Source organism: Eubalaena glacialis, chromosome X (genome assembly GCF_028564815.1).
Source record: "Eubalaena glacialis isolate mEubGla1 chromosome X, mEubGla1.1.hap2.+ XY, whole genome shotgun sequence".
Lineage (NCBI taxonomy): Eukaryota > Metazoa > Chordata > Mammalia > Artiodactyla > Balaenidae > Eubalaena > Eubalaena glacialis.
Genome location: NC_083736.1, coordinates 48,100,063 through 48,661,421, shown reverse-complemented (window position 1 = coordinate 48,661,421; position 561,359 = coordinate 48,100,063). Strand labels below are relative to the sequence as shown.

Here is a 561,359-nt window from a genome sequence, read left to right as displayed (position 1 = left end):
TGAAAAATAACTATATTTTCCAAAACAAAATATAATGAGAAGAGTGGCATTGTTTTACATTTTTGCAAATCTCTTTACTGTATGGCTTAATAGAAGACAGCTGGATTCTCATATCTGCTTCTGCATTCAATCTGTTGTGATATTACATGTCATGTAGCCTCTGGAAAACTCCACTCTACGTACTTGAGAGAATGAGAGTAAAAGAAGCAAATAACATCTTTCTAGTATTATGGTTTTGGCTCCCCCAACCCCCATCCCTGCCCTCAGGATCCCCAGACCACATTGTGGGAACTACCGCTTTGGGATAGACACCTAAAATTGCTGGACCTAGAGTATGTGCATAGTTCAGCTTTACTAGACAATGGCCAACATTTTCTAGAGTGGTTGTATCAGTTTACACTCCTACCAATGGTGTATCCATTCACTCTTCATCCATTCTGGTTTTCACCCCACCACTCCTCCAAAACTACTTATATCAAGGTCACTACCAACACCCGTATTGCCGTATCCAATGGACCCTTTTCAATCCTCATTTTAGTTGACTTCTCAGCACTCTTAAAACATCCCTGACACATTGCTAGTTATGTCCCTATCTCTTTACCTCTTTTCAGTCTCTTTGCCACCTCCTACTCCTTCATCCAACCTCTAAACTTGAAATTTCTCAGAGCTCAGTCATGGATCCTCTTCCTTTCTCTTTCTTCTGTCTCAGACTGACTTCTTCTCTCGTGGTTTTTTAATGCTATTTCTATACTGCCAACTCTCATTTATATCTGAAACCAGACCTCTCTGAGATGTACAATATATACCACTATCTGCTTGACTTCTTCATTTGGCTATTTCAAGGGCATGTAAAACTGAACTCTTGATCTTCCCCTGAAAACCTGTTCCTCTTTTCTGTCTTCCTCATCTCGATGAATGACCTGGCCTCACATCACCAGGTCCCTGGGAGGTATCCTTGATTCCTCCCTCTCCCACCCGCAAGCCACCACACCAAGCCCTTTCAATTCTAAATATCTTTCAAATCCACCTCTCTTCATCTCCACCTCTGCCACCTTAGTCCACTCACCGTCATCTCTGATTGCAGCAGACTCCTAATCTTGTCCACCTCCAATCCAATCCACAACAGCCAAAGTAATCTCTTTAAACATTAACTATACCATGTCAATTCCAAGCTTAAAACCTTTCAATGTAGTGTATTTCAGCATTTGGGGGATAGGAAGTATCTACAAAAGAGATACTATTTCATCATGATCATATATGATGCAAACTGAGACATGCTTACCCTTCCTACATAATCCTATGATACGTTCTGATATTTTCTATTCTTTTCTCAAATTGATTTCAGTACCTTCTGCAGTTTGACCCACATTTAAAAGCACTGCTTCAGGGCTTCCCTGGTGGCGCAGTGGTTGGGAATCTGCCTGCCAGTGCAGGGGACACGGGTTCGAGCCCTGGTCCGGGAGGATCCCACATGCCACGGAGCGGCTGGGCCTGCATGCCACAACTACTGAGCCTGTGTGCCATAACTGCTGGGGCTCGCACGCCTGGAGCCCGTGCTCCTCAACAAGAGAAGCCACTGCAATGAGGAGCCTGTGCTCCTCAACGGGAGAAGCCACTGCAATGAGAGGCCCGTGCACCGCGGTGGAGGGTGGCCCCCGCTCGCCGCAACTACAGAGGGGCCACGCGCAGCAGGGGGGACCCAACGCAGCCAAAAATAAATAAATAAATAATTTTTTAAAAAAAAACACTGCTTCAGTACCTTTTTATTGCTCATAGAATAAGATCTATTCTCCTTACCATGGCCTATAAAGCCCAACATAAGCTGGCTTCTGCCTGCCTACCTCCTCAACCTCACATCCCATACCTCTTGCCCTCAGCTCACTGTGCTCCAGCCACACTGGCCTTCCTGCTGTTCCTAAGTATACCCTTTCCCTTTCTTCCCAGGGCCTTCTCACTTGCCATGGCCTCTGCCTGGGACACTTTTGCCTCTACTCTTCATCGGCTAACTCCCATTCCTTTACTCACCTTAAATATCGGCCTTGCCTGAATCTCAGGCTAAATTGCCCCCACCTGTTATTCTCTTTCCTATCACCCTGTTCCAACTCTTTATAGCCTTATCACAATTTGTAATTTTGTGTGTTTATATGTTGTAATTATGTATTTGTTTACCTCAAGTCCTCTCCAGCACCAGACTGAAATTCTGAGGGCCGAGTTTGTTTTCCATGATCTTGTTCATGTCTGTCTTATTCACCACTGCATAAGTAGTGCCTCATATGGTGCCTGGCCCAAAGTGTGTGCTCAAAAGGCATTCATCAAATGAGCAGAGATCTGAAGAACAAATGAAACGGAACTGGGGAGATGTGGACAGAATTTCTTGCAGATGCAACAGCATATGCAAAGACTCCAAAGCTAGACAGACTAAGGAACAGTCTAATAATTTCAGCTTTGACTCAAGCATGGAGTCTGGAAAGGCTGGTGGTGGTCAAATCATGAAGAGCCCAGCTTAACTTTGCCTGTTAAGGAAGATAGTTTTCCTTTTGAGCAAGTGGGGGACTCATTGAAGGGTTCTAAACGTGAGAGTGATATGATTTTGGTTTACCTTTTCAAAAGATCATACTGCCTACAGTGAAGAGACTAGATTCCAGGGAATAAGACTGAAACAGGGAGGTTGTGACAGTATTCAGGTTAGAAATGGTGCTGGCCTAGATTAGGGTAGTAGCAGCAGAAATAAAAGAGACTACGTAAATAAATTTGGGAGATATTCAGGAGATAAAAGATGACAGGACTTGGTGATTGCATGGGAGTGGAGGAGAAAGAAGAGGGGTATAGCTCAGGTTTCTGCCTTGACTGGGGTCATTCGCTAAGGTAAGGCACGAAGAAGGACAAAAAGGCTGGGAGGAGGATACCTTGAGCTGGAGAGAAGCTGAGGCTTTAGGTGTCTCCAGGGTATTCAGGCAGAGCTATCTGTCTATTAACCCATTGAACACATAGGTCAGGAGAAGTACCTGGACTTGTATCAATTTAGGAGTCATCAGCAAAGAAATGATAGTTGAAACCATGAGAATGAATGTAATAATCATAGGAAAGAGCAGAGAGAGAGAAGAGAGCTCAGGCCAAAACCTAAAGAGCACCAGCATTTAAGAGTTGGACAAGGAGTCTGGAAAGTAAAAAGGAGTCACCAAGGAAGCAGGAGAAAACTGAGAGTGTGGTGTCATGGAAGTGGTTTAAGGAGGAGGGAGTGGTCACTAGTGCCAAATGCTACCAAGAAGTCAGGTAAGATAACCTCTGAATAGATTCTATTGGATTTAGTGACATGGGCCATGGCAGACCTTGATAAGAGAGCAGTATCAGGCAAATAGTAGAGGCAGATTGGAGTGGGTTGAAAGATAAGTGGGAAGTGGGAAAATTAAGACAGTTAAGTGTAGGCGACTCTTGAGACGTTTATAGAGGGAAGAGAGGGAGGTGGTTGGAGAGGGAGATTTTTTGGTAATTTTTAGATGGAAGAGACCTGAGTATGTTTAAATGCTGTTGGGAAGGAACAAGGGACAGATTCTGTAGGTTTGGTGGCAAGAAGGAAAGAACTTCCTTTTTGGTGACTTCTGTTTACTCTGTGAAGTAGGAGGTGGGGTCATCTGCTGAGGGTCAGGGGACAGATGGAGAAGTTGGGGGTTTGAGGATAAGGGAGGTTAGAAATGGCTGTTGCAGAGCATGAGAGAGAAGGCTGCCCGGGAACACATAGTAGGGTTGTGGGTCAGCACCAAGGGCCTGGTAGAAGCTGGGGACCATGAGTTTATAGTGGCACAAATCTGTGAGGTTGAATAGTTTTCTCCAGCAGTGTTTAGCTGCCTGGGCACAGGCATGGAAAAGGCGGACAGTTGGACTGATTCAAGGTTGGAATGTTGCCAGGCAGATGCGACAATCCTGGGAACTGAGGCTATTGGCCAAAGAGTGGCGAAGTAAAGAACCATGAGGTCTGGTCTGAGCTGCGTGAAGAGTATCAAAGGCAAGTCCCCTATGAGCCAAGCTCTAGGGAAACTTTGGAACATGTGGAAAGGTTGCTGGAAAAGAGATTGAACGATGAGCAGAGGGAGGCAGAACTGAGATGGGACAGAAAGGCAGATTTGGGGGTTTGAGCCCGTAGACTTAACTGGGCGGGACCAGGGGGAGATGGGGAGGACAGGCTGAGGGGGAATTTTTAAGAAGAAGGAGGGCCTCGAAGGCGGTCGCAGCGAGAATTGAGGCCGGCCGAAGTGAGGAGGCGTGGCCAGGCGCAAATCCCTGGCGAGGGGGCGGGGCCCGGGCAACTGGGTCCCAGCGCCGCTGTGGCTGCGGCTGCTTCAGCGACTGCTCCCGCCTCCCCACCCCCCTTCCCCGGGCTCCTTCCCGCCCGCCGCCGCGGAGACCCAGGCCGAGGCTGGGGAGGACGGCGGAACCGGGCCCAGGCTGTTCCCCTGCCCCCGCCGCTGGAGCATCGTCAGGAGGCATTGGCTGAGGGGGAAACCCCCAGCCCGAGCGCGCGGCGTACGCGCGCGCCCCCCGCCACCGCCATCCTCTCCTCCTTCCCTCCCTCCCCTTCCCTCTCCTCTCCTCCCCTCCGCCCCCTAGCCTCCGCTGCGGCGGGAGGAAGAACCTTTTCCGACCAGCCCGGAGAGCCCAGATCGATTCCCATCTGGGGAGAAAGAAGAGAACACGCACTCGGAACAGACCGGCCGCTCGCCCCGGGGCCACGGAAGTGGTTCGCCGCTCACGAGAGAGCCCGCGCCGAGCGCTACCCCCCGACCCTCACCCAGCCGCTGCCGCATAGACAGCGCTCCCCAGCGGGCCCCCGGCCCCGCCGAGCCCACTCCCCGCGCGGGGCCCGGGCCGGCGATGCCTGGCACCGCAGCGGCGGTGGCCGCGGCTGCTGCTGGTACTGCCACCGCTGCCACGGCTGCTGGCCCGGGCCCGGGCCGGGGGCTCGAGTCTCCGCAGTGGGGCTGAGCCCGCAGCCCCGCCCCCCGAGCCTGAGGCCGCTGCTCCGCCGGGCGCCGGGCCTCCTCCGCCCGCGCCTACGCCCCAGGAGCTGGAGCCAAGCGGGGAGCCTGGGCCCCGCGCCCAGGCCCGGACCATGCACGGCCACCGAGCCCCGGGGGGCGCCGGGCCTTCCGAGCCCGAACACCCAACCGCGAACTCCCCCAGCGCCGCGCCACCGGCCTATGCCGACTCGGACCCTGGAGCCTCGGAGCCTGGACTGCCGGTGCCCAGGGGATCAGGCTCGGCTCTCGGAAGCCTCTTGGATCCCCAGTTTGCCGGACCCTCGGACGCCAGTCTGGGCGTCGCTCCAGGCCCCCGGGTCTTGCCCTGCGGCCCCAGTCCACAGCACCACCGGGCCCTGCGCTTCTCCTACCACCTGGAGGGCTCGCAACCCCGGCCTGGTGAGTGATCGAGAAAGCATGGGAGCCCGAGCCATGGGCCTGGGAGCGGGTTCTTGTTCTCGGGCCCTTTAAGCCCCACCTCTGGGCCGGCCCGCTCACCCCAGCCCTTCGTCTCTTCTCAACCCGCAACCCCTTCCCTCGTTCCTCGGCCTTCGTCTAATTCTTTCAACCCCTGTCCCCCCTCCTCCCGCCTCCTCTCTGTCCCCTGTGCCCCCTCAACCCTTCCGACCCTCTTCTCTTCTATCTGCTGAGGCTAATGGGAGAGGGAGCACTCTAAGAAAAAGGGGCTGGATTGCAAGGCAGTAAGGGGGGTTTGTTTGGGGGAATGGGAGAAAAGAAGGAGTCTCCCATTTGCCAAGCGCCTATATTGTGCCAGGCACTGGGTGCTTTACATGGGTTTTCATTTCATCTTCAGGAGCCTCCTGTGAAGTAAGTATCATTAGCCCCATTTTGTAGGGGAGGAAACTGAGGCTCAAAGAAATTAAGTAACTTGCCCAAGGTCACACAGCTAGTATAGAGACAGGATTCCAAACCAGATCTATTTGAGTCCAAAGTCTATGGTCTTTCTGCTTCCCAAACTGAGGCTGGAGACCATGAAAGTAAAGCCAAGCCTTCTGCTTATGTGATTTTCTCCTGTACTGTTCAGCAGCTCTGCAGTATGAGTGGAAAAAAAAAAGAGGGATGGTGGATTGATCCAAGGTTGGGGTTTTGCCAGGTGTATGTGGCAGGAGGACAAGGGAAGGAGGGAGTAGAAGGTGCTGATGAGAGAGAAAGGTGGAAGAGGTGGGCCTTGGGGGTCAAGTTGGAGGGAAGGGCTGGAGGGGCTGGTAGGTAGGGAGACAGCAGAAAGGTGGTGATGGGGGGAGGCAGAAGCCAGTTGTAGCAGAGCTGCAGAGGTGCAGGGCTATAAGGTTGTTTGTGAGGCAAAGTCAGGATGCTTGAACTTGGATTTGCAGAGGTGGAGCAGCTCTAGGTCAGGCTGGGGCCACAGACCACTGCCTGGAGAGACCTTTGCACTGCACAGAACTGAGTGTCTGAGGAGTCCAGCAGGGCCTCCCCCGTCTGGGGACATCCCATGTGGACCTGAGCCCAGGAGCCATGGAGGAAGAGCAGTATCTTCCACTGGGCAACACTTGAAGTAGCTGTTGAGCCTCTGGGACCTCCCAGGGTCCACATCCCAGGCTTCTCAGGTTTGGGGGGACTGTGGCCCAGCACCAGGTAGCATTAGTAAAGCATAAAAGTATGGGCAACATGTGCCCCTTGCTGCTCTTGTGACCTTGGGCTAGTTGTGGAACCTCTGGGAGTTCTCAGGGGCTCCCTCGGTGTGGGCTGGAGATAACCAGCTGACAACAGGCCTTTAACGCCCTGCCCTGCATGTTGCTCCTGCTGACTTTCCAAACTCCCCTTGACAGACACTGTGTGGAGCAGGTTACTCACCCACTTTACTGCAGCACCTTCTTTCAGATCCCAAAACATGCCACAAGCACTCCCACCTCAGGGCTTTTGCATCTGCTTTTTCCTCTGCCTGGCAGCTCTTCCCCCTGCTCTCTACCTGGCTTGTTTCTTATCTTTCAGGTCTCAGCTCAGATGTCACCTCCTCTGAGAGACCTTCCCTGATCACTTTAGGTAGGGACCCTTGTGGGTCTCCATCGAAATTGCCACTGCACTTCCATCTTTGCACTTAGTACATATGCAGTTATCTTATTCTATGTGTCTACTTATTTATTGCCTGTCTTCCTCAACTAGAATGTGAGCTCCTTGAGGGCAAGGGGATTATATCTGTTTTGTTCACCGTTGTATCCCCAGCAACTAGCATAGTGCCTAGCACACAGTAGGTGCTCAATAAATCCTTGAACAAATGCCTGAACAGATACGAAGGGACCACATAGTAGGCCCTCAGTAACCATTGTCTAAGAGAAGGACAACTGAGCTCCTGCCCTCCAGATACTCTTGGAATGGGAGTCAGTAGCTGGGCAGCATCTAGGCTTCTGGTCTCTGGCCTCTGATCAATACACAGCAGTGATTCTTCCCACTCCATCTGTCCTTCCAAATTACAATCAAAATACCCATCCTGAACCACTCCCCTCCTCCCCCCAAAAAGCAGCACAAAGTTCCTACGATCCTTTTTCCCAATGAAGTCCCTGCCTCTCTAATTGATGGGTGTCTTTTTCTTTCTTTCACTTCAAGTTGAGGAGTGGGAATAAGAAGGGTGTCAGGGAAGGACCTGGCCTCCCATCCAACCATTCTTAACTGACTCACTGTGGAACCCCGGGTGAGTGACTTCCCTTCTCTGAGCCTCAATTTCCTCATCTAGAGAATGCCATGAGAAGTCTATGAGATACTGGTTGCAAAGCCTGCAGAATGAAATAAAATTTAAAAAAAAAATAAGAGAAAAACCTTCTGAAGAAGAGGCGGAGGAATTACTCAGGCCCTGGCAAGACAAGCGCTGGGCCATGTGATTCACAGCAGCATGGGGCGTGAGAGCCCGCCTCCCCCACTGCCCTTCCAGCCCAGGGGTAGGCACAAGTGACTTGCTTCTCTCTCCACAGGACTTGCCTATAATTGGCCCAAAGAGGGCAGGGTTGGTAGTTGTAGGGTGTGTGTGTGTGTGTGTGTGTGTGTGTGTGTGTGTGTGTGTGAGTGAGAGAGAGAGAGAGAGAGAGAGCGTCAATTAAAGGGTTGAAACATTTTCGTCCACATGTTAAGATTTCCGTGTGCCTCCCCGCTTCCTCCCTCAGACTGCTGAGGCCTTTATAGAATCACCATCCTTAGGGGCAGTGGCCCATCCTGGTGGGGGGGATGGTTTTTAAAATAATATATCTTATCCATGTGAAAGCTTTGAATTGCTTCAAAGTGCTTTCTCTTTTAGTTACCCTGATTCCTAGTGGGGGGTTGGTTGATTGTTTTTATGCCCATTTCCCAGTTTGATAAAACCTAAGGCCTTATTGGGTTACTGAGATAACTAAACTTCTCTGAGATACCAGAGAGGGCTTTGAGAGAGTCAGAAAGGAGTTCCCAGGTGTAGGTTTGCTCATAGAGATTTGGGGGGAGCCCTGCCCTCTTCCTCAGCTTTGGGAATATCTTTCCAGATGCTGATTGGGGGATAGCTTGGGACTTGACCCTAGCTCAGTCAAAGGAGTTGCATCTGGTGTTAAAGCCTTTTCGTGGGTAGTGGAAGGACTCAGCCTGTTGAGGGGGGCAGCATGAGGGGCTGGCTCCTGATTTGGAGCCTGGGCCATCATCTGACACTCTAAGAGTAAGAATTGAAGCTGGAAAGGCCCCTAGTCACCGTCTGGTCCTGGGTTTCCTAAACTGGATGAACATCAGAATCCCCCTTGTTGACTTTGAAAAAATAAATGTGATTCCCAGACTCTACCTCAAAGCTCCAGGATCTTAGGGTTGCAACCCGGGAATCTATTTTGAAAGCTCCTCAGGTGATTCTGATGTATAGCCTAGAGTGGGAACCATCCTTGAGCTGGGGCAGTGGAGACTCTGAGAGGGAGTTTAGCTGTGGTCCTACAGTGAGTCAGCATCATTAGGATACCACATCAGCCTCCACTCTGAGGCCCTCTCCCCAGGGCCTTGTGTGGGCCTCCCACCATAACTCCCAACCCTGAAGGGAGGCATGGGATCTAAGCTAAAGGGAGTGAGTCAACCTCTCACCCACATACGCACAAACACTGGCAGCCTCAGTTTACCCTTTATGCCTAGCTCTTATGTATGGCTGCCATTTGGCAATTTAAGCTGGAAGGCAGTTACAGTTTTGGGACTCTAGGCAGAGGAAACGCTGGCATCAGCAGCACCCAGCACAGGGCCTGGCCCAAAGGAAGGGCTCTAGAGGGGTGCCAGCAAGGTTTGCAGAGCTAGGAGGAACATAGAGAGCAGTTCAGGTAGGAAGTTCAGTGGGAGCAAAGGCACTGAGACATGAGGCATCCTCGGACAGGGGCTGGTATTGGGAGAAGTAGAGAGATAAGGCTGGCGAAGGGACTTTATCCTGAGGGCAAAGGGGAACCTTTGAAGGGGAATGATGTGCTCAGATGTGGGTGTTTGAGAAATCCCCATGGCTGTATGTGGAGAGTGGATGGTAGGGGCACAAGAGTGTGGTCAGAGACCGGCAGGTAGGGGTCGCAGTCATCCCAGCAAGAGGTGATAGTAGCTTGGGTTAGAGTGATGGCAGGTGAGGAAGGTAAGATCTGAGAGATATTTTGGTGCTAACATGGACAGATCTTGGTGGTGGCTTGGACGTAGAGGCCGAGGAAGAAGGAAAAGTCCAGGATGAGTCTGGGTTGTTTTCTGAAACCAACTACGGTGACCTGGTGGATGCTGGTGGGGCCACCTACTTGCAAGAGAAGGAGCAGGTTCGGGGGGAGATACTGATGTACGTTTGAAACCTGTTGCATTTGAGAGGCCTGGGGGGACATCCGGGTGACAAGCGGGGGCTACTCTTCGTTGTGGTGCGCGGGCTTCTCGTTGCTCTGGCTTCTCTTGTTGCAGAGCATGGGCTCTAGGGTGCATGGGCTTCAGTAGTTGTGGCTCGCCGGCTCAGTAGTTGTGGCTCGCAGGCTCTAGAGCGCAGGCTCAGTAGTTGTGGCTCACAGGCTCAGTTGCTCTGCGGCATGTGGGATCTTCCTGGACCAGGGCTCGAACCCGTGTCCCCTGCATTGGCAGGTGGATTCTTAACCACTGCACCACCAGGGAAGCCCCAGTCCCATCCTTGAAGACATAGATAGTGAGGTCAGCAGAGTCACCCAAACTTTGCCTTAGAAATGTCATTTGGGGGTGGGGTGGGGGGAGGAGCAGTTTTTAAAGTATATTTGCATAAAGCTGAGACCCATTTCACATATACCCAGGGTAGTGGCTGCTGCAAAGAACGGAGGGAGTACTCCTGAAAAGCAAATCAAACATTGGTGAAGTAAATTCCTGTGGCTCCCTCCGTGTTCTCCCTGTTGAGAGCATCCTGAGAGGCCATAGAGGGAGGTCTCCTTTCCATGGAAAGGAGAAGAGGGGACTCATGACAGGAGAGGGTGGTGGGCTCTGCTGGTGATTTTTGGAGAGCAGCAGTTTGAGATTCCAGGGGAGTGTCTGGGAAAAGACCCAGATTTGGTTTCTAGTCAGCTGGGGCCTCCCAAACAAACACAACAAAGTGTAAAGACTGGGTAGCTGCAAAAAGGACTTCTCCAGACAGGACTAAAAGAATTGAAGTTTCCAGTTGCAGATGGTTGGCACCCCCATTCCTCGGCCCTTTCACGTGCCTCTGCCCCTAGGGGACAGCCTGGCTGGGGCTACTTGCTCCTTCAAGGGTGAGCGGCAGCTACCAGTGCCCCAGACAGATGCCAACCATGGCATTCTGGGGACCAGTTAGCTAAATGCCTTAGGCAGATGTGGAGCTGGCCAGACGCTGGCTGGGTGGGGCTAGGACCTGTCTGGAATGAGGACAGGAAGTGCACTCTGCCATTGCCCAGCCCGGAAGTGTTAAGTGCCCTCATCTGGAGAAAGCAGACATCCTTGGAGCAGTGAGTCCAGCCTCTCCAGGCTCCAGTACCCAGTTCCTTGGACCTGGAAGGCATCACACCTCCAAAAGGTACCTCAAAACACAGAGGGCTGGAGACAAGGATGAGGGCAATAGCAGAAGGCGCCTCTGCACTCCTGACTCTGCCCTTGGTTCACTGTGCCCTCAGGCTTCCCTTCCCACCTCAAGGCCTTCGTTTCCCCATGTGTAACATCAAGGACCTGTTCATCGCATTTGTCTGGCGTATAGTAGGGCATCCATAAGTACTTGGTGAGCAGATAAGGGAGAGTGAAAGAGGGGAGGAAGGAGGACATTTCTTCATTTAACAAATGTTTATTGAGTACCTACTTTGTGCTTGGCCCTGTGTGAATTGCTGGGTGGGCAACAAAAGGCAGGCTCAGTCCCTGTCCTCGTGGAGCTCCTTTCTAGCAGGGAAGACATACATGACAGGTAATTCCAAGCACAGATGCTGAAGGAACAGATGAGGAGGGGGCAGGCAGGGAAAAGAGGACACTTGAGCTGAGATCTGAAGGATAAATAGTCCAGAGGTAAGGAGAAGCAGAAAAGCTGTTCAGGCCCACGAGAATGACATGTGCCAAAGCCCCAGGCAGAGGAGAGCACTTTCGAGGAACAGACAAGAGGCCTTTGTGGCTGCAGGGTGGGGGTGGGGGTGGGGGTGGGGAAGTGTTTTCAAGCTGGGCCTTACTTGTCCCTGTGCTCAGGAGTTTGGAGTTCACCCCGGAGGCAGGGGGAGCCCTTCACCGGGCTACAGAAATTGAAGGGGATTGTGTTTTCATAACCTGGTTGTGGTATGGAGAATACCTTGTAGAGGGCCCTGAGGATGGGAGGGAAACCAGTTAGGAGGCTGGAGTGGGAAAAATAGTCTATGGATTCCTGCCCTCCTAAGAAGTTGAGTCTGTAGGACTTGGGGTCTGGCTGGACATGTGAGTTAAGGGAGCAGGGGGAGTCGTGGAGAAAGCCCAGCCTCTGGCTTAGGGAACTGGGTGGCTGGAGGTGCCATTCCTGGGGTGGGGAAACAGGAGGAAGAGCCACTAGGGGCTGGGATAGAGCTGGGTTTTAAGATGCACTGAGTCTGAGGAGCCTAAAAAGGGGGCAGTGCCCAGTAGGCATCAATTGTGTCCATCTGGGCCCCAGACTAAGGACAGGAGGGTGAGGGGCACAGGTGTGTGGCTGAGGCCCAGAGAGGGAACTGAAGGCTCTTCCCGTTGCTGGAGGCTTTCAGCCCTCTGCAGCACCTCCCCGTGGCCCATGCAGAGAAGGGGTTAAGTCAGGGAGGGAAGGCGCCTGTAGAAAGCGGGAAAGGCAGGACTGGCAGCGCTGGCCCCAAGGAGCTGAAGCTGGCATAGAAGCCCTTCTGCCTGGGCCTGCTAGGCCCTTGCCGCCGCCCACGCCGCTGCCTTCAACTTCACCTTCACCTTCTCTGCCCCCCCCTCCAGCTTCTTCCCTGCTCCCCAGGCGGGGCCTCCCAGCCTAATGCGTTCCAGGTGTAGCTGCGGCCCCCTCCCCCACACGGGGCAGAGGGGAGGGGGCAGGGAAGGTGCTGGGCTCTTTCACTCTGCATCTCTTAGGGGCTCCAAGTCTCCAGATCTCCCCGACAGCTTCTGTCTCTGGAGAATTCCTTCAGGGATCTCAGTTTGGGCCCCATGGCCCTGTCAGGGGCAGGCAGTGGTGAGAGCCCCCCAGACCCAGCTCTGCCACTTTCTAGTTTCATGTGATCCTGAGCGAATCACCTCACCCCTCTGAGCCTCGGTTTTCTCATCTACAAAATGGGGTTAGCATCCCCACCTCCTAGGGTTGTTAGGATTAAATACCACAGGTAGAGCAGAGCACTCGGCGTGGCACATTGTAGCCATGTTCAACAAGTGGCCCTGGTCTGCTCTTTTTGTCCCCTTTGCCTCTTTGGGCCTGCATCCCTCACTGTCTCTGTCTCCCTTCTGACTCGTCCCCGCCCATTTTTTCCTGTCTCCTTCTCTAGCTGTCCGATTTTCTGGGTCTCTGTAGTTTCCCTGTCTTCTTCCTCCTTGTTTTTGTCCCAGTCTCTCTGGGTCCTTTTCCGTCATGATCTTTCTGTGTTGCCAACTCTCAGTTTTGACCAGGCCTCGGTGGGGGTGGGGGAGGAGTGGGGAGGGGGGATGGGTGGCTGTTGGGGGCTCTGGGGTCACACACAGCAGGGGTCAGAGGGTCCATCCCCTAGCGGCTTTGTCCTCAAGGGGAGGGAAATCACAGCCAGCGTGGCAGCCCCAGCACTGGGTAATTACTGCCCCCAGTGCTCCCAGCTGCAGCTCCACTCCCTTCCCTTCCTGTCCTCTGAAGTCCCCAGCCCCTCCCTGGGGGTGGAGCTACCACCCCCAGCCGTCTCTGGCCTCAGGTCCAGAGATGCTGGGAGGAGGTGGCCAGGCCCTCACAGCAATCAAGCAACTGGAAGAGAGATGGGCTGTCTGTGCTCCCATGTGGCTGTGGTGTGTGTGTGTGTGTGTGTGTGTGTGTGTGTGTGTGTGTGTGGACGTGCGCATGCGTGCACATGTGCCTGGCTGCCTAGCTGTCTTTGTCCCCATGGGTCTGTTTTGTGTATATCTTAATGTTCTTGTTTCTGTATATCCATGTGTATGTTTGAGTGCGTGTCATTATATATCCATGTGTGTCTATGTGTGTCTTTGGGTCTGTATATGTTATGTGTTCCTGTGTTATGACACCTTGGCTCTGTCTAAGCCCCTGGGGCATTTCCAGATGTTTCTGCATGTGGGTCTCTGTATGTAGACTCTGTGTGTGTGTGTGTTTCTGTGCCAGTGCCTGCCTCTGCATGGCCCCTATGGGTCTGTATCTTGGTGGTAGTGGTTGGTGGAGAAGGAGGGTGCCTGCCTGTCTTTTGGCTTTTTCTGCCCCTTCCTCCTGTTCTTACAAACCCAAGACTCTGGTCACTGTGCCCTTCAAACACACTCTTCACCTCCCCACCCCTAGTATCCACACCTTTGCTCACTTTTCTTCCCTTGCCTGCAGGACTGTGCCCAGTCTATCTACACCTGAAAAAACACAACCTGGATGGGCGAACTCAAAAACCATTTCCTTTAGAAAGTTCTCTGACCTCCCCCCCGACCGCCCCCAATGTGATTTCTTTCGCAATTCAGCAAACATTGACCGAGGATGTGCTCTGTGACTCTGGACACAGACACACTTGGGATCCAGTCTCAGTTCAACCACTTCTAGCTGTGTATCCTCAGGCAAGTTATTTTGTTTCTCTGTGCCTCAGTTTCCTCATCTGTAAAATGGAGCTAATAACATACAGGGTTGTTAGGAGGATGCCCTACAGGAAAGCATCAACAAAATGCCTCGTGCAGAGTAGGAGCTCAACAAACAGTTGAATCCTCATACCTTATATCCTCCACAAAAAACTGAACACCTTGAGTTCCAGAGAGTTCTAAAAGTTCTTGCAGTCTCCTGCTTTTTTCACCAGGCATCCTGCACAAGGCAGAAGACCAGACAGAACGAAAGGCAGATTCCAGTTCAGGGAACTGCTGACAAGTATTGCATGAGCCAGCTCCCTGAGGGTGCTCAGGCCCAGAAGAGACTGGGCCCTTCCAGGGGGTAGAGGAGGGACTCCAAAGCTGCTGCCCTAGGGCCAGAGCACATCAGATAGAGCAGGAGGTAAATGGCAGAGGTGGAAGGGACCTTAAGGACCATCTAACTCAGATATTGCAAACTGGTGGCCCACAAGTTTAATTTGACTCACAAGTTTCATTTGGCCTACTCACTGTTTTTAAAATTAGGGGATTTCACATAAAAGCCTGGATTTCTGATTCTCTTGAAATATTGGAAGACCTGAAAATGCAGGGCCCCCATTACTGCAAGGTGACAATTAGATAGAGGGGAGAAGCTGCCATCCCTACTTTAAGTGAGGCATGTGCTCTCCAGTTTACCCCCGTCTTCACCATCCCCTATTGCATTATATTGTCCCATTTTACAAAAAGGTCCTCACTTTACAAAAGGGTCCACACTTCACACAAGGGTCCACACTTCACAAAAACGTTCTTCACTTTACAGAGGAGCCTCACTTTACAAAAGAGTTCCTCCGTTTTACAGAACAGTCTTGTATTTTGTCAAAGAGTCCTTCATTTACAGACATCATCCATTTTACAAAAGGGTCTTTATAGAACTCTCCTCACTTTACAGAATGTCCCTCCACTTTGAAGAAAGCGCCTCCATATTGCAGAAACTTCTTCCCTTTGCAGAAGGAGCCTTCTTTTTAACAAAAAGACCTTCATTTTACAGAAAGTTTCTCCAGTTTTCAAGAGGGAACACTCTAGGAAGCTCCTTACTTGCCAGAATGGCTCCCACTTTCCAAAAATGCCTTCACTCTGCAAAAGGTGCCTCCATTTTTCTGCAGAGTCCTTATGTTCACAAGACCAGTCCACTTCAAGGAAGGGATCTTCGGGCTAGCCACAGGGTTCCTATAGACAGCTCCCCCTGCACTTCTCATACTTGACAAAGTTTTGTGTTTAAATTTTCAGAAAGAACATCTGCCAGGCCAAGCAAGTTTGGCTGCAAAGGTGGAGCAGGGCAGCTGGGCTGGACCTCACATTCAAGGGGCAGGTGGGAAGAGGTGGGGCAGCTACTCCACCTTTATCCTCTGCTTTTTTCTCAAGCTAAGGGACTCCCCTTCCCCCCCCCGCCCCCCCCACAGAGCTGACTGCCCAAAGGACACTTTCTTATTTGCTGTTCTTTCTTCTCCACTCCCTCTGCTCCCTTTCCCCACCCCACCCCACCCCCAGGAATTCAACTGTCCCAGGGGCCTACCTCTCAGCCTGGAGGCTGAGGGCTGCTGGGAGAACCATGCACTGGGGGTCAGCAGGCCTGAGTGCTAGGGCTGGCTTCTGCCCACAATAGCATCTCACCAGTTCCTCACAATGAGAAGCACACACATATTCTCCCCATTTTGCAGATGGGGAAATCGGGGTCCAGAGTTGTGAAGCGATTCCCCACGTCACCAGGGAGTTAATGGCTGAGGTCCAGTCTGGGGTCCTATTAGCTGTCTTGAGATTAAGCCAAGGCTAAAGCTGGGAGAAGGGAGAGGGGGTGCTGCTGGCCAGGGAGGGGGAGAGCTGGGAGCTGAAATTCTTGGAAAGAGGTAAGGGTCCAGTTCCAGTGGTAAAGTCATTGTCCTCAAACTCAGCTAGACAGTAGACCTACTCTGCCAGTAAGCCCAGAAGCACATGCTCAGGGCACCTACCAAGCAGGGGCATGAAGCTACCAGAAACAATTTTTGGAATGAGTTTGCTATTTCACTAACAGTAAGTTGTCATGGGAAAATTCCAAACTCTGTTATAATTCTTGACACTTATTTTATGGTTTTGTTTGCTTTCTATATTTGAACTGAATTTGAATGGGGGATGGGGTACCATTGTCTTTTCTCTGCCATTCCGCCTCTAGTCGGAATCCCGCCCTGATCTGAGAAGCTGCCAAGGAGAGTGGGGCTGGATTCTGTGTCCATCTCTGGCTGGGTTTGCACACGTTTCTCAGTGTGTTGATAGCTTTGTGTTGCGTTGCAGCCTGTGGCCTGTGGGTTTATGTATCTGTGTGCGTAGTTTTGTGTCTTTGTGGATGTGCGGTTCTGTTGGCTTTCAAGTTCAAGCCACATTGCTCTGCGGGTGGGGGAGCACTATGCTCTTTCCCTTCTTTGTGTCATGGACTCCTCAAAACCAGGGAGCTGTGATTATTATCCTATTTTCCACACAAGGAAACTGAGGCTCAGATAGATGGAGAGGCTTGCCCAGGGCCACACAGCTAGTAAGTGAGGGTGTTGGGATTTAACTGAGGTCTGTGTTACTCCTGAGCCAGATGTTCCTAGTGAAGGCTTCACAACACCTTAACCCATGCAGTCTGGTCATCGAGTGTGATCATGCCACCCTTCTTTGGAATGGTCAAGTACCACAGGTTTTTAATTATTGACTTTGTTTTTTTAATAAATAAGACCAGATTCAAGGTGATCCCTGAGATAATGTCACTGTCATAGGCATTCAGGTGCCCATTGCAGGGAAATTGGGTAGAGCCCACAGCTTGCCTGGTGCCACCTCGGAGGCCTGGCTCCACCTCATTCACTAGAATCCCTTCTTGACTAGGGCTTCTGGAGTTCACCCCCAAAAAAGTACAGTTAGATTTGAATTTCAGATGTACAACAAAAAAATTTTAGTATAGCATAATACATTTTTAGTATGCATGAGGCATGCTTATACTAAGAAATTATTCATTGCTTATCTGAAAGTCAAACATAACTGAGCATCCTGTATTTTATCTGGCCATCCTGTCCCTGGCCTCTCCCTCCCCTGAGCTTCCCCAGTCCCGACAGGCTGACCCCCTTGCACTTCCTGAGCCGCACTTAGCTTTTCCTGAATGAGAGTTTCTTGTCTTTGAGATTGGGAGCTCCCTCAGGGTCAGGATCAAGATTGCCCTTCGGCCTACTGAGGGGCCTGTCGGAGGGCGCACCCCACACCCACAGCAGAGCCAGGGCCACACCCAGGCATCCTGGGGTGCCCAGGGCGTGTTTCCCATCAGTGACAAGAGACGCCTGAGTATGGCTGTGTGTGCACACCCTGTGCCAAGCGTGTTGCATGTGGACGTGTGAGCAGCTTTGTGGTTCTCACCAGGTCTTTGCGGTTTTCTCCCCCCCCCCCCACCAGACCAGGGATCGAACCCGTGCCCCCTGCATTGGAAGCATTTGGTGGTGTGACTTTCGTGGCGGGGGAGGGGGATGCCCTTTGTGGCCTCTGTTCTAATGCCAGTGGTCAAGGGGGCAGTGCTGGTGGAAGACCTTGTCAGGTGTGTGGGTGTGAGTGTGGATGTGCGTGCATGTGTAAGAGAGAATGTTGTGGATTATCAACCCTAAAAAAATGGGCTGGAGGACTTCCCTGGTGGTCCAGTGGTTAAGACTCCACACTTCCAGTGCCGGGGGTGCAGGTTCCATCCCTGGTCGGGGAACTAAGATCCCACATGCGGAGCAGCTTGCCCAAAAAAATTAAATTAAATGTAAAAAAAATGGACTGGAGAAAATCAATGCAGGACTTAAGGGGGGGTGGGGATGGAATGGGGAAGTGGGAAGGGCTGTGATATCTAGGGGAGGGGCAGGACCTCCCTTCGGAGCTCCCTGAGGGCAGAGATAGGATTTTCAACTCCCCCAGCACAGAATCTACCAGGCTCAGAGCAGAGCTCAGAAGTATTGGGGCGACTAAACTAAGCTGAGGGAAGCCAGGGAGTTCAGCAGGGTCTTGAGGGGCCATAGAGAACTAGCTGGGAAGCTTGTGTTTTCCCGATGGGCAATGGGGAGTCATGGAACGTTCTTGCGCAGATAAGTGGCATGACCTGAGCTGGAGGTCCATCTAGCCACCCGAAGGGAGCAAGACCTGGGGCCAAGGGGAAACGTAGGAGGAAACAGGGAAATGTAGGCAGAGGGACAGGGAGGGGGAGCACTGCAATAGGAGAGAGGTGGATCTTGAATCTTCTTCCCTCAGTGGAGCCCTGCCTGGTTCTTGGCCAGGCCTAGGCTCCTGAACTGAAGCCCTGTTGTCATAATCTGTGGGCAGGCTTGGGGGTGTTGCTCTTACTAGCCGCACTAGCTCATGACTTTCGGAAGCACTGACACGCACCTCTGCCCCTCTAGATTCCCCTCTTTCCGAGCTTCCTCTTGGAGAGCAGGGTTAAGAAGTCCAGTCTCAGATCAGTCTGCTACAAGTCTGTCACTGACTTGCTGTGTGACCTCGGGCAAGTCACTGCCCCTCTCGCTGCCTTCATCTCTTCATTAGAAACTGGGCTGACAGTCCCTGCCCCTCTCAACTGGGGATCCAGGGTGTCCCCGAATATTTGAATCCCGTTCTGCATGGCTGCCTGCAAGGAGGCAGAGAGAAAGGAGGGGCAGGCCCATCTGTGCGCTCCCAGGTGAGGTGGGTGAGGAGGGAGCAGAGAGTGGGCCAGAGCAAGGCCACAGAGGGTGGCATGGTCACCCTATCCCTGGGACAAGCAGTGGAGAGAGGGAGAGGCCCCAACTAGGGGCCCCACTGCCCTGTACCGACTGGGTGGGAGGGCTTGCCCAGGGAGGCCTGCCTGCTTTGAGGTGTGGAGACAGGGCCAGGTGGGCGCCTCCAGGCCCAAGGAGGCAGACAAGGGGCACCTGGGACCCTGGCACCTATGTGTGTAACCCTGAGAGGGGTCTCTGCATGGTGGGGTGCCTGGCTTTGCTCTCTGGATCTCTGGTCCTTTCAGCTGCTCTCTGTGTCTCTCACTTTCTCTAGCCATATTGTCTCTTGAACTATGTCTCTGCATGTGCCGCCCTCCAGGTGATTCATCCCCCTCAACCCCACACCCAGGGGGAGGGCAGGGCAGGACCAGGCCAGGATGTGCTGAGCAGGGCAGGGTAAGCAGCCCAGCTGAGCTGAGAGGAGCACCTTCTCCCTCCCAGCCAGGGCCCTGCCTGCTCAGGTGGGAAAGGAAGTAAGGAAACTGCACCCAAAGCCAGGTACAGAGTGGGGGTGGGGGCCTCAGCCTGTGGCCTGGGGCACCTTGTTCCTTCAGGGCTGGGAGGGGACCATGGCCTGAGGCCCCTGGGGCCTTTGCGACTGGATTGTGGCCTGGATGGAGTCAGAGACCCTGGGAAGCTGCTGGAACCGTGTGGGTTGGGCTGCTCCCTTCCCTCCTGGACTGGGAGAGCTAGAATTCCCTGCTGCTCTTTCTGCCTGTGACCCGGTAGGGTATCTTTGTGTTGTAGCTGTATGTTTTTGCAACAGAGGCCGCATGTGAAACCATGACTATTTAGACCAGGAGGCAAGTGTCATGTGGGTGTGTATACCTGAGCCCCTAAGACCCAGGGACTCCATGGACATGTTTGTTTCATGAGTATGACATAGTAAATTATGCCATGTGTCTGTGATTGTGTGTCTGTGTTTCTGGGTACATGGTGGCATGTGACTTTGTGCTGCTTTGCCACTGTGCAAGGTTGTGTCTGACATGGTATAATGACCCTGTGTGGCTATAGTCTTGTCACTGTGTGAACCGTTCGCAGGTGTGTGAACCTGCAACACCATATCCTGGTGTGTATGACACCCTGTGGCCCTGCAGTTGTGAGGTACAGCATAAATGGCACTGTATATCTTTGTGACTCAGTGGAACCATATTTGAAGAGTATATAAGTGGGTATATGATGGTAAGTGGTTGGGTGATTGTTGTATGAGGCTGTGTGTGAAATTGTATATTTGCCACCGTGTGACTTGCATCTTTGTGACTGTGCATGGCCACGTTTGCCGGTGCATGTGATACCGTGAGGCTGTGTGATAACATGTGAAGTTGTGACTGTGGGTCTTTGTGACTATGTGTGACCAGGCTTTCAGAAGCGTGGTGGCATGTGATTGGATGTTTGAATTTGTGCAGCCCCAAAGTTAAGTGAAACAGTGTAAATAACCCCATGTGTCTCTGTGACTGAGTGGGCCCACTTGTGACTGGTCATGTATGAGACTGTGTGACACAGATTAACAGACTCTCTGTGGCTGTGAGAGGCCACGTGAGAGTCTGTGGCACAGCAAAACTGGCACCATATGTGGGTGGGAGCTCTGGGGGCTCTTGGCTGCCACTCACCCTCTCGTCCTCACACCTGTTTGCCTGCATCCGTCCCTACAACAGCTTTTCATGGCTCCCTTCTGCCCACAGGATGGTCACCCAGCTCCTCAGACTGCCATCCAGGGCTTGCCCTCTCTACTCTACTCTTCCCCCTCCCCTTCTTCTCTATCATCTGAGACCCACCACAGCTCCCTGCCCATCCAGGCCACACTCCTTCCCTTAGGACATGTCATCCCTTGGTGGGGGGGGGTGTCCCTCACACCTCCCAGACTGAATCTTCTCTCCCCAGTGTGACCATCATCTCCCCCAGGCCCAAAGACAAAGGTAGGTAGGGAGCCCACAGTGAAAGAAGGACAGTGCAAAAAGGCCTCCCTTTTCTGAATTTTTTTGCCTGTTTAAAGCTGTTCCTGTGACCTGAACTCTGGCTGCTGGCTGTGTGTTTGTGTGTGTAGGTGTGGAAATAGAGGATAGTACAGATTAGTGAGAAGCTGGCATTTTAAGAAGCAAAACTTTTGTTCATGAAATATAATTTCATCATTTTCAGCTATATAGAACCGTAGAAAAGGAAGTCCAGATATCCTCAGGACCTTAAGAAAAAAGGTGAAGAATGGTTTAGGCTCAGCATCTCACTGTGGCTAAATAAACAAGAGTGCAAGCATGTACACAAACCATAGGCTGCTCGTGCTCACCCCCAGCCTGGTTAAACTCCCTAATAATAATGCCTGCTGACATACAAGAAATCAATGTACTAATCACAAAGAACTCTTGTCTGTTACTGAAAACAGCCAGCCACAACCCTGGGCCTGGCTCCCCGTCTGACGGCTGGGGTGAAGGCTTCCCAGAAAGGCAGTGTGGCCAGGAAAGGGGCTCAGGAAAACCCGATACCACAGGTACCTGCTAAGACATACAACTTCCCAGTCTCCTTTGGGGTAATCAGTTGCTTCACATCCAGTTTCTCCCTTTCTGCAGGGCTGCACCAGGGAAACCGTATCCTGGTTAAAAGTTTGTCCCTTGACCCTGGCCAGAGCCTTGAGCCTCATCCAGAAGGTCCCCAGCGACTTCGCTCAGACCCAGGTCCCCCCACTGAAACCCCCAGCCAGCGTCCTTCACCACTGAAGCGGGCACCGGGCCCAAAGCCACAGGGTAAGTGGGTCCAGAGAAGGGCAGAGGAATGGCCCATGAGAGGGGACAGAGGAGGGGAAAGGTTGGCCAGTGGGAGAGGAGAGAGCTTGTTAGAAGGACAGGAAACACTGTGGTCTAGGGGCAAAGGGCTGTGACCTGGGGCTAACATGTGCATACTGGCATCTCACCTCAGGCCTGCTCTGTGCCTGCCTCAGGCAAAGGTACAGAATGGGGGTTTGTGGAGGGGCCTGTGGTCTGGCTATGACAGCCAACTCCAAACTCAGCCCATTGGGATCTCCCCTCTTTTTCCCATCCATCTCTCTAGTCCCCCCAAAGCCCAGCTACCTGCAGATGCCCCGGATGCCCCCACCACCTGAGCCCATCCCACCCCCGCCATCACGCCCACTGCCTGCAGACCCCCGAGTAGCCAAGGGCCTGGCTTCCAGGGCAGAGGCCAGCCTCAGTTCTGCAGCAGTATCCTCACTGATTGAGAAATTTGAAAGGTGAGTCTGGTCCCCGGGGGACCCTGTGGGGGTAGGGTGGGCCTGGGATAGAAAGGACAGTTGTAAGACAGGCCTCTCAGTCAAGCTCATACCCTGCCTTCATGTGTGTCCACCACCCACCTCAGAGAGCCTGTGATTGTCGCCTCGGATAGGCCAGCCCCTGGCCCCAGCCCAGGTCCCGCAGAGCCAGCCATGTTGCCACAGCCACCCCTGCAGCCACCAGTGCCCCAGCTCCCCGAGGGCGAGGCCTCCCGCTGCCTGTTCCTGCTGGCTCCCGGGCCCCGGGACGGCGAGAAGGTGCCCAATCGGGACAGCGGTATTGACAGCATCAGCTCACCATCCAACAGCGAGGAGACCTGCTTCATCAGTGATGATGGGCCCCCCAGCCACAGCCTCTGCCCCGGGCTCCCTGCTCTGGCCAGTGTCCCTGTTGCTTTGGCCGACCCCCACCGACCCAGCTCCCAGGAGGTTGATAGTGACCTGGAGGAGGAGGATGACGAGGAGGAGGATGAGAAGGACAGAGAAATCCCAGTGCCCCCGATGGAGAGACAAGAGTCTGTGGAGGTACTGACCCACGTTCACCGAGAGGCAGGACTGTGTGGAGAAATCAGGAGCCTGGCTTTTACACTTGATTCTTCCCCCAGCTCAGTATTTCTTGAAACAGGGCATTGTTTCCACTTGGAATGTTTGGCTTCCCTGGTCTCCTGGTACTAAATATCAGTAGCAGACCTGTACGCTGTCCCCCCATCACTGTAAATACAAAAATGACCATGCACAATTCCAAATGCCCACTAGGAAAATTGTTCTACCCTCATCCAAGAACCACTAGCTGGACCTCAGTTTTTCCATCTTGAAGATGGGCATCATGGTTCGGGATCTTTAAAGTCCTGTTCCAACTGGAATCCCCAGATTCAGTAGCTATGTGACATTGGGCAAGTCTCTGCTGCCCCACCACAGCCTCAGTTTCCTTGTTTGTAAAATGGAAAGTCTCACATCCAGAGAGACTTCCAGACAGCTGGCCTCCGGAGGGCCACAAGAGCTTAGAGCCCCCTAGGAACCTGAGGCTGTGGGACAAAGGCTCTCGGCAGCAGGAATCCCTTTCTGTGCCCCAGCAGCCTAACACTGCTTCCAAAGGCATCCTTGCACTTAATTAGGTCGCAGCCAGAATACCTGCTCCGCCAGAACCCGGCTCAAACGTGGGGGCCGAGGTCTGGGACTCAGCAAATATGTGTCCAGTGAACAGGCAAGTGGGCCAACAGGCAATGAGTTTTATACATTTTTATACTTTTGGGTTTTCCTCACACCCCAGGTACTCAGTAAGCCTTTGCTGACAGTGAACTGAGTGGGTGAATAAATAACATTTATAGTCTACTTAATCCGTAGTCTAATATGTCTTATATATATTAAATCATTTTGTTGTCTCAATTACAAATGGACTTAGGTCCTATTATTATCTGTATATGTAGATGAAGAGACTTAAATACAGAGCATTTATACAACTTACGCAGGCTAGTAAATGTCAGAGCTAGGATTTGAACCCAGGAAGTCTGACTTTCCAGCCCACACCTTAACCACTACACTATGCTGAGTGAATAGAGGGAGCAGATGGCTGGGTGAATGAGTGACCGAATGAGAAGTGCACGGCATCAGAATTGAGGGGTGACCTTTACGAAACACGGGGGAGTTAGGGGTGAAGCTGTGGGGCTTATGGGTTCAGGGATGGGAGGTAGGGTTATCTCGGGGTGGCATTAGGCTTAGAGTAGCATTTGCACTATCTGAGAATTCTGGGGGTTTGGTGAAGATTAGGGTACAGGATGATGGACAAGCAGTTGCCTCTTCTCTCTCCAGTTGACTGTGCAGCAGAAGGTGTTCCACATTGCCAATGAGCTCCTACAAACCGAGAAAGCCTATGTTTCCAGGCTCCACCTCCTGGATCAGGTGAATGGTCCCTCAGGGTTGCCGGGGCACCAGGACCTGGTAGGTGGGTGCCAAGGAGGAAGTGATAGGACCTGAGCCCAACCCTACCATTGGGGCCAGAATCTAGAGTTTGGTAAGGCTCCCCTCTGACCTTGACCCCCATCCTATCCCTGAAGCCAACTCTGATTCATGACCCCAAGCTTGATCTTTGTATCAACCCTCATTCCTAAACCTGGGTAGGTATACCAGCCCTGACTGCAACTCTGACCCAGATCCTGAATTAACCCCTGGCTGTGAACCACACTCTGAACCTCATTCTATCCCTGGACCTATTCCTGACCCCCAAACCCACTAGAATCCCTAAGAGTAGGAATTCTTGTCTGCTTTGTTCACTGCCTGGCACACAGTAGACACTCAAAAATATTTGTTAAATGAATGGATCTAATTCCAAACTTCTCTCTGACCCTGACCCTGATCCTGAGTTCTCATTGTTCCAATGCCTACCTTCAGATCCTAACCTTGACAACCTGAAATCCAACCCCACATTATAAGCCTAATTCCATTCCTTCACTCCTCAGTCTCAAGATCAGTGCTGATCCCAAAACTCAACAGAGCTGCCCACAAACACTGCCCTCACCTGCCAGTTGCCCCTTCCCCAGCCAAGCCCCAGGCCCCACTGGGCTGATCTCTCCTGCCCTGCCCCATAGGTGTTCTGCGCCCGGCTGCTGGAAGAAGCTCGGAACCGCAGTTCCTTCCCGGCTGACGTCGTCCATGGCATCTTCTCTAACATCTGCTCCATCTATTGCTTCCACCAGCAGTTCCTGCTGCCTGAGCTAGAGAAGCGCATGGAGGAATGGTGAGGGGCCCCAGACCTAGGCTGCCCGCCTTCCTGTCCACTTGCCTGCCGAGCCCAGGCCAGATGTGTGCACGAGAGTTCGTTCCTGCCTGCCCTCTCCCCTCACCACCTTTCACAGAAAGAATCAGGCCTAAGCTCTGCTTTCTAGGCCCTCCCAATCTATAATGAAAGACAGATCAGGACTCAGAAAATTACAACAGAATTATAGCAAAGCTCTAAAGAGTATGAGGTTAAGAGCCAAATTGGCTGGGGTCAAATTCCAGTTCTGCCTCTTGCTAGCTTTATGATGTTAAGCGAGTTTCTTAAATTACTCTGCTTCAGTTTCCTCAGCTGTGAAATGAGGGTAATAGTAATAGCCTACCTTGTAGGGTTATTTTAAGGATTAAATGAGTTGATACATGTAGAGAGCTTAAAACAGTACCTGGTATGTAATAAGTGCTAAATGAATGTGAGCTATTGTTTTTTTTGTTGTTTTGTTTGTTTGTTTTTGTTTGTTTTTATCAATGCTATGATAGAGCTGAGAATGGGAGGCTGTGGGAATCCAGATAAAGGGACCAAAACTAGCCTGGGGGTTAAAGAAGGATTCAGGGAGGAGGTGAGATCTGAGCTGAGTCCTGAGGTAGAAGGGCAAGGTTCATAGGCAGTCTCCTGGTTTCCAAGCTCTCCTCTTCCAATTCATCCTTTAGCGTCTATACCACCTGCCATAATGGTCTTTCTGAACAATAGTCAGACCATGTCACTTCCTGATTAAATCATCTCCATGCTCCCCACACCCACAGGATAAAGCGTGTCTGTGTGACCACAGACGGCTGGCATGAAGTCACTTCCTACATCTCCCCAACTACTATGACCCCTGAGGGCTGAACCAGGGCTGGTTCTTGTGTCTCCCCCAGCAGACTGTGACCAATGAAGGCTGGGACCAGGTTTGGTCCTCTGTGTCCTCCAGTAGACTGTGACTCCTGAGGAGTGCAACCAGGCCTGGTTACTTTGCCCTCCCCTACCTGACAGTGACCCTCTCAGGGCTCAGCTAAGTGTGACTCATTTGTGTCCCCAGAATCACCCAGCACAAGGCTGGGCACAGAATCAAAAAGCAGTGTATGAAGTGGCCCTTGCAGTAAGGTCAGAGCGGGTATTCCAGGATGTGTCATCCCTTGTGCTCAAGGCAGGGCAGAGTTGGGGTGGGTGGCAGCCCAGGCCGTGGTCTCAGGTCAAACTGAGCCTTTTGGCCTACTTTGTGTATAGTATAAGCAGCATTTCCAAAGGAGCAGACTGGCTGAGAGGTAGATTTCCAGGACTGAGATAAGACCGGCCTACAGGGTGGGGGCATTGTGGGGGACAAGGATCAGCAGGACCACATCAGCCCCTGTTTCCCCCTAGGGACCGCTACCCACGCATTGGAGACATCCTGCAGAAGCTGGCACCCTTCCTCAAGATGTACGGCGAGTATGTGAAGAACTTTGACCGGGCCGTGGAGCTGGTCAACACCTGGACAGAGCGCTCTACCCAGTTTAAAGTGATCATCCATGAGGTGCAGGTAAGCAGTGAAGCTGGATGGGGCCGACTGGGGTGGACAGGTCTGCAGGGACCCAGTCAGGGGTCTTTGGCCAGACCTGAACCCTCCTGCTTCTGCCTGTCACAGAAGGAGGAAGCCTGTGGCAACCTGACCTTGCAGCACCACATGCTGGAGCCCGTGCAGCGCATCCCCCGTTATGAGCTGCTTCTCAAGGACTATCTGTTAAAGCTGCCCCATGGCTCCCCGGACAGCAAGGATGCCCAAAGTGAGTGCACACAACCGGACCCTGCCCCCCCACCCCAAGACTTAACTCACAGGGTCAGCCTTCCATTGCCACGTAATTGAGATCTCAGAATAGGACCTCCAAACTGAAAGGCCCACCTTGAGGGTCTTGAATGAGACCCCAGGATGAACCTCCAGGTTGAGATCTCTACCTGAGCACCCAGACAGAACATTCAGGAGTCCCCCCAGTCTGAAGTTTCCAACTGGAACTCCAGAGTTTGAGGGGCATACCCAGAAAGATCCCCTAAAGGGAGCCATTTGTTTCCTAGGTTGAGACCCCAAGGCTGACCCCTTGACTTGTCCTCAAACGAAGTTGTCCCAAGTCCAAAATGAAACTGAGTCTAAACCCCCAGGGACTGAGCCACCAGGCTAAGAGCCCAGACTGACCCTCTCAGGCCAAGTCCTCTTTACTGAATCTCCACAGCTGAGCTCCCCAGAAAGAGGCTTGTCTCATCAAGCCCCTGACTTTCCATCCTCCACATTAGAGCTTCACTCCGTATCCACCAGCCACTACCCAGAATGACCCTCCGAAAAGAACCCCCATGTCTGATCAGAACCCCACAGAATCACCTCTCCAGAACTGAGCACCTCAGACTGGACTCCATATTTTCTGCCTCCCAGATTTGGATCTCTAGGCTGAGATACCACCTCCTTAGACAAGTACTCACACATTGAACCACTAGAAAAGTGTTTCATTCTGATTCCTTCAGTATGAGACCCACTCCTCAGGGTCACACCCCAAAGAGTGCTGCGCAGAGTCTCCCCAACTTTCTCTCCCCAGACTGTTACTTCCATTCATTCCTTCATTAATATAACAGCTATTTACTGTGCACCTTGGTGTTCTGTGCATTGTCCTAGGCACAGGGGACATGGAGGTGAACAAGACAGACAAGGTCCTTGATCTCAGGGAGTGTGTATTCTACTCGGGGAGATAGACAGTAGACAAAAGTCATAAATACACTGGAGAACATTAGATAGGTGCTATGTGTGATTCAGAGAATAAGAGGGCAATGTGACAGTGACTGGGGGGTCAACTTTAGATTGGGTGGCCTCTCAGAATAGAGGATATTTGAGTCAAATCTGAATAAGAAGAAGGGAGCCACGTGCTGAGTAGGGAGGAGCACGTTCCAGGCAGAGGCAACAGCAGGTGCAGAGTTCCTAAGGGGGGGGGGGAGGGGGTGGCAGCTTGCATATCTCTGGACCAACAAGAGGACCAGTGTGACCTGAGCATGACCAGTGAAGGTAGAATGGTGGAAGAAACAGGGCTGGAGACAGGAGCAAGACTTTGAAGGCCAAGATGAGGAGATGGATTTTATTCTGAGTGCAGTGGGTAGCCATGGCAAGGTTTTGATTAGGATCACTTGAAGAGCTAGAAAGGGAGCCGAGAGACCAGTTAGAAGCCTTTTGCAATAGTCTAAGTGGGAAAGATTGGCTTGATGAGAATGGTAGCAGTGGAAGTAGTGAGAAATGGTTGGATTCAGAATATATTATATTTGAAAGTAGCACTGAAAGAACTAGGGTGAATGGGTGTGGGGCTTGGGAGAAAGAGTCAAGAATGACTTGCATGCATATTTTTGGCTGGTGGTGATGGTTCCTGAGATGAGTTTAGGACTTTGATTTGGAGTTAGATGAGCCTGGAATCCCAGGGAGAGAGATTTGGATGTCACTAGCACAGGGATAGTATGCAAAGCCATGAGGCTGGCCATAGTCACCAAGGGACTGAGTGTAAATGGAGAAGAAAAGGGGGCCAAGGACAAAGCTGAGGGAGGTGGAATCAGCAAAGGAGACTTAGAAGGAATAGCCCTAAAAGTAGGAGGAAAACCAAGAAAATGTGGGGTCCTGGAAGCCACAAGTGTCGGGAGCAGACAGTTGTGTCCACTGCTGTGTCCACTTCCTAAACTGAGCCCCTTCCACCCCACCAGATGGGGCACTTTGCTACCAAGCCTGGACTTCTAGAAAGAGCTAGAACACTAGAAAATTTGATAGCTGAACTCTACAAACAGACCCCTGCAGACTAAGTGCCTTAGTCCTTTCCCCGAATGAGAATCCCCACTGAGGTATCAGGATGAACTATAAAACCTAAACCTCTAGAAAAAGCCTTCCAGACTGACTACCTGGGATGAGCCCCATAGACTGACATCTCCAACCTGAGCCCTCAGGCTGAACCCAGTTTGAGGTCCCAGTTATAGATCCCCCACACTGGTTTTCCCAAACTAACATTCCCAGACTGAGTTTCCAAAATGCTCTCCCCACCCGGGGCGCTGAGAGTGGGTTCCCAGTCACAGCCCTTGGCCTGAGGTCCCAGAGGGAGATTCCCCCAAAGGAGCTTCCCAGTCTCATCTCCTTAGCCACCATTTTATAGACAGGTATTGCCAAACTGAGCACCCTAGATTACCCCCCCATTTACTGTCGCTCAGACTGAGACTTCTAGCTTGACCCCAAAAGAATGACTCTCCAGATGATGATGATACCTACCTCATAGAATTGTTTTGAGGATAAATGAGATGATCCAGGTGAAGCTATTAGCACAGTACCTGGCACATGGTAAAGACTCAATAAATGTTAGTTGTTTTTATTACTGAATACCCTGACTGATGCCCTCCATACTGAATGCCCCTAAAATCAGCCCCCAGATTGAGTTCACCTAACTTAGGTTCCTGTTTTATACCAATCTCAGCCCTATCTGAGTCCCTAGAATGAACTTCAGAGCTTGAGCTTGGCCAGCTGAGCTCCCCACACTGAGCCCAAAGCTGAACCCCCCAGAAAGAACCTCCCAGTCCAGTTTTCTGAGCTGCTCAGAATGAAAATCTCTGAATGAGAGCCAGCCTGAGATGTGCTCACTAAGCTCCCCAGCCCAAGATCTTAAGCTGACCTCCCTATTTTTTTTTACCCCTCAAGACTAAAATCCCCAGGTAGAGCCCCAGAAAGTACCTCCAGGTCTGAGCCCCCACTGAATCCTGGTTCCCTAGACTGACTCCCCCACTTTCTACTTCCCAGACTGAACTCTGGAGCCTGGACCCTAGACTCCCCAAACCAGGCCAGCTGGAACTCCTGGCCTGAGCAGCCTACCCTGAGCCCAAGACTGAACTCAAACCAAGATCCCAGACTGCCAAGCCCAGACCAGGCCCACCAGAGCTTCCAGACCAAGCTCCTACACAAAGCTCCCCAAAGCGCACTCCCTAGCCTGAACCCCCAAATGAAATCCTGGACTGAAATCCCCACACTGAATCCCCAGACAGAGCCTACACACACTGGACCCCTGGAAATGCCAGTCTGTACCTCACACAATACACTTTGATAGCAAAGCGGTCTGAGCCCAGCAGCCTCCACAGGCCTGAACTTATATGCCCACAGCTTGCCAGAGTCTTCTTCCTGTCCCCTTCCCTGGGCACTGCCTACCTCCATGACCCAGCATGCCCCTTGCCCTGGGGTGGGGGAGATGCAGAATGTGTGGGAGAAAGGGCAGCTCTGATGTCAGCTCTGCTGCCTCCCAGGCAGATAGCCTAGGGCCGGCACCTCTTCTCTCTGAGTCTCAATTTCCTCATTGGACAAACAGGGCACATAGGGTTGTTGTGACAATTGAATGATGGCATGCAAAGCATCTGTTCAGGAGCCCAGGAGAGGATGGTGGGACCTTGGCCCCATCCTAGGGAGCTCCTAGTCTGCTGAGGGATGCAGATATATAAATACACAATGAATACGTAGTGTGACTGGTGGGACAGAGGGGAGCAAAGGGGAAGGTGGAAACCCAGACAGTATCCTAATCCAGCCTGGGAACTCAGGGCAGGCTTACTGGAGGAAGTGAGCTGAATTCAGAAGACTGAGTTGGCCAGGTGAAGGAAGACAGGACATGTTTAGAGAGGTACAAGTGGAGAAAGCTGGAGAGGTCAACAGAAGCCAGATCACCAAGGGCCTTGAATGCCAGGCTAAAGGACTGGGTCTTTACCCTGCAGGCAGAGGGAAACCACTGACAGATTTGAACAGAGGAGTGACAGCAAGCTGTGTGTGAGAACGCTCCCTCTGGCAGCTAGGATGGAAAAGGGCTGGGAGCTTGGAGACTGGCACCTGAAAGGCCTGAACTGGGTTAGGGGCCACAGATCTTGAGCACCAAGACTTGGTCATGGAGGTCATTTTCCATGGTCATTTTCCTTGGTCATTTTCCCCTAGGAAAATAACACTTGGTTTGCCAACCATGTGGACCCTCTTCAGAAGCACCTGTGCTCCTCCATTACAGGCATATTTTCTGAGTGGGAAAATACAGCACCGTGCAGACAAGAGAGGGGTGCAGTGCAGCTGGGCCTCAAGCATGGGCAAGATTTGTTAGTGTGTGGAGATGCATAGGGACTTATTTCGTTTTTTTTCTGATACCTGGTCACAATAGGAAATATGGAAATACAGGAAAGCTGAAAGAGGCAGGGAAGAAAATCACCTATGATACGAGACTCCAGAGAATAAGCGTGAGGAACATTTTGACATATTTTCTTCCTGGTGTTTTTTATACACGTATATTTGTGAAATTGAGATCATTCGGTATATACAAGTTTGTATCCTTTCCTTTTCTTAAAATATCCTGAGCATTTCACAGATTATGAAAAACCCTACAAAAGCATCATTTGCAAAGGTTGTTTAGTATTGCATTATATGAATGCACATTTATTTAACTGGGTTGTTTCTGGTTTGACACTGTTGTAAACACCACTGCAATGAAAGTGTATTTGTACATAAAACGTGTATTTTCTTAGTATAGATTCCTATAATCAGAATTATTGAGACAAAGAATAGGATCATCTCTTTGCTTCTTTATCTGACTTTTTTCTGATTATAAAAGTAATACGTGTTCTCTGTCAAAAATATGGAAAAAGAAGACAATAAAAATCACCCATAGTCCCATCATCCAGAGACAACTTGTTAAACATGGGTATATTTCCTTCCAGTTACATGTGTAACTATTATTGTTGTTTTTTAAATGGTAATAATAATCTTAAGCTTGCGTTTTATTGGCTGCCAGCTATTTCATGTCCTATGATTCTGCTATTGTGGCATTAATTGAGTCAGTTTCTGATTTTAAGTGATGTTGCTATGGACATCTTTGAGGCTGGCACTTTCTGGAATGGGAAGGGTGTGGTCAGGCCAGGAGGAGGTATTCAGGGAGCAGAGAAGCTCCCAAGAGCCTTTTCTCTGCTAGTCCCCCCATCTGACCTCCCACTCTGCCCGCAGAGTCTCTGGAGCTGATAGCCACAGCAGCAGAGCACTCTAATGCTGCCATCCGCAAAATGGTGAGTGGTCCTTCTAACCCCTGCCCTTCCTTGGCCAAGCCACCTATCTCGATCTCCGTTCTGGGGTGGGGGGCTTGCGACTTGTGGACATATGAGGGGAGGCCAGCACCCCAACCCTGCCTTTTATTCACTGTCTCCTGCCAGGAGCGAATGCACAAGCTGCTGAAGGTATATGAGCTGCTAGGGGGTGAGGAAGACATTGTCAGCCCCACTAAAGAGCTCATAAAAGAAGGCCACATCCTTAAGCTGTCAGCAAAGAACGGGACCACTCAAGACCGATACCTCATACTAGTAAGTGCCACGGGTAGGGGTGCATGCCCCCCACCCCCGCCCGCCACATTGACCTGGTACCCACTCAAGGCTATACTTCCTGCTCTCCATTCTTTCCTCTACTAACTCATTGTATTTTCACTACCTTTACTGGGAATTTTTTTCTCTCTACTTTACAGATAATGTAACTAAGACTTAGAGAGAAGTGACTTGCCCAAGGCCTCCCAACTAGGAAGGGACTCCCATGCCTAGGCTCTTTCCTTGCAACCTTTGTGCCCAGTCCAGACTGTGTTTTCTCCACCTCAAGGACTCCACCTTGAGTCCCTAGCAGTAAAGCTTCGGGAGTAATAACGGAAGGGAGCTGGGCCACACCCCTTGTGAGTCCTCCACACATACATCTGAAACCTTTTCCTTCCTAGTTCAACGACCGCCTCCTTTACTGTGTGCCCAGGCTGCGGCTCCTTGGCCAGAAGTTTAGCGTGCGGGCACGCATCGATGTAGATGGCATGGAGGTGAGCACCAGGAGGTGGGAAATGGGGACCTGGAGTGGGGCCTTGGTGCTGGGAGGAACAAAGACGTTCTGACTTTGACCCCAAGTGTGTGCATATGTGCAGAGGGCGAGGGCCCTGTAGAGCTCAGTAGGCCTCACCAAGCCTCTTTCTCTCTCCATTCAGCTAAAGGAAAGCTCCAACCTCAATCTGCCTCGGACCTTCCTGGTGTCAGGAAAGCAGCGCTCCCTGGAGCTCCAGGCCAGGTACTTGCCCTTGCCTGTATCTTCCCTCCAGCCCCCTCTTCCCTTCAGATATGCTGAGGCATTCTAGGCCTAGTGCCAGGGCAGAGGCTACCTCCCTAGAGGAGAGATTGTTCCAGAGAAAGGGTGGGTACCTTTCCCCAAAGATGCTTGCTCTTCTGATGGGTTTTGTTAGAGGAGAGGGAAGAATGAGATAGTAAACCAAACATAAATAACAACAGCACAAATAGTTTATTGTAGATTCAGAGATTTAAGAGAAATAACAACCAAATGCAATGCTTGGTCCATGATAGGAGTCTGGTTTGAGAAAAACAGCCCTAAAAGACATTTGCAAGACAATAGGGAAAATCCTAACTGTGAACTGGGCATCAGCTATCAGGGCATTATTGCTAACTTTCTCAGGTGTGATAATGGTATAGGAGGATATAGGAGAATGGCCTTGTTTTTTGGTGATGCATGCTGATGATTTAGTATCATGATACCTGTAACTTATTTTTAAATGATTTATCAACCAAAAAATATATACATATACACACATATTATATCTACATATATAAATATATATTAATATATACATATATGAAATAAATATAGCAAAATATTTTTAAAATTTGTATCTGTATAGTGGGTATATATTTAATGTACTTGTGTTATCCTATCTACTTTTCTGTATGCTTGAAACTTTTCATAATAAAAAAATTTTACATAACAAATTTTAAAATAATGCCTAGCTATTTAACAAAGGGGCCTTCATATCCATTCTCTACTTGAATGATTATAATAATAGTTCACATTTAATGAAGACTTGCTCTTATGCCAGGCACAGATTTGTTTTGTTTTAATTTTTATTTATTTATTTATTTATGTCTGTGTTGGGTCTTCGTTGCAGTGCACGGGCTTCTCATTGCTGTGGCTTCTCTTGTTGCAGAGCACGGGCCCTAGGTGCACGGGCTTCAGTAGTTGTGGCACACGGGCTCAGTAGTTGTGGCTCACAGGCTCTAGAGAGCAGGCTCAGTAGTTGTGGTGCACAGGCTTAGTTGCTCCGCGGCATATGGGATCTTCCCGGACCAGGGCTCGAACCCGTGTCCTCTGCATTGGCTGGCAGATTCTTAACCACTGCGCCACCAGGGAAGTCCCTGCCAGGCACAGTTTTAAGTTAATTTTAACTTAAACAATTTAAGTTTAAATTGACTAGTCAAATTCTTAAAACAACCCTTGAAGTAGCCACTGTTACCATCAACCTCACTTTACAGATGAGGAAACTGAGGCACAGAAGAGTTACACACCTTGCCCAAGATCCCACAGCTAAAAAGCAGCAGAGCGGGAATTGGAGCTCATGCTGCCTTCTGAGGGCCCAGGTGATAGGGTATCAAGGCCATGGTTAGGGCCAGTGAGTGGATGCACATGGGTAGATGATCTGCTTCTGACAGGCTGCAAGGAATTAAGAAATGAGAGTCAGAACCCTCATTGCTGGAACTGTGTGGAGGCAGGAGAGAGAGATGAATGTGGGCTAGAGGGTGTCCTCCTGGAAGATGAGAGAAGGGAGTTAGGTTTGATGCTCTGAGAGACTGAGAGAGCATCTCAGAGGCCTGTGGCCAGGAAAGTGAGAACAAAGGCGACAACAGGCACTTCCAGGGGAGGGCAGGTGTGGGGCCCAGTCAGGCCTCAGCAGAGCCTAAGTGATAAGCCACGTGACTGGGATGAGTCGTCTGCTGGAAGGCTGGGAAGGAGGGGGCTGCAGAGGGATGCTGGGCCCAGAAGGGTGCACCGAACCGTGTAGGGTTTCCTCCTAGTGGAGGAGGGAAGGCATGGAGCATTTGCTTTGCAGTTGCTTTTACTGCCCTTTAAAAAGTTGTTTTTAATGAAAAATTTCAAATATCCAGAAAAGTAGAAATACAACAAATACCCATATGCCCACCATTTAGACAACTGATTCTCAACTTTGGTGACATAGGAATCAGCTGAGGAGCCTTTAAGAAATACTGATGTCTGGGACCCACCCCTGGAGACTTTGGTTTAATTTGTCTGGGGTATAGCCTGAACATGGGGAGTTTTAAAAGCTCCCCAGATGATTTTAATGTGTGCACCAAGGTTTAGAACCACTGACTTAGGAATCAGTATATATTTTTGCCTTCCGTCCCCAACTCTCTGGTCTGCCCTGCAGTCTCCAAGGCCTCCACCCTGGTGCAGGCCCATCAACTGCTCACTAGGAGTAGGACCAGCTTCTTGGCTGACTCCTGCCTGGCCTCTTCTAATTTTTAGTTGCTCCGTGGCATGTGGGAGCCTGCCTTCTTTTTTTAAATCCAAACAAATTTAATAAGTACCATATCTAATGACTTTACCAAGATCACCAGATATATGGTTGATATAAAAATTAATTGTATTTCTACATACTAGGACCAATTAGAAAATAAAATTAGAAAAATAATGTTCTTTACAATCATATCAAAAGTATCAAATACCTAGAAACAAATTTAATGAAATAGTTTCAAGACCTCTACCCTGAAAGCCATAAAATTTTGCTGAGAGATATTTAAGAGGACCTAAATAAATGAGAGATTTATCATTTCATGTACTGAAATATTCAATATTGCTAGGACTACGATGATCTCAAATTGATCTACAGATTCAGTTCCAATCAAAATCTCAGTAGATTTTTTTGTGTGTAAAAGTTGACATACTGATTCTAAATATATATGGAAATGCAACGAACCTAGCACAGCCGGACCAATCTTGATGACAAAGTCTGAAGATTTACATTACCAGATTTCAAGACTTAGCAAAAAACTACTAAAAAGTGTTTTATGGCAGAAGGATATAAACTAGACGGACTGAACAGAATAGAGTCCAAAAATAGATGCATACATATATGGACACTTTAAGACAAAAGCAGTAAATACAGTTCATGAGGGAAATTATGTAGAGAAATTAGATATCTCTATGGAACAATATGAAGCAGCCATATAAACTTTGATGGATAATAACATACTATTTAAAGCTTAAACAAAAAGCAACTCACACTGATGATTGAGCACCTAGTGTATCATCAAGGATTGTGCTGGGCACTTTACAGATCACCTCAGTTACTGCCTAGAACAACCCAGACTGATAATTATCATATCCATTTTACAGGTGAAGAAAAATAAACTGCCCTCCTTTCTCAAACTTGACATTCCAGCAAAAATAGGGAACTATTTATGGTTTCCCGTATGTTCCATACTCTCACTCACACACTTCACTCTTACCCCTGTACTTGAGGGCTAGCACCTCTTTGAGGAAACCTTCTTTAGCAGCCCCCACCCAAACTCTAGGATGGGACAGGTCTCCTGGGCTCCTCAGCCCCATTTTCCTTCTGTCACAGCACTGATCCCCCTGTATTGTCCCTGTCTCCCCCTCTAGACCGTGAGCTCCTTCCTTGATGGTAGGGTCCTCTCTGAGGCCCAAGTTCCTAGCACAGGGTCTGGAGAGTATTAATAACTGTTGAATAAATAAACTCAGATAGGTTATATGACTTGCCTAAGGTCACATAAGTGGTAAGTGAAGGAGCAGAGGGTCAAACTCAGGTCTTTCCAACTCCAAAACACCTGCTCTTTACCACTACAATTGCTTTTGGTTGGCCTGCCTAACCCAACATCTTTCTTTCCCCCTTCCCCCACCACCTTCCCTACCCAAGGACTGAGGAGGAGAAGAAAGACTGGGTCCAGGTAACATCCAAGAAGGCTTTGTGGTAGGGGGCTGGAAGAGTATTAACAGGTCTTCAAGGGGGTGGTGGGCTCTCCCCTAAAATTCACATCTGACCAGAATGGGCCTGGACACCTGCCTTCCAATAAACTTTACCATCCCCATTTTACAGATAAGCAAACTGAGGTCCAGAGGTTAAGCAGAAACTAACCAATTCTTCCTTTAGAAAGCTGGCTCCTCTGAGGGTGTAACCCCAGTGAGTTAAGCCCTGTAAAACCTTAATCCCATATAGTAATAGCCAGGAAGGCCTTCTGTGGTTTTTCAGCCCCTGATCCCCCTCCCCCACTTCACAAATATAAGAACTGAGACCTGGATTTGGGAAGGGACTTGCCCAAGGTCATACACCTAGCAAGGGGTAGAGCTGGGCCTAGAACCCAACTTTTCTGACTCGAAGCTAGGTTATAGGAAGGTGAGGTAAGGGTGGAAATGGGTGGGTTTTGAGGTGTTGTGACCTCTTATTTCTTACACCTCCTCCCAGGCCATCAACTCTACCCTCCTGAAGCATGAACAGACGCTGGAGACCTTCAAACTGTTGAACTCCACAAACAGGGAAGATGAAGACACACCCCCCAACTCTCCGGTAAGAGTCCCCACCCCCTCCTCCTGCACCGGGACCCCCTCCGGGCCTCCAGGTGCCCACCTTACCTTGTGATGCTCCTCTCCCCTTCCCAGAGGGTAAAGACCAGAGAGGCAGTGCATGACCTCAGAAGCACAGTCTTCTTTTGGTAGGGCCACAGAGAAATCATTGGGCAAACAATGCTCAGAAAGTAGACGTGACTGGTCGCCAGTCGCACAGTGAGGTAGAGCAGAGCCAGGACTCAAAGGCAGGTCTTCTGAATGTATCTGCTGCCTCCCAGTGATGATCCAAGCCTTGGGGCAGGGGCAGGGGCAAGGGCAAGGGCTGGATGGACTGGACTGGGGAGTAGCTGTCTCTGACCTGAGACCTGGCCCTCTCTCCAGAATGTGGATCTTGGGAAGCGGGCACCTACGCCCATCCGGGAAAAGGAAGTCACCATGTGCATGCGCTGCCAGGAGCCCTTCAATTCCATCACCAAACGCAGGCACCACTGCAAGGCCTGCGGGCATGTGAGTGTTGGGAGGCAGGGGCAGAGCTAGGGAGGGGACAGGCTGGCAGCCCAAAGGCCCACTTCTAAATGGGCACTCTCTAAGTGGGGGGAGGCTGTGAGTCTGCTGTGGGAGTTGGTACACTGAAGGGGAAGGCCCGCTGGAATCAGGCTGTTCTTACCCACTTGCCACCCAGGTGGTTTGTGGGAAGTGCTCCGAGTTCCGGGCCCGCCTTGTCTATGACAACAACCGCTCCAACCGTGTGTGCACTGACTGCTACGTGGCCTTGCATGGGGTGCCCGGGAGCAGCCCAGCCTGCAGCCAGCATACACCCCAGCGCCGGAGGTCCATCCTGGAGGTAAGAGCCAAGCCCCCCAACTAACCCACCCACACTGACCACATGGGCCCCATCCACCCATGCAGTGGTGGCTGAGGCCTGGGCACCTCTGAAATCGTAGTACCGTGTGTATCCACTGAACAAGTGACCCAGGCTTGGAGTGAGTAAAATGAGTATGAGTGAATGAAAGAGTAATTTTTATTTAAGTGCTTTATTCTTCACAGTAACTTACCTATCAATGCTATTCCTATTCCTGTTTTACAAATGAGGAAACTGAGGCCCTGGGAGGTCATTTGCCCATGTTACACAGTGAGTGACAGCTTTCTTATTACAAAGTAGGATATATGCACTGAAGAAAGTTAGACAATATAAACAAGAACAAAAACAACGTATTCCTTTGACCCAGAGATTACCACCATTAACGCTTATGCTTCCTATCTTTCTAGATGCGTGCACATACACACACTTTTGCTTTTGTTTTTTAAATTGAGGTATTTATTTTATTTAACGCTTAAAGAAAGCTAACTCTGTGCCAGGCACTCTTCTAAGCGCTTTGCATGTATTAATTCATTTAATCCTTACAACAGCCCTATATGCTCTCCTTCCAAGTCAATATATTTCCATCTAGGGCTGGGATTCTGGGACTGACTGCCTTACCCACCCACCCAACCCCTTAACCACAACGCTAGGTTGCTTCTCGCTGAGTGTAGGGAATGCACGTGATGAAAGATGAAAAAAAAGATGAAGTGTAAATGCATAAATGACTTGAGGAATAAATGGACTGATGGAAGAATGCCTGACTGGCATTTAGGTGCTCCCACTGAGAGCTACACACCCCTCCCACCAACTCTTAGAGGCAGCAGCCATGGCCCAAATCCGGCAGACAAGCCTGGCTTTGAATCTCGACTCTGACTCACTGAGTGACAACGGGCAAATCACTCCCGCCACCTGAGCTTCAGCATCCTCCTCTGAGACATGGAAATAGCAATCCCTATACTGAGGGGGTGTTGAAGCCAAGAGGAGCCAGGCTAGGCCTCCTATCAACATTGATGCCCCCCATGTCTCTGGCCACAGAAACAGGCCTCAGTGGCTGCGGAGAACAGCGTCATCTGCAGCTTCCTGCACTACATGGAGAAGGGCGGGAAAGGCTGGCACAAGGCATGGTTTGTGGTCCCTGAGAACGAACCCTTGGTGCTGTACATCTACGGAGCCCCTCAGGTGTGCATCCTACTCCTTTGGGTCCTTTCAGCCACCTGGCAAAACCAGGCTGCCCTCCTTTCACCTGAGTCCTTCACCTCTCCTTGACCTTGGAGGATAGGGTGAACCTAAGGAGAAATCAGAAGCCCCCACCCTTGTGAGACAAAGACTGGCTAGAGACAAGGAGTGACTGTGGGTCAACTTATGTAGAGAAAAGTCGGTGACTTGTGGGGGGGCTAGCTTCTTGGAGGAAGCTGTAGTGGAGACAAGGCACTGCTTAATCCAATTTGGAGTGGGGAAGATGCAGATGGGGGGCAACAGCCCAAAGGCCGGAAAACATTATATGCTAAAGAGACTAGCCCACCTGGTTTGGGGTGTGAAAGGAAAGAGGTATTTGAACCAGCGTGCACTCTAGCCCCAGTTCAGACATTTTCCTGTTGCTCAGTGAAGTCACGTAAGGTTCTTGAGCAGGGGAAGAAAAAGACGGGTTTAGCAGATACAAAACCAGTGAGAAGCCCAACCCCTAGGTGACCCCTGGCTTTGTCCCTGTTCCCCAGGATGTGAAAGCCCAGCGCAGCCTGCCCCTCATTGGCTTTGAGGTGGGGCCTCCTGAGGCTGGGGAACGGCCTGACAGACGGCATGTCTTCAAGATCACCCAGAGCCACCTGAGCTGGTACTTCAGCCCTGAGACAGAGGAGCTGCAGCGGCGCTGGATGGCTGTGCTCGGCCGGGCAGGCCGTGGGGACACGTTCTGCCCAGGGCCCACACTGTCTGAGGACAGAGAGATGGAGGAGGCACCAGTGGCAGCTTCAGGAGCCACGGCGGAACCCTCCGAAGCCCCCCAGACCCGAGACAAGACCTAGAGGGTTTGTGGGTAACTGGGGCCCCCTACCCCACACTCTAGCTGCCCATGTCCAATTGAGGGCCCCAGCCCGCTCTCTCCCAGCTCAGTCAATACTTGAACTCCCATCATGGGCACTTTCAATCCTGAATGCTGGGTCTTGGGTTTTTTAATTCATCTTTTCACAAAACCTGGGCTTTTAAAAAAAAATATTCCTACAGTGATGTTAATTTTTTTTAAACCCTGTCCTCCAGGGAGGGTGGGAGCTGTTGCTAGACCTGCCTGAATTAGGCCATTTCCCCCCAACCCCTCAATACCCTACAGATCCTGCCTCCACCCAATTCCCCACAAAGCACCAGAGGCAGGAGATCTGGATTCAAGTGCCAGCTCTGCCACTGACCCCATGGTCCTGGCCCACCCCTGCCCCCTCAACCAGTGTCTTCACATGTATGATGCTACATGGGGTGGTGACCTCCTGCCTCTCCCACGGCTTACAGCTTCTACCTGGCCCCAGGCTACCCAGTATTTTATCGTCCAGACCCATGGCAGGGCCACCGGGCAGGACAGGGGAACAGGGGGGGAGGACAATGAATACTCTTTGTTTTGTTTTTTAAAGAAAAATACAGTTTATTTCAGGCTTACGGAAACATTCAGAGCGCTGCTGTGCTCCATTCGTCCATCTGTTTGTTTGTCCAAAGTACCAGGCTGCTGGGGTGGGCCCAGAAACTGCTCCCTTGCTGAGCTCTGAAGCTCAGCTCCCAGAAGGCTGATTCCAAGACTACTCACAGGTCAAGCCACAAATTAAACAATAAGGTATTATTTATTGAGGTCTTAAGCCTCATCCCTGGACTTCAATGGGATGAGGAGTTTGAAAAGAGGTTGAAGGAGACAGAAAACAAAGCCCAGGTCCCCCGAGCTCACTGCCTAGACAAGGTCTTAGACATCCTGAAGGAACCCAGGGCTGGAAACTGGGCTGCAGGAAGGAAGCGTTCCTGGGAGGTTCCAATTTCTGGGCAGGGGCATAGAGCTGCTCTGTGTGGGGGCGGGGGGAAGCGAGGGAGAGGTACCACAGCTACTTCTGTTCACATCATCAACTAACCTCTCTTCCATGAGCAAGCTCATCTCAACATTCCTTACCCAGCGGGAATACTGGTTCTCCTGTTGGTCCTCTCCCTTCACACGTCCACCTGCCTACTACCAGCCAGCGTTTAGCTTTTCCTCTAGTCACTCCCATACCCACTCATCCCTCCCTCTTCACACTGACTGCACCCAAGTGGCACTTTGCTGGGAAACCAGGCCTCATCACTCAGACCACCCCAAGACCAAAGACCCTTGGGCTCTTCTTCCCCTGGAAGGAGCTGGACAGGGGAATGGGAGAGGGTGGAGATGGGGTAACCAGTCCAGAGGTCCATGACCCTCCAAAAAACCCCTACAAACAAGCCCCAAACAACTAGCAAACAAGGACCCAGACTATTTCCAGCCCCACTCATTTCTTTCTCCGGACAATGGTCCAGCCATCCTCCACTATATCCTCTTCCTTAATAGTCTGGGAGTCTGGACCAGGCTGGGGGCAGACCCCATCTGTAGCTGCCCCATCATTCGTAGCTGCGACCTGGAGGAGAAATACAAGAGAGAGCTAAATACAACACCCCCCAACTGTGGCCAATGGAAACCCAGGCTCTCCCAGCTTTGCCAGGACTGGCTGTGTGACCTTAGGAAAGTTTCCTGCCCTCTCTGGATAATACAACCACCACCACCATCACCACCACCCCCATCACTTCCCTGTGAAACTAGGTGATCTTCCAGAAGATTGAAAATATCTGCATCTCCACACCCAAGAGGCACCCCCTTCACCTCCATCTCCTCCACGCTGTTTGCATCATCATCCTCATCAGTCTCTCTGGCTGTCGTCAGTGCGGTGGCTCTGACCTTGCACTTTCTTTGGGTGATGAGAGAGGCCATCTCCTTCAGAGCAGCCCTATCACCCCTCTCGAAGTGGTGGAACATGGTCTGTAGCTGCTGGCTCACCTACCAAGAAAACATTCAACCAGCTTGGATTTTCTAGAGAACCTACAATACAACCAGCCCGTGTTTGCAGCAAGAGTGGGGAGGGGTCTGGAATTTTCCAGAAGAGAATGGGGCTCTTTCCTCCCCAAGGAGTTCACTAATGAAGCAATCACATATGAAGGGCTCAGTAAGGGTCTGAAGCATTGAAGGAGGGCCTCCTAGCAGGGAAGGCACTAGAACTGGGTTTGAAAGATGGAAGATGTAAAACGGGAAGGCAATCCCAGCGGGGGCAGTAATGTTAACCGAGCAGGGGTGGAAATGTACCTGGCCTGATGTGCCCTTGAGATGGGGGTGATGAACAGACCTAGCTGAGAATGACGTATAGAGAGAAATAAAAGAGGCAAGATTTGAAAAGCCTGGGAAGACTAGACTCAGGCAATAGGGAGTCATAGAAAGTTCTTGCACAGGACTCAAGAAAAGAATGGTTACAGCCAAAAGTATTGGTCTAAAACAGACAGCTAGGGAGAAGAAAGGCTGCAGGCAGGGAGACAGCAGTTGTATCCACGATATGCTCACCTGGGGCAGACTCCCATCCTCCACAACCGTATCAAACTCGTTTGTCATTAGCTCCCCGAGGAAGTCCTCCACCTCGTCTAGCTCCAAGTCAGCTGAGTAGGAAAGGATAGGGTCCTCTGATCAAAGACCAGCCAACTTCATCACCCCTGCCCACTACTCTTCAATACCTACTTAGTGGATCCACATCTGGTTGGTGGGTAAAGGTTCAGTGAGCCTTTTATTTGCTAAAGTGCTCTACTTTCCAGGTTTTAACATGATTTTTAAAAAGAAAAAAACCAAACACTAAATAAAATACCTAATTTCCAATCTCCTGCATTCTACTAAGCCCTCTATTCCTGCAGCATTCCATCCACAGTCGCCCTCTTTCATCTGGCCTATTTTAACTGGCCTCCTCTCTGTGTGACCTTGAGCATGTGACTTACTCATCTCCAAGCCTCAGTTTTCTCATCTGCAAAGTGATGTTAATAGTAACCTCCTTGAAGGTCTGTTATGAGAAGTCACCCAAACAATGCCTAGCATAGGCGAGACCCATAATCCATGTTCACTTCCATCACTCAAGGGCTGAAGTTTTTGAAATGTAGACTCTTTCCAACTGTGGTTCCACTGACACAGGAGGCCACAGACCAATGGCATAGGTAAGAAGAAATGGATATAAGTACTTGCCACGATGAAATCATCACAGCCTTGACCTAACATCCTATTGTGTTACTTTGGCTAAGACTCTTGGCTTCACTTACCTTATAGGCCCATGCTCTACTTTTTCTGAATTAGAGAATAACTCAAGAAAGTCTTCCACAAAGCTCCTTGCTCTCTTCCCTCTGGAAGAGCTCATTCACCCCCTTGGCTTTCCCTAACACTCTAATATCCCCCAAATCTGTCTCCAACCCAGACTACTCTCCACCTGTTTCACAGGTGCCTCAGACCCTCCATATCCAAAGCCAGATTCATCACCTTACCCTGCAAACCTACTTCTCATTCCCCAGCGTTCTTCTATTCCATGAAAGGCACCTAAGCCACCCAGCGACTCAAACCTGAAACCTGTCTCCCTTCCCCTCCCCCTCTACAGCCAAACAATTTCCTTAGGGCCACCCCTTCTTTTCCATGACTATTGCCACTGCCCTAGTTCAGGCCTCATCATTTTCTAGACAGAAACAGCTTTCTCATCAGTCTTTCCCTCTCCAGTCCATGCTCCACACTGACTACTTTCTAGCCAGAAAACCCCATCGTTTTAGATCCTGCTCATGAATTTTTAATCACCTACTGCAGTGTTTCATGTTCTGCTTCTGAGAAATAACTGTCCTGCTGGGTTTTAAGGGAAGCTATTCACAGAAAACTAATGGGAACCAAAGGTAAACAGGTTTCTTTTTGGTGATTAACCTTATCCAAGCCTTTAATATGTTAATGATTACTGTGACTCTTAAGTAAGAACTGAAAAAAAGAGCTTTTCTTATATAATTTGACTGGAGCAGCAGCTTCTTCGCTGAACATCTAACAGAACTAGTCTTCCAAAGCATGCATTTTGGCAAACACTAGCTTAAAGGACAAAAATCAAAGGCCTTCCATGTCTCACCCCTTTCCAGGGTCCCCTCCAACCCCCATTCTCCACCACTCCTCCCTTCCACACACCCACAAGCACACACACACCGTTACTCTAACACTGAGGTCCCCGCCACTTTCCAAATATAACGCATAATCTCCTCATACCACAGGACTTATTTTTGAGTGCTGCTCTCTCCGCCTCCCCCAGCTAGTTAACTCCTTCTCATCCCTTAAGATTCAGCCCAATCACCACCACCCCCTAACGATCTCCAAAAGACGCCTCCTTCCCAGTCTCACATTACCCAAGCACCGAGCTCCTCTTTATTAGAACACCTATCACCCTATGTGTAAACGCCTATTTACTTATCTGGATCCCTCACTAGATGGTAAACTTCCTTGAGAGAAAGGACACTGCCTAATGTCATCTCCAAGACTAAAAAACTATATGAAAAATTTTGTAAAAATCATACTTCGCAAAAGACTCCCTGCAGGGCCCCTTATTCTTATACGACCCTCAAGACACACCAAAGATGTAGATCTCTGCTGTCCAAATAGTCAAATGTGGTTACTGAGCACTTAAAGTGTGGCTAGGCCAAAAAATGAGATGTGCTAAAACTGAAAAATACCCACCAGATTTTGAAAACGTAATGCTAAAAAAAAATGTAAAACATCTCATTAATAGTGTTTTATACTAACTACATGTTGAAGTATTTTGGATATGTTGAGTTGAATAATATTAATTTCATCTGCTTTTTACTTTATTAAAGTGGCTGCTGAAAAATTTTAAATTACGTGATGCGACTAGCATTGTATTTCTACTGGACTGCGCTGGTGGATACTTTTATATCCATTTTACAAATTATGAAACTGAGTCTCAGGGGAGTAAACTGACTTGTCCAGCCTGATATCCTGAGTCAATGGCACGGCCCATAAGGCATTCGAACTCAGGATTCTGACTCCAAAGCCTGCATTCATTCCACCTCGCCCTCAGGTACCAACCGACAATTGCGCAAGAGGAAGTGCGGACTCACTAGGATCGGCCTCCTCCTTCCCCTGCCCCCACAGAGACACGTCCTAGCGCCTCACATTCACTCACCATTGCGGAAGAAGTACTCCTCCACTGCACCCCCCAGCCACTCAGCCTTCTCCTGGCTGTGCACACCCCCGAAGCCGTTCTCCACAGCGATCTGCGAACACAGGCCCAAGCCCACCACGTCAGCCCGGGAACCGGCCTACGGGGGCGCAGGAGGCCGCTGCTTACACCGCCCAACCAAGCCTCGGGCGGCTCGCCGGGCCAACTCCTGTTCTGCCCCGGTCTTTAACCTTTGTCCCTGCCGCGGCCCCGCTCACCTGCAAGGCGGGCCAGGCCTCCAGCGCCGCGCGGACAGCAACCCCGAAGAGCGCTCGCGAATCTTCAGCAGCGCCCGCCATCATCCGGCCGCGGAGCACGTGACATCCAAGCGGACCAATACCTGCGCAGCACTGCCCAGGCAGAAGGAGTCGGAAGCCGAGCCTGAGAACGCAGATTCGCCTTTCCGCAGACCTGGCAGCAAGACTAGAGCAATAGAAAAGTCTGTCGAGCAATCGATGACACCACCGCAGTCACTCACATGTAATAATTAAATCTAAGGAAGCCAGGAGGGGAGCGCGGCTGAGGCCATGAGTTCCGGACCCATGGGTACTGCGTGGAAAAGATGTGGGGAACTTATTAAAGATGCACATTTCAGGCCCTAGGACAGAAGAAGCAACCTCACGTAGCATTGCCTAAAAATCTGCATTTAATAATGCATCCTAACATCTATAGAACACTTCACCCAATAACAGCAGAATACACATTTTTCTGAAGTGCACGTGGAGCGTTTTCCAGGACAGACCATATGTTAAGTCTAAAGCAGGCCTCAATAGATTTAAAAGGATTGAAATCATACAAAGTACATTCTCTGACCACAATGGAATGAAATTAGAAGTCAATAACGGAAAGACATTTGTGAAATTCACAAATATGTGGATATTAACACACTTCTAAATAACAAATGGGTCAAAGAAAAAAATCTCAAGAGAAATAAGACATCTTGAAATGATTTGAAAGCTAAAGCACAGCACACCAAAATTTATGAGTTGCAGCCAAAGCAATGCTTAAATGGAATTTTATAGCTGTAAACGTCCCTATTAAAAAAGAAGAAAGATCTCAAATGAATAACCTGACCTTCCACCTTAGGAAACTAGAAAAAGAAGAACAGAGTAATCCCAAAGCAAGCAGAAGGAAGGAAATAATAAAAATTGGAGAGGAAATAAATGTAACAGAAAATAGAAAAACAACAGAGAAAATCAGTAAAACCAAAAATCAGTCTTTTTAAGAAAGATCAACAAAATTGACAAACTTTTTGCTAGATTAACTAAGTAAAAAATAGAGAAGATTCAAATTACTGAAATCAGGAATGAAAGAGGTGACATCACTACCAACTAGTCAAAAAAGCCCATATATTGCATGGTATCATTTATATGAAATGTACAGAACAAGTAAATCTATGGAGACAGAAAATAGGTTAATGGTTGCCTAAGGATAGAGGAAGGGGGAAAATGTGGCCTGACTCCTAATGAGTATAGGGTTTCTTTTAGGGGCAATGAAAATGTTCTAAAATTAGATGTGGTGACATCTGCTGTTAGGGCCTGAGTTGTGTCCTGCCCCCAACCCCCATTCATACGTTGAAACCCTAACCCCCAGAATGTGGTTGTATTTGGAGGCAGAGCCTTTAAAGAGGTAATTAAGGTAAAATGAGGCCATGTGGGTGCACCCTAGTCCAATATGATTGGTGTCGCTATAAGAAGAGGAGATTACGGCCCAGTGGTTAGGACTCCGTGCTTCCACTGCAGAGGACACAGGGGGTTCAATCCCTGGTCAGGGAACTAAGATCCCACAAGACGCATGGCGTGGCCAAAAAAAAAGAGCAGAGTAGGACAGGGAAACCAGACGCATCCACAGAGAGATGACCATGTGAACACACATCTGCAAGACGAGGAAAAAGGCCACAGAAGAAACCAAACCTGCCAACACCTTGATCTCAAACTTCTAGCTTCTAGAGCTTTGAGAAAATAAAGTTCTGTTGTTAAAGCCACCAGTCTGTAGTATTTTGTTATGACAGCCCTAGCAAACTAATATAGTTGCACAACTCTGAAAATATACTAAAAACCATTTAATTGTACATTTTAAATGGGTGAAGTTTATGGTATATAAATAATATCTCAATAAAGCTGTTTTTAGAAAAGTATTATAGGTGATTCACTCTCACAGCAAAGGTTGCAAACTTTGGACAAGTCCATGTTAACAAACAGTACTGATACTTCTGTGTCTGGCCCTGTGCTTAGTGCTGCTGGGTCATGGGGTTTGGTCAGATGCTCAAGGAGCTTACAGTCTGGCATGCAAGATTTTCCAAGGACCATAGAATATGATCAGTGCTCAGGGTGAATGCAGATTTTTGAAAGCCCTGAGGCAGATAGAATTTTGCAAGCTGTTTTTAAGAAAAACAGTACAAATTTAGGAATGAAAGTGAGTATTGCTTTAGATTTATAAAAGAAATTTTAAAATTTACAAATTCCAATTTAAAAAAAACTGACAAATGCCACAAACATCCTCAAAACTAGAGAAATAAAATATTTTTATTAATTGCCTGACGAATCTCTCTACTAATTTTTCCTTTTTTTTTTTTTTGGCTGCAAACACTTTGATGTCCTCCTGTAAGTAAATGACAATTATTTTATAATAACATTTTCAAGAGAGAATAAAAAGAATTCAATTGAATTCAATTCCATTCGGTTGATCAAAATATTTTGTTATTGGTAGTTTAGAAAAATTTCAACTTCACAGCTTGTTATTAGTAACACAAAATTTAAGACTGTTGTTAAATTTGGGAAAACTTCTATTTAGTTTCTTTTACATGTGAGCTGTAAAATTTCATGATATTTTGACTGTTCTTGTGCAGTGACAAATCTTAAGTACTTCTCAAATTGACGGTGCTCAACAACCAGGGACTTGGAAATGGTCTGTGTAAGTGTGAGGTGCGGAGACTTAAACTTTATTAGTTCTATGATAAATCCATCTCTGTGCAATGCTAGAGGAAAAAGGACCACAGGAGCCCATGGGAGTCCAGCATAGGGTGTTCCTGATCCAGCCTTGGGGATTATGGCAAGCCTCTGAGAGATAATGCCTCAGACTTAAAGTTTGAGAGGAATTTTGCCAGGTGATGGGGAGTTTGTGTAGATGAGGGTGAGGGTGTGTTTCTAAAGAAAGAAAGAGCGTTTCACGCTGAGGAAACAATCTATACAAAGAAACAGAAGCAGGGAACAACATGGTGTGTGATGATAATCATGAGCATTCCCAGACTGATAATCTCAGGAGGCATAAACTCCTACTCTAGAGACTAGAGTAGGGGCTCTAGAGACTCATTCCTGCAGACTCAGCAATTTAAATTGAGTTCAAAGAAGCCCAGACGAAGAAACTGAGATTAAGCATTTGCACGTGAGTTCCCAGGGCCTCAAAGTTACGTACGTGGAGAGAGTAGGTAAGATTCCGGTTACCAGTTGCAGTGTGTGTGTCTTGAGTTTTCCCACACCACCAAGCGATTCTTCAATATCAGCTGGGTGTCCTACAATTCAACTCAGTTCTGATACTATCTACCTGGAGATAGTGTCAGATTCCACAGGTTAAGGGCTCAGTCACACAAGACTGCCCCCACCACAGACGCCAATCACCAAGTCCAGGTTGTCACCTGTGCTTCTGACCCACAGGCCCACTGGTCAGAGTTCCAACGCCCCCCATCTCACTAGAGTGGCTCACAGAGCTCAAAGAAACATTTTACTTACTAGATTATCAGTTTATTATAAAAAGATATAACTCAGGAACAGCCAGATGGAAGAGATTCATAGGACAAGCTATGTGGGAAGGGTCAAGGAGCTTCCAAGCTCTCTGAGCATGCCACTCTCCTGGCATCTCTGTGTGTTCATCAACTCTGAAGCTCTCAGAGCCTGTTCTTTTGGGGTTTTATGGAGGCTTCGGTACAGAGGCACGATTGATTAGATTATTGGTCATTGGTGATTGAACTCAAACTCCAGCACCTCTCCCCTCCTAGAGGTGGAGGGGAGGGACTGAAAGTGCCAACCCTCTAATCCTGTGGTTGGTGCCACAGACAACCAGCCCCCATCCTTAGTTACCTAGGGGCTTTCCAAACGTCTCTTCATTAATGTAACAAAAGACACTTTTTATCACTCTCAGAGGAAATTCCAAAGGTTGTAGGAGCTCTGTGTCAGGAATGGGTTGAAGACCCAATTTGTATTTCTTATTATAAATCACAATATCACAGTAGACCTGCTGGAAATTCCCACACAGGGAGCCCAATTCTGGGCTCCAACAAACCAAGGCCGCTGAATGAACCCTGAGATTTCATCTTGAGACTGAAGTGCAAAGCTGAGTGTACTAAGATTTCACCTTTTCTGTGCCTTGAACCCATCTAGCAGTCTGGTGAAGACAATATACTTCTTGCCAGAATAATGTTTTTAAGTGCATAAACTAAAATATAGAATTACAAAGGAAACCAATTATATTAAAATAGCAAAATAATATAAAAATTAATTGTAATATACATTTTTTTTTTTTGGCCATGCCGTGCATCTTGTGGGATCCTAGTTCCCCAACTAAGGATCAAACCCAGGACCTGGCATTGAAAGCACTGAGTCCTAACCACTGGACTGCCAGGGAATTCCCAGTATACATATTTCTTTATTAATGCATTAAATACCATGATCTACTAATGAAACAGGAGAGAAGAGAGAAGGGCACAACCTCTAAAAGAATGACAGCAGTTGAGGACATAACATAAACTGGTTAGAACCAATTAGGTCCAAGATGGCAGAATATTCGACTTCCAGTAGACCTTGAGCCTCATTATACACTCATTGTAATACAGTGCCATGACAGTTCTGAGGCCAACCATAAAAAGCCAAAAAGTGGGCGGTGGCCCAATTCCTGGAAATCTGTGCCCCCTTCCCCCCAAAATAGTTAGAATAATCCTCCTGCTCATTAGCCTATGAAATTACCCAGCCCATAAGAACTAACCACGCGGGGGACTTCCCTGGTGGTCCAGTGGGTAGGATTCTGTGCTCCCAGTGCAGGGGGCCTGGGTTTGATCCCTGGTCAGGGAACTAGATCCCGCACGCATGCTGCATCTAAGAGCCCGCATTCTGCAGCGAAGATCCCACATGCCGCAACTAAGACCTGGGGCAGCCAAAATAAAATAAATAAATAAATAGATAAATATTAAAAAAAAAACAAAACTAACCACTCCATATTTCAGGGCCTCTTGCCTTCTGAGATGGCCTACACTCTGTCTGTGGAGTGTGTTTCTCCCAAGGCCATTCCCCCTTTTGAGACAGACTGCATTCTGTCTATGGAATGTGTACCTCTCTAAATAAATCTACTTTTTACCTATCACTTTGTCTCTCACTGAATTCTTTCTGCGATGAGACATAAAGAACCTGAGCTTCAATAAGTCCTGAGACCAGGTGTGTGATCTCAATTAAAAAACTGTAGGTTTTGTCTGGGTTCGAGTCCTGGCACGAGGGTTCAAGTCCCAACCTGAGTTGCACAGTTTCACTAACAGGTTAAATGACTACTGTGATTTCAAATTAATGATGAATGTAAACAATACTTTAAGAGATCTGCTATGAGAAATATCTGTGTATTGGTGACAAAGTCATATGTACTGCTAATACTACTGTGGTTGGTTGCCTACTTTCATTATTGAAAGAAATGTCAAGTTTCAGTGGAGGTTGGTGAAAATAAGATGTATTTTTCTAGCATCCAAATACACAGACACTCCAAATTCTATGCATGACACTTAATAAATCCATGAATCCCAGGTTAAATACTCCTAGACCCTACTCTAGAGGGAACATTTCAGGCTAGCTTAGGCCTTCAGATGAAGATGATCAGATTGATGTGTCAAAGACTGAACTCCCAAAACCTAAACCAAAATTCAATCCCCAGCATGAGACCTCAGGCAGAGCTCCAAGATTGAAATGCAGGTTGAACTGCCAAACTGAACTGCTAGGGTGTAAATGCAGAGGGTGCTTCCAGATGAAACTTTTCAGACTAGGACCCCTCTTAGGATTCCAAGACAGAGCCCACCAGACAGAAATCCCCATGTAAGGTCATCACATTGAGATACCCTAGGCATGACTCCTCGGGCTAAAATACCCCAGACTGAGCCCCCAGTATCTGAGCCTCCCAAAGTTGGCCAGACCCGCCACCCAGACGGAGCCTTGAGCCTAGCACTCACTTGGTGAGAGACTCAGTCATATCTTAGACCAAAAATCAGGCTACCATATTGAATTCTCAGATGTCTCAAGAATGAACTGTCAACATTTAAACCCTCAAAGTCAGGTTCCCCATAATGAACCTCTAGGCAGAGCCACAGGACTAAGACCTCAAGCTTAACTCCTTGAAGGAGAATGGGGGTGGTATCTTGGAAGTGAGACCAAACTGAGTTCCCAGAAGGACCCCTCACACACTGAGGCCACAGATATGCCCCCACTGAAAATACAGACTGAGCCCACATTCTGAAACAGATTCCCTCAGACTGAAAACCTAATGTCTGAGGTCCCAAATAACACGCCCAGAATGAGCCCTAGAGGGAATCCCCAGAGGGAACAACCAGTATGCATCCCATGGTAGCCATGAGAATGCATCTCATAGACTTTAAACTTCAGGATGCATAATTGATCAAGAGCCCCAGCTGCTGTGTTCTGAATTCCCCTCATTTGTGCAGAGACCATACTTCCCACGAGCTACTCCCAGCCAATGACTGAGTGTGGCAGGGATACTTGGGTGACTTTGGTTCAAAGAATCCCACACAGTCTTGCCAAACCTCCCTTGCACTGCACAGCAGTCTAGGACACTTTCACTCAACCTTCCCTCTTTCTCTCCTTAGTCTGGGTCAGACTGCATTATGTTCCAATGGCTCTCCCAGCCTTGCATGGTACCCACCCCATTTTCTCTCATTGGCATTTCCCCTGATAAAATTGTTGCTCACTTTTGTGACACTAATCCCATCTTAGTGTCTGCTTCTCAGAACTAACACAAGCTCCCAGGCATGAGACTGTGAGGTTAATTGCTCCAGACTGAGCTGCCAATGTCTGAGACCCACAACTCCCATTTTCAGAATAAGTCTACAGATTGAGATCAGAAGCCAGCATGCTCCCAGATGAGCTTCCAAGGTCTCAGCCTCAAACTAATAACCCAGTCTGAGTCCTCAGGTTTGTGTGGAAGAGGGAGCAACCCAGGTGGACCCCAAAGGCTGCCAGATGGAACTCCCACTCTGAAAACTTTAGGCTTATGTTCACAGAATTAGCTGCCAAGACTGAGCGCCCAGTCTAAGTGCCCCAGAATGAGCTCCTCTTAACTGACCCCCCGAGAAAGCTCCCACACAGCCCCCAGACTGAGCTACCAATGTCTGAGCTTTCAAGACATATGCCAAAAAATGAATCCTCAGACAAGTGTCCAGAGAGGGGGTCCTAACAATCCAGATTGAGGAGCCTACCCTGAATCTGAAAAGTGATGACTGAAGGCTAATCCCCAAAACTGAGCTGGTTTCCTTAGATTGAACCTCCAACCTCTGGGCCCACAAAACAAACCCAAAGCCCAGAATGAAGCATCAGACTGGTGATACAGAAGCTCAGACAGACCCTGGACTGAGTCCCCAGGTAGACCCCCAAGAATCAGACTCCTAGACTGAACTCTTTTTTTTTCTTTTTTTTTTTTTTTTTGTCCGCACAGCGCGGCATGCAAGATCTTAGTTCCCCAACCAGGGATCAAACCCGCGCCCACTGCAGTGGAAGTATGGAATCTTAACCACTGGACCACCAGGGAAGACCCTGAACTCTCATATTGAAATACTAGAATGATCCCCAGTCTGAGCAGCCCCAGACTAAGCCCCTTATAAAATGAAAACCAAGAATGGGATTCTATAGACTGAATCTACCATATTGTCTACAGACTCAGAAATTGAACTGAAGCCTTTAGAGTAAGTTTCTAGACTAAGGTCCCCCAACTGTGATCATGAAACTGATTCCCCAGAATGAACTTCCAATCTCTTAGACTCTAAATTCATACCCCCAGAATTAGTACCCAAAACTGTATCCACAGAACCAGGGGCTCAGACTGAGAAACCCAGGTTGAGACACCTGTGTAGCAAGACTGCTAGCTTAACACTCCAATTTACATTCTCCCTTTCCTCCTTTGGAACAGAATCCATGTTTTTAGCTGAGGGGGCAAAAGTCCAGCTAAAAGACTACATTTCCTAGTCTTCCTTGCAACTGGGTACAGCCATGTGATACAAGCTTTGGCCAATGAGATTTAAATGGAATAGAGGGGCAGTTCCTTGGGACTGTTTTTACCTGAGAGAAATAAAGGCTTTTGTTTTGTTCAAGCCATCCTTATATGGTGGTTTTCTGTTGCTTGCAATCACATCTTTGATGAGATGCTGAGCCCTCCCGGGCGGGGGTGGGAGGGTGATGTCTGAGCCACAGTGAGTCAGCACTCTAAACCCAAATCCTCATGCTGAGCACCCAACAGTGAATGATCCAGATAGAGCTCCTGAGTGACCAGTACCGTGAGACTGATCCCTGATACTAAGTTAGCAGTGCCTGAGCCCCTCGACATTAACCATAAGGTAGGTGACCAAACAGTTTCTAGGTCAAACCCCCAAAATGATGTCCCCAGAACAAATACCTTGCCTGAGTTCCCTGAAGAAGTTCCCCAGGTTATGTACAAGAGATTTAGTTTGCAGAATGAAGTTTCAGATCCCCATACTGAGGCCACACTGAGCCCCCCACCAAAATGAATCTCAGAGTACATCAGAGTAACAGAATAAACTGCTAGATGGAGCACCAGTCTCTCACATCCAGAGTGAGCCCCATGACTGTGCCTGGTAGCCAGAGTACCCCAGTTGATGCGTCCAAATTGAGTTCTCCAGAGTATAATTCCCAGATAGAGCTCCCCGAAACTGATCTGCCAAACTGAGGTCCCAACTTTGAGTCCCTCTGGCTAAGACTCTAGATTGACTTATATGCAATGATAGCCCTAGGTGGTCCACTCGGGTTGTTCAGATTGAACCCAAATATAGGTGTGCAGAGTGACTGCCTAGACTAGACCCCTGAACTGATTTTTTCAGATTGAAATCTTCAGACTAAACCCCTATACTGAAACTGAGATAACCAGTGACAATATTGAAACTTATCTGAGCCCTATGTTCCTGGAAAGCAGCATGGTCCAAAAATTCTCCCTCTCTTTTGTGCTCTGAGAAAGGGCAAAGGACTTCCCTGCTCCCGTGTAGTCCAAGATAAGGCTCACCTCCACCTTTCTTCAGTGACTCAGATAAGACCTGTCTCTCTCATTCCTCATCACTCCATAAGGCTCCCAGACCATCTACCTTTGTCTACTTGCCTCCATAGAATCCCAGTCTCCCTTCATATTCTTTGAGACATTTCTCCATAGTGTACAGTTTCTCTATTGTACTATCCTGAATAAAATCATCTCCTTCATTATCCAGTGCATTTTGTCCTTCACACCAATCTCAGTCCCCACATTGAGGTACTCAGATCCTCAGAGAAACTGCCTCACTCATTCATTCATTCATTAACCAAATATTGATTGAGTGCTGAATGTGTGCCAGGCACTGCACTAAGCACTGGGGAGCTAACATGACAGACAAAGGTTCTGCTTTCACAGGGCTTACAATGTGAATGAGGATAACAGGGGAGGGAGGAAGAGTTTTTAATAGGATGGTCATGGAAAGCACCTCTGTGGATATAACATTTAAGCTGTGCTCTTTTTTTTTTAAAACATGTTTTTTGTTTTTTTTAATTTTATTTATTCATTTTATTTTATGGCTGTGTTGGGTCTTCATTTCTGTGCGAGGGCTTTCCCTAGTTGCGGCAAGTGGGGGCCACTCTTCATCGCGGTGCGCGGGCTTCTCAGTATCGCGGCCTCTCTTGTTGCGGAGCACAGGCTCCAGACGCGCAGGCTCAGTAATTGTGGCTCACGGGCGTAGTCGCTCCGCGGCATGTGGGATCCTCCCAGACCAGGGCTCAAACCCGTGTCCCCCGCATCGGCAGGCAGATTCCCAACCACTGTGCCACCAGGGAAGCCCCTTAAGCTGTGCTCTTAAGGAGGAGATGGAGGACAAGGAAAATGGTTCCAAGAAAAGGAACAACAGGCATAAAGGCCAGGGAAACAGAACTTAGTATGAGATGGAAAGAGCTACAGGAGATGAGGTGGGTGACACCGGCAAGGGCCTTGTTAGTCATGGCAAGAAGTTTGAATTTTATTTGAAATGCAGTGGAAAATGTTCTATGCAGGGTGATAAAATGATGTGATTTACTTTTTTTGAAAGACGACTCTACCTACTTGTGTGGAGAAGGAATTATAAAGGGACAAAAGTGGAAGCAGAGAGACGATTGGGAAACTATTATAATAATTCAGACAAGACACAGTGGTGGTTTGGCGTAGGTTAGTGATAGTGGAGACAGAGAGATGCGGACAAATTCAAGATAAATTTTAGAGATAAAACCAATAGTACTCCATAATAAGTACTATTGAGTGTGGAGGAGGTGAGGGAAAGGGATGATTCTCAGCTTTTTTTTTTTGGCCGCGCCCTGCAGCTTGCAGGATTTTGAACCCACGCACTCAGCAGTGAAAGCACGAGTCCTAACCCACTGGACCACCAGGGAATTCCTGATTCTCGGCTTTCTGAGTAGCTGGTTATTGTGTTGTAGGGAAAATGGGGCACAAGAGGACGGTCATGTCCCAGGTCTCTGGTGAGTCCCTGGGACGGGCTGCCAAGTGAGGGTCCTTGGCTTCGTGTAGGAAAGAATACAAGAGCAAGCCATAGCAAAGTGAAAGCAAGTTTATTTAGAGAGATGCACACTCTACAGACAGAGTGTGGGCCATCTCAGAAGACAAGAGTGACCTGAAGTGTGGGGGGTGGTTAGTTTTTATGGGCTGGGTAATTTCATAGGCTAACAAGTGGGAGGAATATTCTATCTTGGAGAAGGGGTGGGGATTTCCAGGAGTTAGGGTACCACCCACTTTTTGGCCTTTTATGGTTGGCCTCATAACTGTCGTGGCACCAGTGGGTGTGTCATTTAACATATGCTGATGTATTACAATGAGAATACAGTGAGGCTCAAGGTCCACTGGAAGTCAAATCTTCCACCATCTTGAGCCTAGTTAGTTCTAACCAGTTTATATCATATCCTCAATGGCTATGTCATTCCTTTAAAAGTTGTGTTCTGCCCCCCTTCTCTCCTGTCTCAGTTGTACTGAGATAGGGAAAGGAAGCAGGAAGAACAGACTTGGGGGAAATATCAAGATTTCTGTTTTAGACACAGTCAATTTGAGCTGCCTGTGAGATATTCAAGTGCAGATGATAAGGGGGCAATTGGGTCTACAAGCTCGGAGAATGTCAACATTTAGAAGTCAGCAAAGGAGAATGAGAAGAAATAGACATGTTTCAAGAAGGAGGAATTGGTTGACAGTGTCAGATGCCACTGGGAGACAAGTAATATGAGAAAAGGAAAGTATCTGTCGGATTTGACAACACAAAGTCTTTCATGACTTTGACAAGAGCAGGTTTCACGGAGCGGTACAAAACTAGACTGGAGTTGGTTGAAGAGTGAAAGGGAGGTGAAGTGGAGAAATCAGTGTGTAATGCATGTCTTGGGAAGTTTTGCTGTGAAAGAAACAGAGAACTATGCATAGCAGGAAGAGCTTGTGGAATTCAAGGGGGACTCTTAAAATGGTAGATGATAGAGCACGTGCATGCACTGATGGGAATAGCCCAAAAGAGGAGAAACTGGTGATGCAAGAGAGATGGGAGTGACTGAAAGAGTGAAGTCCTTGAGTGGGTGGGAGGAGTCTAAAGCAGAGGTAGAGGGACTGGTCTTTGACTTGAGGAGGGACAGTTTCTCCATGTGACAAGACAGAAGAGGAAGTTGTGTATCCAGAGGATTGTAGATCTGGTGGTGAGATAAGGAAATTCCCATTTGAATACATCTATCTTCTTAATGAAGGGTGATGTGAGGCCATCAGCTAAAGGTGAGGACAGAGGCTGGGATGTGGGAGGTTTGGGAGGAGAGGATAAAGTATGAAATAGTTCTGAGAGTGGGGAAGTGAGCAGAGCAGGATTGCTATGCTATTAATGCCCATTTGAGGTCCACAACCAATAATTTAGGACTTCCCTGTGGGCACAGTTGTTAAGAATCCGCCTGCTAATGCAGGGGACATGGGTTCGAGCCCTGGTCTGGGAAGATCCCACTTGCCGCAGAAGATCCCACATGCCATGGAGCAACTAAGCCCGTGCACCACAACTACTGAGCCTGTGCTCTAGAGTCCGTGAGCCACAACTACTGAGCCCATGCACCACAACTACTGAAGCCCGCGTGCCTAGAGCCTGTGCTCTGCAACAAGAGAAGCCACTGCAATGAGAAGCCCATGCACAGAAAACGAAGAGTAGCCCCCGCTCTCCGCAACTAAGAAAGCCCGCGCACAGCAAGGAAGACCCAACACAGCCAAAAATAAATAAATTAAAATAAATAAATTTTTAAAAACCACAATAATTTAGAGTGAAATCAATTGACTTGTTGTGTGGTTTTTGGTTTTCTCTAATAACATTCAGCTGCTCTGATACAGATGCAGAGTAGGTGGGGCATTGTGACTAACCTGGGTTATGTTTGGCCAAGTCAGTATAAAGATGGGATAGGGGAGCTGTATTAGTTTTCTTCACTGCATAACAAATTACCACAAACTTAGAGGCTTAAAACAACATGCATTTATCATCTCACAGTTTCTATGTGTCAGGAGTCTGGGAACAAATTAGCTGGGTCTTCTCCTTCAGGGTCTCATTAGGCTCCAGTACAGATGTCAACTGGAGCTGCAGTCCCATCAGAGGCTTGACTAGGTAAAATATCCACTTCCATGCTCCCTCAGGTTGTTGGAGGAATTCATCTCCTTGAAGCTCTAGGACTGAAGTCTTCATTTTCTTTTCCTTTTTTTTTTCCTCTTTTTTTTTTTTTTGGTTTTTTTGTTGTTGTTCTTTTTTTATTTCTTTTTAATTTTTTTCTATTTTTTTCTGTTTTTAATTTCTCTTTTCCTTTTTTTGTTTTTTGTTTGTTTTATTTTTATTATTTTTTGTTTGTTTTTTGGCTTTTGAGGTCCTCATTTTCTTGCTAGCTTTCAGGCAGGGATGGCTCTCTCAGCTGCTAGAAGCCAACTTCCTCACCATTTGGTCCTTTCCATTGGCCCTCTCACAACATGACAGCTTACTCCTGCAAAGCTAGCAAGAGAGAGTCTCTCTAACTCCAGTTTGATAAGATGGAGTCTTAGGGGAGTGACATCCTATCACTTTTGTCATACTCTATTGGCTAGAAGCAAGTCACAGGTTCTGTTCAACTCACAGGTTCTGCTCAAAGGGAAGGAATTGCACACGGCATGAACACCAGGTGGTGGGGATTACTAGGAGTCACTTTAGGGTCTGTCAGCCACAAGGGCTAGAATAGTAAGGATGTTTGCAAGGGAGTGATTATAATGATGGATAATGAAACCTAAGCTGGGTGTATTAGTTTTCTATTGCTACAGAACATATTGCCACAAACTTAGCAACTTAAAACAACACATGTTTATTATCTCACAGTTTCCATGTGTTAGAAGTCCAGACACAGCCTATCGGGATTCTTTGTTCAGGGTCTCACAAGTTGCACTCAAGATATTGGCCAAGGCCATGGTCTCATATGAGGCCACATATTATTTCATATTCTCTTCCAAGCTCACATGGTTGTTGTTAGAATTTAGTTTTTTTGTGGTTGTAAAACCGAGGACCTCAGATCCTCGGGTCTGCCTGAAATTACCTGCCATGCAGCCCTCTCGACAGGAAGTTCACAGCCTAGCAACTTATCTCTTCAAGGCCAGCAGCTGAGTTCCTTGCATGGTAACAAGATGGAGCCATAATATACATATAGATAGATAGATAGATAGATAGATAGATAGATAGATAGATAGATAGATATTCTCCCATCACATTTGCCATACTCTATTGGTTAGAAGCAAATCACAAGTCCTGCTCATACTTTAGGGAGGGGATTATATAGGGCAAAATACCAGGGGGTAGAGATCATGGGGGTCATCTCAAAATTCTGTCTATCACACTAGTTAAGGAAGTAAGCAAGGACATGAGAAGAGTGAGGGGCAGTGAAAAGGTGATGGAGTGAAAGAATCAGAGGTTGAGTTGAGATTGAAGAATTCTTATGCAGGGCAGGTACGAGAGTAAATCAGCTAGAGGACCAGGAAATGATGATTAGAGTGGTATGTTTGAAAATGAGATTTGGGGAGGAGTTTCCTTTTTTACTGAGGACAAGGGCTAGGCTGTGACCATGGAAGTATGAGGCTGAGGTGGCTGAAGGACAAGGTTAGAAATGAGGAGGTCAGAACACTGAGAGGCCAGGATGGTGGATGGGTCATCTACATCTAAGACCTAGCCTGCCATAAGAGCCTTATAAACTGAGCCCTGCCCCACAAATGGAGCCCTCAAACTGAGATCCTAGAGTCCCACAGATTCCATGCCCCTCAGTTAAAGCCCCCAGATTATACTGAGAAGCTCACATAGGCCTGAGTAAATTCCCAGGGAGAGGCAATGCCCTTTGTTTGTCCTTTTCCCTACATAAAAGCTCCTGCCCTGAGTACCCGCCTAGGTTTCACGCAATGTTTTATCTGTTTCCCTCCACCTCTGTCAAGCTAACAGCCTCTCATCCTATGCTGTCTCATCCTTATCCAGCCACCCCTACTCACCCCCTCTGCACACCTGCTCCAGGGAGATGCAGCAGATAAGGCTGCTACTAGCCCATACAGTGCTGCTCTCTGAATAGAGTGAAAAAGACACTCCCCTGGGTGGACAAATTAGAAACATGAGCCCCTTCTTCCAGATAGGCACAGGTTTACAAAGGGGCAGTAGGCTTGTTGAGTGGATCACAGGCTAGATTTCAGCTCAGCCCCAATCCTCTGGACTGGGCACCTTTGTACAATGCATAAAATGCACAACAATATACAGCAGCCAAGGCAGCATGTGTAGGGGAAATGACCAGTGTAAGGTCAACCTCAGCTCTGCCACCTCCTAGCTAGGCAACCTAGGGCCAGCCACCTCCATTGTCTGAGCATGTTTCCTTGTTGGACAAATGGGACACAATCATACCTATTTTACAGGGTTGTTGTGAGGATTAAAGGAGCTAATTTATGCAAAGCATCTGATGAGGAGTCCTGGAGAGGGCTGTGGGACCTGGGCCCTGCCCTAGGGAGCACTCAGTTTAATAGTGTATATGACCCCTTGTGGGCAGGGGCCACCTCTGTTCATATAGTCTAACACTCATTCCTCCACTGTACTTCCTTTTCTGCAAATGGTCTGTTCATATCCCTTGCTTATTCTTCTACTGGAATGTCAGGGTTTTGTACCCAGTGATGCAAAGATAGAAGAAATGATTGGTGCTTATTCATTCACTCTAGGAATGGTATCTGGGGGAAACTGTTAATAATTTTTTTGCTATTATCAGGTTCCCTTGGTAGCTGAATGGCTTCTATCTAGCCTTCCTTTCAATCCAGTGAGTTCTCCCCCAGCCTTGAAATAATTCCCTTTTTGCTTAAGGTAGCCAGGGCCACTTTCTGTTACTTGCAAGCAAAGACTTCTGATCAAAACTCACAGTTATAAGAGAGGAGATGAGGTTGGGCTGGACTTCTGCCAACCTTACAAGAATGATTTTGAGAGGAAACCCTTACATATATCATTCTGAATACTAATGAATGAAGTCTTACAGATTCAAGTTTTGCTCACTATGAGTGAACTCTAATAAATTACTATGTGATATGGGATAATAAGCCTGTTATAAACAAAAGTTCAAGTGGATGTAATACCTCATATTATTTGCTCTCAGAAAATTTCTGGAGCCTTGGAAACAGAGTCATTTGGGCAAAATGTTGGGCAGGCAGGAACCACTGATTGTGAAAACAGCGTGGAGAAGCAAAACTCATCCGTTTTTTTGCTTCATCCACTATGGAATCTGCTCCATTCCAAATATGGCCCTAGATGGAAATCCCATAAGAGTGTTCCATTACTTGCCTGGGAGAAACTAGAGCTGAACAGTTCCTGGAATTCCCAGCTGCTGGGCCTCATCCACAATAATGCTTATGTCCTCAGACATTCATTCCATCTCTGGGAACCAGGGCTTTCATATGAGGGCTTTACTCAAAGATTAACCCTCACAGAGATGTTAAGTCTGGTTTTATTTTTATTTTTAAGGAGGAACTTTCTGAATTGTTCTTATTAGCTGGTAACAATCTCTTAGGTACACACTGAGAAACATATTTTGTCTTGCAGCTTTGTACCTGAGTTGTGAGAACAGTGAGTTTGGGATATCAAGCTCAGATCACCCCTTAACCATGTCTCCTTCCCACCACATAGCCTTCAATAAGCTATAGCATTTGTAATGCCAATTCCTTCAAACATGGCCTTCCAGCAACTTGATGAACCAGAACAATTATTAATGGAGATTTTGACGTCGATGCAAAGAATCACAGCGATGTGCAGACCTTTTTTCTTTATCAAAGCAGGAAAACTAGATGAACAGTCAAGCATCTCTGCACATAGTTCCCCAAAGTTTTCCTCCAGTTGTTACTGGACAAAGAAATTTTCTACTACTTTGAAGATGCCCAAGAGCCTTAATAGTCTCCCAAAGGGGTTCACAAAATAGAATGTCTTTGATGACATCAGCAGCACATAAAGGCTGAAAACTAGGTGCTGGCTGTACAGAGAGACAATGGTACTTTGACCCATTTACATGCTGGAGGGAAATTGCTCTCTCTCTCCCTCCCTTCCTCGCTCTCCTCTTTCCTTCCTCTGGCTGCAAATATCAGAAATAAATTCTGTCACCTTGAATATGAAATATAATTTACTGTAAGGATATAGGGAGCTTGTAGAAATGGAAGGAAAGGCTGAAGATTCAGGTCAGAGGGGACAGGATCTGGATCCAGTCTAGCAACTCTAGTCTGATGATCTTTCAAGGTTGCTCCATCTGGATGAAGCTATTCCACCCAGTTCTGGATGAAAGTACTGTTTGCTCACTCCACTCCCTTTCTACTCAAAAGGTGGTCTGTGGGCCAACAGCACTGGCATCATCTGGGAGTTTTTTAGAAATTCAGGATTTCAGGCCCCACTGACTCAGAATCTGCATTGTAACAAGGCTCTCAGGTGACTCATATGCACGCTAGAGTTCAGAGAAGCGCTGACCTCTTCAAGATCCAGCTGGTCTGGTTCGGGTCCCGTGCCACTCCCTTGACTAGAGGAAAGCATGATACTGTGGTTGACAGTCCTGCCAGATTATATCCAATAGAAGAGTAATCATTCAAATCTCCCAAATCAGGGTGCTGTTACCAAAGGAGTGGGGAATGAATGCTGCGTGGCTAAGAACCAATTAAATATCCATTTCACCCTTGTTCTTTGGGAGGGTGAGGTTTGGAAGGTGTTTTCTCCTAGGAAGGGTTAACAAAACTTTGTGTATTCATTAGATCTGGGCCCTCCTTGGAGGCAATGAAGTTATTTTGCCCAAGAAAGGGAATTTCAGGGGCTTAAAAAAGAAAGCCTCTCAGCTCCATGGATTAATCCCTAGAGAATGGAAAGTAGGAGGGTCTGTGATGGGAAGTCCCGCGGCAGCTCCAGCAGGAGGTAAGCGCCCGGAGGGGCGGGGGCAAAGTTGCCGCGAGTGCGGGGCGGCTGGGGGTCCTGCCTGACCCAGAAGACTCGCTCCACATCTGCCGGGATGCGGAGCGGGGGCGGCTGCCCAAATTCGGGACTAGGAACCGCGTCCCCTTGGCCCGGGCTGATGGAAGTATGGAGGCGGGGATGTGTCTGAAGGACTCGGGCGCTTTCCTGTCTCGGCTGCGGGCTCCCTTTCTGCCTTCCCGGCTGTGGGGCTGACTCCCCTGTGCAGCCCCAGAGAATCTCCTTGGAGTGGGGTCGCCTCCAAACCCCAGATTGCCGGAGCTCTCTGCAACCGCACCCGGGGCTGGGTGCCAGATAATTCTCACCCTTTCGGGGAGAGGACGAGAAGGGGGACAGCTGACCCGCCATGCAACTGAGGACTAGATTCAAACTGTGCGTCTGGGGGTCGTTACAGTGCCGCGCTCTCTCACTCTAGGACCCTTTGCTTCCTTTTGGTTCAGGCTGCCCCGAGGGACCGGGTCCCTGGACCGATCCCAACCAAGTGTCTGGAAGCCGAACTTGCGTGTGGCTTTCGCCTGGAGGCCGGTGGAGGGGGCTCCGGGGTCTCAGAACTTAGCGGGGGAGGGAGAGGACATCTTAGGTCACAGGCGGGAACCTGAGCGAACTCCCCCCTTTTTTCTTAGTTCCCTGACCAGGGATCGAACTCCTGCCGCCTGCAGTGGAAGCGCAGACTCCTAACCACTGGACTGACAGGAAATTCCCCCAGAGATGGAGAGTCTTGAGTGATTATTTGCCCGATGAAACAAAATGAAATAGAGAGCATCTCTTAGTGATTAGTATATTCCTGTCTCTGACCCTCCCTGCATCTCCGTTAAGGTTGTTGGTTGTGAACAACAGAAATCAACTCTGTGCTTGTAGAATCCATACATGACTGGAGGACCAGGTTGAGAACAGGGCAGGAAGTAAGAGAGCTGTAGGAGGGCTCTGGGGAGTGAACAACTTCATCCTCTTCCCTCCATCCTTGTATTCTTTGCTCATAATTCAAAAAGAGCATGTAGCTGACTAAGCTTAGGTTATAGGCCCACTTCCCTCAACACACTAGGGAGCGAAGAGGTAATATATAGCCTATTCAGGTTTTCACAGTGGGTTTTACCATCCCACCAAGATTACATACAATGGGTATATCAATTAATTAATTAAGATGCAAGTAACTTCAAACCCTACTTGACTGGGTTAAAAAACAAAAAAGTGTATTATTTCACAAAAAAGGAAGTCCTCAGGTAGGGAGGCTTCTGGGTTGGTTGCTTCAGTACCTCTAGCACCCAGTCCTTCCTACCTTGCCATTCTGTGAAACTCAGTTCATTGACTTTGTTTTTTTGTTTTGTTTTGTTTTTTATGCTTTCTTTAAAAATTGGGGTACAGCTGTTTTACAATGTTGTGTTAGTTTCTACTGTACAGTGAAGTGAATCAGCCATATGTATACATATATCCCCTCTTTTTTGGATTTCTTTCAGTGCATTGACTTTGTTCTTAGGCAACCTTGCCTTGCTGGCTGCTGAGTCTCAGCATCACTTCCAGACAGCACAATATCAAAAGACAAGCCAAGGAATGGTTGCTTCTTTGTGCGTTTCCTTTTCAGGTCAAGAAAACCTTTTTCACAGTTCTACCCCACAGCGGACCTCCTTTTCTGTTTCATGAGTCAGGACAGTGACACATTCTCCTTCTTTAACCAATTGCTGGAAAAAGGAATGGGACCCCTTATGATTGACTTCAGCCAATAGTTCTCAAACTTCTTGGCCTCAGGACATCTTTATACTCTTAAAAATTATTGAGGATCTCAAAGAGCTTTGGTTTATATGAGTGATAGCTGCCAGTTTATATAATATTAGAAATTAAGACTGAGAAATTTTAAAAACATGATTGTAAGACAGAACAACAAAATATACTAACTTCTTGTGTGTTTCCATGTAGATGCAAGGAAAACTTCGTGATTTAAAAGTAATGATATATTGAAATGATAATATGGTTACAGAGATTATAGCAGGTACCACCGAAGATAGTTAATAACAGCACATTGAGATTAAACTAAGTTAATCTGTAAAAACACATATATTTATATGCTAAACCTTAGAAAATGCTAAAAAATACAAGAATACACAAACACATTCTGTTAACTGTCAGGGTGATGACATCATGATGTCATGTAATCTCTGGAAAACTCCATCGTATACCTGTGAAATAATGAGGGTGAAAAAGGAAAATAACATCACAAAAAGAGTTTTGATCTTGTAGTCTGAAGGGGTCTTGGGGATCCCCTGATAATCTTAGACCACACTTTGAGAACCACTGGCTCAAATCAATCAGGACTTTAGTCCTGGATCATATAGGAGAAGAGTGGGCCCTGGAACCAAGGCAGGGCCTTAAAGCCTGGAAGAAGGGGGCAACTGACAGGTCCTGTTACAATGGGTCAGAGAGAATTCTTCACAGACAACAAAGGAAGGGGGAGAAGTGGGTCTGGGCAACCATAAATCAACAAGCAATATCCCCAAATCTCTCTCCCCTGGACAGGACTAGCCACGCTCTTCCAATTCTGCATCTCTCCTTTTTAAGGCTGGGCACACTTGTTTGTGGAACCATTCTTTCTTCAGATGTGGTCATAGCCCTGATTAATATGTGTAGGCATTTGGCCGCCTCCCATTATATATTGATTTCATTAGATCATTGTTTCCTAAACAGCAGCCACTGGAGAACCACCTCAGAAAGTTTGCCAAGACCAAGTACCATCTTGTCTATTATTTACTTAATCTTCATCTTTAAATCAACTCAATTTATCTCAAAAAGAACATTTTATTCACTATCCACTCCATTGATTGAAAGGCTCTTTAAGCTTCTCCAAGGAGTCGCAGGAAAAATGATCCACCAGACTATTGATCCTTCGTTAGAGTTACATTTGTGTGTGGATTAAATTGGTTTTAAAAGCCTTTTCTGTTTTCATTGTCTTATCAGGTGCTGTGGTCCAGGCAAACCTAGTGTTTAAACAGTGTGGTTTCTTAGAGGAGTTTTCTTTCCTAGAAAGTCAAACCTAGCTCTTAGGGCATCACTGATTGCATCTGGAGCAAGACAAAAGAGGAAGTTTTAAATTCCTCATTTGTTTCATTTTTCCCCTCCAAAATGAATGGCAAAAAAAGGAGACTACAAGTGTAACAACACCCCTTTTTTCCTGCTACCCTTTCCCCTCTGCCCCTCCTGAGGGTCAGCCTTATTCAGGTCTGGGAGGTGAGAGGCCCCAGTGGCTCAGAACAGCTGCAGTAGCTCCAGACTCTCAGACATTACTCATCCTTAAACCTGGGAGGAGGGAGGAAGGGTAGAGTGGGAGTCGGGCAGACACAAGAGACAGAGAGAGCTGGGGTAAGTGGTGAAGGGGGCGTGGAGACCATTGAAGGGAAGGAGAAGAGTGAGACAGAAAAACAGAAAAGCAGAATTTGAATCACAGAAAAGAGAAAGGGGCAACACAGAGGGAGGCCAGGAAGCAGAAAATTTCTCAGAAAGACAAAGGGAAAGAAAGACAGAAATACAGGAAGACCAGAAAGCATAAAGAAAAGTGGTGGACCAGCTCCTCTAAGCCCCTCTGGGGGAATTATCACCATTTTCTGGGTACCATTCCACTAAGCTTTCTTAGGGCAATCTCATTTCTGTCATGTTCACATTCAGGGTTTCAGTCTATCTGCTCCATCAACTTTTTCTTTGCAGGGAATATCATATCCATTGTAAAAATGAAGAAGCTAAGCCTCAGAAAGGAAAAGCGACTTGTCTAAGATCCCTCAGTGAGTCTGTGGAGGAACCAGGACTAGGGCCAAGGTCTTCTGAATGCCTACTAAGTGCCAGGCCCAGTCTAGTTGCTTAGAACATATATTTGATCCTCACAACTACCTTGTAACATTAAATAGGGATTAATATCCTTATTTCTCACAATTTGCATAGATGCACAACTGCTCCTGGACTCCCTTGGGAGGGCAGCCTATTGGCTGTCATCCTTCGTGGGAGGCCAAAGCTTCCTGGGGACTATGGATTCTCTCCATGGGGAGAGAAACCTCCCCCCCGCCACTGCTTCCACCTCCCTTGTAACCACCCCCCACTTCTCCCTTGAGGGAATTGTTCAGGGCTGGAATGAGTCTGAGCCGACAGGTTTGGTGGACATTAGAGCTGCTCTTAGAGAAGCAATAAGAGTCCATTCTTCTCAGCGCTAGGGCTGGACCCAGGACAAAGGACTTCCTCGGCATATGCCTTGTGCATTTTCCTCCCTCCACCCTGTTGCCACCTAGATCCAAGCCATCATCATCTCTCTTCTGGATTATTGCAACAGCCTCCACCAGTCTCTTTGATCAGGGCTATAGACAGTTGTGTGGTTTGTGCACTGCACAAGGATATCTGGCTAGGGGCCCAGTAGGGGCTGAAGTCCAGTTTGTATTCTGGTGCTAAGTCTTGCACCTGGGTGTGGGGCTGCATCTGCAGGAAGAGGCATCTTTCTCTTTAGATAAAGGCCCTTTTCTCCAAGCCAAGTGCCATGGGGCTATGTCCACCTGGATGAGGCACTTTTTTTGAAGTCACACAATGATAGGCAAATAGCACCTAAACAGCAACCTTGTTCTTGCTTCCATCCTTGCCTCCATCTCCATATCCTCGCAGCAGCCAAAAGGGTCCTGTGAAAACCTAAGTCAATGACATCCCTCCTCTGTTCAAAATCCTCCTATGGCTCTCACTTCACTCAGAGTGAAAACCAAAGTCCTTGTAGTAGCCTACAAGGCCCTGCATGATCTGGCTTCCCAATACCCCTATGATCTTAACTCTTACCTCTCTCCCCATCAACCACTCTATCCTAGCCACACTAGATGTCTTTCTGTTTCTTAAACATACCAAACCCATCTCATCTCAGGGTCTTTGTACTTGCTTTTCCCTCTGCCTGGAATTCTTTTCGTCCAGCTATCCATATCGTTGACTTCCCATCCTTCAGGTTTCAGTTCAAATGTCATATCCTTAAAGAGGCTTTCCCTGACGAGCTTATCTGACAAAGACCTCTCCACTCCAACCCCAGGTCCCACTTGATTACATTTTCCTGTTTTATTTTCTTTATATAACTTTTACTATCTGAACTTACCTTGTTTATTTATGATTTGCTTATGAGAGCCAAGCCCATGTCTGCCTTGTACTTCATTGTATCGCCAGCATTTAGAGCAGTGCTGGACCAAAGCAGATGCTGAAGAAATTTTTGTTGCATGAATTAATTTATGACTTTTCTCTGATAACCAGAAGTACAGCCTTAGGTAGAGGGTCTTGTATAATATACTCACCCTCACGGGGGAACAAAACTGATATCTAGGGAACCCTCAGTTCTATAAGTCCCACATTAGTATGCAGAGCACAAGTTTCTTTGATTATTGATCCTGAGGAGTAGGAAGAAAAAAAGATTTGTGACATCATTGGAATTGCAGCTAACACTCTCATTTCCTAAGTTTCCTCCATCATTGCATCATTCACTCAGGATTCAAAGTCCTAAAAGAGAGCCAAATTTGGGTCAAATGCCCACACAGCGTCTATAACAGAGGGGAGGTAAAAAAAAGGATCTGGTCCCATTGGCTTTTGTAATAGGAGCCAGCAGTGGGAAGCAGGTGTTGGGAATTCCCCTCCTGCCTAGACTACACACAGTGGAAAGTATGAAACTGGATAGCCCAAAAAACAACAACTGTCAGGTTTTTAGGCAATGAAGTAGGAGCCTCAGTCTGAAACAATCTCTTAACAATTGCCAGGAAGAAGTGGAACGGAGGTCATGAAGTCCTTAAAGGACTACCTGGTATGGTCATCTTGGGAGGAAATGCAAAGCCAAAGCCAGAGCAAGTGTCAAAACTGGTTAAGGAAGCAAGAGGCCTACAGAGTCCTCCAGCCACCAAGTTGAAGATGGATCTCTTCTGGGGAATTTTTCTTTTCTTTAAAAATTTTCAATCTTTAAAATCCTTTAAAATTGTTTTAAATTCTGGCTCTCTGGGTCCCAGAGTTGGATTGATTTGCTCAATCATTGTGGCAGATAAGACCCTAGGATGACCCCCAAAGAATCCCACTTCCTGATGTCCGTGCATGCGTGCAGACAGAACTTGTATCTTGCTTCTAACCAATAGGACATGGCAAAGGGGATGGGTTGTCACTCTTGTGTTGACATTACGTTATACATGACCCCATCTTAGAAGACTGGAATCAGAGAGACTGCCCTTGCTGGGTCTGAAGAAGCCAGCACCTGTAGTGCAGACTGGCGAGACTCTGAAGCACAGAACCCAGCTTATCTGTGCCAAGACTCTCGATACACAGCAATTGGGAGATAATAAATGTGTGTGTTGTTTTAAGCTACTAAATTTGTGGTAGTTTGTTACACAGCAATAGAAAAGTAATGCAATCATACTCCTTAGTGGTATCATCAATCCAAACATGGTACCACATAGAGTTAATAATAGCACCTTCCTCATAAAGTTGTTATAAGGATACCATGAGTTTAATATTGTAAAGGGCTTAGAACAGTTCCTGGCACATATATGAGTGCTTTTAGTTATTTTTTTAAGGGGGAGTGGTCTCATCTTCATCTCAATAACTTCCACATTTACACTATTGAGATTTGTTTATGCTGGTAATTTTACCATCTCTGCAGAGATCTCACAGGTTTCTGGACCATTCCTTAATCTATTTGGTATGTCATGGAGCATCTTGTATCATGGCTTGGAGGACAATGATATTTAATTTGGCTGTTTTGGTAAGATCTCTTTATTTTTTCTTTCCTTTTTTTCCATTTTTTATTGTGGTAAAATATATATAACATGAAACCTACCATTTTAACCATTTAAAAGTGTATAATACAGGGGCATTAAGTACAACTATCACCACTATCTATTTCCAGAACATTTTCATTATTCCAAATGGAAACCCCATGTCCGTTAATCAGTCACTCCCAGTTTTCCCCTCCCCCAATCTGCTGAAACCACAAATATGTTTTCTGTCTCTATGAATTTACCTATTCTGGATATTTCATATCCAGAATATGAGTCACATATGGAGTCACACAATATGTGGCCTTTTGTGTCTGGTTTCTTTCGCTTAGCATCTTTTCAAAGTTCATCCATGTTGTAGCACGCATCAGTACTTCATTCTTTTTTAATGGCTGAATAACATTCCATTGTATGGATATACTACATTTGTTTATCTACTTATCAGTTTGTGGACATTTGGAATGTTTCCACCATTTGGCTTCTGTGAATAGTGTTGCTCTGAATATTTATATATATAAGATTTTGTTTGAAAACCTGTTTTCAATTCTTTTGGGTATATAAAGGGTGGAATTTCTGGATCATGTGGTAATTCTGTGTTTAACTTGTTGATGAGCCACCAAACTGTTTTCCACAGTGGCTGCACCATTTTACATTGCCACCAGAAATGTATGATGGTGGGACTTCCCTGACGGTCCAGTGGTTAAGGCTCCACGCTCCCAATGCACGGGGCACAGGTTCGATCCCTGGTCGGGGAACTAAGATCCCGCATGCTGCATGACGCGGCCTAAAAAAAAAAAGAAAGAAAAAAAAGAAATGTATGATGGTTCCAATTTCTCCATATCCTTAACACGTTAATTTCTGGTTTTTAAAAAAAATTTTTTTATTAAGGCCATCCCAGTAGGTGTGAAGTGGTATATCACTGTGGTTTTGATTTGCATTTGTATATCTTCTTTGGATACGTGTCTATTCAAGTCCTTTGCCCATTTTTTTTTTTTTTGGCCACACCATGCGGCACGTGGGATCTTAGGCCCCCGACCAGGGATCGAATCCGTGCCCCCTGTAGTGGAAGCACGGAGTCTTAACCACTGGACCACCAGGGAAGCCCCCCTTTGCCCATTTTAAATTGGGTTGTCTTTTGGTTGTTGAGCTATAGGAGTTTGTTATATAACCTAGATACTAGTCCCTTATCAAATGTATGTTTTGCAAATACATTCTCTTTTAAATTTTGATGAAGTCTGATTTATCATTTTTTTCTTTAGTTGCTTGTGCTTTTGGTGTCATATCTAAGAAACCATTGTTGTATCCAAGGTTATGATGATTTACTCCTATGTTTTCTTCAAAGTGTTTTATAGTTTTAATTCTTATATTGGTTCTTACTTAGGCCTTTGATCCATTTTGAGTTCATTTTTGCATATGGTGTGAGGTAATAGTGCAACTTCATCCTTTTGCATGTAAATATCCAGTTCTCTCAGCACTATTTGTTGAAAAGACTGTTTTTTTCCCATTGCATGGTCTTGGCAGCCTTGTTGAAAATCAAGTGACCATAAATGTATGGGCTTATTTCTGGATTCTCAATTCTATTCCATTAATCTCAATATCTATCCTTATGTCATTACCATACTTTTGATTACTGTAGTTTTGTAGTAAGATTTGAAATCAGGAAGTGTGAGTCCTTTGTTCTTTTTCAAGATTGTTTGAACTTTTGATAAGACCCTTTTAATCTTTAATATCCATTACCTACATCACTTTCTGTAGCCTACATTTAGTTTGGGCTTTCAAGAAGAACCGTACTGCTCCCTTAGTTTTAAAGTAGATTGAAATATATAATCCCACTAACTTTCTAGTGCTGATGAGTATTTATAAACCGGAATTAAAAGTAACAATGTCCTGTTGATTTCTCTGAGCACAAAAATCTACAGTTAACTGGAAATGCTACATAAATGTTTTTGAAGGTTACTTCTTCCAGATAGCCTTAACAATTGAAACATGGAGTTGCAATCATTTTGTTGCTGATGTAAGCAGGATCAGGGGTTCAGCCTTCATTTACTTGAACAAGACAGGAGGTGATGCAACCTGAATTCAACCCCAGGGGATTGAAGAAAACTGCTTTCTCTTTTTTTTATATATATAATTTATGTTAACACTCTTATTCATTTATTTTTTTTGGCTGCGTTGGGTCTTCGTTGCTGTGCGCGGGCTTTCTCTAGTTGCTGCGAGCGGGGGCTACTCTTCGTTGTGGTGCGCGGGCTTCTCATTGCGGTGGCTTCTCTTGTTGAGGAGCATGGGCTCTAGGTGCGCGGGCTTCAGTAGTTGTGGCACACGGGCTCAGTAGTTGTGGCTCACGGGCTCTAGAGCGCAGGCTCAGTAGTGGTGGCGCATGGGCTTAGTTCCTCCACGGTATGTGGGATCTTCCCAGACCAGGGCTCGAACCCATGAGCCCTGCATTGGCAGGCAGATTCTTAACCACTGCACCACCAGGGAAGCCCCGAAACTGCTTTCTCTTGACATAGGATTCTCATCTAGCAAAGTGAGCTGTGGGAGCTCTAATCTGTTTGTTACATATGCAGCTGGGCTTATATTTTTCTTCTCATTTTCATGAAAAAAAATGTTGGAATTGATTGCCATGTTGAAGGTCACTCCATAATTCATGACAAACAACAACAGTAGCATTCTTATTAAATTTAAACATTTTTTAATTGAAAACTGTTTTTATGTAATTGTGATTCACATGCAGTTGTAAGAAGTAATACAGAGAGATCCCTTGTACACTTTACCTAGTCTCCCCCAATGGTAGCATTCTGCAAAACTATAGCATAATATCACATTTAGGATACTGAGAATGATACAAGCCACCGATCTTATTCAGATTTTCTCAGTTTTGCTAATACTCATTTTCGTGCGTGTGCGTGCGTGTTTGTATCAAATTCTGTACAATCTTATTACCTATGTAGGTTTGTGTGTCCGTCACCATAGTTAAGATACAGAACAGTTCCATCATCACAGGATCCCTCATATTCCTCTTTTATAACCACTCCCACCTCCCTCCTGTGCCCCCTCTCTACCAACACCCTAGCAACCACTAATCTGTCTTCCAATTATAAAATGTTGTCATTTCAAAAATGTTATACTGATCAAATCATACAATATGTAACTTTTGGAGATTTGCCTTTGTCCACTCACCATAATTCCCTGCAGATTCAGCTAAGTTATCAATAGCTCATTCCTTTTTATTGCTGAGTAGTATTCAAGGATATAGATGTCCCACAGATAGTGTAACCATTGACCTATTGAAAGACATCCAGACTGGTTCTAGTTTTTGGCTATTACAAATAAAGTTACTATGAACATTCATGTACAGGTTTTAGTGTGAACATAAACTTTCAGTTCTCTGGGATAAATGCCCAGAAGCACAATTGCCGGGTCATATGGTAATTGCATATTTAGGTTTTTGTTGTTGTTGGTTTTGATTTTTTTAATTGAGGTATAGTTGATATATAATATTATAATATTTTCAGGTGTACAAATACTGATTCAAAATTTTTATAAATTATACCCCATTTAAAGTTATAAAATATTGGCTATATTCCCTGTGCTGTACAATATATTCTTTTTTTTTTTTTTTTTGGCCACACAGCATGTGGGATCTTCCCCGACCAGGGATCAAACCCGTGTTCCCTGCATTGGGAGTGCAGAGTCTTAACCACTGGACCACCAGTGAAGTCCGTACAATATATTCTTGTAGCTTATTTATTTTATAATAGTAGTTTGTACCTCTTAATTCGCTAATCTTTCCCCTCCCTCTGCCTCCTCACTGGTAACCACTAGTTTGCTCTCTATATCTGTGAATCTGTTTCTGTTTTGTTATATTCACTAGCTTGTTTTATTTTTTAGATTTCACATATAAGTGATAACATACAGTATTTGTCTATCTCATCTTACTTATTTCACTAAGCATAATACTCTCCAGGTCCAGCCATGTAGTTGCAAATGGCAAAATTTCATTCTTTTTTATGGCTTCGTAGTAGTCCATTGTATATGGGATATAACCATATCTTCCTTATCCATTCATCTGTTAATGGACACATAGGTGGCATTCAAATATAGGTTATTGTAACTAATGCTGCTATGAATATCAAGGTGCCTGTATCTTTTCAAAATAGAGTTTTTGTTTTCTTCAGACATATAGCCAGGAGTGGAATTGCTGGATCATATGGTAGTTTTATTTTTAGTTTTTTGAGGAACCTCTATACCGTTTTCACAGTGGCTGCACCAATTTATATTCCCACCAACAGTGTACAAGGGTTTTCCACATCCTCACCAACATTTGTGGTCTCTTGATGATAGCCATTCTGACAGGTGTGAGGTGATATTTCATTGTGGTTTTGATTTGCATTTCTCTGATGATTAGCAATGTTGAACATCCTTTCATGTGCCTGTTGGCCATCTGTAAGTCTTCTTTGGAAAAATGTCTATTCAGGTCTTCTGCCCATTTCTTTTTAATCATTATTATCCTCATTTTAATTTTTTTAACATCTTTATTGGAGTATAATTGCTTTACAATACTGTGTTAGTTTCTGCTGTATAACAAAGTGAATCAGCTATATGTATACATATATCTCCATACCCCCTCCCTCTTGCGCCTCCCTCCCACCCTCCCTATCCCACCCCTCTAGGTGGTCACAAAGCACGGAGCTGATCTCCCTGTGCTATGCAGCTGCTTCCCACTAGCTATTTTACATTTGGTAGTGTTTATATGTCAATGCTACTCTTTCACTTCGCCCCAGCTTACCCTTCGCCCTCCCCGTGTCCTCAAGTCCATTCTCTATGTCTGCGTCTTTATTCCTGTCCTGCCCCTAGGTCCTTCAGAACCATTTTTTTGTTGTTTTAGATTCCATGTATATGTGTTAGCATACAGTATTTGTCTTTCTCTTTCTGACTTACTTCACTCTGTATGACAGACTCTAACTCCATCCACCTCACTACAAATAACTCAATTTCATTTCTTTTTATGGCCGAGTAATATTCCATTGTATATATGTGCCACATTTTCTTTTTCCATGCATCTGTCGATGGACACTTAGGTTGCTTCCATGTCCTGGCTATTGTAAATACTGCTGCAATGAACATCGGGGTACATGTCTCTTTTTGAATTATGGTTTTCTCAGGGTATATGGCCAGTAGTGGGATTGGTGGGTCATATGGTAGTTCTATTTTTAGTTTTTTAAGGAACCTCCATACTGTTCTCCATAGTGGCTGTATCAATTTACATTCCTACCGACAGTGCAAGAGGGTTCCCTTTTCTCCACACCCTCTCCAGCATTTATTGTTTGTAGATTTTTTGATGATGGCCATTCTGATTGGTGTGAGGTGATACCTCATTGTGGTTTTGATTTGCATTTCTCTAATGATTAGTGATGTTCAACATTCTTTCATGTGTTTGTTGGCAATCTCTATGTCTTCTTTGGAGAAATGTCTACTTAGGTCTTCCACCCATTTTTGGATTGGGTTGTTTTTTTGATATTGAGCTGCATGAGCTGCTTGTATATTTTGCAGATTAATCCTTTGTCAGTTACTTCATTTGCAAATATTTTCTCCCATTCTAAGGGTTGTCTCTTCGTCTTGTTTATGTTTTCCTTTGCTGTACAAAAGCTTTTAAGTTTCATTAGGTCCCATTGTTTATTTTTGTTTTTATTTCCATTTCTCTAGGAAGTGGGTCAAAAAGGATCTTACTGTGATTTATCTCATAGAGTGTTCTGCCTATGTTTTCCTCTAAGAGTTTTATAGTGTCTGGCCTTACATTTAGGTCTTTAATCCATTTTGAGTTTATTTTTGTGTATGGTGTTAGGAAGTGTTCTAATTTCATTCTTTTGCATGTGGCTGTCCAGTTTTCCCAGCACCACTTATTGAAGAGGCTGCCTTTTCTCCATTGTATATTCTTGCCTCCTTTGTCAAAGATAAGGTGACCATATGTGCGTGGGTTTATCTCTGGGCTTTCTATCCTTTTCCATTGATCTATATTTCTGTTTTTGTGCCAGTATCATACTGTCTTGATTAATGTAGTAGTATAGTAGTATAGTCTGTAGTCAGGGAGCCTGATTCCTCCAGCTCTGTGTTTCTTTCTCAAGATTGTTTGGCTATTCGGGGACTTCTGTGTTTCCATACAAATTGTAAAATTTTTTTGTTCTAGTTCTGTGAAAACTGCCTTTGGTAGTTTGACAGGGATTCCATTGAATCTGTAGATTGCTTTGGGTAGTATAGTCGTTTTCACAATGTTGATTCTCCAATCCAAGAACCTGGTATATCTCGCCATCTGTTTGTATCATTTTAAATTTCTTTCATCGGTGTCCTATAGTTTGCTGCATACACGTCTTTTGTACCCTTAGGAAGGTTTATTCCTAGGTATTTTGTTCTTTTTGTTACAATGGTAAATGGGATTGTTTCCTTAATTTCTCTTTCAGATTTTTCATCATTAGTGTAGAGGAAAACAAGAGATTTCTGTGCATTCATTTTGTATCCTGCTACTTTCCCAAATTCATTGATTAGCTCTAGTATTTTTCTGGTAGCATCTTTAGGATTCTCTATGTATAGTATCATGGCATCTGCAAACAGTGAGAGTTTTACTCTATCTTTTCCAATTTGGATTCCTTTTATTTACTTTTCTTCTCTGACTGCTGGGGCTAAAACTTCCAAAACTATGTTGAATAATGTCGGTGAGAGTGGGTAACCTTCTCTTGTTCCTGATCTTAGAGTAAATGCTTTCAGTTTTTCAACATTGAGAACGATGTTGGCTGTGGGTTTGTCATATATGGCCTTTATTATGTTGAGGTAGGTTCCCTCTGTGCACACTTTCTGGGGAGTTTTTATCATAAATGGGGGTTGAAATTTGTCAAAAGCTTTTTCTGCATCTATTGAGATGATCATACAGTTTTTTTTTGTTTTGTTTGTTTGTTTTATTTATTTTTGGCTGTATTGGGTCTTCGTTTCTGCGTGAGGGCTTTCTCTAGTTGAGGCAGGCGGGGGCCACTCTTCATCACAGTGCACGGGCCTCTCACTATCGTGGCCTCTCTTGTTGCGGAGCACAGGCTCCAGACGCACAGGCTCAGTAATTGTGGCTCATGGGCCCAGTTGCTCCACGGCATGTGGGATCTTCCCAGACCAGGGCTCGAATCCATGTCCCCTGCATTAGCAGGCAGATTTTCAACCACTGCGCCACCAGGGAAGCCCCCGATCATACGGTTTTTATCCTTCAGTTTGTTAATATGGTGTGTCACATTGATTGATTTGTGTATACTGAAGAATCCTTGCATTCTTGGGATAAGCACCACTTGATCATGGTGTATGATCCTTTTAATGTGCTGTTGGATTCTGTTTGCTAGTATTTTGTTCAGGATTTTTGCATCTATGTTCATCAGTGATATTGGCCTGTAATCTTTTTTGTGACATCTTTGTCTAGTTTTGGTATCAGGGTGATGGTGCCCTCGTAGAATGAGTTTGGGAGTGTTCCTCCCTCTGCTATATTTTGGAAGACTTTGAGAAGGATAGATGTTAGCTCTTCTCTAAATGTTTGATAGAATGTGCCTGTGAAGCCATCTGGTCCTGGGCTTTTGTTTGTTGGGAGATTTTTAATCACAGTTTCAATTTCAGTGCTTGTGATTGGTCTGTTCATATTTTCTATTTCTTCCTAGTTCAGTCTTGGAAGTTTGTACTTTTCTAAGAATTTGTCCATTTCTTCCAGGTTGCCCATTTCATTGGCATAGAGTTGCTTGTAGTAATCTCTCATGATCCTTTGTATTTCTCAGTGTCAGTTATTACGTCTCCTTTTCATTTCTAGTTCTGTTGATTTGAGTCTCCTCCCTTTTTTCCTTGATAAGTCTGGCTAATGGTTTATCAATTTTATTTATCTTCTCAAAGTACCAGCTTTTCATTTTATTGCTACTGTGTCCTTCATTTCTTTTTCATTTATTTCTGATCTGATCTTTATGATTTCTTTCCTTCAGCTAACTTTGGGATTTTTCTGTTCTTCTTTCTCTTATTGCTTTAGGTGTAAGGTTAAGTTGTTTATTTGAGATTTTTCTTGTTTCTTGAGGTAGGATTGTTTTGCTAAAAACTTCCCTCTTAGAACCGCTTTTGCTGCATCCCATACGTTTTGGGTCGTCGTATTTTGGGTCATCGTGTTTTCATTGTCATTTGTTTCTAGGTAGTTTTTGATTTCCTCTTGGATTTCTTCAGTGATCTTTTGGTTATTTAGTAGTGTATTGTTTAGCCTCCATGTGTTTGTATTTTTTACAGATTTTTTTCCTGTAATTGATATCTAGTCTCATAGCGTTGTGGTCAGAAAGGAACTTGATAGGATTTCAATTTTCTTAAATTTACCAAGGCTTGATTTGTGACCCAGGATATGATCTGTCCTGGAGAATGTTCCATGAGCACTTGAGAAGAAAGTGTATTCTGTTGTTTTTGGATGGAATGTCCTATAAATATCAATTAAGTCCATCTTGTTTAATGTATCATTTAAAACTTGTGTTTCCTTATTTATTTTCATTTTGGATGATCTGTCCATTGGTGAAAGTGGGGTGTTAAAGTCCCCTACTATGATTGTGTTACTGTCGATTTCCCCTTTTATGGCTTTTAGCATTTGCCTTATGTATTGAGGTGCTCCTATGTTGGGTGCATAAATATTTACAACTGTTATATCTTCTTCTTGGATTGATCCTTTGATCATTATGTAGTGTCCTTCTTTGTCTCTTGTAATAGTCTTTATTTTAAAGTCAGTTTTGTCTGATATGAGAATTGCTACTCCAGCTTTCTTTTGATTTCCATTTGCATGGAATATCTTTTTCCATCCCCTCACTTTCAGTCTGTATTTGTCCCTAGGTGTGAAGTGGGTCTCTTGTAGACAGCATATATATGGGTATTGTTTTTGTATCCATTCAGCCAGTCTATATCTTTTGGTTGGAGCATTTAATCCATTTACATTTAAGGTAGTTATCGATATGTAGGCTCCTATTACCATCTTCTTCATTGTTTTCAGTTTGTTATTGTAGGTTTTTTTTCCTTCTCTTGTGTTTCCTGCCTAGAGAAGTTCCTTTAACATTTGTTGTAGAGCTGGCTTGGTGGTGCTGAATTCTCTCAGCTTTTGCTTCTCTGTGAAGTTTTTAATTTCTCCGTTGAATCTGAATGAGATCCTTGCTGGGTAGAGTAATCTTGGTTGTAGGTTTTTCCCTTCATCACTCTAAATATGTCCTGTCACTCCCTTCTGGCTTGCAGAGTTTCTGCTGAAAGATCAGCTGTTAACCTTATGGGGATTCCCTTGTATGTTATTTGCTATTTTTCCCTTGCTGCTTTTAATATTTTTTCTTTGTATTTAATTTTTGATAGTTTGATTAATATGTGTTTTGGTGTGTTTCTCCTTGGATTTATCCTGTATGGGACTCTCTGCACTTCCTGGACTTGATTGACTATTTCCTTTCCCATATTAGGGACGTTTTCAACTATAATCACTTCAAATATTTTCTCAGTCCCTTTCTTTTTCTCTTCTTCTTCTGGGACCCCTATAATTCGAATGTTGGTGCATTTAATGTTGTCCCAGCGGTCTCTGAGACTGTCCTCAATTCTTTTCATTCTTTTTTCTTTATTCTGCTCTGTGGTAGTTATTTCCACTATTTTATCTTCCAGGTCACTTATCCGTTCTTCTGTCTCAGTTATTCTGCTACTGATTCCTTCTAGAGAATTTTTAATTTCATTTATTGTGTTGTTCATCATTGTTTGTTTGCTCTTTAGTTCTTCTTGGTCCTTGTTAAACGTTTCTTGTATTTTCTCCATTCCATTTCCAAGATTTTGGATCATCTTTACTATCATTACTCTGAATTCTTTTTCGGGTAGACTCCCTATTTCCTCTTCATTTGTTTGGTCTGGTGGGTTTTTACCTTGCTCCTTCATCTGCTGTGTGTTTCTCTGTCTTCTCATTTTGCTTAACTTACTGTGTTTCGGGTCTCCTTTTTGCAGGCTGCAGGTTCGTAGTTCCCGTTGTTTTTGGTGTCAGCCCCCAGTGGGTAAGGTTGGTTCAGTGGGTTGTGTAGGCTTCCTGGTGGAGGGGACTGGTGCCTGTGTTCTGGTGGATGAGGCTGGATCTTGTCTTTCTGGTGGGCAGGACCACGTCTGGTGGTGTGTTTTGGGGTGTCTGTGGCCTTATTATGATTTTAGGCAGCCTCTCTGCTAATGGGTGGGGTTGTGTTCCTGTCTTGCTAGTTGTTTGGCATGGTGTGTCCAGCACTGTAGCTTGCTGGTCATTGAGTGGAGCTGGGTCTTACCATTGAGATGGAGATCTCTGGAAGAGCTTTCGCTGTTTGATATTATGTGGAGCAGGGAGGTCTCTGGTGTACCAATGTCCTGAACTCAGCTCTCCCACCTCAGAGGCACAGGCCTGACACCAGGCTGGAGCACGAAGACCCTGTCAGCCACAAGGCTCAGAAGAAAAGGGAGAAAGAAAGAGAGAAAGAGAGAAAGAAAGAAAGAAAGAAAGAAAGAAAGAAAGAAAGAAAGAAAGAAAGAAAGAGAAAGAAAGAAAAAGAGAAAGAAAGAAAGAAAGAAGACAAAAAAATGAACACACAGAACCCTATGAGAAATGGTAAAAGCAAACTTATACAGGCAAAACCACACAAAGAAGCATACATATACATACTCACCGAAAGAGAAAAAGGAAAAAAAATTATATATATATATAGAGAGAAATGCAAGTCAAAACTACAGTGAGGTATCACCACACACCGGTCAGAATGGCCATCATCAAAAAGTCTACAAACAATAAATGCTGGAGAGGGTGTGGAGAAAAGGGAACACTCTTGCACTGTTGGTGGGAATGTAAATTGATACAGCCACTGTGGAAAACAGTATGGAGGTTCCTTAAAAAACTAAAAATAGGACTACTATATGACCCAGCAATCCCCCTACTGGGCATATACCATGAGAAAACCATAATTCAAAAAGAGTCATGTACCAAAATGTTCATTGCAGCTCTATTTACAATAGCCAGGACATGGAAGCAACCTAAGTGTCCATCAACAGATGAATGGATAAAGAAGATGTGGCACATACAGGGAGCTGGGATCCCACATGCCTCGCAGCCAAAAAACCAAAACATAAAAAAAAAAAGAAAAACAGAAGCACTATTGTAGCAAGTTCAATAAAGCCTTTAAAAAAATGGTCCACATCAAAAAAAAATCTTGAAAAAATATCTATGATCCATTTTTAGTTAATTTTCATATAAGGTATGATGTTTAAGTCAAGATTCATATTTTTGTCTATGGATGACTAATTGCTCCAGCACCACTTGTTGCAAGACTGTCCTTCCTCCACTGAATTTCTTTTGCTCCATTTTCAAAAATCAGTTTGGCATATTTGTGTGGGTCTATTTCTGGGTTCTCTATTCTGTTTCATTGATCCATGTGCCTATCCCTTTACTAATACCACAGAGTCTTGATTACATAGCTATATAATAAGTCTTGAAATTGGGTAGACTGGTTCTTCTCACTTTATTCTTCTTTTTCCAGATTGCTTAGCTATTCTAGGGCTTGTACCTTTTCATATACATTTTATTTATTTATTTTGTTTTTTTAATTGAAGTATAGTTGATTTACAATGCTGTGTTAGTTTCTGGTGTACAGCAAATTGATTCAGTTATACCTATATATTCTTTTCATATTCCTTTTCATTATAAGTTATTACAAGATATTGAATATAATTTCCTGTGCTATACAGTAGGTCCTTGTTGTTTATCTATTTTATATGTAGTAGTGTGTATCTGTTAATCCTAAACTCCTAATTTATCCTTCCTCCTCCCTCTTCACCTTTCCCCTTTGGTAACCATAAGTTTGTTTTCTATGTCTGTGAGTCTGTTTCTGTTTTGTAAATAATTTCATTTGTATCATATTTTAGATTCCACATGTAAGTGATATCATATATTTGTCTTTCTTTGTCTTATTTCACTCAGTATGATAATATCTAGGGCCATCCACGTTGCTGCAAATGACATTATTTCATTCCTTTTTATGGCTGAGTAATATTCCATTGTGTATATATATACCACATCTTCTTTATCCATTCATCTCTCAGTGTACTTTTAGGTTGCTTCCATGTCTTGGCTGCTATGAGCAGTGGGGTGCATATATCTTTTCTAGCTAGAGTTTTTTCTGAATATATGCTCAGGAGTGGGATTGCTGGATCATATGGTAACTCTATTTTTAGTTTTTTAAGGAATAAAACTCCATACTGTTTTCCATAGTAGCTGCACCAATTTACATTCTCACCAACAGTATAGGAGGGTTCCCTTTTCTCCATACCCTCTCCAGCATTTATTGTTTGTGGACTTTTTAATGATGGCCATTCTGACTGGTGTGAGGTGATACCTCATTGTGGTTTTGATTTTCATTTCTCTGATAATTAGCAATGTTGAGCATCCTTTCATGTGCTTTTTGGCCATCTGGATGTCTTCTTTGGAGAAATGTCTATTTAGGTCTTCTGCCCATTTTTTGACTGGGTTGTTTGTTTTTATGTTATTGAGTTGTATGAGCTGTTTGTATATTTTGGAAATTAATCCCTTGCTGGTCACATTGTTTGCAAATATTTTCTGCCAGTCTGTAGGTTGTCGTTTTTAGTATGCATTTTAAAGTAAGCTAGTTTATGTCTACAAAACTGTTGCTGGGGACTTCCCTGGGTGGTGCAGTGGTTAAGAATCCACCTGCCAATGCAGGGGACACGGGTTCCAGCCCTGGTCTGGGAATTTCCAGATCAGCAGCATCAGCATCACCCTAACCATAGACCAAACTCTCACAGGGCATCACAGCAAATTCACAGGGGCTCCAGTATGTGGCATTTGTCAGGCTCTAGGCAAATGACCAGCTTGATGCAGTTCAGTTTCAACAGGACTGCTCTACATCCTTTTAATGACATCATATCTTTGCCAAGCTGAGTTCTGGGGTAGTTGCTGTGATAAAAAGCAACTACCATGTGAAAATGAATGTGAAAAAGAGGGTAACAGTGTCCAACAGGAGTCAAAGGTTTGAGGAGTTACATGAAGCCAGAAAAAACTATCCTGAGCCACACTTCTTTCTAAAAACTTAGAAAAACCTTCACATGAAGTGAATAAGGAACAGATTAACATCTGTTCAGACAATAAAAGTGTGCCAGAAAGATATGGCGAGAAAGCCAATCAAAATTATATCCTATTGCAAAATGAGCTAAAAGATAAGACAATGACAGAATAGCCTAAATTAGAAAACTCAGAAGTAAGGCAACACAAAGAATTAGTAACAAAAAACATAACAAAAAGAAATGAGGAGATAAAGCATTTAAGAGATAGTGGCAAACATTATGTACTAATTTTAAGCAAAGATGCAACATATGGATAAACAGGGGTTCTTGTAGCAGGAAAACCAATGCCAGGAAATGAAACAAATACTAAAAACTATAAATCGAGAAAACTTTTAGGAGTACAAAGTTTCAATCATGCAGGATGAATTAAGTTCTGGAGGTTTAATGTACAGCATGGTGACTACAGTTAACAACAGTGTATTCCATACTTGAAATCCTCTAAGAGAGGAGATCTAAAGTGATCTCACGTCCCCACTCCCTCAAACACAGAGGGTAACTATGTGAGTGAGATATGTTAATTAGCTTGACAGGTAATTATTTCACAACGTATACAAATATCAAAATATCGTGTGGTATACCTTAAACACATACATATGTGTCCTCAAGTCCAAACTCTAGTAGGTCTGTGTCTTTAATCCCATCTTGCCCCTAGGTTCTTCATGACTTTTTTTTTCCCTTAGATTCCATATGTATGTGTTAGCATACGGTATTTGTTTTTCTCTTTGACTTACTTCACTCTGTATGACAGACTCTAGGTCCATCCATCTCACTACAAATAACTCAATTTCGTTTCTTTTTATGGCTGAGTAATATTCCATTGTATATATGTGCCACATGCCGTGGAGCAACTAAGCCCATGTGCCGCAACTACTGAGCCTGCGCTCTAAAGCCCGTGAGCCACAACTACTGAGCCCGTGTGCCACAACTACTGAAGCCCGTGCACCTAGAGCCCATGCTCTGCAACAAGAGAAGGCACCACAGTGAGAAGCCCGTGCACCATAATGACGAGTAGCCCCCACTCGCTGCAACTGGAGGAAGCCCGCGCGCAGCAACAAAGACCCAATGCAGCCAAAATGAATAAATTAATTTTACAAAATGTTGCTGGGAGTTTGATAGCAATTGCATTAATCCTATAGATTAATTTAGGGAGAAATTTACATCTGTATTATGTTGAATCTTCCACTCCATAAGCATGGTATGTCTTTCCTTTTTTATTTAGGTCTTCTTTGACTTCTTTCATAAGCATTTTACAATTTCCCACGTACAAATCTTGTACATCTTATTAAGTGTATCCCTATTTCATTTTCTTAGAAGTTACTATAAGTGGTTTTTTTTCTTTTAAATATTGGTTTCTGCACGATCATTGTTAGTGTATAGAAATTATTGATTTCTGTTGATGTTATATCCTGCAACCTTCCTGAACTCACCTATTAGTTCTAGGGTTATTTTTGTTTTTAATATTTCTTGTGATTTTCTAGATAGGCAATTATGTCATCCATAAAATAGAAGGGTTTTTTTGGTAGGCACTCTTTATCAAGTAGAGACAATTCCCCTCTATTCCTAACTTACTGAGGGTTTTTTCATGAATACGTGCTGGATTTTGTCAAATGCTTTTTCTGTGCCAATTGCTATGATCATATGAGTTTTCTTCTTTAGTTTGTTGATATGATGGATAATACTGATTGATTTCCTTATATTTAACCAGTCTTGCATAACTGGAATAAATTCCACTGGGTCATGGTTATAATTCTTTTTATACATCATTAGTTTAAACTTACTTTTGAGCAGAATTGGAGGATTTTGGTATCTGTTTTAATTTCACAATTTTGATGTTTTCTTTTTATTTTACATCCCCCTCCCCCCCAAGGATACTGGCCCTTATTTTTTGCATAACAAATGAGAGTGACAGAGATATTTATCTGAAATGATTAATTTTATTTGCTATTCTCAGTGCAATTAAATACATAAAAAATAGGGTTAATGTGCATTTTCCTAAGGTCCAGAGCTGGCATGAGATTCTTAAAGAAGTCAATGAACCAAACAAAGGCAATGGGTCATGGCTGTTCACGCAGATGATGCCCAGTCTTTATTCCCAGCCCAGGTTTCTTCCCTGAGCTCTAGACCCAGATCTCCAATGGCTTACTGGACATCTCCCTGTGATGTTCCATAAATACTGCAAATTCAACAAGTCTCACTGAACTCACCATCTTCTTACACAAACTTGTTTCTTCTACTCTGTTTCCTACCTTAACTGGTGGCATTACCATCCACACAATGACCTAAGCCAGGAACTTTGCAATTGTCTCTCTTGCTCCCTGCCCAACTCCACCAATTAAAGCCTGCTGACCCTGCTACTAAAGGTCTGTCAAATCAGTCCCCTTTTCTGCATGCCCATAGCCTCCTCCCTAACTTTGGTCACAACACCTCTCTTCTTGATTATTGCATTTGCTCCTCTCACTCAAATTTTCTTCCTCCAGTCCACTTGCCATAATGGCCACTGCCAATTGTGTCCTGGTAAATGTTTAACAAGAGGCTCTCTAAAAAAAAGCTCTGATTTGTAACATTTTCTGATTTCCATGATGTAAACATGACTGAGTTCAAGCTACTAACATGTTGGTTGGCTTGCAAAATTCCTGAAATTTTAAGAATTGTCTCTCATGGGAGCTGGTAGGAGCCAGTTCCAGAAAAACCACTAGTACAACTGAATCTTTGTAAAATGGAAATTTAACCAGGTCACTGCCTTGGTTAAAACTTTAATGACTCTCCCTTACCCACAGGATAAAACTCAAGTTCTTCAGCTTAGCATTCACATTTCTTCATGATTTAGCCACTGCAGACCTCACCAGATTCATCTCTCAGACCACCCAAATTGCCACCCTAATGTCCTAATTCTGAATGGCTTGACATTCTTGAATTCACCAAGCTGTTACACACCTTTGTATCTTTTCTCTTGCTTCTTTCTGTACCTGATGAGCACCTATTTATTTTTCCAGATGCAGCTGATGCCTTCAGGTAGAACTGGACATGCCCGTATTGAAATCCATTCAGATGTTTGTCATAGCACCTACTGAAATCCATTCAGATGTCTTGTTGCACCTGTTTCTTTATGTTTCTTTCTCTGATACCAATGTGTGACGCTACTTGAAAATGCAGAGTTTCATTTATCTTTATCTTTCTAACACCTAAGGCCATAGCCTGGTCTATTGATACCATTTAATTAATAGTTATAAGCAGAAAAATATATTTGGACTGACTTGAAGGAGGAGTTAAGAGTCAGCTAGACAGATAAGTACGAAGAGGAAATTGCAGGTGAGAGAACACTCTTCAACTCCTTAGAGAACAAGATGTGATGCTCCTAAGGAGTTTTAAAAAATCTTCCTTTGAATAAATGGATAAAGAGACTAATAGTGATCCTATCACACTATGGACTTCAATTATGATTAATGGCAGCAAGGCACTATGATGCTCTTCACTCCTCACCCTCGGCTTATTTGTCATGGGTACAAAAAATGTGCTGTTCTCTGATTAGAGAAGGTACAAATGCTCCTTCTCTTACTTTTTTAAATCAATGATTCCCAAGATTTCTCAGTGTAGATGGTGAGAAGTGGACAGATGTATTTTGGAGATGGGACTGAGAGGACTTGATGATGGATTTGATGTAAAGTGTGAAGGGAAGGGAGTTATCAAGAATGACCCTTAGGTTTTTAGTCTAAGCAACTGGAAAGATGGAGTTGTCATTAACCAAGATGGGGAAGATTGCAGGAGAAGCAGGTTTGTGGTGGTGGGAAGATCAAGATTTTATTTTGGACATGCCTATGACATATCCAAGTGGAAAGTTCAAATAGGCAGTTGAATATACAAGTGTGGAGTTCAGGATATAAGTCAAGGCTAGGGATGTCTATTTGGGAGTAATTAGTATATAAATGGTAGTTAAATTGTGAGGACTGGATGAAATTATCTGGAGAAATGTCTAAAGATTGAGCCCTAAACATTGCAGAGTTTGGAGGCTGGAAGAAAAAAAAAAAAACTGGAGACAGCATAAGGACAGTGAAGGAGCAGTCAGTGAGATAAGAACACTATGAGGTTTCTGTGTCATGAAGACTAAGAGAAGAAAGTATTATAAGAATGGAATGATTAACTCTGTTGAATGTTGGTGTCTTAGTTCAGGCTGCTATAATAGAATACCATAGGACTTCCCTGGCGGTCCAGTTGTTAAGACTCCACGCTTCCACTGCTGGGGGTGTGGGTTTGATCCCTGGTCGGGGAACTAAGAGCCTGCATGTCTACATAGAGTAACCAGGCATTTCACAGCAACCTACTATGGTCAAGTACGATTCCCATTTCACAGGTGAGAAAACGGAGGCTCAGGGAGGGTAAGTAATTAGACCATGGTGGTACACCAACTATGTAGAAAGAACTCTGTAGAATTTGAACTCTGCTATTCTGACTCAAAAGTATCTGCTTTTTCTACCACTAAGGTAGCCACAGTGCTCCATGATCCATAGTATAGGTTTTGGAGGGAGAATGCCTAGATTTGATTGTGACTCCTGCCATTTACCAGCTGTGTGACCCTGGGCAAGCCACTCCATCTCTCTGAGCTTGTCTTTCTCCATTAGTGTAACAGTGATGATAATGAGTATCTAATTTTCACAGGGCTGCTGTGAGGATTATACACAGTAATACAAGTGAAGCACTTAGCACATAGCAAGTGGTACATAAATGGTAGCTCATAATAATGCCATATTATACTACTCAAGGTCTAGATTCAGTTTCAGCAACCAATGTTCCCAGATAAGTTACTATACCTCCCTGAGTTCCAGTTTTTATCTCATCTCTAAGGTCTCTTTATGTTCATTAACAACAACAACAACCAATCTGTATTGAGCTATTGGCTTTCTCCAGTATTAATTTTAAGCATTTTATGTGAACACTGACTACTTCCCATGCGATTGAGATCACAGAGGTTTTCCTTATATTTGATGTATATCTGTCTGGAACTGTTCTTATTATAACACTTTCTGTGATGTTCTGTCCCTATTTAGTCCTTCATTAGTTAAAAGTACTACATAAATGTCTATTATGGAACCAAATATCTATGGAATACAACTATTCTCCTGTTGCTTTAATTTCTCCTTTTTAAACACCTTCCAGTTGACTAACCTCAGTAGATTCTTGTAGTTATTTCTTCCAGAGATCCTCTCTAAGGTAAACTCAAAGGTATGAGGAGTTTATATCAATAGAGTTCCTCAAAGAATCAAATAAAGCCTTTTCTTCTCTGAGAAACAGCACATCAGCCCACAAAAATTTGTTTAAAGAGAAAGAGAAAGGGTAAATACCCACCACACTGAATATATCCTTAACATATCACACTCTCAAGTATTAGTAGAATAATAAACTCATAACAACATTTACTAAAAGCTCTCAAAACAGGAAGTTAAAGATCAGAGATTTGGCAGCAAATGATAGTAAAACAATTGATTATATATAAGAAAAAAATGAAATTAGAGCCTTATACTATACCATCTACGAAATCCAACTTCAGGTTTATTAGTCACACTTAGAAATAAAGGCAAAACTTTGAGAAAGAAAAAAAAAAGAGTAGCCCCTGACATTCAGAAGCTGGCTTGGTGCTCATAGCTAGGCCATGTTATTCTCCTATTTAGACACAAACACAGAATATCAACCTCAGACAAGGTTACTCTAAGACCATAATAAATTGAGACAAAGCAAGGTCACTTCATAATTTTGTCTAAGCACTGCCACTCACAAAGTACCAAACACGCCCCCTCTCTTTGCCAAAATGAGTGACTTCTACTTCTTTATCAATTATAGCTTTAGCCTTATGCTATTCTCCTCTTCCTGTAGTTAAAATTTATTGACATACCCAATCATAGAATCACCCCTCCCCGCTTTCTGATGGCATCCAATCTAGACCAAACTCCCACTTTCTTAGATTCAACTCCAATAAAAGTTTTTTCTAATAAAATCTTACTGAGACACCCCTTGATTCCTCATGGTGTGTGTTCTCCCTCACTGCAATGAGTAATAAACCCAACTTGTTCAATTAAAAGTGTATTACTGGGGGTCTTTGGCTGGAGGGCATTGACAACTTAAAAACCTTTAGAAGAAAATATTGGAGAATATATTTTTGCTTTGTGGTAGGGAAGTATTTCTTAAACAAGACGTGAAAGCACTAACAATATAAGAAAAAAATTGATAAATTTGAGTGTGTGGTAGCAGCCTCTGAGATGGTCCCAATGATCCCCTCCTGGTTTTCACACTCATATAATCCCCATCCTTGTGGGTGTAATGACTTACTTCTAACAAATACAATAGTGATGGGATGTCACTTCTGAGATTAGGTCATAAAAACACTGTTGCTTCTGTCTTGTGTTGTCTCTCTCACACTCACTCTCTCTCTTGGATTGCTTGCCCTGAGAGAAGCCAGGTGTTATTTCTTGAGAAAGCTCTGTGGAGAGGCACCCACAGTAAGGCACCGAGGTCCATTAAGCACCACATAAGTGAGTTTGGAAGTGGGTCCTCCCTCAGTCAAGACTTCCAATAAAACCATAGCCCCAACTGACAGACTGACTGCAACCTCATGATAGAACTTGAGCTAGAGGCTAAACAGTGTTTGGATTCCTGACCCACAGAAAATGTGAGATAAAATTTGTTGATTTAAGCTGCTAAGTTTTGAGGTAATTTATGACATTGATAAATAGCTAATATAGACCACACTGAAATTAAGAAACTGGTTCATCAAAAGACATGTAATTAAAGTGAAATCCCAAAGCTGTAAATTGTGAAGACAATGTTTGCAAAACACACGCTTGACAAAGGACTGGTATCCACAATATAAATCAAAAACTCACACATATCAAAATGAAAAAAAAAAAAGACTCAATGAAAAATGGGCAAAAGGCATAGACAAGCATTTCACAGAGTGGGAAACAGGAATGTCAAATAAACATATGAAAGGACACACAACCTCATTGGTAATCAGAACAAGGCAAATGAAGATCTCAATGAGGTACTATTTTTACTCATTAGATTGCCAAAAGTTAAGAAGTATGCCAATGTAAAGTGATAGGAAGGGGAATGCTTATATATTGCTGATGGGAATGTAAATTGGGACAACCACTTCAGAAACATTTTGGTATTACCTAACTAATAATGTTGAGCATACCCATATTTTACAACCTGGACATTCAAATCTTAGGTATATGCCCTGGAAAAAGTTTTTCATGTGTGTACTATGAGACATGTTCATATTGGTAATAGCAAAAACATGGAAACAGCTCAAATGTTCATTGAGAAAAAAATAAATTGTGATATGTGCACACAATGGGATATTATATAGCTTTGGAAATTGATGAACTACAGCTATGTATAATAAAATGGATAAATGTTAGAAACATAATGTTGAGTGGAAACAGCAAGATGCAGAAGACTATGTAAAGCATAATATTATATATATATATTTTTTAACATCTTTATTGGCATATAATTGCTTTACAATGGTGTGTTAGTATATAATATTTATAAAGTTAAAAATAAGGAAAAATTAAGCACTATACTGTTTATGAACACAGGCAATAAAACTTTTAAAAAACAAATATAAAATTTAAAAATAGTGGGTAGCTATGTGGAGAGGTAGGGAATAGGATAGAGAGAAACATTCAGACAAATGCAAGTTATTGGTAATGTTCTAGTTTTTAAGTTGGATGGTAGCTTCATGGGCTGTTTATTTTATTTTTATTTATTTATTTTTTAAAATTTATTTTTGGCTGCATTGGGTCTTCGTTGCTGCGTGCAGGCTTTCTCTAGTTGTGTCGATGGGCTTCTCATTGTGGTGGCTTCTTTTGTTGAGGAGCATGGGCTCTAGGCACACAGGCTTCAGTAGTTGTGGCACGTGGGCTCAGTAGCTGTGGCTCCGGGGCTCTAGAGTGCAGGCTCAGTGGTTGTGGCTCACGGGCTTAGTTGCTCTGCAGCGTGTGGGATCTTCCGGGACCAGGGCTCAAACCCGTGTCCCCTGCATTGGTAGGCGGATTCTTAACCACTGCGCCACCAGGGAAGCCCATGGGTGTTTATTTTATTTTTAAGCTTTAAAACTTAAACATAAGTTGCAAGTATTATTTTGTATGCATCAAATATTACTTTATTTAAAATATTTTTAAAATAAATTAGGAGTATTTTTATTTTTTATTATGGAAAATTAAAAGCATTTTTTTACATGTAACAAAAGTAGCAAAGTTCATTTTTTAAATGGAAAGGAAAAATACAGGAGGAAGAAAAGTTTGGTGAGCTCCTAGGAGGATCAAGAAAAGGAATACAATTCAGGGAAAAGAAAAAAAACTTCCATTTTAAACCATGTTATTATTTTAATCCTAGATCATTCAGGAAGCTATGCTGGCTGAAACTGGAATTTATTAAGAAGATTATACTTTTACCTGCAGTTCACGTCAAGTAATTTTCATCCATGTTCTGTTTCTACAACTTTAAATAGTTTTAAATGCTCTCCTTTCTCAAATCAACCTCAAGCTTCAGAAACTACCACATAAGGAAGTAGATAGGGGCTTCCCTGGTGGCGCTAGTGGTTAAGAATCCAGCTGCCAATGCAGGGGACACGGGTTTGAGCCCTGGCCCAGGAAGATCCCACATGCCACAGAGCAACTAAGCCCGTGCACCACAACTACTGAGTCTGTGCTCTAGAGCCCACGAGCCACAACTACTGAACCTACGTGCCACAACTAGTGAAGCCTGTGCGCCTAGAGCCCGTGCTCCGCAACAAGAGAAGCCACGACAATGAGAAGCCCACGCACCACAATGAAGAGTAGCCCCCACTCGCCGCAACTAGAGAAAGCCAGTGCACAGCAATGAAGACCCAACACACCCCAAAATTTTAAAAAACAAATTAAAAAAAAAAAAGAATTAGAAAATTTTTTTCTAAAAAAAAAAAAAGAAGTAGAATGAACTACTTCTGTTGGGGCTAGAAGGGGGTCAGTCTCAGTTATACTCTTGGGGCTTCCCTAACTGGTTCTGGGGTCTTATGCAATGCCAAACCTTGGGTAGGTATTGAGGAGGATCATTTGTCCTCACAGGTTATTGTGACATTGTCCACTTGGCATCTTTAGATTGGCAGTATCTCTGTGGCTTCTTGTGCCAGCCTTGGGACACAGAATTCTTTTTTAATGTTTATAACCCCAGGCCTTGCATTCCTGTCCCTCAAGTTCATTAAAGCAGCCATTCCTCTCTAAGGCTTCTCCAAGAGGCCACCAGAAGCAGGGCCCAGGTTCTACCTGACTTCTCCCACCTTCTCTAACCTCAGCCCCAGGGACACTCCTTGTGAATCTGATGGAAGTCCCATTCTCCCTCAAACCCAATTCTCCTTAATGTGCTTGAGTTTTCAGAAAAGAAAGCTCAAATATCTTGCAAGCTAATCTGCTTTCAGCTCGGCCACATACTTCCTATAAGGCAATGAAGCAGAGTCTGCTATCTGCAAGAAAGGGGGAAAAGGAAAGGGTGAAATACAGGGAGAAAATAACTCTAGTATTTCAAAATATCTGGAGATAGATAGGCAAAGGTTTTTAAAATAGTGTTCAAAGGGTATTAGCCATAGAGGGAAAAAATTGAATTTCTTAAAATAAAGAACTGTTGTTTATCAAAAGACACTGTTAACAGAGTGAAAAGGCAAGACAAAAACAGGAAGAAGATATTTGAAATATATATATCCACAAAGGATTCATGTTAATAATACATAACAGGGACTTCCCTGATGGCCCAGCGGCTAAGACTCTGCGCTCCCAATGCAGGGGGCCCGGGTTTGATCCCTGGTCAAGGAACTAGATCCCATATGCCACAGCTAAGAGTTCTCATGCCACAACTAAAGATCATTCATGCTTCAACTAAAAGATCCCGCATGCCCGCCCCAACTATTGGGTTGGCCAAAAAGTGCCTTCGGTTTTTAAGTAAAAATAAAAGACACATTTTTCATTTTCACCAAGAACTTTGTTGAACAACGTATTCACCCTTTTGTTCCACTACCTTCTGCCATTTTTCAGGCAACTTCATAATTCCATCTTCCCAAAACTTTTTATCTTTTTGAGCAAAGAACTCTTCCAGGTGCCTTTTACAGTCTTCTAGGGAATGGAAATTTTTTCCATTAAGAGAATTTTGTAAAGACCGAAATAAATGGAAATCCGAAGGTGCAATGTCTGGTGAATATGGCGGATGAATCAGAACTTCCCAGCCAAGCTGTAACAGGTTTTGCCTGGTCATCAAAGAAACATGTGGTCTTGTGTTATCCTGATGGAAGATTATGCGTTTTCTGTTGACTAATTCCAGACGCTTTTCGTCTAGTGCTGCTTTCAGTTGGTCTAATTGGGAGCAGTACTTGTTGGAATTAATCGTTTGGTTTTCCAGGAGGAGCTCATAATAGAGGACTCCCTTCCAATCCTACCATATACACAACATCACCTTCTTTGGATGAAGACCAGCCTTAGGTGTGGTTGGTGGTGGTTCATTTCGCTTGCCCCACGATCTCTTCCACTCCACATTATTGTACAGTATCCACTTTTCATCGCCCGTCACACTTTGTTTTAAAAACAGAACGCTTTCATTACATCTCAGTAGAGAATCGAATGCGGAAATATGGTCAAGAAGGTTTTTTTCGCTTAACTTATGTGGAACCCAAACATCAAAGCAATGAACATAACCAAGCTGGTGCAAATGATTTTCAACGCTTGATTTGGATATTTTGAGTATGTCGGCTATCTCCCGCGTGGTATAACGTTGATTGTTCTCAATGAATGTCTCGATTTGATCACTATCAACTTCAACTGGTTTACCCAACTGTGGAGCATCGTCCAGAGAGAAATTTCCAGCACGAAACTTCACAAACCACTTTTGACATGTTCCATCAGTCACAGCACCTTCTCCATACACCGCACAAATCTTTTTTTGTGTTTCAGTTGCGTTTTTACCTTTTTTGAAATAATAAAGCATAATATGCTAAAAATGTTGCTTTTTTTCTTCCGTCTTCAATATTAAAATGGCTACACAAAAATTCGCCAATTTTGGTAAGTCTCTTTTTAATGCACGCTGATATAATGGCTGTCACATACAATCTAACAAAATTGTTTCAAATGAAGTTAAAGACAACTAAGTGCTACCAGAGCCATCTTACTGAGAAAACCAAACGAACCTTTTCGGCCAACCCAATTAAAAAAAAAAAAAAAAAGATCCCGCATGCCACAACGAAGATCCCGCATGCAACAACTATGACCCAGTGCAGCCTAATTAATTAATTAATTTAAATATATATATATATAACAAAGTTCTACAAATCTACAGTAAGAAAAATGCAGACAATCCAATTGAAAACTGACTTAAAACCACACTTCACAAAAGAGGACATCCAAATGGCCAATAAACATATGAACAAATGTTCAACTTCATAAGTCATCATGAAAATGCAAATTAAAATCATAATGTAACACCACTACACACCTACCAGTATGGTTAAAATGGAAAAGACTAACAATACCACATGTTGGCAAAGATGTGGAACATCTTGATGGGAAACATAAAATGGTACAACCACTTTGGAAAACTGGCAATAACTGCTAAAGCTAAACATACACATACCCAATGGCCCAGCAATTCTACTTCTAGATATATACCCAGGAGAAATACATACATATGTTCACCAATAGACATATATAAGAATATTTGTGGCAGCACTACTTATAATAGACCCAAATGGAAATGACCCAAATTCTCATCAACAATAAAATGGATAAACTATAGTGTATTAATACAGTGGAATAACATACAGCAATGAGAATGAATAAGGTATTCCTACATGAAACATGGAAGACTCTCACCAATACAACATTAAGTGAAATAAGCCAGACATAAGAGTACATACTGTATGATTCAATTTATGTAAAGTTCTAAAAGAGGCAAAATTAATCTTTGATCTTAGAAATCAGAAAAGTGGTTATCTTTGAGATGAGTAGTGACTGGGAAGGCATATGAGGAGGGTTTCTGGGGGACTGGTCATGTTTTGGGATCTGGATAGTGGCTACACAGCTGTGTTCTCTTTATGAAAATTCACTAAACTCTACACTTAAGACCTGGGTACTTTTCTATACGTATGTAATACTTCAATAAAACGTCTACCTAAAACACTTTTACCTAAAATACATCCAGCTACATTGAACCTGTAAGTCTGAGGGCCAGACTCTGAAATTTGATTCACCAAGGTAACCAACGCCACCCTGAAGCTTCTTTAAATACTGCCCTTCCACTTTTCCTGGTGATATCCTTATACAGCTTTTCTTGGAACAGAGAAGACTCAGCAAAATTTCTTCTATAGGTCCTCTTACTGGAATTTTGAATAAAGTAATTTGAGCACATATGTAGGCTTTCATTAAATATGGTGGGCAGTCACCCATTGGGAAACTTACTCCATACTTACCTCAGCTGGAAGTGAGGGACATCAATTCATTTGACCTTACTTGCCCAACTTCACTTGATGTCAAGCCTCACCCCCCAAGCAAATTACAAATATCTTTCTTCTTTTCCTTCTTTTTCCTTCTCCAGATTCTCATCTCACACCTTCAACTAAACAGGAGATGCAAACTTTATTGCTTTTACAAATATCACATATGCTTTTTATGTTAAGCAATAGAGAAAAGAACAAAGAAGGCAACAAGTACCCCCCAACTCCCACCACCCAGGAATAACTAGAGTTAACAATTGGCGAGGTCTCTCTGTAGAATGTATTCAAACAGCAAGAAGGATATATAGATGAGTAGAGGGATGGTGGATGGATAGAGACATAATTTTATGAAAATTTAAGCCACAAATTGGGAGAAAATAGATTGCCATAAATATTGCAGCAAAGGATTAATATCCAGTATATACAAAGAACTCCTATAAATAAAAAAAGATTTAAAAATCAGTTAAAAAGTGGGAAAATCATATGAAGACAATTCACAGAAAACGAACTACAAAAGAGCCAATAAACATATGAAAAGATGGTAAATCTTACTAGTAGTCAGGAAAATTAAAAGTAGAATGACATAGAGTGAAAGAGATGGGACTTATTCCCACATCTATGCAATCTGATTGGTAATATTTCACATCCATCTGATTGGCAACATTTAATTAAATTTAAAAAATTAATTAGGTCTGGTAATATCAAGTATTGGTAAGAATGTGAAGAAAAAGGATCTCAGACATTAACGGTTGGAATATAAATCAGTACAGATACTTTGGAGATTAATTCAGAAATACCTAGTAAAATTAAATATTGAGGTCCAAGAGAAATGAAAACACATGTTTGCAAAAAGACTTTTGCAAGAATGTTCACAGCCACTGTATTAGTTATCTATTGCCACATAAAAAATTAACTCAAAATTTAGTGTCTTAAAACAACAAATATTTATTTTCTCAGTTTCTGTGGATCCAGGCATGGCTTAGTTGAATGCTTCTGCCTCAAGGTCTCTCAGAGGGCTGCAATCGAGGCAAATTTGGGGCTGTGGTCTTATCTGAAGGCTCAACTGAAGGAGGCAGATTACACAAGGTCATGCATACCAGGAGGCAGGGATCATTTGGGGGCCATTTTAGAGGTTGCCTACCACAGCAGGTTTATTCATAACAGCCCCAAACTGGAAACAGCTTGGATGTTCATTGATAGGAAAATGGATAAACAAAGTATGGTGCATTCTATTGTATGAATGATGCATTCATACAATAGAATACTATTCAGTAATAAAAAGGCTGAGTGAAAGAAGACTTACACCAAAAAATACATAGTGCATGATTCAATTTATATGAATTTCTATAACAGACAGAACTGCTAATCTATGGCAGAAAAACAGTGATTGCCTGGGGTGGAGGTAATTGATTGGGAAGAGGTGTGAAGGAACGTTCTGGGTTGATGCTAATTTTCTGTGTCTTGAAAGGCATTTCAACAATACAAGTACATGCATTTGTCAAAACTCATTGAATTACCACTTAAGATTTGTGTACTTTATTACATACAAATTTTACCTCAAAAGAAAAAAGAACCATAAACAAATATTGACTTCTATTTATTGATGTGTGTGCTAAAGTATTTAGGAGTGAAGTTACTGATGTTTGCAATTTTGAAAAGCATCAAAAAAATAAGATTGATGGATTAATAGAGGAATGGGTAGATGGATAATTATGTATCATAAAACAAGTACAGCAAAATGTTAATTGTAGGGACTTCCCTGGTGTGCAGTGGTTAAGACTCCATGCTCCCAATGCAGGGAGCCCAGGTTCGATTCCCTGCTCAGGGAACTAGATCTCACATGCATGTTGCAACAAAGAGTTCGCATGCCACAACTAAGGAGCTGGTGAGCCACAACTAAGGAGCCCGCAAGCCACAACTAAAGAGCCCTCCTGCCACAACTAAGAGCTGGCACAACCAAATAAATAAATAAAATATTTTTTTAAATGTTAATTGTAGAATCTAGGTGGTGGGTACATGTGAACTCTCTATAATTCTTTCAACTTTTCTGTATGTTTGAAAATTTTCATAATAAAATGTTGGAGAAAAATTAAAGATGCATATTCCCTATTACCCAGCAATCCAATTCTAGGCATTTATCCTAGAAAAAAATCTCAAACATGAATATAGGTAGACATGTACAAGGATGTTTACTGCAGCACTGTACATAATAGCAAAAAAGTGGAACCAACTCAACCATCCTTCAGTAAAGGAATGGATAAATCAACTGTGATTTAGTCATATAATGGAATGTAATATATAATGAATCAACTTGGAAAAACCTGGAAAACAATGTTAAGTTTAAAAGGCAAGCTGCAAAATCATACATACACTATGAGCCCATTTGTGCAAAAGCAATGGTAAATATTGTTTATGGCTACTGACATATGAAGTAAAAGTGTAAGAACATTTATTGAAATAATATATATCCTCTTCAGGATGATGGCTACCTCTGAGGAGGACAAAGGGGAAAGGGATGTGGGGTGGGGCTCGAGAAGTATCTATAATGTTTTATTTCTTTCAAAAGTAAAAATATCTGGGGACTTCCTTGGTGATCCAGTGGTTGAGACTCCACGCTTCCACTCCAGGGGGCATGGGTTTGATCACTGGTTGGGCAACTAAGATCCTGCATGCCGCATGGCACGGCCAGTAAATAAATAAATTAAGAAAAAAAAATAAAATCAGCCATGGAAAGAATTGGTATTAAAAAATCTGTAGCAATTGTGAAATATATTAATATGTTTAATCTTAGTGGTAGGTTCATTCTCATTTAAACAATTACCATGTGCCAGGAACTTTGCTAAATGTTTTATATATATGTCTGATATCTCATTTAATCCTCAAATGAGGTAGATTATCATTCATACCCACTCTCCAAATTAGGAGCCTAAGGCTTAAGGAGATTAAATAATTTAACCAATATCACACATACTAGTAGATCCAGAAAGTCTAACTGCAGAGCCCACATGCTTGATCACTCTGCTACATATATTGTCTGTCTCCTGACTAACACTGTGGGCTGGTGTCTGAACCCTGTGTAGAAAGCGATTTGGGGCAGCATACAAGGAGTTGATTTTACAAGGGATCCCATGAGACACAGGGGGATAAAAGGTGACACAGAGTGGAGAAGATGGAACTTATCCCTACTGTTATGCGGAGCACAGCATATCTCTAGCACCTCAAAGATTGGAAGCAGCAAGGGACTTCCCTGGTGGCACAGTGGTTAAGAATCCGCCTGCCAATGCAGGGGACACGGGCTCGAGCCCTGGTCTGGGAAGATCCCACATGCCACAGAGCAACTAAGCCCGTGAGCCACAACTACTGAGCCTGCACTCTAGAGCCCGGGAGCCATAACTACTGAGCCCACGTGCCACAACTACTGAAGCCCACGTGCCTAGAGCCCATGCTCCGCAACAAGAGAAGCCACCACAATGAGAAGCCCGCGCACTGCAAGGAAGAGTAGCCCCCGCTCACCACAACTAGAGAAAGCCCACGCACAGCAACGAAGACCCAACGCAGCCATAAATAAATAAATAAATAAATAAATAAATTTATAAAAAAAGATTGGAAGCAGCAAGAGACACAACCCTTAACAGAGATGTTGGTGTCCTCATGGGGGCTATTAGCCTCTTTTGTGAGCTGAATTGTGCTCTCCCTAAAGATGTTTAAGTCCCAATTCCCAGTACCTGTAAATGTGACCTTATTTGGAAATAGGGTCTTTGCAGATGTAAACAAGTTGAGATGAGGTAATACTGGATACTCCACTCTGTTGCCCTTGCATGTTGTTAGGTACTTCAGAGGACAGTCAAAACTGTAATGACCCAATCCTTGGTCTACTACCTCTACAGATTCCTGAAAGAGTTATGCTGAAAGCACATTCCAAGTAACTGCATCTTTGTTTGTTATTTTATAGCTAGGTACCTAGTAAAATGGAATTAAAAAAAATTACCCCACTCTCTTTGATATCATGAAGACTGTGACTCACTCTGGGCAGATATTTTATTATAGAAAAAAAAAAAGATTTGCCTAGTACCCTAAGTCATGTAAATGGAAGGCAGAAAGGCACTCTTAACCAAGAAATAACAAGACCTTTTTTCGTGTGTTTTAGCAATGTTATTCAGAGTTCTGGAGAGTCTTGGGGGAAGGAGTAGACCAATTTGCATAAGAAGGCAAGGGGCTTTCTGAGAGGGAAAGGGCCAAGAATCCAAACCCTTCTTCCCTAGATTTAAAGTTTTAGAGATCTGTTGGAGTGGCAAGAAAGGATGCCAGTGGTCCCAAAGGAGAAATTACCTTGAAGGCAGCAAGAATCTGGGCTGCTTATCTGGGATCAACACCAGAGCCTAAGGGTTCTTGGGGGTTGGGCTGGTTCTAAGATTTAAAGCCCCAGGACTGAATCTAGAAAACGCAGTGATATGTTTTGAGGGTCAACAGCTGAACATGAAGAATTAACTCAAAGACCTGTGACCTTGGCACTCTAAACTCTTACACTGTGCAGGACCAGGGCAGATGGCAAGAGAAATAATGGTGCTAGTGCATTGACTAGGCTTTTTAGTTCTTTCTCCCTCTGCCTAGAATTTAGAAACAGGACTCATCATCTTGGAATGAATAGGTACTTAGCTTCTTTACCAAGTTAGGGGGGACAGAGGTCTCAAAAGGGAGATGGTGACTTCCTATTAATAAAGGCAGATGAATGCTTAAACAGTTAATCAGAGAAAGAAGACAAATAGCCATTATTTATACTCTTAAGTGGTAAAGCTGGTCATAACTTCATTCAATGAACATTTATTGTGTCTATGATGCATCAGGCACTGTACCAGACTTTGGGAATACTATGGTGTGCAAAAGAGACATGGTTCCAGTGCTCTTTGACCTTATAACCTTGCAGGGGAGACAGAAAATAAACATACTGAATGAAGACTCAATTCTCTGCCAGCTCATCAGTTCTTGTAGCCCAGACGTGGCCTCCAGAACTCCAAATTTATTTCTGTGTCAGTCCAGCATCTGCAGCTAGCTAACTGGAGTGATTGAGTCCCCTTCCAAATTCTTAGGGAAGAGAAGCTGATTAGCTCAGCTTAGGTTAAGTGTCTACCCTGTTCCAATCAGCTGCAGCCCAGGAATGAGGTGACAGTGGCCCATTGCCCGCTCAGTGAGGCTGTGGGAAGGCTCTGTGAGAAGTGAGTTTGTGCGGGGGTGGGGGGGAATTTAGAACAATGTACCTGCTATGCAACCCAGCTCTACATATTGAATTTCACAGTGTGTATCGAGTAACTATAATGACTTATATAATGCCAATAAAATTTAATAATATCAAGTCCTTTCTATGAGCAAATGAATCTTTTCTTCCTAAGGAAAAATTAAAGCCCCCAATATATCCAAAGCACCTTACCTGTCATTTTTTTCAGTCACAGGGATCTCACATGGGTGCTTGGTGGGGGCCTGAATTCCTAATTTATAAGGCTTAGAGCAGTGATTCTCAACCATGGGTGATTTTGTCCCCTCCTCCCCATGCCCAGAAGACATTTGGCAATGCCTGGAGACATTTTTTGGTTGTCACAACTGTGTGTGGAGGAGGTGCTACAGGCATCTACTTGGGACTCTGCTAAACATCCTACAATGCACGGAACAGCCCCCACAACAAAGAATATCAACAGTACTAAAGCTGAGAAACCCTGGCTTAGAGGGCTTAGAGCAGAACATGCCTCACTCCCACCCCCCATTTCCAGGCTCCATCCGAGCTCCCATTTAGCCTGCTCAGTAAAGGATGGTGGTCTAGGAATGGACATTTCTATTCTGCCACCTGCACTGGAGAAAAGGCACAATCCAACAGGTTAACTAGAGAGAGAAAGATATCCAAGCAAGGGGAAGGTCAAGATAGAGATATGCCAAAGTAGAGATCCCATAGCAATAGCTTTTTAAAATTAATTAATTAATTAATTTTGGCTGTGCCCCGTCTTAGTTGAGGCACGCAGGATCTTTGTTGCGGCATGTTTAGTTGCGGCATGCGGGCTTCTTAGTTGCGGCATGCAAACTCTTAGTTGCAGCATGCATGTGGGATCTAGTTCCCTGACCAGGGATCGAATCCAGGCCCCCTGCATTGGGAGTGCGAAGTCTTACCCACTGGACCACTAGAGAAGTCCCAGCAATAGCTTTTAAGCTCTCAGTTCTTACCTCATAAAGTTCCACTCCTGAGACAGTGATTCAATTGTGTGTTCCTAAACCTTATCACAAGACCTCCATTTTGGGAGTAGGTAGGAATAAGGGAAGCTTGAACTCTTCCCACCAACCCAAGGAAGTTGCAAACTTCAAATATGCAAGTGAGCCTTTGCTTCCACCTAGAATGTCCTTTCCCATCATCTTGGCCTGTCTAGATCTTACCAATCTTTCAAGGCCCACATCAATGTTGCTTCTACCTGATCTCCCATAACTCCCCATAGCTCTTTCTAAGTTGGATATCTGTTTATAGCACACATAACTTTCTACTTTGTATTAGGGTTACTTGGTTTCACAGGAGGTTTTCAGCTTTTACACATTTGACTTTCATAAAATCTGCAGTCATATATAACATACCTAAACCATCTTCTTTGGGCTGAATTTGGACTTGAATACATCAGACAAACATTTCAAGCTATTGCCTGCCAGCCAACCCTTCAGTTCTGACAATGAAGCCATCGTGGTAGAACAGATTTTGCACAGTGATTCAAATATTTTATTATATTTTCTCTTATTATTTTATATAAAATACAAATGGAAAGGCAAAAAAGTAAAAGAGCTAATACCACAATTTATACAAAGACTAATAACACTAAACACATCAAAAGCAATGACTCCTGAGATAAGTATATTAGAGCAGTTGGTCAGCAGGGGATTCAATTGTGAAGGAAAAGAACAAGGTAAAAGATATATGTACAGATGACTGAAAATACATCATTGAAAATTGAGTCCAAAAGGTACAATGTAATGAAGAAGGAAAAGGAGAAATTTTTTAGGTTTTGGACTGAGAATCAGTATAGATTACTACTGATGTATACGGGCTTCCAGAATAAGAGAAGTTCACAGCTCCACAGAGCTACTGATCAGGATACAACTTATCAGTACTATATACAGTGCTATCAAATGAAAAAAGAAGGCTGGTTTTCCATTTCCATTGGATTTGTCAAGAGGGTTGAAAAGACACCTCAAAATCCACATGAAAATTCCCTGCTCAATCCTTTGAAAGCCGTTATCAACAAGTCCTTCTTCCCAACATTAAAACCAAAAATGTTTAAAGAACTAATGGCCAAACATTTAAAAAACGAATGGATAAAGAAGATGTGGTACATATATACAATGGAGTATTACTCAGCCTTAAAAAGGAATGAAATTGGGTCATTTGTAGAGACGTGGATGGATCTAGAGACTGTCATACAGAGTGAAGTAAGTCAGAAAGAGAAAAATATCGTATATTAACTCATATATGTGGAACCTAGAAAAATGGTACAGATGAACCAGTTTGCAGGGCAGAAATAGAGACACAGATGTAGAGAACAAATGTATGGACACCAAGGGGGGAAAGTGGTGGTGGGGGGTGGTGGTGGTAAAAAAAAATTTGTTGGAGATTATAAAACCACAGATCTTTTTTTGGGCCTCTGACTAAACTGTAAGCTCAAATGCTGGGACTTGGCCTTCTGTCCTGGGTTCTTACCTTAAGATGAGCACAGAGTGTATTAAATTAATGTATGTAATAAATAAATGAGCCTCATTATTTTCCAACAAATATTTGCTGAGGTCCACAGAAGAGATAACACAGTTCTTGAAAGCAGAATGCTTTCAAATGCAAGGCTTACTTGTGAAGGGAGCTTCTGTTCCCAATAGGTTATATTGTTTCCAACAGGAAGTCTGCTATCATTCTTACCATTGTTCTGTACATAAAACATCTTTTTTTTTTTTTTTTAACGAGCTGCTTTAAGATTTTTCTCTTTATCATTGGTTTTAAGCAATTTGGTTATGACATACCCTAGTGTAGTTTTCTGCATGTTTCTCCTGCCTGGGTTCTTTTAAGCTTCTTGGATCTATGGTTTTCTAATTTTCAACAAAATGGGAAAAATTTCAGCCAATAGTTCTTCAAATATTTTTTCTCACCCTTCCTCTCTTTTTGGAACTTCAATTACATGTATATTAAGGCACTTGAAGTTGTCTCATAGCTCACTAAAGCTCTGTTCATGTTTTTTTCAATCTTTTTTTCCCTCTGTGTCTTTAATTTTGGATAGTTTCTATAGCTATGTTTTCAAGTTCATTAATATTTTCTTCTTCAATGTCCAATGTCCAATATCCAAGAAAATCTTAAAACCACTTGTTATGGGACTTCCCTGGTGGTCCAGTGGTTAAGACTCCGGGCTCCCAATGCAGAGGGCCCAGGTTTGATCCCTGGTCAGGGAACTAGATACTGAATGCCGCAACTAAAGATCCCGCACGCGGCAACGAAGATCCCACACATGGCAATGAAGATCCTGTGTGCCGCAACTGAGACCCGGCGCAGCCAAATAAGTAAATAAATAAATATTTTTTAAAAAACTTGTTTTAAAAAAGATACTTTATGTGCAGAACAATGATAAAAATGATAGCAGACTTCTTGTTGGAAACAATATAACCTATTGGGAACAGACGCTGCCTTCACAAGTAAGCCTTATGCTTATAAGCATTTTGCTTTCAAGAACTGTGTTATCTCTTTTGTGGACCTCAGAAAATATTTGTTGGAAAATAATGAGGTTATTTATCCCTTCGTTGTATTTTTCATCTCAGACAATGAATTTTTCATCTCTAGAAGTTCAATTTGGGTCCTTTAAAAAAAACTTCCATCTTTCTCCTTAACATGCTCACTCTTCCCTCTACCTTCTTCAACATATAGAGTATATTTATAATAGCTGTTTTAATGTCCTTTTAAATTAATTTTATCATTGTATCATTTCTGGGTTTCTTTCTGTTAATTGATTTCTCCTTATTGGTTGCATTTTTCTGCTATGGTGCATGTCTGATCATTTTTTTTATTGGACCCCAGACATTGTGAATTTTACGATGTTGGGTTCTGGATTTTATTTTTATTCCTTTAAAAGATTTTGAGCTTTGTTTTAGGACACAGATACATTACTTGGAAACAATTTTATCCCTTTGAGGCTTGCTTTCAAGCATTGTAGATGGGAACAGAGTAGTCTTTAGTGCTAATTTTGCCTTACTAATGAGGCAATATGCCTCTGAGTACTTTTCCTGATGTCCCATGTGTTTCACGTTTTCTCCACTCTGACTTGGAAATGTAAATGATCCCAGCTCTACATGAGCCCCAAGAATTTTCCCCCCATGCTCCTTTCAGGTGATTCTTTTCTCAGCCTTGGATAATTTCTTCACATGCATGTGCTGACCAGTATTCAGCTGAAGGTTCAAGAGGAACGCTCTGCAGGTCTCTGGAGTTATTCCTCTGTGCAGTTCTATACTCTCCATGCAGCTCTTCTCTCTCTGGTATTTTGTTCTATGAATTCTAGCTATCCTGGCTTCCCTGAATCCTCAGCTCCACCTCTTCAACTTAGGGAGAACACCAAGCTCTATTTGAATCCCCTATCCCTGTCTCTCTTCAGGAGTCAGCTGGGGCAATTGCAGAACTCATCTCATTTGTTTCCCATCTCTCAGGGTTTACTTTTCTGTACTGCTTGATGTCCAATGTCTGAAAGTCATTTTTTCCATATATTTTGTCTACCTTTAAGTTGTTTTAGGCAGAGGGTAAATCTGGTCCCTGTTATTCCATCATGGCTGGAAGCCCATTGAAGGTTTTTAAGCAGATAAATGATAGGATGGATCTGTGGGTTAGAAAGATCATTGATGGCTAATGTGAGAGGTGGACTGGTGGTACTGAAACATAGGCAGAGAGATTGGCAAGGAGGCTGGTGCAATTTAGATCCATGTACGCAGCATCATGGAAATCTGGCAGTAAGAAGCACAAACTCAGCCATTCCCAGGACAGATTTCAGGACTGGTCTCTGGGAAGGAGGTGGACAAGGGAGAGCAAAGCTGGGCCGCAGACCCAACACACAGGGCAGATTGTTAGATTATAACAAGCCAGGAGATCAGTCACCAAAACTGGGAAACCAGATGAGAAATGAATCTTAGACACCAATTTTGAGAAAGGGTAGAATGCAGAGGCAGCTACCCAGGCAAGATCTGATATATTAGCTTATGTATTGTACTAAAACCCTACGAATGAATGAATGAATGCCTGACTGCTTGTAGCACTTATTATAAGCAACATGCACACGCCAATTAGTTGTTCAGTACCCTGTAACAATTCTTGAATTATTATTTTCCTTTTTACTTGTTTATGCCTTATCTCTTCATCTGCATTCTACATCCACCAGAAACAGGGACTATAATTGCACGCTTCTCTTTTCTCCAAGTAGCAGCATTAGTATAAGTATTTTGCCCAGGTTTCCTGACTCTCAGTCCAATACTCTTTTAAAACTATACCACTAACAAGCATTCTTAACAGAAATTATTCAACCATTCCTCTACTGATGGGCATGCAAGTTTCTTGGTGCTTTTATTTCTGTAGGAGAGACTCCGAACAGCTCAGTCAGAAGGTAAGTGTATGCAGCAGACACTGGTTGCCTAATTACCTGGCATTCTCTCCCTTCTTTCCTGTTAACAGAATACTAATTTTGTTCAGGTATTAGGCAGAGAACTCTGATTTCAAAGAATTTGGTTCCACTCCCTGGACTATATGATCCAGTTATGACAAAGGAGATGTATGGGTAATTTCTTGGGGGATGTCTGGAAAAAAATGCCTTCCCTGATAAAAGGAGAGTGGTACCTCTCTTACTTTCCTGGCCATTGCATTCCCTTACTCCTTTTTCTGCCTTTGAATGCAGTTGTGATATCTAGATTCAGCAGCCATCTTGTAAGCATGAAGTAAAAAGCCTAGGGACAAAAGCCAACATATCAAGGATGGTGGAGTAGAAGGACAGAAAAAGCTTAGGTTCTTGATTACCTTGTTGAGCAGCCTAGCATCTGTGTCCCTTCAGATTTCTTGTTATGTGACAAAGAAAAACAAACTTCTATTTGTTTAAGCCGCTATTAGTCATATTTTCTATCACTTGCAGCCCAAACCATTCTGAACTGATACTGTAGATTTTTAATTTTATTAGATTCTTGCAGATTACTTTGCAAAAAAAGGTAGTAGTGAGTCATACTTCCATCAGCAATAGATGGAGCAGAGAAATGAACATTCATCTGGAATTTTTTTTTTTTTTTTGGTATATGGCATAAGGTAGGGATCTTTGCTTTCTTCTAGTTGGATGACCAAATTTGAAAGCACCATTTATTAAATAAACTATCTTTTTTGCACAGAAATCTTTTTTTTTTTTGGCTACACCGTGCAGCATGTGGGACCTTAGTTCCCCAACCAGGGGTCGAACCCATGCCCACTGCATTGGAAGCATGGTGTCTTAACCACTGGACCACCAGGGAAGTCCCGAAACAGATATTTTTATGTTTTCTGTAGTTACTGCTTTTCCTTCCTATATCTCCCTCTCCCCGACCCTGCCTCCCACCCAAGTTTTATTGTCTCAGGGGAAGGGATGCACAAGACTAAAAGCAGATTTCACTTCCCAATCTCTTTGGTTTTGTGTTTCAAAAGCCCACATCCTTAGGGTAAGAGGATTAGGGATGTAGACAAAGTGTCTTGGCCAGAAAATATGAAGGGAGAAGGATTTTATCCAGACTAGAGATAGCTTTTCCTGCGTACTAGGGCTGACGATAATGTAATGCTATGAGGGAGACCCATGGGTCCCAGATAGAGGGGACCTGTGTCCTGCTTCTTGGCACAACCCCTAGGTAGACAGGAAAACTTGAGAGAAGAGAGACTGTCCTAGGCAGCCTTAACAAAAATTCGCAAGTCACTGGCAGGGTCCCAGCGCAACTAAGGCCTGCCAGACCATAAAGGAACACTGTGGGTAGAGGCAGTGGACTGCTAAGTTATGTTGCCTGATGACCAGGGACTTTTAACGGACCTCTGCTCCCAGGCCTCAGCACTGTGTAATAGCCCAGGATTGTGGCATGAGCCTGGGGTGGAGGAATATCAAGATGAATTGAGGTTATTTTACCAGCCCCATGGAATGGGGAGCTTGGAGTCTAAAGTTAAATCATAGACAATAAAGAAAGATACAACAAAATGATTAAAGGGCATGGACTCTGAACTAAACTAACTGGGGTTAAACCTCACTCTGCCATTTACTCGCTGTGCAACCATGAGCGAGTTCTTTAACCTCTTTGTGCCCTGGTTTACTAATCTGAAAAATGGTGTTAATAATGCACTTACCCCATAGGATTCAGTGGGTTTGTATAAAGTACATAGTAAATGTTATCTTATTAGTAGTAGTAGTAGAAATGATGGTGGTAATAATAGTAGTAGTAGTGGTGGTGGTGGTAGACTCTGATTCATTCCTGCTACAGGAAGGATTTGTAATAAGACTGATTTGAAGGACTATTATGGAATGTTGGAACATATACAGAAGGGTCAGTGGAAGGGAAGGAGGGAGGGAGGGAAGGAGAGAGAAAGGAAAGGCAGGCAGGTAAATGCAGCCTTGTTTGTTAGCCCAGGAAACTGAATTATCTGATTCTCAGAAAAATATACTATACTGTACGTTTCTAGCAGAACTGATGTTCTTCTGGAGAGGGAAAGGTCTATTCCAGCCACCCCAACTCAGGCTCTGTATCCTGCCCACATGGGGTCTTTGCAGAGGAGTTACAATTTTGGACACCTAGCAAGTTTTAGAGAGTGATGTGGGCTTACTCTTTTTTTAGGCTCTCCAAGAGTTAGTTGCCAAGGAAAAGGCACTTACCTTAAATTTGCTCCCTGATATATGGCCTAGGGCACATGAGGGAAGATTGTGTCTAGGAAGAGGAGATCAGACTCCATAGTAAGGCTCAAGAAATTACATTGATCAATCTGAAAGGTGGAGTGTTTCTAAGTCAGTCACTATGCCGAAGATAGCTGCTCATTTCTGAGGTAGGTGATGCTTATTCTTACTCAGGGGACACTCAACTCGTGCTGGGAGGAAGGAGAACCTCCTGGGAGGACATTAACATCCCCTAGATGATCCAGGCGAGAAATTCCCCCAGTGCCAAGGCTTGCCTGGAGAAAAGATCACCCAGGCATCCCAGTCCTGGGAGTTACTATCTTAAGGAGGGGGCATCTGGATGACAAGTAAATTTTCTTTGCTGAGATGCTAAGATTTAATAGAGGGAGAATGTGGCTGCAATATTATTTTGAGATATAAATGGATTTTTTTCTTTCCTGTATTTCCCCCCCTTTCTCTTTTCTCCCCCCTCCCCCAAAGTAGTCAGCTTTGTGGTGTATCTCAGGGGAGGGAGGTGGCAAGGCAGGGAAACAAATATTCTGCCAGTCTCTATGGCTTTCATGTTCCAAAAGTGTAAGCCCTAGGGAAGGGGGACTTGGGTGCAGGCACAGTGATGAAGTATCTGGGCCAGGAAACTAGAAGGAAGAAAGATTTGCATAAGTCTAAAAAAAGATTCTTCTTTTCCTTACTCCCCTCTTCGTGGGGGGGAAGATGCAGAGAGAGAGCTCTGTGGGAGCTCAAGCAGCATATACTTCCAGAAGCAACACTTGGTTGGCATGAAGACTCAAAAGAGGAAGGGCTGTGTGGAATGTCTAGATAGATGGAACAACAAGCAACCCTGGCAATGATTTCTGTGCCCCAAGACTGGCAGAGATGTTGGAGATGACACAGCACCTGAAAAAGCCCATGTGGGCAGAGGGCTTAACAGTAACTGACAGGATCTAAGGACTTGGAAGCAGACACCTTTATCTACCTCTATGCCTGGGTACTATGTAAGACCCCCAAACTGTGGCATCACTTGGGATAAGGGAAAAGAACAAGAATGACATATTGTTTTCCCAAAAACCTAGTCAAAGGAGGGCTCATGGTCAGAAACTGAGTTCCAGAAACAGTCACTACTCTACCCATGGCTGTAGTAGTCAGCTAACTGTAAACTTTGATGTTCATCCCAGTTCCATCTTGTTCAGTGAAGGAGTTACCATCTGTGTGGTAAGGAGGAGATCAACAGCTAGTAGGGCCATGAAACTAACCCCCATTCCTACCCCTGTGGGATGCTGGGGTCGAAAAATAGGTCCAGTGAAGCCTTTGCTGATTTCTTGGCACCAGAGCCCTCAGATAAGATTAACTAGATTATTGGAAGGATGTTTTCCCGGAATAATGTAAAGCCAAATTACAAATGGTTAATATGAATCAAAGTTTCTATCTGGTGAATAGAAATATCACAAATGACATTTGAGAGTCAGTGGAAACCAGCAGGTCAAAAGGGAGCGTTCCCTGCCATACATTGTTGACTAGCTATAATTGCCCATTCCCCTTTCTGCTACAGTGGCATTTGTGCTGAGTTATGGACAGGATTTTTTCAAATAGAAGAGCATATCTGTCAATAAAAGGTCTAAATTGAGAAGGGTCTGTATTTGGATGGGGAGCAGACTTACTTGATTTTCTAACTTCTGAGGTTTGTAAAAGTCATACTACTTTGTAGTTATTTAGCAAATGTTTGACTGTTGAAGAGGACCTTCTCAGAAGGGTTCACATGTGAGCAGGCTGAAGGGCTAAAATCACAAGGCTCAGAAACAAATGAAGAAGAGCAGGCCACAACTGAGGGAAGTACCTGTTGATTTTCCTAAAGGTGGATAGATGTGTGTGGTGGTGGTGGGAGTAGGGTGACACTGAGAAATAAAAAGTGGTCGGGCAAAAGTTTCTAGTTACCATCTCAGTGGGAGTTAGGACCTACTAAAGCTTGGAGTAACTTTGTAACCTTTGCACTGCCCTTTGGTGGCTATTTGGCCTTCCTGTTTTCCCCATAGTAGTCAACAATTCAGCAGGGAAAAGGGACTATCTTCAGGGACAGTGAGGAAAGAAGGAGTTTGGGAGACCGCATCCATTCTACAGCTAATTTGGAATGCAGAGACCTTTCAGGTAAGGTGGTTGCACTCTTTGGAGAAATCACACCTTGCTCTTACGAATTTAGCCAGGAAGGAAGATCTCCACAGGTGGAATAGCTGGACCTCATAGTCCTGAATTTCGTTCCCTAAGTCTTCCTCCATTGTCAAAAATGGAAGGGGGGGTTGGATTTATTAACGGCACACATGGTCTGGTTTCCTTATATGTTCTGGCAATACTGGGATTTATAAGTGACCTTCAAGATGAAAGATGCAGAGACAAGAAACAGGGCTACAAGGTCTCCGACCATTCCACTCCATTTGGACTTAAGAAACTCCACAGTTAAATTTATTGGTTTTTTTTAAAGCTGAAAAGGGCTGAGGTTCTGAGGTGTACAGTAGGAAAAAGAAAATGGGGAGATGGAAGAGGGGCTGGAGGAAGTTGCTGCTGCAGGTGGCCCGGCTTTAGGAAGACCAGCTTTAACTACATGTTGAAAATTTTATCCCATAAAACAAAAACCTAGGTCTGAGGGAGCTAATGGTGGATGCTGGGAGGGCTCACGCCAAGAAGTACTTCCCAGAACTTCTGCTGCCAGTGTCTTTGTCCCCTTGGTAAGCCACAGCCACCCCCCCGCCTCTGCAGGAGACTCTCCAACACTAGCAGCCGTGTGGCTGACAGGGTCTTGGTGCTCCGGCCGGGTGTCAGGCCTGTGACTCTGAGGTGGGAGAGCCGAGTTCAGGACATTGCTCCACCAGAGACCTCCAGGCTCCACACAATATCAAACGGTGAAAGTTCTCTCAGAGATCTCCATCTCAATGCTAAGACCCAGCTCCACTCAATGACCAGCAAGCTACAGTGCTGGACACCCTATGCCAAACAACTAGCAAGACAGGAACACAACCCCACCAATTAGCAGAGAGGCTGCCTAAAATCATAATAAGGTCACACACACCCCAAAACATACCACTGGATGCGGTCCTGCCCACCAGAAAGACAAGATCCAGCCTCACCCAACAGAACACAGGCACCAGTCCCCTCCACCAGGAAACCTGCACAACCCCCTGAAACAACCTTAGCCACTGGGGGCAGACACAAAAAACAACAGGAATTACGAACGTGCAGACTGCAAAAAGGAGACCCCAAACACAGTAAGTTAAGCAAAATGAGAAGACAGAGAAACACACAGCAGATGAAGGAGCAAGGTAAAAACCCACCAGACCAAACAAATGAAGAGGAAACAGGCAGTCTACCCGAAAAAGAATTCAGAGTAATGATAGTAAAGATGATCCAAAATCTTGGAAATGGAATGGAGAAAATACAAGAAACGTTTAACAAGGACCCAGAAGAACTAAAGAGCAAACAAACAGTGATGAACAACACAATAAATGAAATTAAAAATTCTCTAGAAGGGATCAATAGCAGAATAACTGAGGCAAAAGAACGGGTAAGTGACCTGGAAGATAAAATAGTGGAAATAACTACCACAGAGCAGAATAAAGAAAAAAGAATGAAAAGAATTGAGGACAGTCTCAGAGACCTCTGGGACAACATTAAACGCACCAACATTCGAATTATAGGGGTCCCAGAAGAAGAAGAGAAAAAGAAAGGGACTGAGAAAATATTGGAAAAGATTATAGTTGAAAACGTCCCTAATATGGGAAAGGAAATAGTCAATCAAGTCCAGGAAGTGCAGAGAGAACCATACAGGATAAATCCAAAGAGAAACATGCCAAGACACATATTAATCAACCTATCAAAAATTAAATACAAAGAAAAAAATTAAAAGCAGCAAGGGAAAAACAGCAAATAACATACAAGGGAATCCCAATAAGGTTAACAGCTGATCTTTCAGCAGAAACTCTGCAAGCCAGAAGGGAGTGGCAGGACATATTTAAAGTGATGAAAGGGGAAAACCTACAACCAAGATTACACTACCCAGCAAGGATCTCATTCAGATTCGATGGAGAAATCAAAACCTTTACAGACAAGCAAAAGCTAAGAAAATTCAGCACCACCAAACCAGCTTCACAACAAATGCTAAAGGAACTTCTCTAGGCAGGAAACACAAGAGAAGGAAAAGATGTACAATAAGAAACCCAAAACAATTTAGAAAATGGTAAGAGGAACATACATATCCATAATTACCTTAAATGTAAATGGATTAAATGCTCCAACCACAAGACATAGACTGGCTGAGGCTGAATGGATACAAAAACAAGACCCGTATATATGCTGTCTACAAAAGACCCACTTCAGACCTAGGGACACATATAGACTGAAAGTGAGGGGATGGAAAAAGATATTCCATGCAAATGGAAATCAAAAGAAAGCTGGAGTAGCAATTCTCATATCAGACAAAATAGACTTTAAAATAAAGACTATTACAAGAGACAAAGAAGGACACTACATAATGATCAAGGGATCAATCCAAGAAGATGTAATAATTGTAAATATTTATGCACCCAACATAGGAGCACCTCAATACATAAGGCAAATGCTAAAAGCCATAAAAGGGGAAATCGACAGTAACACAATCATAGTAGGGGACTTTAACACCCCATTTTCACCAATGGACAGATCATCCAAAATGAAAATTAATAAGGAAACACAAGCTTTAAATGATACATTAAACAAGATGGACTTAATTGATATTTATAGGACATTCCATCCAAAAACAACAGAATACACTTTCTTCTCAAGTGCTCATGGAACATTCTCCAGGATAGATCATATCTTGGGTCACAAATCGAGCCTTGGTAAATTTAAGAAAATTGAAATAGTATCAAGTATCTATTCCGACCACAATACTATGAGACTAGATATCAATTACAGGAAAAAATCTTTAAAAGTACAGACACATGAAGGCTAAACAATGCACTATTAAATAACCAAGAGATCACTGAAGAGATCAAAGAGGAAATCAAAAAATACCTAGAGACAAATGACAATGAAAACACGACGACCCAAAACCTATGGGATGCAGCAAAAGCAGTTCTAAGAGGGAAGTTTATAGCAATACAATCATACCTCAAGAAACAAGAAACATCTCAAATAAACAACTTAACCTTACACCTAAAGCAAGTAGAGAAAGAAGAAGAACAACAAAAAAAACCAAAGTTAGCAGAAGGAAAGAAATCATAAAGATCAGATCAGAAATAAATGAAAAAGAAATGAAGGAAACAATAGCAAAGATCAAGAAAACTAAAAGCTGGTTCTTTGAGAAGATAAAGAAAATTGATAAACCATTAGCCAGACTCATGAAGAAAAAAACGGAGAAGACTCAAATCAATACAATTAGAAATGAAAAAGGAGAAGTAACAACTGACACTGCAGAAATACAAAGGATCATTAGAGATTACTACAAGCAACTATATGCCGATAAAATGGACAACCCGGAAGAAAGGGACAAATTCTTAGAAAAGTACAACCTTCTGAGATTGAACCAGGAAGAAATAGAAAATATAAACAGACCGATCACAAGCACTGGAATTGAGACTGTGATTAAAAATCTTCCAACAAACGAAAGCCCAGGATCAGATGGCTTCACAGGCGAATTCTACCAAACATTTAGAGAAGAGCTAACACCTATCCTTCTCAAACTCTTCCAAAATATAGCAGAGGGAGGAACACTCCCAAACTCATTCTACGAGGCCACCATCACCCTGATACCAAAACCAGACAAAGATGTCACAAAAAAGGAAAACTACAGGCCAATATCACTGATGAACACAGATGCAAAAATCCTCAACAAAATACTGGCAAAAAGAATCCAACAGCACGTTAAAAGGATCATACACCATGATCAAGTGGGGTTTATCCCAGGAATGCAAGGATTCTTCAATATACGCAAATCAATCAATGTGATACACCAAATTAACAAATTGAAGGAGAAAAACCATATGATCATCTCAGTAGATGCAGAAAAAGCTTTCGACAAAATTTAACACCCATTTATGACAAAAACCCTCCAGAAAGTAGGCATAGCAGGAACTTACCTCAACAAAATAACGGCCATATATGACAAACCCACAGTCAACATTGGTCTTAATGGTGAAAAACTGAAACCATTTCCTCTAAGATTAGCAACAAGACAAGGTTGTCCACTCTCACCACTATTATTCAACATAGTTTTGGAAGTTTGAGCCACAGAAATCAGAGAAGAAAAAGAAATAAAAGGAATTCAAATTGGAAAAGAAGAAGTAAAGCTGTTACTGTTTGCAGATGACATGATACTATACATAGAGAATCCTAAAGATGCTACCAGAAAACTACTAGAGCTAATCAATGAATTTGGGAAAGTAGCAGGATACAAAATTAATGCACAGAAATCTCTTGCATTCCTATATACTAATAATGAAAAATCTGTAAAAGAAATTAAGGAAACACTCCCATTTACCATTGCAACAAAAAGAATAAAATACCTAGGAAGAAACCTACCTAAGGAGAAAAAAGACCTGTACGCAGAAAACTATAAGACACTGATGAAAGAAATTAAAGATGATACAAATAGATGGAGAGATATACCATGTTCTTGGATTGGAAGAATCAACATTGTGTAAATGTCTATACTACCCAAAGCAATCTACAGATTCAATGCAATCCCTATCAAACTACCAATGGCATTTTTACAGAACCAGAACAAAAAATTTCACAATTTGTATGGAAACACAGAAGACCCCGAATAGCCAAAGCAATCTTGAGAAAGAAAAATGGAGCTGGAGCAATCAGGCTCCCAGACTTCAGACTGTACTACAAAGCTACAGTAATCAAGACAGTACGGTACTGGCACAAAAACATAAATATAGATCAATGCAACAGGATAGAAAGCCCAGAGATAAACCCACACGCATATGGTCACCTTATTTTTTGATAAAGGAGGCAAGAATATACAATGGAGAAAAGACAGCCTCTTCAATAATTGGTGCTGGGAAAACTGGACAGCTACATGTAAAAGAATGGACAGCTATATGTAAAAGAATGAAATTAGAACACTCCCTAGCACCATACAGAAAAAAACTCAAAATGGATTAAAGACCTAAATGTAAAGCCAGACACTATAAAACTCTTAGAGGAAAACATACGCAGAACACTCTATGACGTAAATCACAGCAAGATCCTTTTGACCCACCTCCTAGAGAAATGGAAATAAAACCAAAAATAAACAAATGGGACCTAATGAAACTTAAAAGCCTTTGCACAGCAAAGGAAAACATAAACAAGACGAAAAGACAACCCTCAGAATGGGAGAAAATATTTGCAAATGAAGAAACTGACAAAGGATTAATCTCCAAAATTTACAAGCAGCTCAATATCCAAAAAAGAAAGAACCCAATCCAAAAATGGGCAGAAGACCTAAATAGAGATGTCTCCAGAGAAGATATACAGATTGCCAACAAACACATGAAAGGATGCTCAACATAACTAACCATTAGAGAAATGCAAATCAAAACTACAATGAGGTATCACCTCACACCGGTCAGAATGGCCATCATCAAAAAATCTACAAACAATAAATGCTGGAGAGGGTGTGGAGAAAAGGGAACTCTCTTGCACTGCTGGTGGGAATGTAAATTGATACAGCCACTATGGAGAACAGTATGGAGGTTCCTTAAAAAACTAAAAATAGAACTACCAGATGACCCAGCAATCCCACTACTGGGCATATACACTGAGAAAACCATAATTCAACAAGAGTCATGTACCACAAGGTTCATTGCAGCTGTATTTACAACAGCTAGGACATGGAAGCAACCTAAGTGTCCATCATCGGATGAATGGATAGAGAAGATGTGGCACATATATACAATGGAATATTACTCAGCCATAAAAAGAAACGAAATTGAGTTATTTGTAATAAGGTCGATGGACCTAGAGTCTGTCATACAGAGTGAAGTTAATTCAGAAAGAGAAAAAGAAATATCGTATGCTAACTCATATATATGGAATCTAAAAGGAAAAAAATGGTTCTGAAGAACCTAGGGGCAGGACAGGAATAAAGACGCAGACGTAGAGAATGGACTTGAGGACACGGGGAGGGGGAAGCGTAAGCTGGGATGAACTGAGACACTCGCATGGACTTATATACACTACCAAATGTAAAATAGATTGCTAATGGGAAGCAGCTGCATAACACAAGGAGATCAGCTCAGTGCTTTGTGACCACCTAGAGGGGTGGGATAGGGTGGGTGGGTGGGATAGGGTGGGTGGGAGGGAGACGCAAGAGGGAGGAGATATGGGGATATATGTATATGTTTAGCTGACTCAGTTTGTTATAAAGCAGAAAGTAACACACCATTGTAAAGCAATTATACTACAATAAAGATGTTAAAAAAAAGAGAAAATGGTGAGGAGAGGAGAGATTAGTATAGCTCAGTGATAGGGTCCTGAGGCTGGGTATTTGAAAATACTAGCCTGGCATTTTCCATTTAGCCTCTTACCCTCAAGGCATCCTGCTGAGGCTTGAGGGGCAATCCTGCCCTTTAGGAGCTTTTGTTCAGGGTCTCTGACACCAGATGCAACCTGAGGGATTCAAAAATTCATGGGCTCTGGAGTGAACACACCTGGGTTCAACTTCTGACTCCTCCATACATAGTTGTGTGAACTTGTCCATTTTCCCCTCCTGAGCCTCAGTTTCCTCCACTGTGGAGCCAGGATCGCTCTTGGGAGAATGACAGAAAGGACTCTGTACTGCACCTGATAGTGCAGGAAGCAGTTCTTAAATAAAGCCACTGCGCGGAGGTTAACGTGTAGTGAAAGCTCGAAGAAGTTAGCAGTCACTACTAAGTAGAGAATCTGGGAGGTCCACGGTAGGTGACGGTGAAAGGCAGCTTCAGGGGGAGGTGGCCTTTCCGCATGCGCGCAGTCTTGGAGCCCGGCGGAGCTGCGAGGGGGCGTGGCCAGGTTTTGAGGGGTTGCTATGGTACCGAGGGGCCAGGGGAGGTTAACCTAACCCTTAAAACATTATTCCCTCCCCCACCCTCCACTGCCTGGGCTGAGGGCCATTGTTCCTGGCAAAATGGCGTCAGTAATCCCCCTCTCGGACGGAGGCCTAAGTAAGGTTGAGGTGGGAGTGGGTCTGGAGGTGGGAACAAAAACTACAATTCCCAGGGTACACCGCACCCGCCCGCGAGGCGCAGGGCACGTGCCCAGGCCTAGCGGTTACATGCCGTCAAAAATCCGTTTCATAGCTTTCCTTTCCCATCCCCGCTTTCGTCGTTGCCCAGCCCCCGCGCGCGCGCACTGCGGTCCTGGGGGGGTAGGGGGTACATGCCATGGCCGTTGCCCTCGCAACGTAATCGGGAGACAGGTATTTGTAAATCTGTGCTTCGACTTCTAATCCCGAAGCCGGCAGGTATGGGTCTCGCGAGAGAAACCGAGAGTTGGAAAAATGGAGTTAGGGGTGGCGGGTGAAAAGGTGCTGGGGGTGCCACATCGCGGCAGAGCGACCGCATTTAGCGGCTTGTGGAGAACTGAGAGTGGGCGGTGGGTAGCTAGAAACAAGTGTGTGCTTGGACTCTTTTTTTGGAGGGGAAGAGGGTAAAGCAGCCGTGGAGAGAGAGCTTTTGAACACACAGGAGGTGTCACGCGTGGCTCCTTACAGATTTTCTTTTCGGAAGGGAGAGAATCCTTTCTCTCGACGCGCATCCCTCTCTCCCGCTGCGCTGAGGAGGGCGGGGGTAGAGTGCACATGCTCTAGTTGGCTAGCCACTCGGCACCTCGCAGCGATAGGGGCCGTTCGGAGTTGGGGCTGCTCAGTCGGCTTTCTCCGCCCCTCCCCCCTCCTTTCCTCCCCTCCCTTCCCCGCCCCCCTCCGTCCCCCTCTCCTCTCCATCTGAATTCCCTGACTGGTGTACGCGTGCGCCTGCCCAGCTCTCGGGCGAGCGCGAGCTTGCGCTCGTACCCCACTCCCCTAACCCCGCCCGCTCTTTACCTACCGGCCGTAGCTGGTCCGGTGGGCTCGCGCGGAGACGGTCGCGCGCGCACGCGCACAGGACGCGGAGCGGAGCGCGAGACATCGAGGAGGGGAGTAAGCGGCATCAGAGGAGGCGGTTTGTGTATCTGTGTGTTCTACGGTGTGGCTAGTTGAGGGGCGAGCGGAGGCTTGAAGGAGGGCGAGGGAGAAGCGAAAAGAGAGTCTCCCTCCGCGAGAGCTTCTAATCTGGTGAGGGTCCCGGGCCGGCCGGGAAGCTGGGAGTGAGGGAGGAGGCCGGGGGGCGTGTCTGGGATTGGGTTGAGAGATGAATGGGCCGGGGATGAATGGAGGGAGGCAGCGGCGGCCAAGAGTCTGTTCAGAGTAAGCACCCTAGTGGGGGGCGGCTTGACCGAGGCAGGGTGATTGCCGTCACCAAGACGTGTGGGACGAGGCCGGGCTCGGGTCTTCAGGGTTGTCGGAGCTGCTTTCGGTGCGAGCCAAGAGGCGGAGAGGAAAATCAGAGGGGGAAAGTGGGGAAGGGCGGGTTTAAGGGTGAGGTACGTTTTTTGTCTTTTTCGTTGTGGGGGTGGCAACTTTGGGAGTTCATGGGAGACTAGGGGACGGAGAAGGTGAGGTTACGTGAGGGGGCCGGGTGACGGTTGACAAAGGACTGAGTGATCATTTAAGTGAGGTTGAGGCTACTGAAAGGGAAGATCTCTTCGGGTTTTCGAAGTTGAGTTTCAGTATATAATGGGATGAGGGAAAGTGGATTTAATTTAGAGATTCAGTTGATGTGTGAAGGTCGATAGGACTGTATCTTGTGAGGGATACTGCTGCCTGGTTGTGTAAATGGGTTAGGTTCAAGGAGATTGAGAGGTATTATTTGGGAACGGTGTGTTTTGTGACTGACAGGTTGGGGATGGGGAGGAGATGGTATGATGGGGTTAGGATAAAAGTGGTGAGGTGGCTTCACTGTACTGAAAGAGGTTTTGTTTGAGTAGTTAAGAATGGTGAAACATTTATGTAGTGCGGTGTAGGTGGAAATCCTGCACGTGTGTATCTCCCTATCTTGCGAGTTGGTAGATCTTGTTAAAATGAAATTGAACCCTCAAAACAGATGCAAGTGGTATGGCTATTCCTTCTTAAGAGTTACTGTGGACTGAAGCAATTGTATGATAAATCTCCTTTAAGTTGTGAAAATCTTCTGTATGGTGGTGATTGCATTCAATTTTGGGAGGCATTGTTACCTGTTTTTCATCTATAGTAAGTTGTAATACCAAGAGAACTTTTAAAGAGGTCTCTGTATGTGATACAGAGCAGCAGGTGTTTTCTAGACAGTCTCTATCCTTTGAATTGATGAATTTAAAAATTGTCAACAGTCCAAAGGAAAGATACCTTGCATTAAAGGATAACTAAAATGCTGATTTTGAATGCTAAAATAATTCTACATGATTTTTTTTCGTTAATCTGAATTTATCTTGTTTGAAAATTGACACTTGCTTTTTGGTGTGAGTTTAAATTACAGCAGATTACTTGGACGTGCTGTTCTCTAAATTCATATCTTCTGTTAAGGATGTCTTGTGATGGTCTCATTCTTTTCTGGGTCAAGATTAATAGTTTATGGATTTTTAACTTTTCATGGTTACTTTTTACAAACTTTACTGACATATATTCATTTATCTTGGAAATGTTGCAAATTTGAGAACATGCCCTTTTTCTTTTATTCTGCTTTGATGTTGGAAAGAGTGTAATCCTTGTTTTGGCTACCCAGAGTTTAAATATAAAAGTTGATACAATGTTCATATTCTCTTAGATTAAATGAATACTTAGTGTATTAAGCAGTAGAGTAGAAGTATAAAAGCACCATGAAACCCTGGAAATGTTGCATCAACTCTGGCAGGCAAGCTGGTCTCCCAGTTTCGAACTAGATGTTCCTGGAGTGGAAGAACATTCAAGTACTGAGGCAGGAAAGTGTAGGCATGGTATATTTGGGGAGTGGAATGAGATAAGGCTGGAATCTTAGATTGAGGCTGAGATGAAGGACTACCCTGCAGAGTTAGGAGCCATTGACTATTTAGCAAGGAGGGAATAGCATAAGCAGATTTGTGGTGTTCATCTCTCTGGCTTTGCTTCTGATCTCTCCCCCTTCCTTTGAATTTGAATTCATTCTTTTTATACTAACCTCTGTCATTAGCTATTCCTGAAAGCCTTTCCTGCTCCCCCTTTTTTCCTTTTCCCAGCATCCTCCACCAGGCTAGGTTAGGTGCCCCTCTTTAGTGGTCCTATCACACCTTGTACATATTTTTATTACTGTACTTCTTTGGGGAAGCAGGCAGGAAAGTTATTTTCCTTTTTATACCTGAGAGAGAAAATAAAGCTCAGAAAAATAAGACTTGCCCTAGTAAGTAAGTGGTCGACCCTGGAGTTCTGACTTCTAGACCAATGTTGATCCCCACCCATATCACAAGTCTACATTTGTTGATGTAATTGTTCTGTAGTGTTTTAGGAGTTAAATTTCTGTGATGTGGACTTTAACTTTCTTCCCTAGGGGAATTTCTTTTCATTAACGTGTCCATCACTTAGCCAGGAAATGATAAAGCCAGTGGTTGCACAGAACCAGAGTAGTCAGAAGTAAAGATGAGAACTGTTTTATTGCTATCAAATTTCTAGTCAGATAACTAACTTAAAAATAATTAACGGAGGGCCTACATTTTTGTGTATATGTTTGTGTGTGTGTGTGGGGGGGGTGGTTGTGTGCAAGAAAAAACTCTTCCTTTCTCAGTCTCCCATCTTAGTATAAGTAGACCAGCTCTATTTGCAGATATACCTGATTATGTCTCTTGGCTAAAAGCCAGAATACTTTCAGAGGGGTGGGTCTTTTCCATTTTTGTTTGAGATCATAAAATTTATGGCACTGTTAGGACATATTTGATAGCTGTAAAGGACATCTATAAAGGCATTCATACAGAAATTCCCAAAGCTTCAAAAGTAGAATTTGATGCCAGTTTTAATTGTTTTGGTAGAGCTTGTCATGAGATATTTGGCTTGGAAAATGTTGAGATTAACTTACTGCAAAAGTGAGCCTTTAATGCCCCTTTCTTCAAGGAATATATTATTTTTTTCATGAACTTTTTAAAAATTAGAAATGAAGAAATTGTTTTCTGTGTTTTAACCTTGTAACTTTTTATTGTGATAAAATTCACATAACATAAAATTTACCATTTTAGAGTGTACAATTCAGTAGCATTAAGTACCTTCACGTTGTTGCACATCTAGTTCCAAAACATTTTCATCACCCCAAAAGGAAACCCTGTACCCATTAAGCAGTCACTCCCCATTCTTCTTTTCCCCCAGCTCCTGGCAACCGCTGATCTCCTGTCTCTATTGATTTGTCTATTCTGGATATTTCATATAAAAGGAATCATATAATACATGGTCTTTTGTGTCTGGCTTCTTTTACTTTACATGTTTTTGAGGTTCACTCACATTGTGGCATGTATCAGTACTTCATTCCTTTTTATGGTTGAATAATATTCCATTGTACGGATATACTGCATTTTGTTTATCTATTCAAAATGGACATTTGGGATCTTTCCACCTTTTGGCTTTTGTGAACAATGATGGTATGAATATTTGTGTACAAGTTTTTGTTTGAACACCTGTTTTCAATTCTTTTGGGTATGTACTGGGTTATATGGTGATTCTGTGTTTAACTTGTTGAGGAACCACCAAACTGTTTTCCACAGTGGCTGCACCATTTTACATCCCCAGTGTATAAGGGTTCCAATTTTTTCACATCTTTCCCAGCGTTTGTTACTTTGGGGGGTTTTGTTTGTGTGTGTGTGTGTTTTATGGCCATCTAGTAAGTGTGAAGTGATATCTCATTGTGGTTTTGATTCCCATTTCACATCTTTTCATGTGCTCTTAGCTATTTGAATTTCTTCTTTGGAGAAATGTCTATGTAAGTCCTTTGCCCATTTTTAAATTTGGTTGTCTATCTTTTTATTGTTGAGTTGTAGGAGTTTTTAAAAATTAATTATTTATTTTTGGCTGCGTTGGGTCTTCGTTGCTGCGCGCGGTCTTTCTCTATTTGCGGCGAGCGGGGGCTACTCTTCCTTGTGGTGCGTGGGCTTCTCATCGTCGTGGCTTCTCTTGTTGCGGAGCATGGGCTCTAGGTGACCAGGCTTCAGTAGTTGTGACTCGCGGGCTCTAGAGTTTAGGCTCAGTAGTTGTGGCAGCCGGGCTTAGTTGCTCTACGGCATGTGGGATCTTCCCGGACCAGGGCTTGAACCCGTGTCTCCTGCATTGGCAGGCGGATTCTTAACCACTGCGCCACCAGGGAAGTCCCGTAAGAGTTTTTAAAAAATATATTCTAGATACTAGGGCCTGATCAGACATATGATTTGCAAATATTTTTCCCCCATTCTGTGAGTTGTCTTCTTACTTTATTTTTCAGTTTTATTGAGATAAAATTGGCATACAGCACTGTATAAGTTTAAGGTGTACAGCATAATGATTTGACTTAACAATCATGAAATGATTACTACAGTAGGTTTAGTGAACATCTGTAATCCCATATAGATACAATATTAAAGAAATAGAAAAAAAATTTTTTTCCTTGTGACGAGAACTCTTAGGATTTACTCTCTTAACAACTTTCACGGGGATTTCCCTGGCGGTCCAGTGGTTAAGACTCTGCGCTCTCAATGCAGGAGGCACGAGTTTGATCCCTGTTCGGGGAACTAAGATCCTGCATGCCACACAATGCGGCCAAAAAACAAAACAAAACAAAAAATTTCATGTATAACATACAGTTACCTAAGTATTAATTATTTTTGTCATGTTATACATTATATCCCTAGTACTTATTTGTCTTATAACTGGAAATTTGTACCTTTTGACTACCTTCATCTAATTCCCCATCCCCCTATCCCCGCCTCTGGTAGCCACAAATCTGATCTCTTTTTCTATGTTTGTTTGTTTGTTTGTTTTTGAAGTATAACTGACCTACAGCACTATGTTAGTTCCTGGTTCATAACATAGTGATTCAATATTTCTGTACATTTCAGAGTGATCACCATGATAAGTCTAGTTATCATCTGTCACTATACAAAGATATTACATAATTATTGACTATATTCCCCACACTGTACATTTCATACCTGTGACTCATTTACTTTGCAACTGGGAGTTTATACCTCTTAATCTTTCTCACTTATTTCTCTCCTCCCCACAACCTCCTCCCCTCTGGCAATCACCTCTTTGTTTTCTGTATCTGTGACTCTGTTTCTGTTTAGTTGTGTTTGTTCATTTGTTTTGCTTTTTAGATTCCAAATATAAGTGAAATCACACAGTATTTGTCCTTTTCTGTCTGACTTACTTCACTTATTATAATACCCTCTGGGTCCATCCATGTTGTTGAAATGGCAAGATTTCAGTATTTTTATGGCTGAGTAATATTCTGTTGTGTATATATATACCACATCTTCTTCACCCATTCATCTGTTGATGGGCACTTAGGTTGCTTCCATATCTTGGCTATTGTATATAATGCTGCCATGAATATAGTCATGCACATATCTTTGAGAATTAGTGTTTTTGTTTTTTTAGATAAATACCCAGAAGTGGAATTGCTGGATCGTATGGTAGTTCTATTTTTAATTTTATGAGGAATCTCCATACTGTTTTCCATAGAGGCTATACCAGTTTACATTTCTACCAACAGTGCATGAGGGTTCCCTTTTCTCCACATCCTCACCAACACTTGTTATCTTTTTGATAATAGCCATTCTGACAGGTGTGAGGTGATATCTTATTATGGTTTTGATTTGTATTTGCCTGATGATTAGTGATGTTGAGCATCTTTTCGTGTGCCTGTTGGCCATCTGTATGTCTCTTTTTACTTTCTTGATAGTGTTTTTTGGTGCACAAAAGTTTTAAAATTTGATGAAGTCCAATTTATCTTTTTCTTTTGTTGCTTGTGTTTTTGGTATTATATTTAAGAAACCACTGCCAAATCCAAGATCATGAAGATTTATATTTTCTGTGAAGAATTTTATAGTTTTGGCTTTAATATTTAGGTCTTTGATCCATTTTGAGTTAATTTTTGTATCTGGTACAAGGTAAGGGTGCAGCTTCATTCTTTTGCATGTAGATTAACTTGAAGATTTTTAAACTATAAAATAGATAATAAATAATACTATACATGTATGTTAGTTAAGTAAAGCTATTTGTGGCGATATCTAATCACTCTTTGGGTAGTTGTGGGGAAGAAATGTTTCTAAATGCGTTTTTGAAGGCCTTATATTTGAAGTGTGGGGATTCTAAAACTCTTTATGAGTCAATGAGACTTTTATGATCAGGAAACTTCAGTATGGCAAGCTAGATGATCCTTATGCTAAAGTTACATAAGTGATTTTTTTTTTTTTTTTTTGGCCGTGCCTCACGGCTTGTGGGATCTTAGTTCCCTGACCAGGGATTGAACCTGCGCACTTGCCAGTGAAAGCACAGAGTCCTAACCACTGGACTGCCCCATAAGTGATTTTTTTGTAAAGTGATCTTTACTTTTTTGTAAAGTGATTTTTTTTGTAAAGAATATTAGTGTTGTTCTAAATTGTTTGTGTAGGGTGAAATCTTTGCTTAAACCTAGGGAAAAAAGCAGATTTAGTCTATAATTACCAGAAATTGATATTAGATTTATGCTAAAAGTAATTCATATATATGTGTTATATAGTTTATTATTGTGAGCCAACTTCTTGACGAAAACATATAACAGTCAGTACCTTGTGGAGACTTTTTACTTGTAACTTGGGCTATAATCACCATATATTATTCTGTTTATTTAGGGATAATGTAAGATTATTTCAGTTTGTTTTCTTGTAGAAATGAGAATTAAAATTTAGCACAGCACAATTGGTTGTTAAATCTCAGCCTCTAGTTAAACATAATTAAAATAGGGACAATTATTTGAAATTTAAAAAAAATTAGGGGATGTGTTTTAATACAAGAATGGAAAATCTGCTTGATCAGCCTTAAGACCTATAAGGTGCTAGTTCATCTCTGATTATATCCACTGCTGCCCAGAGAATAAGTTTTGTCCTGCTGGGCTACTGTGGCATTTCCATTGAATTCGCCTTTGAAGGTGTCTTTCTGGCAAGAGAAAAAACTCTTTTTGAAGATGCGTGGTTTATTTGCGAAGGAACCTTTCAAATACACTGATAACTTACTCTGAATCTGTGAATTATAAGTATAACTTATCCAGTGTATATGTAGGTTCTATCGTTCATTCAACAAATATTTATTGTGTTCCTCCAGTTTGCCAGGGTTGATGTATTGGGAATAGATGAAAAGGAAGCAAAGCCGACAATGACCCTGCCATCTTTGAGCTTACATTACAGTGGAGGACGACAGACAGTCAACAAATATTTCAGAAAATAAATGCTAAGAAGAAGAATTTTTAAAGGGTGCTGGGATGTTAGGGAGGAGCCTCTTTGGCTCACGTGGTTAGTTTGGAAGCCTTCTTTGAGGAGGTGACTGAACAGAGATCCAGATGTTAAGAGTATCCCTTCTGTTATTATTTTGTTAAATTGTTAATTTATCCTTTCTAAAATAACACTTTAGTTTCTTACTATTTAGAATATGAGTTACTGCTTTTTGTTTCTAAGGAAAGAAACAACAGGTACATTCCTTATGAGAAGAGACAGTGTTCCCAAGTGGAAATGTCCCTGGAGTAGGAGTCAGCCTGGGTTCTGGTCTTGCCTTAGAATAATCTTAGGCAAGTCTATATATTTCCTTATTTGTTACTAAACAAAACAAAAGCACTACCTATTTAGCAGAGTTTCTTTGCTAATAAATGAGAAAATATACTTTGTAAATTATACAACTACATATGAAATACAGTGTATCCTATTAATCTATTTTTGGCGTCAACGTTTCTCAATTGAGACATGTTTTCCCACCAATGTAAAGCTTTTATGTCTCTCCCCATCTGGTAAATTTTAGCACCAAATGTCTAAACTCATTGGTTAGTCAGAAGGGGTTGGGTTCTTAGAGAGTGGTAGTGTGGTAGAAAGTATGTTGGATTCGGAGCTGGAAAACTGGGCTTCCAGAATTCTCCCCTTTACTTACTAGCTCTGTGATGGGCAAGACACTAAACTTCTCTGAGCCTTCTTAATTTTCAGAATTCAGGCAAATACCAAGTAGCTCTCAGGGTTGTTGTTAGGAGTAATTGAGTTAAATAGATGAAGTTCTTTTGAAAACTATAAAGCAAGGTTTGATAAACTTTCTCCATAAAGGTCCAGATAGTAAATACAGTGCTTTAGGCTTTGTGGGCCATGGAGTCTCTGTTGCCACAACTCAGCTCTGTTGTGTAGCAGTCATAGGCAATATGTAAATGAATGAGCATGGCTGTGTTCCAATAACACTATTTATGAACACTGAAATAATGAATTTTGAGTAATTTTCATGTGTCATGAATACTATTCTTCTTTTGATTTTTTTTTCAACCATTTAAAAATGTAAAAATCTTTCTCAACTCAGCTGCTGCACAAAAACAGGCTGGGAGGTGAGGTAGGTTTGGCCTGAGGGCTGTATGTAGTTTGGCTACCACTGTTATAAAGGGTTAGGCAGAGTAAAGTGTTAATTAGGGATTCCAGGGTAGGTGATTGGTAGATAGAAATTGTTTAATTTTGATGATGAAAGAAGATGGAGATGATTTCAGTTCTTTTTCTAATATGGATCCAGAAATTTTTTCACATAAAATGGGCATCTTTAATGTGATGTGGTTGTGCAGTGTATGTATCTATGCAATTCAGGATTGTGTATAGTGTGTGCATGTGGCTCCAAGTCATATGTGACCCTGTATTATGAGTAGTTAAGAGTGGACTTGGGAGTCAGTTGCATGGGTTGAATTTTGTCCCTGGTTTTTACTAGCTGTGTAATCTTAGGGAAGTTTAACTTAATTTTTTGAGCCTAGTTTCCTCATTTGTAAAATGGGAATAATTTTACCTCAAGATTCTTATGATTACATGAGAAAATGCATGGAAGGGCTTAGAGTGCTTAGCACAAAGCACTCAATAAGTGTTAAGTGATAATATTCATTTGGATATAAGTTGTACATACCTTATTTGTTTTATCCTTCCTTCAGTTATTTTAAGAAATTATAATATCTTTAACTGGTTCTTGGTACAGGTTATTGATGGACAATTCTTCTTTAACAAATTAAAATAATATAGAGGTAGATTAAAACCAAGTCCCCCTTTACCCAATTTCCTGCCCTCCCAGTGGGTAATCATTAAGAGTTGACTGTGAACTTGTACAGTCCTTTTTCTCTGTATTTACATGCATATGTATGTGCATATACAAATAAAAAATATGTATTTTATGACTTACTTTTTTCCCAAAGAATATGTCTTAAGGCTCTCTCTTTTTTTTTTTTTTTTTAAGAAATTGGTTCCAAGGATTTTTTTAATTAATTTATTTGATTTATTTATTTTTGGCTGCATTGGGTCTTTGTTGCTGCACGTGGGCTTTCTCTAGATGCGGTGAGCGGGGGCTACTCTTTGTTGTGGTGCGCGGGCTTCATTTGTTGCAGAGCATGGGCTCTAGGCGCACGGGCTTCAGTAGTTGTGGCTCGCGGGCTCTAGAGCGCAGGCTCAGTAGTTGTGGCGCACAGGCTTAGTTGCTCTGCGGCATGTGGGATCTTCCCGGACCAGGGCTCAAACCCGTGTCCCCTGCATTCAGGAGGATTCTTAACCACTGTGCCACCAGGGAAGCCCTTCAGGCTCTTTTAGTGTCAGTATGTATATGTTCACTTTATCCTTTTTAATGGATACATAGTATTTCATACTACATGCTTCTTTAACCACTAGGATCAGTTTAGAGCATATCCTTCCAGTCTTTTTTATATGCATTTATACACATATGAGTACATTTAGAAACATAAAGTTTTGTCTTTTATATACGTATTTATATATAATATTTAATATATAAATGACATATAGTATGATGTATGTGTTGTACTACAACTCACTTTTCTCAATAGTATATATGTGTGGGAGATTTTTATACATCAGTGTATAACCATCTCTCAGTTTTTAAACAGATGCATATTATTACGCAGTACAGATGCACCACTTTTTATTTCACCATTCTCTTATAGATGAATATGTAAGTTCTTTTCAGTTTTTTTGCTGTTGTAAACAATAAAAAATCCTTCAGTAAAAAATCCTTGTACATACGTATTTGTACACATACAGGAATATTTCTCAGGTAGATACTAAGAAGTGGAATTGCTGGGTGACAGGTATGCACTAGATATTTGGAATTTGCCATATGAGGAGGCTATTCCAGTTTACCTGCCAACAGTGCATGGAGTGCTGAATTTCTCACACTCAAAATGTGATATTAACAGATTTATAGTTTTCGCTCATCTGATAGACAAAAAATGATATTGAATTATTTGAATTTGCATCTCCTTGCTTACTAAGGAGTTTGAGCCATCCCCCTACCATGCATGTATTGTCCATTTGTGTTTCTTCTTACTGATTTTTTTTTTAGCTCTTTATATATTCTGGATATTAATGCTTTGCTATACAAGTTGCAGATGTTTGCTCCCAGACTGTTGCCTATCTTTTAACCTTGTTCATGGTCAAATGGCCAAATGTATTTTTTTGTTGTTGTTGTTAATGGTCTTTGTATTTTATCTTTTTAAGGGAGCCTTTCTTCAGGTTAGAAATATATTCTGCCATATTTTCTTTTCATAGTTATATAGTTTTGGTTTTTATGTTTAACCCTTTTATCTACCTGGAATTTATTTCTGTGACTGGTTTTAAGTAGGGCTTTAACTTTTTTCCCCAAAGATGGATAGCCAGTTATTCTGACACCATTTATTATGCTATCTGTTCCTCATAAATTTGAAATGCCGTCTTTACCATGGACTGCATTGCCATACATAATGTGTCTCTTTCTCTACTGATTGTTCTCCATTAGTCCAGTTGTATATTTCTCTGATGAAACCACATTGTTTAACTTACTATAGCTATAAGTAATATTTGTTAAAGCAAACTCTCATTGTTCTTTTTCAAGATTTTCTTGGCTTTCCTTGTACTCTTTTCAAATCAGTTTGTCAGTTTGGGCCAAAAACATCTCTTTGGGATTTTTATTGAACTTGCATTGACTTTGGAATAATCTCAGAGGGGGGTTTGTGAAGATCCTAATATTGGGTCTTTCTACCAAAGAAAGGTGTATTTTATGTACTTCAGTAAAATTTTAGTCTTCTTTATATAGGTGTTGCATACTTCTTCTTGAGTTTATTCCTAGATGATTATTTTATAGCTCTGTTGCTCTTATGAGCAGGATAGTATCTATATCTATATCTATATATCTATATCTATATCTATAGTAATTGCAGTGACCCGCCCTCCTTCCGGAGCACCCAGCCCTTCCTGCCCCCTCCTGGTGCCACCTGCCCCTGGAACCCTCACCTTAGGATAGGTTTTTTTTTTTTAATTAATTCATTTATTTATTTAGGCTGCGCTGGGTCTTAGTTGCGGCACATGGGATCTTCATTGTGCTATGTGGGATCTTTTAGTTGCAGCATGTGGACTTCTTAGTTGTGGCATGCATGCGGGATCTAGTTCCCTGACCAGGGATCGAACCCGGGCCCCCTGCATTGGGAGTGCGGAGTCTTACCCACTGGACCATCAGGGAAGTCCCTGATAGTTGTTTTTTTAATTACATTTTCTAATTGATTATTGCTGATGTATAGCAAAGCTATTGATTTGTTTGTTGATTTTGCATTTAGCGTTTCTGCTGAGCTCTCTCGTTACTTCCTATCATAGTTTTTTTAGTTGAATTTGCTTGGATTTTCTAGCTAGGTAATCATATAATCTGCAAGTTTTGAATTCTGTCTCCTACTTTCCAATATTTGTATGTCTTATTTTATTTCCGTAAGTGGTAGCAATGATAATAGCAATTCTTGGCTTATTCCTGACTTTAATTATTGTTTATGTGAAAGATGCTTAATCTCACTCATGAGATAATTGCTAATTGAAACCACACTGTGATTCCTTTTTTAAACCTATCAGAGTGTTAAAAATCAAAATGTTTGATAACACCTTTTTTTGTTGTCAAGGCTGTGGGGTAAAAGACACCTTGCACATTGCAGGTGGGAGTTTAAATTGGTACAATGCCTGTGGAAGGCAGTTTGGCAGCATTATATAAAGGTACACATGAATTATGTATACTCTTATGGGTATATTAGTATACTTCATTAAAAGTTAAATATGAAAATTTCCTTTGATCCAGCAATCCCACTTCAGGGAATTTACATATATATATACACACGTATATACACACAGATATACATATATGCAAAATGAAATATGCAGTTTTATCTGTCATAAGCAAATAATCAAATACTATTACTATATAGGTATTAAAAAATAAGAATGAGGGAATCTCATGTACTGACAGGGAAAACAGTATCTTAAATTATTGTGACTATAAAAAAAAGCTTGGTATATACTATGCTACTTTTCGTGTAGAAAGGGAGAGAAAGAACATATATTTATATTTGCTTATTTGCTGTAAGAAACTCTGGAGGGCTACACAGAATCTAATGAGTGGTTACTTGTGGGAGAGTGGGGGGGAACTGAATGGATAGGAAACAGTTTTGGGAGTGAACCTGTCCATTATATACCTCTTTCTTTGATTTTTGAATCTTATGATTATATTTTAAAAATTAAATTAAAAATGGTTTCTTGAATTATTTCAGCTCTTCCAAGGACATTTTTTTCTTGTTCTTGTTCTTTCTGTGTTACATGTTTTCTTCAATATGGCTGTCTCCTGATTCTGTTCGTATTAAAGAATGACCTAGTAGAAGGGCTGACTGGGAGTTCTGTGTACCTAGGCAGGTTGTCAGCTGGTTTTGGGGGGAGTGGGTGGGCAGCTGGCTTTTACACTTGGAGGGCCCAAATGCCAGAGCGCAGAAGGCTTTGTACTAGGGTGCCCTTATTCTTCCTAGTTTGTTGAATTTGGTATTCTATCTGCAGGAATTTCTTTATTTTGGGGGGAGAGTTCATCAACTGTGTCATAATTCAGACCTTCAGTTAACCCCTGTTTTTAGCCCTTTTCTCACTCTGGCTCTCTTTAGGATCAGTCTTCTTTGAGTGTGGAACCCCTCTGGGGTTTTGCCCTGCAAGTCAGCTCCCTCCCGGGTTGGAACCCTTTCTATTACATATTTCAGGTTGTAGCATTCCTTTGATTTGTGTTATCAGCTAGTTCTTTCCTGTTTGCTCTCTGTCAGAAATTGTTGAAATCTTGTATTTGCTATGCCATTTTCCATTCCTGTCTTTGACTTGTGATTTATACTTCTGTACTATTTTACCATCACTTTTTCAGGGTCTTGGAAAGTACAAGAGATATAGGTGTTCAGTTCACCTTCTTGAACTAGAAGGCGGCAGTGGTATATCTTAAGCTTGGATAAACTGTAGGGTCCTTGAGGACAAAGACTGACTTTTGTTCTTTTATCCCCAGACCCTGACACAGTGCTTGGCACTTGGTAAATGTTTATTGGTATGAATACACATGTATGAGAGAGAGAGAGGATTGTCAGTGGAAAATTTACTGTGTAATTCTGACTATTTAAATGTGCATTCTTTCAATTGCTCGTTCCAAAAGTTGAAGAAATTATTGAGTCATTGACAAAGTACTGATTGTATGCTGGATTTTCCATGGATAGAACCACGATAAGCTACAGGGGGAAACTTATCTTGAGCTTTTAACTCAAATGCTCCAAGATTATATATCAAATATATTGAAGGAGTACATATGGGACACAGATTTGTGAGATTTTCCCTATAATTTCAATCTCTGTAGAAGTGCCTTTGCAATTGTCTTTATACATATTCCTAGGGCTTAAGTCAATGTGTTATCATTTTATGAAGGAAATAATGGTCACACATGGGTTATGATACATAGCCGTTGAACTCAGTAGAGACTTCAGGTTTGAGGCCTGATTTTTGTGGACTATTTTACTGAGCTATGTTTCTGCACTGCTGAGTATAGTAGACATACCCTGGTCACTGAAGCATACCCCTTTAGCAATGCCACCATGGTTTCTTACTGGAAAACTTTAAAAGAATGTATTATATACTTTTCAGCTTTACTAAATAGTCTCCTGAAAAATCATTTAATGTTTTCTTGAGTATTGTTGTATAGCGCTTTAGTATAGTGCTGCCCTTAGGGGTTATTAAGAGGTAAGAAATAAAAGCTTCCATTTATTGATTATTATATTGTGCCAGGCACTGTGCTAAGTACTTTACATGTATATTACCATTTTATTTTCATATTATTCCTGTGAGATTTCACAAATGAAATAAAAAATGAATGAGGTTAAGTAATTTGCCCCGAATCTCTGAGGAGTGAGAGGCAGAACCATGATTGATACCAGGTTTCTCCCACTCCAAAGCCTGAGTTCTGAAACTCTGTTTTATGGTCAAGAAGCTATTGGATCCATGATGAAAAGGCCCCAGATATACTATGCTTAGTGAAGTTCTTTGCCTGTTTTGTTAAAATTTGTTTTTCTTATTCATTGTTTACCCTTAGGCCACCAGCTATTACATTTTATTGTTGTCAGGTCTTTTCTCTTCAGACTAATGATTCTCAACCCAGGAATCCAGGCAGAAGATAAGGAGAGTGGACAGAATGGGGTGGTGGTGGTGGTGAGGGAGGTAGAGAGTATAGTTTTAAAAAGGCATATTTGATATTATGATGGCTTTGATTTTAGTCACAATATTTTAAGATGCTTAAGGACATCATATTTTATTGAGATATAATTTATATATCATAAAATTCACCAATATAAGTGTCAGTGATTTTTAGCAAATTTATAGAGTTGTATAACCTTGATTACAATCTAATTTTAGAACATTTTCATCACCCCCAAAATATTTCTTGTGCCAGTTTGCAGTCAGTCCTATTCCTACACCCCAGCCCAAGGCAACAAATAATCGATTTTCTGTCTCTATAGATTTGCATATTCTAGACATTTCATATAAATGTAACCATACAGTACGTGGTCTTTCCTTTGGCTTCTTTCACATAGCATAATGTTACCAAGGTTCATCCTTATTGTAGCATGTATCAATACCTCATTTCTTTTTATTGCTGAATAATATTGTATTGCATGGATATAACACATTTTGTTTATCCAACTGTTGTTAGACATTTGGATTGTTTCCACTTTTTGGCTGTTGTGACTAGTACTTCTATGAACACTTGTGTATAAGTTTTTGTGTGGACATAAGTTTTCATTTCTCTTGGGTAGATGGTATTCATATGGTAACTCTATGTTAAACTTGTTGAGGAACTGCCAGACTGTGTTCTATTGTACATTCCCACCAGCAATGTATTAGGGGTCTATTTTCTCCATATCCTCACCATCACTTGTTACTGTCTTGTCTTTTTTATTGTAACCATCCTCATAGGTATGGAGTAGTATTTGTGATTATGATTTGTATTTCTCTAATGAGTAACGATGTGGAACATCTTTTCATGTGTTTATTGGCCACTTGTATATCTTCTTTAGAGAAATGCCTATTCAGATCTTTAGCCCATTGGATTATTTATCTTTTCATTATTGAATTGTTGGAATTCTTTATATATTCTGAATACCAGTCCCTTTTCAGGTATATGATTTGCACATATTTTCTCCCAGCCTTTTCACTTTTCACTTCCTTGATGGCATCCTTTGAAGCACAAAAGTTTTAAATTTTGTTGAGGTCCAGCTTCTCAATTTTCTCTTTTATCACTTGTACTTCTGCTATTGTACTTAGGAAACCATTGCATAACCCAGAGGCACTAGAATTTACTTTAATGTTTTCTTCTAAGAGTTTTATAGTTTTAGTCCATGTTCCACTTTGAGTTCATTTCTTGTATGGTGTGAGGTAGGAGTCCAACTTCATTCTTTTGTATGTGGATATCCAGTTGTCCCAGTACCTTTTGTTGAAAGACTGTTCTTTTCCCATTGAATTGTCTTGGCCTCTCTGTTGAAAATCAATTGACCATAAATGTTAAGGTTTACTTCTAGACTCTCAATGCCATTTCATCGATCTATATACCCTTACCTTTTTCTGTTCATTTCTAATTTAATTCTTTTGTAGTAGGAGAGCATACTTTGGTTTCAATCCTTTTAAATTTATTGAGATTTATTTTATTGCATAGTACATGATCTATTCTCGAGATTTTTCCATGTGTGCTTGAAAAGAATGTATATTTTGTTCTTGCTGGGTGGAGTGTTCTATAGATGGCAGTTAGGTCAAGTTGATTGATAGTATTGGTCAAATTTTCCAGATTCTTGCTCGTTTTCTGTCTCATTTTTCTCCCCATTATTGAGAATGGGGTATTAACATCTACTGTTATTACTGAATTGTTTATTTCTCTCTTCAGTTTTGTCAGTTTTTATTTAATGTATTTGGGGCTCTGTTGTTAGATGTGTATATGTTTATAATTGTTATATTGTCCTGGTGAATTAATCTCTCCATGCTTATAAAATGTCCTTCTTTGTCTCTAGTAATATTTTTTGTCTTAGGGTTGGTTTTTAAAAGACTGAAGGAACACTCATTTCCCCATTTCTCTACTTTGCTGCTTCTTATTCTATAGTTTGGGAAACCAGGTGACCAGACATTATAATTAAAGTTATTATACCAAAGCAGCACTACTTTCCCCTCTATTTTTATATTAGGATTCTGAGTAAGATTTCATTTTTTAAAAGAGGTTCTGCAGTTAAAAAATTTTGAAGGCTTTTTCCTACTTAAATTCTCTGATTTTTACCTATTTTTGTCTGCTTAGCAATCCTTTTGTCTTACTTATGGATCTTTGCTTTTGAGGTTTCTGGATAAGTTACCTTTAGTTAAGTGAATAGAGTTATTCTTTTTTTTTTTTTGAATAGAGTTATTCTTACTTAAAAATATCCAATCTAAAATGTTAACATTTGGGGATGTGAGTGAAGGGTATACTAAATTCTTTGTATATTCTTGCAGGTCTTTTTCCAAGTCCAAAATTATGTCAAAATAAGTTAAAGAAAAAATTCTCTACCTAAGTGAGGCATTGTTAATTACCTTTTCCCACTTGCAGGTAATACTAGTTTTATTGACTTTCAAAGTATATTGATTTGGCAGTGTAGAGTACTGATGGAGATATGGAGGAACTGGAATTCTTCTGTACCACTCCTGGGAATGCAAAATGATACAACCACCTTGAAAAACAGATGGCAGTTTCTTTAAAGGTTAAGCATACATTTTCTGATACAGCCATTCCACTCTTAGGTACTTTCTCAAGATAAATGAGAGTATATGTCCATGTAAAGATTTGTACACAGATCTTCATAGCAACTTATTCATAATAGTCCATAAGTGAAATTCAACCCAAATGTCATCAAGAGGTGAATAAATAAACAAATTATGATATATCCAGATAATGGACTACTTAGAGGAATTACAAAGGGACAGGAGTAAGAGCTCTTGGTGGAGAAGCATATGTTCATTGTCTTGATTTTGGAGATGGTTTCAGAGGTGTACATCTGTGTCAAAATTTATCAAATTGTACATTTTAAACACATGTAATTTACTGTATGACAATTATACCTGAGAAAGTTGATTAAAAGAATTTTAAGCCCCTTGGGAAAAAAAATATGATGGATTGATAGAAGGGTCTGAGAACTAGATTGCTAACCAACATTCATGCAATATGAAGACTTATTGAGCTATATGCCAAGTAGTCTGCTAAGCACTGAGGACTACAGTGGTAAACAAGATAAGACACAGTCCCTGGAGTCTGCTGGTTGCTAAGATTGGACAGAAAAAAGAACAAACTTCTTATTAAGAAAAAAGGGATTAAACAGGTGACTTTTCTCCTTAATGATTTCCTTTGTGGGGTGATTTTAATATATCCTTTTTTCCCCTTCAGGTTGCTATGGAAACATATGACCACATAAAAGGAAGTCTATTCTGATAATTCTGATACCTGAGATGCAACTGGACTGAAGAGTGGAACAGGAAAAATATTAGTGCCAACCTTAATTACAATGGATACTGATTCAGGGGAGCCAGCTAGCACAGAAGATTCTGAGAAACCTGATGGAGTTTCATTGGAAAACAGAGTTCGTCAGGTTGCAGCAACTTTGACAGTGGAAGCTAGACTAAAGGAGAAAAACAGTACCTTCTGTGCTTCTGGAGAAACTATAGAAAGGAAGAGATTCTTTCGAAAGAGTGTTGAGATGGCAGAAGATGACAAAGTTGCTGAATCTTCCTCCAAAGATGAGAGAATAAAGACTGCAACAAATATTCCAAGAGTAGAAGAGCTTCCTACAAATGTGCTAAGAGGCAGACAAGAAGTTAAATACGAGCAATGTTCAAAGGGAATGTCAGAATCCTCAAAAGATTGTTTCAAGGAGAAAAATGAAAAGGAAATGGAAGAAGAAGCAGAAATGAAGGCTGTAGCTACTTCTCCTAGTGGCAGGTTCCTGAAATTTGACATAGAGCTGGGAAGAGGAGCATTTAAAACAGTATATAAAGGACTGGACACTGAAACATGGGTTGAGGTTGCTTGGTGTGAGCTGCAGGTGCGTATACAATCTTCTTGGTTTTAATAAATTCCAGTTTTAGCTGGCCTGGGCTTCTGAGTGATCCAGTATTAAAATGTATCATGGATTAAAATAAAACGAAGGACTTGTCCCCACATCCCTGAAATTATGCTCCTTTCTTAGAACCTCTTAGGAGCTCACGCCAAACTTTTTTTTTTTCCTGTTGTTTTCCCCTCTGTTTTAAAGGGAAGAAGTCTATTCTGCCTTTCTTTGGGGAAATGCTCCTAATTCATTACCCTTAGGAAATTCCTGAAACTCTTAATGTCTCATTTTGAAAACTTTTAGTAAATGTATGCCTTATGAGTTGATTGTTATGCTAAATATTTGAGAGTGTGATATGTTAGGGATATATGCAGTATGATATTTCCCATCTCTCTTTTTCTTTCAACAAACTTTTGGGGGTTCATGTGTTGTTTTTCAGAACAGGAAATGGTTTTCTTGTTTCTTTGAGGGCTTCTAGTAATATAAACTCTTCTCCATGCCTTTGAGTTTACCTCAGAGAGGATCTCTGGAAGAAATAATCACCAGAATCTACTGAGCTTAGTCAACTGGAATGTTGTTTAGGAAGAAGTGAAAGCATCATAAGAATAGTTGAATTACCTAGATATTTATTTCCATAATAAATGTTTATATGGTACTTGTAACTAATGAAGGACTAAATGGAGACAGAACATCATAGAAAGGGTTATAATAGGAATAGTTTCAGACAGATGTAGGTTAAACATAAGGAAAACCTTTGTGACCTCAGCCAGCTCATGGGAAATGGTCAGTGTTCACAAGAGATGCTTAAAATTAAGATTAAATAAAGCCAATCACTAAGTACAGGTTTTTTTGTTGTTCAAATTCCAGTGGTCTCTGTGTGTGGGTGTGTATGTATGTACCATGATTTCACGCCTTCTGAATTTGCTGTAGATTGCCATTTAGATAGGTTGAAATTTAGTCTTGGTCCCTGCATTTCTAGGAAGCCTTTTGTTTCAAAACTTTACTCTGTTTTTTTCTGTTTTTTTAAAAACTTTACTCTCCTTTTGTTTCAAAACACTTACTCTGTCAGTGTTTGCTTTGTATGCAGATTCAGGAGACTATTGTCAGAGACTGAGATTCTTCTGTAAGTCTGGGGTGGGATGCAAGACTGCAATTTTAACAAGCTTTCAAAGTGCTTCCAGTGTAGGAAGTCCCTTGATGACTCTTTGGAATGCAAGTTACGCAGCAGTCAAGCCATTCTAGTAGTTCTTGAAAGATGTGTGCGTGTGCTGTGTGGGGTTTGCTTGGTTTTCTTCTTACCCCCTTTTTACCCTTTAAGAATTTTATTTTAAGGTCTGTGTCACAGTAGGAATATTAGATACTGCGAGTAAACAAACATTAAGATCACCTGAAATTATACTACTTTGAGGATGCTTTAAGCATTTCAGTATATATCTTTATGGACTCTTTCTTTTGCATAAATGTATATATGACTGTATGCAACCCTCATGGAATCGTACTATAAGGTTTGAACAAAACTTTTTTTTTTAACTTATCATGAACATCTTTTCATTACTGGTAATTGTAGATTTACATCATTATTTTTAATAGCTGCCCTTATAAGTTATTTAATCAGTTCTCTGTTGTTGGACTTCTAGATTTTTCTCCGATATTTCACTATTATAACCATGGTCGTGATCAATATCCTTGCATATATATATTGAAAATTATGTAAATTTTAATTTAATCTCTGCATTGTGGTTTCAGTAACACTCATCTTTTTTTGGGGGTGGAGACCACAAAATGTAAAATATTTACTATCTTGTCCTTTGTTGTTGTTGCTATTGTCGTTTGCTTTTTTTCTTCCAGTTTTATTGCGATATAATTGACATACAACATTGCGTAAGTTTAAGGTGTACAGCATAATGATTTGACTTAAATACATCATGAAATGATTATCACAGTAAGTTTAGTGAACATCGTCTCAAATAGATACAAAATTAAATAGAAAAAAATATTTTTTCCTTGTGATGAGAACCCTTAGGATTTACTCCCTTAATAATTTTCATAGATAACATACAGTAGTAGTGTTATGTTTAGCATGTTGTACATTACATCTTTAGTACTTATTTATCTTATAAATCTTTTGACTGCAGTAACACTCATCTTTTAGTGATACTCTGTTTGTAAATGGGGGAGGTAATTTCCATTCACTTGGTAGTAGGACACATAGTGAAGATATGTCAAGTATTTTGCAAATTGTGTACTCTAACTGTGCTAAAGAATGTTTAGGTAAAACTTGAAAATATTTTAGTGGTAGGAACTGCCTAGGGGAATACCTTCTATTATTCACCTGTGGAAAGGTTGAAAGATCCCATAAGGTCTTACTACTCCAAGTGTAGTCTCTGGACCAGCAGCATGGACATCACCTGGGAACTTGGAGCCGCAGGTTCCTAGGCCTCATCCCAGACTATTGAATCAGAGTCTACCTCTTAGTAACATCTGCAGGTGATTTGTATGCACAGTAGAGCTTGAAAAGCACTGAAATAAGGGACTAATTCCAAGAGCTAGCTGAATCAGAGGAGGAATTCCCTTAATATACCAACATGAGCTTTTTATTATATCATATATACTGATTCCTGGCATCCACTCCAGACTTTCTAAATCAGAATCTTCAGGAGGTGAGGCCCAGGAACTTACTTTTTTTAAGAAATTAATTAATTAATTAATTAATTTTGGCTGTGCTGAGTCTTCGTTGCTGCGTGCGGGCTCTAGTTGTGGTGAGCAGGGGGGCTACTCTTCCTTGTGGTGTGCGGTCTTCTCATTGCGGTGGCTTCTCTTGTTGCAGAGCACGGGCTCTAGGTGCGCGGGCTTCAGGAGTTGTGGCTTGCGGGCTCTAGAGCGCAGGCTCAGTAGTTGTGGTGCACGGGCTTAGTTGCTCCATGGCATGTGGGGTCTTCCCGGACCAGGGCTCAAACCTATGTCCCCTGCATTGGCAAGCGGATTCTTAACCGCTATGCCACCAGGGAAGCCCCAGGAACTTACTTTTATTATTTATTTATTTATATTTTTTATGAAGTTTTATTTTATTATTATTATTTTTTGGTCACACTGTGCAGCTTGAGGGATCTTAGTTCCCCAACCAGGGATCGAACCTGTGGCCCCTGCAGTGGAAGCTCAGAGTCCTAACCACTGGACCGCCAGGGAATTCCCCACAGGAACTTACTTTTAAAAGTTCTCCAGGTAATTGGATATATAGCCAGATTTGGGGATCTCTCATGTGGAGCAAATGTTGTAAATTTTAATTTACAAAAATAAAGTACATTTTAATTTATACAAAGAACAACAATTGCTATCTTCTATTCTGAAAGAAATGTCGGAATTAGTGGACTTAGTTGATACAATTTTTGGATCTCATGTCACTTTCTGCATATTTGGAATTAGGAAAAACTAACTTATTTAGAATCCCAGAAGGATAAGGGCATCATCTTTTAATTACTTTCCTGTGAGTAGTATATAGTTTATAATGTACAATTTCTCATATTTTTTCTGTAAAGTCTTACTCTTTATTATATAATTAAACAATTTTGTTGAAAAACATCCCAGTGAGCAGTTTAAATGTTTAAATTATTCTTGATTCTTTCCCAACCTTTGTTTATATATACGTGTGTGTATAATATATAAAATTGGTGTGTCTATACTTTTGTCTTGTTATCAGTTTGACATATATTTTCTATTTATTAACATCATTAAAATATGTAAACTATTATTTTATTGCATACACACCACCTCTTAATCTTCTCCCCTGAAATTTGGCAGTTCTTTTCTTTCTTAAAATTTTATTTTTGCATGTTTGATTTGAAATTCACAGCTCAAAAAAAGGTTTTTATACCTTTTTCTCTTGATGGCATTTCCCCCTATTGTAGATATTTGAGCCTTGTGTAACAATTCTTAAAAGCCTCATATCCATTTATTTAGAATACATGGACTTTAGGGCAGTGCAAAGAACCAGGAGAGACAGATTTTACTGCTGATATTTGACTTGGAGGATGTTAAAAACAAACAAACAAATCCTTTGATGATGTGGGTCAGATTTAGGATTTGGCTATAAACATTTGCATTTCAACAGTTTGTCATATTTTACGGTTTCTATAATTTGATTTTTTAATGCATTATTGGGAAGAACCTGTTGTTCTTTGTAAAGAACTTGTAAATTACTTGGTAATTGCTTGGTAAATTGGTAATTTGTTGTGAGTGAGGGCTGTCAGTCATACCTTTTATTTAGAAGACTTTTAGTTCATGATGTTGAAAGACCTGCTCACATGTTACTAAAAGACCTGTTTTGTAACTTTTAGAAGAGTCAGTCACAAGAGTTTGTAATAGTTTTCTCCTACACTAACAACATGAAAATCAACAACACCTTGCTTTTACATATGGAAACACAACCAGTTTTTGCTTTACTTCCGCTAGCATGCTTGTCATTTGTTTTCTTGATGGAACTGAGTTTTCATATACCGCTATTTTCCAATTGAAGGAACATCATAGATATGTAAAATTTTTTGTTATTTGACTGTTTCTAAAATGTATTTGAGTGTGCTTGTAATAAGCTTCACTGTGGGGTCAATTCTGTGATTGTGTGCTTTTCAAGGTAATTAAACAGGCCTTCTTTAAGTAACATCTAACAGCTAGACGTCTAACAAGTCAGCTATAGTCTCTGAACTGAACCAAAAATGGCACTGAAAAGAAAGATTAAAAAAAAGACATAGTTGACTGTAGCAAGTTGATGTGTTGAGTGAGCATTCTAATACACTTTGTTTATAGTAGTGAATATATTCCAAGCAATGCAGTAGAAGTAACAGTTTAAAGATCTGTACTTCCATGCCTAAAGTATCTTATCAAAATTGTGGAGGAACTTGTTTCTGTTTTATTTTCATTTATCAAATAAAAACACTTTGGGGAGAAGTATATTTTTAGGCAGACCTACATTTAATTGTGAAATTAGAATTAGATAATAATGTGAAAATAGCTGAATTTCCAATAAAGGAAAAAGTAATTAAAAATATATGCTAGAATTTCTGTTTCTGAATAAATATTGTTGTCTAAAGTATTCACTCTGGGATATTTTTGCTCTTAAAATATTTTTGTTATGACCCTCTTGGAAGTGATTCCAGATTCTGTTAGAGCTACACAAGAAAATGCTTCATTACATATAAGCACACCCTAAATAGTGTTATTCAGTTTTAATTTCCCACTGTCTTCATCACACCCAGCCCTCAAAGTGCAATACTCTCATAGGCAAAGAATGATTACATCGAAGGGAGGAGGGATAAAACTTGCTTAACTATATATGTTCTAGTTTCTTTGTTTAAAAGCTAGTCACATAACTTTATTAAGTATAAACCAAAGACAGATGTTTTCATAAAATGACAAAGGGTGAGAGTGGCAGGAGACAGACTTGGTCTGGGAAATACCATTAATTTCCCCAGTTAGTTCAATGAGTTAGTTTTGAGCTAACTATCTGCTTGATAGATAACAAATTGATACATCTAGTTGGCTGAATGAATAATTGCACCCCAAAGATGTTCATGTCCTAATCCCTGGAACCTATAAATGTGTTACGTAACATTGCAAAATGGATTTTGCAGCTACAATTAAATTAAAGGTCTTGTGATAGGTAGATTATCCTGGATTATCTGGGTAGGCCCAGTGTAATCACAAGGATCCTTTTTTAAAAAAAATATTTATTTATTTATTTGGCTGCGTTGGGTCTTAGTTGCGGCACGCGGGATCTTTCGTTGCACCGTGCGGGCTTCTCTCTAGTTGTGATGTGCGGGTTTTTCTCTCTCTAGTTGTGGCCCATGGGCTCCAGGGTGTGTGGGCTCTGTAGTTTGTGGTGTGCAGGCTCCAGGGTGTGTGGGCTCTGTAGTTTGTGGCACGCGGGCTCTCTCGTTGACGTGCGCGAGCTCAGTAGTTGTGCTGCACAGGCTTAGTTGCCCTGCAGCATGTGGGATCATCTTAGTTCCCCGACCAGGGATCGAACCCACATCCCCTGCATTGGAAGGCGGATTCTTTACCACTGGACCACCAGGGAAGTCCCACAAGGGTCCTTTTGAGAGGAAGGATGGCCATTAGTCAGAAGGAGATCTGACAATGGAAGCTGAGGTTGGAGTGATAGGAATGTGGGCAACCTCTAAAAGCTGGGAAAGGCAAGGAAACAGATTCTCCCCTAGGGCGTACAGAAGGAACACAGCCTTGCCAACACCTTGATTTTAGTTGAGAGAGACTCATTTGGATTTTTGATCTCTGCAATTGGAAGATAATAAATTTGTGTTGTTTTAAGCCACTAAATTTGTGGTAATTTGTTATAGCAGCAATAGGAAATGAATACAGTACACATAGCTATCATTCATTCATTTGTTCATTCATTCAACAAATAAATATTCAGTACCTACAGTGTACCAGAACTGTGCTAAGTGCTAGGGACGTAATGGGGATAAAAAGCAGACACAGGCACCATTTTCATAAAGCTTACAGTAGAGGGAGTTTATAGTCAGTAAGAAGAAGGCTTGGAGATTGGAATTAGTGAAAAGATGAAAGGGCTGTTAAATATAGATTTGTTTGAAAGAAATGGTAGGGTTGGGAATAGCAAGCAACATGGATACTACTCCTTTACTACTTAGTTTTCTTTTTTATTTTGAGATAATTTGCTACTAACAGAATAGTTGCAAAGATAGTATAGAAGTTCCTGTATGTCCTTCACTCAATTTTCCCTTATGCTAATATTTTAATCAGAGAACATTTATCAAAACTTAAGAAATTAGTATTACAATACTATTAACTAAAGTACAGAACTTGTTTGGATTTCACCAGTTTTCCTACTGGTGTTCTTTTTTCAATGGTATGATCCAGTTCAGGATCCCACATTGCATGTAGTTATGTCCCTTTAGTCTCTTCCAATCTGTGACAGTTCTTCAATCTTTGTTTTTCATGATCTTGAACTTTTTTTCTTTTCTTTTCATGATCTTGAACTTTTAATGAGTACTGCTCAGTTAGTTTGTAGAGTGTTCCTTAATTTGGGTTTGTCTTATGTTTTCACATGATTAGATTTAGGCTATGAATTTTGGCAAGAATACCATAGAAATGATGTACCCTTCTCAGTGCATCATAGCAGGGGGTACATTATGTCGATATGGATTACTGGTTATGATAACCTTCATCATTTGGTTAGGGTGGTGTCTGATAGGTATTCTTTTTTTTTTTTTTAAATGTATGTCTGTATTATTTTAAATTTATTTATTTATTTATTTTTGGCTGTGTTGGGTCTTCGTTTCTGTGCGAGGGCTTTCTCTAGTTGCGGCAAGCGGGGGCCACTCTTCATCGCGGTGCGCGGGCCTCTCACTATCGCGGCCTCTCTTATTGCGGAGCACAGGCTCCAGTCGCGCAGGCTCAGTAGTTGTGGCTCACGGGCTTAGTTGCTCTGCGGCATGTGGGATCTTCCCGGACCAGGGCTCGAACCCGTGTCCCCTGCATTGGCAGGCAGATTCTCAACCACTGCGCCACCGGGGAAGCCCTGATAGGTATTCTTTATTGTAAATTAATATTTTCCCTTTGTAGATTAATAAATATCTTGGGAATAGATACTTTGAGACTATGCAAATATCTGTTTCTCCTCAAACTTTCCCTTATTATTTTGGCATCCATTGGTGTATTTTTCCTGTAATAAGTATTACTCTGGTGTTCTAATGGTTATTTCCTATTTCCCATATTCCTTCTACATTTATTAATTGGAATTACCTCTTAGTTTTATGTGGTCTCTTCTTAAGTATGACTGTTAAGTTTCTGAAAACCCAACAATCGGGGAAATTTGTCATTGAGGAACTTTAGTATATCTTAAGTTATTAATAATGGTGTCGTATACTTTTGCATTTATCAAAATTAGTATTAATTGAGTACTTATGCAAGTACTTAATTTGAATATTTTATTTAATCTTGCAATAGTTATATGAGGTAAGGATGATTAGTTTTCAGGTGGTAGAAGTGAGGTTTAGATTCATTAAGTAACTTTCCCAAAGGGGTAGAGTAAGGATTTATAGTCCATCAATTATATATATAAAACACTTACATAGATGATTTAAGAATTTCCTCCTCATTACTTATTTGAGCAGATCACTCTTTCATGTTTTTAACCATTTTACAACAAATGATTTCTTAAATGGACACTGTTTAAAATAAGATTCTTTTTTTCCCCCCAAATGAGTTAGAACTTAATTTTGGGCTTCAGGACCAGCGTCAGAGACTCTAGTCTGAGAAATCATCATTCCTGTAAAATAAGGTTCTTAACATTAAACTTAACTGCTGAAGCTCAAAGGGTACTAGTTAATGGTGTCATTTAAGGACACTCTCTGGCTTGGGGGCTCTGAGGAACAGTTTCATGGTTGTGTTGCCATGGTTCAATGTCTGGCCTTCACCTTTTGTCAGTGTCCAGAGGTGGTTGGACACGTTGGGAAGACTGACTTGTGCTAACTCAAATGCCTAGGTTTAGGACAGAAATTTATTAATTTAGAATGAATTAATGAATTAATTTTATCTGATATAGTTGTTAGGTCATATGGTCCAATTGGTCTGTAGGTTAGATACATGGGAAGCTAAATTATAATCAGAAGCTGGCTTAGTAAGTACAGCATCAGAACAAAGGTACTAGATGTTCCTGTGTGTCCTGCTAAGACAGTATACTGACCGAATGAACTGGATGCTCAGGTCCTAACTGGATGAGGACATCCTCTTTGTTCAACAGTACTGGAAGACAAGTGAACCTGGTTATGTCTGTGGTTCATCCCCCTTTCCATATGTTATCTTTACCACCATCGATGAGCACTTTTCTTTAGGTATTAATACATACCATTGCGGTCTAAAAGCTTTAACATGCTCATATGGCCAAACTGTGATTATTATATGCTGATTTCTTGATTAATACTTTGATGTTACCATTTACAAATTATAATTACTCTAGTGTGTGTTTATTTCATTTAGTTTTACACATATCTCTCCATGGAAAGTGGTTTGTGAATGAGGTATCTGTAGTCATTACTGTGAATATTGTTTCTGAGAGGCAGAGCTTTGAACTAGGAAGTACTTGGGATTCATAATACAGCAGACCTAAGTTCCAGTTTGCCTGTGCCAGTTAGGTACCTTGGGCAAGCTAAGCAGTTTAGCATTTTGGAGCTTTACTTTTTCACTTTTTTTAAAAAGAAAAATATAATAAATATTTCTGATATCCAAAAAAAGAATAAAGAATAACATAATGGAAACTGTGTACCTACTGTTTAGCTTGAGAAATAAAACGTTGAGAATTAGAGATAATGCTTATAAAGCACATAGTACATGTTTGAGTATTCAGTAAATGTTAGTGATAAAATACTGAGTAACCTCATATTTATCCAGAATATTCATTGATATTTAAGAACCATTTTGAAGCCTTCATAGCATTCATCTTTACTTGAACAAGTTATTTTATAATACAGCTTTTAGAACAATGTTGATGATTTCTTCCTTTTTTCACGTTTGCAGAAACAGATCCACATAGCCTCTGACCTGGTTCTGTAGTTCATTGTTGGTGTTTGCATTAAGAGACATAGCTGATAACGCCATACTTTACCTTTTGGAAACTAAATACTTCTTATCTTGAATAAATACATATGCAGGTTAGTCATGTTGGTATTGTGCCTTGTCTCAGGAAAGGTTTTGCATACATTTTTAGCATTCCGTATATTATAATAGATTAAGTGTTTAGTTAACATGAGGACAGTATTTCTTTTTAAAGAAGTGTGGATAAGTTAAAATCTGTTTGGTAAATTTGTATTTGACCTCTATTATATTTATCAGCCATATAAATTAATATTTGTAACACTGAAAAATTGATATTTGATACTATTTTTTGGTGACCTTACTACTGGAGACAGTAGATTTAGGGATCATTTTTGTAGACTATAATTTTCCGACTCTGTCAGCTCCATTAGCTATCACTGCTCTCTAGTTTGCCTTTTGTGGTTCATCACTCCTTTCTTGAGTACGAACTCTACTCATTGGCGACATGTGAAAATTACCTTATCAAAGTGGTTATCATTAATACAATAGAGTGTGTGTGTGTGTGTCTGTGTGTCAATCTGTCTGTGTTTAAAGGAGGATTACTATAGTAGCTGAAAACTTTCCTCTGATTTTGGTGCTAGTTTGACAGGTTTACTTTCCTCTCACTGAATTAGAAGTGGACCTTTGAAGATCTTGGCCATACCTTTTTAGTGGATTTTACCTCCAGCATTATGTCTGGGACAGCAGTTGTAATTTTGTAAAGCTGTTTACTCTTAATGCTGACTACTTTTGATCCATAGGATCAAAGGATAAAGTGGAGTAATTTAGTTTGGTACATGAAAGACTTGTGTTCTGCTAATTTAATCAGAAGGCATCAAAATTTATTCATTATTCTTCAGAGTAGATCTGCTGATCTATCATGAGAGGATGACTCCTAGCTAATTACAGGGACATTTAGGATTTATTAGTCATTTTAGGTTAGCTAGAAAAGCATAAACACTTTACTTGTTTACTTGCTCTCTTCTAAGTTTGTTGTTCCTTGCTTTTGTTCTTTGAGTTCCTTAACTTTTTTTTTCAGGCTTTAAAAAAAATTGAGATACAATGTGTAAGTTTAAGGTGTACAACTGTTAGTTTGATACATTTATATATTGCAATATGATCACTATAGTAACGTTAGTTAACACCTTTATCATGCATGTCACATATTTATCATTTCTTTTTTGTGTTGAGAACAGCCAAGATTTAGTCTATTAGGAACATTGAAGTTTACCATACAGTATTGTTGACTATAATCACTGTGCTGTATATTAGATCTCTAGAACTTATTTCTCTACTAGTTGTAAGTTTGTACCCTGAAATAACATTCCCCTACCCCTCAGCCCCTGGTAACCACTATTCTACTCTGATTTTACAAGTTCAGATTTTTAGACTCCACATATAAATGTATGATATTTGTAATTTGAAGGGATATCTGCATACCCATGTTCATTGCAGCATTCACAGTAGCCAAGATATGGCAATAACCTAAGTGTCTGTCAACAGAAGAATGGGTAAAGTAGATGTGATGTGTATACGTATACAATGGAATATTATTCAGCCATGAGAAAGAAGGAAATCCTGCCATTTGTGACAACATAGAAAGACCTTTAAGGCATTGTGCTCAGTGAGATGTCAGAGAAAGACAAATACTATAAGTTCCTTAACTCTTTTTTAAAATAAATTTTTATTGTGACAAAATGTACATAACATAAAATTTACCATTTTAACCATTTTAAGTGTACAATTCAGTGGCATTAAGTACGTTCACCCTCACTACCACCCATTTCCAGAACTTTTTCATCATCCCAAACTGAAACTCTGTACCCATGAAACAATAACTCAGGTGTCCATTGACAGATGAATGGATAAAGATGTGGCACATATATACAATGGAATATTACTCAGCCATAAAAAGAGACGAAATTGAGTTATTTGTAGTGAGGTGGATGGACCTAGAGTCTGTCATACAGACTGAAGTAAGTCAGAAACTTACTAACACATATATATGGAATCTAAAAAAAAAAAAGGTTCTGATGAACTTAGGGGCAGGACAGGAATAAAGATGCAGACGTAGAGAATGGACTTGAGGACACGGGGAGGGGGAAGGGTAAGCTGGGACGAAGTAAGAGAGTAGCATCGACATATATACACTACCAAATGTAAAATAGATAGCTAGTGGGAAGCAGCTGCATAGCACAGGGAGATCAGCTCGGTGCTTTGTGACCACCTAGAGGGGTGGGATAGGGAGGGTGGGAGGGAGACGCAAAAGGGAGGGGATATGGGGATATATGTATACATATAGCTGATTCACTTTGTTATACAGCAGAAACTAACACAACATTGTAAAGCAATTGTACTCCAATGAATATGTTAAAAAAAAAAAAACAACTCCCCATTCCCCACTCTTCCCACCCCCTGGTAGCCACTATTCTACTTTCTGTCTCTATGAATTTGTCTATTCTAGGTATCTCATATAAGTGGAATCATACAATATTTGTTCTTTTGTGTCTGGGTTATCTCACTTAGCATAATGTTTTCAAGATTCATCCGTGCTGTAGCATGTATAAGAATTTCATTCCTTTTTAAGACTGAACTTGTATGTATATACCACACTTGTTTTATCCATTCATCCATTGATGGACATTTGTATTGTGTCCACCTTTTGGCTATTATGAATAACACTGCTATGATATTAGTGTACAAATATCTGCTCAAGTCCCTGCTTTCAATTCTTTTTGGTGTATACCTAGAAAGTGGGATTGCTGGATCATATTTCAGTTTTTTAGGAACTGCCATACTGTTTTCCATAGCGTTCATTTTACATTCCCGCCAGCTATGAACAAGGGTTCTATTTACTCCACATGTTTGCCAATATTTGTTATTTTCTGTGTGTGTGTGTGTGTGTGTGTGTGTGTGTGTTTTAATAGCCATCCTAATGGGTGTGAAGTGGCATCTCATTCTGGATTTGATTTGCATTTCTCCAATGACTAGAGATGTTGAGCCTCTTTTTGTGTGCTTATTCACCATTTGTATTTCTGTTTTGGAAAAATGTCTATTCAAGTCCTTTGCCAATTTTTGAATTGGGTTGTTATTGTTGTTGCTGTTGTTGTTTAGTGACAGGAGTTCTTTATATATTGAGTATTAATCCCTTATTAGATTTTATTAGTTTATTTTATTAGTTGCAAATATTTTCTCCCATTCTGTAGATTGCCTTTTCACTGTCTTATAGTGCCTTTAATGCACAAGTTTTTAATTTTGATTAAGTTCAATTTATATATTTTATCTTTTGTTGCCTGTGTGCTTTCACTTAAAAATTCATTGCTAAACCCAGTGTCATGAAGATTTTTCCCCTATGTTTTCTTATAAAAGTTTTATAATTTTACCTCTTATGGTTATTAGGTCTTTGATGCATTTTGAGTTAATTTTTGTATATGGTGTAAGGTAAGGGTAACCACTATTCTGCTCTCTGTTTTTATAAGTTCTTCATTCTTTTGCACATGGATACTCAGTTTCTCCAACCTTTTGTGAAGAGACAATCCTTTTTCCATTGAATGATCTTGACACCCTTGTAGAAAATCATCTATTTGACTATTTATACGAGGGATTATTTCTAGCTCTATAGTCTATTCCATTGATCTTTATGCCAGTATCACAGTGTTTTGATTACTATAGCTTTGTAGTAAGTTTTGAAGTCCAGAACTCCAACTTTGTTCTTTTTTCAAGATTGTTTTGGTTATTTGAGGTCCCTTGAGAGTCCGTATGAATTTTAGGATGGTTTTTTTTTTATTTCTGCAAAAAAATGGGATTTTGATAGAATCTGCAGATCTCTTTTGGCATTGACATCATAACAGTGTTAAGGTTTTCAATCCATAAACATGGGATGTGTTTCTATTTATTTATGTCTTCTATAATTTTAGCAATGTTTTGTAGTTTTAAGTGTTATAAGTCTTTTGCCTCCTTAGATAAGTTCCTAGATATTTTATTCTTTTTGATGCTATTATAAATGGAATTATTTTCTTAATTTCCTTTTTGGATTATTTATTTTAGTGTATAGAAGCACAATTTTTTTTTCCTTCTTCATTAGGGTGAATTTATTTATAATTAATCATTACATTAGTGCTGTCCCCCTTGGGGTTCCCAACTTTATGCAGGATATCCCTTTATATTCTAGAAACACAACTTAATTTTGAGTGTTGATTTTGTATCCTGCAACTTTGCTGAACTAGTTTAGTAGTGATTGATTTTGAGTGTCAGGAAAAGGAAGCTAACCACTAGTAAAAAGGAAAAAAATATGATATATTTTTTTAATTTTTAAAAACATTTTATTATAGAAAACAATAAAAACAATAAAATATAAACAAAAATAGCAGTATAATGAACTCTTCTGTATCCATCATCCAGGTTCAACTCATAGTTAATCTTTTTTTTTTTATTTCTGAGATATACATTTTAAAGTAATAACTAGAATTATGACTTATAACATTATACCAGAACATATAAGATTTTTAGAAATTTCATGTAATGTCTGAAACATTTATATTAACATATTTCCATACAAATAACCCAATGAAAGTTTAGTATTAGTTGTTTTGTTTGTTTGTTTTTTTTTATACTGCAGGTTCTTGTTAGTCATCAATTTTATACACATCAGTGTATACATGTCAATCCCAATCGCCGAATTCAGCACACCACCATCCCCACCCCACCGCAGTTTTCCCCCCTTGGTGTCCATATGTCTGTTCTCTACATCTGTGTCTCAACTAATATGATATATTTTTAAGTTAACAGGAATAAAGGAAACAGCAAAGTAAAATAAATAAAGAACCTAAAATAAGATGGAAGGAGTAAAATTAAATATATCTTTTGCTATATCAAATGTGGACAGATTGCACTTGCAGGAGTACCAACCAATATTAATATCTATCATAGAAGAAAGAAAGTAAACTTAAAGCATTAAACAGGGTATTATAAAGTTATTTACTTCACAGTTTAAGAAGATAAAGACCTGTGATAAAGACTTATAGGCACCAAAAAGATGCTGGCTAATATTTTAAATTCAGAACCTCTAATAGATTAAAGGAAAATGGATAAACATATAGCTGTAGTAGGAAATTTCAGGTGCAGATCAAGCAGACGAAAAGTGAATAAGTATAGAGGAACTGAATTATATAATCCACAAACTCCATTTGATGGATATATAGAAGCTTATATTTTCCAAATGGGGAATATACATTTTTATGGTCTACAAGCCACTAAAAAAGTTGGTTAAATATGGGGCCCAAAGAAAACCTTAAGTTAAAAGAAATGAGATTTTATATTCTGCATTACTCAATAAAATTAGAAATAAATAATGAAACAAGTAACAAAAAAACTCTTAACTAATTGGAGATCAGAAATCACACTCCTCGATAAAGTTTGGATCAAGGAGAAAATCAAAACTCAAAGTATAAACTACCTAGAAAGCAATGAAAAAGAAGACATTGCAACAAAACTTGTGAGTCATTGCAAAAGCTATACCCAGAAGAAAATTTATCAGCTAAAATGTCTTCATTATTAATGAACAGTAACTGTTGGGTTGGCCAAAAAGTGCCTTCGTTTTTTAAGAAAAAATAAAAGACACATTTTTCATTTTCACCAAGAAACTTATTGAACAACGTATTCACCCTTTTGTTCTACCTTCTGCCATTTTTCAGGCAACTTCATAATTCCGTCTTCCCAAAACTTTTTATCTTTTTGAGCAAAGAACTCTTCCAGGTGCCTTTTACAGTCTTCCAGGGAATGGAAATTTTTTCCATTAAGAGAATTTTGTAAAGACCGAATAAATGGAAATCCGAAGGTGCAATGTCTGGTGAATACGGCAGATGAATCAGAACTTCCCAGCCAAGCTGTAACAGGTTTTGCCTGGTCATCAAAGAAACATGTGGTCTTGTGTTATCCTGATGGAAGATTATGCGTTTTCTGTTGACTAATTCCAGATGCTTTTCGTCTAGTGCTGCTTTCAGTTGGTCTAATTGGGAGCAGTACTTGTTGGAATTAATCGTTTGGTTTTCCAGAAGGAGCTCATAATAGAGGACTCCCTTCCAATCCTACCATATACACAACATCACCTTCTTTGGATGAAGACCAGCCTTAGGTGTGGTTGGTGGTGGTTCATTTCGCTTGCCCCACGATCTCTTCCACTCCACATTATTGTACAGTATCAAAGGAATTCACATAACCAAGCTGATGCAAATGATTTTCAACGCTTGATTTGGATATTCTGAGTATGTCGGCTATCTCCCACACGGTATAACGTTGATTGTTCTCAATGAATGTCTCGATTTGATGGCTATCAACTTCAGCTGGTCTACCCAACTGTAGAGCATCGTCCAGCGAGAACTCTCCAGCACGAAACTTCGCAAACCACTTTTGACACGTTCGATCAGTCACAGCACCTTCTCCATACACTGCACCAATCGTTTTTTGCATTTCGGTTGCGTTTTTACCTTTCTTGAAATAATAAAGTATAATATGCCAAAAATGTTGCTTTTTTCCTTCCATCTTCAATATTAAAATTACTACACAAAAATTCACCAATTTTGATGTCTTTTTTTAAACGCACGCTGATATGACAGCTGTCACATACAATCTAACAAAATTGTTTTGAATGAAGTTAAAGACTACTAAGTGCTACTAGAGCCATCTTATGGAAAAAACTGGACAAACCTGTGGCCAACCCGATAGAAGGAATTTAGTACCTATCTTAAGACATTAGGGAAATAACAGTAAAAGAAAGCAAAATAAAGGAACAGGGAATTAATAAAGATAACTGAAATTAATCAAAAATTATTAATATAAAGATATGAAATTCTAATATTTTGGGCTCTCTGTAAAATGGTTAATAAACCTGATGAAAGAAAATACGAGGGCAAAAAATACATAAGAGAAGATATGAGAAATGCAACATAGCCAGCTCTGGAAGAGTTAAAAGAATTATAAGAGAATATGATATGCACATTTGACAACAAATTTTCCTAACATTTTCGTATGAAACATTTCAAATATAGAACAAAGTTGAAAATCTTAGAACATTCGTAATACCTGCTGTCTAGATTCTACCTTTCACATTGATAACACAGTTTAAATCTTAAGTAATGGATTACTCCTAATCAAAATATAAACCCAAAATGTACAGGAGAAAAAGAAGAAAAGTTAAATAGGCCAGTTAGTAAGACGATGTAGAAAGGGGATTTAAGCTCTTTTTTTCCCCCCTCTTAATACCAGGGCAAGGAAGCATCCCAAGAATTTGCAATGCAAAATTGTTTATAATAAAGAAAACTTGGATCAGTCCAAATGCCCCTCAATGGGTGAATGGCTAAATTGTGGTAGAACTGTCTAATGAGATACTATATAATAGTTAAATAAACTAGAACTATACATATCAAAATACATAAATATAAAAAACGTAATATTGAGCAAAATAATTTGCAAAAGGACACATACCATGTGATAACCAATTATATCTCCTACAGTAGCAAGGAATAATTGGAAATTGCAATTTTTAAAAAGTACCATTTACAGTAGCACCAAAAAATGAAATACTTAAGTATAAATAACAAAGTATGTGTAGAATCTGTATGCTGAAAACTAAAAAACACTGTTAAAAGAAATCGAAGATCTAAATAAATGGATTGGTTGGTTGGAAGACTCACTGCTGTTAAGATGTTCATTCTCTCCATATGACCTAGAAATTCAAAACAATTATATCAGAATCCCAGCAGGAATTTTTTTACACGTTGACAGGCTGATTCTAAAACTAATAAGGAAAGGCAAGGAACTAGAATAGCTGAAACAATTTTGATAAAGAAGAACAAGTTTGAAGAATTCATGTTAACTGATTTCTAGACTTACTCTAAAGGTATAGTAATAATACATGTATGGTATTGGCAAAAAGGTAGACACACAGATCAGTGGAACAGAATAGAGTTCAGAAATAGACCCAAACACATATGGTCAAGTGATTTTAAAAAGGAAAATGGTGCAATGTTAATTTGGCATAGAAAGGATGGTCTTTTCAACAAAAGGTGCAGGAACAATTGGACACACATTCAAAAAAATGAACCTTGACCTAAATCTCATACATTATACAAAGTTTAACTCAAAATAAATTATAGACCTAAAAAGTAAAACAAGAAACTAAAACTTCTAGAAGAAAACATATGAGAAAATCTTTTTGAAATTTTGGTTAGGCAGAGAGTTCTTGGATATAACAACGAAATCATGATCCAAAGAAAAAAAACAATAAATTGAACTTCATCAAAATTAAAATATTTTGCTCTATGAAAGACACGTTAAGAGAATGAAAAGACAGTCCACAGACTGGCAGAGAATATTTTCTTTTCTTCTTAAAATATTTTATTTAATTTTATTTATTTATTTTTGGCTGCGTTGGGTTTTCATTGCTGTGCGTGGGCTTTCTCTAGTTGCGGCAAGAGGGGTCTACTCTTCATTGTGGTGTGTGGGCTTCTCATTGTGGTGGCTTCTCTTGTTGCAGAGCACAGGCTCTAGGCGCACAGGCTTCAGTAGTTGTGGCTCGTGGACTCTAGAGCGCAGGCGCAGTAGTTGTGGTGCACCGGCTTAGTTGCTCCGCGGCATGTGGAATCTTCCCAGACCAGGGATCGAACGTGTGTCCCCTGCATTGGCAGGCGGATTTGTAAACACTGCGCCACCAGGGAAGTCCCCTGGCAGAGAATATTTTCAAATCACATATGTGACAAAGGACTTGTGTCCAGAATCTGTAAAGAACTCTCAAAACTTAACAAGGTAAAACAACCCAATTTTAAAATGGGCTAAAGATTTGAACAGACATCTCACCAAAGAAGATAGATATATGGCAAGTAAGTGTGTGAGAAGATGCTTTAAATAAGGAAATTATATTGTTAAGGAAAAGGAAATTAAAACCATAATCTCATACTCCAGTACAACTATTAGAATGTCTAAAACCAACCAAACCAGAAAAGCCACTTGACAGTACCAGCTGTTGGTGAGGATGAAGAATGCAGAGAAACTCTCATATATTGCTGTCTTTTTCTTATAAAGTTAAGCATACCTTATGACCAATCAATCCTATATGAGATAGTTACCCAAGAAAACCTATGTTCACACAAAGATGTGTACATGAATATATTTATAGTAGCTTTATTTGTAATTACTCAAAATTGAAATCACCCAAATGCTCCTCATCTGGGGAATGGATAAGCCGACTATGGTTCATCCATAGGTGGAATACTATTCAACAATTAAAAGCAACAAACTATTGATACTTGCAAAATAAGGATAAATCTAAAAGACATTATGCTAAGTGAAAGATGCCAGGCTCAAAGGCTTTCTTCTCATTTATAAGAGTTTCTAGAAAAGACAAAATTATAGGAATAATAAACAGATCAGTGGTTTCTAGAATTTAAGGGTGAGGTGAGAGTTTGACTATAAAGGGATGGTGCAAGGGAGTTTTTTGGGGGGAGTGATGGAACTGTTCTGTATTTTAATTGTGGCAGTGGTTACATGACTTTATGCATTTGCTGAAACTTATGAAACTGTACACCAAAAAGAGTCAATTTTACTAGATATAAAATTTAAAATAAAATCTAATATGTGGCTCAGGAGAAAGAAGCTGAGAGACTATCAGCTCTTTCTCCCAACCCCCGCCCTGCACAAAAAAAATCTTACTGAAACTCTGGACAAATGGAAAGCCATGTTCTTAGATGGTTTTTAGATGCCAGTTTTCTCCAAAATTTTATATATATGTTTCCAATTAAGATTCCAGGGGATTTTATTTTATTTTATTTTGTATTTTATTTATTTATTTATTTATTTTTAAACTTTTAATTTTATATTGGAGTATAGTTGATTAACAATATTGTGCCAGTTTCAACTGCACAACAAAGTGATTCAGTTACACATATACATGTATCTATTCTTTTTCAAATTCCTTTCCCAATTAGGCCGCCACATAATATTGAGCAGAGTTCCCTGTGCTATACAGCAGGTCCCCGTTGGCCATCCATTTTAAATATAGTACTGTGTACACATCAGTCCCAAACTCTCTAATCATCCCTCCCCCCCATCCTTCCCTCCTGGCAACCCACAAGTTCGCTAAGTCTGTGAATCTGTTTCCGCTTTGCAAGTAAGTTCATTTGTATCATTTTTTTTTAGATTCCGCATATAAGCGATATCATACAATATTTCTCCCTCTCTGTCTGACCCACTTCACTCAGCACGACAATCTCCAGGTCCATCCATGTTGCCACGGATGGCGTTACTTCATTCTTTTTATTTTTTTTTTATTTTTATTTTTTTTAACATCTTTATTGGAGTATAATTGCTTGACAATGGTGTGTTAGTTTCTGCTTTATAACAAAGTGAATCAGTTATACGTATACATATGTTCCCATATCTCTTCCCTCTTGCGTCTCCCTCCCTCTCACCCTCCCTATCCCACCCCTCTAGGTGGTCACAAAGCACCGAGCTGATCTCCCTGTGCTATGCGGCTGCTTCCCACTAGCTATCTATTTTACTTTTGGTAGTGTATATATGTCCATGCCACTCTCTCACTTTGTCACAGCTAACCCTAACTTCATTCTTTTTAATGGCCAAGTAACATTCCATTGTATGTATGTACCACATCTTCTTTATCCATTCATCTGTTGATGGACATTTAGGTTGCTTCCATGTCTTGGCTATTGTAAACAGTGCTGCTATTGTAAAGCTGCACTGAGCAGCTTATGGGATTTAGTTCCACGACCAGGGATCAAACCCGAGCCCTTGGCAATGAGTGCGCAGAGTCCTAACCAGTGGACTGCCAGGGAATTCCTGATTCTCTTTTATTTTAATTGAAAAAAATGATCTTAATTTTTTTATGGAATATAAATAGATTAGCCAAGAAAATAATGAAGAATAGGAAAGTGACTTAGTCTTACCAGTTATTAAACATACTGAAAGCTACTGCCATAGGAATAGACAGATTGGTGGAAGGAAGCAGAACCCATTGTAGCTGGAAATTTAGTATACAACAAACATGTTCTTCAAGTCAATGAGAAACGAATAGTTTAAGTGGTGCTAGCAAAACTGATTAACCATCTAGATGAAAATACTGCATGTACAGAAATGGATTCCAGATGGATTAAGAAGTTAAATATAAAAAGTAAAGTCTTAGAAGACTAAAATTCAGATATTTACATAAGAGATATTCAATAAAGTAAAAGATATTACTGAGTGACTATGGGGTGTACTAAATGGTCATTATCTGAAGAAAAGACTCTTCTGTGCCAGTCTTCTCCCCCTAGTTTTCCAGATATAACTGCAGTTATTCATTTGTATATCTGTCTAGTCCTTTTTCAATACATTTAAATATATACTAGAAAGCATAGCATTGTTTGGGATGGTTCTTCTTTTATGTACAAAGTATCATATTATAAATTTTCTTTCAGATCGTTTTTTTTCACTCAACAGTAGGTCTTAGAGATCTATCCACATTAGTACACATAGATCTAGCTCATTCGTTTAACTGTTACTTGTTTATAACCAAGTTTAGCATACTGTGACCCATTTTGATCCTGGGCAGATTACTTAACCACCTTAACCTCAGTTTCTTTATTTGCAAAATGGCTATGACAATAGTAGTGACTATCTCAAAGGGTTGTTGTAGGGACTAAATGTGTTAATATACAAAAAAAAAATTTAGGACAGTGCTTGGCATGTAATAAACTTTGTTATTGACATTTTGATTATTTCTAATTTTTCACAATTACAGACCATGCTGCAACTGACTATCCTTTTACACATTTTCTTATACACATCAAGGAATAATGTAAATAACCAGAAATGAAATTGCCAGAGCTCTGGTGTGCTGCTTAACCAGGGTTACTATGAAGTCTTAAAAAAAACCTCTTTTAACAGCAGTCTTTTCCTTTTATCAAGTTGCCATTTCTTCTACTCTCTTGAGTTTGATAAAAAAACATTCTAGGGACTTCCCTGGTGGCGCAGTGGTTAAGAATCCGCCTGCTAATGCAGGGGACATGGGTTCGATCCCTGGTCTGGGAAGATCCCACATGCCTCAGAGCAACTAAGCCCACGGGCTCTAGAGCCCGTGCTCCGCGACAAGAGAAGCCACCGCAGTGAGAAGCCTGCACACCGCAAAGAAGACCCAACACAGCCAAAAATAATTAAATAAAAAAAACCCATTCTATCAAGGTATATACTTTCTTTTTTTAATTTTAGTTCACTTTAATTGTATTTTTTAAAATTTTATTTATTTATTTATTTATGGCTGTGTTGGGTCTCCGCTTCTGTGCGAGGGCTCTCTCCAATTGCGGCAAGCGGGGGCCACTCCTCATCGCGGTGCGCGGGCCTCTCACCACCGCGGCCTCTCTTGCTGCGGAGCACAGGCTCCAGACGCGCAGGCTCAGCAATTGTGGCTCACGGGCCTAATTGCTCCGCGGCATGCGGGATCCTCCCAGACCAGGGCTCGAACCCGTGTCCCCTGCATTGGCAGGCAGACTCTCAACCACTGCGCCACCAGGGAAGCCCAAGGTATATACTTTTTATCTTAAAAAAATCTTTTGTTTGAACCCTTCTCATATTTCAAACACTACTGTGGATTTATTTATATATTTCTTTTTTCATTTTGGTGGGGTTTAGGAAGGGATGGGAATTAATTTAATATGTTGTCAACCATCTTGAAATGGAAATCATACCTAAATTTTTAACTAGCATATTTGATTATTTCTCTATCAGCATCAAAGCTTAAAATAGTTCTGTCACTCCTTTCTCTCCTGCTCCCCCTTGCAGAAGACAGAAATTGTTTTTATTCTTCCTTCTCTATTAGATTTTAATGAAATAATCTGGAATTTTAATTCCAGACTTACCTTTTTGCATTACAGTTGACCTTTGAACAACGTGGGGGTTACGGGTGCTGGCCCTGAGCAGTTGAAAATTCATGATAACTTTATAGTCGGCTTTCCATATCTGCAGTTCCGCATCCAAGGATTCAACCAACCACCTATCATGTAGCACTGTAGTATTTATTGAAAAAAAAATCCATGTGTAAGTGGGTCTGTGGAGTTCAAACTTGTGTTGTTCAAAGGTCAGCTGCATATATCTTCTATTTTAATTACTGTTTAGAAAATTTTACCAACCGTATTAGCCACAATTACTTAGGCTTCATTTTAAATAAGCATTATTGGAAGTTTTTTATTTATTATTATATTATTTTATTTATTATTTATTATTATACATTATTTATTGTATGCTACATCCTCCTTTTCTAATGACTTTATTTGGCCACATTTTAATTGAAATTCTTTGAGTACTATTTTCAGGAATGGTAGGTGGTGTGGTATACTTTCTGTGTCCCTCTTTTCATGGAAATATGTGCATTTTTCCCTTATAAACTTGATTGATAGCTTGTCTGGGTTCAGAATTTTAGGGTCACAGTCCTCCCTCAGAATTCTATAAACATTGCGCCTTTGACTTCTAGTATTTAAGGTAGCAAATTAGAGGTCCATTGCCTGGTCTTTCACTGGTTGGTAACCTTATACTTCTGTCTGGAAATATGTTGGCAATTCAGATATTTAACCAGAATAAATGTCTAGGTGTCTAACATTTTGATTATTTCTGCCCTGACATTATAGATCCTTTAGATGTGGAAATTCAGAGATTTCTTAGGGAAACTTTCTTATTGTTTTGATTTTTTACTTTTTCTCACTTTGAGATACTGTTTTTCTTTTCCAGCAAAGGAAATTTTATTTACTATTTATTATTTATTTTTCCAGTTTTATTGAGATATAATTGACATATAACAATGTAGAAGTTTAAGGTATACAGCATAATGATTTGAGATATATATATATAGTGAAATGATTATCACAAAAGTTTAGTTAACATCAAAGATATTGTTTTACAAGGCATTGATTTATTATGCAGGTAGGTTTGTAACATAGTTATGAAATGTAACAACTGCTGCATTTTGCTGTATGAGAGGAGTCAAAGTAACTACCTAACAAAGAATATCAGTGATTTTATAGGTACTGAGAAAAGAATTGACAGGTGAAAATAGATACATACATACACACATACATACAATAAAATAAAGCACTCATTTGAGTGGTGTTAGAAATGTGCAAGAGAATTTCTAGACTTTAATTTGGAACTTGATCTTCCATTTTAGGACCGGAAATTAACCAAAGCTGAGCAGCAAAGGTTCAAGGAAGAAGCAGAGATGTTAAAGGGTCTCCAACATCCCAATATAGTTCGATTCTATGATTCCTGGGAGTCTATATTAAAAGGAAAGAAATGTATTGTATTAGTGACTGAACTTATGACATCAGGAACCTTAAAGACGTAAGTTGACCCTGATAGTGCCAATGGAGTTTTATTTGGAAATAATTTTCAGGAGTCACAAAAGTTGTTTGTAAAGTAACACTACTTGATTAAAGAATTTGTAGAATCTGAATCTAGTGACTATATTTCAGGGCAGGTTAAAAAATTTGGATGTTAATGAAGTTTGTTAGAAAACACAATGTTGAGAAATTAATATTTGTGGGATATCATAGAATTTTAGAATTAGAAATCATTATAGAGATAATATAATGTCATTTTGTAGAAGATGATGAAAGGTTGGGGACGTGGCCAGATTCACATATCTAGTGAGCAGTACTATGTAATTATAGTCTATCGTTTTGTTTCTGACTACAGTATTTCATTTGATGGTATAACCACTTATTTGTGATTATTAAATGTGTGATGTACTTTTTCTGTTTCCTAGCATCTTTGCACTAAAATTTTACATAGTTAAACCCTCTGATGACTCTATTTAAGCAGTTATTAGGAAGTAGAGAGGACTTTGTTTTTAAAATTTTGATGCCATTCCACAAAAGGTCACTCTGATTAGAATGATTCTTGTTTTGAATTTAAAATGCTAAACTTAGTAGGATGTCTTCTCTAAGAATGAGGCTTTAGATTTAATAATTTTTTGTCATAACAGACAATAGAAGATAACTCAGTGATGGCAATCATAATATATACAGTACCAGCTAGCTTACATGATTTACCCTAATGTGCTCATACAGTAAGCTAGGTATGTTTGTTTACATGTGGTTTTTGTTTCTTTGTGTAGGTACTTAAAACGATTTAAAGTCATGAAACCAAAGGTCTTAAGGAGCTGGTGCAGGCAAATTTTAAAGGGGTTGCAGTTCTTGCACACTAGGACTCCTCCTATTATTCACCGGGATCTGAAGTGTGACAATATTTTCATCACGGGACCCACTGGATCTGTGAAGATTGGTGATCTAGGACTAGCCACCTTAATGCGCACATCATTTGCTAAAAGTGTCATTGGTGATTAACATTTTATAGTTTGTTGGTTGTGTAAAGACAGATTTTTTAAATTGTATATGTCTAGAACGGGGATCAGCAAACCACAGCCTATGGGCCAAATTTGGCTTCACCGCCTATTTTTGTAAATAAACTTTTGTTGGAACACAGCCACACCCACTCATTTACATATTGTCTATGGTTGCTTTTTCACTACAATGTCAGAGTTAATTAGTTGTGATAGAGCTCATGTAGACTACAAAGCCTGAAATATTTACTGTTTGGCCCTTTACAGAGAAATTTGCTGGCCCCTGGTCTAGAATGTGAATTTGCTTTGAAATATCTATTATATATTGACTGATTTTAGAGACATCCCAGTGTATTTCTTTTGTGATGTATTTAATATTATTGAAAGGTTCTGAGAACTTAAGAAAGAGGATTTACTACTTCAGAAAAATTTAAATAACTAAAAACAAGGATAGAAATAAAAACAGATTTTGGTAATCATTACCTAATTTTGAACATTGCAAACTGTACTTCATTAAGTACAATTAAGGAAATTAAGTTAAGGAAATTATATGTATATATATGTATATTATATGTATAAATAAATAAATAAATAAATAAATAAATAAATATATATATATATATATATATATATATATGCTTTTAGGGAGCAGAAATTAACTCAGGTAATCCTTATGGCAAAGGGAATGTGATCTTGGTGGATACATTTTTTTTTTTGGTCACACTGCGTGGCTTGTGGGATCTTAGTTCCATGACCAGGGACTGAACCCCGGCCCTTGACAGTGAGAGCGCAGAGTCCTAACCACTGGACCGCCAGGGAATTCTCTACATTTTTCTTTTTTTAAAAAAAATGTGGTTGTGGTATTTTGTAGGCACTCCTGAGTTTATGGCCCCAGAGATGTATGAAGAGCACTACGATGAATCTGTGGACGTCTATGCTTTTGGAATGTGTATGCTAGAAATGGCTACTTCGGAGTACCCTTATTCTGAGTGCCAGAATGCAGCTCAAATATACCGTAAAGTAACTAGTGTAGGTATAACTTTATTCTTTTTACTTCACAAATTGCCACATTTAATGGTAAAGTCAACTTAGAAGTCGACTTAGTCAAACCTAATTTTGGTGTAAAGCAACTATATTCCAATAAAAATTAATTTAAAAAAACCTAATTTGGGGGCTTCCCTGGTGGCTCAGTGGTTAAGAATCTGCCTGCCAATGCAGGGGACACGGGTTCGATCCCTGGCCCGGGAAGATCTCACATGCCACGGAGCAGCTAAGCCTGTGCGCCACAGCTACTGAGCCTGCGCTCTAGAGCCCGCGTGCCACAACTACTGAAGCCCGTGGGCCTAGAGCCTATGCTCCGCAACAAGAGAAGCCACTGCAATGAGAAGCCCGCGCACCGCAATGAAGAGTAGCCCCCGCTCACCGCAACTAGAGAAAGCCCACGCACAGCAACGAAGACCCAACACAACCAAAAATAAAAACAGAAAAAACCAAATTAAAACAAACAAAAAACCTAATTTTGGTTAAGTTCTATATAACAGTGCTAAATTTAACATAATTGTAATGAAATAAGCTTTAGATTTATGCTATATACCTATACTCAAATGGGGTCATATAAAATGCTCTGTATTAGTATCTTTGGGGAAAATGTACAGATATATCATCTATATCCATTTGTTTGTAAAGAATTTTTAGATATTTATTAGATGGATCTTATTTTCCAAAGCTACATAATAAAGATTGGCTAAATGGTTTTGAAGATTTCTTCTAGTTCTAAAAGCCTGATTATGAAGTGGCATTCAATGGATACAGTATTTGGTTCCCTGCTATGAGTAATTTTTTGCATTAGAAATTACAAGGAATGCAAAGATGAGTAAGAAGTGTTTGCTACCTACAAAGAGCTTACATTTTTAGTAGGGCAATAATATAAACTCACAAATAACTATAAAAATAAGAGGATAGGAGTATAGTAAGGGAGGTAGAAGCAAAGTGTTAAGATTGTTGAAAATAGGTCCTTTCATATCCAGTTGGGTGGCTCAAGGTAGGCCACAAAAGAGATTGTTAGAGTGTTTCAGGTAACATACTAATAGGTACCATTTTTAAATACATAATATACGCCACATGTTTTTATCTTTATATTCCTACAAGATGGCACTGTCTTCAGTTTAGAAATGATGAGACTGAGAATCAGAGGTTGTGACCTGCCCAAGTTCACACAGCTACTAGTAATGGTGGATTTTGACCTCAAGTCTGACTCTAGAGGTTTGTTTAGGGAGACAATAAGAAATCCAGAATTCTATATGACAAATGACCTAGTTTCTCCAACAAATCAATTTCCTGAAAGAAAAAAGGGGAAGGGACTGTTACAGAATACAAGAGACTTAAAGTAGTGATGAGCTGGTAAATGTTTAACAACTGATTCTCTGAAAAAGAAAAAGCACTGATTTCTAGCATTTGCTAATTTCCTTGGTGTAAGTGCTCCCACCATGACTGATTTCAAGTCACCAATGTGACCTTACTTGAATGCAGGGTTAAGAAAGGGTGCAGAGTGGCACTCATATAGTATTTCCACCATACGGATACAAAAGATGTAAACAACTGCAAGAGCATAAATAATAGTAAAATGTAGTAAAACAATCAAGGAGTCGTGTTTTCAGTATTTATTACCTTAGCTCTTAATATAATTTATTTAATCGTAAGTTTATATAATTTAAATTTTATAAATGGATGTATTTAACAATCAGCTTGCACAATTCCTGAAAATGTAATAGTTGGCTCTTGTGAGCTGGTATGAGCCAGTTCCATTGCACCATACATGTAATGTATGGACCTTGTTTGGCTCCTGATTTGAACAGACCAACTTGTAAGAACACCTCATTTAGACAATTTGGAAAATTTGAGTATGGATTGGGTTTTAGATGATATTAAGCAATTATTGATAATTATTTTAGGTGGGATGATGACATGATATCTGTTAGAGATAGAAACTGGAGACTTTATGGGTGAAATGACATGATGCCTAGTATTTGCTTTAAAATATTCCAGGATAAAAGTGGTATGGGAGTAGATAGCTGAAACCAGGTTAAGGAATGATGCTTGTTGTTGAAACTGGTGATGATTACATGGGACTTCTACTTTTGAGTATGTTTGAAAATTTCTATAATAAACAGCTGAGAAGAAGAAATGGGGCTAGAATGCCCTTTTAGTTTGGGCCCATATATTGTACGACCACAAATAGAAGAGTTTGTACTTGATTTTGTAAGTTGCAGCTCCCCAATTATTTTCACCTAGGAGCAGAGAAAGGCAGTAATTATCCAGGGCTGGGGAATGGGTAAGAGATCAGTGGAAAGGTCAAAGAGGGCTTTTTCTATAAGTAGAATAAAAAATTCCATTTTTTGTATGGTGATTTTATTCTTTTATATTCAGGTCACAGAAATGCCATATCACAATTCAGATTTCCATCTCTACTAAAGCTTCTTGAATTTGAGGCCCAAATTAACTCCTAACCTCACCAGATTTATCTAGGATATGGTACTTGGCTTTCTGATTCTGTATTCTGTGAGGTAGTGTGAAGACCCAGAACTAGATCTTAGATTGCCTCATTCCATGATAATTTTTCTATTATACCTTTCTGCTTATAGCTTAATTTTGAATTTTCTATTAAATGATGGCAATGTTCTTGTATTATTTTTTAAATCTAAAACCCATAAATTAAGGGTAACAGAATGTAAAATAAGTAGATTTAGGCAGCTAACAGTTATTATAAGAACGTTTTGAATTATCTGGACCTCATTAATTTGATATTGAATTCCTAGAACCTGATAATTAGCTTGAGGTTCTCTCAATATTTTGGTATTGTTTAAGGATAAACATAATATAGATTTCTCAAAAGTTTATATATCACAATTTATATATTTTATATATATATTTACTGATTGCTCATTGTGTCTAGCCATTCTAGAAGACTTTGAAATATTGATTTGAAATGTTTGCGATAGAGGAGCCCTTATTTAGAATTTCTAAAAGTGTTTTTTAATAACTGATTTTTCTGATTTCAAAAAAATACTTGTTTATTATATTTTACTAATTGGGGTTATACTGTATGTACATTTTGGGATCCTATTTTTTTCCTACTTAATGTGGCAACATGAGAATTCTCCACGTTATTAATTACTATGAGAACACGTTTAGTTTCCGTGTATTAGCATATGCATATATATGTATATCACATAATTTATGTAATATTACCTCTGTTATTAGAGATTTAGATCATTTACAATTTTTCACTGTTATTTGTAGAGCTATGACAAAATCTTTGTCAAAAAGTTGTTAAACTTATACAGTATGTATATATTTATCTCATTTAAAATTTGAATATGGTTTAGTGGTAAAAAATCATTATTTTAGTAATGATGTTGGCTTGGGATTTCAGTTGCTTAATTTGTGACTAGAAACCGTTTTTCTTCCTCCAGGGTATAAAACCAGCCAGTTTCAATAAAGTCACTGATCCTGAAGTGAAAGAAATCATCGAGGGATGTATTCGTCAAAATAAATCTGAAAGGTGGGTGCACATGTAGTGAAATGACATAACTGATGGATGAATTTTTCTCTTATCTTGCGCTGGATCTTTTTCTGACCTTTGAATCATGCTGGGTATGACTTTTGAGTGGAATCCAAACCATACTGACTAGAGTGAAGTGTATCAGTGCCATTTTTTTTTTTTTTTTTTTTTAAAGACAATCAGATGTTTTTATTTATTTATTTATTTATGGCTGTGTTGGGTCTTCGCTTCCGTGCGAGGGCTTTCCCTAGCTGTGGCAAGCGGGGGCCACTCTTCATCGCGATGCGCGGGCCTCTCACTATCGCGGCCTCTCCCGCTGCGGAGCACAGGCTCCAGATGCGTAGGCTCAGTAATTGTGGCTCACGGGCCCAGCCGCTCCGCGGCATGTGGGATCCTCCCAGACCAGGGCTCGAACCCGTGTGCCCTGCACTGGCAGGCAGATTCTCAACCACTGCGCCACCAGGAAAGCCCTATCAGTGCCATTTTAAATCTTGTTTGCCATTTTAAACTGATATCATGTGCTGAATTTTCCTTGAACCGAAATTTGGGTTGTGTTTGTCTGTGTGTGTTGTGACAACATCACCTTCAGCCATCCGTTTAACAGTCACTGGGCCCCCCTCCCAGGTTAACTTGCTTCTAACAGTTGGTAGATAGTAGAGAGTTTCCTGCATTGTCACCTTCACATAAGTACTTAAATGGTTTTTTATGATAGTTTAAGAAAAAATTTAACCATCAATTCACCAGATGTTTTTTATTTGTCCATAATGTCCTGTGTCATGATAATGGTAAAGCTGATAGGGCTATTTTTGTTCCAGAAATAGTATTCTAGATTTATTTGTATCACAATTTGTATTTTTCTTATGGACAATTCCTTTTAGTTTTAGCTTTTCCCTTTAATTTGAGCTTTGGACAGTTGCTGACTCAAATTGCTTGGTTAGTATTTTGATTTTTACCTCCTTATTGATTATGATTAATAAGGTGATAGATCCTTTATAGAAATTATTTCCACCAGCATTTCACTGACTGTCTCCCATTTTTATTAGTTATCTATCTAAGTTTAGTGTTGCATATCTGAAAATATAAAAAGTCACTAAGATAAAACCTGTTTAATTATAGCTTTATTACACAACATTCTTGGTGTTTGTGCCAACAGGCTATATCTATATACCTCTATATTTTAATTATGGTAAAATATGAATAACCTAAGAGTCACCATTTTAATCATTTTAAAATGTACAATTCAGTGGCATTATGCACATTCACATTGTTGTACAACCATCACCACTATTTCCAGAACTTTCTCATCATCCCAAACAGAAACTCTGTGCCCATTAAACAGTAACTCCCCACTCCCTTTCCCCTCAACCCCTGCCAACCTCTATTCTACTTTGTCTCTACTTCTATGTAGGTACCTCATATAAGTAGAATCATAAAATATTTGTCCTTTTGCGTCTAGCTTATTTCACATAGCATAGTGTTTAAAGGTTGATCCATGTTATAGCATGTATCAGAATTTCCTTTGTTTTTACGGTTGAATACTATTCCTTTGTGTGCGCGCGTGTGTGTGTGTGTGTGTGTATACACACATACACACCACATTTTGTTTATCTATTCATCTGTTAATGGACACTTGGGTTATTTCTGCCTCTTGGCTATTGTGAATAATGCGGCATGAACATTGGTGAACAAGTATCTTCTTGAATCTCTGCTTTTAATTCTTTTTGGTATATGCCTAGGAGTAGAATTACTGAATCATACGGTAATAATATATTTAATTTTTTGAAGAACCACTATATTTTTTCCATAGTGGCTGCATCATTTTGCATTCCTTCCAGCAATGTATGATGGTTCCAATTTCTCAGCGTCCTCACCAACACTTATTTTCCATTTTTGTTAATAGGCATCCTAATGGGTATAAAGTGGTATCTTATTGTGGTTTTGATTTGCATTTCCCTAAGGACTAATAATGTTGAGTATCTTTCCGTGTGCTTATTGGCCATTTGTATATCTTCTTTGGAGAAATGTCTATTCAAGTCCTTTGCCTTTTTAAAAAATTGAGTTGTTTATTTTGTTGTTGTTTTTGAGTTGTAGTAATTTAGACATGCTTTTTTTTAAGCTATGCTAAAACTACTGTGTTGAAGTAGCCATTTTAGTTTGGTTTCTGATTGTTGTTTGTACAGCATTTTAATTATGATCTATTACCAAAGAACACTGGAATATTCAAAAGGATTTATGGCACATTAGTGTTTTGGAAAGAGCACAGGCTTCCACAGCAGAATAAGATTCAAATCTGGACTCACACTTAGCCAGTGTGATCTTGAGAAACTTACTTTAGCTGTTCCTAAAAATAGGTATTATTTTGATAGTTAAAAAGATAATGAATGCATATAAAATACCTAACGGAGTAATAAGTATCTAATGAATGATATTGTCTGCTGCTATTGCAGTGGTTATTCCTTAGTAAAAATATCTAGGCAAAACTTTCATTGAGAAGCGGAGTGCTTAACTTGGTTGTGCCTTCTTAAACACATCTCACCTTAGCCTTAAGACTAATTAGTCTGAGCAAGCTTGTTCTTTTTTATAAAACTGTCTTAGTTAAGTGTTTGTCTCTTGATCACTAAAAATGTAGAAGGTTGAAAATCCTCAACTTACAGGATACCGTGCTGTCAATATGCTTTATCTGTTTTAAATAGTGCAGGAGGGGCTTTCTACATACAAACTATGGAATACATCAGTTGTAGCTCTCACTGGCCTGTAATATAGATAGATATATTTATCTACTTTAGAAGTTGGTCAAAGAAAAGGAAATTAACTCTCCCAGCTTATAAAAGAATCTTTTGAACCTCTGTGCTTTTTTCTCTTCAGAGATGGTTAATCCCTAATATTAGGCTAGAGTTGTATCCATTATATGTATACTTTGGCCTAGGATACTGGACTTAAATACTTTAAGAAAACCGTGTGACTTTGCTGAACTGAATTAGCTTCACCCATGGCGTTCTCTAAAGAGTGAAGTACACTGACTAGATTATTGTTAATAGAGTTAATGACTTCTATTTATAACATTTGTAAAAGTGTTTGAATTCCTAATTTACTTTAGAGTTTATATACCTCGAAGAGTTTTTAGTTTCCTTTGCCAACAATCTGTTGTGTGAGTTTTAGTAACTTAAGCCAGTGGCTTAGGGAGGATACTCAGTCCATCTAACATTTACTGCAGCACTTCTCTAATTATCTCTAGGCATACCTTTAGGTATGTTAAACTTCAGTATCTAGATATGTTACTGTTAATAATCCTTAATTAAGATCACTACAAATGCATGTTAGTTGGGATTTCTTTGCATCCTTGGTAATAATAAATTGGATATAAGATTTGGTTTTTATAAAAAGGCAGATTAACGGTTTAATTAATAGAAAAATTTAAATCAGGTTGTTACTTTGACACAATTTTTACGAATTAAGTGCTCTATATCTTGTTTATGATTGGAAGAATTGATAACAGATTTGTATTTTGTTTATTAGGTTGTCTGTCAGGGACCTACTAAACCACGCATTTTTTGCTGAGGATACAGGACTAAGGGTGGAGTTAGCGGAGGAAGATGATTGCTCAAATTCATCTCTGGCTTTAAGGCTCTGGGTTGAAGACCCTAAAAAATTGAAAGGCAAGCATAAAGACAATGAAGCTATTGAATTCAGTTTCAATTTAGAAACAGATACACCTGAAGAAGTAGCGTATGAAATGGTAAGTGAATCCTACCACTGGCTTCCCCTCCCCTTATAGTATCAGGGTTGATTCCTTTCTCCTTCTGATTGCTTTCTTTCCTCTTATTTTCTTTATTTAAATTATAATTTTATTGTGAAATATATCTCTACAACAGAGTGTATTAAATTTGTATGTACAGTATAAAGAATAGTAAAACTCTACTTTTGTTAAGAAATAGAACACTACTGGAACTTTAGAAGCTACCTGTGTGCCCCACCCCCCACTTGCGTTCCTCTCCCTCATCACCACAGGTAATATCTACCCTGACTTTTGTGTTACTCATTCCTTTGCTTTTCATTATAGTTTACCTAAATAATATATATTATTTTGTTTTGAAAACCAGAGTGGCAAACACACATCTAGCTGGTTACTGAAGTTACTGTTAGGTGAAGATGCCCAGGAGGGGATAAGCTGAACAGTCTCTCGGTCATAGTCTGGCTCCAGCTTCCCTAAGAGTTTATGAGAGCCGAGTCTAGGGAGGTCATCGGGGTGAGGTTACGTGTGAGTCCAGGGAAACACACATGGCTCACCACAGTCAGGGCACCAGAGGGCTGTTGTGCAGACCAGAAAAATTAGTTGTCTGGTAACAATATGGTTTGACGGGGAGTGGGCCCCTCTGACTTCTCTACTTCTCATCTCCCCATGACCCACTGCCCCCGCAAGAGTAGAAGACAGCAGATAACTTCTGTTGGGTGGAATGTATGTCCATGCCCGATCCAGGCTGTGCAGTACTTGGAGGGAGGGTGTGCAGGAGCTTCAGCAGCATGTGGTTAAATTAGCAAAGTCCAGATACTTTGAGCCAGGCTCACCTGGGCAGTCTGTCCTCAGGTTTAAAAGGAGTATGGGGGCTTCCCTGGTGGCGCAGTGGTTAAGAATCCACCTGCCAATGCAGGGGACACGGGTTTGAGCCCTGGTCCGGGAAGATTCCACTTGCCGCGGGGCAGCTAAGCCCGTGTGCCACCACTACTGAGCCTGCGCTCTAGACCCCGCGAGCCACAACTACTGAAGCCCATGTGCCTAGAACCTATGCTCCGCAACAAGAGAAGCCACTGCAATGAGAAGCCCGTGCACTGCAACAAAGATCCAACGCAGCCAAAAACAAATAAATTAAATAAATAAATTAAAATAAATAAATAAAAGGAGTATGGGACATTGACAGTGGGTATCTTGGAGATGATAGCCTTTAACATGCCTATCTTTCTAGTCACATGGTTCTAATCTAGAATGATTGTCTTGGACATCTGCTACATAACTATCATACTGAACTTTCTTTTTACTATCATTCTAGACTTCTCTGCCTCTCTCCTGTATTGGAATTCATGTGTCCTAAATCCCATGTCTTTCTCTTTCTTTGCTTACCTTTTGTTTTAGTGGCCCACTTCCTCTGCCACCTCCTTAAGAAAGGGTATATGGGAGGTAAATTCTTTGAGACTTGCATGTATTAAAAACATCTTTATTCTGTCTTCATATTTAATCGATTATTTGGCTGGCTAAGTCATTTTAGGTTGGCAATTAAAAAAATTTAAAGTCATTGCTCCATGATTTTCTAGCTTTCAGCATTGATATTGAGAAATACAAAGATGTTCTGTTTTCTGGATCTTTTGCATGTGATCCATTTTTTCCTCTCTGGAAGCTTGTAATATCTTCTCTTTCTTCTCAGGATTATAAAATTTCACAGTGTGTCTTGGTTGGGGTCTGTTTTCATCCACTGTGTTGGATACTCAGTGGACTCATATCCTTTAGCTTCTGGGAAATTTCTTAAAAGTATTTTATTGTTGAGTTCTTTCCCTTTGTTTTCTCTTTCTAGAACTGCTATTATTTGGATGTTTGGCCTCTTGGACTGTTTCTCCAATGTTCTTTTCTATTTTCTATCTTTTTGTCTTTTTATTCTCCTTTCTGGAAGATATTGTCAACTTTATTTTCTAACTCTTCCATTGAGTTTTTCGTTTCTACTATCTTGTTTTTAATTTCAAGAGTTCCTTTTCATTTTGTTTTTTTTTTGGTCTGTTCCTTTTTTAGAGTAAACGTCTTGTTCTTTGCTTTGTGGATGTGATATTATGGCACCTCTCTGTAATTTTAGAGAAGAGAGTGTTTTTGACACTTTTTTTCTCCCTGCATAGTATCTTTTCTCCAAGTTGCTGGGGTTTTTTAATTGGTTTTGTGCTCCATCTTCTTGTTAGAGGCTTTTCTCATATTTCTGGTTATTCTTGGCTGACTGCTCATGATCAATAGTAGGAGACTATTAGTTTTCTATTGCTGTATAGCAAGTTACCACAGATTTAGTGGGCTTAAAACAACACCCTTTTATTATTTCAGTTCCGTGGGTCAGAAGTCGTGGTAGGCTTTACTGGATTCTCTGCTTAGAGTCTCACAGGCTGAAATCAAGGTTTGGTGGCCTGGACTCTTAGCTGGAGGCTCTGGGAGAGAATCTGCTTTTGGGCTCAACCAGGTTGTTGACAGAGTTCAGTTCCATGCAGTTGTAAGACTAAGGTCTTCATTTCCTTCCTGGCTGTTAGCCGGGGGTCACTCTCAGCTCCTAGGGACTGTTCTTCAGTCCTTTCACATGCTCCCACTCCATCTTCAAATTCAGGAATGGCAAGTTTAATCCTTCACTAGCTGGTAAAAGGCTCACCCAGATCTTTCTGTCTTAAGGTCAATTGTGTATAGCTCAATAATGGGAGTGATATCTCATCATATTCACAGGTTTGAGGATTAGGATGGGACATCTTTGAGGGGCCATGATTTTGCCTATGACGGGTACTAACAAGCTGATTGGATGGTATGATTGCTTATGTCAGACTTGTTAACCTCTATTCTCAAGTATCTGGGTGGGCCAATAATTGGGGAATCTTTGACATAAATATTTGTGGGTCTTTCTTCTTGGATTAGCCAGATTCTCCAGAGAAGCATCTTTCAATATCCTGCCTGGAGGGTAAGGATCTGGTTACTGGTATTTTGGTAGCCAAGTGGGGAAGAGGGCTGGGGGTTTCTGCGTATGGCGTTCAGCATGCATATGGTCATTTAATCTTCTTGTTTTTGTTATGGTAGCCATACCCTCAACTGTGCCTGGTGTTCCCTAGTCCAGATATGATCCTCTTTTACCCTCTCCAGAGAACAAAATTACAGACTTCTTGGGTAGGGAAGAAGCAATCACCCAAAGGTGTGGACTGGAGGGTGGAGCACAGGGACCTAATACCTAACTACTTCTCAAAACCCTTTCACTTAGTCTTCCTTATTTTAGTCATCACTTTTGACTTTACCCAGTTCTGTAAGTACCTGGTACTGCCAGTTCCTGTGTGTTATGAGTATTATTCAGTATAAATGGGAATGATTTTCAGCTTTCCCTGGTTCATCTTTTTCAGGTCCACTAGGTCAGTTATTATCTATTTGTTTTCCACATCCCCAAATGTCCAAAACATTGTCTGTTGTTGCTGTTGCCTTTATTCTTTCTATCCTTGTGAGCTTATGACTTAAAAATCCATTTACTCTGGGAGTGTTTTTTTTTTTTTTGAGCTTTTAAAATGCCTCAATATTTTATTTTTTATTTTTTATTTTTTATTTTTTTTAATTTATTTATTTTTTAAGGATAAAATGTATGTTTATGTAATGCGTCTGGTACATAGTAGATGCTCAATTAATGCCTCCACCCTTTCTTTCCTAACATTTTTTTTTTTTTACAATGGTGTGTTAGCTTCTGCTTTATAACAAAGTGAATCAGTTATACATATACATATGTTCCCATATCTCTTCGCTCTTGCATCTCCCTCCCTCCCACACTCCCTATCCCACCCCTCTAGGTGGTCACAAAGAACCGAGCTGATCTCCCGTGCTATGCGGCTGCTTCCCACTAGCTATCTATTTTACATTTGGTAGTGTATATATGTCCATGACACTCTCTCACCCTGTCACATCTCACCCCTCCCCCTCCCCATATCCTCAAGTCCATTCTCTAGTAGGTCTGTGTCTTTATTCCCATCTTGCCACTAGGTTCTTCATGACCTTTTTTTTTTTTCCTTAGATTCCATATATATGTGTTAGCATACTGTATTTCTTTTTCTCCTTCTGACTTACTTCACTCTGTATGACAGACTCTAACTCCATCCACCTCATTACAAATACCTCCATTTCATTTCTTTTTATGGCTGAGTAATATTCCATTGTATATATGTGCCACATCTTCTTTATCCATTCATCCGATGATGGACACCTAGGTTGCTTCCATGTCCTGGCTATTGTAAACAGAGCTGCAATGAATATTTTGGTACATGACTCTTTCTGAATTATGGTTTTCTCAGGGTATATGCCCAGTAGTGGGATTGCTGGGTCGTATGGTAGTTCTATTTTTAGTTTTTTAAGGAACCTCCATACTGTTCTCCATAGTGGCTGTATCAATTTACATTCCCACCAACAGTGCAAGAGTGTTCCCTTTTCTCCACACCCTCTCCAGCATTTATTGTTTCTAGATTTTTTGATGATGGCCATTCTGACCGGTGTGAGATGATACCTCATTGTAGTTTTGATTTGCATTTCTCTAATGATTAATGATGTTGAGCATTCTTTCATGTGTCTGTTGGCAATCTGTATATCTTCTTTGGAGAAATGTCTATTTAGGTCTTCTGCCCATTTTTGGATTGGGTTGTTTGTTTTTTTGTTATTGAGCTGCATGAGCTGCTTGTAAATCTTGGAGATTAATCCTTTGTCAGTTGCTTCATTTGCAAATATTTTCTCCCATTCTGAGGGTTGTCTTTTGGTCTTGTTTATGGTTTCCTTTGCTGTGCAAAAGCTTTTAAGTTTCATTAGGTCCCATTTGTTTATTTGTGTTTTTATTTCCATTTCTCTAGGACCTGGGTCAAAAAGGATCTTGCTGTGATTTATGTCATAGAGTGTTCTGCCTATGTTTTCCTCTAAGAGTTTGATAGTGTCTGGCCTTACACTTAGGTCTTTAATCCATTTTGAGTTTATTTTTGTGTATGGTGTCAGGGAGTGTTCTAATTTCATACTTTTACATGTACCTGTCCAGTTTTCCCAGCATCACTTATTGAAGAGGCTGTCTTTTCTCCACTGTATATGCTTGCCTCCTTTATCAAAGATAAGGTGACCATATGTGCGTGGGCTTATCTCTGGACTTTCTATCCTGTTCCATTGATCTATATTTCTGGTTTTGTGCCAGTACCAAACTGTCTTGATTACTGTAGCTTTGTAATATAGTCTGAAGTCAGGGAGCCTGATTCCTCCAGCTCCATTTTTCGTTCTCAAGATTGCTTTGGCTATTCGGTGTCTTTTGTGTTTCCATACAAATTGTGAAATTTTTTGTTCTAGTTCTGTGAAAAATGCCAGTGGTAGTTTGATAGGGATTGCATTGAATCTGTAGATTGCTTTGGGTAGCAGAGTCATTTTCACAATGTTGATTCTTCCAATCCAAGAACATGGTATATCTCTCCATCTATTTGTATCATCTTTAATTTCTTTCATCAGTGTCCTATAATTTTCTGCATACAGGTCTTTTGTCTCCTTAGGTAGGTTTATTCCTAGATATTTTATTCTTTTTGTTGCAATGGTAAACGGGAGTGTTTTCTTAATTTCACTTTCAGATTTTTCATCATTAGTATACAGGAATGCAAGAGATTTCTGTGCATTAATTTTGTATCCTGCTACTTTACCAAATTCATTGATTAGCTCTAGTAGTTTTCTGGTAGCATCTTTTGGATTCTCTATGTATAGTATCATGTCATCTGCAAACAGTGACAGCTTTACTTCTTCTTTTCCGATTTGGATTCCTTTTATTTCTTTTTCTTCTCTGATTGCTGTGGCTAACACTTCCAAAACTATGTTGAATAATAGTGGTGAGAGTGGGCAACCTTGTCTTGTTCCTGATTTTAGTGGAAATGGTTTCAGTTTTTCACCACTGAGGACAATGTTGGCTGTGGGTTTGTCATATATGGCCTTTATTATGTTGAGGAAAGTTCCCTCTATGCCTACTTTCTGCAGGACTTTTATCATAAATGGGTGTTGAATTTTGTCGAAAGCTTTCTCTGCATCTATTGAGATGATCATATGGTTTTTCTCCTTCAATTTGTCAATATGATGTATCATGTTGATTGATTTGCGTATATTGAAGAATCCTTGCATTCCTGGAATAAACCCCACTTGATCATGGTGTATAATCCTTTTAATGTGCTGTTGGATTCTGTTTGCTAGTATTTTGTTGAGGATTTTTGCATCTATGTTCATCAGTGATATTGGCCTGTAGTTTTCTTTCTTTGTGACATCTTTGTCTGGTTTTGGTATCAGGGTGATGGTGGCCTCGTAGAATGAGTTGGGGAGTGTTCCTCCCTCTGCAATATTTTGGAAGAGTTTGAGAAAGATAGGTGTTAGCTCTTCTCTAAATGTTTGATAGAATTCGCCTGTGAAGCCATCTGGTCCTGGGCTTTTGTGTGTTGGAAGATTTTTAATCACAGTTTCAATTCCAGTGCTTGTGATTGGTCTGTTCGTATTTTCTATTTCTTCCTGGTTCAGTCTTGGCAGGTTGTGCATTTCTAAGAATCTGTCCATTTCTTCCAGGTTGTCCATTTTATTGGCATAGAGTTGCTTGTAGTAATCTCTCATGATCGTTTGTATTTCTGCAGTGTCAGTGGTTACTTCTCCTTTTTCATTTCTAATTCTATTAATTTGAGTCTTCTCCCTTTTTCTCTTGATGAGTCTGGCTAATGGTTTATCAATTTTGTTTATCTTCTCAAAGAACTAGCTTTTAGTTTCATTGATTTTTGCTATTGTTTCCTTCATTTCTTTTTCATTTATTTCTGATCTGATCTTTATGATTTCTTTCCTTCTGCTAGCTTTGGGGTTTTTTTGTTCTTCTTTCTCTAATTGCTTTAGGTGCAAGGTTAGGTTGTTTATTCGAGATGTTTCCTGTTTCTTGATGTAGGCTTGTATTGCTATAAACTTCCCTCTTAGAACTGCTTTTGCTGCATCCCATAGGTTTTGGATCGTCGTGTCTCCATTGTCATTTGTTTCTAGGTATTTTTTGATTTCCCCTTTGATTTCTTCAGTGATCACTTCATTATTAAGTAGTGTATTGTGTAGCCTCCATGTGTTTGTATTTTTTACAGATCTTTTCCTGTAATTGATATCTAGTCTCATAGCGTTGTGGTCGGAAAAGATACTTGATACGATTTCAGTTTTCTTAAATTTACCAAGGCTTGATTTGTGACCCAAGATATGATCTATCCTGGAGAATGTTCCATGAGCACTTGAGAAAAATGTGTATTCTGTTGTTTTTGGGTGGAATGTCCTATAAATATCAATTAAGTCCATCTTGTTTAATGTATCATTTAAAGCTTGTGTTTCCTTATTTATTTTCATTTTGGATGATCTGTCCATTGGTGAAAGTGGGGTGTTAAAGTCCCCTACTATGATTGTGTTACTGTCGATTTCCCCTTTTATGGCTGTTAGTATTTGCCATATATATTGAGGTGCTCCTATGTTGGGTGCATAAATATTTACAATTGTTATACCTTCCTCTTGGATCGATCCCTTGATCATTATATAGTGTCCTTCTTTGTCTCTTGTAATAGTCTTTATTTTAAAGTCTATTTTGTCTGATATGAGAATTGCTACTCCAGCTTTCTTTTGATTTCCATTTGCATGGAATATCTTTTTCCATCCCCTCACTTTCAGTCTGTATGTGTCTCTAGGTCTGAAGTGGGTCTCTTGTAGACAGCATATATATGGGTCTTGTTTTTGTATCCATTCAGCCAGTCTATGTATTTTGGTGGGAGCATTTAATCCATTTACATTTAAGGTAATTATCGATACGTATGTTCCTATTCCCATTTTCTTAAATGTTTTGGGTTTGTTATTGTAGGTGTTTTCCTTCTCTTGTGTTTCTTGCCTAGAGAAGTTCCTTTAGCATTTGTTGTAAAGCTGGTTTGGTGGTGCTGAACTCTTTCAGCTTTTGCTTGTCTGTAAAGGTTTTAATTTCTCCGTCAAATCTGAATGAGATCCTTGCTGGGTAGAGTAATCTTGGTTGTAGGTTTTTCTCCTTCATCACTTTAAGTATATCCTGCCACTCCCTTCTGGCTTGCAGAGTTTCTGCTGAAATATCAGCTGTTAACCTTATGGGGATGCCCTTGTGTGTTATTTGTTGTTTTTCCCTTGCTGCTTTTAATATGTTTTCTTTATATTTAATTTTGGATAGTTTGATTAATATGTGTCTTGGTGTGTTTCTCCTTGGATTTATCCTGTATGGGACTCTCTGTGCTTCCAGGACTTGATTAACTATTTCCTTTCCCATATTAGGGAAGTTTTCAACTATAATCTCTTCAAATATTTTCTCAGTCCCTTTCTTTTTCTCTTCTTCTTCTGGGACCCCTATAATTCGAATGTTGGTGCGTTTAATGTTGTCCCAGAGGTCTCTGAGACTGTCCTCAGTTCTTTTCATTCTTTTTTCTTTATTCTGCTCTGCAGTAGTTATTTCCACCATTTTATCTTCCAGGTCACTTATCCGTTCTTCTGCCTCAGTTATTCTGCTATTGATCCCATCTAGAGTATTTTTAATTTCATTTATTGTGCTTTTCATCGTTGCTTGGTTCCTCTTTAGTTCTTCTACGTCCTTGTTAAATGTTTCTTGCATTTTGTCTATTCTATTTCCAAGATTTTGGATCATCCTTACTATCATTATTCGGAATTCTTTTTCAGGTAGACTACCTATTTCCTCTTCATTTGTTAGGTCTGGTGTGTTTTGACCCTGCTCCTTCATCTGCTGTGTGTTTTTCTGTCTTCTCATTTTGCTTATCTTACTGTGTTTGGGGTCTCCTTTTCACAGGCTGCAGGTTCGTAGTTCCCGTTGTTTTTGGTATCTGTCCCCAGTGGCTAAGGTTGGTTCAGTGGGTTGTGTAGGTTTCCTGGTGGAGGGAACTAGTGCCTGTGTTCTGGTGGATGAGGCTGGATGTTGTCTTTCTGGTGGGCTCGTCCACGTCTGGTGGTGTGTTTTGGGGTGTCTGTGGCCTTATTATGATTTTAGGCAGCCTCTCTGTTAATGGATGGGGTTGTGTTCCTGTCTTGCTAGTTGTTTGGCATAGGGTGTCCAGCACTGTAGCTTGCTGGTCGTTGAGTGAAGCTGGGTCTTGATGTTGAGATGGAGATCTCTGAGAGATTTTCGCCGTTTGGTATTACGTGGAGCTGGGAGGTCTCTTGTGGACCAGTGTCCTGAAGTTAGCTCTCCCACCTCAGAGGCACAGCCCTGATGCCTGGTTGGAGCACCAAGAGCCTTTCATCCACACGGCTCAGAATAAAAGGGAGAAAAAATGAAAGAAAGAAAGAAAGAAGATAAAATAAAATAAAATAAAGCAATTATAATAAAAAATAAGAAAAAAAATTATTAAGAATAAATTTATTAAGAAAAAAATTTTTTTTAATTTTTAAAAATAGATTTATTAATTTTTTATACTAAAAATAAGAAAAAAATTATTAAGAAAAAATTTATTAAGAAAAAAAATTTTTTTAATTTTTTAAAATAAAAAATATGAAAAAACTTATTTAAAAAAATTTTTTAATTTTTTAAAAATAGAAAATAAGGAAAAAATTATTAAGAAAACATTTATTAGGGGAAAAAAATTTTTTTAAGTAAAGAAAAAAAAAAAAAAAAACAGACGCACCTAACCCTAGGACTAATGGTGAGAGCAAAGCTATACAGACAAAATCTCACCCAGAAGCATACACATATACACTCACAAAAAAAGGAAAAGGGGAAAAGTTAATATATCCTGCTCCCAAAGTCCACCTCCTAAATTTGGGATGATTCGTTGTCTATTCAGGTATTCAACAGATGCAGGCACATCAAGTTGTTTGTGGAGCTTTAATCCGCTGCTTCTGAGGCTGCTGGGAGAGATTTCCCTTTCTCTTGTTTGTTCGTACAGCTCCCGGGGTTCAGCTTTGGATTTGGACCCGCCTCTGCATGTAGGTCGCCTGAGGGCGTCTGTTCCCCGCCCAGACAGAACGGGGTTAAAGGAGCAGCTGATTCGGGGGCTCTGGCTCAGTCAGGCCGGGGGGAGGGAGCGGTATGGAGGAGGCGGGGCGGGCCTGCGGCGGCAGAAGCCGGCGTGACATTGCAGCAGCCTGAGGCGCGCCGTGCGCTCTCCCGGGGAAGTTGTCCCCGGATCACGGGAGCCTGGCCGTGGCAGGCTGCACAGGCTCCCGGGAGGGGCGGTGTGGAGAATGACCTGTGCTCGTCCACAGGCTTTTTGGTGGCGGCAGTAGCAGCCTTAGCGTCTCATGCCCGTCTCTGGGGTCCGCGCTGATAGCCGCGGCTCGCGCCTGTCTCTGGAGTTCGTTTAAGTGGAGCTCTGAATTCCCCTCTCCTTGCACGCCGCGAAACAGAGGCAAGAAAAAGTCTCTTGCCTCTTCGGCAGCTGCAGACTTTTTCTCGGGCACCCTCCCGGCTAGTTGTGGTGCGCTGGCCCCTTCAGGCTGTGTTCACGCAGCCAACCCCAGTCCTCTCCCTGGGATCCGACCGAAGCCCGCGCCTCAGCTCCCAACCCCCGCCCGCCCCAGCGGGTGAGCAGACAAGCCTCTCGGGCTGGTGAGTGCTGCTCGGCGCCGAGCCTCTGTGCGGGAATCTCTCCGTTTTTCCCTCTGCGTCCCTGTTGCTGTGGGATCCGCGCTGATAGCCGCGGCTCGCGCCCGTCTCTGGAGCTCGTTTAGGCGGCGCTCTGAATCCCCTCTCCTTGCGCGCCGCGAAACAAAGAGGCAAGAAAAAGTCTCTTGCCTCTTCGGCAGCTGCAGTCTTTTTCCTGGACTCCCTCCCGGCTAGCACCGAAGCCCGAGCCCCAGCTCCCAGCCCCCGCCCGCCCCGGCGGCTGAGCAGACAAGCCTCTCGGGCTGGTGAGTGCTGGTCGGCACCGATCCTCTGTGCGGGAATCTCTCCGCTTTGCCCTCCGCACCACTGTGGCTGCGCTCTCCTACGTGGCTCTGAAGCTTCCCCCCTCTGCTACCCGCAGTCTCTGCCCACGAAGGGGCTTCCTAGTGTGTGGAAACCTTTCCTCCTTCACGGCTCCCTCCCACTGGTGCAGGTCCCGTCCCTATTCTTTTGTCTCTGTTATTTCTTTTTTCTTTTGCCCTACCCAGGTACGTGGGGAGTTTCTTGCCTTTTGGGAGGTCTGACGTCTTCTGCCAGCGTTCAGTGGGTGTTCTGTAGGAGCAGTTCCACGTGTAGATGTATTTCTCATGTATCTGTGGGGAGGAAGGTGATCTCCGCGTCTTACTCTTCCGCCATCTTGCCCCTCGCCCTGGGAGTGTTTTTTGAACTTTGTGAGGGAGTGAAATTAAATATATGGATTCCATCTAACATTTTAATCATTTATCAACTACAATGAAATTTCCCCGAGTCTGCAGACCCCCAAGGTATGCTTTAAAAAACAGATTGTAGGACTGAGAATAATATGCCATGGCACCTCCTCAAGTCATTATCTCTGCTACTCAGCCCTGTTCCTTTCAGACAGTAAGCCCTTAACTTCTCTTCTGTCACTCTTCTAACACCTCGTAAGATATAGCACTTTGCCATAAGCATACTTCCTCTGCCTAGAGTGTTGATCTCTGAACTTCATCTACCTCTCCCTCAATAGCCTGCAAGTTCCTTGTTTTGTTTTAATCCAGGTCAGACTTTACCTTCCTCTATGATACTTTCTCTGCTTTCACCAGAGAGGCTTGTGCTCCTTTAGGGCTTTTGCAGCAGCTCATTTCTACATTTTATTTCATTTCATGTTTTTTAAAAAAATTTTTATTTACTTTATTTATTTATTTTTGGCTGTGTTGGGTCTTCGTTGCTGTGCACAGGCTTTCTCTAGTTGCGGCGAGCGGGGGCTACTCTTCGTTGTGGTGCATGGGCTTCTCATTGCGGTGGCTTCTCTTCTTGCGGAGCACGGGCTCTAGGTGCTCAGGCTTCAGTAGTTGTGGCACGTGGGCTCAGTAGTTGTGGCTCACGGGCTCTAGAGCACAGGCTCAGTAGTTGTGGCGCACGGGCTTAGTTGCTCCGCGGCATGTGGGATCTTCCCGGACCAGGGCTCAAACCCATGTACCCTGCCTTGGCAGGCAGATTCTTAACCACTGCGCCACAAGGGAAGCCCCTTATGTTGTTTTTATCCTTCTCTCACCACCAGCTTGTGTGTGCATATAGGACAAAGGACCAGCTTAGGCACTTATATGTCTCCAGAGCCCAATACTGGGCACATTGTAGACACTTACTGTTGTTGAATGAGGAAACCTTTTTAATGTTTCACAAAACTTAATGGCAGTCATAAATTACCTGTAATAAGACTGCATGTACTGAAATATCAAGCTATTTGTTTGTTTTTGTTTAAAGCCAGAATTATTTCAACAATTCTTGGTAATAGTGTTGTTTTTCTTACTAAAGGCTCTGGCATTTATGCATGTCTGATTAAGAAAGAACATAGAAACAAATTAACTGTTATTTAATAGCGTTTGGAATTTGGGGGCAGAAAATAACTCTGCTAGTAAAAAATAAAAGTAAAAATCTTAAAGATGTGGTTTGCTTATTATGTTTTGTTTGGAGGTCAAGTCAGGATTCTTCCATGAAAGTGATTCCAAAGCTGTTGCTAAGTCCATTAGAGACCGGGTGACCCTGATAAAGAAGACAAGGGAGAAGAAGCCAGCTGGCTGTTTGGAAGAACGCAGAGATTCCCAGTGCAAGTCTGTGGGGAATGTACTCCCTCAGCCCCAAAATACAACTTTGCCCCCTCCTCCTGCTCAGTACAGCGGGGCTGAATGTGAAGAAACTGAAGTTGATCAACATGTGCGACAACAGCTTCTGCAAAGAAAACCACAACAGCATTGCTCCTCTGTTACAGGTAACACAGTTATAATTTATAAAAGGAAATGTGTAATTGTATTCCCTTATCTTTAAATAGTACTTTTGTATGTTTCAAAGCATTTTGTTATCTATCATTTCATTAATCCTTTTACAAAATCCCTGAAATAGGCAAGCCAGATAGTTTCCTTATTTTAAAATTAAGAAACTGTTCTGTTAAGTGACTTGTCCAAGGTACTAGTTGAATAAGGATTATAATCTTTTTACCATTTTTAAGGGTCTAACGTAAATCCTTTAGTAAAGAAGATATGCAACTAAAGATAGAATTTATTCTTCAAGAGGGAATTTTCTAGACTTTAAGAACTTTTGTATTTTAGACCCAAGTATAAAATTAACACAGTTTCTCTAATTTTTCTGCAGTAATGCATTCTCTTCTCTAGAAAGACACAGTATTTTCATAGTAATAACCAGTTGTTCCATAAAGGCAGTATTATTTTCTAGCCAGGTTCTAGGAGAATGAGAATATGCTACTTAGATTTTACTGAAATCCTAATGGCAAACATAGATTAGTTAGGCTATACATGAAATGGCCAGCAAATCGAGTTGACTTTTATGTAATTCTTTGTAGGTTTGCTTTACTAAGAATATTTTAGTTATACCACAGTATCAACATGGAGAGTTTACATGATGGTTTTTTATTAATTCTGCAGTGTACATATTTTATTTGAAGCTGTTTCAGGTTGTCAGAGTAAAAAAGAAAAAAATTAAAGAAACACTTACCATTTCCTATGCTATTTGGACCTTGTGTTTCAAGTTTTTCCCTTCTACTTATCACGTGTTTTCTTTGCCGTAGGTGACAGTTTGTCTGAGGCAGGAGCTGGATCAGTTATACATTCAGATACTTCAAATCAGCCCAGTATAGCCTATTCCTCAGACCAGATGATGGGCTCTCAAATGGTTTCTAACAACCCACAGGCCGAAATAAATGTTCCAGGGAAAATTTATCCATCCCAGCAGCTAGTGGGACATTACCAGCAGATTTCAGGGGTGAGGTGAAGTGTTAAATATATTTTAAATATATAATCAGTATATTTACTGTAAATGGGAGAGTTTATCTTTAATCTTTTTTTTTTTTTAACAGTTGCAGAAGCAGCCAAATCTGACTCAGCCCCAAATTTCGCCTTTTCTTCAAGGTCAGTCCACTGTTCTGCCTGTACATGTCCTTGGACCTCCACTTGTCTCACAACTCCAGTTTTTGCCATTAAGTGTCCCAAAGGTCTCACAGGTAAAGGTAAGATACATTTTAGAGGCTCTGTATTCAGTTAAACTTATTTAACACTGCCTAGGTTTTCTGACAGGCAAAGGCTCTCTTTCATAAATTCATCCTAGTTTATATAAAAGTCACTGAAAGCTAAAAGTTGTTTATACTTTCCTTCACTTAAGACATTCTTCTTGAGGATGTGTCTAACATTGTGTAACTAGAATCTTGAGACACTGCTTGTATAATTGGAAGAGAAACTGAGAACTCCATATATGGATAAAAAGTTTATTTAGGGGACTTCCCTGGTGGCGCAGTGGTTAAGAACCCACCTGCCAGGGCTTCCCTGGTGGCACAGTGGTTAAGAATCCTCCTGCCAATGCAGGGGGCACAGGTTCGAGCCCTGGTCCAGGAAGATCCCACATGCCGTGGAGCAACTAAGCCCATGCGCCACAACTACTGAGCCTGTGCTCTAGAGCCCGCAAGCCACAACTACTGAGCCTGCGCACCACAACTACTGAAGCCCGTGCGCCTGGAGCCTGTGCTTCGCAACAAGAGAAGCCACTGTAGTGAGAAGCCCGCATACCGCAACGAAGAGTAGCCCCCGCTTGCCACAACTAGAGAAAAGCCTGCACGCAGCAACAAAGACCCAGTGCAGCCAAAAATAAAGTAAATTAAAACAAAAAGGAAAAAAAAAAGAATCCGCCTGCCAATGCAGGAGACACGGGTTAGAGCCCTGGTCTGGGAAGATCCCACATGCCGCGGGGCAACTAAGCCCATGCGCCACAACTACTGAGCCTGTGCTCTAGAGCCCACGCACCCGTGCGCCTAGAGCCCGTGCTCTGCAACAAGAGAAGCCACTGCAATGAGAAGCCCGTGCGCCGCAACGAAGAGTAGCCCCCGCTCGCCGCAACTAGAGAAAAGCCCGCACACAGCAACAAAGACCCAACGCAGCCAAACATAAATAAATAAATTAAAAAAAATTTATTTAGGACTCAGATCCCTTTTATGGTTTGTTTTTTGTATTGGACTTTTCCAGCCTGGTTTGAATGTAGAGGGATGTCTTTTGTAGTTAATTAGAAATAGTATTTCATAGACTCTTATAATTTTAAGCACTTTCATCTAAATTCTTGACTCTTTTGGTTCACGTTTATTTCTGTAGGAGAAATAAGTGTTTTTGTCATTTAGACTCTCAAAGTCAACGTTACTCATTTCTGACAACGAGTACACAGTCTTTGTGAGAGTTCATATATCAAGACTATATCCTGGTTTCCTAGGTTATGGACTCTGGATACATGGTTGGGCTTTTCTTTGCCATCCCATTTTCTTTCCTCAACCCTACCATCCCCTGTGTGTGTCTTCTCTCTTTGGGAATGAGACAGTCTGAGCTCCTAGGCATTCTCTGTATGTGATTTAGTTAGCAGCTGGTGATCTGTTGCTTTTAAGAGATTGGTATATAGTCAGTCATAGTTCATCAACAAACTTTTAATGACTATCATCTCTGGGGATATAAAATGAGATAAAATATGGTCCTTGCCCTGAAGAACTCATAGACTTGTAGGGGAAAACATACATGTACTTGACAAATGCCAGATGCATTTAAAATCTGCTGGGGGTATATTTAATCTGATATGGTTGACAGTGCATGGTGTTTGGCTAGTATTTGTAGCTTATATGGTATATGTTCATACTTGAGCTCATGTTGTGGTTGGATTTATCTCTTTTTAAGACTATAATGCGAAGTGTGTTGGATGGATGCTTAAATTAACTTAGGTTCAACCACGTAGATATACAGGTATGTGTATTTTGAAATGTGTTTCCAAAATTTTTAAAAGAAGTTTAAAAAATTTATGAAAGTGTTATTTGCCTATTTAAAATAAAGCCTATAAAGTTATAAAGAAGACAGTGAAAATCACCTACTATCTCTCCAGCTAGAAATAAATTATTGTTTACATTTGGTGGTAGAGACTCTAGATTTGTCTTTTTTTCTATGTATACATATATAACTTTGTTTATACATACATATGTATATCACATACATACTATTTTGTAGCCTGCCTTTTTCACCTAATATATAGAATCCACATAAGCAAACACTTTAACCAGTGGGGGTCTTTTTATGAATGTGGTGGTTCAAGTTCTAGGAATTATTACAGCCAGCCTATATGTATTCAGCCAACTCACTCCTCTCCTCTTGAGAGAGCTTCTCTGTTCCCTTTAACTATGATATTGAAATCCTTTTGAACTTCCACTGTCTGGTGTGTGGAGGTGTCAGATTCAATTACTCTGAATTTCTGCCAGGGTTTGAATGAGTTATGTGGCAAGTGCAATAAATGAGAAGCCATGAGCAATATGTTGCCTGGGGACAGGTCTCAGCCCCTTAGTGTACTCAATTAGCATTTACTCATGGTATTAGGATTTTTATAGGACTAATGCTATACCCAGCACCTTTTTGATAACTTTCTGAAATTTTTTTAAAATTTATTTTTGGCTGCTTTGGGTCTTCATTGCTGTGCACGGGCTTTCACTAGTTGTGGTGAGCGGGGACTACTCTTTGTTATTGTGCGTGGGCTTCTCAATAAGGTGTCTTCTCTTGTTGTGGAGCATGGGCTCTAGGCATGCGGGCTTCAGTAGTTGTGGCGCGCGGGCTCTAGAGCGCAGGCTCAGTAGTTGTGGCACACGGGCTTAGTTGCTCTGTGGCATGTGGGATCTTCCCGGACCAGGGATTGAACCCGTGTCCCCTGCATTGGCAGGTGGATTCTTAACCACTGGACCACCAGGGAAGTCTGAAAATAGCTTTTCAAAAGTAACTTTTATTCTTATAAATACTCTTGAAAAATACAGAAAAGTATAAAGAAAGTAAAATTACCTGTTATCCCACCTCTGAGAAATTAAAACCTTTGAAATTGTTCAGACATTTCTCTATGCATACACATTTTTTAGTATTTATTTTATCAGAATTGGATCATACCAGCTTTTTAAAAGATTTCTGTTTTTTAAATTGAATTATATAAGGCATATATACATTGAAGTATCCAAATCTTAAATGTGCAGCTTGATGAGTTTTTACATATGTATTCCTCTGTGAAATGCAAATGAAGATATAGAGCGTTTCCAGCTCCCTAGAAGGTTCACTGACATTCATCCACATTGTTGCATGTGTCAGTAGTTTGTTTCATTTTTTTTGCTATGAGTTGTTCAGTTGTAGAATATACCACAGTTCAGTTATCCATTCTGTTGATGTATATTAAGATTGGGATTGACATATATATACTAATATGTATAAAATGGATACCTAATAAGAACCTGCTGTATAAAAAAATAAAATTAAATAAAAAAAAAAAAGATTTGTTCTAGCTTTTGGTTCTTACAAATAAAGCTACTGTGAATGCTCCTGTATGTTTGTAGACACACCTCTAGACACATGCATTCATTTCTCTTGTGTATGTACCTAGGAGTGGGATTGCTGGGTCACAGGATAAAGGTATGTTTAGCTATACTAAATAATGCCAGACAGTTTTCCAAAGTAGTGGTCCAAAATGCATTCTCAGCAGCAATGTTAGAGAGTTCCAGTTATTCCACATCCTTATCAACACTTAGTATTGTGTGTCATTTAAATTTTAGCTGTTCTGGTGGATGTGATGTGGTATATATTGTGGTTTTAACTTGTGTTTCCCTGATAAGTAATGATATTGAGCATCTTTTCGTGTAATTATTAGAGATTCAAATATCTTCTTTTGTGAAGTATGCCTAGTCAACTCTTTTTTTTTTTGAGTTGTTTATCTTTTTCTTTAGTCTGCTTTAATCTCAACCAGTTCTTCAGGCTTTGTTGTTCTTTACAGTGTTGAAATGCAGAGGCCAGTTTTTTATAGAATGCCTGTCATTTTAGGTTTGACTAAAGTTTCCTCATGGTTAGAGTCAAATCATGCATTTTTGGCAGGAATACCATGTAAGTGACATTGTATTCTTCTTAGGACATCTTATTAGGCATATTGGTGATGCCAATATTTGTGATGTTAACTTTTATTACTTGTTTTAAGTAGGGCCTGCCAGGTTTCTCCACCATAAAGTTGCCATTTTTTTCCTTTATAATTTACGAGTTATTTGTAAGGAGATATTTTGAGACTCTGTAAATATCCCTTTCCTTATCAAAACTTTCACCCATTAGTTTTAGTATCTGTTGATGATTTTCTAAGTTCATCATTCCTCCTTATATTTATTAGTTGGCCTTTCTCCTTCCTTTACTCATTCAGTCATTCAGTCATTTGTTCATGTCAGTATGGATTCATGAGGCTTTATTTTATTTAATAGTGTGTGATATAATATTATCATTATTTGTTTTGATGGTTAAGGTGCCCCAGATTTGGTTAATGGGGGCCCATTCAGGGTGGCTCTTGTGTATTTTTGTCATATCCCCATTATTCTTTGAGCACTTCTTTACTTTCTGGCATAGCAAGATATTCCAGGCTCATTTTGTGCTTTCCCTTCCCTAGCCCTGGGATCAGTTATTTCTCCATGGGGCCCTGATTCCTTTTAGTGAGGAAGGTAATTTAGGAACCAGAATTTGGATGTTGGGTGTGTTTGATGGTACGTGGGAGTCATAGCTTCTAGGGTTCTCAGTGGACAGATTAGAGTGTGTGCGTGCATGCGTGTGTGTGTGTGTGTGTATTTCATACTGATACCTCCAGCCCATTTTGCTTTTGACTTTGTGTTCTAGGAAAAAAAAATTTTTTTTGCTATGTTTCTCCAGTATACACCCAACATCTCCACTTTATTGTATAATAGGCATTTCAAATTTAATATGTCCAAAATTAAACACTTTTTTTTTGCGCTCCCCTCCCACCACCACCCGAAGCCTGTTCTTTCCACAGTTGCCTTCATCTCGGCAAATAGGAACTCTGCCTTTCTTGTTACTCAAGCCATATATCTGTGGTCATATTTTATTCCTCTCTTTCTCTCATATCTGACTTCAAATCATCAGAGAGTCTTTTGTCTTTTCCTTTAAAATACATCTACAACCTGACTACTTCTCACCACCTCCACCATAATCACTAGCATAATGATAATCATGCTAGTCTAATTTCTTTCTTGAATCATTGCATTAGACTTCTAACTGTTGTTCTTCCTTCTGCTTTTGCTCTTTTATACCCTTTTTCTCATTATAGGAAGCAGAGTGATACTTTCAAAAAATGCAAGTCAGATCATATCTGAACCCTACCCCAAACCTCACATTGCCATCTCACTCACAGTAAAAGTCATAATACTGTACTTAGTGGCCTGAAAGCTCTATAGAATCTGGACTTCCCTGCCCAACCCTCTGACTGCATGTAGATTTTCTTTGAATTCTGTTGTCCTCTTGAGTGATAATTAAATCCTTTCACAGATCTATAGCTTGAGGACAAGGAGATGTACACTTTCTGTGTATTAGTAGGTATTGATCTATTGTAGTTCCTCTGTGCTGAGGTGTGGTTTACTTTTACCCCCATAATGAGTTCTCTAATGCTTGTAATAATCAAATATATTAAAGACTACATTCTCCAACATGTATGGATACCAAAATTTTTCCTTTCTGTATCCTTGCTGAGTTGGCTTTACTTGTGAGGACTCTTCCTCCTAGAAAGCCAGATGGCTCAGTTAGTCTCCTCCTTTTTATCTCCAATATGCATTCTCACTCCTACCATTAAAACAAATAAACAAACAAACAAAAAACAATGTTAGTTGCTCTCTCCAAATAGCGGTAGAAAGCTTGGAGAGGCTGAGACAAGAGTAGTGCATGATCAATTTGCTGGTTGATACAGACTCTCGATAACTCAACTAACAGCAGATATCAGGGGGAAAGTATGAAGTATAAGTCTCCTTTGAGTTAGGTTCCCTTTCATGAGGTGATCTCTAGAGAGGTCCGGGAGTGAAACCTGGGTAATGTTTTCTTCAATCCAGTTCTACATGCCTTGTAATTAATGAAGCTTCTTCCTAGTTTCTGTTACTCTTGTCTGTAAGCCTTTGTGGTGCTGGTGTGTTTTCATCTTTTTTTATTTCTGCCTGTTTAATAGCCTGGGTGTCATTTTGTGAGTTTATCCAAGGAACTGTGCTGTGTGTGGATCAGTTATTTCTTAGGGTAAACTTCATTATTCAGAATCTTGGCTTGGCCAAAAATTGGGCTTAGATAAGCAATGACTTTATAGGTGCAGGGTTCTTTATAAATATAAAAATATGGAAGTGGGCGTCATACACAGTGATAATTTTCTTTAATTAAATAAGCAAAAATTTCACTGTTAAACAGGTATATACAACATACATATAGGCTTGAGGTACTTTATGTCTTTAGTTAGACCTGAATTTGATCTCTGGCTCTTTGAATTATTTATTGTGTGATTTGAGGCAAGTTATTTAATTTCTTTAAGTTAGGTTCTTTTTATCTGTAAAACGAAGTTTTAAAATGCCTCTCTTGCATTTGCAACTTACTTTGAAATGCATAAAAAATAAGATGGATTGATGGATATACATGTGATAATGCAAATATAATAAAATGCAATAGACTGTGGATGGTGGATGTATAGGTTTTCACTGAACAATTATTCAGCTTTTCTGTATGTTGGAAATTTTTCATAATGTCAGAAAAAAATGCCTATTTTGTAGGCTTTTTAGGAGTAGATGAGGTACATGTGAGAAGTGCCTGCCGTGTAATAAGTGCTCAAGAAATAATGGTTGTTAAAAGCACTTCGTGGGAGAGACATGTTTTATAGTGTCAGTAATACAATAAGGCAGTTTATAAAATGTTTTAAAATACTTCCCACTTTTACTGCTCTCCTTCACTCCAGAATAACCGAGTAAGAATTTCTGGAATGTGCTTGAGCTTGCATTTTCTTTCCTTCTGTTTTCTTTTTTCCCCTTTTTCCTCCCATCTTCCTTTGCTTCCCTTAAGATTATAAAGTGCATCCAAGGGCTAAGAACCACTGATGGGAGGAGGGCAAGTAATAGTGAAGTAAGTAAAGGAGAGAGAAGGGTTAGGAACTAACAGAAAAGCTTCTGTGGTATGCACAAGGGGTCTCTGCTCTTCAGTATTCTTTGGAGTCATTTGTCTATTCATTCATTTTCTTTCTTTCAATTTTTGCCTCCATCACTTATAGCCTCAGCTTCCTCATTGGTAAAATGAAAGTAATAATACCTACTGCTTAGAGTTGTCATAAGGGTTGAATTTAGTTAAATAATGTATATAAAGTGCTTAGCATTTAATAAATGCTCAATAAATAGTGGTTGTTTTGTTGCTATAAGAAAAATAAAAACAATAATAAAATGAGAACATTATAATAGTGAAAGGCATTATTGAGCAGCTGTTCCTATTTCAGGTATTGGTTAGGCATTGGGGATATTGTGATAAATCTTACAGATACAGTCTCTTCCCTCAAAGAGCTCACAGTATCATGGGTGAGAAAGATCAAGAAACAAGTTCAATCACTTTGTTATACAGCAGAAACTAACACACCATTGTAAAGCAATTATACTCCAATAAAGATGTTAAAAAAAAAAAAGAAAAGAAACAAGTTCAAGAGAGCATTTTTAAATGCCGAGATAGAGAGGAGAGAATGGTGTGGCCCATGGAATTCAGGCCTAGTTTTGCTTCTCATTTTGGCCTTGTCCTCATTCTGCAAGTGAGTTATAGGTACTTTAGTTTTATTGAACTTTGCTAGCTAGTTATCAAGGTCTCAGATATCCGGATATCAAGGTCTCATTAGGAAAAGGGATTGGTACCTGTCTTTCATTTGGATTTGAAGGTGAGGGTTGGGGAGAAATGAGCATAAAATACCATTTCCTGCCTTCCCCTTCCCCCTCTAACCTGGTCAGTTCATACTGAGGTTTTTTTCCTGGACAAATTAGACTAGCTTCTAATTATAGATTAGATAATTAGCTCTTTAATATAATCACTGTTTAAACATTGAGAGCAAATACTTTGGCAAAGAGATTTCTTTTTTTTTTTTTGTACACACAAGATTCAACAAAATGTATCCAACTTTAACAAATGTTTGTCTTAAAGAAACTTAAAAAAATTATGGTGAGTCCCAGCAAGATGGAGCAGTGCCATGGTGTCTTGATGCATAAATCTGGAGGCAAAGTAAACAAAAGATAGTTACTATGGCAACAATCTGGAATTATATTTTATAACCACTTATAATTATTAACAGGATTATTAATGCTACTTTCTGTTGTTCCTCAGAATCATGGCTAATAGTTGGTTCATCTGCTTTTTTTATATGCCAGCTTCAAACCAAGTTCTGTCATAATATTTCTAGGAGTTTCAAAATTAATATTTGCAAATAGATGCTGGGCCATTTGTAGATGTTTTTCAAATTTAGTGAAATGTTTCATTCTTACCTTTGTCTAAAATAACTATAAAGTTGTGCATTGAAATAATGGGGACCTGCACTGAGATTATCAGATTTCAGGGTTGATAAATCTGTACAAAGTTGAATTAATTTTTTTCTTATTACCAAAGCAAGATGAATATAGTTAAGCTTGCTTAACACCAGGTGTATATTCTTCCAGACCATTTTATATGCTTATGCATACATGCAATTTTAATGTAACCATAATGTATATATACTCTTTTATAATCTTTTTTCACTTGTAACATCTTATATGTTTAAGCACATTTTTAAAGGGCTGCATAATATCCTTTAGTATGGATGTACCATTATTTATTTAATGGAGCAGATAAAGGAAACAAGTGACTATTTTTTTGCTGTTTGTAATTATATTCCATGTCGTGAGGAACATTTTTGTAGCTAAATCTTTCTATGCACTCTTAATTATTTCCTTGGGATAGATTTCTAGAAATAAAATTGCTAGACCTTTTAAAAACTTGATACATATTGTCAAATTACCCTTCAGAAAGGTCTAAGCAGTTTACAATCCCATAAATCCCAGTGGTTTATGAAAGTGCCTATTTTCCTCTACACTTAGTATTTGCTATCCTTTGAAAGTTTTAAATAATCAAATGTAAGTAGTGACATTATAAAAAGTAGTAAAATGGGGGAAAAAATCAAAGAATGCTATTTTCTTAACATGGTAGTGATTATGATATTTGTTATTGTATTCCAAGCTTTTGTCATATGCATAAGTGTTTGTAATTATATGTACAGTTTTGTTTTCTGCTTTTTTCATTCATTGTTAAGTAATTTTCCCTGCCTTTACTTGGACTTCACAATTCTAGTTTTCAGTGGCCACACAGTAGTGAAATAAGTATTCATATTTACCTCTTTCTCTATTCCTGGACAACAACTTGATGCCAGTTTTTATTGTGCATAATACCACAATAAAAACAGAGTTAGCTACCATTTATTGAACATTTACTATGAAACAAACTTTATACTATGTACTTTTTTCTTCCTCTGTATTATTTCCTTAGGATTGATGTCCAGGATTAGTAATATGGGATCACAAACATGTGTATGGCACAGTCTTTTTTATATCATTGTTTTCTTTCTTATTTCTTTCTATCAATACCTTCAAACATTTATTGGAAGCCTAAAATGTTCCAGGCACTGTGCTAAGAGGCACTGAGAATACAAAGATGAATCATTCAGAGTCCTTAAAGTCAGGCATTAAACATATATGATAAAGAAGGATATGATAAAAGACATTAGAGGATGACAGTCCATTGATCTGTTGGTCAGTTGGTCGGTCCATCCATCCATCCATCCATCCATTCATCCACACATGATTTTCCCTCTGATGTATAGAGCTGGTTGCAGACATAATGTCCTTTTACCCTTAAATATATCATTGCTATAAGAACAAGGATATTTTCTTAACCACAATACAATGACCAAATTCAGGGAATTTAACATGACTGTAATACTATTATTTAATCTGTCGTCCACATTAATATTTCACCAGTTGTCCAAGTAATGTCCTTTATGGGAGTTTCCCCCCCTTGATCCAGGATCTAATTGAAGATCGTGCATTGCCTTGTACTGTTTGTCTCTTTTATCTCCTTTAATCTGGAACAGTTCCTCAGCCTTCATTTGTCTTTTATAGCATTGATATTTTTTAAGAATAAAGGTCGGTTATTTTGTATTGGGTTGGCCAAAAAGTGCCTTCGGTTTTTAAGTAAAAATAAAAGACACATTTTTCATTTTCACCAAGAACTTTATTGAACAACGTATTCACTCTTTTGTTCCAATACCTTCTGCCATTTTTCAGGCAACTTCATAATTCCATCTTCCCAAAACTTTTTATGTTTTTGAGCAAAGAACTCTTCCAGGTGCCTTTTACAGTCTTCCAGGGAATGGAAATTTTTTCCATTAAGAGAATTTTGTAAAGACCGAAATAAATGGAAATCCGAAGGTGCAATGTCTGGTGAATATGGCGGATGAATCAGAACTTCCCAGCCAAGCTGTAACAGTTTTTGCCTGGTCATCAAAGAAACATGTGGTCTTGCGTTATCCTGATGGAAGATTATGCGTTTTCTGTTGACTAATTCCAGACACTTTTCGTCGAGTGCTGCTTTCAGTTGGTCTAATTGGGAGCAGTACTTGTTGGAATTAATCATTTGGTTTTCCAGAAGGAGCTCATAATAAGAGGACTCCCAACCCCACCATATACACAACATCACCTTCTTTGGATGAAGACCAGCCTTAGGTGTGGTTGGTGGTAGTTCATTTCACTTGGCCCACGATCTCTTCCGTTCCACATTATTGTACAGTATCCACTTTTCATCTCCTGTCACACTTTTTTTTTAAATTTTCTTTATTTATTTTCTTTTATTCTTTTGGCTGCGTTGGGTCTTCGTTGCTGCGCACGGGCTTTCTCTAGTTGCGGAGAGTGGGGTCTACTCTTTGTTGTGGTGCACGGGCTTCTCATTGCGGTGGCTTCTCTTGTTGCGGAGCACGGGCTCTAGGTGCACAGGCTTCAGTAGTTGTGGCATGCGGGTCAGTAGTTGTGGCTTGCGGGCTCTAGAGCACAGGCTCAGTAGCTGTGATGCACGGGTGTCATTGCTCCACGGCATGTGGGATCTTCCCGGACCAGGGCTCGAACCCGTATCCCCTGCATTGGCAGGCGGATTCTTAACCACTGCGCCACCAGGGAAGCCCCACACTTTGTTTTAAAAACGGAACGTTTTCATTACGTTTCAGTAGGGAATCGCATGAGGAAATATGGTCAAGAAGTTTTTTTTGCCTAACTTATGTGGAACCCAAACATCAAAGCAATTCACATAACCAAGCTGGTGCAAATGATTTTCAATGCTTGATTTGGATATTTTGAGTATGTCCGGCTGTCTCCCGCATGGTATAATGTTGATTTTTCTCAATGAATGTCTCGATTTGATGGCTATCAACTTCAACTGGTCTACCCAACTGTGGAGCATTGTCCAGCAAGAAATCTCCATCACGAAACTTCGCAAACCACTTTTGACACATTTGATCAGTCACAGCACCTTCTCCATACACTACACAATTCTTTTTTTGCGTTTCAGTTATGTTTTTACCTTTCTTGAAATAATAAAGCATAATATGCGGAAAATGTTGCATTTTTTCTTCCATCTTCAATATTAAAATGGCTACACAAAAATTCACCAGTTTTGGTAAGTCTTTTTTTTAATGTGGGCTGATATGACACCTGTCACATACAATCTAAGAAAATTGTTTCAAATGAAGTTAAAGACAACTAAGTGCTACTAGAGCTATCTTACGGAAATACCAATCGAACCTTTTGGCAAACCGAATAGAATGCCCTTCAAGTTGAGTGTGTTTGAAGTTTCCTTTTTTTCCCCACATTCAGATCACGCATTTTTGTCAGGAATACCATGCAAACAATGTTGTAACCTTTGTGCATTGTATCATATTAGGAGCCATGTAATGTCAGTTTCTCCCAATATTGCTGAGGTTAAATTTGATTACTTGGTTAAGGTGGAGGCTGCCAAGTTCTTCCACTGTAAAGTGACCATGTTTTGCTTTTGTAATGAATAAATGATTTGTGGGGAGATATTTTGAAACTACGTAGATATCTTGTTCCTCATCCAACTTTCACCCACTAGTTTTATCATCCATTGATGATTTTCTAACTTTGTCATTCCTTATATTTATTTGGCTTTGTATTGTAAGAGCTTTCTTTTGTTTGTATCAGTATGAACTCTTGGATTATTTTATTTTATTAAATACCTTATATTCTGTTATCATTATTTATTTTCATGCCCAATTGTTCCATATTTGGGTAGTGGGAACCCCTTCAAGGTGGCTCAAGTGTGCTTTTGATATGTTCCCATCGTTCTTTGAGCAGTTCTTTACTTTGGGGGATAGCAAGATGATCCAGGCTCATCTTATATTTTCCTTGCCCCAGTGCTGGAATCAGCCATTTCTCCAAGGAACCTTTATCCCTTTTAGTTTAGAAACCAAGATATGAGATAAGGTATATGTGTTTTTTAAAGAGACTCCAAGGTGATTTTGCTGGTCTTTCTGGAACCCATTGTAATAGAGCCTTCTTGTATACAGGAGTTCCATTCAGATATTTGCTAAATGGACAGGACTAAGGAGTAGTTGAAATAGTCCAGGGAGATAAAGGAATATAAGTAGAGTCACTGTATATGAAAAAGCCCAACTCATTCAGAGGAGCTAGAGTTCATTGTGGCTTCAAGAAGAGAAGAGCTAGAGAATGAGGCAGGGACCAGTTCATTGAGAACTTTATTTGCCATCCAAAGGAACTTAACCTTATAGAAGATGAGGGGCCATCATAGAGGGTTTAAACTAGGTAGGTAAGTGATTGATTTTGGTAGATTTGCATTTTAAAGTCACTGTACTGTCACCAGCAGCAATGCATAGGATGGATTAGATAAATGTTTAACATTATTTTCCAGCAGGGTTGGCATTTGCCTTTATAAACTTTTCTGCTAGATGCCAGTATTGCAGCTGCTGGATACTAACATCTCAGAGGAATTGTTGGCAGTAGTTTAGTGAAAAGGGAACGAGAGAGAGAGACCATACAATACGTTAAAGCTTGAATCATTGATTTATCTGTTTCTGGAATGGCAGCAACTCTTCCTTTTATTAGTAGTTTTACAATCAGGACTGGAAGCCATTGAAAAATAACACAAACAAAAGTATAAAAAACAATGCTGTCTTTTTTAATGAAAAAGTCTTGATGAATATCAATACTGCTACATTTTATTTTTCTTTATCTTTGGTAGTAACGTCAATAATAGGATTGATATAGACATTCAGTAATGTAGACATTTTGCCTGGTTTGTGTGGTAACCAAAGTATGAAATGTAACAAACACGTTTTCTGCAATAATAGCAAATTGCACCTTCAGCTTAAAGTTTGCTGTTATCGTAATAAGTTTTATTTCTGTGCTATTTACAGCCTGTATCCCAAGCAGTTGGAGCTGAACAACCAGCAACTCTTCTAAAACCGGATTTAGTTAGAAGGTGAGTATCTTCAAATTAATACCATGAAAGCGATGAGGGTATGTTGAAGTATTGCATTCATTAGGTACTTAGTGTTTCTTGACTGAAGAAGTTTCTGTGTTCTAGTATTTGTGTATATGTTCAATAAAAATAGTAGATATTATTTTTACTTTTTTATGTTAATAAAGATCATATGGACTATGAAATTATTGACCATTTTCTTGTTCACATTATTATAATATTCTGGGGTTGTTATTTTTTGGCTGCACCACCGTGGCTTGTGGGATCTTAGTTCCCTGACCAGGGATTGAACCCATGCTCTTGGCACTGAGAGTGCAGAGTCCTAACCACTGGAGTGCTAGGGAATTCCCATCATATTCTGTCCTTAGGAAAATATTATAAGAATTAAAAAAGGAAATAAGAAATAATGTAATTTAAAGTTCCAGCTAATCTAAAGAAATAAATTACAACCAGATATATAATCATATTGTTATTTGGTAGTTGTAAACTAATATTTTTCTCTATCTTGTTCAGATTGGGTTAATTTTTCTTGTTCTGTCTTCAGGTTCACTGATTCTTTCCTTTGTCCTATTCATTCTGCTATTGTGCCCACTCAGTGCATTTTTTATTTCTATGATTGTACTCTTTCTATAATTTCCATTTGTTTCTTTCTTAGTATCTTCTATTATTATGAGATTTTCTGGCTTTTCATTTGCTTCAAAAGTATTTGTAATTGCTCGTTGAAACAATTTGATAATGGCTGCTTTAAAATCCTTGTCAGGTAATTCCAATATCTGATTCATCCTGGTGTTGGCATCTGTTGATTGTCTTTTCACATTCAAGTTGTGATTTTCCTGGTTTTTGGTATGACAGAGAATTTTCATTTGTCTCCTGGACATTTTGGACATTATGTTAGGATACTCTGGATCCTATTTAAATACTCTATTTTAGCAGTCAGTCACTGTGTTTAGGTGCAAAGGTCCTGGTCTACTTTTATGGACTATGGTTCTAATGACGATTTAGTTTTCAGAGTCTTTGTATTATTATTCTGATCTGCTTGGTTCACCTGACACCATTGGGACCCACTGCTGGACCAAGGTGTTGGAGAGCACTTCTCTAGGCCTGCTGCCCTAAGCCAGCTCTCGAGACCACATGCTACTGGTAGGGTTCCCACCAGCATCACCACAGGAGGAAAGGGCCCACCTGAACCACCTTCTGTTGATAGGTTGGGGTTCAGGAGACCACTGGGCTTGGGCTACCTTTGCCTTTTGGCCCAGGAGTCAGGAGATGCTGAGCTTGGATTGCTTTCTGTCACTGGGTGGGTAATCAGGAGATGCCAAGCTGCTATATTTTTCCTCAAGTCCTGGGAGTCCCTAGCTAGTCTGCCTTCATTTTTTCACTATTCAGTGCCCTCCTGTGATATTCTACTGTATTATTTCCAGATTTTTTAGTTATACTTAGTGGGGAGGAACGGGGAGAGTTGAGTTTCTTCCATCTTGTCCCAAACCCTAAACTAGTGTTTTAAGATAACTTTGCAAAGTGAATGATACAGCTGAATTGACTAGAATTATGTCCCTTTTATCCTCTGAAGGTGTTATTTATTACTGCTATTTCTCTGTCTATTAAAAAACTAAGAGCAGTATTAATGTATTTTCTTCCTCCACTTGTATTTATGAAAATTCTTTTTCACAGGGACATAGAAAAAATTTTAGGAGTTAGTTTTATTTTTTATTGCATACCTTTATATAGATACTTCCTGAGTAGTTTTTAGGAGAAAGGACTTAACCTAAAAATTAATTTAAAAAACATCTGCTGCTTACAGATCTCATTTAAGTTTCAAATGTATTTATTGGAATTTTTGTTATTTATTGAAATATCTTCAAATTTATTAAAGAAAAAGCTGAAAAATACCTTTGACACAGATCAGCTGAAAGTTAGTCTGCCCTGTCATAATCATATTGACTTGAACCTGCAAAATATAACTAGTTAGAATTAATCATGTTGAATCATTTTCACATCGTTCATTTTCAGTTTTCTTTAACCAAAATTATGGTGTATTTTTTCTTCTTCCCTCCCTCCCTCCCTCCTTCCCTCTTCCTTCCTTCCTCCCTTCCTTCCTTCCTTCCTTCCTTCTTTCCTTCCTTCCTTCCTTCCTTTCATTCTATTGAGGTAAAACTCATGTATACCCTTATATTAGTTTTGGATATATAATAGAGTGATTCAACATTTGTATATATTATGAAATGATCACCACAATAAGTCTAGTTTAAACATCCATCACCATACATAGTTACAGAATTTTTTTTCTTGTGATGAGAACTTTTAAAATCTACTCTCTTAGCAACTTTGAAATATGCAATACAGCATTATTAACTATAGTTGCCATGCTGTACATTACATGACTTATTTATTTTATAACTGGTAGTTTGTACCTTTCGACTCCCTTCACCCATTTCGCCCACTTGCCACCCTCTCCCCCCACCCCTGCCTCTGGCAACCACCAATCTGTTCTCTGTGTCTATGAGCTTGGGAGATTTTTCGTTTTTTTAGATTGCACATATACGTGAGATCATATGGTATTTGTCTTTCTCTTTCTGACTTACTTTACTTAGCATAATGCCCTCAAGTTCCATCTATATTGTTACAAATGGCGAGATTTCATTCTTTTTTATGGCAGAATAATATTCCATTGTATATACATACTACATTTTCTTTATCTCATTTTCATTTCTTTTTCTATTTCCTGCGCTATTCCTGTCTTCCACACCTCATGTATCCCCTGTTGAGTTTGTTACATAAACAGCTATATTTTGAGTGAGAATTGGTTTTTAGAAGTTTTATTTGAACATATTAATAAGAAAAACCCCCAAACAAACAAAATAAAATTGATCAGGAACATCCCCTGATAAAAGGTTCCACAGAGGTCCATCACTAGCAGTGTTTTTCTTTCACTCCCACTACTGTGAGATGTTTGCCTAATACATACAATATAATCTCAGTGTTTCATAACTTTTAAAAACAGCTTTATTGAGATATAATTCACATACTATTAGATTTTCACCCATTTAAAGTGTACAATTCAATGGCATTTAGTATATTTGCAGAGTTGTGCAGTCATAACTTTTTGAGAGATATTGTACTACTTATATATTTTATTTAAACATTATTTATGATTTTATAATTGAGGGTTTTTCTTAGAATTTTACCATCAAGATGGAATGATTCTATCCACAAAGGAATTTCAGATGTTAACTCTGATTTGGGTTAAATATTGGACTTTGAGAATCATGGAATAATGTCTTCTCTGAGAAATTGAATTGGAATTGCTTTTGTTTTTTTTTAAATAATAGTTTGAATAATGATGTGGCAGCTGTGAAGGAAAACACCAATACCCCTGATAACCCAAGTGGAAATGGCAAACAAGATCGGATCAAACAGAGAAGAGCTTCCTGTCCTAGATCAGAGAAGGGGACTAAATTTCAGCTTACTGTCCTTCAGGTCAGTGTATAAATATGATTTGGTTAAGAGTGCATGTTGAGGTCTGGGGGGTCAGGGAGGGGCGATGTTGCTGTGGAGGTGAGTATAGAGTATTATGAAACTCTGCAGCAAACACTCTTGAACACAAATCTTTGTATATATACCTGATTATTTCCTTATGATAGATTCCTAGAAGTAGAATTAGTGGGTCAAAGAGTATGAAGATTTTTTTAAAGTTTCTAAATACGTATTTCTAGGTTGCTGTCCATAAAGTTTGGACCAGTTTACATTTCCATTAGCAGTGCATTTTCTTTAGCTTAAAGGGTCAATTTGTGGGAGAATTTTGGAAATGAATGACCAGATTTAGATCTTTGCATTGCAGATAGCTATAGTGACCGTTGTAACTTTTTTTTTTTTGCCTTTTCATAAAAGTTGTGTTCCTTTTCTTTCCCACAGGTTCACATTTCTAACTTATTTTTTGCTGAATAATTTGAGCCTTAGATTTGTCATACAATGGTTGTTTAGACAGTATTTCATCAAGGGAAAAACAATCTTTTTAGATTCTGAACAGTTAAAACCATTTTTTTCATATATTGTATGTGAGCTCATCCAAATGTTTCCTGCACCATTTACAAAGAGAAGACAATGACTGACTCTTAAACTAGTGACATGTTTGTGCCCAGGTGTCAACCTCTGGAGACAACATGGTGGAGTGTCAACTGGAGACACACAATAACAAGATGGTCACCTTCAAGTTTGATGTTGATGGTGATGCACCAGAGGATATTGCAGACTATATGGTAAGTACAGTAAAACCAAATTATTTTCCCTTCAGCATTCTGTCTCTTTTTCCTCTCTAACTCTCCCCCCGTTTATTCAGAGCCATCTTTTTTTAGGGTACTGCTAGTTTTTAAAATTTGTACGGAGCTAAATTGGTTATGATCAAGAGTAAGTCACTATACCTCCTCTGGTTTCTGTATATTTATGTGTAAAATATGAGGGAGTTTCATTAAGAGAGGATCTAGGTCAGTGGTTCTTATCCCTAGCTGCATGTCAAAATCACTGGAAGAGCTTTTTAAAAACAATTCTGTTGGGAATTCCCTGGTGGTCCAGTGGTTAGGACTCGGTGCTTTCACTGCCGTTGTCCGGGTTCAATCCCTGGTCGGGGAGCTAAGATCCTGCAAGCCACGTGGCGCAGCCAAAAAAAAAAAACCCAAACAAAAAGTAAAACAAAAACAATTCTGTTGCCTGGGTCCCTAATTAAATCAGAATTTTTGGAGATGAGGCCTAAGCATTAATAGTTTGTAAAGTTCCCCAGGTAATTCTAATGTATTAGCTACTGATACAACATCTTACATATAGGTGTTCAAGTAATGTTCATCATTTAATTTAGTTTTTGTATTTTCTTTGAATTGTTAGGCTTAAGTTACTATTCCCCTCCTCTTTTTTTTTAATGGGGATGAGCTAGGGTGGCATGAAGAGTACATAATGCTTTTGTTTCTGCCAGTTTTCTTTGTATATACATTCCTGGCCAAGCAGAATTTAACATTTTAAAAGTTAATAATTTTGTCAGTCTGCCTCTTATTTAATGTAGTATTTTCTGAACTGTCTCTAGGCCATTCTTTATCATCTTTAGAGATGCTTCATTTTGTGATTTTTTTTTTATTTAAAAGCTTTTGCGTTTGGACATCCTAGTTTTAAACGTAAACATTACCTCAGTTATGTTCTTCAAATGGCAATCAATTTATAGAATGCCAGATTTTTTTAAAATGCTGGCTTCTGGTAGGTAGTGCCAATCTGACAAATGTCAGTGGTCTCAAAATAGAATAATTTAATGTATTATGTGGCATTTTATTGCTGGTCTTTGTTAATTCTGTTGTGGCATTTAGATCTAAATACCTAATTTATTTTTCTTTATGGTAGTCACCATATTATAATTTTGAAGAAACTAAATTCATTCTTGTGAATAGAATTACTTTTACTTTTGAATAGGTCGAAGATAACTTTGTCCTGGAAAGTGAAAAAGAAAAATTTGTAGAAGAATTGAGGGCTATCGTAGGTCAAGCCCAGGAGATCCTTCATGTCCACTCTGCTGCAGAAAGAGCCGTTGGAGTTGACTCTATTACTGTGGAATCCAGCAGTAGCCAAGTAAGAGCAATTGCTTAGCAAATAGGTCTTCTCGGATATGTATCAGGAACTTCTTTATTTATCTATTCATTTTTAATTCAGACAGGATCATCTGAACAAGTACAGATAAATTCTGCATCCACTCAAACCAGCAGTAAGTATACTTAATAAAATTTACCATTTGGCTTTTGAAGCAAGACATTTGGAAACTTTTAATGTACACACCTTGGGAAAGATGTTAGCCAATAAAGGAATTTGATAAATTGTTTATGTAGGTTTTCCCACACTTTGAAAGGACTTTATAGCCCAGAAATAAGAAGTAAAAAAAGTGAGAAGTAAAACCATTCTCCAAATTTCCTCCAAGTATTGATTCTTTACCTGATTAATTTATTTCTGAGTTGTTGCATGGTATGTTACCAGAGAAGCAGTCACAGTACTGCTGACCTTTAATGGCTTTATTGTTTGAACTTAACTGGTAAGTTTTTTTTTTCCCCTATGTGAGATGGACAACAAGTTTCTTAGCTAAAATCATCATGTTCTAAGTTTGCCTCATGTTTTTTTTTTTTTTGCCTCATGTTTTAATAGCATTAGTATCTTGATTTCATTCCACCAATGATATGCTTCTACCTGCTCTGATCACTGATAAGTTTTTGTAAATCAGATACCAGATAAACTGCCAGGGACTAAAAATGGGGTCTTCTATTTTCTTTTCTCATAACCTTATCTCTCCATTCTTCTCAGCTCTGGTCATGGGTATATTTAGAGTGTCTGGGAGGGGGAGAAGAGCCACAGACGAATGAGGACATCTGAAGGAATTATAACAGCATGAAGAAGCAACAGGTGGTGTGGGAGTCATGGAACCAGATACCATTACCCTCAAATGTAGTTTGTGTTAGGATGTCAGGGTTCTCCTCTGTCTTCTTTTTCTCATTAACAGGAGTCTTGAGTAGATTTCTTTTTATTTATTTATTTATGGCTGTGTTGGGTCTTCGTTGTTGCGTGCGGGCTTTCTCTAGTTGCAGCGAGTGGGGTCTGCTCTTCGTTGCGGTGCGCGGGCTTCTCACTGTGGTGGCTTCTCTTGTTGCGGAGCACGGGCTCGAGGCGTGCAGGCTTCAGTAGTTGTGGTACACAGGCTCAGTAGTTGTGGCGCACAGGCTCAGTAGCTCCGCGGCATGTGGGATCTTCCCGGACCAGGGCTTGAACCCGTGTCCCCTGCATTGGCAGGCGGATTCTTAACCACTGTGCCACTAGGGAAGTCCCTGAGTATATTTCTGACTGGCAAAGTAGGGTAAAGTTTAAAAGAGAATAACTTATTTGAATAATTTAACAAAGTAGGAGTACAGATGTAGGGGCTTATTTTACTTTATTTTTTAAGTTGTCATCCAGTAAAATAGACTTTTTTTTCTTTTGGTGTAGGGTTCTGTAAATTTTAGTCCTCTTATAGATTTGTGTAAGCACCACCATAATCAGGATACAGAACAGAAGATGTAGGTTTTAGTGGAAAAAGTGCTTTTCGTTTTTTTCCCAAAAGTGCCCTGCTTTTAATTGCTATTGATACAATGTTTGTTTCCGTAGAATCCAAAATCCTTCTCTAAAGATATCTTGTGCTTAGTTGTTAGAGTATTTGTCAGTCAGGGTTGGGAGGTCTGGTCTTACAAGTTACACATATCCTAGTGCCGTTGGAAATGGAGATAAAAGACAAATCGGTGTTTTAACCTGGTTTCCTTAGTCAATAGGTAAACATATTGACAATTGCTTAGCATATTAATTTTTGCCAGTTCTTTCTACAGATGAATCTGCTCCTCAGTCATCCCCAGTTGGTCGATGGCGATTTTGTATCAATCAGACAATAAGAAACCGTGAGGCTCAATCTCTTCCTTCTCTTCAGCAGTCCATGTCTACAGTTCCTGGGCTAAATCTGCTTTCTAGTAAGTGTTTGTTCTCTGCCACCTTTATCCAGACCTGGAAGATGGGGATGCAAAATATATACTGTATCTTTAACTTGTTTTCATGGGTATTTTATGCTTATGAGAATTTTCATAAGCATTTTTGAAGATGTTAATGTTAGGAGGTAACTTAAGCCATTTAAATTTTAAAATTTATGAAAAAAAAGGAAAAGGTTTTTCTCCTTGTTAGGTTGAATTCTGTGTATTTTGAGTCTTATTTACAAGAGTACTTTCACACAGGTTCTAATTTGCCCCTTGCTCCTCCTGTTCCTTTTGAGTTTGAGTACTAGTCCATGCTTTGTACTTACCAATACATGCTTAGCCATTCTTTGTTATTGTTCCAGGTCCAAGAAACATAAGTAATAAGGAAATATCACAGGACACGCTGCTCACTCTAGAAAATAATCCATGCCAGCGTGCACTTTACACCTCCACATCAGAACACAAGGATGTAGTTGATGGTAAGATTTCTGAATATGCCAGTGTAGAAACTAAGCTGCCAGCTATACTTTATCAAGTGGAAGATGACAAGCAGATAATGGCACCAGTTGCTAGTAGTTCCAGTCATACGGCTACTTCAGTTCGTGCAGTTCCACTTGAATGTGAGGGACTCACCAGCCAAGCAGGCATATTCCTACCTGTGTATCCAGGTCACCAAGCTGCCAGTCAGGCAGCTCCTGGTGAGTCAACTCAGATTGCTCCTAACTCTCTTACAACCCCGGCATTTATGTCTGATCAAAAGCCTCAGTCCTTACCAGTGCAGCAGCCAACTACGGATGCAGAGTTTATTTCCCAAGAAGGAGAAACCGCAGTGATCATGGAAGCAAGTTCTCCTAAGATGGTCATTCCCACTCAGACCCCTGGCCTTGAACCAACTAGCCTTCTGTCCTCTACTGTCGTGGAATCAGATGGGGAAGGACCTCCAAAAATGGAGTTTGCAGACAACCGAATTAAAACTCTGGATGAAAAATTAAGAAATTTGCTCTATCAGGAGCATAGCATATCTAGCATCTATCCTGAGAGTCAGAAGGATACCCAAAGCATAGACTCTCCGTTTTCTTCCTCTGCTGAAGACACAGTCTCATGTCCAGTGCCAGAAGTCATAGGCATCAGTCACTGTGGAGTTCAAGATAGTCCTGCACAGTCCCCCAATTTTCAGCAGACAGGCTCTAAGATTCTGTCCAATGTGACTGTGAGTCAGCCTGCTAACATATCAGTGTTCAAAAGGGACCTGAATGTGATAACTTCTATACCCAGCGAATTATGTTTACATGTAAGTATCATTCTTTCTAACCAATTCCTTATCCTATGCTTTTAAAGAAATGCCTTCTTTTCTAAAGTTCTGTCCTTTGAAATGAAATTATCTATGTCACAAGATTCTGCGGTCACAGGTATTTAAGAAGGCCATAGCTTAGGCTGCAGGGGCCCAGAACTTAATAGAGACGGTAGAACTTTCTTGGTGAGAGAGCCCTCTGGTGAATTAGCTAGGAACTTGTGAGCAATGTTTCTTTTTGTATTAATGACAGAACAGGACTGATTTATAGATTGTTTTAGTGGGTAGGAAGAACTTGCTTTTAGATTTCCACTTAAAAATGCCTGTTATCAGTTTCATTTTTAAAAATATTATGGTTTTAATTTAATCTTGTTTGTGGGTTTTTATTTATTTGAAAAAAATATTTTAAAAGAAAAATTTAAAAACCCCATAACCTCATGACTTGTTTTTTTTAACTTATGTAATGTAGGAATTTAATTTCTCTTTTCTGTTCCTTCAACTCATAGGGATAACCACTATCTGGTGCTTATCCACTATATGGTACTAATTCTTCTTGACTTAAGCTTACACAGATCTACTTACAAATCTACAACTTCTTATTCACAAAAATAGTATTGTGCTATAAACATATTGGTCTACAACTTACTTTTTTAATTTTACAGTATATCATAGACATATTTTAAAATATTTATCACTGTATCTCTTTATTACTGTTATTATTATATAAGTAGTATATGCATGTATATAAAGTAAAATCCACCCCACTTCTAAACCTATAGACACAGCTGTTGATAAATCTTTCCAGACATGGTTTTCACTAATATACAAATATTTATATAGCACTTCTTTATATGTATTATATCTATTTACAAAGACACAGATACATACTATATATACACATACTTCCTTACATACATGTGCTGTTCTAAATTTTTTTCCCACTTATGGACATCTATCCATGTCAGTATACATAGTTCCACCTCACCTAACTTTTTTAAAAATATATTTATTTATTTATTTGGCTGCATTAGGTCTTAGTTGCAGTGCGCAGGCTTCTCTCTAGTTGTAGCTCTTGGGCTCTATAGCGCACAGGCTTGGTAGTTGCGGCGCATGGGCTTAGTTGCCCCGCGGCATGTGGGATCTTAGTTCCCCAACCAGGGATCGAACCTGCATCCCCTGCATTGGAAGGCGGATTCTTAACCACTGGACCACCAGGGAAGTCCCCTCACCTAACTTTTTTAAACAACAGCATAATATTCCATTGAGTAAATATAATTTAAGTACTTATTTTTTGGTAAACTAGTAATTTAAAATTATGCAATTAATGCATAAACGCAAAAGAAATTCAGAAGGATAGAAAATTAAAAGGAATTGTTGTGTTAACACTCCCACTACCCAAACAATATTAAGTTCCTGGTTTTAATTCTTGTGGTCATTGCTATTAATAACTTATAAATAATATACTTATCGATTTTTTGATTTAGTAATTTTATACAATAAATTTTGACTCACTTCTATGAAGGGTAGAGAAATTATATTTTCCCTTTCCTCTACTTTTCTTCCCCATACACCTCCCAATTTTTATTACTTAAATTACTTTTTAACATTGGCAAAGTTTATAACATCTACATTTTTTTCATTATCGGTTGTGCTTTGTCTGTAGGTTGATTGGAAGAACTGAAAATCAGTAAACAGCATTTATATTATGATTATTTGTGTTATCTGATAATCACGTAATGTGATTAGAACCATAAAAAAATGAAATGTAATTCTCTGTCATTTAAACTTTGTTGCTCAAGAGACTCTTCCAAGTGTCAAGGTTAAATGGATTCTTTTGTTTGTTTCAAGTGTCCATTGCTACATCTAGATCAAACTTATTACCTGCCACTGTTTCTGGTGTCCTAGAATTCCTTTTTGTTTCCCCCCTGAAATGCTTCTATGAGTCATATTTTTAAATATGTTGCATGGGTGACCAATTTGTTTTTATTTTTTTAATGTCCAGAAATATCTTTATTTTGCTTCACACTTAAGTACAGATGGTAGAATCATTTTGAGTTAATTTTTGTATATGGTGTGAGATAAAGGTCCAGCTTCATTCTTTTGCATGTGGCTATCCAGTTGTTCCAGCACTGTTTGTTACTTTATTCTTTGTTGTTATTATAAATGAAATTGTTTTCTTAATTTCCTTTTCAGATTTTTCATTGCTAGTGTATAGAAATACGATTGATTTTTGATTGTTGATGTTGTATCCTTCAACTTCGCTGAGTTTTTTTATTAGCTGTGATAGCTTTTGGTGGATTTTCTATATAATATCAGTATATAAGATCTTATCATCTGTGAATAGAGACAGTTTTATTTCTTCATTTCCTGTTTTTCTTATCTATTAACTTTTCATTTCACGCTTTTTAAAAAAATTTTTGGCTGCATGTGGTCTTCATTGTTGCGCGTGGGCTTTCTCTAGTTGCTGCGAGTGGGGGCTATTCTTTGTTGCAGTGTGAGGGCTTCTCATTGTGGTGGCTTCTGTTGTTGCAGAGCCCAGGCTCTAGGCACGCAGGCTTCAGTAGTTGTGGCACGCGGGCTCTAGAGCGTAGGCTCCGTAGTTCTGGCGCACGGGCTTAGTTGCTCCGCGGCATGTGGCATCTTCCTGGACCAGGAATTGAACCTGTGTTCCCTCCATTGGCAGGCAGATTCTTAACCACTGCACCACCAGGGAAGTCCCTCATTTCATGCTTTCCATCTCTTTGTCCTTTTGCTTTTTGTACTGGGAGAATGTCTCAACTTTTAAGCTGTTTATAATCTCCTATTCAGCTATTTTTTTTTATGTCAAGGATTGTATTTTTAATTTCTAGTAACTATAGTTCATTCTTTTTCTTATGGATATAGTATATTCACACATCTCTTTCAACATATTAAAGTCTTATTCTGTGTTATTAATGCTGTTTCCTTGGGTATTCTGTTTGTTGAGTTTAGTGTTTTCTTAAAGTGCTGATTTCCCAAAAGTGTTGGTGATTCTTCGTTGTGTACTCAGTTTTTCTTTTTCCCCCATAAGATTCCCTGTTTGTCCGTTTGTAAATGCTATATATAATTACTATAGCCTTACTCCAGTAATTGTGGGAAAAGCGTGGGACATGCTTCCTGGCTCTGGGTATTGCAACTTGTCTTTAATGCTGCCCGGAGGGAGGTCCAGTAGCTAGTCTTCAAAGGTAGCAGGGCTTCCCCTTACTCCTGGATCTTGTCTCTTCCGTACGTTACTGACCTTTTTCTTGGCAATAAACATTTTCCTCCTTACCACTCTTATTTGGGAGCAGATGCCTCTGCTGTCTTTTGTTCATTGTGGAGATGAGGTGGGAAGGTGCCCCAACCAGTTCACTCGTCCATTCAGTGAATATCTGCTGAGCAGTGAATAAGTCAAGATCTCTGTTTTTGTGGAGCTCACATTCTAGTGGGGGAAGATAGATCCTAAACAAATGAATAAAGGGCTATGATAGGAAGACTAAGGAATTACTTTATATAGGGTGGTCAGGGAAGGATTTGTATGTAATGGTGACATTCATAGGAGGAGACCTGTTCCAGGAAACAAAAGAAGGCCAGTAAGTAGGAGAGTGTTATAAGATGATGCTGAAGTGACAGATAGGAGACAGATAGATTGTTACAGCTTTGTAAGCGTTCTGTCCAACCACCCATCCTTTTGGTTGGCCAGGGCGCTCTCTCCTGCTGCCCATATCTACCATCTGAATTCGCTGCATTTTGAAACAGTTCCTGCATATGTCATTATGCATTAAAGGAGGCTGCTTTTTCCTCCTTTAATCTTATATGCAGGGCTTCTCTGGTGGCGCAGTGATTACGAATCCGCCTGCCAATGCAGGGGACACGGGTTTGGGCCCTGGTCTGGGAAGATCCCACATGCCATGGAGCAATGAAGCCCGTGTGCCACAACTACTGAGCCTGCGCTCTAGAGCGTGTGAGCCACAACTACTGAGCCTGAGTGCCACAACTACTGAAGCCCACGCGCCTAAAGCCCGTGCTCTGCAACAAGAGAAGCCACCACAATGAGAAGCCCACGCACCACAACGAAGCGTAGCCCCCGCTTGCTGCAACTAGAGAAAGCCCGCACACAGCAACGAAGATCCAACGCAGCTAAAAAATTAATTAATTAATTAATTTAAAAAATCTTATATGCATGTGTCTACATCTGTTTTTCCTGTTGTACCTGTGGATTTGGGTTGGTAAGGGAGGCTAGAACTTGTATTTAATTTATCATCTTGATCCAGTTATTACTTAATAAAAATCTTTTCTGTAATTTCAGTGGGACCAGTGCAACACTTTCTAAATCATAATATTATTGAGAGTTTTTTCCTCTTTATAAAAGTAATATTACTAGTCCAAAATGGGACTTTGGAAAATAAAAACTGTTCAGAATTTTACTTTTAATAACTGCTGACTTAAGTGTTAATAATGCTTACCCCAAACTGCAGTTTACTTAGTGCCGCTTAGGCTGTCTTCCTTCAGACAAATGCTGAATCCCTTTCTTTGAACTTTTACTCTTTTAATTTTCTAAATTACTAGGGGCCATTCTCATGTTTCCCAAAGTATTTCTGGCTGTGTATATTAATTTTTTGTATTAGTTATTATAAGACATTTATTTTTAGAATACTCAGAATACAGCAGCAGTTAATTCTGGTTTTTGAGGGGAGGGATGGGAGGACAAGAAGAGGGAAGAATGATTTTGTAGCCAGCTGTGGCCTGATGTTAACGATTTTTAGAGTTTAAATTTGAAATAATTTTGAGGTCCATTGTAAATTTCTGTGTGCTTATATAATGTAAGAAACTTGATTTGGTAATATATTTCTGTAAATGTAAATGCCTAGATATCTTGTTTTTCTATGTTTATCATGCATGTCAGGCATCTTTAACTCTCTTAGATAATATAAGCATAAATGAAAATTTCCATTTTAAGATCATAGGGTTTAAGTAACCTTTTCTAGTGAATTGGTGCATATGAGGGTTATTTCCTTCATATTTTAATTTTCAGTTTTCAAAGTTGCTATAATAAAAAATATTCTAGGGTGGAAGTTTAACATTCTGCTGTTTTATTTATCTGAAGTCTAAATAGTATTTTTAAAGAAAGGGGAAGGCTTAATTCCTATAAGTTGAATACTTCAGGTTTAGTCTGATATGATACTATTAATAGAAGTATACGTAGCATTCTATTTTTTTTTTACATTTTTATTGGAGTATAATTGCTTTACAATGGTGTGTTAGTTTCTGCTTTATAACAAAATGAATCAGTTATACATATACATATATCCCCATATCTCTTCCCTCTTGCATCTCCCTCCCTCCCACCCTCCGTATCCCACCCTTCTAGATGGTCACAAAGCACCGAGCTGATCTCCCTGTGCTATGCGACTGCTTCCCACTAGCTATCTATTTTACATTTGGTAGTGTATATATGTCCATATACACACTACCACTCTCTCACTTTGTCCCAGCTTACCCTTCCCCCTCACCGTGTCCTCAAGTCCATTCTCTAGTAGGTCTGTGTCTTTATTCCCGTCTTGCCCCAGGTTCTTCATCACCTTTTTTTTTTTTAGATTCCATATATATGTGTCAGCATACTGTATTTGTTTTTCTCTTTCTGACGTACTTCACTCTGTATGACAGTCTCGAGGTCCATCCACCTCACTACAAATACCTCCATTTTGTTTCTTTTTATGGCTGAGTAATATTCCATTGTATATATGTGCCACATCTTCTTTATCCATTCATCCGATGATGGACACTTAGGTTGCTTCCATGTCCTGGCTATTGTAAATAGAGCTGCAATGAACATTTTGGTACATGACTCTTTTTGAATTATGGTTTTCTCAGGGTATATGCCCAGTAGTGGGATTGCTGGGTCATATGGTAGTTCTATTTTTAGATTTTTAAGGAACCTCCATACTGTTCTCCATAGTGGCTGTATCAACTTACATTCCCACCAGCAGTGCAAGAGTGTTCCCTTTCCTCCACACCCTCTCCAGCATTTACTGTTTCTAGATTTTTTGATGATGGCCATTCTGACCGGTGTGAGATGATATCTCATTGTAGTTTTGATTTGCATTTCTCTAAGGATTAATGATGTTGAGCATTCTTTCATGTGTCTGTTGGCAATCTGTATATCTTCTTTGGAGAAATGTCTATTTAGGTCTTCTGCCCATTTTTGGATTGGGTTGTTTGTTTTTTTGTTACTGAGCTGCATGAGCTGCTTGTAAATCTTGGAGATTAATCCTTTGTCAGTTGCTTCATTTGCAAATATTTTCTCCCATTCTGAGGGTTGTCTTTTGGTCTTGTTTATGGTTTCCTTTGCTGTGCAAAAGCTTTTAAGTTTCATTAGGTCCCATTTGTTTATTTGTATTTTTATTTCCATTTCTCTAGGAAGTGGGTCAAAAAGGATCTTGCTGTGATTTATGTCATAGAGTGTTCTGCCTATGTTTTCCTCTAAGAGTTTGATAGCGTCTGGCCTTACATTTAGGTCTTTAATCCATTTTGAGTTTATTTTTGTGTATGGTGTTAGGGAGTGTTCTAATTTCATACTTTTACATGTAGCTGTCCAGTTTTCCCAGCACCACTTATTGAAGAGCCTGTCTTTTCTCCACTGTATATGCTTGCCTCCTTTATCAAAGATAAGGTGACCATATGTGCGTGGGTTTATCTCTGGGCTTTCTATCCTGTTCCATTGATCTATATTTCTGTTTTTGTGCCAGTACCATACTGTCTTGATTACTGTAGCTTTGTATTATAGTCTGAAGTCAGGGAGCCTGATTCCTCCAGCTCCATTTCTCGTTCTCAAGATTGCTTTGGCTATTCAGGGTCTTTTCTGTTTCCATAAAAATTGTGAAATTTTTTGTTCTAGTTCTGAGAAAAATGCCATTGGTAGTTTGATAGGGGTTGCATTGAATCTATAGATTGCTTTGGGTAGTATAGTCATTTTCACAATGTTGATTCTTCCAATCCAAGAACACGGTATATCTCTCCATCTTTTGGTATCATCTTTAATTTCTCTCATCAGTGTCTTATAATTTTCTGCATACAGGTCTTTTGTCTCCTTAGGTAGGTTTATTCCTCGGTATTTTATTCTTTTTGTTGCAGTGGAAAATGGGAGTGTTTTCTTAATTTCACTTCCAGATTTTTCATCATTAGTGTATAGGAAAGCAAGAGATTTCAGTGCATTCATTTTGTATCCTGCTACTTTCCCAAATTCATTGATTAGCTCTAGTAGTTTTCTGGTTGCATCTTTAGGAATCTCTATGTATAGTATCATGTCATCTGCAAACAGTGACAGCTTTACTTCTTCTTTTCTGATTTGGATTCCTTTTATTTCTTTTTCTTCTCTGATTGCTGTGGCTAAAACTTCCAAAACTATGTTGAATAATAGTGGTGAGAGTGGGCAACCTTGTCTTGTTCCTGATCTTAGTGGAAATGGTTTCAGTTTTTCGCCATTGAGGATGATGTTGGCTGTGGGTTTGTCATATATGGCCTTTATTATGTTGAGGAAAGTTCCCTCTATGTCTACTTTCTGCAGGGCTTTTATCATAAATGGGTGTTGAATTTTGTTGAAAGCTTTCTCTGCATCTATTGAGATGATCATATGGTTTTTCTCCTTCAATTTGTTAATATGGTGTATCACATTGATTGCTTTGTGTATATTGAAGAATCTTTGCATTCCTGGGATAAACCCCACTTGATCATGGTGTATGATCCTTTTAATGTGCTGTTGGATTCTGTTTGCTAGTATTTTGTTGAGGATTTTTGCATCTATATTCATCAGTGATATTGGTCTGTAGTTTTCTTTTTTTGTGACATCTTTTTTTTTTTTTTAAAGAAATTCACGTTCTTTTATTTATTTATTTATTTATGGCTGTGTTGGGTCTTCGTTTCTGTGTGAGGGCTTTCTCCAGTTGCGGCAAGCGGGGGCCACTCTTCATCGCGGTGCGCGGGCCTCTCACTATCTCGGCCTCTCTTGTTGCGGAGCACAGGCTCCAGACGCGCAGACTCAGTAATTGTGGCTCACGGGCCTAGTTGCTCCGCGGCATGTGGGATCTTCCCAGACCAGGGCTCGAACCCTTGTCCCCTGCATTCGCAGGCAGATTCTCAACCACTGTGCCACCAGGGAAGCCCCCATTCTTTTTCGTGACATCTTTGTCTGGTTTTGGTATCAGGGTGATGATGGCCTCGTAGAATGAGTTTGGGAGTGTTCCTCCCTCTGCTATATTTTGGAAGAGTTTGAGAAGGATAGGTGTTAGCTCTTCTCTAAATGTTTGATAGAATTCGCCTGTGAAGCCATCTGGTCCTGGGCTTTTGTTTGTTGGAAGATTTTTAATCACAGTCTCAATTTCAGTGCTTGTGCTTGGTCTGTTCATATTTTCTGTTTCTTCCTGGTTCAATCTCGGAAGGTGGTGCATTTCTAAGAATTTGTCCATTTCTTCCAGGTTGTCCATTTTATTGGCATATCGTTGCTTTTAGTACACTCTCATGACCCTTTGTATTTCTGCAGTGTGAGTTGTTACTTCCCCTTTTTCATTTCTAATTCTATTGATTTGAGTCTTCTCCCTTTTTTTCTTTATAAGTCTGGCTAATGGTTTTTCAATTTTGTTTATCTTCTCAAAGAACCAGCTTTTAGTTTTATTGATCTTTGCTATCGTTTACTTCATTTCTTTTTCATTTCTTTCTGATCTGATCTTTATGATTTCTTTCCTTCTGCTAACTTTGGGGTTTTATTGTTCTTCTTTCTCTAATTGCTTTAGGTGTAAGGTTAGGTTGTTTATTTGAGATGTTTCTTGTTTCTTAAGGTAGGCTTGTGTAGCTATAAACTTCCCTCTTAGAACTGCTTTTGCTGCATCCCATAGGTTTTGGGCCGTCGTGTTTTCATTGTCATTTGTTTCTAGGTATTTTTTGATTTCCTCTTTGATTTCTTCAGTGATCTCTTGGTTATTTAGTAGTGTATTGTTTAGCATCCATGTGTTTGTGTTTTTTGTTTTTTTTTCCCCTGTAATTGATTTCTAATCTCATAGCGTTGTAGTCAGAAAAGATGCTTGATATGATTTCAATGTTCTTAAATTTACTGAGGCTTGATTTGTGACCCAAGACGTGATCTATCCTGGAGAATGTTCCATGAGCACATGAGAAGAAAGTGTATTCTGTTGTTTTTGGATGGAATGTCCTATAAATATCAATTAAGTCCATGTCATTTAATGTATCATTTAAAGCTTGTGTTTCCTTATTGATTTTCATTTTGGATGATCTGTCCATTGGTGAAAGTGGGGTGTTAAAGTCCCCTACTATGATTGTTACTGTCGATTTCCCCTTTTATGGCTGTTAGTATTTGCCTTATATATTGAGGTGCTCCTATGTTGGGTGCATAAATATTTACAATTGTTATATCTTCTTCTTGGATTGATCCCTTGTTCATTATGTAGTGTCATTCTTTGTCTCTTGTAATAGTCTTTGTTTTAAAGTCTATTTTGTCTGATATGAGAATTGCTACTCCTGCTTTCTTTTGATTTCCATTTGCATGGAATATCTTTTTCCATCCCCTCACTTTCAGTCTGTATGTGTCCCAGGTCTGAAGTGGGTCTCTTGTAGGCAGCATATATGTGGGTCTTGTTTTTGTATCCATTCAGCCAGTCTGTGTCTTTTGGTTGGAGCATTTAATCCATTTACATTTAAGGTAATTATCGATATGTATGTTACTATTACCATTTTCTTAATTGTTTTGGGTTTGTTTTTGTAGGTCTTTTCCTTCTCTTGTGTTTCCTGCCTAGAGAAGTTCCTTTAGCATATAGCATTCTATTTTTGATTACTGATTAGTCCATACAAGAAACTCCAATGGTAGAAACAATTGCTCCACCTCACCTAAATGACTACCATTTTGGTTTTCCTCTTTTTGTCTCCATTAGGAGATGTCCCCAGATGCTTCACTTCCAGGGGATCCAGAGGCCTATCCTGCTGCTGTGTCAAGCGGTGGAGCCATTCATCTGCAGACAGGAGGTGGATATTTTGGCCTAAGCTTTACTTGTCCTAGTCTCAAAAATCCTATTAGCAAGAAATCCTGGACTCGCAAATTAAAAAGCTGGGCATACAGGCTACGGCAGTCAACCAGCTTTTTCAAGAGATCAAAAGTCCGTCAAGGTAGTGTGCTTACAGTCAGGGACATAGACTAGGTAACATCATTTTTCATTTACTTCTGTTTCTTTTTGTTGTTGTTCATACACAAATCTTGCCACTTTTTCCACATAGCCCATGTATGTGACACGTCCCATTAATGTCATTGCCATTTTATTTTTCCTTTTGTAACTAATTTGGTTTTAAAGTATTCATTTCATATAGATACTAAGTCTCGGGATAAATCTTGCAATGTCTGATTCAGAATTAGGGACTTCTACAGTGTTGCTTATTACATTAACACTTTTTTAATTGTCTAGCAGGAGTTAAGCTTTTTCTACTTTTCTTCATTTTTGGTAATGTAAACAAATGTAGTCTTAACAAGCAATTTTCTCCTTTCTGCTTACAATTTGGCAAAACTTGCAGTGGATACAGAAGATACGAGATCAGCAGTTGCTCCTGACCCCATTCCTCTGACAGGAGAGTCCACAGCTGATGCTAGGGCTTTGAGTAGATGTAAAGCAATGAGTGGATCATTTCAGCGGGGTCGGTTCCAGGTTTGTGTCTTTGGTTAAATCATTATCTACAAAGGCATTATAAAAGGTAACAGCATTGAAGATCTAGGTCTGTAGATGGTAATTATTTTACATGTAGATCATTATCGTATTTAATTTTTCCCCTTATATGCATCCTGTCACCTTCTGTAGCCATCCACTAAAGGCGAGTCTAAAGAAATGAGGATTTTAGTAGCTGGAAGGGAGCACAGAAATGGGTCATCATTTTTTGGTGGGTGGTTGGGTCATCTTTTTTATAAATCTAATTTCATGTCCTTTAGAATCTTGGCAATTGAATTTTTTTTCATTTTATTTTTTAATTGAAGTATAGATGATTTACAATATTGTGTTAGTTTTAGGTGTACGTATGGAATGTTTTTTAATTGCAGAATTTTATTTGAGCAATATGAAGCCAATTCTCTTTGCAAAGGGCCCAATTGCAAAGCTTTGAATATGACAAGTATAGATGGGATTTTTTAGTTTTGGTATTATCAGTGTTTGTACATTACAGAAGACCATCCAATTGTCTGTGCCATATATTGATATTGAATTTCTTTGTGGGTTTACTCTTTGTTTAGGCAGAGCCAGCCACCTTTGCCTTTTTGTATTTCAGGTGATTACAGTTCCTCAGCAGCAGTCAGTGAAAGTGACATCTTTTGGAATAGAACACATACCAGCATTCAATAAAATGACAAGCCAGCCTAGTGAAGAAGCTTTAGCCTTTACTGAAACAGCAAAGTCTCAATTGGTAGAAATGGAACCTGCCACAGACAATCCACAAACTTCACTTTCTTCTCAGAAGTTACAAGCTCTTCAGGAAACCTTCAAAAAAGATAAAAGAATTCCCAAACAAGCTGACAACTTCTCATCTTTCAGTACAGCTTGTGAGACTGATGTATCTTTGATGACTCCAGAAAAGGAATTGGAAGAAAATTCAGCCACAGGAAGTAGCTTGCAGTCTGGATCTGAACTGTTGCTTAAAGAGAGAGAGATACTTACTTCTGGGATACAGCCTACCTCTGATAGTGAATTTTCAGCCACTCTTTGTGGCAGAGGGAAATCAGTGGCAAAGACTGGTCCAGAGAGAGAAAAGTGCTTACCACTCCGTGAAGAAAAAGCCTATGTTCAAACACAGAGCTCACTCTTCTATTCACCGTCTTCCCCAATGAGCAGTGATGATGAGTCAGAAGTAGAGGATGAGGACTTAAAGGTGGAGCTTCAAAGATTACGAGAAAAGTAAGGACTGCTTCTCTTTTGTCACAAATTTGATTGCCTTGGGTTTTACAGAACTAAGTATTTGATTGGTAACTAATTTTGGATTGGTGACATTTTAATGATGGAAAAAAATTTATGGTTGAAAACTACAAAGATAGCATCAGATCCCACAGGCTAAGGGCTCAGTCCCACAAGACTGCCCCCTTTCAGATGCCCATCACGAGTCCAGGTAGTGTTACCTATGCTTCTTACCAACCTGTTGTAAATCAGAGGTTCCCACAAACCCCTCCTCAGCTTTGATTACCTTGCTAGAGTGGCTTACAGAGCTCAGGAAAACAGTTTCCTTACTAGATTATTGGTTTATTATAAAAGGATACAACTCAAGAACAGCCAGATGGCAAGGTATAGGGGAAGGGGCATGGAACTTCATGGCCTCCCAGAAGTGCCACTCTCCCAGCACCTCCATGTCTTCACTGACCTAGAAGCTCTTAGAACCCCTGTAGTTCACGGATTTTTATGGAAGCTTCATTACATAGGCATGATTGATTAAATCGTTGGCCATTGGTGATTAATTCAACTTCCATCCTTGTTCCCCTCCTTAGAGGTACCCATCCATAGGGGCTATCCAAAAGTCACTTCGTGATCAGAGGGGCTTGTTTTGAATAATGAGACACTCCTTTTACCTTTATCACTCTGGAACTATTTCAGGAACTGGAGCTATTTGAGGACAAAAGACCAAATATTATAACAAAAGATTCTCCCATTGCTCTTGTCACTTAGGAAGTTACAAGGGTTTTAGGAGCTGTGTGCCAAGAACAGGGACAAAGACCAAATATATCTTTTTTATTATAAAACATAATATCACAACAGTAAAAATGCACACAAACCAGCCTCCTGTTTCTCATGCCCTAATCTCATTTCTCAGAGGCGACCACAATGAACTATTTGGTATATATCTTGCCTGTCATTTTTCTTGCATTTACAAATATATAGTTTTTGAGTTTAATAAAAGTGGGATCATAATATATGTTACTCTACAATTTTTTGACTTAACATTGTCTCCTCTTCATATTCATGTTTGCACAAATAATCTTTATTCCATACATTGGAATAGCATATAGCCATTTAAAGTTGATTTAATCTCTCCTTAATGGGCATTTCAGTTTTATCCCATATTTTGCTTATGTAAAAAATGTTGAAGTCAACATCCTTATATTTTTACATACTTATGTTAGTATTTTTGTAGGATAGATACCTAAAAGTGGAATTGCTGGGTTAAAAGGTTTGTACATTTAAAATTGTCATCCAATGTAAATATACCATTTTACACACCAAACAGAAATATATGAAAGTGCCTGTTTTCCCACTCCTTAACAAGATTAGACTGGATATTATTGATTCTTTTCATTTTATTCCAATCAGATGAATAAAAAATAGTTTTAAAATCTGTGTTCTACGTATGCTAACACATATATATGGAATCTAAAAGAAAAAAAAATGGTTCTGAAGAACCTAGGGGCAGGACAGGAATAAAGACGCAGACGTAGAGAGTGGACTTGAGGACACAGGGAGGGGGAAGGGTAAGCTGGGACGAAGTGAGAGAGTAGCACTGACATATATACACTACCAAATGTAAAATAGATAACTAGTGGGAAGCAGCCACATAGCACAGGGAGATCAGCTAGGTGCTTTGTAACCACCTAGAGGGGTGGGATAGGGAGGGTGGGAGGGAGACACAAGAGGGAGGAGATATGGGGATGCATGTATATGTATAGCTGATTCACTTTGTTATACAGCAGAAACTAACATACCATTGTAAAGCAATTATACTGCAATAAAGATGTTAAAAAAATTTGTGTTCTAATTAATACTAAGAATGTGCATCATCTCATATTTATTGGCTACTTGTATTTCCTCTTCTTTGGAGTCACCTTTTCATATTCTTTCCCCCTTTTTCTATAAAGTTGTTTCTTTTTTTTTTTTTTAGCATTTAATACTTAGTTATTATTAATGATACTCCATTTTTTTTAATATTAATTAATTTATTTATTTCAGGCTGTGTTGGGTCTTCGTTTCTGTGCGAGGGCTTTCTCTAGTTGCGGCAAGTGGGGGCCACTCTTCATCACAGTGCGCGGGCCTCTCACTATCGCGGCCTCTCTTGTTGCGGAGCACAGGCTCCAGACGCGCAGGCTCAGTAATTGTGGCTCATGGGCCTAGCCACTCCATGGCATGTGGGATCTTCCCAGACCAGGGCTCGAACCCGTGTCCCCTGCATTGGCAGGCAGATTCTCAACCACTGCGCCACCAGGGAAACCCTGTTTCTTTTTTTCTTATTGATTTTTAGGAGCTATTTATATATTCTGAATATTAACCTTTTACTATATGTTACAAATTTTTTTCCTGTTTATACTTGCAACATATAATAAAGAAAAGGTTAATATTATCAGTACTATGAGACTTTAATTTTTTAAATTATCTTTTACTGTATTGAAGTTTTAGAAATTTGTTCTTGTCAATTTATTGAGCTTTTTCTTTATGTCTGATTAGTTTAATGTCACACTTAGGAAGGCATTGAAAATCTTAAAATTGTGAAAATATTCTGTATTTCCACATTCTTAATCTAAATTCCTTGTTAAACTTTACTTGTACTGGTAGAGTTCCTTGGCTCATCTGGATGGTGCCTGTGCCATTAAAATGCTTTCTGCATGATTTTCCTTCAGACACATTCAGGAAGTGGTAAATCTTCAAACCCAGCAGAATAAGGAGCTACAGGAGCTCTATGAACGCCTTCGGGCAATTAAAGACAGCAAAGTCCAATCATCAGAGATTCCTGTACCACCTGCATCACCACGTAGACCAAGATCTTTCAAAAGCAAACTTCGAAGCCGTCCCCAGTCCTTGACACATGTGGACAGTGGCACAGTTGCAACAGGTAAATCAATCTTAAAAGTGATTAAAAAAAACTGGTCAAAGATCAGCAAAATTAGAAAAATAAAAATAATTAACTTATTTTTTATTAAGCTAAGGTGATTTAAAGAAGTATACATTATTCTGAGGTTCTTTTCCACTTTGTTAGTGCTGAATGTTCTTTTATGAAATAATGATGAGGATAGGTGATAGATTTTGGAGAGCAGATGAGTGTTATGTTTTCATTTGGAAAACAAATACCTGGAAACCCAGTTTCAATCCCCAAAATAAGCTTTTGAAATGTTGGTAGTCAATGGGAACCGCTGGTCTAGCATTTGGAGTTTGTTGAGGAGTTTATTGCTTAACAAAGATAATCTTAAAAGGAAAGTCATGATCTATCTGATGTAAGAGACCTTTATTTATTACGAGACTAATAGAAAAACTGTACGTCTCTGAATTTGTAAAAAGAGAGGATCAGTCTCAACTTAATAAAGAAGTTGTTAATCAGGTCAGGCTTACTTGGTTACTTGTGCATAGTCAAGGTGGGGTTGAGGGTGAACTGTAAGGGTATATGTGAGATCTCAACAGAATTTGTGGTAGGCAGAATAATGGTCTCCCCCGCAAAGACATCCATGTGCAAATCCCTGCAACCTGTGACTATGTTCAGCTATATGCCAAAGGGTAATTGAGGTTGTAGATGGAATTTAAGATGCTAATCAACATTTTAAAATAGGGAGATATCCTGGATTATCTGAGTGTGCCCCGTGTAATCACAAGGGTCCTCTAAAGTAGAAGAGAGAGGCAGAAGAAAGGATCAGAGAAAAGATATGAGGAAGGAAGCAGTGTCAGAGAGATGCAGCATTGCTGGCTTTGAAAATGGAGGAAAAGGGCCACAAACCAAGGAATGCAGGCAACCCGTAGAAGCTGGAAAAGGCTGGGGAAGTTTGAAAACACAAGGTTTACTATTCACAGGTCCTGGGGGGTACACATCGTGCGGGCCACATAGCAAGAGGTTTGGTCAGGAGGTGGGAAACAGGAGTACATACTAGAGAGCAAGAGCACACACTAGCAGATCTGGGGTTCTTCCTTTATACTGGTTGAGGGTGGGGTACCTAGGGTTTCGCAGGTTCACTGTTTATTGAGAGTGAGAGCGGGAATTAAAGCACAGGGAGGGAAAAGCAGGGTCACTCAAATGATCAGTTATCTAGGTCAACCAGGGCTTTCTAAAAGGGAAACTTCATGGGTGGGGTGGCCTGGCTCTTTATATAGTTGTATAGCTGGCAATGGGTTTATTTGAGATGGATTTCTTTGAAATGTATACCTCAGCAATCAAAAGCTTAATGTCAGGCACTTTCTTATTATAATCAAAAAAGCTAATTGTCAGGCACTTACACCACACTGCTTCTTTCAAATCAACCATGGGATCTCATGGTAAAAACATGCCTTTTGAGATTGGCTTTTTTGACCCATAATATTGTCTTTGCGATTATTTAAGTTATTTTGTGTTATAATAGCTTGTTCCTTTTTGTTGCTGACTAATATTCCATGCTATGGATGTACCACAGCTTGCTTTTTTTTTCTTTTTTAACATCTTTATTGGAGTATAATTGCTTTACAATGGTGTGTTAGTTTCTGCTTTATAACAAAGTGAATCAGTTATACATATACATATGTTCCCATATCTCTTCCCTCTTGCGTCTCCCTCCCTCCCACCTTCCCTATCCCACCCCTCTAGGTGGTCACAAAGCACCGAGCTGATCTCCCTGTGCTATGCGGCTGCTTCCCACTAGCTATCTATTTTACATTTGGTAGTGTATATATGTCCATGCCACTCTCTCACCCCGTCACATCTTACCCCTCCCCCTCCCCATATCCTCAAGTCCATGCTCTAGGAGGTCTGTGTCTTTATTCCCGTCTTGCCACTAGGTTCTTCATGACCTTTTTTTTTTTCCCTTAGATTCCATATATATGTGTTAGCATACTGTATTTGTTTTTCTCTTTCTGACTTACTTCACTCTGTATGACAGACTCTAACTCCATCCACCTCACTACAAATAACTCCATTTCATTTCTTTTTATGGCTGAGTAATATTCCATTGTATATATGTGCCACATCTTCTTTATCCATTCATCCGATGATGGACACTTAGGTTGCTTCCATGTCCTGGCTATTGTAAATAGAGCTGCAATGAACATTTTGGTACATGACTCTTTTTGAATTATGGTTTTCTCAGGGTATATGCCCAGTAGTGGGATTGCTGGGTCATATGGTAGTTCTATTTTTAGATTTTTAAGGAACCTCCATACTGTTCTCCACAGTGGCTGTATCAATTTACATTCCCACCAACAGTGCAAGAGTGTTCCCTTTTCTCCACACCCTCTCCAGCATTTATTGTTTCTAGATTTTTTGATGATGGCCATTCTGACCGGTGTGAGATGATATCTCATTGTAGTTTTGATTTGCATTTCTCTAATGATTAATGATGTTGAGCATTCTTTCATGTGTCTGTTGGCAATCTGTATATCTTCTTTGGAGAAATGTCTATTTAGGTCTTCTGCCCATTTTTGGATTGGGTTGTTTGTTTTTTTGTTATTGAGCTGCATGTGCTGCTTGTAAATCTTGGAGAGTAATCCTTTGTCAGTTGCTTCATTTGCAAATATTTTCTCCCATTCTGAGGGTTGTCTTTTCGTCTTGTTTATGGTTTCCTTTGCTGTGCAAAAGCTTTTAAGTTTCATGTGGTCCCATTTGTTTATTTTTGTTTTTATTTCCATTTCTCTAGGAGGTGGGTCAAAAAGGATCTTGCTGTGATTTATGTCATAGAGTGTTCTGCCTATGTTTTCCTCTAAGAGTTTGATGGTGTCTGGCCTTACATTTAGGTCTTTAATCCATTTTGAGTTTATTTTGTGTATGGTGTTAGGGAGTGTTCTAATTTCATTCTTTTACATGTAGCTGTCCAGTTTTCCCAGCACCACTTATTGAAGAGGCTGTCTTTTCTCCACTGTATATTCTTGCCTCCTTTACCAAAGATAAGGTGACCATATGTGCGTGGGTTTACCTCTGGGCTTTCTATCGTGTTCCATTGATCTATATTTCTGTTTTTATACCAGTACCATACTGTCTTGATTACTGTAGCTTTGTATTATAGTCTGAAGTCAGGGAGCCTGATTCCTCCAGCTCCATTTTTCTTTCTCAAGATTGCTTTGGCTATTCGGGGTCTTTTATGTTTCCATAAAAATTTTGAAATTTTTTGTTCTAGTTCTGTGAAAAATGCCATTGGTAGTTTGTTAGGGATTGCATTGAATCTGTAGATTGCTTTGGGTAGTAGAGTCATTTTCACAATATTGATTCTTCCAATCCAAGAAGATGGTATATCTCTCCATCTATTTGTATCATCTTTAATTTCTTTCATCAGTGCCTTATAGTTTTCTGCATACAGGTCTTTTGTCTCCTTAGGTAGGTTGATTCCTAGGTATTTTATTCTTTTGTTGCAATGGTAAATGGGAGTGTTTCCTTAATTTCTCTTTCAGATTCTTCATCATTAGTGTATAGGAATGAAAGAGATTTCTGTGCAGTAATTTTGCATCCTGCCACTTTACCAAATTCATTGATTAGCTCTAGTAGTTTTCTGGTAGCATCTTTAGCATTCTCTTTGTATGGTATCATGTCACCTGCAATCAGTAACAATTTTACTTCTTTCCCAATTTGGATTCCTTTTATTTCTTTTTCTTCTCTGATTGCTGTGGCTAAAACTTCCGAAATTATGTTGAATAATAATGGTGAGAGTGGACAACCTTGTCTTGTTCCTGATCTTACTGGAAATGGTTTCAGTTTTTCACCATTGAGAACGATGTTAGCTGTAGGTTTGTCATATATGGCCTTTGTTATGTTGAGGTAAGGTCCCTCTATGCCTACTTTCTGGAGAGCTTTTATCATAAATGGGTGTTCCATTTTGTCAAAAGCTTTTTCTGCATCTATTAAGATGATCATATGGTTTTTCTCCTTCAATTTGTTAATATGGTGTATCACATTGATGGATATGCATATATTGAAGAATCCTTGCATTACGGGGATAAACCCCACTTGATCATGGTGTATGATCCTTTTAATGTGCTGCTGGAATCTGTTTGCTAGTATTTTGTTGAGGATTTTTGCATCTATGTTCATCAGTGATATTGGCCTGTAGTTTTCTTTCTTTGTGACACCTCTGTCTGATTTTGGTATCAGGGTGATGGTGGCCTCGTAGAATGAGTTTGGGAGTGTTCCTCCCTCTGTTATATTTTGGAAGAGTTTGAGAAGGATAGGTGTTTGCTCTTTTCTAAATGTTTGACAGAATTCTCCTGTGAAGCCATCTGGTCCTCCTGGGCTTTTGTTTGTTGGAAGATCTTTTAATCACAGTCTCAGTTTCAGTGCTTGTGATTGGTCTGTTTATATTTTCTGTTTCTTTCTGGTTCAGTCTCGGAAGATTGTGCTTTTCTAAGAATTTGTCCATTTCTTCCAGGTTGTCCATTTATTGGCATATAGGTGCTTGTAGTAATCTCTCATGATTCTTTGTATGTCTGCAGTGTCAGTTGTTACTTCTCCTTTTTCATTTCTAATTCTATTGATTTGAGTCTTCTCCCTTTTTCTCTTGATGAGTCTGGCTAATGGTTTATCAATTTTGTTTATCTTCTCAAAGAACCAGCTTTTAGTTTTATTGATCTTTGCTATTGTTTCCTTCATTTCTTTTTCATTTATTTCTGATCTGATCTTTATGATATCTTTCCTTCTGCTAACTTTGGGGGTTTCTTGTTCTCCTTTGTCTAATTGCTTTAGGTATAAGGTTAAGTTGTTTATTTGAGATGTTTCTTGAGGTAGGATTGTATTGCTATAAACTTCCGTCTTAGAACTGCTTTTGCTGCATCCCATAGGTTTTAGGTTGTCTTATTTGCATTGTCACTTGTTTCTAGGTATTTTTTGATTTCCTCTTTGATTTCTTCAGTGATCTCTTGGTTATTACGTAGTGTATTGTTTAGCATCCATGTGTTTGTATTTTTTACAGATTTTTTCCTGTAATTGATATCTAGTCTCATAGTGTTGTGGTCGGAAATGATACTTGATACGATTTCAATCTTCTTAAATTTACCAAGGCTTGATTTGTGACCCAAGATATGATCTATCCTGGAGAATGTTCCATGAGCACTTGAGAAGAAAGTGTATTCTGTTGTTTTTGGATGGAATGTCCTATAAATATCAATTAAGTACATCTTGTTTAATGTATCATTTAAAGCTTGTGTTTCCTTATTTATTTTCATTTTGGATGATCTGTCCATTGGTGACAGTGGGGTGTTAAAGTCCCCTGCTGTGATTTTGTTACTGTTGATTTCCCCTTTTATGGCTGTTAGCATTTGCCTTATGTATTGAGGTGCTCCTATGTTGGGTGCATAAATATGTACAAGTGTTATATTTTCTTCTTGGATTGATGCTTTGATCATTATGTAGTGTCATTCTGTGTCTCTCGTAATAGTCTTTATTTTAAAGTCTATTTTGTCTGATATGAGAATTGCTACTCCAGCGTTCTTTTGATTTCCATTTGCATGGAATATCTTTTTCCATCCCCTCACTTTCAGTCTGTATGTGTCCCTAGGTCTGAAGTGGGTCTCTTGTAGGCAGCATATATACGGGTCTTGTTTTTGTATCCATTCAGCCAGTCTGTGTCTTTTGGTTGGAGCATTTAATCCATTTACATTTAAGGTAATTATCGATATGTATGTTCCTATGACCATTTTCTTAATTTTTTGGGGTTTGTTATTGTAGGTCTTTTCCTTCTCTTGTGTTTCCTGCCTAGAGAAGTTCCTTTAGCATTTGTTGTAAAACTGGTTTGCTGGTGCTGAATTCTCTTATATTTTGCTTGTCTGTAAAGGTTTTAATTTCTCCATCGAATCTGAATGAGATCCTTGCTGGGTAGAGTAATCTTGGTTGTAGGTTTTTCCCTTTCATTACTTTAAATATGTCCTGCCACTGTCTTGTGGCTTGCAGAGTTTCTGCTGAAAGATCAGCTGTTAACATTATGGGGATTCCCTTGTGTGTTATTTGTTTTTTTTCCCTTGCTGCTTTTAGTATTTTTTTCCATTTAATATTTTTACCTTGGTCCTTCATCTGCTGTGTGTTTCTCTGTCTTCTCATTTTGCTTAATTTACTGTGTTTGGGGTCTCCTTTTCACAGGCTGCAGGTTCATAGTTCCTGTTGTTTTTGGTGTCTGTCCCCAGTGGCTAAGGTTGGTTCCGTGGGTTGTGTAGGCTTCCTGGTGGAGGGGATTAGTGCCTGTGTTCTGGTGGATGAGGCTGGATCTTGTCTTTCTGGTGGGCAGGTCCACGTCTGGTGGTGTGTTTTGGGATGTCTGTGGCCTTATTATGATTTTAGGCAGCCTCTCTGCTAATGGGTGGGGTTGTGTTCCTATCTTGCTAGTTGTTTGGCATAGGGTGTCCAGCACTGTAGCTTGCTGGTCATTGAGTGGAGCTGGGTCTTAGCTTTGGGATGGAGATCTCTGGGAGAGCTTTTGTCGTTTGATATTACATGGAGCCGGGAGGTCTTTGGTGGACCAATGTCCTGAACTCCACTCTCCCATCTCAGGCACAGGCCTGACACCCGGCCGGAGCACCAAGACCCTGTCAGCCACACGGCTCAGAGGAAAAGGGAGGACAAAAACGGAAGAAAGAAAAAATAATAAAAGTTATTAAAACAAAAAATATATATTATTAAAAATAAAAAAATTTAAAAGTCATTAAAAAAGGAAAGAAAGAAAGAAAGAGCAACCAAACCATTAAACAACTTCACCAATGATAACAAGCACTAAAAGCTATGCTAAGAAAAAAAAAAAGGACAGACAGAACCCTAGGACAAATGGTAAAAGCAAAGTTATGCAGACAAAATCAAAGAAGTATATACATACATACTCACAAAAAGAGAAAAAGGAAAACAATATATATTAAAAAGTAAAAAAGGAAGAGAGCAACCAAATCAATAAACAAATCTACCAATGGTAATAAACTCTAAATACTAAACTAAGATAAACGTAAAACCAGAAACATATTACATGCAGAAAGGAAACCCAAAGTCTACAGTTGCTTCCAAAGTCCCCTGCCTCAATTTTGGGATGATTCGTTGTCTATTCAGGTATTCCAGAGATGCAGGGTACATCCAGTTGATTGTGGAGATTTAATCTGCTGCTCCTGAGGCTCCTGGGAGAAATTTCCCTTTCTCTTCTGTGTTCGCACAGCTCCCGGGGTTCAGCATTGGATTTGGACCCGCCTCTGCGTGTAGGTCGCCTGAGGGCGTCTGTTCTTCGCTCAGACAGGACGGGGTTAAAGTAGCAGCTGATTAGGGGGCTCTGGCTCACTCAGGCCAGGGGGAGGGAGGGGTATGGAACGCAGGGTGAGCCTGTGGCGGCAGAGGCCGATGTGACGTTGCGACAGCCTGAGGCGCGCTGTGTGTTCTCCCGGGGAAGTTGTCCCTGGATCACGGGACCCTGGCAGTGGCAGGCCGCACAGGCTCTCGGGAGAGGAGGTGTGGATAGTGACCTGTGCTTGCACACAGGCTTCTTGGTGGCTGCAGCAGCAGCCTTAGCGTTTTATGCCCATCTCTGGTGTCCACGCTGATAGCCGCGGCTCGCGCCCATCTCTGGAGCTGATTTAGGCGGTGCTCTGAATCCCCTCTCCTTGCGCACCCCAAAACAATGGTCTCTTGCCTCTTAGGCAGTTCCAGACTTTTTCCCGGACTCTGTGCCAGCTAGCTGTGGCGCACTTGTCCCCTTCAGGCTGTTCACGCAGCCAACCCCAGTTCTCTCCCTGGGATCTGACCTCCGAAGCCGGAGCCTCAGCTCCCAGCGCCCCCTCCCACCCCGGTGGGTGAGCAGAGAAGCCTGTCAGGCTGGTGAGTGCTGGTTGGCACTGATCCTCTGTGCGTCAATCTCTCCACTTTGCCCTCTGCACCCCTGTTGCTGTGCTCTCCTCCGTGGCTCTGAAGCTCCCCCCCCCCCCGCCCCACCATCTCTGCCAGTGAAGGGGCTTCCTAGTGCGTGGAAACTTTTCCTCCTTCACAGCTCCCTCCCAGAGGTGCAGGTCCTGTCCCTACTCTTTTGTCTCTGTTTTTTCTTTTTTCTTTTGCCCTACCCAGGTACGTGGGAAGTTTCTTGCCTTTTGAGAAGTCTGAGGTCTTCTGCCAGTGTTCAGTAGGTGTTCTGTAGGAGTTGTTCCACATGTAGATGTATATCTGATGTATTTGTGGGGAGGAAGGTGATCTCCACATCTTACTCCTCCGCCATCTTGAAGGTCTCTGTTTATTTGTTTAGTGATTTTCCTTCACTAATTCTGTATTCCCTGAGTTCTTTGCTTGCCATTGAGTTCTTTGCTAGGTAAAAAATTTCTAAAAAAAAATTTTTAAAGCCTGGTATGCTAGGGTTCACACCTGGGCCAGTACATTTAGTAGTGAACCAATAATTGGTCAGAAGATTTTATTAAATGCCTTGTCTGGTTGTCGTTGTCAAGGATATCTCTGTGAGAAGGCACACCTTCAGGCTTCAGTTTGCAAGATATCCTTTGAATTTACTTTCTGCTTGCCCAGGAACTCAAATCCAGCCAGAATTGAATGACTAGTCCATTCCCCTTTTTCAGGTCTTTCCTGGCATGGCAGAGATTTATATTCCCAGGAATATGTCAGAGGTTTTCAAAATTTCCTATAGTCATTTAGTTGTCCTAACATTGTTTTTAAATTCTAGACCAGGATCTTATTTTCCCAAACTGAAATCATAGCCTTAAGCATCTGATTTGTTGCCAGCACTTTCCTATTGTTTCAGTAATGCTCTCGAGGTAGCCCCCTACCTCCCCCCACCCCTCATACCCATGCCTGGCTGGGCTGAGCTGAACTCTGAGTGAAATCAAATATCCACCACACTAAGAATAGAGGTTTTCCCAGGTTGTTTCGAGTTCAGACAAAATATTGACTGTGCTCTGGGGATAGTGCTTTTAAGGGCACTCAAAAAGAGGTCTGTTTCCTCCATTGTCTGCAGTGTTCCTGGCTTTTGGCTACCACAACACTGAGCTGGGGCGAAAGGCATATGGGAATTACGACAAGTTAAAAATGTCACAGACCTCAGTAGTTTGTCCTGGGTTAATGATTTTTATTTTGTTCTTTGTCTTTGGATAATTGTCAGAGTTCTGAAATGGTTGGTTTTAGTTGTTTTGCCCATATTTTCATTGTCTTAAGAGCAAGTTCACCTAGGTCCTTTCGCTGCATTTTTTGAAGGCATTCTCCTCCCTCTATCTATTTTCTGAAAAAGTTTGTGTTGAATTAGTATCATTTCTTCTTTAAATGTCTAGAAGAATTTTCCAGTGAAACCATGTGGGCTCAGAGATTTATTTTTTTAGAGGTTTTTAACTGCAAATTCAAATTCTTGAATAGTAGTTATAGGATTACACAGGGTATAAATTTCCTGTTGGGTGAGTTTTGGTAGCTTGTGGTTTTTGAGAACTGGGTCCATTTCATCTACGTTGCTGAATCTTTGTGTTTAGAGTTGTTCATTATTATCTTCTTAATATCTTGGATATCTGTAGTATTATCACCTTTTTAATTCCTGATATCTGTAATTTGCATCTTTTTTTCTTTGTCAGTCTTGTAGATGTTTATCAATTTTATTGATCTTTTCAAAGATCCATTTGTACTTTTATTGATTTTCTCTGTTGTTTTCCAATTTTAAATTTCACTGATTTCTGCCTTACCTTTATTATTTCCTTCCTTCTACATGCCTTGTTTTTATTTTGCTCTTTTTCTGGGGTCTTAAAATGGAAGCTTGGATTTTTGATGTGAGACCATTCCTTTTGTAATACAAGCATTGAATGCTATAAATTTTCCTTACGAGCACTACTTTGGCTGCATCTACTAAGATTTTTAAAACTTAACCTTTATTTTGGGGGTATATTTTTAGACTTACACAAAAATTATTAAGATAGTAAAGAAAGTTTCCATATATCTCACGCCCAGTTTCCCCAATTATAACATCTTATACATTAGTATGGTACATTTATCACAGGTAATAAACCAATCTAGATACATGATTGTTAATTAAAATCCATATTTTACTCTGATTTCCTTAGTTTTTACTTTATATCCTTTTCCTGTCCCAGGATCACATCCAGGGCACCACATTATATTTAGCAGTCATGTCTCCTAGGCTCCTTTTGGCTTCAACAGTTTCTCAGAATTTCCTTGTTTTTGATGACCCTGACAGTTTTGAGGAGTACCGGTCAGTTATTTTGAAGAATTTTGTTTTTGAACACATCTTTAATTACTGGTGTTGGGCGGGAAGAAATTTTCCTCTGTCCTTCTAGGTTCCTCTGGCTGGTCTAAGAATTAAATTAACATGAAACAAATTAATAGGAGAAAATCAAACAAAAGTTTAATAACATGTATACATGGGAGACATTCACAGAAAGATAGACAAGATGAAAAGGCAGAGGGCTACGTACCAGATGAAGGAACAAGATAAAACCCCAGAAAAACAACTAAATGAAGTGGAGTTAGGCAACCTTCCAGAAAAAGAATTCAGAATAATTATAGTGAAGATGATCCAGGACCTCGGAAAAAGAATGGAGGCAAAGATCGAGAAGATGCAAGAAATGTTTAAAAAACACCTAGAATTAAAGAACAAACAAACAGAGATGAACAATACAATAACTGAAATGAAAACTACACTAGAAGGAATCAATAGCAGAATAACTGAGGCAGAAGAACGGATAAGTGACCTGGAAGACAGAATGGTGGAATTCACTGCTGCGGAACAGAATAAAGAAAAAAGAATGAAAAGAAATGAAGACAGCCTAAGAGATCTCTGGGACAACATTAAACGCAACAACATTCGCATTATAGGGGTCCCAGAAGGAGAAGAGAGAGACAAAGGACCAGAGAAAATATTTGAAGAGATTATACTTGAAACCTTCCCTAACATGGGAAAGGAAATAGCCACCCAAGTCCAGGAAGCGCAGAGAGTCCCATACAGGATAAACCCAAGGAGAAACACGCCGAGACACATAGTAATCAAATTGGCAAAAATTAAAGACAAAGAAAAATTATTGAAAGCAGCAAGGGAAAAATGACAAATAACATACAGGGAACTCCCATAAGGTTAACAGCTAATTTCTCAGCAGAAACTCTACAAGCCAGAAGGGGGTGGCATTATATACTTAAAGTGATGAAAGGGAAGAACCTACAACCAAGATTACTCTACCCAGCAAGGATCTCATTCAGATTCGATGGAGAAATCAAAAGCTTTACAGACAAGCAAAACTTAAGAGAATTCAGCACCACCAAACCAGCTGTACAACAAATGCTAAAGGAACTTCTCTAAGGGGGAAACACAAGAGAAGAAAAGGACCTACAAAAATAAACCCAAACCAATTAAGAAAATGGTCATAGGAACATACATATCGATAATTACCTTAAACGTGACTGGATTAAATGCTCCAACCAAAAGACACAGGCTTGCTGAATGGATCCAAAAACAAGACCCATATATATGCTGTCTACAAGGGAGCCACTTCAGACCTAGGGACACATACAGACTGAAAGTGAGGGGATGGAAAAATATATTCCATGCAAATGGAAATCAAAAGAAAGCTGGAGTAGCAATACTCATGTCAGATAAAATAGACTTTAAAATAAAAATGTTATAAGAGACAAGGAAGGACACTACATAATGATCAAGGGATCAATCCAAGAAGAAGATATAACAATTATAAATATATATGCACCCAACATAGGAGCACCTCAATACATAAGGCATCTGCTAACAGCTCTAAAAGAGGAAATCGACAGTAACACAATAATAGTGGGGGACGTTAACACCTCACGTACACCAATGGACAGATCATCCAAAGTGAAAATAAATAAGGAAACACAAGCTTTAAATGACACAATAGACCAGATAGATTTAATAGATATTTATAGGACATTCCATCCAAAAAGAGCAGATTACACTTTCTTCTCAAGTGCGCACGGAACATTCCCCAGGATAGATCACATCTTGGGTCACAAATCAAGCCTCAGTAAATTTAAGAACATTGAAATCATATCAAGCATCTTTTCTGACCACAGCACTATGAGATTAGAAATGAATTACAGGGAAAAAAAACGTAAAAAACACAAACACATGGAGGCTAAACATACGTTACTAAATAACCAGGAGATCACTGAAGAAATCAAAGAGGAAATCAAAAAATACGTAGAGACAAGTGACAACGAAAACACGACGATCCAACACCTATGGGATGCAGCAAAAGCAGTTCTAAGAGGGAAGTTTATAGCTATACAAGCGTACCTCAAGAAACAAGAAAACTCTCAAATAAACAATCTAACCTTACACCTAAAGGAACTAGAGAAAGAAGAACAAACAAAATCCAAAGTTAACAGAAGGAAAGAAATCATAAAGAATCAGAGCAGAAATAAATGAAATAGAAACAAAGAAAACAATAGCAAAGATCAATAAAACTAAAAGCTGGTTCTTTGAGAAGACAAAATTGATAAACCATTAGCCAGACTCATCAGGAAAAAGAGGGAGAGGACTCAAATCAGTAAAATTAGAAATGAAAAAGAAGAAGTTACAACAGACACCACAGAAATACAAAGCATCCTAAGAGACTACTGCAAGCAACTCTATGCCAATAAAATGGACAACCTGGAAGAAATGTACAAATTCTTAGAAAGGTATAACCTTCCAAGACTGAACCAGGAAGAAACAGAAAATATGAACAGACCAATCACAAGTGATGGAATTGAAACTGTGATTAAGAATCTTCCAACAAACAAAAGTCCAGGACCAGATGGCTTCACAGGTGAATTCTATCAAACATTTAGAGAAGAGCTAACACTCATCCTTCTCAAACTCTTCCAAAAACTTGCAGAGGAAGGAACACTCCCAAACTCATTCTCTGAGGCCACCATTACCCTGATACCAAAACCAGACCAATATACTACAAAAAAAGAAAATTACAGACCAATATCACTGATGAATATAGATGCAAAAATCCTCAACAAAATACTAGCAAACAGAATCCAACAACACATTAAAAGGATCATATACCATGATCAAGTGGGATTTATCCCAGGGATGCAAGGAGTCTTCAATATACGCAAATCAATCAATGTGATACACCATATTAACAAATCGAAGAATAAAAACCATATGGTCATCTCAATAGATGCAGAAAAAACTTTTGACAAAATTCAATACCCATTTATGATAAAAACTCCCCAGAAAGTGGGCATAGAGGGAACCTACCTCAACAGAATAAAGCCCATATATGACAAACCCACAGCAAACATCATTCTCAATGGTGAAAAACTGAAAGTATTTCCTCTAAGATCAGGAACGAGACAAGGATGTCCACTCTCACCACTATTATTCAACATAGTTTTGGAAGTCCTAGCCACGGCAATCAGAGAAGAAAAAGAAATAAAAGGAATACAAATTGGAAAAGAAGAAGTAAAACTGTCACTGTTTGCAGATGACATGATACTATACATAGAGAATCCTAAAAATGCCACCAGAAAACTACTAGATCTAATCAATGAATTTGGTAAAGTAGCAGGATACAAAATTAATGCACAGAAATCTCTTGCATTCCTATACCCTAATGATGAAAAATCTGAAAGAGAAATTAAGGAAACACTCCCATTTACCACTGCAACAAAAAGAATAAAATACCTAGGAATAAACCTACCTAGGGAGACAAAAGACCTGTATGCAGAAAACTATAAGACACTGATGAAAGAAATTAAAGATGATACCAACAGATGGAGAGATATACCATGTTCTTGGATTGGAAGAATCAACATTGTGAAAATGACTGTACTATCCAATGCAATCTACAGATTCAATGCAATCCCTATCAAATTGCCAGTGGCATTTTTTACGGAACTAGAACAAAAAATCTTAAAATTTGTATGGAGACACAAAAGACCCTGAATAGCCAAAGCAGTCTTGAGGGAAAAAAATGGAGCTGGAGGAATCAGACTCCCTGACTTCAGACTATACTACAAAGCTACAGTAATCAAGACAATATGGTACTGGCACAAAACCAGAAACATAGATCAATGGAACAAGATAGAAAGCCCAGAGATAAACCCACGCACCTATGGTCAACTAATCTATGACAAAGCAGGCAAGGATATACAATGGAGAAAAGACAATCTCTTCAGTAAGTGGTGCTGGGAAAACTGGACAGCTACATGTAAAAGAATGAAATTAGAACACTCCGTAACACCATACACGAAAATAAACTCAAAATGGATTCAAGACCTAAATGTAAGAGCGGATACTATAAAACTCTTAGTGGAAAACATAGGAAGAACACTCTTTGACATAAATCATAGCAAGATCTTTTTTGATCCACCTCCTAGAGTAATGGAAATAAAAACAAAAATAAACAAATGGGACCTAATGAAACTTAAAAGCTTTTGCACAGCAAAGGCAACCATAAACAAGACGAAAAGACAACCCTCAGAATGGGAGAAAATATTTGCTAACGAATCAACGGACAAAGGATTAATATCCAAAATATATAAAGAGCTCATGCAGCTCAATATTAAAAAAACAAACAACCCAATCCAAAAATGGCCAGAAGACCTAAATAGACATTTCTCCAAAGAAGACATACAGATGGCCAAGAAGCACATGAAAAGCTGCTCAACATCACTAATTATTAGAGAAATGCAAATCAAAACTACAGTGAGGTATCACCTCACACCAGTTAGAATGGGCATCTTCGGAAAATCTACAAACACCAAATGCTGGAGAGGGTGTGGAGAACAGGGAACCCTCTTGCACTGTTGGTGTGAATGTAAATTGATACAGCCACTATGGAGAACAGTATGGAGGTTCCTTAAAAACCTAAAAATAGAATTACTATATGATCCAGAAATCCCATTACTAGGCATATACCCAGAGAAAACCATAATTCAAAAAGACACATGCACCCCAATGTTCATTGCAGCACTATTTACAATAGCCAGGTCATGGAAGCAACCTAAATGCCCAACGACAGACGAATGGATAAAGAAGTTGTGGTACATATATACAATGGAATATTACTCAGCTATAAAAAGGAACGAAATTGAGTCATTTGTTGAGACGTGGATGGATCTAGAGACTGTCATACAGAGTGAAGTAAGTCAGAAAGAGAAAAACAAATATCGTATATTAACTCCTGTATGTGGAACCTAGAAAAATGGTACAGATGAACCGATTTGCAGGGCAGAAGTTGAGACACAGATGTAGAGAACAAATGTATGGACACCAAGGGGGGAAAGCCGCGGGGGGGTGGGAATGGTGTTGTGACGAATTGGGCGATGGGGATTGACATGTATACACTGATGTGTATAAAATTGATGACTAATAAGAACCTGCTGTATAAAAAAATAAATAAAATAAAGTTCAAAAATTAAAAAAACAAACAAACATGTATATATGGGAGAAACCCAGGCAAACTGAGTTAACTCACCAAAATGACTGAAGCCCTCACCTTAAATACCTTAAATACCATCTTTAGCTAACAACAAAAGAAGATGTTGGGGGACTTCAAAGGGGAGGAAGGCAATTCACATGAAGATGGAAAAGCAAATATTTGCTGGGCCATGCAGAGACAGTGGGACACAGAGTGGACTCTGATCTTTAGCGCTGCCTAGAGTTTACCCCACCACACCTAGCCCTGTTCTTTGCAGATATCTCTGGTGATAGCTCTATAATAGAAACAGGTCCTCTATCTAAATTATTTTAGGCAGTGAGAGGGAGGTCAAAGTTTCTTCCCAAGTCATTTGGGCCTTGATTATTTTTAGTTTGAAATAATCCACAAGCCGAAGAGACATTTTGGGGTAGCAAGTTTTGCTTCCGTACACGGGCAGCGGAACATTCTCCAAGCTCATCTTGTATACTTCCTGCTCCTAGAAGCCACCATTTCCACAAGGAACCATAATTCATTTTATTGGAGATTAGGTTAGAAACCAAGATCTGGGTGCTTGGTGTGCTCATTGCTACTGGGGTGTCATTGCTTCTAGGCCCTTTTAGCTGACAGATAAGGAAATATATCTATGCATACTAACTGATATATATCCATGTCTATGAATATTTCTGTATGTAACCATCTGTGTCTATATTAAGTTAAATATGCATTCATATTGGTATCTCCAACTCTAATCCATTACCATATGGATTATATAGCCTTCTTCCCTTGTTTATCTGTAAACTCCCAGTCCAACAGTGAGAGGCTCTCACCATCCCCTATCCATTTATTTAATTGTTCAATTCCAGTATAAGGTATAGTGGTTTCAGATTTGTTAATTTATGCCCCAGTGGGAAATACCTTTATCAACTAGAATGCAGTGCTTATGAATAATTTCTTTTGCCTTTAATATTATAGGTGCCACTCATTTCCAAAGTTATGTAGGTCAGCACTTGTTCCTGTACTCCTTTATGTGATATTCCTTCATATATTTGTAATATGATTAGATTCTTTTGTCACATTCTGCATTCCATCCTGGGATCCCCTGACCTCCTAAATGATTTTTTAAAATTTCATACATTAAAGTTGACTCTTTTTGCTGTAAAGTTCTGTACTTTTTGACAAATGCATTCCATCCTGGGATCTTTATGACCTCCTAAATGATTTAAAATTTTTTCACACATTAAGGTTTATTCTTTGTTCTCTAGGATCCTCTGTGTTTTGATATGTTGTATTGTAGGGGTTTTTTCAGTTCCAAATATTTTCTTATTTCCCTTGAGACTTCCTCTTTGTTCCATGGTTTATTTGGTAAATTGTGTTGTTTAATTTCCAAGTGTTTCGAGATTTTTCTTATTATCTCTGTTACTAATTTATACTTCAATTTCATTATGATCAGAGGATATATTTTCAATGGTTTTGATTACTTTCAGTTTGTTCAGGTTTGTTTTATGACCCAGGATATGGTTTATTTAGGTGAATGTTTCATGTGCACTTGAAAATAAAGTATACCCTATTGTTGTTTAGTAGAGTTTTCTATAAATGTCAGTTAGATCTAGATGTTTGAATGGTATTGTTCAATTATTTTATATCCTTGCTCATTTGCTGTGCACTGCTTCTATTGTTGAGTGAAAGAAGAGTGTAGAAGACTCCAGCTGTAATTATGGATTTGTCTCTTTCTCTTTTCAATTCTGTCAGTTTTTGCCTCATGTATTTTGAGGGTATTTTGTTGGTTACAGACACAGCATTGTTATGTCTTCTTGGTGAATTGACTTTTATCATTATATAATATCCCTCTTTATTCTTGGTTATTGTTGCTTGCTTTGATGTCTCCTTTGATATTAAATACCCATTCCATCTTTCTTTTGGTTATTGTTTGCATGGTGTATCTTTTTCATCCTTTTAGTTTTAACCTACCTATATTATTATATTTGAAGTGAGTTTCTTGCAGACAGCTTATGGTCACATTAAAAAAAAAACCCATTCTGGCAATCTCTTTCAATTATTTTTAAACCATTTATAGTGAATGTAATGATCAATATGTTTGGATTTTGGTCTGCTGTATTTTAAATCTGTTTTCTGTTTGTTTTTTATTCCTTCTCCTTTCCTACCTTCATTTGGTTTATTTGAATGTACTTTTAGTATTCCATTTTAATTTATGTATTATGTTTTTTCTCTATTTCTTTGTACATTTTTAAGTGGTTGTTCTAGGGATTATAACTTTTCAGTCTACTTAAAATCAATCTTTTACTACTTCAAGAGGAATGTAGAAACCTTACATCCATATAGATTTCTTCCTTCTATAAATTGTCTTAACTATTCCATCTACATATATGAAAAACTATATCACACGGTGTTATAATTTTCATTTTGCTTGAATTTCAGAACTGAAAAGAATACATTTACCCTGATATCTACCATTTCTGTTGGTCTTCCTTCATTTCTGCTCTTTCATGTTTCCTACTCTTATAATTTCCCTCTGTTTGAAGATCTTCCTTTAGTGTCTCTTTTAGAACAGATCTGCTGGTGACAAATTCTCTTAACTTTTTTTTCATCTGAGAATGTCTTTTTTCACACCTTCATTCCTGAAGGATAATTTTGCTGTATACAGAATTTTGGGTTGACAGCGTCTTTTAGCATTTTGAAAATATTATGCCACTTATTTCTAGCTTCCATGGTTTGTGATGAGAAATCCCTAGAAATTTGAATCATTGTTTTCCTGTATAAAATGCATTGTTTTTCTCTGGTTGCTTTCAGAATTTTTCTTCTCTTTAATTTTCAGCAATTTTTCTGTTTCAGTTTCAGCAATTACATATGTAGGCATGCGTTTCTTTGTGTTTATTTCTGTTTTGAGTTCACTGAGCTTCTTGAATATATGGGTTTATGTCCTTTGCCAAATTTAGCAAGTTTTCAGCTAGTAGTGCTTCAGATATTGTTTTCTTATCATGCTCTTTTTTTCACTCTCCTTCTGGGACTCTGATGACACAGATTTTAGACTTTTTGCTATTGTCCTATAGGTCCCTTAGTTTCTGTACATGTTTGTTTTTCGTCTTATTTCTCTGTTGTTTAAATTGAATTTTCTGGGGGGTGGTGGGAATGAGTGAAATAGGTGAGGGAAATTAAGAAGTACAAACTTCCAGTTAGAAAATAAATGAGTCACGGGGATGAAATGTACAGCATGAGAAATATAGTCAAAAAAATACAAAAATATAGTATCTTTGTGTGGTGACAAAGGTGGTCAAAAGGTACAAACTTCCAGTTATAAGATAAATAAGTACTAGGGATGTACTGTACAACATGATTAGTACAATTAACACTGCTGTATGTTATATATGAAAGTTTTTAAGAGAGTAAATCTGAGTTCTTATCACAAGGAAAAAAAATTTTTTCTTTTTCTTTTATTTGGTATCTATATGAGATGATAGATGTTCACTAAACTTATTGTGGTAATCATTTCATGATGTATGTAATTCAAATCATTATGCTGTACGCCTTAAACTTATACAGTGCTCTATGTCACTTATATCTCAATAAAACTGGGGAAAATTGAATTTTCTTTTGTCATCTCCCTTCTGCTATTGAGTTCATCCAAGGAGGTTTTTTGATGCGTTTTTTTGGTTGTTGTATATTTTTTGGTTCTAAAATTTCATTTATGTTCTTCTCTATTTCTTTGTTGAGATTTTCAATTTTGTCATTGGGTTCAGTAGTTTTTGTGATTACCTATTTGAGCATTTTAATAATAGCTGCTTTAGAGTCTTTGTCAGATAATTCCAACATCTGTATTGTCCTTGAATTAGTATCTATTGGTTATCTTTTCCCATATGAGTTGAAATTGTCCTGGTTCTGTGTACGCCAAGTCATACTGAATTTTATCCTGGACATTTTGAATATTCTAGGACTCTGGTGTCTTTTTAAAATCCTATGTAGAATGTTGACATTTTTGTTATAGGAGGTAATTGACCCAGTTATTTTTACCTTATGAGTTCCAACCTGTCTTCTGTGTTCTGTTGTTCTAATGTCAGTTCATTTGCTTTGCCTCTGTGGTACTCTTTGGACCTGTCCCACGTGTGGGTCTCCTAGTGGGTCTCAGTCTTGGGAAGTTGCCTGTTAGTTCAGTTTTCATGTCTTTGGTATGCTGAATAGGATTGGATTCATGTATGCACAGCTCAGTAGTAAATCCAGGAATTCAAAAATAACTTTCCTCAGTTCTTCCCTCCCTGCAGTACCTCCAGTACTTTCTGATTCCCAGTGACTCCTTTTTTTGTTCCTCAGCCAGAAATCTGGGATTTTAGTTACTCCACTCTCTTGTGCACACCTACCACTGTGCACATGTTTAGGGCCAAGCTTTGGGAGATTAGAGACAGCAGTAAAGCAACAGTGATTGTCTTCACTCTCATGGAACCATAACTCACGCCACTGATCAGAAGGGAGGGGTCCCCTCCCTCAGGGTTTGGCTTCCATGAGCTTCCAGGGACTCTCCCACCACAGGATTGCTTGGGGGTAGGGGAGAGAGTACAGAGAAAAGAAGAAAAAAATAGGAATTTCTATACATTCTGAGAATGTTGGAAGTTCCCTTTCCCATTTCTCATGCCAAAAGTAGAGGATTTCCTCTGGAGATTTCTCTTTGAATACCCCAGTGCCTGCTTCTAGATTAACCATGGATACCAGATAGGAAAAATTGGTAAACTCACTGCCATTTTAATGGTACTTTGAATTTTGGTCTTATTTCCTAGTCACCTGCTACTATTAACTCTTCACAATCCTCAGATTGCTGCTCCATGTATTCTGTCCAGCTTTTATGGAGGGACTAAATATGTTAAGCCCGTTTGCCCCGCAGTGTATAGCTGCTGATGTCTCTGCTCAGTTTTCCCCCCTAGTTTTTATTTTTAAGCTTGACTTTCTGGGAGTGACCCCTATATCTGCATTACTTAGTGTTCAGCCAGAGATTGATCAGAGGTTGCACTTTTAAACACCTCAAGCCCGAAGGGCTTCCACTTTCTGCTGCTGGATCTATGTGTGGCCTGGGAAACTCATTTAAACTTGAGGCCATTTTCTAGCTTTCATTTTCTTCTAGGATTTCTCATGCCTCCTCCTTGCATGTTCAGGCTCTGTCAGCCAGTGATGTGTGTATGGTTTGGGCCCTCGAGTTTATGCTGTGCATGTGACGATATTCCAGTCAACCTGAGATATGTGGACAACTGATCAAGCCTGCGATGGTTGTCTCACTTCCCAGGTCTCCCTGTTAACCTCAGGTTAATGGAGATACTGCTTCTAAAGCTCCAAATCAAGTGAGTTACCTATGGCAGCAGTAGCAAAGCTTATTGTTTTCTCAGCCTGTCCTGCTGTGGTTGAATTGCTGGGCAAGAAGAGCTGGTGCAGAGGTAACAGAAACAGCCATGGGCAAAAACGCCACAGATTACACAGTTCTTAAAAGTTGAGTAGTTTTCATGAGTAACACTTTCGATTTTGTTGTATGACTTTGGGCAAATTCCAGATTGCTGAAATGGTTGTTTTTGAGAGTTCTGTCCAGTTTTATTACTGCTTTTGAGGGAGAGGATTTGAAAACCTCCTCACTCTGTCATGCTAGAAGCCAGAAATTATTTTTTAGCACATAGGAATGACAGTATCTAACTATTAAACTTCCATTAAATTAAGTTATTTATTAAAATGTTTAGATTGATTCCTAAGCAGACCTAATATGAAAATATTATTTCCCTAAATGGGAACTAAATTATCTTCATTTTCTCTTTCTTTTAAGAATTCATTGAAGCCAAGTTTGCAAAGATAGGGTGTTCCACACATACCTTCTAGTGGTTTTATTACTTCATTGACTATCACAGAACCAAGTGATTTCATATTTCTAGTTCTAATAGCTCTCTTTCAAAGCTTGCTGACATTTCATATTTTCCCCATTTGGCGAAGATTGGTGGACACATTTGTTGGCCTTAGCACAGCATTTTGTAAGCTGTCAGCAAGGAGTTAATAGGTGTTGCATGGTCAAATAGGAAATGTTGGAGTCAATCATATAAAAACCATTTTTTCACTGTAGACTCTCTTAGGTCCTTCACTGTGCTAATATGAATTGAGAATTTTCAAGAAAGGAAATAAATGTACATGTCCCAAAACAGTTTTACCAGAGAACCCACTTTTCACAGAACACACTTTAAGAAGCACTGCCTTAACATATATACAAAGATCCACGTCCATCTTTCCCTACACACAGGTATACCTATTTTGTGAGAAACATGAACTGATGCAGGATATTGCATGTAATGGTATCTACAATGTAGGTATGCGGTTAACTTATAATATGAGCACTGTGCTAAACTATGCAGAAAAGAGTTAACATAGCAGGCACAGACTGCTATCTATAGAAAGGCCTGTTTCCAAGGTTGAACCTTGGCTGGTGTGCAGGAACTTGGTTTCCCTTTCTTCCCTAACTGATAAGTATAGCTCACGTTGCCTAGATTGTTGGTACAAATAATGTGATTTATGCCGAATACCTGTTTTCCTTCTTAGAGTCTGGCATTTTGGTAAATGCTAGGCAAAAGGTGCCTACATGACCAGTCACCAATAAAAACCTTGGGCACTGAGTCTCTATTGGGCTTCCCTGACCAGAAACTTACCATTTTTTGTTGCTGAGAGAAAGGAGCATACTCAAGAATGCTCCCTCACCATAGGAAGAGAGCATAGGGAAGTCTGTGCATTAATTTCTCTAGAATCCTGTGTATTTTTCCCTTGCTGATCCTATGTGCATCCTTTTGCTGTAACAAACTTGGCTATGAACACAACTATACGCTGAGTTCTGTAAGACCGTCTATTGAATCAGTGAATCTGTGAGTGGTCTTGGGAGCCCTGAAACATAATCGCATTACATAATCTCAATCCTCAAAACATCTCTAAAGTAGGTAGAAGTTAGTCTGTCCTTATAGGCAAGGATACTACAGTTAGTGGGGTTAAGCAAATCTGTCTGACTCCAAAGTGTTGGCTCTTCACTGTTATACTGCATTGCCTCCCAATACCAGACATCCTGTCTGCAGTGGATTGAAAGGAGGCAATGGGAGATCGTCAAAAGCGATAGTGGTCTGAGACTGCTTCATTCAGGAAGTAGGATTTGAGTTGGTGTTGAAAGGTAAATGGACCGGATTAAAATTGATGAAGTGGAGTGTGAAGAGTATTGTCAGTAGGTAGAATTGCATGTTATAAAGGCATGCAAATCGTAAAATGTAAGATGTATTTGGGAGAAAGAGAATATAACATTTGGGTGAAATGGAGAGTTTACATTAGAAGGTTTTTTCCCCACACTTTTTTTTTTTTAATTTTTGGCAACTGCCACAGCTTATCTATGCTATAGTTTGATGTAAGATAATATATTTAATCTAACACATTATTATGTATTTAAGCTTAATAAATGATATAATGTTCAAGGATAATAAATAAGATAATCTATGTTTGCATGTTCTGCAAAGACAATCATGCCTACCAAGGACTTTGCCACCGAAACAAGTTGAAAACCCACTATTGTAGTACTAAGAAACTGTTAAAGTTTGGGTTTTGGGGTGTTTTTTGGAGCAGAGGAATGAAATGCTGAAAACAGCATTTAACTGGTACTAATCTGGTGGCAATGTGAAGAATGTATTGGCTAGAACCAGGGAGTGAATCTATTTAGATCATTACCATCATGGCAGTCCATATATGAGATGATTAAGAGTTTAGAGAAGTATGGAAGTGAAAACAGACAGGAGATGCTGTATAGGATGATTTGCCATGATGTGGTAATAAACTGGATATGTGTGTGTTTGTTGGGAGATCCAAAGAGTCTGAGTCTGGGTGGTTTGTAGAAAATATGGTATCTTTAACAGAAATATAAGATTTAGGCAAACTGTCATGCTTAGACCATGATAGGCTTGACTGTAGATGTATTTAATTGAAGAATTTATTGACATTGAATTGGAGAAACACATTTGGAAGTTGGTTGTGAGGTTGGACTGAAGAGACATCAAGATTTGAGACAAGAGATGGAAACATCTGCAGTTGGGTGATTGCTGGAACTATCTGAATGTAGGAATCACCTTGGGGGAAAACAAAAAAGAACACCAAGGACTGAACTCTGATTTTACTCATTTCATCAATAAGAAATGAATATTAAAGAGCACCTTTGAAGTTATGTTACTACCTATCATAAAACACATTTGAAGAGCACTTCTTTTAATGTGCATTCATCGGGTAATTTCTGGTTTGTGAACTTTAATATGATATGAATAACTTTCAAATGAAATCAATCAATAAATGTTCCTAACATTTATCAATCAATAAATGTGCCTAACTGAATAGTTAGGCACTGAATAACATTCACTAGGGTATACAGAAGTAGACATACAGTGTTGTACACATGAAACTTATATAATGTTATAGATCAATGTTACTTCAATAAAAGAAAAATAAATACTTGTTTGGGTTTGTTATTTCTTCCTCTACTTGTTGGCAACTGTATCACTAGTGCAGCAGCCATCATTGCCCGCCAATTGAGTGCATAAGATCACTTGTTCCACCAGATTTATACACAAGAAGAATCCTGACATTGGGTTTTCCGTGAGTACAGAAATGTTCTTAAATGAATGACATTCAAACTTAGCTCTATTTTTTTTAAGAAACTAAAGGGGAATGAGCACAGAAATACTCCTTCAGATTAGTTGGGTGGGCAGAAATGCTGGCACTAATATGTATGTTTCTGGCTATCGTCTGCTTTTTATTCCTACCTGCTGACATTTTTCCAGGTTAAGAACACAATCTATAAAGGCTTCAGCTCCAAAGTCTTCCCCAACATTGTTGTGCTATTTGTTTGCTCACTGGAGTTGGCAGAGAATCACATGAATGTGCAGAGGGATAACAGGAAAAAATGATACTTTTATTATAGGCTGACTTGTGTGTCCTTGGGTTTTAAGTTTTAAAAAAGTAGGAATTCAAAAAAAAAAAAAGTAGGAACTCCAACAAGATTGGTACGTCCTTTTAGTACATCATGGTTACCCAAAATTAGTAAAAGTTATTTTTGTAAAACTCTTTTGTATATGAGAATATGTTCCACTTAATTCATTAAACTCTTCTTAAGCAATTTTCACTAATATGTTTCCATTTAATTTTTATTAATAAAATTCCACACTTTATTTTGATTTCCTTAGTTTTTGCATAAATTCTTTTTCTATTCTAGGATCCCATCCAGGATACCACCTGATATTTACTTGTCATGTCTCTAAGCTCCTCTTGGCAGTTTTCTCAGACTTCCCTTGTTTTTTTTTTTTTTCTGTTTGTTTGTTTTTAAATTTTATTGAAGTATAGTTGATTTACAATGTTGTGTTAATTTCTTTTGTACAGCAAAGTGACTCAGCCATATATATATATATATATATATATATGTATGTTTGTGTGTGTGTGTGTGTGTGTGTGTGTGTGTATATTCTTTTTCATATTCTTTCCATTATGGTTTGTCACAGGATATTGAGTACAGTTCCCTATGTCCATTTAATTTTTAATCTCCTTGACTCTAAGCCTTCAGTAGCGCAAGGGTCATAGAGAATAACAGGCTATGCATAAGCAATCATTGAGATTATCATGTTCCTCCTTATTAAGCAATTTTCTTATCCTTTTCCCAGTTTGTTGCATGGGTTGGCATGGTACAATGGAAAGCACACTGACCAAATAGTCAGGATACTTGGGTTCTAACCCCAGCGTATAACCTCAGCTGTTTACTTTCTGGATTCCAGTCTTCCCATCCCCAAAATAGAATGATACTTGCTGAACCTATATCACGGGCCTGTTATGAGTTTCAAAGAATATAAAGAAAAGTACTTTGAAAGTCTTTATATGTAGGCTTCTTGCATTATCTTTTACATTTTTTATCGTTTTTCACAATTAAAAAAAAGTACCATAACAATTGTACAAGATATTTTCACGTTTATTTAATTACATCTGTGGAAGTGTTACTGTGCTTAAATTTCACAACTGCATTTACTAAAATTCGTTTTAGACCCACTCTGTAAGTTTTGACTTGTAAATCAGTCAGAGGAACTTTATGAATCTTTTCTATGAGAATGATTTAGTTAGCCTGTGTAATAGTACTAAATAATTTAAAGACAGTGTGATGTTCAGATTAGGAAACTTTTCACTGATGAAGACATCTGTAATTGATTTCTTTCATCTATTTGGACATCTTGTGCTCCAGAACTCATGAGGCTAACAAAACCATCTGCCTTCTTATTTCTGCTATTCTAGATAGACATTCTTTTTATCAATAATAAACAGAAATATTGGTAAACAAAAAATTAAATGAGATTCTAGTTTTCTGAAGATTGTTGAAAGTCAGTATGGTATATTAAAAGAAAGAGTTCTTGTCTAGGCTTTAGAATTCTGGGCCTGGCTCCGCTGGTATCTAATTGCAAGAACTCAGGCATGGGGCTTCCATGGTGGCACAGTAGTTAAGAATCCGCCTGCCAATCTACAGATTCAGTGCAATCCCTATCAAACTACCAATGGCATTTTTCACAGAACTAGAACGAAAAATATCACAATTTGTATGGAAACACAAAAGACCCTGAATAGCCAAGGCAATCTTGAGAAAGAAAAATGGAGCTGGAGGGATCAGGCTCCCTGACTTCAGACTATAATACAAAGCTACAGTAATCAAGACAGTATGGTACTGGCACAAAAACAGAAATATAGATCAATGGAACATGACAGAAAGCCCAGAGATAAACCCACGCACATATGGTCACCTTATCTTTCATAAAGGAGGCAAGAATATACAATGGAGAAAAGACAGCCTCTTCAATAAGTGGTGCTGGGAAAACTGGACAGCTACATGTAAAAGAATGAAATTAGAATACTCCCTAACACCATACACAAAAATAAACTCAAAATGGATTAAAGACCTAAATGTAAGGCCAGACACTATCAAACTCTTAGAGGAAAACATAGGCAGAACACTCTATGACATAAATCACAGCAAGATCCTTTTTGACCCACTTCCTAGAGAAATGGAAATAAAAACAAAAATAAATAAATGGGACCTAATGAAACTTAAAAGCTTTTGCACAGCAAAGGAAACTATAAACAAGACAAAAAGACAACCCTTAGAATGGGAGAAAATATTTGCAAATGAAGCCACTGACAAAGGATTAATCTCCAAAATATGTAAGCAGCTCATGTAGCTCAATATTAAAAAAACAAACAACCCAATCCAAAAATGGGCAGAAGACCTAAATAGACATTTCTCCAAAGAAGATATACAGATTGCCAACAAACACATGAAAGAATGCTCAACATCATTAATCATTAGAGAAATGCAAATCAAAACTGCAGTGAGGTATCACCTCACACCGGTCAGAATGGCCATCATCAAAAAATCTACAAACAATAAATGCTGGAGAGGGTGTGGAGAAAAGGGAACCCTCTTGCACTGTTGGTGGGAATATAAATTGATACAGCCACTATGGAGAACAGTACGGAGGTTCCTTAAAAAACTAAAAATAGAACCACCATATGACCCAGCGATCCCACTACTGGGCATATACCCTGAGAAAACTGTAATTGAAAAAGAGTCATGTTGGGCTTCCCTGGTGGCGCAGTGGTTGGGAATCTGCCTGCCAATGCAGGGGACACGGGTTCGAGCCCTGGTCTGGGAGGGTCCCACATGCCGCGGAGCAACTAGGCCCGTGGGCCACAATTTGCTGAGCCTACGCGTCTGGAGCCTGTGCTCCGCAACAAGAGAGGCCGTGATAATGAGAGGCCTGTGCACCGCGATGAAGAGTGGCCCCCACTTGCCGCAACTAGAGAAAGCCCTCACACAGAAACGAAGACTCAACACAGCCATAAATAAATAAATAAATAAACCCAAAAGTTAAAAAAAAAAAAAAGAGTCATGTTACCCCAATGTTCATTGCAGCACTATTTACAATAGCCAGGACATGGAAGCAACCTACGTGTCCATTGACAGATGAATGGATAAAGAAGATGTGGCCCATATGCACAATGGAATATTACTCAGCCATAAAAGGAAACGAAATTGAGTTATTTGTAGTGAGGTGGATGGACCTAGAGTCTGTCATACAGAGTGAAGTAAGTCAGAAAGAGAAAAACAAATACCGTATGCTAACACATATATATGGAATCTAAAAAAATTTTTAAAATGGTTCTGAAGAACCTAGGGGCAGGGCAGGAATAAAGATGCAGACGTTGAGAATGGACTTGAGGACACGGGGAGGGGGAAAGGTAAGCTGGGATGAAGTGAGAGAGTGGCATGGACATATATACACTACCAAATGTAAAATAGCTAGTGGGAAGCAGCCACATAGCATAGGGAGATCAGCTCGGTGCTTTGTGACCACCTAGAGGGGTGGGATAGGGAGGGTGGGAGGGAGACGCAAGAGGGAGGGGATATGGGGCTATATGTATAAGTATAGCTGACTCACTTTGTTATACAGCAGAAACTAACACACCATTGTAAAGCAATTATACTCCAATAAAGATGTTAAAAAAAAAAAAAAGAATCCGCCTGCCAATGCAGGGGACACGGGTTCGATCCCTGGTCTGGGAAGATCCCACATGCCACGGAGCAACTAAGCCCGTGCACCACAACTACTGAGCCTGAACTCTAGAGCCCATGGGCCACAACTACTGAGCCCGCATGCCACAACTACTGAAGCCCGCACACCTGGAGCCCGTGCTCCGCACCAAGAGAAGCCACCGCGATGAAAAGCCTGCGCACCACAACGAAGAGTAGCCCCCGCTCGCCGCAACTAGAGAAAGCCCACGCACAGCAACGAAGACCCAACACAGCCAAAAATAAAAACAAATAAATAAATTTATTTTTTAAAAAAAGGAACTCAGGCATGTCAATTTACTTTTTCTTGGCCTCATTTCCCCATTATAAAACAAGTGGTTTTAGATTGGACTTCTAAGGTTCTTTCCATTTTTAACATTCTGTCATTGTTTTTTAACTCTTCTAAGTATCTGTCTGAGGAACCTGATGATAAGATTAGAGTTGATACTAATATTTTTGAGATACTATTTATTATATTTGACTTATACCTAAGGTGACCATATAATTTGCCATCCAAACAAGAAGAAACTTTTGAGAGTGAAAGGGATACTGTTAGTAATTACACAAGGACCATAGCTTTAAGCCAGAACTAGAATGTCTGGCTACCCTATCTATACCCAATATGTAGTTCTGCATTACTGGCCGAAAAAGAGTATTTGTTTATCAGTTTTAATTCCTTTTCCTGGTTTCTCTGTTTTTTTTCCTTCTTATAGATCCACTGTGTGTGGAAAGTAGTGCAGCATCATGCCAGCAATCTCCAGCTAGTAAAAAAGGGATGTTCACAGATGACTTACACAAACTGGTGGATGACTGGACAAAGGAAACAGTAGGAAATTCTCTTATTAAGCCAAGTTTAAACCAACTTAAACAGAGTCAACAGAAACTAGAAACAGACAACTGGAACAAAGTATATGAAGTAAGTTGTTTATACCTGACCGTCTTTATTTATGAGAACTAAAACCATAAAAATTGATTCACTTAGGCCTATAGTTATAGTCACTATGATAGAGTGGTGTGATTTGACAACATAGAGACTTTTATCCTTGTCTAGATTCATTATGTCTTTGAGCAAATTATGTTTTAGGCCAGGGGCCAGCAAACTATTTCTGGGAAGGGGCCAGTTAGTAAATATTTTCAAGCCATGTGGTTGTAACTAATCAACACAGCCATAGACAATACATAAACAAGTGGGCATGGCTTTGTTCCATTAAAACTTGATTTGCAAAAAGAGGTGGCAGGCTGTAGATTGCTGACCCTTGTTTTAGGCTATTATACCTGAAGAAAAAAAAAAACATCAAGTATCAAAAAAGAAAGCATCTGGGGTGAGGGTTAATTCAATCTTGTGGTGCAAGAAGAATTTGGGTTTTGAGGAAAAGTTATGTTAATTGTACATCGGTATTCTCAGAGCCAATAAGTTATCTTACGTATTCAGTATGAAAAAGAATTTTAAAGATATTTAAACTAGAATATTATAAAAGATGTCTTAAGTTTATGGACGAGATGTCTACTTAATTGCATATGGCCTTAGTCAGGTGTACAAGCAATTGAAATGTAGAAAGTAGTTGTGGTGCACGGGCTTAGTTGCTCCACAATGCATTCTGGAGTGGGAAGAAGACAGGTTCACAGAATAGTATATATAGTATTTATGTAAAATTATATAAGATACATGTATATATGTATAGAAATAGGAAAAGCCATTAAAATATGCTGGATGGTGGAATTGGGGCCTTATTTTACTTTGTACTTTTCTGTATTTGAATTTTTAAAGTATCATTTTTTCAAAGTGAGTAAATCTATTAAAATGTGAATCAGGGCTTAGAATCTGAACCCATATAATTGAAAGAGATATATCTGAGTGTGTGTGTGTGTTATGTTTGTGTACATATATGTGTGTGTATATATAGTCATTGCATGTAGTTTGGTAAAGAGTCTGAAAATTCATTTAGTGTTAACATTGAATAAAATTTTTCAAAAGCCTAGATTTTCCAAACTAGTAAGCAGTGTATCTGCTTAAGGGCTCTGTGTATTTATATTATTCCTGGCACCGATTTATACACAGATAGTATCACCAGTGTAAAAATTGGCAGCCTTTAGAGGCAAATTTTAAGGCATAAATGTGTTTGTGCTGCCAGTGAGAGATCCTCTGAGCACTATGTGAATGGAGGCCTTTGTTGATGAGTTGGAGGGTGGTTTATTGCGGTATAATGAGGGATGTTTGGAAGAAGAGTGAGTAGAAAATGGAGTACGAATAAAAGTGGTGAAGGTCTTTATACGGACTGGGGTTCCAGCGTCAGCTCAGTCATTTACTAGTTGTGTGACTTTAGACAAGTCACTTGTGTGTCAGTTTTCATGTCTTTAAAACAGGGATAATACCTTCCTGCTTTGCAGGATTGCTGTGAGGATTAAATGAGGTAACATCTATAAAGTGCCTAGCACATAGTAGTATCCTATATATGGTAACTATTTTTGTATTTTTAGGTTCAGTTGATTATATCTTTGTGTGGAGAGCCCATCTCACTATCTAATGTTCTTGCATGTTACTGTTCTGTGCCTTAGAAAATTTTGTCACAATTATGTGCCAAGCCCTCTGCTAGGCACTGGGTTTGATCAGCAAAAACACGTATGTTCCCTGTTCTCATGGGACTTATATGCTGGTGGGACAGTTAGATATGAACAGACTTGTATAAATAAACATAAAATTGCAGCTGTAATAAGGACTACAAAGGAGAGATATAGGATACCATACAGTAAGGGAAATTTGACCTAGTAAAGGGAAGTCAAGAAAAGCTTCCCTGAGAAAGTGATGATTGAGCAGAGATCTGCAGGATGAGTAAGTGTTAACTAGGTGAAAAGGGGAGGGAATATGATTCTAAGCAGAAAGAACAGCATATGCAAAACCCCTGTATGGGGAAACAGAGAATGAAAGGACTGAAAGTAGGCCCATTTGGCTGAAGTGAAGAGAGCAGAGAGGAGTTGGTGCACAGTGAATCTAAGGAGAGTCTTAAAAGTGGTGATGACAAGGAACTTTGTCTTTATTTTAAGACAGATGGATAGCCATTGAAGCCCTAGGGTTGACATGATCAGATTTGCTTTTTGAAAAGATCACTCTGGCTTGAAGCAAGAAGAAAGATTATTGAAGATAAGGGTAGATGTTTGTAGACCAATTAAGAGTTAGTCACAGTAGGCCCGATAAAGAGAAGTTGAACAACTTTTTAAATAACTATACTTCAATTTAAAAAAAGAGAGAGAGAAGCTGAAGAGAAGTGAACAGATTACAAAAAATGTTTAAGAGATAAAATGGACCAGATTTAGTGATGGAACTGATGTTTGGCAGAGGGGAGGTGTCAAGGCAAGGTTTCTGGCTGGTATAACTGGCTATCATTCCAGCATACCAATCATCAAGAAGGGGAACATGAGCAGGCAGTGTGTTTTGGTAGAAGAAAGATCATACGTTTGGTTTTGGTCATTTGAATCTGAGATGCCTTTTAAATATCCAAGAGAAGATTAAGTATAACATGTCATCTCCAATTTTTATTTTTTTTAAATAAAAATCACATTGTTACTGTTTGTAAATAATAATGTTTGTTATAGAATTTAATCAATGCAGAAAAGTACAAAATTTTAAAATACCACCTTCAAATCCTACCACCCAGAAATAATTGTCACTAACTTTAGATAAACATCATTTCAGATATCTTTCTATGTCTGTATATGAATACATAGAAATAGCTTTACAAAAATGTGATCATACTATATGTGCTATTTTAAAATCAGAAGTATTTAGTTTTACTTTAACAGAACAAAAATACAGAAAAAAAATATGAAAAAGGGATTGCTGGACTTTAAATGTTTTTCTTTTCACCTCAAGAGATCTTGTCATTCATTCTTGAGTCAAAAACCTTTATCTTAACTGTAGTTTGAAACTTTAGTTGAAAGCATTTTAGCTTGACCATCAATTTAGAAGAACTAAGAATTTGGGACTGATACCAAGCTCTCCTTTAAGTAAGAATTATTTACTTCCATTTAGACTTATTATTCCCATGTGCATAAGATTTCAGTAATCTCTATACATACACATAATCACAATACGATATAATAAGAAGAGTCAGGCAGGAATATGTTTTCTCAGTACTGCCCAAAACATAATTGTCTTGAGTTTAAATTTCCAAAAATAGAACAGAAATGTCAGACTTTAAATAGTGAGTAGGAGGAGGTAGGGAGGTGACATTTATTGAGCACCTACTATATGCCAGGCTTTCCCCTATGCCACTCTAAATCATGCTCCTCTTTCTCCAAAGAATTATGTAGTAAAATGGACTACTGTTGTCTGTGGCCCTGAATGAGAGACTGCCTGGGACTGGCAGAAGGAAGTAAAAATAGAAGAGTAGTGCAAGCATGAGGAAAGGAGACACTAAACTGTGAACAGAAACTTAGCAGGGCTCTTGGAGTTAGCTGGAACTGTGTTCAAATCCTCACCTTACTATTAACTTGCTAAGTGGTGATGGGTGTTATCAATTTTGAGCTTCTGTTTCCTCATCTAAAAATGCCTGCCTTGCAGGGCAGTTACGAAGATGAAATGAAATAAGGTATGTAACTATGCTTAGCACACAGAAAGTTACTCCAAAAATGGTAGACACTCAGAATAATAATGGGAGAGTAGTAAGCCAAAAAGAATACAGATGGGTAAAAGTATCTACCAAATAAACTGATCTTTTGTTTTTATTTTTTGTTAGAATACTCCATCTACTATGGGCTACACATCAACATGGATTTCTTCTCTGTCCCAAATCCGTGGAGCTGTCCCAACCTCCTTGCCACAAGGACTTTCACGCCCTTCATTTCCTGGCCCATTATCATCATATGGAATACCCCATGTTTGTCAATATAATGCTGTGGGGGGGCCAGGGTATCCAGTACAGTGGGTAGGAATTTCAGGAACACCACAACAGTCTGTAGTAATTCCTACCCAATCTGGGGGACCGTTCCAGCCGGGGATGAATTTGCAGGCATTTCCAGCTTCATCAGTGCAGAATCCATCCACGATCCCTCCTGGTCCCAAGTGAATCAGAGTAGAAGATGAAGAAAAAGGAGATATTTTTCAGAATTAATTTTCAGGACACCTAAGATATTAAACTTTCTTCTTCTTTGGTTCTGCCATATTTTCCTTCGTTTTGAGTTTACTTTCCACTATATATTTTTTTGTTCCAATGTAGTATTTGATATAGCTCATCATCCTGTAGAACTGTGCAGTTTGTACATAGAACACTGCACACAGAAATGTTTTTTCACTTCAAATCCTATCCTCTTTGATACTTGATTTTTTAAAAATACTGTTCAGAATGCTTTAATAAGCTCAGCTTGAGCATTTCCATTTCCAGGACACTTTCCATTATTGCTGCTCTCTGCAGCTGGATGATACTTTTCTTTAAAAGGTATAAAAACTATTTATATTTCCCTAACATGGGCAAAGTGAGACCCTCCAACAGCTGGAGTCTTATGGGATTCTTCACATGTTTATCTTAGGTTTACCTTTCGCAGAAGGCAGGGTAACTTGCTGCAGGAAATGTTTTGGTGTATAAAATTAGAATAACTTTGTCAACCAATATAGAACATGAGCCCTTTTTAATGTGATTTTCTTCCCGTCGTCACAGCAGTAGGAGTGAAGCCTTGTTTTAGGTGAGGCGGAGAGAAAGGAAAAAACAGAACTGTAACAGTTCCTTGATTCTGCAGATACTGTAGCTGCTTTAGGATTTCCATAGTAATTCAAAGCAGCTATCTCTTTGTTTCTCATGTGCACACTACATTGTTTTTGAGCATCTGAGAGGCATTGGTTTGGCTTGCATTCTTTTGCAAGGGATGTATTGCAGCTGATACGAATCTCATTTGGGGGGAATCTTTGTGTTCCTAACAAAGAGGATTCAAGTTACACCTCTATTAGTCCATTCTTCTGAAGTGAAATTTACTTGACACAGTAGGTTTTGTAGGTTTGAGACTTACACATGAAACACTGGCTTTACAGGGTTCTAAGAGATGTGGGGTATACACTGTCCTGCAGTAGATAGTAGACCCTCAAACGATACTATTTAAGTTGCCCTTAGCTTTGTTTTTTTTTGATTACCTTTTTTTCAGTTGTTATAGTTTTCTTGTTAGTATCTAGCATCTTAGATGATTTTAGATCTCAGATGATTTTGGCAGCCTCTTTAGAATCTGAGAGAGATCACTGTCAAGTTGCACTTTACTGGGTTTTATCCAGTTTTAGGAGGAGGGGAGGCAATGTCAAAATATACACTTTTGGTTTTCAAGAAGGTTAACTGTAATAATCTTAAAAGGCTGGTCACAGAGTTACCTAATGCTCAGTCTGTGAAACCCAAATAGAATTCTAAAATGGTATTTATCGACTACCACATATAAAGATGTTTAAAATACTTAGTTTTCGCTCTGAAGATTTCAAGGTCATTTCTAGTACACATTTACCTAATAACGAGTTCTGTCTACTGGTCAACATTCCAGATGATCACCCAACATTTCTGTTGACAGATTTTCCTTTAAAAATTTTACCCCATGATCTTGCCAGGTAATGAGGAAAACTTAATGGGTGTACTTTTTTTTGCACAGTCTACTTTGTGACATTCAGTACCCTTTTTCAAAAAAAAAAATGTGTGTTATGTTACTTACCTGAGGATCACACTCAGCATCATGAAGATTCTGTTGCTATCATTTGGGGGCATCTAGGGCAGCATTTTGAGAATTGCTGTTGATAAGAGCCACAGTTTTCTTTTCATAAAACATACTCTGGTTTGGATGAGTCTTTCTAAAACTTATGTACAGATTCTTCAAATTTCTTCTACAGTATTGGTTTGCAAGTTGAAGTGGTTTTAGGACATTAGTGTAATGCAAATTCTTGCATTGCAGTTTTCCATGTGTACAAAAACAATGTGCCTAAAATCCGTAATTCTTTAAAACTGCTTGTGTTTCATTATTAGAGTCGGCTTTGTGTGATTACATTGAGACTTACAACCTATAAAGTGAAAATACTGCAGGTTTTATGATCCCTTCTTCTCGAGTTGCAATCCTTTTAAACAGTATGCCCCAGGATGAAAAAAGCTCCATGGATGACATGCACAATTACATTTATTAATGGCTGCTCTACATCATATGTCCCACATTTTGCCACCACCTCTGTTTTATGTATAATTCATCATTCTTTTGCCTGCAGAATTTTGCAGTGCCTTGTAATATTTAGAATCTTTTCAGATTTTTTGCTGGAAAGAAAAGTAGTCTTCTAACGTTTGAAGATGGTGAGTAGTGTACTGCTGTCCCCATGCTGACTGCAGTAGTTGGGTTAACATATGTTATGTATACATGATGTATATGTAACGTGTATAAGTTTAAAAATACAGAAAAAAGTGAGTTTGTGCAGAAATGAAGAAAACAGTGTTATTCACATCACTGTGGGTTTTTAAGTTATTTTTTTTCCCATTACTTAAATGTTTGATTCCGATTACAGTCACTTTGACTGTAAATATTAGCTAGTTTTCTATCTAGGGGTTTTGCATTATTTCATAATTTTGCTAAATCATATGATAGTGCTGTTTTCATCCTTGCTGAGGTTACTTCCCCCCCAGAAATAATTAACTCTTGAGGTAAAGCTCAGAAATTCCCTTCTTACTTAACAAAGAGCCTACTATGTAACAAGGGCCTTCTCCCCATTTCCAACAAACACACACAAACCTGTCCTTTCCATTTTCCTTCTTGTAGAAGAAAAAAAGGTTATACTAAACCATCCCGCTTGTAAAGTTTATTTGGGGGTAGTCTGTGTGTCCAACCACCATGTTTACTTCTCAAAGTGCAAGTCTGATGAATAGTACTGTATCTCCATATGTGGCAATGTGAGCATTTCATCATGAATTACCTGCTGCTATGTTTGTGAAGTTGGGTGTAACATCGTAAGAATATGAAACCAGTATTGGTGTAAATCTAATGAAAATAACCCTATGTATATTTGTAGCAGTCTTGAATCTCTAAGGCAATTTGCTGTAGTATAACAAATATCCATTTCGTTTTTCATCTTTTTCTTGCCAGTTTTATATCAAGCATGAATTCTAATGGTTTGACAGCAAAATTATCTGTGAAAGTATAAAAGGCACTTTTCTGCTGTGATTTTTGGATTGAGTGTGGAGTGTTATGTACAGTATGATGGGATGTATCATTTTAGAACCGCAGATTTAATTCTAGTCCAATTACATTTGTTTATCTACCTCTTTTTCAGTGCTGTTTTGGGGTACACATGTAAACACTGCCTGTGAAACTTGCTTTTTTGCCTTGATTCTCAGTATTCTTTCAGGTTATAAATCTGGCCTGCTAACTATGAGTTTGAAATGAGAGGGACCATCACTCTGGCACCAATCTATGTTTAAGTGACGAGAGCCACATGCTTCTGTGAAATAAGCTTTGGGGATTTAGGGATGGAGAACAGAGAAATAAATCCAGCTGGTGGCAATATAGGACTTAGTTGTAGAAGTTAGTTGTAAAATAAACAAATGGTAAGAAAGTACCTAAATTAGACAGTCTGGTGCCTGTAACTTCGCATCTTTTATTAGAGATGCGTTTCTTGTCTGTGTGCCTAAAGGGCTATGGGCTGAAACTGCTTTAACTATCACAATGAAATATTTGACAAGTCTTACAGCAGTGGCCTGTCATTCAGCATATTAGCATACTGCTAGGTATTTGCAGTGATATTTTATTACCTTAAAATGGCCATATGCTTTTAGTTGAATTGTAGTTAGTCATAACTGTTTATCCAATCTCTAAAGTTTATTGGAGGCATTGACTTTCTTCCTTGCTGTCTTCTCTGAGTGATGAAAATGATGCATTCTCTGTTTTTTCCAGAAAACTGAGCAAATGTTTGTAAACCACATGTTATTTGTTTCACGTGTTTACTATGTGTAACACTACAGCACGTTTAATGTTAGTAAATACTGTATTTCAGGCTTCATGTACAAGTACATTCCTGAGGTATACTTGCCATCAGTTTGGGATTCAGTTATTTAATCTTCTGTTTGGTTTAGAAGAATCTTGAGATATTTGAGGTGGTGTGCAGGCCATTTTCTAGAATAGATTGTTCATTTTTTATCCTGTAGTTTACTGGGGACTTGTTTTTTTCCCCTTTAGAAGATGAACCAGTAAGGGAGCGGGGCATAGGAAAGGTCATTGATTTGGTAAATGTAATTTCTGGGATTGAAATAAAACACCCACAAACAATCCAGACTGTAAAATGGTGACACTCAAACTTGGTAAAATCCTTTGAAGTGAAATTAGTATGAAATTTTTATGGAGCCAGATGCTTTCAGGTCACCCTGGAAATAGTCTTTGTATGTGAAGGATGAACACAAACATTGGTCAGGGACCTTGACAGCCACCATTGGCAGGGGCCTAGTAACTAGGTTAGGGGATAGTAACTAGGTTACACTGAAGTTATTTTCAACTGAGATAGCTGGAAGATTATATAAACCAACAGCTTCCATTCTGGAAGGTCTTCTTTTAATTAAAAAAACCTCAAACAAAAAGGCTAAAAGTCAAGCAAGAAGGGGAGAAACTGGGCTCTTGAGAAAAAAAAAGTGCCAGTGAAAAATAAAATTCCTAACTGTGTGCTTGTCATCCTTCCAGGTTTTTTTTTTTTTAAGTTGCATTTCTTCTCCATTATAATTTGAGATTTCAGATTGAGGTTTGTGGTCCAGAACATACCCTCAGCAGAAATAGTGACTGATTGGAAAGTACAGTTGTTCAAGGTCTGTCATGCTCAATCACTTGAAGCTGTAATTTGTTTGATATGAATATTAAGCATGTAGACCTAGTGCAGCATGGGAGCCACTCAGGAAGTTTATGCAATTAATAAACTTTCATGCATAATTAATTTACTATGAAGTATGCAGAATTTCAGCCACTTCTCTACACTTAACATTTAGTTGTATATGTGAACTCTCCTTTCTTAATTGGGGAATGTAGCATTATATGGAATGTTGTTAAACCTAATTTTAATCCTTCTTGACATTAACTTTTATTATTTTTTTTTGGTAAACCAAGTGATCTGCCTTTAAGCAGTTGTCTGATTTTGGTTCTTTGAAACTGTGATTTTTATTTCATTTGTACCCAACCATTTGTTTTTTGTTTCCTGGAAATTTTGATTTGAAACAGAAAATAAAGGCTGTGTTAAAATGAGTATGTTATCTTATTAAAATGCTATCATAGTCACTGCAATCATCTGGCTTAAACTGGTTCTTCATTTACCAAATCTAATTTAGCAGATTTAAAAACTTTAGTCCTATAGATATGTTGGCTGAACAAACTAAGCTGTGTGTTACCTCTTGATTTACAGCTCCAACAAATTCTGAGTTGGACCCCTTCTCCTCACTTGTCAATGAGCCATAATTGGAAGAGTCACTGTGATTTACTGAGTACCTACTGTGTTAGTTAGGCTTGTGATAAAATTCATAAAACAATCCTATAAGCTAGATCTGTTACTGTCTCTACAGAGAAAATTTGAGAATCAGAGCGATTAAAGAATTTACCAAGGTACCATAGCTAGTAAATGATGAAGCCTGGATCCAAACCCAGGTCTGACTCCAAAATTCATGGGAAAAACCTCAGGCCATACTGACTCTCAGATGTACTGTAATAATAATAATCAAAATACATTTAGACTACGTTTTCAATTATTATGATTAGTATATACGCTTTTCATATATCTTTCATGAGGTTATGTCCAGTGCTTGTTTTATAATTTCAGGAGTAGAAGTATATGTTTATGGTACAAGCAAGAATTCAAAATGTGCCCTTTGCATAAACTTATTAAGGAGTATTTCCTTTCATATTGACAGTGTTTATGGTCCACCTTCAGAAAAAAGTGCATTTGGAAATCTCCATTGCACATCTTTCATTTACCACACTACAGTGACTTGGGAAACTGTCAAATGAGGTCAGATCCCTTGTTCATTTGATAATTTAGGTAGAAGAATCATGCATATGTTTATGCAAACAGCCCTGGAGGAAGAATAAGAGGACTATCGGAAATATTCAAGATTAGATGAGGATTTGTGAAGTGTTTTTAAAAATCTATTACCTTGATTTAATGACAATGACTCCAAGGTGTTCTCTCCTAGGTGATCCCTAAAGGGAGGATACAAGGTACACAGTTGAACAAACACAGGTTTTTTGACTCACAGACCTCTCAAACCTCTATTTTCTCATTTGTAAAATGAGGTGGTTGTGAGTATTAAATGAGATATGTCCCAAATTTGCTAATTGTGCTTACTGTTAGACATCTCTAGTGACTTTCACAATAAACTTGCACTTGGGAAACCAGACTGGTTTGGAAATGGGCCCTGGTTCTTATTATAGTTGATACAGATACCACTTGGAGTCCAGCGGACCTGAATTTGTATTCTAGCTTTGTGAACTTGGAAAATTACTTCTTTTTAGCTTCAATTTCCTTATCTGTAAAAAGGATAACTGCTTCACTGGTGGTATTTTGAGACTAAATGAAAAAACATAAAGGGCTTAGCACTGCGCCTGGCACATAGTAGGTCTGCTCAAATAATAGTAACAACTACTGAAGGGACCTTACATATCACTAAAGAGAAGAGGAAACAGTCATAGAGATGTGACAAAATTGAACCCAACCTGCGAGTCAACGTGAGGTCTGTTGGTGAAAGATTGGGTATTGGCCCCAGTGGTGCCAGATGATGTAAAGTGAGGTTCAGAGATGAAAGTGTTTAAGTTGGGGGATAAAACACCATAAAACCCATTTAAAATGTGCCATCATTAATGAGCACTAGATTAAAAGAATTAGATGACAGAATTAAGTCTGTGACTAAAGAATTTAGAAGGAGCTGAAGTAGTAGGAGTTGGGGAAAAGACAGTGGGTCTTAAGACAGGAGCTCAAGACAGAAATGAAGTACAGCATAGATGATGGTCTGAATAGGAGCAGGACCTTGGGATAAACAGATGAAGAATTGGAAAAGACTAGTTCACATGCATGTTACAAATTTGTAAGATTTCTCCATTCCAGTTCAGAGGTTCTCATCCCTGACTGCATATTAAAATCACCTGGGGAGGTATTTTTAAAAATTAGTGTCCCAGTTGCACAACAATGTGAATATACTTAACACTACTGAACTGTATACTTAAAAATGGTTAGGATGGTAATTTTTCTGTTATATGTATTTTACCACAATTTAAACTAAAAATAATTAGTGTCTGGGCCCCATCCCTATAATTAGTATTGTTTTAAAAGGCTCCCCAGGTGATGTATTAATATATTAACCTAGCTAGGGTTGAGAACCACAGTCCTTGTTTCCTTTACTAATCAAATGACCTCCCTGCTATTATTGCTGGTTCAAGAAACACAAGCAATATAGCAGCCTTATTAGACCTTCTAATGAATTATTTACTATTACCATACAAGCTTACAGCCTCTCAAACAGCCCCCAAGGATTTGGGCAATAGAGAAAGCTAAGTGGGCCCCTTGCAGAAACTGAACAGCTAGTTACTACTTAGGTGGAAGATATCAGAAGATTGAATCCAATATGAATTTTCGATGCAACTTCTTTATGCTTCTCTCCACCCTTCATTTTAATAATTAAGATTTATTAGGTGCTTACTGTGCCAGTTACTGTGCTAAGCACTTTAATATACCATTTAATCTTCAAAAGCTTCGGAGGTAAGTATCATTACCATCTCCCTTCTAAGCTCCTTGACTGCCTTGAAAACTGTTTTCTCCTAGCCCAGCGTTATTCCTGGCACGTAGTAGGTACCAAATAAATCTGCTGAATAAATTAATGAGTCCCTATTTCATAGATACAATAAGGGCTCAAGAGGTTAAATAACTTGTTAGTTATATAGCAAATAAGGAGTTGAACTGGTATTGGAGCCCAGATCTCAGCTCCAAAGCACACACTTTAACCACTATTCTGTGACATCTACTGTCCCTTTCTACTTTCAGGGCTTTGGCCTCTGTTATCTCTTCCCTCTCTATGGCCTATGCCTAGCATAAAGTTTCTCTTGTACTATATATGTTAAGATTCTTGTTTGTAAGTAATAGAAACCCAATTTGAACAAGCTTAAACAAAAAAGAGGGATTTATTATAAAGATGGTGGTGGTGTCTCAAAACACCCAAGGATAATGCAGATGGGCCTTAGGAACATAAATCAGGTGCTTGAATGCAGCCAGGATTTTTCATCTCTCCTCCTCCAGCTCAATCCCAAATTCTCTGGGAAGGTACATAAAGAATAAGCTCCTGGTGCAACCATGAGGGTAAGGTAGAGAAAGTGGTAGAAAAGGGGTACTGGGGAGACAAAACAGACGTTTACCTATGGTCCTCCGTTTGACTGCCCCGTAAACACATATGCCATTTTCCCCATACCTACAATCCCACAAATGTCCACACCTAACAATCTATGGACAACTGCAAGTCACATGCAACTACTGTATCCAGAGCAACGGCACGGCATGGACATGCCCCTTCCTCATCTAGTTCAGTGACAATCTAAATGTGGATCGTCTTGATCCTGCCACTTCCTGATAAACTTAACTGCCACCAATAGATCTAACATGCAATAGTAGAGAAATATTTAGATTAACCACTAAGTTCCCTTTTAGGAAAGGAGAGGGGCACACCTTTATCAGCCACCGGTCCAAGTGCGCACCATTTCCACCTGGATAGGAAGGAAGGAAATAAATTACGGGTATAGAAAAACTCATGGGAGTCAGTTTATTGATGCTTCTTTTTGCTTTAGCAGTCTGTACTTGGGCCTGCTCTAGAAGAGCAGTGATTCTCAAATGTTAAGGGTGCATTAGAATCACCTGGAGAACTAGTGCGACCTGCAAAAACTCTCGACACAAACACTCCATTCAAACACCTGCATTAAGAGACTAGACCAAACTTGGCTTCTAGCCTCCTAAGTCGGAGTCTCTGGGATGACCCAATTTCCATCTGGAAAAGCTCGGGCTGTAAAAAGAATTTATAGCTTGCTCTAGCTGACACCTGACAATAGACCCCTGACCTCCCTTTCTTAGAGCATTTACCAAAAAGGGCTTAAAATTATGAATTCTTCCCCTGTCCCGTTGAGATGTATACGTATCTCCTACAACTCCAGAGTGTGTGTCTCAAGGACCATTCCTTTGAAATGTAGTCATCAGGAAGGCTAGGGCCTCTGTCTCCCAGTAACTGTGGGAGGATATAATCCTAACTTAAATAATTGCCAGCTAGCAGACACAGCTAGCTTAACTGCATTTACACTGGCCAACCCTTTGTAATTTTTCACTTCCCTGACTCTACTTGAGCCTCTCCTCGCTCCTCCTCCCTCCTTTTCCCTTTAAAATGCTCAGTCACCTCTGCACAAATGGGAATGGAGCTCTGCTCCTTCCCCTACTGTCAGTAACTGAATAAAATCTGTCCTCACTGCTTTAACTAATGTCAGGCTTTGTTTATCTTTGACACCATTTAAACCACACATTGCTAGCCCCACCCCCAGAGTTTCTGATTCAGGAGATCTGGGGTGAGGCCCCAGAATTTACATTTCTAACAGTTCCTAGGTGCTGATATGCCGGTCCAGGGACCATACTTTGAGAATCACTGCTGGCTCATGGTCCCTGTTCACTAGATAGGATTTTCTAGTGATACAACTTCCTCAAAACCTCATATGACTGCCTGTTAATTTCATTTGAGGGGACTCACAATGCTAATAACAAGTGCCAAGAATCTTGTCAACTTATGCTCTTTGAATCTTCAGATTTGCTAAAGGGAATAATCACCCTGCTGCAGGGTTTTTATTTCTTAGCTCTCTACCTAAAGACTTGGCTCCTTCTCCCTGGCATTATGCTCAAGGTCTCCAGTTCAGAGCGTGGATAGGAAACAGTAGGTTGAGTTCAACGATGTGAAGCCTCTCTTTTCCAATCTGCTCTGGGAATGTTACACTTACCCTTTCTTCCTTGCATTCCAGCTGAATGCATATACAGAGGAAGAGATCATCACATTTGGGGGAGTTGGAGAACAAGGAATACTATGGTGGCTTATAAAGATAACCTCGTTCCAGTTCGTTGGAAACTGGATGCCAGTTTCCTAATTAGTGGAACATTTAAAATGAGACAATAAATCAGCAAAGCTCATGAATATCTAACCATTAGCAACTGCTAAAGTCTTGATATAGGCATAAGGGCTGCTCTGCTTTTGAGTCTCAAGAGCAATAAGCAACTGCTTCGCTGCCAAATAACACAGAATGCCAACTTCCAATTAACGGTATGGGAGATCTCCAATCTCTGCCAGTTCCATAGTTTAGGGGCTATAATTTGCCACACCCCATTTCTGGTACCAGTTCTTGAATTAATAATTTTTTGGTCATGAGTAGTTTCTAACCCAACTCTATCTTTAAAATAGTAAGGATATGAGGTTGCCTCAGAGAAACCAAGGGCAAGAATGCCTGAGGAATGATCTAGAACCTGGGTCTTAAACACGATGAAGACTCCCTATCTCCCATCTCTGCTCTGAGAGTCTGCGTTTTTTTCTCTTCCTGCAGACCAGCATCTTTTACTTTTGTCCCTCTGATGGGAAAATTGACTACTGACAGCTTCCAAGTTTTACACTTAGAGAAAAACTGATCTCTCTGGTCCAATTCCAAATTTCTAGGGAATGAGATTCTGATCGACCCACCTTGGATTCGTTATCTACCTTTGACCCAGTCAGCGATGGTTATGGTTAACATGACAGTTTTTGTTATAACTCTGTAAATGGGGAGAGGGTTAATTCCTAGAAAAGGAGGGCTGAGTAAACAATCCAATAGGTGTCCATTATACTAGAAAACCTCTATTCCTTCCATCCACCATCCCTTCAAGCCACTATTCCCTCCTTTCGCTGCTTGTTTTCACAGGAGTTATTTATGTGCATTGCTTCAACATCTACTTATTCTTTGCCAATCTGGCTTGTTCTATCTCCACTAGTCTTTTATGATAAATTTCTTTATGGAGCTTGAAGATTTTTCAGCTTTTGTATCCTAATACACTGTTCTCAGATTTCATTCACCTTGACTACTCTTGGGTTCTAAACTTTTGCGTTCTTACTTGGCCTGCCATTATCTCCGACCTTCTATTAAGTTCCAAGCCAGATCTGACTGCTACGCACTGTTACAGAACAGAATAGATCTTGTTTTCTACCCTCCTCCGGTTGAAACAGTGTGCCCTAAACGCCAGTCAGCCAGAAGACTGGTGCTATATCTGAATCAAACAAGGAGAATGCTGAAAATATTGAATAGATTTTCAAAAGATGATTCTGTACGTCTGGAATTGGAGCCCTTACCGCTATTTTTCTAGAGCTCCCCGACAGATCGATTCACAATGTTTGCAAACAAAGGTCCTAACCATAGGACATTGTAGCTCAGTGAGTACCAGAAAGGTACAACTTGTAGTTTAATTTGTGTTGGTGCTTATCTCCCTGACCAAAGAGCTCCTGAGTACAATGGATATTCGATTTCACTTTGTCTCTGCATTGCCTTGGGCAAATAAATTATACAATTTTCACCATTCATAAACTGGGGCCAAGAACTCTTCCTCAAAGAATTACAGTAGCTAAAAGTTAAGTGGATTGTTACAGAAATGGTGGTTATTATTTTTACGTTTCATATGTGTCCTTTCTCATTCATTAAAAGCTACGCACATTATTCCCTCCCCTCAAAGGAAAATTCTTCCTCCTGGGGAATTTTAGCATACTTTAGCTGAATTCAATTAATCCACTCTACTTCCTTTCCCATGATGCATCACTCCCCCCCAACTCCTTTTCCTGGGAAAGGCGGTAAATAGCCTGAAGCAACTCGGTGGATGCAAAGAGTTGCAGTGCAAATCCTAAACGCATATCACGCTCCGCCCCTTGAGACCCAGTGAATGCAAGAGCTGACAGGGGTGGTAATCTTGTTCCAACACTGTATCCCGAGGCCGTAGAGGAGACTACAACTCCCAGAATGCCCCGCCCCGCTCCCCCTCCTCCAGCTAGAAAGCGTGTACCATAGAGAAGACGAGGTAACATGGCTCCTGGAGGTAGAAGTAAGAGGCTTCACCCCTTTTGAAGCGGTGAAGAGCGGCCAAAGAGGGATAAGAGAGAAGTGACGAGAGCCCGTCATCGCTTTTATCCTCCCAGCCTCTCCTGAGTCCGGTCGGCCTCACCACTCCTCTCCACCCAAATCCAGTCTGTGGTCTCCTCCCCACCCCTCCCTCATTCCTTCGCTAGCTCACCCCGCCCCTCGGGAATCCTTTGCCCGCCCCCTCGCCCCCCGCGGAGTGCGCACGCGCCCGCCCCCAGCTTCGCGCCCAGATCGCCGCCTAGCCTGCTCGCGCAGCCGCCGTCTCGTCTGCCCACCGACGAAGTATGGGCGTCCAGGGCTTCCAAGAGTTCCTGGAGAAGCGCTGTCCCGGGGCTGTTGTGCCCGTGGACCTCCTCAAACTCGCGCGTACGGTCTCGCGCCAGCAGCAGCAGCAGCATCGCCCGCTGCCGCCTACGGCAGCCCTAGCGCCCGGGGCTCCACGCGCCGCCAGGGGCTCCGCGCCTCTGCAACCGCCGCTCGCGCCCGCTGCCTTGGGTGCCTACTCCGGGGGCGCGGGGCCGACTCGGCACCATCACCCCGCTCACCACTTCCACCATCACGGCCAGGCGCACCCCGGGCTGCACCCGCCGCCGCCGCCGCCGCCGCCGCCGCCCCCTCCGCTGCCCGGGGCCCGGGTGCTGGTGGACGCGGGCTCAGCGCTGCCTCGGCTTTATGGCGGCTACCAGACGGATTGGGTGTGTGGCGGCCAATGGAACGCCATGCTGGGCTACTTGTCAGCGCTATGTCAGGCTTGTGCCTATCCCGGCGGCGACGGCTTGGAGCTGGTGGTCATGTTCCCCGGGGGCCTGGGCAAGGACCGGCTGGCCGAGTGGGGCCGTCGGTGCCAGGCCGAGCGGCAGACAGCGCAACTGATCGTGGGACACGTGGGCAACAAGGGCACCCCTCCTCCACGGGCCTGGTTCCTGCCACCGGCCTGCCTGAGCCACTGCGTGAGGCTAGCGCTCATCCGCTTCCGGGTCAAGGTGAGGGAGGGGCCGGATCTTAAATAATACGCCCCACACCTATTCCCTCCCAACTAAACACCTAACCACCCACCCACTTACCTGTCTCCCATCCACCCACTCAGCGCCCAGTCAGCTAACCCACTTGCCTAACTACCCTCGATCATTTTATCCATCTACCCAACCCTTCATACCACGCCCTACCGATTCGCTCACCTGCATAACCACATCTCTACCCATGTCATCCCAATAACCCCCTTTATCCAATTGGCCTATCCCTAGGCTTTAGCAGAATTTCTTTTGTAGCCCCATCTTTCTCCTGCTGTCTTCTGCCTCAAGCTGAAATGCCATTTTTCAAATTTTTCCAGTTGACATCTCTCTTCTATGTCTTTTTCCAACCTTGCAGCAAATCAGTTAAACGTGTTAATTGAACACCTTTCTTCTACAGCTTTTCCCCGAATTTTGAACCAGTGCTTCTTTTGCACCCATCTGTTCATTCAGCCTTTTTCATTTCAACATGTTTCTACCTCATCCTTCCTTAGCCTAAACAAACGAACAAACAAACCCACTGGTTCAGTCACTTTTCAACAAGTATTAACCCACTAAGAGTAAGGGGTTTAAAAGACATGTGAGACATGGTTCCTGCCCTTGGAAAATCAAATATATCAAATATATACACAGGAAACATTTATTTAATGGTATAAATGTGTATGTGATTATGCTTTATGGTACAGATTGGTACCTGTTTTGTGTGTGTGGGGGAATATCTGTGGGCTAAAATGGTCAGAGGAGACTTCCTTAAAGAAGTTGGACCTCACCTGGGTCTCCAAGGATGAATTGGATTTGAATTGGTTACAGGTTTGGGAAGAGGCTTCTTTAAGCAGGAGAAAGAAAATGAACAGAAGCAAACGGGAATATCAAGCATGTGAGGCCCCATGGGTAGTTCAGTCTAATCTCTGCGTGTAGTTGGTCACTGCATATGGGGCCTGGAGAACAGCTTGGCAGCAACCCCAGTTCTTGGCACAACTGCTATTGCTCTGTTGCTTTTCCATACTCTTGGGTTTCAAGTTCCTACGTGTAGGGAATAGCAAGGCTTGAGAAGTAAAGGAGGTGGGCAGGAAGAAGAAAAAGAAAAGCAGTACAGGGTTGGGTAGGACAAAACCACAAACCCATTCCCCAACCAAGGCTCTTGGGGAAGTGTGCATAGTCAGAAGATAGGATATGGAATTGTGGGAATCATAAACTAAAGAAATGGTGCTGGGTGGAGTAATGAGGAAAAAAATCTCAGCTGAGTGACTGAAAGACCTGCATAAAGAAACTCACAGTGGTCATAGAGCTTGTGGCTAGAGTCCAGTCATGCTAGACTCCTTGTGCCCAGCATCTAATCTGTGCCTAGGCTGGGTAATTATAGCTGTTTTTAATAATTTTTTAAAAAAATTCAATCACGAGCTATCTCAAACATACAAAGTAGGAGAAAAAATATGTCAGACACTCATTTGCTTGCCTTCCTGACTGTGCATTTTTCAGTAGATTCTTCTTTTATGGCCATTCTTTCCACTTTGTTTTCACTGCTACCACTCGAGCTTTAAGGACTTTTTACCTCATTGTCATTATTAACTTGGTTGCTGGCAACAGTGACTAACATTGATGGAATGCTTACTATGTGCCAGCTGCTAATCTGTGTGCTTTAACAACAACAACAAAAATTATCTCATTTGATCCTCACGATAACCTGTGAAGCAGTATTACCCGTTTTTTCAAATGAGGAAACTGAGGCACAGGAGGTTTAGAAACTTGCCCAAAGTCACCCGGCAATAAATGGCAGAGCTGGGATTCTGGGAGTCATGCCCAGGCAATCTGGCTCCAAAGCTCATGCTCTTAACAACGGTGCTCTAAGATGAATCTTTCTAAAGTGCCAGTGTGATTAAATCATTCCCACACTGGACTAAAATCTTCCTTGGCTCCTGGGTAAAGACAGGTCTGGGCTATTCATTTATATTATTTATTGAGTTCCTGCTATAGGCTAGGTACTATACTGGTTGCTGAGGATTCAGAGGGAAGTAAGGGGATCCCTGCCCTCACGGAGGTCAGAGTTTAGTAAAAGAGACAGACTGAAAACAAGAGTTGCAGATACCGTGAGCTAATTGCTAATGATGAAAAATGTGGTCCCTGTAGGGGGCATTGGTTAATTCTGGGTGAGGGTGTGAAAGTTGGGGGAGGTTTCACAGATTGGTACTGAGCCTTGAGGAGGGCTGGAAAGGATGGTTCAGAGGGGACAAGGATGTGGAGATGTAAAATGGCCTACTGTGAGCTCTGAATAGATTTTGATTGGAGGTTGGCAGGAGTTGAACACTGAGTATGGGTTTGGGTTTTTCCAGCTTTTTTGTTCATACACCTCATCAGTGAAAATTTTTGAGAAGCAACCCTAATATGGCCTACTAAGATTCTTCATTACACATAGTCTCATTTTTTAAATCCCAGCAGTTCATAAAAAAATAAGATGGATTGATAGGTGATAAAGCAAATGTAGTAAAAATGGTAGAATCTCAGTCGTGACTTTTCTAATGTTCACTGTAAAATTATTTCAACTTTGCTATATGTTTAAAGTTTTTCTTAATAAAATGTTGGGGGGAAAATTTCCCAGCAGCCCTTTCAGTCATGAGTACCACCGTTTGTGAAATACATGTCTTGTTCCCCATGCTAGATTATAAACAAACTCTTTAATCTTCTCATAGTCTCCATAATAACTTGTATATTTTAGGTGCAGGATACATTTTTTTCCCTGAATGAAAAGGTTAGTGATCTTAGAATGCATTGTAGGAGTGACTTTTTAAAAGTGTGTAGTGTGGCTCTTAACATAGTGGATTTAAGACTGGCTCCAAAAGTGCATATGTAAAGTATCTGTAGATGTTATCAGTGAGTGAAGTTTTCTCTCCCGGTTCTGGTCAGTGATGGTTGTTGTTGTTGTTGTTGCTGTTGGAGTGATGGAGAACTTCCTGGTTTGTAACAAGGACTTGAAAGGTATTGGTTAATAACTCATTGTGGTTTGCCTTTTCAGAGGAGTGTTCCACTGTCTTGAAGATAGCAGGTTTTCACTTGAATGATCTGCATGCCTACCATATCTTTTGATTGAAATGCTAGTGCTTCAGAGCAAAACCCACTAGTGTTTTTCTCCTCCCCTTGGTTCTGTTCTTGAGACTAGGTCACAGGATGGGCCTTTATTCCCAATCTCATTTTCATTTGTGATAGAGAAATAGAGATGGAGGGATTACATAAAAAGATAAATTGCTGGGTTGTCTCTTTAGCTTTAGACAATTTAGGACTTCCCATGAAAATATTCAGGGTATATAACTGGGATGAATTTTGTCATTTGGTTTGTTTCATTTGTACGTTCTGCAAACCTTTGTAAGTTATCATTGCCAGTAGCAGAAAAATTAAGTAAAGCCACAAATTGCTACCTGATCTCTTCCTAAGGGTATCAGAGCAACCCTAAAGCAGTTTTAGAATGTGGTTTGAAAGATGATGTGGGGTGGTTAATGGGATGAATACTTTGTTTTAATGGTTAAATATATATATTAGAAAAAAAGATAATCAACGCATGAAACCCACAGTTTCACAGCTATAACTCTTTAGAACTCTTTAGGCCAATTAAATAGAAGTAAGTTGATTTAAAGAAAAGTATTAAGGTTCAGTACTTGGATGTGGCAGAAATCATGTTGATGGTAAATGAATAAGCAAAGTTTGAGAAGGCTGACCAACAGCTGATGCCATTTTGTGCTTTCGTTCTCTAGAATACAGTATAGCAGTGGCTGCTGTGCCTCCTGATTATTTACTTATCCTCAATCATTGACACATCCTGAAACGTTAGTGACTCTACTAGATGCTCTAGTGGTAGGAAAAATTATCATAATAGTAATTAGGTCTTCTTCTTGAGCACCAAGTTGTATATAAAGTGCTTTTTAAATAGCTTGTTTAATCCTCATAAGCTTGCAAGAATGTGTGATATTCTTCCCATTTAACAGTTGAATAACAGGTGCAAAGAAGTGAAATGATTTTTCTTTGGTCTGGACACTAGTAAATGGTGGGTAAAAATCTGTTCTGGATCTGTATTGCTCAAAGTCTCTTTCCACAGTTTCACCACAGTTTCCTTTCTGTACATTCTTGTGTAAGATTGTACACTTTTACTGGCCAGATAATATGCATAGATGCATGAAGAAAAATGATAATAAGTAGATTTATTGAGCACTTAGTTTGTGCCAGCATTGCTAAATGTACAATACTGCCAGTACAAGGCAAATGTGTAAGCTCAGTGCCAAGTGAGTGAGTCATATAGTGATATTATAGGAATTCAAAAGTAGCAGTCTCTTTCTTCTCTGCATTTTAAGTCTCTCCCTCTCTGGTTTCTTTCACTTATAAGTACGTAAGCGTATACAAATAACCTTTAAAAACAAAAACTTCCCCTTTACTTTGTAATTTCCTTAAGCCATTATCCTTATCCCTGTTCTTCCCTTTTAACCATTATTCTTGAAAAAAGAAGACTGTATTAATTCCTATTCCCTAGCCTATTGCCACTTGATATGTGATGTCACCATTCTGAAGGCACCAAAACCATTTCCATTCTTACGCTTTATTGGTCCTCTATGAGATAATTGACATGAGCCATCCTTTCCTTGAATTTCCTTTCTTGGATTCCATAATGCAGCTCACTTCTGATTCTCCTTATAAGTCTCTAGTTCTTTCTCCTCTTACTGCTTCCTTAAGCATTGGTGCTCTCAAGACTTCTGTCCTAGTTATATTCTTCTACATTCATTTCCTGAGCAATCTCATCCATTATTATGGCTTTAAATATTAACTGTATTCTGATTATTCCTATAGCTCTTTCTCTACCCCTAACCTCTCTCAAGAGCTTCTGACACATCTTTTCAGCTTTCTACTACTTGATGTCTTATAGGTCACTCATACTAAAAAGTATCCAGGATGGAATTCATTATTTTCCCCCAAAACTTGTTCTATTTTTGGTGTTCTCTTTTTCTATGGATGTCGTCTTTCATCCATTTCAAGCCAGAAACCATGGAGTTCTTCTCAATTTTTCACTCTCCTGTCACTTCCCATATCCACTCGGTCACTAGGTCCTGTCACCTCTACCTCAGAAATGTCTACTGAGTCCAGCTACTTCCACCCCCATTGCTCTAGCTCAGGCTGCCATCATTTCTTACCTGAGCCATGAAAATTGCCTCAACTTGTTCCTTTACCACTCTCTGGACCATAGTCCATCTTCTACATTGCTGTCAGAGATACTTTGAAAACCAAAGTTGACTTTTGTCTGTGCCTGAAGATACCCACTGGCTACTTTTTGCCTACCCTACTAAGCCCAGACTTGTCAGCATGGCAGACAATGCCATTCACAGTCTGATCCCAAACTCTCTCCAAGCCTTACTTGGTGCTTACCTTTGCCCACACCTGTTCCAACCATTGGAATGTCCCAACCATTCTGAACTTTTCTGGCTTCCTAGACATACCATGTCCTCTCACATAGTGCTTTTCTTATTTTACTCTCACCATTGTGTAGCCAATTCCTACTTATTCTTGCTCAAAAGTTATCACTATGAAATCTTTCCCAGCCAAGGTAAATGATGCCTTCCCTTGTGCTACCAGAGTGTTCTTTTTATTTTTACCTCTCTAATATTTTTTTCTCTCATAGTATTTTCATATCACATTATAATTCTTTTTTTCCCCCATGCTATGTATTACATCCCCAGAACTTACTTATCTTATGACTGGAAGTTTGTATGTAATTATCTTTTAATTGAGTTCCGAGAGGGCAGAGATTTTGCTTTAGGGCTTGACACATTATATACAATAATGGTTGTTAAAAGAGAAAGGCAGATAAGGAAGAATTTAGAACCAGTGTTTTATAATGTTATAGTTTCATTCCATGTAAATTAACTTGATTCCAAATGGAATTGCCAAACTCTGTTAAGTAAAAGTAAGTTTTGTAGCTGCTTAGCAATGCATTTATAGAATAAATTCCCCCTTGGTGGTAGTAATAATAGCTACCACATGGGCTCGGTACCTCACATAGATTCATTATGTCATTTAATCATCACAACCACCCTTCAGGATATGTATTAATCTACGTTTTTTATAGCTAAAATAAAAACAGGCTCAGCATAGTCACTGGCCCAAGGTTGCACTGCTGGAATGTGGTTGAGCCAAGATATGAACCTAAATATATCTGACATCAAAATCCTTCATCTTTAACATCTCTCAAAACAGTATAGTTGCATTTTAATAACCTTTTCCAGAACACTTTTCTTATATTTAGTTTGTGTAGCATAATGGCTAAGAACAGACCTTGGAGCCAGACTGCCTGGGTTTAAATCCTTGTTCTTTTACTTACTAGTTATATAAATATGGGCAAGTTAACCTCTCTCTGCCTCAGTTTTCTCATGTGGAGGAGGAGGATAGTAATAATAGCTACATCACAGACTTTATTGTGAGTATTAAATGATTTAATATAAGTACAGTGCTTAGAACATTATGTACCACATAGTAAATGCCATATAAATGCCAGCTACAGTTACTTTGACCAAAATATCTTGTGTGCCAAGTAGATTGGACATGGACATTTCACTCTCATGCCTTAAGCTTGGCATGGCATGTAGGGTACTTCTTGATCTGCCTACCATTCTCTTATCAGGACAATGAATGCTTTTCAGCATTTTTTGAACACCTACTCTTGCCAGACCCTGTGCTAAGTACTATGAACAATGGAATTCATTCATTAAACAAATGTTTAATGGGCTCCTAGTGTGCACTAGGCACAGTTCAATATTGAGAAGATAAAGCAGTGACCAAAACAGACAGGTTTCTGACCTCATGAAGTTTATATTCTAGTGGGAAAGACAGACAATAAACAAGATAAAAAGACAAAGTATATAGTATTTTAGGTAGTATAGTAAGTGCTGTACAGAAGAATGAAGTAGGAAAGTGAGATAAGGGAGTGTTGTGGTCAGGTGGGTACTCTAACCCTCCAGCAGCTCATAGTCTAGTAGGGGAGACAAGTAAGAAAATACTAACAATAATAGCCCGGAGTATCTTTTCTCTGGCTCTTGTCATAGGCCCAAGGACATAGTGGAAGTGGCAGAGCCACAGTTTGCATTTCAGACACCAAAACCTTTGCCCTTTCATCTATACCACAAAGAAAATCCCAAAGATTATGGCAGGGATGGCAAACTGGCAGCCCATAGCCCCACACATTTTTTTAAAAGAACTTCATTGATTTTCATTGATCAATAGTGTTCATCAGAATCTAAAGTCAAATAGTGGGTTTGGGTTGAATATTAAGGCATCATCTAGTTGAATGATTTTTCATTTCCTTCTATCATTTAACTTGCATTTTACAAACGCATTTCTTTTTTAACAAATATGAATTTGTTGCCAACATTTTAAAAATTGTGAAACGTTACCAAGAATTCTGACTTTCCAACCACTCTTGAAATATCAGATCCTCTCGCAACACTGGTTGCCCCCTTTTGCCGAGCTACATGGTCTTCATTTATTGGAGTCTCTACCGATCCATGGTGTCTCCCTGACACAGTGACCAAGTGCCACTTGCCTTTCATGATAACCATCTTCTTCATACATGGCTCCAAGTGATTCCCGCCTCCTGGTATTCACACTCTTGTTTAATCTACCCTCACCCCCTGTGTGTGGGCTGGACTTAGTGACTTGTTTTTAATGAACAGACTACAGCAAAAGTGATGAGATGTCACTTCCGAGATTAGGTTATAAGAAACTGCGACTTCCATCTTGTTTGTTCTCTCTCTCTCTCTCTCTGTCTCTCTCTCTGGCATTTCTTGCTTGATCACTCTGATGAAGCAAGCTGCCGTGTTGTGGGCTGCCCTCTGGAGAGGCCCACGTGACAAGTAACTGAGGGAAGCCTCTGACCAACAACTGGTGAGGAACTGAGGCCCTCAGTCCAACAGCCCACAAGGAACTGAATCCTGCCAACAGCCACGTGAGTGAGCTTGGAAGTGGATCCTTCCCCAGCCAAGCCTTGAGATGACTGCAGCCCCAGCTGACACCTTGATTGCAGCCTGTGAGAGACCCTGAGCCAAAGAACCCCGTTAAGCCACGCTCACAGATACTATGAGAAAATAAATGCTTTTTAAGCCACTAAGTTTTGGGGGTAATTTGTTATACAGAAATAGATAACTAAGACACCATTGATTGTTGTGCTTGTACTTTTTTATAGTAGTTTTGAAGAATATGAAATATTTCTTGTGCCCATATCTGTGAAAAGTGAAAAAAAGAAAAATTATCTATACAGGAAGGTCATATATTTAAAGGAAAATCAAAGGGAGCCTATTTCCTAGTGGAAATGATGAGTATTCCTCTATATCTAAATAAAATGTGTTTGTTGAAAGACTACAATTTAAGATACCATTTAAAAATAAACCATTGTAAGAAATATGACCAGTATACAAGAATGATGAGTGCTGAAACAAAAAGAACTTTAGAAAGGGCTTGGAATTTCAATAGGTTGTTTTTGAATACAGACAGAATTAAGTAATACTGCCATGAAATGCAATTATATATTACATGAAAAAATTACCAGGGCTTGAAAGCCTTTTGTAGGTAGTCGTTTAAGAAGAGAGTGTTGAGTACAGCAGAATTTACATTATAAACAAGCATTTGCAAAGGTAGTAGATACTGTTGCTCAGGATGTTAAAAATTGGTGGCTGAACATTTTTGTGACATTGTGTCAAGAAGTTAAATTGTAAAGTTTTAGATTACAACTGGTTACAGCAGATATAAACACTATGCATTTAAAGGTACACTTAGCTATGTGTCTAGCCAGTAGTTCTCAAAGTATGGTCCCTAATCAACAGCACTGTACCACCTGGAAACTTGTTATACATGCAGATTCTCAGGCCTTACCCCAGACCTACTGGAGATGAGGCTTGTTAATTTGTTTTAATAAGCCCTCCAACTGATTCTGATACACCCTAAAGTTTAAGAACCTCCGCACCTAGAATTTTGATGCAGTCTAACTCTTTTGGACTTGCCTCTGACGGGTACATCTAGAAATACTTGGATTTTGTATGTTGAGAAAAGTCTTGAAATTTTTAGTATAGATTGGTCAAAATTAGTGAATATGACTACAGATGGTGCTTCTGCAATAGTGTTACTGTTGGACTTAGGAAACTTCAGTTTTTTTCAGAAACACTTTACAAAGACTTAAAGCTGTTCATTGTATCACTCCTTAGGATTCCACTTTTTGTGCAAAAATGTTCAAAATGAATCATGTCAAGAACTGGTAATTAACATTGTGGTTTGCACCAAACATAGTTGAATACTTTGCTTGGTGAATTATTAGATTCATGTCATGGCAATCTTCCCTATTATGGAGATTAATTGACCTAGTTGAGGTATGGTATTGATGATACTGGAAAATATTACTTATTTGGTATCCAAAAGGCATTCAGCACACCATCAAAGACTGAAATAATATATTTGACCTGTTTGGTTGACATTACAATTCACTTTGAATAAAAACAAGGTTGTTCAGAAATACCTTCCAAATGTGTGGTTGTATTTGCTCATTCCTAGCAAAATTATGCCTTTGGGAAACTAATTTGGCAGGAGATAGACTGGCTGACTTTGCTGAAATTGTTTTCCAAGAAATGAATGTGATGGCCTGAATTACATTCCCCCAATTGTGGAGTTGTCTATTGAATTCCAGAAAAGGTTTTCTGACATTGTATTCTATGAAAATGAATTAATGTAATAGTTCAGTTAACCTTTCTCAATTGATATTCATGGTGTGAAAGAATAGCTACAGTGGAGATACTGAATTGCTGTGCTATGGTACTGAAAGTGAAGCATGATGTCACTGAAATACCAGAATTCTACAAATATCTCAGGAGTAGTAACCCTAAATATAAAAAACACTGTGCAAGACATCTATGTGTGTTTGGAAATTCCTACATTTCTAAGCAGCTGTTTTCCATTATGAAATAGGATAAAAATCATCCCCAGTAAAAGGATTCAAGGCTAAATTCTTTAGTGCACATTGTAACACAAAAATATAAGACCTAACATTGACCTCTTGGTACATAAGAAAAGCATCAGACCTCCTGTTCCAAGTCAAAGGAGAATAAATCAGACGCAAAAATGTAATGATTAAATTTTTCTATTTTGAACTTTTGTTTTTAATTTTGAATTTAAAATGATAACTCCAATATTTTGCATGTTTATATTGTTAACACCCACAGCATAGTTTAGGAAAAAAATTTTCTAGCAGTTGATTTTCTTAACCACTTTCATTCATTTATGTTAGCTGCAGCCCCTGGTTCAAGGACTCTTAGAAATTTCTCACCATCACTGTCCTCTCTGCAACTCCTGTCTTCCTTTCCAAGGTAACCCAAAAGCTACCTTGGACTTTTGTTCTCCTCTTATTCCTAAGAATACCTTTCATCAGGCCTTCTGATTTTTCAATACTGCAAGATTTTGCTTTGGGCAGAGCAAGTGCCTATTCTGGAATCTACTTGTTTCAAATGATTTCTGAGGACCTGCAGAGTAATATGTACTATAGGCTTCATCTCTGCAGAATAAACAGGCTATGCTTTATTTCATAATGACTTTTTCAGAACCTGTATGCTAGGTATTTTATATAAATAATTTCAAAGTCTTACAATTAGGTAGGAATATAGCAAAATCTCCATTTTATAGATGAGGAAGTTAAGTGACTTGCCCATGATATTCCCTACCACTTCAATTTGAGCATAGGTCCACTGGATGCTGAAGTTCCTGCTGTATCTGCTGATTACAAAAGTTATGCTCAGAGTCTCCAGCCCCTAAATGAGCCACAACAGATTAAATAAATCTAAGTCTTCTTTCTTACATGTGACAAGCAGTTTCACCTACAGAAATGGGCTGGCTCTTGGCAGCCTGAGAGCAGTTTAAGGGTACTAAAATTGAGTATTCACAAAATTAACACCTTTAATAGCCTTTACTGAACACTGGATCAGTATTCTACCACCTCTAGCTTGACTGCAGTATTTAATGGCAAAGACTCTACCGTGCGTGTGTATATAGATAACTGAAACTCCTACAGCTGAGAGGGAAGGCCACTTTGTCAATGTTGCCCTGAATTGACTGTGGTTTACGATTGCTGCTATTCTTATGTTTTATTTATTTATTTTTTAAAATATTTATTTATTTATTTTTGGCTGCATCGGGTCTTGGTTGCGGCACACGGGATCTTTTGTTGTGGCATGCAGTCTCTGTTGCGGTATGCAGGCTTCTCTCTAGATGTGGCGTGCAGGCACCAGAGCACATGGGCTCTGTAGTTGTGATACACGGGCTCTCTAGTTTGGCATGTGGGATCTTAGTTCCCCGATCAGGGATGGAACCCACGTCCCCAGCATTGGAAGGTGGATTCTTACCCACTGGACCACCAGGGAAGTCCCTATTCTTACTTTTTAATTTGACATTATTCCTAGCTTTGTGGTTATCAGTTTAATTTCTTTTTTTTTTCAGTTTAATTTCTTAATGGTTGTTGAACTCCACAGAGTGTTGATGCAAATTTGCATCAACAGTAGTTTTGGTCTGTAATTTTAAGGTAATTAGACTTCAAGGCACATAGGCCTTGCAGTTGAAATATAAACCATCCATATTTCTATTGCTAAAGCAGACTTACACATCCTCCCCTTGACTTTTCTTATAAAGTGATGCTTCCTTGTCATCTCTGATTTCTTTTTCTTTGGAATTGAGAACAGGTGGAGAAAGTGGACCACAGAGCCCTGCCTGAGTCAGACACCAGTTTGATGTATTTAACATGGTAGATGGGAGCAAGGCTAGCATCCCAACGGCATTTGGGATGACCTGGAGGAAGTTGTATTGCAGAGGTCAGAAAGCGGTATTGCCTTTGGATTAAGCTCTCTATGGTCAGGCAGGATTCTAGAGACCCGGATGGGTATAATACCATCACTGCAACTAACAGGCTTACAATCTAGATATTCTTTATGGCCCTGTGCCTATCGTGAAATATTAATCACTAGAATGTCAGCTCCATGAGGACAGGAATTTGGGGCTCTTGTTCACTATTGTATCTTCACATCTAGATCAGTGCCTGGCATGTATCAGTGCCTGACTCATTAAATATTGGTTGAAAGTCTAAATGGTTCATTGATTCCCTATGTTCTATGCACTGGAGGTATAGCAGTAAACAAAACAGACCAAGAAATCCTGGCCTTCTTGGAGCTTACATTCTAGTGATAAATACTTATAGTTGTTTAATAGAAAATGTTCTTTAATAAAATATTTTCTGAAAGACCCAAAATATAAAATAGATAAAATGGAGAATATGAGCTCAGATTGAAGAGAAAATAGGAGTACCTGTCCTGTCTGGTTATTTGGTCCAATTCTCCATAATCCTGGTTTGGGAAGCACAATTTGAAAGCCACTGCTGTAGACTACTACATGTGATTGGAAATGAGACATTAAACTTTTCTCAGGGAGCTGTTTTCCCTTGAGTTTTATAAATAGGTGTTGCTTCTTCTAGAAAGCATTACCTCACTGACTGGTTAGATGCCTTTCCTCTGTGTTCCCATGGTACACACAGGTGCTTATAGCTTCTCACGTTTAAGTGGGCTACTCTGTGCTGTCTGCATCCTGGCATTTAGTAGTCCCTCAATTCATATTTGTTGGACTGAACAGTAAGCCAGCAATTAAAAGCTATAGGTAGTTGTTCAGAATCTCAACTCCTACTTTCTTTAAAGCTCAAATGTGCTCCTTTTCTGATTTGTTGTTTGCATATGTTGTTTAATCTCACCTAAATAATTTTAGTCTCCTGGAAAATTGCAAGGTTAACAACTGAACTGGACCAATTAGGGCCAGGAACTCATTCTGCTTCAGAGGGTAGCAGTCATCATAGATGTGGAAATGGAGCCAGGGTGCTCAGCTATTCCGAGGGGCATTGTGGCTGGAAGGCTTTTTCCTTGCCTTGGTCAGGATTTAATTGCCATCAGTCATTCTAGATTGTATTTTGCTAGGAATAAATTGTCATGCTATGTGATCTGACTAGAGAGCAGTGTTTCTTAAACTTGCCTCCCATCATGACAATCACCTGGGGTTCTTGGAAGCAACCTAAGTATCTCTTGTTGGATGAGTGGGTAAAGAAAATGTGGTATATTCATACAATGGAATATCAAGGAAATCCTGCCATTTGGGACAACATGGATGAACCTGGAGAACTTTATGCTGAGTGAAACGAGCCAGACTCCAAAGGACAAACACTTCATGATACTCTTATGTGAGGAATCTAAAATTGTCAAACTCTTAGAAGCAGAGAGTAGAATGGTGCTTGCCAGGAGCTGGTGGGAGGGGGGAATGGGGAGGTTTTAGTCAAAGAGTATAAAATTTTGGTTATACAAGATAAGTCCTAGAGATCTACTGCACAGCATAGTGCCTATATTGTATTGAATACTGAAAAATTTGCTAAGAGAGTAGATCTTGTGTTCTTATCACAAGAAATGATAATAGAGGCAGGAGGAAACTTTTGGAGGTAATAGATATGTTTCTGGTATAGACCGTGGTAATGATATTTATCTCTAAACTCATCAAATTGTATATATTAATTATGTGCAGCTTTTTGTATGTCAATAAACCTCAATAAATTGTTTTAAAAAAACACATTCCCAGCCTAGCCTTAGACATGCGAATCAGACTCTTCAGGGGAGAGGCCTGGAATAGCAGTTACCTCCAGGGAATGGGGATAAGACAGCTATAACTTCTCACTGTACACCCTTCTGTATTGTTTAATTTTTTTTAACCTGGAATATGTTCTGCTTTTATTCACTAGTAATTCCTCTTTTAAATAAGTATTGCAATTCATGGTACAAAAATTCAAAATATACAAAAAGATATATGGCCAAAAAAAAAAAAAACCTCTCTTGCACTCTTGACCCTAGCCACCAGTTTCTCCTCCTCAGAGATGATCAATATTATCAGTTTGTTGTGTATTCTTCCAGAGAGACTATGCATATAAAGCAAATATATATAACTATACATATAAATACATTGTATATATACATACATATTATATACACACAAATATACATTTAAAAACCACAAATGATAGTATACTATTTATATAATATTCTATACTTTGCTATTATCATTTAATATATCATGCTGATTTTTCCATATGAGTATGCAGAGGTTTGTCATTTTTCACAGTTCCATCCTATTCCATTGTATGCATATGTTATAATTTATATAATTAGTCCTTTAATTAGATTGTTTCCAGTTTTCAGCTAGAACAAATAATGCTGCAGGGACTACTTTGTACAATTGCAATGCCACTGCTTATATTTCAGCACTGGCTTTGTTGTTCCAAGTGCTTTAAATATCTAAAATAAATCCCTAGAAGCAAAATTGCTGAGTCAAAAAGTATGTGCATTTGAACTTTAAAAGATCTCGCCAAAATATTCTCCCTAGAGATTATACCATTTATACCCCTGCCTTCAATATTTGCAAGCGTGTGTTTCCCTCACCAATACAGTAATTGCTAATCCTATAGGCAAAATACCATGTTTCTGTATTGTTTTAATTTTGTTTTTCTTATCACAAGTGAATTTGATTATCTTTTTATATGCTTAAGATCTGTGTTTGTTTTTTTTTTAAACATCTTTATTGAAGTATAATTGCTTTACAATGGTGTGTTAGTTTCTGCTTTATAACAAAGTGAATCAGTTATACATATACATATGTTCCCATATCTCTTCCCTCTTGCATCTCCCTCCCTCCCACCCTCCCTATCCCACCCCTCTAGGGGGTCACAAAGCACCGAGCTGATCTCCCTGTGCTATGCGGCTGCTTCCCACTAGCTATCTATTTTACATTTGGTAGTGTATATATGTCCATGACACTCTCTCACCCTGTCACATCTCACCCCTCCCCCTCCCCATATCCTCAAGTCCATTCTTTAGTAGGTCTGTGTCTTTATTCCCGTCTTGCCACTAGGTTCTTCATGACCTTTTTTTTTTTTCCCTTAGATTCCATATATATGTGTTAGCATACTGTATTTATTTTTCTCTTTCTGACTTACTTCACTCTGCATGACAGACTAACTCCATCCACCTCATTACAAATAACTCCATTTCATTTCTTTTTATGGCTGAGTAATATTCCATCGTATATATGTGCCACATCTTCTTTATCCATTCATCCGATGATGGACACGTAGGTTGCTTCCATGTCCTGGCTATTGTAAATAGAGCTGCAATGAACATTTTGGTACATGACTCTTTCTGAATTATGGTTTTCTCGGGGTATATGCCCAGTAGTGGGATTGCTGGGTCATATGGTAGTTCTATTTTTAGTTTTTTAAGGAACCTCCATACTGTTCTCCATAGTGGCTGTATCAATTTACATTCCCACCAACAGTGCAAGAGTGTTCTCTTTTCTCCACACCCTCTCCAGCATTTATTGTTTCTAGATTTTTTGATGATGGCCATTCTGACCGGTGTGAGATGATACCTCATTGTAGTTTTGATTTGCATTTCTCTAATGATTAATGATGTTGAGCATTCTTTCATGTGTCCGTTGGCAATCTGTATATCTTCTTTGGAGAAATGTCCATTTAGGTCTTCTGCCCATTTTTGGATTGGGTTGTTTATTTTTTTGATATTGAGCTGCATGAGCTGCTTGTAAATTTTGGAGATTAATCCTTTGTCAGTGCTTCATTTGCAAATATTTTCTCACATTCGGAGGGTTCTCTTTTCGTCTTGTTTATGGTTTCCTTTGCTGTGCAAAAGCTTTTAAGTTTCATTAGGTCCCATTTGTTTATTTGTGTTTTTATTTCCATTTCTCTAGGAAGTGGATCAAAAAGGATCTTGCTGTGATTTATGTCATAGAGTGTTCTGCCTATGTTTTCCTCTAAGAGTTTGATAGTGTCTGGCCTTACACTTAGGTCTTTAATCCATTTTGTGTTTATTTTTGTGTATGGTGTCAGGGAGTGTTCTAATTTCATACTTTTACATGTACCTGTCCAGTTTTCCCAGCACCACTTATTGAAGAGACTGTCTTTTCTCCACTGTATATGCTTGCCTCCTTTATCAAAGATAAGGTGACCATATGTGTGTGGGTTTATCTCTGGGCTTTCTATCCTGTTCCATTGATGTATGTTTCTTTTTTTATGCCAGTACCAAACTGTCTTGATTACTGTAGCTTTGTAGTATAGTCTGAAGTCAGGGAGCCTGATTCCTCCAGCTCCATTTTTCGTTCTCAAGATTGCTTTGGCTATTCGGGATCTTTTGTGTTTCCATACAAATTGTGAAAGTTTTTGTTCTAGTTCTGTGAAAAATGCCAGTGGTAGTTTGATAGGGATTGCATTGAATCTGTAGATTGCTTTGGGTAGTAGAGTCATTTTCACAATGTTGATTCTTCCAATCCAAGAACATGGTATATCTCTCCATCTATTTGTATCATCTTTAATTTCTTTCATCAGTGTCTTATAATTTTCTACATACAGTTCTTTTGTCTCCTTAGGTAGGTTTATTCCTAGATATTTTATTCTTTTTGTTGCAATGGTAAACGGGAGTGTTTTCTTAATTTCACTTTCAGATTTTTCATCATTAGTGTATAGGAATGCAAGAGATTTCTGTGCATTAATTTTGTATCCTGCTACTTTCCCAAATTCATTGATTAGCTCTAGTAGTTTTCTGGTAGCATCTTTAGGAATCTCTATGTAGAGTATCATGTCATCTGCAAACAGTGACAGCTTTACTTCTTCTTTTCCGATTTGGATTCCTTTTATTTCTTTTTCATCTCTGATTGCTGTGGCTAACACTTCCAAAACTATGTTGAATAATAGTGGTGAGAGTGGGCAACCTTGTCTTGTTCCTGATCTTAGTGGAAATGGTTTCAGTTTTTCACCATTGAGGACAATGTTGGCTGTGGGTTTGTCATATATGGCCTTTATTTTGTTGAGGAAAGTTCCCTCTATGCCTACTTTCTGCAGGGCTTTTATCATAAATCGGTGTTGAATTTTGTCGAAAGCTTTCTCTGCATCTATTGAAATGATCATATGGTTTTTCTCCTTCAATTTGTTAATATGATGTATCACGTTGATTGATTTGTGTATATTGAAGAATCCTTGCATTCCTGGAATAAACCCCACTTGATCATGGTGTATGATCCTTTTAATGTGCTGTTGGATTCTGTTTGCTAGTATTTTGTTGAGGATTTTTGCATCTATGTTCATCAGTGATATTGGCCTGTAGTTTTCTTTCTTTGTGACATCTTTGTTTGGTTTTGGTATCAGGGTGATGGTGGCCTCGTTGAATGCATTTGGGAGTGTTCCTCCCTCTGCAATATTTTGGAAGAGTTTGAGAAGGATAGGTGTTAGCTCTTCTCTAAATGTTTGATCGAATTCGCCTGTGAAGCCATCTGGTCCTGGGCTTTTGTTTGTTGGAATATTTTTAATCACAGTTTCAATTTCAGTGCTTGTGATTGGTCTGTTCATATTTTCTATTTCTTCCTGGTTCAGTCTCGGCAGGTTGTGCATTTCTAAGAATCTGTCCATTTCTTCCAGGTTGTCCATTTTATTGGCATAGAGTTGCTTGTAGTAATCTCTCATGATCGTTTGTATTTCTGCAGTGTCAGTGGTTACTTCTCCTTTTTCATTTCTAATTCTATTGATTTGAGTTTCTCCCTTTTTCTCTTGATGAGTCTGGCTAATGGTTTATCAATTTTGTTTATCTTCTCAAAGAACCAGCTTTTAGTTTTATTGATCCTTGCTATTGTCTCCTTCATTTCTTTTTCATTTATTTCTGATCTGATCTTTATGATTTCTTTCCTTCTGCTAGCTTTGGGGTTTTTTTGTTCTTCTTTCTCTAATTGCTTTAGGTGCAAGGTTAGGTTGTTTATTCGAGATGTTTCCTGTTTCTTGAGGTAGGTTTGTATTGCTATAAACTTCCCTCTTAGAACTGCTTTTGCTGCATCCCATAGGCTTTGGGTCGTCGTGTCTCCATTGTCATTTGTTTCTAGGTATTTTTTGATTTCCCCTTTGATTTCTTCAGTGATCACTTCGTTATTAAGTACTGTATTGTGTAACCTCCATGTGTTTGTATTTTTTTACAGATCTTTTCCTGTAATTGATATCTAGTCTCATAGCGTTGTGGTCGGAAAAGATACTTGATACGATTTAAATTTTCTTAAATTTACCAAGGCTTGATTTGTGACCCAAGATACGATCTATCCTGGAGAATGTTCCATGAGCACTTGAGAAAAATGTGTATTCTGTTGTTTTTGGGTGGAATGTCCTATAAATATCAATTAAGTCCATCTTGTTTAATGTGTCATTTAAAGCTTGTGTTTCCTTATTTATTTTCATTTTGGATGATCTGTCCATTGGTGAAAGTGGGGTGTTAAAGTCCCCTACTATGATTGTGTTACTGTCGATTTCCCCTTTTATGGCTGTTAGTATTTGCCTTATGTATTGAAGTGCTCCTATGTTGGGTGCATAAATATTTACAATTGTTATACCTTCTTCTTGGATCGATCCCTTGATCATTATATAGTGTCCTTCTTTGTCTCTTGTAATAGTCTTTATTTTAAAGTTTATTTTGTCTGATATGAGTGTTGTACTCCATATTTCTTTTGATTTCCATTTGCATGGACTATCTTTTTCCATCCCCTCACTTTCAGTCTGTATGTGTCCCTAGGTCTGAAGTGGGTCTCTTGTAGGCAGCATATATATGGGTCTTGTTTTTGTATCCATTCAACCAGACTGTGTGTTTTGGTGGGAGCATTTAATCCATTTACATTTAAGGTAATTATCAATATGTATGTTCCTATGACCATTTTCTTAAATGTTTTGGGTTTGTTATTGTAGGTGTTTTCCTTCTCTTGTGTTTCTTGCCTAGAGAAGTTCCTTTAGCATTTGTTGTAAAGCTGGTTTGGTGGTGCTGAACTCTCTCAGCTTTTGCTTGTCTGTAAAGGTTTTAATTTCTCCATCAAATCTGAATGAGATCCTTGCTGAGTAGAATAATCTTGGTTGTAGGTTTTGCTCCTTCATCACTTTAAGTATGTTCTGCCGCTCCCTTCTGGCTTGCAGAGTTTCTGCTGAAAGATCAGCTGTTAACCTTATGGGGATTCCCTTGTGTGTTATTTCTTGTTTTTCCCTTGCTGCTTTTATTATGTTTTCTTTATATTTAATTTTTGATAGTTTGATTAATATGTGTCTTGGCGTGTTTCTCCTTGGATTTATCCTGTATGGGACTCTCTGTGCTTCCAGGACTTGATTAACTATTTCCTTTCCCATATTGGGGAAGTTTTCAACTATAATCTCTTCAAATATTTTCTCAGTCCCTTTCTTTTTCTCTTCTTCTTCTGGGACCCCTATAATTCGAATGTTGGTGCGTTTAATGTTGTCCCAGAGGTCTCTGAGACTGTCCTCAGTTCTTTTCATTCTTTTTTCTTTATTCTGCTCTGCAGTAGTTATTTCCACTATTTTATCTTCCATGTCACTTATCCGTTCTTCTGCCTCAGTTATTCTGCTATTGATCCCGTCTAGAGTATTTTTAATTTCATTTATTGTGTTTTTCATCGTTGCTTGATTCCTCTTTAGTTCTTCTAGGTCCTTGTTAAATGTTTCTTGCATTTTGTCTATTCTATTTCCGGATTATCTTTACTATCATTATTCGGAATTCTTTTTCAGGTAGACTACCTATTTCCTCTTCATTTGTTAGGTCTGGTGTGTTTTGACCCTGCTCCTTCATCTGCTGTGTGTTTTTCTGTCTTCTCATTTTGCTTATCTTACTGTGTTTGGGGTCTCCTTTTCGCAGGCTGCAGGTTCGTAGTTCCTGTTGTTTTTGGTATCTGTCCCCAGTGGCTAAGGTTGGTTCAGTGGGTTGTGTAGGCTTCCTGGTGGAGGGGATTAGTGCCTGTGTTCTGGTGGATGAGGCTGGATCTTGTCTTTCTGGTGGGCAGGTCCACGTCTGGTGGTGTGTTTTGGGGTGTCTGTGGCCTTATTATGATTTTAGGCAGCCTCTCTGCTAATGGGTTGTGTTGTGTTCCTGTCTTGCTAGTTGTTTGGCATAGGGTGTCCAGCACTGTAGCTTGCTGGTCGTTGAGTGAAGCTGGGTCTTGGTGTTGAGATGGAGATCTCTGGGAGATTTTCGCTGTTTGGTATTATGTGGAGCTGGGAGGTCTCTTGTGGACCAGTGTCCTGAAGTTGGTTCTCCCACCTCAGAGGCACAGCCCTGATGCCTGGCTGGAGCACCAAGAGCCTTTCATCCACACGGCTCAGAATAAAAGGGAGAAAATATAGAAAGAAAGAAAGAAGATAAAATAAAATAAAATAAAATAAAGTAAGATAAAATAAAATAACGTTATTAAAATAAAAAATAATAATTAAGAAAAAAATTTTTTTTAAGCAAAAAGAAAAAAAACAAAACAATAAATGGACGGACCGAACCCTAGGTCAAATGGTGACAGCAAAGCTATACAGACAAAATCTCACACAGAAGCATACAGATACACACTCAGAAAAAGAGGAAAAGGGGAAAAAATAATATATCTTGCTCCCAAAGTCCACCTCCTCAATTTGGGATGATTCGTTGTCTATTCAGATATTCAACAGATGCAGGTACATCAAGTTGTTTGTGGACCTTTAATTCGCTGCTTCTGAGGCTGCTGGGAGAAATTTCCCTTTCTCTTCTTTGTTCTCACAGCTCCCGGGGTTCAGCTTTGGATTTGGACCCGCCTCTGTGTGTAGGTCGCCTGAGGGCATCTGTTCTTTGCTCACATAGGACGGGGTTAAAGGAGCAGCTGCTTCGGGGGCTCTGGCTCACTCAGGCTGGGGGGAGGGAGGGGTACAGATGCGGGGCGAGCCTGCAGCGGCAGAGGCCGGCGTGACATTGCAGCAGCCTGTGGCGTGCCGTGCGTTCTCCCGGGGAAGTTGTCCCTGGATCACGGGACCCTGGCAGTGGCGGGCTGCACAGGCTCCCGGGAGGGGCGGTGTGGATAGTGACCTGTGCTTGCACACAGGCTTCTTGGTGGCGGCAGCAGCAGCCTTAGCGTCTCATGCCCGTCTCTGGGTTCCGCGCTGATAGCCGCGGCTCGCGCCCGTCTCTGGAGCTCGTTTAGGCGGCGCTCTCAATCCCCTCTCCTTGTGCACCAGGAAACAAAGAGGCAAGAAAAAGTCTCTCGCCTGTTCGGCAGCTCCAGACCTTTTCCCGGACTCCCTCCCGGCTAGCCGTGGTGCACTAACCCCTTCAGGCTGTGTTCACGCCGCCAACCCCAGTCCTCTCCCTGGGATCCGACCGAAGCCCGAGCCTCAGCTCCTAGCCCCCGCCCGCCCCGGCGGGTGAGCAGACAAGCCTCTCAGGCTGGTGAGTGCTGGTCAGCACCGGTCCTCTGTGCGGGAATCTCTCCGCTTTGCCCTCTGCACCCCTGTGGCTGCGCTCTCTTCCATGGCTCCGAAGCTTCCCCCCTCTGCCACTCGCAGTCTCCGCCCGCGAAGGGGTTTCCTAGTGTGTGGAAACCTTTCCTCCTTCACAGCTCCCTCCCGCTGGTGCAGGTCCCGTCCCTATTCTTTTGTCTCTGTTTTTTCTTTTTTCTTTTGCCCTACCCAGGTACGTGGGGAGTTTCTTGCCTTTTGGGAGGTCTGACGTCTTCTGCCAGTGTTCAGTGGGTGTTCTATAGGAGCAGTTCCACGTGTAGATGTATTTCTGATGTATCTGTGGGGAGGAAGGTGATCTCCCCGTCTTACTCTTCTGCCATCTTGCCTGGATCTCCAGATCTATGTTTTTAAGTTTTCATTTTATATTGGAGTATAGTTGATTAACAATGTTGTGATAGTTTCAGGAATATAGCAAAGTGATTCAGTTATACATATACATGTATGTACTCTTTTTCAAATTCTTTTCCCATTTAGGTAGTTACATAATATTGAGCAGAGGTCCCTGTGCTATACAGTAGCTCCGTGTTTGTTATCCTTTTTTTTTTTTTTTTTTTGCCACGCAGCGTGTGGGATCTTAGTTCCCCGCACATGGATCGAACCCGTAACCCCTGCAGTGGAAGCGGTGAGTCTTAACCACTGGACTGCCAGGGATGTCCCCAGTCTTCTTTTATAAGGACACTTGTCATTAGATCAGAATGATCTTACCTCAAGATCTTTACCTTAATTGCATCAGCAAAGACCCTAATTTCAAATAAATTCACATTCTGAGGTTCTAGATGGATATATCTTTTAAATTTATTTATTTTTGGCTGCATTCGGTCTTCGTTGCTGCACACGAGCTTTCTCTAGTTGTGGCGAGTGGGGGCTACTCTTTTTTTTTTTAACATCTTTATGGGAGTATAATTGCTTTACAATGATGTGTTAGTTTCTGCTTTATAAGAAAGTGAATCAGTTACACATATACATATGTTCCCATACCTCTTCCCTCTCGCATCTCCCTCCCTTCATTGTGGTGCGCAGGCTTCTCACTGCGGTGGTTTCTCTTGTTGCAGAGCATGGACTCTAGGTGCACAGGCTTCAGTAGTTGTGGCACATGGGCTCAGTAGTTGTGGCTCACAGGCTTAGTTGCTCCACAGCATGTGGGATCTTCCCGGACCAGGGCTAGAACCCGTGTCCCCTGCATTGGCAAGCAGACTCTTAACCACTGTGCCACCAGGGAAGTCCCTCCATTTTAAACATAGCCGTGTGTATGTGTCAATTCCCAATTCCCTAACTATCCCTTCCCCCCACCCTTTCCCCCTGGTAACCGTAAGTTTGTTCTCTAAGTCTGTGAATCTGTTTCTGTTTTGTAAGTAAATACATTTGTATCGTTTCCTTTTAGATTCTGCTTATAAGCGATATATGATATTTCTCTTTCTCTGTCTGACTTACTTCACTCATTATGACAATCCGTAGGTCTGTCCATGTTGCTGCAAATGGCATTATTTCATTCATTTTAATGACTGAGTAATATTTCCTTGTATATATGTACCACATCTTCTTTATCCATTCCTCTGTCGATGGACATTTAGGTTGCTTCCATTTCTTGGCTATTGTAAACAGTGCTGCAATGGACACTGGGGTGCATGTATCCTTTCAAACCACATTTTTCTCCAGATATATGCCCAGGAGTGGGATTGCTGGATCATATGGTAGCTCTATTTTTAGTTTTTTATGGAACCTCCATACTGTTCTCCATAGTGGCTGCACCAATTTACATTCCTACCAACAGTGTAGGAGGGTTCCCTTCTCTGCACATCTGCTCCAGCATTTATTGTTTGTGGATTTTTGGATGATAGCCATTTTAACTGGTGATATCTCGTTGTAGTTTTGATTTGCAATTCTCTAATAATTAGTGATGTTGAACATCTTTTCATGTGCCTCTTGGCCATCTGTATGTCTCCTTTGGAGAAATGTCTATTTAGGTCTTCTGCCCATTTTTGGATTGGGTTGTTTGTTTTGATGATATTAAGCTGCTGTTTTTAAATTTTGGAGACGAATCCCTTGTTGGTCACATCATTTGCAAATATTTTCTCCCCATCTGTGGGTTGTCTTTTCGTTTTGTTTATGGTTTCCTTTGCTGTGCAAAAGCTTTGAAGTTTAATTAGGTCCCATTTGTTTATTTTTATTTTTATTTCCATCATTGTGGGAGACGGATTGAAAAAAATATTGCTGTGATTTATGTCAGAGTGTTCTGCCTATGTTTTCATCTAAGAGTTTTATAGTGTCCAGTCTCACATTTAGGTCTTTAATCCATTTTGAGTTTATTTTTGCGTATGCTGCTAGGGAGTGTTCTACATTCATTTTTTTACGTGTAGCTGTCAGTTTTCCCAGCACCATTTTTTGAAGAAACTGTCTTTCCACCATTGTATAGTTTGGCCTCCTTTGTTATAGATTAATTGACCATAGGTGCATGGGTTGATTTCTGGGCTTTCTATCCTGTTCTATTGATCGATATGTCTGTTTTTGTGCCAGTACCATACTGTTTTGATGACTGTAGCTTTGTAGTATAGTCTGAAGTCAGGGAGACTGATTCCTCCAGCTCCATTTTTCTTTCTCAAGATTGCTTTGGCTATTCGGGGTCTTTTGTGTCTTCATACAGATTTTAATGTTTTTTGTTCTAGTTCTGTGAAAAATGCCATTGGAAATTTGATAGGGATTGCACTGAATCTGTAGATTGCCTTGGTAGTATAGTCATTTTGACAATATTGATTCTTCCAATCCAAGAACATGGTATATCTTTTCATCTGTTTGTGTTGTCTTTGATTTCTTTCATCAGCTTCTTATAGTTTTTGGAGTACAGGTCTTTTGTTTCCTTAGGTAGGTTTACTCCTAGATATTTTATTCTTTTTGATGTGATGGTAAATGGGGTTGTTTCTTGAATTTTTCTTTCTGATCTTTCATTGTTAGTGTATAGGAATGCAACAGATTTCTGTGTATTAATTTTGTAACCTGCAACTTTTACCTAATTCATTGATGACCTCTAGTTTTCTGGTAGCATCTTTAGGATTTTCTATGTATAGTATCATGTTATCTACAAACAGTGACAGTCTAACTTCTTGAAAATCCTTGCATCCCTGGGATAAATCCCACTTGATCATGGTGTATGATCCTTTTCATGTATTGTTGGATTCGGATTGCTAGTATTTTGTTGAGGATTTTTGCATCTATGTTCATCAGTGATACTGACCTATAATTTTCTTTCTTTATGGTATCTTTGTCTGGTTTTGGTATCAGGGTGATGGTAGCCTCACAGGATGAGTTTGGGAGTTTTCCTTCCTCTGCAGTATTTTGGAACAGTTTCAAAAGGATCGGTGTTAGCTCTCCTCTAAATGTTTGATAGAATTCACCTGTGAAGCCATCAGGTCCTGGACTTTTGTTTGTTGGGAGTTTTTTAACCACAGTTTCAATTTCAGTGCTTGTGATTTGTCTGTTCATATTTTCTATTTCTTCCTGGTTTAGTCTTGGGAGATTGTACCTTTCTAAGAATTTGTCCATTTCTTCCAGATTGTCTATTTTATTGGCATACAGTTGTTTGTAGTAGTCTCTTATGATCCTTTGTATTTCTGTGGTGTCAGTTGTAACTTCTCCTTTTTCATTTCTAATTTTACTGATCTGAGTCCTTTTCCTTTCTTTTCTTTTTTCCTTTTTTTCTTTTATTTGGTTGTGCGGGGTCTTAGTTGCGGCAGGCGGGCTCCTTAGTTACAGCACATGGGCTCCTTTAGTTGAGGCACATGGGCTCCTTAGCTGTGGATTGCCAGCTCCTTAGTTGCAGCACGCAGGCTGCTTAGTTGTGGCATGCGAATTCTTAGTTGTGACATGCATGTGGGATCTAGTTCCCTGACCAGGGATCGAACCCGGGCCTCCTGCGTTGGGAGCACGGAGTCTTAATCACAGCGCCACCAGGGAAGTCCCTCCCTTTTTTTCTTGATGAGTCTGGCTAAAGGTTTATCAATTTTCTTTATCTTTTCAAATAACCATCTTTTAGTTTCATTGAACTTTGCCATTGTTTTCTTTGTGTCTATTTCATTTATTTCTGCTCTGATCTTTATGATTTCTTTCCTTCTACTAACTTCAGGTTTTGTTTGTTTTTCTTTCTCTAGCTGCTTTAGGTGTAAGGTTAGGTTGTTTATTTGAGATTTTTCTTGTTTCCTGAGGTAAGATTGTATTGCTGTAAACTTCCTTCTTAGAACTGCTTTTGCTGTATCCCATAGGTTTGGATCATTGTGCTTTCATTTTCATTTGTCTCTAGGTATTTTTTTATTTCCTCTTTGATTTCTTTAGTGATCCATTGGTTGTTGTTTTTTTTTAAATTTTTTTTAACATCTTTATTGGAGAGTACTTGCTTTCCAATGTTGTGTTAGTTGCTGCTGTATAACAAAGTTAATCAGCCATATCTATACATATATCCCCACATCGCCTCCCTCTTGTGTCTCCCTCCCACCCTCCCTATCCCACCCCTCTAGGTGGTCACAGAGCATGGAACTGATCTCCATGTGCTATGCAGCTGCTTCCCACTAGCTATCTATTTTACATTTGGTAGTGTACATATGTCAATTGCACTCTCTCTTCTTCCCAGATTACCCTTCCCCCTCCCCATGTCCTCAGGTCCATTCTGTACGTCTGTGTCTTTATTCCTCTCCTGCCCCTAGGTTCTTCAGAACCATTTTTTTTTTAGATTCCGTATATATGTGTTAGCATATGGTATTTGTTTTTCTTTTTCTGACTTCTTACACTCTGTATGACAGACTCTAGGTCCATCCACCTCACTACAAATAACTCAATTTTGTTTCCGTTTATGGCTGAGTAATATTCCACTGTATATATGTGCCATATCTTCTTTATCCATTCATCTGTCGATGAACACTTATGTTGCTTACATGTCCTGGCTATTGTAAATAGTGCTGCAATGAACATTGGGGTACATGACTCTTTTTGAATTATGGTTTTCTCAGGGTATATGCCCAGTAGTGGGCTTGCTGGGTCGTATGGTAGCTCTATTTTTAGTTTTTTAAGGAACCTCCATACTGTTCTCCATAGTGGCTGTATCCATTTACATTCCCGCGAACAGTGCAGGAGGGTTCCCTTTTCTCCACACCCTCTCCAGCATTTATTGTTTGTAGATTTTTTGATAATGGCCATTCTGACCAGTGTGAGGTGATACCTCATTGTGGTTTTGATTTGCATGTCTCTAATGATTAGTGATGTTGAGCTTCCTTTCATGTGTTTGTTGGCAATCTGTTTATCTTCTTTGGAGAAATGTCTATTTAGGTCTTCTGCCCATTTTTGGATTGGGTTGTTTGTTTTTTTGATATTGAGCTGCATGAGCTGCTTGTAAATTTTGGAGATTAATCCTTTGTCAGTGGCTTCGTTTGCAAATATTTTTTCCCATTCTAAGGGTTCTCGTTTCGTCTTGTTTATGGTTTCCTTTCCTGTGTAAAAGATTTTAAGTTTCATTAGGTCCCATTTGTTTATTTTTGTTTTTATTTCCATTTCTCTAGGAGGTGGCTCAAAGAGGATCTTGCTGTGATTTATGTCATAGAGTGTTCTGCCTATGTTTTCCTCTAAGTGTTTTATAGTGTCTGGCCTTACATTTAGGTCTTTAATCCATTTTGAGTTTATTTTTGTGTATGGTTTTAGGGAGTGTTCTAATTTCATTCTTCTACATGTAGCTGTCCAGTTTTCCCAGCACCACTTATTGAAGAGGCTGTCTTTTCTCCATTGTACATTCTTGCCTGCTTTATCAAAGATAAGGTGACCATATGTGCCTGGGTTTACCTCTGGGTTTTCCATCCTGTTCCATTGATCTATACTTCCATTTTTGTGCCAGTACCATACTGTCTTGATTACTGTAGCTTTGTATTATAGTCTGAAGTCAGGGAGCCTGATTCCTCCGGCTCCATTTTTCCTTCTTAAGATTGCTTTGGTTATTCGGGGTCTTTTTTGTTTCCATTCAAATTGTGAAATTTTTTGTTCTAGTTCTGTGAAAAATGCCATTTGTAGTTTGATAGGGATTGCATTGAATCTGTAGATTGCTTTGGGTAGTATAGTCATTTTCACAATGTTGATTCTTCCAGTCCAAGAACATGGTATATCTCTCCATCTGTTTGTATTATCTTTAATTTCTTTCATCAGTGTCTTATAGTTTTCTGCATACAGGTCTTTTGTCTCCTTAGGTAGGTTTATTCCTAGGTATTTTATTCTTTTTGTTGCAGTGGTAAATGGGAGTGTTTCCTTAATTTCACTTTCAGATTTTTCATCACTAGTGTATAGGATGCAAGAGATTTCAGTGCATTAATTTTGTATCCTGTTACTTTACCAAAATCATTGATGACCTCTAGTAGTTTTCTGGTAGCATCTTTAGGATTCTCTATGTATACTATCATGTCAACTGCAAACAGTGACAGTTTTACTTCTTCTTTTCTGATTTGGATTCCTTTTATTTCTTTTTCTTCTCTGATTACTGTGGCTAAAACTTCCAAAACTATGTTGAATAATAGTGGTGTGAATGGGCAACCCTGTCTTGTTCCTGATCTTATAGGAAATGGTTTCAGTTTTTCACCATTGAGAACGATGTTGGCTGTGGGTTTGTCATATATGGCCTTTATTATGTTGAGCTAAGTTCCCTCTATGCCTACTTTCTGGAGGGTTTTTATCATAAATGGGTGTTGAGTTGTGTCAAAAGCTTTTTTTGCATCTATTAAGATGATCATATGGTTTTTCTCCTTAAATTTGTCAATATGGTGTATCATATTGATTGATTTGCATATATTGAAGAATCCTTGCATTCCTGGGATAAACCCCACTTGATCAATGTGTATGATCATTTCAATGTGCTGTTGGATTCTGTTTGCTAGTATTTTGATGAGGATTTTTGCATCTATGTTCATCAGTGATATTGGCTTTTAGTTTTCTTTTTTTGTAGTATCTTTGTCTGATTTTGGTATCAGGGTGATGGTGACCTCGTAGAATGAGTTTGGGAGTGTTCCTCCCTCTGCTATATTTTGGAAGAGTTTGAGAAGGATAGGTGTTAGCTCTTCTCTAAATGTTTGATAGAATTTGCCTGTGAAGCCATCTGGTCCTGGGCTTTCGTTTGTTGGAAGATTTTTAATCACTGTTTCGGTTTCAGAAAGTAGAATGGTGGTTGCTAGGGGCTGAGGGAGGGGGAAATGGGAATTGTTTAATGGGTATAAAGTTTTGGATTTGTAAGATGAAAAAGTTCTGGAGATCTGTCTCAAAGTGTGTATCCTTAACACTACTGAACTGTACACTTTAAAAAGTGGTTAAGTTGGTAAATTTTATGTTATGTAATTTTTTTTATCACAGTAAAAAACTTATATTAATAAAAAAGCTAAAATAAAGTAGATGAAACAAGAATGACTTAACATTGATATATGAAACTGGATACTGGTATCATGAAGGTTCATTATGCTATTCTCTTTACCTTTTTATTTTACAATTTTCCATAATCAAAAGTTTTTAAAGCGAGTTAGTGAGCATGGGCTTTGTGGGCAGAATTTGAATCCTAACTCCAGTTTTTAAAAATTGAGATGTAATTCAGATACCATAAAATTTGCCATTTTAAAGTATACAATTCAGTGGTATTTAGTCTATTCCACAGAGTTGTGAAACTATTACCACTATCAAATTTCAGAACATTTTTATCACCGCAAAAGGAAACCCAGTACCTGCTAGCAGTCATTCTCCAATCCTTCTTCCTCCCAGTCCCTGGCTGTTTCCCATCTCTATGTATTTTCCTGTTCTGGACAATTCATTTAAAAGTGTGTTTGGCTGCTTTCACTTTATAATTTTTTCAAGATTAATTCATGTTGTAGCGTGAATCAGTACTTCATTCCTTTTTATGGTTGAATAACATTCCCTTGTATGAATATACCATCTTTTGTTTATCTGTTTGTTAGTTGATGGACATTCGGGTTTTTTCCACTTTTGACTGTTACGAATAATCCTGCTATGAACATTCATGTATAAGTTTTTGTGTGAACGTATGTTTTCAGTCCTCTTGGGTGTATACCTATGAGTGGAATTACTGGATCATGTAATAACCCTATGTTAACCACTTGAAGACCTCCCAGACTGTTTTCCAAAGTGGCTGCACAATTTTACATTTCCACCAGCAATGTATGGAGGATTCCAGTTTCTCCATACCCTCGTTATTTTACATTTTAAAAATTATAGCCATCCTAGTATGTGTTAATTGGTTTTCTCATTGTGGTTTTTTGATTGGCATTTCTCTAATAACTAATGATGTTGAACATCTTTTCACGTGCTTATTGGCTAGCTTCACTTTTTAGCTGTGTGACATTGGTCAAGTTCTTCAACCTCTGAGCCTCATTGTTCCATCATCTGTAAAAGGGAGGTAATAATGCATCATGATGTTATTGCAAGGTTAATGGACATGAGGTGTACTTGGAACAGTGCCTGGTATATAGTAGGTACTCAGTTGATACCTAATATTACTTTGCTACTTGAGCTCTAAGTAACCTGCAATCCAGGCAGACTTTTCCCAGTGACTTTTGTACATCAGTTGTTGAAGTCAAATACTGAGATAATGGTGCCCTTTCATTTGCCAGGGCTGCTTTCCTTTTTTACAGCCTCTGTAGGCCTTTCTTTGCTATTCTGTCAACTCCAGCTCTGTGTCCTTTCTAGTGCTGGTTAGGACCATGGAAGATACACACGAGAGGCAGAAGGAATCTATGGCCTTAAAACTTGCAGATGATGGTATTGTCAAATTACTTCCTTGACTGTGTCAGCTGTCTCAGTGCTATAAGATTTAAGAGGAGAGAAATAATGAAAGAATTTATGTAAGAGGTGGTAGCCCTATGGAAAGTATTTGGAACTTTGGGAAAGACAGGCAATATAGCAGTCTAGGCAGGGAAACCAAGTGAGCAAAGAAAAGGAAACAGTAATCTTGGAGAAGGGTAGTTAGGAAATTAGCCTGGTAGGAGTAGGGTGTTGGGGAATTGTGAGGGATTATTTGTGAGATTCTTATTCTATTGTTTTCCATTACTTACCCTAGAATATGTAGTGAAAGAAGTTTTATATCTGGAATCATGAGATTTTTGTTCTAATCTTGGTTCTGCTGCAGATTAGCTAGATAACCATGGCAAGTCATCTATCCTTTCTAGGGGGCTAGTTGCTTAAGCAGTAAAATGAGTAATTGGGCATATGTATATCAAATCACCTTGTTGTACACTTTAAATCTCTTATAATTCTATATGTCAATTATATCTCAATAAAGCTAAAACTTTTTTAAAAATGAGTAATTGGGATAGGTCAATGGTTCTTAATTGGGAGTGTGCATCAGAACCTACTGGAAGCTATTTTGGAATATAGGCATTTGGATCACACTCAGGAAATTGTTTCAACAGATCTGAGGTGAGGCACAGGTTTTTATATTTTGAAAATGCTTTCCAGATGATTGTGATTTATATTCCTAGTGTTATAAGAGCCATTCGATTTGTTAAAGATCACTAGTCCTTGGCTTTCTGGAGTTGAAATCACTTGGATGGTGGCATAATCAGCTTCAGACCAGCTAAAGGTAATGTACTGTAGCAGAAAGAGCATGGACTTTGGTGTCAGTCTGACCTAGGTTCCTGTTTCCCAGCTCTGTAGCCCTAAACATGCCACATCACTTCTCTGAGCCTCAGTTTCCTCATCAGAACAATGGGGCTTATAATGCCCACATGGTCAGGCTGTGATGATGAGAGAGAACATATCACACTTAGCACTATGCCTGGTACAAGGTAGATGGATGCCCAATCAGTGACTGGTATGAGAGGTATATGCTGGAAGAAACTGTCACCAGGGGACAGCATAAAACTGTACTCCTACCCTGACCTATCTGGAGTTAATCGTAACTCTAGACATAAATATGTTGCAGTGCAAAGTAAGGATTTTTGCTTCCTTTGCCTGGATATCAAATAAATACAGACCTTACTTTGCTATCTGCTTACCAGTGTCCCTCCCCCTGTTGTGACTTAATGTGTGACATGGCTATCTACTGTGACTAGACTCTCTTTCCATAGCTTAGAAAAAGCTTAATGTGTTGAAACTCCTGTCAGACTCCAGAAAACTACCATTCCTTTAAAACTTAAATGAAAAAAATTGGTCAGTTGAGTTCAACAAAATTATCAAGGTCTGCAGGCTCTAGAGACAAAAATCCAAACTTTGCTCCTTCCAGCTACGTGACCTAGGGATGTAATGTAAAATGGGGATAATAATAATAGTTATGGCCTCATAAGATTGTTTTGAGTATTAAATGAGTTAATGCATGTAAAGTAATTGGAACCTTGCTTAGCACATAGTACATGTTCAGTATCTGTTAGTAATTATTATTCATATTACTATGCACCAGATCTTATGTGGGAGCCAGGAATACAGAGATTATAAATAAAGTTTCTGCAGTCAAGGAACTTAGTGTGGCAGAACCAGTATGCAGATCATTTCGGTATGCTTTATGTACAGCAATAGACACGTGCACAGGAGGGGCACTTAACAATCTGCCTCTATTACATTAAAAATAGTGCTCACTAGGAAGAAGTTTGGTACAATAGAAAGTGTGCATTCTGGAGTCAGATCAGCTTGGGTTTGAATCCTGTGTATACTACTCATTATGCAACTTTGGGGGCGGCCAACCTCTCGCAGCCTTAGTTTTTCCATTTCTAAAATAGGGTGAAGTTTCTGACTTCTAACTTTTGGAAATGCCCTCCCTATTTGGGTGCCCTGCGGTCTAAGGTGCTCCTAAGAGAGAAAGCAGGGATTTTTTTTTTTAAAGAGATGAACTTAGATTCAGATTCTAGCTATATGTCATTTAACCTTTCTGTGTCTATTTCCACTTGTAAGTTTTTTTAAAAAATTATTATTATTATTATTTTAATTTATTTATTGGCTGCTTTGGGTCTTCGTTGCTGTGCGCGGGCTTTCTCTAGTTGCGGCGAGCAGGTCTACTCTTCGTTGTGGTGCGTGGGCTTCTCATTGCGGTGGCTTCTCTTGTTGTGGAGCACGGGCTCTAGGCGTGCAGGCTTCAGTAGTTGTGGCACGCAGGGTCTAGAGCGCAGGCTCAGTAGTTGTGGCGCACAGGCTCAGTTGCTCCGCGGCATGTGGGATCTTCCCGGACCAGGGCTCGAACCCGGGTCCCCTGCATTGGCAGGCGGATTCTTAACCACTGCACCACCAGGGAAATCCCTCCACTTGTAAGTTTTTTCATCCATATCTACCTTGTCCATGGTTGTTCTGATGATGAGATAATGTATGTAAAGCACATATGGTATATAGATAATGTATGTAAAGCTCATATGGTGCTGAGTAATATATAATAGCTTTATTATCTTTCTAACAAAGTTCTCCTGTTATTGTTTAAAGTAAAAACTTAAATAATATATACCATGTTAATTTCAGCATTCTTTTAAAGAACCTCAGGCCATAGTTTCATGCAAGGAGTCAAAAAAGACTGGACATTTCAATGAACGCATGGATAATGCTGCCTGTGTTTACAGGAATAATCAAGTTCTAGGGTAGGAGAGGCTTTTTTTTTTTAAGAGTATTTTGTTCAGCCTCATATAATCTTAAATTTCAACAAACTATAAAATTCAGTTACTCACCTTCCTGATTTCTAACCAAATACAGGTCAGCTTCTGTTGCATGATGTGTTCTTCTCTTCTTCCCTCCTAGGTCTTTCAGAGCCTTGAAGACCACCATTTGGAAGTGGTGGCTTTTTTCAGGGAAAATGGCTTCCATGGCCTTCTTGCCCATGACTCCGAGTATGCTCTCTACAATATTCCCTCTTACTATAGTTCCCATGCTCTGAAGCTGAGCTGGAATGGGAAGAACCTTACTACCAACCAGTTCCTGATGCAGGAGGTGGCCAAGCAGCTGGGTTTGAAGCGGATGAATTTTCCCATATTTGCTGCATTGCTAGGTAGGTGGTCCAAAGAACAGACTCCAGTGATTGTTAAAGTTTCCTCTTGCAGTGTTAAGAGATGAAGATTAGAGTGATTTAGGTTATCATTGTTGGATTTATCTTCTGAAAGTCTGCATGCCAAACACTGTGCTTTTTGGCTTCTTACTAGAAACTCAGCATGTTTGTCTTATAAATTAATACAGGATATTCCAGAACATTATTTTGGTTCCTATAAAACTTTTTCTTTTGTTACATTCTATAAGTATTTTATGCAGAGTACCATCTTAGGCCAAATATCTTACTAGCCCTAGACAACTTTGGTTTCCCACTCAGAGCATTAGCATTTCTTACCCACTGTCTAAATTTAGGTCAAGAACACAAATCATTCTGTATTTTTTTCTTTTTTTTTCTGTTGTGCTAACATTTTATTATGAAAATTCCCAAAAGTACAGCAAAATTGAAAGAATTTTGCTGTGAAAATCCTATATCTACCACCTCTATTCTGCCATTAACATTTTACTATACTTGCTTTATCATATATCTGTCCATTCTATCCATCATCAATCTTTCTTTTAAAGGAGTATTTCAAAGTAAATTGCAGAGTGTTGATTATGTTTCAAGTTGGTTTTCCAAGTACTGACAGCATGAAGGTTAATATCTTGTCTCAGGTGTGACCTCTGTTTATAATCCCAAAGGATTTGAGCTTGGATAATCTAGTGGAGTCAGCACAAGTTTTGGAATTAGGCCTTGGACAAATCACTGAAGTTACACCTTCCTGGTTTCAGTTTCCTCATCTGTGAAATGGAATAATAATACCTCACAGTGCTATTGATAAGGTTAAATGAAATAAGATATATAAAATGCCCAGCACTTAGTAGGCAGTCAGTAATTGGCGGCTGTTATTATAAAAGGCAGCATGACTGGGTGATAGAAAATAGCATGGACTTTGGAGTCAAACATTCCTAGCTTCTTATCCTGGTGTGGGCACTTATTAGATGTGGCACCTTGGGCAAAGTCACTAGACTTGCTCAAACCTCAGTTTCCTTATCTATAAACTGGAGGTAATAATATTTACACAGTTATTATAAAGATGATACACATGATGCATGTGAAACATAGTAGGTAATCAAACATAGTTACTGTAGTTGTTACATTAAGAATATAGACCTATGTGAATTATTTGATTGTTTTCTCTCCCAGAAGTCCTCTCATGGCCTGGAGGTTCTAAGAAAACATTTGTACAGTCAATAAATGACAAATATACTTTATAGGTAACCACATTCTCCCAGATGAGGACCTGGCCGCTTTTCACTGGAGCCTCTTGGGACCAGAACATCCCCTTGCATCACTTAAGGTAACGTGACCCATTTCCTGCCTGTACATCCATGCCTAGAGGACATCAGGTTTTGATTGGAGTTTTGGTAGAATAAATATCTTTCATTAGGCTTAAAATATTTCAGACACTTACAGACAAAAACTTTATAATTATGATCAATACCCTTAAAAAGGAAAAACTCAGTTTTCTACCTAATGTGTAGGGAAAAATCCAGTTATTCCCTCCTATGTCTTTCTTTCCTGTGTTTCTCCTTTACTCCCATACTACTACTGCACTCACACAGAACACCTCACTTCTGACACTTCTGGTCACTAAACATGTGGGTTTTTTTCCCTGCACCAAACAGTTTTCTGTGACACCAGCTGGGTGTCCTACAATTTAACTCAATTCTAACACTATCTACCTGAAAATAGTGTCAGATCGCACAAGTTAAGGGCTCAGTTCCACAAGACTGCCCCCCCAATTCAGACACCAGTCACAACCCCAGGTTATCACCTGTGCTTCTGACCAACCAACTAACTATAGATTAGAGGTTCCAATGACCCCCTTCTCAAGTTCAATTAATTTGTTAAAGCACCTCATAGAACTCAGGGAAATACTTACTTACATATATCACTTTATTAAAGGATATGATAAAGGATGGAGATGAACAACTAGATGAAGAGATACATAGGGTGAGGTCTGGGAAGATCCCAAGCACAGGAGCCTATGTCCCCATGGAGTTGGGGTACATCACCCTCCTGGTACATGGATGTGTTCACCAACCTGGAAGCTCTCCAAAACCTGTACTTTTGGGATTTTATGGAGGCTTCATCATGTAGGCATGATTGATCATTAACTCCATTTTTAGCCCTTCTCCCTTCTCTAGACAATGGGGGTGGGGCTGAAAACTCCAAGCTTCTAATCATGGCTTGGTCTTACCAGTGACCAGCCCTCATCCAGGAGCCCACCCAGAGTCACCTCATTAGAGGAAGAGATGCTCCTAGTGCTCTTACCACTTAGGAAATTACAAGGGTTTTAGATGCTCTATGCCAGGAACTGGGGGCAGAGAACAATGTATATTTTCTATTATCTCACACCCTTATTATCTTAAGGATTCATACAAACCTATGAAGAAAAATACTAATACCCCAATAAATGAAGTAATGAGCAAAGGACAGAAGCAGACAATTCACAAAAGAGGAAATAGAGTGGCCAATAATATGACTGGGTGTTAAACCTCACTGGTGATCAGAGATGCAAATTAAATGAGCAGTGTGATTTTTTTTTTTAACCTAAGGGTTTAGCAAATATTGAAAAATTAGTCTACCCGCTCCTATTGAGGCTTTGTTGAGACTGGTGCTCTCATACACTTCTGGAGGTAGTGTAAGTTGTTGGTGGTATTATATTTCCCTAGTTCTTTCAGTCTCCTAGACAACTATTTCACACCTTTTCCTCTCTCCTTAAGCCTCTAATGCTCCCTCCTCCCTGCTCACTCTCAGCTCATGACTTGGCTTCCTGTTTCACTGAGAAAATTGAAGCAATGGGAAGATAACTTACACCAGTTCCCACCCTTTCATCTTCTCACCTGCATGCTTTGCCCGCCTTGGATGACCTGTCCATGTTCCTGTCTAGGGCCAACCCCTCTACTCTTATGCTGGATCCATCCCCCATTGCTAACTTTTTTTTTTAATATAAATTTATTTATTTATTTTTGGGTCTTCGTTGCTGTGCACGGGCTTTCTCTAGTTGCGGCAAGCGGGGGCTACTCTTCGTTGTGGTGCGCAGGCTTCTCATTGCGGTGGCTTCTCTTGTTGCGGAGCATGGGCTCTAGGCACGCGGGCTTCAGTAGCTGTGGCACGCGGGCTCAGTAGTTGTGGCTCGTGGGCTCCAGAGCACAGGCTCAGTAGTTGTGGCGCACGGGTTTAGTTGCTCTGCGCATGTGGGATCTTCCCGGACCAGGGCTTGAACCCGTGTCCCCTGCATTGGCAGGTGGATTCTTAACCACTGCACCACCAGGGAAGTCCCCCCCATTGCTAACTTAAGGGCATCAGTTCTCTTCTTCAGCAGTTCTCCCCTCTTTCTCCCACATCAACAGTTTCCCTCTCTTATTGGCTCTTTCCCATCAGATGCATAAGCATGTAACCATCTTAAAAAATAAAACAAAACCTGCTCTTGACTTCACTCCCTCCACCCAAGCTACTGCTCCATATTTCTTCTTCCCTTATAGCAGACTCTTCTAGAGAGTTGTCTAGGCTTGAGCTGTTTACTATCCCCTTTCCGTGTTCTGTCTTCAATTTGCTTTGCTGAAATTGCTCTCAACAAAGTCACCATGACCATGATGTTAATAAATCCAACGGCCAGGTCTCAATTTTCATCTTACTTGACCAGTCAGCAGCATATGACCCAGTTGCTCACTCTCTCTTTCTTAGAACCTGTTCTTCACTTGGCTTTAAGGACACCACTCTCTTGTAGTTTCCTACCTACTTCACTGGCTGCTGCTTCTGTCTCCTTTGCTGCTTCCTGGTCTTGTCTACTCCCTAACTTTGGAGTGTCCCAGAGTTCTATCCTCAGTCCCTTCTCTTTTCTATCCACACGTGCTGCCTTGGTGATTGATCTCATCTAGTCTCGTGACTTTAAATACCATCTGTCCATTGATGAGTCCTAAATGTATGTCTCCAGCTTTGACCTCCCCTTTGAACTCCAGCTTCTAATATCTAATGGCCTACTAAATATCTCAAAGAAACATGTCCAAATGGAAACTCCTGATCTTTCCCCTAAACCTCTTCCTTCCACAGCCTTCACTAATTTTCATTAATGGCAACCTCATCCTTCCAGTTGCTCAGCCTAAAAGCCTTGGAGTCATCCTTGACTTCTCTCTTTCTCATGCTCCATATCTCCCCTTGTCAGCAAATACCATCAGTTCTTCCTTCAGAATATATCCACTTCTCACCATTTTCACAGCTACTACCTTGGTCAAGCCACCATTCTTGCCCGGATTATTATAACACTTTACTAACTGTTTGTCTTCTGCTTGCACTCTTTCTTGCTCCGCCCCGTGGCCCCAAATCTATTCCTAATGCAACAGCCAGAGTCATTTTAAAACCTGACTCCGATCATGTCACTTCTCTTTTCAAAATTCTCCAATGGCTCTTTATGTCACTCACCTAATCTTTACCATGGCCTACAAAGCCCTGTACTGTCTGGCCCTGTGGTACAGCTCTGATCTCATCTTCCCTTTTCTTTTGCTCATAGAACCTTTGCACTTACCATTCCCTCTACTTGGAATGCCTTTACCTCCCACATAGATATTTCCTCAGTCCTATAGGTTCTCTCAAATGTTCTTTTCTCAGAGTGACCTTTCCTGACACCCTATTTAAAATTACATGCCCCGCCCCCCACACAGTTGCATTCCCTACCCCCTTCTCTGCCGAGATTTTCTCCATAGCACTTATCTACATCTAGCACACTATACGTTTTACTTATTCTGTTTGTTTGACTCCACTTACCCCATCCCAACACACCTACACTAGAATTTAAGCTCCCTTGAGGGCAGGGAGTTTTGTCTATCTTGTTCACTGCTGTATCCCTGATGCCTAGGACAGTGCCTGGCACACAGTAGGCAGTAAATATTTGTTGAAGGAAGGAATGATTATTTGGCTAAATAATTTGTATTAAAAGCCTTTAAGAAGTTTATAGCCTTTTACTCAGTAATTACCATTCTAGGAAGCTCGTAATTAAATAATTGGATGGTGGACAACAAATCATACCTACATTTCATCACAGCATTTAAAAAAACCTTTATTTAAAAATATTTCAAGCATCACAAAAGTAGAAAAAATAATATAATAATATAGTTAACCGTCACTATAACATCTTCCAGATCCAGCAGTTATTAAGATGTGGCCACACTTGCTGGTTTTTTTTTGTTGTTGTTGCTGTTACTAATGTATTTTAAAACAAATGCCAGACCTTAAGTCATTTCACTCTCACGTTCTTTGATATGCATCTCTAAAACATATAGACATTTTCTTACATAAGCACAATGCCATTATTACTCCTAACTAAATTAATGATAATTTCTTGGTATCATCTAAATATCTAATCCATTTTTAGATTTTCCTGATTGTCTCACAAAGGCCTTTTTGTGGTTAGTTCAAATCAGGATCCAAACATGGTCCGCACATTACAACATTACCTTTAATAGCAAAAACTTGGAGGCAGCCAAAATGTATCATGATAGAAAACTGATTAATTATGGCAGTGTCATAAAACAGTGGTTATCTTTGTAGTGGGATAATTGCTGCTATGGTTTTGTCTTTCTTTATACTTTTCAATCTTGGTTCCAAGTGTTCTGTACTGAAAATTAGAGGGAAGACTAAAGAAAAGATTTTAACTGTCTCTCAGTGAATTAACTGAATTTGAATTCTGTATCTCACCCCTATCTCACCCTTTTTCTTAGTGACCCATCTTTGATATCAGTGTGCCTGGCTTATCTTCCTTCTTCTAGGTCAGAGCTCATCAGCTGGTTCTTCCTCCCTGTGATGTGGTAATCAAGGCTGTTTCTGAGTATGTTAGTTCCATCAAAGACCCCTCAAACCTGGATGTGGTTGGGAAGGATGTTTTCAAACAGTCTCAGGTGAGCTAGCCTCCCCCTTCCTAAGAATGGACAGTTTTCTTACCTTCACAAATACCACCAGCAGATCTGATCTTTTTTGTGCTGCCTACCTCCTCTCCTCCTAGCTGCTTATCTTCTCTCTGCTTATAGACTGGAGCCCCAAAGTTTCTTTTAGAAAACATCACTAGCCCTGGATTTAAAGGATTCTTTACCTTTTTTCCACTGATTATTAAAGTTATATAAGCTCATCCTAGAAGATTTAGAAAATGTCATTTATGATCTCATTAACCAGAAACAACTTGCTATAGTTATCACTCTGGCATATATCCTTCCCTTTTTTCTTTTTTTGTTTCAGTGTATATTTTAATGTAAAGGAGGTCTTGCTTATTGGAGGATAATGGATACTGAAAAAGACTACTTAAGTAGGTCTACTTAAAACAAGAATCAATGTTTCATCGTTAATAGTGAAAAAGGGGCTCAACTGGGATTTTGTCTTGTGAAATGAAACTAAAAGTTAGGAAAATAAGCTAGTTTTATTTTTAAAAATTTCATTTATATTTATACTCTGGGTTTTTCAGTTTTATTTTTTAAATTAACATACAGTAAAACTCACTTTTGCATCTGTGTGTAGGTAGTTATACGAATTTTTAACACATGTATAGATTTATGTAGCCAACATCTCAATCAGGATCAGAACAGTTGAACCACCCCCAAAATTTCTCATGCTTTCCCTTTGCAATCACATCCAAACTCATCCCTAATCCATGGAAACTACCAGTCTATTCTCTGTCATAGTTATATCTTTTAGAGAATAGCATGTAAACGGAATCATAGAGTATGTAATCTTTTGAGAATGGCATTTTGCATTCAACATAACGCCTTTGAGATTGTTCTAAATTGTTGCATGTTGCATGTATGGATAATTCATTCCTTTTTATTGCCAAGTAGTATACATTGTGTGGGTATACCACAGTTTGTTTATGCATTCACCCTTAGAGGATATTTGGGTTGTTTCCAATTTTTGATGGTTTGAATAGAGCTTCTATAAACATTTCTGTACAGGTTTTTGTATGAACATAAGTTTTCATTTCCCTAATATGAATACCTAGCAATGGGATTTCTGGGTAGTATGGTAAGTATATGTTTAACTGTAACTTTATAAGACTCTGCCAAACCGTTTTCCAGAGTGGCTATTCCATTCCTTACTAGCACTTGTTATTGTTGGTATTGTTATTGTTACTATTAGTCATTCTAACAGCTATGTAGTGGTAGTTCATCATAATTTTAATTTGCATTTCTCAAATGACTAATGATGAACATTTTTTTTCTTGTGCTTATTTACCATCCATATATCCTTTTTGGTGAACGGTGTGTTCATGAACAGTCTTTTGCCCATTTTTTAACTGGGTTGTTTGATTACTTACTGTTGAGTTTCAAGAGTTCTTTATATATTCTGCATACTAGACCTTTTGTCAGATATCTGGTTTGCAAATATTTTCTCCCAGTCTGTAGTTTGTCTTTACATTCTTTTAACAGTGTCTTTTGCAAAGCAAAAGTTTTCAATTTTTATCAATTTTTAACTTTTATGGATCATGCTTTTGGTGTCATGTCTAAGAACTCTTTGCCTAACTGCTGGCACAACAATATTGTCCTGTTTTCTTCTAAGAATTATATAGTTTTACATTTTACATTTAGAACAAATCATCCATTTTGAGTTCATATTTTTAGAAGTGTGAGGTGTTTTGTTTTGTTTTTGCATGTGGATGTTCAATTGTTTCAACAAAGTTTGGTGAAAAGACTCTTCTTTCTCCATTGAATTGCCTTTGTCAAAAATCAGTTGTCTGTATTTGTGTGGATGTATTTCTGGACTGTATTCTGTTCAGTTGTCCTATGTATCTATCTCTTTTGAAATAGCACACTGTTTTGAATCCTGTAGCTCTATGGTAAGTCTTAAGATTGGGTAGTGATTCCTCTAATTTTATTCTTCTTTTTCAAAATTATTTTGTCTATTTAAGTTCATTTTTCTTTCCATATACATTTTAGAATAATACTGTCTAGATCTACAAAAAATCCTGGTGGGTTTTAATTGGAATTCCTTTAAATATATACATGAATTTGTTGAGTCTTCAGATCCATGAATATGATATGCCTCTGCATTTATTTAGGTTGTCTTTGATTTAGTTCATCAGTGCTTTATAGTTTTCAGCTTATGTCTTATACATTGTTTTATATTTATACTTAAGTATTTCATATTGTAGGCACCTATTATAAAGGATATTGTTTTGTTTATTTCAGTTTCTAATTGTTCATTGCTAGTATATAGAAATATGATTGATTTTTGTTTGTTGACCTTGTATGCTGCAACCTTTCTAAACTCACTAGGAGCTTTTCGGTAGGTTTCTTGGTATTTTCTGTATAAGTGATCAGGTTGTCAGTGAATAGGGACAATTTTAGTTCTTTCTTTTCCAGTCTGTATGCCCTTTTTTTTTCTTGACTTACTCCACTATCTAGGATTTCTAAACAGTGTTGAATAGGACTACTGAGAGAGGATATCCTTGTCTTGTTCCTGATATTTGGGGAAAGCATTCAGTCAGCATTAAGTATAATTATAGGTTTTGTAGATGCATGTTATTAGGTTGAGGAAGATCTCTTCTATTCCTAGTTTACTGAAAGTTCTTATCATTAATGGATGCTGTATTTTGTCAAATGTATTTTTGTATGTCTATTGATAGGATCATGTGCTTTTTCTTCTTTAGTCCATTGATTTTTGAATATTGAGCCATCCTTGCATTCCCAAGATATGGTAAAAATGTATTATTCTTTTTTTACATTGTTGGATATAAATTACTAGTATTTCATTGAGTATTTTTACATGTATTTTCATGAGGAATATTGGACTGTAGTTTTTATGTGTGTGTGTTTTCTTTGTTTGATTTTGATATCAGGGTAATGCAGGACTCATAAAATGTATTGGCAAATATTCCTTACTCTTCCATTTCTTGGAAGAGATTGTGTAGAATTGGTGTTTTTCTTCTTTAATTGTTTGGTAGAATTTTCCAGTGATGTATCAGGCATGGATTTCTTTGAATTTATCTTCTTTAGAGTTTGCTGAGCTTCTTTAATTTCTAAGTATATCTTTCACTAAATTTGAGAAGTTTTCAGCTATTATTCTTCAAACAGATTTTCTGTTCCACATTCTCCTTTCCTCCTGTGACTACAATGGCACCAGTGTTTGACCTTTTGTTATTACCCCATAGATACTTGAGACTCTGTTTTTTAAAAAATTATTTTCCTCTCTGTTTTTCACACTGGATCATTTCTATGGATTCATCATTAACTTTGTTGATTCTTTCCTTGGCCATCTCTTTTCTTTTTCTTTTTTAAAAAAATTTTTTCATAACCTAGGGGTAAGACGGGAATAAAGACACAGACCTACTAGAGAATGGACTTGAGGATATGGGGAGGGGGAAGGGTAAGCTGTGACAAAGTGAGAGAGTGGCTTGGACATATATACACTACCAAACGTAAAATAGATAGCTAGTGGGAAGCAGCCGCATAGCACAGGGAGATCAGCTCGGTAGTTTGTGACCACCTAGAGGGGTGGGATAGGGAGGGTGGGAGGGAGGGAGACGCAAGAGGGAAGAGATATGGGAACATATGTATGTGTATAACTGATTCACTTTGTTATAAAGCAGAAACTAACACACCATTGTAAAGCAATTATACTCCAATAAAGATGTTAAAAAAATTTTTTTTATTGGAGTATAGTTGCTTTACAATGGTGTGTTAGTTTCAGGTGTACAGCAAAGTGAATCAGTTATACATATACATATATCCACACTTTTTTAGATTCTTTTCCCATATAGGCCATTACAGAGTATTGAGTAGAGTTCCCTGTGCTATACAGTAGGTCCTTATTAGTTATCTATTTTATATATAGTAGTGTGTATATGTCAGTCCCAATCTCCTAATTTATCCCTCCATGCCTTTCACCTTTGGTAACCATAAGTTTTTCTACATCTGTGACTTGGTTTCTGTTTTTTAAATAAGTTCATTTGTACCATTTTTTTAGATTCCATGTGTAAACAATATCATATGATATTTGTCTTTCTCTGTCTTACTTCCCTTAGTATGATAATCTCTAGGTCCATCCATGTTGCTGCAAATGGCATTATTTCATTCTTTTTTATGGCTGAGTAATATTCCATTGAATATATGTACCACATCTTCTTTATCCATTCCTCTGTCGATGGACATTTAGGATGCTTCCATGCCTTAGCTATTGTAAATAGTGCGGCAGTGAACATTGGGGTGCATGTATCTTTTTGAATTATGGTTTTCTCTGGATATATGCCCAGGAGTGGGATTACTGGATCATATGGTAATTCTATTTTTAGTTTTTTAAGGAATCTCCATACTGTTCTCCATAATGGTTGCACCAATTTACATCCCCACCAACAGTGTAGGAGGGTTCCTTTTCCTCCACACCCTCTCCAGCATTTATTATTTGTAGATTTTTTGATGATGGCCATTCTGACCAGTGTGAGGTGATACCTCATTGTAGTTTTGATTTGCATTTCTCTGATAATTAGTGATGTTGAGCATCTTTTCACGTGCTTTTTGGCCATCTGTATGTCTTCTTTGGAGAAATGTCTATTTAGATCTTCCACCCATTTTTTGACTGGGTGTTTGTTTTTTGATATTGAGCTGCATGTGCTGCTTGTATTGGGTTGGCAAAAAGTTCACTCAGGTTTTTCTGTAACATCTTACGGAAAAACCTGAGTGAACTTTTTGCCAGCACAGTATACTTTGGAGATTAATCCCTTGTTGGTCGCTTCTTTTGCAAATATTTTCTCCCACTCTGTGGGTTGTTTTTTGTTTTGTTTATGGTTTCCTTTGCTGTGCAAAAGCTTTTAAGTTTCATTAGGTCCCATTTGTTTATTTTGGTTTTTATTTTCATTACTTCAGGAGGTGGATCAAAAAAGATGGCTGCAATTTATGTCAGAGAGTGTTCTGCCTGTGTTTTCCTCTAAGAGTTTTTTAGTATCCTGTCTTACATTTAGGTCTTTAATCCATTTTGAGTTTATTTTTGTGTATGGTGTTAGGGAGTGTTCTAATTTCATTCTTTTACATGCAGCTGTCCAGTTTTCCCAGCACCACTTATTGAAGTTGGTCATCTCTTTTCTGCTGTAGAACCCATCCAATGAGTTTTTTTTTAAATTCTGAGTATTGTATTTTATTTATTTATTTATTTATTTTTGAGGTTATTTCTTTTTTTAATTTTTTTTAATATTTATTTATTTTATTTTTGGCTGTGTTGGGTCTTAGTTGTGGTGCGCGGGCTTCTCTCTAGTTTTGGTGTGCAGGCTCAATAGTTGCGGCGCGTGGGCTTAGCTGCCCCACAGCATGTGTGGGATCTTAGTTCCCCAACCAGGGATTGAACCCATGTCCCCTTAACCACTGGACCACCAGGGAAGTCCCTGAGGTTGTTTCTTTTTTTGTTGTTTTGTTTTGTTTTTTAATTTTTATTTTATAGTGGAGTATAGATTTTTTTGTTTTTAACTCTTTATTTTATATTGGAGTATAGGTGATTAACAATGTTGCATTAGTTTCAGGTGTACAGTAAAATGATTCAATTATACATATACATGTAGCTATTCTTTTTCAAATTCTTTTCCCATTTAGGTTGTTACATAACATTGAGCAGAGTTCCCTGTGCTATACAGTAAGAGTATTGTATTTTAAATTCTAAAGTTTCCATTTGGTTCTTCTTTATGTATTATCTTTCTTTGCTGAGATTTTCTTTTTTTTTTTGAGTTTTAAATTATTTATTCTTATTTTAAACCTACTCAAAGAATGTTTTTCTCTGGGTAAAAGAGAAACAGTGAGGATAAACACAAGCAAAGTTTTGTTCTTAGCAATTACAGAATTTAAACAGTGGAATGACAGTCTTTTTCAGGGTCCTGACATTTAGGTCGAATTGATTTTGATTTTATGTCTGCTAAATATCACCTACTACGTATACATTTTTTTAAAGTTGAGTTGAGAATTAAAGTGAATAGAGAAAAAGTGTGATCTAGGGGAAAGGTCCTAAGGTCTACTTATTTTTGCTGAGATTTTCTATCTTTCTGTTTCAAAAGTGTTTCTCCTACCTTCAGGCATTTTTATAAAGCTGCATAATGTATTTGTCAGATAAGTTCAACATGTGTGTCATCTCCGTGTTGGCATATATTGATTATTTCCATGCAATTTAAGATTTTCCTGGTTATGCCCAGGCCAAGTAAATTTGGATTGGACATTTTGAATATTATGTTTTGAGGTTCTTAGTCTTATTTCAATACAGTGGGGAATGTTGGCAGTTTTGTTTTAAGAGGCAATTGACCCATTTAAGTTCAGACCACAAGTTCTCACCATCCTACTGTGGGCCTTGGTTTCAATGTCAGTGCAATTTTCAAAGCCTTTGCAAACCTATTTGGATCAGTCCAATGAACGCCACCCAGTTGCCAGTCTGGGACTTGGGCAGTGGTTTATCTGTTCAGTTCTCAGAGTCTGTGGTCTGCTGTTTTAAGTGTCAGATCCACAGATGTGCTGCTCTCTCTTTGCAATCCCTTCAGTACTTCCCGGTTCATTGGGCCACCCTTTTTCAGCGTCTAGGGCCAAGCAGCAGGAGGACAGAGAAAAAGCATTGAAGGCTCACTCCACCCTATTGAGACCACTGCTTCTCTGATCAGAGAGGAAGTTTCCTCATTCAGAGATTTAGCTTCCCGCTGTTCCCCTATTGCCACTGCTGCCACCACAGGTTTGCTTCAGGCTGGCACACATGAGAACAGAAAAAAGAAAAAGAAAAATGGGGGTATTTCCACACATTTTCTTGAGTTTTCAGAGACCCCTTTCCCACTCTTCAAGCCAGAACTGGACTAGGGTTTCTCCTGGAGCTCTCTCCACATTGGTGGACGCTTCCAGATTTCAGGCTGCATTGTGTCCACACCAGGGGACATTGGAGAAAAAAGAAATGCTAAACTCACCCTTGGTTTGGTGGTACTTTGAATTCTGGTCTTCTTCCCAGAGTCTTCAAATAGTGGCTCCTGGTTTCTGTAACTACCTTCAGTGGGAACAAAGTGGAGGGCACTTACCCCATCTTATCCAGAATGGAAACTTCTCTGTAGATGTTTTTAAATGAATAAAGAATGAAATCAGTGTTTGATTTTGGGGGCATAAGTTTTCCTAACAAAATTTTGTGATAGCACTGTCTAGCACCCACTAGTTCACATTTAACTTTCTGGCACAATCATAAAGAGTGTTTTGTTTTGTTTTGTTTTTAAATAAAAAGTATACTTGGGCTTTATTTTCCCAAAAGGCTTACATTCTGTTGATATTCAAATCATTCTCTTTTCAAGTGTCTTGCCTGCCATCATCTTTCATAATTCTCTCTTCCACCATTGATGAACACTAACTGCAACAGATCCTCATTGATCCGTGGCTTCTACTATGATGTGAGCAGTCCTCCATCATGTCCCTTGACTATAGGAAATCCTGACCTTTATGACAGATTTGGTCATTCACTTTGTTACTTTGCATTGCACTCTCAGCTGTTTTCATGAGATGATTAGGAAGAGATTGACTCACAAAAAGAGAAATTGACATGTTGGGCAGGGACAAAATTATGTCAAAAATTGGACATAATTGTTTGAAAAAGGGTTTCAAATCTAAAGAATGTTTGCAAATTACTGACTTACAGACTGACATGTGAATAACATTCCATTGCATCAAGGTTCCATTATATATTCATTATTATTTCCCTATTATATTTAATAACACATAATAATAACTAAAAACAATCTCCTAAGACATACAAGCCATACACAGACATACAAGCCATACAAGACATACAAGCCATACACAGAATCTTCCTTAATATCTCTACCTCTGTACCCACTCCTAGTGTTAAGTAGGGGATACTGTTTAGATGGAGAATAAATTTTCCTTCCAATTTTTTATTGTGGTAAAATACACGTAAAATTTACCATCTTAACCATTATAAATATACAGTTCAGTGGTATTAATTACATTCATAATATTGTGCAACCATCACCACCATTCATCCCCATAACTCTTTTTATCTTGTAAAACTGAAACTCTGTACCCATTAAATGATAACTCCCCATTCTCTCCTCCCTCCCAGCTCCTGGCAACCACCATTCTACTTTTGGCCTCTGATTTTGACTACTTTACGTACTTCATATAAGTGGAATTATATAATATATATTTTTGCAACAGGCTTATTTCACTTAGCATAATGTCCTCAAGGTTCTAACATGTTGTAGCATGTATCAGAATTTCCTTCTTTTTTGAGACTGAATAATATTCCATTGTATATAAATGGAGGAAAAGTTTTGTAAGTGCTCAATTGAGTGGTGAATATTTTTAATGTTATAGCTTTTGCTTTCCTTTGTAGATTCATGAGTTTTGGAACTTGGATAATGACTATTCTTAAAAACAAGAATCCACTTTTCACTAAACAAAATAAAACAAAATTTTTTAATAGAGACTTTGCTTCTAATTCCACCCTAAATATTTCCTAGTCCTCTTTATATGTATGTTTTGATGTGGTAGTCATCTCAGTGTAGTCATTTTTAGCCTGCTTTTTTCACTTAACATTATGTTTTAAACCATTTTTCATTGTTGTATAATTTTCACAAACATTTTTAACAGTTATGGAATTATGAGAGCTCTTTTAACAAACATACAAAAACTGCTAGGTAATAGTGTCAAAGTATGGGGTTCTACTCTGCTACTTCTGGCCTCTGTGGATCTTTAAAAGAAAAGGGCAGGACTTAATTAAATATGATCATATATAAAATACTGAATGAACTTCTATAGATAAGGTCCCATGTTAGACAGTAGGATATAAATGTGAATAAACCATTCTTTGTCCTCACAGAACTTGAGGTTAAATGGGGAGGTAAAAGCAAATAAATAAGTACAACAAAGAAACAAAACACAATAAAGTTTTCACAGAAGGAAAGATTTCACAGAATTGGTGCCTCTTGAAGGAAGAGTAAATGTTTGCCTTTCAGGGCACAGAACAGAGTGGTACACTGAGGGAAGTACACATAATTCAGTATTTCAGGGGATTGGGCCATAGATCTATACTCACTGACATATAATAGTTTAGAAGACATACTGTTAAGTGCAAAAAGCAATTTGAAAAACAATATGATAAGATTCCACTTATGTGAAAAAAGCAAAACCATATTGGTGTACATATATATGTGTGTGTATAAACACAGCAAAAGTTATGACAGGACATATACCAAACTGGTAACAGTGGTCACTTTTGGGGAGGGGAGTGGGTACAGAGGTAGAGATATTAAGGAAGATTCTGTGTATGGCTTGTATGTCTTAGGAGATTGTTTTTAGTTATTATTATGTGTTATTAAATATAATAGGGAAATAATAATGAATATATAATGGAACCTTGATGCAATGGAATGTTATTCACATGTCAGTCTGTAAGTCAGTAATTTGCAAACATTCTTTAGATTTGAAACCCTTTTTCAAACAATTATGTCCAATTTTTGAAAAAGGAGAGTGATATTTTGTTTCTAAGTGAGGCTGGAGGACCTGGAGATCTTGATATCTGTATTTGTGTGCCTGCATGCATGCAAGTAAAGAGATCTGGAATGCTGTGTAGATCTTAGAGTGTTAACAATTACAAACTCTGAGAGATAAGATTATAACTGTTTAAATTTTTTCTTTTTTATTATATCTTTTAATTTTCCTATAAAATTAAGTGTTATAGTTAGGAGATGATTTTTTGTAGAAAATATTCAACACTGGGGCTATAGGGTGAATTGGGCACTCTCATGCACTGATGATGAGAGTATAACTTGAGACATCTGCTTTAGAAAGAGATTTAGTATCATGTGTCAAGAGTCTATGAAAATGACCATATCCTTTGACCTAGTAATTCCACTTCTAAGAATATGCCCTATGAAATAACCCAAGAAACTTATGTAAAAATATGCTCATCAGAGCACTATTTATAATGAGAAATTAGAAATGACTTTAATATCTTATATTCTATTTGATGAAATATTATGAAGGTCATAAATTATATTCAAGAGGATTTAAAAATTACATTGGAAAAAGCTTGATAAGGAAAAGCCCCTTCTCAATCAGCCCCAACCCCGCAGAGGTAAACGGTATTTTCTATCACCATAGATAAGTTTCGCTTCTACTTGAACTTTATATGTACTCTTTTGTGTGTCTCTTCTTTCATTCATTATTATGTCTGAGATTAGTCCATGTTGTTGCATATATCAGTCCTTTGTTCTTTATTACTGCACAGTTTTTTATCATATGAATATACCATAATTTATCCATTCTTCTGTTGCTATACATTTGAGTTATTTCCAGTTTGGAGCTATTAAATAAAGCTGTTGTTAGTATTCTTGTTCATATTTTTTGGTGGACATATGTACTCATTTCTCCTGGATAAATACTTAGGAGTAGGATTGCTGTGCCATATGGCAAATATATGTTTAACATTATAAGAAACTGCCAAACTGTTTTCTCAACTCTACCAATGTACAGTCTTACAAGCAGTGTATTGGGATTCCAGTCACTCCATATCCTTGCCAGTGCTAGATATTTATAGTCTTTAATTTTAGCCATTCTGGTGGATATATAGTGATTTCACATTGTGGATTTTGTATATATTTAAGTGGTTCTGGTTGTAATATTCATACCTTTTGAACCAATAATTCCACTTTGGGGACATTTTCATATGGACATAATCTGGAATCCAGAAAAACTTATACGTACATATATGTTCTTTTCTGTGTAAGTTATAATAGCCAAATGTGAGAAATAACCTAAATGTCAGGTATTAGAGAAGTAGTTAAATAATTTATGATATATGTATAATGATAAAATATTCAGCCATTCAAAATTATCATGTAGTGTAATAAAAGCAAGATATGAAATTGTACACCGAGTATGGTATCAACTATAGAAAAAATATGTGTATTAAAGTAGACTAGCTATACTTCAACAAAAAAATGTATTTTAAAAATTAGTGGAGGGCTTCCCTGGTGGTGCAGTGGTTAAGAATCCGCCTGCCAATGCAGGGGACACGGGTTCGAGCCTCTTCCGGGAAGATCCCACATGTTGCGGAGCAAGTAAGCCCGCGCGCCACAACTACTGAGCCCACGTGCCACAACTACTGAAGCCCGTGCTTCTACAGCCTGTGCTCCGCACAAGAGAAGCCACCACAGTGAGAAGCCTGTGCACCACAACAAAGAGTAGCCCCTGCTCGCCGCAACTAGAGAAAGCCTGCACGCAGCAATGAAGACCCAACACAGCCAAAAAAAAAAAAAAAAAATTAGTGGAAGGAAGCACACCAAAATATCTTTGGGTGATGGTACTGTGTAGTTTTTTTCTCCTATCTTTATGTATTTTTTCTAATGATCATGTGACCATTTTAGAATAGCACAAAATGTAAGTAAACTTTATTTATTTATTTTTAAACTTAATTTTTTTAAGTATTCCAGCTTTTATGTTCTATAATGCTCTCTCCCTACCTAATCTTTTCTGCAGCATGAAAAATTGCTCCCTTGGGTTTCTTTAAACATTTGATTTCTGCTACTGTTTTGACTCTCAAATTATAAATTGCATGACAAAGACACTCTCATGTTATTTCTTCTTCTGAACATTTGATGTTCCAACATCCAGTCCAGGACAGAAGATAAAATAGAACGATTCAAGAAAGCAGTTGAGTACTATTCAGTCACAACCAAACTCTCTTCGCTGCCAGTGGGTCCCTCCTCCTTTCTAGGTAAGGCTTCCATTTGACCCCGAGCTGCTCTGTCTATAGAGGAAACTGAGTTAGTCCCTCAGGAACTCCTGGGACAGAGTGGAATCACTTATTTGTATTGCACCCTCCTAGAAGTCATTCCTATTTGATAGACATCCTTTTGATTTCCATGTAATAAGAGAGGTGACATGAAACAGGGCCCTCGTTTCTTGAATTTATAGATGGGATCCAATGCGATTTCCTTAGCTTGGGCTTCTTCTGGTGCTAATCTCCGTTGTGGCCTGGTATATGTAAAATTGCCCTGTCTGTGGGGTCAGGCCTGAGTTTGAATTCTACCTCTGCTATGTACTAACTGTGTGATCTTTGCAAGTCACATCTGTATGAAATGTGGCTCAGGATACCTCCTTAATAGGGTTGTTATCAGAAGAAATAATTTATGTAAGGTTTTTGGCATGGCGCATAGTAGCTGTTCAATAAATTGTTAACTTATTTATTAATAATAATTTCTCAGGTGATTTGAGGTTAGCAGAATATAACAGGGTACAATTATTAGGATTGACTAAAGGATAGCCCTTTCTCTTTGCTTCAGGTTTTCGGAATAATCGACTTGGAAATCCTCCCATTCCACGAAATCAAATGGGCACTATCTCTGCTGGAAAGCCAATGGTAAATATCTTTTAAGAAGCTTGACACCATTTGATAGCATTAGACTTGGATTGCTTCCCGATTTTTGTAATCTGAGTTAAGGAGTTAGGGTGATTCAGTATTATCAGAATGTCAGTATTATCAGAATGTCATGTTCTCAACTTGAGGCTGGCAGACTCTGTAAAGAAAACATCCAAATCAGTAACCACTAGGGCATTGTGAAGGTAAATTAGATAATGTTGGAAGAATGGTTCTAGGAGACATATATTGGTCCATTGTCCTGCCTTTGGAGGATTCTGTCCATACATCACTGTTAGAATTATTTCTTGTTATTCTCAGTAGGTTCTTTGTATCCAAACAATTCCAGCTACTGGCATCATCCACTATGTCACAACTTCTGGGGAAACCATCTTGGAGCCTGGTAAAATGTTAAATAAAGAGCTTTTCTGTCTGTTTTGTCCTTTAGTTTTCTCACCACGTGCCCCAGAAAATGAAATATCCACCACCATTCCCAGTGGGACCCAACTCCTCTCTTCTCTTCTCCCCCCATGCTTTGGGGGAATCCCATGCTTTTTCTGAGGATCCCATGCTGCAGGACAGCCCCTTTGCCAGTTGGGCTGTCTCTTATGATTCCTCTGCATCCCAGTTTCCCAATTACCTGACTTCCAAAGCCTCACCTCCTTTGGGACCAGACTCTTCCCACTCCTCTTCCTCTGATGCTGATGAGCCAAATGGAGCCAGCTCTGAGTAAGTATCTGTACAGGCACCCCAGGGAACAGAATTCTGAAGCATCTGTATTCTTTTGCGGTAACCTAGGTAGGGAATGTGGGAAAGTGTATGTTCCTGGCTTTTCTCTGTGACTCTTTGCTCTTAAGTGAAGTGGGAAAATTCTCTCTATGCTTGGCTACTTCATGCTCATCTGGGCCCTGTACAGGTGGTAATTTTCAGATACCCAGGCCACTGAGGTAGAAGGCAGCATAGCAGCTGGTTAGGGAAGCCCTGGTAGTGGTGTGCTATGTATCATGTCTGTCATCTCTCAATTTGTGAAGGGGAGTAGGTTGAATGGAAAAAAATTGAAAGACTTTATAGAGTTGAGGTATTGGAACAGTTGAGTATGCAGTTATATTGCTTGGTAACTAAGACAGGGTTCTAAGGATTAAAACAGTGAGATTTTATATAAGCTCATTTGTTCTTAGATTATTCCTCCAAGCAGATTATTCCTGGGAGACAGAGCTGCTTTGAGGGTTTTTTGGGTTTTTGTTTGTTTGTTTGTTTTTATATTTATTTATTTATTCATTTATTTTGGCTGTGCTGGGTCTTAGTCGCAGCATGCGAGCTTCTTAGTTGCAGCATGCGGACTCTTAGTTGCAGCATGCGTGCGGGATCTAGTTCCCCAACCAGGGACTGAATCTGGGCCCCCGGTATTGAGAGCATGGAATCTTACTCACTGGACAACCAGGGAAGTTCCTGAGGTTTTAAATTGTAGTTATTTCCTTAGAACATGAGCGGACTCTGAACATGGCCTCTTATAAGGTATAAAGGATTCAGAATGGTTCCCATGACTTTTTTTTAAATTTTTGGCTCTCATGGGTCTTTGTTGCTGTGCACGGGCTTTCTCTAGTTGTGGCGAGCGGGGGCTACTCTTTGTTGCGGTGCGCGGGCTTCTCATTGCGGTGGCTTCTCTTGTTGCAGAGCGCAGGCTCTAGGCACGCGGGCTTCAGTAGCTGTGGTGCGTGAGCTCAGTAGTTGTGGCTCACGGGCTCTAGAGCACAGGCTCAGTAGTTGTGGCACACGGGCTTAGTTGCTCCGCAGCATGTGGGATCTTCCCGGACCAGGGCTTGAACCCGTGTCCCCTGCATTGGCAGGCGGATTCTTAACCACTGCGCCACCAGGGAAGCCCGGTTCCCATGACTTTTGATTGCTTTGGTTTATATCAGATGAAAGAAGCCAGGAGAATAGTGATGGCCACTGAGAGGAAAGGTATCAGGTCCAGTGATAACCCAGTATCCTGGCTTCCAGAGGGTTTGTTAAGATTCCTTGGAATCAGAACAGACATCTTGAGTTGGAATGTCTTTATCAACCCCCTTTCTCTCTTCTACACTATCTTTTAAAACCTTTTAGTCACATCACAGAAACACTTCAGCAGCAGCCTGGATGGGAGGATCCAAATGGTGACAGAGGGTCTTGGGTACAGCCCATCGATGCTGGAGTTTCAGATGCCAGCCTGGGTGATGGTGAGCCCCACATCCCATCTCTGCTGTCTATGTCTACGAGGAACCATATGGACATCACCATTCCGCCCTTACCTCCAGTAGCTCCAGAAGTCTTGCGGGTTGCTGAACACAGACATCGAAGGGGTCTTATGTACCCATATATCTACCATGTCCTCACTAAGGTGAGAGAACACATCAACACCTACCTCCCTGCTCTTAACACTGTACTTCACACTTCCTAGGACTGTAAGTTACCAGAGAAAATTCTGATGATTGTATCTGAAAGGAGATCAAGTGTGCTGGGTCCCCTCATTGTATCAAGGGTCTCTAGTGAGGTGAGACCAGCAAAAGATGGGACTGTGCAGTAAATGAGGCCTAGAAGAGAAGTGTAATTGTGAGATTTTGAAGAAGATAATGCACCATGTTTGTGGACTCTGGTCTAGGGATGGACACACTTTAAGAAGAGGCATTATGCCCTTGTTCTTTACCTCTCCGTCTACTTCTCCAGAGCTATTCCCTTCCTCCAGTCTTACCATACAAACCTGTCCCTCAGCAAAATGTCTAAGATGAATTTTCTCCATTTAGTCAGCTGTAGTTAGTCATAGCAGAGACTTTAAAAATGGAATTTAGCTTTTAAGCTGCCTATGGTCAGCTCGGCTTGTTACAACTTCTTTTTAGTGTGAAATTCTGTCTAAATACAAGTAGAAAATTTAATAGCTAGGCTACAGTTCATTGCTGGTTCTTGTCAGCTCAATTCCAAACCTTGAGGTAACTAATTTTCTCCTTTCTCCTGTACCATTTTCTCATTAGGGTGAGATTAAGATCCCTGTATGTATTGAGGATGAGTGTAACATGGAGCTGCCTCCAGCTGCTCTCCTGTTCCGGTCAGCTCGTCAATATGTATATGGGGTCCTTTTCAGTCTGGCAGAGACACAGAGGAAAATGGAACGCCTGGCCATACGGCGGCGGTTGCCTGTAGAAGGTACGTGTGGTTCTAGCTTTGACAGTTCTCTCAATGCTTTGACTCAGGGCAAAAATGTCTATGCAAGTACATCATACTTTTGGCTATGGAATAGTCTTTAAGAAAGTGCATAATTCACCAGAACATATACTGGTATGGGAAATGCATTAACTTAAGCCCAAATTCTTTAAACTTTAGGCATTCAGAGTGACTCTTACTTATAAGAGCCATGCTGGACTTTGGGAATGTAGAAGTGTATCTGACACAGTCTCTCCTCCTCAGTGAGGTTTTTGTTTTGGGATTTGATCCTGTAGGTAATTGGAGCCATTGAGATGTTTTAAGCTGCAGAGTGATATGGTCAAATTAGCATGTTCAAAAGAACCAACTAGATTTCTGCTTCTGGGAAGATGGAATAGATATACTTTTCCCTATTCCTCCTGCTAAATAAAACTAAAAGCTCAGGATATTATATATAAAACAAGCACAAGATACTCTAGAAGGTGAACAGAAGTGACAGATTTGCTAAGGGCCTTGGGATCCAAGGAATGCTGCAGTAGTGAGTTCCCTGGGTTTGCTTTGTGCCTTGTATATCCCAGACTGTGTGCAGGACAAGCTGGCAGCCCAGAAACACCGACAGGTGCAGACCAAGAAAAGCCTGCTCCCTCTAGCCAAAGTACGCAGAAGGAACAACCTAGTAATACAGAAATCTTTTAGATAATAACTACTCTATTTCAGCCAAACACTAGAGAAAAACTGTAGCCCACTCTTACCCCTACCAGCAAAGGCCAAATGAAGAACCTAGACTTCTACCATTGCCAGACTGTAAGAAGGTATGCCACCTGCTCCTGCTGTGGAAGTGTCAGACAAGGGCACATGGGGAGTTAGGACTTCTACTCCCACTTGGCAGTAACGAGACAGCATCCTCCTTCACCCACCAGAGTGGTGTCAGAAAAGACCTGCTAAAACACAAAATTTAAATGAGATCCAGAGTCTCATAAAATAATACCCGACATATTAAGGTTTGAATTGAAAATCCCTCATCATACCAAGAACCAGAAAGATATCAAACTGAGATCTCAAACCGACTGAGGAAAGATAATCAATAGATTTGTGTTATCCATAGAAAATCAAATCACTGTAACACAAATGACTGAATTACCTGATAAGGATTTCAAAGCAGCCATGAGAGAGAAATACTTTGACAAACAATTCTAAACATTCTTTTTTTGGGCCGTGCTGTGTGGCTTGTGCTGTGAAAGCGCCAAGTCCTAACCACTGGACCACCAGGGAATTCGCTGAACATTCTTGATACAAATTAAAAATAGAAAGTCTTAGCAAAGAGATATAATATACAAAAGAACACATGGAAATTAAGAACTAAAAGATACAATAACTGAAATAAAATACACAAAAGATGGGTTAAACTGCAGATTGGAGACAACAGAGAAAATAATCAGTGAACTTGGAGAAAGAACAATAGAAATTATCTAATCTGAATAACAAAGAGAAAATAGACTGAAAAATGAACAGGGATCAGTGGAACTATAACAAAAGATCTAATATTTGTGACAATCAGAGTCTCAGAAGGAGAGGCGAAAGAGGGTAAGGCTGCAAAAGTACTCAAAGAAATAATACATATTTAATAACTTAAATAAATATTCCCAAATTTGGCAGAAACATAAGCCCACAGATTCAAGAAGCTGAGTGAATTGTAAATAGTATAAAATCATGACAAGATACATTACAGTCAAACCTTTGAAATCTAAGGACAGAAAAAATATTTTTTTATTGAAGTATACTTGATTTGTAATGTGTGTTAGTTTCAGGTGTACAGCAATATGGTTCAGTTATACATATACATATATATATTCTTTTCCATTATAGGTTATTACAAGATAGTGAATATAGTTCCCTGTGCTATACAGTAGGTCCTTGTTAGTTATCTATTTTATATATAGTACTGTGTATCTGTTAATCCCAAACTCCTAATTTATCCCCCCCCCTTTCCCCTTTGGTAACCATAAACTTGTTTTCTATGTCTGTGAGTCTGTTTCTGTTTTGTAAATAAGTTCATTTGCATCATTTTTTAGATTCCACATATAAGTGATATCATATGATATTTGTCTTTCTCTGTCTGACTTATTTTACTAAGCATAATATTCTCTAGGTCCATCCATGTTGCTGCAAATTGCAGAATTTCATTCTTTTTTATGGCTGAGTAATATTCCTCTGTGTGTGTGTGTGTGTGTGTGTGTGTGTGTGTGTGTGTGTGTGTATCTCACATCTACTTTATCCATTCATCTGTCAGTAGATACTTAGGTTGCTTCCATATCTTGGCTATTGTAAATAGTGCTGCTATGACCATTGGGGTGCATGTATCCTTTTAAATTAGAGTTTTCGTCTTTTCCGCATATAAGCTGAGGAGTGGGATTGCTGGATCATATGGCAACTCTATTTTTAGGTTTTGTTTGTTTGTTTGTTTTTTTAATGGTGTGTTAGTTTCTGCTTTATAACAAAGTGAATCAGTTATACATATACATATGTTCCCGTATCTCTTCCCTCTTGTGTCTGCCTCCCTCCCACCCTCCCTATCCCACCCCTCTAGGTGGTCACAAACTACCAAGCTGATCTCCCTGTGCTATGCGGCTGCTTCCCACTAGCTATCTATTTTACGTTTGGTAGTGTATATATGTCCATGTCACTCTCTCTTTGTCACAGCTTACCCTTCCCCCTCCCCATATCCTCAAGTCCATTCTCTAGTAGGTCCGTGTCTTTATTCCCGTCTTACCCCTAGGTTCTTCATGACTTTTTTTTTTTCTTAGATTCCATATATATGTGTTAGCATACAGTTTTTGTTTTTCTTTTTCAGACTTACTTCACTCTGTATGACAGACTCTAGGTCCATCCACCTCACTACAAATATCTCAATTTCGTTTCCCTTTATGGCTAAGTAATATTCCATTGTATATATGTGCCACATCTTCTTTATCCATTCATCTCATGATGGACACTTAGGTTGCTTCCATGTCCTGGCTATTGTAAATAGAGCTACAATGAACATTTTGGTACATGACTCTTTTTGAATTATGGTTTTCTCTGGGTATATGCCCAGTAGTGGGATTGCTGTGTTGTATGGTAGTTCTATTTTTAGTTCTTTAAGGAACCTCCATACTGTTCTCCATAGTGGCTGTATCAATTTACATTCCCGCCAACAGTACAAGAGTGTTCCCTTTTCTCCACACCCTCTCCAGCATTTATTTTGTCTAGATTTTTTTTTAAAACATCTTTATTGGAGTATAATTGCTTTACAATGGTGTGTTAGTTTCTGCTTTATAACAAAGTGAATCAGTTATACATATACATATGTTCCCATATCTCTTCCCTCTTGCATCTCCCTCCCTCCCACCGTCCTTATCCCACCCCTCTAGGTGGTCACAAAGCACCGAGCTGATCTCCCTGTGCTATGCGGCTGCTTCCCACTAGCTATCTATTTTACATTTCGTAGTGTATATATGTCCCTGCCACTCTCTCACCCTGTCACATCTTACCCCTCCCCCTCCCCATATCCTCAAGTCCATTCTCTAGTAGGTCTGTGTCTTTATTCCCGTCTTGCCACTAGGTTCTTCATGACCTTTTTTTTTTTCCCTTAGATTCCATATATATGTGTTAGCATACTGTATTTGTTTTTCTCTTTCTGACTTACTTCACTCTGTATGACAGACTCTAACTCCATCCACCTCACTACAAATACCTCCATTTCATTTCTTTTTATGGCTGAGTAATATTCCATTGTATATATGTGCCGCATCTTCTTTATCCATTCATCCGATGATGGACACTTAGGTTGCTTCCATGTCCTGGCTATTGTAAATACAGTGGCAATGAACATTTTGGTACATGACTCTTTTTTTTTTTTTTTTTTTTTAAATTAATTAATTTATTTATTTTTGGCTGTGTTGGGTCTTCGTTTCTGTGCGAGAGCTTTCTCTAGTTGCGGCGAGCGGGGGCCACGCTTCATCGCGGTGCGCGGGCCTCTCGCTGTCGCGGCCTCTCTTGATGCGGAGCACAGGCTCCAGACGCGCAGGCTCAGTAGTTGTGGCTCACGGGCTTAGTTGCTCCGCGGCATGTGGGATCTTCCCAGACCAGGGCTCGAACCCGTGTCCCCTGCATTGGCAGGCAGATTCTCAACCACTGCGCCACCAGGGAAGCCCCATGACTCTTTTTGAATTATGGTTTTCTCAGGGTATATGCCCAGTAGTGGGATTGCTGAGTCGTATGGTAGCTCTATTTTTAGTTTTTTAAGGAACCTCTGTACTGTTCTCCATAGTGGCTGTATCAATGTACATTCCCACCAACAGTGCAAGAGTGTTCCCTTTTCTCCACACCCTCTGCAGCATTTATTGTTTCTAGATTTTTTGATGATGGCCATTCTGACCGATGTGAGATGATATCTCATTGTAGTTTTGATTTGCATTTCTTTAATGATTAATGAGGTTGAGCATTCTTTCATGTGTCTGTTGGCAATCTGTATATCTTCTTTGGAGAAATGTCTATTTAGGTCTTCTGCCCATTTTTGGATTGGGTTGTTTATTTTTTTGATATTGAGCTGCATGAGCTGCTTGTAAATTTTGGAGATTAATCCTTTGTCAGTGCTTCATTTGCAAATATTTTCTCCCATTCGGAGGGTTGTCTTTTCGTCTTGTTTATGGTTTCCTTTGCTATGCAAAAGCTTTTAAGTTTCATTAGGTCCCATTTGTTTATTTCTGTTTTTATTTCCATTTCTCTAGGAGGTGGGTCAAAAAGGATCTTGCTGTGATTTATGTCATAGTGTTCTGCCTACGTTTTCCTCTAAGCCTTTGATAGTGTCTGGCCTTACATTTAGGTCTTTAATCCATTTTGAGTTTATTTTGGTGTATGGTGTTAGGGAGTGTTCTAATTTCATACTTTTACATGTACCTGTCCAGTTTTCCCAGCACCACTTATTGAAGAGACTGTCTTTTCTCCACTGTATATGCTTGCCTCCTTTATCAAAGTTAAGGTGACCATATGTGCGTGGGTTTATCTCTGGGCTTTCTATCCTGTTCCATTGATCTATGTTTCTGTTTTTGTGCCAGTACCATACTGTCTTGATTACTGTAGCTTTGTAGTATAGTCTGAAGTCAGGGAGCCTGATTCCTCCAGCTCCATTTTTCGTTCTCAAGATTGCTTTGGCTATTCGGGGTCTTTTGTGTTTCCATACAAATTGTGAAATTTTTTGTTCTAGTTCTGTCAAAAATGCCAGTGGTAGTTTGGTAGGGATTGCAATGAATCTGTAGATTGCTTGGGGTAGTAGAGTCATTTTCACAATGTTGATTCTTCCAATCCAAGAACATGGTATATCTCTCCATATATTTATATCATCTTTAATTTCTTTCATCAGTGTCTTATAATTTTCTGCATACAGGTCTTTTGTCTCCTTAGGTAGGTTTATTCCTAGATATTTTATTCTTTTTGTTGCAATGGTAAATGGAAGTGTTTTCTTAATTTCACTTTCAGATTTTTCATCATTAGTGTATAGGAATGCCAGAGATTTTTGTGCATTAATTTTATATCCTGCTATTTTACCAAATTCATTGATTAGCTCTAGTAGTTTTCTGGTAGCATCTTTAGGATTCCTTATGTAGAGTATCATGTCATCTGCAAACAGTGACAGCTTTACTTCTTCTTTTCCGATTTGGATTCCTTTTATTTCTTTTTCTTCTCTGATTGCTGTGGCTAACACTTCCAAAACTATGTTGAATAATAGTGGTGAGAGTGGGCAACTTGTCTTGTTCCTGATCTTAGTGGAAATGGTTTCAGTTTTTCGCCATTGAGGATGATGTTGGCTGTGGGTTTGTCATATATGGCCTTTATTATGTTGAGGAAAGTTCCCTCTATGCCTACTTTCTGCAGGGTTTTTATCATAAATGGGTGTTGAATTTTGTCGAAAGCTTTCTCTGCATCTACTGAGATGATCATATGGTTTTTCTCCTTCAATTTGTTAATATGGTGTATCACGTTGATATTTTTAGTTTTTTAAGGAACCTCAATACTGTTCTCCATGGTGGCTTCACCAATTTACATTCCCATCAACAGTGTAGGAGGGTTCTCTTTTCTCCACACCCTCTCCAGCATTTATTATTTGTAGACTTTTTGATGATGGCCCTTCTGACTGATGTGAGGTGATACCTCATTGCAGTTTTGATTTGCATTTCTCTAATAATTAGGGATGCTGAGCATGTTTTCATGTGCGTTTTGGCCATCTGTATGTCTTCTTGAAGAAATGTATATTTAGATCTTCTGCCCATTTTTTGATTGGGTTGTTTGTTTTTTCAATATTGAGTTGTATGACCTGTTTGTATATTTTGGAAATTAAGCCCTTGTCAGTCCAAAGACAGAAAAATTATTGAAAGCAGCCAGAGAGAAATGATGCTTTACATATAGGGGAAAATAATACATATAAAGGCTGATCTTTCATCACTAGCCATGGAGTCCCTTCTGCCACAATATTTTCAAGGGCCAGAAAAAAAAAATTGTCAAGGGCCAAGATGGTGGAGTAGGAAGACCCTGAGCTCACCTCCTCCCATGGACACAACAAAATTGAAACTATTATGGAGGAACTATCCATGATAATGACCTGAAGACTAGCAGAAAGGATATTCTACAGCTGAAGGTATAAATAGGGAACCACAATGAGACAGGTAGGAGGGGTGGAGTTGCAGTATATTCAAGACCCATTCTTGGGTGGGTGAGCAACAAATGGAAGGATAATTACAATTGTAGAGGTTCTCCCCAAAGAGCAACAGGTCTGAGCCCCACATTGGGCTCTCCAGCCTTGAGTACTGACTAGAAAGATAAGACTCCAGAACATTTGGCTTTGAAGGCCGGTGCAACTTACTTTTGGGAGAGCCAGAGGGCTGTGAAAAATAGAGGCTCCACTTTTAAAGGGTATGCACAAAATCTCACACACTCCAAGACCCAGGACAGAAACAGTAATTTGAAAAGAACCTGGGTCAAACCAAGAGCTGATTTGCAGAGCTTCTCAGAGAGGCAGGAGGCAATTGAAACTCATCATGGGGACATCAAGCTGGCAGCGGCCATTTCTTGGAGCTCATCCTATCACGGGTATATTGGTGCTGGTAAGCGCCATGTTGGAAGCTTCCCTTTAGTTTATTACTGCCTGGACCTGGCCCCACCCCCCAGCCAATCAGCACCAGTCCTGGGACATTCCAGGCCAGACAGCTAGCTGGGCAGGTACATGGACCCACCCACCAGTAGGCTGGCTGCTGTACTGAGCTCCCAGCCACACCAGGACCCAGCCCCATCCACCTGCAGGCCAACATCAACTCCAACACACTGGGACCTGGCTCCACCCACAAGTGGGCCGGCACTAGCCCCAGGACTTGGCCTCATCCGCTAGTGGGTGAACTCCAGGCCCTGGACCCTCTGGGTCCCAGCCCCACCCATTAGCCTTCCAACACTAGTTCCAGGACTAGAGACAAAGAAAGACATTACATAATGATCAAAGAGTCAACCCAAGAAGATATAAAAATTATGAACATGTATGCAGCCAACATAGGAGCAACTAAATACATAAGGCAAATGCTAACAGCCATAAAGGGAGAAATTGACAGAAACACAGTAATATTAGGGGACTTTAACACCCCACTTACATCAATGGACAGATCATCCAGACAGAAAATCAATGAAACACTGGCCTTAAATGACACATTAGTCCAAATGGACTTAGTAGATATATAAAAGTTCCATCCAAAATAGCAGAATACACATTCTTTTCAAGTGCACATGGAAAATTCTCCAGGATAGATCACATGCTTGGCCACAAAAAAAGTCATATTAAATTTAAGAAGACTGAAGTCATATCAAGCATCGTTTCCAACTACAACAATATGAAACTAGAAATCAACTACAAGGAAAAAAAAACCTGCAAAAAAACCCAAACACATGGAGGCTAAACAATATGCTACTAAACAACCAATGAGTCACTGAGGAAATCAAATAATACTAGGAGACAAGTGCAAATAGAGGGCTTCCCTGGTGGTGCAGTGGTTGAGAATCTGCCTGCCAATGCAGGGGACACGGGTTCGAACCCTGGTCTGGGAAGATCCCACGTGCCGCGGAGCAACTGGGCCCGTGAGCCACAATTACTGAGCCTGCACGTCTGGAGCCTGTGCTCTGCAACAAGAGAGGCCGCGATAGTGAGAGGCCCGTGCATCGCGATGAAGAGTGGCCCCCGCTTGCCACAACTAGAGAAAGCCCTCACACAGAAACGAACACCCAACACAGCCATAAATAAATAAATAAAACAAATACTTAAAAAATATGCAAATAGAAACACAATGATCCAGAATCTATGGTGGGATGCAGCAAAAGCAGTTTTAAGAGGGGAATTTATAGTGATGCAAGCTAACCTCAAGAAACATGAAAAATCTCAATTAACGTAACCTTACGCCTAAAGAAAGTAGAAAAAGAAGAGAAAAAATCCCAAAGGTAACAGAAGGAAAGAAATAATATAGATCGGAGAGAGGAGAAGATGGCGGAAGTGTAAGACGTGGAGATCACCTTCCTCCCCACAGTTACATCAGAAATACATCTACATGTGGAACTGCTCCTATAGAACACCCACTGAACACTGGCAGAAGACGTCAGACCTCCCAAAAGGCAAGAAACTCCCCACGTACCTGGGTAGGGCAAAAGAAAAAAGAAAAAACAGAGACAAAAGAATAGGGACGGGACCTGCACCAGCGGGAGGGAGCTGTGAAGGAGGAAAGGTTTCCACACACTAGGAAACCCCTTCGCGGGCGGAGACTGCGAGTGGCAGAGGGGGGAAGCTTCGGAGCCATGGAAGAGAGCGCAGCCACAGGGGTGCAGAGGGCAAAGCGGAGAGATTCCCGCACAGAGGACCGGTGCCGACCAGCACTCACCAGCCTGAGAGGCTTGTCTGCTCACCCGCCGGGGCGGGCAGGGGCTAGGAGCTGAGGCTCGGGCTTCGGTCGGATCCCAGGGAGAGGACTGGGGTTGGCGGCGTGAACACAGCCTGAAGGGGTTAGTGCACCACGGCTAGCCGGGAGGGAGTCCGGGAAAAGGTCTGGAGCTGCCGAACAGGCGAGAGACTTTTTCTTGCCTCTTTGTTTCCTGGTGCGCAAGGAGAGGGAATTCAGAGCGCCGCCTAAATGAGCTCCAGAGACGGGCGCGAGCCGCGGCTATCAGCGCGGAACCCAGAGACGGGCATGAGACGCTAAGGCTGCTGCTGCCGCCACCAAGAAGCCTGTGTGCAAGCACAGGTCACTATCCACACCGCCCCTCCCGGGAGCCTGTGCAGCCCGCCACTGCCAGGGTCCCGTGATCCAGGGACAACTTCCCCGGGAGAACGCACGGCGCGCCTCAGGCTGCTGCAATGTCACGCCAGCCTCTGCCGCTGCAGGCTCGCCCCGCATCTGTACCCCTCCCTCCCCCCAGCCTGAGTGAGCCAGAGCCCCCGAAGCAGCTGCTCCTTTAACCCCGTCCTATGTGAGCAAAGAACAGATGCCCTCAGGAGACCTACACGCAGAGGCGGGTCCAAATCGAAAGCTGAACCCCGGGAGCTGTGCGAACAAAGAAGAGAAAGGGAAATTTCTCCCAGCAGCCTCAGAAGCAGAGGATTAAAGGTCCACAAACAACTTGATGTACCTGCATCTGTTGAATATCTGAATAGACAATGAATCATCCCAAATTGAGAAGGTGGACTTTGGGAGCAAGATACATTATTTTTTCCCCTTTTCCTCTTTTTCTGAGTGTGTATCTGTATGCTTCTGTGTGAGATTTTGTCTGTATAGCTTTACTGTCACCATTTGACCTAGGGTTCTGTCCGTCCATTTATTTTTTTGTTTTTTTTGTTTTTGCTTAAAAAAATTTTTTTTCTTAATTATTATTTTTTATTTTAATAACTTTATTTTATTTTATCTTACTTTATTTTATTTTATCTTCTTTCTTTCTTTCTTTCTATATTTTCTCCCTTTTATTCTGAGCCGTGTGGATGAAAGGCTCTTGGTGCTCCAGCCAGGCATCAGGGCTGTGCCTCTGAGGTGGGAGAACCAACTTCAGGACACTGGTCCACAAGAGACCTCCCAGCTCCACGTAATACCAAACAGCGAAAACCTCCCAGAGATCTCCATCTCAACACCAAGACCCAGCTTCACTCAACGACCAGCAAGCTACAGTGCTGGACACCCTATGCCAAACAACTAGCAAGACAGGAACACAACACAACCCATTAGCAGAGAGGCTGCCTAAAATCATAATAAGGCCACAGACACCCCAAAACACACCACCAGACGTGGACCTGCCCATCAGAAAGACAAGATCCAGCCTCATCCACCAGAACACAGGCACTAATCCCCTCCACCAGGAAGCCTACACAACCCACGGAACCAACCTTAGCCACTGGGGACAGATACCAAAAACAACAGGAACTATGAACCTGCAGCCTGCGAAAAGGAGACCCCAAACACAGTAAGATAAGCAAAATGAGAAGACAGAAAAACACACAGCAGATGAAGGAGCAGGGTCAAAACACACCAGACCTAACAAATGAAGAGGAAATAGGTAGTCTACCTGAAAAAGAATTCCGAATAATGATAGTAAAGATGATCCAAAATCTTGGAAATAGAATAGACAAAATGCAAGAAACATTTAACAAGGACGTAGAAGAACTAAAGAGGAACCAAGCAACGATGAAAAACACAATAAATGAAATTAAAAATACTCTAGACGGGATCAATAGCAGAATAACTGAGGCAGAAGAACGGATAAGTGACCTGGAAGATAAAATAGTGGAAATAACTACTGCAGACCAGAATAAAGAAAAAAGAATGAAAAGAACTGAGGACAGTCTCAGAGACCTCTGCGACAACATTAAACGCACCAACATTCGAATTATAGGGGTCCCAGAAGAAGAAGAGAAAAAGAAAGGGACTGAGAAAATATTTGAAGAGATTATAGTTGAAAACTTCCCCAATATGGGAAAGGAAATAGTTAATCAAGTCCTGGAAGCACAGAGAGTCCCATACAGGATAAATCCAAGGAGAAACACGCCAAGACACATATTAATCAAACTATCAAAAATTAAATATAAAGAAAACATAATAAAAGCAGCAAGGGAAAAAACAAGAAATAACACACAAGGGAATCCCCATAAGGTTAACAGCTGATCTTTCAGCAGAAACTCTGCAAGCCAGAAGGGAGCGGCAGAACATACTTAAAGTGATGAAGGAGCAAAACCTACAACCAAGATTATTCTACTCAGCAAGGATCTCATTCAGATTTGATGGAGAAATTAAAACCTTTACAGACAAGCAAAAGCTGAGAGAGTTCAGCACCACCAAACCAGCTTTACAACAAATGCTAAAGGAACTTCTCTAGGCAAGAAACACAAGAGAAGGAAAACACCTACAATAACAAACCCAAAACATTTAAGAAAATGGTCATAGGAACATACATATTGATAATTACCTTAAATGTAAATGGATTAAATGCTCCCACCAAAACACACAGTCTGGTTGAATGGATACAAAAACAAGACCCATATATATGCTGCCTACAAGAGACCCACTTCAGACCTAGGGACACATACAGACTGAAAGTGAGGGGATGGAAAAAGATATTCCATGCAAATGGAAATCAAAAGAAATATGGAGTACCAACACTCATATCAGACAAAATAAACTTTAAAATAAAGACTATTACAAGAGACAAAGAAGAACACTATATAATGATCAAGGAATCGATCCAAGAAGAAGGTATAACAATTGTAAATATTTATGCACCCAACATAGGAGCACTTCAATACATAAGGCAAATACTAACAGCCATAAAAGGGGAAATCGACAGTAACACAATCATAGTAGGGGACTTTAACACCCCACTTTCACCAATGGACAGATCATCCAAAATGAAAATAAATAAGGAAACACAAGCTTTAAATGACACATTAAACAAGATGGACTTAATTGATATTTATAGGACATTCCACCCAAAAACAACAGAATGCACATTTTTCTCAAGTGCTCATGGAACATTCTCCAGGATAGATCATATCTTGGGTCACAAATCAAGCCTTGGTAAATTTAAGAAAATTGAAATCGTATCAAGTATCTTTTCTGAGCACAACGCTATGAGACTAGATATCAATTACAGGAAAAGATCTGTAAAAAATACAAACACATGGAGGATAAACAATACACTACTTAATAACGAAGTGATCACTGAAGAAATCAAAGGGGAAATCAAAAAATACCTAGAGACAAATGACAATGGAGACACGACGACCGAAAACCTATGGGATGCAGCAAAAGCAGTTCTAAGAGGGAAGTTTATAGCAATACAAGCCTACCTCAAGAAACAGGAAACATCTCGAATAAACAACCTAACCTTGCACCTAAAGCAATTAGAGAAAGAAGAACAAAAAAACCCCAAAGCTAGCAGAAGGAAAGAAATCATAAAGATCAGATCAGAAATAAATGAAAAAGAAATGAAGGAGACAATAGCAAAGATCAATAAAACTAAAAGCTGGTTCTTTGAGAAGATAAACAAAATTGATAAACCATTAGCCAGACTCATCAGGAAAAAAAGGGAGAAACTCAAATCAATAGAATTAGAAATGAAAAAGGAGAAGTAACAACTGACACTGCAGACATACAAATGATCATGAGAGATTACTACAAGCAACTCTATGCCAATAAAATGGACAACCTGGAAGAAATGGACAAATTCTTAGAAATGCACAACCTGCCGAGACTGAACCAGGAAGAAATAGAAAATATGAACAGACCAATCACAAGCACTGAAATTGAAACTGTGATTAAAAATCTTCCAACAAAAGCCCAGGACCAAAAGGCCTCACAGGCGAATTCTATGAAACATTTAGAGAAGAGCTAACACCTATCCTTCTCAAACTCTTCCAAAATATTGCAGAGGGAGGAACACTCCCCAACTCATTCTACGAGGCCACCATCACCCTGATACCAAAACCAGACAAAGATGTCACAAAGAAAGAAAACTACAGGCCAATATCACTGATGAACATAGATGCAAAAGTCCTCAACAAAATACTAGCAAACAGAATCCAACAGCACATTAAAAGGATCATACACCATGATCAAGTGGGGTTTATCCCAGGAATGCAAGGATTCTTCAATATACTCAAATCAATCAACGTGATACATCATATTAACAAATTGAAGGAGAAAAACCATATGATCATCTCAATAGATGCAGAGAAAGCTTTCGACAAAATTCAACACCCACTTATGATAAAAGCCCTGCAGAAAGTAGGCATAGAGGGAACTTTCCTCAACATAATAAAGGCCATATATGACAAACCCACAGCCAACATCATCCTCAATGGCGAAAAACTGAAACCATTTCCACTAAGATCAGGAACAAGACAAGGTTGCCCACTCTCACCACTATTATTCAACATAGCTTTGGAAGTTTTAGCCACAACAATCAGAGAAGAAAAAGAAATAAAAGGAATGCAAATCGGAAAAGAAGAAGTAAAGCTGTCACTGTTTGCAGATGACATGATACTCTACATAGAGAATCCTAAAGATGCTACCAGAAAACTACTAGAGCTAATCAATGAATTTGGTAAAGTAGCAGTATACAAAATTGATGCACAGAAATCCCTTGCATTCCTGTACACTAATGATGAAAAATCTGAAAGTGAAATTAAGAAAACACTCCCCTTTACCACTGCAACAAAAAGAATAAAATACCGAGGAATAAACCTACCTAAGGCAACCAAAGACCTGTATGCAGAAAATTATAAGACACTGATGTAAGAAATTAAAGATGATACAAATAGATGGAGAGATATACCATGTTCTTGGATTGGAAGAATCAACATTGTGAAAATAACTCTACCACCCAAAGCAATCTACAGATTCAATGCAATCCCTATCAAGCTACCACTGCCATTTTTGACAGAACTAGGACAAAAAATTTCACAATTTGTATGGAAACACAAAAGACCCCGAATAGCCAAAGCAATCTTGAGAACGAAAAATGGAGCTGGAGGAATCAGGCTCCCTGACTTCAGACTATACTTCAAAGCTACAGTAATCAAGACAGTATGGTACTGGCACAAAAACAGAAACATAGGTCAATGGAACAGGATAGAAAGCCCAGAGATAAACCCACCCACATATGGTCTCCTTATCTTTGATAAAGGAGGCAAGCATATGCAGTGGAGAAAAGACAGCCTCTTCAATAAGTGGTGCTGGGATAACTGGACAGGTACATGTAAAAGTATGAAATTAGAATGCTCCCTAACACCATACACAAAAATAAACTCAAAATGGATTAAAGACCTAAATGTAAGGCCAGACACTATCAAACTCTTAGAGGAAAACATAGGCAGAACACTCTATGACATAAATCACAGCAAGATCCTTTTTGACCCAGCTCCTAGAGAAATGGAAATAAACACACAAATAAACAAATGGGACCTAATGAAACTTAAAAGCTTTTGCACAGCAAAGGAAACCATAGTCAAGACCAAAAGAGAACCCTCCGAATGTGAGAAAATATTTGCAAATGAAGCACTGACAAAGGATTAATCTCCAAAATTTACAAGCAGCTCATGCAGCTCAATATCAAAAAAACAAACAACCCAATACAAAAATGGGCAGAAGACCTAAATAGACATTTCTCCAAAGAAGATATACAGATTGCCAACAAACACATGAAAGACTGCTCAACATCATTAATCATTAGAGAAATGCAAATCAAAACTACAATGAGATATCATCTCACATCGGTCAGAATGGCCATCATCAAAAAATCTAGAAACAATAAATGCTGGAGAGGGTGTGGAGAAAAGGGAACACTCTTGCACTGTTGGTGGGAATGTAAATTGATACAGCCACTATGGAGAACAGTATGGAGGTTCCTTAAAAAACTAAAAATAGAACTACCATACGACCCAGCAATCCCACTACTGGGCATATACCCTGAGAAAACCATAATTCAAAAAGAGTCATATACCACAATGTTCATTGCCGCTCTATTTACAATAGCCAGGACATGGAAGCAACCTAAGTGTCCATCATCGGATGAATGGATAAAGAAGATGTGGCACATATATACAATGGAATATTACTCAGCTATAAAAAGAAACGAAATGGAGGTATTTGTAGTGAGGTGGATGGAGTTAGAGTCTGTCATACAGAGTGAAGTAAGTCAGAAAGAGAAAAGCAAATACAGTATGCTAACACATATATATGGAATCTAAAGAAAAAAAAAGGTCATGAAGATCCTATTGGCAAAACGGGAATAAAGACACAGACCTACTATAGAATGGACTTGAGGATATGCGGGGGGAAGGGTAAGATGTGACAAAGTGAGAGAGTGGCATGGACATATGTACACTACCAAACGTAAAATAGATAGTTAGTGGGAAGCAACCGCTTAGCACAGGGAGATCAGCTCTGTGCTTTGTGACCACCTAGAGGAGTGGGATAGGGAGGGTGGGAGGGAGGGAGATGCAAGAGGGAAGAGATATGGGAACATATGTATAACTGATTCACTTTGTTATAAAGCAGAAACTAACACACCATTGTAAAGCAATTATACTCCAATAAAGATGTTAAAAAAAAAAGAAGAATAGGGGGAAGATAAAAAAAAAATAAAAGAAGGCCAAACAACTTAATTGAAAAGTGGGCAGGGACTTCCCTGGTGGCGCAGTGGTTAAGAATCCACCTGACAATGCAGGGTTCAAGCCCTGGTCCAGGATGATCCCACATTCCACGGAGCAACTAAGCCCGGGCACCACACTACTGAGCCTGTGCTCTAGCGCCCACGAGCCACAACTACTCAGCCAGCAAGCCACAACTACTGAAGCCCGCGCACCTAGGGCCCGTGCTCTGCAACGAGAGACGCCACCACAATGAGAAGCCCACACCCCACAACGGAGAGTAGCCCCCGCTCGCCGCAACTAGAGAAAGCCTATGCACAGCAACGAAGACCAAGTGCAGCCAAAAATTAATTAATTAATTAATTAATTAAATTTAAAAAATGGCCAACAAGCTCATAAAAAGATACTTAACATCATTAGTCATTATGCAAAGGGAAAGGCAAAACAAACCACAATCAAAATTACAATGAGTATGAGATACCACTTTGTACCTACTGGGATGGCAAAAAAAAAAGTAAATAAAGAGTGTTGGTGAATGTGCAGAAATTGGAACCCTTAGAAATTGTTGCTGGGAATGTTAAATCATGTGGCCACTGTGAAAAACAGTTCGATGGTTCCTAAATAAGCTTAAAATAAAATTACCAAATGACCCAGCATTTTCAACTCTTATGTGTGTACCCCAAAGAACTGTATGTAGGTGTTCACATAAAAACTTGTACACAAATGTTCATATCAGGTCTATTCACAATAGCCAAAAGGTAGAAACAACCTAAATGTCCATGAATGGATGAACAGATAAGTTAAATGTGTCTAAACATATAATGAAATATTATTCAGCCACAAAAAGCAATGAAGTACTGACAGATCCTAGGACATGGATAAATCTCAGAAAGATTATTCTAGAGTCAAAGAAGCCTGACACAAAGGCCACATATGATATGATTCCAATTAAATGAAATAACCATAATAGGCAAGTTCACAGAGACAAAAAGATTAGTGATTGACAGGGGCTGGTAGGAAGGGGGAATAGAGAGTAACTGCTTAATGGGTATGAGGTTTCCACTAGGGTGATGAAAAAGCTCTGGAAGTAGATAGTGGTGATAGTTGTAAAACAGTGTGAATATACTCAGTGCCACTGAACTGCATACTTTAAAATGATAAAACTGTAAACTTTGTTATGTATATGTATTTTAGTACACACACCAAAAAACCCTCTATGTGCATCCTTTCCCCCTACCTCCTCTATGGAACAAAAAGCCTCAATCTGTGTCTTTCCCAATTTTTGGCTTACTTTAAAAAAGAGTCTTATTGTACTATTTATATGTGTAATTACTGTCATTTAATACCTACCAAAAACTCAATTGAGAAATAATATTTATGGTTAAATGTCAAAAAAAAAAAGAAATAATATAGATCAGAACAGAAATAAATGCCATGAAGACTAAAAAAAAAAAAAAACAGAAAAGATCAATGAACTACGACCTTATTCTTTGAAATGATAAAATTGGTAAATCTTTAGCCAGACTCATCAAGAAAAAAAGAGAGAGGGCCCAAATCAATAAAATCAGAAATGAAAAAAGAGAGGTTACAACCAACACCACAGAAATGCAAAAGATCATAAGCGATTCCTGTGGACAATTATGCACCAATAAAATGGACAACCTATACCAGGGGGGAAGGCTGGCGGGGGAGGGTTAGATTGGGAGTTTGGGATTGACATGTACACACTGCTATATTTAAAATGGATAACCAACAAGGACCTACTGTATAGCACAGGGAACTCTGCTCAATACTCTGTAATAACCTAAATGGGAAAAGAATTTGAAAAAGAATAGATACATGTATATGTATAACTGAATCACTTTGCTGTACACCGGAAACTAACACAGCATTGTTAATCAACTATACTCCAATATACAATAAAAATTTTTTAAATAAATAAATAAAATGGACAACCTAGAAGAAGTGTATAAATTCCTAGACATGTACAATCTCTCAAGACTGAATCAGGAAGAAATAGAAGATATGAACAGACCAATTACCAGTAATAAAATTGAATCTGTAATCAAAAACTCCCAATAAACAATCACATCGAAAAGATTAAAATACCCAGGAATAAATCTAACCAAGGTGGTAAAAGACCTGTACTCAGAAAATTATAAGACTTTGATGAAAGAGATTGAAGATGACACAAACAGATAGAAAGATATACAGTGCTCATGGAATGGAAGAATTAATAGAATTAATATTGTCAAAAAGACCATACTACCCGAGGTAATCTACAGATTCAGTGCAATAGCTATCAAAATACCAACGACATTTTCCACAGAATTAGAACAAACAATTCTAAAATTTATATGGAAACACAGAAGACCCCAAATAGCCAAAACAATCTTAAAAAAGAACATGGAGAACAGTATGGAGATTTTTCCTTAAAAAACTAAAAATAGAACTACCATATGATCCAGCAATCCCACTCCTGGGCATATACCTGGAAAAGATGAAAACTCTAATTCAAAAAGATACATGCAGCCCAATGGTCATAGCAACACTATTTACATTAGCCAAGACATGGAAGCAACCTAAATGTCCATCAACAGAGGAATGTATAAAGAAGACAGTGTATATATATACATATATGTATGTATACACACACACACACACACAGTATGGAATATTACTCAGCCATAAAAAAGAATGAAATAATGCCATTTGCAGCAATATAGATGGACCTAGAGATAAGTGAAGTAAGTCAGACAGAGAAAGACAAATATGTGATACTGCTTATACGTGGAATCTAAAAAAATGGTACAAATGAACTTATTTACAAAACAGAAACAGACTCACAGACTTTGAAAACAAACTTATGGTTACCAAAGGGGAAAGGTTGGGGGGGAGGGATAAATTAGGTTGTTGGGATTAACATATACACAGTACTGTATATAAAACAGATAATCAACAAGGATCTACTGAGTAGCACAGGGAACGCTACTCAGTACTCTGTAATAACCTATATGGGAAAAGAATCTGAAAAAGAACATATTTTTATATATATTATGTATGTTATATATAGTTATATATTATACATTATATTATATATAGTATATTATAATAGTTATATATATAATGTATATATATATATAAATGAATCACTTTGCTGTACATCTGAAACTAACACAACATTGTAAATTTTTAAAAAAAGAAGAACAAAATAGGAGGCATCACAGTCCCTAATTTCAAACTATACTATAAAGCTTCAATAATCAAAATAGTATGATACTGGCACAAAAAACAGATTATGTGGATTAATGGAACCAAATGGAGAGCCCATAAATGAGCCCATAGTTATATCAGCAATTTATCTATGAGAAAGGAGACAAGAATATTCAATGAGGAAGAAGACAGCCTCTTCAATAAATGGTGTTGGGAAAACTAGATAGCTACATGGCAGTGGATTAAAGAGTTAAATGTAATACCTGAAACCATAAAACTCCTAGAAGAAAACCTAGGCCCTACGCTCTTTGACATCAGTCTTAGCAATATTTTTTTGGATATGTCTCCTCATGCAAGGAAAGCTAAAGCAAAAATAAACAAATGGGACTACATCAAACTAAAACCTCTGTGCACAGCATATAAAACTATCAACAAAACAAAAAGGCTGTCTACTGAATCAGGAAAGATATTTGCAAATGATATATCCAACGATGGGTTAATATCCAAAATATACAAAGAATTCATACAACTCCACATCAAAAAAACAAACAACCCAATTAAATAATGGGCATAGGCTCTGAATAGACATTTTTCTAAAGAAGACATACAGATGCCATCTTTTCACAGGCATGTGAAAAAATGCTCAACTTCTCTAATCAGGGAAATACAAATCAAAACCACAATGAGATATCACCTTACACCTTTCAGAATGGCTATTATCAAAAAGACAACAAATAACAAATATTGGCAAGGATGTGGAGGAGAGGGAACCCTTTCTAAAAATTTAATTTAATTTTTATTTTATATTGGGGTATAGTTGATTTACAATGTTGTGTTAGTTTCAGGTGTACAGCAGAGTGGTTCAGTTATACATGTACTTACCTCCATTCTTTTTCAGATTCTTTTCCCATACAGGTTATTACAGAATATTGAGTAGAGTTCCCAGTGCTATTCAATAGGTTGATTGTCAATTTTATATATAGTAGTGTGTATATTTTAATCCCAACCTCCTAGTTTATTCCTCCCCCACAACCCTTCCCTTTCCGCTTTGGTAACCATAAGTTTGTTTTCAGTCTGTGAGTCTGTTTGTCTGTTTCTGTTTTGTAAATCAGTTCATTTGTGTCATCCTTTTTTTTTTTTGGCCACACTGCACGGCTTGTGGGATCTTACTTGCCTGACCAGGGATTGAACCTGGGCCCCAGCAGTGAAAGCACTGAGTCCTAACCACTAGACCACCAGGGAATTCCCTTGTGTCATCTTTTTAAATTCCACATATAAGTGATATCATATGATATTTGTCTTTCTCTGACTCACTTCACTTACTATGATAATCTGTAGGTCCATCCATGTTGCTGCAAATGGCATTATTTCATTCTTCTTTATGGCTGAGTAATATTTTGTTGCATATATGTACCACATCTTTATACATTCCTCTGTTGATGGACATTTAGGTTGCTTCCATGTCTTGGCTATTGTAAATAATGCTGCAGTGAACATTGGGTTGCCTGTATCTTTTTGAATTATGGTTTTCTCCAGATATATGCCCAGGAGTGGGGTTGCTGGATCATATGGTAGTTCTATTTTTAGTTTTTAAAGGAACCTCCATACTGTTCTCCATAATGGTTGTACCAATTTACATTCCAACCAATAGTGTAGGAAGATTGGAGGAAAGGGAACCTTTGTTGGTGAGAATGTAAATTGGTACAGCCACTATGGAGAACAGTGTGGAGATTCCTAAAAAAAATAAAAATAGAACCACCATATGATCCAGCAATTCCATATCTGAGTATTTATCTGAAGAAAACAAAAACATTAATTTGAAAAGATATATGCACCCCTATGTTCACTGCAGCATTTTTTACAATAGCGAAGATATGGAAGCAACCTAAGCTTTCATCGACAGATGAGTGGATAAAGAGGAAATGGTATATATATGCAGTGGAATATTATTTGACCGTAAAATAGGAATTGAATCTTGCCACTTGCGACAACATGGGTGAACCTAGAAGGTATTATGCTAAGTGAAATAAGTCAGGCAGAGAAAGACAAATACTGTATGATTTCAGTTATATGTGGAACCTAAAAAATAAGTGATTGAATATAACAAACCAGAAACAGACTCACAGATATAGAGAACAAGCAGGTGGTTGCCAGAGAGAGGGGTACGGGGAGACGAGTGAAATAGGTGAGGGAAATTAAGAGGTACAAACTTCCAGTTATAAAATAAATAAGTCATGGGAACATAGTATATAGCATATGGAATATAGTCAATAATATTAGAATAACTTTGTATTGTGATAGATGGTAACTAGACTTATTGGAGTGATCATTTTGTAATATATAAAAATATCAACACTATGTTGTACAACTGAAACTAATATAATATTTTAAGTCAATTTTACTTCAATAAAAAATGAAATACGATTAATTTCTATATGTTTATTTTGTATCCTGTAGTCTTCAGCTCACTTATTATTTCTAGGAGTTTTGCTGTAGATTTCTTGTGATTTTCTACATGGACTATATGTCATCTGCAGTTAGGGTCAGTTTTATTTCTTCCTTTCTGATCTGTATGCCTTCTATTTCATTTTCTTGCCTTCCTACACTGGCTAGAACTTCCAGTAATATGTTGAAGAGCAGTGGTAAGGGCAGACATCCTAGCCCTGTTTCTGATTTTAAGAGAAAAACATGCAGTCTTAAACCATTAAGTACAATGTTAGTAGGAGGTTTTTTGTAGATGTTTTTTATCAAGGTGAAGAAATTCCCTTCTATTCCTAGTTTCCAGAGAGTTTTTTTTAAATATTTATTTATTTACTTATTTGGCTGTGCTGGGTCTTAGTTGCAGCACGTGGGATCTTCATTGTGGTATGCAGGATCTTTAGTTGAGATACGGGATCTTTTAGTTATGGCATGTGAACTCTTAGTTGCAGCATGTGGGATCTAGTTCCCTGACCAGGGATTGAATCCAGGCCCCCTGCATTGGGAGCACAGAGCCTTAGCCACTGGACCACCAGGGAAGTTCCCAGAGAGTTTTTTTTTTAATCATGAGCAATTGTCAAATTTTGTCAAATGTTTTTCTGCATCCACTGAGATGATTATATTATTTTTCTTCTTTAGCCTGTTTGTATGGTGGATTACATTGATTGTTCAAGTATTGAACCAGCCTTGCAACCGTGGAATAAACCCTACTTGGCCATGGTGTATAATTCATTTTATATATTGCTGAATTCTATTGACTAATATTTTGTTAAGAATTTGTACATCTATATTGATGAGGAATATCAGTCTGAAGTATTTTTATGTACTGTCTTTATCTGGCTTTTGCATCAGCATAATACTGGCTTTATAAAAATAGCTCAGAAGCGTTCACTCCTATTTTCTAAAAGGATTGTCTATACAATCCTTGATCGTGACAATTGTGACAATTGTTGTTAATTTTTTGTTAAACATTTAGTAGAATTTTCCAGTGAAACCAATTGAGCCAGGTTTTGTGTGTGTGTGTGTGTGTGTGTGTGTGTGTGTGTGTGTGTGTGTGAGGTTTTAAATTAAATTTCATTAAAATTTATAGGGCTAATCAAATTATCTACTTGATATTAGGTGTGTTCTGGTAGCTTGCATATTTTGAGAAATTGGTCTATTTTGCGTAAGTTGTCAAATTTATGTGTGCAGAGTTGTTTACAGTATTCCCATACAATTCTTTTGATATCTGCAGGTTTTGTGGTGATATCCTGTCTCATTCTTGATATTAGCAATTTTTGTCTTCTGTCTCTTTTTCTTTGCAGTCTTGCTATAATATTGTCAATTTTAGTGTTCTTTTCAAAGAACCGGGTTTTTGTTTCATTGATTTTTTTCTGTATTGTTTTTCTGTTTTCAATTTCATTGATTTCTGATTTTATCCTTATTATTTCTTTCCTTGGTTTGCTGAAGGTTTGGCTTTCTGCTCCTCTTCTTGTTAGATGATCAATTAAAGACTTTTCCTCTTTTCTAAATGTGAGCATTTAGTGCTATAAATTTCCCTCTCAGCAGTTATTTAGTTCCATCTCACAAATTTTAATATTCTGTATTTTTATTTTCATTTAGTTCCATTATTTCTTTCTTTTCCTTGAGACTTCCTCTTTGACCCATTAATTATATACAAGTGTTTTGTTATTTTCCAAGTATTTATAGATTTTCCTGTTATCCTTCTGTTAATTTCTTGTTTGATTCCATAGTGGCCTGAGAATATACTCTGTATGATTTCAATTCTTTTAAATTTATTGAAGTTTGTTTTATGGCCCAGGATATAATCTATCATGGCATATGTTCTGTGGGCATGTGAAAAGAATATGTATTGTACTCTTGTTGTACGTTCTGTACGAGTCAATTAGATTCTGTTCATTGATGGTGTTGTTGAGTTCTGTATTCTTGCTGATTTTCTGTATAGTTGATCTACCCATTATTGAGAGGTGGGTTGAAGTCTCTAATTATAATTTTGGATTTGTCTATTTCTCATTTCATTTCTGTCAGTTGTTGCATCATGTATTTTGTGGCTCTGTTATTTGGTGACACACATTTAGGATTGACCCTTTTAGCGTTTTGTAATGTCCCTCTCTGTCCCTGGCAGTTTTTTTGCTCTGAAGTGTACTTAATGTGGTATTAACATAGCCTTTCCTTCTGTCTTTTGATTAATGTTCTCATGGTATATTATTTTCCATTCTTTTCCTTTCAACCTACCAATATCATTTATATTTGAAGTGAATGTTTTGTAGACAGCATATATTTGGGTCATTTTTTTTTAATTAATTAATTATTTATTTATTTTTGGCTGTGTTGGGTCTTCGTTTCTGTGCAAGGGCTTTCTCTAGTTGCGGCAAGCGGGGGCCACTCTTCATCGTGGTGTGCGGGCCTCTCACTATCACGGCCTCTCTTGTTGCAGAGCACAGGCTCCAGACGCGCAGGCTCACGGGCCTAGTTGCTCCATGGCATGTGGGATCTTCCCAGACCAGGGCTCAAACCCGTGTCCCCTGCATTGGCAGGCAGATTCTCAACCACTGCTCCACCAGGGAAGCCCTGGGTCATGTTTTTTTATCAAGTCTGTCAATCTCTGTATTTAATTGGTGTTGTTAGACCACTTACATTTAATGTAATTATTGACATGTTAGGACTTAAGTATGTCATTTTATTTTTGCTTCTGTTTGTTTTCTCTGGTCTTCATATCTCTGTTTTCTTATTCTTCCCTTCTATGGACTACATGAACTTATATTAGAATTCCATTTTTATTTATCTATATGTTTTTGAGTATAGCTCTTTGTATAGCTATTTCAGTATATTTACTAGGTATTACATTGTATATACATAACTTATTGCAGTCTACTGGTGTTGACATTTTACGAGTTCAAGTGAAGTGAACCTGACCTCTGTTGCATCTCTTTACCTTCCTCCATTAATAATTGTCTTAAATATTTTCTCTACAGACATTCAGAGCCTCATTAAACAGTATTATAGTTTTTGCTTACTGTGAAGCATAATTTAGAAAACTCAAGAGAAGAAGGAAAATCTATTGTATTTATCCATATTTTTGTTCTTTCCATTGTTTTTTCTTCCTTTCTGATATTCCAAGATTCCTTCTTTTATCATTTCTTTTCTGTGTAGAGAAGTACCTTTAGTCATTTTTTTAGGGTGGGTCTGCTTTTAAAAAAGTATCCTAGTTTTTCTTCATCTGGAATGTCTTTATTTCCCCTTTATTCCTGGAAGATATTTTTGTTTTATATAGAATGAGTTTGGAGACATTCCTTGCTCTTCAATTTTTTGGAATCATTTGAGAAGGATAGGTGTTAGCTCTCCTTTAAATTTTTGGTACAATTCACTATCAAGTTGTCTGGTCCTGGACTTTTGTTTGTTGGAAATTTTTTTAACTACTGATTCAACAGAAATTAATTGTATACAGGTTTGACACAATTTCTATCTAATGCCAGCAGGATTCTGTGTGTATGTAGACAAGATTATTCTAATATTTATATGGAAAAACAAAGGAACTAGAATAGCTAAAACATTTTTGAGAAGGAATAATAAATTGGAAGCAATCACTCTACCTGATTACAAGACTTATTATGTCGCTCCAGTAATTAAGAATGTGTGGTACTGGCAGTGATATATAGACATATAGACAAATGGAACAGAATAGGGAACCCAGAAATAGCCTCACACAAGTACAGCCAACTGATTTTTGACAAAGCCGCAGAAGCACTTTGGTGGAAGAAAGGTTGTCTTTTTAACAAGTGGTACTGGATCAATTGGAAATCCATAGGTGAACAAGTACCACATATCTAGACTAGTATCTGAAATATTCTGAAAGCAAGTACCTGAAAGAACTCAAAACTGAACAATGTGTATACCTGTAGCTGATTCACTTTGCTATACAGCAGAAACTAAGACAACATTGTAAAGCAATTATACTCCAATAAAGATGTTAAAAAAAAAACCCACCATTTAACTAGTCTGATGACACTTATTTGTACAAAATAATTATGAACTTTTACTTAATCCTCATTTAAAAATAATCAATAAAGTCTTAGGAGCCTTAGATTATCTATATATGTATCTATATCTATATTTATCTATTCTCCTTAATGTCATTTCAGATATCATATAAGCTTCTACTCAAGAATAATAGAGGAAATTCACTTAAAAAAAACTGAACAATATAAAAATAATCCAATTAGAAAATCAGCAAAAGACATGCACAAACATTTCACTGAAGAAGATATACATATGGAATATAAAGACATGAAAAGATGTTCAACATCATTAGCCATTAGAGAAATGCAAATTAAAACCACAATGAAATGTCACGACATACCTATCAGAATGGCTAAAATGAATAATGGTGATAATACAGTATGCTGGATTGGATGTGGAAAAACTGGATCACTCATAATTTGCTGGTGGGAATGTAACATGGTACTGCCACTCTGGAAAATAATTTGGCAGTTACTTAAAACTAAAAGTAGACTAAAAATAAGTGTGTAGCGCTCACACTTTTGGGCATTTATCCCAGAGAATGAAGACTTATTTTCATGCAGGAACATAAACACAAATATTCATACCACCTTTATTCATAATAGCCCCATACTGGACACAACCTAGATGTCCTTGTACATCTATACCATGGAATATTACTCAGCAAAAAAGGAATGAGCTATTGATATATGCATCAACATGGATAGCTCTCAAGGGCATTATGCTGAGTGAAAATGCCAATCTCAAAAGGTTGGATACTGATTCAATTTATGTAACATTCTCAAACTGACAAAATTGTACAGATAGAGAACAGACTGGTAGTTGCCAGGGATTAAGGATGGTGCTGGAGGGCATTGGGTGTGACCATAAAAGGGGTAGCACAGGGGAGAACTTTGTGGTGATGGAATAGTTCTGTATCTTGATTGTGGTGGTAGTTACATGAATCTACACATGACACAGAATTATACACATAGTTGTGCCAATGTCAGTTTCCTAGCTTTGATATTGTATTATAATCATTTTATTTTATTTTACTTTATTTTATTTGTTTTTTGACCACACTGCGTGGCAGAATCTTAGTTCCCTGATCAGGGGTCAAACCCATGCCACCTGCAGTGGAAGTGTGGAGTCTCAACGACTGTACTGCCAGGGAAGTCCTTATAATCATTTTAGATATAACCATTGGGGGAAACCAGATAAAGGGTACATAGGACTTCTGGCTACTATCTTCACAACTCCCTGTGAATCTATAATTATTTGAAACTAAAAGGTTTTTTTAAAAGATCATTCTAGTGGTTGTAGAGTATGGGTGTGAGGGGGACTGGACAGGATGAAAGCAGGGACAACAGTCTGGAAACTCTTGCAAGGTGAAAGATGATGAGATCTGAACCTCAACAGTATTTCTTGTGATGAAGAAAAGGGACAGATATAAGGGATGATAAGACAGTAGAATCAGCAGGACCTTTGAAATAACCAGCTGTAGGAGGTGAAGGACAGCAAGGAGTCTGGGATGACTTCCAGGTTTCTAGCTTTGGTAACTGAGTAGATACTAGAAGACTTAAGTAAAAGAAGACATAGCTTAGGAGCCTGAGGTACACAAGAAGTAGACAGAAGCCATGTTTTCCTTGTCTGTTACACCTTCATAAATCTAAAAGATGTTGTTTTCTTGAGAATTTTGTAGTATTCTTTTAAGTCTTTTGGGGTGTCCTGGGGTGTTTTGGGGTGTCCTGGGTGTTTTGGGGTGTTTTGAGTTTCAAAATACAGTACGAAGTCCCTTATCCTTGGTTTCTCTTTCACGGTTTCAATTACCCAAGGTCAACCATGATTCAAAAATATTAAATGAAAAATTCCAGAAGTAAACAATTCATGAGTTTTCTTTTTTGTTTTTTTTTTAACATCTTTATTGGCGTATAATTGCTTTACAATGGTGTGTTAGCTTCTGCTGTATAACAATGTGAATCAGCTATACATATACATACATCCCAATATCTCCTCCCTCTTGTGTCTCGCTCCCACCCTGCCTATCCCACCTGTCTAGGTGGACACAAAGCACCGAGCTGATCTCCCTTTGCTATGTGGCTGCTTCCCACTAGCTATCTATTTTACATTTGGTAGTGTATATATGTCCATACCACTTTCTCACTTCATCCCAGCTTACCCTTCCCCCTCCCCGTGTCCTCAAGTCCATTCTCTATGTCTGTGTCTTTATTCCTGTCCTGCCCCTAGGTTCTTCAGAACCTTTTAATTTTTTTTTTAGATTCCATATATATGTGTTAGCATATGGTATTTGTTTTTCTCTTTCTGACTTACTTCACTCTGTATGACACTCTCTAGGTCCATCCACCTCACTACAAATAACTCAATTTCGTTTCTTTTTATGGCTGAGTAATATTCCATTGTATATATGTGCCACATCTTCTTTATCCATTCAACTGTCGATGGACACTTACGTTGCTTCCATGTCCTGGCTGTTGTAAACAGAGCTGCAATAAACATTGTGGTACATGACTCTTTCTGAATTATGGTTTTCTCAGGGTATATGCCCAGTAGTGGGATTGCAGGGTCGTATGGTAGTTCTATTTTTAGTTTTTTAAGGGACCTCCATTCTGTTCTCCATAATGGCTGTATCAATTTACATTACCCCCAACAGTGCAAGAGGGTTCCCTTTTCTCCACACCCTCTCCAGCATTTATTATTTGTAGATTATTTTCATGATGCCCATTCTGACCATTGTGAGGTGATACCTCATTGTAGTTTTGACTTGCATTTCTCTAATGATTAGTCATGTCGAGCATCCTTTCATTTGTTTGTTGGCAATCTGTATCTCTTCCTCGGAGAAATGTCTATTTAGGTCTTCTGCCCATTTTTGGATTGGGTTGTTTGTTTTTTTTGGATATTGAGCTGCATGAGCTGCTTGTATATTTTGGAGATTAATCCTTTGTCAGTTGCTTCGTTTGCAAATATTTTCTCCCATTCTGAGGGTTATCTTTCGTCTTGTTTATGTTTTCCTTTGTTGTGCAAAAGCTTTTAAGTTTCATTAGGTCCCATTTGTTTTTTTGTTATTATTTCCATTTCTCTAGGAGGTGGGTCAAAAAGGATCGTGCTGTGATTTATGTCATAGAGTGTTCTGCCTATGTTTTCCTCAAAGAGTTTTATATTTCCTGGTCTTACATTTAGGTCTCTAATCCATTTTGAGTTTATTTTTGTGTATGGTGTTAGGGAGTATTCTAATTTCGTTCTTTTCCGTGTAGCTGTCCAGTTTTCCCAACACCACTTATTGAAGAGGCTGTCTTTTCTCCATTGTATATTCTTGCCTCCTTTATCAAAGATAAGGTGACCATACGTACATGGGTTTATCTCTGGACTTTCTATCCTGTTCCATTGATCTATATTTCAGTTTTTGTGCCAGTACCATACTGTCTTGATTACTGTAGGTTTGTAATATAGTCTGAAGTCCGGGAGCCTGATTCTTCCAACTCCGTTTTTCTTTCTCAGTATTGCTTTGGCTATTCGGGATCTTTTGTGTTTCCATACAAATTGTGAAATTTTTTGTTCTAGTTCTGTGAAAAATGGCAGTGGTAATTTGATAGGGATTGCATTGAATCTGTAGATTGCTTTGGGTAGTAGAGTCATTTTCACAATGTTGATTCTTCCAATCAAAGAACATGGTATATCTCTCCATCTATTTGTATCATCTTTAATTTCATTCATCAGTGTCTTTTTTTTTTTTTTCTGAGATATACATTTTAAAGTAATAACTAGAATTATGACTTATAACATTATACCAGAATATATAAGATTTTTAGAAATTTCATGTAATGTCTGAAACATTTATATTAACATGTTTCCATACAAATAACCCAATGAAAGTTTAGTATTAGTTGTTTTGTTTGTTTCTTTTTTTATACTGCAGGTACATATTAGTCATCAGTTTTATACACATCAGTGTATACATGTCAATCCCAATCGCCCAATTCAGCACACCACCATCCCCACCCCACTGCAGTTTTCCCCCCTTGGTGTCCATATGTCTGTTCTCTACATCTGTGTCTCAACTTCTGCCCTGCAAACCGGCTCATCTGTACCATTTTTCTAGGTTCCACATACATGCGTTAATATACGATATTTGTTTTTCTCTTTCTGACTTACTTCACTCTGTATGACAGTCTCTAGATCCATCCACGTCTCAACAAATGACTCAGTTTCGTTCCTTTTTATGGCTGAGTAATATTCCATTGTATATATGTACCACAACTTCTTTATCCATTCGTCTGTTGATGGGCATTTAGGTTGCTTCCATGACCTGGCTATTGTAAATAGTGCTGCAATGAACATTCGGGTGCATGTGTCTTTTTGAATTATGGTTTTCTCTGGGTATACACCCAGTAGTGGGATTGCTAGATCATATGGTAAATCTATTTTTAGTTTTTTAAGGAACCTCCATACTGTTCTCCATAGTGGCTGTGTCAATTTACATTCCCACCAACAGTGCAAGAGGGTTCCCTTTTCTCCACACCCTCTCCAGCGTTTGTTGTTTGTAGATTTTCTGATGATGCCCATTCTAACTGGTGTGAGGTGATACCTCATTGTAGTTTTGATTTGCATTTCTCTAATAATTAGTGATGTTGAGCATCTTTTCATGTGCTTCTTGGCCATCTGTGTGTACTCTTTGGAGAAATGTCTATTTAGGTCTTCTGCCCATTTTTAGATTGGGTTGTTTGTTTCTTTAATATTGAGCTGAATGAGCTGTTTATATATTTTGGAGATTAATCCTTTGTCCATTGATTCATTTGCAAATATTTTCTCCCATTCTGAGGGTTGTCTTTTGGTCTTGTTTATGGTTTCCTTTGCTGTGCAAAAGCTTAGAATTTTCATTAGGTCCCATTTGTTTATTTTTGTTTTTATTTCCATTACTCTAAGAGGTGGATCAAAAAAGGTCTTGCTGTGATTTATGTCAAAGAGTGTTCTTCCTATGTTTTCCTCTAAGAGTTTTATAGTGTCTGGTCTTACATTTAGGTCTCGAATCCATTTTGAGTTTATTTTTGTGTATAGTGTTAGGGAGTGTTCCAATTTCATTCTTTTACATGTAGCTGTCCAGTTTTCCCAGCACCACTTACTAAAGAGACTGTCTTTTCTCCATTGTATATCTTTGCCTCCTTTGTCATAGATTAGTTGACCATAGGTGCATGAGTTTATCTCTGGGCTTTCTATCTTGTTCCATTGATCTATGTTTCTGTTTTTGTGCCAGTACCATATTGTCTTGATTACTGTAGCTTTGTAGTATAGTCTGAAGTCAGGGAGTCTGATTTCTCCAGCTCCGTTTTTTTCCCTCAAGACTGCTTTGGCTATTCGGGGTCTTTTGTGTCTCCATAGAAATCTTAAGATGATTTGTTCTAGTTCCGTAAAAAATGCCATTGATAATTTGATAGGGATTGCATTGAATCTGTAGATTTCTTTGGGTAGTATAGTCATTTTCACAATATTGATTCTTCCAAGCCAAGAACATGGTATATCTCTCCATCTGTTGGTATCATCTTTAATTTCTTTCATCAGTGTCTTATAGTTTTCTGCATACAGGTCTTTTGTCTCCCTAGGTAGGTTTATTCCTAGGTATTTTATTCTTTTTGTTGCAGTGGTAAATGGGAGTGTTTCCATAATTTCTCTTTCAGATTTTTCATCATTAGTGTATAGGAATGCAAGAGATTTCTGTGCATTAATTTTGTATCCTGCAACTTTACCAAATTCATTGATTAGCTCTAGTAGTTTTCTGGTGGCATCTTTAGGATTCTCTAGGTATAGTATTATAACATCTTCAAACAGTGACACTTTTACTTCTTCTTTTCCAATTTGTATTCCTTTTATTTCTTTTTCTTCTCTGATTGCCGTGGCTAGGACTTCCAAAACTATGTTCAATAATAGTGGTGAGAGTGGACATCCTTGTCTCGTTACTGATCTTAGAGGAAAAGCTTCCAGTTTTTCACTATTGAGAATGATGTTTGCTGTGGGTTTGTCGTATATGGCCTTTATTATGTTGAGGCAGGTTCCCTCTATGCCCACTTTCTGGAGAGTTTTTATCATAAATGGGTGTTGAATTTGTCAAAAGCTTTTTCTGCATCTATTGTGATGACCATATCGTTTTTATTCTTCAATTTGTTAATATGGTGTATCACATTGATTGCTTTGCGTATATTGAAGAATCCTTGCATCCCTGGGATAAATCCCACTTGATCGTGGTGTATGATCCTTTTAATGTGTTGTTGGATTCTGTTTGCTAGTATTTTGTTGAGGATATTTGCATCTATATTCATCAGTGATATTGGTCTGTAATTTTCTTTTTTTGTAGTATATTGGTCTGGTTTTGGTATCAGGGTGATGGTGGCCTCATAGAATGAGTTTGGGAGTGTTCCTTCCTCTGCAATTTTTTGGACGAGTTTGAGAAGGATGGGTGTTAGCTCGTCTCTAAATGTTTGATAGAATTCACCTGTGAAGCCATCTGGTCCTGGACTTTTGTTTGTTGGAAGACTTTTAATCACAGTTTCAATTTCATTACTTGTGATTGGTCTGTTCATATTTTCTGTTTCTTCCTGGTTCAGTCTTGGAAGGTTATACCTTTCTAAGAATTTGTCCATTTCTTCCAGGTTGTCCATTTTATTGGCATAGAGTTGCTTTGTATTTCTGCGGTGTCTGTTGTAACTTCTCCTTTTTCATTTCTGATTTTATTGATTTGAGTCCTTTCCCTCTTTTTCTTGATGAGTCTGGCTAATGGCTTATCAATTTTGTTTATCTTCTCAAAGAACCAGCTTTTAGTTTTATTGATCTTTGCTATTGTTTTCTTTGTTTCTGTTTCATTTATTTCCGCTCTGATCTTTATGACTTCTTTCCTTCTGCTAACTTTGGGTTTTGTTTGTTCTTCTTTCTCTAGTTCCTTTAGGTGTAAGGTTAGATTGTTTACTTGAGATTTTTCTTGTTTCTTTAAGTAGGCTTGTATAGCTATAAACTTCCCTGTTAGAACTGCTTTTGCTGCATCCCATAGTTTTTGGATCATTGTGTTTTCTTTGTCATTTGTCTCTAGGTATTTTTTGATTTCCTCTTTGATTTCTTCAGTGATCTCCTGGTTATTTAGTAACGTATTGTTTAGCCTCCATGTGTTTGTGTTTTTTACGTTTTTTTCCCTGTAATTCATTTCTAATCTCATAACGTTGTGGTCAGAAAAGATGCTTGATATGATTTCAATTTTCTTAAATTTACTGAGGCTTGATTTGTGACCCATGATGTGATCTATCCTGGAGAATGTTCCATGCACACTTGAGAAGAAAGTGTAATCTGCTGTTTTTGGATGGAATGTCCTATAAATATCAATTAAATCTATCTGGTCTATTGTGTCATTTAAAGCTTCTGTTTCCTTATTTATTTTGATTTTGGATGATCTGTCCATTGGTGTAAGTGACGTGTTAAAATCCCCCACTATTATTGTGTTACTGTCGATTTCCTCTTTTAGCGCTGTTAGCAGTTGCCTTATGTATTGAGGTGCTCCTATGTTGGGTGCATATATATTTATAATTGTTATATCTTCTTCTTGGATTGATCCCTTGTCATTATGTAGTGTCCTTCCTTGTCTCTTGTAACATTCTTTATTTTAAAGTCTATTTTATCTGATATGAGTATAGCTTCTCCAGCTTTCTTTTGATTTCCATTTGCATGGAATATCTTTTTCCATCTCCTCACTTTCAGTCTGTATGTGTCCCTAGGTCTGAAGTGTGTCTCTTGTAGACAGCATATATATGGGTCTTGTTTCTGTATCCATTCAGCAAGCCTGTGTCTTTTGGTTGGAGCATTTAATCCAGTCACGTTTAAGATAATTATCGATATGTATGTTCCTATGACCATTTTCTTAATTGTTTTGGGTTTGTTTTTGTAGGTCCTTTTCTTCTATTGTGTTTCCCACTTAGAGAAGTTCCTTTAGCATTTGTTGTACAGCTGGCTTGGTGGTGCTGAATTCTCTTAAGTTTTGCTTGTCTGTAAAGCTTTTGATTTCTCCATCAAATCTGAATGAGATCCTTGCCAGGTAGAGTAATCTTGGTTGTAGGTTCTTCCCTTTCATCACTTTAAGCATATCATGCCACTCCCTTCTGGCTTGTAGAGTTTCTGCTGAGAAATCAGCTGTTAACCTTATGGGAGTTCCCTTGTATGTTATTTGTCGTTTTTCCCTTGCTGCTTTCAATAATTTTTCTTTGTCTTTAATTTTTGCCACTTTGATTACTATGTGCCTCGGCGTGTTTCTCCTTGGGTTTATCCTGTATGGGGCTCGCTGCGCTTCCTGGACTTGGGTGGCTATTTCCTTTCCCATGTTAGGGAAGTTTTCGACTATAATCTCTTCAAATATTTTCTCGGGTCCTTTCTCTCTCTCTTCTCCTTCTGGGACCCCTATAATGCGAGTGTTGTTGCATTTAATGTTGTCCCAGAGGTCTCTTAGGCTGTCTTCATTTCTTTTCATTCTTTTTTCTTTAGTCTGTTCCGCAGCAGTGAATTCCACCATTCTGTCTTCCAGGTCACTTATCCGTTCTTCTGCCTCAGTTATTCTGCTATTGATTCCTTCTAGTGTAGTTTTCATTTCAGTTATTCTATTGTTCATCTCTGTCTGTTTTTTCTTTAATTCTTCTAGGTCTTTGTTAAACATTTCTTGCATCTTCTCGATCTTTGCCTCCATTCTTATTCTGAGGTCCTGGATCATCTTCACTATCATTATTCTGATTTCTTTTTCTGGAAGGTTGCCTATCTCCACTTCATTTAGTTGTTTTTCTGGGGTTTTATCTTGTTCCTTCATCTGGTGTATAGCCCTCTGCCTTTTCATCTTGTCTATCTTTCTGTGAATGTGGTTTTTGTTCCACAGGCTGCAGGGTTATAGTTTTTCTTGCTTCTGCTGTCTGCTCTCTGGTGGTTGAGGCTATCTAAGAGGCTTGATGGGAGGCTCTGGTGGTGGGTAGAGCTGACTGTTGCTGTGTGTGGTATAAGTGCTCGCCAGTCTGTGAGTCACCCACCCACCAGTTATGGGATTTGATTTTACTGTGATTGTGCCCCTCCTACCGTCTCATTGTGGCTTCTCCTTTGTCTTTGGATGTGGGGTATCTTTTTTGGTGAGTTCCAGTGTCTTCCTGTCGATGATTGTCCAGCAGCTAGTTGTGATTCTGGTGTTCTCGCAAGAGGGAGTGAGAGCATGTCCTTCTACTCCGCCATCTTGGTTCCTTCCTCTCATCAGTGTCTTATAATTTTCTGCATACAGGTCTTTTGTCGCCTTAGGTAGGTTTATTCCTAGATATTTTATTCTTTTTGTTGCAGTGGTAAAGGGAAGTGTTTTCTTAATTTCACTTTCAGATTTTTCATCATTAGTGTATAGGAATGCAAGGGATTTCTGTGCATTAATTTTGTACCCTGCTACTTTACCAAATTCATTGATTAGATCTAGTAGTTTTCTGGTAGCATATTTAGGATTCTCTATGTATAGTATCATGTCATCTGCAAACAGTGGCAGTTTTACTTCTTCTTTTCCGATTTGGATTCCTTTTATTTCTTTTTCTTCTCTGATGGCTGTGGCTAAAACTTCCAAAACTATGTTGAATAATAGTGGTGAGAGTGGGCCACCTTGTCTTGTTCCTGATTTTATAGGAAATGGTTTCAGTTTTTTGCCATTGAGAATGATGTTGGCTGTGGGTTTGTCATACATGGCCTTTATTATGTTGAGCTAATTTCCCTCTGTGCCTACTCTCTGGAGGGTTTTTATCATAAATGGGTGTTGAATTCTGTCAAAAGCTTTTTCTGCATCTACTGAGATTATCATATGCTTTTTCTCCCTCGGTTTGTTAATATGGTTTATCACATTGATTCATTTGCATATATTGAAGAATCCTTGCATTCCTGGGGTAAACCCCACTTGATCATGGTGCATGATCCTTTTATTGTGCTGTTGGACTCTGTTTGCTAATATTTGTTGAGGATTTTTGCATCTATGTTCATCAGTGATATTGCCCTGTAGTTTTGTTTCTTTGTGACATCTTTGTCTGGTTTTCGTATCAGGTTGATGGTAGCCTCGTAGAATGAGTTTGGGAGTGTTCCTCCCTCTGCTATATTTTGGAAGAGTTTGAGAAGGATAGGTGTTAGCGCTTCTCTAAATGTTTGATAGATTTCACCTGTGAAGCCATCTGGTCCTGGGCTTTTGTTTCTTGGAAGATTTTTAATCACAGTTTCAATTTCAGTGCTTGTGATTGGTCTGTTCATATTTTCTATTTCTTCCTAGTTCAGTCTCGGAAGGTTGTGCGTTTCTAATAATTTGTCCATTTCTTCCAGGTTGTCCATTTTATTGGCGTAGAGTTGCTTGTAGTAATCTCTCTTGATCCTTTGTATTTCTGCAGTGTCAGTTGTTACTTCTCCTTTTTCCTTTCTAATTCTATTGATTTGAATGTTCTCCCCTTTTTTCTTGTTGAGTCTGGCTAACGGTTTATCAAGTTTGTATATCTTCTCAAAGAACCAGCTTTTAGTTTTATTGATCTTTGCTATCGTTTCCTGCATTTGTTTTTCATTTATTTCTTATCTGATCTTTATGATTTCTTTGCTTCTGCTACCTTTTGGGGTTTTTTTTGTTCTTTCTCTAATTGCTTTAGGTGCAAGGTTAGGTTGTTTATTTGAGATGTTCCTTGTTTCTTGAGGTAGGATTGTATTGCTATAAACTTCCCTCTTAGAACTGCTTTTGCTGTATCCCATGTGTTTTGGGTCGTCGTGTTTTCATTGTCATTTGTTTCTGCATATTTTTTGATTTCCTCTTTGATTTCTTCAGTGATCTCTTGGTTATTTAGTAGTGTATTGTGTAGCCTCCATGTGTTTGTATTTTTTACAGATTTTTTCCTGTAATTCATATCTAGTCTCATAGCGTTGTGGTCAGAAAAGATACTTGATATGATTTCAATATTCTTAAATTTACCAAAGCTTGAGTTGTGACCCAAGGTATGACCTATCCTGGAGAATGTTCCATGAGCACTTGAGAAGAATGTGTATTCTGTTGTTTTGTGGTGGAATGTCCTATAAATATCAATTAAGTCCATCTTGTTTAATGTATCATTTCAAGCTTGTGTTTCCTTATTTATTTTCATTTTGGATGATCTGTCCATTGGTGAAAGTGGGGTGATAAAATCCTCTACTATGATTGTGTTGCTGTCAATTTCCCCTTTATGGCTGTTAGCATTTGCCTCATGTTTTGAGATGCTCCTATGTTGGGTGAATAAATATTTACAATTGTTATATCTTCTTCTTGGATTGATCCCTTGATTATTATGTAGTGTCTTTCTTTGTCTCTTGTAATAGTCTTTATTTTAAAATCTATTTTGTCTGATATGAGAATTGCTACTCTAGCTTTCTTTTGATTTCCATTTGCGTGGAAGATCTTCTTCCATCCCCTCACTTTCAGTCTGTATATGTCCCTAGGTCTGAAGTGGGTCTCTTGTAGACAGCATAAATACGGGTCTTGTTTTTGTATCCATCCAGCCAGTCTATGTCTTTTGGTTGCAGCATTTAATCCATTTACATTTAAGATAGTTATCGATATGTATGTTCCTATTACCATTTTCTTAATTGTTTTGGGTTTGTTATTGTAAGTCTTTTCCTTCTGTTGTGTTCCCTGCCTAGAGAAGTTCCTTTAGCATTTGTTGGAGAGCTGGTTTGGTGGTGGTGAATTCTCTTAGCTTTTGCTTATCTGTAAAGGTTTTAATTTTTCCATCGAATCCGAATGAGATCCTTGCTGGTTAGAGTAATCTTGGTTGTACGTTTTTCCCTTTCATCACTTTAAATATGTCCTGCCACCACTCCCTTCTGTCTTGCAGAGTCTCTGCTGAAAGATCAGCTGTTAACCTTATGGGGATTCCCTTGTATGTTATTTGTTGTTTTTCCCGTGCTGCTTTTAATATTTTTTCTTTATATTTAATTTTTGATAGTTTGATTAATATGTGTGCTCGCATGTTTCTCTTTGGATTTATCCTGTTTGGGACTCTCTGCACTTCCTGGACTTGATTCACTATTTCTTTTCCCATATTAGGGATGTTTTCAACTATAATCTCTTCAAATATTTTCTCAGTCCCTTTGTCTCTTCTTCTTCTGGGACCCCTATAATTCGAATGTTGGTGTGTTTAATGTTGTCCCAGAAGTCTCTGAGACTGTCCTCAATTCTTTTCATTCTTTTTTTTTTATTCTGCTCTGCGGTAGTTTTTTCCACTATTTAATCTTCCAGGTCACTTATCCTTTCCTCTGCCTCAGTTATTCTGGTATTGATTCCTTCTAGAGAATTTTTAATTTCATTTATTGTGGTGTTCATCATTGTTTGTTTGCTCTTTAGTTCTCCTAGTTCCTTGTTAAACCTTTCTTCTATTTTCTCCATTCTATTTCCAAGATTTTGGATCATCTTTACTATCATTACTCTGAATTCTTTTTCAGGTAAACTGCCTATTTCCTCTTCATTTGTTTGGTGTGGTGGGTTTTTACCTTGCTCCTTCATCTGCTGTGTGTTTCTCTGTCTTCTCATTTTGCTTAACTTACTGTGTTTGGGGTCTCCTTTTCACAGGCTGCAGGTTCGTAGTTCCCGTTGTTTTTGGTGTCTGCCCCCAGTGGCTAAGGTTGGTTCAGTGGGTTGTGTAGGCTTCCTGGTGGAGGGGACTGGTGCCTGTGTTATGGTGGCTGAAGCTGGATCTTGTCTTTCTGGTGGGCAGGACCACGTCCGGTGGTGTGTTTTGGGGTGTCTGTGAACTTATTATCATTTTAGGTGGCATCTGTGCTAATGGGTGGGTTTGTGTTCCTGTCTTGCTAGTTGATTGGCATGGGGTGTCCAGTACTGTAGCTTACTGGTCGTTTTGTGGAGCTGGGTCTTACCATTGAGATGGAGATCTCTGGCAGAGCTTTCGCTGTTTGATATTACATGGGGCTTGGAGGTCTCTGGTGAACCAATGTCCTGCACTCGGCTCTCCCACCTCAGAGGCTCAGGCCTGACACCTGGGCAGAGCACCAAGACCCTGTCAGCCACACGGCTCAGAAGAAAAGGGAGAAAAAAGAAAGCAAGAAAGAACGAAAAATAAATAAATAATTTAATGTTATTAAAATAGAAAAAATTATTAAAAATAAAAATGTTATAAAAAAAAGAAAGAAAGAAAGAAGAGAACAACCAAATCCAAAAACGAATCCTCCAATGCTAACAAGTGCTAGAAACTATAGTAAAACACAAAAAAAACCCAAAAAAACGGACAGTCAGAACGCTAGGACAAATGGCAAAAGCAAAGCTATACAGACAAAATCACACAAAGCAGCATACACACTCACAAAAAGAGAAAAAGTAAAATAAATAAATCTATCTATCTATCTATATGTATACATAAAAAATAAAAAAAGAAGCACACAACCAAATCAATAAACAAATATACCAATGATAATAAACTCTAAATACTAAATTAAGATAAATATAGAACCAGAAGCAAATTACATGCAGAAAGGGAATCCCAAGTCTACAGTTGCTCCCAAAGTCTAATGCCTCAGTTTTGGGATGATTTGCTGTCTATTCAGGTATTCCACAGATGCAGGGTACATCAAGCTGATTGTGGATATTTAATCCACTGCTCCTGAGGCTGCTGGGAGAAATTTCCCTTTCTCTTCTTTGTTCACACAGCTCCTCGGGTTCAGCTTTGGATTTGGCCCCTCCTCTGTGTGTAAGTCACCTGAGGTGTCTTTTGGGAAGTCTGGGGTCTTCTGCCAGTGTTCAGTAGCTGTTCTGTATGAGTTGTTCCACATATAGGTGTAGTTGTGATGTATTTGTGGGGAGGAAGGTGATCTCCACGTCTTACGCCTCTGCCATCTTGAAGGTGCCCCCTGGGCTCCAAAGGATCATCTCCAAGCCTCTGAAAAGCCTCAAAGCCACTTCTGAGACCTCTGTGATGTTTCTGCCAGGGGGCAGGCAGCGTTTAGGGCCCTCCATTTACGACCCAACTTGGAAAGAAAGTCACTGACCCTGGTTTAGATTTCACTGTGCCTGTTTGCTGTCTTACATTCGGGGCCTTTCCTGACGTCTAATTTTCCTTCTTCTCTTTCTATGTCGCTGTATAGCACATGGAACTATATTCAATATATTGTAATAACCTATAATGGAAAAGTATCTCAGTCCTCCTGGCTGGAATATCCACCCATCCATGTGGTCAAATATTCATTCAGACGAGGGCCATGCCCGAGGGATGGTGGAGCAACAAGACAGGAACTGGAGTCTCCGGCAGCTTGGAACACTTACTGATCTTAGAATGCTCACCTCCAGTCCTGGGCACAGTCTCCACTTGCTTGTACCAGGCTTGGTCTTTGTGACCACTGGCATACTGCAAAAGGGACGTCAGGGTATAGAGGAGACTTCCATTTTAGTCTTGCATTCTTTATCTCAGACTATAATAGGGGCAGGGTGGGCATGCAGCCAATTCATAAATTTTAAATTGCACACTGTTTTGAGTAGTGTGATGAAATCTCGCATAGTCCTGCTCCCTCCCACCCAGGACGTGAAACATTCCTCTGTTCAGCGTATGCTGCCTGTTAGTCACTTAGTAGCTGTCTGGGTTATCAAATCAACTGTCCCAGTATCTCAGTGCTTGTGTTCAATTAACCCTTATTTTACTTAATAATGGCCCTGAAGTGCAAGAGTAGTGATGCTGGCAATTCAAATATGCCAAAAGGAAGCTGTAAAGTGCTTCCTTTAAGTGAAAAGGTGAAAGTTCTCAACTTAATAAGGGAAGAAAAAAAATCATATGCTGACGTTGCTAAGATCTATATTAAGAACAAAAAGATCTATGGTAAGAACGAGTCTTCTGTCTGTGAAATTGTGAAGAAGGAAAAAGAAATTTATGCTAGTTTTGCTGTCGCATCTCGAACTGCAAAAGTTATGGACACAGTACACGATAAGTGCTTAGTTAAGATGGAAATGGCATTAAATTTGTACAATAAGATGTTTTGAGAGAGAGAGACCACTTTCACATAACTTTTATTACAGTATATTGTTATAACTGTTCTATTTTATTATTAGTTATTGTTGTTAATCTCTTACATATCTTTATCATAGGTACGTAGGTATAGGAAAAAACATAGTATATACAGGATTCGGTACTGTCCATGGTTTTGGGCATCCACTGGGGGTCTTGGAACTTATTCCCTGCAAATAAGTGGGGGACTGCTGTGTGACTGTAGAGCTGTGTGACCATTGAACTTTGATTCCTTTTTTCACCTGCAAAATGAGCACTGTGTTTTGTGATAATATAGTCATAATGCTTCTCTCTCAGGTTTGTTCTGAAGAGTAAGTAAGATTTACATTTATATGTAAAATACTTAATACATACCGAGCATCTAACAAATGCTTACTACTCCTGCTGTTACTACTGCTAACAATAAAAATTATAGTGACCCAAAATACAAAGATGTTCAAGTGTGATGGTTTCTGTCAATTGTGACCAGCTGCAGAAATGTTCAGAGTCTCTATAACCAGTTTTTCCTCAATTTGTGTTTTCTAGTTCCTTCAGTGATCCTTAAAGAGTGGTCTGCCTATAAAGGGAAGTCACCTCAAACCCCTGAGCTGGTGTCTGCACTGACATTTCGGGAATGGACTTGCCCAAACCTCAAGAAGCTCTGGCTAGGCAAAGCAGTTGAGGACAAGAACAGAAGGATGCGTGCCTTCCTGGCCTGTATGAAGTCAGACACACCCAGTATGCTCAATCCGGCTAATGTCCCCACCCATCTGCTGCTCATGTGCTGTGTACTCCGGTAAGCCATGTGACCGGGAAGTGGTCAGTTCATTTCTATTTTACTTTTTTGACATTTCCTTTAAGCACATGGTTTTTATGGTATTTTGAGGTGGGGAGGTTTTATGTTTACTTTAGACTTCAGAAACATTGGAAATCAATTGCTGTGATAGTCTCCTCAGTTTATGATCTTCTGTCATCATCAGCCCATGCATAAACACTCTTTTATTTTTGGTTTTATATTTGGTTTTTGTCCCCTTCAGCCTTTCTTCCTGATTCAGTCCCGTTCTCTCTACCCATAGTTATCCACTCTTGGGTATTTGATGTGTGTCCCTCCAAGCCATCTTCTATATATATATATATATATATATATCCATGCACAATCTATAGTGTTGTTTATATGTGTAGATTTTTTCCTTTTTTAACATGAAAGATACTGTGTTGTACATATCATTCTATTTCTTACTTTTTCACTCTGTTATTTTGTAGATCTTTCTGTATTCGTATATGGTTCGTTCCTGATGACTGCTGAATTATATTCCAACAATTACTTATATCATAGTACTTTATTTGTTGTTTGATAGTTGTTTCCAGTTCTGGGGTATTGCAAACAGTGCTACAGGGAATATCTTCATAAATGTCTCTGTATCTTTGTGTTCCTGTGTCAGTTTATTTGAAGTATGTATTCAGGAGTCGAAGTCCTGGATCCTGTAAATATGCATATCGATTTTTCACCAAATATGGCCAAACTGCTCTAGATTATATTTGTTCTAAATTTATAGTCCTATGAAGAATGCATAAGGGTTTCTATTTCTTCATATTATTGCCAGGGCTGATATCTCATAACTTCTTAATTTTTGCTAATCCAGTGGGTTTCAAGTAGTATCTTTTATTTTAATTTGCATTTATTTGACTACAGATGAGGTTGATCTTCTTTTTTATATATATTAGCTATTTGTTTTCACATTCTCTGACGTGCCTATTTATTTATCTTGCAAATTTTCTTTTAGGTTACTTGTCTTTTTTCTTGCTGATTACAGAAGTTTCTTGTGAGATTGGGATTGACACATATACACTACTATGTATAAAATAGATAACTAATGAGAACCTGCTATATACCACAAGGAACTCTACTCAGTGCTCTGTGGTGACCTAAATGGGAAGGAAATCCAAAAAATAGGGGATATATGTATACATACAGCTGATTCACTTCGCTGTACAGCAGAAACTAACACAACATTGTAAAGCAACTATACCCCAATTTAAAAAAGCAAAAAAAAAAAGAACAATACCCAAGAAGTGACAATGGTGACGGCAACTGGCTATCTTTATGCAAATGTAAATTTGGTTCAACTTTCTTTAGGGCAATTTAGCAATCTGTATATAAATGACAATTTAGCAAGACTGTATGTTAAACCTTAAATACATAATATACCCTAAAAAAATAGACATACAAATAAAGCAAATATCTTTTCTATATCTGTGTGTGTATGTGTCAAATATCTTTTCCAGTCAGCCACAAGTTTTTAGAAATTTATGTACAATATCCTTTTTAGAACAAAAGTATTTCATTCTCACTGACCTTTCATTATTATGATTTCATACATACAGAAAAGTGGGACTTCCCTGGCGGTCCAGTGGTTAAGACTCCACACTTCCACTGCAGGGGGCGTGGGTTCCACCCCTGGTCAGGGAACTAAGATCCCGCATGCCACACCATGTAGTGTGGCCAAAAAAAAAAAAAAACATACAGAAAAGTTGGAAGGATAGGATGGCAAACACTCATATGACCACCACTTAGATTCTGTAATTAACAGCTTTATACCATATAACCATATAAACACTCATATGACCACCACTTAGATTCTATAATTAACAGCTTTATACCATATAACCATATAACTATCCCTCTCTCCATCTCTAGCCATCCATTTATCCATCCTTTTTGATGCATTTCCAAGTAATATGCAGATATCAGTACACTTTACCCCTAACCAATAAGTATTTAAGTTGATTTTGTCAAATCCATCAATCTGTACATTTATGGTGTGTGCTTTGGGGATCTTATTTAATAAATTCGTCCCTACCCCTGGGTCATAAAGATGTGTCTACTTTTTCTGTAACTATAATGTAACTGTTTACATTATAGTTTTATAATATTGCCTTCCATGTAAGGTCTTTAATATAGTGGGTATTTATTCTGTATATGCTGTATAAAAGGATCTAATTTTATTTTCTCTACATAATAAGCCAGTTTTCCCAACTCCACTTATTAAATGACCTGTTCTCTCCCCATTGATTTGTGTTACCACCATTACTAGGTACTGAGTTCCTTTATATACCTGAGTCCATTCCTGGATTCTATTTTGTTCCATTGCCTACTTGCTCCCTTGCCAGTATCACATTCTTTCAATTATTAAGGGTTTGTAATTTGCCTTAATATCAGGTCAGGTAAATCTCCACTCTGCTTTTCTTGTTGCATACTTGTACTAACTATTCCTGAACCACATAAATCTTTTATTTTTTAATATCTTTATTGGAGTATAATTGCTTTACAATGTTGTGTTAGTTTCTGCTGTACAACAAAGTGAATCAGCTATACGTATACATATATCCCCATATGCCCTCCCTCTTGCGTCTCCCTCCCACCTTCCCTATCTCACCCCTCTAGGTCGTCACAAAACATGGAGCTGAACTCCCTGTGCTATGCAGCAGCTTCCCATTAGCCATCCATTTTACGTTTGGTAGTGTATATATGTCAATGCTACTCTCTAACTTCGTCCCAGCTTCCCCTTCCCCCGCTGTGTCCTCAAGTCCGTTCTCTATGTCTGCATCTTTATTCCTGCCCTGCCACTAGGTTCATCAGTACCACTTTTTTACTTTCCATATATATGCATTAGCATACGGTATTTGTTTTTATCTTTCTGACTTACTTCACTCTGTATGACAGACTCTAGGTCCATCCAACTCACTACAAATAACTCAGTTTCGTTCCTTTCTCTGGCTGAGTAATATTCCATTGTATATATGTGCCACATCTTCTTTATCCATTCATCTGTCGATGGACACTTAGGTTGCTTCCAAGTCCTGGCTATTGTAAATCGTGCTGCAATGAACATTGGGGTACGGTACATGACTCTTTTTTTTTTTTAATCACAGCACCATCCCCACCGCCCCCCCCCCCCGTGGCTTTCCCCCATTGGTGTCCATACGTTTGTTCTCTACATCTGTGTCTCAACCTCTGCCCTGCAAACCGGTTCATCTGTACCATTTTTCTAGGTTCCACATACATACGTTAATATACGATATTTGACTCTTTTTGAATTATGGTTTTCTCAGAGTATATGCCCAGTAGTGGGATTGCTGGGTCATATGGTAGCTCTATTTTTAGTTTTTTAAGGAACCTCCATCTGTTCTCCATAGTGGCTGTATCAATTTACATTCCCAACCAACAGTGCAGGAGAGTTCCCTTTTCTCCACACCCTCTCCAGCATTTATTGTTTCTAGATTTTTTGATGATGGCCATTGTGACTAGTGTGAGGTGATACCTCATTGTGGTTTTGATTTGCATTTCTCTAATGATTAGTGATGTTGAGCATGTTCTCATGTGTTTGTTGGCAATCTGTATGTCTTCTTTGGAGAAATGTCTATTTAGGTCTTCTGCCCATTTTTGGATTTAGTTTTTCTTTGTTACTTTTTTTTTTTTGATATTGAGCTGCATGAGCTGCTTGTATATTTTGGAGATTAATCCTTTGTCAGTTGCTTTGTTTGCAGATATTTTCTCCCACTCTGAGGGTTGTCTTTTGGTCTTGTTTATGGTTTCCTTTGCTGTGCAAAAGCTTTTAAGTTTCACTAGGTCCCACTTGTTTATTTTTAGTTTTATTTCCATTGCTCTAGGAGGTGGGTCAAAAAGGATCTTGCTTTGATTTATGTCATAGGTGTCCTGCCTATGTTTTCCTCTAAGAGTTTGATAGTGTCTGGCCTTACATTTAGGTCTTCAATCCATTTTGAGTTTATTTTTGTGTATGGTATTAGGGAGTGTTCTTTTTTTTCATATTCATATTCTTTCTAGGAAGTGTTCGAATATCATTCTTTTACATGTTACTGTCCAGTTTTCCCAGCACCATTTATTGAAGAGGCTGTCTTTTCCCCATTGTATATTCTTGCCTCCTTTGTCAAAGATAAGGTGACCATATGTGAGTGGGTTTATCTGTGGGCTTTCTATCCTATTCCATTGATCTATATTTGTATTTCTGTGCCAGTACCATACTGTCTTGATTACAGTAGCTTTGTAGTATAGTCTAAAGTCAGGGAGCCTGATTCCTCTAGCTCCATTTTTCTTTCTCAAGATTGCTTTGGCTATTTGGGGTCTTTTTGTGCATTAATTTTGTATTCTGCTACTTTAGCAAATTCATTGAGTACCTCTAGTATTCTCCTGGTGGCATCTTTACGATTTGCTGTGTATAGTATCATGTCATCTGCAAACAGTGACAGTTTTATTTCTTATTTTCCAATTTGGATTCCTTTTATTTGTTTTTCTTCTCTGATTGCCATGGCTTCCAAAACTATGTTGAATAATAGTGGCAAGAGTGGACACCCTTGTCTTTTTCCTGATCTTAGAGGAAATGCTTTCAGTTTTTCACCATTGAGAATGATGTTGGCTGTGGGTTTGTCATATATTGCTTTTATTATGTTGAGGCAGGTTACCTCTATGCCCACTTTCTGGAGAGTTTTTGTCATAAATGGATGTTGAATTTTTTCAAAAACCTTTTCTGCATCTATTGAGATGATCACATGGTTTTTCTCCTTCAATTTGTTAATATGGTGTATCACGTTAATTGATTTGCATATATTGAAGAATCCTTGCATTCCTGGGATAATCACCACTTGATCATGGTGTATGATCCTTTTAATGTGCTATTGGATTCTGTTTGCTAGTAGTTTGTTGACGATTTTTGCATGTATGTTCATCAGTGATATTGGCCTGTAGTTTTCTTTCTTTGTGACATCTTTGTCTGGTTTTGGTATCAGTGTGATGGTGCCCTCGTAGAATGAGTTTGGGAGTGTTCCTCCCTCTGCTATATTTTGAAAGAGTTTGAGAAGGATAGGTGTTAGCTCTTCTCTAAATGTTTGATAGAATTTGCCTGTGAAGCGATCTGGCCCTGGGCTTTTGTTTGTTGGAAGACTTTTTTTTTTTTTTAATGTCTTACTAAACTTTTATGGGGATTTACTTTTTTTTTAACATCTTTATTGGAGTATAATTGTTCCACAATGGTGTGTTAGTTTCTGATTTATAACAAAATGAATCAGCTATACATATACATATATCCCCATATCTCCTCCCTCTTGTGTCTCCTTCCCACCCTCCCTATCCCACCCCTCTAGGTGGTCACAAAGCACCTAGCTGATCTCCCTGTGCTATGTAGCTGCTTGCTGGAAGACTTTTAATCACACTTTCAATTTCAGTTCTTGTGATTGGTCTGTTTATATTTTCTATTTCTTTCCAGTTCAATCTTGGAAGGTTGTACTTTTCTAAGAATTTGTCCATTTCTTCCAGGTTGTCCATTTTATTGGCATTTAATTCCTTGTAGTAGTCTCTCATGATCCTTTGTATTTCTGTGGTGTCAGTTGTTACTTCTCCATTTTCATTTCTAATTCTGTTGATTTGAGTCTTCTCCCTTTTTTTCCTGATGAGTCTGGCTATTGGTTTATCAATTTTATTTATCTTCTGAAAGAACCAACTTTTAGTTTTATTGATGTTTGCTATTGTTTCCTTACTTTCTTTTTCATTTATTTCTGATCTGATCTTTATGATTTCTTCTGCTAACTTTGGGGTTTTTTGTTTGTTTCTTTTTTTGCTGTTGTTTGTCTTTCTCTAATTGCTTTAGGTTTAAGGTTAGGTTGTTTATTTGAGATGTTTCTTGTTTCTTCAGGTAGGATTGTATTGCTATAAACTTCCCTCTTAGAACTGCTTTTGCTGCATCCCATGGATTTTGGGTCATTGTGTTTTCATTGTCATTTGTTTCTAGGTATTTTTTGATTTCCTCTTTGATTTCTTGAGTGATCTCTTGGTTGTTTAGTAGCATCTTCTTTAGACTCCATGTGTTTGTGTTTTTTACAGTTTTTTTCCTGAAATTGATATCTAGTCTCATAGCATTGTGGTCGGAAAAGATGCTTGATACAATTTCAGTTTCTTAAATTTACTGTGGCTTGATTAGTGACGCAAGATGTGATCTACCCTGGAGAATGTTCTGTGTGCACATGAGAAGAAAGTGTATTGTGTTGTTTTTGGATGGAATGTCCTATAAATATCAATTAAGTCCATCTGGTCTAATGTGTCATTTAAAGCTTGTGTTTCCTTATTTATTTTCTGTTTGGATCATCTGTCCATTGGTGTAAGGGGGGTATTAAAGTCGCCTACTATTATTGTGTTGCTGTTGATTTCCCCTTTTATGGCTGTTAGCATTTGCCTTATGTATTGAGGTGCTCCTATGTTGGGTGAATAGATATTTACAATTGTTATAGCTTCTTCTTGGATTGATCTTTTGATCATTATGTAATGTCCTTTCTTGTCCCTTGTAACATTCTTTATTTTAAAGTCTATTTTGTTTGATATGAGTGTTGGTACTCCATCTTTCTTTTGATTTCCAGTTGCATGGAATATCTTTTTCCATCCCCTCACTTTCAGTCTGTATATATCCCTAAGTCTGAAGTGGGTCTCTTGTAAACAGCATATGTAGGGTCTTGTTTTGTATCCATTCAGCCAGTCTATGTCTTTTGGTTGCAGCATTTAATCCATTTACATTTAAGGTAATTATTGATGTGTATGTTCCTATTACTATTTTCTTAATTAGTTTGTTTTTGTTTTTGTAGGTCTTTTCCTTCTCTTGTGTTTCCTGCCTAGAGAAGTTCCTTTAGCATTTCTTGTAAAGCTGGTTTGGTGGTGCTGAATTCTCTTAGCTTTTGCTTGTCTGTAAAGGTTTTAATGTCTCCATCGAATCTGAATGAGATCCTTGCTGGTTAGAGTAATCTTGGTTGTAGGTTTTTCCCTTTCATCACTTTAAATATGTCCTGCCAGTCCCTTCTGGCTTGCAGAGTTTCTGCTGAAAGATCAGCTGTTAACCTTATGGGGATTTCCTTGTATGTTATTTGTTGCTTTTCCCTTGCTGCTTTTAATATTTTTTCTTTGTGTTTAATTTTTGTTAGTTTGATTAATACGTGTCTCGGCCTGTTTCTCCTGTATGGGACTCTCTGCGCTTCCTGGACTTGATTGTCTTATTTCGTTTCCCATGTTGGGGAAGTTTTCGACTATAATCTATTCAAATATCTTTTCAGACCCTTTCTTTTTTTCTTGTTCTTCTGGGACACCTATAATTCGAATGTTAGTGTGCTTAATGTTGTCCCAGAGGTCTCTGAGGCTGTCCTCAATTCTTTTCATTCTTTTTCCTTTATTCTGCTCTGCAGCAGTTTTTTCCACCATTCTGTCTTCCAGCTCGCTTTCCATTCTTCTGCCTCAGTTATTCTGCTATTGATTCCTTCTAGAGTATTTTTAATTTCAGTTATTGTGTTGTTCATCATTGTTTGTTTGCTCTTTAGTTCTTCTAGGTCTTTTTTAAACATTTCTTATATTTTCTCCATTGTATTTCCAAGATTTTGTATCATCTTTACTCTCATTACTCTGAATTCTTTTTCAGGTAGCCTGCCTATTTCCTCTTCATTTGTTTGGTCTGGTGGGTTTTTGCCTTGCTCCTTCATCTGCTGCATATTTTCTCTGTCTTCTCATTTTGTCTAATTTACAGTACTTGAGGTCTCCTTTCCCCAGGCTGCAGGGTTGTAGTTCCTTTTGTTTCTGTCCTCTGCCTCCGGTGGTGAGGTTGGTCCAGTGGCTTGCGTAGGCTTCCTGATGGGAGGGATTGGTGCCTGCGTCCTGAGGGTGTGGAGCTGACTCTTTTCCCTCTGATGAGCAGGGCCATTTCAGGTGGTGTGTTTTGGGGTGTCTGTGAGCTTAGTGTGACTTTAGGTAGTCTGTGTGCTGCTGGGTGGGTTTGTGTTCCTGTCTTGTTTGTTGTTTTTTGTGAGGTGTCCAGCACTGGGATCTTCTGACAGCTGGGTGGAGTCGGGTCTTGGATTTAGATAGAGGCCTCCGTGGGACCTCTCGGTGATTAATGTTCCCTGGGGCTGGGAATTCTCTAGTGGTCCAGCACCCTGGACTCGGTGCTCCCACCCCAGAGCCTCAGGCCCAACTTCTGGTCGAGGGACCAAGACCTCACAAGTCACTCGTCCCAGCAATAAAGGGGATTAAAAAAAAAGACTAAGAAAACCCCAGACAAATGGTAAAAAGTAAAATCAAACAGAAACAAGGAAACACGCACACACACAGAAGAAACAAAAACGGACGCAAATAAATCATAAAGCAAGAGAACAACCAGGCAAACGAAACAATCCAAGAACGAAATCAAACAATTAAAAAGAAAACTGAGAAAAAACACATAACCAAAAAACAAAACCTAAAGCAGACTGCTAACTGAAGAATGAAGCAAGAAAACAATACAAACTGACAAAGATGATAAAAAAAAAAAGGAAAAGGGAAAGGGGAAAGAAGACTGAACAGAAAAGCAATGTAGATATAGAAATATTAAAAAAAAAGTAGAAAATATCTTAAGGAAGAAAAAAAAGACAAATAAAATCCCAGAGAAATGGTAAAAACAAAATCAAACAAAAACAGAAACAAGGAAACATACACACACATAAAAGAAACAGAAACAGAGCCAAATAAAACAAAAAGCAAGAAAACAACCAGACAAATACAAGAACTGAAAAACGAAATCAAACAATTAGGATTAAAACTAACAAAAACACATAACCTAAAAACCATACCAAAGTTGTGTGCCACCTGAAGAATAAAGCAAGGAAACAGAACAAACTGATAAAAATGATTTTAAAAAATAATAACAAAAGAAAAAGGGAAAAAACACAGGATAACAGAAAAGCAAAGTAGAAATGGAAATGTATATAAAAATATATATATATTAAAGAAAAAGAAGAAGAAAAAAATAAGGGAAAAGAACACAGAAGAACAGAAAAGCAAAGTAAAAATAGAAATATATTAAAAAAGATAAAAATAAAAAGTGAATATGTTATAAAACATGGAGATCCCAAAAGACTAAATTTAAGAAAATACACTAAAACAAACAAAAAAAAAACAAGAAAAAATGAAAAACAAAACAAAAAAGCCAGAACCAACAACAGAATGAATCAAAGCATAGTAAAATTAATATTAATAATTATGTTTCCCTGGAGTCTCTGCTGTAAGTGTCCTCGCACACACCATGAGCCACAGCCCACCTCCACCTCCCCAAGATGCCCTCCTGTGCCTCTGGGCTGGTCTCTGGAACTGCTGTGGGCCCTGTGGGGACCACTCAGACTCTGATCTGACCCATTCCTGCGTGTGCTTGCCCCCAAAGTCCACAGCTCCCAGAGCTAGACCATTTTCATTTGTGGGAACACTCATTGTCTACTCAGATATTCCGTAGACTCAGGGTCTACCTAGCTGATCATGGGGATTTAATCTGCAGCTTGTACAGCTGATGGAAAGATTTTCAATCTTATTCCTTGGTCACCCTGTCCCTGGGGTTCAGCTTCCATTTTATCCCCACCTCTGTGGGTGGTCCACCCACAGGAGTCTGGTCCTGAGGCTGCCTTCTAGCTCTCGGGTCTGCCCCTGTGAGCACTGGGCACAGAGGTGGTATGACTGCTTGGAACACGGGAGCCCCAGTGGCACCAAATGCCCACATGAATCTTTATTGTTCCATATGTAATTTAGAATTAGTCCAGTTTCCACAAAATCTTGTTGGGTTTTTTTGGTCAATGAATTGGATTTATAGATTAATTTAGGGAGAATTGACATCTTTATAATGTTGTCTTCCCATCCAAAGATCATAGTTTGCTTCTCCCTTTATTCAGGTCTCTTTCTTTATGTCTTTTTTATTTTTTGAAGTATAGTTGATTTACAGTATTATTTTAGTTTCAAGTGTACAGAAGTTTATGTCCTAAATAGAGTTAATTTTCTTTCATAGAGGTCTTCTGCATTTTCAATTAATTCCTAGGTACTTGATATATATTATTGTGATTGTCGATGGTATTCTAGTTTTTTTTACACGTTTTTTTTACACATTGTTTACACATTCTATTTTTTACACGTTTTTTACACATTGTTTATTTGCTGATGTAGAGTAAGTTTTTGTGCAAAGAGGAAGTCAGTCCCTACAAGTCACCAGAGGGTTACAGAGCTTTGAGCTTTGAAACTGGACAAACCTTAGTTTGAATTCTGGCTCTGGCACTTTTCAGCTTGGATAAGTCACTTTAACCTTTTAGAGCCACAGTCTCCAATCTTTTTGGCACCAGAGACCAGTTTCGTGGAAGACAGTTTTTCCACAGATGGGGGGGGTGGTTCAGGTGGTAATGAAAGTGATGGGGGGGATGGTTCAGGCGGTAATGCAAGCGATGGGGAGCGGCAGATGAAGCTTCACTCGGTTGCCCACCACTCACCTCCTGCTGTGCAGCCTGGTTCCTAACCAGTCCACAGCCCAGGTGTTGGGGACCCCTGTTTCAGAGTATCCATTTCCTCACCATAAATGGGTGTAATAATTCTTACTTCTCAGAGCTGTTTGAGGATTGAGATAAGGTATGCAGGGGCCCTATCACATAATAGATTCTTAATATATGTTAATATTCTAACTGCCTTGACATTAAGATTGGTGACTTAAGAAGTCTTCCCAATAAGAATAATGGATAGGATTCATTCCTCCTAGCTCCTTAACACATTCCTGGGCCACAGCCCTACATTAGCCCATATTAACTCTTGAATTACATGTTTTATCTTTTTTCTCGAAAGTATAGTAATAGCTCATTCTCCCATTTATTTGATTCTCTGGGTTTTTTGGAACACATCCAGAACATGAAAGTAAGTTAAAATGGCTTATTAATAGCTCTAATAGCTATCACAAAGACTATGCTCTAATAGGTTCTATATGCTTCCCCTGAAGAGAACCCCTTAGTCTTCTGCTCAACCTATTTATTCTTAATTTAGACACATTTCTGACAATTTGGTCATCTGATTTCCAAGTGTACAACAGATTAGTAGTAGCAAATTGTAAGGGAGGTGAGACAGGGAGTAGGAGCTACTCTTAGAACCAGCCCCAGTGATACCAATGGTAAGTGATAGGCTACTCCCTAAAAGCAGGGGAAAAGATATAAAGATTACTTTTAAAAAGACCTAAACACCCAAAAAGAAGAAGCACCATCTGAAGTCTTTTAGTGTAGGGGGAAACTGCCCTGTAAAAGTCAGTAACTCATATATAAGATCATTATTACAGCATAAGGCAATTATCAGTGTTTACAAAATCATCAAGAACACGTTCTATAATATTACATGTTACGTACCTGGCATTGTGCTAAGTCAGCCCTTTGTATACGATGCTATTAATCCTCATAATAGTGCTGAAAAGTATTATCTCCATTTATAGAAGAGGATACAAAGGCTCAAAGAGAAGTGACTTGCAAAGGTTACGTAACTAATAAGGGGTTTTGCAAGAGTTTGAACCCAAGTCTCTCCAACTTCCAATTCCTATGGTTTTTAAAAGGCAAAATGGTAGAAAAATGCAGTTTTAAAGATTAACATAAAATCTTATTGGAAATTTAAAATTCAACTTTAAATGAAAATTAACTTATCCTAAGTCCTGCATTGCCCATCAATGTAAAGACTCGGTAGGGTACTTCACTGGTGGCACAGTGGTTAAGAATCCGCCTGACAATGCAGGGGACACAGGTTCGATCCCTGGTCTGGGAAAATCCCACATGCCACGGAGCAACTAAGCCCGTGCACCACAACTACTGAGCCTGCGCTCTAGAGCTCGCAAGCCACAACTGCTGAGCCCACATGCCACAGCTACTGAAGCCCGCATGCCTAGAGCCCATGCTCTGCAAAAAGAGAAGCCACCACAATGAGAAGCCCGTGCACTGCAATGAAGAGTAGCCCCCACTTTATGCAACTAGAGAAAGCTCGCGCACAGCAACGAAGACCCAACGCAGCTAAAAATATAATAATAATAATTTTTTAAAAAAAGACTTGGTAGGAACACTGAACTATGCCCTGATTGAGTATTAGGAATCTAAACTCCTCAATTGCTTCTAGTAACTATAGTTAAGAGATACCTCTTATGAAAGTAAAGTAATGCTGGGCAAGTTGTGGCTAGAACTTAAGTTGGTGCAGCTCTTGGACAGTTGGCCTAGAGAAATGAGAGTCTACTAGGAAAGCCTGATACAGTTTGAGGAAGGCAGAAATTTTATACATATAATAGTCACCACTGAGGAGGGAAGGATAATGAGGAACTCTGTCAGGCTTCTAGGGGTGGGATGCAGCCCTGTTGAATGAGGAGAACCATGTACCAAGGCCCTACCATTTCTAGCACAGGTTCTTTCCAATCTCAACAGTTTTCCAGAAATAGAACATGAAATTGAACTAAGTTGTTTCTCTAGATTCATGGCTGAAGTTGAAGAGTCTCTTCAGAGAAACGGTTCTATTAAGAAGCAGCAGATTCATTCCCAGCTGTATGTAATAGGATATTTGAGTTAACCATGTGCCATCCTGATATATAAAGAGTAAAGGAATATAAAAACTAGTCTTTGTTCACCTGACAAAATAATTCTTAAGTTCGTTGGGAAAAGCAAATGAGTAAGAAGAGATTGGAATTTTTTTTTGAAGATCAGTAAGAGGAGTCTTGGCTCAAATAACATCAACAAAAAAGCCAGAATGTATTATAAATGTATACTAAAATGATATGATACTGGCACAAAAATTGACAGGTCATTGTTTTAGAGCAGCTAATACTAAGACCCTAAACACATAATAACTTAAAATGTGCTAAAGAAAGCTTCACAAATCAGTGAGGAATAGATGAAGTTTTTAATAATTGTTGAGAAAATTGGGTTGGTATCTGGGGAGAAAACATCAAGTTAGAGCCTTACCACACATAAATTCTAGATAAATTGATTATAGAGATAAATTTAAAGAAAAAAAGATAACAGGTAGAATAAAAACCAAACAATGATTTACCTGATCTTGAGACAAGAAAGCAGTTTTTTAAATGAAAATAAATAAAGAAGCCTCAAGCCCAGGGCATTGTCAAAAACAATAGCAAAATCAATGGCAAACAATCGGGGGGACAAATATCTCAGTTACCTGTGGCTGCAATACACCATGCCAAAAATTTAACTGGGAGATCTGAGCAATAAAACAACCATAAAGGGCTTGGATAAGCTCTCATATAGTCCTGGGAATCTGGAAGATTGTGTACATGTACAAGTCTGCATACAGACTCAGGAGAGACTTAGAGCCCCAATTACATATTCATACCTGGCTGAACATGATACCTACATAAGAAAAAAATAAAAGCCAGACATAAACTGCTTGAATTTTTAATGCATGCCCCAACCTACATATAGATCCCCTTTGCAAAAGTGGAAGCTTTATTGGCCCAAGATGTTTATGCACAACCTTTGACTAATCATTGGCTGCCTAATAAGCTATGATGATCCAAGGGAGACTCCTAGGAAGCTAGCCTTAAAAATGAAACAAATTAAAAGTAAAATTAAAAATCTGAGCAAGGACATCAGGCTACACACTGCAGGAAAGACAGACTCTCCAGAACTGGTTCAGACATGTCACTAAACAAATATAAAAGCAGCAACTACATTGCTTTGGGAGGGAGTCAAAAGTCCAGAGTTGCTCAGTATATTATCAAAACTGTCCAGTGTCAAATAAAAAATTACAAAAGTTGCAAAGAAATAATGTGTGTCTCATACTCAGGACAAAAAGCAGTCAATAGAAACTGTCTCCGAGGGCATATGGATATAGGACATAGTAAATAAAGACTTTTAATCAGCTCCTATAAATATATTCAAAGAACTAAAGGAAACCATATTTAAAGAATTAAAGTATGATAACAAAGACCCATCAAATAGAGAATAGCAATAAATAAATAGAAGAAATCTATCAAGGTGGTGGAGCAGAAGGAGGTATGGAACTCACCTCTCCCCATGAACACATAAATACTTCTACATATGGAGCAATTCTCACTGAAAACTAGCTGGAAACCGGCAGAAAGACTTCTGTACAACCAAGGCTACAAGAAAGATTCACCCATAATTGGGTAGGAAGGGAAGAGAAGCAATCAGGTCAGGCCCTGTGCCCCTGGGAGGAAACTCAGAGGAACAGGGAGATTACACGCGTGGAGATTCGCCCTGAGGAGTAAGCTATTTGAGCCACAGATTGGGCGCCCCAGAATCCGACACAGGGAAGACAAGCCCTCTTGACTGATTGGAGGACCACAGGAGGGCTGTGGGAAGCCTGGATTGAGCATGAGGAGCATGTGCGTGGTGGCTTACCCTCAAGGCAGGGCAGAGAGGGCAGAGTGAGGACTGCTCCAGAGGCTGCCAGGTTTCCCACAACCGCCCTGGCCCCAACCCCAGCCGAGCGACTGCTCCAGACCCACTTATCCATGATGCAGCGTGGCACTGGATCCAGGGCTGCCACAACCAGGGAGAAAGCTCAGATATGGGACACAGGCTACTGAGTCCCAGGGGGGTGTCTAGGTGGGCCTGTGGCATCCATTGTTGGTGCATCAGAAGCGGCCCAAAACTCTGACGGTGGCCACTCTACCACAGCTCACCCACCCCCATACACACTGAGAATCAATGCAGGCCCCACCTACCCTGTGGTGTGGCTCCACAACAGGACTGGGGCAGCGGAGGCTGAGGGCAATGATTGGATGTGAGGGACAAAGGGGACTTGGACCTGAGGCTGCATCTGAACAGAGCAAGGGAAACAGTTGCTGGTGCCTGCAGAGGCAGTGCATTGGAGACAACTTGGACCTCTGTCTACAGCTGACATGAGCCCAGAGCCCACACGGGCCGCCCTTGCTTCAGCACTAACCCCCTCTGGGGCAAAGGTCCCAGTGCAGGGAGAGGGGAAAGCACATACTTAAAGGGAACAGAGCCAACTCGGCTGGATCCTAAGGGCTTCCGCTTCAGCATCTTGGGACCTGACCCCACCCCTGACAAGGTGGTGATGGCTACTGAGCAGAGGGGAAGCCCTGCTTCACACCAGGCTCCTCCCCTAACACCTTCATCTCCAGCCCCAGCTCCCAAGAAGGTGATAGCTGCCAGCACACCCTGAGGAAAGAGGTGACTTGCATCCATGTCAAATCCAGCCCTCCCACCAAAGGCATTGGGCACACACACTTTACATAAGGGCACTCCCACATAAGGACATCCCTTCAACACCACAATAGGTAACTGTTTCACCTAATTTCATAGGCACAGAGAAAGTTTAGCAAAATAAAAAGGCAGAGGAACTGGTCTCAATTGAAACAGCAAGAGAAAACCCCTGAAAAAATAAATAATGAAAAGGAATAAGCAATAAAGATTAAAGAATTCAAAGCATTAGTAATAAGAATGTTAATTGAATTAGAGAAAAGAACAGATGAGCACAGTGAGAATTTTAACAAGGAACTCGAAAATATAAGAAAGACCCAATCAGAAATGAAGAATTCAATACTTAAATAAAAAACACACTAGAAGGAATGAATAGCAGACTAAGTGATTCAGAAGAAAGCATAAGTGATCTGGAAGATAGAATAACGGAAATCACCCAATCAGAACAGCATAAAGAAAAACAAATTTTTAAAAATGAGAACAGTTTGAGATCTCTGAGATAACATTAAGCATACCAACATTCGCTTTAAGGGGTCCCAGAAGGAAACGAGAGAGAAGGGGATCAAAAATATATTTGATGAGATTATGTCTGGAAACTTCCCAAACCTGAAGAAGGAAACAGATATCCATGTACAGGAAGCAGAGAGGGTCTCAAACAAGATGAACCCAAACAGACCCACACCAAGACATAGTATAATTAAAATGGCAATCTACAGATGAATGGATAAAAAAACATATCGGGGGTGTGTGTGTGTATGTATAATGGAGTATTGTATAATGTATAATGTATAATGGAGTATTGTATAATGTATAATGGAGTACTCAACCATAAAAAAGAGTGAAATTCTTCCATTTGTAGCAATGTGGATAGACCTAGAGAATATTATGCATAGTGAAATAATTCAGGCAGAGAAAGACAAATTACTGTATGATATCCCTTATTTGTGGAATCTAAAAAGTAAAACAAATGAATGTATATAGCAAAACAGAAACAGTCTCACAGATATACAAAACAATCCAGTGGTTACCAGTGAGGAGATGGAAGAGGGGAGGGGCAAGATATGGTTATGCGATTAAGAGATACAAACTACTATGTATAAAATAGATAAGCAACAAGGATATATTGTATAGAACAGGGACTTATAGTCATCATTTTGTAATAACTCTTAATAGAGTATAATCTATAAAAATACTGAATCATTATCCTGTATACCTGAAACTAATATTATAAACCAACTATACTTCAATTAAAAAAAGAGATAGAAATTACAAAAAGAAATCAAATAGATATTCTGGAGTTGAAAAGTATATTCATTGAAGTGAAAAATTAACTTGAGGAGCTCAACAGCAGATTTGAGCTGAGAGAAGAAAAAAAATCAGAGAATTTGAAGGTAGATAAATAGAAATTATCCAGTCTGAAGAACAGAATGTAAAAAGAATGTATAAAAATGAAAAGAGGCTAACAGACCTTAGGACAGTATCAAGCATACCAACATATGCATAATAGGTGACCCAGGAGGGGGGTTGTAGTTAGAAAAAAATATATGAAGAAATTGAAAACTTCCCAAATTTGATGAAAAACATAAATCTACATATCTAAGATCAAAATCTCCATGTAGTACAACTTAAAGATCCACACTTTAGCACTGTTAAAAAGAGAAAGACAGTCTTGAAAGAAGCAAGAGAGAAACAACTTGCTACATACAAGGGAACCAGAAGAAGATGAACAATAGTCAAAAGGTGGAAGCAACCTGTTTCCATTGGTGGATGAATTGAGGAACAAAAAGTGGTATACACATATAATAGAATGTTATTCAACCTTAAAAAGGAAGGAAATTCTGATACATGCTACAACATGACTGACCTTTAAAGATATGCTAAGTGAAGTATGCCAGTCACAAAAGGACAAACACTGTATGATTCCACTTATATGAGGTATCTAGAATAGTCAATTTTAGAGATAGAAAGTAAAATGGTGGTTTCCAGGGGCTGAGGGGAGGGAGGAATGGGGAATTAGTGTTTAGTAGGTACAAGATTCAAGTTGGGAAGAAGAAGAAGTTCTGGAGATAGGTAGTGGTGATGATGCAACATAATGTGAATGTACTTAATGCTGCTGAACTGTACACTTAAAAATTATTAAAGTGGTAAATATTACGTTATATATCTCTTACCACAAGAAAAACAAAAAGGAAGACAAGGAGTGGGACTTCCAGAGTAAAGAGATGGGCAAACCCTGCCCTGAGCAAAATTATAACTTAACTACTGAAAATTCTTTTTTTTTTTTTTTTTTTAAACATCTTTATTGAAGTATAATTGCTTTACAATGGTGTGCTAGCTTTTGCTTTACAACAAAGTGAATCAGTTACACATATACATATGTTGCCATATCTCTTCCCTCTTGCATCTCCCTCCCTCCCACCCTCCCTATCCCACCCCTCTAGGTGGTCACAAAGCACCGAGCTGATCTCCCTGTGCTATGCGGCTGCTTCCCACTAGTTATCTATTTTACATTTGGTAGTGTATATATGTCCATGACACTCTCTCACCTAACACATATATATGGAATCTAAGGGAAAAAAAAAAAAAAAAAAGAGGTCATGAAGAACCTAGTGGCAAGATGGGAATAAAGACACAGACCTACTAGAGAATGGGTGAGATGTGACAGGGTGAAAATTCTTTTTAAAATCATTTAACCCTCAGGCATACATAGCCAAGAAGACAAGGACTCCTTCTCCTCCCAGCTCCCATTCTTGGGTTATAGTTTCACCGTGGGAGCGGAATACTGACAGTTCTTGTCAACCCCAGCCCTGTGTCCAGGTAGGTGTGGTAAAGAGGCTCATTTACCCAGCCTCCATTCATGGCAGAATCTCTAATCCAGGGGCAGCATGCCAACAATACTTGGGTCCCCAATCATTCCCACCAAGCTCATATGTCAGAAGGAGTTTCCACACTGGGAGGATCAAGCCAAAAAAGACTAGGGGCTGCCAACCCATCCCCCCATCCTCAATACCCACTTGTAGAGCAGGATGTCACTTGTCACTGGGAAAAGCAGCCCCAGATCTGATACAGTGACTAGGAGCTCTTCTTAGGGGAAAAAACAGGCCATAAGAATGAGGAGCTCTATACCTCTACCTGAAGTGACTGTCTTTATTTGGAACACAGCATGGAAAATTCCATGCCTAAGAGCATGTCAAGAACAATAGGGATCTTGATGGTGAGGAATTAAGAGGAGGCTGGTAGCTCCATGATACAAGCAAAATGGCAGAGCATCCAGAAGTTTTATAGAGAGAACCAGGGAAAGAAACAGCCAAGAAGAGCCCTGCTGGGATCACAGTCAACTCTGGGGATCAGGAAGGGTGTGTGCATGCACTAGATGGCACTCATTCAGGAGCACCCAGAACAGGACATGAGGCAGACTTCAAAGCATTCTCCAAATCACATAAAGACCTATCAATAGAGACTTCCCTGGTGGTGCAGTGGATAAGAATCCACCTGCCAGTGCAAGGGACACAGGTTCAATCCCTGGTCCGGGAAGATCCCACATGCTGTGGAGCAACTAAGCCCATGCGCCACAACTATGGAGCCTGCACTCTAGAGCCCATGAGCCACAACTACTGAGCCCGCCTGCTGCAACTACTGAAGCCTGTGCACCTAGAGCCCGTACTCTGCAACAAGAGCAGCCACCGCAAGGAGAAGCCTGCACACAGCAATGAAGACCCAACGCAGCCAAAAATAAATAAAATTAAAAAAAAAATAAGACCCATCAGTACAGAGCAGATGCCTCACTGGCACAAGGGACTGAAACACCACCTTTGACCCAGAGGCAACTCCTAGAAAGCCAGGCTTAAAACTAAAACTCATTACTGCCAGACTGGAAGACTGAATATCCAAAGCTATGCCTTCTCAGAAATGATCAGAGAAGGAACTGAAACCATGCACCTCAGATTGGGACTTGAACCCACACGGCCGGGACTCACTCGGCCAAAACCCATATTGGGACTTGAACGCACGCAGCTATGTCATTCTGTTATAAGTTTGTGCCCTGCCCCCTTCCTTCCTGTTTCATTCCCCTCTCAGAGATTTTACTCCCATATTCTTATGGGAAGGAGAGGGGCAATGGTCTGTCTTCTGTAACTGCTTCAAGGCTGAGTAGGAGCATTGACCCTTCCTGTCAGGGAGTAAAAATCTCTGGATGCCTGATCTAGGGGCCCCAGGGGCAGGACAGCTCCTTGTTTTAAGTCAGTATGGGCTGGAATCCTCATGTAGCCATCATCTTGATGTGGAACTGTTGTAACTGCTTCCATAGCCTTTCTATGAATCTCCTTGATGATGAAGCACTTTTTGTAACAGCATCAGAGTACAAAATTATCTATAAATGACAAAAGACTTAAAAGGCATGGTTAAACATCTGATTACGGTGTAATTGATAAAGAAACTTGGTCACAATAACCAGAATTATGAATGATTACATTTAACTTAACATACCAAATAATCCTAGTTAAATAATTCCTGTTTGAGGTACCTCAGGGGCCCTCTAAAGCATCCTAAAGTTAGCTGGAAATCAAAAGAAATTTAATTAAAATTTGGTATTTTGGAAGTTTGTCAAAAAGTTTTAAAACTTGGTCAAATAAGATCATAGGTCACTCTGAAACAATACTTATTCCTTAACCAGTTACAAATGATCTCAAAAGCAAATACAGATCACTTAAAGGCAAAGAAACTCGTACTATCTGTTATTAAAAGCAGCATTTCAAGAAAACTTTGGAGGGAGAAACCAAGTCCAGTCTTGTCCCAGCCCACTCCCAAAAAAATCCATTTACCCAACTGTATTTAATCCAATCATAGAAAGTTCTGATCATGCACAACTCTTTTCTTAGTATTTTTCTCATCCCTCACACCTTCTTTTACTGGAAACATACATCTTACTTTCCTTAAAAGTTTTTTTTCCACATTAAGTTACTTTTCTTGTTGACAAATTTGTAGCAGATACAATGAGGTCTTAGTTGACCTTTAGTAAACCTAGGTACAACAGAAGTATTATACTTAACATTGATGACTCTAAAGACATGTCTATATTAATCAAACCAACAAGCTTAAGCCACCTTCAATACCAGATATCAGTTTAGTACTGAATATTTTCCATATGACATGAACCTGAAATTTATTCTGGCCAGATTATTTTCTATTTCTGAGTATTTATATAAGTGCTTAATTTCCTTTAATTAAGTAGAGCTCTTTTATGAATTAATTTTTTTGGCAATATCATACAGCTACAACACACATACATACAAACACACAAACAAACACACAGGCCTCATAGTTCCCATTCCAAAATTTCAGCCATGAGTCAGGTATAGCAATGTAAAACCATCAGTCTACAAAAGAGGTTGGATTAAAATTGGGTTTCTGGCAGATGGAACAAATCAAGCTCCCTTGTCTAGATGGCTAAACCCTTTTTACTAATGTTTACAGAAAAGACACCTAAGTGTCCATCATCGGATGAATGGATAAAGAAGATGTGGCACATATATACAATGGAATATTACTCAGCCATAAAAAGAAATGAAATGGAGGTATTTGTAATGAGGTGGATGGAGTTAGAGTCTGTCATACAGAGTGAAGTAAGTCAGAAAGAGAAAAACAAATACAGTATGCTAACACATATATATGGAACTTAGGATTTCTTTTTGTCCTTGACAACTTCCAAATTACTTACCCCTTTTTCAAAATTTGCATTTTAAAAATAAGGTGGAGATAAGGGTTCCTGAGAAGACCAGGTAGGACATTTACATCTCAAAGGCACAGGCAACTTTCTCCTAGGATGACTTTGTTTCCCCTTTGTTTAATACTTACAAGCCTCTTAAGATAATACGAAGGGTAAAAGGATTGGTGGGTTTTGGATTATTTTTGGAACTACAGCTCCAAAGAACAGTTGTTTTTTTTTTTCAAAGAATTGGGTGGCTACCTCAATGCTATCAAAGGACTGATACACCCATTCACCTATGTTGTAAGGTTTTACTTTCCCTCACTTAGCTTATGGGAGAAGGCCTCTTCCAAAATTCCTATCAGGCTCTGAATATCAGCTACAGTTAGTTTAGTCAGACCAGTGGCCTCCCTTTTTTGTAATCTATTTACAGACACTTTTGAGGATCTTCCCTAGGTTTAAGAAATTTGTACCGTATATTTAGACAGTCTATAACCCTTTTTACTTAATCATTGGCTGGATATCTTCAGCCAAGCCCGGAACCTTGGTATTCCTCATTCCAGGGTCTACTAAGGCTTCTATTTTAGCTTCAAATTTTATCTGTTCCTTTCCACTTTCTGTTAGAACCATTTGGTGATGAGGGTGTTTCCCTTGCCCCTGAAGAAACAGAGTGGCCCCTAACTTAGTTAACAAATCTCTTCCCATTAAAGGGATGGGACAGTCAGGCACAAACAGAAAGGAATGTAAGAACAACCAGCCATTGATGCTGCACAAAAGGGGTTCCAGGAAATTGTGCCCTTGCCTCTTCCCTGACACCCCCATTACATACTCCTTATGGTTACTATGGTTTCCAATCCTTTGGGTTAAGACTGAAAAGGTTGTACCAGTATCTATAAGAAATTCTATCAAGTGGCCCACCACACCAATGACCACCCGAGGCTCGACATTAATTATGTAGATGGTCTCTCTAGGCAGAGCCACTTTTGGCCTTGGGCCCCTTCAGTCTTCTGATTGCAAAACCATCAATGGCTGAGGGGCCTCCATTGCCCTCTGTCATCTGGGCATTCCCTCTTCCAATGCCCTGGCTCTTTGCAAAGGGCACATCAATCGCAATCCTCCCTCCAGTGTCCCTTTTGTCCACACAGGGTACACTGCATCTGTCTGGGTACCCATGGGCCTAGTGGGCCACCAGGGCCAGATTGGCCTGGAAAAGCCAACTTCCCCTTTGGTGGTCTCAGAGTGGACAAAGCCACTTCCATCATTTCAGCCTTTTGCATATTTCTCTGGGTGCCTTCAGCCTTTTCAGCCATATCCCTATTATTGAAAACCAAATAAGCCAATTGGAACAAATCGTTCAGTGGGGTCTGAGGACCAGCAGTTGCTTTCTGAATTTTGCGCCTGATGTCTGGGGCAGACTGGGCTATGAATTGCATAGCCAAAAGGGCCTGTCCCTCGAGGGAGGAGGGATCCACGTTTGTATACTTCCTAAAAGCCTCTACTAGTCTTCCTTGGAAGACTGCAGGATTTTCGTCCTGTCCCTGTTGGACCTCTTTCACCTTTTTATTATTAACAGGTTTTACTGTAAGTTTCTTCATACCCTCTATTAAACAGTTAATCATATGGTCCCATCTATCTCTATCAATAGAATTCACCTGGTAATTCCATTGTTGGTTTGCCTCAGGGATGGCCTCATTCCCCACCCAGTGTACTGCATGGTCCCGTAGGGTGGGTCGGTTAAAATGTCCTCTGTGTCCTTCCTAGAGTTATCCCTCCGAGCTACACATGCCTTAGATTCCTTTTGGGTTCCATTGTCTAGATACAAGGCCATGAAAACTTGAACATAGGGTACTTCACTCCATTTTAAATTTCCTAACTCATATTGTGACCAAACCTGAAGTTTTTTGCTTTTTAATTCCTGTTGTCTGAATTTTTCCTGGAGTATATGGCCCAGAGGGGTATCAGCCGGGATTGATGCAGCCTGACCCATTTTAGACCCAAGCCTGAGGTGATGTCTCTAGCCATGCAATTTGGTCAAGATTTGCACTTATAATTTTAGATGTTATCCCTTCCAAGGCAGTCTCCCAACCAGATGATAGTGCCCAAAATGTTGTTGCAAAGAAACAGCACAGAAGGCATCCCCAGTGATGTTGACGATGAGCAGGAGTTGGTCTAGCTATAAGTTGGAAATAAAGGGTCAGCACTTGTCAAGAAGTACATCTTGGCAGCCACACAGGTCTTCTGGGGTTAAGAGAAGAAAGAAAGAAAGAACTCAAACAGGAATGAACATAGAATGTAGGAGAAAAACCTCAGAGTTGAGGAGAAGAATCTAGATTACCAAATCCTGCAGCAACAATTCTGTCCTGGACCTGCTGATGGTTGTGCCTAAGCATAGCCATTCCACACCATCTTTCTGTAACACACCATGTTGATTGCCATCATTCCTCTGGTCTGGACCTAGGTTCCTGATCAGAGCCCTGAAGCATTCAGGGTTAACCGGCCCAATAAAAATGGGCAGACATCGGTGGAGCATCCTCCCCAGTACACCTGACTTGTGGCGTCCCACAAGCCCGTCTAGGACGAAGACCTAACTCTCAACATTTTCTTACCTTGTCACTGCCCCTTCGTGGTCGCCAGCTGAAACCATGCACCTCAGATTGGGACTTGAACCCACCTGCTGGGACTCTAACCCATCCTAAACCCAGATTGGGACTTGAACCCACACGGCCAGGACTCGAACCCGGTCAAAACCCAGATTGGGACTTGAACCCACATGGCCAGGACTCGAACCCAGCCAAAACCCACAGTCTTTTAACTGAGATCACACACCTGGTTTCAGGATTTAATGAAGCTCAGATTCTTGATGTCTCATCGCAGAAAGAATTCAGTGAGAGACAAAGTGACAGTTAAGAAGCAGATTTATTTACAGAGAAACACACTCCACAGACAGAGTATGGGCCATCTCAGAGGTGAGAAAGGCACCAGGGTATGGGGTTGTCAGTTTTTATAAGGGTGGGTAATTTCATAGGCTAATGAGTGGGAGGAGTATTCCAGCTATTTCAGGAAGGGGCTGGGATTTCCAGGAATTGGGCCACCACCCACTTTTTTTTTTAACATCTTTATTAGAGTATAATTGCTTTACAATGGTGTGTCAGTTTCTGCTTTATAACAAAGTGAATCAGTTATACATATACATATGTCCCCATATCTCTTCCCTCTTGCATCTCCCTCCCTCCCACCCTCCCTATCCCACCCCTCTAGGTGGTCACAAAGCACCGAGCTGATCTCCCTGTGCTATGCAGCTGCTTCCCACTAGCTATCTATTTTACATTTGGTAGTGTATATATGTCCATGCCACTCTCTCACTTTGTCCCAGCTCACCACCCACTTTTTGATCTTTGATGTTTGGCCTCAGAACTGTCATGGTGCTGGTAGGTATGTCAGTTAGCTTGCTGATATGTTACAATGAGCATATACTGAGGCTCAAGGTATAGTGGAAGTCGACTTGTCCACCATCTTGGACCTATTCGATTCTAATCAGTTTATGCCATGTCCTTGGGCTATGTCATTCTTTTAAAGTTTGTGACCTGCCCCCTTCCCTCCTGTTTCAGAGCCTACAAACTACTAGTCCCTTGCTTAATGTGAGGCAGAAAAAGTGTAAACTCTCTGAACTACTATAGCAGCCTTGCTGCACACATATTTCAATGGTGAAGGGTAAAAATCTAACCGGCTAAGAGGACTTATGCATAATCTTTGACCGATTTGTGGCTTATGCTCACCCAGGGGTGACATCTATGTTGCCAGGATATAGATAAAAACAAGGGGGGAGGGATGTGCTGTGGAGCAACTAAGCCCGTGCACCACAACTACTGAGCCTGTGCTCTAGAGCCCGTGAGCCACAACTACTGAGCCCACGTGCCACAACTACTGAAGCCCACTTGCCTAGAGCCTGTGCTCTGCAACAAGAGAAGCTACTGCAATGAGAAGCCCACGCACTGCAACAAAGAGTAGCCCCCACTTGCCACAACTAGAGAAAGCCCGCGCACAGCAATAAGACCCAACACAGCCAAAAATAAAATAAATAAATAAATAAATTTTTTAAAAAAAAGATTATTTAAGGTCATAATTATAACAATGTATTCTTGGGTTTGTGTAGACATAACATGTATAGCAGTAATACCACAAAAAGCGGGGAAGGAATAGAGCTATATAAGAATAAAGTTTTGATATTTCATTGGAATGAAGTTAGTATATGTCTGAGTTAGATACTGTTAAGATGTATATTATAAACCCTAGAGAAAATAACCCAAAAATATAATTTAAAAACTATTAAAGGAATTAAAATGTTGCATTCGAAAATGTCCACTTAAAAAAAAAAGACAGGGAGGAACCAAGATGGCAGAGTAGAAGGACGTGCTCTCACTCCCTCTTGCGAGAACACCAGAATCACAACTAGCTGCTGGACAATCATCGACAGGAAGACACTGGAACTCACCAAAAAAGATACCCCACATCCAAAGACAAAGGAGAAGCCACAATGAGACGGTAGGAGGGGCACAATCACAGTAAAATCAAATCCCATAACTGGTGGGGCACAATCACAGTAAAATCAAATCCCATAACTGGTGGGTGGGTGACTCACAGACTGGCGAACACTTATACCACAGAAGTCCACCCACTGGAGTGAAGGTTCTGAGCCCCACGTCAGGCTTCCCAACCTGGGGGTCCGGCAACGGGAGGAGGAGTTCATAGAGAATCAGACTTTGAAGCCTAGTGGGAATTGATTGCAGGACTTCGACAGGACTGGGAGAGACAGAGACTCCACTCTTGGAGGGCACACACAAAGTAGTGTGCGCATCAGGACCCAGGGGAAGGAGCAGTGACCCCAGGGGGGACTGAACCAGACCTACCTGCTAGTGTAGGATGGTCTCCTGCAGAGGCGGGGGGTGGCTCTGTTTCACCGTGGGGACAAGGACACTGGCAGCAGAAGTTCTGGGAAGTACTCCTTGGCGTGAGCCCTCCCAGAGTCTGTCATTAGCCCCACCAAAGAGCCCAGGTAGGCTCCAGTGTTGGGTTGCCTCAGGCCAAACAACCAAGAGAGAGGGAACCCAGCCCCACCCATCAACAGTCAAGTGGATTAAAGTTTTACTGAGCTCTGACCACCACAGCAACAGTCAGCTCTACCCACCACCAGAGCCTCCCATCAAGCCTCTTAGATAGCCTCAACCACCAGAGAGCAGACAGCAGAAGCAAGAAAAACTATAACCCTGCAGCCTGTGGAACAAAAACCACATTCACAGAAAGATAGACAAGATGAAAAGGCAGAGGGCTCTACACCAGATGAAGGAACAAGATAAAACCCCAGAAAAACAACTAAATGAAGTGGAGATAGGCAACCTTCCAGAAAAAGAATTCAGAATAATGATAGTGAAGATGATCCAGGACCTCAGAAAAAGAATGGAGGCAAAGATCGAGAAGATGCAAGAAATGTTTAACAAAGACCTAGAAGAATTAAAGAACAAACAAACAGAGATGAACAATACAATAACTGAAATGAAGACTACACTAGAAGGAATCAATAGCAGAATAACTGAGGCAGAAGAATGGGTAAGTGACCTGGAAGACAGAATGGTGGAATTCACTGCTGTGGAACAGACTAAAGAAAAAAGAATGAAAAGAAATGAAGACACCCTAAGAGACCTCTGGGACAACATTAAACGTAACAACATTCGCATTATAGGGGTCCCAGAAGGAGAAGAGAGAGAGAAAGGACCCGAGAAAATATTTGAAGAGATTATAGTTGAAAACTTCCCTAACATGGGAAAGGAAATAGCCACCCAAGATCAGGAAGCACAGCGAGTCCCATACAGGATAAACCCAAGGAGAAACACGCCGAGACACATAGTAATCAAATTGGCAAAAATTAAAGACAAAAAAACATTATTGAAAGCAGCAAGGGAAAAAGGACAAATAACATACAAGAGAACTCCCATAAGGTTAACAGCTGCTTTCTCAGCAGAAACTCTACAAGCCAGAAGGGAGTGGCATGATATACTTAAAGTGATGAAAGGGAAGAACCTACAACCAAGATTACTCTACCCGGCAAGGATTTCATTCAGATTCGATGGAGAAATCAAAAGCTTTACAGACAAGCAAAAGCTATGAGAATTCAGCACCACCAAACCAGCTCTAAAACAACTGCTAAAGGAACTTCTCTAACTGGGAAACACAAGAGAAGAAAAGGACCTACAAAAACAAACCCAAAACAATTAAGAAAATGGTCATAGGAACATACATATCGATAATTACCTTAAACGTGAATGGATTAAATGCTCCAACCAAAAGGCACAGGCTTACTGAATGGATCCAAAAACAAGACCCATATATATGCTGTCTACAAGAGACCCACTTCAGACCTAGGAACGCATACAGACTGAAAGTGAGGGGATGGAAAAATATATTCCATGCAAATAGAAATCAAAAGAAAGCTGGAGTAGCAATACTCATATCAGATAAAATAGACTTTAACATAAAGAATGTTACAAGAGACAAGGAAGGACACTGCATACTGATCAAAGCATCAATCCGAGAAGAAGATATAACAATTATAAATATATATGCACCCAACATAGGAGCACCTCAATACATAAGGCAACTGCTAACAGCTATAAAAGAGGAAATCGACAGTAACACAATAATAGTGGGGGACATTAACACCTCACTTACGCCAATGGACAGATCATCCAAAATCAAAATAAATAAGGAAACAGAAGCTTTAAATGACACAATAGACCAGATAGATTTAATTGATATTTATAAGACATTCCATCCAAAAACAGCAGATTACACTTTCTTCTCAAGTGTGCACAGAACATTCTCCAGGATAGATCACATCTTGGGTCACAAATCAAGCCTCAGTAAATTTAAGAAAATTGAAATCATATCAAGCATCTTTTCTGACCATGACGCTATAAGATTAGAAATGAATTACAGGGAAAAAAACGTAAAAAACACAAACACATGGAGGCTAAACAATACGTTGCTAAATAATCAAGAGATCACTGAAGAAATCAAAGAGGAAATGAAAAAATACCTACAGAAAAATGACAATGAAAACACAACAATCCAAAACCTATGGGATGCAGCAAAAGCAGTTCTAAGAGGGAAGTTTATAGCTATACAAGCCTACCTCAAGAAACAAGAAAAATCTCAAACAAACAATCTAACCTTACACCTCTAGGAACTAGAGAAAGAAGAACAAACAAAACCCAGAGTTAGCAGAAGGAAAGAAATCATAAAGATCAGAGCAGAAATAAATGAAATACGAAGAAAGCAATAGCAAAAATCAATAAAAGTAAAAGCTGGTTCTTTGAGAAGATAAACAAAATTGATAAACCATTAGCCAGACTCATCAAGAAAAAGAGGGAGAGGACTCAAATCAATAAAATTAGAAATGAAAAAGGAGAAGTTACAACAGACACCGCAGAAATACAAAGCATCCTAAGAGACTACTACAAGCAACTCTATGCCAATAAAATGGACAACCTGGAAGAAATGTACAAATTCTTAGAAAGGTATAACTTTCCAAGACTGAACCAGGAAGAAACAGAAAATATGAACAGACCAATCACAAGTAATGAAATTGAAACTGTGATTAAAAATCTTCCAACAAACAAAAGTCCAGGACCAGATGGCTTCACAGGTGAATTCTATCAAACATTTAGAAAAGAGCTAAAACCCATCCTTCTTAAACTCTTCCAAAAAATTTCAGAGGAAGGAACACTCCCAAACTCATTCTCTGAGGCCACCATTACCCTGATACCAAAACCAGACAAAGATACTACAAAAAAAGAATATTACAGACCAACGTCACTGATGAATATAGATGAAAAAATCCTCAACAAAATACTAGCAAACAGAATCCAACAACACATTAAAAGGATCATACACCACGATCAAGTGGGATTTATCCTAGGGATGCAAGGATTCTTCAATATACGCAAATCAAACAATGTTATACACCATATTAACAAATTGAAGAATAAAAACCATATTATCATCTCAATAGATGCAGAAAAAGCTTTTGACAAAATTCAACACCCATTTATGATAAAAACTCTCCAGAAAGTGGGCATAGAGGGAACCTACCTCAACATAATAAAGGCCATATATGACAAACCCACAGCAAACATCATTCTCAATGGTGAAAAACTGAAAGCATTTCCTCTAAGATCAGGAATGAGACAAGGATGTCCACTCTCACCACTATTCTTCAACATAGTTTTGGAAGTCCTAGCCACGGCAATCAGAGAAGAAAAAGAAATAAAAGGAATACAAATTGGAAAAGAAGAAGTAAAACTGTCACTGTTTGCAGATGACGTGATACTACACATAGAGAATCCTAAAAATGCCACCAGAAAAGTACTAGAGCTAATCAATGAATTTGGTAAACTTGCAGGATACAAAATTAATGCACAGAAATCTCTCGCATTCCTATACACTAATGATGAAAAATCTGAAAGAGAAATTAAGGAAACACTCCCATTTACCCTTGCAACATAAAGAATAAAATACCTAGGAATAAACCTACCTAGGGAGACAAAAGACCTGTATGCAGAAAACTTTAAGACACTGATGAAAGAAATTGAAGATGATACCAACAGATGGAGAGATATACCATGTTCCTGGATTGGAAGAATCAGTATTGTGAAAATGACTATACTACCAAAAGCAATGTACAGATTCAATGCAATCCCTATCAAATTACCAATGGCATTTTTTACGGAACTAGAACAAATCATCTTAAAATTTGTATGGAGACACAAAAGGCCCCGAATAGCCAAAGCAGTCTTGAGGGAGAAAACCACAGCTGGAGGAATCAGACTCCCTGACTTCAGACTATACTACAAAGCTACAGTAATCAGGACAATATGGTACTGGCAGAAAAACAGAAACATAGATCAATGGAACAAGATAGAAAGCCCAGAGATGAACCCATGCACCTATTGTCAACTAATCTATGACAAAGGAGGCAAAGATATACAATGTAGAAAAGACAGTCTCTTCAATAAGTGGTGCTGGGAAAACTGGACAGCTACATGTAAAAGAATGAAATTAGAACACTCCCTAACACCATACACAAAAATAAACTCAAAATGGATTTGAGACCTAAATGTAAGACCAGACACTATAAAACTCTTAGAGGAAAACATAGGAAGAACACTCTTTGACATAAATCACAGCAAGATCTTTTTTGATCCACCTCCTAGAGTAATGGAAATAAAAACAAAAATAAACAAATGGGGCCTAATGAAACTTCAAAGCTTTTGCACAGCAAAGGAAACCATAAACAAGACAAAAAGACAACCCTCGGAATGGGAGAAAGTATTTGCAAATGAATCAACGGACAAAGGATTAACCTCCAAAATATATAAACAGCTCATGCAGCTCAATATTAAAGAAACAAACACCCCAATCCAAAAATGGGCAGAAGACCTAAATAGACATTTCTCCAAAGAAGACATACAGATGGCCAAGAAACACATGAAAAGCTGCTCAACATCACTAATTATTAGAGAAATGCAAATCAAAACTACAATGAGGTATCACCTCACACCAGTTAGAATGGGCATCACCAGAAAATCTACAAACAACAAATGCTGGAGAGGGTGTGGAGAAAAGGGAACCCTCCTGCACTGTTGGTGGGAATGTAAATTGATACAGCCACTATGGAGAACAGTATGGAGGTTCCTTAAAAAACTAAAAATAGAATTACCATATGATCCAGCAATCCCACTACTGGGCATATACCCAGAGAAAACCATAATTCATAAAGACACATGGACCCCAATGTTCATTGCAGCAGTATTTACAATAGCCAGGTCATGGAAGCAACCTCAATGCCCATCAACAGACGAATGGATAAAGAAGTTGTGGTACATATATACAATGGAATATTACTCAGCAATAAAAAGGAACGAAATTTAGTCATTTGTTGAGACGTGGATGGATCTAGAGACTGCCATACAGAGTGAAGTAAGTCAGAAAGAGAAAAACAAATATCATATATTAACGCATGTGTGTGGAACCTAGAATAATGGTACAGATGAATCGGTTTGCAGGGCAGAAGTTGAGACACAGATGTAGAGAACAATCGTATGGACACCAAGGGGGAAAACCGCGGTGGGGTGGGGATGGTGGTGTGCTGAATTGGGTGATTGGGATTGACATGTATACACTCATGTGTATAAAATTGATAACTAATAAGAACCTGCAGTATAAAAAAACTAACAAACAAAAAAAACAGCTAATACTAAACTTTCTTTGGGTTATTTGTATGGAAATATGTTAATATAAATGTTTCAGACATTACATGAAATTTGTAAAAATCTTATATGTTCTGGTATAATGTTATAAGTCATAATTCTAGTTATTACTTTAAAATGTATATCTCAGAAATAACTAAATTTCCTTGTGAATTGCATTATTATGAAATTTCAAAAAAAAAAAAGAACACAGTAAAGAAGGAATAAAGAAACAACACATGAGCATGTAAACAGGAAAATGACAGATTCAAATCTACCATGTCAATAATAACATTAAACTTTAGTGGATTAAAATCCAATCAAAAGGCAGAGATTGCCAGATATAAGAAAATAAAATCTAACTATATGCTATCTGCAAGAGGCACACTTTAAAATTTTTTTTAAACGTCCATCTCCTTTAAACAGCATAAGCCATTTATCTCTAAATATATGTACTTTATTTTTTCTATTTTTTTATTGAAATATAGTTGATTTACAATGTTTCAGGTGTACAGCAAAGTGATTCAGTTATATGTATAATATATATATATATTCAGTTTTATATATATATTTCTTTTTCTTTTTCAGATTATTTTCCATTAAGGAGACACAGTTAGATCAAAGATATAAATAGGTTGAAAGTAAAAGGATGGAAAAAGATATATGTAGAAACAACAACCATAAGATTGTTGGAGTGACTATACTAATAATCATTAATAACCAGACAAAATAAACATTAAGACAATAAAATGTTACTAGAGACAAAGAGAGACATTTTATAATGATAAAAGCATCGATTCATCAGGGAGCTATAGCAATTATAAATATATGCACTTAACAAAAGGGCCCAAAAACACGTGAAGTGAAAACTGACAGAAATGAAAGGAGAAAGAGACAATTCAACAATAAAAATTAGAGACTTCAATACCCCACTTTCAAAAATGGATACAACAACTATGCAGAAGATCAACAAGGAAGTAAAAGATATGATCTTATATGTATAAAACCCTAAAGACCCCAGGAAACCTGTCAGAACTAATAACTGAATTTAGTGAAGTAACCCAGCAGTCCCCACCCTTTTTGGCACCAGGGACTAGTTTCGTGGAAGACGATTTTTCCACAGACCGGTGGGGGGGGGCGGTGATAGTTCAGGCGGTAATGCAAGCGATGGGGAGCCACAGATGAAGCTTTGCTCGCTTGCCCATCGCTCACCTCCTGCTGTGCATCCTAGTTCCTAACAGGCAACGGACCAGGACCCCTGAAGTAGCAGGATACAAAGTCAACACACAAAAATCAGTTGCTTTTCTATACAGAAACAATAGACAATTATAAAAGCAATTCAATTAAAAAAGCATCAAAAAGAATAAATTAATTAGGAATTAACTTCACCAAGGAGGTAAAAGAATTGTACAGTGAAAACTACAAAGTGTTGCTAAAGAAATTAAAGACATAAATAAATGGAGACACATCACATTCTCATGGATTGGAAGACTTAATATAGTTAAAATGTCAATGCCACCCAAAGTGATCTACAGATTTAATGCAGTCCTTATCAAAATCCCAATGATTTTTTTGGCAAAAATAGAAAAACTCATCCTAGAATTCATATGGAATCTCAAAGGGCCCCATGTAGCGAAAACAATCTTGAAAAAAGTAAAACAAAACAGGAAGACTCACACTTCTGATTTCAAAACTTACTACAAAGCTACAATAATTAAAACAGTGTGGTATTGACAAAAAGACATATGTAGACCAATGGAACAGAATAGAGAGCTCAGAAGTAAATCTTCACATATATTGTCAAATGATTTTTGACAGGGGTGCCAAGACCAATTAATGGGGATAGGACAGTCTTTTCAACAAATGGTGCTGGGAAAACTGGATATCCATATGCAAAAGAGTGAAGTTGGACTCTCACCTAACACCAAAATACAAGATTTAACTCAAAATGGATCAAGGAACTAAACATAAGACTTAAAACAATAAAATTCTTAGAAGAAAACATAGGACAAAAGCTTCACAATATTGGATTTGGCAATGATTTCTTGGATATGCCACCAAAGGCACAGGTAACCAAAGAACAAATAGACAAATTGGACTTCATGAAAATTTTAAAAATTTGTGCATCAAAGAAACTATCCACAGAGTAAAAAGGCATCTCACAGAATGGGAGAAAATGTCTGCAAATCATTTATCTGATAAGGGATTAATATCCAGAATATATAGAAAACTTCTAAAACTGAACAAGAAAAAAAATGAAATTCAAAAGGGGGCAAAGGACTTGAATAGACATTTCTCCAGAGAAGATATAGGAATGACAAATAAGCATATGAAAAGTTGCTCAACATCGCTAATCATTAGGGAAATGCAAATCAAAACTGCAATGAGATACCACTTCATATCCACTAGGATGGTAAAGGTCAAAAAATAGAAAATAACAAATGTCAAAGATGTGGAGAAATTGGAACGCTTGTGCACTGTTGGTGCGAATATAAAATGGTACAGCTACTGTGGAAAATAGTATGGTGGTTCCTCAAAAAATTAAAAATAGAATTGCCATATGATCCAGCAATTCCACTTCCAGCTATATAGCCCAAAGAATTGAAAGCAGGGTCTCGAAGAAATATGTGTATATTCATGTTCATAGTAGAGTTATTCACAGTAGCTAAAATGTGGAAGCAACACAAGTGTCCATCAAATGATGAATGAATACACAAAATGTGGTATATACATACAATGGAATATTATTCAGCCTTTAAAAAGAAGGAAATTCTACAATACAGTACAACATGGATGAATCTTGAGGACATTATGTTATGTGAAATAAGCCAGTCACAAAAAGACAAATACTGTATGATTCCACTTATATGAGCTACAGAATTGGGGTTGGGAAGAATGGGTAGCTATTGTTTAATAGGTATAGAGTTTCAGTTTAACAAGATGAAAAGAGTTACGGGGATGGATGGTGGTGATGGATGCACGATGTGACTGTATTTAATACCACTGAACTATACACTTACAAATGGTTAAGATGGTAAATTTTATGTTATGTGTATTTTACCACAATTTTTTTAGAGTACGACAAAATAGACAATTAAAACCAATAAATGAGGGCTTCCCTGGTAGCACAGTGGTTCAGAATCCACCTGCCAATGCAGGGGACACAGGTTCGATCCCTGGTCCGGGAATATCCCACATGCCGCGAAGCAACTAAGCCCGTGCACCACAGCTACTGAGCTTGCACTCTAGAGCCCGTGCACCACAACTACTGAAGCCCGTGCACCTAGAGCTTGTGCTCTGCAACAAGAGAAGCCACTGCAATGAGAAGCGTGTGCACTGCAACAAAGAGTAGCACCCGCTCTCCACAAGTAGAGAAAGCCCACGTGCAGCAACGAAGACCCAACACAGCCAAAAATAAATAAATTAAATTAATAAATTAAAAAAAAACAATAAATGAGTTCAACAAAGTCACAGGATATAAGATCAATATACAAGTATCAATTATAATTGATACACTAGTAATCAATATTCCAAAATAAAATTAAGAGAACTCGTTTTATAATAACCTCCAAAAGAATGAAATACTTGGTATAAATTTGAGAAAAGAAGTTCAAGACTTGTAAATTGAAAACTACAGTTAAAGAAGATTTAAATAAATGGAAAAACATCCCTTGTTTATGTATAAGAAGACATAAGATTGTTAAGATGGCAGTAGTCCCCAAATTTGATCTACATATTTAACATAATCCAAAATCCCAGATGGTTTCTTTGCAGAAGTTAACAAGCTGACACTAAAATTAATGTGTATATGCAATGGGCTCAGAGTAGCCAAAACAATCTTGAAAAAAAGAACAAAGTTGTAGATTCACACTTCCCAATTTTAACATTTACTACAAAGCTACAGTAATTGAGATAGTGGCATATGGATAGGCATTTAAATGAATGGAGTACAGTTGAGTTCCCAGAAATAAACCCTTCCATTTATGGTCAGCTGATTTTTGGCAAGGGTACCAAGATAATTTAATGGGGAAAAATAGTCGTTTCAGCAAATAGTTTTGTGATAATGATATTCATATGCAAAAGAATGAAGTTGGACCTCTACCTCACATCATACACAAAAATTAACTCAAAATGTATCATAGGTGTAAATGTAAGAGCCCAAATTATAAAACCTTTAGAAGACAACATGTGTAAATCTTCATGATCTCAGGTTAAGCAATGGTTTCTTAGATATGATGCTTAAAGCATAAGTAGCAAAAAGAAATTATATAAATTGGACTAGATCAAAACTAAAAGCTTGTGTGCTGGAGACAATGCCATGAAGAAAGTGAGAACACAACTCACAGAATGGGAGAAAATATTTGCAAATCATATATCTGATAAGGGTATAGTATCCAGAATGTATAAAGAATTCTTACAACTCAATAATAAAGGAGAGAGAATTTAATTTTTACAATGGACAAAAAAATTCAGTTGACATTTCTCCAAAGAAGATATGTAAATGGCCAATAAGCATATGAAAAGATACTGAACATCACTAATCTTTAGGGAACTGCAAATCAAAAATACAATGAGATACCAGGTGACACCCATTAAGGAGGCTATAATCAAAAAGACAGACAACAGGTGTTGGTGAGGATGTGGAGAAATTGGAACACTGCTGGTGAGAACATAAAATGAAGACACATATTCACACAGAAACATGTTCATGAATATTCATATAACATTACTCATAACATCCAAAAAGTGGAAACAACTCAAATGTCCATCAGCTGATGAATGGGTTAACAAAATGTGGTATATTTGTACAATAGAATATTATTCAACTATAAAAAGGAATTAACTATTGATTTATGCTATAACATGGATGAACCCTGAAAAACATTAGGCTAAGTGAAATACACCAGTCACAAAATGACATATATTATATAGTTCTAGTTATATGAAATGTTCAGAATAGGAAAATCTGTAGATGTGTAGTTGCCAGGGACCTGGGGGAGGGGCAAATGTAGAGTGATTGCTAATGGATATGAGGTTTCTTTTTGGATGATTTAAATGTTGTGGAATTATTTAGTGGTGATGGTTACACAGCCCTGTGAATATACTAAAAACCAGTGACTTATACACTTTTAATACATGAATTGTATACTATAATAATTTTTTCTCAATAAAGCTGTAAAGTAGAAAGGAAAGTGAAATAGATCCCCAGATAACCAGAGATTAAGAGAATTTATTGCTACCAACTTGCCATACAAGAAGTATTAAAAGATGTCCTTAAGATTGAAAGGAAATGACACCAAATGAATGAATAATAACCGTCTGTAAAGGTAATTACATAGATATATATAAAGAGTGGTATCAATATATTTTTTCTCAGTTATTCACTTAACTGATTTAAAAGACAACTGCATAAATCAATAATTATAAAATTGTGTGTTGGTTTTAGAATAATGGTATAATATACATGAAAATAATAATGCAATGGAGGGAGGAAAGAAGTGAACTCTTTGGAGCAATGTTTCTACCTCCTACTGGAATTACTTAGTACTAATTTGATGTGGTTTGTCAGTTAAGATGTTTTTCAGGGGTTTTTTAATATAAATTTATTTATTTTATTTATTTATTTTTGGCTTCATTGGGTCTTCATTGTTGTGTGCGGGCTTTCTCAAGTTGCGGCAAGCAGGGGCTACTCTTCGTTGCGGTGCGCAGGCTCAGTAGTTGTGGTGCATGGGCTTAGTTGCTCCGCGGCATGTGGGATCTTCCCTGACCAGGGATCGAACCCGTGTCCCCTGCATTGGCAGGCAGATTCTTAACCGTACGCCACTAGGGAAGCCCAGTTAAGATGTATTTTGTAATCTACACAGCAACCATTATGAAAATAACTAAAAATATATAAAAAACCAACAAAAATCATTAAAATGCTACACTGGAGAGTATCTATTTAATGCAGTAGAAGGCAGTAAAAGAAGAACAAACAAAAAAGTTATGAAACCTATAAATCTAAACATATCAACAACTACATCAAATGTAAATGGACTGAACATTCCAGTCAAAAGGCAGAGATTGTGAGATTGTGAGATTGGATACAAAGCATGGACTATCTACAAGAGATATACTTTAGATTCAAAGACACAAATAGGTTGAAAGACAAAGAAAAGAAAAAATATTCCATGCAAACAATAACCATATGAGAATTATAATAGCTATACTAATATCCGACAAAATAGACTTTAAGACAAGTAATGTTACTGTAGACAAATAAGATTTTGTAGTGATAAAAGGGTCCGTTCATCAGGAAGATATAATAATTATCAATATAAACATGTACTCCTAACAACAGTGCCCGTAAATACACGAAGCAAAAACTGGTAGAATTTAAGAATGAAATAGACACTTCAACAATGATTGCTGAAAGCTTCAATACCCTACTCTCAATAATGGCTGGAACAACTAGACAGAAAGTCAGCAAAAATACGGAAGACTCGTGCAACCAACTTGACCTGACCTGATAAAAATGATGAATTTAGATCCTTCACACTATACACAAAAATTACTCAAAATGGATCATAGACCAAAATGGGATAGTTAAAACTATCAAACTTACAGGAGAAAATTTTCATGATTTTGGGTTAGGTGAAGATTTCTTAGATACAACCGCCAAAGCAAAAGCCACCTAAGAAAATTAGATTTCATCCAAATACGAAACTTTTACGCTTCAAAAGCCACCATTAAAAAACTGAAAAGACAAACCACAGACTGGAGAAAATATTTACAAATCATATATCTGATAAAGGACTTATATCAATATATAAAGAACTCTTAAAATGTATAAGAAAACAAACAACTCAATCTAAAAATGACTAAAAGGGACTTCCCTGGTGGCGCAGTGGTTAAGAATCCACCTGCCAGCGCTGGGCACATGGGTTCGATCCATGGTCCGGGAAGATCCCACATGCTGCTGATCAACTAAGCCCACACGCCACAATTACTGAGCCTGCACTCTAGAGCCTGCAAGCCACAACTACTGAGCCTGCGTGCCACAGCTACTGAAGCCCACATGCCCAGAGCCCGTGCTCTACAACAAGAGAAGCCACCGCAATGAGAAGCCCGTGCACTGTAATGAAGAGTAGCCCCCACTCGCTGCAGCTAAAGAAAGCCCGCGCAGCAACAAAGACCCAACACAGCCATAAATAAATAAATAAACAACTAACTAAAAGAAATAATAATTAAAATGAGTAAAAGATGTGAATAGACATTTCACCAGAGAAGACATAGGGTTGGAATATAAGCACATGAAAAAATTCTCAACTTCAGTAATCATTGGGAAAATGCAAATTTAAACCACAATGAAACACCACTTCACTCAGCTGGAATAATTATAATAAAAAAGACAGACAATGACAAATGTAGGCCTGGCTGCAGAGAATTGGGATTCCCTCATACGTTGCTGGTGGGAATTTAAAGTGGAGATTAGTTTGGCATTTTCTTAGAAGGTTAAACATAAATTATCATATGACTCATTTATTTCACTCCTAGGTATCTACCCAAGAGCATTGAAAAGATAGGTCCACACTAAGACTTGCCATGAATGTTCAAAGAAACATTATTCATAATAGTCAAAAAGTAGAAATAACTCAAATATCTATTAACTGGTAGATGGATAAACGTGTGATATGTCCATCAATAAAATATTACTCAGCAGTAAAATCAAACTACTGGTACATGTCAGAGCATGAATCAACCTCAAAATCATTATGCTTCATGACGATGAAAGAAATCAAAGAAAGTTCATACACTTACCACTGAAAAACTGTCAGTTCTCAAATTGATCTGTAGGTTTATTACAATACCTGTGGGCTTAATGCAAGGTTTTCAATGGATGTAGACAAACTTATTCTAAAATTTATATAGAAAGGCATAGGCCCTTACAATAGCTAAAACAATCTTGCCAAAGAAGAAAGAAGTAGAGGAATCACTCTACCCAATACTGAGGCTTAATATTGTAGCTAAAGTGGTCAAGACAATGGAGGTATTTGCTAAGGGATAAACACATAGGTCAATGGAACAAAATTAAGAACCTAGAAATAGAACAACACAAATATGCTCAACTGATTTTTTACAAAAGTACAAAAACAGTGGAGAAAGGATAGACTTTTCAACAAATGGTGCTGGAACAATTGGACATCCATAGACCAACAAACAACACTTCGACCTAAACCTCACACATTATACAAAAGTTAACTCAACCTTGTTTAAGGAAGGCATCCTAGGAACTTGCTTAAAAAACTGGGAATTTTTGAAGAAAGCACTAGCCATTCTGTCTCTAGACTGCTGTTCTAATCTACAGATCCTGGACTTGAGTTGCCACATTTCCTGCCTCCAGCCAGCCCTATTCGCTTCAGACTGGCCTCCACAATCTTAATTGGCAAGAGCCAATTCCTCAGTACCTATTCTGTTGCTCCTGTTTGTCCTGAATTCAGTGGTTTTTGTGTACTGACAGACTCCTTGGTTTGTCTTGAGGCTGAAGTCAAGGGGAGATTCTCTCAGCAACCAAGGACCTCTCTGTTCAGTCCTGAATGGGTTTTTCCTCCAGTTGCAGGGCTTGTCCCTCTACTTGTGCTACTAAATGTATAAAAGTATATAGTTATACCATCCCCTAGATTCTCTAACTGTTGAATACATTGTGCAGTGTTAAATACATTGCACCCTTAAAGCTGTCTGTCCATTTAAACACTCTGGGGGCTTCCCTGGTGGCGCAGTGGTTGAGAGTCTGCCTGCCAATGCAGGGGACACGGGTTCGAGCCCTGGTCTGGGAGGATACCACATGCTGCGGAGCAACTGGACCCATGAGCCACAACTGCTGAGCCTGCGCGTCTGGAGCCTGTGCTCTGCAGCGAGAGAGGCTGCGACAGTGAGAGGCCCGTGCACCGCGATGAAGAGTGGCCCCCGCTCGCCGCAACTGGAGAAAGCCCTTGCACAGAAACGAAGACCCAACACAGCCAAAAATAATAAATAAATTAATTAATTAATTTAAAAAAACCAAAAACTGATTAAAAGAAAACTCTGAACAAAGGGCCAGCATATACTTGAGCTCAGTGTTTGGTGAAGTTTAAATGTAAATAAAATAAAAATAATAGCATATCCCACCCCCAAATTAACTCAAAATGGATCATAGACTTAAATGTAAATATAAAAGTATACAAATTTTAGAAAAATGGAAATATTTTCAGGTTCTAGAGCTAGGCAAAGTGTTCTTAGACTTGTCGCCAAAAGCATGATCCATAAAAGGAAAAATTTATAAATTGGACCTCATCAGAATTAAAAACATTTGCCGGTTGAATGCCCATGTAAGGAGGATGAAAAGACAAGCTACAAAGTGGGAGAAAATATTTGCAAACCACATATTCAACAAAAGCCTAGTATCTAGAATATATAAAGAGCTCTCAAAACTCATCAAGAAAAAACCAGACAAACAAATAATTTAATTAGAAAATGGCAAAATACATGACATTTCACTGAAGAGGGTATACAATGACCAAAAAACACATGAAAAGATGTTCAATATCATTAGCCATTAGGGAAATGCAAATTAAAACCACAATGAGATATCATTACACACCTCTCAGAATGGCTCATTTAAGAAATAATGATAATACCACATGATGGGGAAAACACAGAGAAACTGGATCATTCATACATTGGTGTTCGAAATGTAGAATGGTACAGTCACTTTGAAAAACAATTTGGCAGTTTCTTTAAAAACCACTGTACAACTCAGCAGTTGCACTGTTGGGCATTTACCCCAGAGAAATGAACATTTACGTCCACACAGAAACCTGTACACTAAGGTCACTAATGTTTATAGCACCTTTATTCTTTTATTTATTTATTTATTTATTCTTTTATTTATTTATTTATTTATTTATTCTTTATTTATTCTTTTACTTATTTATTCTTTCATTCATTCATTTATTCATTCATTCGTTCATTCATTTGTTCATTCATTCTTTCTTTTATTCATTCATTCATTTATTCATTTATTTATTTATTCGTTTATTCATTCATTCATTTATCCATTCATTTTATTTATTCATTCATTCATTCATTCATTCATTCATTCATTTATTTATTTATTCGTTTATTCATTCATTCATTTATCCATTCATTCTTTTATTTATTCATTCATTTATTCATTTATTTATTCATTTCATTTATTTATTTATACTTTTATTTATTCATTCATTCATTCATTTATACATTCATTTCTTTATGCATTCATTCTTTTATTTATTTACTTATTCATTCATTCATTTATTTATTTATTCGTTTATTCATTCATTCATTTATCCATTCATTCTTTTATTTATTCATTCATTCATTCATTTATCTGTTCATTCATTCATTTATTCATTCATTCATTCATTCATTTATTTATTTATGGCTGCATTGGGTCTTCATTGCTGCTTGTGGGCTTTCTCTAGTTGCAGAGAGTGGAGGCTACTCTTCGTTGTGGTGCAAGGGCTTCTCATTGCGGTGGCTTCTCTTGTTGAGGAGCACGGGCTCTAGGTGCGCGGGCTTCAGTAGCTGTGGCACGCAGGCTCAGTGGTTGTGGCTCGAGGGCTCTAGAGCGCAGGCTCAGTAGTTGTGGCGCATGGGCTTAGTTGCTCCACAGCATGTGGGATCTTCCCGGACCAGGGTTCGAACCCGTGTCCCCTGCATTGGCAGGAGGATTCTTAACCACTGCACCACCAGGGAAATGCCAGGACATTTATTCGTATTACTCCAAAGTTGGAAACAACCCAGATTTCTCTCAGTGGATGAATTATTCAACTATTGTACACACATATGATGGAATTCTACTCAACAATGAAAAGCAACAAACTTTTTTTTTTTGTCCACACCAAGCGGCTTGCAGGGTCTTAGTTCCCAGACCAGGGATTGAACCCGGGCTCTCGGCTGTGAAAGCATGGAGTCCTAACCACTGGACCGCCAGGGAATTCCCAAAAAGCAACAAACTTTTAATAACACGCAACAACTTAGATGAATCTTAAGGGAATTGTCTTAGGTAAAAAAGCCAATCCCCAAAGATTACCTACTGTGTGATTCCATTTATATAACATTGCTGAAATGACAAAATTAGGGAAATGAAGAACAGATTAGTGATTGCCAGGGGTTAAGTACATCAGTGGGGGAAGAAGAGAGGTGTGGTTATAAAAGGTAATATGAGGAATCCTTGTGGTGGTAGAACTGTTCTATATCTTCTTTTTTTTAACATCTTTATTGGAGTACAATTGCTTTACAATGGTGTGTTAAGTTTCTGCTGTATAACAAAGTGAATCAGCTATACATAAACATATATCCCCATATCTCCTCCCTCTTGCGTCTCCCTCCCATCCTCCTTATCCCACCCCTCTAGGTGGACACAAAGCAACGAGCTGATTCCCTGTGCTATGTGGCTGCTTCCCACTAGCTATCTATTTTACATTTGGTAGTGTATATATGTCCATGCCACTCTCTCACTTCGTCCCAGCTTGCCCTTCCCCCTCCCCGTGTCCTCAGGTCCATTCTCTACATCTGCGTCTTTATACCTGTCCTGCCCCTAGGTTCTTCAGAACCATTTTTTTTTTCTGGATTCCATATATATGTGTTAGCATATGGTATTTGTTTTTCTCTTTCTGACTTACTTCACTCTGTATGACAATACCATATATAAATATTTTTTTAACATCTTTATTGGAGTATAATTGCTTTACAATGGTGTGTTAGTTTCTGCTTTATAACAAAGTGAATCAGTTATACATATACATATATCCCCATATCTCTTCCCTCTTGCATCTCCCTCCCTCCCACCCTCCTTATCACACCCCTCTAGATGGTCACAAAGCACCGAGCTGATCTCCCTGTGCTATGCGGCTGCTTCCCACTAGCTATCTATTTTACATTTAGTACCATATATCTTTAAGCCCTTTAAAAAATACTTTTATCAGAGAAGATATACATGGAACACCTACTGTGTATAAGGTACTGTTAGATTACAAGGTTAAAATAAAACTCGGTTAATACCCTCAAGTTCCCCCAAACTGTCCAACAAACATCTACTAAGCACCCATAGGTGCTGGGGAAACAGATATGAGAAAGACCTAGTCTCTGTCTTCGGGGAGTTCCCAGTAGAGCAGAGGAGACAGACCCACGAACAGACAACTTCAGTACAATGTGGTAAGTGCATGGAACAGTAGAGGTGAGTGTAGAGAGCTCTGGGAGTACATAGGAGTTACTAAGCTATCCAGGCTACACAGGGAAGGGATAGGAGTAGTGTTGGGAGCTTATAAAGCAATAAGAAGGTAAGAAAAGAACCATCTGGCATAGATACATATATAACAATGCCCCCAAACAGCCTTCTTACTTTATACTTGAGGAGCAAACTAAGGAGTAGAGCCTGTAGAAAACAATGGGGTGACGAATTCCTCCCTCGTCTCCATAGGTTGTGGTTAACCCACCATATATGCTCCCTAGAGGTTCCAATCCACATCTACAGTCTGAAACCTAAGCATTTCCATGCATAATGGGGCCTCAAAAAATGTCATGGAACACTGACTCTCATTGACAGAACAATATCCTCCTAAGTCGCTTCATGATCTGCTATAGCGTATCCTCTGGGGGTTGCAGAAGATTGGACCTCTAATAACTGGTTGGGGCATGTGTATCAGCTTTTTCAGAAAAGATTATTTGGCTGAAGAGCCTCACATATCCTATCATTAAAATTTACAGTTCTCTATCCTATGTTGCTGTCTTAACATACCTTAAACTAAAACTGTATTCATAAAGGGTTTATGGACATTTTAAAAACAACAAAATATTCTTTAAATATAAGGCAATCTTTTAGTTTTTTTCACATGCTGTTTTCATCAACCTTATCATTTCCCTGAACCTGCTGGTTGTGCTGTGGAGAGAGGGTATATAAAGCCTGTAGAACCTAATCCTTGTCTTTCTGTGTCTGACTTACTACACTTAGTATGTTAACCTCTAGGTCCTTCCATGTTGCTGAAAATGGCATTATTTCATTCTTTTTTATGAGAAAGACAAATGTCATATGATATCGCTTATATGTGGAATCTAAAAAAATGATACAAAGGAACTTATTTCCAAAACAGAAACAGACTCACAGACAGAAAACAAACTTATAGTTACCAAAGGGGAAAGGGGGGGAAGGATAAATTAGGAGTATGGGATTAACAGATACACACTACTATATATAAAATAGATAAACAACAAAGACCTACTGTATAGTACAGGGAACTATATTTAGTATCTTGTAATAACCTATAATGGAAAAGAATCTGAAAAAGAAGTGTATATACAGATATATATATATCTGAATCGCCTTGCTGTACACCTGAAACTAACACAACACTGTAAATCAACTATACTTCAATAAAAATAAAAGTTAAAAAAAGAATCTAATCCTTGAACCAGACTTCAGGGTTAGATGTTGAGTCTCAGTGACAAAGCCTTACTTCTCACCACTTTCTTGTGTAGAGACATTTGCTGCCCAAGGATTTTGCCTCCTAAAATGCCTTAATTAGAGCCTGATTGGATTTGACCACTAGAAAGCCTGCTGCACATTTGGTGCATGGTTTCCTGTGCTCCAGAGAGCTCTGCTCTTCAGAGGCTCATAAAGCACCCTCCTGGACAGCTTCTCAGGCCCGGGTTTCTGCTCCTTGGCTGGCTCTGTGCTTTATTACCTCCTGAGGTACTTACCCACTTGCCTGTTCTCAAGTTACTTCCCCAAGCCCACAGTTTGACAGTGCTTTCCTAGGGGACACAGCCAGCCTCCCTGTTGCTCCAAACCAGCTGGAGGACTCGCAAAAGCCAGAAGCAACCACTTGCATGGGCCTGGCCTTGAAAATGGAATGCCTCACCTTTCTCACACCAATTAGTGAAGGATGGGATCTGTATTAAGGGGAAGAATGCTGAGCGAATCTTTCCAGAAAATGAACGGAAAAGACAAACAAGAAGGGGTGGGCATGTTCTCCAAATGGTAGGGCTCCTTGTTCTGTTGGGAATCATCCCAGAGCTGGAAAAGATGCCAGAGCTGTGGGAGAGGGTGAGCAAGTGAGCTAATGATCAAACATTTTGACCTGGGTTCAAGTGGATATGGCAGAACTACCTTAGACCATGTTCCAACTTCACTCTTTTCCTTAAATTTTATTTTATGCTCCTTTCCAAAGAAGTTGCTTTCTAGTTTTTGTTTGCTTGTTTATTCATTTGCAAAAGGGAGTTTGCAAACCCAAAACATGGTTGAATGTCAAAGGAGTTGGTTAAAACATTTGAGTCCTATACAAACACCATAATCTAAGGTCTTGGCCCAAGCTACAAACAATTTTCAAGAAACAACAAGTGCACAGTGATTAAGTTGAAGCTAACATAAAAGGATTTCCAAGGTTGAGACCCTATGGATCCCACAGGGGAGAGGAATAAGAAGCACTTCATTGAGAGTTCCCTACTCAATATAGCTCTCATTAAGTGCTCACCAATTTAAATGTAATTCCACCAATAACCACTCTGTGAGGAAGGTGTTGTTATTCTCTCTATTGAACAGATAAGAAGGCAAGTTTCAGAGAGGTGAAGTGACTTGCCCGAGTTCAAACCGTTACTAAATGGCAGAGCCAGGATTTGAACTCATGCCTAACACACAGTAGAGTCTCAGCTCATGCATATTGTTTATGGAATGAATAAATGAATGAACAGTCTTTTTGAGTAGAACAGTTCTGTATCTTGATTGGGTCAGTATCAATACCTGGTTGTGATGTTGTACTATAGTTTTGTAAGATATTACCATTAGGAGAACTGGGTAAAGTGTTCAAGGGATCCCTCATTTTTATTCCTTACAACTGCATGTGAATCTACAATAATATCAAAATTAAAAGTTTAATTAAAACAAAAACTATGCTAAGGAAAGAAGCCATACACAAAAGGCCACATATTATATTATTCCATTTATATGAAATGTCCAGAAAGGCAAATCTATAGAGATAGAAAGTTGTTAGAGATAGTAACGTTGATAGGAAGTGATTGCCCGGGGCTTCCCTGGTGGCGCAGTGGTTGAGAGTCTGCCTGCCAATGCAGGGGACACGGGTTCGAGCCCTGGTCTGGGAAGATCCCACATGCCGCGGAGCAGCTGGGCCCGTGAGCCACAACTACTGAGCCTGCGCGTGTAGAGCCTGTGCTCCACAACAAGAGAGGCCGCGACAGTGAGAGGCCCGCGCACCGTGATGAGGAGTGGCCCCCACTTGCCGCAACTAGAGAAAGCCCTTGCACAGAAACGAAGACCCAACACAACCATAAATAAATAAATAAATAATTTTTTAAAAAAATTAAAAAAAAAAGAAAGTGATTGCCCAGGGGTGGGAATGGGGAGTGACTGCGCATGGGCCTGAGGGATCTTTTGGGGGCAATGCAAATGTTCTAAAACTCAACTGTAGTGATAGTTGCCCAACTCTGTAAGTTTACTAAAAATCATTAAATTCTACACTTACAATGGATGAATTGTTTGGTGTGTAAATTATGCCTCAATAAAGCATTTTTAGGTAAGTTTCTGTATATGTAAAATTACTGCAAAATAAAAGGTTTATTTTGAAAAAATGAAGAAAAGAAAAAGAAAAAAAAATAAAGACTTGAGACCCTCCCCACAAAAAAGGAAAGATATAAAAAGATCAATAATTATGACTATATCTATATGCCAAATACATAAAATTAAAAGACAAATGACAAACTGGGAAAATATTTGCGACAGTTATAACAGACAGTGTGTCAGTATTCTCAATATATAAAAGCTTTTTAAATACTAGCATCCCCAAACAAAAATGGGTAAATGACACTCTATTCGGATTCATTTGTTTACAAGAAAGAAAAGCCACTCTAGCTATCTTATTGTAAAGATATAACAGGTAGTCTCATACTCATCTAAGGACCAGAAAAGTGGTGTACACAGGGAATAGTACTGGAAAGGCAGGAACAGAGACTGCCCACTCTCTCATGGACCTGTGTAGCTCTTCTTTCTGCTTGTCTGTTTCTTCAACCTCTGAATCTCTTAGCTCAAATTCTCAAGACTCTGGCAAGCCATGGATTGATTTGACTTGGATCAGCTGTCCACTGTGTGTCCAAATAGCTGTCACTATTATAAAGATAAGGCTTTAGATTATCTGAGACAGAGCAATAGACAGAACAAGCAAATTCACTGACATGTCTATGATAGACATAGACCAGCCATAGAAGTAAATACGTGTTTGGGGAAAATATGCAACCTCATCATTAGCAATCAAAGAGACAGACATTTAAATAGCAAGAGACTTTTTTTGCCCATAAAAATATCAAAGATTAATGATAATTCATGCTGACACACTACTGGGAGATAGGACAAATGGGTTTGGAAAACAATTTTTTTTAATTTATTTGTTTTTATTTTTGGCTGTGTTGGGTCTTCATTGCTGTGCGTGGGCTTTCTCTAGTTGCGGCAAGCGGGGGCTACTCTTCGTTGCGGTGTGCGGGCTTCTCATTGCAGTGGCTTCTCTTGTTGCGGAGCACGGGCTCTAGGCACCCGGGCTTCAGTAGTTGTGGCACGTGGGCTCAGTAGTTGTGGCTCGCAGGCTCTAGAGTGCAGGCTCAGTACTTGTGGCACCTGGGCTTAGGTGTTCCGTGGCATGTGGGATCTTCCTGGGCCAGGGCTCGAACCCGTGTCCCCTGCACTGGCAGGCGGATTCTTAACCACTGCACCACTAGGGAAACCCTGGAAAACAGTTTTGCAATATGTATTGAGGACCTTTAAAATGGACATAACCTTTGACATAATAATTCCACTTCTAGAAATCTATCTTAAGGGAATGAATAATCAGAGATACAGGGAGATTTATATATGTGAATATCTTTGTAGTATTTTTTATAATAAAAGAAAAAGAATGAACAGTATAAGTGTCCAATATTATAGGATATTTAAGTAAATTGATAAACATACGAGGAACATACAGTCATTTAAAATCATGTTTTTGAAAAGTATTTAATGAATGAAAGGTTCTTATAGTATTTTGTTGAGTGAAAAAAGCAAGATATAATATTCTATATATAGTGTGAAAGAGAGAGAAAAAATTGAGATTTGAGATGCTAGGAAGAAATAAGCCAAAATCGTGAACTTAACAGCGGTTATACCTAAATGGTAAGATTACAAATTATTTCCGTTTTTACTTTTCATTTTCTTCATACTTTTTTTGGCTTTTAAAATGTTTTCTGAATGAGAATGAACTTGAACTTTTGTAATCAGAATAAAATCATAAATGTTGCTTAAAATTCAAAGACATGGAGGAAAGACATGGAGTAAAAGTAGAGACCACTAAATATTAAAGCATATTTAAAATTTAAGTCAGTATGGTCCTGGCATGAGAAATAAAACACAGAATAAATAGGGTAGAAACAGATTCTTGTATGTGTGAGAATTTAATATAAGATATGGGAGGCTTCACCAAATAGTAAAAGAAGGATTATACCATGATTGAATTAGTTACAAATAGTAACCAAGAGTTCTGGTATGCCATATGCTAAGTGCTTTTACATTCATTTTCTCCTTTACTTATTACAACCTTTGAGATTTAGATAGTATTATCCCCATTTTAGAGATGAGTGAACTCAAGCCCCTAGAGGTTTAGGCATTTGCCCAGAGTCACATAGAAAAGTAGTGGAACCTAGACTGGAACCAAGTATGTCAGACTCCAAGTCTCTATTCTGTGCTACTTCTTTCTATGTATATAAAGTTCCTGGCAAGGTATCTAGAATACAAGAGGCATGTAGTAAGTGTTATTCCTATGAGTAACTTATACTTTTCTGCATATATTATAATGTAATATTTAATGCTTTATATAGTATATATAATAATGTAAATACTAGTAATAATAATATGATAAATATATCATCTTAATAACTCTTGTCTTTGTCCCCTGGCCTTCTCTATGCCCTCAGCCAGTGCCTTTGTTCAGACCTCTTTGGCCACAGGTTGCTTCAGTTGCCTCCTAACTGGTATCCATATCTCTTGTCCCTTACCCTCTGAGCCAGTCAATATCAAACCAATCTCCTGCTGACAATCCTTAACTGTCTTCGTATATTTTCAGGGTGAAGGTCCAAATTTCTTAATGTTGTTTCTGAGACCCTTCATGATCTGGCCTACTTTCTTTTTTTTTCCAGTTTTATTGAAAAGTAATTGACATACATCACTGTATAATTTTAAGGTCTACAGCATGATGGTTTGATTTACGTACATTGTGAAATGATTACCACAATAGCTTTAGTTAACATCCATCATCTCATATAGATACAATAAAAATAAAAGAGAAAAAATTTCTCCTTATGATGAGAACTCTTAGGTTCTACTCTGTTAATAACTTTCCTATATACCATGCATCAGTGTTAGCTATAGTCACCATGCTGTACTTTACATCCCTAGTACTTACTTATCTTTTAACTGGAAGTTTGTACCTTTTGACCACCTTCCTCTAATTCCTCCTCCCCCACCTCCCTCATCCCCTGTCTCTGATGACCACAAATCTAATCTCCTTTTCAATGAGTTTGGTGGGGTTTTTTAAATTTATTATTATATTCCACATATAAGTGAGATCGTACAATATTTTTCTGTCTCTGACTTATGTCGCTTAGCATAATGCCTTCAGGGTCTATCCATGTTGTTGCAAGTGGTAGGATTTCCTCGTTTTTGTATGGCTGAATAATATTCCACGGTATATATAAACACCACAACTTCTTTAGCCATTTGTTCATTGATGGATGCCTAGGTTGCTTCCATGTCTTGGCTATATAATACCGCAATGAACATGGGGGTGCAGGTATCTTTTCGAGTGCATGTTTTTGTTTCCTTCGGATATAGCATTCCAGGAGGTAGAATTGCTGGATCATGTGGTCGTTCTAGTTTTAATTTTTTGAGGAACCTCCACACTGTTTTCCATAGTTTGGCCTACTTTCTAATCTCGCCTCCTGTCACTGCAAACCTGCTTAGCTCCAGCACTATGGGCCCTGGTATATCATACTGAACTCCACACCTCCATGCCTTTACACATGCTGTTCCCTCAGTCTAGAGCATCCTTTCTCCACCATTTGTCTCACTGATTTCTATAGCCCTTTGTAACAGCTCCTATTGACTTTTTCTTCAGGATGCCTTCCTTACTCTTCCAGTAGTAGCCCTCTTCTGTGCTCCTATGGCACCCTGTGCATTCTTCTATCTTGGTACTTAACACACTGTCCTGTCTTTGCTGACGTACGTGCCTGTCTCCTCTACTACCTAGACTGTAAGTAACCAAAGGCGGAGATTCTTTTACGTTATTTCATTGAAATTATCAGAACCTAGCTAGGGTCTGGCCCATGATAGGTTCTTAGCTTAATAAGTGTTTGTGAAATGAATAAATGAGCTTTTGTCACTTAATGATGCTTTTGTCTTCTAGATATATGGTTCAGTGGCCTGGTGGCCGAATCCTGCATCGCCATGAGCTAGACACCTTCCTTGCACAGGCAGTATCTACTCAGCTTTATGAACCAGATCAACTTCAAGAACTCAAGGTGATTTGATCAATCCTCATTTAAATTCTTTCTTTTATGAACTCATAGCTTTATTTTAGGTCTTTTTTTCCTGGAGCTGGGGAGAAGAGTAAGTTCTGCAGGTAAATGTTTGATTTACTTTAGCCAAATATTTATGCTATTAATAAAGCCAACACTGTTCACATAGTGATAGGTGAGAATGGGTAGAAAAAATGGATATTGTATAAGACAAATAAGTTGTGGCCCATAGACCACAGTAAGGTTTCCAACTCTTACAAGAGATGCTACAGGGGACTTATCCTGGTGTTTCCTCTTTGTCTCTGAGTAAATGTCCACCCTCCCTTTTTTACTGAAGTATAGTTGATTTACAATATTGTGTTAGTTTCAAGTGTAAGCACAGTGATTCAGTACTTTTGCAGATTATATTCCATTGTAGGTTATTATAAGATAATGGGTATAATTCCCTGTGCTACCCTCCCTTTTTAAATAATACTTATTGGGTATTAGAGGAAAGTCTAGAAAAGCATAAGGAAGAAAGTAAATCCACCATATAACTGAAGGCAGTAGAATATAGTAGGTTGGAGGGCAGGCTCTGAAGCCAGGCTGCCTTGACTTTGAATCTTAGCTTCATTACCTTCTAGCTATGTGTCCTTGGGCAGGTTGCTTAACCCCTGTAGCTTCAGTTTCTTTACTTGTAGGGTTATGAAGATATTAAATAAAATAATCCATGCAAAACACTTAGAACAGTGTCTAGCACATTTTAAGTACACAGTACTCAATAAATATTAGGTACTAATGCAGGACATTCCTCTTCTGACTTCATTAGCCATGGTCCTTTCAGGCCCTAGTATAAACTAGAAGATAAAGTCTAGTAAGTCTTACAAAATCTTGATTTCAGTGGGGTCAACTAAGGAAAAGATGAAAACAGTCTTAGACAGACAGTGTTGGTTCCTTTTTACAGTAAATGTGATACTGCTTGGTGCTAGAGCAGGTACTGACAACTCCACACCACACCTAGGAGGGGGCCTGCAAGTACTTCCCCTTTTCCTGGTAAAGCCATCTAACAGGACAACTTGAGATAACCACTGTGAACATTTTGATGGTTTCTTCCAGCCTTTTGTCATGTATTTTCTACATAGTTGAAATATTATTTATGTAATTATATACTGTATTTTTAAACTTATATAGCATATAGCACATATTTTCTATGTCTTAAATTTTTTGCTAAATATTTTATCATATGGATGTATCATTTAATTATTCTAATGTTGGCCATTTGGTCTCCAGTTTTCACCTATTATATGTAATTATTAACATCTTTTTTTTTTTGGCTGCATTGGGTCTTCGTTGCTGCACACGGGCTTTCTCTAGGTGCGGCGAGTGGGGGCTACTCTTCGTTTCGGTGCACGTGCTTCTCATTGCGGTGCGCGTGCTCCTCATTGCTGTGGCTTCTCTCGTTGCGGAGCTTGGGCTCTAGGCACGCGGGCTTCGGGAGTTGTGGCACATGGGCTCAGTAGTTGTGGCTCGCAGCCTCTAGAGCACAGGTTCAGTAGTTGTGGCGCATGGGCTTAGTTGCTCTGTGGCATGTGGGAGCCTCCTGGACCCGGGTTCGAACCCATGTCCTCTGCATTGGCAGGCGGATTCTTAACCACTGTGCCACCAGGGAAGTCCTGTAATTAACATCTTTATGCATAGAGCTTTATTCACATCTCTACTTCCTTAGAATAGATTCCTAAAAGTAGAATTTCTGAGTCAACAAATGTGAACATTTTTAAGGTTCTTGATATATATTGCTTAATTGTAATATACATTACTCATTAGTTTTATTTGAGTGTGCCCATTTATTTCACCATATCCTCATCAGCATTGGGTGTTCTTTTGGTCTTTAGTTTTGTTTTAATTTTTTTCTAACTTGACAGGCAGAAAAAATGGTTTCTCAAGTGGGTGTCTTTTTAAGGTTTTAAAGCTGATTTTTTTTTTTTTGTAATGAGTATCATCCAAACCATCTCAGGGAAACAAATGGATAGAGGCTGCTTATGCACTCAAATGTCTGTATTGAAAGGCAACATGTTCTAACTTAACTGGAATAATCAGCAAAACAGGAATAAGCAAATGTAACCAATAACAGTAATTTCTTTTTTTTTAACACCTTTATTGGAGTATAATTGCTTTACAATGGTGTGTTAGTTTCTGCTTTATAACAAAGTGAATCAGTTATACATATACATATGTTCCCATATCTCTTCCCTCTTGCGTCTCCCTCCCTCCCACCCTCCCTATCCCACCCCTCTAGGTGGTCACAAAGCACCGAGCTGATCTCCCTGTGCTATGTGGCTGCTTCCCACTAGCTATCTACTTTACGTTTGGTAGTGTATATATGTCCATGCCACTCTCTCACTTTGTCACATCTTACCCTTCCCCCTCCCCATATCCTCAAGTCCATTCTCTAGTAGGTCTGTGTCTTTATTCCCGTCTTGCCACTAGGTTCTTCATGACCTTTTTCCCCCCCTTAGATTCCATATATATGTGTTAGCGTACTGTATTTGTTTTTCTCTTTCTGACTTACTTCACTCTGTATGACAGACTCTAACTCCATCCAACTCACTACAAATAACTCAATTTCGTTCCTTTTTATGGCTGAGTAATATTCCATTGTATATATGTGCCACATCTTCTTTATCCATTCATCTGTTGATGGACACTTAGGTTGTTTCCATGTCCCGGCTATTGTAAATAAAAATATGGAATGCTTCACGAATTTGCGTGTCATCCTTGCGCAGGGGCCTTGCTAATCTTCTCTGTATCGTTCCAATTTTAGTATACGTGCTGCCGAAGTGAGCACTAACAGTAATTTCTTAATGGCAGTTTTTCCTCTGTGGTGGTTTCAGATTGAGAAACTGGATGCTCGAGGGATCCAGCTTGCTGCCCTCTTCATGAGTGGGGTCGACACAGCTCTGTTTGCTAATGATGCCTGTGGCCAGCCAGTCCCTTGGGAACACTGCTGCCCCTGGATTTACTTCGATGGCAAGCTGTTCCAGAGCAAGCTAATTAAAGCAGGCCGGGAGCGAGTATCCCTGGTTGAGCTCTGCGATGGCCAGGTACCACATGTTGGGCAGCTGCTAAGACCGTCTCTGATCTGCTGTGGGGATGAATGACAGAAAGCGGAAAAGGAGCAGAGACATTGGGGAAGAGGTAGCAGAAGTGGGAGAATGTGTCTGACCTTAACCTAACTTGGTCAAGGATGATCCCAAAGGCCCAGAGTCTGATGTGTACATGTTACAAAATCATGTTGGGAAGGGTTTTTTTTTTTTGAAATGAGCTTCAAGTTTTCATATTCCTTTTTTTGCTCCAAGTTATTTCTTCCCCATGGAATACTCAGATATACTCTATGCCTTTCCCCCAATTCTTAGAATTTCAGTTTCCTTATTTACAAAAACTGTAAGTCATTTTTGCAAGTGATGATATTTTTTGTAAAGGAACTATTTTGGAAATAGAAGAGGGTAGTAAAGTAGATGACAGAGTAAACGCAGGGGATATTTTTTGCAGTAAAACCTTGGGAAAGATGAGAGACGTCAAGGGAAAGGAGCCCTTACTTACTTCTTTGTCCATTTGTGGGGTGTAAGCTGAGAGACTAGAGCAGGGGGTCAGCAAACTATTAAAAATTTTTTTTAATTTGAATTTTTATTCCAATAAAGCTTTTTGGAACATAGCCACATTCATTCATTTACATATTGTCCATGACTGCTTTCACACTACAGTGGCAGAGTCAAGTAGTTGTGACAGAAACAATACGGCCTACAAAACCTATCTGGCCCTTTTCAGAACAAGTTTCCTGACCTCTGGACTAGAGGCATAGACTTATCCTGGACAGAGGTCATGGGCTCTGATCCTGGGTATGGGGGAAAAGGTTAAAAGGGTTTGTATATGTCAAGTTTTGTTCTCTCTTTTACCTTATTCTGTTACCTCCCCCTTAAAAAAATAACCTAGCCTATTGCTGGCTGTGTAATAGACAATTAGTAAATACTTCTTTTTATATTCCTTGACCTAGTCAAGGTGCCTCACAAGCCCTCAGTCAGAACTAGTATGATGGTAGTTTGGTGTCATGCAAAGAGTGGGGGCTTTGGTGCCAGACAGGCTTCCCTGAGTATGTCACCTTGAGCCATTTAACTCCAGGCCTCGATTCCTTTAGTGGGAATAGACTTGTGAGACTGTACCTAGACTGCCCAATACTGTGCCTGAAACATGGGAGAAGTTCAAAAAATGGCAGCTGTTATTATTATTCCGTCCCTCATTTGAAGGCTGACCTGGCAACCAAAGTGGAGAAGATGAGACAGAGCATCCTTGAAGGAGTCAACATGAACCATCCACCGCCTTCTGCTCTACTTCCATCACCTACTTTTGTGCCTCCCATGGTGCCCTCTCTCTACCCTGTTTCACTTTACCCCCGAGCCATGGGTCCAATGCCACCTCCCCCTCAAGGAAGGAGCCGGGGGTTTGCAGGTCAGTACCTAAGAATGAGGTGTTTGTCAAACTCAATCTATTTCATAGTAACCCATCCAGTAATTATTGCCAGTTACAGAATCAGCAGTTTCACATATATCTTTACCTTCTGTGCTATGGTGTGGTTTGAAGAGGAGCTTACTGAGATGGAGGGGTGTAGCCTGCGGAGGAGAGCCCACTGTCTTCCTAGACCACTCTCCATAGAGGTGATTGATCCCTAAGGATTTGACTCTCACCAAACCACTCATGAAGTAACTGATGCAGAAACCAAGAGTCACTTTATTACTTTTTTTTTGTCAATTTATTACTTTTGAGAACTGTAATTCATGTGAACTTGGTCTTCATGGTTGCTGGTTAGCTCACTCTCTCCCCATAGGCAGATGTACACAGGAGCTTGCAGGAAGAGCAATGGTAGGTAAGTAAATGACCAGTGTCAGCAAACAGCCATAGCTTGATGTACCCATTTCCACTCTGAGGGTAGATCTAACACATTTCCAGAAGCATGGAGAGAAATAAGTCATAGTCTGTACCCTCCAGGGGATTGCAGTTTAGTGAAGAAAACAAATACATACACACTCACATGGATCCACACACACATGTATATACACACACGTATGTATACATTATGGTGATATCTGAGCTGTGGCTTAATGATGAACAGACGTTCTTGCTTAGGTAGGTCAGGTACTGACCCTGATAATTCAAACAACCTGTCCCCTGGCGAAACAGGGTATTTTAATGGGGACATTTTAACATGAAATACCAAGTTTCTGTGATCGGGTGAGAGTGCTATGGTTGAAGTGTTTGTTGTGTATTGCTCGTCACTTTAAAAATAATAAAGCTGGAAGTTGAAATTTGTCTTAAATTTAGGGTCACAAAATTCAGCATGGATGTTTAGCTCAAGGCTGTGCTTAGAGGAGCAGTGTGAATGTCTGCTCTGTTCAATCAAGTAATGATTAAGTCTCACAAACCAGGGAGCCAGCCATTCATTCTATCCTTTGAAGGTGTCTTTATAGATGCCTGCTCTCATTCTTTGCATGTTGACTTTACTGTGTCTCAGAAGACAGCCTTAATTAAGGCCAAGTTCTTGGGAGGTCCTCACCATTGCCCCAGCTCTCACTGATGCCTAGTCTCCAGTTACTGGTGGTTCATGAGGAGCCTTCTGACTCCTTAAAGGCCACAGTAGGATCCCCAAATGCAAGTCTTTCTTGCCCTCTTAGGATTAGCTAGTCACCTAGTTCCTTAGACTCCCACTTTTATATAAATGAAGGGCTCTTTGCTAACAACCTGCAAAGTGAGTGAAGAGTTATTAATATTTGGGTTTTTTCCACAAACAAAAATTAAAGGTTTACTAGAATCCTGTATTCTATGAAGGCTTCCTTTTGTGCCAAATTACAGAGCTGTACTGTGCTTGTGAGCTCACACACAGAGTTGGAGTTTCCTGTTTTAAGGAGATATGCTATCTTGTCTTGAATTGGTTCTGGTTTTCAAATGTTGCTATTCTTACTTCTTAATCATAAATTACTGTTACTTTGGTTTCATTATTTTTTGTTTTGTTTGGTTGTTTGGCTAATCCTCCAGTGTGTAGTGACATGTATTTGAATCAAAAGTGGTTTTGGCCTATAATTTTCCAATAGCTAGATCTTAAGACCTCATTCTCTCTCCACAAATATTGAATGCCTACTGTGTGCAGGCTCTGTAGTTGGAAAATGAATCAGGCACACCCCACTTGCTAAAGTGGATATGTACAGATCTTCAACACCCTCTTCCAAAATTTGCTTCCACCATGACCCTTTGTTGTTATCACAGAGTCTTTTTATCATAGAGAAATGGAAATACACAGAATAGGTGAGCTGTAGATCTTTTGTTCCACCTCTTATCCTACCTTGCACTTACCATTCTTCCTCTCTTCCCAGGTCTCCATCCAATCCCACCCCAAGGAGGAAAACTAGAGATTGCCGGGATGGTTGTGGGCCAGTGGGCTGGCAGCAGATCCTCCAGGGGTCATGGCTCCTTTGGCATGCAAGTGGTTTCTGTCGGTGGGCCGGGAAAGGGGTATGTATTTGAATAGGTTGGTATAAGCTAGTGTCAATCAAGGTGCTGTTGGGAAAATGCCCAGCTATCCAACCCTTCTGTTAAGGTAAGAGGCATTAACTAACTTTGCGTTTTTAAAGCCAGTTTTCAGTTGAGTTCAGCAAACATATAAAAATGCCCTGCCTTGATGAAAAAGTTTTTGCCCTAGAGGAGGACTTGGGACACAGGACAATTCGGTATAACATAGAAATGACAGAGATAGAGGTTTACAGTGGTAACACAGAGGAGAGGCATCTAACTTAAGAGGGTCAAACTTCCTAGAGGAGGTGAGTAGTTAACTAAGTGAAAATGGAGGTACAGGCTTTATGTGTTCCTCATGATCACTTTTCCCCCCACTTTCTAAAGGCATGGAAAAGAACAGACTGGTAGAGGATCCAAAGGACATAAAAAAGGAAATAAACAAGTAAGTACCTTTTTGAGATGATCTAGCTTCTGTTTGATACCTCTTGTCAGTTTTTTGTTGGTTTTTTTTGCAAGAGATCAGGCATGGAAACCTGGGAGCTTTCATAGCTTCTCCCAGCATTTGATTTCATCTGCCTGCTCTCTAGCAGTCTAGTGAGGGTTAACCTGCCCAGGCTCTTCCCACAGGGCTGCAGTGTCATCCTTTTCCCTGAGTGAGGCCACAAGATAGAAACCAGGTACTGTGTCCTAAAGACCTACACTTAGCATAGCACGCACTACATGTAGCCATAAAGGGACCAAAGTGAAGTTAACAGTGGGACTCCACCAGCATGCCTGAACTTCTGAGGGGCTACCAGAGATGCTTAGAAAATTGGACTTTTGCCTTTGCTGATGATGGAAGGGGAGGAGGCATCACCATTCTGCTTACTCTTAATGGTTCAGAATGGTCTTAAACTCACTGGTCTTCAATAGGCATCCTCCCTTCCCCCCGTAGTGATCCAAAATCTTGTAATGGCCTCAGACTGCTGGGTTCCTCATAGTATAGTAGCTACCATTTCTTGAGTGCTTACTTTCTTCCAAGCCATCTACTAGACATTTTATATGCGGTTTCTAATCCTCACAAGGGTCACTGACTAGACCATACTGCAAGGCAATTTTATTGTCAGCCCTCAATCCCAGCTCAGCTCTCATGTATACAACCAGCCCTCATTGCATCCATGTTAATTCCCATTGTCTAATGTTTTCTCAAGGAATACAAATTTGCTTTAATGTTATTTTGAGCCCCAAATGGAACTACAATGGTAAGTCCCCCACGCAAAGCATTTTGTAATGTACTCCAAAGCCAGAAAGCAGTGACTTTGGATTTTTCCAAAGCTTTTCAGCTTTTTCCAGAAGCTGCTCAGTAAGGGAAAAGGGATTGCACCAGGCAGGAAAACTAGTCACTCAGATAGTCTCTCATAAGGTAGTACAGCCTTGATGAATTCACCATGATTCAGGGACTGATCAATAGGCATACAGTCTGAAAAACCTGATATTTTTGGTACAATAATAGTGGATCCATCAGTAAGTGGTTGACTCACATTAACCAAGATCACAGAAATAGCTATGTGGATATGGCTAAAGGAGTGGGGGAAGGGAAGAGAAGGGAGGGGGTGAAAGATAAAGTACAGATTTACAGTGAGAAGAAATAATTATCGCAATATATTGTACACTTTTTTCCAGTCACTCATAAATACATGTATTTATTATTCCCATTTTAAGCAGGAAAAAACTGAGGCTCAGAGGGATGAAGCACCTTGCCCAAAATTACCCATCAAGTTAGTATTAGAGTTGACGTTCCAGCGTGAGCTGACTGATTCCAAAGCCCTGTGCTGTGCTAATTCTGAAACGGGATAACAACTCTAATTGTTAGAGATAAGATTCAGACCTAGGCCTGGCTGACTCTTGTATGCATGCTCTTAACCATGTCTGCCGGAGCTTTTTCTCTCTAAGAGCAAGCTGAAAGGGAGGCCATGGTATCAGAAGTTTGCCTGGGGGCATGGAATCAGAACAGTAACATTAGCTGGCATTGAGTTCTTACAGTGTGCCAGGCACAACATGTTCTAAGTGCTTTACATGGAGTGTGTCATTGAATCCTTATAGGAACCTATGAAATAGATACTATTATTCTCTCTATTTTACAGATGGGGAAACTGAGGGAAAACAAGGGATGGTAGATGATCTTAAGTTTCTCTTAGCTAAGATTTCTGGGGGTACTGTTATCTACTCTAGAGGTAGCCTGGCCAAGGAAAGCCTCACATTGACTTTGTTTTTAGCTAAGGCATCTTCCCTGGACAGAGCTGCTGCTGATTGCCTTGTTGACTCTCCTTTTTCTGTTCAGTTGCCCTTTCTCCAAAATCTGAGATAATTAATTGTTGCAGCTTATTAAATCTTCTTACATTACAGTTCTGTCTTCCTGAGATTATTCCTAGGTCAGTGGAGTTTTGTGTGTTCTCAAATTCTTCAGTCACTTACTTGTTACATTTTTATTTCTTTGTTGACTACCTCACATGGCTAATTCCATCCATTACTAGTTTCATCTTATTTCCAGGTTCTTGAGAAACACTTCACAGTAACGCCCATGTTGTGTAGGTTTTGGAGTCAAATGATCGAGCTTTGAATCTGGCTCTGCCACTTACCAGTTCCGTGACTTTGGGCAAGTTACTTAACCTCTCTGTGCCCTAATTTCCTCATCAGTAAAAATGGAAGAATTGGTATCTACCTCATAGAGTTATTTTGAGTATTAAATGAGATGATATATGTAGTGTTTAACACAGAACCTGGAACATGGGAAGTGCTCAATAAATATTAATAATTATTATTTATAATTGACCACAAATTCAACAGGTATTAGACTTCCATTATGTGTTGTGTCTTAGTGGAAAGAACAATGTCTTTGGAGTCAAACAGACTTGAATGCAAGTTTAGGCATGCCGGTGACCTTGAGCAAGTTATTTTACTTTTTCGAGCCTCATTTGTCTTTCTTATCTGTGAAACCAACATCAGAGTACCTGGCATGCCCAACCACTGTTATTATTCCTAATAATATTCATTGAGAGCCAGTACTGCACTTTCAAGGTAATACAGTTCATGGCATTAGCATTTCAAGAGCAGTTACATTTCTGAAATTAAAAGAAAACCAGATGATTGTTTTTACTTATGAAAAATTCTATGGAACATTGCACATAGATCTTATCATTTGTTTTCTTTTCCTTTCATTTACATGTCCAATTGTCAGTATTGGACAGCGTTGCGTGGAAGTTAAGAGAGTAAGCTTTAGAGGCTGACCAACCTGGAGTGCAATCCTGGCCCCACCACTTTCTACCTGTGTCTCCTTGAGCAAGTTACTTTAATCTTTCTGAGCCTCAGCTTCCTCATCTGTAAATGGGGCATCATAATATCTACCATTTAGGGTCCCTTTTGGCATTTGAAAAAAATATATTGTAAAGCTTTGTAAACAGTAGCTGTGTCATTACTGTGTTGTCATTGCCATTGGATTTGAGTCAGATCCATTTGTTGTCACCCTAAGTTCTCCAGACAGTGTCAGAGTGTACTAGGTGTTAACAAGCTTTGGGCTTTCTGGTGTTTTTGAAGAACTGAAGCAGTTTCTGCAGGCTAGCTTATAAACATGCTTGGGAAGGATCAGCCAGTTTGGGATTACCATTTCTACTGAATATCTCTGTTTTTGACAGAGCACTTCAGATGGAGTTTCTAAATCCCTGGAGCCTCATCAAGGTCGGTCTCGCTCACAGGTAAATGGAAACAATGGCACATTGATCAAGGAAGAGAAGAATGATCATCTTCCAGCTCCATCACAGTGTGCCTTAACCAGAGACAGCAGTGTGTGTAATAATGGTAACCGCTACTTCCCCGTGAAGAATGGTGAGAAGAGCCGCTTACGAGAGCAAAAGCTGGGAACTGTGGCACAACAGAAAGAGGAATAACAAGCAGAAGATGGCTTCAGCAGATCAGGAAGAGGGGAAAACCTATACTTTTCTGATTTTAGGCCCAAGTTAGAGGAGGACATAAAATGCTTACCCTAGTTTCATCCAGAATTTGGATGGGGTGTTCTATTGTATCCATCTTTTCCCCTTCCCTGTCTTTTTCTGGGCTTCCAGACTCAGTGGTCTGCTTCTAGGGAAGCTCTGATCAAATATGAATGGCAACAAGCATAGTTCCTGTTCTCAAATTGAATATATAGTGCCAATATTCTCTTTACGTCCCCTGGAAGCCTATTAAGGCAGTGACTATCGGGTGTCATCACGTAAGGCCCTATAGAAAAGTTCCAGCTTTGGTTTTCTGAGTATATGGCTTCCTAACTTGCTTTTTTCTTTATGAAATAGTAGGGCCTTCATATATAATCAGTATCCACATCTTTTAACTCTTTCTCCCCATTCACCTATGCCAGGAGTTTATACTACCACCTCTAGCTCTGACCTGACAATCAGATAGGTAGATGTTTTCAGGGAAGTGAGGTAGTATTGGTTATTTTATTTTTTTAATTTTTTTTTAATTTTGTACACTTAAAATAACTACCAATGGCCTTTGTACTGGGGGATTCAAGTGAGTCAGAAAAGTACTGGGCAGATTTTTCCTGCCTCTGAACTAATGAATTGTTTGTAAAATAGAAGATGTGGTGCAGTTCACCCACTCCCTGCTGCCCACACCCTGAAAGGGTGGAATCAATATAATGAAATTGAGTACGAAAGGGAACTCAAAAGACTGTGTGTGCTTGTGTGTGTGTGTGTGTGTGTGTGTGTGTGTGTGTTTGTGTATGGATGTTTGGATAGATGTATATATGAATGCGTGTATCTATATGCATACACATACCCTTTATATAAAGAGACAAATCTATTTATCTATACATATTTTATATATATATAAATATATGTGTATGTGTGTATGTATATATAAATATAAATATATATATTTGTATATATATATTTATATACATGCACACACATACATACATGATGATGTCCCAGAAGATTTACTGAATTTCCCAGAAATACTTCCACTGCTATGGAGTGGTAGGTTTCAAAAGACCACATTTTAAAATCCTTACTAAGTCGAAGCCCATCACAATTATGAGAAGATGGGCTTCTCTAAAGCAGACAAAAAGTGCTTTCCAGAGATTGCCTGTTCAGAACAACAAACAGTTGGGTTGTCACAAGCCTAATCTTGACCAGAGTCCTCACATCCCGTATGGTAAAAACAGGAGGTTGGAATAGGATCGGGAAGAGTTGGGCATTTCCTTATGAAGGAGCAGCCTGGTTGGGAGAGAGAAAGGGGATGGGAGGTAATTACTGGGGCTTGCAGCCAGTTTGGAGGAAATCTCATCTGAAACTCCGGGATCAAACTGGCCTCAGGCTAGAATTTATTGCCATGAATCCCTGAGGGAGAGAGGACTAACATTGGAAAGATGGGGTAGGGAAGTGTGAGGAAATCGGCAATTTGATTTTACATACCTAGATTGTTTCGTTTGTTCATTGACATTTTGACTACTGGATCTTTTCATTTGCTTTGCAAGGAAGACTTCAGAGGACTCTGGCCCGGGCCTAGAGGGGTATTCTGTAAAAGGTTCCCAGCCCCCAAGTGAGGCCAGAATCTGTCCAGGACAAAGAGGCTGTTCCCCCTTTCTGGAGATACTCTTGAGACAGCCTTGCATTTCCAGTTTCCCTCCTCAGCAGTATGAGGGATGGGAACATGGCTTGCAACAGATTAGCATTGTGTCTTCGTTCAGGAGTTGAGGCTTCCAGCCTCATACACTTCCTTTTGGGCTTTGTGATATTCTTGCCCAAGAAGTACCATTTATACAGGAATACAACTGACTAGACTTCTAGCAGGGTTCTCTCTCTTCTTGAAAAACCCCATGTACCTTAACCCAGAGTAGGTCCTTGGTGATTTTTTTCCAGACAACCAGAAGGCTGTTTGCTCACTACCCACTTACAATGAGTGTATCATCATGAGAGACTGAAGACAGTCTCAGACTGTTTTATCCTAGTCTGGCCCAATTTAAGAGAACCCACAACTCGCAGGGGGAGGGAGGTCTAGAATGCCTTTCCCCCTGCCCAGACACTTCTTACATAAATCAGAACAGGATGACAAGAATGCATATACCCAGCCAGATATAACCAAGAACAAAGTGTACAAAAACCTCCTCTATGGAATTGGCTCCCCTAATTTGGTTCCCGCTCTTCTCCTAATGTGCCCAACCTTTCGCAACATCTTGAAGGTTAGGACTTCTGTATCCAGCAAGAGAAGGATTTAGTAGCGAACTTAGATGGCTTGGAAATTTCTTTCTGGAGCCACAGAGGGAGGAGTCCTTTGGAGCTCTAAAAGTAACCAGAATCACTGAGCTGTGTTAAATTAAATAGCTAGCTAGCTAGCTCCGATTTCTAATAGGAAGTACTTGGAGTTATATGGAAAGGCATTTTCTTCAGTTGCTGTTTCTGTGAATCTTGAATCTGTTTGACACAATCAAGTGACAGTATTGTTAACTCTCACAGCATTACGAAGATTTATTATTTTGTAGGCATTCACTGTGAGAAGTAAAATTGCTGCTTTGACAGGGATGATTCCAGTTTGCCAAACGGCTTGCTTTTCTCCCTTCCACACGCCTCTACTTTCTCCTAGCCTGGCCCAGGGTGAAACAAGTGTCTCACTTCCAACTTTGATTTTTATTTGGATTCAGCATTTTGGGTTTGTAAGGTTACAAGAAAGAACCATAAAGGGCCATGTTTTAATTTATGTGCAAAACATACAATTTAGAAGCCAGAAAGACTAAGGTTTATTACTGGAAGATTAACTTTTTCTAATTGCAAGATTAACTTTTTCTAATTTCTTTCAAATTAGGGAACATGAGTCTGCTTTTTGCTGTGAGTACCACTTGAAGAGACTGTCATCCTTCACTTGAGGTTCAATTTCTGACTATGATGTGGCCTTTCTTGAACAAAGTCATGCATCATATGGGAACCCCCAGAAATGACCCCTTTACCTTGTAGGGCCACAAGCAAAAGCACCCTGGATGTATATAGCCACTGATCCCCAAGGACTTGCAGTTCTTGATTTCTGCTGGTGTGTATTGGGGTCAACCTATAACTCCCACCCTTATTCAGTGGCCAGTCTAGTCTGGACCAGGCCTGATAAACTTCTGCTCACTTGTATCATTTTCATTCTGAGCCAGTAGGACTTTTGGTAGACTTTATAGCCTAAGAAATGGCACTTGCTTTGGCTAGTGATATTTGATTTTTGTCTCCATCTTGATTTCCTGGCATTGTTGGCCAAGTCACATTAACTTGTTTTTAATCACTGAGAAAAACAGCCAGGTAAGGCATTAGGGAGGGTGGTTAAGGAGGGGGGTGGGGGGAGGAATGCTTATGTAGGGTAGAAAGAATGTGGAAGTAACTGTTTGGTTATAGTGATCCAGTCCGCTGGAACCTTAGAAGGCTCCTGTGGGCCTGTCTGTGCTACCCTTTCAGCCTCTAAGACTCCCCCACCCCACTTTGAAATGACAGTACAAGTAGACCACAGTTTAAAGTAGTTAGTATAATTCTACTAAGGTTTAATCATTATACTTGTTTACTTCCTGATGCATATTTCCTAAATATGCTTGGGGTTTTGGGGGGGGGTAAGTTTTCACTGTTCCATTGTGTGTCACCCTATATTTTTCTCCCTCTTGTGACTTTGGCATCTTCTTTTATTTGACTTTCCATTTTCTTTTCCCTTGGCTTATTGCAGTAGTCTGCTGGTGCAGGTATTTCCTTATCCCCCTGTTACTGCTAATTATCTTCAGTATTGTCAGAGGTTATTTTGATGTTCTAAGAAAATAACTTCATATATTTTTTTTTGCAAAATCATCTTTTCCAAGGTAAAAGCAAAATAAAAAAACCCCTATGCTAGGGTGCCCACTGCAGCTTTTGACATTGCCCTTGTACTTTTATAGATGCTCTTTTTGTCCGTGTTGGTAGTAACTAATGACTAGTGAATTTTCATGTAAATGAAACAAATTAAATATTTCAGATTTTATTAATCTCTCATAACCCTGCCAAATCTGATGACTTCATTTTAGTTACTTCCCAGAAGACACTTCCCCATCCACCTTTTATTTTATTCTATTCTATTCTATTTTTAGAATAACATACTAGGTAAAGAAACTTTAACTCAAGGAGTCATTGATTTTTAGTGCTCCCTGATAAATGATGTTATTGACAAAAGTAAAATCTTTCATTGTTTTTTCCTGTGTTAGTATCTCTTCTCCTGTGCTCTTGACAGTGTGTTTAGTGGATGGATAATATGTATTTCTCTTCCAAATTCCCTGCCTTTTTGGCCCACCTCACCACAAAAGCTCCATAGTTTATTAATGTAAGTTTGAATGGATGCTTCTTAGGGGAAACTGCAGGAGTTAAGGAAAGTGTTTCAGAAAGGAATGAAAATGTCTCAGGAGTTGTTCTGTGATGGAAATTGGTCTGTTGTTCTGTTAATGCTGATGGAAAGAAACTTACAGTGCTTAATAAAAGTCTATTCTTTTAGTAAAAAAAATGTGAAATAATTTTGGGTGTGCGAAGTTTAATTTCTTCTCCCATTTCTGGACTCCTTTCGGCAAATGGGGAATATACTTGTCTCAATTCAGAAGTGTTGCACGGAGATTTAGGAGCCTATTTGTAGTTGAATATCAGGGCAAGAGAGCCAGTACAAGAAAAGGAAGGGCATATTTAGCTTCCTGATGAACTTCTTTATTTGGATGTTCTAAAGGCACCTTTGACTCGACATTTCCCGAACTGAACCCATCTTCTCTTCCGAAGCCTCCTCCTCTCCATGAGTGACACTACCTTCTACTCAATTGTCTACACCACAAACCAACCTGGGAGTTATCCTAGATGCATGTCTTTCTTTCCCTCATTTCTCAAATCCAATTTGTGATAAGATCTGTTGGTAACACTCAACCATCTTTCTCTTTCTCACATCTATCTCTTTTCTCTCCCCACTTGCTGTGGCTTAGTTCAGGCCTCCTCATGTCTTACCTAAATTGTTGCAGTTGCTCCTCTGTCTTACTCCTAACCAGGCAACTGTGAGCAAATTTTGTGTCTACGTGTATGTACCTTTTCCCAGTGAAAGGGACCATACCGTTGTTAGTTACTTAAAGAAGTCTATGACCTAAGAGACGTGAAGAACCACTGCTTTAATCCACCATGCTTATCAGCTTCCAGAGGAATCTGTCCTTCTAACATGCTGCATGCCCATTTCCATGGTCCCTTCATGATCTGGCTCCTGACCACTTCTCCAGCCTCATTTCCTGCCACCCCAACTCATTCCAGCAACACTAAAGCACATCCTACACACATTAAGCTATTAATATCCATTTCTTCTCATTTGCTTATACCATTGCCTAGAATACCTCTCTCCCCTTGTCTCTGGTGCAGTCTCAACTTTTTCCCCTAAGATTCAGCTCATATCTTTGTGATTCTTTTCCTGATCTCTTACTAGGGACCCCTGTACGGACTCACCACAGCCAGTCCCTGTAGCACTTCGCTGCATCTCTGCTAGTAGATTAAACTTGACCATCTTTGTCTTCTTGGCATCTACCACCAAGCAGGCACTTAGAAATGTTTGATGACTAAATCAAGGACAGCTAAAACACCTTTGAAAATGTTCCCTGGTGCAAAACAGATTGTAGATTTCTGAGGCAGAGGATGTGTTGGTGGCAAAAACACAAGAAGATTGAATATGAACGTTCATCACTGAATGGTATGCATGCTTTTAAATGGGGCTCTCAAAAAAAAAAAGAGTTCTGAGTCACCTTTGAGCAATAGACTGATGCTTGGAGCAGAGTCTGAAGCCAGGACTCTAGGGCATTCTTCTTACCTTACTGCTTCTGCTGAGTGTTGCTAGCTGGGCTTGGCCTCCCTGGCTGCTCTGTGCCTTGTGTGTACAGATTACAAAAGGAAACAGCTGAACCTAAAGGCGAGCATTAGAGGTTACTGAAGCTTGTAAATACTTACCCTTAAATGAAAACTATCATTTGTAAAAATTTGTTTTGTATTTGGTTCATTATGGCTATAGATGTCTTTTCCTAACCTTTGATCTTTGAGTGTTGGGACTCAGAATTTAATAGTGGGAAATCCTTAGCATTTGGCTTTTAAAAGTTACTGTCTGCTGAGGACCTATTAGGTACCAAGCATAGTACCAAGCTATTGTACACTGTTTCTAAGCTTCAAACAACTCTGCAAAGTAAGTACTATCCTCACTTTACACACGAGCAAACTGGTTCAGTGGTGCCGAAGTTCACACACAGCTAATAAGTGATAAAAACCAGGGTTCTAAACCTATGTTTTGACTAAGTAGATAACTCTTATTTCTGCCTCCTCAGCATTCCTTCCTCTTTCTGGCAGCAGTTAAGTGCAGTTTTTTGTTTTTCTTTTTCCTTTGGGGAACTGCTCTTTCCAATCTTGGGGTAGGGATGGGTTGACCATCAGTCACATGGCTTCACCTCCCCCAGTGCAGGGATGGGTATATGACCCAAGCAGCGTCAAGTGTGTTTTTTCATGGACTTGAGGGATAAAGTGACCAAGAATGAAAATATCTCTTCTAAAATCACAAGTATTAGGAATAATGTGAGCCTGGAACATTGTCTTCTATTTATATCTTCTACAACTAGTCTTTTATTTGTGTGTGAGAAATATGAAAATTCTGTGCTCATTTATTAGGAGCAAATGCAGAAAGTCATCTATTGGGGGATTACTATGTGCCAGAGAGAGTTCTAGGCAGTTTATTTTATATATTTTAAAACATTTTCATCTTATTATTCAGTCCTTACACATTTATAATCTTTAACTCTAGAAAAGGGGAGTGTATCAGTTGGGATAGGCTAGGTTTTGCTGCTATAATAACCCCCAAATCTCACATAATAAAGGTATACTTCTTGCTCATTATGTCCAACATGTATTGTCAGGGGAGCTCTGTTCATCCAAAGCCACTTGATAACTCAGACCAACAGAAGCCGCATCACTGAGTTGGGAAGGAATGTGACCAAAATACACACTGACTCTTAAAGCTAAAAATGTCACACATCACTTCTCTCTTTTTATTGCCCAAAGAGATGGCCCACATGGTTGCACCTAGTTTCCTAGAGGTGGAAAAGTACAATTCTACTATGTCCCTGGGAAAAGGGAGAGGTAAGTTTGGTGAGTCTCAATAATAGCATCACAGGGAGAAATTACCCATTTCTGGGTAGATTTGACTCATTGCCTTTTGACTGGTTGCCATTACCTAACCACTTGAGTCATTATACCTAAAATTTGTAATGGAATAGTGAAACATTCATTCCCATTCCAGTGTCATAGGGATTCTCTGCATGTGGGCTGAAGTGGATATAATCTTGTGGTAACACAAGCATTGAGTTTAGCTCCCCTAGCCCACCCTGTGGGGGTGGTTATGAGGATTAAATGACATAGTGTATGTAAAATGCCTGGCATATAATTCAGCCTCAATAAATGTTAGCTGTTATGGGTTTGGTGGGGGTGGGAGGGTTGGTAGTAGATGAAAGACTTGTCTACGCTCCCAGTCCTGATTTCCTCATAACACGTTCCTTCCTAGCCTATAATCTGGCATCAGCCCTTCCCATTTGAATGTGGCTGCTTCCAAAGGCGACTAGTGTGCTCCCAGTCACCAAGTCCAGGGTTTTCATACAGGCATCTTGCTGAGGACTTCCACAGTAATTGACACTGAAACACAACCCATTTCCTGAAATTCTCTGGCTTCCCTGACATTTCTCTGCTATTTCTCTTTCCTTTTTTGACTACTTAAAAAACTTATTATGTATTATTTGATAAACACAAAAGGATACATGTAACATATGTTAATGAAATTCAATAATAAAATGAACACTCATGAACCCACTGCCCAACCTAAGAACTATCCCATCTCTCTGCCTTCCCCAGAGGTAACTGGTATCTTGACTTTTAGTTTTCATTCCCTTGGTTTCTTTTTAAATAGTTACATCACATATGTAATTATTCCTAAACAATATATTGTTAGGTTGTACTTGCTTTATAATTTTATAAAAACGTTATTTTTATGTAGTGTTCTGCAACTTCCTTTTCTCACCCAACTTTTTTTTTTCTCTAAGACTCAAACACGTTACTGCTGTAGCTGTAGTTAATTTGTTTTCACTTCTGTATAGTATTCCATTGTGTGACTATACCACAATTTATCTACCCATTCTCTGTCCAATGGAAATATGGCTTATTTCCATTAATGTTGCCGTGTATGCTTGTGCACATGTCTCCTGCTGGGACCTAAGGCATGCAAATGCTCACTTTTATAAGATAGTGACAAAATTATTTTTAGAAGTAGTATTAAATGGGAATAATAATGCCTGCTTTACCTCCCTTATAGGTAGTTGTGAGAGTTACACAAGCTAGTGGATGTGAAAACACTTTCAATACCTTAAGAAGACACAGTTGACATGCTGGTTTTGAGGCCAAGCTCAAACTCCTAAAAGTTGCCTCATGTGCGTACTGGTTTCAAGGACCAAAAAGACAAGGCTGTTCCGTGTCAATTTAAAGTATTCCTAGAATTTTCTCATGACAAAGACTAGACTCTTGGATTCTGAGGCAGATGTCTATTTGTTTTCCTACCTGACCAGCAGCCTTTCCTCATTTCTTCCATAACAGCACCTCAGTTTTCCAAGGAACTACCTCTATTCCATTTTTGGAAGTGTCCTCAAGTGCCCTGCTCTCCCTAGCCAGCTCACTGGGGTTTATTACTATTGTCATGGCTTTGTTTGTTTGCTTGCTTGCTGTATTTTGCTTGCTCTTTAAAGACTCCTTTTACTTCTGATAAGTCCAGCATGATAAATTGATTACAAAAATGGCCACAGTTGTTCACATCTCCCTGTATCTACACCTTTTGCAGCTCTTCCCATTAAGAGATGGCATCTGTTTCTCCATCCTTCAAATCTAGACTAGTCTTGTGTTTTGCTTTGATCAATAGACTGTTGCAGAAGTGATATTATGTCAGTTCTAAGCCTTGCGTGCTTCTGGTCACTCTCTTGGACCCCTGGAATTATCATGGGAATGAGCCTGGGCTAGCCTTCTGGAGGATGAGAGACCCATTTGTCTAGCTATATCCAGCCAGACCAGCTTAGACTTGTCAGCCACCAACCAACCCACCAGCAGACCACAGATACATGAGTGAGCCCAGCCAAGATCAGCCAAGCCTAGTGCAGATCAACAGAGCACCAACACATAGACTCATGAGCAACAATAAATGGTTTGGTTTCAAGCTACTGAGTTGTGGGTTGGTTTATTATGCAGCAGTTGCTAACTCACACATCCAGCAATACAATAAAAATTATGTTTTATGCAGGATCTAGTTGTTCTTTAGTAGGAAAGCCCTTCAGGATATTTAGTCTTCTGTACTGCCTCTCCAACTACTTCTTCATTTCCTTCTTAGCATGTCTCTTAAGATTAGCATTTCTCAGAGTTTCTGTTTTCAGCCATCTTCTCACTATTCTTTCTCCCTGGTCAGTTTCATCCTATCCCATGGTCTCAGCTCTTACCTTTATACAGATGAGTCTCAAATCTACCTCTATGTGAACTTTACTGAGCAGAGTCAGAGTTCAAATGGTCTGCTGGACAAGTCCACATAATACTCTCCCAGAAAAATCATAACTCAATATGTTTAAATGTGAAGTCTTACTCACACTCCTTCATTGTTTCCTATACTTCCTCCTCCTCCAGCTTGATTCCTCTATCTCTGGTTAATGTCACTACTATCCTCACATCACCCAGGCCAAAAACCACATCACCTCAGACTCTCCTCTTTCCATATGCCCAATCATTCTGCAGTGTCTCATATCTGTCCCTTCCTCTCCATCTTCATGGTCCCTCCTCTTCTTCCTTCTTTTTCCTCTTTTCCTCTTTCTTTGTTCTTGCTATCAAAGTGTGATCAGTAGTCCAGCAACATTAGCATCACTTGAGAGCCTATTAGAAATGCAGAATATTGGGCCCCACCTAAGATTTATTCAATCAGAATCTGCATTTTAACAAGATCCCTAGGTAATTCATATGCACATTAAAGTATAATTAGCAGCTCCCCAGTTAAGTCTCAATCTGGATAGGTATAAGTCCTCACCAGTTTATAACCTATGCACCATGTTAGTGGCACTCAAGCCTGGCTGCACATCAAAATAACTGAGAAGTCTTTAATTTTCCATTCACCTTTTCATGATTTAATCTTTTAAAAAATAACATAACGTTTATTAGTTGTTTCTTCAATACAGAAACACAAAGAAGGAAATTAAAATTGACCTATGCCTTGCCCAGATAACTCCAAATGACATTTTCTTTTTTGAAAAAAGGAAAGTTTACCTAAGGTTAAGCAACTCAAACAGAATAAAAATATACAAAATGAAGACTGAAGAACCTCTAGCACCACCTCAATTTCAACTCCTTTCCTCAAATATAGCCATTCTTAATCAGAATTAACCTTCCAGGAAACAAGCATATACCTGCATATCTGCTTATTTATTCTTTTGTTTAAAAAGTATAAATTACTCCCTTTTAATCATCATGATTTTTATACTTAATATATCTCAGAGATATTTTTCTATGAGCATGTACAGAGTATTTCATAATTTTTAACACTACATAGTGTCCATTAGATGGATGATTCCATCAGATGGATCAATTCCCTATTGACAAGTACTTTGAGGTCCAGATTTTTTTTTAAAACATCTTTATTGGAGTATAATTGCTTTACAATGTTGTGTTAGTTTCTGCTGTATTAGTGAGGTGGATGGACCTCTGTCTGGTCTGTCATACAGCATGAAGTAAGTCAGAAAGAGCAAAATAAATACCGTATGCTAACACATATATATGGAATCTAAAAAAAAAAAAGGTTCTGATGAACCTAGGGGCAGGACAGGAATAAAGACGCAGAGGTAGAGGATGGACTTGAGGACACTGGGAGGGAGAAGGGTAAGCTGGGGCGAAGTGAGAGAATAGCATTGACAAGTACTTTGATTGCTTCTAGTTTTAGCTATTACAAACGGTGCTGCAATGATCATCCCTGGGCATATATTTTGGTAAACTTCTGCAAGTATATCCATAGGGTAAATTTTTAGTCCGAGATTGCTGAGTATATTGGTTAGGGCGCTTTTGGTTACAAGTAACAAAACACAACTCCAGCGGTAGGGTGAGCTAGAGCTACCCAGTTTCTTTAAGTCCCTCTGCTGTGCAGTCCCTACTTTATCCAAGTGGTTTTCCAAGTGTGGTCCCTGGACCAGCAGCATCAATATCACCTGGGAACTTCTTGGAAAAGGAAATTCTTGGTTCCTACTGCAGACCTGCAGAATCTGAAACTCTGGGAGTAGAGATCAGCAATCTATGTTTTAATAGATTAGGTGATTATGATGCACACTAAAGGCTGAGAAACAGTGCTTTAGCCAAGGTGGCCACGAGATGGCTGCCAGTGGCAATGGAGGCTTTGAATCTCTTCCTTTAAGTCCAGCAGAGAAGAGAAAACTCTGACCCAACGTTCCCAGTGAGCAGCACTCCCAAGGTTCTCCCTCATTGGCTTGCTTAGGTCACAAGTCCTCCCGTGAACTAATGATGTCTGTGGTCAGAAGAACTGGGAGTAAGATCTGTTTACCCCAAAATACATGGGCTATGAGTGGGAAGAAGAGATATACAAATCAAAATCTACAAATTGTTGGGAAGGAAAAAGGGGGAAATGATAGCTGAGGAGGCACTAGCAAAGCCCACAACATTCAAAGAATATGTGCGTGTTCTATTTTGATATATATTGCCAAATTATAAATGAAAAAAGTTGTACCAACTTCAGTCCCACCAACAGCATATGAAAGTATCTAGTATTTCTTTATACCCTCACTTGCTCTACGTACAATCAAACTTTAAACATTTCTCAATCTGATAGGTGAAGATGGTATTTTATTGTTTTGATTTATATGCCTTACTCATGGATGAGATTGAACATCTTTTCAAATCTCTATTGATATGTGTATGTCTTTCTCTCCAAATTACTTGCTTATTCTTTAGCTCATTTTACTATTGGGTTTTGTCTCTTTCATGTTAATTCTTCTGAACTCATTATAAATTAAAGAAATTAGCCTTTTATCATATATGATGCAAATATGTTTTCCCAGCTTTGCTGATCTTTTGAATTTGTTTATGGTATTTTTTTGCCTCACAAAGTTTTAACTTTTATGCAGTGAAATTCATCAGTATTTTTCTTTACTGGCATCTGGGATTGAGATTCTGCTTCAAAAGGGCCTTCCCCCATGTCCACCTTTCCAGGTGAACATTGATATCATTTGTCAAGTCTGTAAAACTTTTAAAAATTAAGGATGCTGAGCCTCCACTCCAGACCTAATAAAGCAGAGTTTGTAAATGTGACACTCTGTACTGGGTTGAATAGTGCACCCCCCAAAATTCATGTCCACCCAGAGCCTGTGATTGTGACCTTACTTGGAAATATGGTCTTTGTATGTTAAAATGAAGTCATATTACATTAGGGTGGACCTTAGCCCAATGACTGGGGTCCTTATAAGAAGAGAGAAATTCAGGCACACACATGTGATGATGGAGGCAGAGTGATACACCTACAAGTCAAGGAATGTCAAGGATTGCAACCACCAGAAGCTAGAAAGAGACAAAGAAGGATGCTTTGGTAGGGCTTTCAGAGTGAGCATGGCCTGCCAATACCACTTCTAGCCTCCAGAACTGTGAGACAATACCTTTCTGTTTTAAGCCATCCAGTTTGTGGTACTTTGTTATCTATATCTAAATTAAAATTAAATCTAAATTTTAAAAAAATCTCCAAGTGTGATTCCAATACACCACAGGTTGAGAACCACTGGACTGAATAATAATCATAACCATCCTCGACTCAGTAATAATTCTCCTTTAGAAAAGCAAGTCCTGGTGTTGAGACAATCAGCTATCCTTTTGGAAAAAAATAAAGTTATCCTTACATCATATCAAATTCACTATAATAAACTCTAAATGTATTCTAGAAGCTGGGGACAAGACAAAATCCCTACTTTCATGGAGTTTCCAATCTAAGGAGAGACAGACCATGAACGTATAAACAAATAAGTTGGGTAACTTCAGTAAGAGGTGATCTATGAAGAAAATAAGTCAAGGTAATGAACTGGGGCACATCTTTTTTTTGTTTTTGTTTGTTTGTTTGTTTTATTTTGGCTGCATTGGGTCTCAGTTGAGGCACGCAGGATCTTCGTTGCGGCATGCAGGATCTTTTTAGTTGCGGCATGTGGGATCTTTTTAGTTGTGGCATGCAAGCGGGATCTAGTTCCCTGACCAGGGATTGAACCTGGGCCCCCTGCATTGAGAGTGCGGAGTCTTACCCACTGGACCACCAGGGAAGTCCCAAACTAGGGCACATCTTAATGTAGAGAGGGTGGTTAATTTAGTTAAGGTGGTGAGGGAAGGCCTTTTGGAAGAAGTAATATTTGAGCTGACTCTGAAGGTGTCAGCCATAGGAAGATCTGGGGGAAAAGGGTTCCAGATAGGAGAAATGCAAAAGTTGAGAAGGAAATGAGTTTAAGGTAGGTTAAAGACCTAAATGGAAAGCACTATGACAGAATGAGAAAAAAAGATAATATGGTTGTTGCCTTGTATAAAAAAGGTCTTCCAAAACAATAAACAAAAAAGAAAAGCCATAGAAGAAAAGATTGATGTAAATATATCAAGTGGCTATACAAACATTCCGTATGATAACTCCTGTATGCTAACACAAACCATAAACATGTTACATACTGTGGGAAAATATCAGCAATATATATAATAGACAAAGGGTTAATATCCAGAAATATAAATGACTCCTACAACTTAATATGGAGAAAACAAACAAACCTGTAAGAAAAACTAGGCAAAGGTTACAAAAAGTTCACAGAGGATGGGCCAATAAACATCATATAAAAAGACATTCAACTGCACTAGTGAGGGAAAATGCAGAGTTAAAAACAAACACGTTACCATTTTTTTTCTCCATCAGATTGGCAAACAGTTTAAAGGTCAGAGTCTTAGGAAATGTGAAAATACACTGCTGATGGGAGTGAAAACTGGCACAATGCTTTTGAAAGGCAATTTGGCAGTATGTAATTAAGATTGAAAGTGGCCCAGCAACTCACTTGTGAGTGTCCACCTGTACACAAGGAGGCCCCTACTGGTATGTTCACTGAAGCTCTGTATTACTGAAAAATAAAACCACTTTAAATATCCATCAGGGGAGTGGAGAAATAAATCAAGACCCATCCAAATTATGGAATTCCCTGAACAGGAATTCAAAAAAGAACAAGGTTGATTTTCCTTGCAGAAAGATCTCCAAGATGTTGCCAAGTGAAGAAAGTAATTGGCCAAATTATATGGACAGTATGATCCTGTTCACATGAAAATGATAGATATCCACACTAACCTCCATTTTTCTGTGTTGTAAGCTTGTCTCTACCCACCCTCATCCCCTACTCCCAGTGGCAAGGAGTTTGTTTAGAGCAGTAAGGCTGTTTGAGTGGCTACAGTCCCTTCAAATCATCTCACAATTACCATCCAGCAGGAGTGGGAGCCTGCTACATAATTTGTAGGGCCCAGTGCAAAATGAAAATGGAGGGTTCCTTGTTCAAACACCAGGGGAGAGGTGGGAAATGCAGTTAAAGGCACTAAAATAAAATGGTTTTTTCTTTATAAATATTTTATTACTTATATAACATAATAGGGATAATAGTGATACATGAATAACAACATAAACTTACAAATTGCAGAACAATATTTTGATCATAATTTATATAATAAATAATAACGTTATTAATATGATACCTTGATTGATCATAAGATTTTTCTGGCTCACTTTTCTGCAAATTCAATTATTTAATCATCAAATCTATATTTTTAGCAACCTCGTTTTGAACCAGTATGATTGAAGGTAACATCAGTCAAGATTGCAAATGTTTGATAACTTTTCATTTTGAGAAGGAGCTTTCTACTGATGCAACTGTTACTGGCACTGTTTGTTGTAGGCTGTGACAACATTGGGATAGATTCCTGATAAATTATTTCAAAATACAAATTTTCATACATCTAGATCTGATGATTCTTGTGGAACAATGTTTCTAAAAAGATTTAACTCCATACAGATCAGTTTTGTCTAAGTCTGAATCTAACTTTAAATATAAATTTATACAATGGCATTTAACATTTCCTCTGACATTTCCTGTAACTTGTGGAGGTATGCTATAGACTGAATGCTTGTGTCCCCGCCCCCCAAAGTCATGTTGAAATCCTAACCCCCACAACGTGATGGTACTAGGAGGTGGGGCCTTTGGTAGGTGATTAGGTCTTGAGGGTGGGGCTCTCATAAATGAGATTAGTGCCCTTATAAGAGCCCCAAAGAGCTCCTTCACCCTTTCCCCCACACAGCAAGAAGATCACCATCTATGAACCAGAAAGTGGGCTCTCACCAGACACTGAATGTGCCAGCACCTTGATTTTGAAACTCCCAGCCTCCAGAACCTTAAGAAATAAATCTGTTCATTAGCCACCCAGTCTATGGCAATTTTGTTATAGCAGCCTGAACAGACTAAGACAAGGTCATACAAGGAATAAAAATGGCTTCATTATTTATAATTCAAAACACCTTTTTGTACATTCTACCACTATATCTTCAATTATAAGGAAAACACTTTTAAATTGTCTTCCTCATTAATAATTGGTTCATCCAAAGCCTTCATCTGTGTCTACTTCGATGATCTTTAAATTTAATTTCCATTTCCTAGCCTGTGGATATTTGCTTTGCAATTTTGCACTAGTTTTCAAAATGAGCTATTCTAAACCAGGGGTCCCCAACCACCGGGCCGCACAGCAGGAAATGAGCTGCCGACGAGAGAGCGAAGCTTCATCTGCCGCTCCTCATCACTCGCATTACCACCTGAACCATTCCCGCCCCCCCGCCCCCCACCATGGAAAAATTGTTTTCCACGAAAGCGGTCCCTGGTGCCAAAAAGCCTGGGGACTGCTGTAAAACTCCTCAAAGAATTCTAATAACCCCCAGTGATGTACTTTACTTCAATGTCCGTGAGTACTTTTTTATTTTGTAATAATTTACTGACAAAGTTTACTGCCTGAGTGCCAGCAGTTCCTGTCCCAGTGCTCAGGCCAGAGTTAATATTTGTGCACATGCTGCAGGGACAGGCTCTGTTGACAGAAGGGCAAGATTGCCTCTCACCACAGGTCCCATCACTGCCCCCATGCAGAGGCTGTCCTTTCTCTCAGGGCTATGGCTACTGCCACCCCTGCTGCTGCTGCTTATGCTACTCCTGCCACCATTGTCACTGGCCCAATGTCCCCCAACCCCCCCGCTCTGGGCCCCATGGTGCCCCAGACTGCCCCAGATGTGCTTGTATATGCCAGGCGGCCTGGCCAACTGCTCAGCATGCATATCACCTGCCGTGCCCACAGGCTCTGCTCACTGCCACCCAGTGTATCTCTTCTGCTCATGTGTATGCTCCATTGTCACACTGGACTATACTTACAAGACACAGGTTCAAAGATAAAATTATTAAGAATGTCAAGACAATGACAGGAGAGCATTAAATCAAGCCTGAAATCCTTTCTGGGAGCAGAGCTCTGTACAGGTGGCACACCCCTAAAGCTGGCCCTGGAGGAGTGGGTTGGTGTTCTCAGCTACCTAGTTTGGCACCTGGGGGACCATCCTGCTAGTTTTTATTCCAAGTGAGTGTAAACCATATTTTGCTTCTGCGATTCAAATTATGCAAAGAACTGTCGATCACCTTTCCCTATGACATGGATCTTAGAGCTACCAGTTGCTGTTAGATTCACACAAGGAGTGGTGAAGAGCCTGGAGTCTGGCCCTGTATTGCCAGGAACCCCAGCTTGCACACATACTAGCTATGTGGCCTCGAGCAGCTGGTTTAAAGTCTCTACACTCAGCTTCCTCATCCATAAAATGGGGATAGTACTAGTACCTACCTCATGGGGATAGTACTAGTACCTACCTCATAGGGTTGCTGTAAGGATTGAGTGAGTTAATGCATGTAAAGAGGTTAGAACAGTGCTTAGCGCACAGTAACTTCTCAGATAATGTTATTTGTCATTATTTTGTCTTTTGTTTTCACTGTCTTTGTACTTTCAAGTCCGTTTTGGAGCAAGTCTGTTCTTCCTCATGTAATGTTTTCTCATTTTTCGCCATTTTTCTTCATGTATTTTATAGTCCACTTTGGCCCTCATCATTTTTCCTCTCAACAGTTATATGTACTTATATGCAGAGAGATGAATCAGAAAAGAGCTCGCTGAGGTTCCCTCTAGGAAAGTAAGCAGGGATTGAGTGGTGGTCAGGGGCATCTTCAGCCTGTTTGGATGTTTATTTACAATGGAAATGCATATACTATTGCCTGTGTAATTAAAAGTAAATGTTTACAGCTGTTAAGTGGAGGTGGGGTAGAGGAAGAAAGTTTCCAGGGCAGCCTTGTACTATGGCGGCCAGTTCAGATCATGCACTGATGTGAGACACAACTAGAGCACATATTTCCAGGGCAACAGCTGGCTGCCTCCCATCCATGGCAGTGTGAGTTCCTTTGTCAGCAAATCTAACTGCCTCAGATTCAGCCCCCTGACAGCTTTGCCTTCCCCGTTATCCTTTACCCCCCAACTCTACTACCCAATATCACTGGGGAAGAACTTTTAGGGGTGGGTACCACTGTACCTGGGTCAAATGCCACCTCCTGTGAAGCCTTTCCTGACACACTCACTGAATATGTTTGAACTAATTGTGGCTACCTTTTTGTTCCTACACATGTTGTTCATACCTCTAGGTAGCACTTAGGGTTTGACCTTTTTCAGCCTGTTATTGTTCATTGAACCTTGCTTCCCTCATTAAGACTGTATACTCCTTAAGGGTATACACAGGGTCTCTTACTCATGTCTGGAGATGCCGCCCCAAAACCCCACCCATACCCCACCCAGTCCATCATAAATAAATACTCAGGAGGTATTACTGAGAGAGTGCCCTGAACTGGCCCCCACCACCAAATTAGGGACTTTGTACTTTTTATTCCTCCTACCCTGTCCCTGGCCAGCTATTCCTGTTATTCAGGTCTTCCACTCATATGCCAGCTTCTCTAAGAGGCTTTCCTTGACTGTCTAAAATAGACTACCATCTATTCAAATCTTTCTCTGTCTCATAACTTGTTTTATTTTCATCATAGCACTCACTGCAGTTTGAAATTCTCTTATTTGACTCACTTTATTGTCTGTCTCCCTCTCTGGAATGTGAATCACAGGAGGGCAGGGACCCTGTCTGAATCCCCAGTGCCTAGAACAGTACCTTGTATATAGTAGATGCTCAATAAATATATGAATGAAATTGTATTTGTTTTGATTATTGACTGATCCCCATGAAGAATATTAGCACTATGAAGGCCAGGACCTTATCTGGGTTACTGCTACATCCTCACACCTAGTGCCTCTGGGTTACTGCTACATCCTCACACCTAGTGCCTCTGGGTTACTGCTACATCCTCACTGTAGTGCCTAGTGCATAGTAGATGCTCAACAAAGAATTGTTGGGTGAGTGAATTAATGTTCCACATACACCTTAACTCAACATACTTCACACTGAACTTAGTCTCTTCTTCCCCACGAAACCTGCTTTTTCTTCTGTGTACCCTGGCTCAGTCGATGGCACCATCATCCAGAAATGACACCCAACCTAGAAACGAACTCACACTCCTTTCACTCATTCACCCACTATTTTCAATTAGTCTCCTAGCCCGGCCTATTCAACCTCCAAAATATCCCACTTATCTGATCATTTTTTACCCCTGCTGCAACTATCCTGATTCAGGCCTCATCTTTTTTTCATGACTAATGCGACTGCCTCCTCCTCTCTGCCTCTCCCCTTTTTCTCTCATTTATTATGGAATGCTTCATAAATTTGCATGTCAAACTTGTACAGGGGCCATGCTAATCTTCTGTCTTTTCAATGTTAATATATGTGCTGCTGAAGCGAACACCCTCCTGCCTTCTTGTGAAGCTAAGAAAGCTTAAGCTGCAGGGTTTGTCACTTGCCATATGGTCACATGGTCATATGTTTTATAAAGTTTGCAAAATATATTTAAACCACAATTGGTTAAAATTGTTGTCCCTTTCCACTGAGAGTTTTCCTGGTCACATTTTCCTTGTATTAGGTGGTGCTGGAGCTGCCTCAGGCATTTTTGAGATCCATCTAAGTGGAAGTTGATTTGCGGGATACATTTAGTTTGGGTTTAGTGGGGACATTTATATGTTTGTACCGCTTCTATTTATAGTTATTACCCAGGTGTAGGAATGACTTCTAGAAATACTCTGTCTACCTTTGAACATAATTTTGTATTCACAAGTCTATATTCTTTTCTTAATGAAATCCTACCTCACAAACTGTACAAGTTTCAGGTCGCACTAAACCTGGATTGTTCTCTGGCTAAGCCACAAATGTGACTCTGTTGCTTTTGCTCAAAAACCTACAATAGTTTCTTATTGCTTACAGGATAAAATCTAATATTCAACTTCTTTTTGTAAATGTTTTCCTATTGTGCATCCATGCATCTGTACATGATAATCCTTTATATACAATGTTCTTGTTAATTTAGTGAACTTTTATATACCCTCCAAGTCTCTCTGAAATCTTCCTTGACAGCAGCAAGCAGCTTCTGAGGCACTTTCTTAGCCTCATTCTGCACTTTGCAAGAGGTATCTGTGTGCTTACTAGATGCTGTATTCCAACTGTTTACCTGCAAGCTTGTCTCCTGCACTGGCTGGCAATCTCCCACCGCAGAGTTCCTCTTTTTCATCATTGTATCCCCAGGGCCTAACCCACCATCACTTAGGAAACTGGTGTGCACACACACATTTCCTTTTCTAAAGCAGTTGGACCCTAAGAAAATGAAATAGTAAGAGTATTTCTAGAGAATATTCTAGAATGTCTGAGAAAACCAGCTCCACCTTGAAGCATGTGTGTAGAGTTCCACTCATTCAACCTCTTCTCCCACCCCACCCTCAGGCTGTAGTCAGAAAATCGTGGGACAGGTGCATGGAAATCCTTGAACTGTATCTGAACTGAACTAAACTGAACTGGGGTGGGGTCAAAGAAGAGAGATTTCAGAGGGAGCTGGGGACAGAGGATTTACGGAGGAATTACGATCGAGGGACCGAGGGCAGGACGCGGTGGGGGGGGGGGGTGGTAGTAGAGGGTGCAAGGTTCAACAACTTCCTGGCTCTGAAACTTAAGCCACTTGGCTTCCCTAAGCGCGTGTCCTCACTCTGGGATAATAACAGAGCTTCCCTTGCAGGGTGAAGAGTAAACGACCCGGAGACCGTGTGAAAGAGGCCGGCCAGCTGAAGGTGCTCAATGAACGGGAACCTCTGTGAGTACTCGCCCCGCCTCTACCCGGGCCAAAGGCCCGCCCCACCGCCGCCACCTATTAAGTTTGCGGAGCACGGTCACAGAGTTCACCTCCTCTCGTAAGAGGAAAAAGCTGGGAGGAGGAGGGGAGGGAGTGTGTGTGTGAGGGGAGGGTGTGTGTGTGTGTGTGTGTGTAGGGGTGTGTGTGTGTAGGGTGTGTGTGTGAGGGGAGGGAGGGTGGGTGTGTGTGTGTGTGTGTGTGTGTGTGTAGGGTGTGTGAGGGGAGGGTGTGTGTGTGTCTGGGGAGGAGGGGAGGGAGTGAGTGACAGTGTGTCAGTGATGTTGGTGGGGGGGGGGGATGCTTAACTCCCTGCTCGCCCGGAGTAGGGGGAAGGCGGGGAAGGCTCTGGCCCCACTCAAAATGGAGCCAAGCGCCTGCCTCGCCTAAGATGGCGGCCTCCCCGCCTTTCGGTTCCGGGTTCTCAGCGTCGATTGGGTACCTGGGGAGTCGAGCGGGTCCAAAGGTGGCCGAGCCCCGCCCCCCTTTCTCAAGGTGACGCTCCGCCCCCGATGGCGTCACGCGGGACGCGGGACCCGGGGCCCGCCCTTCCCCGCCTGTGCTGCGGTTACCTCGCGTGTCCGGCCTTCATAAGATGGCGGTCGGGTCGCCTCCCCGCGGCGGCACCGCCACTCTCAACATGGTAGCTGTTTACCCCGTATTTCTCCTCCCCTCTCCGCCTCAACTTCCTCGTTGTTTTGAATAAACTTTATTGACTACTCTGAATTGCCTATCACCGCCACCGGGCTTCTCCCGGCGATTTTTCGGGCTGTTTTTCTCCAACCGGGCCGCCGGTTCATCTCCTTCCTCGTTGGTTTGCTCGCGGCGATCTCCTGCCGGCCCAGCGACGCCGCCGCTTGCCTGTTCGTCAGGCGGCCGCCGGACTAGGCCCGAGCCGCGGGCTCCAGTAGGCCCTAACGGCCGGGCCCGGGGCAGAGCTGTGGAGAAAGCTGCCCTGAAGCACCGCCGGGCGGCCAGGGCCGCGCGACCCAGCGGGTGGCTCGAAACTAAGGCGAGAGAGGTTCGCCGCCTTGCCGTGACGATCCCAGAATTCGGTGCGCGCCGCCTGTGGGGCCGGAACTGCCGGCCAAACCTCCGCTGAGCGAGGCGCTGAGCAGCTCCGGAGCGAGCCCGGCCGCCGGCGCTTCGGTGGGACTGAGCTCTGCGGGCGTGAGGAATCCCTGCGGCTTTGCGGATGAGGCGGTCCCTGTAGGGTTCCGGACTGAATACGTTCTTGTCAGGTTTGGGGCGTGAGGAGGTTCCTGTCAGTTTGGGAGGCGTGAAGAGATTCTCGTAAGTTTCGGGGGCTGCAAGGATATTCCTGTCACTCTTGGGATCTGTGACGAGATCCCTGTCAGTTTTGGGGGACAGGGGAGTCTTGGTCAGTTTGAGGGGGCTGTGAGGAGATACCTGCCAGTTTCAGAGCTGTGGGAGGAAAATCCTGGCTTGGTTGCAGGAGTGTGAGGAAATTCTAGTCAGTTTCAGGGGTTTTGAAGCGATCCTTTCGAGTTTTGGGGGTGCAATAAGAACCCTGTCGTCTTTGAAGTAGAGGGTGAGCTGATCAGTTTTGAGGTTGAGATTTATTTCAGTTGTTGGGGTGATGAGACTCCCGATTGGTGGGGGATGGAATGATTTTGAGAGTGAAGGAGATCATTTAAACTCTGACAACAGAACCCCAGAACTGTGATTTGAGTTGGGCGCCTAGTCTTGTCTGCCTCGTTGCTGAAGACATCGAGGTAATTGTGGAGTAATCTGAGGACTGCCAAGGATCCCTCATCTCTCTCTAGTTGCGTCTATTTTGGGGGTGAGAGAAGTGGCTTTTTTTGAGGTACCCCCAGCCTCATCCTCTAGGCTATGCTTTGTGTCATAATAAATATTGAGAGCCCTGGGAAACAAGGTTGCTAACAAGGAGAGGGTGCAGTGAGGGATTAAAGAACCTTCCTGAAAAGGCATCAGATCTTTTCCTGAAACCCGGAAAGAAGTTATCACTGACCCTGGGGGCTGAAGGAGGTAAGGAGGGAAAAAAAGCCTCGACGGCAGAGCGCCGTTCTTTATTTGTTAAAGAAATTCTGGCGGCCGGTGGACTTTCTCCGATTGCCCCCTACAGCCGTACCAGCTGTGTTGCATCCCAGCAGCGGTAACTGCCCATTTGTGAGCTGAGGGACCTGATTTCACTCTGTAAAAAGTGTTGTTTGTGCCCAGCCTTCGTCCAGAGAGAACGCGTGCTGCCGCCTCCCGCTACCTTTTGACGCTGAGAACCTGGCGCACCGCAGAACACTCCAAGGCCGGGCGAAGATGGCCTCGGTACCGGTGTATTGCCTCTGTCGGCTGCCTTACGATGTCACCCGCTTCATGATCGAGTGTGACATGTGCCAGGACTGGTTTCATGGCAGGTAAGGAGGGCAGGGCACGCTGGACAGGGTGTAGTGACCAGGTGCTCACTCGCTTGCTCCTTTCTCAACTCTGGTTCAGGTTCCTGCTCAGAAACTTATTTCCCCTCTCTTGCAGACAGTTAACACCAACCCACCTCCCAGACCCAGATTCTTACATCCTTCCTTGCAGACTAGGGCCTAGCTGACATTGGCCTCTGGTTTCTCCTCTTTTTTCTTTTCCCATATGTATTTCTTCTTTGCACCCTTCTTCTGTTTCTTTGGCTTTTTCCCTTAGAAAAATACTTTGTTTCCAACCACAAAGAATGTATCATTTTTGTATTCTGGCAGTTTTGTTTTGCCTCAGATGCTGGCTTTGGGGGAGATGGTACTGCATTTTTGAGATATTTGAGTCCAACAAACATGGATTTGAGTTGTGGTTTTGCAGCTTACTATCAGAGTGACCTTGGGCAAGTTGCTTTGCCTCTCTGAGCCTCTTTGTTTTCACCCATGAAGTATATCTAATACATCCTTCCTGTTTACTTAAAGCATTTTGCATGCACTCAGTAAATGGAGGCAGAAATGCGACAGTATTTTATTTCTACAGTATTTAGCTGCAGAACCATCCAGCTAAATTGAATTAAGCAGAGGAGATGTTGGGTAAAACAGTAGGAGTAAAACCACTAATGAATTCCCTCCAGCTAAACATGTGTGCACATAAGCACCTGTCACCCAGGATTCCAGAGGGGTTAGTGTGTGGAATAAACCTGTAATATTATCCCATTATTGGGACTTATATCCCAGCTCTGGAAAGAAGGCCATGAGAGGGATTTGTACATTAGAGTACAACAAAACAGTGTATGGCGCCCTCCTCCTGTTGCATGTTGTTAGATTCTAGAATTTTCAGTTGTCATTAGTCCCTTCCAAAGGAGCTGTTCCTGCTATCACACCCAAGACCAAACTGAAGGTGTTGGTGCTGCTAAAATTCTGCTCTTAGCAGGGACTGCCCTGTGTAGCACGTCCAAATTCATATTCAGCTGATCTTTGTTGAGTATTACTGTGTGTCATGTTCCCATGGCACTTTGTGTACATCCTTATTGAAAGTGATTATTTCATCATATCATAGTTATAAATACGTCTGTGTCACTCATTAGCAAGAGCTGCCTGAGGGCAGAGATGTCAGCTTTTCATGTTTGGTATCCTCAGAACCTAGTTGAATGCTAAACATATAATAGATTCTGAGTACATTTTTGAATGAACAAATGAATGAGTTGTCTTGAAAAAAGCTATTGCCTGTGGCCCTTGCTTTGGATTGTGTAGGTTTAAACCTGGAAAATGAACTCCTACCCACAATACAGAGACCCTAACTCTGCAGTCTGGGAACAGGAAACAGGAATGAATGCTTCCTGAGTGCTTACTGTGTGCCAGGCCCCATGACAGAGACTTGGCATACATTTATCTCATCTAATCCACATCCAAGCCTGAAAGTTAGGTATTTCTTTTTTAAATAATAATAAAAAATTTTCCCTGACTATGTAAGTGAGACATGCTCATTGTAGAACATACAGAAAAAGAATAAAGAAGGAAATAAAAATCATCCGTGAGCCTACTATCCAGGACAATCTACTGTTTAACTTTTTTGTTGCATTAACTCCCATCATTTGACTTAGAATATAAACATATATTTTACAACATGGGATTGTATTATAAGTACCATTTTGTAACGTGATTTTTATTCCTACTTAACATTATAAAGTTAAGGTCCTTAAATATTGATCTGATTTCTGATATCCCATCATATATCTGTATCATCAGTTACTTGGTCATTTCCTCTGAGGTTGGATACTTAGGTTATTTCTACTTTTTTATATTATAAATAATACTATGATGTGAGGGAAACTTTGGGGGGTTCTGGAAATGTTTTGCATTTTTATTTGGGTGCTTGTTGAAACAAAAAAAAACATTGCGGTGAACATCTTTGCATAGTAGAGACTTGACATTTACGAGGAACACCACTGAGGCCTTTAAGAATTCCAAATTTACAAATATGGAAATGGATTTATGGGCCAGGCCCCTCCTTATTCACATTTCTGTGGTGAGTCCTGTGTTTCTGTGCACACCCTGACATAAGTTAACTGCCTTAATTGTTTTTCCTGTGAAAGAGACCAAGCTTTTATCTCTTATCATGCTTTTCTCTATGGGCTGCCAGAGAATAAGGAAGCCAGCTGAGAATCAGGTCCTTGGTGGGTGGCTGTTCTTGCTTACTCAGTGCATTGCGCGTGCGCGCGCACACACACACACACACACACACACACACACAGGCTCATAGTGCTCTAGTTAAGTCTGTACTTTAGCATAATTGAAAATTACTAAATATTGTGGACTTTTCACGGTTGTTCACAATAGTTGAGCCCACAAATGCCTATAGATGATATAAATCTGTTCACATCTCTGATGACTTCCATAGGCCAGATTTCTTAAAGTCCAGTTGGGGATTAGTAATGCCATGTTGCTTCCTGGTAAGGTTATAGCAAGGAAGGTGACTATTGCATTTTGCTGGTGAGAATCTGGAACTCATGGAGGTTAAGTTACTTTCTGAGTCTGGATTTGAACTTAGAATTATCTGGCTCCAGAGCCCAGGTTCTCAAAAGTGGGAAAAAAATGGTATAGCTCCATTCCTCTATTGTAAAGGGCTGGATTTTGAAGAGCATTTTGACTTGTAGAGCAGTGGTTCTCAAACTTTAGGGTGTATCAGAATCACTTGGAAGACCTCTTAAAAGATGAGATAGGTAGGCTCCACTTGCAGGGTTTCTGATTCAGTATGTGAGCGGAGGCCACTCTCAGAACCACTGATTTAGAGCATTATTCTGTCTCAGTTCCTTCCCTTTCTGTAGAGTGTGACAGCTTCTGATATTGGGGGATGGGTGGGCTAACATATCATTACTGTACGCTGTTGTTCTCAAAATGTGGTTCATTAACTGGGAATTTGTTAAAAATGCAAATTTTTGAGTTGGGACCTGGCAATCTATATTTTAACAAACAGGTAGATTCTGATGTACCCTAACTTTTGAGAAACATTGCTGTACACTGGTGGAGGAAGTTAGTTGGCAAGCATTTATTGATGTCTGGGGCTTTGGCAAAACCTCACTCCTCTACAGTTTTCCTATCTATAAAGGAAGTATTGGTTGGCATATCCCCAAGGTGGTGGCTGTGGTGTGGACTCTAAACTCTAGAGGAAATGGCACTGGCTTCAGATCTGGGTTCAAATTCTGACTCTGTTACTTTTTAGCAAAGGATTTCATCTCTGTGAAGCCTCAATTTCCCCAAGAGTGGTTGTGATGATTTAAATAAAATGGTAGTGGGCCTTGTTTATTGAGCACTAGCTAGTCTGCTAGTCACTATGCTAAACACTTTGCTTAATTATCTTTAACCTTTTTTTGGAGTTTTAAAATTATGAATTCAGTTCATTTAATAGTTATAGGACTATTTAAATTATCTATTTTATATTGGATATGTTGTGGTAGTTTGTGCTTTCTAAGGAATTGATCTATTTCTTCTAAGTTGTCAAATTTAAGTGTGTAGAATTGTTCATAGTATTCCCTTATTATCCTTTTGATGTCTGCAGGCTGGCTCTGTGGTGATATCTCATTTCATTCCTGATATTGAAAATTTGTCTCTTCTCTCTTTTTTTCTTTGTCAGACTTGCTAGAGATTTGTCAGTTTTATTGATCTTTTCAAAGAGGAAGCTTTTTGTTTCATTGAATTTCCCTGTTGTCTTTCTGTTTTCAATTTCACTGGTTTCTGCACTTTATTATTACCTTCCTTCTGCTTGCTTTGGGTTCATTTTGCTCCTCTTAATGTCTTGAGGTGGGAGCTTAGTTTATTGATTTGAGACTTTTCCTGTATTCTAATATAAGCATTTAGTGCTATTGGTTTCCTTCTTAGTACTGATTTAGCTGTGTCCCACAAATTTTGATATGTTTTCTTTTTCATGTAGTTCAATATAATTTTTAATTTGCTTAGAGACTTCACATTTGACCTATGAATTATATAGAAGTATGTTGTTTACTTTCCAAGTGTTTGCAGATTTTCCTGTTATCATTCTGTTATTGATTTCTGGTTTGTTTCCATAGCGGTCAGAGAATATACTCTATACAATTTCAGTTCCTTTAAATTTACTGGGGTTTGTTTTATGGCCCAGGATATGGTCTGTCTTGGTAAATGTTCCATGGTCACTTGAAAAGAATGTATATCCTGCTGATGTTGGGAGGAGTTTTCTGTAAATGTTGATTTACTCCTGTTGGTTGCTGAATTCTCCTCTCTTTGCTGATTTTCTGTATAGTTGTTCAGTCCGTTGTTGAGAAGGAGGTGTTGAAGTGTCCAGCTATAATTGTCAATTTTTAAATTCTTTCTTTCAGTTCTATCATTTGCCTCACATCTTGCAGCTTTGTTGTTTGAATGCAGATGCATTTAGGATTGCTGTGTCTTGGTGGATTGACCCTTTAATTATTATGTAATGTCCTTCTCTGTCTCTGGTAATTTTCTTTGCATGGAAGTCCACTTTATAGGATATTAATATAGCCATTAATATAGCCACTCCTGCTTTCTTTTGATTAAAGGTTGCCTGGTATCTTTTTCTATCCCTTTACTTTCAACTGATGTCATTATACATGAAGTGAGTTTCTCGTAGACAGCATATAGTTCAGAATTATTTTTGTCCACTCTGCCAATTTCTTTTAATTGGTATATTTTGACCATATATACCTAATGCAGTTATCGATATGTTAGGGCATAAGTTAGTCATTTTATTTTTTTGTTTTCTGTTTGTTCCCTCTGTTCATTCTGTTTTCTTTCTCCTGCCTTCCTTTGGGTTACTTAAATCTTTTCAAGAATTCCATTTTGATTTATCTATAATGTTTTTGAGTGTATCTCTTTGTATAGCTTTGTCAATGCTTGTTCTAGGCATTGACATAATACATACATAACTTACCATAATCAACTGGTATTGACATTTTACCGGTTTGAGTGAAGAGTAGAAACCTTACTTCCCTTTAAATTCCTTTATGCTCCCCTGCTATAATTATCTTAAATATTTCACCTACATACATTGAGAACCGTATCATATAGTGTTACAATTTTTGCTTCAACTCTCAAACATGATTTAGAAAACTCAAGAGGAGAAGGAAAGTATATTGTATGTACCCATATTTTCACTCTTTCCCTTGTTCTCACTTACTTCCTAGTGTTCCTAAGAGTCCTTCTTTTATCATTTCCTTTCTGTTTAAAGAACTTCCTTTAGCCATGCTTTTAGAATTGGTCTACTGGCAACAAATACTCTTAGTTTTCCTTCATATGAGAATGTCTTGATGCCCCCTTGAATTCCTGAAGGGTCTTTTCATTTGATATCAGATTCTGTGTTTCCAGTTCTTTCAGTCCTTGAAAATTTGTGCTACTTCCTTTTGGCCGCCATGGTTTCTGATGAGAGATCCTGTGTCATTTAAATTGGTGTTTTCCTTTGGGAAATGTCTTTTTTCTCACTGATCTCAAGATCTTTCCTTTATCTTTTGTGTTCAGGATTTTGATTATGCTATTTTTTTTGGCCACACTGCATGGCTTGTGGGATCTTAGTTCCCCAACCAGGGATTGAACCTGGGCCACAGCAATGAAAGCGCTGAGTCCTAACCACTGGACCGCCAGGGAATTCCCTGATTATTGCTGTTTCTCAGTGTGGATTTCTTTGTTGCTGAAGCACTGTTCATTTTTTTCAATCTATTTTCCTTCAGTTTTATTGAGATATAATTGACATATAGTACTGTTTAAGTTTAAGGTATAGAGTATAATGACTTGAATTACATATACATATATTGTGAAATGATTACCACAATAAGTTTAGTTAACATCCATCATCCCATATAGGTACAAATAAGAGCGAAAGAAAGAAAAATAAGTTTTTTTGCTTGTGACGAGAAGTTTTAGGATTTACTCTTAGCAATTTTCAAATATACTATACAGCAGTAGTCATCATGTTGTACATTACATCCTCAGTACTTATATATCTTATAACTGGAGGTTTGTACCTTTTGACCACCTTCATCCACTTCTCCCACCCCACACCCACCTCTGGAGGGTAACCACAAATCTCACTTTTTCTATGAGTTTGGGTTTTGTTTTTTTAGATTTCACATATAAGTGAGATCATAGAATATTTGTCTTTGTCTGACTTATTTCACTTAGCATGATGCCTTCAAGAGCTGTCAGTGTTGTTGCAAATGGCAGGATTTTCTTCTTTTTTTATGAGTGAATAGTACTCCATTTTGTGTGTGTGTGTGTGTGGTGTATTTATATATACATGTATTACATTTTTTTATCCATTCATCTTTTGATGGACATATAGGTTGTTTCCATGATTCAGTTATTATAAATAAGTCTGCAGTGGACATGGAGGTGCAGATATCTCTTTAACATAGTTTTTGTTTCTTTCAGATAGATACCTAGAAGTGGAATTGCTGGATCATATGATAGTTATATTTTTAATTTTTTGAGGAACTTCCATACTATAAGTGGCTGCACCAGTGTGCAATCCCAGCAGTGCACAAAGGTTCCCTTTTCTCCATGTCCTCACCAACATTTGTTACCCCTTGTCTTTTTGATAAGCCATTATAATGGGTGTGAGATGATATCTCATTGTGGTTTAGGTTTGCATCTCCTTGATGATTAGTGATGTTGAGCACCTTTTCATGTACCTGTTGGCCATTTGTACGTCTTCTTTGTAAAAATACCTATTCAGTTACTCTGCCCACTTTATAAGCAGATTTTTTTTTTTTTTTTGCTATTGGGCTGTATGAGTTCTTCATTTATTTTGAATATTAACCCCTTATTTAACATATGATTTGCAAGTATATTCTCCTATTCCATAGGTTACCTTTTTATTTTGATGATTTCTTCTTTCTTTTTTTTTTTTTTTTGCTGTGCAGAAACTTTTTAGTTTGATGTGGTCAAACTAAATTTTTAATTTATTTTTGATTTTGTCACTTTGTGCTTTAGATGTCATATCCAAAAAATCATTGCCAAGATGCATGTTAAGGAGCTTTTTTCCTATGTTTTCTTCTAGAAGTTTCATGGTTTCAGGTCTTACATTTAACTCTTTAATCCATTTCGAGTTAATTTTTGTGAGTGGTGTAAGTCAGGGGTCTATTTTCATTCTTTTACATGTGAATATCCAATTTTCCCAGCACCATTCACTGAAGAGACTGTCTTTTCTCCACTGAGTATTCTTGGCTCCCTTGTCAAATATTATTTGACTGTGTATGCATGGGTTTATTTCTGGGCTCTCGATACTGTTCCATTGGTCTATGTGTCTGTTTTTATGCCAGTACCATACTGTTTTGATTACTATAGCTTTATAATACAGTTTGAAATCAGGAAATATGATGTTTCCCACTTTCTTCTTCTTTATCAGGATTGCTTTGGCTATTCTGGGTCCTTTGTGATTCCATATGAATTTGAAGATTGTTTTTTCTACTTTTGTAAAAAAAATACCGTTGGACTCTTCATAAGGATTGTTTTGAATCTATAGATGGCTTTGGGCAGTGTGGACATTTTAACAGTATTGATTCTTCCAATCCATGAACACAGGATATCTTTCCATTTCTTTGTGTTTTCTTCAGTTTCTTTCATTGATGTCTTGTAGTTTTCAGTGTAGAGATCTTTCACCTTCTTGGTTAAATTTATTCCTAAATATTTTATAGTTTTTGACACTATTGTAAATGGGATTGTTTTCTTTATTTCTTTTTTAGACAATGTGTTTTTAGTATATAGAGATGCTACTGATTTTTGCATGTTAATTTTTTATCCTGGAACTTTACAGAATTCATTGATTAGCTCTAACAGTTTTTGGATGGAATTTTTAGGATTTTCTATATATAAAATCATGTCACCTGCAAATAGAGATAATTTTCCTTCTTCCTTCTTCCTTGTCAATTCTGATGCCTTTTTTTCCCCTTGACTGATTTCTCTGGCTGGGATTTCCAGTACTCTGTTGAATAGAAGTGGTGAGAGTGGGCACCCTTGTCTTGTTCCTGATCTTAGAGGAAAAGCTTTCAACCATTCACCATTGAGTCTGATGTTAGCTCTAGGCTTGTCATATATGGCCTTTATTATGTTGAGGTGCATTTCTTCTGTACCCCATTGAGTGTTTTTTTAAATCATGAATCAGTGCTGAATTTTGTCAGATGTTTTTTCTGCATCTTCATTTGAGATCACTTTTTTCTTTCATTTTATTAATGTGATGTATCACCTTTATTGATTTGCTTATGTTGAACCAGCTTTGTATTTCAAGGATAAATCCCATTTGATCATGGGAAATGTTCCCTTTAGTGTGCTGCTGAATTCAGTTTGCTAGTATTTTATTGAGAATTTTTCCATGTGTATTCATCAGGGATATTGGCCTGTAGTTTTCTTTTCTTGTAGTGTCCTTATCTGGCTTTGGTATCAGGGTAATGCTGGCCTCATAAAATGAGTTCTGGAGTGTTCCCTTCTCTTTGATTTTTTAAAGAGTTTGGGAAAAATTGGTGGTAATTGTTCTTTAAATGTTTGGTAAAATTCACCAGTGACGCCATCTGGTCCTAGGTTTCTCTTCGTTGGGTGTTTTTTTTTTTTTTTTTTATTACCGATTCAATCTCCTTACTAGTAACTGGTCTCTTCAAATTTTCTATTTCTTCCCAATTCGGTCTTGGCAGGTTGTATATTTCTAAGAATTTATCTATTTCTTCTAGGTTGTCCAATTTGTTGACTTATAGTTGTTCGTAGTTCAGTCTATTTTCTTTCTGTTGTTCAGATTGGATAATTTCTATTGTTCTATCTTCAGGTTTACTATTTTTTTTCCTCTGTTGTCTACATTCTGCTATTGAGCCCATGCAGTGAGTTTTCATTTAAGTTGCTATAGTTTTTTCTAGAAGTGCCATTGGTTCTTTTCTATATCTTCTATTTCTTTGCAGAGATTCTATTTTTTGCTAACACTTTTTATTTATTCATTTGTTTCAGGCATGTTTGTAATTGTTTTCTGAAGCATTTTTGTGGTTGTTCCTTTAAAATCCTTATCCGATAATTCCAACATCTGTGTCATCTCATTGTTGAGATTGATTTTCTTTGCTCATTCAAGTTGTGATTTTTCTTGTTCTTGATATGATGAGTGATTATTTTCATTATATCTTGAATATTTTGGGTATTATGTTATGAGATTCTGGATATTATTATATCTTATGTTTTTGCGGGCCTCTTCAGACACTGCACTTCAGTGGCAGGGGAAGGGGGTACTACTTCTTTACTGCCAGGTAGGAGTGGAAGTCCAGGTTCCCCCAGTTGCTCTCTGTTGGCACTCACTACCTCAGATCCTGCTGTCATCTAGTCAGGCTGCCTTCTCTCCATCTTTCAGAATCATCTTACCTTTTTTTTTAAGGTTCAAGATTTTCAGCTGTATTTAGTGGGAGTAATAAGGAGAAGTGTGTTTACTCCATTATTCCAGAACCAGAAGTGACCAATTAATCTTTAAAATAGCTCTTTGGAGCTATTATTTTCTCTCATGAGGCTAAGTAGCTTGCTCAAAGCTACACAGCCAGTTAGTTGCTCAACCACAAGTCAAACCTGGGTCCCTTGGACTCTTGCTATAGGATATAATACTATAGATAGTATAAAGCACTGTTGAGGTTAAGCCATTTTCAAGGTGTTGTGGGAGATAGAGAAAATCAGGCTTATAAACTCACACACACTCCACATTTTTGTTCAAAGTGAAATCAGGTTAAAATGGACATCACTCTTTTTGAAGCAGCTGAAGCAGCTGCTACACAGCTTTAGGAGTGTGTAGCAAAGGGAAGAGAAGGCCTAGCATTCATATTCAGGGTTTACTATGATACAATGTATGGGCTGCAGAATCCCTGCCCTGGAGAAGGTCTTATAGGGTGTGGAGTTAGAAGTATCAGAAGGACAGCCTGCTCTGTCAGGGCTCACAGGATGTCTCTTGGAGTGACATATTTTAAAAAAATAAATTTTATTTTTTAATAATTATAGATTCATAGGAAGTTGCAAAAAATGTATGTGGAGGGCCTTTGTACCTTTATCCAGTTTCCCCCATGGTGATATCTTATATAACTACAGTACAATATCAAAACCAAGAAACTGACCTTGGTACAATCCACCAATCTTATTTCAATTTCACCAGTTTTACACGCACTCATTTGTGTGTGTGTATGTGTATTTACTTCTATACAATTTTATCACACTTGTAGATTCATGTAACCACCACAATCGGAATACAGAACAACAGAAGGAATCAGAATTCCTTCACCAGTGGGGTAGCATAATTTTTGCCCCAACCCACTTAGAAGAAATTTGGGATAGCAAACATGTACCAAAGGATGGGTTGTCAGTATCCAAGAGGAGTATTATGAAAATTCAGATCAGAAAGTCTGATAGGCATGATGCCCAGGACTGAGTTATGGGAGCTAAATGAAAATCTGCTTTTGGAAACAGAGGCATCACTGAGTGGGGAGCACACCTGACATGTTACCATTCCAGTTATAGCAAAGGGACCAATGTTATTAGACAGAGTGAGGGGAGAGTAGTAGCAGCTGATGATAGGGGCTGGGGGGTGGGGGTGGGGGTGCAAAGCATGTAGGGCAGTGGTTCTCCAAGTAGGACCAGCAGGATCAGCATCACCTGGGAACTGGTTAGGCAAATTCCATTGTCCTACCCCAGACCTACCAAATCAGAAACTCTGGAGGTGGGGCCCAGGAATCTATGGTTTAACAAGCCTTCCAGGTGATTCTGATGCACACTAAAGTTTGAGAACCACAGGTATAGGGTCCTATGGGCCATTGTAAGAACTTGGTTTTCACTCCAGATAGGATGGGAGCCATAGAAGGATTTTGAGCAAAGGAGAGTTGTGATCTGGTTTAGGCTTTGGCTGTTGTGAGGACAGACTCAAGGTGAGTATGGGATGAAGCAGGGAGAGTTTGGGGATCACTGTAGATCATTATTTCTCAAAATGTGGTCCCTGCACCAGCAGCATCAGCATCACCCGCAACCTTGTTAGAAATGCACGTTTCTGGGCCCCACCCCAGATCTACCAAATCAGGATCTCTGGAGGTGAGGCCTAGGAATCTGTCTTAACAAGCCCTCCAGGTGTTTCTGATGTGCCCTAATATTTGAGAAACACTGGTCTAATTAGGCAATGGTGACTTGGACTGGAGTCAGTGGTGATGAGAAGTGGTTGGATTTTGAATATATATTGATACAGGATTTGCTGACAGATTGGATTGGGGTTGTGAAAGGACTCAAGGATGACTCCGTTTTGAGGAGTTTTGGTATACAGGGGAATAGAGTAACGGGGCAGTGACAGAAGGGGTCACAAGAGGATTTTTTGTTTGGTTGGGTTTTTTGGGAGATAGAGATTACAGCCTGTTTGCCTGCATGTCAGTGCACATGGAGTGATTCTGTTGGTGCATCCAGCATTTAGTGAAGCCTGTTATTGGCAAACTTATGTGCCAGGGACTGGGTAGAACAAAAAGAAACATCCCTGGTGCACTGAAACTTGCTCAGTGTCCTTTGTACTCCTCCAAGTCCTATGTGCTTGGAGGCAGGGGTGCCACTGGTGCGAATGGTGGGTGCCTCAGCATCTCGGGATGGGTCATCCCTGTTTTTATACATTGTGCTTGGCCTGATCAAGGTGTTGCAGGAAACTAGAAATTGACTTGGATTTTCTGATATTTTTTGAATAATGAAGAAAGGTAAAATATGTTCTTTTTCCTCTTTATTGATGAATGAAGACATTGTTTTTCCAAGGCACAGGTGGTGACAGGACCTGGCTCTTTGGGAATCCTCAGAGAGCAGAAGTTGAGCAGATAAGAAGCTAGACAGGATCCTGGGCAATCTTGTCACCTCTCAAGCTTCTCCAGCCCTCAGCCCCCACCTCAGTTCCACATCCCTGGAAGGATTGAATGCCCACTTTTGTGTTCTCATAGCACTTGACTCTACTAATAACCCCACATTATATTCTAGTTATGTATTGTAGTGGTATAGTGGAGTCAGATGGATCTGGATTTTTATCCTACTCTGCTATTTATTAGTTTTGTAATGACCAACAAGTTCCTTAACCACTCAGATTTCTTATCTGTTAAATTAGAATAATATTAATAATGATGATAGCTAATACTTTGTCCCAAGTACTCTCAGTTCTTTACCTACTTTATTTCATTTAAGCCTAACAACTCTATGAGGTGGGATACTATTAATATTCTTCTTTTATAGATGCAGAAACTGAGGCACAGCAAGGTTAAGTAAATTGCCTAAGTTCACACAGCTAGTAAGTGGCAGAGGTGAGATTTAAACCCAGGCAGTTTGGCTCCCAAGTCTGCACTTTTAAACTCTGTGCCTCTAAATACTGTACAGAACGCCCTGATTTGTTGTAGAGATTAGATGTGTTAATATATGTGTGATAATATATTCACAGTTCACTCTTCTCCTCAACTCCTTTTATGCAGGCTTCAAATTTACTCACCACCCCCTTACCCTGCTTTATTTACTTTATAAATAAAGTAAATATGCTTTATTTACTATATTGCTTATGAAACTGTTTTGGTACCACCTGTCTCCCCCTCTAGAATGTCCACTCCATGAGGGCAGTAGCTATTTTCAGTCAATATTTATTGAATTTATGCACCCACTAACATCCAAATACTGAGTGCCTACCATGTGCCAGGTTCTGTGGCACATGTTGGGGATAATTCATCTTAATCTTGAGACCTGGTGCTGTGATAATTGTCCTCTTTACTAAGGAAGCAAAACAGCATTTAGGAACCTTGGTCCAGGTAATAATTATTGAGACAGTGCAGCCAGAAGCCTGATTTTCATCCATATGCCTTCCTGATGTGAGATATTATCTAGCCCAATGAATTGGGTTGAATAATAAATAAAGCAAGACTGGGAGATGGATAAGGTGAGGACCTGGGGTGAACAAGAGATGCTGTCTGCTGTATGTAGTAGGGGCAGATAGCAAGTAAATGGGCAGTTGCAAGTCTGCAGAGTGAGTGCTGAAATATGGATAGTTAGGGGGGCGAGGCATGGCAGTAGGGAAGAGGAAGGGAAGGAATGTTCTAGGCACAGGGAGCCATGTGTGATGAGTCCCAGAGACCAGAAAGAGCATGGCACTGAGAGTCGAGCTGGGTTTTAGAGCAGGGCTGGCTTCATGGGTGTGTGACCGCTGTAGTCACACACAGCCTCATATTTGGAAGGGGGCCCCATGCCCATGCTTGAAGTTTAATGCTCTGTGGTTGTAGTCTTGAAATTCTTAATAATTTTACCTTTGAATTTGTGTTTTGTATGTGAGGTTCAAGGGGACAGTGGAGTTTGTCCTGGGGACCTAGAACTTTAGCTCACCTGTGGTCCTACCTCTTGCTGCCTCCCTGAACGGATTCTCGACTGGCTGCCTGGGTTGCTGGGCCTGGGTGCAGGTGCTGGAGAGTCAGGGTCAGGTGCATGCACCCTGCACACTAAGTCATAGTGCGTGGCCCCTGAGTGCCTGTGAGGGCCTGCGCTTGCCCCTTGAGTATCCCCATGCCCAAGGGAACATGACAGTAATTAACAAATAAAAAGCCCCACGGCAAGTTGGGAGAGATCATGGAAGAGAGGAAATAGCTTTTCTTTGTCAACTGGGGGCCCCTGATTTTCATTTGCACCAGCCCCACAAATTTTATAGCCGATGCTATGTGTGAAGGACAAGAGGTGGGGTCTTTTAGGCCATGATAAGTTTATACTTTACCTTAAGAAAAATAGGAAGCATGTGAGGGGTTTTGAACAAGGGTTGACAGGATCAAATTTACATTTTAAAAAGATCACTTTGGCTGTAGTGTGGAGGGCCATTTGGGTGAGGACAGAGTAGAGGCCAGGAGCCCAGTTAGGAGGACAGGACAGTAATCCCAGTTAGAGATAATAGTGGCCTGGATTAGGGCAGGGGCAGTGAGGATGACAGAAGGATACAATTGATAGCCAGTTAGGAGATAGAAGTGATAGGACATGGTGATAACTTGGATGATAATAGCATCACATACAGAACACTTACTCTGTACCAGGCACTGTTCTAAACACTATATAAATTAACTCATTTACTTTTGAGAGCAACATTATAATACACATACAAATTTTTATCCCCACCTTAGAGACGAGGAAACTGAGGCATAGAGTTAAGTAACTTGCCTAAGATCTCACAGGTAGTAAGTGGAAAGTATAGCTAGGCTGTAAACCCAGGCAGTCTGGCCCTAAAGTCTAAGGTCCTGAGCTTGAATACCTACTCAGGGTGTAGTGGAGGGAGAAGGTGAGAGGCAAGTCATCAGTGGCTGCCACGTTTCTGGCTTAAACACCTGGTAAGGTTATGGTGCCTTAGAGAGGGAGCAGGTTTAGGGGCCAGGCAGGGGGAGAAATTGAATTTGGACGTGTTAAATTTGAAGTACTATGTAAGTGGGCTATCCAGTAGAAATATCCAGGAGAAATTTCGAGGGAGGGTCTGAAACTCAGCAGAGAGATCTGGCTTGCAGTTATAGTTATATAGAGGGCACATGGAGCCCTGGGAGTTAGTGAAACCAACGAGGGAAAGAGGAGAAAAGAGAGCCTAGGCAAGAGGACCTAAGAAATGTCAACATTTAAGGAGTGGGCAGGAGAAAAAGAATGCACTGGGAAACAGAAGGAGCAGCCAGACACATAATTAAGATCACATCACATCCCTGCTCATAATCCTCTGGTGGATTCCACCCAGTTCTTCACTCAGGTAAAGCCAAAGTCCTTTATGATGTCCTACAGCCATGGTCCCCAACCTTTTTGGCACCAGGGACCGGTTTCATAGAAGACAGTTTTTCCACGGACCGGGGTTGGAGGGGGATGATTCAGGCAGTAATGTGCACGATGGGGAGCGATGGGGAACGGCAGATGAAGCTTCCGCTTGCTCGCCACTCACCTCCTGCTGTGCGGCCCGGTTCCTAACAGGCCATGGACCGGTACTGGTCCGAGGCCCGGGGGTTGGGGACCCCTGGCCTACAGGACCCTACTGCATGAGCCTTTCTGACCTATTATTGTCCCCCTTGCTCTCTGTATTCCAGAACACTGTCCTCCTCTCTGTTGACTTAATAATCTAGGCACACTCCTGCCACAGGGCTTTTGTACTTGCTGTTCTAATTGGGATGCTCTTCCCTCATATACATATGGCTTGCTCCTTTACTCCCTTCAGGTCTTTATACAAAAGTTGTTTTGTCACTGAGTCCTTCCCTGGCTTCCCTACCTAAAATTTCAACACCACTGTCATTCCCCTCACCCCCCACTGTGTGTATGTATACTTACATATACATGCATACATATTCCCCTTCCTGCTTTATTTTTCTACTTAACTCCTCTATCTAACGTACAATATATTTCACTGATTACCCTGATTTATCTTGCTTCTTGTCTGCTTCACCCACTAGATTGTCAGCTCCATGAGGGCAGGGATTTTTGCATGCTTTGTTCTGTGTCTTTGTCTCTCCAGCACCTAGACCAGGGCCTGGCAGATGCTCATTAAATGTTAGCTGGAGGGATGGACCCCGGGCAAATGGGGTGTTACGGAAGTCAAGTAGAGAGAGCACAGGGTCAGCACTGTGGTAATGCTGCTAGGAGGTCAAATGAGATAAAGGAAGGAAGTACTTATTGCATGTTTCAGTAAGGAGGTCAAGATATCAGTGAAGTCTGTTTTAGAGAAGGTGGGGACTAAAATCAGCAGCAGTGGGTGAGAAAGTGTACACAGCAACTCAAAAAAATTCTTTTTATAGGTTTGGCCCTGGTAGAACATCTCTGGATAGTACAGTGCGGCTAGGAGTAGGAGGGAGACTTTTCACTGTATACACTTCTGTACCTTTTGAGTTTCATAAAATGTATAATCAATACCTATTTAAATAAAAGTCATTGTGAAGCTGCATAGGATTAAACAAGGAAGATATTTAGCTCTGAAGTGGCAGAGGGGGGCAGAAAGGAGGCAGGGAAGGTCTTGCAAAGATCAGTGAGCTAGTTTAAATGCTATTGTGAAGGAGAAGGTAGAGAGGGAGAGGTTGAAGATACTGCAGAAAGAAGAGAGAATTTATTGAGAAGGTTAAAAAAAAAAAAAAAAAAGATGTGACCCAGGTGGAAAAGCTGACTTTACAAAGAAGGAAAGATAGTTCTTTCGTTGTAACAGGAGGAAAAGAAGGGTGCAGAAGGAGATGGATTTGGTGTGAGAAGTTGAGGTAGTTCCCATCTGATTACTTCATTTTGTCTAAGAAGTAGGAGGCAGGGTCATTTGCTGAGAGAGAAGAGGAAGGCAGTGGGGAGTCAGAGATTTGAAATAGCCATTGTGGATAATGGTGGAGAGAACTGAGCAGGGAAATACAGAATTGTCAGGCAGCATGACCCAGATTTTTTTTAAATAGACTTTATTTTTTAGAGTAGTTTTAGGTTCCCAGCCAAATTGAGTGGAAGGTACAGAGGTTTCCCATATGCCTCCTGCCCCCACATGCATAGCCTCCCCCGTTGTCAACATCCCCCACCACCAGAGTGGTACATTTGTTAAAGTAGATGAACCTACATTGACACATGATTATCACCCCAAATCCATAGTTTACATCAGGATTTACTCTTGGTGTTATACATTCTATGGGTTTGGGCAAATGTATAATGACTTGTACCCACCATTATATCATTTTAGTAGCAGAATAGTTTCACTGCTCTAAAAATTCTCTGTGCTCCGCCTGTTCATCTCTCTTCCCCCCCAATCCCTGGTGACCATTGATCTTTTTACTGTCCCCATAGTTTTGCCTTTTCCAGAATGTCATGTAGTTGGAATCATATAATATGTAGCCTGATTGGCTTCTTTCAAAGTTTCTTTCATGTCTTTTCATGGCTTGATAGCTCATTTTTTTTTTAGTGCTGAATAATATTCCATTGTCTGGATGTACCACAGTTTATCCATTCACCTACTGAAGGACATCTTGGTTGCATCCAAATTTTGGCAATTATGAATAAAGTTGCTATAAACATCTGTGTGCACGTTGTTATGTGGACATAGTTTTCAGTTACTTTGAGTAAATGCCAGAGATCACAATTGCTGGGTTGTATGGTAAGAGTGTGTTTAGTTTTGTAAGAAACTGCCAAACTGTATTCCAAAGGGGCTGTTTTTTGCATTCCCACCTGCAAAGAATGAGAGTTCCTGTCGCTCCACCTCCTGGCCAGCATTTGGTGTTGTCAGTGTTCTGGATTTTTGGTTATTCTGATAGGTGTATAGTGATATCTCGTTGTTTTAATTTGCATTGTCCTATTGATACAGGATGTGGAGCACCTTTTCATATGCTTATTTGCCATCTGTATATCTTCTTTGGTAAGGTGTCTGCTCAGATCTTTTGCCCATTTTTTATTCAGGTTGTTCATTTTCTTATTGTTGAGTTTTAAGAGTCCTTTGTATATTTTGGATAACAGTCCTTTATCAGATATGTCCTTTGCAAATATTTACTTCCAGTCTTTGGCTTGTCTTTTCATTCTCTTGACAATGCCTTTCACAGAATGGGTTTTTAATTTTAATGAAGTCCAGCTTATCAGTTCTCATTTTTCATGGATTGTGCCTTTGGTGTTGCATCTAAAATGTCATTGCCAAACCCAAGGTTATCTAGATTTTCTCCTATGTTGTCTTCTAGGAGTTTTATAGTTTTGCATTTTATATTTGGGTCTGTGATCCATTTTGAGTTCTTTTTTGTGAAGGATATAAATAAGGTCTGTGTCTAATTCCATTTGTTTGCATGTCCAGTTGTTCACCATTTGTTGAAAAGACTGTCTTTGCTCCATTGTATTACCTTTGCTCCTTTGTCGAAGATCAATTGACTATATTTCTGTTGATCTATTTCTGGGCTCTCTTTTCTGTTCTATTGATCTGTTTATTCTTTCATCAATACCACACTGTCTTGATTACTGTAGCTTTATAGTAAGTCTTCAAGTCGGGTAGCATCAGTCCTCCAACTTTGTTCTTTTCCTTCAATATTGTGTTGGTTTTTCTGTGACTCAAATATTTTGGACAGTGTGAATTTATTGTGGCACCAATCCAATGGATGATTTTTCTCTAGCCATGTCCAATGGTCCAATGTTATATAGTTGGATTGAGCCAGGGTTGGGATTTGCACGTGGGAGTGATGTAAAGGCAGTGGGGCAAGTGAGTTGAGGGTATCTGTAAGAGAATGGTTGAAGTGAGGAATGATGAAATCTATGAACTAGATAGGGAAGAACGGTGAAGGCAACAGTAGTTGAACAGGTGAAAAGTAAGATCAAGGGATTTTGAGGGCAAAGAACAGGTGTAATGAATGAGAGCTGGATGGGATGTACTTGTGGTCAGAGTGTGATGTGTGCATTTCATATTCCAGAGGTGAAGCAGTTGCAAGTGTTGACAAGGTCTGGGGGATGGCCATGAGAGTTGGTAGCTGAAATGGGAGTGGAGGCAGCAGTCTCTGAAGATGAGAAGGTCAATGAGCTAAGAGGCTGGGATATTAGGCCTTTATATCCATAATTATGTCACGTGGGAGGCTGGCAGGACTTGGGATGAAGAGGAATCTGTGAGCAGGTTCTTCAGTGAGTGAAGAGGGTATGTTGGGGAGATGAGTAGCTGATAGTGAAGAGGAGTGGGAAGAGCTATTGTTGGATGATATGAAACTCAGAGGAATAGGAGATCTTACACAAGGATAGAGGAGAGATGATCTCAAGAGTCTCACTGGAAAGTGAGGGGGATGTTCACCCCCAGCCCAGCCCTGAGTTACAAGGGTCTGGGAGAATGTACAGCTTCTACCTGACCGGGTTCTAACACAGTGCTTCTTAGACTTTCTGAGGTGAAGGACCCAGGGTATTTTGGGTTTTTTAAAAAAATTTCCAATTCATAATAGACCAATCCTTTTATAAAATAAAATGTCCTCAATTTATTGATGTGCAACAGGTTTACAGGGTTAGCAGTCGGGAAGGTGGTGGGGTCCTGATCCTAGGAAGTCAGTCTTGGCCAAAATGGTTGGAGCTCTGCCTTATTTTTATGCTCCCTGTTCTGTGTGGCTGACCAAAGATTTTAGGAGATCTTAGCCAGTTTTTTGGAGGGCTGCCGATGACTTCTTTGGTGAGGAAGGCTTTAAATTTTGTGAGATTACCAGCTCACATACATGCGAACTCAGATTTTCAAAATTAAATAAATCTTTCTCAGACATTACAATATGGAATAAGTAACGCATGTTCATTGTAGAAAATTAGAAAATACAGATAAGAGTGGTTACCATAATCCTTCACTCAGAGGGAACCACTGTTGACTATAAAATACTATTTTCATTCCTTTTCATTTAATAAAGTAAATAGCTCAATGAAGTTTAAATGTTTGATTTTATGTTGAAATAATATTTTAGATATATTGGTTAATAAAATATTAAATTATTATTAAACTTAATTTCACCTGTTTCTTTTTACCTTTTTAATGTGGCTATTAGAACATTTAAAATTACATATTTAACTCACATTATATTTCTACTGGACAGCACTGCTCTAGAGTCTCTTCCAGCTTTGACCATTCTGAGTCTTAATGAAGCTTTATTGTCTGTACATTTTTAGCTCTGTCATAATTATTTTAGACCATTTGGTCCAATAGAACTTTTTGCGTTGACAAAAAAGTTTGATAATCTGCCCAATATGGTAACCATGTGTGGCTACTGAGCACTTGAAACGTAGCTAGTGTGATGGAGGAACTGCATTTAAAATTTTACTTAATTGTGTACTGAACAGCACAGTTCTAGACCTTACGAAAAGTAAAATTTCCACAAACCTTGGCTGATTTTCTCTTTTCTAGTTGTGTTGGTGTTGAAGAGGAGAAGGCTGCTGACATTGACCTCTACCACTGCCCCAACTGTGAGGTCTTACATGGGCCCTCCATCAGTAAGTAGATCTTGGGGTTTTTAAGAGAAGGCAGTCCAGAGGAGAGACAAAGCAAAAGAAGCTTGGAAGGAAAATTGCCTTTCCTGAGTGCTTCAGATTTGTCTCCCTTGGGAAATAGCAGAAGCCTGTGTAGGCCCTGCAGGCCAGCAGCTGCTCCACTGAGAGGGCAGAAATGCAGAGTTTCACCTCCCTCCCTTACTTAGGGATTCCCCAGAGGAAGCACCTATCCTCACCAAGAGCTTTCCTGAGACTGTGAGGGCCTCCTTGACTCCAGATGATCCAAGGGGTTGTTAGATTGGAAGAGAAGCAGGATCTGCTGAGGCGTTTGCTCTTGGAACCATAGCTTGTAGCCATTTTGACTGACAGTGTCTTGTCTTTTTCTGGCTTAGTGAAAAAACGCCGTGTATCTTCAAAAGGCCATGATACACACAAGGGGAAGCCAGTGAAGACGGGAAGCCCTACGTTCATTCGAGAGCTTCGGAGTAGGACCTTTGACAGGTGAGGACCCCGTACTCCCAAGGGCCAGTGAATGCCAGGGCTCTGGGAAGCTGGGGCCCATCTCTTCCCAGCTTTCCCACTGGCTGTCGCACTGGGTACCTCCACCATCTGGGGATGTCTGCAGGGCTCTGTGAGTTCCGTCTGGGGAGGGATCTTCTGTTTTAGTCGGTTTCTGAGAAACATTGCTAGCGTTTCATTTGATGTGCAGAGTACATTAAGGTCCACTTGTAGAAACTTTTGGTAGATAGGCAGTTTTCGCCTCAGTCAGGAGAGGATATTTACATGCACCCAGGGAATGCTATAACTAGAAGGAGTCTTAAAAATCAGAAAGTTTAATTCTCTCATTGTAGAGAAGACGAAACTCTTTGGAAAAAAAGTTTTTTTGAGTAGTCATGTATTTCTTTTAAAATCAAGAAAAATTTTTTTTCTTTTAAAAAATTAAGATGGGCTTATTAAATAAAATAAATTACTTGAATTGAGCAAAAATAATGTTAGAAAAATTAATGAATAAAGCATTCTCTTTTGCTTAGTTTTTAATTCATTTGACCTTTTCCAGCTTTCCTGTAATTGAAGTGTTATTTAGGATTATAAGTGTTTCTTCAACTTAATAATTTTTGTTTTATTTGTTTATTTAAAGGCAGTGAGTCTCCTTTCTACTCCAGACCCCTCAGGTCCCTTCTCCAGAGTCAACCAATTTCTTGTGCATTCTTTCAGAAATAGTTTTTGCTTATACAAACATGTATATATGTGTGTGTGTGTGTGAGTGTCCCCTTTTTTATTAAAAAACACAAACAGAAACACTTATTGTTCTACATCTTGCTTTTTTTAAAATCTAAATTATGGAGATCAATCCATAACAGCATATACAGATGTTCTTCATTCTTTTTCATGGATGTTTAGTACTCCACTGTTTGGATGTATAATTTATTTAACCAGTCCTCTGTTGATGAACATTTAAATCAATTCTAGTATTTTGCTATTAGAAAAAAAATGCGCAGTGAATGTCTTTGTACTTAGGTTTTTGCATATGTGGGTGAGTATATGTGTAGATTTACTACCTAAAAGTGAAATTGCTAGGTCAAAGGGTATGTGCTTTAAAAATGTTTATAAATATTGCCAGATTGTTTTCAAAATGGCCACACTATTTCATACTCCCACTAGACAATGTGTGAGGGTACCTATTTCCCTATATCCTGGCCAACACTGTTTATTATCAAACTTTTTTGCCTTTCTGATAAGATAAAAAATGAGATTTCATTGTTTCCACTTGCATTTCTTTAGTTATGAAGGAAGCATGTCTATTATCGTACATTTATAAGTCATCTTTTCTTTCTCTGTTAACTGCCTTCTTAACATTGTTTAACAGTTTTTCTGTTGGGTTACTGCCTATTTCATACTGATTTGTATTAGCTTTCCTTGCAGAAAATTTTAATTTTTACGTAAATTTACTTACTACTGTTTATAATGATTACTGGGCCTTGTCTCTCCAATAATTTTTCTACTATTCGATGGCTTTATTTTTTCTAATTTGATCTTTGTTCCATCTAGAATTACTTAAAGAGTGAGATAGACATTGATTTTAATATTTTTCCAGATGTTTGTCCCAACACAACTTGTCAAATAGCCAGTCTTTTCTCCAGCATGATTTTAAGAAAACCAAAAACTCCTGTTTTCTAGTTAACTAAGTATGTGTGTCAAGAGAGTGGCTGTAAAAATTGTTTTTGTTTTTTAAATAGTCTTTTCTCTTTATTTGCCAGTGTTTAAAATGGGATAGTGCTGCTCTGGGTTAGAGTAATTTAGCTAAACTTGTCAGATATGTCTTTTCTTCCTGGGCAGGCTGTTGAGTGATTTCTTCCTTTGTCATCTAGAGAAGAGCACCATATTGACAGGCTATCCTGGATTTAGCTTCCCACCTCTGCCAGTGACCTGGCTTCTTGCCTTCGATAGGTCATTTCTTCCCTGGCAGGTGAAGTTTATGCCACTCATTAGTTGCCAGCCAACATTAGGTCCCCTCAGGAAGACCCCACCTCTTGGGTGAGTGACAGCATCCAGTGAGGCCTTCAGTGGCAGGGCCTCTAGGGTTCAGGCTTTCTCTCATGCGGCCCACAGCTCAGATGAAGTGATTCTGAAGCCCACTGGAAGTCAGCTGACCGTGGAATTCCTGGAAGAGAATAGCTTCAGTGTGCCCATCCTGGTCTTGAAGAAGGATGGATTGGGGATGACGCTGCCCTCACCATCATTCACTGTGAGGGATGTGGAACACTATGTTGGTAAGCACCACAGACCCTCTTAACTGTGACATTGTTCACTCCCATCAAAACCTATGACCCTTCCCCTCCAGTCTACATTTTGCATTTCCTTTCTAGCCATCTTGGGAATTTGAGGTGAAGTGCCTTGCCCAGAGTCATTCTTAGGCAAAGCTAGAACCAAAATCCTAGCCTTCCCTTCCTTTTCCTCCTAACAGACCACAAAACCCCAGGCTGAGCCCCATCTTTTACCTGGGGAATTCCAAGGATTGTTATGGCCTCTCTGTCCTCTGTTGAGATGAGAAAGCCTTTGACTTTTGCCCTCACATGCTAGTTGTGTTCTGGACATGAGTTTTGGGGGATAGGAAGAGAAGTGAGGAAGCAGGGCCCAGGCAGGTGGATAGTACTGTGAGTGAGACTATGTGTCAGGCAGTTCTGTTGCCCTAGAAGGTCTGGACCTGGCACATAGGTCTAAGGAGAGTGTGAGGAATACCCACCTCCACTTCCCATTTATGCACATACAAATACAGTGAGAAGTTTTCAGTGTAAGGTCATTTTAGGGACTGGTTAGGGGACGTGAGAGTCTTCTCTGATCCCTGAGACTTGGTGCAGAATCCATCTCTTTACTCCAGGTTCTGACAAAGAGATTGATGTGATTGATGTGACCCGCCAGGCCGACTGCAAGATGAAGCTTGGTGATTTTGTGAAATATTATTATAGCGGGAAGAGGGAGAAAGTCCTCAATGTCATTAGTTTGGAATTCTCTGATACCAGGTAAGAGGGAAAGGGGTAAGTAAAAAGCCTCACAAAGTGCCTAGGACTTGTGATATACTGAGTGTGTATTAGTGTTCCTTTCCCTTCTTCCTGGTGGTTTCTTCCTTTGGGATGAGGAGCTGGTTTATACTTTCTAGGGTAGCTGCTCACATTATAACAACCAAATCATATTTCTCCTTTACAGTTTCTAGCATAAGATAGATTACACAGTAGCTATTTTAATTAATTTTTGTTTCCTTCAAGATTTAGGACAGCTTTCTTAGACCTTTTTTTGGTGTTTAGATTGTGGCATGGTCACTGTTTAACTCCCAGGATAGGTTCTCTGTCCCAGGTAAACACTTCTTTACCTGGAACTGAGCCCTGAGAGGTTTCTCTAATTGTTCCTCATAAAGAAGACACTACGGCATGGGGACAGTACAATACTGTTAAACACCATGTGCCAAGTGAGTGGGCCCGGGTGTGGAGAGCCTGAGCATTTAGTGGAGGAAATGATCACCTTTAACTGGGGAAGGCTATGGAACTGGGACTTGGGAATTCCAGAGCTGAGTGGAATGAGGATGCTGACTGGACTTACAAAAATAAGTGTCCTATGTGCTCTTTGGGATTCTGTGGAGAGAACTTCTTTCTCTTATCTGAGTCTCACTGGGATGGGGGGCATTTTATTCAGGCTTCAACCTTCAATTCCCAATCAGCTGACATCTGCTCTCCACCCCTTCCTTGATAGGCTTTCTAACCTTGTGGAGACACCCAAGATTGTTCGGAAGCTCTCATGGGTGGAGAACTTGTGGCCAGAGGAGTGTATCTTTGAGAGGCCCAATGTGCAGAAGTACTGCCTCATGAGCGTGCGGGATAGCTATACAGACTTTCACATTGACTTTGGTGGCACCTCGGTCTGGTACCATGTGCTCAAGGTAAGAATGGCTATGGCTTCTGAAGACAGCCAGGCCTTGGGCCTCCCTGTTTGTTTCAGGTGGCAGCATAAAGACAGGCTGCTAAGGCCTACCTGCATCCCAGATTCTATTTGGGTGACATTTCCACATAACTGCTCTATCAGGGTTGGGTACTGAGTGGATATGCCATATAAACTCTCTCTACAGTTTTGATGGTTAACTTTTTTTTTTTTAATAACAGCAGATGCCTAAGGTTTTCTCTGACTGTTACCTTAATTGAACCAATCTGTACTCCTACCGCTATGTATGGAAATGTCCATATTTACTGCAGAAGTTTCTGGTAACATGAGAAATTCCCTCTCCCCTCCAAGTTTATTGAGTTATAATTTGTATACCATAACATTCATCTGTTTTAAGTGTATAGTTTGATGAGTTTGACAATTGTATAAATAGTTGCATGACTGCCACCACCATCAAGATAGAGCACATATGAGACGGTTTTTTTTAATGTCAGCCTTTCTATAGTCTCCCTTTTAGTGGTCGTTACAATTTTATAGTTAGCATATTGATTGTCAATGACTATAAAGGACTTTTGAGGTCTAGAAAACAAATTTCTTAAGTAAGTTTTATTGTTTTCCACCACTGTTCATGCTATTTAGCTTTCTTATCAGAAACGCCAAGGAAAGAGCAGAAAACTTGGATATGGCTCTTGTCCAAATGATCACACATCCTGAACTAGTTGTTTTCATTGGTTTATCATGAAGAAATTGGAGTGTGTAAATGAAAGTGCTATTATGCAAATGTTAGATTTAACTTTTTTATTTTTAAATAGTTTCTTTTTCATAGAAAAATTGCAAAAATAATAGGAAGATTTCCTGTGTGCCCTTCACTCAGATTCCCATGTTACTATTTTATTATACTCTCTCTTTCTCTGAAGCAAACATAATAAAATGGTTTTACATAAATATTTTTTCTGAAACACCTGAGAGTAGTTGCAGACAAGGTGTCCCTTTATCTCGTAATAATTCAGTGTGTATTTCTTAAAAACAAGGGTATTCTCTTATATAACCACAGTATAGTTATCAAAATCAGAAAATTAATATTGATGTAACTGTTATCTAATCTACAGATCTGATTCAAATTTCTTTAATTGTACAGTAGATAATTTCTAGTAGATAATTTTCTACATTGAAATGTATTATGAAATATTGGTTAAACTAATCAAGCTATGGGTTGGGGATATTTTTGTGCTAGTGGGTTTTTTTCTTTTCTGCCAAATTATCTATCTGGTGATTATCCAGGCAAAACATAGTTAGGAAATAATATGTTCTTCCAACAGATAATCACCCAACATATAATCTTACAGAAGTCCTTGGGTGATTACTGAACTTTTAAACTTCTATTAGCTTTGATTGCAGGTGTGAGAAGGAACGCTCTCTGTAAATGGCATTTAAAGGCAAATTCAATTTTCTTCTCATTAGTAATGTGGCCTGAAATTCTCCTAGGGCTAGTAATATTGATCTACTCATCTATAGAGGCCATTTTTCATTTGGCGTTGCATCTAAAATAGGAGCCTTTGGTGTACATTTGTCTTAAGTTGACAATTTTGTTTGAAATGCCCTTTCCAAATTGTTTTTGTCAGTTTTATAGAAGCTTAAAAGTACAAAGTGCAAAAGGACTTTTGAAGTTTTCCAAATATATATATAAATGATCCTTGGACAGAAGGAATTCTAGCATACTACATGGTCTTGGAACATGAGAGAGAGAATATTCTTTTGGAGACTCCCAGAAGACTTTTTTGGAAACCCTTGATATTTTTGGCATGTCAATCTTTCTTTGTTTCAGGGTGAGAAGATCTTCTACCTGATCCGCCCAACAAATGCCAACCTGACTCTCTTTGAGTGCTGGAGCAGCTCCTCTAACCAGAATGAGATGTTCTTTGGGGACCAGGTGGACAAGTGCTACAAGTGTTCTGTGAAGCAAGGACAGACACTTTTCATTCCTACAGGTCTTCCCTGGGCTCCTCTGGGAGGGTTTGAGGAAGGTGGGAAGAGGAAGAGAGCTTGTGGCACTGGAACCAACCCCTTCCCATAATATGTTGATCTGATTATGTGAGATATCCCTCTCATATCAGTTGAAGGCTCAGAAGTGGACATCAAGAAAATTCGAGTGGTGGCCAGTGGGCAGTGTGGTTGCTTGGGGAGGTCCAGGAGGAAGTTGATAGGCTCCTTTGCACTGGACTGATGTCAACTTGGTGGACAGATAGAAAACAGGACTCTCAGCCCCATGACTCTAGAGATAGTGACTGAGAGACTGGCATTGTAGACTATAAGTCAGAATGACCTGGGTGGGAGTAGGGTTTTTTTTTTCCCCGAAACAATAAATGCCTAGGCTTCACCCCTAGAATTATGAATTCGTTGGTCTGGGGTGGGATCTGAGTGTATTTATTTTGAAAAAGTCCCCATAGTTGTCTCAGTTTGGGGAAAGTTGACATCTTTAGTATGTTGAATCTTCCATGAACACATATGTCTTTCCATTGATTTAGATTTTTCTTGACTTTCTAATTTCTTAATTCCTTGATTTCAGACTTAGTGTTAAATTTTCTCAAAATGTTCAATAGAATTCTGTACTGCAGCCACATGGACTTGGAGATTTCCTTTTTGGGAAGTTTTTAATTAACATTCAATTTCTTTAAACCTGTATTAGGCTATTCAAATTATCTATTTCATATTGAGTGAATTGTAAGTTTGTGCTTTTCGAGCAATTGGTCCATCTTATCTAAGTTGTCAAGTTTATGTGTGTAGAGATAGTATTTCTTTATTATTCTTTTGATATATTCCAAGTCTCTAGTGCTACCCTGTGTTTCATTCCTGATGTTAGTAATTCGTGCCTTCCCTTTTATTCTGTGTTAGTCTTAATGGAAGTTTGTCAATTTTGTTGAACTTTTTAAAGAATCACTTTTTGTTTCATTGATTTTCTCTGTTGTCTTTCTGTTTTCAATTTCATTGATTTCTGCTTTTATCTTTGTTTTTCCTTCTTTCTGCTTGCTTTGGGTTTATTTTGCTCTCCTTTTCCCAATCTTGAGACAAGAGCTTAGATTATTGATTTCACACTTTTCTTCTTCTTTTTTTTAATAAATTTATTTTATTTATTTATTTTTGGCTGCATTGGGTCTTCGTTGCTGTGCATGGGCTTTCTCTAGTTGTGGCGAGTGGGGGCTACTCCATTGTGGTGCACAGGCTTCTCATCATGGTGGCTTCTCTTGTTGCGGAGCATGGGCTCTAGGTGCGCGGGCTTCAGTAGTTGTGGCACATGGGCCCAGTAGTTGTGGCTCGCGGGCTCTAGAGCATAGGCTCCATAGTAGTGGCGCACGGGCTTAGTTGCTCCGCGGTATGTGGGATCTTCCTGGACCAGGGCTCGAACCTGTGTCCCCTGCATTGGCAGGTGGATTCTTAACTACTGCGCCACCAGGGAGGCCCTTTTCTTCTTTTTTTTAATATAAGCATTTAGTGCTATAAATTCCCCCCTCAGCACTGATTTAGCTGTGTCACATATTTTGATATGTTGTATTTTCATTTTGTTAAATGTGCTTTTAAAAAAATTGAAATATAGTGCACATACCATAAAAATTACCATGTTAAAGGGTACAATTCAGTTTTTATTTTTTTTATTTTTTTTTTTGAAGATAAAACAGGTTTTATTATATTTCTCTCACAAGTGATGTACTTTTTTTTTTTTAAACATCTTTATTGAAGTATAATTGCTTTACAATGGTGTGCTAGCTTCTGCTTTATAACAAAGTGAATCAGTTATACATATACATATGTTCCCATATCTCTTCCCTCTTGCATCTCCCTCCCTCCCACCCTCCCTATCCCACCCCTCTAGGTGGTCACAAAGCACCGAGCTGATCTCCCTGTGCTATGAGGCTGCTTTCCACTAGCTATCTATTTTACATTTGGTAGTGTATATATGTCCATGACACTCTCTCACCCTGTCACATCTCACCCCTCCCCCTCCCCATATCCTCAAGTCCATTCTCTAGTAGGTCTGTGTCTTTATTCCCATCTTGCCACTAGGTTCTTCATGACCTTTTTTTTTTTTTTTTCCCCCTTAGATTCCATATATATGTGTTAGCATACTGTATTTCTTTTTCTCTTTCTGACTTACTTCACTCTGTATGACAGACTCTAACTCCATCCACCTCATTACAAATACCTCCATTTCATTTCTTTTTATGGCTGAGTAATATTCCATTGTATATATGTGCCACATCTACTTTATCCATTCATCCGATGATGGACACCTAGGTTGCTTCCATGTCCTGGCTATTGTAAACAGAGCTGCAATGAATATTTCAGTACATGACTCTTTCTGAATTATGGTTTTCTCAGGGTATATGCCCAGTAGTGGGATTGCTGGGTCGTATGGTAGTTCTATTTTTAGTTTTTTAAGGAACCTCCCTACTGTTCTCCATAGTGGCTGTATCAATTTACATTCCCACCAACAGTGCAAGAGTGTTCCCTTTTCTCCACACCCTCTCCAGCATTTATTGTTTCTAGATTTTTTGATGATGGCCATTCTGACTGGTGTGAGATGATACCTCATTGTAGTTTTGATTTGCATTTCTCTAATGATTAATGATGTTGAGCATTCTTTCATGTGTCTGTTGGCAATCTGTATATCTTCTTTGGAGAAATGTCTATTTAGGTCTTCTGCCCATTTTTGGATTGGGTTGTTTGTTTTTTTGTTATTGAGCTGCATGAGCTGCTTGTAAATCTTGGAGATTAATCCTTTGTCAGTTGCTTCATTTGCAAATATTTTCTCCCATTCTGAGGGTTGTCTTTTGGTCTTGTTTATGGTTTCCTTTGCTGTGCAAAAGCTTTGTGTTTTTATTTCCATTTCTCTAGGAGCTGGGTCAAAAAGGATCTTGCTGTGATTTATGTCATAGAGTGTTCTGCCTATGTTTTCCTCTAAGAGTTTGATAGTGTCTGGCCTTACACTTAGGTCTTTAATCCATTTTGAGTTTATTTTTGTGTATGGTGTCAGGGAGTGTTCTAATTTCATACTTTTACATGTACCTCTCCAATTTTCCCAGCACCACTTATTGAAGAGGCTGTCTTTTCTCCGCTGTATATGCTTGCCTCCTTTATCAAAGATAAGGTGACCATATGTGCGTGGGCTTATCTCTGGGCTTTCTATCCTGTTCCATTGATCTATATTTCTGTTTTTGTGCCAGTACCAAACTGTCTTGATTACTGTAGCTTTGTAATATAGTCTGAAGTCAGGGAGCCTGATTCCTCCAGCTCCATTTTTCGTTCTCAAGATTGCTTTGGCTATTCGGGGTCTTTTGTGTTTCCATACAAATTGTGAAATTTTTTGTTCTAGTTCTGTGAAAAATGCCAGTGGTAGTTTGATAGGGATTGCATTGAATCTGTAGATTGCTTTGGGTAGCAGAGTCATTTTCACAATGTTGATTCTTCCAATCCAAGAACATGGTATATCTCTCCATCTATTTGTATCATCTTTAATTTCTTTCATCAGTATCCTATAATTTTCTGCATACAGGTCTTTTGTCTCCTTAGGTAGGTTTATTCCTAGATATTTTATTCTTTTTGTTGCAATGGTAAACGGGAGTGTTTTCTTAATTTCACTTTCAGATTTTTCATCATTAGTATACAGGAATGCAAGAGATTTCTGTGCATTAATTTTGTATCCTGCTACTTTACCAAATTCATTGATTAGCTCTAGTAGTTTTCTGGTAGCATCTTTTGGATTCTCTATGTATAGTATCATGTCATCTGCAAACAGTGACAGCTTTACTTCTTCTTTTCCGATTTGGATTCCTTTTATTTCTTTTTCTTCTCTGATTGCTGTGGCTAACACTTCCAAAACTATGTTGAATAATAGTGGTGAGAGTGGGCAACCTTGTCTTGTTCCTGATCTTAGTGGAAATGGTTTCAGTTTTTCACCATTGAGGACAATGTTGGCTGTGGGTTTGTCATATACGGCCTTTATTATGTTGAGGAAAGTTCCCTCTATGCCTACTTTCTGCAGGACTTTTATCATAAATGGGTGTTGAATTTTGTCGAAAGCTTTCTCTGCATCTATTGAGATGATCATATGGTTTTTCTCCTTCAATTTGTTAATATGATGTATCACGTTGATTGATTTGCATATATTGAAGAATCCTTGCATTCCTGGAATAAACCCCACTTGATCATGGTGTATAATCCTTTTAATGTGCTGTTGGATTCTGTTTGCTAGTATTTTGTTGAGGATTTTTGCATCTATGTTCATCAGTGATATTGGCCTGTAGTTTTCTTTCTTTGTGACATCTTTGCCTGGTTTTGGTATCAGGGTGATGGTGGCCTCGTAGAATGAGTTGGGGAGTGTTCCTCCCTCTGCAATATTTTGGAAGAGTTTGAGAAGGATAGGTGTTAGCTCTTCTCTAAATGTTTGGTAGAATTCGCCTGTGAAGCCATCTGGTCCTGGGCTTTTGTGTGTTGGAAGATTTTTAATCACAGTTTCAATTTCAGTGCTTGTGATTGGTCTGTTCATATTTTCTATTTCTTCCTGGTTCAGTCTCGGCAGGTTGTGCATTTCTAAGAATCTGTCCATTTCTTCCAAGTTGTCCATTTTATTGGCATAGAGTTGCTTGTAGTAATCTCTCATGATCGTTTGTATTTCTGCAGTGTCAGTGGTTACTTCTCCTTTTTCATTTCTAATTCTATTAATTTGAGTCTTCTCCCTTTTTCTCTTGATGAGTCTGGCTAATGTTTTATCAATTTTGTTTATCTTCTCAAAGAACCAGCTTTTAGTTTCATTGATTTTTGCTATTGTTTCCTTCATTTCTTTTTCATTTATTTCTGATCTGATCTTTATGATTTCTTTCCTTCTGCTAGCTTTGGGGTTTTTTTGTTCTTCTTTCTCTAATTGCTTTAGGTGCAAGGTTAGGTTGTTTATTCGAGATGTTTCCTGTTTCTTGATGTAGGCTTGTATTGCTATAAACTTCCCTCTTAGAACTGCTTTTGCTGCATCCCATAGGTTTTGGATCGTCGTGTCTCCATTGTCATTTGTTTCTAGGTATTTTTTGATTTCCCCTTTGATTTCTTCAGTGATCACTTCGTTATTAAGTAGTGTATTGTGTAGCCTCCATGTGTTTGTATTTTTTACAGATCTTTTCCTGTAATTGATATCTAGTCTCATAGCGTTGTGGTCGGAAAAGATACTTGATACGATTTCAGTTTTCTTAAATTTACCAAGGCTTGATTTGTGACCCAAGATATGATCTATCCTGGAGAATGTTCCATGAGCACTTGAGAAAAATGTGTATTCTGTTGTTTTTGGGTGGAATGTCCTCTAAATATCAATTAAGTCCATCTTGTTTAATGTATCATTTAAAGCTTGTGTTTCCTTATTTATTTTCATTTTGGATGATCTGTCCATTGGTGAAAGTAGGGTGTTAAAGTCCCCTACTATGATTGTGTTACTGTCGATTTCCCCTTTTATGGCTGTTAGTATTTGCCTTATGTATTGAGGTACTCCTATGTTGGGTGCATAAATATTTACAATTGTTATACCTTCCTCTTGGATCGATCCCTTGATCATTATATAGTGTCCTTCTTTGTCTCTTGTAATAGTCTTTATTTTAAAGTCTATTTTGTCTGATATGAGAATTGCTACTCCAGCTTTCTTTTGATTTCCATTTGCATGGAATATCTTTTTCCATCCCCTCACTTTCAGTCTGTATGTGTCTCTAGGTCTGAAGTGGGTCTCTTGTAGACAGCATATATATGGGTCTTGTTTTTGTATCCATTCAGCCAGTCTGTGTCTTTTGGTGGGAGCATTTAATCCATTTACATTTAAGGTAATTATCGATACGTATGTTCCTATTCCCATTTTCTTAAATGTTTTGGGTTTGTTATTGTAGGTGTTTTCCTTCTCTTGTGTTTCTTGCCTAGAGAAGTTCCTTTAGCATTTGTTGTAAAGCTGGTTTGGTGGTGCTGAACTCTCTCAGCTTTTGCTTGTCTGTAAAGGTTTTAATTTCTCCATCAAATCTGAATGAGATCCTTGCTGGGTAGAGTAATCTTGGTTGTAGGTTTTTCTCCTTCATCACTTTAAGTATATCCTGCCACTCCCTTCTGGCTTGCAGAGTTTCTGCTGAAAGATCAGCTGTTAACCTTATGGGGATGCCCTTGTGTGTTATTTGTTGTTTTTCCCTTGCTGCTTTTAATATGTTTTCTTTATATTTAATTTTTGATAGTTTGATTAATATGTGTCTTGGTGTGTTTCTCCTTGGATTTATCCTGTATGGGACTCTCTGTGCTTCCAGGACTCGATTAACTATTTCCTTTCCCATATTAGGGAAGTTTTCAACTATAATCTCTTCAAATATTTTCTCAGTCCCTTTCTTTTTCTCTTCTTCTTCTGGGACCCCTATAATTCGAATGTTGGTGCGTTTAATGTTGTCCCAGAGGTCTCTGAGACTGTCCTCAGTTCTTTTCATTCTTTTTTCTTTATTCTGCTCTGCAGTAGTTATTTCCACCATTTTATCTTCCAGGTCACTTATCCGTTCTTCTGCCTCAGTTATTCTGCTATTGATCCCATCTAGAGTATTTTTAATTTCATTTATTGTGCTTGTCATCGTTTCTTGGTTCCTCTTTAGTTCTTCTACGTCCTTGTTAAATGTTTCTTGCATTTTGTCTATTCTATTTCCAAGACTTTGGATCATCCTTACTATCATTATTCGGAATTCTTTTTCAGGTAGACTACCTATTTCCTCTTCATTTGTTAGGTCTGGTGTGTTTTGACCCTGCTCCTTCATCTGCTGTGTGTTTTTCTGTCTTCTCATTTTGCTTATCTTACTGTGTTTGGGGTCTCCTTTTCACAGGCTGCAGGTTCGTAGTTCCCGTTGTTTTTGGTATCTGTCCCCAGTGGCTAAGGTTGGTTCAGTGGGTTGTGTAGGTTTCCTGGTGGAGGGAACTAGTGCCTGTGTTCTGGTGGATGAGGCTGGATGTTGTCTTTCTGGTGGGCTCGTCCACGTCTGGTGGTGTGTTTTGGGGTGTCTGTAGCCTTATTATGATTTTAGGCAGCCTCTCTGTTAATGGATGGGGCTGTGTTCCTGTCTTGCTAGTTGTTTGGCATAGGGTGTCCAGCACTGTAGCTTGCTGGTCGTTGAGTGAAGCTGGGTCTTGATGTTGAGATGGAGATCTCTGAGAGATTTTCGCCGTTTGGTATTACGTGGAGCTGGGAGGTCTCTTGTGGACCAGTGTCCTGAAGTTGGCTCTCCCACCTCAGAGGCACAGCCCTGATGCCTGGCTGGGGCACCAAGAGCCTTTCATCCACACGGCTCAGAATAAAAGGGAGAAAAAATGGAAAGAAAGAAAGAAAGAGGATAAAATAAAATAAAATAAAGCAATTATAATAAAAAATAAGGAAAAAAATTATTAAGAATAAATTTATTAAGAAAAAAAATTTTTTTTAATTTTTAAAAATAGATTTACTAATTTTTTATACTAAAAATAAGAAAAAATTATTAAGAAAAAATTTATTAAGAAAAAATTTTTTTTAAGTTTTTAAAATAAAAAATATGAAAAAACTTATTAAAAAATTTTTTTTTAATTTTTTAAAAATAGAAAATAAGGAAAAAATTATTAAGAAAACATTTATTAGGGAAAAAAAATTTTTTTTAAGTAAAAAAAAAAAAAAAAAAAAAAAAACGGACGGACCTAACCCTAGGACTAACGGTGAGAGCAAAGCTATACAGACAAAATCTCACCCAGAAGCATACACATATACACTCACAAAAAAAGGAAAAGGGGAAAAGTTAATATATCCTGCTCCCAAAGTCCACCTCCTAAATTTGGGATGATTCGTTGTCTATTCAGGTATTCAACAGATGCAGGCACATCAAGTTGTTTGTGGAGCTTTAATCCGCTGCTTCTGAGGCTGCTGGGAGAGATTTCCCTTTCTCTTCTTTGTTCGCACAGCTCCCGGGGTTCAGCTTTGGATTTGGACCCGCCTCTGCATGTAGGTCGCCTGAGGGCGTCTGTTCCCCGCCCAGACAGAACGGGGTTAAAGGAGCAGCTGATTCGGCGGCTCTGGCTCAGTCAGGCCGGGGGGAGGGAGCGGTATGGAGGAGGCGGGGCGCGCCTGCGGAGGCAGAAGCCGGCGTGACGTTGCAGCAGCCTGAGGTGCGCCCTGTGCTCTCCCGGGGAAGTTGTCCCCGGATCACGGGAGCCTGGCCGTGGCGGGCTGCACAGGCTCCCGGGAGGGGCGGTGTGGAGAATGACCTGTGCTCGCCCACAGGCTTTTTGGTGGCGGCAGCAGCAGCCTTAGCGTCTCATGCCCGTCTCTGGGGTCCGCGCTGATAACCGCGGCTCGCGCCCGTCTCTGGGGTCCACGCTGATAGCCGCGGCTCGCGCCCGTCTCTGGAGTTCGTTTAAGCGGCGCTCTGAATCCCCTCTCCTTGCACGCCGCGAAACAAAGAGGCAAGAAAAAGTCTCTTGCCTCTTCGGCAGCTGCAGACTTTTTCTCGGGCTCCCTCCCGGCTAGCTGTGGTGCGCTAGCCCCTTCAGGCTGTGTTCACGCAGTCAACCCCAGTCCTCTCCCTGCGATCCGACTGAAGCCCGAGCCTCAGCTCCCAGCCCCCGCCCGTCCCGGCGGGTGAGCAGACAAGCCTCTCGGGCTGGTGAGTGCTGCTCGGCGCCGAGCCTCTGTGCGGGAATCTCTCCGTTTTTCCCTCTGCGTCCCTGTTGCTGTGGGATCCGCGCTGATAGCCGCGGCTCGCGCCCGTCTCTGGAGCTCGTTTAGGCGGCGCTCTGAATCCCCTCTCCTTGCGCGCCGCGAAACAAAGAGGCAAGAAAAAGTCTCTTGCCTCTTCGGCAGCTGCAGTCTTTTTCCCGGACTCCCTCCCGGCTAGCACCGAAGCCCGAGCCTCAGCTCCCAACCCCCGCCCGCCCCGGCGACTGAGCAGACAAGCCTCTCGGGCTGGTGAGTGCTGGTCGGCACCGCTCCTCTGTGCGGGAATCTCTCCGCTTTGCCCTCCGCACCACTGTGGCTGCGCTCTCCTCCGTGGCTCTGAAGCTTCCCCCCTCTGCTACCCGCAGTCTCTGCCCACAAAGAGGCTTCCTAGTGTGTGGAAACCTTTCCTCCTTCACAGCTCCCTCCCACTGGTGCAGGTCCCGTCCCTATTCTTTTGTCTCTGTTATTTCTTTTTTCTTTTGCCCTACCCAAGTACGTGGGGATTTTCTTGCCTTTTGGGAGGTCTGACGTCTTCTGCCAGCGTTCAGTGGGTGTTCTGTAGGAGCAGTTCCACGTGTAGATGTATTTCTCATGTATCTGTGGGAAGGAAAGTGATCTCCGCATCTTACTCTTCCGCCATCTTGCCCCTCCCCTACAATTCAGTTTTTAAAAATATATTCATGAAGTTGTGCAAACATCACCACTATCTAATACCAGAAAGTTTTCATCACTTCAAAAAGAAACCCTGTACCCATTAGCAGTCACTCCCTGTTCCTTCTTCCCCCCCAGCCCCTGTCAACCACTTCTGTATTTTTCTCTGTGTATGAATTTGCCTTTTCTGAATATTTCATGTAAATGGAATCATGCAATATGTGGTCTTTTATGTCTGGGTTCTTTCACCCAACATAATATTTTCAAGGTTCATCCATGTTATCAGTACTTCATTCTTTAAATGGCTGAATAATAATTCCATTGTATGGATATACCATATTTTGTTTATCCATTCATCATTTTATAGACATTTGGGTTGTTTTCACTTTTTGCCTGTTATGAATACTGTTGCTATGAACATTCATGTACAAGTTATTATGTTAACATGTATTTTCAGTTCTCTTGGGTATATCTACCTAGGAGAGGAATTGCTGAGTCATATATATGGTAACTCTGTGTTTAACTTCTTGAGGAATTGCCAGACTGTTTTCTAAAGCAGCTGCATTTTACATTTCCACCAATGATTTATGAGGGTCTCAATTTTTCCACATCCTCCCCAACACTTGTTTTTGCCTGTCTTTATGATTATAGCCATCCTAGTGGGTGTGAAGTTGTAGCTCATTGAGATTTTAATTTGTGCTTCTCTAATGGCTATTGATTTTGAACATCTTTCCATGCACTTATTGGATGTTTATATATCTTTTTTTGAAGAAATATCTATTCAAAACTTCTGCCCATTTTTATTTATTTATTTATTTGATTGTGCCAGGTCTTAGTTGAGGCAGGCAGGCTCCTTAGTTGCAGCTCACCGGCTCCTTAGTTGCGGCACACGAGCTCCTTAGTTGTTGCATGCGAACTCTTAGTTGCGGCATGCATGTGACATCTAGTTCCCTGAGCAGGGATCGAACCCAGGCCCCCTGCATTGGGAGTGTGGAGTCTTTTTTTTTTTTTAAACATCTTTATTGGAGTATAATTGCTTTACAGTGGTGTGTTAGTTTCTGCTTTATAACAAAGTGAATCAGTTATACATATACATATGTTCCCATATCTCTTCCCTCTTGCCATCTCCCTCCCTCCCACCCTCCCTATCCCACCCCTCTAGGTGGTCACAAAGCACCGAGCTGATCTCCCTGTGCTATGCAGCTGCTTCCCACTAGCTATCTATTTTACGTTTGGTAGTGTATATATGTCCATGCCACTCTCTCCCTTTGTCACAGCTTACCCTTCCCCCTCCCCATATCCTCAAGTCCATTCTCTAGTAGGTCTGTGTCTTTATTCCCGTCTTACCACTAGGTTCTTCATGACCTTTTTTTTTTTTCCCTTAGATTCCATATATATGTGTTAGCATACTGTATTTGTTTTGCTCTTTCTGACTTACTTCACTCTGTATGACAGACTCTAACTCCATCCACCTCACTACAAATACCTCAATTTCGTTTCTTTTTATGGCTGAGTAATATTCCGTTGTATATATGTGCCACATCTTCTTTATCCATTCATTCGATGATGGACACTTAGGTTGCTTCCATGTCCTGGCTATTGTAAATAGAGCTGCAATGAACATTTTGGTACATGACTCTTTTTGAATTATGGTTTTCTCAGGGTATATGCCCAGTAGTGGGATTGCTGGGTCGTATGGTAGTTCTATTTTTAGTTTTTTAAGGAACCTCCATACTGTTCTCCATAGTGGCTGTATCAATTTACATTCCCACCAACAGTGCAAGAGGGAGTGTGGAGTCTTATCCCCTGTGCCACCAGGGAAGTCCCTGCCCATTCTTTAATTAGGTGATTTGTCTTTCTATTGTTGAGTTGTAAGAGTTCTTTATATATTTTGGTTTAGACCTTTATCAGATGTATGATTTGCAAATACTTTCTCTCATTCTGGGGGTTGTCTTTTCACTTTCACTTTCTTTCACTTTCACTTTCTTTCTTCACTTTCTTCACAGATGTTGTTCTGTGAAGCCCAAGAGTCCAGTTTATCTGTTTTTTTCTTTGCTTGTGCTTTTGGTGTCATATCTAAGAAACCATTGCCTAATTCAAGGTCATGAAGATTAGCACCTGTGTTTTCTTCTGAGTTTTCTTTTTAGTTCTTACATTTATGTCTTTCATCCATTTCAAGTTAATTTTTGTATATGGTGTGAGATATGGGTCCAATTTCATTCTTTTGCATGTGGATGTCCAGATGTCCCAGAACAATTTGAAAAGACCATTCTTTCCCCCATTGAATTGTCTTGACACCTTTGTCAAAAGTCAGTTGACCATAGGCCATGTATTGGTTTATTTCTGGACTTTGAATTCTATTCCCTTGATCTGTATGTCTGTCTTTATGACAGTATCACACTGTCTCAGTTATTGTACACTTGTAGTAAGTTTTGAAATTGGGAAGTGTCAGCCTTCCTGGGCCCCTTGAATTTCCATATGAATTTTTCAGCTTCAGGTTTTATATAGATTTTTTCTAGTGTTTGCTCTAGTTTTATGTATATATGTATACATATATAGATATATATGTATATGTACATATACACAGACATATACACATATATCTATGTATGTGTACATATATAGATAAATATGTATATGTATATATGTACATACATATCTATATGTGTATATTTATATATACATATATATCTATCTTATGACAGTCTACTGGTGTTGACATTTTACCAGTTTGAAGAAAGAGTTGAAACCTTACCTCTTTTCACATCTCTTTACCCTTACCATATGTAATGTATTTGTCTTAAATATTTCCTCTGCATACATTAGAGCCATATCACATAGTGTTAATTTTTGTTTCAGCTGTCAAACATAATTTAGAATACCCAAGAGCAGGAAAGTCTATTGTATTTACCTGTATTTTTACTCTTCCATTGTTCTTCCTTCCTGGTGTTCCAAGATTCCTTCTCTTATCATTTCCTCTCTGTTTAGAGTTTCAGGGTAGGTCTGCTGGCAACAGATTCTCTTAGTTTTCCTTCATCTGTAAATGTCTTGATTTCCCTTTCACTCCTGAAGGATATTTTTGCTGGGTATAGAAATCTGGGTTGATATTTTCTGTCAGCACTTGAATGTTGTGCTGCTTCCTTCTGGCTTCTGTGGTTTCTGATAAGATTTTGGCTACCCTTTACATTGTTTTTTTCCCTGTATGTGTCACTTCTTGCTACTTCCAATATTTTTTCTTTTTTATTTAGTTTTTCAGCAATTTGACTAGAATGTGTCTTGGTGTGGATTTCTTTGGGTTTATACTGTATGTGTTCATCGAGCTTCTTGAATGTGTAGGTTTATGTCTTTTGCCATATTAGTGAAATTTTTAGGTATTATTTCTTCAAATACTTTTTCATTCCCACACTCTAACTTTTCTTCTGGGTCTTTGATTATATGAATGTAACACATTTTGCTGTAGTCCCACAGGTTCCTGAGGGTTTTTTTTTTCTGTCCCATTGCATGGTTCTTTATTTTTTTTGTCTTTTTTAATTTTTACTGGCATATAGTTGATTTACAGTGATTCAGGTGTACAGCAAAAAGAGACTCAGTTATATATATAGTATCTATCTTTTTTCAGATTATTTTCTATTATAGGTTATTACAAGATATTGAATATAGTTCCCTGTGCTATACAGTAGGTCCTTGTTGGGTTCCTGAGTTTATTTTTCTCTCAGTCTATTTCTTCTCTCTTATTCATATTGGGTGCTTTCTATTGTTCTGTTTTCAAATTCTCTGATTCTTTTCTCCATTGTCTCCATTCTTCTGTTGAGTCCATTGTTTCATTATATATTTCAGATGTAGTATATTTTAGTTCTATAATTTGTACTTGTTTCTTATTTATAGCTTCTCTTTCTTTCTACTTCTTTTGTTTGTTTGTTTCCAGCATGCTTGTTATTGTTCGTTGAAGCATTTTTATGATGACTCCTTTAAAATTCGTGTCATATAATTCTAACATCTTTGTCTAACATTATATTGTATAATTCTGGATTTTCTTTTCTGTTACTCAGATCTGTTTGTCTATTCATATATCAATATCATATTAATTTGATTACATTGGTTTTATAGAATGTTTAATATATGATGAGGCAAGTCATGCCCCCCTCCTCCTACCCCCATACCCATCTGCTTTTCTCTTTTATAGTTTTCTATTCCCATGCATTTATTCACCCATCTTTGAATTCTTTGCTGGGTCTCACATGATGTTTTTTTTTTGTACACTGGGCACTTGGTAACTTGTGAATTGAATTTGTCTACCAGAGATTTGAGTTGGATTCATTTGCATCTTGGTAGAAATTCCCACAAACTGGGTGCAATCTACTTAGTTCCACAAGCATTTCATGTCTACTGTCTGCCCCAACATTGGGCTAGGTGCTAGAGATAAAAGATGGATAGGCCATTTCAGTATAATGTTCTAATAGACACAATAGAGGTATTCACCAGAAGTTTTGGGAGCACAGAGAAGAGCACTTAGTCTGGCCAGAGGTTTGTGAAAATCTTTTCAGAAGAGTGACACCTGAAGAGTAAATAGAGACTGACCAAGGCAAGAAAGGCAGGAAAGCCCTCTCAGATAAAGGGAAAGGCATAAGCAAAGCAAAGATGTGTGAAGCAGCTTATGGATACTGGAGCCTAAAGACCAAGGGCTGGGAGCAGATGAAGCTGAAAAGGTTGGCAGGCTGAACTTACTTCAGAGGCAACTGGGGACTATTGAAGATTTATTTGTTTATTTAATTTCTAATGTAATATTTCAGATGTAGCAAAAGATATAAAGAATAATATAATGAACATTTATGTGTTTATAACTCAACTAAAAATATAACATATTACAAACATATTTGAAGCCTTGTATATACCTCTCCTCAATTACATTCCCATTCTGCCCTCTCAGAGCTAGCTGTTGTCCTGAAGTTGATGATATCATTCTCATGCATTTTTATCCCTTTATTACATAGGTATGCCTTAGTAAGCAGTATATAGTATTGTTTTACATGTTTTTGAATGTTATATAAATGGAATCATATTAGATGTATTTTTCTCAACTTTTTTCTCTGAACATTATGATTGTGAGATCCATGTTGATACATGTGGCTACTGTTCATTCATTTCACTTGCTTTCTAGTATTCCATTGTATGAGTATACAGCAGTTTATCTATTCTTCTGTGGATGTACATTTCATTGAAGAGTTTCAAGCGGGAGGTGACATGGGCAGATTTTCATTTCAGATATATCACTTAGGGTTGAGATGTGGAGGATAGACTTCAGAGGTTGAGATTGGTGTGGAGCAGTGGTTTACAAACACTTTGGACTCTGGACCTCTTTATACCCTTAAATATTATTGAGGACCCCAAAGAGCTTTTATTTGTGTGGTTTATATTTATTAATATTTACCATATTATAAATTAAAACTGAGAATTTAAAAATATTTATTAGTTCATTGAGGAAAAAACAAGAATAAACCCATTACATGTTAGCATAAGTAACAATTCTTATGAAAAATAACTATTTTCAAACTAAAAAAATTTAGTGAAAAGATTGACATTTACATTTCTGCAAATCTTTTCAATATTTGGTTTAGCAGAAAACTTCTGTGTCCTCAAATCTGCTTCTGTGTGTTGTGATATCATGTCATGTACCCCTTGAAAAACTCCACTGTATACTGAGGGCTAAAAAGACAAATAACATCTTAGTATTATCATGAACATAGTTTTGACCATGCGTATGCTCTGAAAGAGTCTCAAGGAGCCCCAGGATTCCCTGGATCACACCTTAAAGAACCACTGGTGTCAGAGGAGCCAGTTTGTAGGCTGTTGCAAATAGCGTAGGTGAGAGAGAATGATGGATCTGAACCAAGCCATTAGTAGGATGGATGGATGAAGAAGGGGAGATGAATATGAGAGAGATGTAAGAAGAAAAATCAGAAGGTCCCAGAAGGCAGTATAGGGTCAAGGGCAAGGAAAATAATTTAGTTTCAACTAGGTACATCCTTCACAACCAACCTGTGAAGTAGATATTTAGCTATAGAAAATGGCAAGATTTGAACCCAGGTCTGTCTAACACAAAAGCTCTTTGTTTTACCTAGTGCAGAGTTAGAAGGGGTAGTCATGGCAAGGAGGTGATGCCTTTCTTAGCAATAAGAGAGAGGATGGGTGAGGCAACGAAGAGATTTTGAAGTGCAGAGGAGGGAAGTAGAAGGAGTTTATTAACCCCATAGGTTGGTCCAGTTCAGGGTTATAATGATGGCAGACTTGGCTAGGATGGGCGTTGGGAGAGTGGAGGAAGCTAGAATGTTCTGAATTACTGCCAGGCTAGCTGGTCTAAGGAGTTGTGTTTGAGCTGAGTGGGCAGTGGTGATGTCCAAAGAAGAAAGGCCCTCTGCCAGCTATGTTTTTTGCCTTGTTACACTGCAGGATGGATCCATGCTGTGCTGACCCCCGTGGACTGCCTTGCCTTTGGAGGGAACTTCTTACACAGCCTTAACATTGAAATGCAGCTCAAGTGAGTCCTGAAGCTCTGGTGATCCCGAGTTGGCCATTCCCATCTGCTAGAGTCCTTGAGTTCTCTGCTATTGTGAGGAGTGCAGCATAGAAGGAGGCAAGATGATCAGAAAGGAATGGATACTGATTTCTGATGATGTTCAGTCTGAAGATGAATACCTCTTCCTCACTTAGTAGTTCTGTGAATTTTGTCAAGTCACATAACCTTTGAGCCCAAGTTTCCTAACCCATAAAGTAAGGTCTTAGAGGGTAGTTGTGAGGATTAGAGATAATGGATACAGAGCATCCAGAGCAATACCTGATACATAGTAGGTGCCCAGTAAATAGGGTCCTTGTTATCATTGTTATTTTTGTGCCTACTTCCTCCAGAGCCTATGAGATTGAGAAGCGGTTGAGCACAGCAGACCTCTTCAAGTTCCCCAACTTTGAGACCATCTGTTGGTATGTGGGAAAGCATATCCTGGACATCTTTCGAGGTATGGAGCCCTTTGCCAACTGTCCTTTTTGCCCTGCTGCCCTGACCATGTGTGTGTGCACATGTGCACATAACCATCACCTCAAATCAAGATACAGTACCCATCACCACAAAGATCTCTGTAGTGTTACCCCTTTATAACCTCACCCACTCTCTCCCCCTGAACTATCCATAACTTCAGGAAACCACTGATCTCTTTTTCATCTCTATAATTTTGTCATTTCAAGAATGCTATAAAAATGGAATCAAAGGATGCGATCTTTTGAAATTGGCTTTTTTACTAATTGTAATGTAGGGTAGGGCATGGATTTTAACTTTTTTATTTAGCAAAGGGGACTGAGAAAATTGGATCACAGTGAAATTATTCCAATTTCCTGCCAATTAAAATAAGAAACTCAATTGGTATAGTGTCAGAGTTCCCTGGACGTGCTTCCCCTGGGGACAAGGCCCAGTCCTGACTACCCATCATTGGTTTGGTTCCTGGGTATCAGCCCAGATAGAAGCCAACCTGCTGGGTTTCCTCTTTCCTGGTCTGCTTGGAAATAGAGTGGCTCCCTTACTCAGACCTGAGATTCTTCAAGGTGACTTGGCCAGGAAGAGTTACAAAGAACCTCAGAGGCCAATGAGTACAGTCTCTTATGCAGTACCTCAAGCCCTTATTCTGCCACCTAGACAGACCGTCACTTAAGTGTTCATTCAGAGGCTGGATGACTAACTGCTTATTATTTTCTGTTCTGAACAGCTTAGTTCAGTAGAAAATTCTTTATTGAGCCTAAATCTGGATGTTTGTTATAACCTCCTCCTGTAGTAACTCAGAACAAGGCATTAATGGCTCTTCAGATCTGTGTAGGTGGCAGTCGTCCTCCTGAGTGTTCACATTTTGAAACCCAAGAGGCAGAGTAGTGTAGAAGGAGCACAGGCCTCAGATTTAGACAGATGAGGTTTCAGTCTTGGCTTTGGCACTTACCAGGTGTGGCCTTTGGTTGTCTCTTTGCCTCTCTGAGCCTCATTTCCTGAACTATAAAATGAAGATAATGATATCTGGCTTATAGGGTTGGGTATAGGATTAAATGAGATAGTAGATGTCAAGGTAGTCATAAAATGAACACCATTATAAGAACTGAGATCTGGAGTTGTGCTCAGAACCTTGAGCATTTTCTCTGGTTGCCTGAAAAAAAATAACAAGTCCTTCACTTCCCTGCATGGCTTCTTTGACACTCTACCTTCCTCTTTCCCCCTTTAGGTTTGCGAGAAAACAGGAGACACCCTGCCTCCTACCTGGTCCATGGTGGTAAAGCCCTGAACTTGGCCTTTAGAGCCTGGACAAGGAAAGAAGTAAATATACTTATTTCTCTACCTACTTTAGAGGTCTACTCTCAGCAGGGACTGGCTTTGGGAAGATCCTCTGGGGACGTGGAGGAAACTAGGGAGGTTTGTGGGCTCCTAGGATTAGAGTAGAGGACTGGGCTAGGACTCCTTGGATTATATTTTTAAACCTTTCTTTCTGATTATAAAAAGTAATACATGCTTACTGTAGAGAATTAGAAAAATACAGAAGAGTGTAAAGAAGGAAAAACTTCACCTGTAATTTTAACTCAGAGGGAATAAACATTAACATTTGGGTATACTTTCTTTTGTTTTTTTAATATTCATTTTTAAAACATGATTGCTCTCACCCTGTACATATAATTTTGTATCTGAATTGGTTGGCTTGTGTTAATTTTTCTGTGTCACCAGAGTTCTCCACAAACATTAATAGTTACGTGATATTCTTTTGCAGGGATGTACCATCCTTACCTAACCACTTGTTTATTGTTGCTTATTTATTTATTTGGGGGATAGTTCTAGAAAATCATGCAGTAAATAGCTGTTTGCATCAGTCTTTGTTCCTCATCTCTTGATTGTTTCTTCAGGATAGATTCTTAGAAGAGCGATCACTAGATCAAAGTATGTGAAAAAATGTAAGACTCTTGATGCATACTGCCAAAATGGCTTTTTAGGAATATACCAATATCCATCTATCCAATTGAATACTAAACAGCCTATAAAAGAGATTAAGAAAGCTCTCTATGTACTGATTTGGAAAGATCTCCAGAATTTATCATGTATTAGTGTAGAACTGTGTGTATAGTGTGCTACCTTATGTGTAAAAGGGGGGAAAAGAAGAATTATATTTGTATGTGCTTGTATTTGACTGAAGACACAATCTGGAAGGATGCAGAAGAAACTAATAAAAGTGGTTACCTGTTGGAGTGGGCTAGGGGAGCTGATGGCAGGGTCAGATATATACTGAGGCTTTTCAATATATATCTTTTTATATTGTTTGATTTTTGAACTACGTGAATGGATTACCTACTCAAAATGTTGAATTTATTTAAAAACCAATTTTAAGAAATACAAAAATAGGAAATATCAATATATTCTTTTACGCTTCTGATACTCTTTGTAGATTCCTTCCCCTGCATACAGTAGCCTGAGGAGACTTTTCAGCCACTGCAGGCTTAAATGTGCACAATCTCCCCATTTCCTGTTGACAGCCTTCCCCCCAGGTATCCTTGGACTTCATGTTTTGGGCCTTCTCTTGCTCCCTGGACTCAACTACACCTGGGCCTTAGCCTTCGATTCTGTTTTGCCACATCCCTCAGGTGTGGCTACCTTGGGTTTCATCTCTGACTCTGCATCCCCACCTGACCCTCCCACGAAGTGAACTTCAGAGTGACTCTGTCCCAGGAACACCAAAAGGGAGGGAGGTGGGTAGGTCCTAAGCACTCATGTCCTGAGCCAGGATGGCCTCAGGGACCAAGGGATGGCCCCAAACAGTGTGACCAAAGGGAGCTGGAAGAGAGTAGGACACAGAACTGAGGAGCCCACACTCATGGAAGAAGTCTTTTGTGAAGTGCAGACAACTTCTCTTTTGTGAAGAGAAGCAGTTGCTCCTTCACCCTTCCAGAGCCCCTGGGCTGGGAGGAGGGAGCTGTCAAGGTTATCCAGCTGGGTCACATGGGTTCTCAGCCCCCATCACTGCCCAGCCACCAAAATAAATTCCAGATGGATTAAAAGAGTTAAAGGAATCAAACCATGGGAAGCAAGGAGGAAATGCTGAGGAATTTTTATCAGTCCTCTGGATACAGAATTCAAGTCAAAACTGGTGGAAGAAGTCACAGAGGAAAAGTTTGAGCTGTCTGCATAAAGATGTATTGATAAATAAGATTGCAAATGAATTAAAAGAGAGACAATCAACAGGTCTCTCCCTGGGTTGGTGTTGGGCTAGCTGTGGGCTCGTAGCTGCTCAACATTGAGTTCTGTCCTCACAAGTGGAGAGGCTGGGTTGTCCCCAGGGATCTTGCTGAGGTTCTTGACTTGCTGAGGGGTGTGGTTCAAGTCACAACTAAGTTCCTCACACCTCTTGACACTGTCCTTTATTTTATCAGATATATGTTTTGCAAATATTTCCTCCCAGTCAGTGGTTTGTCTTAACAGTGTTTTTCTAAGAGAAGTTTTTATTTTTTAATAAGTCTAATTTATCAGTTTTTTCTTTTATGGTTCATACGTTTTATGTCCTAAGAAATCTGTGCCTAACCCAAGGTCCCAACGATTTTCTCCTCTGTTTCCTTCTAAAAGGTTTATTTATAGTTTTAGATTTGACATTTAGGTCTGTGATCCATTTTGAGTCTGTGTGTGTGTCTGGTGCAAGATATGGAATGAAGTTCTTTTTTTGCATATGGATATCTGATCAGTCCAGTACCATTTGTTAAAGAGACTACACTTTCTCCATTGAATTGGCTTGGTAACTTTGTTGAAAATCAGTTGTTCATTTATGTGTGGATCTATTCCTCATGCCTTTTGTTTGACAGGCTCTGCCAGACCACGAGGATGAGATCCCGGAAACAGTGCGGACCGTACAGCTCATTAAAGATCTGGCTAGGGAGATTCGCCTGGTGGAAGTAAGAAGCATGGGAGCAGGGGAGGCGTTTGGGAAGGGCTCAAGGCTCAAGTGGCAGGTCAGGCTTTTGCAGTTGGCATGAGGGCTCAGGGGAAGGATTGGGAAGACCCCACCAAGGACCCTATTCATTCATTCATTTGTTCATTCATTCAGATAATTATTATGTGCCTCAAGTGTGCCACGTGTTGGGCTAGGTGCTTAGGATACATAAATAATACAGTGCCTGCCCACAAAGAACTCACAATCTAGTAGAGGAACCTGGGCAAAGTTAACCTATCTGAGCCTCAGTTTCCTCATGTCTAAAGTGGGGATAACTAATAACTACTGAGGGATTATTAAGAGGATTGAGTAAGATAATACAGGTTGAGCACTAAGTATAGGGCTTAGCACACAGTAGGTGCTCAGTAAATTCTGCTGGTGGGTCATGGTGGTCGTGGGTGGCAGAGGTCATAGTAGTAGTAGTTGTTGTTATTAATATTTTGACTCAGTCTCTACATTCTACAAAATGACAGTTCTCCCGGGTTGAAGATGATTACAAAGCCATGTTTCAACAGGTGGCATATACCACGAGACAGTAAGGTGCAGTGGTAAGAGACTCAGAGAAACTTGGGTTCTGGTTCCTGCTCTGTCATTTGCAAGCCTTTCAGAGCCTCAGTATCCTTATCTGTAAAGTGGGGATAACACCACCTTTTCAGAGTTTTGTTATGATTAAGAGCTAATGTATATAGAGCCCCTCGCACAGTGCCTGGCAGAGTAAGTACTCAATAAATGTGAGTCATTGTTATTAATAGACTGCAGCAAAGAGAGAACTCAGTGTGGGCTGGTGAAGTAGCAAAGGCACCAGAGGAGAATTGGACTTGAGGAAGTTTCAACTTTCCTTTAGCTCAGAAGCTGTAAGGTTCCATTTAGTGCCCAGGATATAGGCACTAAATCTGTGCTGAAGGGTGGTCAGAGTGAGCTACTGGGAAGTTGGGGTTCTAGCCTCACCTCTTGCAGCATGTTTCACTGCCTACACCATAGCTTACATTGTCCACCTCCTACCTCATTTTCCACCACTTCCATCTGTCAGAATCCTTCAGGGTTTTAGGCCTACCTTTTCTCTGGCTCTTCCCACTTAAACCAGTTTTATATACACAGAACTTTGGGCTGGTTGGAAGAGGACTTAAGAGATGGATCATATCTTTTTCATTGGCTTTCAAATGTTTTGAAGCAATGAAATCCTTTTTTTCAAATGAAATCTTAATGTGGAAGCTCATTATATACAACCAATCAAAGCATAACTGCTATGAATAAGATGAAGGTGGGAGGCTAGTAGCAGAATTAGGACTACAACCTCTCTCCTGCTCTCAAATCCTGTGGTCCTTAGAGTTGGAACCACACATTTTAGTACTCAGTTATTTTCTGTCTCATGTCAGCTGCTCTTGGAGTCTTTTTCTCTCCAGTTTTGACAGTAGTGCTGAGCTTTTCCTCTGCTCGTCTTCTCCTTACTCGTCAATGGCTAGGTAAAGAAATGCCACCCAGTAAATTCTTGATGACTTATTGTGCCAAAACTAGGGTGTGCATAAGTGCATATGTGGAGCATCTTTAAGCCTCTTCATGGCAGTACCGCCAGTGCCATGAACAGACCTCTGCTCTTAGTGCAGAGTGGACCCTTGAGTAAGCTCTAACCCCCTCATGTACTAACACTCTTGTAGGATATCTTCCAACAGAACGTTGGGAAGACAAGCAATATCTTTGGGCTGCAGAGGATCTTCCCAGCCGGCTCCATTCCCTTAACCAGGCCAGCCCATTCCACTTCAGTATCCATGTCCAGGCTGTCACTGCCCTCCAAAAGTGGTTCAAAGAAGAAAGGCCTGAAGCCCAAGGAATTCTTCAAGAAGGCAGAGCGAAAGGGCAAGGAGAGCTCAGCCTTGGGGCCTGCTGGCCAATTGAGCTATAATCTCATGGACACATACAGTCATCAGGCACTGAAGACAGGCTGTTCCCAGAAAGCAAAGGTGGGTGCTGGCCCTTGGGTTCAGCCCAACCCTTTTGGGTCCCTTGGAAGAGCAGAGTATAAAAAGGATAGGCTCTCCTGTCCTCCCACCTCCCTTAGGGCCCCTGGTGTTTGGCTACCAGTCCCACTCATTTAACAGGCATTTATTGAGATCTTGTCTATGCTGGGCACTGTGATAGGTGCTGTGGACATAACCCTCAAGAGGCTGACAGGCTAGTGAGAAAGATAGGCATAAAAAGAAATGAGTGCAATGAAGTGTTGTGGATGCCACGATCAAGGGTGTGTGTGGGACCCTGAGACACGGGAGGGGATGATTCTATCTGGGTAGGGGCGATGGTCAGGAGCTCTTCTCAGTAAACATGACACTTGAGATGACTCTTGAAATGCTGGGATGGGAATGACATTTGAGAGCATGGTATACGAGTGGCAGGTTGGAGTCTTGAACAGGTTCTTGAGAAAAGCCCTCCTCCAGGGCTCCACCTTGCTTCAAGATTGTGGTGCCCTACGTAGGCATGTGAAGATGCTCCACCTCTTTTTAGGGAACATGTTTTGCAAGATTGATAGGTGTCCCTTGAGCCAGCCATACATTCTCAGCCTTCTGCTCCTGTGATCATTTGGGTTGGGGGTGGGGGGACAGCATAGCAGAAGGCCTTGGTTCAGGTGGTTTTGACAGTGAACTCGACCAGTGAAACCAGAGGGAACTGGTCATTCTGATTCACATGGGAGTTCCAGACAGGTGACAACTGAGCCTCCTCCTCCTACAGTTCAACATCACTGGTACCTGCTTGAATGAATCAGATGATGACTCGCCAGACTTGGACCTTGATGGGAATGAGGGCCCGCTGGCCCTGTTGATGTCTAATGGCAGGTGAGGTGGGGAGAAGAAGCAAAGATGCTGGGATTGTTGGTGGCAATATGCCACTAAGACAAGGCATGGAATTGGGACCTGGGGCTGGGACATGGGTGAGGGAGGGACTGTGCTTGGGGAAATAACCAGATATTATTAGATAACATTCCTTAGTACAGAGAACCATGGTAGTGTTGGGGGTGGGAAGGGGGAGAGGTCTGGAACTAATTGGCAATCCTGAGGAAAATCTTATATAAGTTCTAGAAATTTCAGCAAGTCAGTGGATCAGAACTGTTGGCGGGAATAAGAGGTAGTACAGCATACTGGTTAAGAGCATTAGTTTTTTATATACCTTTTGCAATTCAGTTTTTAGGAACTTATTTTGCAGAAATATTTGCACAGGTGTGTAAAGAGAAATATTTAGTAGTCACTGTATCACTGTTTGTAATAGTAAGCAATTGGAAACGTTCATCAATAAAGGTTGGATAAATAAATTATGGTACATCTATGGAATAGAATACTGTGTAACTTAAAAAGAATGAGTTTATTATCTATTGACGTGAAAAGATTTCCAAGATATATTTTAAGTGAAAAAATCAGGTTGCAAGATAATATATAGGAATAGTTCATTTTAATTTTTAAAAAAAGCACGTATGCACATATGTGTGTGTGTGTTTGTGTAAAAAAGCAACATACAGACCTTTTCCTTTAATTTAACCTTTTTGAAGAGGTTTAAAATTTAATTTATGCGGTTTAAAATTCAAAAAGTGTGAAAGAATACGTAGTGAAAAATTTTGCTCCCACTCCTCTCTGTTCCCCAGTTCCCCTCCGCATGGAAAACCAATGTCAACGATTTCCTTCCAGAGATGTTTATACACATTCATGCAAATAAATATATTTGTCACATATTTTATACTTGTCACACCAAACTTGTAACAGTAGTTATCTCTGGAAAGTAGAATAGGGGAGGCAAGAGAGGAAATTTTCACTTCAAAAGCATTTGAATTTTATACAGTGAGCACATATTACTTTTCTTAAAATAATTTTTAACAGAATGTTTTCTAAAAGAATAAAATAAAAGCACATCTTGGCAAAAAGCTCCAGCTTGGGTATCAGACAATCCCGAATTTGAATCCCTGCTCTGTCACGTATTCGCTCTGTGACCTTGACAAGCTAATTAACGTATCTGCACCTCTCTGTCCTCATTTTATCTATTCTATAGATAAAACTTACCTTAGGGTTGTTGGAGGACTAAATGAAGTAATGCATGTAAAGTGCCTATCACAGGTTCTGGCACATAGTAAATGCTTAATAAATGGTCGCTCTTATGAATATGATGATGAAGTTGAAGATGTAAGGTGATGGTGGTGGTGCTGATGATGATGGTTGTGGGTATGGCCAGAAGCTAAGTAGGTCATCAGAAACCGTCAAACATGTAGGGAGGCAAAGGAAGACAGTAAAAGTTACCATCTGGACACTCAAAACACCAGACAGGAGCAGTCAAGAGTTAAGTACAGAGTATGAACAGTATAGGAACATAAGCGACAAGGATACCTCAACAGCCTTTTTGTAGGAAAAGATTGTTTTCAGATCCCAAGGGTGAGTGTAGTAGGTCTACCTGGCTGGGAAATAAGGGAAAAGGGAGTGTGAGGGCAGGGCAGATTCTGAAAGCAGCAGAGCTATCCTTGTTATTTGAGGACATAGTTACTGAAGAATAAGATTAGAGAGACTGTTGAGCATTGCCTTTGTCTAGAACCCATGGTTGGTCTGCTGGGGAAGAGAAAATTGAGAGTCCTAAGGGTCCAGCCTATAATGGCTATTGAGGACACAATGAGACATTTTTCCCTTCCTCACCAGTCTTTCTTGTGCTGCTTCTATTACCTTCTTGCACCTGCCAGTGGCTGCTGCTAAGTGAACCTAGGGAGTCAAGGTATAGAAATATTTATAGACGATATGATATTATGTGTGGTCTTTTCTCCAGAATAATGCCATGTTTTGTGGGGACTGAGGTGTAGATGAAACAAGATTGGCTGTGTGTTGATAATTGCTAAAACTTAGCTGGGTCATAGGTACATGGGAGTTTTTAATATTTTATATATGTTTGAGATTTTTCATTATTAGAAGTTAATAAAAGATCAAGGTTAAATAGCTACCATTTATTGAGCACCTGCTCTGTGTCAGACTCTATCTTAGCCATTTACATACATTATTTTATTTAGTCCTCACAACAACCTTGAGGGTAAGTGTCGTTATGCCCATTTTACTAATGTGGGAAAGTGAGGCTCAGAGAACTATAAGATTAGCTACCATTGGGCCACTTGCCATGTGTCAGTCTCTACACTAGCTCATTAATCCTCCCAGCAACCCTATGAGGTATAAAACAGCTAGTTCACTAAAATCCAGTTCACCAAATGACTATTTGCTGAATGTGTCAAGTGTACTGATTTACCAAAAACTTGTTTCTCTTAACTATAAGGCTTATTTGAGCAGTCTGTACTGGTTAATATTGTTTACCATGTGTAACAGGATTATTTAAGCCACTTTTGAGTTCTTTCTACTTCCTTTATATATTTTAACAGCTTTTTTGAGGTATAATTTACATACCATACAATTAACCTGTTTTAAGTGTACAATTAAATGACTTTTAGTAAATTTAAAGAATACGCTGCCATCACCACAATATAATTTTGGAACATTTCTATCACACCAAATAGATCCCTCATATCCACTTACAGTCAGTCCTGGTTCTCTTCCCCAGGCCCAAGCAACCACTAATCTACTTTCTATCTCTATGGATTTGCCTTTTTAGACACTTCATATAAATGGAATCATACATATGTAGTCTCTTGTGTCTGGCTTCTTTCACTTAACAATGTTTTTGAAGTTCATCCATGTTGTAGAAGTATCATTAATTTGTTCCTTTTTATTGCTGAATAGTATTCCATTGTGTGGATATACCACATTTAGTTTATCCATTCACTAGTTGATGGTCATTTGGATTGATTATGCTTTTTGGCTATTATGAATAATGGTGCTATGAGCATTTGAGTACTAGTTTTTGTGTGGGCATGTTTTTGTTTCTCACTTAGGAGTAAAATTTTGGGTCATATGGTAACTCTGTTTAGCTTTTTAAGAAATTGCCAAAATTTATCCCAAAGCATGTACCATTTTACACTCCTACCAGCAATTATGAGTTTCTCCATGTATTGGCTAATGCTTGTTATTGTCTGTCTTTTTGATTATAGACATTCTGATGGATGTAAAGTGGTATCTTATTGTGGTTTTGATTTGCATTTCCCTAATGACTAATAATGTTGAGCCATTTATATATCATCATTAGAGAAATGTCTATTCAGATCTTTTGCTTATTTTTTAATTGGTTTTGTTTGTCTTTTGTTACATTCTAAGAGTTATTTAAATATTCTGGATATAAATCCTTTTCTAGATAAATGATTTACAAATATTTTCTCCTAGTCTGTGGCTTGTCTTTACATTTTCTTAATGGTGTCTTTTGGAGCACAAATGTTTTGAATTTTACCTAATCTCAGGCCACAAGATATTTTCCTATATTTTCTTCTAGAAGTTTTATAGTTTTAGCTTTTACATTTAGATCTATGATCCATTTTTAGTTAATTTTTGTGTATGATATGAGGTAAGAGTCCACATTCATTTCTTTGCATGTGATGTCCACTTATCTCAGCATCATTTGTTGAAAAGACTATTCTTTCTCCACTGAATTGCCTAAATAAGCACCTTTGTCAGAAATCAATTGACTATAAATTTAAGGGTTTAGTTCTAGACTCACAGGTCTGTTCCACTGATGTGTATGTCTATCCTTATGGCAATATCACACTACCTTGATTACTGTAGCTTTATAGTAAATTTTGAAATTGAGTAGTGTAAGTCCTCCAACTTTGTTCTTTTTTGAAATAGTTTTGGCCATGTTAAGTCCTTTGTATGCCCATATACATTTTAGTATCAGCTTATTAATCTCTACAAAACTAGATGGATTTAGATAAGATTGCATTGAATCTGTAGATCAGTTTGGGTAGAATTGCCATCGAGTGTGACTGTTTTTATGTTCTCCTTCACTCTCTCTCCAGTACCAAGAGGGTAAAGAGCTTATCCAAGTCTCGGCGAGCCAAGATCGCGAAGAAGGTAGACAAGGCTAGGCTGGTGGCAGAACAGGTGATGGAGGATGAATTTGACTTGGATTCAGATGATGAACTGCAGATTGACGAGAGACTGGGAAAGGAGAAGGCGACCCTGATAATAAGACCAAGTGTGTACTTGTTCTTTTTCTTTCCTGCCCTGCCCATTTCAGTTTGTTTTTGGTCCACTTGATAGACTCAAGACCTTAGGCCTGAGCTTGTTGACATTCTGATTTACCAGCTCTGTAGGCTTCCATGTATCCTTTGCTCTAGAGATTTATTTATAAGCTAATTCCTAACCTCCCTAAATTACTCGTCTGTGGTCATTACTTTCAGGAAAATTATAGTCTTATTCTCTTTCCCCTGGGTGTTTGGCTCAGATGCTAATCTTAGCTTCATGATAAGTGCATTCCATTGCTTTCTAGAATTTCCCCGAAAGTTGCCCCGTGCGAAGCCTTGCTCCGACCCCAACCGAGTTCGTGAACCAGGAGAAGTTGAGTTTGACATTGAGGTAGGAGCCTGCCCTGTTTCTAATCTTCTGCTCATTCTGGTTTCATAGACAGAATACAGATTGTCATTCTAACTGAGGGTGGGGGAGACATCCTATGCATTCCATTCCTAAAATATTTATAAAGTGAAAGATTGTGGGCTAAGTGCTCCTGAACATATAAATGGAAGATTATACTTTAGTTGAAATATTTTTAAAATTCTTTAATACAGAGTAGAATAAAAGGCAGTGTGATGTAGCAGAAAGAGTATCTGATTTGGAATATCTGATTGTGACTTTACACAAATTATTTAACTTCACTGAGCCTTAGTTTCCTTATCTGTAAAATGGGAGTTAGACTTGCCTCACAAAGATGCTGTGGAGATTAAGATGAAAGAACAAATATTCTGCTTAGTACTTGGTAGATACTTGGTGCTCAGAAGATATTAGTATCAGGAGTGAGACTGTCAACCCTGTATTGGGGCCTTACCAGACCAACCCTGGGCAGCTGAGGTGATATCCTTTTTCTCCAACAGGAGGACTATACAACAGATGAGGACGTGGTAGAAGGGGTCGAAGGCAAGCTTGGAAATGGGAGTGGAGCTGGTGGAATTCTTGATCTGCTCAAGGCCAGCAGGCAGGTGGGGGGACCTGACTATGCTGCCCTCACGTGAGTACTGGCTTTGATCTCCCCTTTCTAGGTGTTCAGACAACACACACCCCCACCTGCCACCCAAAGGGCTAGGTCAACCAATCAGTAGATATTAATTGGGTCATTTAAAGGGACAAAAATTAGCCAGGGCATTTGGGCTGAAAGAATAAAGTAGACATGAAATCTGTCCCGAGGTACTTAAGATCTGACTGAGAGAGGATATACGGACTTCAAGGGTAATAAGTTTGGGGTTTTTTGGAAGTTAGAAGAGGCATGGAAGGAGAGCTGGGCCTTTTCTGGACCTTGCTTTAAGAAAAAAGAAAAAGGAAAGAATGCAGCATTGGTGAACAGGAAGGGAGATGCACCCCTCTTTTTGCCATCTTGCCTGCTGTCTATGGAGAGACTTGAGCCAAGGAGGACTGGCCTTTTTATGATAGTCTTTGATACTATTTTGATCTTTAGTTTGTTTTCTGGTTTTTCGCCTGGGATGGTTCTCTCCTCCTTCCTCCCACCCTGACCCCGGCAGCTGTTGTCCCTCCTCCCTGACTCTTCTGATGACTGATTTCCTCTGACAACTAGAGAAACTCCCTCAGCATTTCTCCTCTGTCCCTTGCAGCGAGGCCCCTGCCTCTCCCAGCACTCAGGAGGCCATCCAGGGCATGCTGTGCATGGCCAACCTGCAGTCCTCATCGTCCTCGCCAGCTACCTCCAGCCTGCAGGCCTGGTGGACCGGGGGGCAGGACCGAAGCAGTGGGAGCTCCAGCAGTGGGCTGGGCACAGTGTCTAGCAGTCCTGCTTCCCAGCGCACCCCAGGGAAGCGGCCCATCAAGCGGCCAGCATACTGGAGAACCGAGAGCGAGGAGGAGGAGGAGAACGCCAGTCTCGATGAACAGGACAGCTTGGGAGCATGCTTCAAGGATGCAGAGTATAGTAAGGGCAGCTGAGCACTTGAGTCCAGGCCAGGAGGGCTCCCCCCTAGCCCCAGTCTCAATCCCAAATCCAATCCAGGACAGCCTGTAGTGAGCAAAGGCCTGGCCTTAAGCCTGATACTTGGTTTCTCTGTGCCGTATTTTCTTAATCTGTAAAATGGGGATATCTCACAGGTTGATGTAAGAATTAGAGATGATGCTTGCACAGAGCACCTGGCACAGTGTCTTGTTCATGGGAGGCCCTCAAAAAATGGTAGCTATTATAATTAGCTATTAACCATTTTTAGCATTGTCCAATCTTCACTGCTGGTGACTCTTTTTTCCCTCTTGCCTATTTTACTTCCATTACCTGTATCATTTGTGTTATGTGTCATTCAGTTCATCCCTTGCAAAGGTTTATGATGACTTTTCGGTGGGCTTCTCACATTTAATAGATGACGCCTTTTTTGTAAAGTAAACTTTGTTGAGTACTACAATGTATAAAGCACTTTTTTGTATAGTGCAGCTGACTTTAATGTAGGTTTTTGTTTTAATATTATTTAAAAAATTAATCCTCATTGACCCAAATTAGAACAAGACAGAGAAAGCAGAAATTCCCTTTGACTAACACTCTTCCCCCTCTGAGAAAGGTTATCCAAAGGTAACCTTTGTTATCAGTTTGATGTATACCTTTTATTTTCTTGTGTTTACACCCATATGTAGACATAAATAGATAGAGGTATAGTTTCGTTTAGTGTGTGTGGTTCTACAACTTACTTGGATATCTTTCAACATCAGTACATAGAGATATACTTCATCAATGCATTGAGATCTACCTGCTGCATAGTAGTCTGTAGCATAGGTGTACCATCATATGTTTAACTGTTTCCTACTGATTATCATTTAGGTTGTTTCTAATTTTTAGTGTTTTGAAAATTCTTGTAAATAACCTTTTGTGCCCATGTGCCCGTTAACATTTCTCTAAGGTAGCTAGACCTGCTGAGTTGAAGGTATGTACAACATAAATGTTGATAGTGCCGAATTCCTTCCAAAAAGGTCAGTATATGAGCGGTGTATGAGATATACCTGTTTTCCCACAGCCTTACCAACAATGGATGTTATCAGCCTTTTTAATTTTTGCCAATCTGATGGCAAAAAATGGTGTTGCAGTTTGTTTTATGTTTATTGGCTCTTCCTTATTCCTTTCCCGTGAATTATCTATTCAGTTTTTCACTCATTTTTAAGATGTTAGTTTTTCTTATTGATTTGTAGGAGTTCTTTATGTATTCTAGATTTGTTGGAGTGTTTTTTTATATATTCTGCAAGTGTTGAAAAATATTTTCTCTTAGTCTGTTGCTTGTATTTTTTTTTTTTAATTTTATTTATTTATTTATTTATTTATTTATGGCTGTGTTGGGTCTTCGTTTCTGTGCGAGGGCTTTCTCTAGTTGCGGCAAGTGGGGGCCACTCTTCATCGCGGTGCGCGGGCCTCTCACTATCGCGGCCTCTCTTGTTGCGGAGCACAGGCTCCAGACGCGCAGGCTCAGCATTTGTGGCTCACGGGCCTAGTCGCTCCGCAGCATGTGGGATCTTCCCAGACCAGGGCTCGAACCCATGTCCCCTGCTTTGGCAGGCAGATTCTCAACCACTGCGCCACCAGGGAAGCCCTGTTGCTTGTATTTTAATTTTACTTATGGTATCTTTTAGCATGTAGCAGATTTCAGTTTTTACATAGTCATCTTTATCAATTTTTTTTTTGTATTTTATGTTTTGTATAAGAAGAATTTCTTATATTTTCACCTAAAACTTGTATAGAAGTTAAAATTTTAGCTTTTTTTCTGGAATTAGGTTTTGTGAATTGTGAAAGGTAAGAATCTATATTTTTTTCCACATGGATGGTCATTTGCCCCAATACCATTGATTGACTAGTTCATCAGTTATCCCCCTGATTTGAAGCTCCGCTTCTGTCCTAAACTAAATTCCCATATATATATGGATTTGTTTTTCTTTTTTCCTTTTTTTTCGGGGGGGCGGGTCGCACTGAGCGGCTTGTGGGATCTTAGTTCCCGACCAGGGATTGAGCGCACCCCCTCGGCAGTGAAAGTGCAGAGTCATAACCACTGGACTGCCAGGCAATTCCCTGGATTTGTTTTTCTACTCTATTCCCAGTTCTGTTCCTCAATAGCTATCTAACCTTGGGCAAGCTAATTAACCTCTCTGTGATAATAGTACCTACCTCATAGGTTGTTGTGAGGATTAAATGAGTTATACATAAAGCACTTAAAACATTGCCCAGCACATGGTAAGTGCTGTGTGTTAGATATTATTAATATTATTCTGTTCCATAAAACCAACTTGTCCACTCCTGTGGCACTACCTCATAGGTTAGTTACTCTAGGCCTTGTGTCTGGTAGGGCAAATCCCCTCTGCATAACTTGCTTTGGACCTGAGGAGAATACAGATGTTCAGCAAGCCCATCATCTCTGGGTTGAGCTGTGATTGGTCTTAGTTTGTTGCCAAGTTTCCCTGGCTATCCATCTTACCTTCAGCAGACAGTCACATTGACCTATAGCCAAGGCATCTGGACCTGGTCTCACTAGTCCTACCTCAGGACAAACAACTCACTCAACCTCTGTCTGCTTCCCCCTCCCTGCTTTGCCCAGCAACACTAGAAAGGCAGTTCAATGAGGAGGTACCCAACTACTTGTTCTTATTTTTCCAGAATTTCTAGGCCATTATTGAGCTTTTTCTAGTCCAGACGGATTATAGAATCAACTTGTCAAACTCCATGAAAAATCCTATTAGGATTTTTTATTAGGATTGCATGGCATTTGCAATTTATGGATTAATTTATGGAGACTGACATCTTTCATCAGAGCCCTTTCTGCTACAGTGGGATATACACATTTCTGAATAATGTCCTGAAGATTTGTACACTAAAAATAATAGGGCTTACAAGAAAAAGAAAGGGGTATACCCCTCAAAATCTCTGTGGCTTTGAAGCCAAAACACTGGCCCAGATAATGACAGTCCTAATAGTAATCCTTGCCTGGTTAGAGCCCATCGGCATTTGCACCCAGCATTGTAGTCAGTGGATCCTTTGTATCCCTAAACTCTGCCTGGGCTCAGGTTCCTCCTTCCAGATGTAGGTTCTTGAGGGCATTTGCTTAAGATAAATAGCAGCTTTATCAAATTAAAATCTGATCCAGAGCCTAGTCATCAGCAGTCTTTTTTTGTTGTTGTTTTTATTTTTTTAAATTATTTATTTATTTTTGGCTGTGTTGGGTCTTTGTTGCTGTGCGTGGGCTTTCTCTAGTTGTGGTGAGCAGAGGCTACTCTTCGTTGTGGTGCGTGGGCTTCTCATTGTTGCGGGTGGCTTCTCTTGTTGCGGAGCACAGGCTCTAGGCGCGCGGGCTTCAGTAGTTGTGGCTCGCGGGCTCTAGAGTGCAGGCTCAGTAGTTGTGGCGCACGGGCTTAGTTGCTCCGTGGTATGTGGAATCTTCCTGGACCAGGGCTCAAACCCATGTCCCCTGCATTGGCAGGCGGATTCTTAACCACTGCACCACCAGGGAAGTCCTTTGTTGTTTTTAAACACAGGGGAAAGTGTCTTCACAACGTCTTCAGCTGCACTCTCCACCATCCTCCTCTCCCAACAGAACTTAATTTTGTAGAAAACAAAGCCACCATTTACCCTTCCTCTGACGGGAGGCACTATTGCAGGATTTTTAGCTTTTGTGTGTAGGTCTTCATATATAGCTAAGGTTTTCTCTGAAATGTGAGAAAACTCACCACTGATTGGTTAAAAACAACATGCCAGGGAAAATTGCTTTTGAACCAGTGCAACTTCTGGATGACATTGCTATCATTCTGCCATTTACCTTTGAGCAGCCACAAAACAGGCCATCTTGTCCTTCTATCTTCAAACATGGTCTGTCTATTTATTCAGGCTTTCTTGTATATCTCTTCTTCAGTTTATTACTAGGTATTTTATTTTATAGTTTGGTTCCTATTGAAAATGGCATCTTTTTATCTATTATATTTTCCAATTGGCTGTTGCTAGTATGCAGGAAAATAGTTGATTTTTCTATATTGATCCTGTGTTGGATTGCCTTATATACTCTTATTAGTTCTGTTAGTTTTTCAGCTAATTGTCTTGGGCTCTCGAGGTAGGTGATCTGTGTCCCCTATCTTAGTTTGCTAGGGCTGTCATAACAAAATACCACAGACTGGATGGCTTAAACAACAGAAATTAATTTTTTCACAGTTCTAGAGGCTAGAAGTCCAAGATCAAAGTATTAGCAGGTTTGCTTTCTCCTGAGGCCTCTCCTTGGCTTGCAGATGACCTCCCTCTTGCTACCTTTTCACTTCGTCATCCCCTGTGCACATGGGCCCCTGGTGTCACTCTCTATATCCTAATCTCTTCTTAAAAAGGCACCAGTCAGATTGGCTTAGGGCCTACCCTAGTGGTCTCATTTTAACTTAATTACCTCTTTCAAAGCCTTATCTCCAAATACAGTCATATTCTGAAGTACCGGGGATTAGGAATTCAACATACGAATTTCGGGGGGGGGGCACAATTAGCCCATGACAGCCCCTTTCTTTCTGGTATTCATACCTCTAGATTTTCCTAGTTTTATTACAGTGTTGAGTAGTAATGGTAATAGGGGGCATCCTTGTGTTGTTTCTGACTTTAAAGGTAATGCTGCTAGTGTTTGTCCACTCAGTATGTAGGGCTCTGTAGGTCTCTGTTAGACTACTCTCATGAAGTTCAGGGGAGTTTGAGAGGTTTTTGTTTGTTTTAAAATCCAGAGTGGAATTGGGTTTTATCAAATGATTTTTTGGCATCTTTTAATATAAACACATAGTTTTTCTGTTAATTTGCTAATGGTGATTTACATTAGTAGAATTACTGATTTTGAATTGATATTTCCTTCTTGAAATTAGCTGTATTTGGTTGTGGTGTTTAACATAATTTGTCTAGTTTATTTGATGATTTACTAATTATCTCCAGTGTTTGGTGTTTGTTTACTGTTAATTTCTGGTTTTATTTTATTCCTTTTTCTTAATGTTCTTTGTACAACATCTTGAGTTGAAAGCTCTGTTTATTTATTTTCAGTCTGTTTTCCCTTTTGATAAAGGGTTTTTTTAATTTTATTTTTTAAATTAACATTAAGTAAAATTGGCTTTGTTGGTATACGCACGCTTAGATTCTTGTAACCACCACCACCACCACCACAATGAGTAGGACACAGAACCCCTCCAGAGTCCCTTATGTTATCCCTTAGTAGTCATGCCCTCCCTCTACCCCTAACTCCTGGCAACCACCGTTCCCCATCACTGTGATTTTGCCTTTGCCAGAATGTCATATAAATGGAATTATACAGTATGTAATACTTTGAGACTGGTATCTTTTACTTAGCATAATGCCTTTAAGATTTTATCCATGTTGTTGCATATCAATAGCTTGTTCTTTTTTGTTGAAGAATAGTTTTCCATTGTATGGATCTACCACAGTTTTGTTTTTTTGGGGGGGTTTTTTTGGCTTGCCGTGTGGCATGTGGGATCTTAGTTCCCTGACCAGGGATTGAACCCGTGCCCCCTGCAGTGGAAGCACAGAGTCCTAACCACTGGACCGCCAGGGAAGTCCCTCTACCACAGTTTCTTTATCCATTCACCCATTGAAGGACATTGGATTGTTTACAGCTTTGGGCGATTATGAATTGAGCTGCTGTGAATATTTGTATGCAGGCTTTTGTGTGAACATGAGTTTTTATTTCCCTAGGATAAATACCTAGGAATGGGATTCCTGAACAATGTGGGCAGTGGATGCTTTAACTTTATTGGAAACTGCCAAACTGTTTTCCAGTGATTGTGCCATTTTACATTCCCACCAGCAATGTGTGAGAGTTCTAATTGCTCTGCATACTCATCAGCACTTGGTATTGTCAGTATACTTATTTTAGTCATCCTAATAAGTGTGTAGCAATATCTCAGTGGCTCATCTAATGGCTAATAATGTTGAACATCTTTTCGTGTATTTATTTGCCAGTCATATACTCTTTTTTGAAATGTCTAGACAGACACTTTGAACAACTGCTGCCTTTTTAAAAATTAGGTTGTCTCTTAACTGTTGAGCTTTGAAAGTTCTTTATATAGTCTGGATTCAAGTCTCTTGTCAGATAAGTGATTTGCAAATATTTTCTCCCAGTCTGTGGCTTGTATTTCATTCTCTTAAGACTTTCTTTCTTAAAGTAAACGCTTTCACTTTCTAGAAAGTCCAGTTTATCAATTTTATCTTTCATGGCTTATGCTTTTAGTGTCTTATTTAACAACTCTTTCTGTAAACTCAGGGCACAATTTTCTCTTTTTTTTCACCTAAAAACTTTATGGTTTTAGGTTTTACATTTCTATCCATGTTCCATTTTGACTAAATTTGTACATAAGGTATGGTGTTTAGGTTGAGGTTCACCTTTTTTTTTTTTGGCATATGGATGTCCAATTGTTCTAACACCATTTCTTGAAAAGACTATTTTTTATTTTATTTTTCTATTGACTCGCATTTGTACCTTTGTCAAAAATCGAATGACCATATTTGTGTGGTTCTGTTTCTGAATTGTTCTTTTCCATTGATCTGCGTGTCAATCTCTTTGTCAGTACCTTACTATCTTGATTACTGAAGCTTTATTACTTCTTAAAATCAAGTAATATGATTTCTTCAATTTTGCCTTTCCATATAAATTTTAGAATCAGTTTATCTGAATCCACAACAATTTCTGCTAGGATTTTGGTTAGAATTGTGTTAAATATATAGATCAATTCAGAGAGAATTGTGATCTTTATTTTTTATCAAGGTGCGAGTCACATTACATATAATTAAACATTTTAAAGTGTACAATTCAGTGGCATTTAGCGCATTCACAATGTGGTGCAACCACCACCTCTGTTTCCAAGATATTTTCATGGCCCCAGAAAAATACCCGGGATCCATTAAGTAATTGTTCCCCATGTTCCCCCCACCACTCATCCCCTGGTAACCACTAATCTTCTTTTTGTCCATATGGATTTGCCTATTTGGGATATGTCATATAAAGTAATCATATAGTATGTGACCTTTTGTGTCTGGCTTCTTTCACTTACCATGTTTTTAAGGTTCATCCAAGTTATAGGATGTATCAGTATTTTGTTCCTTTTTATGGCTGAGTTAGTATTCCATTGTATGGTTATACCACAGTTTGTTTATCCATTCATCTGCTGATAGGCATTTGGGTTATTTCCACCTTTTGGCTGTTATGAGTAATGCTGCTGTAGACATTTTTGTGTGTGTTTCTGTGTGGACACATGTTTTCATTCCTCTTGGGCATATACCTAAGAGTAGAATTGCTGGGTCATATGATAATTCTGTGTTTAACTCTTTGAGGGACCACCAAACTGTTTTACACAAGGACTACAAGAGAACTGTCACCTTAGGTATATTGAATCTTCTAATCTGTGTACATGGTATGTTCCTCCATATTTACTCTTTTAAAAATTTCTTTCATCAATGTCTCATAGTTTTCAGCATACAGGTCCTACACATGTTTTTTGTTGGATTTATCCCTGAGTTGCGTATTTTTTGGAGATACTGTAAATGGTACCTTTCTTAACCTTCGGTTTCCAACTGTTTATTGCTAGTATATATAAATATGATTGATTTTTGTGTGTTGACCTTGTATCCTGCAACCTTGGTAAACTCACTTATTAATTCTAGGAATGTTTTGTATATTCTTGGTATTTTTTTTGTCTAGATGATCATGATCATGTCATGTGCAAGTAGGTACAGTTTTATTCCTTTCTTTCCAATCTGTATGTCTTTTTTCCTTCTTGCCTTTTTGTTCTGGCTAGGATTTCAAGCACAATGTGGTGAGAGTGAACTAACACCCTTGCCTTGTTTCCAATCTAAGGGGGAAGGCATTTAGTCTTTTCATTATTGTGATATTATCTGTATAGGTTATCAAGTTAAGGAAGTTCACCTCTATTCCTATTTTGCTGAGAGGTTTTTTTTTTTTTAATGAATGGGTATTGAATTTTCCCAATGTTTTTATTCCACCAGTGGATATAATCATGTGGTTTTTTCCCTTTAGTCTGTTAATATGGTAGGTTACATTGACTGATTTTCAAATATCAAACCAGAATTGAAATCACAGGATAGACCTTAATTGCTCATGGTGTATTATTCTTTTTATATATTACTGGATTTGGTTTACTAGTATTTCACTAAGGATTTTTGTGTCTGTGTTCATGAGGGATATTGGTCTATAATTTTCTTTTCTTGTACTGTCTTTAGTTTTGGTATCAGGGCAATCAGTGCTGGCCTCAAAGAATGAGTTGGGAAATGTTCCCTTCTCTTCTGTTTTCTAGAAGAGATTATGTACAATTAGTGGGGTTTTTTAAATGTTTAGTAGAATTTTTGAGTGAAACCACCTGGGCCTAGGGATTTCTTTTTCAGGCTTTAACTATGGATTTATTTTCTTTAGTAGACGTAGGATTATTCAGGTTTTCTATTTCGTCTTGGGTGAGTTTTGATAGTTCATGGTATTCAAGGAATTGGTCCGTTTTAGCTAAGTTGTAGAATTTATGAGCATAGAGTTGTTTGTAGTATTCCCCTATTATCCTTCTAATGTCTGTGAAGTCTTTAGTGACATTTTTTATCTGATGTTATTTTATTTTTTTATTCTTTTTATTTTTATTCTTGATGTTAGTAATTTGTGTCTTTTTCTTTGTCATTCTTGCTGGCATCTTATCAATTTTATTGATCTTTTCAAAGGACAGTTTTTTGGGTTTTTTTAAAATTTTTATTTATTTATTTATTTTTGGCTGTGTTGGGTCTTCGTTTCTGTGCGAGGGCTCTCTCCAGTTGCAGCGAGCGGGGGCCACTCTTCATCGCGGTGCACGGGCCTCTCATTGTGGCGGCCTCTCTTGTTGCGGAGCACAAGCTCCAGACGCGCAGGCTCAGTAGTTGTGGCTCACGGGCCTAGTCACTCCGCGGCATGTGGGATCCTCCCAGACCAGGGCTCGAACCCGTGTCCCCTGCACTGGCAGGCAGATTCCCAACCACTGCACCACCAGGGAAGCCCCCAGGACAGTTTTTTTAAAATTAATTTTTATTGGAGTATAGTTGCTTTACAATGTTGTGTTAGTTTCTACTGTACAGCAAAATGAATCAGCCATACATATATACATATATCCCCTCCCTTTTGGACTTCCTTCCCATTCAGGTCACCACAGTGCATTAAGTAGAGTTCCCTGTGCTATACAGTATGTTTTCATTAGTTATCTATTTTATACATAGTATCAATAGTGTATATGTGTCAATCCCGATCTCCCAATTCCTCCCACACCCCCTCTTTCCCCATTGGTATCCATACGTTTGTTCTCTACGTCTGTGTCTCTATTTCTGCTTTGCAAATAGGATCATCGATACCATTTTTCTAGATTCCACATATATGTGTTAATATACCGTATTTGTTTTTCTCTTTCTGACTTACTTCACTCTGTATGACACTCTCTAGGTCTATCCATGTCTCTACAAATTACCCAATTTCGTTCCTTTTTATGGCTGAGTAATATTCCATTGTGTATATGTACCACATCTTCTTCATCTGTTCCTCTGTTGATGGACATTTAGGTTGCTTCCAGAGACATGGTTATTTTTGATCATATTTAAGACAGTTGATTTAGAGTCTTTGTATAGTAAGTCCAATGTCTGAGCTTCCTCATGGACAATTTTTATCAATATTTTTCCTGTAAATGGGACATAATTTCCTGTTTCTTTGCATGCCTTATAATTTTTTTGTTGAAACCTAGACCTTTTGAATATTATAATGTGATAACTCTGGAAGTCATATCTTCCTTCTTCCCTAGAGATTGCTGTTGTTGCTTATTGTGAGCTATAGTTATCTATTTATTTAATGACTTTCCAAATGATTTTTTGCAAATACTGTGTTCCTTGTTGTGTGTGGTCACTGAAGCATCCATTCCATTGCCTCAGCAGTCAGCTGAGATTTCCTGACAGAATTTTCCTTAAATGCCTTAATTAAGCAGGCTTTTTCTTTGTTAAGCATCCCCTTTGTTGTTATAAGTTTTTGATTGGATTCCAGAGTCCCCAAAAAGTTGATTATTGTAGTTTTTGACAGCTTAATGGTTGCTTCAGTGGAGGGACAGATCCTTGGAGCTCCCAACTCCATCATTTTTGGAGGAGGCATCACTCCTCCTACCCTTATATTTTTAATATGCATATTTTAACTTGTATTTTCTTTAAATGTCTAAAATTAATTATTATCTACATCTTATTCCATCTTGAATAAGACATGAACCTTAGAATGGAATTCCTTTTGTATGTTACTTTATACCTGTTATCTCTCAATCCTCAGAACTTTGCAAGGCAGGTTCATCTATTATTTCAATTTTATGGGTGAAGGTAGTGAGACTTACAGGAGTTCTCCTAGGCTACTAAGCTAGTGGGTCAGTCCAGGATTTCAAAGTAATTGTCTAATCCTGAGGCTCAAGGTCTTTCTACCATACTACACTTCTTTCCTTTAGGTGGAAAAACCTTTCAAACCCAACAAAATAACATTGACAGCCATTAGTCTAGTAGGGATGGAACCTTTCTCAAACAACTCTGTTACCAGTAGTCATTTCTTTCTAGGGACAATTAATAAATTCAAAAAAAATTTTTTAATGAGTCAGAGGTTTTACTTCTTTGCTCAAGGAGGAAGGCCTGAAAAATGGACTCATTTTCCTACAGAGAGACCCTTCTGGAAGGAAGTGGGAGACTGGATTCCTCTGATGAAGTAGAATTCTAGAGAAGTTTGAAGCTGATCAGTAGGAGGAATGGGAGTAGTCATTAGGAGGAAATTTTCACTCTCACTTTGCTTCTCTTTTAGGTTTAGCAGCAGCAGAGTTTGACCTCATCAGTAGGACCTTTCTAGACCATTTTCCTATTAAACTGTATAGGTGTTGCATGTGTATGATAAAACTGGATGTTTCTATGTATTTATATAGGTTGAGATACTTATATATGTGTGTTTTGTCATTCGCATCATTCAATTATAATAATCTTGTTCCCAGTTCAGCCTAAGTGGTCTTTTTGTTCCCTTTGTGTGAATGTGTGAACAATTTCTTTTTCCATTAATTCAGCAAACACTTACTGAGCACCCACTCTGCATTATGTTCAGCTCCCTTAGTTTAAAATCAAATAATACATATCCTTGCCCTCACAGTAAATTGGGGGTGACATTTACTAATCATCTCTTAAATACTATATAACAACTCCAATAGAGGTATGCACAGAATACTGTGGAGAGTTGAGGACGCATCTGAGTGAGATTAAGAGAAGAGGGAAGGCTTCTTTAGGATGTGAATCTAAAGCTGAATTTTGTACGGTCGTTAACTCATGAAGTTACTCACTAAATGGATGTTGGGTGAGTGAAATCAGAGTTAGGTGATGCTGGGAGAAGGACGTTTGCAGCAAGGGTACAAAAGTAGAAAGACATGAAAAGTATGTGGCATATTCAAGAATTCCTACAGTTGAGTATGGATTAAATAAAGGGTCCACTTGTAGGGGGGTGGGAGGAGCTCAGGTAGGTATCATTCTGTCATCACCCTTTTGGATAAGATCTCATTTTACCCTGCTTTTCCCTGTCACTGCAGTTTACCCTTCCCTGGAGTCTGACGATGATGACCCTGCTTTGAAATCTCGACCCAAGAAAAAGAAGAATTCAGATGATGCTCCATGGAGTCCTAAAGGTGATCCAGTATTCTGTCCTTAAACTCTGTGGGGGTGGTTGGGGGGAAAAATAGACTGGCTAGGTGGGACATTTAATATAGGAAGACACTCATTTGTTTATTCAGCAAACATTTGATGAGTGCCTGCTGTATGCCAGGTACCATGTTAGGTGCTGGAGCAAAAATGATCAATAAGACACAGAGTTCGTGCACTCAGGTCAGCAAAATCAGAGGTAATGGAGCATGTTGCTTTTGATATTACATGGCTTGAGATGAAAAGAGGAAGACCTTGAGCAGATTTCAGCAAGCAGTCTAAGGCTCCTGAGAACATTCTGCTACCATCATCCCAGCCCTTTGGTAATAATATTGTTGTCAAAGGAGGGAAATTCTGCTAACTGTTGAGCTCTACAAGGCCCAAGACTCCTTAGATTGTTACCTGTACTGGCTGAGAGGCCATCTCTGAGGAAGGAAGAAAGAATGAGTTTTGAGTTGAATATGGAATTTAGAGGGTAATAAAAGAATTTTATTCGTCTCCCTGGCTGGGTGGTTTTTTCATTGGAGGGTATGTCAGTTAGCTTTTGCTGCTTATCAAACTATCCAAAACTTAGTGTCTTAGAACAACAGTTGATCATTTCTCATGATTCTGTAGGTTGGCTGAACTATTGTTCTGGTCTGGACCAGATTGCCTGGGGCTGGTTGGTCTAAAAAGATCTCCTTCAGGTGTCCAGGACCTAATTTGGGGTGTCTGGGGCCTCTCTCCATGTGGTCTTTCACCCACCTGAAGGCCAGCCTAAGCTTTTTCACAAGGTAGCAGAAGGGTGTCCAGCAGCAAGAGAGGACAAGCCCAATATGCAAGCACTTTTCAAGCCTCTGCTGTGTCATGTTTTCTATTGTCCCATTGCCAAAGCAAGTTACATGGCCAAGCCTTGATTCCAAAAGTGGAGAAATAGATTCTATCTCTTGGGAGTGGGAACTGCAAAGTTTTCCTATGCACACAAGGACATGTGAGCAAATTGAGAGCCATTACTGCAACAGTCTGCCACAGAGGGTGCTGGCATCGCAGTACCCCTGTGGTTCCCCAGGAAATAAAGGGCGTGCTATCCCCACCCAGCCTTATTTGACCTTTCTGGTATTTGCTTGGGGTTGGAGGAATGGGGTGGCAGGGCAGTCCTGGGAAGTGTTCTCTTAGTGAGTCAATCAGCAAATGTTTCTTTTTTCTTTCTTCAGGCCTATTTTCTGATTTTATTTTCTCCTATACTTTCTGGCTTTTTAGCATAATAGGAAATTTGGAAAATAGAGAAAATAGAGGAAAGTATAAAGAAGAAATCACCCATGATTCTGCCACCCAGAAGCAACCACTGTTAACGTTTTGATATATTTCCTTCTAGTCTTTTTTCCTATGCATTTTTCTTTTTATGGTTGAAATCACAGTCATATATCCTACTTAAAAAATTTTTTTGCCTTTTAATCAAAATAATGTGTATATCTGGTAGCAAACCAAATAGTACAGAGAGGTTTAGGATGAAATGCAATGGTCTTCTGCCTCTGCTTTCCCTACTTCCAGTCCCTTGCCTGAGAGGCAACCTTGTCATTTTCATTTTTCTGGTAGTTGCCTCCAAAACTCAAGATAATAGGGTTGATACCACCATTTCTTGATTTATTAACTTTTTTTTGATTTTTTTTATTGGAGTATAGTTGCTTTACAATATTGTGTTTATACTGTACAGCAAAGTGAATCAGCTATACATATATACATATATCCCCTCTTTTTTGGATTTCCTTCCCATTTAGGTCACCACAGAGCATTGAGTAGAGTTCCCTGTGCTATACAGTAGGCTTTCATTATTTATCTATTTTATACATAGAATCAATAGTGTATATATATCCATCCCAGTCTCCCAATTCATCCCACCCACCCCCGCCCTTTCCCCCTTGATTTATTAACTTAACCTCTGATTCTCCTCCCATCGGCTTTTGTCAGTCTCTCTTGATTACCCACTTTCTAAGATATGGACATTAGTGCTGCTGTTCTTTCTTTCTTCCTCCAACCTTCTATAAGCTGTACTTTTTTGTTTATATTATCAAGGTTGTTACCATTGACTTGTAATTAATACTCTATGTTGACTAGAGGTTGACTGTAAAAGTTGAAAACCAGTAAATATATCTGGCCTTTTAAATTAATATTATATCATAAGCATGTCCCTGTGCTGTTATTTATAAATAATATTTTAATGGCTACAAAATATTCTATCCCATGGATATACCTAATTTACCTAACCTCTTTAATGTAGGGCATTTAGCCGATTGCCAAGTGTTTACAATTAGTGATGACATTTGGAGTGAACATTTTTGTATGTAAGTGTTTGTATCTCTATTTATATGCTTAGGATAGATTCCCATGAAACTCTCGAAGGGCCAAGGTATATAAGGATATCCAGTGAAAAGTCTCCCTCCCACCCCTGTTCCACAGCCTTCCAATTCCCCACCTGGAGTCAACCACTATTGCCAGTTTTATGTGTATCCTTTTAGACGTAGTTTATTCATATACAAGTAAATGCATGTATATATTTTCTTTCCCCCTCTTAACTCAATGGAGACATACATTATATATGTTATGTGCTTTACTTTTCTCACTTAACAATTACATGTTGGAGATTGTTTACACTCCCACAAACAATGCATGAGAGTGCTTATTTCCCTACACTCTTGCCACTACAATTTGTTAATGTGAATGTTTTAAAAGCTCTTGATATGTATTGCCAAATTGTTTTCCAGAAAGGTTTTACTAGTTTACGCTACCACCAGCCATGTGCGAGAGTACTTGTTTATGAATCCTCACAGGCATTGAGCATATAGTTAAGAATGGTCTTTGCCTATGAGTAATAGGAACCTCTCAGGCATCCTTAGTGAGTGCTTATCCCCTCAGGGTCGCAAGATGGCTGCTTCAAGTTCTACTTTTAAAAAAATATCTCTTTGGCTGAAATTGTGTCACATGGCTAAGATTATCTGCTAGAAAGGCCAGGAAGTGTAGTTTTTAGTTAGGTACATTGTTGTTCCACAAAATTATGTTTTTATTAGTAAGCAAGAAAGGGAGAATGATACTGGGTTGAAAACAAGCAGTCTGTATCATGGTATTTTTTGATCTTTGGTAATTCACAAGCAAACAACAGCATCTCACTGATTTAATTTGCATTTCTTTGATTAGACATTTCCTATATGTTTGTATTAGCATTAGAATTTCTTCTTTTGTAAATTTTATGTCTGACTTTTGCCCATTTATTCATGTAGGTCTTCAAGATTTTCATATGCCCTTTTTATATATAGTAAGAAATAGTCAAATATATATATAATTTATTTATGATATTTTTTCCTCATTCTACATAAAAAATATGGATATTTCTATATCAAAAGGTGATCTTATCCATTGTTTCCCTATTCAGAGAGCAGATAATTAAAACACTGCTGTTTTTTTTAACATAAATGTATGCATATGTGCATGTATATTTCTCTAAAAAGAAAGCTAATAACTTTTATCACATTTTCAAAGTAGATTCTTAACCCAAAAAAGATTGAGGCATTTACTAAAGATTTTCCCATTAAAATCAGGAATAAGACAAATAAATATACCCATCATCACTGCTGTTATTTAGCATTGCTCTAGAAGTTCTAGATAGCATAGTTAGGAATGAAGCAGAAATAAGAACTGTAATTATTAGAAATTAAGAGACCAAATTATCGTGATATGAGGCGCCCTAAGGGTGGGAATTCTGATTATTTTTGTCCATCATTGTATCTGTAGCAACTTGCAGAGTGCCTGACACATGGGAGATGTTTAATAAGTATTTGACAAGTGAAAGAAATGATATGATCGTTTAATTAGAAAATGTAAGGGAATCAACTGAAAAACTGTTAAAACTAATATGAGAATTCAATAAATTGGGTAATCACTGGATACAAGCCACGTGTCTAAGAATCAAGAATTGCCATATATCAGTAATAACCATAATACACTGAGGGGGAAAAAAGATCTTATTGACAATAACAACAATTATATAAAATACCCAAGAATAATCTTAAGAAGATATGTGTGAAACCTACGTGAAGAAAACTTCAAAACATTACTGAGGAACATAAAAGAAGGCCTGAATAAATAGAGGTATAGCATGTGCCTGATTACGAAGACTGATTTTCGTAAAGGGTCATTTAATTAATGTATATGCTTAACACTATCCTAAATCAGAATCCTAATGGAATTTTGTGGGGAACTCATTCTAGAATTAATTTAAAAGAGTAAGCAAGTATGATGAAAAGAAATTAGCCTTGTAAGATTTAAATATACTATATTGCTATAATAATAATCAAATTAACATGGTCACAAGTACAAGAATAGTCAAATATTTTCCTTTATGTTTAAAAAATCCTTGTTATGAAAAATTTCAAATATATGCAAAATTAGAGAGGTTGGTATCATGAACACCCATATACTTATCACCCAGATTTAGTAACTAACATTTTTACTATATTTGCTTCATCTTTTTTTTTTTTTCAAGGCATCTTAAGGGAAATTTCAGACATCATGACATTTCTGTTTCCTTGCTGATCTTCTATCTAATTGTCCTATCCATTAGAGAAAGTAGGGTATAGAAATCTCCAACTAGTTGTTGAATTATCTGTTTCTCCCTTCAATTCAGTCAGTTTTTGCTTCATGTATTTTGGGCCTCTGTTGTTAGGTGAATATATGTTTATAGTTCTCATATCTTCTTGATAGACTGACCCTTTTATCATTATAAAATGTCCTTTGTTTCTAATAACAATTTTTGTCTTAGACAATTAAGTCTATTTTATCTGATATTGGTATAGTCTTGAATCTGAAGTGTCTTAGAGACAGCATATAGTAAGATTATGATTTTTTATCCATTCCGCCAATCTCTGCCTTTTAATTGGAGAATTTAATTCATTTGTACTCAGTGTAATAACTGACAAAGTAGGGTTTATATTGTCCGTTTTTCTGTTTGTTTTCTCTATGTCTCATTTCTTTTTTGTTTCTCAGTTCTTCCATTACTGCCTTCTTTTGTGTTTAAAAGCTATTTTCTAGTGTCCCATTTGAATTTTTTTCCTTTCCATATGTATTTGAGTTACTTTCTTAGTGATTGTTCTAGGGGGTTAACATTAATATCTTAATTTATACCATTTGAATTCAGATTAATATCAACTTAACGTCAATAGTATATAAAGTCTTTGTTCCTATATATTTCCATTCCTTTTAACCTTTATGTTATTACTGTCACAAATTACATCTTTATAAATTGTGTGCCCACAAGCATAGAGTTATAATTATTGCTTTATGCAGCTGTCTTTTTAATTAGGAGAAAAAAATGACGTACAACAAAAATATGTTTATACTTCCTTTTATATTTACCTATATAGTTACCTTTACTAGTGCTTTTTATTCATGTAGATTTGACTTTATTGTATAGTGTCCTTTCATTTTAACCTGAAGAGCTGCCTTTAGTATTTCTTATAGGGCAGGCCTACTAGCAATGAACTCTCTGGATTTTTTGTTTGTTTGTTTGTTTGTTTTTTGTGGCAACCCTGCAAGGAGCTAATCTATTGGCGCCATTTTTCCAACAGCATTTGCTTACTTAGTGTCTGTGTCATTTTTTTTTTTAATTTTTGAATTGTATTTTATTTTTTTTTATACAGCAGGTTCTTATTAGTCATCAATTTTATACACATCACTGTATACATGTCAATCCCAATTGCCCAATTCACCACACCACTACCCCCACCCCCACCCCGCCACTTTCCCGGCTTGGTGTCCATATGTTTGTTCTCTACATCTGTGTCTCAATTTTGGCCCTGCAAACCGGTTCATCTGTGCCATTTTTCTAGGTTCCACATATATGCGTTAATATACGATATTTGTTTTTCTCTTTCTGACTTACTTCACTCTGTATGACAGTCTCTAGATCCATCCACGTCTCAACAAATGACCCAATTTCGTTCCTTTTTATGGCTGAGTAATATTCCATTTTATATATGTACCACATCTTCTTTACCCATTCGTCTGTCGATGGACATTTAGGTTGCTTCCATGACCTGGCTATTGTAAGTAGTGCTGCAATGAACATTGGGGTGCATGTGTCTTTTTGAATTATGGATTTCTCTGGGTATATGCCCAGTAGTGGGATTGCTGGATCATATGGTAATTCTATTTTTAGTATTTTAAGGAACCTCCATACTGTTCTCCATAGTGGCTGTATCAATTTACATTCCCACCAACAGTGCAAGAGGGTTCCCTTTTCTCCACACCCTCTCCAGCATTTATTGTTTGTAGATTTTCTGATGATGCCCATTCTAACTGGTGTGAGGTGATACCTCACTGATTTGATAGGGATTGCATTGAATCTGTAGATTGCTTTGGGTAGTATAGTCATTTTCACAATATTGATTCTTGCAATCCAAGAACATGGTATATCTCTCCATCTGTTGGTATCATCTTTAATTTCTTTCCTCAGTGGCTTATAGTTTTCTGCATACAGGTCTTTTGTCTCCCTAGGTAGGTTTATTCCTAGGTATTTTATTCGTTTTGTTGCAGTGGTAAATGGGAGTGTTTCCGTAATTTCTCTTTCAGATTTTTCATCATTAGTGTATAGGAATGCAAGAGATTTCTGTGCCTTAATTTTGTATCCTGCAACTTTACCAAATTCATTGATTAGCTCTAGTAGTTTTCTGGTGGCATCTTTAGGATTCTCTAGGTATAGTATCATATCATCTTCAAACAGTGACACTTTTACTTCTTCTTTTCCAATTTGTATTCCTTTTATTTCTTTTTCTTCTCTGATTGCCGTGGCTAGGACTTCCAAAACTATGTTGAATAATAGTGGCAAGAGTGGACATCCTTGTCTTGTTCCTGATCTTAGAGGAAATGCTTTCAGTTTTTCACCATTGAGAATGATTTTGCTGTGGGTTTGTCGTATATGGCCTTTATTACGTTGAGGTAGGTTCCCTCTATGCCCATTTTCTGGAGAGTTTTTATCATATATGGGTGTTGAATTTTGTCAAAAGCTTTTTCTGCGTCTATTGAGATGTTCATATGGTTTTTATTCTTCAATTTGTTAATATGGTGTATCACATTGATTGATTTGCATATATTGAAGAATCCTTGCATCCCTAGGATAAATCCCACTTGATCATGGTATATGATCCTTTTAATGTGTTGTTGGATTGTTTGCTAGTATTTTGTTGAGGACTTTTGCATCTATATTCATGAGTGATATTGGTCTGTAATTTTCTTTTTTTGTAGTATCTTTGTCTGGTTTTGGTATCAGGGTGATGGTGGCCTCATAGAATGAGTTTGGGAGTGTTCCTTCCTCCGCAATTTTTTGGAAGAGTTTGAGAAGGATAGGTTTTAGCTCTTTTCTAAATGTTTGATACAATTCACCTGTGAAGCCATCTGGTCTTCAACTATTCTTTGTTGGAAGATTTTTAATCACAGTTTCAATTTCATTACTTGTGATTGGTCTGTTCATATTTTCTATTTCTTCCTGGTTCAGTCTTGGAAGGTTATACCTTTCTAAGAATTTGTCCATTTCTTCCAGGTTGTCCATTTTATCGGCATACAGTTGCTTGTAGTAGCCTCTTAGGATGCTTTGTATTTCTGCGGTGTCTGTTGTAACTTCTCCTTTTTCATTTCTAATTTTATTGATTTGAGTCCTCTCCCTCTTTTTCTTGATGAGTCTGGCTACTGGTTTATCAATTTTGTTTATCTTCTCAAAGAACCAGCTTTTACTTTTATTGATCTTTGCTGTTGTTTTCTTTGTTTCTATTTCATTTATTTCTGCTCTGATCTTTTTGATTTCTTTCCTTCTGCTAACTTTGGGTTTTGTTTGTTCTTCTTTCTCTGGTTCCTTCAGGTGTAAGGCTAGATTGTTTATTTGAGATTTTTCTTGTTTCTTGAGGTAGGCTTGTACAGCTATAAACTTCCCTCTTAGAACTGCTTTTGCTGCATCTCATAGGATTTGGATCGTCGTGTTTTCATTGTCATTTGTCTCTAGGTATTTTTTGATTTCCTCTTTGATTTCTCCAGTGATCTCTTGATTATTTAATAACGTATTGTTTAGCCTCCATGTGTTTGTGTTTTTTACGTTTTTTTTTTTGCCGTAATTGATTTCTAATCTCATAGCATTGTGGTCAGAAAAGATGCTTGATATGATTTCAATTTTCTTAAATTTACTGATGCTTGATTTGAGAAGAAAGTGTAATCTGCTGTTTTTGGATGGAATGTCCTATAAATATCAATTAAATCTATCTGGTCTGTTGTGTCATTTAAAGCTTGTGTTTCCTTATTTATTTTCATTTTGGATGATCTGTCCATTGGCATAAGTGAGGTGTTAAACTCCCCCACTATTATTGTGTTACTGTCGATTTCCTCTTTTAGAGCTGTTAGCAGTTGCGTTACGTACTTAGGTGCTCCTATGTTGGGTGCATATATATTTATAATTGTTATATCTTCTTCTTGGATTGATCCCCTGATCATTATGTAGTGTCCTTCCTTGTCTCTTCTAACATTCTTTATTTTAAAGTCTGTTTTATCTGATATGAGTATTGCTACTCCAGCTTTGTTTTGATTTCCATTTGCATGGAATATCTTTTTCCATCCCCCCACTTTCAGTCTGAATGTGTCCCTAGGTCTGAAGTGTGTCTCTTGTAGACAGCATATATATGGGTCTTGTTTTTGTATCCATTCAGCAAGCCTGTGTCTTTTGGTTGGAGCATTTAATCCATTCAGGTTTAAGGTAATTATCGATATGTATGTTCCTATGACCATTTTCTTAATTGTTTTGGGTTTGTTTTTGTAGGTCTTTTTCTTCTCTTGTGTTTCCCACTTAGAGAAGTTCCTTTAGCATTTGTTGTACAGCTGGTTTGGTGGTGCTGAATTCTCTTAGCTTTTTCTTGTCTGTAAAGCTTTTGATTTCTCCATCAAATCTGAATTAGATCCTTGCCAGGTAGGGTAATCTTGGTTGTAGGTTCTTCCCTTTCATCACTTTGAGTATATCATGCTACTCCCTTCTGGCTTGTAGAGTTTCTGCTGAGAAATCAGCTGTTAACCTTATGGGAGTTCCCTTGTATGTTATTTGTCGTTTTTCCCTTGCTGCTTTTAATAATTTTTCTTTGTCTTTGATTTTTGCCAATTTGATTACTATGTGTTTCTCCTTGGGTTTATCCTGTATGGGACTCGCTGCACCTCTTGGACTTGGGTGGCTATTTCCTTTCCCATGTTAGGGAAGTTTTCGACTATAATCTCTTCAAATATTTTCTCTGGTCCTTTCTCTCTCTCTCTTCTCCTTCTGGGACCCCTATAATGCGCATATTATTGCGTTTAATGTTGTCCCAGAGGTCTCTTAGGCTGTCTTCATTTCTTTTCATTCTTTTTTCTTTATTCTGTTCCGCAGCAGTTAATTCCACAATTCTGTCTTCCAGGTCATTTATCCGTTCTTCTGCCTCAGTTATTCTGCTATTGATTCCTTCTAGTGTAGTTTTCATTTCAGTTATTGTATTGGTCATCTCTGTTTTTTCTTTAATTCTTCTAGGTCTTTGTTAAACATTTCTTGCATCTTCTCAATCTTTGCCTCCATTCTTTTTCCGAGGTCCTGGATCATCTTCACTATCATTATTCTGAATTCTTTTTCTGGAAGGTTGCCTATCTCTACTTCATTTGGTTGTTTTTCTGGGGTTTTATCTTGTTCCTTCATCTGGTATATAGCCCTCTGCCTTTTCATCTTGTCTATCTTTCTGTGAATGTGGTTTTTGTTCCACAGGCTGCAGGATTGTAGTTCTTCTTGCTTCTGCTGTCTGCCCTTCTCTGGGGTTTTTTATTCTTTTTTTTTTTTTTTTAGAATGATCATTTATTATTATTTTAAACAAATTTTTGGCCGCACTGAGCAGCATGCAGAGCTTCCCCGACCAGGGATCGAACCCGCCCACCCTGCCGTGGAAGCGTGGAGTCTTAACCAGTGGACCACCAGTGAAGTCCTGTTTTTGTTTATTTAGGAATATCCTGATTTCTCCTTTTTTGAATGATAGTTCTGCTGGATGTAGAATTCTTGGTTGACAGTGATTTTCTTTCAGCACTTTGAATATGTCATCCTACTGCTTTTTATCCTCCATGGTTTCTGATGATCAGTAAACTGTCAGTCTTTTATGTTATGAGTCACTTCTGTTTTGCTGACTTCAAGATCCTCTCTTTGTCTTTGGTTTTGGTTATGATATGTAGTCTCTGAGTTTATCTGACATATAGTTTGTTGAACTTCTTGCATATGTAGATTAATTTTTTAGTCAAATTTGGGAAAGTTTCAGCCATTATTTCTTCAAATAGTCTTTCCACCCCTTTTTCTCTCTCCTTTTGGGCCTCCCATATGCATATGTTGGCAAATTTGATCCATCCCACAGGTCTCTTTGGCTCTGCTCATTTTCCTCATTCTTTTTTCTTTCTGTTCGTTAGACTGGATAATCTCAATTGACCTTTCTTGAAGGTCACTAAGTCTTCCTTCTGCCTACTCAAATCTGCTGTTGAAACCCTCTAGTGAAATTTTCATTTCAAAAATGAAAATTGAAGTTACTTTTCAACTCTAAAATATCTATTTGATTCTTTTTTATGGTTTCTGTCTGTTTATTGGTATTCTTTATTTGGTGAAACGTCATTCTCATACTCTCATTTAGTTCTTTAGACATGATCTCCTTTAGCTTTTTGAACATGTTTGAAATAGATGGTATAAAGTCCTTGTCTAGTAGGTCCAACTTTGTTCAGGTAGTCAGGGAGAGTTTTTATCCATTACTTTTTTCCTGTGTGTGGCTATCCTTTCCTGTTTCTTTGCATATCTTCTAATTTTTTTGAAAACTGAACATTTAAAATAATGTAGCAATTCTGGAAATCAGATACTCCCTACTTCACTCCCCAGGGTTTGTTTTGTTGCTGCTTGTTGTTATTTGTTTATTTACAGAATTTGTTCAGAAAAGTCACTGAAGTAGAAGTTTCTACTCAGTTAGCTTAGTGGTCAGCTAATGATTGGACAGAGATTTCCTTAAATGCCTGAAACCAGTAAATCTCCCAGTGCTTGACAAGGGGCTCTATGTGCATGTTGGGACATACCTTCAGCACTCAGGCAGGCAATTTACAACTGTGCCTTAGCCTTCACTTCCTGCTTTGCAGAGCCTCAACGTCAGCCAGAGGTGAGTGCCTGGGATTTCTCAAGTCTTTCCTGATCATGCACACAGCCCCTATGCATGCATATGGTCTTTTAGATTCCCAGAAATATGTGAGAGCTTTTCTAATCCCCAGTGCATATCTCATTCCTCAACTTTTCCTTTTCAGCTTTTGGGTTAGTCTGTTGTTTGCCACAACTGTTATCCATCACCGTAAGCATCTGTGACATTAAGCACTTGCCTTTAAATATTTTTGATAAATGCTCCCCAGGGAGCACTAGGCTTTGAAAGAAAGCTCTAGCTCCTTGCTGTTCCCTACATCACTGGCAATGTGGCCTGTTATTTTTCAAGGCTACCACTGAGCTGGGGAGAAGTGGATGGGTCTAGGGCAAGTTAAAATGCCACAAAGCTCACTGCTCTTACTGAGATTCAGCTCTTTTTCTTAAATAAATGCTCTCCAGGTAGCTGTAAACCTTTGGTTAATTTCCAGAGTTCTGAAAAAGTTTATTATGACAATTTTTGCCAGTTTTTTCATTGTTTTAATTCAGAAGTGACGTTTTGGAAGTCCTTAACTTTGCCTTTTTTGTGGATTTCATCCATCGTGACATACTAAATATTAGTTCAGTATGCATCTCTATGAAAATGACTTTTTCTTTCATAACCATAGTTCCATTATTTGACACCTAAGTAAAGTAACATTTATTTCCTAATATTTAATACCAAATCCTTATTCAAATTTCCCCCAATTGTACCAAAAATAGCTTTTATAATTTGCTTATTTAAACCAGGATCTATTCAAGGACTACACATGTCATTTGGTTATTATAATCTCTTAATCTCATTCATTATTTAAAATTTTTTATTATGAGAATTTTCAAACATCCATAAATGTAGGAGAGTACACAAACACCCATATTCTCAATATTTAGATCCTACAGTTGTAATATTTTTCTGTATTTGCTTCATTATCTGTATCTGTCTGTCTATAGTTTTTGCTGAGCCACTTTAAAGTAATGTGCAGCCACCATAACATACTATAGTATGTTATGGTGGCTGCACATTAATACTTCAGTATCTCCTAAGAATAAGAATGTCCTTCTACATAACCACACTAACTTTGTTATACTTAACAGTTAATAATTCCCTAAGATCTTCTAATAACCCATTCTATGATCAGATTTTCTCAACTGTCCCTACAAAATGTCTTACATAGTTTTTTTTCCCCCTAAATCCAGATCTAATCAAGGAGGTTAATTTTTTTTCAGATTAAAACAACTTGCTTATGTATTATACAGGTCAGGAATTTAGAAAGGACACAATGGGGACAACTTGTCTCTACTCCATGATGTCTGGGGCCTCAGCTGGGAAAATTTGAAGGCTGGATGGCCAAGAGTTTGAATCATCTGAAGTCTCATTAACTCACATGTCTGGTGCCTGGGCTGGGAGGACAAAGACTAGAAGTACCAGGCAGAGTGCCAACATGTGACCTCTCCATGTGACTAGCTTCCTCACTGCCTGCTGGCCTCAAGGCAATCAGACTTCTTATGTGGTTGCTCAGGGCTCTAAGTGTGAGTGAGTGTTGCAGGAAGCAGTGCAGAAACTAAAGTTGCCTTTTCTGACCTAGTCTCAGAAGTCATGCAGTGTCACTTCTGTCACATTCTATAGGCTACAAATGAGCCTGCTCAGGTTCAACGGGAGGGAACATAGACCCCACCTATTAATAGGAAAAATGTCAAAGAATTTGGGGCCATGCTTTAAAGCCACCACACACACAAAACTATGGAGAACGATATAAAATACACCCAAGAATCCATGACTGAAAATTGTGCATTAACATTTTTGCTAGATTTGCTTCAGATCATTTTTTAAACAAGTAAAATATCAATATCACCTTAAAGAAAGGACTTCAACCTCCTGAATTGCCTGTTCTAGAATCTGCATACTGCTTATACAGAAAGTCTCCTTTATACTAATAACAATAGCTAACCAACCAAGGAATCTTTAAATCTAGGTCAGATACCACCACCAGCTCTTTTTTTCCTGTGACATTGACTTTTTTCATTAATTAAAAAGACTGAAATCCCATACACTCACCAATGAGAATCAACAGTTATAAAGATTTTGCCATAGTTGATTCATCTATAACTTTCTTCTTTTTTTAAAAACTGTCTAAAGCAAATCCCAGATAGTGTCATTCCCTCCCCACCCCACCATGTACTTCAGTATGCATCTCTAAAGTATACATTTTCTCACATAACCACTGTCCTGTCATCATACATAACAAAACTAATAATAATTTGATAATTCCTTGATGTTATCTAATACTAAGTCCATAATCAAATTTCCTTAATTGTCTAACAAAAAGCATTTTCATAGTGGATTTGTTTAAATCAGGATCTGAACAGGGTCCATATGGCATTTGGCTGTCACGTTTTTTGAATATCTCTTAATCTAGAGAAATCCCTTCCTTTTTTGTTTGATCCTGTTGATTTGTTATAAAAACTAGTATAATTGTCCTTTAGCACATCCCACCTTCTAGATTTGTTTGTTTGCTTCTTTGTGACATTGTGTTTTTAAAGAAACCAGGCCAGTTATCTTATAGGATGACTGTTTGCCCTCAGTGTCATTTAACTTGTTTTTTTTTTTTAATCTCTGTGTTTTCTAAAAACTGGAAGTAATATGAACTGCTTACTTGATGTTAGGTCTTGGCAAAACTACTTCCCAGGTGATGCTGTAGATTTCCTATTGCATTGCATTAGGAGGTGCATGAAGTTGGCCATCTTTCTGTTAGTGACAATAAGGGGATGATCTCCTGATCTCATCATTGTAAGGTTAGTTTTTTTTTCTCGAGACTAGCAAGTCATCTGGGAGATAATACTTTGGTACTATGTGAATATCCAATTCCCTAGAATCAGTTATTTCATTAGGGCTTACAAACCTGTGATTTTCTAATTTTGTCATTCCTTTTACATTTATTAGCTGACATTCTTCTGTAAAGAACAGCTTTCCCTCATCATCTGGGGCTGTTTGGTTATCCTGAAATACACTTCCTATGTAAAATGTGGGATGAGTAACTATTTTTTGATTCAAGATTGTTAAGGCATTATATAAAAAGGTTATACAAGAAGATGATCTTCTTTAGGAACTCATAGCCTGGTTATTAGATAGAATAACACACATCAGCATTAGGGAATGAGACAGGATAGTATGTGCTATGTATTAAGTGACTTGTACATAAGTTCAGGGGAGGGGAGAGGTCAATGTGAGCCAAAGAGGTCCTGGACGTTTTGCATAGAAGATTGATTTCAGCTTACTTTTGAATAATGGGCAGGTTTTAAAGAGGTGGACAAAAGGAAAGAGGGTACTCCAGGCCGTGTAGATGGTGAGGATGAAGGCACAGGGGGAGAGGATGAGCTGTACGTGTTCTGGAGGTATAATAAGGAAGCCATTCTGTCTGGAGAAGCTGAGGATATGGGAGTGGAAATAAGGTTGGGGAGGTAGGTAGGGAGCAGAACATGGACAACTTTACATGCCAATTCAGGGAAATTAACTTTTATCCTTTAATCAATGTGTGCTTTGTGTACCTTGGGCATTTGTGAATTAGCTTTTTACCCAATGGGAAGCAAAATCTGGCTTTGTAAAAAGCTAGAAGCAGGAAAACCAATGAGACCACCTTTGGGGGGCTCAGAGGTAGGGAATATGATTGTCATTCAGATAAATGTCTTCATCCTGTTCCCTCTGCAGCCCGTGTGACCCCAACTCTACCGAAGCAGGACCGTCCTGTGCGTGAGGGGACCCGGGTAGCTTCCATTGAGACAGGCTTGGCTGCAGCAGCTGCAAAGTTGGCCCAGCAGGTAAGTGCTGACACTCAGGCAATGGCCCTGCCACTGATCCCAGTTTGACTTGGAGCCTCAAAACTCAGACCTCCAGGCTGACAGGATCCCACTGTTGTCTCATTGGGAAGTGGGTAACTTGTGATCTTTATCCATGGCAGTATCCCAGCTCCCTCCTATATCCTACATATACCAACTCAGTGACAAGCTACTTCCACAGGGCACACCGTTGAAATGATTTAGGATGAAAGAAAATAGGGGTCCAGAGAAAAGCCCTTGAAGATATCACTTGCCTTTCTGGGTGTGTAAAATCCTCTCAGATGGGAAGGACCAAGTCTGTCCTTGGGTGAGAGCTCTTTTCTTCAGATGGAGCTCCAAGGAGGTGACTCAGTTGAGTACACTCAGTTTCTCAGTCTCTCATCAGTATCGGAATTTGGTTTTTTCGGGGAGAGGCTTTTCTTGTCCTCTGTACCAAATACTTTGCCTGATCTTCACCCCATGCTTCCCAAGAAAACATCACCCACTAATTTTTGTCCTAGAATCAAGTTGACTTCCCAGCATGTTATAGTTTCCAAAGTTCTTAAATGTGCTTGGCAACCCTGGGAGCAGTTGGAAGTGAATCTTGTGGTTCTCTCCTTATCAGTATCCCCTTAGATCCTCATGCCACATCCTATAGCTTAGAGCATTTATTGAGCATCTGCTTTATGTTAGGTGCTTCCATGTACAGTGTCTCATGTAATCTGCTCAATAACCCTTTTCAATAGGTAATATTTTCATCATTTTACAGGTGAAGAAAATGAGGCTCTCTTTAAGTGACTAGTCCAGGATAATACAGCCAGTAAATGGAGGAGACAAGATTCAAACTCATATCCTCTAACTTAAGATTTCATGTTACTTGCTATTTAAATAAAGTGAAATAGTTAAATGTTTATATAATTCAGTAATTACATCCTATTTAAATAAAATTTAATAGAATGATGTTTTTCATATGATGTTCTGTGGAGTTCCAGAGTTTAGAAATGTTTTGGACGCTATTGATGGAAGCCAGCAGAGACCAACCAGGCCAGGCAGCCATTCTTTGTCCAGAACTTTTCTCTATTATGTATATCCTAGTGCCATGTAAGATGTAATTTGAAAAAAAAAGGAAGTTTGACTGCTTTAAATGAACAAATTAATTAAAGGTGTGAAAACTACTCTTAGTACCTTCTATGGAGCTCACTTCTGGTTGAGTTGATCAGGGATGACCTCAAAGAAGAGGTTTTGAAATTGGGAAGGGTTTTGCAGGCTAAGCTTTTGGAGGGGAAAGGGAGGCATTCCAGGAGAAGGGGATTCCTTGGTAAGCACACAAGGCCCTCTTGATTTGCCCTCTGGTTACCTCTCCTCCCTGACCTTGTGTCAACCCTTCATGCATGCCCTTTACACCAGCCATACTATTGCATTACGGTACTCATTGTTCATTCAGTGTATCAGACTGTCTCATGCCTCTGTGCCTTTGCACAAGCTGTTCCTTCTGCCCATTGGGAATCGTGCCCTCTCAGATGCCTTTACCTAACACCCCTTCACACCATCCACCACCAGTTTATTTCAGTGGCCTTCTGTGCTTCCATAGCATTCTCATGGTACTTACAATCATAAGTGTACTTTTCTGTGTTCCTTATTAAACTGTAAGGGCCTCAAGGGTGGAGACATATCTAATTTAACTTGGTATCCCTACTGTGCTAAGCATGTGTTTAGTCATTGTTGGTTGAGTGAATGAATGAATGAATAAAAGAATGAACAGATCTTTTTGGATTGGAGGCTTCTTGTTGGGGAATGGAGTAAGATAAATAGAGGTTAAAAAATGAATTCTGGAGCCAGCCTGCCTGAGTTCAAATCTTTTCCCTCCCACTTGAGCAAGTTACTTAATTTCTCTGTGCCTCAGTTTCCTCGTAGACTCTAAGGATTAGATGAGGTAATATATGTAAAAGCTCTGAGAACAGCACTTGCCACATGGTAAGTACTATAGACTCATTAGCTTTTCATCATTATCACTACAGGTTGGCTAGGTATAAGTGGCCAGACGATGGATGACCATAAATGTCAGGCCAGGGAGTCTGAACTTGGGTGGGGACTTGCTAATGGCCTTTTGAGATAAGGTGAAAGTGGCCCTGTTATAAGATAGTCTAGTCTTCTGTGAGGGGATCTGGATGAAGTATATGAAAAGGAGATTGGCAAAAAAGGTAGAAAACTTTAAACGATGTGATCTAGGTATGAAGAGATAATTTCTGGATTCAGATGAGAGAAATGGGGGCAGAAATGCAGTTCTTGGTATGGATGGAGTAACAAGCATTTTGGCTGAGAAAAGAGACTCTGAAGACAGATGGCTTGGGTCTGAATTGCAGCTTGGCCACTTACTGTTCCTATAACCTTAGGAAAGTGACTTAACCTCTCTGTGCCAGTTTCTTCTCATAAAAATGGAATTATAATTCTTTTTTTCTCATGCTTCATAGGAGTATTAAATGAGTTAAATTATAGAACAGTGCCTGGCATATAATACTAATATTATTATTCTCGTCCCACAAAAATTCCTAAGGTAGCCACAGCCTGTCAGATCTTCCGAAGGCAGGAGTAGGCCTGTGTTGCCAAGAGAAGGCAAAGAAATGTAATCACTGAGTTGGTCTCTGTGGCTGTGTAGCATTTCAGAAGGGGAAGTCGTTCACATGCTCTCAGCACCACCTTTCCAGGTTCTCAGGGGTCCAGGTGCCCACTATAAAGGTACCCACTACACAGTGGATAGTATGTTCATAGAGCAATGGATGGATGAAATCCAAGATATTGTGAGAAGTGACACAACTCCTTATTCATCCCTCCCATCCAAAACTGAGATTTTAAGATCCAGTGACCTGGAAGACTGTCCTCTATTAAACAAAAGACCAGCAAGAAGAAGAGAAACCATTGTAAGAGATGAAGATAGAATAATAGTTTCCCATTTGTTGAGTACCTACTATGTGCTATGTGTTTTTATGTCATTATTTAATCTTTCCAGCAACCCTGAAAACCAGCTATTGTTTTGCCCATTTTACAGATGAGGCAATTGAATTTCAGAAAGGTTAGTAACTTGACCAAGGTCATCCAACTTAGGGAACACAAGCCTAGATTTGAAGTTTATCAAATTTATCCCAAGTTTATCTCATTCCAAAGCTGCTACTCTTTCACTCGCAGATGTCCCATTTTGAGAATTGTGCATGGTGGGTGTTCAGATAGACCTGGTTGAATCCTGAACACAACAACTGTTCAGCTGTGAGGCTTTGGGCTCAAGTTACTTAATATCCCTGTACCTCAGTTTTCTCATCTGTAAACTGAGGGATTTTCCTTCTCAGCGCTGTTCTAAGGAGTAAATGAGGTCAAACATATAAAGTGCCTCAGCTGCTGGTGTAAATTTAGCTATTATTATTAGGCATGTCCATGGTTCACCTCATAAGTGGTAATTCTAGGACCAAAACGCAAGTCTCTGAACTCATTTACCCTTCTGTTGCCATTGTACTGATTAATAGCAGTGTTGACTTAAGAATGGATGGTACCAAAGGACCTGAGGTATTGGAAGGCCTGTGTGTTGTGTGTACATATATCCAGGCTAAGCTTGGAGTAGGGGCAGGTTGCAGAACCACACTGACCACCGTCTAGATTCCTTTCTGGGAAATTTTCTTCTCTTTTCTTCACTCCTAAATTCTCCCCTCCCATTTGGCTTGTGTTTCAGGAGCTACAGAAGGCCCAAAAGAAGAAATATATCAAGAAGAAGCCTTTGTTGAAGGAGGTAGAACAGCCTCGCCCTCAAGAGCCTAATCTCAGCGTGGCAGTACCAGCCCCAACTCTGGCCGCTACACCCCAACTTCTCACCTCCTCCTCGCCCCTGCCTCCCCCTGAGCCTAAACAAGAGGCCCTCTCAGGAAGTCTTGCTGACCATGAGTATACTGCTCGTCCCAATGCCTTTGGCATGGCCCAGGCAAACCGCAGCACCACACCCATGGCCCCTGGTGTCTTCTTGACCCAGCGGCGCCCTTCAGTTGGCTCCCAGAGCAATCAAGCAGGACCAGGTATGACTGCCATATGGTTGTAGAACTGAGAAGGATCTTAGGGTCACTGGCTTCAAACCCTTAAGCATTCTGGTAAATGAGAACACCTGGGAGGGACACTGATGGGCAACCTAAGATACTTGGACTTGACCTCATAGGCCATGAAGAGACATTGACTGGTGTTAAGCAGAGACAAACTCAGATGTGGGTTTGGAAAGATCCTTCTGGTGGGCCAGAGTGGAGGGTGGGCTGAAGGTGGGAAGTCTAGGAAGGAGGCACATACACAAGTCCAGGCTGCAGTGAAGAGAGGCTAGGGCTCTGGCAGAGGGAATGAAGGAGGGGATAAATTGATCAAATATGGAGAAGGTCACTTGGGACATGGGAGGTGATTTGATGTGGGGAAAGAAGAAGCGGGGAGGGCTCAAGCCCTCCTTTTCCTCACTTTGGCTCTGAAAGCCCAGTCCCTAGAGTACGCAGCTCAAGGGTGATGAGATTGGTGCGTCATTGGGATGATGAAGATGGGGGTTTCTAATGAAAAGGCCCTGGGAGTGGCAACTTCAGGGACACTGAGCTATAATCACTAACCAGGCACTTGTTCAATCCTGGTGGGCAGGATAAGAAGATGAAGAGGCACAATCACCTTGCAGAAGTTAGGAAGGAAAATGATTGGGACCAAAGAAATCAGTGGGGAAAAGTAACCAGACAGAGTAACCAGGGAGTCTGTAGCCACTGCAGGAGGTCATAGGAGGAAGAGCCAAAAGCATGTGGTGTTGGATGGGAGTAGTTAAGGAGGGCCTCTTGGCCCAAGATGGTCCTGGAGCCAGGCATAAGGATGGGGAGACTCTGTGGGCAGAGGAACAGAGGAAGGGGGTGGCCCAAGGACAGTTGGTGGTGGAGCTGCTGCTGGCACCCTTGCCATATCCTTTGCTTACCTCTCCCTTCCCCCACAGGAAAGCGTCCCAAAAAGGGCCTGGCTACAGCAAAGCAGAGACTCGGCCGTATCCTGAAAATCCACAGAAATGGCAAACTGCTTCTGTGATCCCCTTTGTGTCCTGCCCCTCACCCCTTCACCCCCATTGCCTTCTCCGTTGTCAATTCTCGGGGCACTCCTGGATCCTACCTGCCCCGGACAAGGTGCTGAGGCGCATTGTCCTGCTTTCTTGGAACTGACCAAAGGCACGGACTCTCCCATGGGCCCCTTCACCTACTCCCTCAACTCCCTTCCCCACTTCCACTGGAGCATCCTGCCTTCCTTTTTCATATCTCTGAGTAGCCAGTAAATGGGAGAGGTTTCCAGCTGACTAGAGCCCTCTTTTCTGCTGCCCCAATCCATTTCCCTTTCACCAGCTTTGTCTGCCCTTTACTGTCATCCCCACTTAAAGCTGGAAAGCAGGACGAGGAGAGGCATGAGGAGAGCCTGGGCCCCTCGGTATTTCCCTGGTCATGAAGTGGGAGGCCCAGTGCTCAACACTTTCTGCGGCTCCAGCCCTGTCTCCAGAAGCCTGCCCACCTCTGCCCATTCTCCTTCCTCCTCTTAGCCCAATGGATGTGTCCCACTCAAGACTCGTTCCTGGGAGAAGGCTCTGACCTCTGCCCCCTCTTGCCAAATGCTTCATGGAAATAAAGAGGAGGGCCCAGAGTCTTCTTACTGCCCCACCGTGGGCCATTTCCAAAGTGGCCTAGAAAGGCCATGGGCTGACTTCATTCATCCTTGGGAAGAAGAGAGATTCCTGTCACTTCTCAAGGTGGGGAGAGGACCCACACCCAAGACTTTGACCGAGACTTTGTAGCCCATTGGAGGAAGCTACTTTTGGGTGGCCACAGACGAAGCCACCTCTCCCAGGGTGAGCTCCAGGGATTTGCCTAGAGTTTGAGGTCCTGCAGAACATTATCCACATAGCTTTGGCTGGGCCCCAGGAGGCAAAAACCATCTCCCAAACGCCTTGAAAGCATCTGCCACTGAAGCAGATAGCCCTTGCTCTACGGCCTGATCCCTTCACCCGTACCACAGAGCACAGCCTGGACCTTCTGGAGAGGATGTGGCAGGACAGCTCACCCTAGGTTCTCCATCAGGAGCCTCCCTCCTTCTCTCCCCACCTTGAGGTCTTGGTCTGAAGAAGACTTCAGAACTCACATCTTCACTCCTGGACCTGTACACTCCCAGATGTCAGGTGGACGCTCAAGCAGAGTGCTGATGTGGGGGGAGCCCGAGCCTAGGAGCGGAGATGCCCACCTGTAAAGGAGCAGATCATCTGAACCTCCCACCCCCTCTTCCCTTTGTGAATGCTTCTATTGTCCAGACAGTGCCCACCCCCTCCCTCAGCTCCCTCCACCTCCACCTGTCTTTGCCTCCCTGGTGACCTGGACTGGATGGAGAATGTCTCCCTCTCTCCATTTTGGCACTGCCCAAGTGGAGTGCTTCATTGTCTTCTACCCCTCCCCACTTTAACTTCACCTCAGTTTTCCCAGTGCTTCTGGGGAACTTCACAGCTACCGTGCCGGCCACAGGGAATATGTGAGGCTTCCCTGGTCGTCTTCGTGTCTCCAGTTTGTCTTTCTTTTCTCCACAGCCAGACATCTACTCTCCTTCCTTGGAATCAGGGGTCCCTTAGCCCCATTTCCTTTTCCTATCTTGGGGGCCCCAGGGGCCAAGCAGTCCTCCATCTATTCACACCAAAGGCAAAAAAAGCCTGGCTACCTCCCCCGTAGCACGTGAGGTTTCCACTCCCCTCCCCTCTGTTTCTGCCCAGCTTTGCTTTGCTTGGGGATTTCAAAGCAACAGAGGGTAGTGAGGGGAGGGAAGGAGGGCAGCCTGTGTCCCTGTGTAGGCAACTGCCTGACTAGGCCCTGACTGCTGTAACCAAGACCAGGACCCCAACCCTTCTGCCCATTAACACCCGCCTCCCCTTGATCTTTCAAAGGCAGCTAATTGCTAGCATATCCCCCCTGGTTCCGGGCCTCTTTCCATTCTGTTTCTTTGTTAAAAGTTTTGTGGAGCTGAAACCCAACCTCCATTTGACTGGGTTTCTGTTTAATTTAGTTGGGCTCTCAGAGCTGGCTGTTTGTTGTTTTGTGTTTTAAATGAAAAGCAAGTTTACCCTCAGATTTACGCTTTTCCAAAGAGGCTAGTGTGCTTTTTTTTTTTTTTTTAATGTTTCAGGTTCTAAGTGAAGTGAGTTGGGGAGGGGTTGGGAGTGGTCGTAACCAAGGTTTAGAACATGATGAGAGAGTTACCTCTGGTCTCCAATCCCCAGCACAGAGCTGGGGCTTGGATAGGGGGCAGGGAGAGAGGATTTCTATTCACCTTTAATATATTTTTACAAAAAAGCAATTTAAAAACAAGCCCACCGCTTCTGTACATGTCTAAATATATTTTTAGAAGTGGGTAGGATTGTGAATTTCTGATGCAGGGCCTTTTTATAAACAGGTTAGAATAGCATCATACAGACTTCTCTGTTGGTTTTTTTTCCCCTGTTTTTTTCTTATGTTGTGTTACTAATGTAATTTATATATTTTTTTTAGATCCTCCCTTTCCTATAGAGATAAAAGTGATTTATCTTGGCAATTGCTTTGCTCAGCATTCTTTTTTTTTTTGGTGGTGGAGGGAGTGGTGGGGTGTTGGGGTCCAGGAGTACTGCCTTCTCTTTACATTCTGTCTCTCTAATCAACTCACCTCTTCCCTAGTGCACAGCGTTATGCCTGAGGTGGGGAGGGGACAGGATCCCTGCCCTCACAAGAGACACAGTTCACACACCAAAAACAGATAGTCAAAAGTATAGTGAGCAGAAAAGAAAGGGGTGCAACAATTCAAAGGGGCCTGACAAGTTTGTTGGGAAGGCTTTCTATGGCTTCCATGGGCTGTTTTTACTGGCTATACCTGTATCCTCTTTCTGTGAATGTGAAGCTGTGGGGTTTTATTTTTTCTTCCCGTTCTCTCTCTCTCTCTCTCTCTCTCTCTCTCTCTCTCTCTCTCTCTCTCTCTCTCTCACATGTTTCTCCAAGCTGAACTTGATTACTGTGTTTAGGGCCAGTGCAAGGGATATAATTATTAGAGCTAGCATATCATGCTCATTTCCTTGTGCCAGATACTGCTCTCAGTGTTCTGTGTATATTGATTCATTTCATCGTCACCAATATCCTCATGCTACTGGTGAGGAAGCAGGCAAAGGAAACTTCCGGCATCACACATCATACGTTGTGGAGCCAACCTGGTTCCACAGTCTGTGTTCTTATTACTCTGTTCTAGCACCTCTCACTGATAACCACTACTGTTTAAGTGCCTTTTCTGTGCCAGGCGTTGGGCTAGGGATTTTACCTAGGATATGTCATTTAATTCTCACTGACAACCCCAGGAGATAGTTACTAGCCCTATTTTACAGTGAAGGAGACTGAAGCTTGCCACTGGCCTTCCACAGCAGGATCTCCCTGATGCCAAAATTCATGTTCTTTCCTCTCATCATGTTAGAAAATCTTCAGCAGCTCAATAACCCAACGGAAGTTTATTGAGCACTTGTGTGCAAGACGTAGCATTGAGAGTTGTGTCCTGAGGAGAGCCCTTGGGGTGATGTCAGAAGCCTCAGTTCCAAATTTACCACCACCTGGACTCTCTGTGACCGACGGCAGGCTGCTTACTGTCTGAGGGTCACTATAAAAGAAGTTTGAACCCAATCAGAATTTCTTCATCCTGGAGATTTTGCTTCTGTAGGCTCTGGGGTGAGGCTGGCTGGGTTTGGCACCTACCGGCTAAATGACCTCCTCCAGCTCTCCCAATATGAATCTTGGTATTGGGCACGGTGTGGATAGAGAAGGTTCTTGTCTGGGGCATGGGGAACTGTGTCTCCTGGTAGAGGGGCAACAGGGAAGAGAGGAGGGATTTTAGAGCCCTTGCAGGAATGGTGGGCTGGGTTCTCTCTGTCACCAACTCCCACCCCACCCTTTCCAGTAAGGGGCCAAAGCACTGTCACCAGCCTCAGGTTAGAGGATAAGCTAGAGTCTTGGTCACCTTACTCCTCATCTAGGCAGGAGGTACCAGCAGATGAGAGGCTTCTGTCTAAAAAAATGGAAGGAGAACAAGAACATCCAACTTCAGTCTTCTCTCTTTCCAATATGGAGTGGGAAAGTGCACAGGACTTGTCACTAAGAGCCTGCCTTCTCAATGATTAACCAAGTAATTTGGGGGAGATTGCTTGTCTTGATATCAGATGGAATGATCTCACCTATGGAGCCCTCTAATGCATGGTCACTCCTAAACTTTCTGGATGCTGTTAATTCCCATACTGAATCCTCTAGCCCTGACCTGTCCTGAGTACACATCACACACGCTTCTGCTTGCCTGTATTGTTCCCTGCCTCAATTACACAGGCTCCTCCCTTTCCATCAGGACCCTGTTCACACCCAGTTGACTGAAATGGCACTTGTCTCCAGTAAGCTGAGTGGAGGAGAAGAGCACCGTATGGTACAATGTGATGATAGAGATGAGCACAGGATGCTGGTCAGGGAATCTGTCCCAGCGAAGCTGGGAGTTCAGACAAGGCTTCCTGTCAGGGGTAGTGTTTGAGCTGAAGGATGCAAATTAATTAGCCAGTCAGGCAGAGAACAGTGGGAAGAGTATTCCAAACCAAGGCAATAGCATGAATAAAAACAGAAGTGGAGGCAAAAAAAAAATCCATGTGCATACAGAGGACAGGCAATTTAGTATAACTGCAGCTGTAACTCATCTGGGGGAACATATGCAGAGTCTCCAAGAAGGAATGTATAGTTTGAGAAGGTATATGATCCAAATGGATTAGTTTTTAGGCACAATATTTATTTTAAAACCTCAGATAATGGAGGATATGTAATTTGATGTTTGTCGAAAGACATAGCTGTATCCCATGAATGACAGAGAATCATTAAAGGGGTTTAAGCAGAAAATGGCATGATCCAACTTGCTTTTTAAAAAGATCCCCTTGCCAGTCATAGGAGTGGATTAGGAGGGAGAGAGATGAAGATAGGGAGATAAGTGAGGAAGTTACTGAAAGAAGGATGGGGAGGGCACCATCTTCTAATGCCCCATCAAATGCCACTTCCCTAAGGAAGTCTTCACCCAACTCTGCAGTCGATTCTGACCTTTTCTTGACTTCTACATCTCATAAAGTGTGGATATTCCAGGCCATTTCCAGGAGGCAGAACCATGGAGTCAGCCACTTATACAACCTAAGTGATAGAAGTTGCACCCCTCTATCCCCATTTTCAGGTTTTTAACTCTCAGGAAAGCTCTCCTTTCCTATAGGACCACAACATAATGCCAGCACTCACCAATGAATGTGGTAAGAGAGATACAATACCCATTTTATATTTTCCTTGTCAGGAGTCCAGCGAGCCTCCATCACATTCCATTCCATTCTATCATACACAGTCTTTCAGGGTTATCTCCCCAAAGTCCTCTCTTCATCATCTCTTTCTGCATAAAAACATCCATGGCTTCCCACTGCTTATTGCGCCTTCTGGGTTTCAAGGCTTTTCTATCATTGGTTCAGTTCTACAATGGTTTGTCAAAGCTTATTTTGTGTCAGGCCCTGTGCATGCCTTTGGAGGACTTAATCCTAAGGAGCATGTGGTTTAGTACACAGACATGGAAACCCAAGTACAGCAATACTAGGATAAATACTGTTACAAATAAGTATAGGGTGCTATGGGAGCATGAAGGAAGGAGACCAAACCCAGTCTGAGGAGCAAGAAAGACTTCTAGGAAGAAAAAACACCTGAGTTGACTATTGAAGGGCAATTCACCAGGCAAGGGAAGGCAGAAGGATGAGTTGGAATAGAGCATTACAAGCAAAAGGAACAGCATAAGCAAAAGTAGAAAATCAAAGCAGCCTGGTTTGTGGGTGGAACTACAAGACTTTGAGTTGAGTTGGTGTACAGGCTGGGGTAAGATGGCAAATGTTGGGGGATGAAGCTGAAGAGGTTGGCAGGAACGCAATCATGAAGGTCCGGTTTATGTTTCAGAACGTTCTTTCTGGCGATCCTTGGGGTGGGGAGAGACAAAAGCGGGTTAGTGTGGAGGCCAGTGTGAGGGTGGTTGCAAGATTCCAATTAAGATGCAGTGAGGTCTAAACCAGGGCAGTGGCTATGAAGATACTAGAGATGTTAACCCACAACTCCCTTTTTTATTTCCCTGATATTTTACTATGAACATTTTCAAGCATTCAGAAAATCAAAGTAATTATACAGTGAATACCCATATATTTACCATCTAGATTCTACAATCAGTGTTTTACTACACTTGCTTTGTCAAATATATCTATCTATTCATCCCTCTATCCATCAACCCATCTTATTTTTTATGCATTTCAAAATTTGATACCTGTAACCCATTCTCTTAAACACTTCTGCATGCATGCCATAAACTAGAGTTCAATATATGTTTGTGATTCTTTTTTAGCTAAAATATTCACACAATGAATACAACTTTCACATACTTTAAGAGTATAATTTCATGTTTTGATAAATGTATATACCTGTGTAACCCACACCCCTATCAAGACACAGAACATTACCATCCACCCAGAAAGTTCCCACATGTCTCTTCCCAATCACAGCCCTTCTCCCTGCCACAGTAGGCCTTGAGTTTGAAAGGGTAGGATTTGAAAATAGATGATCCAGGAGGAGAGTCTGGGTGGCTTCCCTTTTCAGCAAAGTCATGAAGGCAGGTAGCCATGGGGTATACACAAGCATTAGTAAACAAACTTGGATGGATGGATGCCTTTCAACCTCCCTCCTCTCCCCCTCCTGAGCCTCATCTTTATGGGTCAATTCATGAAATGGTGAGGCAGAGAAGAATTGAGTCAAGGGACTGCCAGGCCCTCAGGAACTAACAATCTTGTGGGGGAGACGGAGAGAAACATGGTCACAATTCCATGTGACAGATGTTGAATTTTGCATTGTACCAGGGTCAGTGCTATAACAGAGGAAAGAGTGGAAAGTGAGATAAAACAACACAGAAGTTCCACAAGGGTTTGGGGTGTGTGTAGGTGGGGGGAGAGGGGAGAGATAAGGCGAGTGGCTCAGACTCTTGGGAGGCACTGGAGGAGCTCAAAGGAAAAAGGGAGGAAGAGCATTTAGGAGCCATGAAAATTTACCTGGAGGTGAATGGACTTAAATCTTGAATGATGTTGACTTTTTGATAATATGTGTGGTAGACACAAAGATATTTTAAGTTGCAAGTAACAGAAAATGCAAGTCAAGCATGGGACATTGGCTTATGTAATTGAAAAGCCTAAAAGTATGTGGATTTTAGGCACAGTTTAATCAGAGCTTTCGTATGTGTTAGCTTTGTCTTCAGGATATTTCTTCATGGTTAAAAGATGGCTGCACACAACAGCAAAAGAAAACATAAAAACAAAACAGGGGGGAGGGGCAAGATGGCGGAAGAGTAAGACGCGGAGATCACCTTCCTCCCCACAGATACATGAGAAATACATCTACACGTGGAACTGCTCCTACAGAACACCCACTGAACGCTGGCAGAAGACGTCAGACCTCCCAAAAGGCAAGAAAATCCCCACGTACTTGGGTAGGGCAAAAGAAAAAAGAAATAACAGAGACAAAAGAATAGGGACGGGACCTGCACCAGTGGGAGGGAGCTGTGAAGGAGGAAAGGTTTCCACACACTAGGAAGCCCCTTCGTGGGCAGAGACTGCGGGTAGCAGAGGGGGGAAGCTTCAGAGCCACGGAGGAGAGCGCAGCCACAGTGGTGCGGAGGGCAAAGCGGAGATTCCCGCACAGAGGAGCGGTGCCGACCAGCACTCACCAGCCCGAGAGGCTTGTCTGCTCAGCCGCCGGGGCGGGCGGGGGTTGGGAGCTGGGGCTCGGGCTTCGGTGCTAGCCGGGAGGGAGTCCGGGAAAAAGACTGCAGCTGCCAAGGAGGCAGGAGAATTTTTCTTGCCTCTTTGTTTCGCGGCGCGCAAGGAGAGGGGACTCAGAGCGTCGCCTAAACGAGCTCCAGAGACGGGCGCGAGCCGCGGCTATCAGCGCGGATCCCACAGCAACAGGGACGCAGAGGGAAAAACGGAGAGATTCCCGCACAGAGGCTCGGCGCCGAGCAGCACTCACCAGCCCGAGAGGCTTGTCTGCTCACCCGCCGGGGCGGGCGGGGGCTGGGAGCTGAGGCGCGGGCTTCGGTCGGATCCCAGGGAGAGGACTGGGGTTGGCTGCGTGAACACAGCCTGAAGGGTCTAGCGCACCACAACTAGCCGGGAGGGTGCACGAGAAAAAGTCTGCAGCTGCCGAAGAGGTGGGAGACTTTTTCTTACCTCTTTGTTTCGCGGCGTGCAAGGAGAGGGGATTCAGAGCGCCACTTAAACGAACTCCAGAGACGGGCGCGAGCCGCGGCTATCAGCGCGGACCCCAGAGACGGGCATGAGACTCTAAGGCTGCTGCTGCCGCCACCAAACAGCCTGTGGGCGAGCACAGGTCATTCTCCACACCGCCCCTCCCGGGAGCCTGTGCAGCCCACCACGGCCAGGCTCCCGTAATCCGGGGACAACTTCCCCGGGAGAGCGCACGGCGCGCCTCAGGCTGCTGCAACGTCACGCCGGCTTCTGCCACCGCAGGCTCGCCCCGCCTCCTCCGTACCGCTCCCTCCCCCCGGCCTGACTGAGCCAGAGCCCCCGAATCAGCTGCTCCTTTAACCCCGTTCTGTCTGGGCGGGGAACAGACGCCCTCAGGGGACCTACATGCAGAGGCGGGTCCAAATCCAAAGCTGAACCCCGGGAGCTGTACGAACAAAGAAGAGAAAGGGAAATCTCTCCCAGCAGCCTCAGAAGCAGCGGATTAAAGCTCCACAAACAACTTGATGTGCCTGCATCTGTTGAATACCTGAATAGACAACGAATCATCCCAAATTTAGGAGATGGACTTTGGGAGCAGGATATATTAACTTTTCCCCTTTTCCTTTTTTTTGTGAGTGTATATGTGTATGCTTCTGGGTGAGATTTTGTCTGTATAGCTTTGCTCTCACCGTTAGTCCTAGGGTTACGTCCGTCCGTTTTTTTTTTTTTTTTTTTTTTTGGCTTAAAAATTTTTTTTTTCCCTAATAAATGTTTTCTTAATAATTTTTTCCTTATTTTCTATTTTTAAAAAAATTTTTAATAAGTTTTTTCATATTTTTTATTTTAAAAAATTAAAAAAAATTTTTTTAATAAATTTTTTCTAAATAATTTTTTTCTTATTTTTAGTATAAAAAATTAATAAATCTATTTTTAAAAATTAAAAAAAATTTTTTTTTCTTAATAAATTTACTCTTAATAATTTTTTTTCTTATTTTTTATTATAATTGCTTTATTTTATTTTATTTTATCCTCTTTCTTTCTTTCTTTCCATTTTTTCTCCCTTTTATTCTGAGCCGTGTGGATGAAAGGCTCTTGGTGCTCCAGCCAGGCATCAGGGCTGTGCCTCTGAGGTGGGAGAGCCAACTTCAGGACACTGGTCCACAAGAGACCTCCCAGCTCCACGTAATACCAAACGGCGAAAATCTCTCACAGATCTCCATCTCAACATCAAGACCCAGCTTCACTCAACGACCAGCAAGCTACAGTGCTGGACACCCTATGCCAAACAACTAGCAAGAGAGGAACACAGCCCCATCCATTAACAGAGAGGCTGCCTAAAATCATAATAAGGCCACAGACACCCCAAAACACACCACCAGACGTGGACGAGCCCACCAGAAAGACAACATCCAGCCTCATCCACCAGAACACAGGCACTAGTTCCCTCCACCAGGAAACCTACACAACCCACTGAACCAACCTTAGCCACTGGGGACAGATACCAAAAACAACGGGAACTACGAACCTGCAGCCTGTGAAAAGGAGACCCCAAACACAGTAAGATAAGCAAAATGAGAAGACAGAAAAACACACAGCAGATGAAGGAGCAGGGTCAGAACACACCAGACCTAACAAATGAAGAGGAAATAGGTAGTCTACCTGAAAAAGAATTCAGAATAATGATAGTAAGGATGATCCAAAGTCTTGGAAATAGAATAGACAAAATGCAAGAAACATTTAACAAGGACGTAGAAGAACTAAAGAGGAACCAAGAAACGATGACAAGCACAATAAATGAAATTAAAAATACTCTAGATGGGATCAATAGCAGAATAACTGAGGCAGAAGAACGGATAAGTGACCTGGAAGATAAAATGGTGGAAATAACTACTGCAGAGCAGAATAAAGAAAAAAGAATGAAAAGAACTGAGGACAGTCTCAGAGACCTCTGGGACAACATTAAACGCACCAACATTCAAATTATAGGGGTCCCAGAAGAAGAAGAGAAAAAGAAAGGGACTGAGAAAATATTTGAAGAGATTATAGTTGAAAACTTCCCTAATATGGGAAAGGAAATAGTTAATTAAGTCCTGGAAGCACAGAGAGTCCCATACAGGATAAATCCAAGGAGAAACACACCAAGACACATATTAATCAAACTATCAAAAATTAAATATAAAGAAAACATATTAAAAGCAGCAAGGGAAAAACAACAGATAACACACAAGGGCATCCCCATAAGGTTAACAGCTGATCTTTCAGCAGAAACTCTGCAAGCCAGAAGGGAGTGGCAGGATATACTTAAAGTGATGAAGGAGAAAAACCTACAACCAAGATTACTCTACCCAGCAAGGATCTCATTCAGATTTGATGGAGAAATTAAAACCTTTACAGACAAGCAAAAGCTGAGAGAGTTCAGCACCACCAAACCAGCTTTACAACAAATGCTAAAGGAACTTCTCTAGGCAAGAAACACAAGAGAAGGAAAACACCTACAATAACAAACCCAAAACATTTAAGAAAATGGGAATAGGAACATACATATCGATAATTACCTTAAATGTAAATGGATTAAATGCTCCCACCAAAAGACACAGACTGGCTGAATGGATGCGAAAACAAGACCCATATATATGCTGTCTACAAGAGACCCACTTCAGACCTAGAGACACATACAGACTGAAAGTGAGGGGATGGAAAAAGATATTCCATGCAAATGGAAATCAAAAGAAAGCTGGAGTAGCAATTCTCATATCAGACAAAATAGACTTTAAAATAAAGACAATTACAAGAGACAAAGACGGACACTATATAATGATCAAGGGATCGATCCAAGAGGAAGGTATAACAATTGTAAATATTTATGCACCCAACATAGGAGCACCTCAATACATAAGGCAAATACTAACAGCCATAAAAGGGGAAATCGACAGTAACACAATCATAGTAGGGGACTTTAACACCCTACTTTCACCAATGGACAGATCATCCAAAATGAAAATAAATAAGGAAACACAAGCTTTAAATGATACATTAAACAAGATGGACTTAATTGATATTTATAGGACATTCCACCCAAAAACAACAGAATACACATTTTTCTCAAGTGCTCATGGAACATTCTCCAGGATAGATCATATCTTGGGTCACAAATCAAGCCTTGGTAAATTTAAAAAAATTGAAATCGTATCAAGTATCTTTTCCGACCACAACGCTATGAGACTAGATATCAATTACAGGAAAAGATCTGTAAAAAATACAAACACATGGAGGCTACACAATACACTACTTAATAACGAAGTGATCACTGAAGAAATCAAAGGGGAAATCAAAAAATACCTAGAAACAAATGACAATGGAGACACGACGATCCAAAACCTATGGGATGCAGCAAAAGCAGTTCTAAGAGGGAAGTTTATAGCAATACAAGCCTACATCAAGAAACAGGAAACATCTCGAATAAACAACCTAACCTTGCACCTAAAGCAATTAGAGAAAGAAGAACAAAAAAACCCCAAAGCTAGCAGAAGGAAAGAAATCATAAAGATCAGATCAGAAATAAATGAAAAAGAAATGAAGGAAACAATAGCAAAAATCAATGAAACTAAAAGCTGGTTCTTTGAGAAGATAAACAAAATTGATAAAACATTAGCCAGACTCATCAAGAGAAAAAAGGAGAAGACTCAAATTAATAGAATTAGAAATGAAAAAGGAGAAGTAACCACTGACACTGCAGAAATACAAACGATCATAAGAGATTACTACAAGCAACTCTATGCTAATAAAATGGACAACCTGGAAGAAATGGACAGATTCTTAGAAATGCACAACCTGCCGAGACTGAACCAGGAAGAAATAGAAAATATGAACAGACCAATCACAAGCACTGAAATTGAAACTGTGATTAAAAATCTTCCAACACACAAAAGCCCAGGACCAGATGGCTTCACAGGCGAATTCTATCAAACATTTAGAGAAGAGCTAACACCTATCCTTCTCAAACTCTTCCAAAATATTGCAGAGGGAGGAACACTCCCCAACTCATTCTACGAGGCCACCATCACCCTGATACCAAAACCAGGCAAAGATGTCACAAAGAAAGAAAACTACAGGCCAATATCACTGATGAACATAGATGCAAAAATCCTCAACAAAATACTAGCAAACAGAATCCAACAGCACATTAAAAGGATCATACACCATGATCAAGTGGGGTTTATTCCAGGAATGCAAGGATTCTTCAATATACGCAAATCAATCAACGTGATACATCATATTAACAAATTGAAGGAGAAAAACCATATGATCATCTCAATAGATGCAGAGAAAGCTTTCGACAAAATTCAACACCCATTTATGATAAAAGTCCTGCAGAAAGTAGGCATAGAGGGAACTTTCCTCAACATAATAAAGGCCGTATATGACAAACCCACAGCCAACATTGTCCTCAATGGTGAAAAACTGAAACCATTTCCACTAAGATCAGGAACAAGACAAGGTTGCCCACTCTCACCACTATTATTCAACATAGTTTTGGAAGTGTTAGCCACAGCAATCAGAGACGAAAAAGAAATAAAAGGAATCCAAATCGGAAAAGAAGAAGTAAAGCTGTCACTGTTTGCAGATGACATGATACTATACATAGAGAATCCAAAAGATGCTACCAGAAAACTACTAGAGCTAATCAATGAATTTGGTAAAGTAGCAGGATACAAAATTAATGCACAGAAATCTCTTGCATTCCTGTATACTAATGATGAAAAATCTGAAAGTGAAATTAAGAAAACACTCCCGTTTACCATTGCAACAAAAAGAATAAAATATCTAGGAATAAACCTACCTAAGGAGACAAAAGACCTGTATGCAGAAAATTATAGGACACTGATGAAAGAAATTAAAGATGATACAAATAGATGGAGAGATATACCATGTTCTTGGATTGGAAGAATAAATATTGTGAAAATGACTCTGCTACCCAAAGCAATCTACAGATTCAATGCAATCCCTATCAAACTACCACTGGCATTTTTCACAGAACTAGAACAAAAAATTTCACAATTTGTATGGAAACACAAAAGACCCCGAATAGCCAAAGCAATCTTGAGAACGAAAAATGGAGCTGGAGGAATCAGGCTCCCTGACTTCAGACTATATTACAAAGCTACAGTAATCAAGACAGTTTGGTACTGGCACAAAAACAGAAATATAGATCAATGGAACAGGATAGAAAGCCCAGAGATAAGCCCACGCACATATGGCCACCTTATCTTTGATAAAGGAGGCAAGCATATACAGTGGAGAAAAGACAGCCTCTTCAATAAGTGGTGCTGGGAAAATTGGACAGGTACATGTAAAAGTATGAAATTAGAACACTCCCTAACACCATACACAAAAATAAACTCAAAATGGATTAAAGACCTAAGTGTAAGGCCAGACACCATCAAACTCTTAGAGGAAAACATAGGCAGAACACTGTATGACATAAGTCACAGCAAGGTCCTTTTTGACCCAGGTCCTAGAGAAATGGAAATAAAAACACAAATAAACAAATGGGACCTAATGAAACTTAAAAGCTTTTGCACAGCAAAGGAAACCATAAACAAGACCAAAAGACAACCCTCAGAATGGGAGAAAATATTTGCAAATGAAGCAACTGACAAAGGATTAATCTCCAAGATTTACAAGCAGCTCATGCAGCTCAATAACAAAAAAACAAACAACCCAATCCAAAAATGGGCAGAAGACCTAAATAGACATTTCTCCAAAGAAGAGATACAGATTGCCAACAGACACATGAAAGAATGCTCAACATCATTAATCATTAGAGAAATGCAAATCAAAACTACAATGAGGTATCATCTCACACCGGTCAGAATGGCCATCATCAAAAAATCTAGAAACAATAAATGCTGGAGAGGGTGTGGAGAAAAGGGAACACTCTTGCACTGTTGGTGGGAATGTAAATTGATACAGCCACTATGGAGAACAGTAGGGAGGTTCCTTAAAAAACTAAAAATAGAACTACCATATGACCCAGCAATCCCACTACTGGGCATATACCCTGAGAAAACCATAATTCAGAAAGAGTCATGTACCAAAATATTCATTGCAGCTCTGTTTACAATAGCCAGGACATGGAAGCAACCTAGGTGTCCATCATCGGATGAATGGATAAAGAAGATGTGGCACATATATACAATGGAATATTACTCAGCCATAAAAAGAAATGAAATGGAGGTGTTTGTAATGAGGTGGATGGAGTTAGAGTCTGTCATACAGAGTGAAGTAAGTCAGAAAGAGAAAAACAAATACAGTATGCTAACACATATATATGGAATCTAAGGGAAAAAAAAAAAAAAAAAAGAGGTCATGAAGAACCTAGTGGCAAGATGGGAATAAAGACACAGACCTACTAGAGAATGGACTTGAGGATATGGGGAGGGGGAGGGGTGAGATGTGACAGGGTGAGAGAGTGTCATGGACATATATACACTACCAAATGTAAAATAGATAACTAGTGGGAAGCAGCCGCATAGCACAGGGAGATCAGTTCGGTGCTTTGTGACCACCTAGAGGGGTGGGATAGGGAGGGTGGGAGGGAGGGAGATGCAAGAGGGAAGAGATATGGCAACATATGTATATGTGTAACTGATTCACTTTGTTGTAAAGCAGAAGCTAGCACACCATTGTAAAGCAATTATACTTCAATAAAGATGTTTAAAAACAAAACAAAACAAAACAAAACAAAACAAAACAAAACAAAAAAACGAAAAGACAACCTACAGAATGGGAGAAAATATTTGCAAATGATACGACAGACAAGGGCTTAATCTCCAAAATATACAAACAGCTCATACAACTCAACAACAACAACAAAACCAAACAACTAGGGACTTCCCTGGTGGCACAGTGGTTAAGAATCCACCTACCAAGGCAGGGACATGGGTTTGAGCCCTGGTCCGGGAAGATCCCACATGCTGTGGGGCAACTAAGCCCATGTGCTACAACTACTGAGCCTGCACTCTACAGCCCATGAGCCACAACTACTGAGCCCACGTGCCACAACTACTGAAGCCTGCACACCTAGAGCCTGTGCTCTGCAACAAGAGGAGCCACTGCAATGAGAAGCCTGTGCACCACAATGAAGAGTAGCCCCCACTTGCTGCAACTAGAGAAAGCCCACATGCAGCAACGAAGACCCAACATAGCCAAAAATAAAATTTAAAAAAACAACAGCAAAAAACAACCCAATTGAGAAATGGGCAGAAGACCTTAATAGACATTTCTCCAAAGAAGACATACAGATGGCCAGTATGCACATGAAAATATGCTCAACATCACTAATTATTAGAGAAATAGAGAAATCAAGACTACAATGAGATACCACCGCACACCGGTCAGAATGAACATCATTAAAATGTCTACAAATCACAAATGCTGGAGAAGGTGTGGAGAAAAGGGAACCCTCCTACACTGTTGTTGGGAATGTAAGTTGGTGCAGCCACTATGGAGAACAGTATGGAGGTTCCTTAAAAAGCTAAAAAGAGAGTTACCATATGACCCAGCAATCCCACTCCTGGGCATATACCCGGACAAAACTATAATTCAAAAAGATACATGCACCCCTATGTTCATAGCAGCACTATTCACAGTAACCAAGACATGGAAACAACCTAAATGTCCATTGACAGAGGAATGGATAAAGAAGATGTGGTACATATATACAATGGAATACTACTCAGCCGTAAAAAAGAACGAAATAATGCCATTTGCAACAACATGGATGGACCTAGAGATTATCATACTAAGTAAGTCAGAAAGAGAAAGACAAATACCATATGATATCACTTATATGTGGAATCTAAAATATGGCACAAGTGAACCTATCTACAAAACAGAAACAGACTCACAGGGCTTCCCTGGTGGCACAGTGGTTAAGAATCTGCCTGCCAATGCAGGAGACACGGGTTCAAGCCCTGGTCCGGGAAGATCCCACATGCTGTGGAGCAACTGAGCCCGTGCGCCACGACTACTGAGCCAGTGCTCTAGAGCCCTTGAGCCACAACTACTGAGCCTGCGTGCCACAACTATTGAAGCCTGCATGCCTAGAGCCCATGCTCTGCAACAAGAGAAGCCACCCAATGAGAAGCCCGTGCACCTCAACGAAGAGTAGCCCCTGCTCGCTGCAACTAGAGAAAGCCCACGCACAGTGACGAAGAACCAATGCAGCCAAAAATAAATAAATAAATTTATTTAAAAATACCCCCCCCCACACACACACAGACTCACAGACATAGAGAACTTGTGGTTGCCAAGGGAGAGTGAGGTAGGGGAGGGAAGGACTGGGAGTTTGGGATTAATTAAAAAAAACAAACAGATGGCTGCACACAACACAGTGCTTCCATTTGTGCTCATTTGTCATCTTATGCATTCTCTTTGGTGAAGTGCCTGTTGAAGTCTTTTGATATTTTTTAATTGGGTTGTTTGTTTTCTTGCTATTGAGCTTTGAGAGCTTTTTATATATGTAGGATACAAATTCTTTGTTGGATATGTGATTTGCAAATATTTTCTCCCAGTCTGTATCTTGTCTTTTTATTCTCTTATCAGTATCTTTTGCTGAGCAACAGTGTTTAATTTTGATAAATTCCAATTTTATTTATTTTATGGATCGTCATGTTTAAGAGTTATTTGACTAACCCTAGGTCATGAAAATTTTCTCCTATGTTACCTTCTAAAAGTTTTATGTTTTACATTTAGATCTATGATCCATTTTGAGATACTTTTTGTATACTGTAAGAGGTTTAGGTCAAGGTTCTTTTTTTGCCCCTGAGGTGTTCAATTGTACCAACATCACTTGTTGAAAAAACTGTCTCTGTTGAATTGCTTTTGTCCCTTTGTCAAAAATCAGGTAGCCTTACTTGTGTGGGTCTATTTCTGTAATCTCTAGTCTGTCCCATTAATGTTATGCTTCTATACTTCCACCAATACCACACTGTTTTGATTGTAGCTATATAGTAACCCTTAATATCGAATAGAGTTATTCTTCCCACTCCATTCTTCTTTTTCAAAATGGTTGAGCTATTCTAGGGCCTGTGCCTTTTCATATAAATTTTAGAATAAGCTTTTCTGTTCCTACACATACCTTGCTGGTATTTTGAAAGAAATTGCATTAAATCTATAGACCAATTTGGAAAGAACTGACATGTTGAGGGTTTTTAAAATATTTTTAGATTTTTATATAATTTTAAATTGAAGTATAATATACACAAATAGAAGGGCACAAATTCAAAATGTACAGATTAAGGAATTGTCATAAAGTGAACACATCCCTGTAATCATTACCCAGTTCAAGAAATATAATGAGTAGCACCCAGGAGATTGCGTCTTAACACAAAAGAGATAAGAGATGAGCTCTTGAGATGAAGAGTCCCTTAAAGAGCTATACCCTCAAGGAAAAGAGAAAATAGCCTTCCTACTGGCATAAGGACACGAGGCAGCTTGTCTGTCTTGGCTTGGGCTTTGGATGGGGGACAACTTTTTCTTAACCATGTAACTGAGCTTCACATGGGTTTGTGGTTCAAGCCCATACTACTTACATGGGCTGAGAACCTACAACTTGTAAAATTAACAGAAAACCTGATCTCTCTGGGGGATCTGACAAAAGCAAACACCAAACCTCAGTATGAACATGCTTGCAAGCCAGGCTGAAAGGAATTTCATAGATAAAACCCAGTTGAATGTGAACAAAATAATCCACAATAAGCAATAGTCATCAAACAACAAACAGTAGGATTAAACCTTTATGAACTTCAGATAATTGAAGAATCTAAGAGTTAATTATGTTAAATTTGATTAAGAACATAAAAGAAGAAATAAAAAACATAAAAAAACAAAACACTATTTTAAAAAGAGTAGGCAGATTTGAAAAAAGAACAAAAGCTGACTTCTAGAAATGAAAAATGCAGTAATTGAAAATTAAAACTCAGTGAATGAGTTAAACAGATTAGACACTGTTGAAGAGATAATTTAATTGGAACACAGATCTTCGGAAATTACTCAGCAGATAGCAACATAGAGTTAAAGAGAGAAAAGAGAGGCTAGGATATATGGAGGACAGAAAGAGAAGGTCTCACAAAGGAGTAATTGGATTTGCAGAAGGAATAAATAGGTGGGAAAGAGGGGGAAGGTAATATACAACTGCCAACTCAAAATTTTCACTTGGAAATATATCCAAAATGTAACGCCTGATCTTCCCTCCTCAAAACTGTTTCTCTCCTGGCCTCCCTCATATCAGTAGATGGCAACTTCATCCTTTCAGTTGCTCAAGCCAAAAACCTTAAGTAGTCCTTGATTCATCTCTTTCACACCCCATACCCAAGCTGTAGGCAAATCCCATTGGCTTTCCTTCAAAGTATTTCCAAAATCTGACCACTTTTCACCATCTCCACTGCTACCACCTTGGCCAGAACCATCATCATTTCTCACCTAGAAAATTACAATAGCCTCCTAACCCATCTCACTGTTTCCTCCATTGCTTCTCTATAATCTAATTTCAACATGGTATCAAGGGAGATCTTTTCAAAAATATAAGTCAGAGACTTCTACTTGAGAGAAGATGGAGAAAACATACTTTTCTCTGTTCCATCCACTAAATACAACTTGGGTATTACATATAAACAAACACAAGACTTTGAAAGGCAGAGAGAAAGCAGATCAGCTAAGGGCATTGGCACCTGAGAAACAGCACAGTGATAAGTTCCTTGGTTTGTTTGTGTTTTGTTTTGTTTTGCCTCATACATCCAGACTGGATACTGGAGAAACTGGCAATCCACAAACACCAACAGATGCAGACAGAAAAAGATCCAAGAAAAGCCTGCTTTCTCTAGCTAAAGGATCCATAAAGGGGTAACCTAGAAACAGAGAAAACTTTTAGACGATGACCATTTTACTCCAGCCAATCGCAGAAAAACTGTGGCTCCACCCCTACCCTCACCAACAAAGACTGAGTGAAGAGCCTAGACTCTTTGTGGGCTGTGATGAGAGGCTCCAACCTTCAACATGGTGGTGTCAGAGAAAGCCAAGTGGAGAACCTGGATTTCCACTCCCACCTAGCAGTAATGTTGTGGCACCATAATTTCCCTTATCAGAGTCTTCTCAGAAGAGGCCAGCTCCAACAAAAGATTTAACTAAGGTCCAGAGTCTCATAACAATACCCAAGTGTCCAGGTTTCAATTTAAAAAAAAGCACTTGTACTAAGAACCAGGAAAATATCTCAAATTGAATAAGAAAAGACAATCAACAGATGCTAACAGCAAGATGAAATAGATGATAGGATCTTCTGACAAATGTAAAAGAACCATTATAAAAATGCTCAACAAGCAATTACAAACCCACTTGAAATAAATGAAAAAGAAAAGTCTCAGCAAAGCAATAGAAGATATAAAGAAGAACCAAATGAAAATTTTAGAACTAAAATCTTAAATAACTAAAATTAAAAACTCAGTGGAGGGAGTTCCCTGGTGGCCTAGTGGTTAGGATTCCAGGCTTTCACTGCTGTGGCCTGGGTTCAATCACTGGTCAGGGAACTGAGATCCCACAAGCCATGCAGCGTGCCAAAAAACCCAAACCGAAACAAACAAAAAACTCAATGGATGAGTTCAACAGCAGAGAAGACAAATGAGAAAATAATTGGAGAACTTGAAGATAGAACAATAGAAATGACCCAGTCTGACCACAGCTCCTGGAACTGATAGGTGACTTCAGCAAGGCTACAGGATACAAGATCAACATACAAAAAAATCAACTGTATTTCTGTATACTAACAATCAATACCTGGAAGCTGAAATTAAGATTATGTAAATTTAAAATGTACAATCACTTAAAAATGCAATACTTACATGTATATCTAACAAAACATGTATAGGACTTGTATGCTAAAAATACAAAATGCTGATGAAAGAAATAAAAGAAGATCTAAATAAACAGAGGCAGTTTGTGCTCATTGATTAGAAGACCCTACATAGTAAAGATATCAGTTCTCACCAATTGATATATAAATTTAATACAATTTCTGTCAAAGCTCCCAGCAAGATTTTTTTTGTAGTTAGACAAGATTATTCTATTATTTGTATGGAAAGGCAAAGGAACTAGAATAACTACAGTGGGTTGAATGTTGTCCCCACCTCCCACAAAGATATATCCACTTCCTAACCCGCAAAGCCTGTGAATGTGACTCTATTCAGTAAAAGGATCTTTGCAATTGTGATTAAGTTAAGGATCTTGAGATGAGAGCATCATGGATTATCTGAATGAGCCCTGAATGCAATGACAACTATCCTTATAAGAGACAGAAGAGAAGACACAGACACAAAGGATAAGGCCATTTGAAGATGGATGCAGAGATTGGAGTTATGCAGCCACAAGGCAAAAAACACCTGGAGCCACCAGAAACTGGAAGAGGAAAAGTATTCTCCCCTAGAGCCTTTGGAGGGAGAGCAACTCTACCAACACCTTGATTTCAGACATCTGGTCTCCAGGACTGTAAGAGAATAAATTTCCGTTGTTTTAAGCCACCAAGTTTGTGATAGATAATTTGTTATGGCAGCCCTAGGAAACTAATAAAACAGCTAAAACAATTATGGAAAAGGAAAAAAAGTGGGAAGAATCACTCTACTTGGCTTTAACACATTGTATAGCCACAGTGATTAAGACTGTGGTTTCAGTGGAAAGACAGACACAGAGATCAATGGAACAGATAGAGAACACAGAAATAGGTAACCTATCTACACACAAATAACAGCCAACTCATTTTTTTGGACAAAGGTGCAAAAACAATTTAATGGAGGAAAGATAGTCTTCAGCAAAAAGGTGCTGGAGCAATTAGATATCTATAGGGGAAAAGTGAACCTTGACCTAGACTTCACACCTTATGTAGAAATTAACACAAAATGGGTCATAAATTTAAATGTAAACATAAAATTATAAAACCCTCATAAGATAACGTATGAGAAATCTTTGGGACCTAGAGCTTGGCGAAGAGTTTTTAGACATGACACCAAAAACAGAAAAGAAAAAAATTTGATAAATTGGACTTCATTAACATTTTGCTCTAAGACCCTGTTAAGAGGGTTAAAAGGCAAACTAAAGACTGGGAGAAAATATTTGCAAACCACAAATCTGACAAGGGACTCATATCTAGAATATATATAGAACTATCAAAACTCAATATTAAACAAACAACCTAATTAGAAAATTGGTAAAAAAAAAACAAAAAACATTTCACTGAAGAGGATATATGGATGACAAATAAGCATGAGAAAATACGTCCAATGTCATTAGCCATTAGGGAAATGCAAATTGTGCCTATGTTGGGACATCTCTACACACCTACTAGAACAGCTAAAATAAAAAATAATGACAGTGCCAAATGCTGGCAAAACTGAGGCGAAATTGGATCTGCCATACATTGCTGGTGGGAATGTAAAATGGTACAGCCACCCTGGAAAACAGCTTTTCAGTTTCCTAAAAAACTAAACATACACTTATCATATGACCCAAGAATTTGACTCCTAAGCATTTACCCTAACAAAACGAAAATATGTCTGCACAAAAACCTGTACCCATATGTTCATAACAGCTTTATTTGTAATAGTCAAACACTGGAAATGAACTTTTGATATACACAACTTGTATGGGCCTTAAGGACATTATGTTAAGTGGAAAAAGCTAGTCACACACTGTATGTCAATAGATAAATGGTTAAACAAACTGTGGTACATCCATGCCATTGAATACTATTCAGCAACCTAAAGTGGTAAACTACTGGTGCATGCAACAACTTGGATGGGTTCCAGGGTCATTATGCTGAATGAAAAAGTCCAATCTTAAAATGTGATATACTGTATGATTCCATTTTTATAATGCTCTGGAAATGACAAAATTATAGAAATGGAAAAAAAGATTATTACTGGTTGGTAAGGATTAGGGATGGTGGCAGGGAAAGTGGGAAGTACAACTACAAAGGGGAAGCATGAGGGAGATCTGTATGGCAATGGAATAGTTCTGTATCTTGATTGTGGTGGTTACATGAATCTACACATGATAAAATGACATAGAATGATACACAAGACAATGCAAAAAATGTCAAATTCCTGGTTACACACACAGAGTACAGTATAATGTTGTATTATAATTATGTAAGATTCATCCATTACAGGAAACTGGGTGAGCACAAGACCTTCTGAACTATCTTTGCAATAGTCTTTATAATTTCAAAATTAAAAGTTTAAAAATGTAAGTCAAATCATATCATTCCTCAGCTCAAAATCCTGCAGTGATTCCTTATCTTACTCAGAGTAAAAGTCCAAATCCTTAGCTCCCTTACTTGTTGCCCCTGTCAACTCTCTGACCTCTTCTTCCACTCTCCCTTCATGCACTCTAGTCAAGCCACACTGACCTCCTTGCTGTTCCTTGAAATTGCCAGGCATACTCCTGCCCTTGCTCTAGCTAGAAATTTATAAACCTCAGTTCTGGGGATTTTTCTTTACTTTTTTTTTTTTTAACATCTTTATTGGAGTATAATTGCTTTACAATGGTGTGTTAGTTTCTGCTTTATAACAAAGTGAATCAGTTATACATATACATATATCATCATATCTCTTCCCTCTTGCGTCTCCCTCCCTCTCACCCTCCTTATCCCACCCCTCTAGGTGGTCACAAAGCACCGAGCTGATCTCCCTGTGCTATGCGGCTGCTTCCCACTAGCTATCTATTTTACATTTGGTAGTGTATATATGTCCATGCCACTCTCTCACTTTGTCCCAGCTTACCCTTCCCCCTCCCCATATCCTCAAGTCCATTCTCTAGTAGGTCTGCGTCTTTATTCCCGTCTTGCCCCTAGGTTCTTCATGACCATTTTTTTTTCTTAGATTCCATATATATGTGTTAGCATACAGTATTTGTTTTTCTCTTTCTGACTTACTTCACTCTGTATGACAGACTCTAGGTCCAACCACCTCACTACAAATAACTCAATTTCGTTTCTTTTTATGGCTGAGTAATATTCCATTGTATATATGTGCCACATCTTCTTTAACCATTCATCTGTTGAAGGACACTGAGGTTGCTTCCATGTCCTGGCTATTGTAAATAGAGCTGCAATGAGCATTGTGGTACGTGACTCTTTTTGAATTATGGTTTTCTCAGGGTATATGCCCAGTAGTGGGATTGCTGGGTCGTATGGTAGTTCTATTTGTAGTTTTTTAAGGAACCTCCATACTGTTCTCCATAGTGGCTGTATCAATTTACATTCCCACCAACAGTGCAAGAGGGTTCCCTTTTCTCCACACCCTCTCCAGCATTTATTGTTTGTAGATTTTTCTGATGATGGCCATTCTGACTGGTGTGAGATGATGTCTCATTGTAGTTTTGATTTGCATTTCTCCAATGATTAATGATGTTGAGCATTCTTTCATGTGTTTGTTGGCAATCTGTATATCTTCTTTGGAGAAATGTCTATTTAGGTCTTCTGCCCATTTTTGGATTGGGTTGTTTGTTTTTTTGTTATTGAGCTGCATGAGCTGCTTGTAAATTTTGGAGATTAATCCCTTGTCAGTTGCTTCATTTGCAAATATTTTCTCCCATTCTGAGGGATAATTGCCTTTCTTTTCATCTTGCTCATACTTAAAAGGAAAACTGTGTGCAGTCCGCTATTTTCTCTGATATGGAGTGGATGAATTATACTTACCTGATCTGGAAACTTTTTGCCCCCTTCTCAGGACTACACTGTAAGATATGTGTCTAATTGTCCATGTCACTGTAGCTTAAGGAATGGTGGGAGTAGTGGTGGTGGTGAATAGTCATTTGGAGTGTCTGGGCTCTACCACTTCTCAAATTTATGGCATGAGGTTAGCTTCCTTCCTTATTTTGTTGTGACTTGGTGTGCTTTTTGCTGGACTTTACTATTTTTCTTCTGGGTTCATTTTAGTAGGCATTGGAGGAGGGGAATTCTGTGATTTGACCATATGCCACCATGTTTTTCCCTGGCAGCTGACAGCATAATGCCATAATTCCAGTCTGGACTTCTCTTTTGTTTTCTAGATCAGTATAACCAAAAGAGTCCTTGACATCTCCCCTTCTATGTTGTGGCATTCGCTGTCCTTGGCCTATCCAACAACAATTTCCTGCCCCACCTTTCCCATGCAGAGATCCCTTGATTTCATGGAGGAAAAGAGAACTGATCTAAATGAGGTACAGTTCACAACCCTCTTAGTTATTGATTGGCCTAAGGGTGGGCATGCAAGGCAGGCTAATATGATGCAAAAGGAATTCTACTAAAGAGAAGTTTCCCTTTCTGAACAAAATGACGAGGCCTCACAGAAAGAAAACGTTTTCGCGCTTTTCTCTTCTTCCTGCCTTGGACTTGAATGCATTTGAACAGCATTTGTGACGATGAGGGAAAAAGCCAAGAGAATTATGGAGATGTCAGCATTGACATTTTAAATCACTGAACCAGCTCCAACAGCCACCCTCATCTAGACCTTTTGTTTTATGAAAGTTTAAGGTCCATTTGTTTAAACTACCCCTAATTGGGTATTCTGTTGGCATCTGCATTGGTATTAGCAGCAAAAAGAATTACTAACTGTGACATATTTTTTGGACACACCTCAAAATGAGCATAAGTGAATTTATGATCCTCTCCACTGAACTTGACTCTCTTCCAGTCACTTCCACTTTAGTAACTTTTACACCATCCACCCAGTTAAGTCAAAAAACATGAGTTTCCCTTAAATCTCCCCACCCTGCCCCCCCCCGCCCCTGCCACATACACCAACATTCTATCACCAGATGCTGTCAATTGTATCTCTTAAATATCTCTCCAATTTTTCCTTATCAGCTGCCACCACTCCAGTCCAACCCAGCAGCATCTATTGCCTGGACTACTGAAAATGTTTCTCACCACATCTCCTCTGGCCCATCTCCAATATATTCTCCAAAACCAGCAATCGTGATGTTTTTAAAGAAACATATCTAATCAAGTCCATCCCCCTCCTTAATATTCTCTAATGGCTTCCCACTTAACTTGGAGTTAAGTCCAAACTCCTGACAGGGACTATAAGACCTTAAGGGATGTGAACCTTGCC

General features: G+C 39.9%; 5 protein-coding genes, 1 long non-coding RNA gene and 3 other non-coding genes across 18 annotated transcripts; 4 read left to right on the top strand and 5 right to left on the bottom strand.

Moving 5' to 3' along the window:
• The first annotated feature begins 5,037 nt into the window (after positions 1 to 5,037).
• Positions 5,038 to 40,847, top strand: FGD1 (FYVE, RhoGEF and PH domain containing 1). Of its 2 annotated transcripts, none has more exons than XM_061179543.1 (18): positions 5,038 to 5,414; positions 21,508 to 21,681; positions 21,986 to 22,163; positions 22,289 to 22,727; positions 24,012 to 24,101; positions 24,788 to 24,936; positions 26,314 to 26,470; positions 26,576 to 26,714; positions 31,949 to 32,007; positions 32,152 to 32,298; positions 32,697 to 32,789; positions 32,952 to 33,031; positions 36,702 to 36,732; positions 37,248 to 37,349; positions 37,730 to 37,855; positions 38,031 to 38,192; positions 39,246 to 39,389; positions 39,926 to 40,847. In XM_061179543.1, exons 1-18 carry the CDS (start codon positions 5,108 to 5,110, stop codon positions 40,229 to 40,231), a joined length of 2,883 nt encoding a protein of 960 aa, XP_061035526.1. In that variant the 5' UTR covers positions 5,038 to 5,107; the 3' UTR covers positions 40,232 to 40,847. The 2 variants fall into 2 exon arrangements, with proteins under 2 accessions (XP_061035526.1, XP_061035527.1); XM_061179544.1 differs by lacking the exon at positions 5,038 to 5,414 and adding an exon at positions 15,501 to 15,531.
• Positions 40,811 to 45,779, bottom strand: TSR2 (TSR2 ribosome maturation factor). 2 transcript variants are annotated; one of them, XM_061179545.1, is made up of 5 exons: positions 45,682 to 45,779; positions 45,428 to 45,518; positions 42,793 to 42,884; positions 42,064 to 42,237; positions 40,812 to 41,821 (listed from the first exon to the last, which is right to left on the bottom strand). In XM_061179545.1, the coding sequence occupies exons 1-5, from the start codon at positions 45,763 to 45,765 to the stop codon at positions 41,696 to 41,698; spliced, it is 567 nt and encodes a 188-aa protein (XP_061035528.1). In that variant the 5' UTR covers positions 45,766 to 45,779; the 3' UTR covers positions 40,812 to 41,695. The 2 variants fall into 2 exon arrangements, with proteins under 2 accessions (XP_061035530.1, XP_061035528.1); XM_061179547.1 differs by lacking the exon at positions 45,428 to 45,518 and having other exon boundaries at positions 40,811 to 41,821; positions 45,682 to 45,768.
• A 72,928-nt stretch (positions 45,780 to 118,707) lies between these two features.
• WNK3 (WNK lysine deficient protein kinase 3) lies at positions 118,708 to 254,805 on the top strand. Its single transcript, XM_061179460.1, has 23 exons — positions 118,708 to 118,781; positions 136,500 to 137,154; positions 160,964 to 161,136; positions 161,912 to 162,132; positions 163,008 to 163,165; positions 166,609 to 166,697; positions 170,214 to 170,433; positions 183,023 to 183,317; positions 184,131 to 184,324; positions 184,419 to 184,568; positions 197,891 to 197,955; positions 201,285 to 201,432; positions 202,095 to 202,211; positions 203,404 to 203,559; positions 203,641 to 203,692; positions 205,329 to 205,466; positions 205,829 to 206,757; positions 216,696 to 216,927; positions 217,327 to 217,457; positions 218,068 to 218,690; positions 221,390 to 221,601; positions 250,407 to 250,609; positions 254,427 to 254,805. Exons 2-23 carry the CDS (start codon positions 136,618 to 136,620, stop codon positions 254,754 to 254,756), a joined length of 5,373 nt encoding a protein of 1,790 aa, XP_061035443.1. The 5' UTR covers positions 118,708 to 118,781; positions 136,500 to 136,617; the 3' UTR covers positions 254,757 to 254,805.
• On the bottom strand, positions 145,391 to 145,458 carry LOC133082797 (small nucleolar RNA SNORD52). The gene has a single exon (XR_009699018.1). It is a non-coding gene; the product is annotated as a small nucleolar RNA SNORD52 (small nucleolar RNA).
• Positions 254,449 to 267,787, bottom strand: LOC133082721 (uncharacterized). The gene is made up of 4 exons (XR_009698981.1): positions 267,366 to 267,787; positions 263,369 to 263,406; positions 260,813 to 260,859; positions 254,449 to 254,742 (listed from the first exon to the last, which is right to left on the bottom strand). It is a non-coding gene; the product is annotated as an uncharacterized LOC133082721 (long non-coding RNA).
• On the top strand, positions 267,086 to 429,905 carry FAM120C (family with sequence similarity 120 member C). 6 transcript variants are annotated; one of them, XM_061179463.1, is made up of 17 exons: positions 267,086 to 267,803; positions 300,991 to 301,237; positions 302,491 to 302,573; positions 307,045 to 307,173; positions 318,889 to 318,991; positions 319,560 to 319,636; positions 320,082 to 320,362; positions 321,737 to 322,010; positions 322,639 to 322,810; positions 363,776 to 364,025; positions 414,775 to 414,889; positions 417,757 to 417,966; positions 419,167 to 419,368; positions 421,285 to 421,423; positions 421,808 to 421,865; positions 425,095 to 425,154; positions 428,258 to 429,905. In XM_061179463.1, the coding sequence occupies exons 1-17, from the start codon at positions 267,105 to 267,107 to the stop codon at positions 428,264 to 428,266; spliced, it is 3,108 nt and encodes a 1,035-aa protein (XP_061035446.1). In that variant the 5' UTR covers positions 267,086 to 267,104; the 3' UTR covers positions 428,267 to 429,905. The 6 variants fall into 6 exon arrangements, with proteins under 6 accessions (XP_061035446.1, XP_061035445.1, XP_061035444.1 ...); XM_061179462.1 differs by having other exon boundaries at positions 425,095 to 425,284; XM_061179461.1 differs by lacking the exon at positions 428,258 to 429,905 and having other exon boundaries at positions 425,095 to 426,242.
• On the bottom strand, positions 417,604 to 417,710 carry LOC133082827 (U6 spliceosomal RNA). The gene has a single exon (XR_009699043.1). It is a non-coding gene; the product is annotated as a U6 spliceosomal RNA (small nuclear RNA).
• A 14,462-nt stretch (positions 429,906 to 444,367) lies between the features above and the next one.
• LOC133082777 (U6 spliceosomal RNA) lies at positions 444,368 to 444,470 on the bottom strand. The gene has a single exon (XR_009699004.1). It is a non-coding gene; the product is annotated as a U6 spliceosomal RNA (small nuclear RNA).
• Positions 444,471 to 445,809: 1,339 nt separating this feature from the next.
• PHF8 (PHD finger protein 8) lies at positions 445,810 to 536,205 on the top strand. Of its 3 annotated transcripts, none has more exons than XM_061178331.1 (22): positions 445,810 to 445,859; positions 448,098 to 448,288; positions 468,168 to 468,253; positions 468,643 to 468,751; positions 470,861 to 471,021; positions 471,630 to 471,771; positions 472,496 to 472,682; positions 474,507 to 474,669; positions 490,506 to 490,593; positions 490,962 to 491,068; positions 492,311 to 492,402; positions 494,922 to 495,011; positions 496,705 to 497,007; positions 497,771 to 497,874; positions 501,957 to 502,135; positions 502,430 to 502,515; positions 503,028 to 503,161; positions 503,760 to 504,073; positions 515,740 to 515,835; positions 530,764 to 530,873; positions 534,589 to 534,925; positions 535,855 to 536,205. In XM_061178331.1, the coding sequence occupies exons 2-22, from the start codon at positions 448,191 to 448,193 to the stop codon at positions 535,941 to 535,943; spliced, it is 3,075 nt and encodes a 1,024-aa protein (XP_061034314.1). In that variant the 5' UTR covers positions 445,810 to 445,859; positions 448,098 to 448,190; the 3' UTR covers positions 535,944 to 536,205. The 3 variants fall into 3 exon arrangements, with proteins under 3 accessions (XP_061034314.1, XP_061034313.1, XP_061034315.1); XM_061178330.1 differs by lacking the exon at positions 445,810 to 445,859 and adding an exon at positions 446,507 to 447,188; XM_061178332.1 differs by lacking the exons at positions 445,810 to 445,859; positions 496,705 to 497,007 and adding an exon at positions 446,507 to 447,188.
• The last annotated feature ends 25,154 nt before the right edge of the window (positions 536,206 to 561,359 follow it).

Bases quoted from the DNA above. Each gene is read 5' to 3' on its own strand.
- FGD1 (XM_061179543.1), top strand. From the start codon at position 5,108: ATGCACGGCCACCGAGCCCCGGGGGGCGCCGGGCCTTCCGAGCCCGAA. The intron at 24,937-26,313 runs GTGAGGGGCCCC...GTTTCCCCCTAG, and splicing joins GAGAAGCGCATGGAGGAATG to GGACCGCTACCCACGCATTG. The intron at 32,790-32,951 runs GTGAGCACCAGG...CTCTCCATTCAG, and splicing joins TCGATGTAGATGGCATGGAG to CTAAAGGAAAGCTCCAACCT.
- FAM120C (XM_061179461.1), top strand. From the start codon at position 267,105: ATGGGCGTCCAGGGCTTCCAAGAGTTCCTGGAGAAGCGCTGTCCCGGG. The intron at 302,574-307,044 runs GTAACGTGACCC...TCCTTCTTCTAG, and splicing joins ATCCCCTTGCATCACTTAAG to GTCAGAGCTCATCAGCTGGT. The intron at 417,967-419,166 runs GTACCACATGTT...CCTCATTTGAAG, and splicing joins TTGAGCTCTGCGATGGCCAG to GCTGACCTGGCAACCAAAGT.
- TSR2 (XM_061179545.1), bottom strand. From the start codon at position 45,765: ATGATGGCGGGCGCTGCTGAAGATTCGCGAGCGCTCTTCGGGGTTGCT. The intron at 42,885-45,427 runs GTGAGTGAATGT...TTTCCTACTCAG, and splicing joins GGAGTACTTCTTCCGCAATG to CTGACTTGGAGCTAGACGAG. The intron at 42,238-42,792 runs GTGAGCATATCG...TTTTCTTGGTAG, and splicing joins AGGATGGGAGTCTGCCCCAG to GTGAGCCAGCAGCTACAGAC.
- WNK3 (XM_061179460.1), top strand. From the start codon at position 136,618: ATGGATACTGATTCAGGGGAGCCAGCTAGCACAGAAGATTCTGAGAAA. The intron at 166,698-170,213 runs GTGGGTGCACAT...TTTGTTTATTAG, and splicing joins CGTCAAAATAAATCTGAAAG to GTTGTCTGTCAGGGACCTAC. The intron at 184,325-184,418 runs GTGAGGTGAAGT...TTTTTTTAACAG, and splicing joins ATTACCAGCAGATTTCAGGG to TTGCAGAAGCAGCCAAATCT.
- PHF8 (XM_061178331.1), top strand. From the start codon at position 448,191: ATGGCCTCGGTACCGGTGTATTGCCTCTGTCGGCTGCCTTACGATGTC. The intron at 495,012-496,704 runs GTAAGAAGCATG...ACACTCTTGTAG, and splicing joins GGGAGATTCGCCTGGTGGAA to GATATCTTCCAACAGAACGT. The intron at 503,162-503,759 runs GTGAGTACTGGC...TGTCCCTTGCAG, and splicing joins CCTGACTATGCTGCCCTCAC to CGAGGCCCCTGCCTCTCCCA.